Genomic DNA, 576,716 nt, shown 5'->3' with positions numbered 1-576,716 from the left:
CGCTGGTTAGTTGTTGGGAAATAGGGAATGGTGCCATCTTTCACCCAGCGCCACGTACACTACTTCTACAACCTCTCATCCCTGGCACTTCACTAATCTAACCCCGTAAACTAATCTCCTTCCACCAGGTCACTGTCCCTTCCAATTTCTCACTCTGCCTTTCCACCTCCACCCTTCGATCTGACTTCCTTTCCCACTCATGTTCTTATTAATGATTCATTATTCCCTTTCCCTCCTTCCTCTCACTCTACTTGTTTACCTCCCACTATTCTTCGAATCCTAACGCCATTTTAATTCTGTACCAATAACTACTCCTCTTCTCCCACTCACTGTCACTCTTCACGCTACTACCTCGAATACTGTTCCCACTCTGCTATTATCACTAACTCTCTCTATCACCTTCCAGATTACTCAGGGATGTGGTGCCCTGCACACCTCTCTCACTATTACAATCCCCCCCAGGCATATGATGCCATGCTGAACCTCTGTACTAGCCCCTGTTTAACCCTCAGAGACTCCCAGGGATATGGTGCCCTGCTCACCCAGGGATATGGTTCCCGGCTCACCCTTCTTCGAACTCCAACTCTACCATTAATATCATTTGCTGGCTACTCCCGCCACCAGTATTAGCATACTTGATTGAGAATGATTTGCCCAGTATGAAAATGATTTACCCTTATCAATTTGACCACATTTGTTGGATCTTTTTTTTTAGGGGAAATCCGGTCAAATTAAATTATATATATATATATATATATATGGTAGGGTAAGGGAATAGGTGAAGGTGGGGGGAGGTTGGGAGGGTGCAGGGGGTCTCCCCCTGCATTTTAGAACACCCCCCCAAATTTCAGTCAAAAGGAAAAGGTGAAATATTTTCGATCAAGAAAACCTAAACCCTGATTCCTACTACCTCTACTCCCAACCACTACTACCTCTGCCACTACTACTACCCCACTCTACTACTCCTACTCCCACTTTTCCACTACTGCTCACACTCGTCTCTCACACAAACATTCTACAGACCCCCTCCTTAACAATATCCTCTGCACTCCAAAACGCTCTCGCCTTCACTGGTCTCTCAGATGACCTCCACCTCCTCCTGGCCTCAGCCAACTAACCCACACCTACTCACTCACACAGGCTTACTTAAATACACAACTCTTTCCCAGGATTGACCACTTACCTTAAAAAATTGCTCACCTGGCTCCAGGGGGTGTAACAGGGGAAGGCCAAGTCAGGGCTTACAAGGGCTAGTAAGCCCCACCCCTTTTCCAACATGGAACCTGCTGGGGTCCCGGGATGTTGGAACACACCAGACACTGTAGGGTCTTAAAATAATGATATAATAATATTATAATCCCTTGTGGCTTTTCTGCGCGGGGTCAAGCTAACACAAGTCAGCTGGAGCAGCGCTCCGTCTCTTGGCGGTGTTGTGAAGCATGGCAGTACTCTTTTAAAGGGATACTACCTCTGCCTCGTGGTTGCGGGCATTCTGCTGTTGTGGCCCGGAGGCCACCATTGATGCAGGTAAGGAGGAGTGGGAGGGTGCCTGCCCACACACAGACACCAGTGGGACAGGGCCACAGAGCTGGCTCTGTCACAACAGATACAGAATGGAGTGCTTTACATGTATACCTGTCATGCGCCTTCCCACCTGGCAGTTGTGGCATGCATGGAGGTTTCATCGCCATTGAGTGACACATCACGTTCCCTGTGTGTGCACTGTAACAGTCTAGTTGTTTGGATCTAGTTTCTGTTTCCTTTATTAGCCCCGCCCTGCCTTCCGAGCTTCTCGTTGCAACCCCTCTGTTTACTTCTGCTTTGGGTCCGATGCTCTACAGTTTTCTGCTTGCAACTGCCGCTGCCGTTCTGTCCTGTTTTCTTTCCCTTGGGTTCTGCCCGTTCTTGTTTTTACGTGATTTCCGCTAGCTTAGTGCTTCCCTTCTTCTGTTCTCCCTGCTTTTGTTCTGCCTGGTGTGGCGCTCCGCTCTCCTTACCGCTTTTGCTTTTCTTGTCCTTCTGTCTGTCCTTCTGTCTGGCTAGCTTTCTTTTCTTCTGTTTCCACTAGACTTCTTACCCTGGTGTTACTCACTTGTTTTTCAGCCGCTGCGTCTTCACACGGCTCCCTTGCCTGGCCTTGGTGGCTGCTTTCCCGTTCCTTCCTTACCGGCTCCCCTGCTATAGCATACTTACCTGCTGTTTCTGTTTTTGGAGGCGATTTACCTACTATCGAAACTCCGCTGCTCTACGGATTGAGGAATCTGTCCACCATCTCTCAAGATTACGCTGCGCTAAGTATTGTGGACAAGTCTGGTCACGCTCTCCTGGATCTACTTCTAAGAGGTTTTTTTAGTCTTTGGCTTTTTCCTCTTATTCAGGCGTTCTTGGGCAGGGGTCCTTTGTCTGCTGTAGTCACACAGCGACATTGTGTCTTCCATCCGAGGAAGGCCGTACCTCTTCCAAAAGAAGAAAATAAACAGAAGAAAGAAAGATAAGAAACACGTGTCATCATCGGAGGATTCAGGTGAGGAGAAGGAGGAGGCGGTTCTAACAGTGTCTGTGGATTCCACTGAAGACATTTCTGACAATACCACAGTACAGAAGCATAACAGAGCACTTTTCAGAGGTAACAACAAAACAGATATACATTAGGGGTAGTATGCAGAGGAGGGGTATAGCTGTAAAAGGTGGCAGAAAGAAGAGGGGCGGACGGCTTCTAGCAAGTCAGACGGTGAGGGGGTGGCGTGATGGCCTAGGTGTTGAGGATGAGAGACTCCTTGAAGAGGTGGGTCCTGACTTCTTTTCTGAATTGTAGAAGTGTGGGGGTAAGTCTGATGCTGACTGGGAGGAGGTTCCATAGCCTTAGGGCAGAAGCAGAGAAGGCTTGTTTTCGGGTCCTTACCTTTTTGTAGCAGCAGATTTCAAGTTTGCACGAGTCCTGGGCTTCTGGTGGTGCGCTGTCCATCAGAGATGCTGAGTATCTCTGGGAAGTAGCAGGGGTACTTGAGGGTTACTGCCTTATAGATGATGTAGCAAGACTCGAGGGTGATTTGTGTATGCAGTGGGAACCAGTGAAGGTCGGGTGATGTGATCATATCTGCGTAGACCAGTGGTCTTCAAACATTCTTGGCCTGGGCCCCCCCTGAGCAAAATTTGGGCTGGCTGGGCCCCCCTAAAAATGCCAAATGGACAGTATGTATTGCGCACCGTCACCGCACATTACTCCCAGTATAGTCCCTGGGCTCACCCATATGCTCCCATCACAGTCGCTGGGCTCTCTCATCCCACTCCTACACAGTTGCTGGGCTCTCCCCATCACACACTCTGGGCTCTCCCCACCCTGCTCCCACCACTATCACATGGGTCCAATCCACCCTGCTCCCACCACAGTCCCTGGGCTCCCCCATCCCGTTCCCAACACAGTCCGAGGGCCACTGGTGGCTGGTGAATTTTTTGAGTGGAGGGGCATAACTATTTCCCCCAAAATTGCCATAGCGACCGAGCGCAGTGAAGGAGCACAAACCAATCAAAGGGGTTTCGGGGGGTTCTACCCACATGAATTAAAACAAAAAAATGGTTTAAAATGTTGCATTGTAGAGTATACTTAAAAAAAAATGGGTAAATGGCCAAAGAGTTTGCAATTGGTGCTGGGGGCTACAGGGGGCAAGCATGACATTTTATATTGGACATCTATGATAGATGTCCAGTAAAAAGACACCATCCCTGTTCCCTGGGCACCATTGGGCCTAACACAATCAACAGGATTATGTGTGTATGCAAGGCGCTGGGGTGCCAAGGGGGAAAGCATGGTATTTTTGACTGGACATCTATGATAGAAATCCAGTTAAACAAATACCATCCCTGTCCCCTGGGCTCCACAGCGCCTCAGAAGGAGAGCTAATTTTGGTAGGTGGGTAGGGGGATTGTGCAACAAAGGCACTTAGGCATTTTCTAAATTAAATGCATTTGTTGTACAACCCTCCTTTCCCCCTCTATCCACCACTTGCCAAAATCAGCTGAACGAACCAAAACAAACTAACACACACACACACACATTCATACAGCAGTCTATCATTCCCACGAGCATCCATCACCATACACTCACTCATAACAGAAGCATACACGCATCCATACACATATTTACATTTTTTTTTAAAAATGAACATAAACGTACCTTTTGCATTGTTCTGTCCATATGTGCGAGGAGGCGCAGGAGGCCCCCCTCGCACATACAGACATTCAGTGCCCCAGCCAGAATTTCCAATGAGCTATGCAATGCTGGCAAAGCAAAACGCCCCATCCTTGCATGGCTCAGTGAGCATGTGCGGCTGGGGAACTGAAATGAACTGTCAAAGGGAAATAGTGTTTCCCTTTGACAGTTCAGCCAGCCTGGCAGCACTCCCTCAGCTGGAAAAAGAATCTGAGGGAGTGCTTATTGTTTCACTGGGCTGGCTCCTTAGCTCCTCTATAATGAGTGAGGGGGCCACTGGGTGGGCACCCCCTCGACATTATGGATGATCCACTAGACTCAGACTGGCCTATAGGATAATGCCTGTACCAAAAATGCAAAATGCTAGTGTGGGCCAGTCAAAATGGGCCACCTGTTTGCCCAATGTGGGCCAGTTTGATGAGTTACTTCACTATGCAGTTAGTAATTTTGACAATTGTTGCTGAATAAATATTCTTTAAATATCACAATGTACTTACATTTTAACACAAAACACCCCCTTGGGTACTATTTAAACAGTCTGTGACTAAAGAAATGAATATCCATTTACAACTGCAGGCCACTTTTTTCACTGGTACCTGAGACAGTTTCATGCCTCAGCCTGACCTGACCATGTGAACCACCCTGCCCATTTCTTTGAATCTTTAAAGAAAAAAGAAAAAAAGTTTTTTTTTCTTTTTTTTACATTTCCTTCTGGGCTCTCACAGCCCCCCATGGATGCAGCCGCGGATCCCAGCGGGGCCCTGCCCCTCAGTTTGAATACCGCTGGCATAGACCCTTGATGAGGTGTGCGGCCATGTGTAGGACACTTCTCAGGGGCACAAGGGAGAATGATGGAATATGCGGGATAGGACCAGGGCTTGAACGGCAGATCTAAAGCTGTCAGGAGGGAGGAAGGGCTTGACTTTCCACAGGAGGGAGAGATGATATCAGGTTGTCTGAGTTGTCTTAGCTTTAGCTATGCATGTCTTGAAGGAGAGGTGTTTGTCGATGTGGAACCCGAGAAACTTGGCGCAGGAGTTGAGCTTGGGTCTGAAGCCCTCAGGGTTCATGGTTGATAGCCAGGTCTGTATGTCTCTGTGTTCAGTGTTGTTGGTGGGGTGTAAGAATTCAGTCTTGGAGGGGTTGAGCTTCAAGTATGCACTGGACATCCAAGACTGGATCAGGGAGAGGCAGTTTTTGAACCTGTGGATGTTGTAAGGCAAGTCCCTTTTGTATCACTAAAAATCAATCGAACGAGCCAAACAATGTGATGCACGAGATATGAGAAAAACACACATTTATTATAACTGCTAAGGCTGGGAAACATCTAACAGACATTCAAATTCGATTGGTGAAAATGGCTGGTTATATAGCAATTACAGAAAGGAGAAGACAACACATGTTTCAAACTTCTTCACTGTTCATTGGCTGGTGTCATCAACAATAAAGGGGCTTCCATACATTTTCTTACTTTATTGGCCTATTCTAAATGTGTGATGTAGGTGACGTGCTTGCTGGTTAGCTCATGTGCAGTGAAATAATTTCCATTTTCACGTGCTTCCATTGGACAGTTCCTTTTGCAACATGTATCAGTTACAATTAATTTGCTATTGGTTTCTCCAGGAAGAGTAGATGTGGAGTGAACGATTACAGTAGTCTTGACCAATCATTATTGTGAGATGTGGCAGTGTGACACATAAAGTATAACTTTTAAATCTCTTCCTATTTACCTCAACAGTTGGCACCATCATACTGTTCTCATCATTGAGAACTGCTTACCATCAGTCCATGTTGCAACTCCATTGTTGGAAAGATTACTTGCGAGCCCTTTCTGTTCACATGAGTTCATCTGTCCTGTCTCTGACCATATGCACTGGGGCTTAGTTGCTTGCAAGGATATATATATATATATATTCAGTGAAACAACTTTGTTAAAAGGGACGTTATGGTTAAGTTGCGCTACTAAAAACCTATCAAATTCAGTAAAAAATCTTTGTTAAAGGGACGTTATGGTTCAAAGTAAAACTGAAAAACCCCTGAAATTCGGCAGTTATGGTAAGATAAGCAACCATAACTCGCGCCACCGTGCAATGCTAACACTAACACCCAGGACATCAAAGATGACATCACAAATGTCATTCATGACATCACTGATGACATCACATGGCTGGCTCTCCCTTCTTTTCCTTTACTGACATATCTAAGCCACATAGTTTTCTTCAGTAACAGTCAGGAAGTAAAAATTGAAAAGGTACTATATTTGTAGACTTAGGGTCAAGTCATATCATATGAAACATATATATAGCGGAAGACACAGGCTTGAAAGAGAGCAATCCTTTCTGTGCTTGAAGATAATTGTTAGAGTTATCAGCACTTTCTCATAGTTTTATTTTTATTACTATACCTTCCCTGTATATGCTCATATTTGTATACATTGTACTCACACTCCTTTCCTTAGGGTTCAGTGACATCATTTGATACACATACATACAGTAAGTAGCACCTTTGAAACAGAGCAATCATTTCTCTGCATAAAGATAATCATTTAGGTTATGAACTCTTTCTGCTACTACTTCTGCTTTTTTGCTTACTTCTCCGTCCCTGTATATACTCATATTTGTATGTGTTGTTGTCTCTTTGTGTTTTGTCTGTATTAAGTGTAATTATGTATTAAGTGGGTTTTATTAGCTACTTATTACATGTTAGATTATGAATATTGCACCTTCATCATGTATACTGCACACACTGCCTAAGTTTCTGCATGAGTTGCTTAGTATACCGGATAGAACTTCATAATAGAATGCTATTTATATCAATGCATTGCTTAATGCACTAATTAGCTCATGATATTTATTGAAATGATCCTTCACACTTTTTGGTCAACATTATAAGAATCCCTCCTACAGAGTTTTCATGAATGGTAAATGCACATGTGATGTCATCAGTGATGTCATCAATGACATTTGTGATGTCATCTTTGATGTCCTGGGTGTTAGTGTTAGCAGTGCACGGTGGCGCGAGTTATGGTTGCTTATATTACCATAACTGCCGAATTTCAGGGGTTTTTCGGTTTTACTTTGAACCATAACGTCCCTTTAAATTTTTTTTTTACTGAATTTGATAGGTTTTTAGTAGCGCAACTTAACCATAACGTCCCTTTTAACATTGTTTTTTCACTGAATTTCATAGGTTTTTAGTAGTGCAACTTAACCATAATTTCCCTTTTAACATTGTTTTTTCACTGAATTTCATAGGTTTTTAATAGCGCAACTTAACCATAACGTCCCTTTAACAAAGTTTTTTTACTGAATTTCATATGTTTTTAGTAGCACAACTTAACCATAATATCCCTGACTTTATATACATGTAACATAGAACATACTGAACCCCTAGCTAGTGATTTCGATGTCCGCGGACTACCGCCATGTCCGCGGACATATCGAAAATCTGAGCGTGGTGAATGTAAATTTAAATAGTGTGCCCCATTTCCCCTTTGAGGTTGGCTCTGAAAAGAGCCTTTTTTGGGGGGTTTTTGCAGATGCTTGACAGACACCTGTTATTTTGTATTTATTTTTTTATTTTTCTTACTTTACTCCTAAAATCTTCACATAACCTTCTCCAAAGCAACCCTTACATTCCAAAACAGAATGGCGTTTCCCATAAAAGATAAGGAAATGCCATCTTCTTTAAAATAAACATCATTACTGGAATCAATATTCTCATTACTACAGAAGAACATACCAGCACTAAGCATGAAGGCACACATGCCTCGGTTGATTACACACCTAGCATTGTTTTGCTGAGGACAAAACACTGAACTATTGTCCCATATTGCCCTAGGTACTAATCCAGAAAAAATGACTTTGGCATTTGGAAGGATGTTCATTACTGCTTGAACTAAGTGTTCCAAATCTGCCAACAAAGTAGGGGCACTGACATAGCCCAAATGGAAAGCACCATAGTGCAAAACTACCACATGGGGACTGTTGATCCTGCCCATATCTTCACAAACTTGTACAATTCCCTGTACATTGCAAACAGGCACAGTGCTCCACACCACCTCCACTCCTTTAACATCAAAATTATTTGCAACATGCCTGCATTGAGCATACTGTTGAAAAACATGCACAAACATATATCCGAGCACCAACACTGTGACTTTCTCCACTTCTGCCATCTTCACTACACACTCTCTTTGAACACAAATCCACAACCTCAACATCTGATTGGCTGATCCCTACAGTCTTCTTTCCATGCTGGATTTTCTGGAAAACCACGGATGTAGCACGCCCTGTCCGCAGACCACATAACTCTTAGACAGCCCTTCTACCATTTCCACTTCATTCTCTGTGTCATTGCCTCATTGGATACAGCTAACCAGGCAAACAATACGGAGAACGTCCTCAGAACAAGCCCCATTTTGTTTATTTTCGAACATTTCAGGACACCGCGAGTGTTCTTAGAATACCTTCAACTTGCCAGCGAACAATACGGACAACGTCCTCAGAACACCCCCATTTTCTTTATGTACGAACATTTCAGGACACCGCGAGTGTTCTTAGAACACTTTCAGCTTGACAACGAACAATACAGACAACGTCTTCAGGACCCCCCCATGCGAACAGTCCAGGACCCCACTAGTCTTCTTAGAACACTTTCAACTTGACACCGAATCCATTCTGTTTATTTACGAACATTTCAAAACAACCGTGTTGTCCGCAGAAAAAACGAACACAACAAAAGTGTCTAGCACATAAAAAAACAGAACATTGAACCAATCTCAGACTCCCCCACCCTCCCCAAACACTCTTACACACCAACACACTCCACTAAATACAATTTTTAATCCAAGTTTCACCGCGCTGTCTGCGGTCGTCCGCGAATGCAAGATGGCGGGCGCCACAGAAAATCTGACGCGCTTCACGCACCACGCCGTCCAATCAGCGAACATGTCGCATGTCCGCGGACATCACACAAGCCGCTCGGCCAGTCAGGGCACTGTCCACGGAGCGAACCGGGAAGTCCGTCCGCGGAGCGAACTGAGATATCACTAATTTTTTTGCCTTACATTTTGGTCATTTTAAAAAAAACTACTGGACAGATTTACACCGAATTTGCAAAAGCACACTTTCGGGACCAAGCCCCCACTCCTGCCGCAAATTTGGTGTAAATCTGTCCAGCGGTTTGGGCTGTAGGCGTGCGCAAAGTATTTTCCCATTATGTCTAAACAAAAGTTTTGGGACCCCCCCCTAAACTTTGCCCTCCCTGGACCAAACCTTTCCAAACTTTGCAGAGTGGGCCATATACTTTTTTTGCAAAGTTTGGTGAGGATTCGTCCAGAGGGAGCAAAGTTATAAGCCACCCAAAAAATGATCTTCCTATGGAAACACCAATTTAACCATAACTACTGCGTCCATGTAATACATATAATTATAATTTTTATTTGTTTTAAAAATGTCAAACACACATAAAGCATTAACAACACATATAACATCACATTTCACCATATTCATCATATTTCGTACACTTAACATCACATTTCACTACATCTCTAAGAATACCCCAATAATAAATTCATCATTAATAACGTTTACTTTAAAATCCATACAATTCATATTAACATGTGTGCAGTCCACAAACACTAGCCCCTCATTCTCTGAGGTGCTTATTTTTAATATAGCACCATAATTGAAACAGGGTCATTTGAACTGATTCACTCTCTGTGTTCAAACAGTGATTGCAAAAGTGCACTGTTTTGATCGACTCATAACAACTTACAAATTGACCCAAAGTATTAATATAAAGAGGGCCTAACTTAGTGCATATAGTAAGAACATGTCGCGCTGTTTCCTGTATGTTTACTAATTTACATATGCAACAAACTCTCTTCTCAATGGGTATCTTGGTGAAAAAAAAACATATCAAAAGTGTAAACTGGTTCGTAAATAGTTGAAGCATGAAGTAGCGAACCGCAGGGCTAGGGCATCGCAATAGGTAGGTCTGTGCCTTCAAGTATGTTTGTGTAACACTAGACACATACTTGTAGTTCTGTAAGGTACTTAGGTGGTTGTAATTCCTAACCCAATCCCATTGCTCAGCCTTGTTCCTGTATAACCTTTTCATAGTGTCGAAGTCAGTCCAACTCTCAAAATCTGGTTGCCATTCAATTCTGGCAAAACAATCATTGTTAAATTGCTTAAAACTGTTAGCACTGCTGAGCTCTTTAATTTCTGTGTAGTAATGACCATTTTACAGGTTCAGCCGCGGGCACCGGGGGTTCATTCTAGATTTAATGTGTAGGGTACCCCTATGTATTATGGCTTGGGCAACAAGGGAAACCAACCCCAGTTCCAATTTGATATACTCCATAGGGGTGCCCGGACCAAGATGCACTGTACTTTGCCAAAACAACCCCTCCAGGACATTAAGCCAATCTAGGTTCCTAATAGTAAGCACCTCCAACACGTACATTATAGCTGGGCAAACACTCTGTAGAACTGCAGAATTACACCAAGTGAATAGCCCGCTTGCTGCACAGAGAAGTTTTTATTCATCTGCGTGAGTAAATGAGCTTTACACATTGTCCTTCATATAATGTGGGTATAACCTCCCCTGGTGCACAGGTCCAACCCCAGGTAGTGATAGTTCTTCACATATTCAATATTTCCAAGATCAGAACCCAGTACCACCCGATTTATTTTATGGCCAACCACCACCACAGCCTTGGTCTTGCTCATATTATTTAACAAATCATTTGAGGCAGCAAGACATCAAACTTAGCTCTGATCCCCCTAACAGTGCGGTCAATCAGAATTAAATCATCCACCTATAGCATGCAGGATGTGGGTCTGATTCCCAGTTAAAATGGGACAACCAGATTCATCCAAGAGCACTGGGAGGTCTGCCAGGTATAGATTGAACAGCAGGGGAGCCAGCACACAACCTTGCATGACTCCCCTGTGTGTCCAAACCAATTCAGATAGCAAACCTTTATTGTCCAGGCACACTCGTACCCCTCTCTTGGTGTGTAAACCCACCAGAATTTCCAATAGCCAATCAGGGCAACCCAGTCATCTCAACTTTTGCCAAAGAGTAGTATGGTTCACGGACATATATGTTTGTGCAATGTACATTGTCATAAAATTGTCTTTGTTTACTATTATATTCATGTGGTATGAATTAGGTGTGAACACCTGTACTGATCACTGAATTTCAAATGGCTCTATTGTATGGGAATGGTGCTCTTCATGATTTCTCTTCTAACAGGGAGCATTTTGTAATTACAATTTACGCTACAGGGGGCAGTTTGGTGCCATGATTAGTCTATCTCCACGATCATGCTTCTTCATTCCTTGCTGCTCGGCCCCTGCCAATGTGTGACCTTCATTAAGTTATGTTTGATTATTCTGCTTAGGGACATAGATTGTTATAACTCTTTGGAATATGGTTGTAGGAACTTAGCAGACCTGATGTGTTTTGACCAATCAGTGTACAGTGTCTTGTCCTTAAACTCTGGGGTCTGGTATCTTTTCTGTTGCCTCTTTTGTGAGTTCACTACCACAAACTAAACCCATGGGAAGCATTTGCCCTCTTGCTTGGACCAATCATTGCACATCATTCAGCCTTTGACTGTGTGAATTGTTGAAACTTGGAATGTGTGTGCCTTTCTGTGAGGGTCTGGCTAATGTTTTCTACTGTGGGGTGATGGGGGTTTTCGTGCTTCAAGAAAAGCTGACTGAATCTTGAGGCCTACATGTAGTGTGTATTCAGCTATTGAAAAATAGCAGCAATCATGTATTCATCATTATAAACGCTTCTTCTATATTTCTCTGATTTATGTTAGATACTGAGTTAAGGGTAGATGGTTATGTGCATCTACAAGGTTTGTGGTATGGTTTAATTAAAGCATGGCTACTGGTACCTTGTTGGGCCTATGCAGGAAACTCTTCATTGCATGGACTGCTTACTTCTTTGCTACATGCCTTCCTTAGCAAATTTCGCACCTTGTTTGTCCGTGTACGTTTAGGACGTTGAATATATTCTCCCATATTTTCATACTCCCCTTCATTGTCCTTGAAGGAGTCAAACTTGAGGTATAGCTGTGTGTCATCAGCATATTAGTAGATGTGGATGTTGTGTGTGGCTAGGAGAACTCCCAGTGGATCCATGTAGAGATTGAAGATCACTGGGGAGAGGATGGAATCCTGCGTGACTCCAACGGTGACGGGTAGATTGGTTGATCTAGAGGAGTCCATCGAACAAATTGCTGGCGGTTGGCAAGTTAGGACTTGAACCAGCTTAGGACAAGGTCGCTCATTCCCATACGCTGATGTAGGAGGTCCGTGAGCACCTGGTGGTCTAGTGTGTCGAAACTGGCTGAGAGGTCGAGTAGAACCAGGAGGAAGGGGTGGCCATCATCAAGGATGTTGATGGTGTTTTGGACCACCTGTATGGATGCCGTCTCCATTCTCCATTTGGGTCTGGACCTGCATTTGTGTCTGAACCCGGATTGGTAGGTTTGGAGGAGCTTGTTGGTGTTGATGTGTTGCTGCAGTTGCGCGGTTACCGCTTTCTCAATGATCTTCCCTTGGAAGGGAAGATGGGTGAAGGGGCGATAGTTATCTAGGTATCAGGTGATAGTTACGTAGGTTGTCAGGTTCCACAGTGGGTTTCTTTAGTAGAGGGAGGATTTGTCATCTTTAGGGTCGATGGGAAAGTGCCTTAAGTTAGGGAGTTGTTGATGATCTTCAGGTAGGGAAGGAGAGCTTCTGTTCGGAGAGTCTTGAGGATAGATGCTGGGAGGGGTTGCCTATATACTATGTGGTTTTGAGGGTGGCCAGGCTTTTCACCAGGTCCTCTGTAGAGAGTGCCTTGTATGACCAGACTGTGGTGATTTCGTGAGGATGGACCTGAGGTGGTTCTGTGGATGCAGAGCTGGTGTCTATGTGATAGCGAATCTTGCTGATTTTGTCAATGAAGATGGTGTTGATGGTGGTGGATTTTTCGATGGAGTGTGTTATGGCAGGGTCGGGTAGTGGGTTGACGCAGTGCTTGACCACTTTGAAGAGCGATCTGCTTTTGTTGTTGGCTTCTGCTATGGTCTCCTGATAGTAGGAGGCCTTGGCTGTGTTGATTAGTTGTCGGTGGGTTGCTCTGAGTTCCTTGAGGAGTGACAGGATGGATGAAGTCCTAGAGACGTGCTATGTTTTCTCTTGTTTCCTGATGACGCTTTTGCTGAGGTTGAGTTCTTGTGTGTACCAAGGTGCTAATGGTTTCGGTTTGCAGGTGTGTTGTTTCAGAGGAGCGTGTTGGTAGATGGAGGCTGAAAGGGTAGCATTGAGTGCTTCCAGGAGAGAGTCACTGTTCAGTTGTGGGTGTTTGGTCCATGTGAGGTAAAGGTTGTTGAGGGCATGAGTAATGGCTTCCACCAGGAACTTCTTGAAGGACACAAAGGTCTCTCTGAGGGGTTTCTGTCGGGAGTGCTTGACTGGGGTGGTGTTCAGGATGTTGAATGGCAGAGCCAGGTGGTCAGACCAGTCAAACAGGAGTGGAGAGCTGTAGTAGACGGAAGGCAGTGCAGTTATGATTAGGTCGAGGATGGTTGAGTCTTTTGTGTGCTGTGTGAGACTGAGGGTATCGAGAAGGCTGAGGAGAGCTTCCTTCATCGGTTTGGTGGCCTTGTTGCCTGGGAGGTTGAAGTCACCTAGGAAGATGTTGGTGTGCATGAGGGGCATGGTGGTGACCAGGTTGGTGATGTCTCTGAGGAAGGTGGTGCTGTGGACGTTGAGGGGGGTGCTGATGGGTTTGAGGCTGATGTGGGTGAGGGGGCTGTATTGATTAATTCATGCCTTAGATGAGGGGCGATGCAGTTGACCTTGGAGTTGCCTGGTGATGGCCTAGTAATAGTGTGGAAAGCCTTTGGGTACAGAGGGAGAAAATAAATGTCGATGAATGCTTCCCTGTTGTCTGAGCAGGGGTCCTCCTGGTCCAAACAGGTCCAAGCAGGAATGTCCCTTTTCTTCATCTGGCTTTCAATTCTTGAGACGGCAACTGATCTGGCAAACATCCTGGGCTTCGGTGGGAGCAGACGGATGGGGGAACACATGAGGACCGGGTACGGGTACCATTTTGGAGTGACACATCCCAAATCGGGCCAGATCCCATGCCCCCTCTCACCGCTGGATGAGGGAGATTGGAGGAGTAGACTCTCTGTGAGAGCCTACAGCACAAGAACGACAACGTGGAGCATCAGCAAATGACGGACCACGGGGCATGGCACCGAAAGACCAGAAAAAACAGTCTGATGTGCAGTGAGTGGATCAGTGCCTGGCAGTTTGCCCCAGGAGGCTGCGATGCCGGGTTGGAGGGATTGAGCTGGTGGAGGGGGAAGCACCGACCTTCCCCTACGCCTCCACATCCTCCGCCTTCACTTCCTTAGCACCGAAGCTTTGCTGGGGAGGACAGGAAAGACATTAACCGACAATGCTGCACATGGAGGGCTGGATCCACACCCCCTGCCTCAACTGCGGATGAGGGAGGAACACCAGTGGAACAGGCAGCTGAGCACCTCTACTTCGTTCACATTGCGACAACCTGAGCAGACATGGTGAAAGACAAACCGAAGAAAACTGAAGAAACACAGTGCACAAACCAAGATGAATCAGGACTCTGAAAACGCTCTACTGACGCTCATGAGGCAAGTCGCCGGCATATCACAAAAAGCCAAAACGTCACACAATAGGGTGGATGATGAAGAGCGTAGACTGTGCAAGTGTGAAATCTGAATTTTGGGCCTGCCCGAAATAGCAGAAGGCCCATGCATGGAGCTGTTTCTTGAGAAATGCATTGCTGACATCATGGCGCCGCAAGGCCTGTCAAACTATTTGTCCATAAAAAGGGCCAACTGAGTGCCAGCCGGCCCTCCACCACCCGGGACCCAACCATGAACAATTGTGACCCAACTCTTGAACTACAGAGGCCTCTCCACAATAATATAGGTGGCAAGCACCAAGGGACACATAACGTATAATGGGCCAGAATTCTCTTCCCAGACTACACCAGAGCAGTTCAGAAGGTGCGTCAATCTTTTGAATCAGTGACATTTTTTTTGCATTCCTTGGAAATTAAATACGCTCTCTACCACTCTGCCCTATTACAAGTTTATCATCACAGCAAAGCTGACATCTTCACCGGCCCAAAGGATGCATGAACCTGGATCAAAATCCACACAGAGAACGGGCGAGGGGGGGGAAACAGACCCACACTACGTGGTCCATCAGGACTTGGGCGCTCTTAACCCTCTGGGCCTCGCCAGAAAGGCCACCAGATATTGGGGAGGCCGGAGGGGGCAGTGGTACAGAATGCAGGATAATACATCTGGAATAATGAATTATGGACTGAATGAGAGGCAAAATATAAGGTGATAAGGCAACATTTAGCCTCAGTAGGGCTTTAGCACAAATCAGGTTCTGCTTTGGGCAGTGACAGTCGCACCCACAAGAGTTTAGTTGTGCCAGCTCTGATGGCAGTTGAATGTTTGGGCAACGGGTATTTCAAATTGCAGGAAGAAGCATGGGGAGGGGGTTATTGAGACTATGTTGTGTTACGTTCTTTAGGCTATCGAAAATGTTTTTCACACTCCAGTACTGAAAGGTATAATATATTCTTATGTCAGAATCCACCTTGTAATCTGATTCGAATGCATCCCTCATGATAAGTGCAGATGCTTAAAAGCTCTGCTGCCTCACAGGGAATATCAATGGTCTCTCACAAAAAAAGAGGTGATTGCTGGAAGGTCTGGAATTAATCCTAACCACTGGCATTGCTCTGGGCAACCCTCCAGACCATTGTTCTTCACCTGCCAAGCCATTACAAAAGAGGAAAGACCATATGCAAATCAAGCTTGGTCCCACCCCAAAAGAGGCAGTCCAACCCGAACTGCTTGGTCATATCCCTTCTGCACGAGACCATAAGCATCCCCAAACATTTTCCGGCCATGTTGGGCCACATCAGTGAGGATAGCTTGGTTCTCTAGGCCCAGCAGGCACAGAACCCACATATGGGCATAACCGTCCCACTGTGGTAGAATTATGCAAAACAAAAGAGGTGATGGCTGGAAAGTCTGGAATTAATCCTAACCGCTGGCATTGCTCTGGCAACCCTCCAAACCATCATTCTTCACCTGCCAAGCCATCACAAAATAGGAAAGACCATATGCGAATCAGGCTTGGTCCCACTCCAAAAGGGGCAGTACAGCCCAAACTGCTTGGTCACATCCCTTCTGCAGGAGACCATAAGCATCCCCAAACATGTTTTGGCCTTATCAGTGAGGAGTAGCTTGGGTCGCTAGGCCCAGCAGGCACGGGACCCATGTCTGGGCGTACCCGTCCCACTCGGGGTGACATATGCAAAATAAAAGAGGTGATGGCTGGAACATCTGAAATTAATACTAACCACTGGCATTGCTCTGGGCAACCCTTCAGACCATCGTTCTTCACCTTCCAAGCCATTACAAAAGTGGAAACACCATATGAATGTCGGGCTTGGTCCCACTCCAAAAGGGGCAGTCCAGCCTGAACCGCTTGGTCACAACCCTTCTGCACGAAACCATAAGCATCCCCAAACATGTTTCAGCCTTGTTGGGCCTCATCAGTGAGGAGTAGCTTGGGTCTCTAGGCCCAGCACCCACGTCTGGGCATACCTGTACCACTCGGGGTGACTTACGCAAAATAGAAGAGGTGATGGCTGGAAGGTCTGGAATTTATCCTACCCACTACATTGCTCTGGGCAACCCTCCAGACCATCGTTCTACACCTGCCTAGCCATTAGAAAAGAGTAACAACCATATGCAAATCAAGGTTGGTCCCACTTCAAAAGGGGCAGTCCAGCTCGAACTGCTTGGTCACATCCCTTCTGCAGGAGACCATAAGCATCCCCAAATATGTTTCGGCCTTGCTGGGTCTCATCTGTGAGGAATAGCATGGGTCTCTAGGCCCAGCAGGCAGGGAACCCACATCTGGGCATACGCGTCGCATTTGGCGTGACTTACACAAAATAAACGAGGTAATGGCTGGGAGGTCTGGAATTAATCCTAACCACTGGCATTGCTCTGGGCAGCCCTCCAGACCATCGTTCTTCAACTGCCAAGCCATTACAAAAGAGGAAAGACCATATGCAAATCAGGCTTGGTTCCAGCCCAAACGGGCAGTCCAGCTCGAACTGCTTGGTCACATCCCTTCTGCACGAGACCATAAGCATCCCCAAATATGTTTCGGCCTTGTTGGGCCTCATCTGTGAGGAGTAGCTTGGGTGACCAGACCCAGCAGGCACGGGACCCACATCTGGGCATTTCCGTCCCACTCGGGGTGACTTACGCAAAATAAAAGAGATGATGGCTAGAAAGTCTGGAATTAATCCTAACCACTGGCATTGCTCTGGGCAACCCTCCAGACCATCGTTCTTCACCTGCCATGCCATTACAAAAGAGGAAAGACCATATGCAAATCAGGCTTGGTCCCACCCCAAAAGGGGCAGTCCAGCCCGTACTGCTTGGTCACATCCCTTCTGCATGAGATCATAAGCATCCGCAACATGTTTCGGCCTTGTTGAGCCTCATCAGTGAGGAGCAGCTTGAAACACTTGTGTATAGACACGTTATAAATGCCATATCATATCAAATCTGTGATGATTCACCTACTCTCGTCACGTCTCCCCATAGGGGAGCCTCTAACCATGAGGCTAGGGAGATGCAGCCGCTAGTTCCCCTAGAGGAGGTTTAATGCAGAAGGACCTCATGTGGAGGGACTCCCCTTCTGGGGACAAGGATGATCATAGACTGTTGAAAAATGTCACACCCCAACCTTCTCTAACCCCACCCAACCCCCTCCATTCCAAGCCACTTCCTTAATGGGAAACAAATGTATTACTGTAGCACTTGTGATACAACCAAAACAGAAAATACCAGGACAAAGAAGAGCACTGCAGACATGAAGATTACTGACTGTGCTAGTACTGGTGCTAGGTGGGACTGGCAAAAATATATAAGAAGAGATGATGGACTAAAGAACTTGTCAAACCCAGCCGGGAGAAGCAGCAGAGTTGAAGACTGTGACATGCAGGAGTTTAAAACCTAGATGGCAGACCCGCGGAAGAGAAGAACACAGGACACCCACAAGCAGCTAAGAGAGTCCTCCTGGGACCTCGCTGGAATGGACCCAGGCATGAGACCAAGGAGAAGCAGAGCCGAGCAGAGCTGCATGGCGAGACGCTGCAGTGCAGCGAGAGCAGAGGAGAGAAGCCTGAAGAGCCAGAGACATACCTCAGTTCCAGGAAGCCCCAGTGATGTACTGAAGCCCTATTGAAGAAAATGGGTGGTACAGTAGACCCGGAGGGGACACGGGGTGCAAGCGGGGCAGGCTCAGGTCACTCTCCCTTGGCTCACAAGCATCATCATCCTCATTATCATCATCATCATTTTGCTTTATTCTGCATTATACCATCAGCACATAATAAAAGAAGTAATAAGTATAGTATAAAACATCCAATATATGATCAAAACCAGCACAGAAACAGGTCAAACAATATTCAATTGCTTATTTAAAAAAATCCTACGTAACCAAGCTCAATATATGAATTTTGCCACAGAAAAGAGCTAAAACGCTCAAACAATGTACATGAAACTGCGCAGACCATTGGCAATGCTTTGTCAATGAAAATCATCCCCAACAACCAAGAATCCTCTGGATGCACCGGTAACAAATGACAAGCCACCTTGATATCACACTTGGCCATGAACGCACCATGCCCTTTCATCCGCACTAAGCCCACCACCTGATCCACCCTGGCATAGGAGACCTCGCAATCTTGCGGTGCGATGAAGTCATTCACTGACATGCCCTCTGGTCAAGATAAATGATGAATCAATCTGAATTCTCCCGCTGCTTTCTTAGGCACAACCCCTAAAGGAGACACCACCAAGTCACCCGGCAAATCCATAAACTGCCCCACCACTCTCCCCACTGCCACCTCCTTTTGAAACTTCAGCCTTACCACTTCCAAATTCTCCCGAGCAGACTTCAACTTTTCCGCCATCTGTCGCATCCTCCGACCCTGATATCACAACTTCAAACCTTCACGAAAACCTTCCCCCAAAATCCTGGCCCCTTCCCTATCTGGGTAAAAACAGAGCAATGCATCCAATACCTCCACCTTAACTGGAGTATCGGCCTTTCCCCAAAACTCCTTGCCCGCCCCATGCCCCCTCCCTTTGTCACCTGTTGCAAAACATTGTGTAACAGGATGCCCTCCTGCACATCCGCTACACTTGTGCCTAAATTTGCACACTGTTCTAGTGCAGCCCTCCTTATTAAATGCCCAGCGTGCTGCTGATGGCTGACCCCTGCCTCCTCCCCCTGCCCCATCGAAGGTGGGGCGACCATGTAAGGGCTGGTAAGGCATGGGTAAACTGCTTGCTGTATGTAGCATTGGGGCTGGAAGCGTAGGCGCCATCCACTGTAACCATAAGTCCATATCGATCTCTCCCCATACCGCTTGATTGCCCTCACACATCCTTGCCCTAAATTCCTCATCATATCTCACCCATGCAAACCCCCCAAAACTCGCAAAGGCTTTCCTAATTACGTCCATATATTTTAACAAAGCCACACACCTCTCAGTGAACTTTTCAAAATAAACGCTAGCATATGTTATAAATGCTAATTGTCAGTAGTACCCTTGGTCTTGCCGCCAACTCCTGCTTTTCTTCCTTGGACCCTTCTTTTGCTCTCACCTCCCTGTATAAGAGTTCAAACACATCCATAAACTCCCCTGCCCATATTCTCTCTTTTGTCGCCACCATCAGATGCGCACCCACTGGCTTTGTAATGCCCATATAAGGGATCTTCTTGGTCTTCTCTGTACTCTCAACTGTCCTTTCGGTAAGGACCTCCACCAACCCTTGGGCCACTGGCTCTGCGACCTTGTCCGTCTGTAGTTGAACTGAGGAGACACTTCTCCCACTCGCCCTCACCAATGCCCCTCCGGACACCCTCTCCATCTCCCCACCGGCCCCAGATACCTCAACCCCCCATTGTGTGTCCCACACCTAGTACACAGCCTGACCCATGCCACCAACCATTCCCTTTCTTGATCACCTCTTGCTGCCCTGTCATCACCTAGTCGCATCACCCTGGCCTCCACACAGCCACTCCTCCTTTCTTTCCTCAAAGACTCTTACTGAAAGGACAAAAAACACCAGCAGAGTCTCCAGGCCAATTTCCCAGCTGTCTTCCTGAACTCCTGCTACCCCGCAGCTCCATCATCCGCTTCAAACCTTAAATCCCTCTGCACCTTTTCTTTCCCAAACAACTCTCCTTGATCCTTATCCCCCACCGCAAACAATCTTCCTCCACAAATTCATCTTCTCCCACCATGTACCATTCATGTTGCAACCGCAAGCTCAGGCTGGGTAGATCCTCTTCAGGCGAGCATGGGGCGTCCACCCCGCTGCTTCTGTGTCGTCTTCTCGGTGGTGTCGCACCAACCCCTTCCTTTTCTTCTCTTCTCGAGTGTTAGGGAGAATTCTCATTTCTGTGCTAATTCCCTTCAACCTTAGAGACCCCAAGCTCTTTTGCTGGACTTTAGGACTTTTTAATTTTAACCCTGGAGTGAGTGGGCCCTTTTTCTGACTCTCTCATGTGTTTTGACCTGATCTGGATTATGTGTTTCCTTTGTTTTTGGAGTCTGACAAAGTCCATGGGCATCTACTTTTTGTATGGTGGCACACAGCACCTTCAGTCCAGTGTCAGAGAAATGCTTTGGATTTCTCAGAAGGTTTAAATATCTTTTCTTGGGTGAACTACTGTTCCCGAGAATAGTAAAGTGAAATTGACTTTACTTACCTTTTCTCTTTGTAGGTCTAGCACACACCGTCTTGTGTGGAGTGCTGGGGGTTACTTGGTAGCCCCTTTTCCTACCCACTCATGTAAAAATGTTTATGTTACTCTCACTACTTTACATGGCTGGTAGCAATGGTTTACTTTTGCTACCATTGTGCTTTTCTATCGCAGGCTGAATCCTCAGCTGTAGTATAGCACCCATGTGTGACCATTTTGTCAAAATGGCCCCAGTCTTCTTTTTTCACAATTTTCTGTTTGTGAGGTCTCTCTTGGGTTCTACTCTGTCAGGTTTAAGCCCTTTCTTCATTTTGCCTTTGGCGGGCTTCAGTACTGAAACCCGCCTTTGGCTCCAGTGTATCTGGAAGGGCAGGAAGTGAGGGAGGTTCCCGAAACTCCCCTGTCCTTTGTCCTTAGGAAAGCCTGAATGCACCCAGTCTTGATTGGCTGGATGGCTGTCCTTTTAGGACAGCCACCCTGCTGTTTGAGTGACAGCTAGGCTGTGCATGAATGGGAGAAACCTGCTTAAAAGGCGAGGGTTTTGGGACTGAAGACAGAGTCGACCACTGGGCAGAACAACCAGACGAAGAATCTGGAGCAAAGCTTGCTGCATCCTCCTGGACCACTGGACTGCCCGTTGAAGACCTGCTGCTGTGCTGAAACTCCTTTTTCTAATTGAAAAGAGAAGCTCCAGAAGGGACTTCTTCCCTTGGGTTAGTGGGACCAACCAACACCGAGACGAACTCCACTGGACCATCTTCACCGACTGGCTGTAAAAACTACTGTTAAATAAATAAATAATTATTTATGACAAAAACCTTGAGTATAAGTGTTACTTGGCTACTTGTATTGGTGGATTTCATTTCATTGCTGCAGCTCTACAGCTCAAATGTACCCCTCTTGAGATAAGCTTCGCTGTTCAGTCACACTACCAACTTGTGTAGTACAGGCCTATACCAAATGGTGGCTTACCTAATAACAAGAGGACAAAGGTTGTGTAGTTTCCCACAGGGTTACTACATCAATTCTTGCCTAGCACTGGTGGCAGGTGGTGGGATAGACGTAGAGTGATTACACTGATTATTTGCTGTACTTGTGCCCAACTAAACGAACCAGAAGGCTAAGCACCATCACAAAGTTAAGCAATTGTAACATGCCAAATATGGGTATCTTTAATGAGGCAGCCCTGATTTTCCTGACAGTAGATCAACTGAAAGACATGTGTAAAACCAGGGGTCTGAATCTGAAAGGAAAGAAATGTGAATTGAATACAAGGTTGTTAAGTTACCAAAGTTTGGTTGTAGGCCTGTAACACCGACTGACCCAAGTAATGTGGAAGATAATGATGAGGATGTTAGTTTAGAGTCAAGCTCCAATCTGCAAGAGGAGTCAGAGAAGGTAGAAGAGTCTCTGGAAGAGAGACCCTCTCTGCCACAGCCTGCCCTTATGCCTCAGCCATTTTCCACTGGGACCACACAAGGTCTATATTTAAGCCCAGAATATGTTTCTCTTGAAAGAGTGAGATTAGAGTTGGGGTTCAGGAAACTAAATGCCCAAGATGCTGCCAAACGTCAAGAGGTGAAACTAAAAGAAAGAGGGAAGCAACATGAAATGGATATGAGAAGGATTTCCCTTGATTCTAGTAGTCCCAAGAGGCCTCACCTGCCCAAAGAAGCAGTGATTATGTATTAACCTCAACTTGATGTGCTGGATTGGCTGGGTACATTTGAATACACCTACGGTCTCCAAGGAATCAGTAGGAATGATTTAATTCCAAGGTTCATATCTAGGCTCCCCCTGAATAGCTGTGATGCTGTATTGAAGTTGGGTGCCATTGAGCGAAAGGATTATGAATCAGTGCAGCTGGCATTAATAGCCAGATTTGGGAAAACTCCTTCCCAGTACCTTAAGAGGTTTAGGACTCTCAAAAAGACTGTGATGGTACCCCTTGGGCTACTTGGGTATGTGAACGTTTGAAAAAAGTAGATGGTTGAGTTAAGGGGTACAGAGTGAGCTCCTTTGAAGGAATGGGAATCTTTTTTTGTTAGAATCTGTTTTTGATACCTGCTCTCCTGAGCTGAGGCAGTACTTGGCTGACTCAAAAGAGTTTGATCCCAAAAGGTTAGCACAAGCTGCTAACTTGTGAGTAGCCAACAGGGCCACTCACAAGGACCATGAGGCTACTCACAAAAAGGAAGAAGGGAAGTAGCACAAGAAAGAGGGAAAAGAGAATTCTAATTCCAACCATCCAAAAGAGGGCCACAAACATAGCAAGGGTACATTCCATGGGAAACCTGGTAGGTCTAGTGAACCCTCTGGTGCCAAACCAGAGGGAAGTCAACAGAAACCCCCATTCCAGAGAACATTTGGTATGTGTTTTGTATGTGGGTCTGTAGATCATGTGAAAGGGAATCCCATATGTAAGGGTAACCCTTCAGGGGTGCACACTGCTTCCTTAGACTTCATCCCTGAGGGAGAAGTACAAATGTCAAGTGCACACTTGCAATTACTGGCTGAGGACCCCATTTGAGTTCAGGACAGTGTTCTTTAGTGTCCCTGGGTCTGTGGGAACAACATAATGTGGATGTGTACAACTCCATACCAGATAATACAAAAGAATCTTATAAGGACAGTGTGTTTGTAAATGGTCAGGAAACCCCTGCCATCAGAAACTCTGGGGCAAGCATTACAGTGCTAGATTACAGTTTTTTCAAACCCGAGGATGTAGCTAAGGCACCCAAATGTCCCACTAAACTTGCATGAAGCCCTAACCAAAGGGTTCCTTTTCTGCCAGCTCTCGTCCAGTGAAATAATATAACTGTTAGAATTCCTGTTAGAGTACAGAATGAAATGCCAGGGAGAGTCCTGTTGGGAAATGATTTGAAAACTCTTGGAGTTGTATCTAGTACTTTTGGATTATAAGGAGCATAACACTTCCAAAGCAGATCAAGATACACTGGTTTTTGTCAACACATACAGCAACATGTCCAATGGCATTAAAAAAATCATCTTAAAAAATGGGACAATCCTGGACAAAAGTGAGACACCACTACCTAAGCCTGCAGTGGCTTTTAAATGGAGTAAAAACATCAAAGATCTGGTAACCCGGAATGACATAGCCTTAAGAAAACGCAGCCAAAAGACAATCACAGAGATTTGGAAAATGCCTCCAGTAACAGGACACTTCTCCTGCGGGCAATGCACCTACTGTCAATTCACCAGCAGAAGCACAGAGGTTGACCTTGGCTTACCCTCACCATGTAGACAGAATAAACACACTAATTGCAACTCCGCCATGGTAATCTATGCCATTTGGTGCCCATGTTCTAAGATCTACATTGGAAAAACAGAAAGAAGACTAAAATTAAGGATCAGGGAACACAGAAACTGCCTGAAAAACAGAACCACCAATGCTCCCATGGTGGACCATTAGGAGGAAAACTTACACTCACCTGACAACCTCAAATGGACGGTCCTGTATGAGCTGTTGCCCAGCATGCCAGCATGGACACAAACAAAGACAAACACACTCTACTGCGCAAGGAACAACAAATAATCTTTTCGACAAAAAGTGCAGTCTCCGGCCTTAATGAAAAAATGGATTGGATCCACATATAACAGATTGCAAACCTGCACGTACACTATTAATTGGAATACATTTACCAACTTTACCATCCAACCACTACACCCGCAGCATTTATGATCACGGGTAGGGAGTGTGCAAGCTACAGCACATACCTCAGCTGGTCCAGCTTGTTTTGGCACATTCGTTCGTATACCACCTTTTTTCCAAAAAGAGGGGTGTCCTTTGCCACTCCCTTGCCGTGGTGTGCTCTCTGGCAAGTCTATCCTGAAGTACCGCTGCACAATAATCATGGTATAACCGTGTGAAATTATTTTGGCCCCTGAGGGGGAGTGGTCTCCGCTCCCTCAGGGAATAACGTTGGAAACACTGCTGACCGCCCTCACCAATGGAATAACATGCCACTCTACGCATAATGCAGTATTTTAGATGGTTTGCGGGTCATGTGGCTCCACACTTCCGGACCTAGACGTGTTGGGATCCTGACCGCACAGAGCAACACAATCTCTTCAGATAAATTACCAGTCCTGCCAACGCAGCTTTTCGTAATCCTACGGGGTCACAGATAGCATAGAAAGGGAGAGAAAACCGGGGAGATGGACATTGTGTTCCCTCCTACCCCTCTTACATTGCCTCCCATTCCGTGTCTCTCTCTCTCCCCTTTAGTTCACTCCAGTATGCCGTCACGTAGAGCTGTGAAGCACTTTTGGCTAATAGCCGCCACCCAATGGACTCAAACGTTTGACAGCACATGATGGCAGCCAGAAATTGCCATCTCGGCAGAAGCCCATAATGGAGGAAGCATAAAGTAAAAACAAGGTAGAAATTCCATTGAATAGTGATGCACGGCTGTACGAAGTAACCCACAACAGCACGTTAACCGCTTTGATTTGCATTTGATGCACAGTACTCTCCGCGGGGCACTTGCGGTTCTTCCTACACCTACTGAATATCATTGGCTATCTGCACTGAACGGGAGGACTAGATTGTCCTCTCGCATCCCCACAGAAAATTGTCTGGAACTTCAGCAACAGTTAGCAGAAAGGCTCATGTTAATAAATGTACTTTTTGCCACCAGACCACATGTATTACAAGTAGGGGTGTACCGAACTTTGGCTTCGAGTAAGTATTCGGCCGAATTCTGGCTGAAAAAAAGCTATACGGCTCTGGCCAAATAGTTTCTTGCTATTCGGTTCTTGACGAATACTTTGACATTCTCATTTGAATACAATACAACATGAAACTCAGTTTGAAAAACTGAATAGAATTAGACCAGACAAATAGCTATCACACAGCTGACAAATATCTTATATTGTAATCTGCTCTTTAGGACATGTTTTGTTACAGATTCTTAGACATAAAAGGTGCTCATATTTTATACTTAGCCTGCAACAATACAGGAAAATCTTTTCTTTTGGCGAATGTTTATATGCAATGAGCACTTTTTTTCAGTTGGAAAAGACAAACTGAAAGAAATGTGCATAGATACTTTCAGTTCCTGTCATGTCACTTCCCATTGCGTACGCCATAGTCCCCCCTTTTATTTTTTTAAGGACTTGAGGCCTGCGTTTAACATTATCTGATTATTTCATCAGAAATGATAAGTTGCATATGTTTGTGTATTGGCGAGAAGGAGTGGCTAGTATAAGTGAAAAGTGAGCAGCATTTGTTTGGGTGTGGTGAATAGTTGTGAGATGGAGTTCACTCATTTCAGATTTCCTCTTGACTTGTGTCCTGCATGAGCCGACATGAACCATTTTATACATTTCTATGTGAGCTGCAAAGAAGTTTCAAAACTATACTGCATCGACTTTGCAACTGGATAGAGAATGCAATGCCTCTGATTCACAAAGGCAGTCCTTTTGCATTTGTGAAGCCTCCTACTTTAACTGGCAATAAAGATGAAACAATCTTCTGTATTTGTATTTGTATTTATTTTATTTGTAAAGCGCACCAGGCCCACGGGCATCCGGGCGCCTAATTTCGGTTACAGGCATAATACATAATACAGGGTACATACAACAGGATACATAAGGAGGGGAATACAGTCAGTGCACATAGAAGGATAATTTAGGGTAATATACAAGTATAAAAATACTATACATATTAACAATCAGGACGGGCAACTAGCTGGTTGGTACTGGTGTAGCGAGTCAGAGTGAGCATGGGAGCTAATAATCAATGCTGGTCTTGGGCTGACAGCCAGGCTTTGGCTTTGCACTTGAAGGCCAAGAAGGACGGTTCCGCTCTGAGTGGATTGGATAAAGAGTTCCATAGTTTTGCAGCCATGACTGGGAAGCTACTCCCACCTGATCTCTGGAGGTTGAAGCGGGGGATGGAAAGGCAATTGGTTTGGGCGCTTCTGAGTGGTCTTGAGGAAGTGTGTAAGGAAACTCTAATAGCCAGATAGCTAGGTGCTTGGTTCGTAAGGCTTTTGTGTGTCAGCGATAGCGCTTTAAGTGAGACTCTTTGGGAGACTGATAGCCATCGGAGACTCCATCTGGAGTCTGAGATGTGGAGGTTCCTAGGGATGTTTAGTGCCGCTCTAATGGCATTATTTTGTATGATCTGTAGTTTGTTGATGTTGCATCGGTTAGTACCGAGATAGAGGGTGTTGCAATAGTCAATCTTAGACAGGACCAATGTCCTGGCTAATGTAGTGCAGTTGGCTGGTGATAGGAACGGACGACATGCTGTAATGAGCTTGCATGTATATGATGCAACAGAGGAGACAGCGTTAATTTGTCTAGAAAGTGATAGCGTGGCGTCAATGTAGATACCAAGTGTTTTTGCATCTTTAGCCACCTTAATAGTACTGCCATCAATTGTGAAGGAGTTGAAGGACGGGTCTAACTTACTAAGGGCCTCATTACACGGTAGGCGGTAGGGGTTTACCGGTACCGGTAAACCCCTACCACCTTACTACGAGTTCCCTTTGCGGGACCCAACTTTAACGGCTGGTTTTACCAGCCGTTAAAGTAGGGTGCCGCAAAGGGACCTCGGAGCTAATTACGGTACCGCAATTTGCGGTACCGTAATTAGCACCTTCCCCATTCCCATTATGCCCTATGGGGGCAAAAATGGGAATGGGGAAGAGCCTTAGTGAATGGGGAATTAACGCCCCCGTTCACCTTGGAGTAGGGCGGTAATTCCGCCATCCACCAAGGTGGACACAGTAAAATACCGGCGGCAACCATGGCGCTAATAGCGCCATGGTTACCGCCTACCGTGTAATGAGGCCCTAAGTCTTTGGTGAGAGCCTAAGATGAGAATCTCCGTCTTTTCATTGTTCAAGTACAGTTCATGCTGCACCATCCAAGCCTGGGTGATTTGGTAAATGGAGTTGATGGCTAAAGTGTCAGTTTGCAGTCACCTGTGGTAGGGATGTGTATCTGGGTGTCATCAGCATAGTTGGTATATGTGACATCCAGATAGTCCAATATGTCAAAGAGTGGTTTCGTAAACACGTTATAAAGTGTCGGGGAAACACACAATCCTTGTGGAACCCGCAGGTGACTGGCGCGGGATCAGCGGTGGCAGAGGGGGAAAAGACTCTCATGGATCTATTTTCCAGAAAGGAGGTGATGCAGGCCGTGGCTTTGACAGAGAAGTGGGCGGCAGTTTTAAGGTGACAGCAGAGGATTTGGTGATTTACTAAATTGCAGGCTGCAGAGAGATCTAAGAGGAGTAATAGGGCAAGCTTGCCCTTATCTTGCCCTTATCTTTTAAGTCTTCAATCTGAGTTTTAAGATCTAAGAGGGCAGTTTCCGTGCCATAGCGATGGCGAAATCCTGATTGTCCCAGGAGATTATTAGTTTCCAGGTAATCTTGGATCTGCAGGTATGCTGCGCGATCAGGAATTTTTAAGAGGAAGTGGACCGTGGTGATGGGATTGTAGTTAGTGGGTATGTTGGCATCCAGGGTGGTTTTTTTGAGGAGGGGAATGACCCAGGCATCCTTCAGGTTGTCAGGGACAATCCCCAAGCTGAATGATGAATTTATGAGTGTGGTAATGAAAGGGGCTAGACTGTGCGAGGCCTCCTTAATAATGTCGGCAGGACATAGGTCACCCTGACAGTTAGAAGGTTTGAGGTTATTAATGATGTGCTCAACTTCAGTAGTGGATAAGGGTGAGAAACAGAATGGTTTTAGGGTATCGAGATTAGTGTTAGCGTTGACCTGAGGGGTCATATGCTGCACACTAGTCTGCAGGCTGTTTTTTTTGTCATTGATTTTATTTTGCAGATTGGTGATTTTGCCAAGGAGGGCCTTTTGAATGTTAGTACACCAGGTACTGTCTTTAGAGCAGATGTCGGGGGGAGTGGCAGGAGACTCCAGTTCCTTTAAGATTCTAAATAACTCCTTGGTGTTTGATTGAGCTAGTTCAATGCGTTTGTTATACTCATCTCTTTTGGCCTGGAATATGGCCTCTTGATAATTTAGAGTGGCTAGAGTGACGCCGGCTTTGTTTCAGTTGGTTTCTTTTCCAGCGTAATTCGAGGCTCTTTTTTTCTTTGCGAAGGGTTCGCAGCTGTGGCGTGAACCAGGAGTTGAGGTGGGCCTGTGGTTTAGGTTTTCAAAGTTTGGTGGGCGCAATGAGGTTGAGGGCTTTCAGCCTGGTCTGATTGTACATGTCTACCAGGCAGTAGGGTCAGAGCATGAGCAGGAGAGATCGTTGAGAGCAGGGAGGGTAAGTGGGAGTAATTTGGCACAAGTTATGTTGCGCTTGTTTCTTGTAGCAGCGGCAGGTGCATTATCCGGGGTGGTATGGATGATTTTGGTAAGGATACTGAAGGAGATGAGGTGGTGGTCGGTCCATGCACATGGTTGGTTGGATACAATGATAGTGTCACAGTTTAAGGTAGCTATCCAATCGATAATTCTACCCTTGGAGTGGGTTGGCATATTGACCTGTTGTGTGAAGCCTAAATTAAGTAGCAGGTTGTTGATGTCGTGCGCTGAGGCGTCATTAGGGTCTTGGTAACCTAGGTTGAAATCGCTAAGTACGATGATTTGGGACTTAGTCTTGGTGTTATCAGTAAGGATGTGGGATAGATCTTCAGGAAACGTGGATAGAGGGCCAGGGGGTCTGTAGATGAGAAGGAGTTAATAGTCTGATTAGGGGTAATGGCTAGCTTCACTGTGAGCAATTCTGCTGAGCTGATCTGGTGAGTAGTGGAAAGGCAAAGACTAATGGTATTTTTGTGTATAAAGGCAATGCCGCCTCCTTTGGATTGGCCAGAGTTACGGTCACCTCTTATGATGATGTAACCTTCAGGGATCGCTAGAGATAGGAGAGGGCCTGAAGCTGCATGGAGTCAGGTTTCGGTGACAGCTACGAAGTCAAGGTCGTGAGTGGTGATAAGATCGGCCACATCAAGTGCGTGTGCTGTGAGTGATCTGGTGTTGATCAGAGCAGCCTTGAGAGGTACTGTGGGAGTATGGGGTTGAGTACTGGCATCCGGATTATTGGCTACTGTGGGTGTGGGTAGGTGGTGGGGAGTGAGGGCTATTAGTTCTGGGTGAGATCGGTTGGTCAGCTGGTTAATATTAGTGTGGTGGTAGGCGGCATGAGGTAGTCTAGATCCCAGTCTCAGATTCCTCATGGGCCCAATGCAAGGTTGGTTAGGGGTAGGTTTGGATTCAAAGTGTTCAAGCCAGAGTGAAGGGGAGTTGAGGTAAGGGTTGCTGGGACAGGCAGCCGTGGCAGTCGCCGGTGCGGGGTTTTGCTGCCGAGTGAAGCACAAGGTACCACTAGTGCATGAAGCGTGTGGGGTAGTAAACATGATGGTTAGGCGTTGTGGCGCGCAGGAGAAAAAGTGCACGTGTAGGTGGGTCAGTCTTGGGGCTGCAAGTGGGGTGTTATTACCAATTAGGAGAGGTCCTAACACAGCTAATAAAATGAGGGTGCAGCACAGAGCGCGGTAGGTGCAGGCAGTGGGAGATCGCTGGTCAACCATAGTAACAAACGTGACAATGGTTAAGGGTTGCCAAGTGCAATGTGTAGTTGGTAGGTGGGTGATACTGTGCATAAGTATGAACTAGGCTGGCAGTTAGCTGGGCTGGCAGTCAAGGCAAATAGGCGAATTGGCAAAGGCGTAGGATAGCATGGGGGAGAGAACAAGTGAGCAGTCTATTAGATGTAGACTTAGGGAGCAAGTGTGAGCTTAACCAACCAAGAAAACACATTCAAAGCACATAGGATTATGTAGGCATGGCACAGGCAGCAGAATCAGATTGCACAACACGTCAATGTGAATTGAGAGATGATAGCAAAGCATGTAGTGAGCCACTTAAAACAGTTTGTGGCAACATGTTGGAGGCAGCTGAATTCTTCAGTCATAACACGTAGAGGAAGCAATAATTAAGTTAGCATTGCATGTATAAAACCACTAAAATCAGTTAGAGCAATATATTAAATGCAGTTGGTTTAGGGATAGTGCATACAACGTTATATAGCAGAAATAGGTAAATGCAAGTCAATAATCGACAACTTAGAGGCAACAAGCAACGCTAACAGTGGCATAATGAACAATAATATAATGACACCTTCAAATACATATGGAGAGGAGATGCTGGTAGAACAAGAAGAAGAGAATGTGACACGTGGTCGCAAGTGCGCCAGGGGCCAATGTTAGTTACAGATATCTCACAATGTTATCCAGCCAATGGGGCCAAGACAAGTTTTGCAATATAGAGCTCACAGAAGAACGGTCAGGGGCAATGTTTACAGGTGGGATTGGTTGCACACATGCTCTTAAGGGTAACGCAGACAAAGTCAACAAGAAGTCAAGCGGTGCAAGGGTAGATGTGAGTCGAGAGGACGGCTTACCAGAGGTAGCAAGAACACTGCTAAGGAATGCAGGAAATTATGTTAAGGGGACGCAGGACTCCTGGCCCACGGCTCGGACGGCTCCTGAAAGGCTCACGACAGGGATGTGTGCCTTAGACGTTGTTCCTTTGCAGGTGGATCGGCGCTTGCCTGCCGGCGCCGTATTGGCTCCCAAATATGGCTGCTTGGCCACGTGTGGTGGTGGAAGGAGGAAGTTAGACCACATTTGGATGCACGTAGAATAGTGCGGCCATTTTAAAATGCCTGGACCTCGTGGCAAACAATGGAGGCCTGCACGAAAATGGCAACAAGGCAATAAAATTTGTAGTGCAGGAACAAGGTGAGGACAAGATAGGGCATCAGGCACACATTACATGAATTGTGCAGCGGATTTGTCGATTTTTATGGGGGGTCCGCAGAGTGAGGCTGCAATCAGTGAAGGGAAGCAGAATAAGCCCACGGCCTTACCTGAAGCCTGGAAGATGCCCCAGGGACTCCTCCACAGCGGCGGATACTGCTCTTGCCTGTACATTTGGTCACTTCATTTTGGTTAAATCTGCTTTTTCAGTTTTTTTTTACTTTAAATAAAGATGCTACATTAATTACAATGAAGAGAAATAAAAGTATAGAATGCATTTAAATTGGTGCTTTATTTGGTTTTTTTAACAAGTGTGTTTTTTGAAGTTTGGAACATGATTTATTAAATAAAGCAACTATTGAGCGTCATATTCGGCTTCGGCCGAATGGTTGACAAACTATTCAGTATTTGGCCGAATACTAAATATGCTATTCGGTACAGCCCTAATTACAAGTGCCTACAACTAGAGGCACATAGGCTCTTTTGCCTTTTACCTTTGGCTCTTTGTACCTTTACCCCTTCCTGACGACCTTCGACGAGGGTGGAGGGCAGGAGCCCCCCCTCCCATCCAGCAGACCACCCGGCAGCAGCAAGTGCAGATCCGCTGCACTGCACACGGCGGCCTGCCTGTCTATGTCTCTCCCGCTCGCCTGACTTCCCCATGCCGGGCGCGGCGCGGCTTCAAAGCGAGGCTGAGCCTCGATCCGGGCACTACTAAGCCCTCTGCTTCCGCCAGCAGGCGGATACGCCGGCCCACACGAAGGCCTTATAAAGGCGTTATTTTGCCCCCAGGACCCCCCTTCCTGACGACCTTCGACGAGGGTGGAGGGCAGGAGCCCCCCCTCCCATCCAGCAGACCACCCGGCAGCAGCAAGTGCAGATCCGCTGCACTGCACACGGCGGCCTGCCTGTCTATGTCTCTCCCGCTCGCCTGACTTCCCCACGCCGGGCGCGACGCGGCTTCAAAGCGAGGCTGAGCCTCGATCCGGGCACTACTAAGCCCTCTGCTTCCGCCGGCAGGCGGATACGCCGGCCCACACGAAGGCCATACAAAGGCCCTGTTTTGCGCCCTGTTCGGCGCATGGGAGGCGTAGCCTACTCCTATTGCGCCTGCTCCCTAAATGCTGCAAGGACCTTTGCTCACTGCCTGACGGACCCATACTACTATGGTAAGCCCAGGGGCTTTTTTTCCTTACATATCATAACAGGGGAACCATCAATTTGACATTTTGACATTGGTTACCTGCAAGCTTATGCTAATCTTTGCCCACTGTGCCTTGTGCAACTTAGTCACTGCCTATGCTTATCTATGCCCACTGTGCCTTGTGCAATTTAGTCACTGCCTATGCTTATCTATGCCCACTGTGCCTTGTGCAACTTAGTCATTGCCTATGCTTATCTATGCCCACTGTGCCTTGTGCAACTTAGTCATTGCCTATGCTTATCTATGCCCACTGTGCCCTGTGCAACTTAGTCATTGCCTATGCTAATCTATGCCCACCGTGCCCGGTGTATCCAGCTCCACATCATGAGTATCACACCTTGCAGCCTGCTATTGTACCTATCTTCAATTATCTTCCACCATAGAGAGGACAGTAGCCTCCCTACTATGCTCACAAGACCCCTAAATTCCACCATCACCACCCTCTCTACTGACACCACTATGGAACACCCGGATCTTAATCCCCTATCCGAGTTTCCCAGCAACCCATGTAGTCTACTCTGTCGAAACTCTAGGCTCAGAGCTAGACTCTCGAAACTTTATGAGGCTCTGACCAGAACCCTACCTCCTAACAACAAAAGATCCAATACCCAGAAGCCCAACACCAACGTCCCCCCAAAAAACAGGAGACTTCCTCCCACTACCCAGACCAAAACTGTACCACCTCATCCGTCATACCACCTACTCAAAGGAGGACTAATAAATGCAAGATCCCTGATGGCACATGCCACAGATATCTGTGATCTGATAGTGCTCGACAATCTGGACTTCATCGCCATCACCGAGTCCTGGCTGCACAACGCAGCAGGACCCCTACTCTCCTTAGCCATCCCAGAAGACTTTACTATATTCAGGCAAGATAGAACCAACACGCGCGGAGGTGGCATTGCCATCATCGCAAAGACCAGCTTAGATATGAGAATCTCACCTACAATAGCAGCTGACTCATGTGAATCACTTACTATCAAACTTCCACTAGCTAGCTCCCAAACTTTGACGATCCACCTCATCTACAGACCACCTGGTCCCTTAGGGACCTTCGAGGAGGATCTACATAATTCACTCTCCAACAACCTTAAAACCTCTTCTCAGCTACTTGTCCTAGGGGACTTCAATCTGGGCTTCAATGACCCTTCAGATAAAAATGCCACCATCATTGCCAATTCCCTCTCAAATCTGGGCATGACGCAAAAAACTCTTGAACCTACACATAATAAGGGAAGAATCCTTGATTGGCTAGTAGACTACAATTGCACTGCCAATATCAAAGCTATTATCCCTCAACCTTGGACAGACCACTTCTTCCTGTCATTTGAACTATCTACCTCCAGACCACCTTCACCAGCCTCCATCATGGCCCCGCCTTGCCCAACAAGAAACAAAAAGAGCATCACCAGAGACAAAGTGATCCCGGCCATTCTACCTACACTTAACGGATTAGCAGATCATCTAGACCCAGAAACACTAGTCAACGAGTATAACAAAATTATGCTAACTACCCTCGACAACATCGCACCCTTGAAACTCAGAAAGAGTAAACCCAAATCTCACCTAAATAAATGGTTTACCCCCGAACTAAAGGATTTGCGACTACTTAAGAGGAGCTGCGAAACAGCTTGGAGGCTCACCCCTTCAGTAGACCATAAAATGAAACTAACAGAAATCTCCTCCCAATATAAAAAAGAAATCCATCTGGCCAAACAGAACTCCTTTAATAAGCGGATCTCCAACGCCAATTCAAGCATGAGGGAACTATTCACCATCCTCAAAGAACTAGAGTCACCCATCCCCATTCCGGATACTTGCACCAAAGACAAAACTTGGTGCTCCAACATTCAGCTAGCCTTATCCAATAAAATCTCCCTACTCCAAACGAAAATAACCAAAAAGAAAGCCTCCCTTACTCATCATCCCAAGACTAACAACCTCATTACAGACCCTACCCCAAAGACCCAGGACACAGCCACACGGTTCATGTTTTCCAAAACATCGATTCTCGAGGTGGAGAAAGTCATCCTCTTTCTTAAGCCGTCTAACTGCCAGGGCGATTCTTGCCCTGCCCAGCTTATAAAAGACGCAGCTAGAGATCTCTCCCCGTTTATTGCCAAACTCGTCAACTCCTCATTCACGTCCGGCACGGTACCCACCAATTTAAAACAATCCTGGGTACTACCATTGCTCAAAAAGCAAACGCTAGACCCTCTTATACCCACAAACTACCGCCCCATTACAACAGTCCCCTTCCTGCTCAAAATCCTGGATAAAATCGCCTACAATCAAATCCAAAGTTTCCTGGAACAACATAAACTTTTAGGAGAGCCCCAATCAGGATTCCGTCCACAACATGATACAGAGACTGCCCTTATCGACCTAAAGGCACAAATAGATGAAATAAGAGATAAAGGTAAAATGGCTCTCCTCTTGCTGCTGGACCTCTCGGCGGCATTCGACCTTGTAGACCATGGAGTACTTTGTAGCCATTTAGACTCAGCCGCACATTTTTCCAAGGAGGCCATATCTTGGATTGAATCCTTCCTCAGTGATAGGACCATGAGGGTGTTCTCCCCTTCGGCAGCGGCGGACCCAATCCCCATCCGATGTGGAGTCCCTCAGGGCTCATGCGTCCCCCCGACTCTCTACAACATATTCACTAAGCCCCTTTTTGATGATCTGGACCATCTTGGTATCACCTACACCAACTATGCAGATGATACCCAGATTCTCCTCCCACTTTCCGGGGACTACAACAAGGATTTGGCCTTGGTGAATAGGGTGTATATCATCGTCCAGGCATGGATGGCAACCCATGGTCTATGCCTGAACGATGACAAAACAGAGTTGCTCATCCTAGGGACACATTCTAACATACAGAAACTCAGTCAGGACTATACCTCATTTGAAATTGACGGGAACATCATCAAGGTTTCCAAAGATGTGAAGACACTTGGCTTCTATCTGGATGCCACCCTCTCTTTTGACAAGCAGGTGAAGTCATTGGCATCTGCCACCGCCTACACATGCAAGCTCATTAGAGCAGGCAAGCATTTTCTCTCCGATAACAACTGCCTTATCCTAGCGAGAGCATTAATCCTTTCGAGGCTTGATTATTGTAATGCCCTCTACATCGGAGCAAATAAATCCATTACCCACCGACTTCAAATTCTTCAAAACAATGCCCTACGAGCCGCCCTTGGTGTACCTAAAAGATCACATATTTCAAACATCAGGCGTCAAAACAACTGGTTGTCCTCCCAAAACAAAATCCACCTTAAAGTAGCATCCCTGGTTCATAAAGCCCTGAACAATGCAGCACCAAGCTATCTCCGCAATAAACTCACAAAAAGACATCACTCGCGCCCTGCCAGAACTGCAAATGCCAACAGCCTCATCATTCCGAGATTCAGGTTATCTAAGGCGGGGGGTAGTAGCTTCCCGGTGCAAGCAGCTCAATTATGGAACTCATTGCCTAATCCTCTACGCGAGGCACAGCCCTTCCCTAAATTCAGAAATAACTACATCAATCTGCTAAGGACTGCCAATGAATAGCCTATTGGCGCCCATTTATCCTTCACCCCACCCTAGAACATACATTTCATCATGATCTTATGGTCCCACCCACTTTGCCCACCTGACCGATGAGCTTTCGCCCACACAGTACCTGTACATAGACTGTCTTGATCATATTTTGTATTTATTCTGCATGTAAACCGCAACTGCTGCCTTACTGTGATATTTTGCATTCTATATTTGTATTTTGTATTTGTACAGTGTATGTATCCCATGACCCCACCCTGCAACCTAAGCTTCGTATTTTCTGTACTGCTGCGCCCAGCTACCTTCGGGTCTGGTGCGCATTATAAGTGAATAAAACAAACAAACAAACAAACAAACAAACAATGACCTGTGTGTAACTAACCCTAGATAAGCCCTCTGGGGCCCATGAAGCTGCTGAAGGAAATAGGGAGCATATTACAACTCATTTTCCGTTTGGGCCTCGCTCTTTCCTTCTCATGATGTTATCTACTACTGCATGCCCGTAGGGCCATTTAGGTGCCCTCTTTTGTACTGGCCCGATGTAATGTTGGGTCACAATTACACTGTGTCGATTCACGGACTTGTGTACAATAGACAAATGGATATTGATCCCATTGTCTGCTCTATTCTTTTCAGGTGATACGCAGTGTTACCGGTGGCCATGTTCTGGACACACCATCAACAATACACTAAGAATTAAAGGTTCATGAAGTGTTCTCTGTAGCACTTTTTTGAGTGCTTATTGTATATTCAGATTGGTTTCTGAGTAGACATGACATTTTCCTGTCTGGTTTAGCAGGTTTTGCACATTGCTTATTACAGTGCACTTTATTTTGTTTTCCCCTGACAGTCCCTGACGAATTTCTCTGCATCTTTCGCACTTTATGTTTTGGAAAGAAAATGTTGGGCGCATTTGCTAGTATGTGGATGAATGAGTGATGGAGAGTTTGAATGGAGTGTTAGATTTAGTTTACATGCGTATTTGCACATCACACAACACTTTCTTGACACCACTGACATTTTAGGGCATTTTATTCACAACCCTTCACCTAACTGTCTACTGTCTGTTACAAGTTTGCACTGTCCTTATTGGTTCGAGTCTTTATCCCTACTCGGATGACTTCAGCTTGTGTTCTTAACATTTGTGTATAACCATCCTAAGATTTTTTAACATTGTGACCGTTTTTATGGTGCTATTCTTTGTATACAAATAAAATTGTTTACCTGTTGATATACCTGATTGTGCTTCATAATTTAATGTACTGCAAGCACAAACTTGGTTGAATGCCTTTGGTTTCTCCCCGGCTATCACCTGGCAAAAATAGTATTGGTAACTCCTCTAACCTTTGTGTCTGTATTTAAAGGTGAAATACCTAAATGAGGGTTGGTTAGCAGTGGGCATTGTTACTCCCTCAACCTCTTATTGTGTTTAGTGGTTGTATCTAGTACCCCAGGCCTCCCAGCAAAAGGAAGCAGGAGCAAACCAGATTGGCCAGAGAGGCAACCTTGAGAGACTCTCAGTGGTGAGGTTGAGGAGATTTCCAATACACCTAGTCCACAGGAAGGTCACCCTTCTATTCTCAAGAAAAAGAAAGAGACAAGGAAGAAATCCAAGGTCTCTGGGAGAAAGAAAGGTCTCAGACCTAAACCTGTTCACAGGACAAGGACATCTCCGAGAGGACTGTCCCAGGTCACCCCAGTGACCCCTTCCCCAGCTGAGGCTGCGTGGGAGGACCAACCAAACTCAATAGAGACAACTACTGGTGACACAGAGATGGAAGAAAACCTTCCCTGTATTGGAGATCTGGATCCTAGAGCTGCAGACTTTACTTTACTTGCAGAAGGTGAACCCTCTAGGGCAGACTTCAGCAGAGGACAAAGAGAGTGCCCCTCTCTAGAAGGTCTGCCCCAGCAGACAGCTTCCCAGCTGAAAGGGCAAGAGCCAGGGAAGCATAGGCTTTACTGGGAGGATGGCCTCCTCTACAGTGAACCTACTTAATCTACCCCAGGGGACTACAGGAGACTGGTAGTGCCCCAGTAGGTGAGACAGAAGTTCTTATATTTTGCATATGAGATTCCTCTGGCTGCCTACTTGAGTTTCAAGAGGACCAAGGAGAGATTATCTTTTTTTTATTATTTGTTTTTGGTTTGACCTAAACCTTTACAAAATGTATTTACATTTACATTTACATATATCTAAACTTATTATTTATAGACCATCAACTATACTATGTCAAATTAAGAAATCAAACAAATTTTACAATAGCCGTCTGAATCCTTTTATTTCTTGTCAGAAGTATCGAGTTCCATATTTCCTGTGACTTGGCTATAAAGCAATTCTCAAACAAATGTTTAAAATATAAAATTCTCTTGTCTTCCAAGTTTGGACACTCGCTTATTAGATGTTGAAGAAATTCTGGTTCAGTACTACCACAATTAAATCTACAAATTCTGTCTTCCAGGTTGATTTGTTTCCGACGTGCTTTTATTTCTCTAGCATAGGAATATTCAATCAAAATTGTAAAATGTTCTGTCTATAGTCTGCACTAGGGGCTTTAAGCAGATAACTTTCTGTTACTTTCAACTTCTAATCGATAATTATAGCGGTGTGGCCACATTTTTAAGTTTTTGCCTTTTTCATAGTTGAAATCCAATCACATATAAGAATCTTCTTTTTTGCGTGTGTTGGATTAAACAAAAGTATTTCTTCAGTAATGTCTGCTTCTTCTAAAATCTGCTTTGTTATTTTTCTCCAGGCCTGTGCAAATGGATGATCTTTTTTTTTCCACCTACTCAGAGAGTATAGTAAGTACAGAACGTCATAACTCAGGCTCCACAAATCTCCTATGCATCGAGCAAATTCTCCATTTGTACATTCCATACCATGAGGGTAAACCCAATTCATAGTGCAGTTGAACCATTGGGACAGATTTAGGGATATTTAGAATAGACTTCCAGTAGTGGCTTTCAATTTTTAGCCATTGTTCCTGCTTAACCAGCTTTGTCTCAGATTCGTACAAAACTATTGGAACAGTTTTTTGTAAGTAGAAGATGATTGCTGATTCAATTGAAATATTCCATATTTATGCAACATAATTTTTGTTTCAGATATAGCATGGTTTACCTTAGCCCAAATGTCATCCTAGTAGGGTTAGATACTTGCAGACGTCCAGTTCTTCCAAAGGTTTAGTGTCCAAATATTATTTATTAGCTTTCTTTTTCCTTACTGTCTTCGTCGGATGAATGCATACAATTTTGGTTTTCTGGACATTTATCACCAAGTCATTTCTTTGGGTGCAATTTTCTAAGGTATTAAGTAGGTTTTGTAAACCAACTGGCATTTTAGACATTAAAATCAAATCGTCAGCATAGAATAACGCCCTTATTTTGGCTATGCCTAAACGAGGTGCGTCAGCGCTAGTAATCTCTAGGGGCCTCATCACGACCCAGGCGGTAAGTTACCGCCTGGGCCGTGACTTTACCACCATGGTGTAAACTACGTTTACGCCATGGTGGTTGGCGGACTTACCACCCCATTCGGACCTTGGCGGGGCGGTAAGTCCCCAATCCCCATTTACCCTTCCCCATTCCCATTTTTGCCCCATAGGGCATAATGGGAGTGGGGAAGGCGTTAATTACGCCACCGTAAATTACGGTGGCGTAATTATCTCCATGGTCCCTTAGCGCCATGGATTTTAACACCTGCTAAAAGCAGGTGTTAAATTCGCCATGGCGCTAAGGGACCTCGTACTCAGGCGGTAAGGGTCGGCGCTGTTTACGGCGCCGTAAACCCCTTACCGCCTGGGTCGTAATGAGTCCCTAGGTCTTTTGGCATGTCGGAGATAAAAAAAAATTGAAAAGTGTATACCTGCCATCAAACAGCCTTGTTTGAATCCTTGGTTGGTAGTGATCGGTTCTGTGAAATGGCCTTCTTGAGTTAATCTTATTTGAATCATTGTGTACTGATGCAGCTGATGGATATAGTATAGCAAATGTTCTGGACAGCCAGATATCTTCGGTTTATTCAGCAGCTTATTCAGAGAAACTGAGTCGAAAATGGCTTTAAAATCTACATATGCCATATACAAAGGTTGTTTAGATTCGGACATATGTGATCGTATAGCTGCGATAATCATTAAATTGACTGAGGTGCTCAGGCCTTTCCTAAAGCCTGTTTTACATGGGTCAAGCAGATTGTTTTCTCGGATGCCATTTATTAAAGTCCCTCATTATCAGACTCGTGAATGGCTTCCCTGGAACATCCAATAAGGCTATGGGCCGGTAGTTGTTAGGATCTTGCCTGTTGCCTTTTTGAATATCGGGATGATTATGGATGTCCGCCATGTCATTGGAATGGTTTGAGTAATGAGCACCTTCTTAATTCAAGAATCACGCCCGCCCATTTGTCAGAATTCTGTTTAAGTGTATAGTTGGAGAGCCCGTCTGGACCGGGTGCTCGAGATTTACTTAATTTGGCTATCAAAATTGTAATGTCTTGGAGATCAAAATGTATGGTATTTATTGATTTCATTTCCTTGATGATGTAAAATTGCTCATCTTCTACCGAAGCATATAAATTGGGAAAATGTGTCTTCCAGCAGGTTTTTGATACTGCGTTGAGCTGTATCGACATTTGCACCTTTCAGCCGTCGAAATTAAGCAGCTCCCAGATCTCCTTCGTTACAGCTTCTAACATAGCTTGGTTGTCGTTTTGATATAGGATGCTTTTCCTGACGGTAATCCAGTTTTTGTAATTTGTCTTCCATTTTTGCAAGATCTCAGGGTTCATTAAGGTTTGAATCTTATCTTGAAGTTCACTCAGAGTCAATGTGGTGGTGAGTCCCAGTAGTTTATCACTTGGGATGATGGCAACAGGGTCCAGGGTACTGTTCGTTTTCTCTTCAACACCCATACGAGACAAGGCATCGGCCTTCCCATTCCGAACTCCCGGTCGGTATGTTATTACTTAATCGTATTCTGCGAAGAATAGAGCCCATCGCAACTGTCGTGACGATTGGGCTTTTGCTGTCTATAGGTATTGAAGGTTTCGGTGATCTGTGATTACTGTGATGGTATGTCTGGCACCTAATAGATACTGCCACCTGGCTTTGAAGGCTGATATTATTGGCAACAATTCTTTGTCTGTAATTGCATAGTTAAGTTCTGGTGGTGAGAATTTACGTGACCAAAAGGCCACGGGGTGTAATTGGCCTGTCTCTGGATCTCTTTGAGAGAGAACTGCTCCCATAGCTACACTGGAAGCATCAGTTTCCACTACATAGGGGAGATCAGGGCGAGGATGTCGTAAAATTGGCGCAGAGGTGAATCTTTTCTTGAGTTCTTGAAAGGTCGGTTCCGCCTCTTCAGTCCATTGGAATTTTGTGTAGTTTTTTCTCAGTAACGATATGATTGGGTGGACTATCCGTGAGAAATCTGGAATAAATCGGCGATAAACATTTGCAAAGCTGAGCATGCATTGGGTTCCTTTAAATGAAGAAGGTGACGGCCAATTAAGGATGGCATCTACTTTGTGAAAATCCATCTTGACTCCCTTTGGCGAGAGAACAAAAGTGAATAACTCAACTTCTGTGACATGGAAGGAGCATTTCTCGGGTTTAGCGTACAGTTTGTGCCGGCAAAGTTTTGCAAGGACTGAGCGAACATGTTCCACATGATCTCTTTCAGAGGGGGAATACACCAGGATGTCGTCAATATAGACCAGGGCACAGACATCGATAAATTCCCATAATACATCATTCATGAAGCATTGGAACGGTGCAGGAGCGTTGCACAGCCGAAAGGCATTATCTGATATTCGTACAGGCAATACTTGGTGCGAAATACAGTTTTGCATTCATCCCCTTTCTTAACACGTACAAGGTGGTATGCTCCTCTGAGGTCTAGTTTGGTGTAGATTCGGGGATCCTTGACTTGGCCCAACAGTTACGGAATAAGGGGCAAAGGGTAGTGGTTTTTACTGTGATTTGATTAAGTGCTCGGTAATCAATGCAAGTCCTCAAATCTCCTTCCTTCTTGGGTATGAAGAATAAGGGAGAGGCTACCGGTGACTTTGACGGGTGGATAAACCCATTAGCCAGGTATTGATCCAGATAGGACTTCAAATGGAGATTTTCAGTTTCCGTAAGTGCATAAATTCAACCACAAGGAACCTGTGCGCCAGGTATCAGGTCGATCTGACAGTCATAGGGCCTATGTGGCAGTAATGTGTTAGCCTGTTCCTTCTGAAAAACATCTTGATAATCCTGATACTCTTTTGGTAAGGTGTCCATTGGTACTGCGATCCCCAATGCTATTCCTTGAACAGATTTCAGGTTTGGCTGTGGTATAGATTTCGGGTATCAAGCGTGGGCGCATTCGTCGGAAAAGGTCAGTCTCTTTGAACGCCAGTCTATGTGGGGATTGTGAGTTACTAACCATGGCATCCCTAAGATCAACCGGAACTGAGGAGCTTTGATGAGGTCAAACATGATTGCTTCTTGATGTCCATCCTGACACAGAAGGGTTAATTCTGTTGTGCATTGGGTTACCGGTCCCGAAGCAATTTCTGTACCGTCAACAGTAGTTACCTTTTCAGTTGTTGGTTTTGTGCATAAGGGAAGTCCCATTTCTGTTGCCAGATCTCGATCTATGTAATTACCAACTGCTCCGCTGTCCATATATGCCTGTATGGCATGCATCCGTGACGGTCGTTGGTGATTGATCAAGGTTACTGGTAGGGCGAAATGTGAGGTCTGTGACTCATCCTTCTTGCTCGACAAGCGGACCTCTACGCTTGCCGGGCCTGGTAGTTTTCCAATTCCTTTCCATCATCTTCTTTCTCTGTAGCGCCTACCACCTTCCTTGGAGGTTTCACTGGGCATTCTTTGAGGTAGTGGCCCGATTTACCGCAGTATAGGCATAATTTTAGCTGTCTCCTCTTGTCTCTTTCAACCTTGGTTAAAGGGGGTCGTACTCCTCCAATCTGCATGGGTCCTGTGGTATTTTCTGATGGATGTTGAACATTATCTTTTGAACGTATGTACATGGCACGATTTTTGAGTCTACTTCGGTCTGTTCTTCGATCCTGTAATCTGTGGTCCAACTGAACTACCAGGTTCATAAACTCTGCACTGTCTTTAGGTGGGTCTACCACTTGAGCAAGGACATCCTTCATTCTCCTCGTAGGCCCGATGAAACAACGTGGTTCTTTTATCTTCTGGCCACCCAGCTTCTACGACCAGTCTATTAAAGGTGGCAATATAAGTCAGCAAATCGTGATTCCCTTGGCAGAGGGACAGGAGTTTGTTATTAAAAGCTTGCCCATGCAAGTGTCGAGCAAATAACTTTTCCATCTCCTGTTGAAAACCCCTGAAGTTCTGCAGTAATGGGTCATCCCGGCTCACTAAAGGTACCGACCAGTCTGCGGCACTTCCTCTTAAATATGATAACATGAAGGCCACCCTCGCCTGGTCGTTTGGGAAAGCCCCAGGCCTACAAAGAAAATGGAGGTGGCACTGGTTCATGAATGTTGCGTACCTTCTGGGGTCTCCATTAAACCGTTCTGGTGGTGCCAGGGGTACTGCTCCCGGCAACGTTATCTGTACTGGATTGACTGATGATGGTGGAGCGACGGATGGGGCGAATCCGGGCAATGGAGCCTGCCCCACCTGTGTTTGTAGTAGCTGTTTGCTTAATTCATCAGTACGGTCTTTTGTGACTATTAACTCTCGTCTTAAGGCATTGGTTTCCTGCCGGGCTGCGTGTATATTGGTGCGTAATTGTCCCAAAAGCTGGGCTAACTGATCAGTTTCAGATGTCTCCATGACACCCAGATGGATAAGGCTTAAAGGCTTCATGTTCTGTTACGCTCACCTGATATCCCCGGGGGCGTCTGGAAGGCTCTGAGATCTGGAACCCTGGATGCATAGTTGCCCAGTGCTGAATAATGAATCTTATTTATTTGTAGGGTGAGCTACCCGTCCTGTGTTTCTTGTGCAGGGGCGCTTGACGATTGTTGGTGAGCTGCCCGAGTTGCTTCACTGGTACAGTACGCCTTCCTTGGGCCCAGGCCTGCTGTGACCCTGAATCTGCTGCTAGGCAGGTAGGTTTGTTAATTGTAAGTCTTTGTTCTGTTTATGGTGGGAATTCGTTAATGTCTTTATCTCCTTCTTTTCAGGTGCGAAAGTCTTGATGCTGGCGTGCCGGATGGAGAGGCACGTTTCTAGGTAAGAGAAAGCGTGAAGCGCAGCGCCTTTATTCTCTTTTAAAGCTAACCTGTGTTTTCTTCTTCTTCTCCTCACAGGTCGCTGTGGTGCTGCGAGTGGATGAGAGCACGATGAAAAACAGCCCCCCGGAAACCGTTAAGGTAAGTACAGCGCTGTGCGGTTGTTTAATATTGAAAGTGAACGTGAATATGTCTCTTTTCCTTTGCAGATTTTGCTGTGGTCGTCCGGATGGAAGCGTGGCGTAGCGCGATGGAATTCAGGTAAGACTGATGGAATTCGATGTTTTGGAAGCACGCGTTCTAATATTGTTTTTCCCTTTCTCGTTATTGCAGGTCGCAATGTTAGAACAGCAGCTGTGGTAGCGGTTCGCCAAAGTCCTTAAGCTAGTACTCACAGGTGTGTTATGTTTCTTCTTCTCTCGGTTTCCACAGATTGCAGCCCTGTTGAGATGCTGAGTGCTGGATGGTGTTTTCTCAGGTAAAACAGAAAATCTTGTTCTTGCAGGATTACAGGAAGATGCTGAAGACCAGGAGCTGGAGACGGTGAGCGTCACGCTGCTGGTTCCAGAATAACACGAAGCGTGTTCTGCAGTCAGGGTGTGGTTTATATAGCCCAGGTAAAGTAGTACCAGGGAAAGTAGTTCCAGGCCTGGAACTACTTTCCCAAAACACTAGACCACATGGCTTGGTTCTTAGATCTAGACTGTGTGGGTGCTTACATGTTGGATCTAAAGGACCATGTACATAAATGGTACCTAGTTTGAATAGCCCTTCCTTCCTACATATGAGCCTGGTGGCAAAGGCGCCAGTACTGGCTTCAGGAGCCCTTTTGCAGTGGTTTTAAGGCTCTCAGGGTTCTGGTGGGAGCCTGCTTGTGGCACAAAATCTATGATGCTTCTCTGTTTACCCCTCTTCTATGTAGCTGCGGCAGGTATATCAGTTTCAATAGTGCCATTTGGTATAATAAAGACTCTCTCGTTCATTAGTTGGATCCATCTGAGGGATTCAGGGGATTGCTTACTCTTTTTCTTACTTAAACACTGAATGTTCAAGTCTCCCGCAATGATAGTTGTATGGATCATATCATCAATTGAGATCATATCAATCAATTTCTCAATTACTTCAAAAAATTGGTTGCTTTGATTGTTAAATAATTCCAATATATATTTAACACTGTGAGTGTGTAACGCTCACCTGGTATCCACGGGGACGTCACTCAGCCTGTTCTGACCTCTTACGACCTCGAACCCTTCCCTGGAGTCTACTCGACTGGAGACTGGGCCTGAAACACAGGATTGGTAGAGTCTAACTCCCTATTGTCTCTGTGTGCTTGAACCCCTTCTTCCCCGGGGTCCAACCCTTCCCTTTGATCCACAGCTCACCTTGTTTTCTTGGAACGTGTGCTCTCCATCCTGCTTTCAGTGAAGGGGCGCTTTGATTGATGTGGGCTCGTAGCTGCTTAGTTACTTCACTGGCAAGAGTCCGACAGGTAAGTAAAATGACTCTTTTGAGCAGGTCTCTAACTTTGTTCCTTTCCTTCCTTAAATGATGGCAGGTGTCCGGGGATGGCGACGTGCTGCTGAGAAGAGTATCGCTGAAGGTGAGTGAGAGCACGATACGCGATTCAACCCGTTCGTATTTGTATTGAAGTGAGTTCTTTTTCTGTGTCTTTTAGGTGCCGTGACATTTTCAGCGTGGATGCCGGTTATGAAGAAGAAATGGGATGAGTAAGCGCGGTATGCGGCGCCTCTAGATGTTTCCACGCTAACCTGGAGTGTCTTTTGCCTCTTGCAGATGGATGAGATGTTCCAGAGACAGAGTTCCCTTAGAGCGGCTGGGATTCAGGTAAGCGTTTGAAGCTCGTACAGTCTTCAAAAATAAGCAAAGATTTGCTGAATGCTTACTAATGCCTTTTTTCTGTTCTTTTCCCTTTTCCTTAGGAAGCGGCGTGCCGGGATGGGAATGACACTGCGAAGATGCCCGCAGAACAGAAGAAGCGATGAATGATGGGCAGAAGCGCCACAAGGTAAGGCTGTTCCTAACAGTGTTCTTGTTCTTGCAGGAGCTGAGCACAGAAGAAAGATGCAGGCCTACTGGAGACCTATCCGAACACGGTGAGTGTCACGCTGCAGGTGCAGAAAACACAAAGCATGTTTCTCAGCCTGGGTGTGGCTTAAATAGTCCCTGGGTATCCCAGGTGTCTCTGGGCTGAACCACACCCAAAAGACTAGACTGCACATGCAGTTCTGGGAACCGAAATATGTGGGGGCATCCATCTTGTCCTCATCAATGCACTACAAGTCCAATCCCCAATGTTATCCTATGGGAGTGAGTGAGTCTGGTGCCACAAGCGCCAAGTCTGACTCCAAGTGGGTCTTTGGAGGGATGGAGAGGCCCTTGAGGGCCATGTAGGTGATCGTGGCCTGGCTCCAGCCTGACATCTTGGAGGGCTGGGAACATGAGGGGCAGGAATCATGACAGCGTGTTTTTTCCTGTCTGTGTATTTTGATTAGCTGAATATTGTCATTAGGTTGTTCGCAACGTTCAATTTTGCATCCTGAGGAGATTTTTGCGGCGGCCAGTAAACCAGCCATTGGTCCTCCTCGTGTCTTCTTTAAAGCAGGGGCACATATGATTACAAAATTGCCCCATACTGGGTCGTCTGTGAGCCAATTTTCCTGTAAAAGAAAATGACATCACCTTGATGCAAATCGTGATTTGGGGAATTTACCAGATGACTATAACCATGAGTATTCCAGCTAATCAAAGTAATTTCCTGTTTTTTTGGTTGTTAAAGCACCTCTTTGGATGAGTTATTTGGCATGTAACTTTCCTCTTTTTTACTTGAGAGTTGATTCTATTGTTTGTTACTGCATGGTTCCAAATATTTTGTTATTCTAAAATCTGGTCTTGCATTCATAAACAGTTCATCATTCTCTCAGAGCTTTATTTCTGTTATATATCCTCGCTGTTTTCCAGTGTTGATGTCATGGTCAGAGTCCTCAATTAAGTGTTTTCGTTGATCCTCGCAATATGGGAAATACAAGTTCTCCTCACTGCGTGGCTGTTGAATCTGGACAGAGGATAAGATGTCAAATCCTGATTTCCACAGTGCGGGTTTGGTGAGCCAAATTGCGTTTAGAACAATGCCAGGTTTAATGTGGAGAGTAGCTACGGTAAGATCAGGTGCTTGGGGAAAATCCACCCGATTTATATCGGACGAAGCAAGATCTTCTAATTCATGGATTTCTCCAAATATGTTCATTATGGAAGCTCTATTCAGATGGTATTTTGGAAAGCTTCCACCTCTGCATCGCATAATCGTTTTGTGAAATTGATCTTCTGCATTAATTTGACCTGTTATTGCTTTTCTTGGAATATTTATTTCATTTATTTTGTTGAAGGTACTCTCTCTGTTGGATTTCATTAATACTCCGTACCATACTCTTCGTTTGGACCTTCTGTTGAATTTCTTCTTTCATTTTACTAATTTGTGAATTATGTATGTTTGCCATATATTGAAGTACTGATTTGTCCAACTCGTTTCTCCTTTGTTCTAAAGTAACCACTGTTTCATTATTTTTCCTGTTCACTTCTTCCTGATACGCTCTCCTTTCTCTGTTGAGGGGCTGTCTGTAGTAGTTCTTGCTTTCGAAGTCGTTTCTGAAACTCAATCTCTTCTAGTAGTTCATCTAAAGGTTCTTTATATATCGATTTGAATAGCCTCTTATTCTCAATTAGATTTTTTAATATTGCTCTTTTTTTATATTTCTCTGTTATTTGGGTTATTGCATTGGGCTTACTAGATGTTGGTGTCGTTAATGCTTTGAAGAATTGTCTGGAGTTCGTAGAGTGCTGGTTGGGCAATGTGTTCATGTTCTTTGTTTTTTTCTCCTTACAGTTATTGGCAAAATTATTTGTTTTGTCCTTAGGTTTTTTGAAAATAGTAAAATTAATTTTTCGTTCAGCATCTTCTTTAGCTTTTCTTACGTCAATCTCTATTATTGACATTTACGATGTTGCTGTATTTAATGATGAAGGATCTAGCAATTTTACATCGTCCAGCATCTGAGGTTGTTCTTGTTGATCTGAACTATTTTGAGCAAAATGAGTCATTGTTTGTTGTTTCATAGAACAATTTCCTTCTGTCACCCCCTGCAGTTTCTTAATTTGCTCATTCACCAACTTTTTAAGGAGGATGTTTTGGTCATTTATTTTTCGATCCATTGATTGTCAAGGATGTAATTGCTGAATTCATCAATGAAATTTCAACTAAATTAGCCTGTATTATTGAGGCTTGGGTCACCATTTGAGACGCTTTATTCTGTGTAAATCTTTCTGGGGTCCGATTAGAAAATGAAATTGAGAGCACTGATGTATTGGGTGACATCTGGTCATACATTAAGGGGTATTCCGATAAATTGGAATTTCTTTTTTCTTTGATAATTTCATTAATTTGTGGAGGAGTCTGCATTCTTCTCGTTTGCTTCACTTCAGCTGTGCTACGTAGATTCTTAATCATAAGCATATTGTCCTTTTTCATTTAATTTTCTTTTAGCAGTGAAATTTCGGTTGTATTTGCTAACATTTTTGTTATACTTCCTGTAATCACAGTATGTTCCTTGTTCGATTGATTTTGCAGTTTATCAACTTTTGATGAGGCACCATTTCGGTTGTCTTGTTAGATTCATCTGTGATTCCCTTTATGCTTAGGGACGCAGACTTACCAATGAGGTCCGCAATCACCATTGTTTGAGTTACTTTTGCATTCGGGGAATCAAAATCTATTAGTACTACATCAGATGACTTTATTGTGATGGCCATATTAACTGTCTGTTCAGGCTCTTGTATAAGTTCTATTTCTGCTAGAATGTTTATCTTTTTGACAGTTGGCTTCCCCGTTTCTGTCAATTGGTCTGAGACAAACAATGTCCTAATGTTCATGGATAATGAAGCTGCCCGATCGCGGGATCGAGATGAGGTTATTTTGGAATTTTCAGAAGCCATAGTAGTTTTAATAGGGGTTGTTTTGAATTTTTCAATCAGTTTCAGTACCTCAGTTTTTGAGGGCATGCCGGACCGTAGCGTGTATGTAGTCGCCAACTTAATTTTAGAGAGGTCACTTTTTTAGCTTACTAAACAGCCCACAATTTTTTGCAGATATGTCACAAATCGCAAACCAAAGATGGGTTTTCCTGGAAGACACTTAGTGACACTGTCATGTAGTATTAAAAAAGTGAGAATGATAGTATCGCCGATTGCACCGAACAGTAATTATTCCAAACTTTCAAAACTTTGCTTGAAGGAACCCACTAGAAGGAGCTCAAAAGCACAAGCGGACAGTCACTTCTAACTGGCAGACCGGGACGCACAACTTTAAGTACTGCAGGGTGCTCAAAGGCAAGCCCGTGGTTGCACTGCACAGTACTGCCTTTGTCCCAAACCTTTGAAGTTACTTGAAAGTATCCGCCACTAGAAGCTCAAAAGCACAAGCCAACAGTCACTCCTAAGTGACAAGCCAGTCTGTTCAGCTTAGAGTATACGAGGGAGCAGCAATAGATAAGGTCACCTCTGCAGTGAGGCGAACTAGTAAAACTCACAAAGCTGTTTACTTTATTTCAAGTTGGACTGGTATTACGACAATATACTGGATCAGGAATCTCAGTTGGAACACAACCACATGTAGACAGTATAATTAGCTCTATTTGTCATTCATTTCTTTGCAAAATAGGAGGTGGGAGGTTTGGGGAATAAGGGGCTTATCGCCAGTCCGTTTCTCCAAATGTTACAAGCTGTAGCTGAAATGTCATGCTGGATACCGTTCTCAGTCGCATTCAGCCCCACAAATACCCACAAAGACTCAGCTAGACTCTGCACCGCAGGAGTAGCGAGACTATGAATGTATTACTTCTCCTTTTTTAGTGGAATTGTCTCAGGACACGCCAGCCTCAGCAGTCTGCTCCTACATCTCCCATACATACAAATACAAGGAGAGCTCATCCTCTGTTCTGGTCCCAACTAAAACACTTGCTCGGAAATTCGCATTGCGTTCCAGCTGGGGGTTGTCATGGAAACGCTGGAATCAACGCATCAGAGCAGGATGTCCCGGAAGCATATGTTGCGGCCTTGCATACCTCAGATGGTTTAAAGACTGCTCTTGCAGAACACACCTCGCTTCTGAATACTGTTCATTAAACATTGTGCGTTTCATCTTGCCATTCGATTCTTTTGGATTTTGACCATTTAGCTTTGTTCCACGACCCTGCCGCATATAGCCCTACTGCATTTGTTTGACTAACTAATCCTGCTTTCTACTTGCTATGCTTCACAGACTGCCTTTTGCCTCCTGTTTTGTCACCGGCACTACCCCCACAGTCCCAACCTTTGCTACGTTTTACAGATTGCTTTCTGCTTGCCGATTTGTCACCGGCGCTGCTCCCAAGGTTCCGACCTTGCTACGTTCCACAGACTCCTGTTTACTTTCGCTGTCACTGACTTCTGCCCGCCTGGAAACTACAAGAACTACCTCGCATACACAACTCATCTACTGCTTCTTTGGAACTGTTCCGTCACACGTCTTGCCTACATGAACTAGAGACTTTGTTCTGCCATCTGATTAAGGCGTACTTGTGCTGTCGGCTATGGATTTTCCTTTGGATTATTGGGACTTGGTGGATTGCTCAGGACTTCATTATTAGAGGAACTGTACCATAAACACACGGGTAAGGAACTCTACAACTGTTTGTTGGGTTTAGTGTTCTGTTAACCATATATACCACTCACTCTAAGGGTTTTGTGTTTAGGGAGAACTACTGGCCTTCATCACTCCACGCTATCAATAACACTAATACATCCCTTGACAATAGAGGTGTAAGGCTCACCTGATGTCCCCGGGGACGGCCCTCAGCCTGCTCGGACCAACCAGATAGTTTGGATCTGACGTACTTTGAATCTGGAATGTCCTTGACCTCAAATTCTGGCTCGCCACTGATCACTATTGGTTTTGGTGGTGTTGTAACATGAGTTCCGGGTTGAACAGGTTTCAGGGGAGATACGTGGAACACAGGATGAATTTGCATGTTGGGTGGTAAGGCTAGTTTGACTGCTACTGGATTAATCACAGAGGTGATGGTAAAAGGACCTAGGTATCCTGGGCGTAATGTCCAGGTTCCTCTTATGAGCCCATGTTTAGATGCCAACCAGACTTCGTCTCCAACCTGATAATTGGGGGCCTTTGCTCGATGCTGGTCAGCAAATGTCTTTTGATGGTTCTTTGCTTGGAGTAAATGTTCGACTGCCCTTTTAAAGGTTTGAGAAATGGTTGTGTGGAAGGTTTTAATTGCTGGCATTTCCAGGGTAGTAGGGGCATCTAGTTCGGAAGTGTGTGAATGCCTGCCATATATGGTATAAAAGGGAGTCTGCCCAGTGCTGGTGTGTAGAGAATTATTATAGGCATATTCGGCTATCCATAACAGGTCCGTCCAACTTACTTCTATTTGGTGTAGCATACAGCGTAGGTACTGTTTGAGCGTTTGGTTGGTTCTCTCCGTTTGACCATCCATTTGGGGATGGTGACTGGTGGATAATCGGATGTCGATTTGGGCCATAGAACAACACTTCCTCCAGAAGTTGGACATGAATTGAGTACCTCAATCTGAGACCAGTACCGAAGGAAACCCATGGAGCCGTACGATGCTTTCGAGAAACACTTTTGCCAAAGTGGATGCGTTTGGGAGACCCGTAAGAGGAATGAAGTGTGCCATTTTTGAAAATAGATCCACAATCACTAGAAATTTGTTATATCCTTGACTGGGTGGTAAATCGGTAATAAAATCGAGGGATAGCGTATGCCAGGGCGCTGGCTTTTGCTTTGAAGATTTATTTTGTGCACACACAGCACAGGATAAGATAAATTGGACAATGTCCTTACGCCACGTGGGCCCCCAGTAACTTTGTTTTATCTTGGCTAAAGTCTTCGCAATTCCAGGATGGCCCTCGATTAAGGAGTCGTGATAACCGGACATGACTTGTTCTTGTAGTTCTTTATTCGGCAGGAATAAACGGTTATTGAAATAGGGTAGTTGGTTTTTAATTGTGTGATCTTCTCCTTGTGTACTCCACTCTTGTAATTGCTCGGGACCCATTAAGCTTCGGACTTCTTCATTTAGCTCACTTTGAGTCATGGTTGTTGTAATTCCCAGGAGTTTGTCACTTGGAATAATGGCTATTGGGTCGGGGTTCTTGTATACCTGTTCATCGATACCCATACGCGAAAGAGCATCGGCCTTTCCGTTTTTGACTCCTGGTCGAAACGGGATCACGTAATCATATTAAGTGAAGAAAAGGGCCCAGCGTAGTTGCCGTGAAGATTGAGCCTTTGCTGTTTTTAGGTACTGTAACTTTCGATGGTCAGTTATTACGGTGATTGTGTGTCTGGCGCCTAAGAGATAATGTTGCCAGGCCTTAAAGGCTGACTTGATGGCTAGGATTTCTTTGTCCGTAATAGCATAATTGAGCAAGGGTGGTGTAAATGTACGTGAGCAGAAGGTGACAGGGTGTAATTGACCCGTTTCTGGGACCTTCTGCGAGAGAACAGCTCCCATTGACATTTTCTGCTTCTTCTGTCCATTGGTACTTCTTGTTGCATTTTCTTAGCAATGATGTGATTGGATGCACTATTTGCGAAAACCCCAGGATGAATCGGCGGTAAAAGTTTGCGAAACCTAACATGCTCTGGATTCCTTTGAACAAATTTGCCGATAGCCAGTTTAGGATAGCATCTACCTTGTGTACATCCATTCGAATTCCTTTTGGGATGAGGACGAAACCAAGAAACTCCACTTCAGAGACATGAAATGAGCATTTTTCGAGTTTGGCAGAGTTTTGCCAGGACGGATAGAAAATGCCTGACGTGGTCCTATTTTGAGGCGGAGTATACCAGGATATCGTCTATATAAACTAGGGCACAGACGTCGATTAACTCCTTTAAGACATCGCTCATGAAGTATTGAAATGCAGTAGGAGTCTTGCAAAGGCCAAAGGGCATTACCTGATATTTGTACAGGCCATACTTGGTACGAAAGGCGGTTTTCCATTCGTCCCCCTTTTTCATTCTAACAAGATGGTACGCTCCTGTAAGGTCTAATGTTGTGTAGATTTGGGCGTCTTTAACCTGATCTAGTAGTTCTGGAATAACTGGTAGTGGGTAGCAATTTTTTACGGTGATTTGGTTTAGTGCACGATAGTCGATGCACGTCCTCAAGTCCCCTTTCTTCTTCGGAACGAAGAATAGAGGAGAGGCTGCTGGTGACTTCGAGGGGCGGATGAATCCGTTTTCCAGGTTTGATCTAAATAGGACTTTAAATGCTGGTTTTCTGGTTCTGTGAGTGCGTAGATTCTCCCACAAGGGATCTGTGCGCTGGGTATCAGGTCGATCTGGCAATCGTATGGTCTGTGTGGTGGTAAGGTATTAGCTTGTTCTTTCTGAAACACATCTTGAAAGTCCTGGTATTCACTTGGTAGGGTACCGGTTACCCCTAGAGGTGTTGTCGCTGTTCCATGAGCAAGAGTTCTAGTATCAGTTGGCTTCTTCCCTGGGTAACAAGTGTGAGCACAACTTTCAGAAAAGGCCAACTCTTTTGCACACCAATCTATTTGAGGATTGTGAGCTACCAACCACGGCATTCCTAAAATCAACCAGAGCTGGGGTGCATTGATGAGGTCGAAAGCGATAGATTCCCGGTGTCCATCCTGGCACAGAAAGGTTAACACTGCGGTGCATTGGGATACTGGACCAGAAGCTATTTACGTGCCATCAACAGTGGTGACAGTGTCAGTGGTTGACTTAGGGCATAAGGGAATCCCTATCTTTGCTGAGAGATCTTGGTCCATATAATTCCCAACTGCTCCACTGTCAATGTACACTTTTATGGCATGCATCCGAGATGGTTGTTGGTGGTTGATTAAGGTCACAGACAATGCAAAATGGGAGGTCTGTAGTTCACTTTCTTCGCTCGACAAGTGGACCGCTACACTTGCCAGGCTTGGTAGTTTTCCAACTCTTTGTTGGTATCTTCTTTGTCAGTGGCCCCTATGGTTCTCCTTGGTGGTTTTACTGGACACTCTTTAAGGAAATGGCCTGACTTTCCACAGTAAAAACATAACTGCTGCTGCCTTCTCTTGTCCCTTTCAGCCTAAGTCAAGTGGGCCCTGACCCCTCCGATCTGCATTGGTTCCCCTGACCTTTCTGTTGTTCGTGAAACATTGTCCTTTGATCACACATACATAGGGCGAGTGTCCAGTCTGATTCGATCTGCTCTTCGGTCTTGCAACCTATGATCTAACTGAACCACCAGGTGAATGAACTCTGCACGGTTTTTCGGGGGATCCACCACTTGTGCAAGAACATCTTTTAGCTCCCCTCGTAGGCCCCAATGAAATTACGTGGTTCTCTTCTCCTCCGGCCATCCGGCTTTGACCACAAGCCTGTTGAAGGTTTCTATATATGTTAATAGGTCTTGGGTTCCTTGACGAAGGGACAAAAGTTTGTTGTTGTCTAATGCCTGTCCATGGGTATGACAAGCGAAGTGTTTCTCCATCTCCTGCTGAAAACCCCTGAAGTCATATAGCAAAGGATCATCCTGACTGACAAAGGGTACAGACCAATCTGCAGCACTGCCGCTCAGATAGGATAGCATGAAAGCGACCTGTTACTGGTCATTTGGAAAGGCTCCAGGCCTACAAAGGAAATGCAGACTGCATTGGTTCATAAATGTTGCATACTTCTTGGGATCTCCCGTGAATCGCTCAGGTGGGGCCAAAGGACAGGATTGGCTGATGGTACTGGCATTGCTGACACATTACCAGGCATCTGTGCATGACCCGCCTGTGACTGGAGAAGTTGCTGGCCTAAGTCATCAGTGTGTTCTTTAGCAACTATCAACTCTCTCCTCAGAGTATTGGTCTCCTGCCTGGCTGCATGTACTTCAGCACGTAACTGCCCCATCATTTGAGCTAACTGGTCAGTTTCTGATGTTTCCATGACGTCCAGGTGGATTATGGTATGAGGTTTTGCGTTCTGTAACGCTCACCTGATATCCATGGGGACGCCACTCAGCCTGCTCGGACCAACCACGATCTCGAACCCTTCCCTGGAATCCGTTCAACTGGGGACTGAGTGTGAAATACAGGAGTTCTAGATTTTAGCTTTATAGTCTCAAGTTGTTTGACCCCCACTTCCCTTTGTGTACCAATCCTTCCCCTATGTCCTCTCCTCACCTTGTTTTCTTGTGTAGTGTGCTCTCCGTCCTGCTCTTCAGTGCAGGGATGCGTCGGTTGACGTGGGCGCTGCGTGACCTAGTTGCTCCACTGGTGCGGCCCCAATGAGTCTGGGCTTGTTGTAACTCCAGCCCAATAAGGTAGGTTTGGAGAACTGTCCTTTTCTTGACTCTTGCGCCCTTAATGATGTCTTCCCTTTCTCCCTTAGGTGTTGGAAGGGGGTCGGAATGGTGTCGTGCTGCTTAAGGAAGCCGAGCGCTGAAGGGTGAGTGAAAGCGCGATGCGCGGCGCTGTTCACTTCTTCTTATGCTAACCTATGTCTCTTTTTGTCCCTTGCAGACTGCTGCAATGTCCCAGTACGGCTGTCGGTTGAGAGCATAAGATACGGTGAGTAAAGTGCGATGTGCGGCGCCTTATTGTCCTTTATGTGCCAACCTGTGTTGTCTTTTTCCTTTGTAGGTCGATGGCGTGCTCCGGAGCTGAATTTAAGAAAGAGCGACTCGAGTTCAGGTAAGCGTTTGACTCTTCTTGTTGTTTTGGGGAATCGGGACACGAGAATGCTTACTAATGTATTTTCTCTCATTCCTTTTCTTCTCAGGATGTGGCGTTCCGGGATGAAGATGACGCGGCCGAAGCGCAGGACCGGAGGAACGTTGGATGGAAGCAGGATTCTCCTCGGTAAGTATGATATTAATGCAGTTCTTGTTCTTGCAGGTGCGCGGGATGCGGAGGAAAGGCGAAGGCCTACAGGAGACCGATCCGAACATGGTGAGTGTCACGCTGCAGGCGCAGAGTAACGCAAAGCGTATTTCTCTATCCGGGCATGGTTTATATAGCCTCCAGGTATCCCAGGCATCCCTAGGTCGGACCACACCCAATAAGCTAGAGCGCATGATTCAGTTCATGGAACTGAGTTATGTGGGGGCATCCATATTGCCCAAAGTGCAATGCCAAGTCCAGTTCCAGGTCAGTCTTCTCTGCATCATGTATGAGCCTGGAACCACAGGCGCCAGGTCTGGCTCCAAGTGAGGCTCTGAGGAGATGAGGAGGCCCTCACGGTCCATGTGGGGGATTGTGGCCTGGCCCCAGTGTTTTGCCTAAGGGGCTAAGGACAGGGATCATGACAAGAAGTGAGCCCTCACTACCCTATTTTGTTGTTTAGCCCGTCTACTGTACTGTGATTATCTAACCTGTGGCCTTTTATTACAGCAAGCAGTGTTCCGGTTGTGCCCTTCCCGTCTTTCCATTAATTGACTGCTGTACTGTGCAAATTAGACCAGTAGATTGGTACATTATTAGGAAGAACTCTTCCTCTACATGACTAGTTCAAGGTATCAGGATCTGGTCAACACTATTAGGTGGTATAGAGGACGTTCTGACAAATTGGAAGAAATACTCAGTCCTTGCTCCATAGTCGCACCAGGTCTAGAATTTTCTGCTCCCACTGCTCGCTAGAGGTTATTTCTGTATTTCTACTGACCCAAGATGGGGGCTGATTTAGAAAAATTCTTTAAGAGCTGCCACACTTGTCAGACTTGTGGCAAGAGTGGGTCCAAGATAGAGGCACCTTTAGTGCCCCTCCCTGTGGTGGGAGTCCCTTTTGTGAGGGTGGGGATTGACATTTTTGGTCCACTAGACCCTCCAACTTCTTCAGGCAACCGATTTATATTGGTTGTGGTAGGTCATGCTACCAGGTATCCTGAAGCCATACCTATGAGAACTGTTACTGCTCAGGCAGTGGCTAAGGCCCTCCATGGTATTTTTACCAGGGTAGGTTTTCCTAAGGAAGTAATCTCTGACAGGCAGACCAAGAACTGTGGAGTGATTTACAACACATTCTCAACAGTCTACCATCCCCAAACCAATTGGTTTGTTCGAGAGGTTTAACAGAACTACGAAGAGCATGAAAGGTGCTTTAGAGGAACCCCTTAGAAGAAAGTGGGACCTTCTACTTCTAGACCTTCTCTTTGCTTATAGAGAAGTCCCTGATGCAGGGGGTGGGTTCAGCCCCTTTGAACTGCTCTATGGCCATCCGGTCAGAAGCCCTTTGGCCCTGATCAAGGAAGGGTTGGCGAGTGCTCCTTCCCTACAGCCAGTGAGAGTCACTGACTATGTGCTAGTCCCACGGAAGAGGATTGCACTCATGATGACAAAAGCTTCAGATAACATGAAAGCCGGTCAGGATCTGGTCAAACATTGGCATGACCAGTAGTCCAACATGGTGGAGTTTACTTCAGACCAGCTTGTTTTGGTTATGGTACCTACAAGGCAGAGGGTCTTACAGGACAAATGGACTGGAACCTTCAGGGTTGTGGGAAAACTTGGAGAGGTCAATTACTTAGTGGACTTGCGCAATCCCAAGGAGTCCCCTAGGGTCTACCACACTAACCGTCTGAAGGCTTATGTTTCCAGACCCAAACAAGCAGCTTTGCTTACAGCCTCTGATCAAGAGGAGGAGGAGAGTGAACCTCTCCATGATCTCGCCAGGGGACAGCACTTAGATGAGACAATTGAAGGAGTAAAACTCTCTTCGGATTTGACTCTGCAACAACAGGAGGAGTTCAAGACTTTGTTGAATCAGTTTGTCTCCCTGTTCTCACTGACGCCAGACTTGACCCCTTGGGGGCAGCCTGATATTCTCACTGGTGAAAGTCTCCCTGTCAAAAGCAGGGGTTACAGAATGTTAGATCATGTAAGATCCCACATAAAGAAAGAGGTCAATAAGATGCTTTATCATGGGGTTATTTAGCCATCTACAAGTCCACAGGCTAGTTCATTTGTACTAGTCCCAAAAGCCCGAACCAAAGAGTTGAGATTCTGTGTGACTATAGAGCTCTTAATGTAGTCAACACGACTGATGCCCATCCTTTACCCAGGACAGATGGACTGGTGGACCAACTTGGTTCAGCCAAGTGCCTCAGTACATTTCACCTGACCTCAGGCTATTGGCAAATACCTCTGACAGACCATGCCAAGGAGAAAACTGCATTTTCCACCCCAGGAGACCTCTACCAGTTTGCGGTTATGCCTTTTGGACTCATAAATGCACCTGCTACATATCAGAGGATGGTGACTCAAGTTCTGAAAGGGTTAGAGTACTTCTGCATGGCATACTTGGTCTTTATTCTAGTGTTCAGCCCCACTTGGGAAGAGCATCTTCACCACCTAGGATATGTTTTGCAGGCTCTGGAATAGGCCTAGCTGAACATAAAAGCTAGTAAATGTCAAATTGGTAAGAGTAAAGTGGGCTATCTTGAATATGAGGTAGGAGGAGGTGAAATACGGCCATTGTCTAGCAAAGTACAAGCTGTACAAGACTGGGCCACCCCTACTACTCAGACCCAAGTGAGAACCTTCCTACGTATCACTGGGTATTACAGGAGCCTCATGGAGAACTATGGGACCATCGCTTCTCCCTTGAATGTGATCTCCTCACCCAATTTCCCAAAGAAGGTCAGGAGGAATGAGAAGTGCACTAAGGCTTTTGAAGGACTGAAGAAAGCCCTTTGTCAAGCTCCAGTCCTGAGAGCCCCTGACTACAACCAATCCTTCATTGTACAAACAGATGCTTCTAGCACAGGGATATTTGCAGTTTTAGTCAACTGGATATGAAAGGTAGGGAACACTGTATCTGTTTACTCAGTAGGTAACTGAAGGACTGTGAGACAAGGTGGGCAACTATTGAACATGAATGTTTTGCCATTGTGTGGTCTCTGAAGAAGTTAAGGCCATACTTGTATGGTTCCAATTTACATTATTCAGACAGACCACAAACCCCTGGGATGGTTAATGCAGATTAAGGGGGAAAATCCAACATTGTTAAGGTGGTCAATGTTAGGGAGAATTCTCATTTCTGTGCCAATTGCCTTCAACCATAGAGACTCCAGCTCTTTTGCTGGACTTTAGGACTTATTGATTTTTACCCTGGGGAGAGTGAGCCCTTTTTCTCACTCTCTCGTGTATTTTGATCTGATTTGGATTATGTGTTTCCCTTGTTTTTGGAGACTGACAAACTCCATAGGCATCTACTTGTTTGTATGGTCCAACTAGCGGCTCTTTCCGCGCACACCATGTCTGAAAGCAAGGTGTCCTGGTGGAAAGTCCCTGTCATTAAGGCATTAATGGAAGGAGTAAAGAGGCTTAACCCCCTTCTCCCCCCCTATTTGAGACCCACCAAGAGTGTGGATCTAAATGTGGTACTCCCAAAGCTCATAGGCCCACCCTTTTGAGCCTATGCACAAATCCAGCTTTAAACACCTAATATATAAACAGCTTTTCTGATGGCTATCACCACCATAAGAAGAGTCAGTGAACTACAAGCTTTGTCAGTGCAAGACCCTTTCTTTGTTATCCACAAAGACACGTTGGTACTAACTTTGAACACATCCTAGGTTTTCACCTAAGTTCATAGGTGGACCCTACGCTATGGAACTCGCTTCCACCCCACATTCGACACACCGAAAGACTACCTGTAATTCCGCAAATTACTCAAAACATGGCTCTTCCCTTAAAGAATCGACGCTTAGAGCAAATGGAATGAATAGCCCCAACAACAGAAATCCAAGGTTGTTTGAACAAAGAAAATAAAAGAGCAAAGGGAGTTGATGGAACGGATAGAAAGACTAGAATGGATAGTGTAACTAAAACGGATAGACTGAGTGAAAGTGAATGGATGGAATAGATGGAACAGATAGAGTAGATGGAACAGATAGAGTAGATGGAACAGATCGAGTAGATGAAACGGATAGAGTAGATGGAATGGATTGAGTAGATGGATGGATAGAGTGGATGTAACATATAGGCCCTCATTACGACCCTGGCGGAATTCGGAAAACGATGGCGGAAATGCAATACCGCCATCAAATAGCGCTCGGTGCGACTATGACCCGTCACCGCAAAGTACGATGCCATTAGCGACACCGTAGTGAACGCCAACGCTAACTGCACCAAGCACGCGCGCGCGCGCCATGCCAAACCGTAAACACCACCATGGCGCAACGGTACGCCAATTCCGACCCCAGCGGACATGTACCTAACGCCATCAAGCATGGCGGAATGCACCATTCCGCCATGGTGAGAAGTACGGCATCGCGAATCAACCGTAAACGGCCCCACTGACTGCCCGTACACCGCTCCCTGCCCACAAAGTACAACTCCCCGTAGGTGCAACGAAGCCACAATGCAACCAGTGAAATGCACAAGTCACCCATGCATGCCAACGAACAAATGAACCTCAAGAGGGGCCAATGGGAGCTGCAGGGCACAGATGGCACGAATACAGAAGCCATCCCAATGGACATGACTACAGTCCCCCACCAAGAAACGCACGCAAACACAGGCACCTGTGACCAGCAATATTCAGAAAATCACAACATTCCACCAGTCCACCTGGCTGACCGGCATCTGTCACACAAAACCCAATCCCCCGCCCCTGAGCATGACAACATTCAAACTGTCATATTGGCAGCCCCCATCCCTGACCTCACGGGCTTCGTAGGCAAACGCGCCCAGTACAGGACCACGCAACAAAACTCCGAAGCTGGAACCCAATGCAGATCCCCTCACAATACATCGCTCCCCAAATAGGAATATGCCACATCACTTGCAAAGAAGAACGCTACACGGCCCATATCAGAATAGAATTTTAATGCACATCAATATCACCAAGCCCATACAGCCATCAGGCCATGAACTCCAAAACACATTTCACCATTGTGGGCTGCATCCGCAAGAAATGACCAGCCACTACTTGTGTGACGCCCTGTTCCCTCATGGTACACAGAGCCACATTCACGTACGAAAAGGCAACATGGAAGCGCACAGAACCGCAGGGCCGTCCCAATGGGGAGGCACTAGTCCAGCTGAAAGGCCGAAATGTTGCTCCGAGCCACCAGTACTGCGTAAGGGCATGTGGCCCATTGGCGATCGTCCCATAAGATCGTAATGCTGCTCCACTGATTAACACGAAGCAGCAGGTGTCGGGAGTAAAATCCATCTGCAGGAGTGGCATACAGATGGCAGTGGAAAAAGGGGAGGAGATACCTGTCAGCCAAAAGAAAAGAAACAGAATAGAATGGCCATCAGAACTACATTCGAACAACTCACTTCAATGATCACACTAGATCCACAGCCATATGCATGCAAGCCCACTCCAAAGGATCATCACCACCCCAAAACCACTTGCGAATCATAACTATCTATATCGAGGTGAAAACACCATCACAAACGAGTGTACCTGTGCATGCGCCTGTGAAAACAGAATCCTTCAGATGGGATTGGTAACGTGCATGGACACAAGTGTCTGAAGGCGCGTCGAGACAGGGAGGGCTCAACAAGGCCAGATAGACGATGGTCCCACTATGGCAGCCCTGCATCACATAGCGCAGGGGGGGCGGACAGATCCCAAGAAGCCCTGTACATGGCAAACACTGTATCAAATCACCTGCCCATGCATCCATTCATCATTCCCTCATCCCGTAATGAAAACGCCTGAATATTTACTCACATAACATTAGAAATATCCATTGAGTCTGTGCGTTATGCAGCCTGCAAAATCCACAGTGCCCCAGCACGTAATTCCAGTCTAGTGAAGTAACATGTATTTGGGAACGTCCTGCCTTATCATCCACTACGCAATTGCGCATCCCATACTATTCATATCAATCATAGCATTCTCGCCATGGCCCCTGTCCCAAGGACATTGAACAATAGAACGTTATATTTGCAGTCAGACCTGTGGGCATCTCCTCGCCGCTAGCTGAATACCGAAAGCGCCGCCCTTCGAATTCCTCATTTGCAACATCACGTCGAAGAGGCATCTGTGGCCGTTTGAAAACACTAATTAATCCATCGAGTGCGGCTGTGTGTGAAAATGGCAACTGCCTTCACCCACGAATGGGACGCCCCGCCCGTCGTTGCAACTCGGTACAGTGATGAATGAGGGCCCACCGTTACTCGAGTACTACGTTCCACTGACCCTTCACAACTCTGTTCGCGACTGCACAGATAGTATGTGAAACAATGGGACCACAACAGAATGAACATATCAACCAATGTTACACGGCCATCGGGTACAAATACAAGATTGCAATAGCAAGATGCCATTCCACGAATTGCAGCGTTGTGCGCGGGACGTGCTCGGCCAAAGGGGAGAGCAGTTTGCACAGGTGGAATGAATCACCACAGGTGGAGGCCATTCAGCCTGGAAACACATAAATTGCACAGCCAGTCTCCTCCCACAACCACACCGAAATGCTACCGGCAGGACTCGCGATGTTGGCCCTGGGGGACCTGATAGCACTGCAAGTAATTCAACTCCAAGAAGAAGACGAACACCAACTACACCGGCCGCACGGAGGAGACGCAGGAGGAGGAGGAGGCCAAGGCAGGGCCAGCAAGGGCCGCCAGCACAGCCACTACCACCACGCAGGCAGCCCGCAATCCCACGCCTCCGAGCACATCCGTTCAACCTCACTGATGAGCAGATCCACACCCTCTACCGTCTGGACCGGGACACCATAACCGCCATTGTGGACATGACACAGGCTGACCTTGTCAGCATGATAGGTAGCCCAACCGCCATCCCACCCCTACTGAAGGTGGTGTCTGTACTCCACTTCCTGGCCACAGGCACCTACCAGCACACAGTCGGACAGTTGCATGGCATTTCTCAGCCACTGTTCTCACGGACACTATTGCAAGTGCTCGATGCCCTCCTGCAGCACGCAGACGACTACATCTCTCTACCACGCTCGGAGCAGGAAATTACCAACACAAAAGTGGGATTCCATGCACTTGGCGGCATACCGGGTTGCATTGGTGCCATCGACTGCACCCATGTGGAATTGGTCGTCCCACATGCCATGGAGGCCCAGTACCGCAACCGAAAACAATTTCATTCCCTGAATGTACAAATGGTGTGTGACTCCAACAGGATCATTACACATTGTTGTGCCAGATTCCCTGGATCAACCCATGATTCTATGGTCTTGAGGAACTCAACAATACCACGCTACATGGAGCGACACGCAGGGAACAGATCCTGGCTACTCGGTGAGTCTCATTTCATGCATGATAATGTGGGGTATGTGATTCGGCAATGACCTGGCAGGAAGGGGGCGGGGGGGGGGGGTGTGCGTACGTAGCAATGGCATTCCACATCATACGTTTATCGTCCACATACAGGTGATGCTGGATATCCACTGAAGAGATGGCTCCTCACACCAGTCCGGAACCCACGGGACCAGCATGAGGAGGACTACAACCATGCCCACTCACGTACCCGTGTAGTCATTGAACAGGCATTCGGCCTACTGAAGGGTCGTTTCCGCTGCCTCAGCAGGTCTGGCGGGGCACTCCTGTACCGCCATGAGAAGGTTGCAAAGATGGTGATGGCATGTGTCATGCTCCACAACATGTGCGTACGTAGAAATGTGCCCATGCCCCCTGACGCAGAACTGCAAGCACCTGAAGATGGTCATGATGAGGGTGGGGATGTGGCAGCACCTCAAGGAGTCTGCGAGGCACCGGAGGCCCGTGACATTCGTCAGCATCTCATTGATGTATGCTTCTAGCACTCACGCCTGGTGGCTGATACATGGACACGGGACTTGTGGCACTGTGTGTGTCTGGGACATGCACAATATGGACTGTACGCCTATGATGGCCTAGTACACAAAGATCAATGTCCACACATCTCATTGGTTGATCGTGCACTTTTTATGGCATATGTGATATCATGTTGTACACCCTATCGACCCGCCACCCAAGTGAGCCCAACACACCCCCTCCACCCTCCCACCTCCCCCCCGAACACCAGTGTCCAAAGATGCTCATCGTCCGTGGGCAGTCGCTATTGCAAGCCCCCTCTGCGGGTATCAGGGGCACCCCTGCCTGTGGAGCGCAGGTTCCTCCCAGATCTACGTTGGGGGCTGCCCTGGACGGAACTTGCAACGGATGATGTCTCTGCCTGCTCACGTCCATGCATGTCCCTAAGGGTTTGCGAGAGCTCAGTGAGCACACGGCGCACTGCGGCAAGTTCGGCACATACGTCTTTGGACGTCGCATGCAGTTCCCCCCTCAGGCTCTCGGTGCTTCTCTCCATTTGGACTCTCAGGCTCTCGGTGCTACTCTCCATTTGTGCCCTTAGTGTCTCTGTGCCTCTCTCCATTTGTGCCCTAAGTGTCTCAGTTGATGTTTCTATGTCTGCCTTAGTGCCCCCACATTCATCGGCATGGTCCTTGAGGAGCGTGGCCAGTTGCTGCTGTTGCACGATTAACTGGTCGAGGGACTGTTGCCTCTGCTGGGCCATGGCCATTTGCGGGGGTGTCACAGAGGGGCTGTTGTCCTCATGTTGCCCTGCCACAGGGCTTGTGGGGGATGGCCAGTCGTCGTCTTGTGGGTGCCCCTGCATGGTATCCTCATGTAGTACGGGATGGAACAGACAGGGGGATTGGGACAGGTCATGGATGGATCTGACTTCGACATCCCCGTCTTCTGTGTCGGAGCATGCTGCCATCAATGGGGTGTCACCTATGGTGCTGCTGCCACCGGAGGCAGTGCCTTCTGTGGCATCCGTTGGGGGGACCTGTGGTGGTGGTGTTGTGGGCATGCTGGCTGCTGGGGTGCCTGTTGATGTTCCCTCCTGTGTGCTGCCACCTGATTTGTGCTGCTGCCGTGTCTTGATGCGTGCAGCTGAGGTGGAGGGTCTTTGGCCGTCGGTCTTGGCCCTCTTTGCAGGTGTGCTGGTAGGGGTGTCCTGCAGCTCGTCGTTTGGATCGGACCCTGTGGTGGAGTAAAGGAGGGCGAGGGTTATTGGTGGGTCTGTGGGAATTGGAATGGCATTGTATCACATGCATTGGGGTGGTACCTGAGGGTGATTTGGGTCGGGGCCTTGGAGGTGCTTCCATTTGTGTGTGGAGTGAGGGTGCAGTTGTTTGGCAGCCTGCAGTTAGGGTGTGCCTGCTGCACGTGTAGTGCGTGTTTTAGGGTTTTTTAATTATTTATGTATTTATTGTGGGTTTTAACGTGCGCTATCAGGCCAATGTGTGTGGACGTTCTCCTGGACATGTGTTTCTGTTGCACTATGGGGACACATGGTGCTTCACATGGATGGACTTTGTGGTTTTGGCATTGTTTCATTAGGCCCACCTACCTGAATCTTCGGATGTCTGCACTCCTTTCTCCATCCCTCCGACTCCCTCTATGCTCTCCATTCCGATGGTGGAGGCACAGATTTCTTCCCAGGGGGTCAGCTTGATTGGTGATTCCGACCCTCCCCCGGTGGCTGTGGCAATGTTGCGGTTGGCAGAGAGTATGCTGCGGACGCGTATCCGCAGGTCGTCCCACCGCTTCCTGCATTGCTGTGGGGTGCGGGGTGCGGTCCCCACCGCACTTACCCGCTGTGCCACCAGAGCCCATATGGCCTTCTTGTTTGCGAGTGCCGTCCTGGTCATTTGCGTGGAGAAGACGACGGCAGCATTCTCCTGGAGGGTCTCTGTTAGCACGGTGAGTTCCTCACGGGAGAAGTGGACCTGCCGCTTGCGGTCGCACGCTTTCTTCGCTACTTTTCCCATTTTTCTTGGTTTCGCTAGGGTGGATGACGGGTTGAGTTGTGTCTCAGGGTGGTGATTTTAGTGGTTGTGTGGTTTTAGTGGTTTTATAGGTGTACGGCGGGTTGTTTCCCGTTCCGGGCCCGTGTTTTAACTTCCGTATATTTCCGGTCACCGTACTTTACGGTAGGCGCACACTGCGGTGTCCGCTGTGATGGGTGGCGGTATTGCACCTAGGGCGCCGTACGGCGGCGGTGTGGGCCGTTTTGGGGTCATTTCCGCCATCGCGGACTTTGCACTTCCGCCATGCCGTGGTGCTCGTGCCCGATGGGTCGGAATGGGCCGCACTTTGCTCCTTCTTGCAATGGCGGAAACGCTATTTACGCTGTGGCGGTCCGGTCAGTCACTTTCCGCCAGGGTCGTAATGAGGGCCATAGAGTTGATGCAACGGATAGAGTAGATGGAACGGATAGAGTGGATGGAACGGATAGAGTGGATGAAACGGATAGAGTGGACGAAACCGATAGAGTGGATGGAACGGATAGAGTGGATGGAATGGATAGAGTGGATGGAACGGATAGAGGGGATGGAACGATAGAGTGGATGGAATGGATGAGGGATGGAATGGATGAGGGATTGAACGGATGAGTGGATAGAACCAATGAAGTGAATGGAACGGATGCAATAGATGGAATAGATGAAGAGAATAGAACGGATGAAGTGGATACATTGGACGAAGTGGATGGAAAGGATAGAGTAGATGGAACAGATGAAGTAGATGAAACAGATAGAGTGGATGGAACGGATTGAGTGGATGAAACGGATAGAGTGGGCGAAACAAATAGAGTGGATGAAACAGATAGAGTGGTTGGAATGGATAGAGTGGATGGAACTGATAGAGTGGATGGAATGGATGGAGTGGATGGAACGGATGAAGGGATAGAACCGATGAAGTGAATTGGATGGAATAGATGGAATAGATGAAGAGAATAGAATGGATGAAGTGGATAAATCAGACAAAGTGGATGAAAAGGATAGAGTAGATGGAGCGGATAGAATGGATGGAACAGATGAAGTGAATTGAACGGATGAAGTGGATGGAACGGATGAAGTACATGGAATGTATGAAGTGCATGGAATGGATTAAGTGGATGGAACGGATGAGGGATGGAACAGATGTGGGATAGAATGGATGAAGTGAATGGAATGGATGGAATTGAAGGAATAGATTAAGAGAATGTAACAGATGAAGTGGATGGAACGGGTGAAGTAGATGGAAAGGATGGTGAGATGGAACAGATAGAATGGACAGAACGGATGAAGTGAATTGAACGGATGGAGTAGATGGAAAGCATGGAGTAGATGGGAAGGATAGAATGGATGGAACGGATGAAGTGAATTGAACGGATGGAGTGGATGGAATAGATGAAGAGAAAGGAACAGATGAAATGGATGGAACGGACGAAATGGATGGAACACACAAAATAGATGGAACGGACGAAATGGATGGAACGGACGAAGTAGATCTAACGGACGGAGTACATGGAACGGACGGAGTGGATGGAAAGGATGGAACAGATGGAACGGATGGAGTGGATGGAATGGATGGAGTGGATGGAACGGGTGAGGGATGGAACAGATGAGGGGATAGAACGGATAAAGTGAATGGAATGGACGGAGTGGATGGAATAGATGAAGAGAATGATAACGGATGAAGTGGATGCAATGAATGAAGTACATGGAAAGGATGGTGTAGATGGAACAGTTAGAATGGACAGAACGGATGAAGTGAATTGAACGGATGGAGTAGATGGAATGGACAGAATGGATGGAACGGATGAAGTGAATTGAATGGACTGAGTGGATGGAATAGATGAAGAGAATGGAACGGATGAAGTGGATGGAATGGACAAAATGGATGGAACGGACAAAATGGATGGAACGGACGAAGTGGATAGAATGGACGAAGTGGATGGAACGGACGGAGTGGATGGAAAAGATGGAACTGATGGAATGGATGGAAAGGATGTAGTGGATGGAACGGATGGAGTGGATGGAACGGATGGATTGGATGGAACGGGTGAAGTGCATGGAACGGGTGAAGTGGATGGAATGGACCAAGTGGATGGAACAGATAGAGTGGATGGAACTAATAGAGGAGAAGGAGAGGATCGAACGGTTAGAGTGGATGGAACAATTAGAGTCGACGGAAAGGATAGAGTGAATGGAACGGATGGAGTGGATGGAACAGATGAAGAGAATGGAACGGATGAAGAGAATAGAACAAATGAAGAGAATGGAACAGATGAAGTGGATGGAACGGATCAAAAGGATGGAAGGATGGGAAGGATGGAGTGGATGGATGGAGTGGATGGAACGGATGGACTGGATGGAGTGGACGGAACGGATGGAGTGGATGTAGTGGACGGAGTGGATGAAGTGGATGGAACGGATGGAGTGGATAAAACGGATGGAGTGGATAGAGTGAACGGAGTGGATAGAGTGGATGGAGTGGATGCAGTGGATGGAACGGATGAAGTGGATGGAATGGATGAAGTGGATAGAACCGATAGAGTGGATGGAACCGATAGAGGGGATGGAACCGATAGAGGGGATGGAACGGATAGACTGGATGGAACGGATAGAGTGGATGGAACAGATAGAGTGGATGAAACGGTTAGAGTGGATGAAACGGTTAGAGTGGATGGAATAGATGAAGAGAACAGATTACATGAAGAGAATGGAACGGATGAAGAGAATGGAACGGATGAAGTGGATGGAACGGATGAAGTGGATGGAATGGATGAAGTAGATGGAGCAAATGAGGGGATAGAACGGATGGAAAGGATGGAAATGATGGAGTGGATAGATGGAGTGGACAGAACGGACAGAGTGGACAGAACGGATAGAACGGATGGAGTGGATAAAACAGATGGAGTGGATAGAATGGACGGAGCGGATAGAACGGATGGAGCAGATAGAACGGACGGAGCAGATAGAATGGATGGAGTGGATGGTGTGGATGGATTGGATGGAGTGGATGGAACGGATGGAGTGGATGGAATGGATGGAGTGGATAGAACAGTGAGGGATGGAACAGATGAGGGGATAGAACGGATGAAGTGAATGGAATGGACGGAGTGGATGGAATAGATGAAGACAATAGAACGGATGAAGTGGATGCAATGGATGAAGTAGATGGAAAGGATGGTGTAGATGGAACAGTTAGAATGGACAGAACGGATAAAGTGAATTGAACGGATGGAGTAGATGGAACGGATAGAATGGATGGAACGGATGAAGTGAATTGAATGGACTGAGTGGATGGAATAGACGAAGAGAATGGAAAGGATCAAGTGGATGGAATGGACAAAACGGATGGAACGGCTGAAATGGATGGAACGGACGAAATAGATAGAATCGATGAAGTGGATGGAATGGACGGAGTGGATGGAAAAGATGGAACAGATGGAATGGATGGAAAGGATGGAGTGGATGGAACGGATGGAGTGGATGGAACGAATGGAGTGGATGGAACAGGTGAAGTGCATGGAACGGATGAAGTGGATGGAACGGACGAAGTGGATGAAACAGATAGAGTGGATGGAACTAATAGAGGAGATGGAACGGATAGAGTGGATGGAACGGTTAGAGTGGATGGAACGATTAGAGTGCATGGAACGGATACAGTGAATGGAACGGATGGAGTGGATGGAACAGATGAAGAGAATGGAACGGATGAAGAGAATGGAACGAATGAAGAGAATGGAACACATGAAGTGGATGGAACGGATCAAAAGGATAGAAGGATGGGAAAGATCGAAGGATGGAAAGGACGGAGTGGATGGAGTGGATGGAGTGGATGGATGAGTGGATGGAATGGATGGACTGGATGGAGTGGACGGAACGGACGGAGTGGATGTAGTGGATGAAGTGGATGGAACGGATGGAGTGAATAGAACGGATGAGTGGCTAGAACGGACAGAGTGGATAGAGTGAACGGAGTGGATAGAGTAGATGGGGTGGATGCAGTGGATGGAACGGATGAAGTGGATGGAACAGATGAAGTGGATAGAACCGATAGAGTGGATGGAACTGATAGAGTGGATGAAACGGATAGAGTGGATGGAATAGATGAAGAGAACGGATTACATGAAGAGAATGGAACGGATGAAGAGAATGTAACAGATGAAGTGGATGGAACGGATGAAGTGGATGGAATGGATGAAGTAGATGGAGCGAATGAGGGGATAGAACAGATGGAAAGGATGGAAAGGATGGAAATGATGGAGTGGATAGATGGAGTGGACAGAACGGACGGAGTGGACAGAACGGATAGAACGGACGGAGTGGATAAAACAGATGGAGTGGATAGAATGGACGGAGCGGATAGAACGGATGGAGCAGATAGAACAGACGGAGCAGATAGAATGGATGGAGTGGATAGTGTGGATGGATTCGATCGAGTGGATGAAGTGGATAGAATGGATGAAGTGGATGGAATGGATGGAATGGATGAAATGGATGGAACAGATGAAGTGGATGGAAAGGATGAAGTGGATGGAACGAATGAAATGGATGGAATGGATGAAGTGGATGGAACGGATGAAGTGGATGGAACTGATTGGAGTGGATGGAGTGGATGTAAAAGATAAACTGGATGAAGCATAGAGTGGATGGACAAAGATTTATTCCAGGGAGAGGCGCCACAGGAAACGAACAATGGATGGAAAAGATGGAAAAAGAAGGGAAAGGATGGAAAGCATGGAGCAGATGGAAAGGATGGAACGGATGAAATGGATTAATCAGAAGGAACGGATGGAGTGGATGGAGTGGATGGAATGAATGGAATGAATGTAATTGATAGAATGGATAGAACGGATAGAGTGGATTGAAAAGATGGAATGGATGTGAAGGATGGAGTGAATGGAAAGGAAAGGATGGAGTGGATGAAAAGGATGGAGTGGATGGAGCGGATGGAGCGGATGGAACGGATGGAGCGGATGGAACGGATTAAGTGGATGGAACGGATGGAGTGGATGGAACGGATGGAGTGGATGGAAAGGATGGAGTGGATGGAAAGGATAGAGTGAATAGAGTGGATGAAAAGGACAGAGTGGATGGAGTGGATATATCTCTGTATGTCTCTGTATCTCTTATTTATGCTATGTATATGCTATGTGCCTGTATCCCCATGTTACCTGTATCACATGTTTACCCTATCCATCCTGTTGCTTTATATACGTATGCCGCTATGTACGCCCCCTGTCCTGCTCTCGTGCTTGGTCGCAGGTGCTTTACTGATAACCACCATATCACACGACTATGGTTACTCTCTCCTATATACCATCATTCAACTAGAACACAGCTATACTATGACACATTCGGCCTAGCTGTTCTCATACTAACATGACCCAATGAACACCTCATCATTCTAATAAAACACAGCTAGCTGAGCACATACCGGCTAGTTTAGGCGTCTCCTCAAGCCTAACACAGTCAGAACTCAGTCTGGGTGTCCACCCTCCAGATTGAACACATCCAACTGATTTCCTCAGCACCTCACCTCAGCACCACACCTACCGCTAAGGAGCAGCTATCATGCAACAACCACACCAGCTCACATATCCGGTGCACCGGCGCACCATACGGCACTCTCTTTCCCTACTGACTTGAACTGCGGTTCCCGAGGGCGTTCAACCTAGCAAGGCTTTGAGGTCATACCAATGATACATAAGGTGCTATATAAATGCCAAGTAACATAACATAACATAACATAACATACACAGCACCTTCAGTGCAGTGTCACAGAGAAATACCTTACATTTCTCACAAGGTTTAAATACCTTTTCTTGGGTGAACTACAGTTCCCAAGAATAGTAAAGTGAAATTGACTTTACTTGCCTTTTCTCTGTGTAGGTCCAGCACACCCGATCTTATGTGGTGAGCCTGGGGGGTTACTTAGTAGCCCCTTTTCCTACTTACTCATGTCACATTTTGAATGTTACCCTCACTGCTTTAAAAGGCTGGTGGCAGTGGTTTAATTTTCCTACCATTGTGATTTTCTACCGCAGGCTGAATCCTCAGCTGCAGTATAGCACCCATTTGACCATTGTGTCAAAGTGGCCCGTTCTTTTTTTCCCCATTTCTTGTTTGTGAAGTCTTTCTTGGGTTTTACTCTGCGCGCCAAACCTTGTTTGAGCCTTTTGTTATTGTTGCCTTTGGTAGGCTTCAGGACTAAAACCCGCGTCTGCAAGGGCAGGAAGTGAGGGAGGGGCCTGAAACTCCCCTGTCCTTTGACTCCAGGGAAACCTGAATTCACCCGGTTCTGCTTTGCTGGCTGGCTGTCCTTGTAGGACAGCCACCCTGCTGCGTGGGTGACAACTCGGCCGTGCATGAATGGGAGAAACCAGCTTAAAAGGCGAGGATTCTGGGACTGAAGACAGGCTCAACCACTGGGAAGAACAACCCGACGAAGAAACCATGAACGAAGCTTGCTGCATCCGCCTGGACCACTGAACTGCCTGTTGAATCCCTGCTGCTGTGCTGAAACTGCTTTTTCGGATCGACAAGAGAAGCCCCGGTAAGGATGACTTCTTCCCTTTGGGTTAGTGGGACCAACTTTTTTTTATTTTTGTATTTTTTGTTATATGGTTTCAAAATAACCTTTAACACCCTTCATTAAAACAAATCATCTTAATTACATAGCATAACAGTTCATTATACTGATCGATGTGAACATAGTCCGTAAAATTCATTACATTTACCCAGAATCATGAAATATAGGAGAAAGAAAATAAAAATCACAATCCATTTAAAAGCAGGCTATTTACATTGGTGCCAACATCTCCTTAAAGAAATGTATTACTGCAGTCAGCCAATGGTTAGTACTTTGAGGGCCCATAACTTGCTGCCAAACCACACCTACTCCTCCAATGGATGATTGTCTGACCAAATGGTCGGAATAATGATGATGCCTGTCATTTAGAGCCCCACAGTTTAGTAGCATATGCTGCAATGACTCAACCTGGCCCTGTTCTGACAAGGACAGGGCCAGGTTGCGACAGGACCTCGACTCCCACAAGATCCCGGCTTTAGAGCCCTCCATTTCTTTTGTTGGTAATAAATTGAGTCTCAGCCTCATAGGCCTTCTGCGCCACAGCGGGCTCGGGGATTTGTATAGGTAGGTAGGTCGACAGGCCTGAAATTAATGAGCATATCTTTGAAATGCTTATATGATCTTACTTTTCCAACTGTCAGAATCCAGTCTCTTTTGTTTAATTGTGTCCTAGTTTTCAAAGTACTGGAACATCTCCATTGAGATGCCACTATCCTCCAAAACTTGGTAACATTCCTGTTCCCATTTATTAAAACAGGGCCAGGTTTTTGAGTCTAGGAGCAACCTTAATTCCCACCAAATAAAACCCTGCGAGATTTTTGGACAGAAGATGATACTTGATAGAGGGAAGGCCTAGTTCATAGCGGATCATCGCCGCGGGGACACTGTTTGGAAACAATAGGACTTTCCTCCAGAAGGTGCCCTCAAGCATCTCCCAGCACATTACTAGTGAAAGTCCCTGGTTTTTGCTGCCATATAGCAGGGAGGGGAGAACCTTCGATTTATAATGTTCCAGGACAGGTGTTAGTGAAAAATACCCACATTTTCAACCACCGTTGAGGTTAAATTACTCTGGAGTTCTGCGTTGTTCTGCAGTGCCTGCAATCTACTGCCCAGATACACAAAAGTTGTGACATTTTCCAAGGCCTCCCTATTAAGACATGAGCAGAAATGTCTCTATTTTTGTCTCATGCCTGGCCGAAGAACCAAAACCTTTGATTTCTTCAAATTGATGGTTAATTTGTATAGACTTGCATATGCCACCAATGTGTCCAGCTTCCGCTGGAAGCCGATAGGAGCTTAGTCAAAAAGTACCAAATTGTCGGTATAGAATAAATAGTCTAGGTTTATTGTGGATAGGCGAGGTGAGAAACTTTGAATGTTTTTAAAGATTCTGCTGATGTCTGAAGTAAAGAGAATAAACAGAAGGGGGGCCAGTGTGCAGCCCTGTTTCAAGCCTCTAGTAGTTTCAAAGTCTGTTGAGAGTTTACCCTGAGCATTCATCCGGACCCTGATGATCGTGTCTGAATGAAGAGCCACGATCATGTATAAAAGTGCATCAGGGCAGCCCCATTTCTGCAATTTGGACCATAACAGGTGCCTGTCCGTGCTCTCAAAGGCCACGGAGAAATCAATAAAAGATGCAGATATTATATGATATGATAGTTTATTTATATAGCGCCTATACACAATGTGTTTCAAAGCGCTGCAAGGGAGGGAACAAGGGAAAATACAATGACATTCTTACAGTCCATGAACAGTAAGGATGTGAAATTAACTATCGTACTCGGCCTGACGACATTTCAGATAGTGCAAGAGCTAAGACATAGATAAGAAAGGGAGGGGGAGAGTGGGAAGGAAATGGAAACAGACAGGCGACTACCGTACTAGGCCTGATGACATTTCTGGTAGAGCCGGAGAAAAACAAAAGGTGAGGGAGAGGGGTGCAGAAAGGTAGGGGAGGAACAAAACAAGCGACTTTCATACTAGACCTGACAACATTTCAGATACTGCTGGAGGGGGGGGGGGGGGTTTGGGGAGGAAAAAAACAGTCAGGGGAGTGGGGAGGAGACAGACGAGGTTGCTATCATACCAGGTCCAGGGACAATTCTGATAGAGTAAGTGCATAGAAGAAAGTAAGGGGAGGAGATACGAAAAGGGAGAAGGGAAAGGAGGAGAGAACAGAGAGTTAGCAGTCAAAAGAGTGGAGAAGCAAGAGGGGAGAGTGAATACAATTGCAGGAGTGAGTAGTAACACATAATGTTGCAATCCAGGATACAAGATGAAGATGGGAACAGCATGATTCAGGGCCACTAGTACAAGATGCAAAGGAGGTTCAGCATGAGAGTTGAGAAAGGGTGACACACCATGAATGAATGAAGTCCATAAAAGTCAAATCCAGCATTGGCCACAAGACGGTGATGGTGAAACCAGAATTTATCAGGACAGACTCCTGCAGAAGTAGGCTTGAGGGGGATGAGGGGGGAACAGCATCGAAGAATCAAGAAAAACAGGCAACACCTGTGTGCAAGAATGGTGGGGGCACAAGGGAACATCATGGGGGGACCAGAGGGGGCGGGGATGGCCTCTGGGGACAGAGAGAGTAACACATGTTGGTGCATGCTTACCTGCTGTCTGAGCAGGGGGTCGGGCCCTGAGTCCTCCTGGTCCGAACAGGTCCAAACAGGAATTGCCCTTTTCTTCGTCTGCCCTTCACTTAGGACGCCCGGGGGAGAGACGCCCTTGATCTAATAGTTAAGAGCAGAAAGGAAGAGGCAGGGCTAAGAAGGTAGGTGGTGCTTAGGCCAGGTGACCTAGATCCACTTGCTCCTGCTCCCCATCTGCAAAGGAAAAGAGGCTGGAGGGCTCCTTAAGTAGGGAAAAAGAGCAGCAAGCAGGAAGGCACCAGGTGGGCCGGGCTTGCTAAGTGGCGAACAAGAGCGGCAGGCTGGAAGGCACCAGGTGTGCAGGGCTTAGGCCAGGTGACCTAGATCCACTTGCACCTGCTCCCTAACTGCAAAGGAAAAAAGGGTGGAGGGCTCCTTAAGTAGGGAAAAAGAGCGGCAACCAGGAAGGCACCAGGTGGGCGGGGCTTTCTAAGTGGTGAAAAAGAGCAGCAGGCAGGAAGGCACCAGGTGGGACCGGCTTAGATCTTGCCATGGCCTCCCTTTTTCAGCCTGTCAGGGATGCAGTATGCCAGTCCTTTTTGCCCAGCCAGTTTTATCCCTTAGTAGCAGAGTTGCAAAGATTTTGGAGGGGATATCCAATAATACAATTGCCCTATAGTTAGTATGGAGCACCCGAGGGCCCTTTTTGTGAATTGGCACAATAATCGACTCCCTCCAACTGTCTGGGAGGCGTGTTTTAGCAAGGATGTCTTTAAAAAGGGTGCTCAATAGGCAAGCCCATAGTTTAAAGTCGAATTTTAGGACTACATGTGACAGCCCGTCAGGGTCTGAGGCCTGTGATTTTTTCCTACGCAAGATGATTAACTCATTTCATCTTCTGTAAAATCCAGCTACCAAAGACCTTTTGGGCATAATCAGAGGCCTCCCTATAGACCTCTGAGTAATGGGTTACCCAGTCCTGTTCACTAATGGGGTTTATTAGATGGTATGCTGTTAAACACCCCACACTGGTTATTGCTCGGCAGAAAGCACTGATATCCCTAGACCTGGTTAATGCTAACATCTTTGCTCCATCGTTTAACATCAACTGCTGTTTATAGGACCATACCCAGTTCCTGTATGCATTATTCAAATATTCTCATAAGAGTTGTTTTTCAAAAATTGCAAAGATCTATGGAGGTCCCTTTTCTTCTGTTTAACTATGGGGTCATAAGAATGGTTTCTGGCCCGCTGGCAGGTCATTTGTTTTGTCGGTGGCATTTTTGACTAGATTCTGATCAATACGGCTTGGTAAGTAGTCGATATTAACCTAGAATCAAAGTTCCCCCCTTCAAAAGAGCGCTCCAAAATGGCATGGATCCTCTGCATGTTCTTACGGTGCAAAGAGATTCTGTTTTTTCCCAGTGTTAATGTTTAATGTGGGCCTGTAGATTTCAGGTGAAGGATTATCCCTCTCCAGAGCCCAACTAACCCCGAGACAAACTTTGCTGGAAGACCTTCCCCGACTGGCTGTACTTCTTTGCTGCTGCAGGAACTGAGTGCCAATGGTCGAGAAATCCATAGTCGAGTGAAATGTCTGTAAGCTGGCCAAACGATCCAGGAGTCTCCCCAGGACCCTCCAGAAGCAGGACAACCAGAGCTCAAGTCACCTCAACAGAGTGCAGAACTCAAGGAGTGAAGGAAGCCCAAACGGTGTCCAAGATCCACGGTGGTGCTGTTTACCTAGCAGTGAAACCGCAAAGCGCCGCTGATCTAAAAGGAGCTGCCACCGACCATCGAATTGCTGCCGCAGGAGTCCTAAGAGGTCCTCCCTCTTGTCCCCATGACTGAGGCCCATGAACACAGGATCTGCATCGCTGCAACTAGACAGGAGCCAGCTGGGCCCTCTTCTTCTAACCAAAGGTACTCTTATGCATTTGTGGTACTGATATCATTGTCTGTAGCTTGATTTTCTCAGTTGAGACTTGCAGTAGCTGCTTTTCTAGAGTTGATCTCAGTTCTAACTTTCATATGTTTAACAACTTGTGACACTACAGTGATTTTTCTTCAACAAACTCTCTAACTTTGTGCAAGGCTTTTTCTATCTAAGAAGTGCCTTAGCTCCATAGCCTTTGCTCCAATTAACTTTGGCTGTTCTAGCTCCCTGCATACTATTCTAGTCTATTTGACTTTGATACTTACTGTTCCTCATAGGTGATAACTTGGTTGTTAACTATTATTGCTGGGAAAGGTTTTTATCTAGACTTCATTGAAAGATATAAAGCGCTCACATGTTATGCAAAAAACTTGGTTTTACGCGGATGACCTTCTATTGGTTTTAAGAAATTTGGAAGTCTCTTTGCCTTCATTGATGGCGATTTTGGATCGGTTCCATGCTGCGTCTGGTTATTTGATTAACTGGTTGAAATCGGAGGCTTTACCTATTACGAGAAGTTGTATTAAATCTGTGGCGACGGGGTTTGGATTCCAATGGTGCACTCGAAAAATGAAATATTTGGGGCTCTGGCTTACTCCGATTGTGCATGATATGGTGGAGGCAAATTTGGGGGAGGCTTGTCGTGAACTAAAGTCATCCTTGCTACGATGGTCGGCTTTGCGTCTGTCGTTATGGGGCAAGGTAAACGCTTTGAAGATGGTGGCGGCCCCCAAAATAAACTACATTCTGGGTATGCTTCCTATGAAGATTAGCGCAAGTTATTGGAGATTGATTGATGTTTCCATGCAAACCTTCCTTTGGGATGGGAAACCGCCGATGCTTAAGTTATGGAAGCTACAGCTCCCTGCTGACAGAGGGGGTCTTGGGGTCCCCAATTTTAGGGCATATCATCTTGCCTTCTCTTGTCAATTTTTGATTCCTTCCCTGGATGTGTCTCCGGGTGCTTGGGCGGTGGCGGAGGCGGGTGCTTTAGGTCCTCTTGCACCAAGAGCGATACTTACGTCGGTTAGCAATAGGGGTAGGACGCTTCCCTTGACTGGGTTTTTGCGAGATGTGTGGAGAGAAGTTCATGAAATGTGTGGCTCATCGGCTCAGAGATCTCCTTCGGCATCGATCTGGTTTAATAAATCCATCACTGAGGCTGGTAAGCCTATTTTTTGGCCGGAGTGGTTTCTTGGTGGTGTTCAATGGATTAGAGACATTTACAGAGACGGAAAATTCATTAATTTTGATCTTTTATGTGCTAATTTTGATATTGAGAATGTGTCCATGGCGGATTACAGGAAATTAAAAAGGTGCGTTGGTGAGATTGATGTGTGTGAACTTGAAACTTTGGAGAATTTGGCGATGGATTCTCGGTCGGTGGCGAGCAGATTATATCGCAGAATGGTTGCAAGCTATAAAGATAATACTGGATTGGTGGAGGAATGGAGTAGGCGTTTAGGTTGCGAGATTACTGTGGATATGTGGAACGAGATGTGTGCGAATGTACAGCTTTGCTCAGTCAATCTGTGTGAACGTTCAAGGCAAATTAAAGTTCTCAACAGGGTGTTTTGGTGTCCGGAGAAGCTCAGGAAGAGGGGCATGATTGATTCTGATGCGTGCTGGTGCTGTGGTTTGGATGTTGGGACTCTTGAACATATGCTCTGGGATTGTGTCAGGGTACGGAGCTTCTGGCATGAGGTTTGCAGTATGTGCTTGCGGGTCCTGGATTGCACGATTGACCTGGACTTTAAGACGATGGTTTTGGGATGTGGTGAATTACTTGAAGATCTTTCGGTGTCTGAAAAGAAATTTTTGTTTAGGGGAGCTTCAGTGTCTAAAAGATTGATCTTGAGGGGTTGGAAATCCCGGATACCTCCGACTGCGGAAAGTTGGATTGATGAGATGATTTCATTGGCGAATGTTGAGAGGGTAATATATGGGCGATTGAGGAAATTGCAGATACATGCTAAGGTGTGGGATTCATTCTTAGACCTGTATTAGCAAGTGGCCTATATGTGTACTTACATTGGCCTGAGAGTTAAATGTATTACAGGGGTGGTTTTTTTTTTTTTTTTTTTTTCTCCTCCTTTCTTCTCGTTTTTCATTCATGGTATTTGCTATGTGACTGTTGTATTGTTGGTTAAATTGTAAATAAATATTTTAAAAAAATTAAAGCGCTCACATGCTCTGAGAACCTGTCAACCTTTTTCCTTCCTCTAACCTTTCCTTTCCACCAACCTCAGAATTTACAAAGTGCAAAAGTGATATATAAATGCCATTACTGTCCTAGTTAATGAAGTCACCTCAGGGTGTAGGCAGTGTGTATGAAGCATCTCTAAAGAGTATCTACTTGCTTTGTATTGATTCGGAGAAAGTATTTTGAAGTGTATGTTTATTGTTGCACATTGCACTTTTTAAAGAATGCTTATTTAAAAACAACCGTTAAATAAATAAATAATTATTTTAACTTGAAACCTTGGGTGTAAGTGTTATTAGGATATGTGTATTGGTGGATTTCATTGCTACAGCTCTACAACTCACATTTACCCCTCTTGAGAGAAGTCTGGCTGCTCAGTCACAATACCAACTTGTGTAGTACAGGACTATACCAAAAGGTGGTTTACCTAATAACAAGAGGACAAGGGTTGTGTAGTCTCTGACAGGGTTACTACATCAATTCTTGCCTAACAGGCGAGGGGTTACCTCCTGCACCCTGATCTCCACCGTGCTAGGGGCTGTACTGCACATTCTAGGCTGTCCTCTTCTACCTGCCGGAGGGGCCGCTCACAAACCCTCTCCGTCCACCTCTTCCAAAACCATGGGGGCTGTGCCATTCCATCTGTGTACCACACTACTTTGCGGGGAGGTCGCTACATACCTTCCCCTTTCCCCGCTATCTACCGGAGATAGTGTCCTCTTCCTCCCCTCTGCAGTCTTCTGCAGGCATTTCCCACCTCGGCCCCTCTGTACCGCTGCACCTCTTCGGTCCAAACCAACCCTAACATCCTCACCAGCTTGCCCCGCGCCCACCTCCACCTCTACTACTTCTCTATTGGCACCCTTGCCCACCCCATCTGTTCCCACCCCGCTGCCTAATCCACCGCTGTCTGCTCCCCTACACCTGGTTGCCCTCCTGGGTATATCCTTCCTACTCTTCCTGGCCCCTTTGTCCCATACCTCTCCTCTCCCTGTTGACAGGCTGCAAGCAACTATCGCTGCAGGGCCCGTCAGAAGCCAATCTGCATTGTGGCCTCCCCTCACCGGCGTCCTTCACACCTGTAACCTCTTGTATTGCCCCTTTAAACTGAGCTTTCGATGCCATGCTAATAATGCTAAGCGCCTCCCGGAAAGACTGAGCATCCACCAACCCCCTTGACACAGCACCCTGTCTTGCCATCCTGCCACCGGAAGGACTTGAGCCCCTAATGACGCCAGCCCCACCCTCAGAAAACCCCAAGATTGTCTTCTTACCAAGCACCTGGTAGGCTAAATCTCCTTGTTCAAGGCTTATGTCCTGTATATGTTTGCAAATATTATTCCCAACTACCTATGTAACCTTTAACTATAAATGCCCTTGAGTGTTCCCCACTCCCCTAAAAATGCCTAGCTGCTAGCCACAAGCCCTATGTCACAAAGGAAGCCAGCTATTCCCTTATATAGACATCTAATTACAGGTGGCCTGCCAGTTTCTTTTAATTTAATAATTAATATAATTTTTGTATTATTTACATTTCTCTCCTGCACCCCCAAACGGCTCCCACCACCAGAGGTAACAGGTTTGTCCCTTGGCCGGAAATAAAACCACAAAAAAAAAAACACACAGTGCTCACAACCTCCTTAATATATGCGGAGGAGTGATAGACTCGCACACCACACTGCCCGCTGTTGGCCCAGCCGAGCACTGCACTCCAAACAACATAGACAGCCGAAAGGATCCCCGACCTTTGATAACATGTCGCGCCCTGAGTGGCCACCCCGGGCCCTCCTCAAACACGCCTTCCCCCTTCCTACTAACTAAAATGGCACCGGGACCACAGAAAAGAGAGGGAGCAGGAAGCCACCGGACCTACAACTACCGGCAAGTAACGAAAGAGAGCCCCCACTCCCACACAGGCAACAGGAGGGGCAGTATTTTATTTACAACAAAGCCTAAAATGATATATAAATATACATATATATATATATATTTTTTTTTAAACAAACCCGCCCACCTGCGCAAACAGCCCCTCCACCCCCACTACCTTCAGCGAACAGACACCCACGCTACCTTGGTGAACAAGGCCCACGGCAGTGAAGGCTTGGGAGCAGCGACTGGACAAACGCTAATGTCTCCAACCGTCACTTGCTCCCGAACCTTCCCTTCCACCATTTATATCCCGGGCAACGGCGCCCTATGCGCAGGCCAGCTCGCTGGCCTGTGCAGCGCCCAAAACCATGCCGGGGGGGAAATGCTTGCGTGTTCCCACCGGTCCCCCCTTTTGAGTTGCTAAGATAAATGGGTGCTATTGCTAATTTATGTCTCTCATTAGTTGATGGCAGCAGAGCTGTGGTGATAAGGTACTCTATAACAGCAGTCTCCAACACTGTTCCCTGGGAGCCAAATCCAATCCATGTTTTCAGGATATCAACACATAATTAATTTGAATGCAGGTAATCCAAATAGGATTTATGAACAGTCAGTGGTTGTCCCCATACCTGTTGTGGTCGAAGCTCCCGATGCCTAACTTGGAGACCACTAACCGTTAAGGATATGATAGAGACAGCCAGGGGTGGACTGGGAACTAAAAGAGGCCCTGGAAATAATGACTGGGGACCAAAAGAGGCCCTGGAAATAAAGTTCAAAGTGGCCCCATATGACACATTTTCAGCAAGCCCAACCCCTTTCCTATGAGAAAATGTGGAAATACCACACAAAAGAGGCCCAGGGTGCAGAGGCCCACCGGGAAATATCCAGATTTCCCTATAGGTCAGTCCACCCCTGGAGACAGCCGATTGTTGTGTGTGTTGGTGACAGAGGAAGGAGAATGTGATGGGGAAGTGAATGGCCATGAGCAACAGCAGCACCTCTGTGAGGTCACCTTTGGTGGAAATGGAGCGGCTAGCATCGAGAGGGTAGTGGCCAGCAGTGGTCTCAAAATGTCTGATTACGTTGACAGACTACATACAACAGAGAATGCCTTGCAATGTCATTTGTCCTGGATAGTTTGGGCTCATGGAGTCTTCTCTCTCAGCGGCAATTGCGAGACATATCCCTTGATAAGGCCGCAGGCAACCTGCACAGATCGCTATTTGCAGGGTGGGTCCACGCGAGGCATTTATGACGTCGTGTTGCTTTCCTGCAGGGCCGTGCGCGCTGTTCTCTGTAACCCCCGCGTATATCGTTCCACCCTGCCATGCTCGTCCCCTTCATGGATTAAGCCGCAGCAGCTGCAGCTAATGTTCCTTCCCGCCATATCTGTTTCATAACAGCCGAGGTAATTACTTAGCCTAATCGACAGGATGTTCGCAAAGGGCGCTAGAGATATCGCAGACGTGACATTCGATGGGTCGACCTTGTTTTGAAAAGAATGTTGTGTTCCTTTTTGTAGGTTAACGATGAGCCTCTCTGCTTCGTGCGGGCCCCTCTTAGTCTTGTGGCCTCGTCTGCTTTTTTAAATATCTACCTGCGCAACTGCATCCGGGCTGAAGGCACCAGGTTGGGTGCTAAAGTGATAGAAGCGTGACCTTTTAGAAAATTACAATCCCTGCCAATTGAACACACAGAGATAATAAAAGCGTTCAATACAAATATGCATAAGCCCCGAAAAGCTGTTGCCAGTTATATATAGCGTTATGGACGGTATCACACTGTACGTGAACGTGTACACGTACACCGTCAGTTGCCAAGGGCACCACGTAAACGGGCGGCCATGACAATGCTCACATGACTGCTTATGTGTCTCTGCTTTGGGGAGTGACACATTTCAACGAACCCAATGTTGGCAAATGTTCTAACATACTGAACCCGTGACTGTTCTTTCTGTTGATAATGACCCACCATGCAGAGGTTTGAACATATGCATACAGTTCAAAGTAAAGCTGGGGGAGCCAGGGATTTCTTGGGTAGGGCTGAGCCAGGGCAGAGCCTGGGGGTGAGGCCTGGCTCTAGGAGCACACCACGGCCGAACCCATGAAATCCCTAGCTCCCCCAAAAAATAAAAATATAATAAATGCAGCCTTGGTGAGCCACCTATGAGGCGTGTTTCATATATGGGCATTTCTTTCCTTTTTGCCCACGCGGCACAGGCAAAATGGAAAGAAATGGAAAAAAATGGTCAAATGCACTTGCATGATCGCAATGTCACTTGGCCTAGTAAGATCAGTGTCTCTGTCCTCTCTCTGTTCCCCCTTCCTTGCCTCGTCGCTCCTTGAAACACTTGTGTATAGGCACGTTAGAACTGCCATATCATATCATATATCATATCAAGTGATCACCGATTGCTTTTTTTTTCCTTTTTCCCATCGCAAATAACGATAAAGAGAAACGAGCAGCACCTTGACACTCTTTACACATTGGGGCGTGCAACGGAAACTGTATTGCCCTTGTGCTAGTTTTCATCCGAGCAGAGAGCATTGATGTCACTACCCCCCTTGTCACTGCTACCTGACTCGTAATCATCAGAGTCTGTTACTGGCACATTCTCCTCCGCAAGGGACGCAGAGGTATCGCTCAACTTTTTGAAGAAACAGAAATTATGAGTTACCACCTAATGGCCATTTGACGCTGTCATTGAACCTTTCTTGTACAGTGCCACAAATGAGCGAGGTTCATATGGAAGGCTCAACCTCCCAGTCGGATGATGCATCTTCACCATGACTGAATCACCAATCGCCAGATATTGAAACATAAGCCTCAGTGGGTACTTTCTTTTTCATTAGTGTGTATGCGGTCCTGATGCACTGCCACATCATATATGTGACCAGGTTCCACAGACGAATGCTGAGGAGACCTCAAGAGCAACATCCAAACAATGCTTCAGCGGGGGCCATTTTAGTCGCAGAATGCATGGTCAGTCGGTACTCGAACAGGAATTGGAACATCAACTTTCTTTTTTTTTTCGTTGAGTGCGCAATGCGGACCACTTTATTGAGCGTCCTCATAAATCATTTACCTACCCAGTAGCCAATGGCCAGGTTGGGGTGATGTTTTGCTGGTTTATCCCCCATTCCTCCAGGAAATGACAGAAGCTGTCCCCTTGAAACAGCGGGCCATTGTCGGAGCAGAGCTCATTTGGGTACCCATGTGCTGCAAACACCTTTTCTAACACTGGTACCACATCTTCAGCTCTTGTTGATTTCACCAACTTCACCTCCGAATATTGAGACCACTGGTCAATTATCACCATGAAGTGTTCCTGCACTGTGAGCAACCGGAAATCTACACTAATATTGCCCAATGGGTCAAAGCTCCTGAGCATGGACTATATCAGAGGAGCTCTTTGTCATGGTGACACAGCTTAAAACCACACACAGCTTTTCACATACTGGTCAATTTAGTAATTCAAACCTGATAACCACATTTTTAACTGAAGACAGGCTTTGGTTTTTGCTTCGCCTTAGTGACCTTGATGCACACGTCCTTAGACCCTTTGCACCAACTTCTCAGTAATGACTATCCGGGAATCACAACACAATTACCCCTCGGGGATACTTGTCAATTTGTTCTTCACTTTCCACAAATTCACCCGACCAGTCCTTGCTTTCTGTGTTCTTTTGCCCAGTTGGTGCAGAGACTGTTTCCATTCATCGCACAGGAGGCCGCTCCCAATGATCTGGAAGCATTCATTATGCTTGGACGAGTAGGCAATTTCCTCCACCGACATGGACTTGGGAAGGGCACTCTCCACCTCTTTTTTACAATAGGTGGGGTGCCTGGACACATATTCCACTGGCTTGTCACCTCCAGGTTGGCACTATAACGTGGCATCACAGTCCTGAAGAGCACAGAGCCATTTCTCAATCCTTGATGGGGGTCGTAAAGATGACCCTGCCATGATGGGAAGTAGGGGATTGTGATTCGTTACCACAGCAATGGGCTTTCCTTAAATAAACAGATGATAGTTCCTGACACCCCATAACACAGGCAATGCCTCATGTTCAATTTGCCAATAACATTGCACTGTCACAGACAACACCCTGCTGGCATATGCCACAGACTTCATGTTTCCTTTCTGCACTGCTTCCAGGCCATACGGGCTCATATCAATGACCAGTTTAGACCTCTTGCTAGGGTAATAAAAAGCCGTTGTCAGCTCAGATGTGATTGCCGTTTTGATCTCTAAGAATGCCTTCTGCTCCAGTGGCTCACTGCCATGGGTTGTTCTTCTTAGTCACTTGTGGTAGTGGCTCTGAGAGGGTGGCCAAAGTCTTATTATTTTTTCCACAGTACGTAACCACCACCAAGAAACTGCAGACTTCAGAGACAGTCATAGGTGCTGATGCCTCTTGAATTTCTTGCACCTTCTGTGGGTCTACAGAGATGGCCCTTTCTTGGAAAATATATCCAAACAATTCCAGAAACCTTTGCAAAAAAGATGCACTGTTCCTGGTGCAGCTTAAGCCCCATAGGTTGTATTCTTTCTTGGAATTTGTCAAGCCTGGCCAAGTGCTCCACTGCCATTTCAGCAAATACCAAATGTCATCACTAATGTGGATCACGCCAGCCAAACCAGCCAGGACCTTCCCTGACATCATACTGAAATACCACAGCTTCTGAGGAGATTCCAAAGCTCAACCATGTGTAGTGGTACAGATCCTTGTGGGTGGAAAACATAGTGATGTACCTGGAAGATTGATGCAGAGTTAACTGGTGGTACCCAGCACATAGGTCCAATTTAGAAAAGAATAGGGCACCTTTTAGTTCTGACACAATTTGGTCAATCGTTAGTGTTACGTGCCTTTCCCTCTTTATGACCTTATTTGGGACCTCATGTACACACAAATCCACACAAAGAGCCTCATTACGAGTAGGGCGGTAAGGGATACCGGGCATCGACTTCAGATCTAATAACGGTACCGCAAATTGCGGTACCATTATTAGCTACTTCCCCATTGAGCCCTATAGGGGCTCAATGGGAATGGGGAATGATTTTTTCAATGGGGATTTACCGGTCCCGCAAAGGTCGGACTACACCGGTAAGTCCCCATTGAAAGAGAATGGTGCTGGTACCGTTATTGGAGGCAGTCATAGTGCAAATAGCACCATGACTACCTCCATTCTCGGAATGAGGCCCAGAGTCTGGTTATTTAGGTTTTACCTGCCACCACAATTGGGGAGACCCATGGTGTGGGGCCTTCCACCCCTTCTATGATGTCTAATTACACCAACCTTTCAAACTCCTCTTTGACTTTTCCTCTCAGGTAGAACAGGACTCTGCAGTGCTTTAGGGCTACTGGATGGATCGTCTTGATCTGTATTTAGTCTGATGGGTTTCCCATTTAAACACCCAATTCCAACAAATACATCTTGGAATCTCACCACCAGGGAATGGACTTCCTCAATGTAAACACCAAATGTAAGTTCACAGTGTGGAGGGCTTCAGCCACTGCACAACACAACAGAATATCTTCATTGCACCAGGACCCCCAATCGGCCCTTAGAGCTGGGGTTTGCCCAATAGCACTTTAAGATGGAATAGCAGCACCTGTGAGATGGATGGGGATGCAGGTTACTACTCAAGCAGCAAATCAATAATGACAACTCAACGGTTTGGCAAAGGAAGTCAGTTTAATGACAAGTACAAAAAAGGGGGAGTCTCATGAATATCAGCGGATGCGTGATCTTCCCTCTCGCTTCACAACTCCAACGAACTTCATAAAATAACACAACTTTTATACTAAAAACTCATCATCATTGACGTTTAATGCTTAAAAGTTGGCATGCAATTCTATTGGTTCTAGGAAGGTAACTTTAATATAGGTACTACATCTGTATATGGTAACGGAGTAAGGGGATTGCATAAACACTGTCAGGTGGGGCGTCTAAGCCCTTCCTTCAAAATGGCTACTGTGGACGTCACTAAAAGTATGACGTCCCATTGGTTCTACTAACTATAGGACCCTAGATTACTTGGTCCATTATGATTGGGTTGGCACCAACCTCACTCATACTTTTCCACTTTGCCTAGCAGCATGCAGAATGGTCGGCCAGGTGCAGGGTGCCCACCAGCTCCCCCGGCCTTCCTCCAATTATTGTTACAATCAGTCATCACTTTAGTGTCCATGTGTCAATTATTTCACTGTGGTTGGCCTCGAGACTGCATCTCCTGTCTGGAAAAGTTTGGATATCTTCGCCTGGCCCACTGCCATGCGTTGGTGTGAAGTCTCACTTCTTCTCGCTCAGCTGGTCACGTGATTCAGACACTATGAAATCACCTTCTTCTCCATGTAATTCGTGTATTTGATTTTCGTTTTGCCCACCAACAGCTTTCGGCTTCTTACCTTGACCTTTCTGAACAGGATATTCTGTTCCTTGCTTCATTAATTGTAGCTACTGTTCATCTATTTTAGCTGATACGACCTTGGTTTTTCTGGCACGATTTACCTCTGCTGAGTTTCGTTTCTGCCTTTTATTCTTGTTTTGTTAAATATGAAGCTCTCCTCGTGTGGCCTTTAGTAAGCTTTAGTTGATTCTGCTTCTTGTGCATAGTGGAAGTATACTTATATAGCGTGCTTCTTTTGAGGTAGATTTGTATAGGTGGCACTTGCCGCACTCTATCTTTCTACTAAGCATAGCAAGCCACATGATTTCCTTAGCTTTCTTGCGGTTCCAAGCACATGAACATGTGGAAACTGGTTGAACATCTTCGTCATGCTCACAGCATAAGCTTCTTACATTTGACATCGTCCTTCCACTTTAGGTTCATGAAGTCTCTTGTCCATGGCGTTTCGTCTCTTTTACGTCATTTTCAGGTTGTCATATTGCCTATATGTGAGTCAGTCTGGGTTCTTGTGACATCACCATTCGTCTTCCATTACAACCTTTTTGGCTTCTTCAGGGAATGTACTCAGACGATCTTCATTTCGTTTCATTTGTTGATATGGTTTTCTCAATGGGTATCTTACTGTCCATGTTTTCCTTGGTGTCGGTACTTCAATAGATGCTGTTCTTCTGATGGGTGCTGGACAGATCCCCACTGCGGCTCTCTGCTGCTTTATATGCTCATCATACGTCACATACTTTGGTGTGAACGTTCCTGGTACTTCAAAATGGACGGTTGGAGTACGGGCCGTACTTGGGACCTCCTCTACACTTCACTTACAGCTGTTACAAATAATCTTGCTTTTATCTGTTGAGACCCATGCACAATCGTGCCAACGAATGTATCCTCAAGTGGAATAGGATTCGTGCCACCAAACATAAATATGTGCAGAGCTGTGTAAAGATGGTCCCATTTTGAGATATACTTCAAAAAAAGATACAAAAATATTTCCACGGACAAATGGACATTGTGCAGGAAACAAAGGATTTATTGAACCCTCTCAGCTGGGAGAAGAAATTCAAGCAGCCCTCCCTGCGAGTTGAACTGACTGAAAAAGTTCTTAACTCTGCCTCCAATTGCAGCAACTTTTATAATCATAAACCACAGAATTAGAATAACACACATTAGTTACATTTTGGGTCAGGTGAAGCAACTGATTGGTGCAAATATACATAGTGTCCATACATTGGTGTGATTTCATTGGTTTAACATATTTCTGGGCACTACAACCCACACCATCCATTTTCTGACATCACCCTCTGAAATCTCCCATCTCTTTACTGACATCATCATGTCCTGACCAGCAGAAAACCTGCAAAATACAGGTTTCGACTGAATCTTATTTTGCTTGAAGATAGAATGAGGCAGTTCCCAGCACTTCAAGGCCGACTGAGGTAGAAAATGATCTCTCAGCACTCTGATTGGTTGTCCTATCTCGCAAAATCTCTTCCCTTGCTTCGTGCCAAGTCCAGTTGTAAAAACCTTCTACAAGACACTGCTGAGCAGTGTTCCCTCTAAGCTGTGCGCATGTGTGTGTGCATGCTTGCGCGCTTGCCCAGCTTCCCTCGAGGTGCCGCTCAGAAGAGTTTTAGCAGCGCACATAGACAATTCCCATCTTCTCAAGAATTAAAAAGGCATTAGCGACAGTAGTTTTATGTTGGTTGTAATATGAATAACGTTCAAGCACCAGAATGTCCATAGCCAATGGTGCCTTAGAAAAAACGTCACCCACACTATATGACCTGTCAGCTCAATGATTGGTTACTGACTGTAAGTAAGCAGGCTACTTGGATGTGTAACCTCATACCATGATTCCTATTCTTTGTACATATGTCACAAAGGAGCTTTGAAGCAGTGCCTCCAATGTTAATTTGCCCTATAAGGATTATGAGTAGGCAAATATCATGTTCAACCTCTTCTACTCTAGCAGTGCCTACCTTATCCTATAAGTAGAGCGCAATGTTGCAATAGCATCTACTTGGTCTACAAGGGATTATGGGTATGGAATATGCCTGGCACTACTCATACATAGTACTAGGGCAATGAATATCCAAACAGCTGCATTGCTTTTCAAACAATTGGCATGCTTTCCAGATTTGCAGAGTTCCATTGGGCATAGACCTTAACACATGCTATGGTAATGCTTTGTTGGTTTCAAGGAGCACTTGTACAATCCTACGCAACAATATTAGGGGAGGTTGCAATCCATCTGGTTTAGGCTGCAAAATAATTGTGTGTATGCATGTTCATGACATTTTCTTAAACTGCCCATAATATCACAATGAGGCTTTAAAAATGTATTTTTTGCAAAGTATTGTGGGAATGCAAATACCCCAGTGTGTGTTACTGCTATATTCCCTCACTTTTTACAGAGCTCTGCATCAACTAGTATTGGAGGCCAGCACAGGTTCTGGGAGTGAGGGTGGAGGGGCACAGACGAACACTCCTGGGGGTGAAAAACAAATCAGCAACCAAGTCAGAAGTTTGCGCAGTGCAGTACTGTGAAGGAAATGTGTTGTTTATTTGCATTAAATATAGGAAACTGTAGCAACCGTGTAGGAAACTGCATCTTCTGTTTCTTTCCATGCTCAGCTACTGAGGTGTTTTCAAAATAATCATGTTTTCTGTGTTTAGTGCCTCTGGCCTCCTTATGCATCTTGTTTAACTGATAACAGTGTATTGCAGACAAGGTGCCCCTAGGTACAGGAGAAGGCACTCCATCTGTTGTACCTCTGAGCATTGCTGCTATTAACTTAAAAGGGGCTGCATAATAAACCTCAGTGAGGCTCTTACTGAATTTAATCTAGGCTCGGTGAGAAAAAACCCTAGAGGCTGTATTATGTGCCCAGTTATTTTACATCCTATTTAAGTGCTACAAGTGGGGATCTTATCAGATTACCTACTACCTGGAATAACATGATCTTTTAGGGAGTAATACATTAATTGCCTCTGCCAAAGGGCTTATTAAAAGGTGTTCTTTCCCCTTAAATGTCCCTGTGAGATGGGGCAGTAATATTGTTGGAGCTCCTTCCTATGGCAAAGCTGTGCTCGTCACAGATTCAAAAATATCGCTGACACATTTTGGGTAGAAGCAGGAGGTAGGCTCTGATTTGTTCATGGTTTCACATTTTCTGTTGGGTTTATTTGTACACCTTATTTTATGCTAGGAATATTTTCCTGTTTTTTAGGGTGTAAAACTGGGTGGTATGTATGCCTCTTATCTGTAGAGCTGGTTTTGAATAAGTGTTGTCACTGCTCTGTTCACAGGACAATGTAATGTTGATGGTAAACAGTGGCACAGGCATTCTGAATATCATAACCTGTGGTGTAGTTATTCTGATGCAATTATCGATCATCCTGGCACACTTTATGAGAGGTATGTTCTCCTGGACCATGAATGACTTCATTAAAGTGCACATGAGCTCTTATCGGCATGTTTTCTGGTACACTCCTTTTAGCTACCATTATTTCATCTGTGAATTTCTTGCCAGCCGCATCCGTTGTGAAAAAAATATTTTTTTATAATACACAAGTGTTTCTATTCCAATGCCATAAAACACATTCTGAATTGTCTTCTGAGCAGTGAAACAAATAGCCTCAACAAAATGTATTGTTTATACTGTGCATTCAATTGTTTTTGTGCGTACACATTATATGTGCGTAGGAATACTTTTACTAGGTACTTTGTCATATATTGAAATCGTGGACTGGGTGATGAACTCTTTTTATAATCACATCTGAAAAATATGTTAACCTATATCCTTGGAAATATTTGCAGAGGTTGCGCAGGGGGAAATTCCCCTCCAAACGCTCTTCGGAAATAATAACTCACTATTTGTATTTTATTTATACATTGCTTAACACCTGAGCGCCATCTACTCATGCTCACAAAAAGGCTTACCCTCATCAGTTGCGCACATGGAAAATAATGTGTACACAAATGGCAAGCACTTCCACACATAGAGAACAATAATTAGAGGGCCCATTGCTGCTGAAACTCTATTTTCTATCATTTAAATGTATTCTGCACTATATTGTACTGCCAAAGTCTGCACCTGGAGTTCTGGGCAAAACCCCCCTCCCATGGGAACATTCTTTCCTTGTACTTCAACCTTGGCCTATGTTCCGAGCTTACGTCTGAGCTCTGCACAGATCTGTATTTCAGTAAATCCAGCAATTTGAGTCTCCATGAAAACTCAAGGCTTTCAACCAACTTCCATTTTAACAAAGATGGCTACCTATTACTATCACATTTCTATGTTCGTGAGCTATACTTGCATGCCATTAGTGTTGCAATTAGCATAAATATATTGCTTATGTTGTGTTTTTCATGTATAAATAGATGCAAGCGATAGTCTTCATGTATGAATGCATTTTTGACCTAATATTCGTGTTTCTTCATGGTGAGTGCATATTTTCTTCATGTCTATTCCATGCGTGTGTTTCAGTTAACAATGAGGTTTCTTATTCTCTCCATCTTTAGCTCACATCATGTTTATCATTTGCTGCACCTGCTCACCATATGGGTGATATGGTTGCTTCAGTGAGTAACGTTTCTCGCCATAACAATATTCGATTGGGGAAGAGAGCTATAGTTGGCATGTTCATCTGTCCATCAACAGGGGTAGGGACAATAGCTACAGATGAAGTAGTCATCTGCCCCTCAACAGCTGTCTTCTGCATTGACACAGGACTGCGTAGCTTCTTGCAATGCGACAGAGACATCACATTTATGGACGCCCCTGTGTCTCTGATGACTTAGATACCAGTATCTTGAATCCGTACTGTTAATTCTGGCTGGCACTTCTGTCTTCGCCCAGCACCTAGTACATTTGATATGAAGAATACCTTTTCATCCTCTTCATCTGGGAGTCTGGGATCCTGACCATGCACAGAGCAGTCCCCTTGAGACACCTTTTGCTTGTGTCTCAGAACTGCTGTTTTCGCCTTGGTTTACCTTATGTGGATTGAGCAGGCAACTTGGGCCTACACGCTTTCACAAAGTGGTTGGTCCATCCACACCTGCCACAGAAATTACCTTTCGCTGGGCAATCCCAGCAAGTGGTAGAGAGTAAGTGCGGTAAGGGCATAGGTTAAACGGTTCAGATTGTCTGTCCAGTTTGGGAGTGTTGCCTCTTTGAAATTGTCTGGTACAACCCTTGCCAATTGCATACGTGTCCTCAATTTTGATGTTCTTGAGGGTAGAGGCCATCCGAGAAGTCCTCATTTCTGCTAATTCATGCGAACTCCCTAGTTCCAGACTCCTGGCTAGACTTATAGCAGGTTCTCTGGGGATCTGTTTGCGTAACTTTACCGACAAACAGCCTTGAATTACTTCAGCAGGAACCTCAACCTGTCCATCTTGCAGGACGCACTGAATGCAAGTTGATGCAGACTAGCGTGAAATGTGTCTAACGACTCATTATCCTTCCGCTGAGTGTCTCTTAAGAGAAAAGGTTTGTAATCTGCATTTACCATTGCACTAAAGTAGTTACTCAAGGCCACCGTAGCACTGCCCGGCGTTGAATGGACTCGATAGTGAAATGAAATGCCATTGCAGATTCCTTAAAGATCAACTACCATCAGGTACAAGACTGACCTTGTTGTCAATGTTGTCGGTCTGGATACGGGGTACCGGCTGTATAGATTAAGGTTGCCCGCGCACAGTAACTTGGGGCCCACACACAGACTACAGGAGCCACAGGTCAAGTCACTTGCCTGCCCGCTGGTGCTCTATCTGCATCACGCAGTGTGGTGCTGTCTTTATTTAAGAAACACAGTGACGCTGCTAATACATCTGCTTAAAGGCACAAGCCCTAGAACATGCATGGTCAGGTGTGCAGGTATTCTAATGCTTATCCATGCCTTTGTGGGCTTCATGGTTATGGCGTTGTTGATGAATTGCTTTGGACACTAACCCTCAAATCAGGAGCAGTCACGGAAGTTGGTTTCAAATCCCAACTCATCCAACACCTTTTTCTGTTGGCCTTGATTTAAAATGTCATTTTTTGCATTTGTTTACTTGTTGACAAATAGAACAAAATGATTTACTGACAGGATTTTGCTTCTCATCTTGCTGGCCGAGGGGATGTCTGCTGTCCTGTGATGGATTTAGTCCTTCCAGCAATCTAGACTCTGGGTTTGGAGCCCCTTGACATTCAACACCATTTTTTGCTCCCTCTCTGCAAACAGTCACACTTTATCATTACTACTTAATTAAACAACAAAATACTTCATTATTGGCATGTGTGGTACACTTTGTCTCATTTTCTTCCATTGAATGTTGGGTTCTGTTGGGATCATGGCAGCTCCCTTATCACTTGCCTAGCACATTAGACATCTGAATAGTCAAATTACATTTCTTTACTGAATGGAATGTTACTGTAAGGGGCACCCATTTTGTATTTCTTTCGTTTTAAGTTTGGTTTGGCTTGCCATACTGATATGAAGATGTTACCCACCCTGTGGAGAGCCTGATATGGCCTCTTGCCTTGTGCAAGGTGTTCACAACTTTTCGCAAATGGAGATTTCAGTCTACACAGGGTGAAACATGTGAACAGTCCCGCCTTCAGGTGGCACGCGCTGATGGTTGTTCATAAAATGGTAGTCCATAAAAACAATTAGGCTGCAGACATGTGCATGCTTTAACCCCTCCTCCTGCCATCCTGCCCAATTTAAAGGACTTCTGTACCTACAATGCCTAAAATCATTGCCTCAGGGATACCCAGCAGTCTGAGGGAGACTTTTATTGCAAGTATTCCATCATGGAGATCCAACAATGGGCCTCATTACGACCCAGGCGGTAAGTTACCGCCTGGGTCGTACCTTTACCACCATGGCGTAAACTACATTTATGCCATGGTGGTTGGCGGACTTACCGCCCCATTCCGAGGTTGGCGGGGCGGTAAGTCCCCATTCCCCATTTACCCTTCCCCATTCCCATTTTTGCCCCATAGGGCATAATGGGAGTGGGGAAGGCGTTAATTACGCCACCGTAAATTACGGTGGCGTAATTAACAACAAGGTCCCTTAGCGCCATGGATTTTAACACCTGCTAAAAGCAGGTGTTAAAACCTCCATGGCGCTAAGGGACCTCGGAATCAGGCGGTAAGGGTCGGCGCTGTTTACGCCGCCGTAAACCCCTTACCGCCTGAGTCGTAATGAGGCCCAATGACTTGTCACTCTTGAGGTTTCGCTTAATAAGCCTGTTGTCTTCTATCCCAGCGTTGGGAAGGTGCTCCCAAAGAATAGGGGAATTAGGCATTAGGATTAGTAAATGCTGTACTGTATCCTGGAGTAAGTGGGGATTTTGTGGGGTATTGTACTGTGTACTGGGAAAGGTACCACTCACCCAAATAAAAGTGGGCACATTCAGTTCTCCCATTTTCCACAGCAAAATGTCCCAAAATGTGTGAGTGCTTTTGGACACTTACCTTCCTTTACATTACTTGTTTGTGTACTTTTAGGCACTAGTGTAAGATCAGTGGCTCCCAAATAAGAAAGTAAATGAGAAAACTAACACAGCTCCAATCTCTGCTGCCCTCTCATTACAGCGTCAGAGTAATGAACAGACGTGCAGTTGCCATGGGATGAGGGGCTGGGGTGGGGACAGGGGGGGGGGTAATGGGGCGGTTTCTGTTGTTTTTATATGACGTGTGTCTCCAGTATACATACTTTGAAAAATGTGGCGTCATGATTCTTTCCAGTTCAATCTGTTATAAAGTCTCAGTTATTGCTTTGTATAATGGGATTTGTCGGCCTGGTTTTGTAACCTGGGGTCAAATAATCAGCAGCCTTACATTTTGTGCAGTATTGGTATGCATTGGCTGTGTGTATACAATCCAGTAATGGTGTGCTTCTTCTATGTTCTAGGCTGTGACCTATGATATGTGATTTTAACAAGGGAATACTGGTGCTGCACACAACACCATGGACTGAGACTGGGAGGACATGCTGCTCTGCAATATACATGGGTCATGCTTGAGCAGTTTAACAGAGTAACATTTCAGAAGAGAAAGCAACTGTCTAGTAGACCACAACTGAAGCCCCTGAGCACAGTTCATGTCTTGAGGGGCATCTCCATGATGGGTCCAGGCCCACTGTCATCTTTGAGAGCATAATGGACATGGCCTTCTTCACGGTGCACATTGTGTAGCGCTGGTTACACATATGCACAGGTATTATACCCATGGCAACACAGAACGAAGGCCACTACAAGACCATGACCCCAAGCCGTCTTCAACTGCAGAATTCACTGAGAGTCAATGTATTTTGGGGTTCAAACGTCACACGAGTCACCAGACTTAAATCCAATCAACATGGTTTGGGGGCACCTGAAGGGAGATTTAACACAGATTCATTAATTCATGAAAAGAGCTGAGCTAAGTGATGGCATTAACAAATGTTGTTATCAAATACTTATGCAAGTCATTTACTGCAAGGCAATTTCCAATAACAAGAAAGTTCAGCCATGGCCACGGAAAGGCATGGGCAGCAAGGAATATGCAACATATGCATTTTTGAGGGTTTTATAGTGCATGATCTAGTTACATTTTTATTGACTGTGATATTGATCCAATAAAGCAAACATTTTATTCTGTATGATTCTCACTTTGGGCATTATTTCTTGGGATGATGATTCAGGCTGCACAGTCCATTGAAATTAATCCTGGCAGAGTGGGAGTGTCAAGGCTTGATTGTCGTGAAGATCAGAGGGGCCTCCGTCCCCAAGTACCACACAGGGAGAGATAAAATGACTCTCTATGCCCTCCTTGAGGCCACAGGTGGTAGATGTTGGAATGTCGGAACCACGTAACACTGGAACCCCAAGGCCGCTGTAAGGCAAACAATTATTAGTACAAACAATCACAGTTACAGTTCACAGAACGGACTAATACTGTCAGGGAAGAAGCTTACCTAAGTGTAGTAGAAAAGTCGCTGCTAACCACATAGGGGCCTGAGATGTAGCTAGGTGGTGGTGCGTGGGCAGCACCCTCAGTTGATGGTAATGGTGACGTAGGAATGGTACTCGGAGTGGTCACTGGTTACTGGGCACACCTGCGTTGTTGACGTGATCCTAGATGCAAAATAACAACCCAAGACGTGGATTCAAGTAAGTTCGTGAGAGTTGCAGATCAATCCAGGGAAGAGCCAAAAGAAGTCCGGTAGGAAAGTCCTGAGGTCCAAAACAGCCAGATACCCACAAGAAATAAGCGCCAAATCTGAAGGGAAAGCCAAAAGAAGTCCGTGGTTCGAGGTCCAAGTTCTAGTTATCCAGGAATCGAGGTTGAATTGCAAACACCAAACAGAGTCGTGAAGAACAGCTGTGAAGGAATGTGTGATCGCGGGAACTCTGCTTTTATCCCGTTTGTTTCCTTGTCACGTGATCCGGAAACAGGCATGTTTGCCTGACTCTGCCTGACCCAATGCACCACAGTAGTTGCCAATGCAGGAACGGATACAAACGGGACTGAATATGACCCCCGCTGTGATGTAAGGTACCATACCATAATCGAGGATTATGGGCCCGAAGCTGATAACGCGCCCCCCATCCTACATGTGTACCAGATGTCAGGAATGGGCGTGCTGCGGGGAATCTAGCGGGAGTGGGGACATGATGTATGATAGGGAGCTGGATTCTTTTGCAAGTACTGATAAGGCCTTGCAAACAATGTCTAAAGCAATAATTGGTTTAGAATAAGGTCTGTTATCATTATCAGGCCAGGTCAAGAGTTGAGCACTACCAGTAAAGATACAAATGTATATCTCACTGGAATATCTACATAGCAGAAAATGGCGTATTGCCAATTATTCAGATGTTCTTCCAAAATAAGATATCATTCTGAATAATTAGTGAAAGTACCTACGATAAACATTACATTCTAATTGAAGGATTTATATGTGCTCTGTAAACTAATTCCATCCGTAAGCAAAGTATCCATACGTTAACAATGGAAAGTTTGGTGCAGTTTACTAATTTACAATTGAACTTAATGTAAACATGTTTGAGTATGTCTTATGTCAGCAGGCAGTAATCATTTTACACACTAACCTTTACCACATTCTTTCTTCTTCCCTCTTCATGATTTTACAGTTTTTTCATTCGTATTTTCAAATTATTATTATTACTCCATTTAATTACAGTGGCCATTCAGGGCTCAGCAGAGTTAGTAGAGGGGCTTTGCATGCTATGTTTTCTTGGGTATGGATTCTACATGCATTGTCTTACCATGACACTGTGGAAAGCTCAAAAGTCTGACCATGGCTAATTCATAGACCTGTGTGTGCTTTAAGCACTTTGCGCACAAGTCTAGGGTTTTGGTAACCATAACGTAAATGAGGAAAACAAAAAATGTGAGGTTTTCTTTCCTCGCTTTTCAGGTAGCTTTTGCAAACTTGGCAAATTTGGATTTATGACATACAACCCCTTCCAAATGTTGTTTGGGGCTTAGGGAAATAAGTAGAAGGGCTTTGCCACCTGCTTTCTTGGGCATGGTTTCAACATGCAGCGAGTAAATTCCAGACATACCCCCGTCGTAGTGAACACCTCTTTTCCAGCTCTCTCTCCTCTTGGTGCTGCGACTATAGAATACAATTGAGTCCCACAATAAATGTGGTCCATTTGTGAACATAGCTCTTCCAACCTTTCCTTCTTATGCCTTCATGAGCCTCATATCTATCCCACGTCCTCATCCCACCTACCCACCCGACTTTGCTCCTCCCTTCCACTTCTGAATGTTCTATCATACTCCTCCTTTGCCTCGTTGATGGGCAAAAGCACTTCAACGACATAAACTATGGCAGGAGGTACTATACAAACAACAGAAGATAACATAAGATTGTCATTGTTTTTGTGAATCTGCTTTCTCATAAAACACATACAATTAAAGTATTCATATAGTCAAATACCCCTTCTCTGAACGGGTTCTGTAGACAGACATGACAACACTCTCATCATTTGTTGAAAGTTAATTATCCTGTAGGTCGCTTTTCCGATTCACTTATCACTTGATGTGCTTTGCACCCTGAATTAAACTGCACTGAGAATGGGTGTGTGTGGCTGGCTGACATATCCCGGAGCAGATAATTGGGGGAGGTGAGAGATGGTGTGCTGCTGCATTCTGGGACCTTCTATGCTCTCTCCCCAACTGTCGCCTCACCCTGGCATGGTACAGTTTGTTGCAGTGCATTGTGGTGCAAATATCTCGGAAACTGTGCATCCTAGGGCCTTGAAACATGGTTTTTGAGATCCTATATGGACCTCAGGTTTTGTTCCTCATGTCGAGAACAGTCCTTCGATGACCACATCAATGTTTTATCCAATTTCGGGCAACCGTCTCATGTGTGAAGGTGCTGAAATCCAGAGAAAAGGGTTGGAGTGTCCACACGTCATGTAGCCAGTAATGTATGGAGGGTCCTAGTAGGTAACTATTCAAAATGTGTTGCAGATTGGTAAAATGTTGTGGAATTGTATTAGGCACAATGCTTCGCCAAGCCACAAACCCACAAACAAATTTAGAGTTTTGCTGAAATCCAGAGAAAATGGTTGGGGTGTCCACGTGTCATGTAGCTAGTTATGCCCGGAGGCTCCTAACACATAACTGTACATAATTTGGTGCATGTTGGTGAAACTGTGTGGAATTGTATAAGGAACAACGCTTCGCTAAGCCACAAACCCAGCCACAAACCCACATATTTTCACTTTTATTAATATAGATAGAATAGAATGATCTTTGGTGTACCATAATACAACAAAGTGTAATACAAACTATTATGAGATGCATGTAAATCTTGCCCTTTTCTTAATGATCTTTGGGGTATTAGCACACAGTGCAAAAATGTGCATATTGTTATGAAGTATATGGAAATATTGCCCTGCTGAGAGTTGCAGCTCAAAACACCTGTTGGCAAGCTGTGCCAAATTGCGATAAATACAAACATGTAAGTGAAGCATGACCAGAGGGAGCATCCAATAAAGACGCCATAATATCCCTGAGAAATCTAAATGTACGTTTCTGTGCATGAAATGGGTAAATAAAAGGTAATACGTTTGAGGTATGCTCAATTTGCTTCCAGACACATATCCAACAACACTACACTTTAGCCCCCTACTATTCTGCAGTAATGATCTGAAGTATACTTTGGCTGTATCAACATGCTCACAATCCTTAACAAAAACTCCACTATCCTTCTTCCTTCAACCTGCCCCACCACTATTTGAACCCCCCGCCCGTTTGTTTTATCTGAACCCCTTTCTCCCACTGCTTAAGACATTCTCTTTCCCATTCCTCCATAGACTATGGTCAGGAAAGCCCAGTGGAAGCACACAATGCCAAGCATCAGTATTTTAATACCAGTACAGTCGTGAATTGGTGCAGTACAAACGATCTCCAACAAAGCATAACATTTTACATCACATTGCAATGCATTCTGTTAGCTTTTCTTCAGGTTTTATCTGCTAAACTAACTCGGGAGACCAACTCTGTGTGTATATATCACATTTCATGACTCCCTACGTCTTTAACAAAGTAAGGATAGGGATTTTTCAGGGATCTTTCAGGCCCGGCTCCAGCAGGTGAGTGGGGGGCCAGGCCCCCCAAGGTCAACCCCTGCCCCCTCCTCGAAAGGAGGCATTGCAAGTGGGACCTGAGGGAGTGGAGGCATTGGGAGTCTGTAGGGGGGGCAGCATTTCACTCTAAACATGCGGCAATGCAGAGAGATAAGCATTCTAATGGGCTGCACTGAAGGAGGCCTGGCCAGGATTTGTTTGCTTGTCCTAGACAATGATCTATACCCCAGAGCCATCAAAGCACAACTCATCACGGAGATGAAGGTGAGGTAGCGCTTACTCAAGAAGGCGGCATGCAACAATTTTTTGAAGCCTAAAGTCGCAAAGTTGGTTTCTGTAATTTAAAGTATGTTTATTTTTTCTGGGAATATAGCATTTTTTCACATCATGCTTAATAAAATGGTTAACTATGTCAAACAATTAATGGCAGGTGATGTTGATTGCACACGGATTTCTGCAGAAGGTGCATCAACTGACTGGAAACCCTTACAAATATATTCTGATGCAATAACTACTTGAGTATAAGCGAAAAAATAAGGTTGGTAGTAACAAAAGTGTAATTCTGGAGGGGAGAGCAGTATAGTGAAAAAGTGATGGATACAAGGCTTTGAATTAAACATTACCACTATCATTTCTTTGCACAACATTTCATGCTATAATTCTTTAGTATATCTGTGCCATTACAGAAGGGGACACGCCATTAGCAAATGACTCTTGGTCCTATCACCAAAAGGTGCAGATTAGTCTCAGTTGTTAGGCCATGTACCCTCTGCACTAGAACGCAAGCAACCACAGGCAATTTTTGGGCTTGTGGTCTAGCAGTCTAGCAGTTTAGGCAGGGCTGCTCACATTAATGGCAGTGCCAAGGCTGATTTGCAGACAATGTTATGGAAGGCTGACCAGAGCAATGCCAGTGTTTATGATTGATTCAGAGACAAACATACATCCTTTTTTAGTTTTGCTTACTAGGTGTAAGTCAGAACTCTTGCAGTGGAACAGAGATAGGATGGAGATAGGATGTGAGGAGAAGCACACATCCTATGGGTGTGTTTGGTCATTTACCCACCCAATGACTGGCAATGGCTATGTGAATGCCTATGGCATTACTACCAACTACCTGCCCCTCACTGCCAAAACGTACCCCTTGGGAACTCTCTGTGCAAGTTCTAACACAAAGTAACACCAATCTTTGTGCTCTGTAGGACCTGCCAGTGTTATATCTAAGCATTCTTTTGGGTGTTTAATTACTTAATTGCATCTGTAAATGAGCTCCTGGTGTGATAAAAATCTCTTAATGTGTGTCTTCAGCCAGTTGATTTTATAAGCAAATGATGCCCGTACTTTTCACGGGTTCTGTAGAAAGACATGATAACACTGGCATCAATTGTTGACAATCGCGGAGCAGACGTGGAGGGGAGCAGCATAATGGGACCTTCTGTGTGCTCCCCCCACCTGTTGCCTCACTCTGGCATGGTGCAGTATGTTGCAGTGCATTGGGGTACAGATATTTTGGAAACTGAGCGCCCTAGGGCCTTGAAATGTGGGTTTTGAGCCTTCAGGTTTTGTTCCTGGCATCGAGATGGTTAAAATGAGCTTTTTGTCCGGTCCTTCTATGACCACATTGATGTTTTGCATGTTGCGGTGCATATATCTCGGAAACCGTGCATCCTAGGGCCTGGAAATGTGCTTTATCTTAATCTTCTGTTCCTGGCATCCAGAGACTTGAAATTGGCTCTGCTTGGTCCTTCTACAGCCACCTTGATGTTTTGCCGCTCCCAGCCAACCGCCTCATGTGGCAGAGGCTTAAATCCAGGGAATGGAGTGGGGTATTCATATGTAATGTAGCCAGTGACATCCGGAGAGTCCTAACAGGTAACTGTGCAAAATATGGTGATTGTCTGAACGGTGTGGAATTGTATGAGGAACAAACAAACTAACAGATTTTCCATTTTATTCATATGTAGATATCTGTGTCAATACCTCTGTTCCTTGCACAGGAGTCCTCTCTAAAACAAGCCTTTGCAAAGCCAACAGTTTTGGCTTGCGCATAGGTATTAGACAGATATTTTCCAGGCAATTACATCATATGCCCAGGTACTCGCAAAGTGTCCCAGCTGTTCCCATATCATGGCCAGGTGTTACCCTTATGGCAGTGACTGGCAACTGCCTATCCATGCCTAATCAAGACCCCAAGATGTGGGCTTTGTCAATGTGTTTTGTTTCCATTTGTCTCCCTAAGTAAAAGTGTGTATGCCCGGATGTGAGTGCCTTGCTTGCTACGCCTAGGGAATCAAGCTGCACCTCACTGAGTTGATATAATAAGGCCCTACCTGAAAATGACAAGGCTAGGGGTGCAAGTATGAACCACTTTCAGATCTTCTTCTCAATCGTGCTTACCAGTGGGGTTCCAACCTATGTATAATGTATCTTTTTCTGTGTGTAAGAGTTGCCTGAACTGCCAGGACTTTTCATGATTCAAACTGATAAGTACTGACTTGGCAACTTCATACTGTTTGAGTAACGTAATAGTGTTTGTATGCAAACAGAATACATCATGTGTATTGTGGGTCTTGTTTGGAAAGTATGATGAAAATCCTGCGTGCTGGGTGTTTAGGCAGTGCCGGAAATAGAAATGTTTTTATCTGGGACTCCATCAGTGATTGTGGCAGGGGGATGTGAGGATTGCTCCCACCCCCCACTACACCTTTGCCTCTCAGAAAATCAATCATGGACACTTGGAAAATAACACAAGAGCGAGGGCCGTTTCCTATAATGTTGCAGGCAAAATATAAAATATTAACATCTTTTAAAACAAAAATACAGTATTTAAATATTTTATAAAGAGTGCAATCAGAGGTGGATTTCACATTTGGACAAGGGACAAATGGCTACGTCCCTTCTCCCTGCTCCGCCTCTCTCACCTCAAACACAGTCAGTGCTGCAAAGGTTCTCCCAGTGAGATCTTATCCCTTTAATGTGTCTCAGAGGCAGATTATTTACAACAGGAAGTGATTAGAGATGGAAAAAGGTAACTGGCAGTGACCACCCTGTGGCACCCTTTTCTTAAAATTATATAAGGTGTGATTGTTGGGTGATTAGAAATTAAGGTGATACAGAACAAGCGGTGTGAAACAATGATCGTGTATGAGATTTTTTGTAAATTATCATACATTGCTATGCTGGAGCTTGTAGGCTTCCATTCAGGATGAGGAAAATAAATCTCCAATTATAGGGTGTCATTTTCCAAGTCAAGCAGAGTGGAAAAGTGATTTGGCAGTCAAAGTAGGAAAGCAGATCAGACTTAACAAGTTTTCCTGCTCTTACAGATCCCGCCGCCCAATCCGATTTTGTTTTTCACTAACATTTATTTTTATGCTGGCAGAAAACCAATGGATTCCTATGGAATCAGACTGACTTTTGTACAGGAGGGCTGTGTTTCCACTGACGGGCCCATAGGTCAGTGCTCACCCTCTAGTACCTGTAAGTACCTGTAAGACGAGATAGCTGCACCATGTGAGGAATGGGAGTGACGGATTCACTTACTCCAACATGACTCAGTAATTTGGCAAAGGGAAGTCCATTTAATGACAAGTACATCAAACAGGGAAACAACTGGAAATCAGCATTGTTGCGATCGCCTGTCTCGCTCCAACTTCCTCGAACTTCAGTCGAACAGCAACTTTTATATATAAAGCTCGTCATCACTGATGTCTACCTCTACAACTTCGTCATGCAATTTAATTGGTTAGGAAAGGTAACTTAAGTATAGGTGCTATATCTGTATATGGTAAAAGAGCATGCGGATTGGACAACTCTTATCAGGTGGGTGTCTACATCACGCGTGATAGACGTCACTACAACTACGATGTCCAATTGGTTCTACTATCTATAGGACCCTCGATAACTTGGTCCATTGTGATTGGGCAGGTTACACCCCTAGACGTAAATCTCCATTTTAATTAGCAGCATGCAGACTGGACACCCAGGTGCCTAGTGTCCCAAGATTCGCCCTACCTCCCTTCCATCAATCAGGGCTTTTGAGCTATGTGTCAATTAGTTGGCTGGGCATGGCCTCGAAACTGTAGCCTCTTATCTGGAGAAGTTATGGCACCCTTGGATCTGGGTGACATCAGACATTGGTAATTCTTAGCGCCTGACTGGTCACATGTCTGTTCACTGTGAATCTGCTTCAGTTTCTAGCTTTTCGTGTATTTGATTCTCCTTTAGCCTCGCCACCTGCCTGGGCCCCTCTTATCTTGACCTACACGGGGCAGGCTGGTATGCTCTAAAGTTTTGATTCTCCAGCATTACTGCTCTCCCCTATCCTTGGGTTGACCTCGACTTCACAGGCATGAGCTGCTCTTTGTTGAGTTTCGATTCCGCTCTCCTTTCTGGCTTCAGCTGGAATATGAAACCTGGCCTAGTAGGCCTCCGGCTGCCTGGGCATACTTCTACTTAACAAAATGGAATCGCACTTGTATAATGTGCCTTATTGAGGTAGATATAGGGTTGGCGCTTGCCGCTTTATTCTTCTACTAAGCATTGCAAGCAGTATCGTTTTCTTATCTTCTTGCGTTCCAAGCCTATTTACACGCGTTAACTGGTCAGTTACCTCCATTCTGTCTCATAGCACTATCTCCTTACGTTCAACATTGTCTCTTTTCCTGTGTCCATTCCATCTACTTTCATAGCTGCTCGCACTGGCGTGCTATCCTTGTTAGTCGGTTTTTGTTCATTTGCGAGTCTGTCCAGGCCCTTGTGTCATTTCCACTGGCCCACCATTAAGGCTCTTTGGGTCTCTTCGTGGACCGTCTGTAGGTACTCTTCATTTCATCTCAGCTGCTGATATGTTTGCTTAAGAGGGTATCGTGCAGCCCATGGCTGTCTGGTTATGGGTGCCTCAACAGTTACGGCTCTTCTGATGTGCACTGGGCAGAGTCTCAGCGCAGCTCTCTGTTGGTTCATTTGCTCTTCATATGTCACATACCTTGGCGAGTATGCTCCTGGTACCTCGAACTGGGGGGCAGGGGTGCAGGCCATGCTCGGGACCTCCTCTACACTCCCCCCTCTTGTCGGTTCATCAACCACTTCTGCTTCTTCTTTTGTATTTATTTCTTTACATTCTTCAGTGTCTTGTTCATCGTCTTCAGGGTTTGTACATGTGGGTGTGAATGTGTGCGTCTTTGGAGTCCATATTTTTATCACGCCCTCCAAACTTTCTGCATTTTTTACATGTTCATCTTTATTCCATGTCATTAGCTGGCATTGTCCATTTGGGCTGCAATAGATCCATTTCCCTTCATACTTTCTTCGTTTCCTGCGATATGTAAACTTTGTTCCTTCTGGCGCAAATTCACTAGCCTTCACAAAGTCTCTTATTTCTTCATCAGTCAAATCTCTGGGTTTCCATCCTGGCTCGACATCAACCATTATTTTCATCCCAATGGCTCTCTTTGCAGTTTTCTGGCACTGTGTCATGATTATCTTGATAACACAGAATCCTAGCAGTATCATTGATAGTAAGGCTCCCAGAAACTTGAATATGTCTGCCATCCATTCTGAGACGCACGAGAACAGGGCTCCAAACCAGCTGTCATCATCCACCTCATCACTTTCATCGATCATCTGGTTCTTTAGGTTTCCTTGTATTTCCTTGTATTTCTATGTTTTTGAAATAGGTGAATACAGAACGATAATACACAAGTACCATGAATAAAGAAGCGTACAGAGACAGACACCTGGATGGATGATAATAAGCAACTTGCATACAAGGGCTAGGAGGTAAATAGTGTACCTCCATAGCAGTATGGGTTTTGAGAAACTAAATGTGTTAGTAATGCCCTTTGAAGAACAGGGGAACTACTGCCAGATACAAATAGGCTGAGTCACCAGGCCAATGGTATACCACCTTTAGAAATAATGTTGTGCTGTGATAATGTCCTCCATCAAGTCGTGTGTGTTAGTGTTTAATGACTGAAAGAAGATATTCTCTTTCATGGTAAATGATATACCCTAGATGTAGTAATAAAACTACATTGAAGTTGGCTAAGTAACTAAACCCATTCTTCATATACTTGCTTCTCGCAGATATCATTTTGGAATTCTGGCCCAGATATGAAATTGATGGGAGTTGAACATAAGAGCCTTCACCAAGAAGTTTAAAGAATAGAAGAAGACCTAATGGTCAATACATAACAGACTGTTGTAATGCTGAAATAAACCCCTGAAGAATTTCCTGGAATTGTGAAAATCTATAAAGGAAAGAAACATGTTGGGTAGTGTGGATTGTAGAATGATAGGATGTATGAATGACATAAGTGTGAATGAACAGAACGCTGCATTGGGGAATTTAGAGTACCCAGCTAGGATAAGTGGTGATATAAAAACAAACTGTAAATTGAAAAAACTGTCCTCCTTTTTTGATGAACTAATTAACAGTGAATCTAGGTATTAGGCAACAGAGTGTTATGTATGTTGTTCTGGGGTCAACAGTGCAAATAGTAGTGATAAATGTGCAATAACTGGTCTTAGAAAAAAGTGAAATATTTTGTATTAGAGATAATGATGAATGTATTTTTATTGATGTTTTTATTGAAAGTAAATACATTGATTTTTTTGATTAAAAAAGTTGTTGAAAAGAGTATGTTGTAATCTAATGAGTTAAACAGCATACATGACTGGGTCAGAAGAAGGTACTGGAGAAGCAAGGGACCCTTCAAGCATTAGTGTGGTATGTTTAGTCTCTTGACTCGTTGAGGGTTGCTTTGAAGAGGTCCAGATAAATATTCCCTCTAGTCTCTCAAAGTTTTGTATATCTTTAGGTTTGTCAACATACTTATGGCTTCTGTTAGGGTTCCATTTTCTTCATCGTGCGATGGTGTAAATGTGCAACACGATTCTCTGATTTTTGCGCAAACACCACCATCCATCGCTGTGATCAGGTCTAGTACATATCTGTTCTGGAGGGTCATCAGTCAGTTTGCTCTCAGCTCTTCTTTGATCACATTGAATCCTTTTATGGTACTGTTGATGGTCTGCAATAATTCCCGTCTGCTTATCTGCACCCATTTAGCATTCACTCCGATTTGGATGTGTGGGAGGAGCAGTGTGGTAAATACTGTTGAGGTGAGGCTGAACAGCCTGTGCTCATATGGGATCGCATGGAAGGCCTCTTCTGATTTGGCAGAAAAGTAATTTTCTCTCTTCATTCTGGATACTAGTTCCACAGATCTCCATTTTCTTAGATGAGCATCTGACCTCGGGAAACTGTCCAAATTCAGGTCATTTTTAGGGATCACTAGTGCGGGAATGTGGATGTTCACCAGTGTGCATATGCCTCCCCAGTTCTTTGCTAGTCTTATATATGCCTTGGATGCGCACGCCCAATAATGGTCCATAATGACTGCTGTTCCTTGTGTCATTCCTGGGGCTTCAAAGATTCGTCCGCAATTTACATTTTCTCCCATCTTCCTCGTGCCGTTACTTCTGAAGCATAGTTTTCGGCTTTCCAGTGGTACTATTTGCAGGGGTCCTCCTCTGTCTTCCATTTCAGCAGCTTTACCAATTGCGGCCATAGAACTTTGCATAACCTCTGTGAGTTCTCTATTGCTTCTTGGCAGGCTCCAAGGACCATCCAAGCTCGGCAGATTACTACTCCTTCCCATCCACCAGGGGAAATTACTGTTCCCCAGATCTGCATTTGGCCTCTGTTCCTCCAAATTTGAGCCTCTTCTGCAGTTTTTCCTTGAACGTTCAGCCTCGAGTTTATTTCCCATCTTGTTCCTGATCCTTTAACTTCAGGATTCTTGTATCTGGTCACGTGATTCCTGGTGTGCGCCCTGTTTCTTGTTTTAATGTCCTGCACATAGCCATCTTCATCTGGGTAATCCTTTTCGTTGGCCCATATCAGTGAGGCGTCTCTTCCCATAAATTGTCCTCTGGTGTTGCACATTGCTACGTGTGACATACAGTGTGCTGTAGGGACATCAATTTCTACAGCCACTAAGATCTTGGATTTTCCCATGCTGTACGGTAGGAGTGCACAGACGAAGCATTCTCCTTCTGATTGCCTTCGTCCTACTTCCTTCATGTGCTGATACCATTTGTTATTTCCGAGATGGGCTGTGCTGTCCAGGTAATTGTTGAGTTTGTTTTTATCTTCATGCGGGTTTCTCTTGATTTTCAGCGTTCTTCTGTAGTTTTCTATGACTATGTCTTTAAAAGCGTCTGTGCTGCTTTTTCACTCTGGGTGTCTCGGTGAAGCAGGTTGTCTTGGCTGTGTCGCTTTGGTAGGAGAAGGTTTTGTATTTCCTTTCCTTCCCTTTTGTAGTCTTTTATAGACTTCCTCTAACCACCATTGGCTCACCAACTTCCCAAGGCATGGCTGTGTCGTGGGCCAGGTGCTTGTTCCTTGCGTTGGAGCTGGTGTGCTTGCTGCTATAGTCTCTGTAGTTCTAGTTTTCAGCTCCTCGTGTAGTTTCTTAGCTCTGGCTATGAACAGAAACAGATGATCCATTAGCATTTGGGTTTTCTCTGTGAGTTCCTTTGTGGCTACTTCTGTTCTTTTAACGGACTTTGCTATGCCCTCTCTCTTTGGTTTATCACTTGGCTCCTCTTGGTTACTTCCACTATTTTCTCGGGCTGTTCATTAGGTAGGCAGTTTCTCATTCTCTGTTGCCCTTGTTTGAGGCCCTGTTGCCATTGACACTTGGCCTTGTTCAAATGCATTCAGTGTGTGCGTGCGTGCGTGCAGTAGTCAGTGCTACATTCTCACTCACTCCGTGCTGACCCTGTCTCCAGCTTTTCTCTTCATTCATCACCTCAAGTGTGTATGTACCACTGCTAATTACATTCAATTTTAGTTCATTAACTTTACCATCAGCTTTTCTTGGACCTGGGATCACTATATAGGGCCTGGGTGCTTTCGTGGGTCCCAGGCGTTCATTATCAGGCGGGTGCACTGAAATTGGGACGCTTCGTGCACCGATAAAAAATGCAGTTCTGATAGTCAAAGACAGAAACACAATGATAATTACTATGCATATACACATTATAGACTTGTGAAATAGTTGGCAGCATTTCCTTCCAGGGAAGCGGGGGCGCACCTATGTCGGCGGTAAACCCAAATTACTGTTCCGTGCCCCATCTCGAACATAAGTCTATTTTCAGCGTTTACTTCTTTTTATTACTCTGATTTCACTGCTCAAGAGTTCGTGCGATCACTAAAGTGACGAGTGCTTCTCGAGTGTCCCCCCTCTTACGAGTGATGACAGTAGTCTCTGGGTATGGAGTACAGTTGCTTTGGAAAATGGTTAGGCTAGCATCTTTGGTACGTCACATTCATTATGCATAATTATAGTAAAGTCCCAGTGCACTCCTCAAATTTGCCTTGGTCCTGAGGACTTGCTGGAACTTGTTCAATGCGAAGGATTGAAAAGATGGAACCGCTAAAGATCACACAAAAATAAAATGTCGTAAAAAATAAAATGAAAGAAAAATAAAAGTAAACATGGAAAAATAAGAATAAAAATAAGGAAAAATAGAAGAAAAAGTGAAAAAGAAAAATCAGATGGTGTAGTTCTCGTTTCTGCTCATCTCGATCTGTCCCTTGGCGAAAAAGACGATGATCTGTGTCTCTATCTCCTCGATCTGTCCTACGGCAGAAAGATAAAGCACTGTCTCTCTGTCTCTTCGATCTGTCCCACAGCGGAAAGTCTCACTGGAATCTCCTTAAGTATTCTCGCTGGAAAGTGGACAGCTCTACCTGGAGCATTATGCCGTGGAGGAGTGTGCCCATGTGTGGGATATTGGCTGGATCTCTGAGGAAGGTGATGACGTAAACATCTGCAGGCCTTCTCACCATTTCCAGATAGTCTGTGACTAGTCTGAATAGGACATTATGTGCCAGCTGGGTGTCCTCGGGCGATAGGAACATTTGTCCATTTTGCTGGGTCCTGATCACAAGCTTTTCTTTTGACTCGAACAGTCTCTGCACTTTCCTGTTGCATGGATTGCCACTAGCTAATTTAGTTTAGTTCACAGCTGGTTCAATTGTGCTAGGTTTCTTGGGTCTCTGATGAAAGTGTGTGTGTCCATGGTTCTTCCAACAAGTGCCGGACACTTCTCGATTATTTGAAAGAACAGTGTGAAGGTGAGTTCATCAATGTCTATCGGCGGTGGAAGCATTTGTGTCCTTTTCGCTGTGCTCTGGTAGCTCGGCGAAGGCTTCCGCGATGACAGTCAGCAGTTGGCAGATTACTTTCTTGTTAGCAGGATCTTGAATAAAGTCTGTGACACTGGTTTCTCACCCCACGAGTGATGGATATGATATCACCACCAACTGGAAATATGCACATCCCACTTGTGATTTCTGCTGGGAGATACCATAAGTTCTGTAAACAAAGTCTCGACAATGGTTGCTTCAGGGTGCTGTGTTACGCTCTCAGAAATGTCTTATTTGTGGTCTATAAGAGTCTTGATTCTTTATACTACTTGAGCGTGACGTGATTTCAAAAGTTCATTTTATCAACATTGTTGTGGCTTTGTATGTGTAGTTTTCTTCTTCGCCCTGCAACTGTGATGCACAGAGTGTATGTATTATTGTTCTTTATCACCTTTCTCTAAGTTTTAAGAAATGTCTTCTTTCAAAGCCACAATTTAAAACAGAGCTCTTTTGCCTTTATTTTGCTGCTCACGCGTCCTTCTTCCTCGCCATGGATCTTGTCTGCATGTGCTGAGGGAGGTTCTTCCCTGTTGTCTGTGGTTTCTTCGCAGTTAGATGCAGATGGAGGGCTTTCCCCTATATATGGTTTAATGTCGTTTAGGAAGAGTTATTCCCTTCTTCCCTGAAGCTTGACGGCTGAAGGGGTGCAGTCTTCCACAATGAAAGGGCCATTGAATCGTGGCTCATCCCACCTTTTCTTTGTAAAGTTCCTTATAAGTACAGCATCACCAGGGAAGACGAGAGGCGCACGTAGACTTTGCGCTGTGTCTGTTTCAGCACTTCCTGTTGTGTTTTGTGCTGCGCTGCACCCTTTTCTCCGTCGCTGCAGCTGGCCTGAAACGACAGAGGCGCTGGATGTCATACAGTTCAAGTAATCCTGCATCTCTGTCCCCAAGACCTCTTTTTTTGGCTGGGCATCACACCTAGCTCTATCTCGGGGGTAAGAGGGGACCTCATTCTTCTGCCCGTGACTATCGCGTGCGGCGTGAGATGATGGTCGGAACCGGGTTGGTTCGGAAGTGCATACAATGCCAGTGGTAGACAGTGCAACCATCCCTTTTTTAATGTGAGCTTGAACTTGGCTATTCTCTCTTTTAGGAAACCGTTGAGCCTCTCACATATGCCATTCCCCTCCGGATGATACGCTAACAAGAACTTGTGCTTTATACCAAGCAACAAGCTGATTTGCTCGAACACTGAATTGACAAAGTGAGCCCCATTATCTGACCTCATTACCTCACACACCCCCCATCTAGGGAACACTTCCCTCACCAGAAATTTGGCAGGACAGGTAGAGTCTGGGTGAGTACAGGGACCTGCTTCTATCCATCTAGAGAATGGCCACACCACCACAATTAAATACCTGTACCCATTGCACACTTGAATCATGTCGACATAGTCGATGTGCAAGTGCTGGAATGGCCCGTTGGGCCGGGGGATAACTCCTCTCATTACTTTTAATGTGTGCCCAGCGGTGAATTGCTGGCAGATAATGCAGTTCACAATGAAAAATGCAACATGCTCTGCTAAATTTGGTGTAAACCAGTCTTCTGCGAGTGTTGCAGTGAGATTTCCTTTTGTCATGTATATAGGGTAGTGTAATTGCTCCAATGCTACCTTCAGTAGGGCGACAGGCATTACTGGTTTACCAGTGCTGTCTTGCCTCCACAATACGTCAGAGGGGCTTAAAGAGCATCCTCGACGCTTCCATAAATTCTTTTGCTCTTGAGGTGCCTCCCCATGGAGCTACATCAGCTGAGTCTGCCCCATGTTGCTATAGGCCTTGGGTGTGGCTTGTGCTACCATCATCCTTTCATGGGTACGTGCCACCTCCATGTCCATGATTGTTTCACTCTTGGATGCCATACGCTTGGCTTCCGTGTCCGCTTCATGATTTCCACGCGTCACGAAATCCATCCGTTTGGTGTGGGCAGCGCATTTCACGACCGCTGTGCCCACTGGGAGCTGTAGTGCTTTTATCAGCTTGTCCAATAAGGCTGCATGTTGCATTGGCGTGCCGTCCGCCCGGAGGTAGCCCCCCCCTTTTCCAACGTGCACGGTAGATGTCACATAGGTGGAGTCACTGTACACCGTTACTTCATGGTCTGCATGATTCTCAATGGCGAGTATTAGTGGCACTAGTTCTGCAGCTTGTGCTGAATAGTGAGATGGTATTTGTGCACTGACGAGTACCTGAAACTCTCCATTCGCTAGGTGTTTCACCACGGCCACATCTGTGTATCTTTGTCCATCCTCTTGGTTGATTCTTGATGAACTGTAAATGAACACAATCTCACTACCTGCCAGGGCATTTTCTTTTACCCTGGGGATTTCATCATAGAATTCCTCATAATTCGCACAGTAATGTACATGTTCTCCCTCTGTGACTGGCTCAGCCATGAACGTAGCTGGGTTTACTGTTTTACATCGAACTATTTTGATCGATGGGTTAGAGATGATCACCTCATATGCGGATGCTCTCTGAGATATCAGCGTGCCCTTTGGTTTCTCTAGTATGGCGAATAATGAGTGTTTGACGTACAAAGTCATGGAGCACCCAATAACAATGGATGATGCCTTCTTGATGATGAACGCGGCGGCAGCTAGATTTTGTTCGCATGGGAAGTAGCCTCTCATGACCGGGTCCAGACTCCCGCTGTAATACGCTAGGGGCTTGTACCCCAGCGAGGTTCGCTGAGCGAGCACTGCCGTTATAAAATTGCCATCGGTATGTGAGAACAGGTAGAATTCCTCTGCATAATTAGGAATCCCGAGAACTGGGGCCTTACAAATTGCCCCCTTGAGTTCTGCAAACCCCTTCTCCATTGCCTCAGTCCATTTGATTTTCTCTTTTGTCGCCTGGGCCTTCTTGAGGGCCTGAAGCAAGGGCTTGGTATGCGAGCTGTATTCGAAGACCCATGCTCTGACATAATTGCACAGGCCTAAGAAGCTTTGCATTTGTTTTATCGTGAGCGGCTTAGCCGTGTTCATGATAGCTTCAGCCCTTTCCGGGGTTACCTTTTTCCCTTCGTGTGAGATCAGCTGGCCTATGTACAGCACCTCTTGTTGACAGTATTATAACTTTTCCTTATCAACTTTATATTCTTTCTCAGCCAAGATAGTCAGTAGCTGGACAGAGTCGCGCCTGTATTGTTCCTCAGTGAGGCTGCAGATCAGAATGTCATCAACATACTGCAAACCAACACTGTCTACCGCAATATTGCTTAGGTCCATTTGCAGGACTCTGTTGAAGATGGATGGGGATTCACAATATCCCTGTGGCAACCTCGTGTTTTTCAGGCGCATTTGTCTGAAAGTAAATGATGTCAGATCTTGTGAGTCACGGTGTAACGGGATTGAGAAAAACGCATTTTTCAAGTCAATCACTGTGAAATATTTTGCCTCAGTGGATATGTTACATAGGATTATTGATGGATTCGGGACTAGAGGGAACTCGGCTTCAACAATATCGTTTAATGCTCTTAAATCTTGGATTAAACGCCAAGACCCTCCCTTCGATTTCTTGACAGGGTAGATCACTGTGTTGCAAGGTGATTCTGACATCACTAGGATGCCCTGGTCCATCATGGTGTCATTTGTCTTCGCGATCCCTTCGTCCGCTTCTCTGGACATGGGATATTGTCGAGCTCTTGGTAAAATTGCTCCTGGTTTCAGTTTAATTTTTACTTCACCTGCCCCCTTAAGGAGGCCTACGTCATAGGGCCCTGCAGTCTATACTGTGACAGGTACTTGGGCCATGTCATCTTCAAAGTATTCTGGACATATCAGTGCAAACATCATTCTCTGTGGCACCTCCCGTTTTATCATTTTGACCCAAAATATGAGATTCACTTCCACCCTTGTCTCTTCTAGGTCATGGTGTTCTTCAAACAGATCATCATCAGTGACGTCAGTCACTTGATACCCTTCTTCAATGGCGATAATCACGCACCATTGTCTACCTTCGTCATTGTATCTTTCGACCAATACCACTTTCCCTCGCACTGCGGCAGATTGTATCATTAAGGGAAATACTTGTCCCTCTTCTTCATGCATCGATATTCTTGGTCTGAATAGGAACTCATCAGGTGTCCTCATAGTTCTATCTGTGAGGCCTGGCAATCCCGCCATGAGCACCCGCACGCCATATTCGAAGACTTCTTGCTCTAACCGTATTGCTCTCATGACTTTACGTCATGAGTATGCTCTGATCATTTCGCACACGTTTGAATAATGCATTGCTGGAGTGAAGCACACTATACCATTCTCGGTAAACGAGATTGTCATATTCAACTTTGTCATCAAGTCCCGAACCAGGATGTTTACTGGGGTCTGGCGTGAATACAATATGGGTACATTCATTTCCCACTCTCCTACAGAGACTGGGAGATTATCCGTAAAGGGAACTCTACTGTGAGCTCCCGTGAAACTCTGAATATCTATGGCCTCGCCGGACAAGGAAAACTTGCCTTCTCGTATGCACGAGCGCGTTGCACCCATGTTAACTAAGAAGGAATATTCTTTACCCCCTATGACGACATTCACCCTAGGTTCCCTAGTAGGGTCTGGTGTCACTGATGGGATAGAGCACATCAGTGTCCCCCGTGAGCTGTCCTATTTCATGTATAAATTCGGCCCATTGTATACTTGTGGATTTCCCCCATTTCCAGGGTTGACTCCCCCTCTGGAGTTAGTGCCCTGAGGCATTTGCGGCGGTGCCTGTTGGGATTGTCCATGTGGCAAGTTCCCCACGTTCGAGGGTTGAACCCCTTGCTGCGCACTTTGCTGCACTATGTGATTCTGTGCACCACCTTGTTGTGGGACGGCAAGCTGATTCACCATGCCTGTTCCCATTCCTTGGCCGTTCTGCCACATGCCTTGGTTTCTGCACACACACACGCCATATGTCCTGTCATTACACACAGCCAACACACTGGCGGTGGTCAGGCCATCTGTCCATCTGTCGTAGCTGGACCGCCCATCTGTGCATTTTGAAATCCACCTTGGTTGGTCTGAAAACCTCCCTGGTTACCTCAAAACCCTCCCTGGTTACTCTGCCATCCTCTTCCTCTGAAACCCCTACCCCTCGGGTAAAATCCCACTCTACCCTGTTTATCCTGGGATGGGTTAGCTGTTGATTGTGTGCTTGGTTCAGCTGGGCTCGTCAACATGGCTCCCGCGAGAGCATACTTTGAGAGTTTCTTTTGCACCAGCTTCGCCTCCTCACCCTTACGAGTTGTCTCCTTTTTTCGTTTTTTTCTTGTAACAATCTACAGTAGTGTGCAATTGTCAACTGTATTTCGGCCCAAGATTTAGCTTCAACACCCACTAATTTCTTGAGCTGTTTTTGCACTGGTTCGGGCAACCCTTGACCCAGTATGTGGTAGAATACAGGGATAGATTTTGTCCAAGACTCATGTGTTTCGAGCACCCACGCGTCTTGAAAATTCTGGATATAAATCAACAGATCCTCTGACTCTTTCATTTTTCGAGTCATTATAGCTCCCATATAAGTGTCTGGGTATAGCGTTCGTAGCGCTTTCCACACTGCTGCTCTACAATTGTTAAATGGTGCTCCGTCATGGGAGGTGTTAATTATGGTTACCCCAGGGTACCCTGCCTGCTTCCATACATCATCTGCTCTTTCACCAAGTATGGCGATCCATACGCCCTTAATGTCCCCTATAGCTAAGGTGACACCCCCTGTCATTTTCTCTAACTCATGTATCCACTTCCCGGCTCCCGATGTCAGCATTGGAAGCTTGGTTTTCAGGTTTTTCGATCCATGTGTGACCATGGAATATATTGTGGTCTTGCTCCCCCCTTTTCTAGCAGCAGGAATTGGAATGCGCAGTCTTCCTTCTCTCTTCCCATAGCTCTCCTGCCTACCACTGGGGTAGCATTCCCACCTTGCTGTCTACCTGGCAATGCCCTCAATCTGTCTGCAAAGGCAGGTGCTGACGTCCCCCTTTGACTGTGGGGTGTTCCTTCATGTTGGCCGGACTGTGCAGCTGACTTCGGTGTCCTAGTTGCAGACTCGCTGCCGTCTGACCATCGTACCCCTCGGTCCCTTGGGAGCCGCTTTTCGCACCGTCTCCCTTCTTCATGTGCCTCATCCTCCGTTTCCCCACCGGAGTCAGATTCTGAATACTCCCAGTTTACACAACTCCTTTCATCTTCTTCGTTCTACCCAATCTCCAGCCTGTCTAGGGACAGACCCCTGCTCCCACTACTTTGAGTGACATCCTCAGTGTCATACAGCTGAGTGCTCTCCAATCGCTCGTCTTCCCTTCCCCCTTGAGAAATTTGTTCCAGCCCCATCTCATCATATATTTTATCGATCGTTTCCCTGATGCTTGTGGTGTAGAAGTCATCTTCAATAATTGTCCCACTTGTACCTTGCACTGAGTCGTTCGCAGGAAAGAATTCTTCTGTGTCTTCCCATTCTACAACAGGATTGGGTTTTTTAACTTCCCGCTCCAAATATTCAAGATCCCGTGCCCTCTGTCTGCGCTTACATTCTACTTCCTCATCTATTTCCTTGCGCTTCCTCGCTTCTTCTCTAGCCTTATCTACTTTCCTTATCCTTTCATTTCTACATTCCTTTGTCCTTCTAATTTCCTCACCTTCTCTTCTCTTCACTCTCTTCTCACGTACCCTTTGCTCTTCTTCCAACCTTTGCTTATTCTGTTTGTGCTGGTCATAGGCTGCCTTCTGTTTGCAATCAAGCTGTTTCTCTTGCTCTTCGCGATAAAGTTGTTCTCGCTTCAGCCTATCCTTCCTTCTTATCCTTTTGTCTCTTATTTCCATCTCTATTTCTCTCTCCCTCCTTTGCGTCTCATCAGACCTCTCTCTCGGTCTCACATCATCACTTCCTTTTCCATCCAGTTTCAACAATATCTGTCCTCCCATCCATTCGTCTTTTGCGAATGTTATCTCATCAGTTCTACCTTTGTTTCCCTTCCATTTCTTTCCCTCTCTCTCCTTAGAGAGAGGTGCACTAATCTGTGCCTGGTCCTTTCTTTCATCTTCGCGTCTCTCCTTGTCCCTCGGGACTGTGGAGGTAAGATTGCTTTCCTGTTCCTTTTCTTTATTGTCGTCACTACTGTACGTAGGCGACTCGTATGTGGGATTGCTATACCCCGTGGCTGCCTTAAGTTCTCTTAGCGGGTAGAGTCCCTCTGACTTACTTCCCTCGATGACTGGCTCAGGCGGGGCTGGTGGCGCGGTAGGCGTCTCACCCCCCTCTGTGCATACGTTTAATATCCATTCAGCGGGCGGTTCTTCCTCCTTTGTCTGTTCGAACATTTTCCAAAGTTCTAGAACAGCGAGGCATTTCTCTAATTTTTTGCCTGTGTATGTGGCATGTAGGTAGGTTGTCATATGTTGTAAGACGGCTTTAGATAGGGACCCATTTTTGTGGCCAAGGCATACACATCTTGTGGGTGGTACCCTTAACCCACTCAGTGCTGTACTTTTTAAGTTTAGGTGCATGTTTGGGTAACTGTTTACACAGATGTGCAAGTGGGGTAACCCCCTCCATTTTCATTTTCGTCACCACCAAATTTATGCAAGTTTTATCCTACCAATAGTATGAGCGAGCACCAAATACACAAGCTCCAATCCACTCTTTTCCTGCCAAAATTTATACTATCAATTTACCCAAGACCATCAATTCATTGGCGATTCCCTCTTAGTTAAGGAATCACGTAAAACCAAATTTCATTTCAACCAATCAACAATACATTTCTTTTACATTTGATGTACCACAGAACAATTATGGCAGACACTTGACGGACCAGACTGACACCAGCTGGTCATACATATACCTGCCTTCTAATCAATACCTCGACATGGGGTTTAAACAAACTCCTTTGATGCGTCTTTAAATGTCACCATAGTCTAATTGTCCCTCATGTGGGCTATGAGTTCACGTTTCTTCTGACCGCTGTATTAAAGCGCAGGAACAAGGTGAATTCTTTCGTTTTTATCTCAGGTCCCCCCCTGGTATCCTCTCGTTTTTCTCTCGGGTGCCCCCCCGCCTCCCCCCCGGTAACCATTCATTTTTCTCTCGGGTGCCCCCACCGGTAACTACTTTTATCTCTTATGCTCAAGTCATTACCCCTTATATATATACAGTCTTCTCTATTACTGACTATTTTATTTTTTCTCTGCCACCCTCCGTTACCTTTCCCTTGCTTGTTCTAATGCCTATAAGACATTTGCCAAAGTAACAAGTCTATTGTTTCACTCGCATCTTTTCCTCTCTGGAGCCTCAGGATCACCGCCCCTTCCTCTTCAGCCTCTTGCGGTCTTTTCGTCCGATTGGCTGCCCGTGGGAATGAGAAGGGTTATGCTTGGAAAGGCAGGTTCCTTCAGACCCACTGCAGATTTTATGGACTTACACTATCATTGTCCACGGGAAGCTTCTCAGTCTACTCAGCTGGAATGGCGAAAGGACTTGTGATATTGCCAAAGGCCTAGAGTTACTTTGTGCCGTCGGTCTATAGGTGTCTTAAAACTATATAATCGATAATTAATAATCGATGGCCAAAACCATCCTCACGCTACCAGGTGTACAGGAGAGCAGTGTTTCCACTGATGGGCCCATAGGTCGGTGCTCACCCTCTAGTACCTGTAAAACGAGATAGTTGGACCATGTGAGGAATGGGGGTGCAGGATTCACTTACTCCAACACGACTCAATAATGAGGACTCAGTAATTTGGCAAAGGGAAGTCTGTTTAATGACAAGTACATCAAACAGGGAAACAACTGGAAATCAGCATAGTGTGAAAGCCTGTCTCGCTCCAACTTCCTCGAATTTTCTTTCGAACAGCAACTTTTATACATAAAACTTGTCATCACTGACGTCTACCTCTACAACTTCGTCATGCAATATAATTGGTTAGGAAAGGTAACTTAAGTATAGGTGCTATATCTGTATATGGTAACAGAGCATGCGGATTGGACAACTCTTATCGGGTGGGCGTCTATGCCCAACCCTCTACATCACGCGTAATAGACGTCACTACAACTACGACGTCCCATTGGTGCTATAGGATCCTAGATAACTTGGTCCACTGTGATTGGGCAGGTTACACCCCTAGACGTAAATCTCCATTTTAATTAGCAGCATGCAGACTGGCCACCCAGTTGCCTAGTGTCCCAAGATTCACCCAGCCTCCCTTCCATCAATCAGGGCTTTTGAGCTATGTGTCAATTAGTTGGCTGGGCATGGCCTCGAAACTGTAGCCTCTTATCTGGGGAAGTTATGGCACCCTTGGATCTGGGTGACATCAGCTGTTGGTAATTATTTGCGCCTGACTGCTCACATGTCTGTTCACCGTGAATCTGCTTCAGTTTCCAGGTTTTCGTGTATTTGATTCTCCTTTAGCCTCGCCACCTGCCTGGGCCCCTCTTATCTTGACCTTCACGGGGCAGGCTGGTATGCTCTGAAGTTTAAATTCTCCAGCGTTACTGCTCTTCCCCTTTCCTTGGGTTGACCTCGACTTCACAGGCATGAGCTGCTCTTTGTTGAGTTTTGATTCTGCTCTCCTTTCTGGCTTCAGCTGGAATATGATACCTGGCTTAGTAGGCCTTTGGCCGCCTGGGCATACTTATACTTAACAAAATGGAGCCGCACTTGTATAATGTGCCTTATTGAGGTAGATATATGGTTTGCGCTTGCCGCTCTATTCTTCTGCTAAGCATTGCAAGAGGTATCGTTTTCTTAGCTTCTTGCATTCCAAGCATATTTACACACGTTAACTGGTCGGTTACTTCCATTTTGTCTCATAGCACCGTCTCCTTACGTTCAACATTGTCTCTTTTCCTGTGTCCATTCTATCTACTTTCATAGCTGCTTGCACTGGCGTGATATCCTTGTTAGTCAGTTTTTGTTCATTCCCGAGTCTGTCCATGCCCTTGTGTCATTTCCACTGGCCCTCGATTAAGGCTCTTTGGGTCTCTTCGTGGACCGTCTGTAGGTACGCTTCATTTCGTCTCAGCTTCTGATATGGTTGCTTAAGAGGGTATTGTGCAGCCCATGGCTGTCTGGTTATGGCTGCTTCAACAGGTACGGCTCTTCTGATGTACACTGGGCAGAGTTCCAGCGCGGCTCTCTGTTGGTTCATTTGCTCTTCATACGTCACATACCTTGGCGAGTATGCTCCTGGTACCTGGAATTGGGGGGCAGTGGTGCAGGCCATGCTCGGAACCTCCTCTACCCTTTTTTACACCTGGTAAAAGCAGGCAGATTCCAAACAAAACCATTATGCAGGGCTCCCACAATCATTAATTGTGCTAGGGATTTGCACTTTTCCAGACACATAGTAGAAAAGTGACACACAAAGGCGATATTTGCCAGTGTTTTATTTTCTACTTTTTCAGTACTTGGTGGAAACACTTAAAATTGCATGGAGGGGCCCTTTTGCAAAGAACTGCAAACACGAGTGGCCCCCTCTTTGCAATTTAGGATTCAAAACAAAATGACTCCCTTACTGTTTTTCATTAACACATTTCCGCAATGATACATACATTGTGAGGTTGGTTTATCATGTAACTTTTTAAAGTCATCTGTATAAAATTGAGTATTATTTTAGGTATTCAAAACCAAACTTCAACAATATTTGTACCAACTTGAGCTTGGAAGATGCGTGGTCAAATTTCAGAATTTCAGGATAGGTTCAAATTCTGGCTTTACCACTTTACCAAAGTGTGTGATCCTGGGCAAATCATTTAATCACACTGTGCCTTACCTGCCAACATAAGGTGCCCCTACAAGTTATTCAGTTTACAGTATAAGCTATTTAAAAAAAAGTCTCACTCATGGTTTAAGAGCTGAGCAGCGCATGTGTCAGGACCTGCCAAGAACACACACACATCTTTCTTTGAAAATATCAGGCCACATTTACTGAACAAAATTGTTACATTCAATAGCAAATCAAGGTTAACACATCAAACAAAAAACCCTAATGGACAATTGCATATAATAACTAGTAAGTAAACAGTTTGTAGCAGACAATGAAGTATAGGGAAGTGGCAGGGGAGCAAGGGTCTCTACTCCCTGCCAAGCCCCACCGGGAGCGATAACAGGAAGAAAGAAATCCCTCTACCTGCACCATCAGCCTTTTGACCCCACGTCTCCCACCCTGGCTCTCTTTCTTGCATGCTAGCACTCTCTTCTGCACTCAACTGAATTAAAATGTTTTGCAAAAATGCAACAAAAAATAAATTGTGCTCCAAAATTTTATTTTTTAAGAAACAAAATGTCCTATTCCTTGCTTCAGTATACTGGAGGGGTGAGGGATTGTCTTTCACAACAACGTGGCGGAACCACAAGCACCTCCTCCAAGGCCTACTGGGAGTAGCCACAGAGTTCAGGAAGGCATTTTTGAGAGCACACCATCTAAGATGGAACAAACACTGGTGTCTTGCTCCTCAGCCCTCGCAGACGAGGAAGCATCACCCTTGATTCTCCCCAGCCAGGCCAAGAAAGACTTGGTGAGGGTTTTTGGGGGTAGTTGGGAGTGGAGATACATGGAAATTGTGGTCAGGGAGGGTGATGGAAGGTGACTGGGGGGTGAAAGGTGAAGGAGAAGTTGATATAATAGAAAAGGGAGAACAGATAGCAAGGGAATAGAGGTAGATTGATGTTGCAACACTATTTTCCTTGATTCTCTTTTGCTTTGTACTGTATTTTATAGAGCTATACAAATGCATTTTTCTGGATCTGGGAAGACATTTTTTTACTGAATTAAGGATCTGGGAAATCTGGATTAATGTCAGCACTTTGTTTAGGGTACTCCTACACCCACACCCAATGGAAATTGGGCCCCTCTGATCACAAACCTGGCCCACCTACATGAAAATTCCAGGAGCCGGGCCTGGATCTACTTCCCTCACATAGAGGAGTAAACATGAGCATGATCTGACAGCCTACTCACAGTTACTTCCATCTGTGACCCATAGCACCTAACACAGATATTTTAATGGCCCGCTCATCAGGGGTGGCAAGGAGGCATGCCTCTTGGAGCATCTGGCGTTTCCATTCTCCCCCCTTCGCTTTTGGATTCCCTGCATTCACTGGTACACGGCCAACTCGTGGTTCTGGCACTTGTGTCAGTCGGCCCAGTGTTAAAAAATTATCCCCTGCAGGATAGGGGGACATTCAAATGTATCACACTTTAGGACACACTTGAGCCCATCTGAAGTCCATCACACAACCATGTGCTGACTAAATCTAGTAGCAAGCAACAATGTAGTAGAAATTGCCAACATGTACAATTATTGATCTTATCAGAAGGTTTTATTTCCACTTTTCTTTGATCTATTACTAAGGATGACTTATGCACCTCAATTACACACCCTCATCTTCAAGCCCCTTGTGCCTTTCTAGTTGTTTGTCTGAACTTTCCATCCTGCTACCGCTGCACCTACCCCCATCTTTTTTTTACCACACGGAAAACAGTCTGCTTGCCCCATGGCAGGGCCACAATATGCCTCTATCCAGGCAAGCCTCAGTGCCGTAACACCACTACGGTGATGAGGGGCATGGTAGAAAAGATTATTAGCATAACATAAAACATTGAACAGTAGTCCCCTCTCCCACTAGCACCCGAAGATCCTATCAGTGAAGAAATAGGATGTTAAAGCTCCAAGAAGTATTAGACAAAACATTAATGTCAAAATCCGAGAAAATGTGCCAGGGTGAGAAGGCCCAGCCCTACGAAGCAGTTTACTGCAATTATGAAACTTAATGATGAAATAAATAAATGAGGATGCAAAACGAGGTAGTGACATGGGGCCCTATAGACCACCAGGCTCATCTTTTCTTCTATTTTACGAAGGGCCGAATTTTCCAGCCCTCTCACAGTACACACAGAGGGGCGTAGACAGGGTAGGGCCTGAGTGGGCAACACCCACCCAAAATCTGTAAATGCCCAATCAGCAATGCCGTGTGTGTATTTACAGATGTTAATGTCACTGCAGTGGGTCCAACTCTATTAGCTCCCGGTCCCGCTTGTTAGACATTGCTGGCTACGTCTCTGACGCATGTTCGGGGGATGGCCCATCCAGGCCTTCGCTGACAATGTGATCCAGAAAATGAAGGCTCAGCATTCTAAGCGCTAATACCTCTCACCCACTTAAATATCTTTCATATGTTTTTCATTCCATCAGACATGGTTTCAATTTTCCCCACTCAAGCGTATGTCCTGTTTGTCACCAAAATGGACAAAACACATTAGAACCTACTTTTGGGGACGCATCCCCTCGCTTTCTGAATGTCCATCAGAATATTGAAGCTCCACATCCCCTTTTTCGTCTCTTTGTATGTAACTCTACTCCACTGTGCGATCTAAGATCACGCTGATGCCGTCTTTTAACAGGAAACATATGAGAAGGTCAGAAAAGACCTGATTTTGCAGATAACTCTCAGAATATTTTAGCAGCAGAGATGCAGCCTACCACCATAGATATTCCCAAAAATCCACTAGCAAGCATCAAGAACTACCAGGCAGTCCTGTCCAGGGCATTGTTTACAGATGAGAAAAAGATCAAAAAGCGCCATTTTTCACGACCATTTGGAACCTAAGGTTTGAGTAGGAGGGTGTTTAATAAACTCTCCCTTGGTCATTGCCGGAGCCCAGCACAGACTTTTGTCTCACGACTGAGCTAGCACAATGCCCATATCATTGCATGGTGAGGTGAGAAGACGTCCCACATTTCCCATTTCCGTTCAAACTGATAAACATTATATTTCCTAGTGCTCATAGTTCCTACAAGCAGGGGAAATGAATCATAGGTTTCACCCCAAAGCAGGCAGGGTTGGGACTACTCCACCTGTCAAGGGATCACACTGCACCAATCGGTTCAAACTTCAGATTAAATAATCTATCAATAGGTCCGGCATTTAGTGCAAGGAGACATGTATGAGCGGATAAAACACTGCAAATTACATCAATAGCCAGTGTCTCTTACAGGCAGGGGCGTTGCTAGGGGGGGCTAAGGGAGCTATAGCCCCTGATCTTTTGGTTGTAGCCCTGGATGGAATCTCAGGAGCTACAGCCAAAAGACTAGCTAGCCCCCAGTCCCAACAGTTCCGACATCAGCGTAGCCCTGGGTCTTTTCCAGACCTAGCAACTCCCCTGCTTACAGGCCATGTCTGGGAAATAGCTGAAAATGTATTGTAGGCAGCAACAAAACCAGACATACGCCATGTTGTCCATGCATGCATATATTGGTTTCAGCAGTTGAACGGCTGGTGCAAGTGGATCAAGGTCATGTGAGCGCCGCCCCCTCCATCTGCTTAGGCCTGCTCATTTCTTAAATGTTAGATCACATGCCATCTATCGCCCAGGCATACGAAGCAAAGGGTAAATGAAGAAAATGGGAATTCCTGTTGGGATCTGCTAAGACTGGAAAGTTCTAGGACCAGAACCCCTGCATCTATAACATCAGGAAAGCACCCCAATAATATGTGTTTATCCCCTCTATCCAAGAATCACATCTCCACATCACCACTCATTGCCAACCACATCACCCAGCAGCAACATCATGGACACCGCATTACAGCAACCTCAACCCCATCAGCACTCCAGCATCCACCACTACACAAAACTGATGCTTGGCAACGTCCACTCAGCAATCAGCTAAGCAGCAGATATCACCAACCTCATCATCACACATGACCTGGATACAATCTTCATCACCAGACATGGATGACATCCACCTCCACCCACATCCTAGACAACCTCATCCACAACAGCTGCAGCAATCTGCAATGAGACAATTGAAACAAGGTAGGCAGAGACCTCACCACCATTCACAGGACATCATGGTCACACAAGCATACAACGGGACAAAGCCTCTAGTGGCTCTTTCAAAGACCTCTCCTGCCACTCCCTGCTCTCCCCAATGGATACAGTCACCTTCCACTTCATCTACAGACCACCCAAGCCCAACACCTCTTTCATTAGAGACTTCACGGACTTGGTCACCAACATGTCTCTCAAGCTTGCCAAAAACATCTTCCTCAGTGCCTTCAACATCCCTTGCAAACCAGCAACTGCGTCCATGAAGGAAGCTCTCATCTCCCTTCTTGATACTTTGAACCTCATACAGCACACAAAAGATCCGACAGAAAAGAAATGTGATATCCTTGACCTCATCATCACCACTGTGCTCACCCTCCTTCACTGATCTCAAAGCCTGCTTGACTGTTTGGACTATCTGGCAATGCCCTTTGACATTACTCACTCCACCCCAGTCAAGCTCACTCAACCCCTGTTTAGAACCCAGCAAACAACCCCTTAGATCATTCAAGAACTTGCCAGTGGAAGCTCTTATGGAAGACCTCGCCAACCTCTGCCTCGCATGGGCTGAGATGAACCAGGACTGCAACGCATTTCTCCAAGAATTCAACAACACCCTTGCAACTAAAATCAACCACCATGCCCTGGCAAAGCAACGCACCCTCAAGCCTAAAGCTTCGGCACCCAGGTACACTCAAAAATTCAACCTCAACAAAAGTACCACCAGACAGCAAAGACTTGGTGACAAGACTTGGTGACAATCCTGCAGCATATCCAACTTTGCTTTGCTAAACAAAACTCTACACTACATGCAGGCAACTGAACACCACAGCCAAGGAAAACTACTACCAGAACACCATAGCTAAGGCCAACTTCAAAGCCTCTCCTTCTACTCTTTCATACTACACTTGATCGAAACATTCATTTCCATCAGCATATTCTTTATCAACAAGACCAGAATGATCTAACAGCAGATAGACACCAATGCCACAACTGACAGTGCACCACACATCCCATCTGGGGAAACCACCACTCCCATGACAATTTTCAGGACACTGACCATGGAAGACCTGACTGCCACCCTTACATCCCTCCAGGTCACATTGTATGCAGATCACATCGTCACTTCCTCCATACTCAATACCCTTCCATCTGAAGCACTCCTCCCTTACCTGGCAATCAGCAGATCCCTCATTCAAGGCACCTTCCCCTTAACCTTCAAGACTGGCCAACTCCCCCTGCTTCTCAAGAAACCAACACTGTACTCCAATAACCTCAGCAACTAGCACCCCATGATTCAGCTTTCCTTCCTAGTTAGGATCCTTGAGAAAGCAGTATACATGCAATTCCTCCAACAACTCAATGCCAGCAACCCCCCAATCTGGCTTTGGACCCAGGTGCAGGATGTAAACTGTTACCAGGGAGGTGATCAACAATTCCCTTAACATCCTCAATGATGGCCATCCTTGCCTCCTAGTTCTCCTGATCCTCCCAGCCTCATTGGACACAGTAGACAACCAGACACTCACCCCATTCTACATCACTGCATAAGGATCAGGAAGACCATCCTAAACTGGTTTAAATCCTGTCTCACTAAAATCTACTAATTCATCCAAATGGATTCCTCCAGATCACCAATTCTACCAATCACCAGTGGAGTCCTTCAATGATCCATCCTCTCCCCTTGATCTTCAACCTTTACATGGAACAGCTCAGAACCATACTGCCTCCACACAACAACGACATCTATTTAGCTTTACACCCTATCTTCTCCATCAAAGACATCTGCAGACTAATGGCCTGCTTCATTTTGTTCCAGTCCTGTATATACAGTGGTTACCTGAAGCTCAACCTCTCCAAGTAACATATGTCTACTGCTGACCAACAACAACGAACACCCTGGCATCTAGACATGGCTGTCCACTATGAACCTCGAGGTATTTACACTCAAGCTTAACAATTTTTTCCAAGTCCCTTGGTTTATACATCAATGGACACCTCTCTGTCAAGAAGCATATAGCAAGGAAGAAACAAACAGCTTGTTACCAACGTTCCCTCCTCTGGGAAATCAAGCCATGCATCCCAGCGAACCACTTGAGATCTGGGCTTCAAGCCTTGGTCCTGTCCCACCTGAATGGTGGCAATGCCCTCCTGAAGGTCTTCTAGAGACCACCCTGATACTCCTGAGATGTGTCCCTCATGCTACAGCATGATTCACCAAAGCACTCCACAAATTCAACCACATCACCCTGACCCTCTTTGAACTGCATTGATTTCCACTTCCACTGCAAAGACGTATCACCTTCAAAGCCTGCTGCATCATCTACACGGCTGTCACCCTGAAATCCCCAAGCTACCTTGATGAAAAGCTCTGTATCTATGGAAGCCTACGATCCCCCAGAAGCCAGGACAGGTGCAGCAGTGAACTCTACATGTGTAGGAAGGAAAGAACCAGAATACAGGACTTTTCTGTACACCCCCCAGAATCTGGAATCTCCTCCTGAGCATCATCACCAGACATGCTCCCTTGCTTTTACATTTCACTAAGGAGCTCAAGCAGGGATGTAGGAGACACATAAAATCTGGGGGGGGTGAGAGGGGGGTGGGGAACAGGGGACACCTTGGGGACTTTGCTACAGACACAAACCACAGAGTAAAATTAACTGTCAATTTATCTGTAGTGAGTGATGATCACACACAATTGTTCAAAAAAACTAATTTCTTTTGCGTGCTCTGTACACACGTTAAATTCTGTTGCTATTGGTTTTATGTCAACATCTTTTTGGTTTTATCATTACATCTTTGTGTATATTACACACACAAACATGATTGAGTCTAATGTGTAATGCGAATATTGGCAAGGTGGCTCAAGACAGACACCCAGCTCCTCTGTGCAATTTCGGATGCAAGCGATACAAAAGACATGATAATACCCACAGCAGCAACACAGGTGTTTTGAGTGCCAAAGGTTAATCACGCTTGCAACAGTGGTATGTTTTTAATCAGAGCACATGTGAATTGCACATGGGATAAAGTATATTGCAGTCACCGACCGAGGAGAGCCATGACCACATACAGGAACAAAGCTGAAGCTCGAATCAAGGTCAAGAAACATACACTATACTATACTATACTTTTGTGTGTCGTAGCAGAGTAACAACCGCTTAAAATGCATGGTCACCCCACTAGCTACTTTAATATTTGCAAGCGAATTCGAATGGTGGAAGAGAATCTGGCAGAGAGAGCCAGAGCACATTGGGGCGGGGGGGTGAGGGGCAGATCTGTCCTGCATTGTTTAGTCCAGTCTGCATGAACATTCAAAACTGTGAAACTGTGAGAGGTAATATAGGAAGACAAAGGGAGAGCCTCAACAGGAATGCAGGGTAATCCACAGAGAGTGAATGTTACACAGCATGAGAACCTACCTATGTAGCCCCCAGAGGCAACGTCCCCACATCAAGGCACTCAGGTGAAAACTGTGCTTGTGAAAGAGGCTACACTTGAAGCTGCTTCATGCCGTTACAGGAAATAGAAGCATGTAATTAATGAACTATTGCTTTCAAGCAAGCACATATTCTTTCAGCAGAGGTGACAAACCCAGCACATGCTGAACCCCAAAAGAAGAGGAATGCCAGCGTTCTAAGGATTGGCTCAGTCTGGGCTGGATGTGGGTAGCATTGCGAGGGCACTCCTAGAATCTTCCATTGAGGCAAGGAATGGTTTACTGCCACTGTTCAGGGATTTTTCCACAGAGCAATTCCTTACTACTGTTGAGAAAGTGTGGCATAGCCTGGGAAAGCTTACATGCTACAGTGAAACATTGGGCCTCATTACAAGTATGGCTACCCCCATACCGGGTCTGGGTTCCAGGAATAGATATTTCTTCTCTGTGAAAGATAGTGAGCTAAAGACTCTGGGTAAGTCTCTCGTATCCAGGACTAATGTCTGGCAGAGGGACTCCCAGGGCCCCCCTCGTTAATTTGCATATTTAAGTAACTTTGGGTCTCACCCTAAGTTACTAGGGGAATCCAGACGTGGACCCCTTGCTCACTATTCTTAGAGAGGCACAGATCCACCCTACTGATGAGGTCCAACCAGACCGAAACATGTGTCTGGGGCTTCTGTTGGTACTCTTGTTCAGAGGAGAATTGCCTAGCATTTCGGTGCTGGACTGCCCCAGGGCAGGACAAAGACTGATATGTTTGGGATATTTCTTCTCTGTGAAAGATAGTGAGCTAAAGACTCTGGGTAAGTCTCTCGTATCCAGGACTAATGTCTGGCAGAGGGACTCCCAGGACCCCCCTCGTTAATTTGCATATTTAAGTAACTTTGGGTCTCACCCTAAGTTACTAGGGGAATCCAGACGTGGACCCCTTGCTCACTATTCTTAGAGAGGCACAGATCCACCCTACTGATGAGGTCCAACCAGACCGAAACACGTGTCTGGGGCTTCTGTTGGTACTCTTGTTCAGAAGAGAATTGCCTAGCATTTCGGTGCTGGACTGCCCCAGGGCAGGACAAAGACTGATATGTTTGGGATATTTCTTCTCTGTGAAAGATAGTGAGCTAAAGACTCTGGGTAAGTCTCTCGTATCCAGGACTAATGTCTGGCAGAGGGACTCCCAGGACCCCCCTCATTAATTTACATAGAGAATTACCGGGCCATGCCGACTTTGGCGGGCCCGGTAATTCCCATTCTCGGGACCCAGGCGCGGTACATCCCCATTCCCATTGGGAATGGTGAGGATGCTAACAACGGGCCAGTTAATGAAGGGCCCGTTGTTAGCATCCTGGTCTGATAGCAGGTGCCGCAAAGGACGCCTGGTCTGGCCAGGCGTCCTGAGCGGGACCCGCTGCAGACCTCGTAATGAGGCGTCCCATAATGAACGGTGCTGGTACCTTACCGGCACTGTTCATTACGGGTCAGCACTCGTTGTAATGAGGCCCATTGCCCTGTTTAGCACAGTAAGCTTCGGATTAAGGGTGGCAGTTCTGCCAGTTTGCAGAACACACATGCCTCTGTTCACTTTCCCCATTTAAGATACTTAAAAAGAGTTTCTGGTCCCAAAATGTATTTTTTCAACATCCCTCCAGCTAGAAGTTCCCCTCCACCAATGTGCATTGATTACAAAGATAGGTAACCTCCAATTCTCTCCCAAATTTCCACCATTGGCAATTCCCATTGTTGACCATTAATGGTGAGAACAAGAGACATGGGCAGTTCTGAGTTTTCGAAGCCTGGCCATTTTCTAGGCCCCCTTTATGCACGCACAGCAGTTAGGGGCTGGTGGCAGCCGTTTGACAGGTGGTGCACGTGCACACCAAAGAATGTAAGGGGTGCAAACCAGTGGGCTCCTGTCAGATTACCGGCTGGCCTCTTTGCCTTGGCAGTTTCACAGGTGTTGGAAAGACACACAGAGCACCTCTTAAGCCAGTGGCCAGTGCTAAGCTTTTCAGCAATCATCCGAATACTACAACTCCCCTAATGCCCACACTGTGCTGCAGTTCCCCTATTGTGTTTCAGGGTAGCTGCAGGGTGATCGGGTCACCGTGACCCGGTGCCTGATCAGGCATGGAGCCAGGGTTTGTTACGGTACGAGTACAACTGTTCTCCTTTCAGGCAGCTGACCCGACCCATCACCCCACCCATAAGGAAAGGGGAGTGAGAACAAGAGGCAGGATAGAATAAAACTGGACAGAGAAGGCCAGGAGACACATAGGCAGATGTGGAAGAAATAAAAAGCAGTTTCTATATTTTTAAAGGTGGATCTAAATTAAACACTTGTCCACCTATCCAATGAACAACCACTGACCTCTGCCCACACCAGAACCCCTGCTGCAGGGATACCTTTGTCCACACCAGAATCCCCACTGCAGAGCTACCTCCGCCCACACCAGACAGCCCAGCAAGCAGCAAGTGAGACTGCAACCACTTGAATTTCGCTGGTCGCTGCTGCAAAAGCAAATAGGATGTGACAGTCCCTACGAAGCCTGAGACTCAGCATGCGGCATCGCTGCCTCAGTCAGCCTGCTCACTCATGCTCCGTGCTCGCTTCGACGGCAGTAGTCAGCAGCAAAGTGACTGGACTCCAGAAGCTGCGCAGCCTGGAGTAATATGCACAGGCGCGTGACTCGGGCCATGGCACGCCACGAGCAGAACTTTCGTCTTTGCATGCAAGTGAAGTTGCAAACAACTGCCCGGTCAGGGCTGTCACAAGGTGTGATGAGACCCGGGGCAAAAAATTGGGTGAGACCCCCTTACCATTTTTTGCACTGGGCCAGCGGCGGCATGCCGCAAACAGAAGACGCGAAAAATCTCCCCTTGAGTTTATGTGGAGGAACCCAAATATGGCTAATTATCACAACTGCAAATCATCCACAGCAAAGATAGATTTCTTTACTGAAGAAAGGTTTATTCCAGACTAACTTTTTTATCATATGCATAAAGATATATAGTATGGTATGACAGTGCGTGGTGCGTCATACCAGCATTAAGGAGCATCGTACCCCTGTGTGCAAATCATAAATGGTAACAGATAGATGATGTAAAGTGGGGGCTGGTGAATTTATGAACTGAAGAGGTTTAAATGTTTGCATCAATTATGCGGGATCTACAAAGCACAGTGAGGTAGACCAAACCAAACAAGGGGAGCTTGAGAGGTGTCTCACTCCCAAGAAAACGTTTGAAACATTGGGTTAAAATGATTCATTTTATGGCCCTTTCTTTGCAAAACTGGGTAGAAATCCATACAGTTTGCAATTGGTTTTGTACGGAAGCACATGAAAAAACCCAATAGTTGCAAGTCACCAACCATGCACAGGAATATTTTCCAATACATGTCATGCTGTTTTTGCACACAGCATATGCTAATATGAAAATATATCCGTGCTGGTTTTTCCCATGTATGTCCATTCAGGCTGCACCAATATGTGCCATTATTACCATGTAAGGACTCCAAGCCAGTAAAAGAAAGTATGTTCAGGCTGACTAAGCACCATACATGTTATTACTGACTAGACTGGCCTATATTCAATGTGGTTCAGTTTAGCCAAGCAGTATATTTGTTTTACCCTTGATGCATGGTCCTGTAAATCAAGGGCAAAGCAAAACAAGCATTGGCAATGCTAACAGTTTGGGCATTTGTGTAGGCATGGGGAAGGCACTGCTGTATTGGTATTAACTGGCCGTTGTTGGTAGCAGGTGCAAAATGGTTTCAGTACCTGAGCATCTAATAGCAGTGCCTGGCAAATGCCTAATACTTATGCACAAGCCAAAACTGTTGGCTTTGCCATTGCTTGTTTTTAACAGGACTTCGGTGAAAGACACATGGTGCTTTAAAATCAAGTGGCTAAAGGCAGACCTTATCAAGACATTTTTATTATAGCAGTAGCGTGTTTACAACTTCAATTAGTTGTTATCTCTCAGAAGACTCATTTGAGAAACCACTCGCAGACACTTTGAGGGCAACGTTTGATGGTAAGGCTTGATTGTGAGGAGGTGTTTTGGGTGGGGGTAGGCAGAATAGGATGGGAATTGTCATAGGTATTAGCATGGCCATGGGACGTTTCTGCACTGTGGAGCCCAGTGTGGGGGCAATGTGTCTCCCCCACCGCTGGACACATTAGGGCATTTCTCAAAGTGTCTGTGCCTCTGAGGGGTCAGCAGGGTTGGGATAGACTCTGCAAGTCTCACATCAGGCTCTGATTTACCACCGACAGACTCCACAACAGCCCTATAAGTCTTTCAGAGGTCAATATAGTTATTCTTAGGCTAGTACATGTTTGATTGTTCTCAGAGTGGATCACAGGGTGAGATGCCTTGAAGGTTTGAAGTAGGCACATTTTACATTTTCAGATTTGCTGTAAAGGTGGAAGGCTATAGCTAATTTCAAGATCAGTGTTCTTAATGCAATATGTGGATTATTCCCTCTGTTTCAGAGTGGTAGGATTCACCCCTTATTAGTTTTGGTTATTAGGTGGTGCCTAAGCTCCACTTTTGTGCCAAAACTATTACACTGGATTACATATACGAGAGAAATCGAATATCAGGAGAGGCACACACCTTGTGGGTGTTGTTTGGTTATTGACTCACCCATTGCCAACCCCATGCTAATAATCCCTATCACCATACCAACCCAATACCTGCCTTTTCCCAACCAACACATATCCTCATAAGAAATCTTTGAGCAATCTCTATCAAACAGTAACACCAAACGTTGTGCAGTAGAGGTCCTTACAGTGTTATTTCTAAGCAGTCTTCTGAGAGTCATTGGCTCAACTCTCCACCTATCCTGAGACTGGGGGATCTGCTCCTTCCTTTTTCCTTCCCTGTTTGCTTGCATATCCATTGCTGGTAAACTGCCTAACCTCCCCCACCCCCATTCTTCGCTCCCCGGTGCATTGAATCTCTGCTTTCCTCAGTGTGTACTTTCTCCTAAGACTTGTAAAGAGCTTTGTTGCTTGCCGAAGCACAGTCTGTGCTCAATAAATACCCTAATAATAATAGAAATATAAATAATAATTGCATCTGTAATTGTGCTACTGGTGTAATAGAACGTGTCTTAACCAAGTGTGCCTTCAGCCACTTGATTCATATGTAGTGTGTGTGTCATCCTTGCACTGAAGTCATATGAAAAACAAGTATTCTCAAAGACAACAGTTTTGGATGCATTGTGTATAGGTATCTTAGGCGTTTGCCTAGCACTCGTATCATTTGCCCGGGTGTTCACAAAATTTTGCAGCCGTTGTATCATGGTCAAGTATCGCCATTCAGGCAGTGCATGCCAAATGCCTATCCCATCGCTACACAAAAGCCAAATCTTTTGCCTTTATCAATGCTCGTTTGTAGTGGTTTCGTGCAGTACATATCACTCATCTGTGTTATGGTGGGTTCATGCAGAGCTTGTAATCTTTCCATGTTATAATGCATTCGAAGATGGAAAGTTTATATTTTACCCATTTCAAGTGTGCTTTGTAAGAGGCGAAATGTGCCTTAAACCTGAGTGTGGTTTGGAAGGTTGGCAAGAGTATATCCCACCCTGTTAGAGTTTTGGAAGGTCGGCAACACTCATTCTGAGTGTGGTGTGGAAGGCTAGCAGCAGGTATGTTTTGTTCTGGTTCTTTAGCTTAATAGGAGACGCTGTTCCTTCTGCAAATGATGTTCCGTAATTGAATAGTAAAATCTACGCCATCCTGCGGGTCTAACTCCCACAGCACGCGCGTGTGTGGTTTTTATTGTGTGTGTTATGTGTCACCTCAGTGACAGTATACAAGCTCTCACAGTCTTTGACTTGCTACCACCCTAGTTATTAGTGTTATGAAGCAGTCAAACCAAAAGATGGGCCACTGTCCAATAGCGGCTAAACTCGCTCAGCATTGCCAGAGCTCCATGAGACCGCATTCCCTGGGCCTCTATAGTCGTGGAATGATGGTCTGTCATTGAATGCGCTGCGAGCCCCCCCCCCCCAAGTACGAGGCTTGGGGCAGTTTGAGCTTCATGCACCCCCCTCGTGACGGCCCTGTGCCCGGTACTGGCAGCCATTCCCTGATAGCTTGCAGATCCCTTGCTGGAAAATTGACCACACCCTCCCTCCCCATCGTCAGTTCCCTGCTCCCTTGTATTGATCCCTTGCAATCTGCTTCCCTCCACATATCACTTGTAAAACAATCTGTTGCTTCGAGAGACTAGGTCTGGCCTCATAAGATACCATAATAATAAAAATACTACTAATAATAACAATAATATGCCAGCATGTACCCTGGAGAACAGATCGGTTCTCACACAGTGGGACCCCTCTCCTCCTGCTGCTGTTCCCTCATGACCTGTTCCTATTCCTCCTTCCACCTCTCTCTCATTACATGGGGTAGAGCATGGTCTAAGGGATTAAAAACAAAGAAGATACCCATTATCCCCTTCCCATGGAATGCCCTCAATTAATTATAATTATAATTGTTCTTTTATAACGCGCTTAATACCGGTAACCAGTTTCTAAGCGCAACCATGAGATTCGAACCTGTGTTGCTATGCGTTGTTGCGTTGCCCCTGAGTTATCCTCCCGGCATTTAGTCCAGTACTTCGTTTTTGAGCCTACCACAGTGTTTTTCATTCTTCAGGGATATACTCAGGGCCCTAAATACTAGGCTGGAGAACTGCATGTTATATTCCCCAGAGAGTAGCCTTTTGGCATACACACAATCCTTTCTAAAATTTGAAGCGGATATGTTGTCATTCCAACATGAATAAATACATTCCTAAAATAGTTCACATGGTTGACAGGAACGTTTATTTCCACATACTACTGTTAAGATATTTTCACTGTATACTTAATGTATTTCATCATGATATTGTTTGGGTCCTTTGATGGTGTGGAACTGCACTAAGCAGCCACTTATTAATTTAACAGGAACACCTGATCTGTTATGAAAAAAAAAGATTTGTTTCCATGCTTTTTCATGATGGCTGCTTTCCCAGTGGTAGTTTGTCTGATTGAAAACTCTGTTATTGCTGACAGGGAAATGTTTTAGTGGGAATGGCTGTTTCTGCCATGCAGTAGTTTCGGGCGTAGTTCTTACTAATCATGGGAATGCATGTTTTGTTCGATAGCAAACCACACATTGTTGAGAATCCACAGCTAAATTGAACATGCCAGCACATCTAAATATCAATGCCTGTCCCTGGTTACTCATAGTTATACAAACACTTTAGGATCATGGACAGCCATGCAGGTCCATGGTACAATAGACACCACTAAACTGAAGTTACCAATGGCCTATACCTGGGAATGTACCATCTGTGTCATCAAGGGTTGGCCATGGTTAACATCATGGACAAATCATGGCCATCCATGGACTTGGCCATGGTAAAACTATAGACAACTATGGTTTGTCTATGGACTTAAAAATGGGGAATAATTGTGTGTGCGTGTTCTTTTAAGGTAGTTTTACTATTACCTAGACACCTTCTTTCTGGTTGTGGGTGATGGTTGATCTCCTGGCATTGTGCAATTATTTATGCCTTATTTGTATGTTCTTTACTCTCGGCTGCATGACTCTGGGTTGAGCTTCTGCGTCTTTGGTTCATTCTGTTACCCGTTGCGCCAGAAGTGAGTTGGTCACCAGCCTTCTTCTCATCAAGGAAAACTGTGAGACTCTGTTGTCACTTATTAGTGTGACCATATGAGATGCCATGGACCTATGGACTTTGTTGATGCTTGCCAACCCGTAAGCTCCTCCTGCTTGAAGTATCACCTTTATTTATGTTTGTTCTCTCAACTTGTCTATTCACTTGATGGTGGTACAGGACTGATCTGTGGTGCTTGATGCTTGCCTGCTTCAGGCGTGTTCTCATCTCAGTGGAGGTAAATTGCATTCCTTTCGTGGTTACACCCACCAATGTGTATTTAAACTAGCCCATTGTGTATGGGGGCAGCAACTGTGACTGGTAGAGTATTTGCCATGCCCTTTACATTCAAAGACAGAGCAACTACAGGCAGTTATTTCACCACTGTCATGTAGTCATCCATGGTCTCTCCTGCAGCTTGCTTGCAGTTGTAGAAATGCAGACGGTGTCCAAGAATGTTCCCCTTCATGTTGACTCTCTTGGCCAGGCACTTGAGAGCTGCCTCGTACTTTCCTTCCATGTACTTCCCATCATGATGTTTTCCTTTCGGTAATGTCCGAAACCTTGTTGGCCTTTCATACTCAGGACTTTCGTGAAGAGTGCTCCTTTTCTTCTAGGTGCTGCCCCATGAAGTTTAGTGCCTCGAGGAATACCTTGAAGCCAGCGTTCCAGTGCTGCCACAATATATTAGGTGTTCCTGGGCAGAAATGCTGCCAGGGCTGCCACTTGTTGTGCCGCAGCGTATGTTTGCTGTATTCTGGTTGCTGGCGATGCATCGTCACTTTGTGGGTTTGTGGTGAATATGTGGGTTACCCATTGGTCTCTAGTCTTCGCCACTGTGGAAGTTCAGATGGCCAGATAAATGGGGGGGGGGAGTCCTACTTAGTCTGTATAGTATATTGAGCGCTGTATTTACCCAGCAAGTTCTGTGAGATGCTCAGTGAGCCCCCCGCCCCCTTCTTCTCCCACTTCTGCTTCCTCCTCCTCTCACAGTGCCTGCCATGCCGCACAAGGCAGGAGCTGGCTGTGGTGACACAAACACAAAGCCAACAGTACACAGATTAGCATTCTCAAAACAGATGAGCCACTGTTAATCCTCTCCCAATCTTCTCAGATGGAAGCCAGGCACTTAGAAGGCGTCTCCTTCCAGAGAGGAAAAGAGGCAATTGCTACCTAATGAACGCAAAGAGCTGCATGCAGCAGTCAGGCTGCATCCAATCAAGGTGGGCCTTTGCCAAGCGGTGACGCTCTCTGCAGAAGAGCAGATGTTGCTGAGTGAACCCAGTATGTCGACGAAAACAGTACTGCGTCAGAAGGTTAAAATCTACATGAATTGGCACCGCCTGGATGGACTGGTGGTACAATATTTTACAAGGCCGGAAAAGTAAATAAACAGATTTTCAGCACTTGGAATAATCTTGCTGAACGTTGGGCTTTTGAATAATGTATGCTCCATGAACAATTTCCCAAATGCGGTTATGCTCGACAGATTTTTTACGACTGTGCACTACACTGTTCAGCTGCTTGAGATCGAGTTAGAATCCCTGATCCTGAAGCCCGCAGTGAACTCTAGTGCCTGGGACGCTGCGCATATTGATGGGAGGAGCAAACCATAACCCATATTAGCTAATGCGACGAGATGGCATAGTTTGGGAAGGTGAACTAGTAGAAGAGTGAGGGAGCAAGGTACCCGTTGCTAAAGAGCGCATGCATGTAGATCAGAGGAACGTCTACTCAGTGGATAGCCAGCCTCCAGGGGGGACGGACGCTAGAGAGACAGACAGCATAGCGGGCCGCCCCTCTGCTCCCCACCCCTGGGGCTATTACAAAAAATAGGTCCGCCCCTTGGTGCAGGCGTGGATTCGGGGCAATATGCAGTGTTAAACCAAAAAATGGCGATCCACACAATGGAGAACAGTTTGCTGTCATTATTCATTTGAGTTCATCTAGAAGAGTTGTTTTGTGCTCAAAGAGTCACGGGTAAAAAGACATAAAGAAGTGTCTAAGTTATGAACATTTTTAATAATGCAGTAAATAGTGGCTGAGGCATACTTATTGACAATACCCAAAACCTGAAACCAATATTTTACGTGAAGAGTACAAATTATTTTCAAAACTACATAGAGTATAAAATGCAATTTGTGAATGGGAATCAAACCAAAGAGATGTTTTTTTTGTGTGTTATAAAGACACGATCAATAAATGATCATATTTGTAGTCTGCCTACGTGTGCATACAATGCCTCGCCTCTCCTGAGGGAGGTGGAAGGCCTGTTCCCCTGCGCTGGCCAGAACCTTCTTTGGGGCTGTGAAGACTCGCCCTCTTTGCAGCCCTGGACGAACAAAGAGCAACAGCATACGAGGACGAGTCTTACATCATCCAAAGAAGAGGAGACTGAGTAAGTTCGGGAGCGACTGCACAAGGTATGTGTGGAGTTGAGGGGGGTGGGCGCATGAGATGCCTACTCTCGCCAGGAGGCCTGCATGGCAAGCGGCGTTCCTCCTCAGAGCGGGGCCTTCATACCCCGTTTGCTTAATAAACGTCATTTCCTAGGTTGTAATGTGAACACTCCCAAAAATTCCTTGCAGCGCATCGCGAAAAACTCGATGTCCACAATGCCGTACTCTATACATGCTGCCCGAGCCCGCCACCATTAAACGCAGTGCAAGATTTTTTGGGGGGGTGTTCATGTTACAACCTCCAAAATTACGTTTATGAAGCAAACAGGGTCTGAAAGTGGAGGAATGTTGGACGCCATGAAGGCCTCCTGGCGAGGGTGGGCGTCTCATTCTGCATTGGACTCCATTGTCTGAGACTACTTCTTCAGGACATCCTTGTCTCCTGAAGCCTCTCATGAGAGCTTGACTGGTCGATCCTGTGGTTATTTCGCTCATGAATAGTGGGAATTCTGCTTCCACGCACTTGGAGGTGTAATCCACCAGTACCAGTGCGTATTTGTGTTCCTCGGGCCTGTGACACATGGAACCAATGAAGTCTATGCACACTTTATGCCACTGATGTCCATTCCATTCAAAGGATTTCATTGGTGGAGTTCATGTGACGAGACGTTTATCTCCTTTCTAGCATGCTGCACACGTATTAATGTGCCTCCTTATGTCACTCTCCCTGCACAGCCACCAGTAGTGCACCCTCAGTCTCTGTTTCAATGGTGTACAGCCTAAACGTCCTTCATGAGCAAGTGCCAGCAAGGTGGTCACACGTGATGCAGGCGTAATGAGCTTCTCTGCTCTGCGATGAAGGTCTCCTTCAGAGTGAGGACCGTATGTAGCCAGCGGCTCGGAGGGAACTCGCAGGCGGCATCTGTTGCTGTTTGCTGTTGTTGACGAGCTGAGAGGTGCAGCTTGAGTTCTGCGTGCGTTCACTGAATGTTTTCAGGTCATTTCCTCGAAAACTACAGAGTCTTGAGACTCGAATGTCGAGTCCCAAGGTCCGTGTCCCGCACTTTTCAACTTTGCCATCCCTGGGAGCATGGGAGTACCACGACCACGGCTTTGCTACCCATCCCCACCCGCCCCTCCCAGTAACAGAGCTCTGGAGGAGAGCTGGACCTGGTGTAGAGGAGAGCCGCATTGAGCAGGCGGGCGGGCAGCTGTGGGCAGCTGCGGAGACAAACAAAGGACCATGGTAAGAAGCCCTAGATGCCGCCCTAGATGCTGTATTCACGCTGATTTTACTACAGCTTTATAAAAGCTCCTTGCACCAATATCAACATTAACCCTATACTGCACTATTGTTAAGGATAGAGCACAGACACATGTCTGAGGAGGAGTGATCGTAGAGTGATCACAGAGTGATTGTAAATTATACATCCTTGAGCTCCCCCTGCCTCACAGTGTTGTTCGAGGAGAAGTGACTGTGGACTATATGTCCTTGAGCTCCCCTAGTCAGATAGAGTGCTCCCTCCACCTCCACCTCCACCTACTTGTTTACTCACATTGTGGCTCTCCATTACGCCCTAAAATAAAGTTTCTCTTGCTCCCGCCTTTGACTGTCTATTGTCAAAAAAGAACAGGATAAAGAAGCTAGGAAAGATCCCTGCACTTTTTACAGTGCTCTTTCCATAGCCTATAGCTGCAGTTGGCATAGCTGCAGCTGACAACTGACACACTATAGCTATCCCCCAGCCTAGCATGAGTGGCTGTGAATTTTGTTTGCCTGACCAAATCATTGGTGCAATGACAGCTGTAGGCCCACTTAGTTCAGACAAAACCACAGGCGGAGGGTTAGTCGCTAGCCTCGACTTAGAGCCTACCACAAATCATCCAGTAGAGGCTCTAGTTGTAGTGGGGCGGAAAACAGAGTCTGCCAAAAATACCAAAAATACCATGGATCTTGAAAACACCCTCGCGATGGGGCTAGTTCGGCAACACTACAAAACCAGCTAAATGATTCCTGCGTCTATGTGGGACCTGACCTAGAGGCGACTACAACAGAGCCACAGGAGGTTAAGGAAAATTGTCCAACGACCGACAAGGACATCGCCACAGGTTCAATTCAACCTCATAAGGGGACCGTGGTCAGTATAGATGATGAGGTCTACCTACCTATAGCCGCTATATCCTGTGATACGGCTACACCCACCGGTCCACCCAAATCCTTGGAGCCCAAACCCCATAAAACCTCCAATAGAGGGGCTCCTAGGCGACAGGCATGGAAACCTAGTGGCCTAAGCTTTGGCTCCAATTTTGGGAACCTATGCTATTCACAGAGCGATTCCTCTTCAAGACCCCCATCCATCCTGCCGCCTACTGCTGAGACTCTCCGCCTAAGTAAAAAGGCGGGGATGCCCCCCCACGGAAAAACCAAGAGGGGTGCCCCGGAAAAAAGAGGCAAACCTCAATTATTCATCACATAACCACAATCGATCCAGAGAAAAATCCTGGCAGCCTTGGCTTGGAAATTGCTTGTGAGAAGGAAGTAGCTCCCTTGAGGGAAAACTCCAGGGCGCTTAACTCTCCTTCTTGAACAGGTAAGAGAGCGAATAATAGTGAAGAAGATGAAATTGAGCACAGTGGGAGAACGAAGAACACACCTAAAGCCAAGTCCCCAAAGCCCATAGATCCTTCGACCTCACTAGGTGCAAGTTGCCCTAGGAAACGGCGCAGGCTTTCTTCATCTGTGGCGATCGACCCTAGGAACAATGATTGAATATCTGATGAAGATTTATTATTGGACATGATTGCGGCAAAGGTGGAGCAAAAGTCTTCATCGAGCGCACTCTTAGATGCCAATATGATTGCGGCATTTTCTGTCACCATGTGTCCCTTCATGAAATTGTACGAGAGCATCACGGACCAACTAAAAGACCAATCCACCCTGATCGCAATGCTACACACCAAAATGATCTTCGTGGAAGTATTCATATCGGCTTTACCCAAAAATAAACACAAGCAAGAGGAGCACATTACAAGATTTTAGAAAACTATCCTGGAACCTCTAATTAGAGACAAGGAAAAAAGAAGGCAATCCTTGTCAAGCACTAACCAAAATGGTCCCATCTTCGATGTTGATCTAAACACTAAACTGACAAATTCTGGGGGAAATGCTATGAACTTGGGTGTTACACCAATTTTATCGACTACCAGCACGGTCAACACTGGCGGCCCTGCTGCATCCTCTCTGGATGGAACCAAGAAGCCCTCAACACAACCCATCAATGGATCATGCAAGGAGTCATACCCAGACGACCCAATGCTCCATCCAGGGGAATGGAAGTTTGTGGGAGTTGAAGACAATCAGATCCCGGGGACCTCGAAGTAGTCTCCCCCTAAGACAAACCATGACTGTAGCAACACCGTGGGGAGAAACGCCAAATAACCAAAGGAGATTAGGTCCGCCTCGTCCAATCCCTTGCCACTTAGATCTACTATGGCACCTGGGCTTCCTGCATCTGCGCCTTCACTTTTTCCTAAAACATATGACATCTTCACAAATTGTGATATGGGACCCAGTTTTGCCACTAAGATTGGTTCCAATTCTGGAAAGAAACCTATACAGTCCAAGAAACAAACTAAACATGTGAACTCTGCAAATAAACCTGCTAAAAGCAAAAAATCACGTCCACCTGTTGCAATAAAAAACTTCAAGGACTTGGCGCTTAAACAGGCCATCATCCAAGATCCAAAACAAATACACCAACAATTGATAGAAAATTAAGACTCTTTTACGAGCATGGAATCGGATGAAGACATAGACGAAATCAGAAAGTCCTCTTTTGCCCCAAATTCCATAAATAAGCCTAAAAATATCCTAAACTCAGAGGATTTGGAAGATCTAGTGAACCTTTCGGTGTATTCCGCTGATTGGGACAAGGTCCTTGAGATTGATGCCTCCTTGGAAGATCGCCTTAAGGCATTAAAAACAAACAATGCTTGGGCATCTTCACCCAGCATCCTATTGGAGGCGATCAACTTCGAAGGCATTGATGATGAGTCTGTTAGTGACTCTGACTGCGAGGATTTAAAAAAAATGCCCCAGCCCTCGACTATAAAACCTCAATCCAGAACTAGAATTGTATCCAGAGTTCACATGAATAGATCCTCCAGCGACGATTCACTGCTTCCGTTGGGCAGGAGATTTATGACGCAGGATCAAACCAGTAGGGCCAAAGCTAAGCAACCAAAGGGGCTGACAAATAATTACAACGTGGACAACAGACAACGTGAGAACAGCCCTGGAAAGGAGACTACTTCAGATTCCTACTGCATGGAACTACGCAGAATCCTTTGTATTAAAGACAATCTAGTTCTAAATAGAGCTAACATCTTGAGGCTCTTCCGCAGTATTGATGCACTCTCTGGACTCAACACAAAGGATTTATCATTAGTAGAGTTTCCGGATAATCAAATTATGATAAAGCCATAATACATCTTGCTTCCATGGATGTGAAAACTCTACCATAGCAAAACTCTGAACCACTGAAGAAAGAACATGGGGTTTTCCCTAACGACTAGATCAACCTGGAACCTAGGAAGAAGAGATGAGGCCAAATTCTATGACCAGATGCCCACTAAATCTCATCATCCTAACAGCTACAATCCTGATGCGGGGAGCGGGAAGACAGACAACATGGACAGCGACTGCTCCTTGAACACAAACCAATTTAGATGTGATGAAGGATCGAGTAAAAAAAATAAGGGCAAATTCGGAATCACGATCAATAACCATACTGCCTCAAAGAACACTTCTGGTGTACCACGAGGGACCAGGGGTGATAGGGATGGGGACAACTGGAACTGGCTGGCCAGCTCATTGGCCAGAAGATCATAATGCCAGGGCCCTGGCGACAATTATCCCCCGCCCTACATCCACTTGGGTTGTTGGAACACGCGTGGTTTTAAACATCTACTGGGTGATGGTAGTATTCAACTGGACAAGTCTGAGGTCATTTGTTTGCAGGAGACGTGGATGTATGTTCAACCTATCATCAAGGACTTTGTCATCCTTATGAACCCAGCAATAAAAGGCATGAAGGGTAGACCAATGGCAGGCCCATTGACCGCCATCAACGAAAGCTGTGGCCTGAAAGTGGCCTGGTCAAAGAACATTTCACCATTTATTCAGATCACCCTACTGGTATATCAAATTGGTGAAGAGGAGGCTATGAGACGGATCCTTTTATGTAACTTGTATTGGAACTGCAACAACCTTGCAGCCAAGAACTTCATGGACCAGTTACTGGAGGAGGTTGACGCTGCAATGATTGACTACTCCAACTTGAATGTGATCTTATGTGGGGACCTAAATATTCACTGTTTCAATAATTGTGGGGCTCTCATAAATCTCTATGCGAGCAATCTACAAGAAGCTGAAAAACAAGGCCTGTCATTTAGGAAGGAGTTCCAGCTGAGAAATATCTCATTACTAAATGGCATTACATCGGGGGACATCCCACCAAATCCAACCTGGAAGAGAGGGCCCGTTTCTCACATCTTAGACTACTTTCTTGCCTCCGACTGCCTTCACTGTAGAGTGGTGGCCTTGACGATCATGGAAACTCCACAGAGTGACCACAATATGTTGAAATTAACACTTGAACTGGGCAGGACATCAAAGTCTTCGCCAGATGGGGATGCCTTGGAAGTACAGCCTGGAAGAAACAGAGTAAGATTACTGAGGGAAAATGAATCAACATTATCTGAAAATCTAAGAGACAATGGCAGGCCGGAAGACATAGATTATACGCTGTCCTTGGTCATCTTTAGCGAAAAATCTGGCTTTTGCCACAAATATACTTTCAACCATGAGGTTGCCACAAGAAAAAGGAAGCTAAAAAAGTTGCAAAGAGCGCTAAAGAAAAATCCTTCCCCTGCATCACTTGTGGCTGTCAAGAAAATGAGGACTGCATACAATAATTGGTTAAGACAGCATAGGCAATCTCTATTGCAATCAAATGCCCAACATATGCTGGAATTAGTTGCATCTAAAAACTCTAGTGAAATGTGGCAAATCTTTAACATGCTAGACACACCTCAACAGAGTCTCATTTCCAACCCTATTCCAGCGAAGGACTGGATGGACCATTTCTCCAAGCTCTTCTCAAAGCCTACCCTGCAAGCCTCAAAGGCTGTAGAAAACTCTTGCTCAAACTGGGAGTTTGAAACTGAAAGGAAAGATATCCTCGCCCTAATTAAATCGTCCAATAATTCCAGAGCGGCGGGTCCAGATGGCCTCACAAATCTGTCACTAAAACAATATCCTGAGGAATGGGCAACTTTCTTACACCAACTTTTTCTACTGCTGAAAATAAAACGCTGTATCCCGGCCACCTGGACGAAATCCATCATTGTACCGATCTTCAAGAAGGGTGATAGGTCTGTGGCCGCAAATTACAGACCTATCGCCCTCTCGGATGTTATCGGCAAACTTTTTGCGGCCCTGATCTTGAATCACCTTACGGCCTGGAGCTGGGTATCAAAACATCAGGATGGCTGGCAAGCAGGGTTTGAAAAGGGAATCGGAACATCGTTAAACCTCTTTCTGATAAATTACCTGAAACTGAGAACGGTAAAAAAGAACAGTAAAAACGTATATCTCACATCAGTGGACTTGTCTCAAGCCTTTGATTCAGTAAATCGAGAGAAACTTTGGCAGAAGCTAAAAGTCTGGGGGTGCCCCATTGACATACGCGAGGCTATGGAAGCCCTTCATAACAACACAAGCATTCAAATCAAGCTGAACCAAAAGGGAGATCTGTCAAACTCCATCAAAACAGGAGTGGGCCTCAAGCAAGGGTGTCGACTAGCCCCAGCCATCTTTAAATTTTACATCTCAGACATAGGTGACGCCTTTACGGAAATTAGATGCTTCCCCCTTGTATTGCGGGCTCCCCAATGAATCGTTTATTCTATGCAGATGAGGTCATTCTTCTAGATGAAACTCCAATCGGGCTCCAACGCCAATTGAATGCGCTAGCTCTCTTTTTATCTTCCAATGTCCTAAGAGTAAACACCACCAAATCAATGGTGCTTACCTTGGAGAAGACAAGACGCAACCTCATGAAGTTTAAGGGTTGGCACATAAATGGTGACCAGATCCGAGAGACATCAGAATTGCTTTATTTAGGCATCCCAATCAACGCAAGCCATAGTGAAGCTCCAAGAGAAATAGCGCTAAGGCGCAAATTGAAGATGCTGACAGCTCAGGCAAGACTGATCAAACGCAGATATTGTAAATTTACATTGACACCTTTGTTCCGTTTTTACACCATTAAGGTAGTCCCCATTGTGACCTATGGTGCTGAGTGCTCCCTTCAGATGAGCTGGAAGATATGGCAAATCTTAGAGGGCCTATTTTGGAGAGCTGCACTTGACCTCCCTAACTGCATACCTGTGGCTGTAATAAGAAAAGAGTTTGGACTGACTTCTCTCATTACTTATGTCAGCTGGAAAACTCTATCTTTCTATCGCAAATGCTTACTGCCTCCACCAGATAGCGGTTTTGGACTGTTGGGCCAAGCACTGAAGTCAGAAAGAGAGCCTTTACTTGTTGAATGGAGCACCAAATGTTTGAGCCTGTTGGACTCAATAGACTCTACTGCGAAACTACTTAATGAAAATCCAGATCTTGTAAAGAAACGGCTGTATGAGCATGATTGGATTGAGTCCTCAGTGCTGGCGCAGTCATCTAAACTCTATGGCAAATACTGCATTGCTTTGAAAAAGCGAGGCCTAACTCCGCTGTATCTGAGTAAGTTTCCTTTGAGCGAGTTGCGACAGCAATTTCTCAGACTTCGCTTCAACATCTTTCCGACCAAAGAAATTCTTGAAGCAAGAAAACAGAAAAGTATGAGAGACTATAAATGTCGACTCTGTGGTCATCCAATGAAAACACTTCACCATCTCATCATGAGTTGTCAGGGCATCATGGACATTTGTCGCAATCTACTGGGGAGATTTTTTGTAAACAATCGAACTTCAACAAAGAAAGACGTTTGGTTACAGCTGCTACAGGGCTCAAGGTTATCTATAACTTTTGCCCTGCTAGAGATGATATCAATCATTTTTAAAAAAAACTTGATGGAGAAAAGTGAGAAAGAAAGTTTATTTCTGCATTAACAAGACTGAAAGAAGCTGCTAATTGCGGCTGAACTGGTCCTTCCCTCTTCTCCTTTTTACCCGTTTTTTTCTCCTTCCTTTTATTGTTCTCCCCTTTTCCTTCTTCCTTTTTACAGCAATTGACTGAAATAATTGTATTATATGTTTTCAGAGCTATGGAATGCTTTCAGAGTTATGGAATTTTTGTTTACATATTTTTTTTTCTCATTTTTTTATGCTGAATTTGAACTGTAAATGATAAAAAAGCTTCTTTTGAAGCTAATACTAATAAAAAAAATGTAAAAAAAGGTCTCCTTCCACCATGGGCTTGGCTTGTAGTTTGCTGTATGGTCCACATTTGAGCGGTATATTCTTTTCTGCTGGTCATCCTGACTTTGTGAAATCAGCCAGCTGTTGGAGATTATTGTCAGCCTTGGTATGCTGCAGCCATTGATCCGCAATATATGCTGTGTGAGATGTGTTCTTCTGCGTCTGGTATCGATGCCACAATGTAGTCGTTAGCATCTCATACATCACTGGGCTTGTGCGGCAGCAAGTAGCCTTGACAGGCAGTCTGCTTGGGAATTCTGCCAACCTGGGACATGTTAAATCTTGAATGTAAATTCTTGCAATTTGCCTGTGGGCACCATGATATGAATAAGGGGTTTGTGGTCCAATGCGGAGTGTGACTGTTCTTCCCCAGATATAGTTCTTGAAGTGCTCCATGGCCCAGATGCACATGAGCATTTCATTTCCATTGACTGAGTAATTGCGCTCCAAGTCGGTGAGGGTGCGGGAAGCAAATGCTACAAAGGAGTGGCATTCCCTTTGCTTCTGCATCATTGCTGCCCCTAAAGCCTAGGCACTGGCATCAGTCGTAAAGATCATTTGCTTGTCGGGGATGAAGGGACGAAGAGTAAGAGCACTCAAGATGCTGGTTTTGATGGTATCGAATGCATTTTGGCATGCGGGTGACCACTCGTAAGGGGAATTCTTCTTTAGGATGAGTCTGAGTGGTTTGGTTTTTGCTAAAAATGCTTCTACAAACTTGGCTTAGTACTCCGGAAGACCCATGAAGGATCAGAGTTGATCTTTTGTGGTTGGTCTGGTAATGATTGTTTCTACCAGTGACACCTTGGGACGTATTTCTGCAGCCAATTTGGTGTAGCCCAGATATATAATTTCTGTTTTCTAAAACATACATTTTTCCTTGTATAATGTGAGTCCACTCTCTTTCAGCGTGCCCAGCACCAGTGAAAGCATGTGAGTGTGCATGTCTTCATCCCTCCCATAAACCAAGATGTCATTCTGGAAAAATGCAATATGGTGAATATCCTTGAGGAGGTTAGAAACGAGATGTTGCAATACTGTGGCCACGCAGGAGAGATCAACTGGCATTTGAGTATACTAAAAGTTGCCTTCTGGTGTCACATGGTGTGAGGTGCAGATGAAGATGTATCTGGTGGTATACACACTTCAGATCCAATTACGTGAACATTCTTGCATCTTGGACCAGTAATAGCAACTCAGTGATGTTCGGTAACGGGTAGGCGTCTGCCACGATGTTCATGTTTAGACTGCGAAGGTCCAAACACATTTGTAGTTTCATGCTGCCTTGATTCTTTGTTAGCACAATGGGGCTTAACCATTCCATGGCCTCCACCGATGACACCCTGGTCAAGGAGCTCATGTAGTAATGAATTGTGTCTTTACGTGCCATCAGGGGACCTGGTTTGACCTTGTGTTTCACAGGCATGTATTATTCTTTGGAAATACTGATTTCCTCCAGAAAAATGTCCCTTTTAGAATGAATTAGGCTTGCTACCGGATTTTGTTGAACAATGAATACTTGTTCTGGTAAGCACGGGTCCAATTTGATTCCTAGACTTCTCTTCTCATCCCAACCCAAGACCGCTGGGCCTTTCTCTGATACGTCTACCTTGATAACTGTGGTGCGCTCTTTTAAGGTCACTGTGATTCTTCTGAAGCCAATCAAGTAATTTTGTGGCCTCCATATGCTCCTGGGTTAACATCTGGTGTGTGGAGGCAGCCATTACGGTTGGGAAAGAGTTTAAAATATGTATCCTTTAGTAAGATAGTAAAATGTGAGCCTGAACCCACACACACCTTTCTGCTGGTCTTGTGTATCCTGATCATGCAATAGGTGTACAGCCTTTACATCAAATCCATTATGATGAATGCTCATATCTCGAGTATTTTATAACAAAAACCTTTATATTGAATTCATTTTGGGGTGGGGTAAAGGGTTAATTTTTTTCGGGAAACTTTTGGGGTGAGTTTTTAGGGGTGTTAAACAGGGTTTTGAGGAAGGACCCCTAAACAAAAAATGCATTCACTATGGGTCCAGTTGCTATATAGCAGCCCGGTGGCTAGGGTCAAGACTGGGGCCACAGTCTCGGATGCCTGGCAACTTAGCAGGGGGACCAGGCAGGGATGCCCTTGGTCACCCATGTTATATATACTTGCGCTGGAACCGCTGGCGATATGCCTGCGGCAACAATACGGAGAGGTGGGCATTAACACTGCCAGCGGCAGCCACTTAATATCTCTCTATGCGGACGATATGCTGTTGTACCTACGCTACCCGGAGGAGAACCTGCAGTACGTACTGGAAGTACTGGATCATTACGCTGTCCTCTCGGGCATATCAGTGAACCCCAGGAAGTCTAGCCTGTTCCCTTTGGGTGGGTACAGAGACGTCCCGTTGGAGAGGCTGCCTGAGTTGCCAATACCATGGCGGACCGACACGTTTAGGTACCTGGGGGTAAATATTTACCACCGGACTGAGGCGGTACACAAGCATAACACAGAGAGAGCCATAGCGGGGGTCAAGAACAGCATGACATTCTGGTCCAAATTGCCCCTGTCCATGATGGGGAGGGCGGCTTTGCTGAAAATGGTGGTCCTTCCCAGACTCCTGCATTTCTTCGTGAACGTCCCGTATCTGATCCCTCAGAGCCTATTTCTACGACTTCATAGTATGTGTAGGGGCTTCGTGTGGGGTAACTCCAGGAATAGGGTGGCCCTGTGGAAGCTCCAGAACCCGTACGAGAAGGGGGGTATAGGCTTGCCCAACTTCGAACTATATTATCTGGCGGGACAACTGTTGTATGTGGCCAGGTGGTTGTCTGATGAAGATTCGGCGGAATCTAGGTTGCTGGGTGAGGATGCGGCCCCATACTTCCTGAGAGAGGTGGTGTGGCTACAAAGGAATAAACTGACGGGAAGAGGGTGGCTATTGAGGTTGGGATGGGAGGTCTGGCACAGAACATGGAAATTGATGGGGGAGTCAGAACCACTATCTTGGCAGGTCCCGCTGGTGGCCCTGTGCGAAAACGACACCCAACTGTTTCACTCTGTCCGTAGGCACTGGGAGCCGGTGGGCCTGGCCACGCTTGGGGACATATGGAGGGAGGGGGAGGTGCTGGACTTTCAAAAGTTGCAGGATGAGACAGGGGTGCACAGAGGCCAGTACATCACCCATGCCAGGCTAGTAAAACGAGTAAGAAAGAGATGGCCGGAGACGGCACTGGCAGATGATCCTGATGCCACCCTTGAAACTATGTATGATGTCTCAGAGGGTGGGCATGAAATATCACGGATATACGAACTCCTCAGAACGAAGGCTGGGAAAGAGTTGCCCCAACTGAGGCATGAATGGGAGGAGGATATGGGTGAACTCATGACGGAGGGTCAGTGGAAGAGGGTCCTGGGATATCATATAAAGGTGTCCCGAAATGCACGGCTCCAACAACTCCAGTTCTACATTACTCACAGGGCCTACCTGACTCCCCAGAAGATCGCACGGTTCGGAGGTTCGATCACTCAAAAATGCCCCAGGTGTGGGGAGGTGGAAGCTGGGTTGCTACATATGTTTTGGGCCTGCCCGGAAGTGTATAGATTTTGGGAGGAGGTCAAGATGAAGCTCGCAAGTGGGGGAGTGGTGTTGGACGTGGGATCTGCCTGGTCATGTATGCTTGGGATCTTCCCCAGGCCCAGACACTTTAGGCACCTGAGCAAGCTGAGGGACCTGGCATATGTTCTGGCCAAACGCAGGATTGCCATGAACTGGAAATCGGCTAGCAGGCCGAGAGTGGAACTATGGTGGTCGGACCTTATGAGGTGGGCGGAGGCTGAATCCGTGGTTTGGTTTGAAGCGGTCACTAGAGGGGGCGAGGAGGAGATAGGGCCCTTGCTGGCCTGGCGACAATTGGTGGCCTCTATGACCAACCCACAACAGGGCTTGGACGAATCTGAGAATTCGGAAGATGTGCCTACGGACAATGTTTCTCCTGACGGTGCCCCGACTGAGGATACAAGGGAGCCGGCTCTGGCTTGATGGGGGGTGGGGGGAGTTTTTTCTTTTTCTTTTTTTTTTAAATTTATTTATTTATTTATTTTTTCTCTTTTCTCGTATTTTCTTTTGTGGTTTCTGTAAATAATTAACAGTTGTATTGTGTTGTGTGCTGTTTGTTTTTCTAAAATATAAAATCAATAAAATATATTTAAAAAAAAAGGTTTTCGTTATAAAATACTCGGCAGGGAACAGAAGACTGCAAGCAGGAGAGCAGAGCTGCAGTGCAGGAAGCACAGAGGTGCAAGGCGGGGAGGGGTAGGCTGGGCTGCCAGGCAGGTAGCACAGGACACTGGAACAGGTGGAGGAACAGGTTCTGGCAGCCACAGGAAACAGCAGAATTTCGTGGCTCGAGGCACAAAAGGCTGGGAGCAAACTCAATGCAAGAGACCTGCGCTCTTGCAGGCAGCTGCTTAAATACGGACCTGCCCTGTGCTGAAGCAGGCTCATTAGCAGCACCTGCAACAGCACACCTGAAGGTAATTGGCCTCCTCCCTCTTTGGTCTTGGAAAATTGAAAGCAGCACTGATCTCCAAGACTTATGGGGATTGTAGTTCTAAGACTGCTGCTTAGGTATGAATGGGATCTCCCACAGGGTGCATTATGGGACATGTAGTTTGTGAAATAAATAGGCAAGTTCCAAAGTCTTGCAAACGGAAAGTAAAGACTAAAATATTAATAGTATTGTCCAAGGAGGTTTATGGAGATGAATGAGTCCCAAATAGTCCACAATGGGTGCCAATTGGTGCGTCAGTGGCACAGTAGTGACAGTATGCCCCCTCCCCAGGCACCCTGTAAATATTCCAAAAAGGAGACTAAGGGCCTCATTACTACCCTGGCGCTGACGGAATGAAGGGGGCTGGTACGGGACCGGCCCCCTTCATTCCGTCAGGGTCGATTACGAGGTTTCCTTTGCGGGACCCAGATCAGACGTCTGGTAAAGCCAGATGTCTTTTCCGGGTCCCGCGAGGGGAAGAGGGAGGTAACAACGGGACACTTGTAATGTGCCCGTTGTTACCTCCCTCCCCATTCCCATCGAGCCCTATGGGGCTCAAATGGGAATGGGGAATGGTGCCTGCAAGGAGGACTTACTGGGTCATCCTATGCCAGAATGACCCGGTAAATCCCCATTGCAGGAACCCGGTAATGGAGCCCGGTTTGGGGGAAGCCATGGAGCTAATAGTTCCATGGCTACCTCCAAACTCGTAATGAGGCCCTAAGTCTGATTTCTGTCTCACTACAGAAAGGTCTCATACAGTAATAGTAGCACATGAACATCCAAAACCTGTTTAAGGCTCAAAGGCGAGAGTCTTTAGCAGATGAAACTTTGGAATCTTTTATAAGTGTGTTTATGGACTAAGGAACTGTGAAGCTCTGCTGCATACTCCATGGTCTCTCCTTTTCTAAAGGCAGATGTTTTCCATGGGACTGGCAATGGTGCTGTACTCAAGGTTAGAAATAAGGCTTTAGTTCCGGTGGTTGCTTCAGGCAGGTCTTTCAAATGTTCAAAAGTATTGATAGGTGGTGTGATGTTTTCATCGGAAGGCAAGACGTGTATTACAATGCATAGTGTAAACAGGTGTGCATCCTTGTTCAAAAAATGGAATCTTCACTGACAACCAGGTCCTTGGAAGTGTTCTTTAATTAATGAAACAGTATCCACCAGGGGGTCACTTATCTCTGTGGATACAATAGAAACCATCTGAACTAGATAGTGATTCGAGGGATGTAGATCAGGATTCCCATGAAGACATGCACAGTCTTTGTAATCATGAGGAAAGGCTTCGAGCAGCATGACACCAAAGACTGTGCTTAACAGTAGATCTTGGACAACTTTGTTCAAGTCCATGTCTTCTCTGTTGGGTGAGGAATTATCAGGGAAGGGCAGGCTTTCAGGTGGCTGACATTCAGAGTCTTGTGTTTTCAGGTAGGCAGCTGGATCTGGGGTATTGGCCAATGTCATAACTGGACTGCATACTGGTACTGGGCTTCATATTTGGCCTCAATCTCTGGCTGGTGGTCTGGTGGCAGAGTGTCCAAAGATACAGGGTAAATATCAGGCGTGGTGACTTCAGTAAAGGCTGCATCATCCAGGACAGGAACTGCAAATTCTCTTGAATCACCAGCATCTTCACTCAGAAGATCACACATGGTTTGTGACGAAATGGCAGGTTGAGCTGTTTTGCCAACAGGAGGACTGAATTATTCACCAGCTGTACAACAGTCTGAGTTAATTTGGTTGGTAAGAGAAGTTGATTAGCAGAAGGTTCTGTGTTAAGTCTTAATGGATATACATATGCCAAGGTAAGGTCTTCCACCTGTTCTGCATAGGTCTGTATTTATGTCTTTGCTACCATTCCGGGCCTTATCATGTCCATATTTAAAGACAAAGGGCGTCATTCCGAGTTGGGCGGTAAGGGTTTACGGGCACCGGTAAGTATGCCGGTGCCGGTAAACCCTTACCGCCCTATTCCGAGGTCCCTTAGCAGGTCCCAGCAGGAACGGCTGGTCTGACCAGCCGTTCTCTGCGGGTCCCGTTAAAGGAACTTGGAGCTAATAACGCGCCCGCAATTTGCAGGCCCGTTATTAGCACCTTCCCCATTCCCATTGAGCCCTATGGGGGCTCACATGGGAATGGGGAATGGTTTACTGAATGGGGATGTACCAGGTCCTCCAAGGTCGGAATGACCAAGTAAGTCCCCATTCAGCCAGACGAGACCCGGACCTGGGTTTGGAGGCAGCCATGGCGCCAATAGCGCCATGGCTACCTCAAAACTCGTAATGACCCCCAAAATGTCAGGTGTTGGGCATAATGTCATATGGTCTGGTGAATTGTGGCCCTTTGCCAGATTCTTAGAATGCAGGTAGACAAACTCTTCATAGAGGTCTTCAGTTTGTCTTTTAAGGCACACGAGCTGTTTCTGTAACTGGTATGTACCTGTAATATTTTACAAACCTACAATGTCAGTCTCTGGTGCAGCAGAAGTGCTAGGGGTTGAAATATGAAGGATGGCCTTTGTGTTATCATGGCTAGTAGATATTGGGAAAGTGTTAAGGAATCCTATGGTCTGTGTTGGTCTTTTGTAAACAGAACCAGCTAAACGAACCTCAGGACACTGAATGTATTCTTCTGTGAAATAAGTGTTGTTAGCAGCGTGGGGAGGTTGAGCAGCTAGCCAAGCTTGTCTAGAGCAAATAACGTTGGCGGCAGGGATTCCATTAATGTATTCCTGTGGCATGCCTTCTGAGGTCTGCAAAGTGCCTGTAAAAGGGATACCAAGTACATTTAAATGGGGAGTATTTTGCTCTGAGGAAGGTGCAGTGGTATTCAGGCTCTGAGAGGAAAGTACAGCATTGGCACGAGGGTCGGGAAAAGTCATTACCTGATCAGCGCTTGGAAAACATGAAAACAGAACCTCATTGGAGGAATACTTTTTTGCGATAGGCATGTTTTTTCTTTAGTTGTAGCTGGTAAGCATATGCGTTGTTCAGAGCCTCCAACTGCTCTGCAGGGGTTTGCCTCAATCTAATTAACTCTAGACCACGTCTCATTTCACTAAGTGGGATAAACGGAATGTCAGGTTCTGGGCACTGTGAATCTTGATCAGGTGACAAGTACCCAAGGGATAGGTTTTGCAAACACAAATAAACACATTCATTGTAAAGATCGTCTGTGTGTCTTTTCACCTGCCAGAGGTGCTCTGGTACTTGGTCTTTGCTCATATTGTTGAACACTGCCATATCTTAGGTGTGGATTTAGAAGGGATACTAGTTGTTGCAATGTGAGTGCTAGCTGCTGGTTGGGAACGGATGCCAGCCACTGGGGTTGAGCTGATAAATCCCAGGCTGTTTACTGGTCTCTTCTACATGGGTTGTACCCATTTATCGTCGGGAAACTGAGTGACCTGTTTGGGAAACAGAGTTCCAGAAACAGGTTTAGGGCACTGGGCAGCTAGCCAAGCAGATACTGAGCAAACAACTTGAGGCACTGGAATCCCCATTACATACTCTGGTTTTATGTCCGGCACTATGTGTGAAAAATCTTTGGCTGCAGCAGTGTTTGGACATTGGGCCTGATGCATGGCAGCCTGGGATAAAGGAACAGGCTGAGAGTCAAATGCAGTGTCAGAAGAAATGCTAGAAGGCACATAACTGTTCTCCACTGTTTGGGCTAACAAAACCTGCAAGAATTCACTATCTTGCTTCAATTCCTTTACAGGTCGGGACTGCAGATCATGATTACAAATGTCACAGTAGTTTAACATAGAAGGGTTAGAGAGCCAGTGGGTGTAGTACTGTGCTTGTAAATGTTTGTTTTCTAGGAAAACTTTAAATTTAGGCAGAGGTTTCTTAAACCAATAGGTAAGCATTTTAGGTTTGTGTATGCCTTTCCTGCCTACGGCACATGAATTTATTGGCCATTGCATTCTGTCAAAAGTAGCACAGGATACCCAGGTAGGTTTGGGGTGGCTGTGCTGATGTAAGGGGGTAGGTAAACGCATACAGCAGGCGGGTAAACAAGGAGTTAGAATAAATAAGGTAATTCTGAATAACGGAACAGAAAGAAAGGGCAAACCTCAATGGTGAACAAGAAGGTATTGGAACCATGCACTGGACAACAATGATGAATCCCACCAGGGGTGTATACACAGGTTGGGCTAGAGACTTCCCACAGCTATAAGGAAAGCTCAATGCCTCTGTGTAAGTTACTTTTACAGGCGCCACACCCTACAAGCCAATGGAAAGGGGTCATCAAGAGTGGCTTCTGTGTCTGGACCCTAAGGCACAAACAAGGAGTGTTCTTACACAAGACACACCATTTTGGGTCCTGTCGGAACCTACAGCGGGTGTACTCTTGGGGAACAGAACGCAACACACAGGTACATTAAATTCACTTTAGACTGCAAGTAAAATGAGACAAAGGAAGGGGCAGAGATTGCCTTCTGGGAAACCCAGCAGCCAAACTCTTAACAAAGGAATAACTTAATGATGAGTGAGGACAAGAAAGGTAACAGAGGGGGGGGGGGGGCTAGAGAGCCCTGTCAAGAAGACTGCAGGCCAGTGTGCTCCAAGACAACCCTACAACTAAATACTGCTGGACTCGAACTGCTGAGACCCCCATTCGGCTCGTATATGTATGAACAACCCTAGCAGAGACTTGTAGAAACTTTGAAGGCCTGGAATGCTCTAATTGTCGAGATATCAGCGTTTGTGATATCCGGAGTGCAGAGACATGGTGGGCCGAGGTGAAGCGCCGGCGCGGCTGCAGAGGAGAACACAGAATCTGGCCGGGCAGTCACTGGGTTGGGGGTTGGATGAGCGGGGATCCTCTAATCCTATACTAATTACGAGAACGACTGCCCGCAAAGGAAGGATAGCCGGGATGGCTAGGGTGACCCAGGGGGAGGGAGTGAAGACAACTAGACGCCCCCTGGTCCATTACATTAGGAGGCCAAAGAGGTGCAATGCTCCTGTGCTCCCTGCCCCCTTCAGAGGGATAGCGTACCCAGTGGGGCAGGTGCTTCACCTGCAGTGATGCTCCGAGGCCACTGAGAAGTGGAGCGGATGTGAGCGCAGGCATTGATTGTACTCCGACCTACCAGTGGAAGATGGTGAGGTGCACTGGGATAGAGTGTTGGGCATGGTGCAGCAGCCCGAGTAGGGGGACGCTCAATTAATTTAACAACAATATTGTGGACTTTGCACTGGCGGTCCTAGGGAGGAAAGAGTAATGGGCTGGGGGAATGTGAGAACCCAGAAGTGTGTGTATTAGCTGGCACCTGCACACCCAGCAGGGCTGACCTCGGCTGTCCTGGTGAGTCACACTGTGGGGATCTGGGGGCAAATACACTCCCAGGCTTTTGAAACGCACGTTCAGTGTGAGGAGGAACGAGGCTGCCTAGTACCTCATATCATGCCAGATACGGGTATAATCACTAGGGGGCAGTCACACACCACCCAGCATCCAGGAATGTCTCCGGGTGTAAACCATTGAGAAGCCACGGTCTCACACTGGGCAGGAATACAAGACTGCATTATGTCTAAATCTCAAAAATCTGGAAAGCAGCAATCTAAACTACACTTCGAAGCCTCAACCCTGGCCAAAACAACAACAACAATGGGGGAGTGCCCCACGAAGGAGTCCTTGCAAACCTTGATGCTGGACCCAGGTGGAGCGTTGGGTTACATTAAAAAGATGTGTGGTCAAGTGCAGGCAAGCATTCAATCACTAATGGCAAAATGGACATGCAAGTCCGCCTGGATAAGCATGGGGAGCGCCTGAACAAGGTGGAGGACTGAGTGTCCACAGTTGAGAAGGACACAAACACAGCTACAAGAGAACTGGCTATAATAAAGAAGGCAATTAAGGAAGGAAGATGACCTTGAATCTAGATCTCGGTGGAATAATATGCACGTTGTAGGAATACCTGAGACAGCGGATCAGCGTGACATGGAAGGGATGGTAGAGAACCTGCTGAAAGAGATCCTGGGCGGTGAAGAGTTCTCGGCTGTGTTCATTGTGGAGAGAGCCCATCGGCCGCTGATTGCCTGACTGCTTAACTATCGGGATAGGGACCTGGCACTGCGCAGAGAGAAGGGTCGACTGTCATATCGGAATTCCCCAATCCACTTGTTTCCAGACGTTTCGGATAAAGTACAGACATCCAGGAAAACGTTAATTGACGTCAAGAGGAGACTCGGAGAAAGGAACATGAAATATGCCATGCTCTTCCCAGCCAAGTTGAGAGTGGAACATGATGGACAAGTGCATTTCTTTCATACCCCAGAGAAGGCGAAGGCTTTTTTTGGAAACCTTACCAAGCGTGAGCATGAGATGGTTGTTATGGTTACAGGGGTTATAGGGGTGGGGGATAACTGGCAGGTTGGGGTTGCTGGTGGAATTGGATGGGGGTTGATGGGGGGTTGCTGTTAGGGTTTTCACAGTGGATCTGGGGGTTACACTGTTATATTGATTTAAGGATATGTGCAGCATTACAACCTACAGTTTGGGAAGGCTCGGAGGTTACAAAGATATTATGGAGACAACATGGGTCAGTCATTTAGCTACATGACGTGGAACATCAGGGCCCTGAACTGCCCATCCAAGTGCCGTAGAGTTTTATTCTATATGCAGTGGCACCAGGTAGACTTGGCGTTCCTCCAGGAGACTCACTTAACCCCTGGTGGGGAATTGAAATTTGGGAAAAACTGGGGATGTCATCGCTACTTCTCCTCATATTCTAGGGTGGTATGCATTCTCCTGCACAACTCAGTAGGGTTCTGCCTGAATTCTCTGGTGAAAGACCAGGAAGGGAGAGGCCACTTGGTGCATGTCACTATACAGGGTCGACTAACCACTTAAATAAATTACTATGGGTCCAACCAATATACGGTAGAGACCCTAGGGTAGATTGGTCACCAACTGGAGAATATGTCACCTGGGGAGTCTCAGGAGGATAGCTCAGGTGCAACACAGGTTTGAATCCTGAGTCTGTGCTTAGAAACCTCTGGATATTAAGCGCGTTATAAATAACCAATTACAATTACAATTTGGGCAGGGGACTTTAATGCAATCATGGATCCTGACCGGGAAAGGACAGCTGGGGCCTATAATTCATCGCCCAAGGTGACTTGTAAACTATGGGATATGTGCTGGGCATGTGAGGTAAAGGACATTTGGAGAATTAGGCACTCCGGGAGTACAAGGTACACATTTCACTAATTGGTCCACAATGCAGCCTCCCGGCTGGACTATTCCTTGGTTTCTGACTCAATTGTGGGAAGGGTCTCTGAGGTGTCCATCCTAGCACGCACACTGTCAGATCATTCCCTGGTGCTGTTAATTCTGGAGGTCCCTGGTCGAGGGGGTGGGAGACCGCCATGGGTGTTCAAGAGTGCAGGGCTGTCGGATGGGGTGTTCCGCGATGACTTCACCAAGTAGTGATGTTCCGCGATGACTTCACCAACTGCAAAGGAGACGCCTGTCCTGCCCAACTCGTCAAAGATTCGGCCCAAATCCTAGCACCATTTCTTACTGCATTCATTAATTCATCCTTCCAGTCTGGACACGTTCCATCTGGTCTTAAGGAAGCATGGGTGCGCCCACTCCTCAAGAAACCTTCCCTTGACCTAATGGTTTCAGGGAACTATAGGCCCATCACCACCGTCCCATTTTTACTAAACATTTTTGACAAAAGCAGCCTATCTGCAAGTCCAAGAATGTTTGGAAAAAAATCGTCTTCTTGGCCTGCTCATAGGGTCACCCACCACCTTGGGAAACCTCGATGAGCAGTACTCGTCCTTCGCCATTGACAACATTCCTATCAAAGTCTCTAACAATGTCAAGACACTTGGAGTCTACTTGGATGCCTACCTGACTATGGACAGGCAGGTTAATGCCATTGCTCCATCATCTGCGTATTACACCAAAGTGCTAAACGCAGCTAGAACTTTCTTATCCCGCGAGAGCTGCCTTACTATTGCCAGGGCTATAATCGGTTCTAGGCTTGATTATTGCAATGCTCTCCTCATAGGAACATCCCTAAAAAACCTCAACAAACTGCAGCTGGTGCTAAATAACGCACTCAGGGCAGTCACAGGAACATCCAGAAGAGACCACATCTCTGAAGAAGTGAGAAGACAGGTCCACTGGCTTCCAGTCAAAGAGAGAATTGTCTTTAAAATTCTTGCCATCACCCACAAATGCCTCCATGAGCTCGCACCCCCATACCTATCCCAGAGAATCACGAGGCATACTGCCTCAAGGCCTCTCAGAGAAGGCTATTCCAACACGATCCTCACCCCTAAAATCCAGAAAGCCCGAGCAGGCGGCTCCAGCGTTCCCCCACTGGCCGCTAATCACTGGAACGCACTCCCTCCTCACCTAAGACAGATCGAATCCCACCAAGTTTTCCGGAAAGCCATCAAAACTAAGCTCTTTGACTGAAAAGTTGTAAACCGGTTCCACCCATCTGAAGTAGTACCAAAATACTGTTACTCTCTCATTCTGTATGCTATGTAATTTGTCATGTAATTCTTTAATTAACCAAGAAGCCTAAGGGCGCCTCAAACTGTATTTCAAACCTCTTACATATTCTTGTAACAGTGCCTCGATGCCCCTGGGCTGCAAGTTGCGCGATACAAATGCAAATAAATAAATAAATAAATAAGGCTATAGATACCTTTTTTGAGCGTAGTGAGGGATCAGTAGAGTCCCACGCAATACTATGGGAGAGCTTTCAATGTGTTATCAGAGGGGAGTGTATCTCAAAAGAAGCCAGGGTTCTAAAGCAAAGCCATAGACAACTAGCAGAGCCCGCAAGGGCCGCAAGAATGGAAACGACTAGCGGCCGGGTCACATCAGTTAAAAATTAGCAAAGGGTTAAGAAATTTGGGGATGTTGATATTGTTCAGGAATTCTGCACATTCTATAGTCGATTGTATGCCACTCAGGTACAAGTCTCCCGACAGGAGGTGAACAACTATCTGGTCCAGGTAGCGCTATATTGGTGTACAGATGCAGAGAGGGAGTGCCTGGGTTGTCCTCTCTCGCTGGGGGAAGTCTTGTCAGCTATCAGGGAAGGCCCCTTGTCCCCACAGGTACACAGCAGAGTTTTAAAAGCAGTTTGCTGAGAAGCTGACCCCTCCACTCGCTGGAGGTGTATCATCAGGGGCTGAGAGATGGAAGATTGCCTGACTCAATGAGGGAAGCAGTGGTAGTGGTCCTGCTGAAGCCGGACAAGGAAGCAAATGACTGCTCATCCTACCACCCCATATCTCTTATCAATCTGGATATTAAGATCCTGGCCAAGATATTGGCGCCCAGACTTGCACCACTGATGCATAGGCTGGTGAAGGTGGACCAGTCAGGATTTTTTCTGGGGTGGTTCACCTCATATGGGTTATGCAGGATATTTGGGCTAATGTCTTCAGTGCAGCAGGGCAACTCCATGGTGGCGGCACTCCTCTATGCAACAAAGGCATTTGACTCGGTAAAATGGCCCTTTCTGTTTGCAATTTATTACGTAGAATGGGGTTGGGGGAAAGATTTGTTTCCCTAGTCTCATTGTTATATACTCTACCTAGAGCCAGAGTTAGAGTGAATGGCCAGCTCACACCCGCAATGCCATTGGATAGAGGCACGCATCAAGGGTGCCCGCTCTCACCATTGTTATTTGCATTGGCAATCGTACCTCTGGCTGAAATGATTAGAGACTGCCATCTGGAAAGACGGGTGCACTTGTGTAAGCACAAATTGATAGTCTCTCTCTACGTGGACGATATGGTGCTCTATGTCAGGGACCCACAACATAATCTAGACCCGATCATGGCAGATGTGATAGATACAGAGACTTCTCTGGGTTGAGAATTAATACCACAAAATCGGTTCTTTTTCCACTAATGGAGGGCACCAAACATTTTAAAGACTGGTTTGGGTTCCAATGGCTTGGGGTATATACATGGCATCTGCGGATAAACATAGCCCAACCTCCGGGGAGCTATATAAACACAATTATCAGCGGATGATGGGGCAAGCCAAAATGACGATGACAGGTGGACCACCTTGCCGCTTAACCTGTACGGGAGAATAGCCCTTGTTAAAATGGTGCTGTTGCCTCGCTTTCTGTATATTTTTCTCAATGTGCCCCTGGTGGTCCCGAAGAGTTATTTTGGGGACTTAGGATCCACAATTTTGCGGCTAATATGGGCAGGAAAACAGGTTAGGGTAGAGGCTGGTGACACCACTAGTTGGGGGGGGGGACTGGCCCTCACAGATTTTGAAACTTATTACGAGGTAGCCCAAGCGGGGTTTCTTCTCTACTGGTCCGGGAACCAAACAGACAGGAGACATGTAGAAGTGGGTAGGGCACTGCCGTCCTCGTTCCTTCTGTGTTCAGTTATACTCAGAGCACCAGAAAGGGCTTCTGAAGTAACTAACATGGTAGAACTGACATTCAGAGTGTGGATCCGCATAGAAAAAAGGACCAAAGGGGAGGTTATCTACTCCCCGAACCTTCCAGTGACTTACATACCAAAAATTCCACTGACCAGTGAAAGACACTACGTAACATGCATGCAGCGGGCTAACATAACCTGCTTTCGGACCTGTTGCCAGACTGGCAGTTCCTGACACTGGAAACGATGAGAGGTAGGGGGATCTCACACCTCTGGATGTGTTCTTATACTTGCGGCTGAGGAACTCCCTGGAACAGTATTTCCTGTGTTTTCCCAAAGAACCGGAAAGAGTTCCAATATTAGACAAAATGCTTGGGAGGATTCATGAGGGCAGGGTGGGGTCTATGTTGTATGTTATGTGTATGGCTGCTAAGACAAGGGGGGCAATTCCTTCCTAGAGCCAATGGGAGAGCTTGCTGCAATATGTAATATCAGATGAGAAATGGAACTACTGCTTTGGGGAAACAAGGAGAGTAGGTCATCAATTCCAAATTTAAACTGATCCATTTTAAATATCTGCATCAATTCTACTATACACCAACTTCACTACAGAGGTTGTACCCGGACACTTCGGTGAGCTGTTCAAGTTGTGGCGCAACCCCAGCTGAACTTCTCCATCTGGTGTGGCGCTGCCCCCTAATCCTGCTGTTTTGGGAAAGGGCTGCTCTTGGTTCTGGCCAAGAGGCAGGTGGCGATGGTTTGGGGCGGGGCCCAGTTCCCCGAGGGTGGAACAGTAGCGTGCAAATATTTTGTACTGTAACAAAATGGAGATGGAATTTGGCAGAGTGACACATCCCCAGGCTAAATCCAGAGATATCTGGGGTCCGTATGTACATTACCTGATTGCTTCTTCTCAGATATGAACCGAGGATGCCCTGTATTGTCCCCGAGGACCTCCATAAACTGTTTGTGGCATATCAAGCCAGGGCCGGCAGGTGGAGAAGGTGTACCTGATGTTATTAGTAAAAGGCAGATGACCAAACTGTTTACCCTTAAAGCTACTAGGTTGTTGTACTGTGTTAGAGTTGTGATGCATGAGCAGATTAAGAGGAGAACCCACTAATGCCACTGTGTGGCCCATGCCTTTGGTTATTCTTGTCCTTTGTCCTGCTGTATGGTGTTTGTTACGGCTGCAAAATTCTAATAGAAAATATTTTTAAAAAAGAACGGTATCATAAATATCTAGGGAAGAATAGGCAGTCAAAGTAAGCTAGGTTCAGGACAGAGACCAGGAATAACAAGGAAAAGCGAGTAGAAAATAATCTAAGTGCAAAGGTACAGGAGACTGGAACTGCAGACTAGAAACTATGGACCAGAATCAAGGAACAGTGGACAGAAGTGTAGACCAGGAACAAGGAAAACTCAGGACTGAAACTCTGGACTAGGATAACGAGGGCTGGACTGTTGGATGTAACAGGAATACAAGGGACAGTGACTGGGGTAGAATAACAAGGTTGGAACTGTAATTAGAGAACAAGGAAACGACTGCAATCTAGGCATCTAAAACTGGTGAACTCGGACTAAAGACACAGAGCAAGGAACTGAAGTCATGAACAAGAGAGTTGGTGGTAGGGAGCAAGGAGCTGCAGACAGGGAACAAGAGACTGCAAGTAGGGGAGCAGGGCTACAGTGCAGGAATCACAGAGATGCAAGGCAGAAGGCAGGGGAGAGTAGGCAGAATAGCTGGGCAGTCAGGCAGGGAGCACAGGGCACTAGAACAGGAGGAGGAACAGGTTCTGGCAGCCACAGGAATCAGCAGAATTTTGAGGATCAAGGCACAAAGGGCTGGGAGCAAACTCAGAGCAAGAGACCTGTACTCTTGCAGGCAGCAGCTTATATACGTACCTGCCCTGTGATGATGCAGGCTTATTAGCATCACCTGGAGCAGCACACCTGAAGGTAATTGGCCTCCTTCATCTCTGGTCCTGGGAAAGTGAAAGCATTACAGATCTCTAAAGCTTCTGAGGATTGTAATTCTAAAACTGCTGCATAGTAATAACCAGGGATTGGGACATCCCACAAGGTGCATTATGGGACATGTAGTTTGTGAAATTAAATAAGGAAGTTCCTAAATCTTGTAAACGGAAAGTAAAGACAAAAATATGAATAGGTATTGTTGAGGGAGGATTATGGAGATGAATGAGTCCCAAATAGTCCACGATGGGTGCCAATTGGTGCATCAGTGGCACACTCGTGACACCCAGAAGACCCAACGTGTGCACAGCAAGTGTTAATCGCCACTTGCATTCAAGCTTCTCACCGGAGCGGTCACAGAATGTCTATGCTCTGTGGAATTGGGAATTCATGTGCAGGACCATCTCTAAAAAACACTACCTAGGCCTCGCCTGTCTACAGATTAGTACCAGACATACTGGAGGGATTCTAAGGGGATGCAAATCCCGTCCCGGAAGGGAAAAAAACATTGTTGGCTTTTCCCCTATTTCTTGTTGCATGTTATGTTTTAGTAACTAGGGACAACAACCCCTGCCCATTTACATTACAAAGCTGCAGGATGACAGTGGATTCATTGATGGGCTACAAGAACCATGCTGTAATGGTGCCTAAACGTATCCATGTATTAGTGGATTGACTTTGCCTGCCTAATATTGATATGGTTCTGTACAAGGGTGAGGGTTTGTGGCCTTTTTTTCCATGGGTATACAACTGTACAAATAAACGAAATAGAAAAATTATCGAATGGTACATTTGACCGATTTTGGCCAGTACCATTCCATTGCTGCCAAAATACCAAACATGCGGAGCGTGGGGATCCCCGCTCCCCATGTTCAGTATTTTTGGTATCTGATGAGTCCCCCACTTCCTTGACATCTGAAGCGAGGGACCCAAATAGAAAAAAAAGAAAGAAAAAAGAAAAAGGGACTCTGTGGCATCAGATCTGACCCACGTTAGAGGAACGGAACTGATGCTGCAGGGTACAGGAGAGGTGTCAGGGGACTGAGAAAAGGTAAGTAGGGGGGTTGTGGGGCTGCTGGCAGTTTGGTGGGGGACAGTATTTTCTTTTTATCACGGTAAAAACATATATGTGATGAAATTGACTACAGTCAATTCCACCGCAATTGTTTTTACATCAGTAAAACAACCCAAATCCCAAATAAATACATATCTGGTCAGCTGGATGCTCACCTGCCTTCTATTTTCTTTCACAGGCCTCATCTTGAGTACAGCATCGTTTCTTAAATTAGCTGGACACATGCCTGGTGCCAGAGGGCACTCCACCTCTAATCTGAAGATACCTGAAGTGGGCATGGGCATACCTCCCATTGCTTCAGCTGCTGGGTAACCTTTCCGCTTTAGGTTGGCCCTGATGTTATCTCATGGGCAGATAAATAGTGTGAAGAACCTGAGGGCTTCCTCCTATCTACTTCCCTTGGATTTTCTTCTCAGGTGGCATGGGAAAGGCAATCACTTTTGGATACTGACCCTGGGGTTGGATATGCGAGGGAGGATTACCTGGGTACTGGGCCCTTGGGGAGTGGGAGAGGATGTATTCAGATGAGGCATGGTATCCTCCTTGTCAGAATATACCCTGCCCTCCCCCTACCCTTGTAGGTTATTATAAGTCTGCCCCTCTTTCACACACACACACACACACACACACAAACTGTGCCGCATGTATATGCCTCTAAGACTAGGCTGAACAAGAGGCAACTAGGAGTAATGCACACTTCCATTTGTGTACACCACTCTGGTACTGAGACAAAGAAGAGAACTTTGAAACACCCCTAACATGGTCAGGCATGTCCCACTAATGGGGGTCAGGCGAAGGACCTACACCTGCAGCCAGTTGAAAGGCTACAGGTGTATATAAGGAGGAGAGATCCGTCGGAGGGAGAGACCCACCTGGAGGAAGAAACCTGCTTGGGGAGGAGAATGCAGCAACCCGGAGCACACTGGAGAGGGGCCGGTGAAAAGGACGCCAAGCACTGCAGGAGAGCAAGAAAGGCACTGCAGCCCAACCGGGCTGTGTGGAGGTCCGGAGCCCTGCAGAATCCAGTGCTGTGTGTACCCTGCAGGAGATGGGGGACACTGAAGACTCCAGGGAGCCACCAAAATCAGCAGGAAGGTTCCGAAGAGGCGAGTGATGTTCGTCAGAGTTCTCAGGGAGAGTAAGGGGGCGAGAGACCGAAGAGGCGAAAACTGAAAGCATCTGGAGGAGATGTCAGAGACCGGTGAGTGACAGAGAGGGAACAGTCATGCTGGGGTGCTCCAGAAGCTGGGCTTGGGCACAAGGAGATTCCGATCAGATGAAACCTTATGATAAAAGGGTTGGGAGACCGAAGGAAAGATTTGTGAATGCTGAATGAGCTGTCAAGTGTTTCATGCATTATTGAAAACCGAACTAAGGAAAAGTTATACAAAGTACACGAAAGTACTGCACGAGTGAAATGAAAGTGATGTGCATTTCCGAATACAGTGAAAGCAAGTGAAAAGCATTGATGTACAATGTGAAAGTATGAACCAAATAAAAGCCAGAAACAAGGGATGAGGAAGCAAGTGAAAAGCAAATGATAAGCACTATTGTGAAGTGTGAAAACAAGGTGTTGACAATGAAAATACCCCCAGAATTGAATGGTGGGAAAGTCACGTTGCGGCACAGGTAAGAAACTACCAAGGAGAAAAAGAACTGCACATGTACAAGTGGCACAGGTTCAAGGATGAAGCCTGTGTTTGCAAGGAAGTCCAATGAGGACAAGTGAATATAACAAAGTGCCAAGGGCTATCGGTTGCGTGGACTATAGTGGGTGGACTGTGTGGCCCGACAACTGCGCTTAGACCGAGTAACCCCTAATTGGAGTGAACCAAGTAAAGTTAAGATACTGAAGCTGTTGTGACTATCAAGTGTTAAAGTGATTCAAGATAAGAGCACGCTACGTGAAATGTGGAAAAGGCTGAAAGATTGCAAAGTTGGTTTGCAATACTTATTGAAAGTCAAGCCAACTGGCTGTGGCTTGTAAGCTGAAAGAGTTGCCTTCTTGAAAGAGTTGAGCTTAGGGAAGGGAACCCTGAGGCCTTTTGGAACTGTTCTGAACTTGGGGAAGGGGCTGAAATGCAAGCCAAAGAGCGGAAGAAACTCAGAGCTTTATGTTGGACACTGTTTCTTTGGTTGCTGACATCCCTACACATTGTGTATCTTTAGTTGTGAGGGCAAGTATAGGTTTTGGACACAGACAGACATTTGAGTGGAACTTTATGACGTAGACTATCCTTAGCTTCTTTAGGTAGGAGAATTCCACCTCAGCATTGGTCAATTGAGGCCTTACTCCATCCTGACAAATAAGAAATACATTCTTTAATTTAGAAAGACTTAATCCGTTGTCTGTGTCTTACTTCGTGATGCCTTCACAGTAGAGAAACTGTTGCCATTAGCCACCTGCATTTTTGTACACAGGCTCTATGGAGTTCTTCTCATTGGGTACTTTACAGGACTTGGACCCCAAATGATTTCACAGGCACCTTTCTTTGGACTTCTACTCCCTATAGTCTTATGCCACATTTTTTTCTTGGTAGGACAATACAAATGCTAATAATAATAATAATAATAGTAAGCTGTATCATAATAGATGTTATTGTTACCCAATTTAATGGAACTCAATGCTTTGGCCTCAAAAGGCTAAGCTTCGATATATATTGTTTTATTCAATGGACATGTTGCTTAAAGATGCCAAAGCTCTGCATTTCAACATCTGCTTGAACATCCAGCTCGGAGTGTCACTGGCGATTAGGGTTGATTTGATTTTGCCCAAGGCAGGATGTATAAATATGATGTTCTCGTATAATGGGTCTCCCATCGGACCCTCCCTGCTGTCAGCAGAAGAGGTGTAAAATACCTTCTCTAGAGTCGAAGGTAAGATAAGTTTGCAAGCAACAATATGCTTCTGTACATAACTCAGTCTGCAATTATCTATCGAACAAATATGATTTTCTTTCAGAATCCAGAGAAAATGTGGAGATTACAAAGGAACGTTCATCCCAGTTCCATTTTCAGGAGCTTTTGTGACTTTTGGTAAAGTTTAGAATGATAGCAACAACAGACATTCTAAACAATCTCCCCACTATACAAACATCACATCTGTGCAATGCTTTCTGATCACAGCATTGCACAAGTGTCCTTTTTAGCTTTGGCTTCTTGGATTGTTAAAGCCACCGCTTTGCCAACTGTTTTCATGTACATGGAGAGGGCTGAGGCCATTACACTCGTTAGGGTCTGCACCCCAAACATTTCTTGCTGTGTGTATCCTGCAGCAAGCAAAGTCGTGCATTGCAGAAGGAGCACACACCATGCTCCCCGAGGGAGGCGCGAGCATGGATTACGCCCATCTCCTGCTTATCAGAACAGGAGGGGGGGGCATGGCACCCATGCTCTCCACCACCCAGTCATATGCTGCAGAAAGATGACGTAGATAAAGATTCAAATAATCTGAGAGCCCACAGCAGATGGCACTGGATGACTGTGGCAGGAAAGGCCTATATAAAGTCCAGCAAAAACTCCAAATCTTTTGGCTATATCACAGCTTGCATCTCTTAATTCACGTCAGGCTCAGCTATGCCCCTGATAAACCTCTCATTTATGCTAGATCCCTGCTTGGAGAGAGGAAACCTCCCCCACTTTATCAGTTCAATAATTGAGGCATTGAGTTTGTCACCCTGCCATGCATGCTGCCGGGGCTGTTTATTTTCATGGCCCTTAATTAAAATATAATTGTGAAGATCAGTTGAGCTTTGCCGTCATAGAATTATTATTCTGTGGTTTCTTTTTTCTTTTCTTTCTTCTCTATTTATTTTCTCTTCCCTTCTCTGATTCTATCTTTTCTTTTCCTGCTTATTGTTCTACTTATAGAAAATTGTGTAAAAATAATGATGTTTTGTAGTCTCTATTATGTTGCTTATTTGTTCAAGTTTATGTTGTTTCTATTTTCTTCATGTTAAAATTTGAATAAAGACATTTTAAAAAAAAAGAAAAACATAACCTTGGTAATTAGGACTGTGCTTCAAGAGTAACCCGAGTACATCCTGAGCCCATCAAACAGCCAGTCACTATTATTGGTCATTAATACCTAATGGGTGCTATAAAAATGCCATCAAAGAATACTTACTATTACAGATATCATAGAATTGTCCTCCTTCTCTAATCTAGGCCGATACACATCCAAACTATCACAAACACCAATGCGCTCATTTACCCTGTCTTCACTCTTCCAACACCTGATGTTTAGCTAAATCTACATCTGTCTTTGCCTTTCCCCTGCCCTTTTACTTTTTTTTCTCTCCTCCTCAGCATTTATCCCTCTTTCACTGCATTTTATTTGCAAATAGCAATTATTCTGTCTATTCTGATGCGTTTCCATATCAACACCTCTTCCAGTAACAAATAATTCAACTTTTTCTCTTCCTCCATTTGGGGAGAATTAAACAGTAATAAACTAAATAAACTAACAATATCAACGCAGATGCTAATTTAAACAGCGCACTTATTCTCCTCGACCTATAAGCTGCTTTTGACCTCATCAATGCGGGATCCTACTAAAGAGAATGGAAAACATCGGAATCAACCTTCCTACTCTCTTGGCCCCCAAACAAATACCAACCTCACCCGCTGACCTGCGTGGTACCCCAAGGATCCACACTATCACCTCTCCTGTTCGACATCTACATGACACTCCTACTGGACCTCATCAATTGCACATGCTTCACCTGGTACAACTATGCAGAAGACACACAGATAACTCACAAACTGCAGAACAATTCCACAACTATCCACTCTGACATAAAAGCATGCGATGCACAGTGGATGCAAGGATGATTTCTAAACGATGTAAACTCAACACTACTAAAACTCAACTGATAATCTGCAATCCAATGCCTTGCAACAGTGCCCCCATCCCCTGGCCTTCTGAAATGGGATCCTGCCCAAAACCACCCCGAACGATAATGAATCTTGGAGGAACGATGGAAAAAGCTCCCACAATTGAGCCACAGGACAAATCCATTGTCAGAAACTGATGATTTTTCCAGGTCTGCACTCTACAATGCATCGTTCCTTACTTAGCATTCTCCTATAGAACCATGACTGTGAAATCCCTAATATTAGCTATACTGGACTACATAAACAGCCTCTATCTCGGACTCCTGGGGTGTCTAATAAGAAAGCAACAACAAGGCCAAAATGAAACAGCTAGACTACTTCTTAGGATGAAAAGTGCTGATCACATCTCCCCAGCACAATGTACTGCAGAGGATCAGAAGGACATAGATGTTGTAAAGACATTTTCACTGTATAGTGTATCTTTTGTTAAAAAGGCATATCTTTCCCTATGGCTACGGGGTGTTCCCTACCTATTTTACTAACCTTGATGCTCGTCAGTCATTGTGAATGTCCAAAAACAAGTCTGTCCACTGTTCAAATCTAGCCTCTCTGACCCTACCAAAAATATAACTAATACCAGGACAATCACTCCCTTCTCCTAGTTGCTGTGGTTTGCCACAGTGTTTTCTTGATTCTATTGTTCCACTCAGTAGACCATACGTAAATAGTCTCTCGTTATCCTCTCGTTATCCTCTGGATTAGGTTCTGCAGTTTCTTTTTAGGACTACTATTTTCCCTCCCTCTTCCTTAGAGATTGTCTTTGTTCTGTTCAGGTTCCTTCACTCTATCTTGGAGGGCTCGAGACCCTCTTGTATCTTGCTCTACTCTCGGGTATGTTGGTTGCTCAATTTCCAATTATAAACTGACTCTTTTCTGGGTGCTGTTTCACATATGAGGCTTATTTTCCTGACCTCACGAGTATCTTTTTCCCAATTGCCTTTCTCTCTTATGCTCTCTTTCTTATCATTGGGATATGAGTTGACTTCTCACATTTCCCAGGGTAACAAGTTTCCAACTTTTTTTCTCTGTCACTTGTTTCTCCTGATCTCATTAACACAGTTCTGGTTTATCAGATTATTTCCACTTCTTTTTGCAATAGTACTGGGACAGGTCATTTAACTTATAATGAGTCCCTTTTGACCTTCCAGTATTCCCATTCCCTGTATTACCTTCTGTTTTCAGGGATCAAGGCGTCAGTACTGTAGGATGTTGCACTCTCTCTTGCTTTCTTTGTAGCTTCGCAGCTTACTTTCTGCGGCATCTCTCTCTGCTGCATCACTCAGATGACGTGTTTCTTCCTCCCGCTGGTGTTGTCGGCATTGCTGTTCGGGCGGGCTGCCCACCACGATTGCTTTGTGCTCACACCACCACCGAACTCTCTGTTTTATCATGTTCAGATTTCCTCTGCTATCACACGCCGGTCTCTCAGCATTTCTCGCTCTGCGTCGGAGCTGCTCTGGTTGCCAAGGGCTTCACGTTCTACAACAGCCCTACCGCCTTCCGATCTGCTTCATACACGGGGCGTCCCCTGTTTCTCTCTATCTCTCACTCGGCTTTCCACCATTTTCTCTCGGGTTCTTTGGCATATCATCACTTTTCATTATCCTAGGCACAGTCCATTGGAGACTTTGATTTAAAGGGACTGCCTCCGTTTCTTATTGCTGATCATGCAGACTCACTTTATCTCCATGAAAGTCCTTGTCCCAAAAGGAAGTGTCTCTCCAGGTTAAGTCCCACTTGCCTCGACCCCAAGGGAGGATGGTGCAGAGCAGGCTCACCTCCCTAGCCTCACAGGAGAGGAAGGGGCTCCCCCTTGGAGAGAAGAGATGAATTCCCTCAATGTGTCACGTAGGGGTGTCACAGTATTAGTTTTATGACGGTACGATAACCTTCTTGCCAAATGACGGTATATCATGGTTATCGCGGTATAGCAGGTGGAGTTAACTAATCTTAACAAATATTTTCTAAAAGGTCATAAATTGACAGATTTATCAACACAAACAAAATCAGGCACCTAGGGCCAGAATTGGGCTTTTCAACATACTTTCCACTGAAATGCCACCCCTTGCTTCCACCAAACACATGTGTGGAGAGGAGGAGGGGGGTGGGGAGCCCTGCTGCGACTGGCAAAGTAAACTGAATAGCTTTCCTTAAGTGGTCATTTAGGCTTTTAGCTCCCCCACTGGCTACTGGTGAAGATGAACGTGTTGCCATCTTGATAACCTGCATGCCACAGATCAATGGAGGCTAATGGTAGTATACGCTTGTGCCCATACACACACACTCTCTCTCTTTACGTTACAGCCTTTAATTTACTTGCGGGCCAAAAGGTGTTCAGTAATCACGGACATGTTACCCTTTGGTATGACAGCAGGGAATACCCACAGAGATGTGACTTATATGTAAATTCAATGATAGAGCCAGGGAAATCCCCCATTGTCATACGTTTAGCAAACATGATCCATTATAAATATATAAACCCCAAAGCCGCCAACCCAAATTAAACCTTTTTCCTTCTTGGCACTGTATTTATTCTTCCTATTGCTAACATATTGATTTTGTGTCAGGCACGTGTGGTTTATGGAATGGCATTAACTGCTCCATCTGAAACTACTTTGCAGACGGCACATCCAACAGTGCAAGACCAAGACTTGCTTACTGCAGCCTTTACAAATCAGATTGAAAAGCACACTTAACGGTATAAATGGTATACCGGTATGAACAATGTGACGGGTATTATTGTTCAATTAAGTGGTTCACGGTATCTTTAAAGGTATACCATTATACGGTTGCATCACTAGTGTTACATACCTCTCCCCTTATTTTGGTGGCTTCTCCTTCTTTACTGATAGGGAACCTGCTCAAGAAATCAACATGCCCTTGTTCTTGATTTTTCTGATATTCGACTGTAAAACAGAAGGGTTGGAGAGCCAAGAACCACCTTCATTACTCAGGGTTTGGTGTCCTTTCACAAGCTCCTTATTGTTAACGGGGAGAGGTCCTTTGATGAACTTACATTTCCGGCCTGTCAAATAGTATTTCAAGTGTGTGACTACCCATTTTATGGCCAGATCCTACAGTTCACCTGTAGGGTAGGATTGTTCTCTGGGAAAGAGTTTCCACCTTGTATGTAATATAGGATGCTCAATGCTGTCATGTTCTTAATTAATAAATAAATAATTTAGCATTTATATAGCACTACGAACCCTCTACCCACGGTGTGGACCTCGGAAGGATGAAAGGCTGAGTTTGGCCCTGCCGGGATCAGCAGGCTCTGCACAGATGTCAAAACGAGAGTTCTACTCGCTGTGCTATCGGACCAGAATGGGAGAGCTTGGCCCTAAACCCACTTTAGAAGCATCAGTTTTGTAATAAAAAGTCTTGATTGAAATCAGGCATTTTAAGGACAGGTTCATTACACAAACATTTCGGCAGACCATCAGAGCTTGCTTGATCCTATTTGTCCCAAAGTAGTTTTTGTGGTTGGACATTCTTAACCGTGTCTGTTAGGTTGGCTGCAATTGTGGAATAATTAGGAATGAATCTCCTATAATATTCAGTCAACCCCACAAAGGCACAAAGATCTATTTTGGTCTTGGGGACGTGTGATAGCTGAATTGCCTTTACTTTCTAGTTTTTTGGTTGCATCAGACCATTCCCTATGAAAAAGCATAGAGATTTCAAGCAGACTATGTGAGATGACACTTTTGAGGGTTGGCTGTGAGGCCAGCTTTTCTCAGGGCCCTAGTGATCTCATTCAAATTATGGACGTTTTCTGGCCAACTATCTCTATGGATTACAATATTGTCCAAATACGCCCAGCATAAGCTTGAATATGGTTTTAATAGTGTATCCATCAGCCTCTGACAAGTGGCTACACCCCAATGCAACCCAAAGGGTAACACTTTAAAGTGGAATAATCCTTGTGGGGTAGAGAATGTGTTTCTTTTCTTGATCAGATGGTTTAATGGGACCTGCCAATACCTCTTTGTTAGAGCTAATTGGAGATGTATTTGGCCAAGCCCAACTTTTCTGTGATATCATATGGTCTCAGCATGGGATAATTATCGAACACTGATATTTAATTCAACTTTCTAAAGTCGATGCAAAACCGCCATGATTGGTCCAGTTTTGCAAACAAGAAAATAGTGGAGGACCAACGACTCCCAGAAGGTTCAGATTATATTTACCTTGAGCTTTTCCTCTATCTCTTGTTCAATTATTTTCTTCCAAACCTTAAAGGATTCTATAGTGTCTTAAATTTATGGTCTTCCCTGCTGGGGTTCTAATAAAATGGAAGAAATTGACCACCATGCCTGGTTGATCCGTGAATAGGTCAGGGAATTGCTCAAGCATATCAATAATGTTGGTCTTTTGATCAGCTGACAGATTGGAGGGAACTAATGTTTCTCTATCAAAGTCAGCCATGATATGTAGTAGGGACTGTGAGACAGGCATGGTATCATGAGAGAAACACAGACACAACGATTCGAGTTTATGAAAACCTTTATTTTATAAAGAAAGGGGTTTAGAGACAGCCTAATTTGCTTTTTTTTAAAAGCGTTCACACAACCTGGGGGCATCGAGGCGCTGTTACAGGAATATGTCTCTCAGTTGCGTATTTATAATATGCTTAATACCCAGAGGTTTCTAAGCACGGACTGGGGATCGAACCTGTGTTGCTTTGTGTCGTCTTGTTTCCAAAGCGAGCACATTGCTGCTGAGCCTATCCTCCCAAGCCTAACTTGCCCGATGTCTATAATGGAAGCAGTTTCGACCATCAACTAAAATGTAAGTCCAAAGTCAGTCAAGTTAGTCAAAACAAATTGTGTCTGCGTTAAGCCTATGCTTGCCCTCACACCCTCTAATACAATAATGTGTATGGGATTGGACTAAATAAAAAGGGTGCTTCAAAGTAAAAGTCAGGATAGTATTGGAGCTGGTCCACAGTTTCCTTCCCTAAGTCCTGAGACATTTGGGATTCAGCATGCATTCCTTGGCTTTCAAAGGACCTGCATAAAGTTCCTTTTGCAAAGTTTAAACAGTTCTGTTCGCACAAGTTCAAAGTTCCTTTAGGTAACAATTCCTCTGTGTCACCTCTCCTCTGGAAATCTGCTACTTTTAATTCACAAGACTTTCGCAGTAAACAACAGGTTGTGTATTGGGGTTTCAGAGCCTTTGCACAACGCCCAGTATTCGTCAGCCCCAGGCGTGACCACTCTGACGCCTTTGCTCTCCTCACACAATTATTCAGCAGTTCAACATATCAGAGACTTTCGAATGAACACACAGTATTTCCGGCCCTGAGTGGGACCACTCTGATACTTAGGCCTCTCTTTCACTTTTGTCTTCTCATTGTGCGCTCATCACCTTTTCACAGTTAAATCCTGGCTTGCTATCATCAGCGTGCCCCTGGCACTTTTTTACAGTTCATCTTCAGATTTTCTCAATATCGTGCACATGGCACCTTTGTACAGTTCATCACAAAGTTTTCACGGGGTCTCTGAGTGCCTTTTCCCTCAAGCATAACCCCCCTCCACTTGCTTCCATATTCACTCTTTCCATGAACTTTACTTCCGTACACAATGGGCCTCATTACAAGTATGGCAGTAAGGCAACAACGGCGCCAGTATCGCTACCGGCACCATTGCTACCGTACCGCCACACTAGGTGTTCTGCTTGCGGGTGCTCTTGCAGCCACCAGGCTTTGAACTCACTGGTTGTGATTTATTTAACGTCACTGTTGCAGTGTCCTCAACTGAAGACCAATGGCTCCCACCCGACCCTCCAACTCTCCTGGGTGGCTTCGCTGGCCCAGGATAACGAACATCCATCAACAAACTTCACTCTGCACTAAACCCCCTTCTGGCTCCTTGGAGACACGGCTCCCTTGCTACGCTTTTTTTTAGCCCTTTTACACCATAGGCTTTCAGAGTCTTGGCCCTCCGTTCTCTCCCAGCAGGTCTCGGGTTCTCTGGGCATCCCAGTTCACCTGTGCTCGCGTACTCCGACTTGTGGACCTCTTCGGGGTCCAGCTCACTCATTCTGTTTCTTTGGCTCACTCCTTTTTTTATCAAACGGAAAAGGGGACCGTCTGCGCCCATGTAATAGGAGTATATGTCGGTAGGGGCTTATTGGAAAAAGGGTGGTACCATGTGTTGCCTTCGGGCAATCCATCCCCAATCCTAAAGTATCCTCCACCCAGGTGATCCTTCCTCACTTGTCTACACCCAGGGTTGGACTCCCAATAGCAATTAACCTCCCGTGGCCACCTGTCTAGAAGACCCCCCTGGAGTAGTGGGGGAAAGACCCTCAGGTTTTCACAGGATACATGTATCTTGATTAGGGTCTACTCGCCACTCTTTTAGCAGGTAAACGTGATACATTTGGGTTTTCCATTGTCTGGTTGAGAGACAAGATAATTCAAAGGCCCTTTCTTTTCCAAGATGTTATATGGACCGTACCATTTGGAAATCATCTTGTTTTCTGAAGTAGGTAGGAAAACTAAGACTCATTGCCCCACTGAGAATGTATATGGTGCGGTCTGTTTATTCTATGTAACTTGCTGTTCTTGTGCTTGCCCCAAGTGTTTGTTCACAATTTCTCATACTGCTACCATATGGGCAGAAATGGATAAAATAGCCTCTTCTTGTTCTTCCCAAGTTTCCCTTTGCATGTATAGAATTTCCAGAGGTTCCCTCCTAAGTTGTAGTTCGAATGAGAAATACCCCAGGGAAGCTTGGGGCAGTTTCCTAACTGCGAACAAAGCCTAGGGTATCATCACATCCCATTTCCTTCCATCAGCCTCAACCAATTCTCTCTGTATTTTTTTAAGGGTTTGTTCCACCAGACGGTCGGTTTGTGGATGATATACCGAGGTTTTGATAGTCTTAATATTGAGCATTTCTTTGACTGATTTCATTAGACGTGACATTAATGTGGTTAAATGGTTGGTAAGGATCTCTTTAGGAAATCCTACCCTCAGGAAAAATGGTGATAGGTGCTTTAGTATTTGCTGTGTTGTATTATTATGGAGGGGTAATGCTTCTGGATAGAGTAGGGGAGGCATAGTATCACAAGCAGAGACTGACACAATGGGTATGATTTGTAAAACCATTATTTAAATGGTTGGGATTGGAAAAACTCCTATTCTGCCCAGTGGCGGCTGGTGACTTTGAAAGGTGGTCGGGCGTAAATTTCTCTTGGCAAATTTGGGAGCGAGCGCAGCACCCGAGATCAACCCACATCAAGGTGGGTGCGGAGGGGTTCTCCCCCTGCGCAAACATGTTTGAAAAATGGCTTTCAAAATGTGCAATTTACTGTCCAAACCCACAGAAATATGACATAAAAAGCATTAGGTTTTACATACTAATGGTGGTGCATTAGTCTTATGCGTGCAAGTGTGATAATATATTTTACAGCAGCTTGTATTGAGAATATCTGAAACTATGGTGTAATGATAAAGAAATGGTTCCAGACATAAAGGAGAGAGTTAACTGCTTGTAACATTGAAGCTGCACCAGAACAGCCTCATTAGAATGTGTAATGTTAGATGCACCACACAAGTAAGTTTGCACTTCCTCCAAAGTCTTTGAAGTTACCTCATCTCCCTACATTTACACTAAGGCACGATCAAACGTTTTCTGGCAGTACTGAGCAATCTAGCTTTGGCTCAATTACAGCATTTCATGGTGCTTGAGCACAGAGCCCTAACACATCAGCCAAAATCAGCATTTGGCTGTCAGTGATGTGTAAGGACTCCATGCTCAGCCAGCAGAAAGGCTATGCTAAATGCATACTCCATAGCAAGACATGCTTACCAGAGAGCGCCAAGCAATATTAACCGTGGAGCACAGGAAAACAGGAGATTACACAAGCACTGTGCTGCCAAACTAGGTGCGAAACCTCTGCCTAACATCTGCGATAAATAAGGTAATCATGTATGCAACTTTGACATTATTTTCAATGTTGCCCAAACCCAAAGCCCAAGCATAATTGATTTTGATGATAATTGCCTGCAAGGGAAGATCTTTTAACAGTGACAAATTGTGATGGGAGTGGGACTCTGCTAACTTATGGGCAGTAGCTTTTAGTATACGAGCTTTTAGTATACGAGTGAACAGAACAGTTAGATCTAGAGCTACAGCGCAGGAAAGAAAGCTTCATGAAAACATCATATTTGAATGTTAAAAGATGGAAGCAGTCTGCTGAAACATTCGACATTTTGTCACACCCTTCACCTATTAATAAAGTTTTTATGAGCAGAATCTAAAAGCAGCCACCAAGTATCAAGCAGTACCCCATGAACAGGAGCTACATAGCAACAAAGAACACGGAGACTCAAAAATACTGTCGACTAATTTCATTATGAAAACAATCATGTTTGCCAATTTAACACAGTCCACTTGGTTTTCACAATGTGGGATTCACTTCCATTAGCTTTCTCCTGGCTTCCCTCTGTCAGGTTCACACTGCCATTTAGCCTATAGATCCTCACCATGTAATATTCAAGAGTCTTAATGTCTTTTTAAACAATTGTGCAGTTTGGTCTCTCCACTTTCCAGTTTTCCCAAAGCACTTGCCAATTTACATCTCACTGGTTAATTTGGAAATTTTATGTCAGATGCCGGTTTCACAAAATCACATGGTGTTCCCCTCTTCTGGGAGCAAGCGCCACTTTCACAATTCCTTTAGCTTCGGGCACACTTTCACAATGGCCCTCATCACAAGGTTGGCGCTCCGGTAAGAACGGCACCGGTAAGGCAATACCGGCAACCATTACCGGGCTGGTGTATCATGACCCTAGATGTCGGTGCTAGGACCTGCTGTGACCGTGCACCACCGTACCGGCATGCGGGCACACGCGCATATGGGGAGGCCTAAATACCGGCATCCCGCAAAGAAGGGGACACCACGAATCACACGGACAAGTACATACCGGCATCGAGATGCCGGTAAGAAGGGCCACCATGATGCCGGCAATACCGGCATCGCGGACCACCCGTAAACAGCAAACTGCTGTGTAACCAAGTGCCACAGGTGCACACAATCAGCACAGGTGGAGGCAATGGAGTCAGGGTCAGCACAAAAGGAGCACACTCACAAACCACACCCCCTTCCAAACCAAAATGCTACCACTTGTACTTGCCATACTGGGCCTGGAGGACATGCCTGCACTGCTACCCCTTGAGCAGGCAGTACAACAGGAAACACAGAGGAGACGCTGGAGGAGAAGGAGGGTGAGACATGCCTAGCAAATCCCACCAGTGCAGGCAGTCGCTCCCCGCAGGCAGCCAACAATTCCACGTATAAGGGCCAATCCATTTGACTTAACGCCAGCACAGATCCACAGAGACACCATCACCAACATAGTGGAATTAATACATGATGACTTGGTCAGCCTGATCAACATCCGCACAACCATCCCCCCTTTGCTGAAGGTGGCATCTGTGCTCCACTTTCTGGCCACAGGCACTTACCAACACACAGTGGGCCAAATGCATGGCATCTCCCAACCATGCTTCTCTGTGGTGTTAAACCAAGTGCTGGATGCACTACTGAAGCACGCAAGTGCCCACATATCCCTACCAAGGACACCACAGGAGGCAAATGCCACCAAAATAGCATTCCATGCACTGGCAGGAATGCCCAATGTAATTGGTGCCCTCGACTGCACCCATGTAGAGTTGGTAGTCCCACATGCCGTGGAGGCGGTGTACCACAATCGGAAGCTATACCATTCCATCACTGTGCAGATGGTGTTTGATGCCATCCACGCATGATGCTATGGTGCTGCAGAACTCCTCACTACCCCGCTACATGGAAGGAGACGTTGTACGAAGTGGCTGGCTGTTGGGTGAGTCTGCCCTCTGGGCCATAGGAGGAGATGGATTGGGGGGTGGCTACATGCATATGCAAGGGGAATGCCCCCTGGGCCATGGGAGGAGATGGATTGGGGGGGCTACATGCATATGCAAGGGGAATGCCCTCTGGGCCATGGGAGGAGATGGATCGGGGGGGGCTACATGCATATGCAAGGGGAATACCCTCTGCACCATGAGAGGAGACTGATTGGGGGAATGGAATTTTCTTGAGTCTTCCACCGACACACAGCCCTCACATTTGCATACAAAATGCCCCTAGCCAAGATATACATTGGGTGGCCTGGTGGTTTAAAAGCTTAGGACCCTAGGTTGTGTATGTCACCCAAGGCTCCCTCCATGGATTGGCATGCACTGTACAGGGCTGGCAGTCATGTGGATGTGGCTGCCATTGACGAGATTGTGCATATGAACTTGATGGACAGGCTTAGTACACTTGTCAACTGAGCCTCATCCTCACACATACCTCCTTCTGCTCCCATGTAGGTGAGGCTGGATATCCTCTGAAGGCGTGGCTACTCACCCCTGTCAGGAACCCGCAGAACAGGCACGAGGAGGACTTCAATCGTGCACATACACGTATGCGTGTGGTCATTGAGCAGACGTTTGGCCTTTTGAAGGCACGGTTTCGCTGCATCAGCAGGTCGGCAGGGGCACTCATATACGGGCCTGAGAAGGTGGGCAATATCATCACGGCATGCGCAATTCTGCATAACATGTGCATCCGACGGAACGTACCCCTGCCACCTGACGTGGAGTTGCCACCACCTGGTGAAGTAGAAGGAGAGGAAGTAGTAGATGTAGGACATAGGCCAGGACGCGATACACGTGAGGGTCGCGCAGTGTGGCAAATGGTCATAGACCAATCATTCTGATGTACTTTGATGCAGAGGGTGCCATGTGTTGGGAACTGTTGGCACTGGGTGTGTGGGCATACGTGCATGATTCACCATGAAGCAATAAATTGACAAACAACAAATCAGCAATGTCCACTCATGTGATGTTTGCTACACAGCAGGTGTATTTGTGAGATATTTTGTACAACATGATTCAACAATCCATGCCCCCACCTCCCCTCCGCCTCCCCCCACCCTACTCCCATGCCCCTAAACACCCCAGTACTACACACTACAGCCACCACCAGCCTCCACCCACCCCCTAACACCCAAAGTCAACTATGGCACGACATGTGTCTGGATGTATACCCAAAGAGATTCTGCAGGGTGGCCCTGCTACTGTGGAGCCCCCTTCGGATGGTGGGGGTTGGATCTCTGAGCGCCGCAAACTGACCCGAGTTGATGGCCTGGATTACGGCCACAGTGCTGTCCTGGATGATACGGCGTGTTGTCTCCCCTTCAGCAAGGTACTGCTGCACCTAGCCTTGCATCGCCTCCTGCCGGGCCTCCATCCTGGAGAGACGTCCCTCAAGGTTCAATATGGCAGTGTGGGTTGTGGTCGGTGGGTGATGTGTTGGCACTGCATGAATCATGGGGCTGTGCATTGCCGGAGACCACTCTCCATGGCTGCCCTGGTCGGATGAGTCTCACCGAGGTGTGTCCTGTTGGGTGGGCTGCGGGCTTGGTGTGTGAACTACAGGCTCTGGAGGACAAGTCCTGCATCGCCCTCATTGTCCGGGTCATCTCCCTCATCAACACTATGATGTGCCAGTGCAGCCATCTCCCCAATTGTGCTGGCAGCAGCAGGCTGTGTGCCATCCTCCATGACTGTTGTGTCCTCAGCTTGTGTGGATAGTGTGACCAGGGGTGCAGGGGCAGGTGTCTGCTCATCCTGTGTGGGTGTCTGTGTGACTTTATTGGCACCGGTTGTTGACCTGCGTGCCGCTTGGCCCATCCTTGGTCCACTTGAAGTTGATGGTCCTGTGCTATCACCTTGCCTCCTAGGCCTTTTGGCTGCTGTTGTGCATTGTGCACTCCCACGTGCTTCATCACTGTCTGCATCCGTACCTGTGGGGGACAGAGAGTGGCAGGGCATCAGTGATGGTGGTGCTTGCATTATGCATGCATTAGTCTTTGGGCATGTGGCGCCATCTGATCTGTTGCATGCCTGGCTTTGTGGCAGACTGTGTACATGCAAGGTTGGAGGGTGCATTTTGAAATCGTACTGGTGTGCACATGTACACCATGTTGGCTGCTGTTGGGCCTTGATGTGTGTTGGGAGTGTCGTCCTGGGTGACACGTGCACATCATCTGTGTGTCGGGTGTGTATTCGTGTAAGGGCGCAGCATGCATTGGGATGGGATAGTGGTGGCCCCAGCATGTGTATATGGATATGTGTAGGTGTGCATGATGGGCCGTGTATCGGCTGGCGTTGCTGCCACATTTGGAGGACAATGAAGTTGATTAGTCATCGTGTTTTTGTAGGGACACTCACCTTCATCTGCCGATGTTGGTACGCCAAACTCTGCTCCACCAACTCCTTCGATTGACTCCACATCTATGACAGAGCTGCAGGTCTCCTCCCATCTGGCCAATTTCGGTGTTGAGTGTGGTCCTCCTCCTGTTGCCAGCCCCAGGCTCCGATTGGCCGACAAGATATGCCGGACTCTCAGCCTGAGGTCATCCCTCCGTTTTTTACAATTGCGCACTGTGCGTGTGGTGGTGCCGACTGCACTTACTTTCTGGGCAACTTCTTCCCAGATGGCCTTCTTCTTGAGCTGGGCTGGATGCCTGAGGTTGTTGCAGAACACCACTTCAGCATTCACCACTAGGGTGTTGGCTAACATGTTAAGCTCATCGTCCGTGAACCGTGGTTTGCGCAGGCGGGCCGTGCCTTTCTGGGTGGCCTTCGACATGTCTGTGGTGGCCTAGGAGTTGTGGTGTTGAAGGTCCTGTAGGTGGAGGATGGTAATGGATTGTGTTTTTGAAGATGGCCGCCATGGCATTTCCCGTTCCGGCGCGATGACGTTACTTCCGGGTCCGGTATCAGCAGGCCCATTGTTAGCACTATGTTAATACCGGTAGCGTTATTAAGGGGTGGCCGAGGGCGGAGGCGTTCTGTTCGTATTCGTCGATGCCGCTTTCTGGGGGTTTGAGGGTCATTACCGGCATGCCGGTACGGCCGTTACCGGCATGCATGGGTGCGCGTGCTTGTGCACTCTTGATTGCCCGCTATTTGCGGGTTGGTGCCAAGCCGGACATGTTATTAACACCATGCCGGTACGGGCTGACTTTTAACGCCAACCTCCTGATGAGGCCCAATGTGTCGAATACTTTCGACTGCACAAGGGGATTGGCTTGACCCTTGTATGACCACTTTGACAATTCACGCTCTTCTTCCTTTCAGGAGAGAGGTAAATGAAATTAAATTATATGAAATTAAATGATATTTTATTTATATCACGCTCGTACACAAGTGTTTCAGAGCGCGACCAGGCAAAAAGGGAGGGTAACGAGGAAAAAAAAAAAAAGAAAACAGCGATCTTACTAGGCCCAGTGACATTTAAGATGAAGCGAGTGCATGGAAAAGGGAAAAGGGGCAAAGTGCATGGAAGGGGAGCGGGAAGTGGAAAGTGCGGAGCAGAGGAGAGAAACAGAATAAATATTAAATAAAAGAAATAAATAAATAAGGTCTATAACCCATGGTTGTGCAGCCAGCAAGTGGCAGGTGAAAGTTAATCAGATAAGGTATATCTGATAAGTGAAGAAGAAAAGTGGGAGGGGGACTGTATGGGTACAGTTACAGAACCCTAGTGCAGGGGGTGACCTGGAGGCAGTGCAGGAGGGTGGCAGGGTGAGCAGGTACCTGGGCCAGAATGACAGAGGGTGGCCAGGTGCACAATCCCAAGAGAAGAAACAGATCAACAGGGAAGAAGGGGGCAGAGGCAGAGGTAAAGAGGAAAGTCTTGAGGTGCTTCCGGAACCAGAGATGGTTTTCCTCAAGTTTCAAGGTGGCCGGAAGGCTGTTCCAAAGGGGGGCCCCAGCCGAAGACAGAGATCTGCCCCCATCTCGTTTCTTTGCAAAACGACTTAACCTGAGGGAGTTACAAGTAGAGGAGAGAAGGGCTCGAAAGGGGAGGCATTTACAAAGTGATAGTTGAAGGTATTTTGGACCCAGCCCCAGAAGGCCTTGTGGATAATGCAGAGGGTTTTAAATTTAATCCTTGCATCCACTGGGAGACAATTAAGGGATTTCAGGGCTGGAGAGATATGATCCCAGGGCTTGAGGCCAAGGACATTTCTAGCGGTCGTGTTCTGGATTAGTTGTAAAGGGTGGAGAGTGGAGGCAGGTAGATTTAGAAAGAAGCTGTTACAGTAGTCCAGTCTGGAGAGAAACAGAGCTTGGGAGACAGTGAGCTTTTGAGGGAAGGAGAAGAAAGGCAGAGTACCTCTGAGGAGGTGCAATAAAAAGTTTGTGTGCGGAGAAGGAAAGTGTAGAGTCAAAGATAACCCTGATGTTCTTAGCCGTGCAGATGGGGTCAGAGGGGGGCAAAGGGATGCCAGCTAGAGATTGATAGGAAAGGATGGAGATGGTGTACTAATAAGGAGGATCTCAGTCTTGTTGGCATTTAGACATAGATCATTGGCGGCACACCAATTTTGAATGGCGATTAGACAATCAGAGATGAGGGAAAGAGAGGAGGAGGATGAAGGAAGCCTGAAAATGAGTTGGGTGTCATCAGCATAGCACTGGTAAGTTGAGCAGAAAATGGAGATGCAGTAGGCGAGAGTTGCCAGGTATTGGTTGAAAAGCCAGGGTGAGAGGTTAGACCCCTGCTAGGGTATCAGCTAGAGTTTTTCAAATGAGCACCTATGTGGCGCTGGACCACTCTATTTCTGGTACCGATTTAACTCACCAAAAGACCTTTGTTTATTATCTTCTTTCTTCTCATACAATGTTGCCACTGCAACCTTGAACCTAACACAGTCAGGTCCACTTTCAGTTTCTTCCACCTCACCGGCTGTGCTGTACCTGTTGGCCTTTCCTTTGCCGCTGGAGTCAAGGATGGTACCACAATGGCAACCACTTCTCCCCGCCTTGGAGGGTTCTGCGTTCCATGTCCTGCTGACATCTGTCACACCATTTGCCAGCTGCGATTCCCAGTCTAACTTTTCTTTTCTCAGAGGTTTTGCAGGTCTGGTTTGAAAAGGGCAAGGGCAGTTCCCTCCTGTTCATCCTTTCAGATCTCCCCGCCTTTCTCCTCTGTTTGAACTGCCATCCTGGAATGGCTGCTTCCTTGTGCGTTCATCCTTGCTCAAAGTGTGCTCTCATGCTCAGCCGTTTATCCATGTGGGGAAGGGAAAGAGCAGTCAGGTGTGTGTAGTTATCGTCAATTGCTTGACTCTGCCTGACCCTTGTGTTGGGACATGACAGGTAAACGGCTCGGTGTTAGTCCATTGTCTTTCACGGTGTAAGACAGTGTTCATGTCAGAAAAGGTGTGGTAGAGCTTTTACATATCCTAGGGGGTAGAATGGAGAAAAAGTGTCATAAGGAAGGGGATACTGCATCTCACTCTTCAGTGTCCCACTTCCACTCCCCGAAGACCCCCCATCCAGGTGATCCTCCCGCACTGGTCCACCCGTAGGAACTGGATCCAATAGTGAGGGCTGTGTCCTGGCCACCTGGATGGCATATCCCTGAGCACTGGTAGGTGAGACACTGCAGTGATGACCCCTCCTTCTCCAGTATGATAGCCCTGCCTCTACAGTTGACATCACATAGGCGGAGTCACTGCTCACTGTCACTTCCCGACCTTTGTGTTTTTCGAGCACAACAATAAGCACTACCAATTCTGCTGCTTGTGCTGAAAAAATGGGACGGTAGTCTTACACTCGTCACTACCTCAAATTCACTATTTAATCTGTTTCTTACAACTGCAGATCCTGAATGCCTCTCCGCACTTATTTTTATAGAACCATCAATAAAGAGAATCTCTCCTGCCTCTAGAGCATTTTGTTTCACACGGGGTATATCATTATAACATTTGACATAATTGGAGCAGTCATGCACATGATCACCTTCTTCTACAGGGTTAGCTACAAACGTAGCTGGGTTCACTATTTTACACCTCACTATTTTAATCGTTGGATTAGAGATCATCACCTTGTATGCAGATTCTCTTTGTGACGACAATGTACGTTTGGGTTTCTCTAAAATGGCAAATAAGGCATGCTCCACGTAAAGGGTCATGGAACAGCCCATGGTAATACTTGTGGACTTCTCAATTGCAAATGAGGCAGCAGCCACAGATTGTTCACATGGAAAATGTCCCCCCATAACTGGCTCTAAAATCCCACTGTAACATGCTAAAGGTTTATACCCTAGGGTTGTTTTATGTGTGAGTACTGCTGTCATTACTGATCCATTGGTGTGTGAAAACAAATATAAGTTCTTGCTATAGTTGGAAATACCTAAAAATGGAGATGTACAAATTTCTCTTTTAAATTCTTCAAATCCTTCCTCCATTTTCTCAGTCCGCTCTATATTTTCCATAACAACAAAGCGGTTTTGTGTATGTACTATGATCGAACACCCAGGCTATGTAATAATTGCATAAGCCCAGAAATTGCTGCATTTGCCTCATGTGGCTTTGGTGTCTTCATGATAGCCTCAGCTCTTTCAGGTGTCACTTTCTTTTCTTCATGTGAAATTAACTGCCTTTGTGCAACACGTCTACCTGGCAATAGTGTAATTTCTCCCTTGTCTGCCAATATAGTCATCAAATGAACATCAAATGAACAGAGTCCTGCCTACATTCATCCTCTGTTTCACTGCAGATTAATATTACATCTACGTACTGATTTACTGCACTCTTGAGTTCAATGTTACATAAATCCATCTGTACAACCCTGTTAAAGATTGATGGGGACTCACAGTATCCTTGAGGTAAAGAAGTATGTTTTAGTCTCTTTTGTCTAAACATAAAGTAAGTAAGGTCTTTTGAGTCTTTGTCCAATGGGATCGAGAATAACACATTCTTCAAATACTTAGCTTCAACTGGGATGCTAGACAATATTGTTGCAGGACTCGGAACTAATGGAAACTCTGCTTCTACAATCTGATTAAGAGAGCGCAAGTCCTGGATAAATCTCCAGGACCACCCCCCCCTTTAGATTTTTTGATTGGATACCCCGCAGTATTGCACACGGATTCCGATGGCACTAGGATTCCCTGATTCATCAATGCTGAAATAGTTTTAAATATACCTTCATCAGCTTCTCGAGACATGGAGTACTGTTTTGCTCGGGGTGAAATTGCTCCTGGTTTGAGCTTAATTTTAACCTCTCCTATTCCCTTCAATAGGCCTACATCATATGGTTCAATAGTCCAAAGAACACTTGGCACCTTTTCTAGGTCTTCTTGAAAGAACACTGGTTGTTGCGCCATTAGTATCATTTGCTGTGGGACTTCCTCTTTCTCAATTTTTATCCAATATGTAATGCTTATAAAAACACTACCTCATCATTTATACGTTAATCTCTGAACATATCTTCATCTGTTATGTCAGTCAATCTGTATCCTTTCCCAAGAGCTATCACTGTCCTCCATGATCTAGATTTGTCATCTAATCCTTCAAGCATTGCTATTTCCACTCATAGTATAGCTGCTTCCAGTTCTATAGGAATAGTCTGGCCTTCTTCCTCTTCCATGCGTACTTGTGGTCTGAACAAGAATTCATCAGGTATCCTCTTAATTTTCCCCACTAATCCAGATAGCCATGTTAATAAAACGCTCACCCCATACATGAAGACTTACGTATCTACTGGGACTCCTCATAGACCCACTTGCCCTGTGAATGCCAGTATAAACTCTCCCATGTTTAAATAGTGTATTCCTGTAGTGGAGAACACTATTCCTTGATCAGTGAATGAAATTGTCATGTTAAGTTTCATCATTAAATCTCTACCCAGAATGCTAACTGGCGTTTGTTGTGAACATAACAAGGGGACACTTATAGATACAGGTAGTTTATCAGTAAAAGGAAATACATTTGTAGCTTCAGAGAACCCTTGAGCATTCATGGCAATACCTGACATTGGATATTTTCCCTCCCATATACAAGAGCGAGTCGCACCACTGTCCACAAGAAAAGAAAATGATTTGCCTCCTATCGTCATGTTGACCCTTGATTCTTCTTGGGTGTCTGGTGTTACTGATAGCGCTGAACACAACAAGTCACCCTGTGAGCTGTCCTATTGAGGGTACAAATGCATTCCTGTCCCCATGAAAGGATTCCCTCCTAACACAGTGGCATCCCCTATGCTAGGTGTCAGTATTTGCCCTGTGTTCACATGCTGTTGTGTTTGCATAGGTGCTTATTGCAACTGACATTGCAGCGGGTGCATTTGCACCAACCCCTGCTGCTGCACCTGCTGTGCTTGCAGCGCCTGTGTCTGATAGGATGTGTGATCTTTGGCAAAGCCCTCTTGTGTTTGTCAACTGTATGGCGGTGGATATGATATGATATGATATGGCATTTATAACATGCCTATACACAATTGTTTCAAGGTGTGAATAATAAACTGCCCCCCTCTTCAAGGTTGTCCATTTTGTTGCGCATTTCCTCGGCTTCTACATACACACGCAATATGTCCTGTCATCCCACAATTCCAAAACACTGGGGGTTGCCCTTTGGCAAACCCACCATTACATCCTCCCTGAGTATTTTGACTCCCACCATGGGCACTTTGAAATCCACCTTTGGTGTTCTGAAATCCCCCTTGGGTGTTCTGAAATCCACCTCTTCCTCTAAATCCTCCACCTCTACTTCGTTGCCAAAACCCATACCCACTTTGATCCATTGGGTGTACATTATTCACCTGTGACGCACCCGTTATTTCTTGCCTTCCTACTCCTTCTCCACTTTTCAATACTGCCCCTCTATAGCAAATTCTGAGTTTTATTCTGAACTAACCTAGCTTCCTCAATCTTCCTATTCTCATCTTTTTTTTTGTTCTTCTCTTGTAATAACCAACAATTATGCATGATATTTAATTGTATCTCAGCCCACAGCTTCGCTTCCATTCCTACTTGTATTTTCATTTGTCTCTATACTTGTTCTGGCAACCCCTGACACGAAATATGATAGAATAGTGCCACTGAGCTGCCATCTCTCTTGAATATCCTGGATATAAGCAGTAGGGTCCTCGTCTTTTTTTAATTTTACGTATCATTATTGCGCCCATGTCGGATGTATCGGCATACTGTACCCTGAGAGCCCTACAAACATCTGCCCTGCAATTATTAAATGGCACAGTGTTTTGTGCAGTCACACTCGCATATCCCACTCGTCTCCAAATGTTGTCAGCTCTCTCCCCAAGAATATCTGCCAGTAGACCTTTTATGTCTCCAATGGCCAGAATGTTTCCCCCTGTCAATTTCTCTCATTCGTATATCCATTTCACAGCCCCCAAAGTCAAACTAGGTAACTTACATTTTAAGTTATCCATATCCATCTGGGGCCATGGAATATATTGCATCCTTGCCCCCCGCCCCCTTTCTCTCGCAAGGGCTACTGTGAGAACCCCATCCCATAATCAGATCCCATTATTTGTTTATCAATGCAGGGGTAATTGTCTCTTTTCATCTTTATGCTGGTAACAACCTTAACCTACACACATAAGGTGGAGATTCTTCTGTCATACTACACGATTGCCTTCAGGGAAGTTCGGGATATGGTATAGGATGTGGTGTTCTTTCCTTTGGGTGTTTCAGATTTGACCATCTTACCTGCTTATTCAAATTCTGATTTCCCAAGGGAGTGAATGCATCCTTCCCTCCTACCTGACACGCTGACTCCCTTTCTTCACCTGACATGGCTATACCTCAGCTGGTGTGACTGTCATCCTCCTCTTCCCTACCTAAATCTAGTCTACTTAAAGACAGCGCTCTATGTTCAATAATGAGCATCTTTTCTTCCTCAACCCGTGATTTTAGTATTGGGGATCATCTATCACTTCCCTGAGATCCATACTTGCTGTTTTGTCTCATTTGCTGGTTATCTTATCGATCCCTTCTCCAATATTTTTGGCATCATATCTTTCCTCTTCTAGTGCTACTCTAGGTATTTATGGCCCTACTTCTTTTATTGGGAGAGTTTCCCTTGTTGTTTCCATCGTATTTCCTTGATCAGCCTCATTCGTTTTTTACGAATGAAACTGGCATCAAGATTCTTTGACAGTCTATTCTATCTTACTCCTTCTTCCACTTCCCTTGGTTGTCTTGCATCTCTTTTCGCCCTGTCTTCCTCTTGCTTGCGTGCTTCCTCACTTATTTCTTCCCTCCATTCTTCTTCTTCTCTCCTTCACTGTAATATTTTTTCCTTCACTCGTAATGCTTCTTCGTCCTTCCTATCCCTTTCTTCTCTTTCTTTCTACTGTCGTACTTCCTTTGTTCCTCCACCCGCTTTTCGTATTTCTCTTGTTCTTCTCTATATATCTTTTCCCATCGTTCCCTGCTTTTTCTTTCTTGCTCATCCTCCCTCAACCTCTTTTATCATTCCCTATCCTTCTTTTCTTGCTCATCTTTGTCTTCCCTTTGCCTAACCTCCTCTATGCTCTTCCCATCTAACTTGAGTAATATCTGTCCTCCCATCCATTCGTTCTGCACAAGTGTTACCTCATCAGCCCTATCCTTTTCTCCATTCCATCTCTTAATTTCTCTATCTTTATCTATTTATATATTCGATCTCTCACCTCTTTCTTATTTATCTCATATGAACTAGCAGTCATCTTACTTGCTTTTGCTCTCTTTTGGACTGTCATCGCTACTGTAAGCGGGGGGTTCATTTGTTGGATTACTATACCCGCTCCTGCTTTTAATTCCTTTAAAGGGTCAAATCCTGCCTCCTCTGTATGTATGCTTTTAATTTCAGGTGTAGTGAGAGGAGTGAGGGCTCAACGCCCTCTCCGTTACGCTGATTAAGCATTCTTTCCTCCGGTGGCGGGTCCTCTTTCTCTTCTTGATACATTTTCCAAAGTTCTAAATTTGCCAATCTTTTCTCAAATTTCTTCCCTGTGTACGCAGCGTGAACATATGTAGTTGTGTGCTGCAATGCTGCTTTTCACAATGATCTCCCTTGTGGCCATGGCATGAACATTTTATCAACTGTACCCTTTACCCATTCCGCACTATACTGTTCAAGCTTGAGCGCATGTCGTGGTAATGTTTTACAAAGATGCATAAGAGGAATGTCCTCCATAATGACAAGTCACAATTAACTGTTGATATTTACCAGATCGTTAATAAATCTCTACCTATCTCAAAACCTATTGCTCAACGCTTTTAATCTCAAAACAACAAATATGAGCATGCACCATCAATCGCTGCTCAATCCTCTTTTGTTTCAACAACCTATCTGTCTTCTGATTGGCGACAATCGTTTACTACACATAACTCAAAACAACGTCACTTCCAACCTTCACCGTTTGTTATTTTTTTAAACTTTATACACCAAATAATACTAAAAATAATAACACAATACACATTAATAACCCTTGTGATCACCTTCCCTTTTCCCTATAATCATTTATAGTAAGAGGTATTAATTCCTCGCCTCCACTTATATTACTGGGTACAGGGTTTAAGACATCACCTTACACAGGCATTTCTTTATTCTCGCAAAACATACTGTTACCCAAAAATAACACAATCCCACCCCTTTATATTGCCATTTTCCTCAGTCTACTTACATCCATTTAATCAACTTGAGGCATTCGGTATCAACGCCTCCTCCAATCCTAACGCTTTGCCCTCCCTCCGCAGAGCGCCCGTGGAAACCGAGCAGGGATTTCTTCAAAAAGGGACATGTCCAACCTCTCAGTTCTTCTTGCAACTTTATTTCTATCGGTCGCTCTTCACAGGAAACTTCACGGTCTTCCAGCTAATGGCCGAGGATGCCCGATCGTCGAAAACTCTAAAGTCAAAGTAGTTTAGATCTGAAAACATTCGCACTACTACCACATGAGCTTATGGCCCTTGGAACATGCATTTATAGTTGGATGGGATTACACCACAATAATTCTGAGTCCAAATAACCGGAAAAACTCAAGAAGATGGCAAGTTACTGTTTCATTAACAATTCTCTAAATCAGGGATGTTACATCGAACATCAACGGATGTACGCTCAGTCTCTCAGTGATCTCCACAAAAAATACAATTCTTATACTTCATTATGCGTCAGAGTGACGTCAAACTATGTGGCAATAGTAAAAACATATCAAGGGTCGGGATTGGGTAAGGGAAGTATCTAGATATACAAGCATATAGGAGCTAGGATTGTTTTTGGCTGTCCGATATCAGGTGGGCAACTTATGCCTACCTCTTCAAACATGTAATTTCAGAAACATTAGATACACAGGGCCTCATCACGAGTCTGGCGGTAACCCTTAAATGAGGCCATAGCGCTATTATCGCCACTTTTAAGGGTTCGCCAGATCATGGCATTGGTGTATTTCCCCCCAGCTCTGAGCTGGGGGGAAATCTGCGGCAAAATTGCCGTTTTTGCCGTGATTACCGCCGGCTGGAAATCCGCCGGCGGTAATAGCGCGAATTTTCCCCATTGGGCCCCATGGGGAATGAAGAATTCCCCATTGGGCCCAGTGGGGAATGAGCAATAACCCTTCCGCCAAACCAGTGATCCGGCGCTAATAGAGCCAGGGGTTTGGCGGTAGGGCTATTAGCGCCGGTGCTAATAGCGCCGGCTTTACCGCCAAACTCATGATGAGGCATACAGTGTTTGATTGGTCTCAAAAGCTATAATGTCCTTCAATATATGGTCTAATACAATTGGTTGGCACGCTTGTGCCATGTCTGGAACATTTGGTTCATTTAGCAGCACGTAAGCCAAGACCCAGGTGCAGGGAGATAGGACATGAAACTATTGCACCACCCAATTAGCCCAGCATCTCTCATCACCCATGCCTTCTGCCATGAAATTATTGTTATACTTGACTTTGCAGAGTATTCTCATCCTGGGAATGCACAGGAGTAAGTGCACTTGCTTATGCGTCTGGAACTCCAAGCTCAAGCCCTATTTTCAGCCTCGACTCGCGTGACAGGAGACCACAATTCTGTACATTCTGCAGATTTTAAATGCGTTAAATTAATTAAATTTGGCATCCTTTCTGTTCTTTCTTGCACCTTAATGTGAGAGGATTCATCCTCTGCACACTAGTTCTTCTTCAGAGCAGATAACTGACCTCGATTTCTTGGTTCTTGACTTGAGGCCAGACAGCCTCGCCCCGCAGCTCCACTAACCTGCTATTCTACTGTGACACAGCTTCTCATTCATTCTTAATAATTCCTTGGCTTACTATTTTGTGATACCGATGTCCAGTGTCTACACAATGGCGGCTTTGCTTGCATTCTATTTACTACTCATACCTAGCCTTTTCGATGACTTGATTAATCTTGCGTTTCAGGGTCTGTACATTCTTCATGCTTCTGAATTCTGCAGAGCGTTTTATCGTGTAATCTTCTTCTTTTACACTTGAGAGTTCACTTAATTCTTTACTTCGTCTTTTCTCCTTTAGGTTCTATACATCATTTTCATTCAGTATCTCCTGTAGGATGTAATCAACTAGAGGTTACATTCAATATGGTTGTCTCAATGGATACCTTCTTCCATATACTTGCTGTATTACTGGTACAGTAGCTGAGGTTTAGAAAAGGCATGGCTCATGGCTTCAATACAGGGAAGGTTGGGGGGTAGGATCTCCTGCAGATGTATACGTCTGCTCCTCTACAATTTATACCATCTAGAAACCTTTCTGAGTCGAAATCCTGTCTTTGTGTCCTAGTCACCTTTTCACTTTTGTTATTGAACATATTTATAACATCAATGCTTTTTTGTGGCAACGACTGCTGAAATTCTAACCAAAGGAAAGAAAGAGAAAAAAAGAGAAAATACAATAATAATCGGAATAAAAGGCATCTTTTTCATAAATCCTTCATATCTCCTGTGTTGTGAGGAAGAAGAAAACAAGTCTCTCTCTGGAAACGGATGGATGGAATTGGAAACATTCATATGAAACCTAACTATAACCCCCTTTTCTCTTCCTCTTTGTCTTCGAAAAGGGGGACGTTGCTATTGTCTTCTTTTTTTAAGGGGGTGACTGACTGCAGCAGCCATCCCCATTGTGAAATAATGTATTATATGTAGTTTATATTTTATTTGTCATTTGTATTTGGCGGGTTCATAGTTAATAGTATGTTTATGTTTAGAATAAGTATGTTATGTAGGGGATACTAGAGTGGAGAATTATTTAGGGAGACATGTTAAGTAGGTCTTGGACATTAAGGTTATACGAAAGTTAGGTAGAGGGGAGGTACCCTAGTGTGAGTGTGCAGGAGAAAGTGGGCGGCCTGCCTGAGGCCTCCCAGTTTGGGGGATGGATCACCCATAGAGACCATCTCCTGGCTTCACACTTCAGTGGGTGGTATCTGGAGTTAGGGAATGGGTCTGTTGCATCAGACTCCTCCTAGAGGTCCCTGAGACCCCTCCAAGGAAGGGTGGACTGACAGAGTAGATCCCCATTCAGATGGTACTCACGTCAGGGAACATTTAGGAAGGGGATTAAAGTTAAAGTGTTTTCATAAATAAAGAGGGGTCCACATTGGGATCCCTATCAATTCCACCTCAGTGTATATGACCATTTTGTAAGGTAAGAAGTCATGGCATAGCCAAGCTTCAGTTAACAGCAGTTTTATTTTCAGGTGCAGCACCCCTCTCTATCCACCTTACATGGAGGTTTGGTGGTGTGAAGCTCCCATGTGAACTGTCCCTGATCTGGGGTGAGGAAGGTGTGCAACCTTGCTTGGACTAGGGTTGGAAGACTGTCAATTTACTTGTGATCTCAGGTGGATTTTACCTTGCCATCCATGGAATGGACAACACATCTTATGTCTTGTTGCACTCTTTTTAGAGTTGCAATTTCTGTTGTAGCTGGGTATCAGCATTGCCCAGACAAAACAGGGAGGCCTAGGAGGTTCTCTTGTTGCTGGGTGGTGTCCTTCTTCTTCGGAACCTGATCTTGCTATCCAAGCTTTGTCTGACTGCCCTCCTTGGTGAGCTGACCCTTGCACAAGCATGGATGCCTGTCTCTGGATCTCGCAGTCAGGTGACCTCTTTGCCTTTTCACCATGAGCTTGTTCCTCCTCCCTATTCTTACAAACAATTACCAGATTTAGTTGTCATAATATCTGACTCCCTTTGGCCCTTTATCTCCAGGGAAGTTTCCACTGCCCTGAAGCCGTATCTTCAGCTCCATCTCTACTCCACCCAACAATGAGCCTTTCGTCCCTCTGTCCGTTCTTCATCTTACTACCATAAGATGTTTTGTCCATCTTTCCCTCTCTGTCTCTCTTTCTCTCTCTCTCTCTCTCTCTCTCTCTCTCTCTCTCTCTCTCTCTCTCTTTCTCTCTCTTTTCTCACTCTTTCTCTTTCTCGTTCTCTATTTTCACCTCCTCCAGCCTCCAATGCGCTCTCTCCTCCCACCTGAAATCCACTTTTTCTGACTGTCTCTGTCCTCTCCCCTCCTTCTTAATCTTCAGCACTTTCAGTCTCCTCTGCTCTGCCACCTTCTGTTAGGAACTCTCTGTCCTCCTGGTCTCTCTGGCAGCGGTGGCACAAGAGACCTTACTATGGCTCTCACACCTTCCCAAGATGGCGACGCCTGGGTCCTAGGATTATTATCAAAATCCAACTCTCTGTTGTTCCACCAGAGGGCAGTATGAGCAGGCTGCACAAGCACCAGTTTCTGCATTAAGTTTATAAACTGGTGCAGCTTAGAGACCGGTGTGTTGCTTCGTCTATCTTTGCAAAGCGTTACGCTAGTTTTTCCCTTGCTGGGTAAGCTACACACTTCTTTTCGCCCTTGCCTTCCTTGGCCTTTGGCGCAAATTCCAACGGGCTCTCCGCTCTGGGTGCTTTCTACTACCCTTCTGCTGCCTTCCTCCCACCTTGATACGGCTCGGCAGCTCTCTTCCTGCTAACTGGCAGCCACGCGTTCCATCCCGTGGCTCACCTGTTTTCCTTTCTCTACACTTGCGGCCTTTCCTGCGGCACGGCTGTTTTCCCTGTTCTGCTATACTTGATACTTCTTCCCATGGCATGGCTGTTTTCCTTCTTCTGCTATACTTGCCACTTCTCCCCACTCCTCGGCTGCATCATCCTATCTGCTGTTCCTTCCGGAGTCTTTTCGCTCTGTTACAGCTTTACACTTGTGCTGCTTTCCTGGCGCACTATGCTGCAGATCAGCTGTTGTGTCCAAACGATGTCTGTGTTGTTTCCACGGCCAGATGCATCATATAGCCATTGGAATCTCTCCCTTTCTGCTGCATATACTGTACCCTGCCACTTCAGAAGTCACCTCTTTCCTTCTAACCATCTCAGTACTTCCGGATTCCCTACTCAAGAAATACATTTCATTGGGATTTACTGTGCTCCTCGATTTTACAACTGGGACATCTTCAGAAGACAGCGGCTGGAAGAAAGGAATACCTTCACATGGTTTTTTCCCCTTCAGGGGTTTTTCCCCAGGAGTTTTGGGCTTGGCCCCAGGAGAACCTCCTTAGCTCCCTTTCATGACCGAGACATAGGAGAGGCTTCCTGGGCCTTGTTCGACTTACACCAGGCACCAGTTCTGGACTTTTCAGGAAGAACAGGCAAGATGTTTTGTGATAGATTGCTGCTTTAAACTGCTTTACTGTGAACAGAGACAAGGTCTAACACCTTCTCCTTGGTCCACCACCTCGCTGCCCTTCTCTTGCTTGATGTTAACCTCCTCCAAACAGTTTTCTCTCCAATCATCCTGTATCTACACCACCCTTTGCAACTTCTACTCTCTCTGCCCTTTCATCGTCTCCTGAATCTTCAACTCTCTCTGTATTTCCACCCCCTGCCCACTCAGACCTTTCTGCACCACCACCTCACCGTGAACCTCCATCTCTTTCTGTACCTGTCCTTCTTGCAGCTTCTGATCGTTTTGCACCTCCACACCTCTCACAACTACCCTACTCCTACTCCTCACACTGCTTTCCTTATCTCTCAAGTTTACCTACTCCCTTCTACCCTATCCTTGGGTGGGGTCTTCCTGTAGGCTTGGCACCTGGGGTTCCTTATCGTTACTTCTTAGGGATTGGTTTTCTCTGGGCTGGTGTAACTGTTTGAGTCTTGACTTACCCCGGTTGTGGGAGAAGCCTTGAAAAGATCAGTCTGACATCTTTGTTTTGTCGTGGTGAATCGAAGCTCCTGTGCTCCGTGGACAGAGCCAACATCTCCCCGGCTCCCATTGTGTTTCCTGCTGCACTTGCCAGAAGAACAGTAAGTGCTGGATGCGCCTGTGAGGTATTTTGTCACTGAGCAACAGCAGGAACCATCTGTTTGGGATATGTGGCACTGGTACATGCTGCTGTCCTTTCTATATGAGTCTGACACTACAGGTCATGCTTGAAAGGGCCTGCATACCTTTGTCCAATTATATTTTAGGGCTGCTATATGTGGTGTGATCAATCTAGCGATGTAGTCACTCCCTCTATGGGGAAACTCTCTTCCAATATGGCCAGGGAATGGCAGCTGCTACCTGGTCCCGACCCTGGGGTTGGCTCCCTGAGGGAGGACCATATGGGGAGAGATAACCACATGGAAGGAAGGAAGTCTCACTGGCATGAACATGGTATCCCCATTTCCACTAAGGGTATGACACCATCCCTTTCACTTCCCAAGCCTGTATGGCATATCGTGACATAGATCCAATCCATCGACTTTTCACTGGCCGTAGGGCTCTTTCCTATACTTTTTGCAAAACAACTGAGATGAGGAAGAGTGCGGGAGTAATGCAAAATACTAAAGCTGCAGAGCTAGTGGTTGGATGGATCTGATACGTCCCGGGACATTTAAAAGCCTAGCACCACAAGGAAGATGGAGATCCACTTCACCCTACGCGGGTCGGGAAACAAGGAAGAATCCGGCTGCAGAAGGAGACAGCAGAACTCCTACCGGCACTATCACGAGAAGCTCTGAGGTCAAAGGTACCTGCAGCAGCAGATGCTGTGGAGAGATGGCAAGGCACAGCAAGTACCGGCGAGCAAACACAACACCAGCAGAAGGAGGGGGTGCCCTGCTGGAGAAACTGAAGACACCAGAGAACACTGAAGCAGCTGCAAAATGACGGTAAGCCCAGAGAGGGGAATTGGGCCTCGGGCACTTCACAACGTATACTGCACACAGAGGAAATTCAGAGACAGTCACAGGGAAAACACGACCAAGGGAGTTGGGACGCCATGAGTGTTATGTAGTGAAACAGATGAAAGACCCATTGGCTGAATGAGTCAAACAGTTTTGTGTGGAGGAAGTCCTGGCAGGAGAGTATACAAGGCAACCTGTTGCGAGTCTGGGACCCGAACCCAATTATAAAGCGAATATTGTGAAAAACCTGGCAGGAGAGTATACCAGGTAACCTGCTTTGAGTCTGGGACCTGCACCCAATTGCAAAGTGAACAGTGTGAAAGTCCTGGCAGGAGAGTACACTAGGCAATGTGATTGCCAATCTGGGACCTGCACCCAACTGTGAATAAAGTATATGAAGCAAGAAGATGAAATACAGACTCTTGGATGGGTGAAGTGCATGGGAAGGGAGCCATACCCCAGGACTGAAAAATTGCATATCTGAGAAAGAGAATTGTGATAATGAAGAAGAGCTTTTGCTTTCAAACCATTAAGAAGGAAATAGTGCAAGCCTTAATACTCCAACTAAAACCCACAAAGGACCTGGCATTTCTTCATAAATAAATCTTTAATGGAGGGTCATGTCTCAAGGACCCAGAAGGGAGCGCAGGTGAAACCCCTATTAAAGAAACCCAACTCAGACCCCACGGCTTAAAAATATTATCTTCCCGTTGCCAACCTATGTTGGCTGACTAAAATCCTAGAAAAAGTGGTCTGTAACCAATTCCAGCAGTTTGTAGATAATAAATGTCTCCTGGACGAATACCAATCAGGGTTTCGCCCAAATCACGTAACTGAGACCGCCCTATTGGCGGTCCAGGATGATCTATTGGAAGCTGCAGATAAGGGGGCTCCACAATATTGTTGATGCTGGACCTATCTGCGGCGTTTGATACGATTGACCATAAGATCATCCTCCAACGTATTGGAAAAATTGGGAGAGCCTCAAAAGTAGTGGTGGACTGGTTTGGCTCTTTTCTGCAGGACAGAACCCAGCAGGTGACACTAGGAGCCTTTCTCTCAGAGCTAATATGGTTGAGATGCGGAGTACCTCAGGGCTCTGCGCTCTCACCATTGATTTTCAATCTCTATATCCGCCCACTATTTGATATATTGAGGAAACACAGACTAAGATTCCACTCATACGCTGACAATACGCAGATTTACGTGGAGACGGAAAACTTGTCAGAGGCATTTGAAAGGATTGACCTGTGCATTCTAGACATAAAAAAATGGATGGCATGTAACCAGCAGCAGCTCAATGCAGCCAAAACAGAAGTAATACTATTCGGACCTTAGAAAAAAAGGGGAGGAGAAGAACAAAATATAACACCGTTGATTCTGGGTGAAGAAATTCCGTTCCCAAAGAAAGTGAGAAACCTGGAGTGCATATGGCAGGACAACCTGGCCAGTGAAGCCTAGGCAGGGGCCAAAGTAAAAGCTGTATACTACTCCCTGCGTATTCTTAGGAACATACTCCCCTTCATAGCAACTGAAGACCATGCCGTGGTCGTAGGGGCATTGACAAATTCCCATCTTGACTACTGCAATAGTCTGATGACAGGGATCCCAGTGAAACAGATGATGAGACTCCAGAGGGCCCAGAATGCGGCAGTTAGGTTAATTGCCCATGTTAGGAAAAGGGATCACGTCTCAGCATCACAGAGAGCTCTCCATTGGCTTATGCTGGAGGACCGAGTTAAGTTCAAGGGGCGTGCCTTATATATAAATGCTTCTATGAACTCTCACCAAAATACCGGAGTGCCACAATGCACCATTATCAGAGAACCAGAGATCTCCGGTCTGGATACAAACTTCTGATGGATATTCCTCAGGGTAAACTGATCTCGAAGGGGTGCAGGATGTTCTCCGTGTTTGACCCAAAGTTATGGAACCAGTTACCAACTGCTATACAGTGATGCCCATTGCTAGAAGGTTTTAGAAAGGAACTTAAAACCTTTCTATTTAAGTGAATCAAAGAGGTAGGGGCGAAAACAGCGTCTTACAGTTAAAGGTTGAATTATAGTTAACATCTGCGCCCAAATGCAGTTTAGTCTGCCTGGTGCCCAGAAGAAATAACCAAAATCAAAATCAAAATCATGAAGTTGTGGTAATCAAGGAGAGAAAGGAAAACCCTTGAGTGTGTGAGATCCACGGGAAGGGAACCATAACCCCTGAGATGCCAAGTTGAAAATAGTGGGGAAAGCAAAGTGAAGAAAATAAGGAAGTCTTGAAGTCTTGGAAGGAGAAGCCGCAGCAGAATTGATTGCGAGTCTGGGACCGGCACCAATATATAATAGACAGTGGGCCTCATTACGACCCTGGCGGAACGGGTTAAACGGCGCCGTTCAACCCGTTACGCCACATTACGAGGTCCCCTCACGGGACACGTTAAGCACGCCTGGGAAAACCGGGCCTGCATACCGGGTCCCGCGAGGGGAAGAGGGAGCAAACAACGGGCCATCTCGTAATGGCCCATTGTTTACTCCCTCTCCCATTCCCATTCAGCCCTATGGGGGCTGAAATGGGAATGGGGATGAACCGTGTCCGTTTCCTCGAGTGAGGAATTACCGGGCCATCCGAACTCAGAATGGTCCGGTAACTCCTCATTCCGAGGACACGGATGCGGTTTTGCCGGCAGCCATGCCGCCAATAGCGGCATGGCTACCGGCATAACTCGTAATGAGGCCCAGTGAAAGTAAATACATTCTTGAATGTGTGAAAACCAGGGGAAAAGGTAAATCATTACCCCTCCGCTGAAAAAGAGCATTCTGTGGAAAAGGAATCCAAAGGAAGAATCATACCCCTTGAACTATTTATTTATTTATTTATTTGTCATTTGTTGAGTGCAACGAACCCAAGGGCATCTGGGCGCTGGTTACAATACAGACACGAGATAGTAAATACAGTATTGTGTTTGTAAACTGGAAAGTATCTGAAGAACCCTGGGGAAGAGAAATATCCCCTGAGCATTTTAATCGTGAACTCATCAAAGGAACCTGAGAAACTCATGCGAAAGTGACCCCCCCTCCTCCTGAGAACTGTGGCACCTTGTGGAACTTTGATTATTTGTTTTATTTTTGCACCTTTTGGAACTTTGTGTTGGAACATTGGAAAAAGCTATAGATGGCCACTTGAAAGACTATATCCCGTTGCACCTTATTTTGAATTGAGCAGGTAAGTGTCAGGTTAGGATTTTAAACACAGGACTGAGAACACTTTATTTTTGGACATTCTGACTCCGACATGCTTTAGTTTTGTTGAGGCAGGGAAACCCTGTGTAGCGATAGGGCGAGATTGGCCTTTCTCAAACCCTTCTTTTAATAAAAGTCTATAGCAATCATCATAATGCCCGTGTCCGACTCTTACTCCTGATTCATTGCAGTAGGATTGACAATGTGCCAGTCCCCTGCTAATCCATGCCCGTGCTGTGAGGGGGACCAGGTGAACCTCTTCTCCATGCCATCCCGGGGTCTTCCATCACATAGTGGGTGGCGGGGTCTGGCCCCCTGAGGTACCCCCTCACACAACCTACGTGTCAGGCAGGAGATGTCATCACACACCCCTCAGCAACTCCTTTATAAAGACAACAACATTTGTGGGTTTTTAAAGAAGTGTCTTGTAGTGGAAGGTTTCCAATGCAAACCATATACTAAAGGGCAGAGCAACTTCAAGGATCAGAGCTCCAATATCCCACTTTGGATGGAATCTTAAATATTGGAAGAAATAAAGCGCAGGGGGTCTAAGGCACCAGCTACATGATGATGGTGTAGATTGCCCGCAAATATCGTTTTTATTGGAGAACCTGAAATCAAAATAAGTAAATATAGGTTTAGAATAAGGTGCGTGGTGCAGGGAACGTGCACTATGGACAAACACAAAACTATCTATCACCCAAAAATGAAGGAATCAAATAGAAAACGCGAATACACAAGTCTAAATTCCCAAACGTATCGCTTCCATAATACTAGTGGTCGGTTACGCATGCATTTGAACCTGGAAATGAAAGATTGGATTACAGTTGACTCCCTTGTGGTAGCTCACATTATAATTAAGTAAACATTTCAGAAGAAGCTGTGCCTCGAGACATATTAGTGCGAATATTGGTCTAGTGAAATATCCTGACAAAAGACTGCAAGGAAAGCAGAGGGTGTGTGTCTGGTGGTTCCCCCAATTAACCGCGGCCCAGCATGACTCGACGTGGCGCCAGGCAGATACTCAGACCACATGTTGCTGACCTTTAAATGATCATTTCCCAACCATTTTAAACAGCAGGACCAGATGTGATAGGGCTTTGGAAAGGATTTCTCCCATTCAGGTTTCCTCTGGGCATCCAAGATCCTTTCTTATTCTGGGGTGGCTGGATATTTTTCAGGTCTACCAGATATAGGGCATCTTGACGAAAGAACCCTTTAAAATTGCACTTTTCCACTCCACCTCCTAATCCATCACACCACATCATACACCCAAAATGAACACAATTTTATTATCTGCCAAATATAACATTTTTTACCATATGCAGGTGCCTGCTGCTTTCTGGCAGATGTTACAACTTGTTCCGTGCACTCCCACACTTTGTGGCCAGCTAGAACCTGGGCCACAATATGTTTTTTTTAATCACCACATGCCATCGTTTGCAGCCTTCTGACATCAGAAGTGTGCGGGAGGAAAAGAAAAACTACAAAGCTGGAGAACATTGTAAGAAACCTCTGTAAAGCGATGACGGGAAAGCCTGGCCAAGTGGCCTTCCATGTGGCCATGTGTCAGATTCAGAGAGCCTGGGCTACTGTAGTGTGTGTGTGAAGTGAGCCAGAAAACTTGCCGGCAATGCGCGGCCATCTTAGATATTCACTTCCATTTACCACAATGAAACAGTAATGAAAGCCTATGTTTTTCTGGGCTCAGCCAGTAAACATGTATTTCTGCCGCGAAGACAAGGTCACATATTCATGTTAGATGACCAAGCCGGGGAGAATAGTTATTGTATTGTCCGCTGAGGAACAAGCTGGAAAGGGAATCGGAGCATTCTGCAGGTGCAGTGATAAGGGGTAGTGGGAACGACGGCAAGGAGGGAAGATGGTTTTTTTCCACTTCTAACTGGAATATTCCACTCTGTTTGCACTTCATGCTTATTGTCTGCTCTTCGGCCGAGGGCAGGATGGTAACCCATGAGGGGCGGGGATGAAAATGCAGCCCCATAAGAGACAAGGTTTTTCCTCTTGGAATAGAGAGTTAGAATTTGCACCCAAGGTGATGCAGTCTCACTGAGATGGAGGACTCTCTGCTCCAGATCCTGTTAGAATGATCAATCTCTTTGCCTTCCTGCTGGGGGACTAAGCAGTGTCGTAGTGGGCGAGATGAAGGTGTGTTCTGTGACGATCATAACAGTGATGCAATTTTTCTTTGTCTATATATAACATATTATGTGTTTAATTTTACTTTCTGTATGTTATAAGTGATTAAAGGGCCTGTAACGTGACATTTTTCTAACCAACCTGTTATGCGTTATTCTTTGCCTATCCGAGTCCAATAACTAATTTTGCAAGGGTCCGGAGAACGTAAGTACAAGATCTCCACAGGTGGCCAAGATAAAGCAAAACAGGTTCACATCTTTCTCTGTAGTTAAAGCTGTAAAGAATACAGTACAATATGACCTCGTAATTCTCGTTTAAGAGCAGCTTAGGTGGCGATCCTGCAAGGTGCCCAAATTGTGGTAAGCAGGGAAGACCACCCCTTATTTAGGCCATAGAAAGGCAGAGCAATCATACATGTTCCTTTCCATTGCACTGCCACACTTTATTAATTGCACCTCATAATGTTAAGTGATCAATTATATACTTATGGTTAATCGTTATTATAATCATGTACTAACAACAGAGTAGAAATCAGCGCCCGTCTTCCAACAGTCTACATCAGAAGGGAAAGGCTACGCTAAGATTTCATATTCATATTGGCAAGTTAAGAATCAATCCTCGCAAAACACCTGCAAAACTAGCTTCACATGCGCATGGAAGTTAAAAGCTTGTCTGCATCCTTCAGCAGAGGTGAGATGTTGGACTTGGCACTCGGAAGCGAGATGTTGGACTAGGACACTCGATGGTGGGATGTTGGACTTGGCATTCAGAAGCGAGATGTTGGACTTGGACAATCGCGGGTGAGATGTTGTGCTTGGTCATTCAGAGATGAGATGCTGGACTTGGTCACTCGAGGGTGAGATGTTAGACTTGGTCACTCAAGGGTGAGATGTTAGACTTGGACACTCGAGGGTGAGATGTTGGATTTGGTCACTCGGAGATGAGATGTTGGACTTGGTCACTCGAGGGTGAGAGGCTGGACTTGGTCACTTGGGGTGATGTGTTGAACTTGGTCACTCAGAGGTTAGAGGCTGGACTTGGTCACTCGGGGTGAGGTGTTGAACTTGGTCACTCAGAGGTTAGATGTTGGACTTGGTCACTCGAGAGTGAGATGCTGAACTTGGTCACTCGGGGTGAGGTGTTCGATTTGGGCACTGGGAGCCAACTCATTCTGTAGCATGAGGCGAGCATCATTCAATGTGTGCCGTGAGGTGCCGGAGGTATTCCCCTTTGGTTGCTGCTCCAGCTGGGAAAACAGCCTGACAGAAATCACAGGTTTGAGAGATAAGTCCCAATGAGTCTGAATTCAACCTTCCGCCATGAATCAGGGCGCAATCTTCCAAAATGCATTGCGGGCTCCAAGAAGTCTAGAAAACGTTTGAGATAAAAAAGCAGCATATCAATATTTTAGAGGAAACATTGTCATTACAATAAGAGTAAAATCATTCGAAACCCAAGATTCACATATACACACAGTAACACACACACACACACACACACACACACACACACACACACACACACACACACACAGGCCTTTGTATCAAAACACTGTGTGCACCATGATACTAGTAGTCTTGATTTCAAGACTATGCTGTATTCGTGAGCGACGGGCATATACTGTAGCCGACGAGGGAAAACAAATAATAAAAATGTATATTAAAATGAGGGAAACAGCTCACACTTGGTCAAGAGAAGAAATGGAAATAGAAATAAGAAATTAATAGTTTAATCACCAATAGTACCCGGCGGCGAGAATCCACAGGATTTGTTTCAGAGCCATGCCACAGTGTAATCCCGTGAAGGCACTTGAGAGCATCAAGTGCCGGGTACACTCTTTTTTTTCTTTTTTTTCTTCAGGTGACCATTGAAAGGGAGAGAGGACCGCACGTAGTCCCTTCTCTCTTTTCCAAGGTGGCCATTTTTTATGTTTATTTTCCTCCCATTCATTAGTACGGAGCAGGTATGCCCAAAATGGTGCCCTGTTGCTCCGTACTAATGTTCCTAGAACTAACCTGTACTGCTGCGACACCTTTTTAAATGGCAAAAGAAATGCTGCCTGAAAAGTTTTCGTCAGAACATTAGTATTCCTGGGCTGCAAACTACGGAAAACTAGTATCCCGAGACTGCAAACCCCGGAATACTAATGACAATAACCAACTCTCCGCTGGGCCATTACCGCGTTAAGGTAATGCCCCTGTAACTTCAGGCGGTTATTGCCATATTAATGAAGAAAGTAAACCAGCTAGAACTATCTCAGAGGCAAAGGAAGGCAGAACTGCCCTTTGAATTCTGTGTTTATCAGTGTAAACGAAAAAAAAAATTACCTATACAGACTAAATGAAGAAGCTATGAAGACATTTATATATAAGTGGGCCTCTCATTTACGGACCATTATGCATGTGTGGACAGCCAAGAACTAATAATAATTCAAGGTGTGAGCACCTAGAGTAACGCAACATGTTCAACGGAATCTGACATGAGTTTGTGTAGATATAAAACTAAGTATAATTTCAAGTAAAATTGTTTTTTTAGAACTGTGATAGTGTAAGGGCCTGGGCACTCGACCAGAGCCCTCTTTCTCCACCACTAAACAGAACATTGGGGTCATAAATGGTTGACAGTTAGGGGGGCTGGAAAGCTTCATAGTGGTTCACGGGAGCCCTTCCCTTTTATTGAGGGTTACAAGTCCAGACAACCTGAGGGCCTGGAGAGATCTTCTCAGGCTCAGTTAGACCTTTGGAGAACCCAGGCCCTGTGAATTCCAATCTTACTGGTGACACCGACACCGATTTCAATGGGAGCATTTTCCCTGCCCTTTGAGGGCCAAGACCAAGATATGCAAAGCAACAATCGGACATGAAGAGAAAAACCCTCTACATACCAGTCATATCACCTCCCTCATTCAGCGAGGAAACCCCATTGGCCATGCCCCCTCTCCCCTGCCCAAAATCATTCAGCAGCGGGGATATTAAGGATATTAATCTTAACGCACCTGGGCGACAATAAACGTAATTCATAGCGAACATGGCAGAGAGGTGATACCATCAATGTAGGTATGTAATGTATATAGCGCAAACCTTGCTGCCAAGCAACAGAGCTCAGTTGAAAAGGGACCACCCAGGGCACACAGTAGGATGCAGGAGTAATAGAGGAGAGTAGGGGTTGCTAGGAAAGCGGGGAACTCCAGAGGGGGAGAAAGGGTTGAGTGGAGTGATCAGTGATCAGCATGATGTCCTTTGAAGGGTTGGCTCTTCAGGGCCTTCCTAGAGTGCAGCACTGAGGGGGGCAGTGGTATCTGCTTTGGTAACTTGTTCCAGAGGCAGAATGCACAGCAGGAAGGAGTCCGGTTCCTGTTTTTCCCTCTTGCTGTTCTTGAGTATAGCCTGCCGGTTTTTGTTTTTGGTGGTGCACTGGCCTCTGGAGATGAGTTTCTGAGCCAGCTAGAATGGTGTTTTGGCTGTGACTGCTTTGTAGGTGATGCAGGCAGTCTTGAACATGATGCCTGCTTGAAGGGGTACAACAGTGGAGGGGCAAGAAGATGCATGTGATCAGATCTTCGTAGTCCTGTGATAAGACTTTTAGAGTGGCCAAGGTGACAATGGAAAACTCCCTACACTATCCCCTTATTTCCTGGCAAAGAAACAGCAAGCCAGGGAAAGAGGAAAGGAGGCGGTTCGCCAAACGAGCATTGGCAATGCCAATAGTTTTGGCGTTTCCTGCTGTTCTTTGCATTTTGCATTTATAGGCACCAGGGTTCAAGGAGGAGAGTGCAAAGTTTTAAAGGAGGATGCGATAAGGGGTGCAGGTGTGCAAAGGAGCTGGGGGAATCAGCGCTGTATACAAACCCCCAAATTATCAGAAGTAGTAGATATAAAGAAATGCAGGGGGTTATATGAGACGCTATGCTAAAACTGAAGGTTGACACCGGTTAGTGCCAGCTTCAAGGGCTCTTTGTGATGGCAGCTTGAAATGACCATGGCTTTGATCAGTCAGAGGCAGGACATGGTGCCCGCCACCAGACATTCAATATTGAAGCTCTGGGTCCGTGTTTACTGAAATGACGTCAGATTCTCTGTTTCCAGAAGAGCTGTATTGGCACACGCCATTTCTCGGTATGAAAGAGTGCACAAACTGAGTCCTTCTCCTCCCCCCTTATGTTTACAGCGAAGTGTACTTCCAGCTTCAAGCGCTCATGTTTCACCTGCCACTCTGAAATGAGATTCCAGAAATTACACTAACTGTCCCAGATTCAGGTTCATGTGCCAGCACGGGGAACTAAATGATCTAAACACCAACTGGCAAACACCTGTAATCTGTGTTGCGTTTTTAAATAAGAAAAAACGTTAATCACAGCAATGCTATTCCTGAGTCCTCCCATGTACTGTGAATAAAGATGTTAATTCAAAATGTAAAAATAATACTTGTGGTTTAAATAGGTTCATAAATATTAGATAAGAGTAGATTTAAAATTGTGTGACCGCAAAATAATGTGTGTTCCAATTAACCACTATGGCTCCTTCATTCCAATATTTTGTAGCCACCCTGCAAATTACTTGACCTTCTGCAACATGCCTATCTGTCAGTGCTTCTAAGCGCTTTGAAGTTCCAGCTCTGGGGCACAGGCAGCACAAGACCTAAATGGGCTAACACGAAATTCCCAAACTATACTTGATCACCAAAGGCCCTCGGCTCCCGTGCAAATTGGAAGTTTTCAAATGATCTGACATGTACTTAAAACGGTGAATGAGCCCAAGCGCCCCCGCCCACCCACCTGCAACACAACCGACGACCAAACATGGCCAATGGTAGTGCACCCTCCCCTGTATGTACATGATTCACAGAGGACAGGTAGTGTGAAACTCCAATGTTTGACTCGGTGCCTCTTCCTCAGGAAATGCCTGCTTTTCTCTTGCTTTTGCAATTAAGTGGTTGTATAGCTGACACCAGATCCAGCCACAAAGGGCCCTCATTTCAAACCTGGAAACCCATGCAACTCACCCATACCTCCATACCCTAGCTGACACTAAGGAAAGCCTTACTGCACACGCAGACATCTTTCTCCTCACCTCTGCAAGTCAGGGAGGCAAGAGTGCGGGTACTACATACTACAGACTGGAGAGCTTGAGAATAAAAACCATGCAAGCTGCCACTTGCTGCGTCACTAAACATGTTACATTCAAACCACAATGTACACAAAACAGAACGGAAAAATCACTGTGGCAGCTGAGAATAAACGTCAATGACACATCCCACATCTATGTTCAATGGGTCTGGTCTGTGCCTGACAAACATCCTGAACAGCATGCCATAGAGATAGGAAAGATAGACATCTTACAACGAAGCATTCATTGTGGCACAAATAAATCAAGGGCCACTTTATGTGCTATGGTGAAACATGTCTACACTGTACACAAGCTTGTAGGCACAAGGATTTTGTCAAGTGTCCGAGGACACCGAGATGGAATGTCTGGTGATGATCGTAACAGACACAACGACAGAAAAAAAACATGCTATAACTGCACAGCAGTTAACCTGCACATGAATAACACAGGCCGAAACGGCGCGCTACTCCCCTTTTGTGCAGCTCTGCCGGCTACTGCTATCAGGTTCCAGCAGTTCCCGACCGGCAGAGCTGCACAGCGAACACAAGCAGATGGATGTCTACATCTGCAATTCCCTGTTTCTGGTGAGTGGAGGCTCATGTTCAGTCCTCAATGCAATCTAGACTTAGGTAATCAACACTACATAGTGCTCTCTCTACATTTTAGTAAGCACCACTTTCCTTCTCTTTATTTTAGTAGCACACTCCTGCTTTGGTGCTCTTTCTGGGATACTGAGACTGACCTGATTCCAGCCAGTCAGGAACTGCCTAATCTCACATTAAGGTACCCAGCTCTCATAGAGCCTTTTATCCATATTGTTATGAACTGTGTTCATTACCAGTCTCGCTTTTTTAACTAAGATGACCAATACCAGGTGCTCTCAGGACATTTTCTAAGGAGGCTTCCCTCTGTGTGTGTTTTTTACAACACCTTGCAGTGCCCCAGTTTCAACTTATTGGATGGTGTATAAGACGGACCTGCCCTTCTAAGCACAGGCTCTCTACCCTCCACTCCCCTACAAAGCCAGCAAGGCAACCCCCTTTGTTGCTATCCCTGTCAAGGTCAGTGTTCTCATTTGGAAGTGTGTTCCTGCAACCAACTATGTTTATAGTCTGTGTCAATTATGTTTTGCAAACTTTTGTATACAGTCAGTTACACTATCTACAACTTATCTTTGTGTACTTTTCTGTCACCCATCTCACGGTCCCCTCTGCTTTTTGCAGGGGATCACCGCCTTGGCTCCAGATGAAGGCTTGTCCATGACATTTGCCGAAACGTCTAAGAACTCCAGTAGGACTTTGATCTGCTTTGGACTAGTTCTACCCTTTTATAAGGGCATTAGATTGACAATCTTGACGTCGACTCAATACAAGGTCACCCCAAAGCCTGGCTAGAATAGACCACCCTAAGGTCTTTATAGGAGGAGAGAAAAAATCCCCTGGAAAAACTATACTCCCGCATGGTGTCCCTAAAAATTAGAGACTGAATAATGCACACCTAAAGGACTCTAACCTATGGGGACACTCTGTTCCTTCATTCTTTCAACACTTTTATAGCCACAGCAATACCAAGCATGAAGTAATGCTAGGATGAATGTGGCTTGAACACCCATGTATCTAGGAAACTTTGCCTGACATGGGTAAATGATGTAATGTTTTTTTCTGTATGTTCCCGTTTGGACAGAATGTAACAACCTAAAGTTTCCAGTTTTGTCATATGTTTTGTAATAATATATATGCTAACTACTAGTAAAATGAACTACAACTTACTTTGAATGTTTGCACTACACTTCTTTGTCACAGCCTCACACTACCTGACAGTGAATAACACGCTGACAGGATGCGTTTTCTCTTGACTTAACTTTGCACCATGAATGAGTGTGCAACCGAATAATACTCCCACAAGCAGGACCCTTCTTTCGTGTATAGCCCATGAATAACACAGGATCAACTTATTAAGGAAATAATCACGAGACGATAAGTACTGGGCCCTACATTATCGGGTAATTGCCGGGTCACGATAGCACTATGAGTGAACTCTCTTTGTATTAACCTAAAACCTCCTCTTCGTTCCTTTCTACCTCCATTCCTGCTTTTCTCTCCAATAGGAAACCTTCTTAGAGCAACAGCTCTTCTGTAAATGTATATTTAAACGTGTATGAAGCTATGCAATGCTATGCTAAAGTGGAACAATAACTGGCACAGCAAGTTATAAATTGTGACTTAAGGATGCATGTGACCATTTGAAGAAATAATGCACTGTATGCTACTAAACCACCACCACCTGTGATTACGAACAGGGGTCTTGAGAGATACAATTGAAGGTTTTTAAAAGTCATTGTGACTTCTTGGCCTTGACAAAGCCCTTAATTGGGTGAAACATTAGCATGTGCCACCAGCAGGTTAATGTTGGCTTGACTAGGAACTCATCTTAATCATTTTGTAACTTAATAAAAAATAGTTTCTTTTTATTTTCGGACCAACAATCTCATTTGCCTTGGCGCAGTACCCAACAATACAAGTTTCTGATATTTGCTGTTTGTGCAATTGTTCAAAATACCCAACACTTCCAGGGTACAATTGAGCAATGGATCAGGCGTTCCAGCACAATATTACCTTGGTGGGTGTGGTTTAGGCTATGGGTCTTGCCAGCTTGCGTTTAAGGTAATTTCAAATGTTTGTTAACACTTCAGAGTTGGTTGGCTGTGTAATACATAGGAACATTTTGAGATGTGTGGGTGTAGTGGGAATTGCTGTCGTTTGAAGAACTTTTTCACAGTAAAAGTCCTACCTTTTATTTAAAATATAATTAATGTAAAGATTACATATAATTATCACAGTTATACTTTGTGTGACACGCTTTGCAGTTTGATCTCCTGGTTGTACTGAGCGTACAGCAGAATGTCATCAAAGACACATGAAAAACCCAGCAGGGATGCCATTTGTCTGCTTTGCACAGAGCAGATTCTGTAAAGATGGCTGAATGGATATCTTTACGGCTCACCTTTACAGCAGTGAAACAGCTTGTACCTTTATAGACTGCTTTTGTTCTCATCCTTCTATGGCTTTGGGTATCCTTTCACAGGTTCCTTGATCCACGTGCGCATTCAGATCTACTCTTCACCATTTTAACTTCTCTATGATCTATTTCATGCCTGCACCTTTTGGGCGGCCACAGACCTCTGAAATGTGGGGCTATAGAGAGGGAAATGAGTGCTTGCTTCTGAACATCATTTTAGTGCCAATGCAGAACTCTGTGCTTGATTTAAGCATATTCATGCATTTAATATTGTAAAATGATGCATCGTTTTGTAACCTTTACTTTCCTGGATGGAAACCCCGTATTTTTGCTGCAGTTTAAAAAATGCATGTCTTGTATTTGAATATAAAAGAGATTGCTTAATGCAGTGTATGTGTGTATTGATTAGAAAGAACTCCAAAAATAATGTGCAGTGGCACCAATAAAACCAATTAGGTATTGTCTGTTTTGCATATCAAAGAGATTTTTGTGAAGATAAGAATGACCAAAGAGCTTTTTATCCGGCATATATGTCTGTGGGAGTTGCATGACTGAATCACTAAATACCTAAAGCACAGTGAGTTTGGTACGTATTTTCTTTTTTTGAAATGTAAATAAAGTCATCCAAACAATAATGGTTTTGCAAATATCAAGCATATATACAAGTTTGGCTATCAAGGCCTTTAGCTGTCAGAGTCGAAGGACTGTAGCTGCCCCAGATTACTCACAGTGTTGTTGATCAGCCAGACTCGACACAAACAAATTTGACTTTATATTAAAAAAATGACAACCAATAAATTGAAAATAAACTGCGATAAAACGCAGCTTCTCTGGCAATCAGTCGGCCTTGTTGTAAATATGTCTATGGGCGAACATGGGTGGTAACGGCACGACAGCCTGAATCTAGGCAAACAAGAGTGAAACGAAGGCTTCTATGAGGGCTGTTACGGGCCATGTGCCTCCCGGAGAAGGGGGTGATAGCCATTTGCACTCCAGGGTTCATCCGGGGTGCAAATGGTTTAATTTTCTTTCTTACTGGAGATGGACTGTGTAAGTATTGTGTGAGCCCAATTTTCCATAAAAAGAAAATGGCCACGACATAGGAAAAAGAGACTTAGTCCCTTTTCCATTTTTATGGGGGCTGCCAAGGGTGGGAGGAGTGCGTGTACCAGGGCACAAAGTCCCAGTCTAGCATGTAAGGGAGGTTGAGATGAGGTTTGGATAAGGATATGTTTTCATTTTGGGGGGTGGGAAAATGGGGAGGCAACAAGGAGAGGCTCCCTGTTGTCTCCCACAATCAAGATGGCGCCACCTGGAGAAGGGCCTTGGGTGGCTGGAAACAGCAGGCAGTGCACAGTGTGTTCTCACCCGTTGTTCCAGCCTCCATATTGGCTGAGCACCTTTCCACTGTGTGAATAACAGACTGACTCTGTTGGAACCTACAGATGAAAAGAAAAATGAGATAGTGTGTGAGTACAAAGGTTTCATATAAGATCAAGAACTGCATTATGAATACACGGAAAATCATAAATAGTGGTAAATCTGGATTTGCAGAACCTATTTTTGCTTTCAGAAATTGTATCAGTGTATGAGATAGAATCATAAACCATGATTTGGAAAAGAAAGGAATAAGAACCCTGACACATACAAACGTATGGGGATTCCCTGATGTAAAAGACAACTACCCATGTGGCCACTGTATTATGTGCAGAGAGACCATTACAACTAATGAGGCTGATTTATGTCTGAGGAAACAAAAGGTACGTTATGGTGTAGACCAACTAAGATGGAAGTGTACATGATTATATGTCCATGTGGGTCCAGGTACACGGAAAACACAGACAGTTCTGTGAAGACGAGGATGAAAGAACACAGAAACTGTATTATAAAATAACTACAACACTGATGGTAAAACATTGCATGGAGAACGAACACAAACCTGGATAATTCTGATGGGTGGTTTTACAACAAGTACCAGTTAATGGTGTAGTGAAAAATAGAACACTTAATGGAAGTGGAACAAAAGAAGATCTTCAGACCAAATAGTGATAGGGTAGTATTGAATGAAACCGTGAAACTGGAGAATGTAATCTTAGGTGCAAGGTGATACATACTGTACTACATTGACTATTTACAACTGGTTAAAAGAGAGATTACAATCAGACAAATTTCAGACACAAGTTCAGGTAATTGTCCAAACCTTTATCAACAAAACATTATGATACACTTGTGTAAGTATTAATGCCTTCAGAATTGTGATTGATTTGATTTTGGAATTTGTATAGCGCATACCCATGAGGGGACCAGGCACGAATGCATCTAGGGGCAGAGATGTTCTTACATAGTTTGTTGCAGTGTCACAGGGGTTCGAGCTGACAGTAATGAGCTGCACTAGGGAAACAGAAATGTTTTACATTTTTTCTAAAGATTGTTCAGGATTCAAGAAGTCGAAGATTCAGCAGGAGATCATTCCTCATTCAGGAACCAAGGACGGAAAACCACCGCTCACCCCATGTGGTCGTTCTGACCCTAGGGATTTGCAAAAGACGCTGATCTAAGGAGCACAATTATCTCTGGGGCGGTATAGCTGGATTTTAACACCCAGATTGGCTGGTGCCATCTCATGGATGCACTTAAACACTGGATAGAGTACTTTAAAAAGGATCCTCTGAGAAACTTGAAGCCAGTGTATCTGCCTTCTGAATTGGAAGATTACGGCACTTCTGTTCAATGAAAAAATCAGCCTAATGGGGGCCCTCCTGCATGGCATGCTCTAGAGGGTGGAGGACCCTCGTGGCCCCCTGTTGGACCGATGGCTGTGAGATCCAGTGCCTGACCTGGGCATATGTAAATCTTTAGGTTTCCGTCAGCTGGAAGCGAGTTTTTCATTCTTCGAAGCGGAGTGGGGCGCCATTGTCATAGAGCTGTGAGAGGATCCGAAGGCCACCTTTGGACCATCCGCTAAAATTTGCTGTGTCCATTCTGGGTGAGAAGTCTGGCTTCCAGAGGATCAGGGAGAGGGTGCATAGGCCGGTAGAAATGCATTTGATAGTTAAATTTGTTAGTAAACGGTAGAGGTAGAAGACCCTCGGACAAAACCATGTTTTTCTTTCTTAAAAAAATTCATGTGACAGACTGTATAATGATAACAAAGGTTTTTTGTAGAGTATAAATTTGATACATGGACTCAGCTTGAACTAAATTTGTAAGGGAGTTAAAGAATTACGACATATATAATTACTATTTATAAATGTACTATAATATGATCACTGAGTCCTTTAACATTTATTTGTCAACATCAGTATACTTTAATATGACTGTCACTTGAGTTATCTGTGAGTTTTGTGAGTCATCTCCCGTCATTATTAACATTGGAAGCAGGCTCGGTTTGACTGTACATCCATGTCAAGACATAAGTGCAAATGAACGGGCAAGTACATTTACACTAAGATCTATAATTCCTGAAATGAGAACTGTATGAGGGGTTGCTATTTAACCAAGCAATCGCTGTAATATAAGTGTTTAGTTATTTAACTACAAATCCCAGTATCTGTGTAGTTTAACCCATTTCACTAGTGTGTAGTCTTGCGACACATAAGAATCATCGCCTTTCAAGTAGAACACCAACAATTGGCAGGTTGTCTTCTAAAACCCCAGGGAAAGAAAAGTATGTATACAAACAGCTAACATATATTTCTTTATCACAGCATAATTTCCATCCCAGCATAATATTTTCAGTTTGCCAAATACAAGGTATCAAACCTTGGATTTTGTTTGACTAAAAAGAAATATATATATGCGTCCTGCCTCTGTTTGTTTTGCTGTTTCCCCAGCCTTTTGTTTTGCACATTTTGTGCTGTTTCCATTAAATGAATTTCCTAACTACCTCTTGTGAGCTGCGCTTCCTTCTTTCCCTTTTGGATTGATTGATTTTATTGGGTCCACGGAGAGTGCGGTTCTTCCTCCTCTCTCCTCCTTACTCTTCTATATATATATATATATATATATATATATATATATATATATAAAATGTACTATATATATATATTATGATGTTGAGGTTTGAGGTACAACGGGCAATTCAAAACAGTGAAGAACAAATAATGGACATATTTAAATATGAAGAGGATGGGTCATTTTAAAAAGAATAAAGATGGAGCTGTAAATAATTATTTGAGGAAAAAAAGTCCATAGCATTTATATCATAGTCTCCTGTCCATTTTTGATCTTTTTTAGGATCTGAGGATCACCCTTAAAAATACTCTCCAATGATGGATACTTCTACATACAAACGAGACCTTGATCCTTTGAGGTATCATGACATTTTGGTCTCAAACCAAGATTAATATACTATATATACATTTTAGAAACTGATGTAGTACTCTGTTACTCCCCACAGCTTTCATGATACTTACAACTTCTGAATAAATATCTGTAAATTGGAAGATGTGTAAAAAGATCAGGCTTTAAGATTAGAGCTCCAGTTAGAACCACTATGCGTGATATACAAGAACCCTGAAGAATGTCAAGGCATTTTAAGCGAAGAAAGGACAGAAACATGTGCATGCTGGGTTTATTCACAGACCATATACATGACTATCTGTAGGACTAATTAAATAATGAAATTAGGATTATTATATCAGTTTTTTTACATAGTTTGAAAAGATAATTCTTTGGTTTGGATTCACATTGTACAAACCATGGCACATTGATGCATGTTTTTTGGTGTTTTCAAAGACACCTGGCACTTTTTGACTTTCTGGCTTTACTTAGAGACAGTATGAATTACTATCTGTATGACTGATCAAGCATTGAGATTGAGTGTATTACATATTTTATTACAGTTTTGGAGTATGTATTAATGTTGTACAGATATTCTGAATGGTTTATCATGATATGTGGATCTATGGTGTATGGATCTTGGTGCATTTTTTCATGCTGTATAGGCATTCCTAAGGCACTCAAGATTTATGGTACTTTTTGGATGTTTTATTGATAATGTAACATACATATACATATAGATATAAATAGATGGATAGATAAATAGATATAGATATACATGCATATATATTAAAGACGGATGTTTGTGATATAGTACTAAACTGATTGAATACATTGAATATATGTATTCACACATTTGGCATTAACAACACAAATGATATAGTAGGTAATATCAGAATAATTGTTTGCCATTGAATTGTTAATGGTACTTTTAATTAGGACTTCTAACGTGCCACTGACAGAATCAACTGCGCAAAACATTGTAAGACTGCTCTTAATCAAAACACAAATTAGTCAAACAGCCAAAACTTGATTGCTTTATGGGATTGAAGAAAGTTGTCCATGTCACACATGTCTTGTGGAAGAGAATTCCATGATCTTGGGGTGCTATGTAAAACCTTGGTCGCCTCTTTAGATAAACTTTGATACAGGAGTCACTAAAAGAATATTATTTTTAGAACATTATGTTTGCAGTGTTCTATACCGGTGGATTTTGCTTTGAAGATAAGAAGGGCCAGACCATGAAGATATTTACATACTAGGCAAAGAATCTAGAAATTAAAGCGGATTTGTAAAGGCAGCCAGTGAAGAGATCGACAAAACAAGGATATTGACTCGCAATGAGGGAATCAGACAATTAAATGGACTGCCAGAGTCTGTACTAATTGCATTTGCTGAATCTTGTAGGCAGAGATGCCTACTCATAATAAATTACAATAGTTGATTTTTGAATTCATAAGAGAAAGACCACACTGGAGAAATACATTCTAGAAATAAAAGAAGATGCTCTTCATAGCAACCACAATTTATAGGCGTATTTTACCAATTGTTTAATTTGCTCTTCCAAAATAAGATCTTACTGCCAATAAAAACCAAGGATTTTTACTTTGCTTGCATAGCTCATAGGGATATCCAGTAAAATTGGAGGCGGGTAGAGTTTGTCTGGCTTCTCAAAATTTGGCTTAGGGCCAAAAGGATGACCTCAGACTTATTTGGAATAAGCTGCAGTGCATTGTCTAACGTCCTGCTTTCCACTTCCTCCAAGCAATTTATCAAGACATACATTCCTGAGTTCTAATCATTGAGTTTACTACATACTTGCCTATAATCTGCATACACATGATAGCCAATATTCTATTTTTCAAAGGTGTCATTAAGTGGTCTCACATCTAGATATACAACATAAGTTGGGACATAAGAACCTTGGGGAACTCTGCAAGATAGAGATTTTTTGGAGGACAGATATGGTCCAAGATCGACCAGTTGGGTCTTGGCTGTTAAAAAAAGATTGAAACCACTTGGAAGCGTATCTAGTAATGTGACCATGGTTTCCGAGATGGAGAATAGGAATATTATACTCCGCTGTGTCGAACGCAGCAGGCAAGTCCAAGATTACCAACATAGTATAACCACCATCATCTGGTTGTTCTAGAATATTATCCCAGAGTGTAACTAAAGCCATCTATGTGCCATGTCTGGGGTGAAAACCTGACTCAAGAGGAATAAGCAGAACATTGGATTCAACAAATTATTGCAACTAAACTGACAACGTTTCTTCCAGATTCTTTGCATACCAAGCCAAGTCAGCCCCCGGTTGATAGTTGTTTAAAATGAAAGGGTGCAAAGAAGGTATTTTATTTGGCGAGGGTGAAATAATTGCTGCTTCATTTGAGATGGAACCAGAGCTTCCGACAAAGATTTATTGGTGAGTAGAGTGATGGATTTTGCTATACAATCTGAGAAACATCTTGTTGTAAGAGCTGGCAAAGGATCCTTGGAACAAACCGTTGGTTTTAGTTTTTTACAATACCTTAATTTTTTCTAGAGTAATAGACCGAAATTCAAATAAATGATTAGCCTGGCATTCGGGTAAGTCAGATAACTGACTATGACAAGAGTGTTGAACCTTCTGATTGCTCTTAACTGCTTTTTGTGATAGGATATCTGTTTGAATATCAGAGATCTTGGAAAATAAATAACTATTTAAGCAGTACAATGCTTTTCCGAAATAGTAATTGTCTCCCACAGGGCTCAATATAGATTTCAAAGTTTGAAATAATTTTCTCAGAGCATTGTCTGCCTTTAAAATCCATTCATGTAGCTAGCTTTTCATTTTCTCAATAATGGCCAATGTATAATTCTTGAGTCCAGATTTAAGTAAGATCAATCGGTCCTCAGAAAGCCATTTCTTCAACCTCCTTTCTGCTTTTAATAAGGAATATTTCATATCCATTAGTGCATCAGGGAACCAGGCAGAAGAGTTCTTATTATATCCATCAATCGGTTGCACATGGGCCATTGTATCATATATATATTATTGATAGAATCAAATCGTTTGTTGGTATAATCCTGGCAAGGGAGAGTAGGACCAGTGCCCATGTCAGGTGAATGGTATGTGTTGGGCTATACAGAGCACACAATTAGTGGTGTGCCAGAGGACATATTAGGTGTATAGGATCAAATTAATTACATCACAGATTTTCTTCAAGCAAAGTGAAGTAATTCATAATCAATAGGGGATTTATAAGTACTAAATCCATTAATTTCTAAACCTGTGTCATGATATTTCTTTTGCCTACACCTAAACTAATCTGGTCCCTATCGTCCCGCTGTGACATTTGAACAAATGACAGAGAACATACATTAATGGCGCCTTTTCAGAACCCGGGAAAGGTGTCAACATCATAATCCAGCAGAGTAGCCTGCCTCACCCCAATTCTTAGCAATTGCCAGATTTCCCGTTTACTATTTCCACCTTGAGTGATCTTCAAAAAGGAAGTGCATTTCAGAGGATGTTGGTCAGGTAAGGGCAGCATTTTAGTATTGCATGTCACTGCACGACAAATTGCCAGTCCATGACTACACATACCATTACTGGTATGTACAAGGTCGATGGGGGAATCCCACCGTGAATTCATCATGGCCCCACTGCCTTGATTCAAACCCTGGATAAAGCAGCAGGGAGTAACCATGAGTGGGCCTAAATCAACAGCATACTTTGAGTCACCTTCCTGCAGGCACAGCAGCACCTTTCTACCAAGAGGCACTTTGAGGAATACAGATCAGATCACACTTCTCATATCATCAGCTCCTCAGCTCAACAACTGCTCTCTAAGAAGCTCCTTTCATAGTTTCAGTATCACTCTTAAACCCAAGTTATGGATCTAGACCAATATCGAGTGAGGGGGGCCGGTGGTGTGTGGGTAGTAGGGGTCATTCATTTTTATCCTGTGTGATATAGGTTTGAGGTTTAAGAGATATTGGGGTAGACTTCTGGGAACTATGGATAGACATTCTGCCTGACAAGCACTTTTCATTACCTGACAGGCAAAATCACAAGGAGGTCCACTAATCACTGCACCTGAATAAGTTAGAGTGCAGGTAGAGACAGCTCTCACCCTGGAAACAGCAGGCAGTACACAGTGTGTTCTCACCCGCTGTTCTAAGGAAGGTTAAATGGGTGCCTCAGATATTTATTCCTAGAGAGAGAGAGAGAGAGAGAGGGAGAGAGAGAGAGAGAGAGAGAGAGAGACAGAGAGACAGAGAGGGAGACAGAGAGAGAGAGAGAGAGAGAGAGAGAGAGAGAGAGAGAGAGAGAGAGAACTTGATTTACTGGAGCCAGTGGTAGGATTGTGAGGAGAAGGCAAGATTTTTGGATTATTATGCTGTTTGTTTTTTCTTTGCAATGACTTCTAATGCTTTGTTATGTCTTTCAAACTTTGTCAAGGGGTGGCTCATCCACAATTGACGAGTGGGGCCAACCCGTCCGAACTCTTGCCCTTCATAGTGGAGCCATGCCAACCTAGTGGAAACACTGAGCACTCCTTCAGCTTGCAGCTCAGGTGAGGGAGTGGTACAGGGCTGGCTTGAACTGTCAAAGGCAGTTTAGTTCCCCAGTGCGCATGTCCAATGGACCAGGAAAGGTCGGGGGAGTTTTGCTTACCCAGTCTTGCAAGGCCCATTGGGGATGCAGGCTGGGGAACTGAACACCTGAATGTGTGAGGGGGTGCTCCTGCACTGCCCCACATTTCCAAACTGATTGAGGAGGTGCATCAGAAAGGCTTCAGCTCCTGCACGCATGTGCAGGAACCAGGAAGCACTCTTTGCTTCCTGGTTCCTGCTTGTCCTGCACGGGAGCCAGAGGTGTTTCTAGGAGGAGGTGGAGGGGAACAGTGTGCAGACCATGGCTGCATGCAATATTTTTTTTTTATTAATCATGATAATGTAATGTGTTTGTATGAATGAGTGTATGATGATGGGTGCACATGTGAATGAGTGAGTTAATAAGCAAGTGAATGTTGTGCGAATCAACTTTTGAGTGCATGCGTTTTTGCTGGGCAGGGGAACTGATTTTGGTGGGTTGGGGAGGTCAGATTGACAGGGTGGGCACCACAACAACTGCATTTTATCATAGACGCCATTTTGTGGAGCCAGTGTAGCCATTTCGTACTATGGGGAATTTCTTTATGAGCATCTATGATAAAGCAAGCATGTTAAGTGTTAGTAGGTGGCTAGACTGGCATTTTGGGGCATCCAGTCTACCGATTTTTTGCTGAGGCATGATGTTTATTTTGGGCATATACGATAAATCAAGCATGATAATTATTTGTATGTGGCTAGACTTTGTGCAGTCAGTCCAGCTATTTCTTATTGTGTGGCATGACATTAATATACAGGGCATCAAGGGTAAAGCAAACATGATAAGTGTTATTATGTGTCTAGAATGCCCTACATTGTGCAGCCAGTTTGGACATCTTATTTTATTGTGGCATGGCATTTTTACAGGCAAGGCCAACAGGAGTACGTTCATACATAGGGATACTGCCATATATTGGCAGAGCTAGCTTGAGCATGTCTGATAGTATCATTAATGGCAGTATGACCAAAGCAAACATGAGTCTGCAGATATTGGTGCAGCCAGCAGGGAAATGCATGGGAAACTGCCAGTGTTAAAATGTTTTTATACTGGCATAAATTGTGGACAAAGGCATCTTGGAAATGTATTGGGAAATGCTTGTGTGCACTGTTCGTGACTTGCAGCTATTGCAGATTTGGATTGGAGTTTCCATACAAAATCAATTGCAAACTGTATGGCCTTTTACCCAATTTTTCACAGAAAATGTGCTGTATAATGCACCTTTTTAACCCATTATTCAAAAATGTTCTCGGGGGTGGTTACTCAGTCGCTCTGGCCCTCCAATTAAGCAATTCACCAGCTGCCACTGATCTTGTCATGCCTTTTCAATGCTTGTTATGATTTGCTATATGTGGCTTCAAGATTGTCTATGGCTCTTGCCAATCTGACCCTGGAGGTATCCAGTGGCTGCTCCCCACAAAAGCACACTCAAATGCTGTGTTTCAACACAGAATAGTAACAGAGACAGTAACTGAAAATGTCAACAAGCAAATTACATACAATAGCACATGATAATGCATTCTAGCACAACAGGCACGCAAGGGTTCAATTCGGGACACAAATGCCTCTACGTTTTTAACACAGAACATCATCATCAGAAAGAAACACATTGATAGCCTGATATGCCTGGCGGCTGGCAGCAGCAGCTGCAGCAAAAGGATGCTTGAATAATTTTTCATCTTTGGGCAATGTGGGAAGGGTGAGCTATCTGCCACACCCCTATGCCGATACCTGCATCTCCATTTGAATAACTGTATGATTGACATGGGTTTACATAGTCAGACAACATCCCCATAGCTTGGCTTCCATGATAAACACAGAGCAACAGGACAGGTGCAATGCCCGGTGCCATGCAACATTCACCTGATAGGAAATTGGGATCCTGCAGCCTCACCTGGCACTGATTTCAATTCCAAGATGCCATCCATCGAGGAACACAGTTGCTGCAGCCTGAAACTAGACTTTACCAATAAAACACAAGTTATGGAAAGAAGCCTGTCAAGAGAATTCTACCAAAAAGCAATTTGCAATGCAGTTGTTGCAGCCATGCTCTTGAGTCACCCACACAGAAATGGAAGATGGGATGAGTTCAGTGACATTCACACAATGAGGAGTGCACCGAAGTTCGGGTTCGCGTAAGTATTTGGATTAATCCAGGCTGAAAAATACATATTTGGCTCTGGCCAAATATTTCTGGCTATTTGCCTCCAGCCGAATAATTTGGGCCTCATCAGGGGTTGGGTTGTATCCCGGCGCTAATTGGGCCAGGATCCCGCCCAAGGCTATTAGCGTCACCGCAACTCGGCCCAGTACAATTTGCGCCAGATCCAGAGTTGCGGTAGGGGGCTAAATCCCCATTCCCATTGGGTCAGTTGGACCCAATGGGGGTTTCTTGGTGCTATTAGCGCTGGCGTAATTAGCGCTGTGCTTATAGAACCGAAAACTGGCAGAAAGGGGAACATTCTACCTCCAGAAAAAAGCTGGAGGTAAAACTCCCACTTTGTGTCCAATTCGAGATTGGGCGGAGTCGCCGGAGCGGTAAATGAGGTGGTAATAACTTTACTGCAGCATTTTACCGCTTACCCCAACTCAAGATGAGGCCCTTTGTCTTCTGATGTTGATGCAATGTAACAACTTAGAGCGCAGTGCAGACTGCAAAATGGAATGGAATTGTACATTGTTTCAAAGCATTCCTGTTTAAATATAAGACTAATCTGCGTTTGTATGTGTATTGAAGATGAGTGGTGGGGATGAGTAGGAGGTGAGCAAGTTTTCTTCCTGTGGGAAATGCCTATAGATAAACTTTAACTGAGGTATGGTTTGGTAGCATGTGCTGTAGCTTTGGATTATGATGAACTCTTACTGTAGTGTGATCTCATGGTAAAGGGCATTGGTCTACTTGGAGAAGGTGTGACTTATAATGGAGCAGGCATGGTCTACGTAATTGAGGTATGGTAACTCTTTCTATGGTGTGATCTTGTGAGATAAGGCATGTCTCGTTAGAGGATGTGTTACTTATAATGTTGCGGGTGTGGTCTTGGGACGTCAGATAGGGTTTGGTAGGATGTGTTGTGGGTTAGGATTATAGTGAACTCTTACTGTAGTGTGATCTTGTGGGATAAGGCATGGTCTAGTTGGAGGATGAGTGACCTCAAATGGAGCAAGTGTGGTCTTTGTAATTGAGGTATGGTTTTGTAGGATGTGTTGTAGGTTAGGATTATGGTCAACTCTTTCCATAGTGTGATCTTGTGGAATAAGGCATGGTCTAGTTGGAGAAGGTGTGACTTATAATGGAGCAGGCTTGGTCTACGTAATTGAGGTATGGTTTTGTAGGATGTGTTGTGGGTTTGGATTATGGTCAACTCTTTCTATGGTGTGATCTTGTGTGATAAGGCATGGTCTAGTTGGAGGAGGTGTACCTTATAATGTTGCAGGTGTGGTCTTGAGAAGTCAGGTAGGGCTTGGTAGGATGTGTTGTGGGCTCGAACTGCGGTGCTTGTTATGAAGGGATCTTGTGTAATAAGTCATGGTGTAGGGAGAAGAGATGTGAATGGATATTTAGTAGATGTTATCTAATATTGGGGATACGTGCTAATGAGCAGAGGTTGAGGACTTATGGAATAATAGAATAGTTTGCTTGAAGTGGCTTTACAAGCTATGTAAATACATTAAATCAATACTCATCCATACCTGGGTGGGTCCTCGTGTTCCTATACCAAATGTATGTTTTGTATGTAGATCATCTCGCCCCGAAAGGACCTCTGGCTGTATACATTGGGGCACGCAATAAAGGTCAGAAAAGCTATTAAATGCAGCAGGATCACTGAGCTCAAGAAAGTTTGTTGTAGCAGGGACATCTTTGTCCTGGTTGGAACCTGCGCCAGGACTCGTGGATCGTTCTGGCAGCAGACCGAGGTTGACGTCATGACACGGGCGCGGCAACGATACATCCTGATGGTAAAGGCTTTGGGCAGAATTGTCCTCTTTCTTTTCGAGTGTCAGAAAGTGGTATTTTTCCAATCGCTGAGGGACTGAGGAGTCCTCATGCTTGTTTTCCCCTCCAGGGAACCTCGGCTGTGGTGAGAGAGTGTCACTTGAGAGGTCTTGCCGCTGTGATGCAGAGGCGCGGTCTTGACTCTGTTCATGGTCACCCGTATCCGTGCACTGGATTGGCTTGTAAATGGTCATCTCTAGAAAATCCAAAATAGACAGGTTTGACAATTCTGATGGTGATATGATGGACTGTGGATTATTACATCATTTATAAATTAACACTTTAAGAATGCGCTACCACAGCTCTAGCTTTAAACGATTAAACTCGACTTTTCACAAGCAAGACCACCCAACATGATGCAAGTAAGAGAGGTGAGTTCACTATACAGGCACAGAGTTCTAAGCTCAGCTCCTAGCTTGAATGCTTAAATATACTTGATGAAGTTCTTCTGTTACATGCATGTGAAAAGGGCAGTGAGGTTTCTCTGGATTGTTTTTACTCCCCTTTGATTTCATCCAGTGGCCTCTTTCTACTACCTTGTCACTCTTAGGAGTGTTGAGTTCAGAGAGGCCCACCCTACAGTGCCCTTGCTAGGTACGGCCTCCACAATGGGGCCAGTCTGAGGTAGCCTCTCCACTTGGTGGTAAATCGATTATCCCTTCATCAAAGTTCTCTGGATACCTAGACAGCAGCTTTGGCAATGCTTCAGTAAAAGGCAGCCAAAGAGAATAGAATGAAACAGGGAGCGATAAATGTTGGTGGGGGGGGGCATTCAGAAGTGCAACGCGGAATGAAAAGGTCACCTGATCAATGAATGGTCAGTGGTGTAGGCACATTTCAACAGACCCATATGGGGTAGCTGCGGCGTGTCCTCACCGCTACCCCCAAACACTGCTAAAGGTGCACAAGTGATCCGCACCTGCTGATTGGATGAGACACCACTGTTGGCGCATAATGTCCAGGAGTGATTCGCTAGCCGTTTGGGACTTCTATGCATAGTATGTCGGGCTGACCCATGTTCCTCTTACCGGGGCTTGATGACGTCCTGGCCGTGAATTTCTGGAGTAGTTCTGCCTGCCTCGCACATACAGCTTGCAAGTGCCTGAATTCCTGATACAACTGCGCAAAGGACTCCTCCATTTCCCGTGCTGCCGAAAGTGAACCAAACCTATGATTAGCGCATGCAGCCATAGGCATCTGGAAAGAAAGAGATACAGACACCTTACTCTTCTGTTTCTGGTGAGAAACCTTCCAAAAGGAAAAAGATTCTTCAAATGCTTAAAACAGAATCCATAGAAAGGGCCGTGAACCCTTAATATATATATTTTTTTATTTGCATTTGGCTTTAGAAAGAACACCTTTACAAAAAGTACAAAAGTTTACAAGTCCAATTACAATTTCACATAATAATCTAAAAAAATTGTCCTGAAAGAAAATATTAAATATTTTTTTCAATTTATTACAATTTAAAATTGAATTAAATCCAAAGTTCACAACTATACATTGTCATTCAATAGTCATCAATCCACAAACTTTTGACAGAAAGCACACTATTGCTAGTTCAAAAGAGACAGACCTTCCATGTAGCATATTCCACCATATTATCTCTGGAAACACTCTCTCTGAATCACTCACAAATTTACCAAAATATTCTACGCAATTTGTCGTCAATGAGTCAATGCCTGATAGTTTCCTTTACAGTTGCACTCTGACAGAAGCGACAAGGAACATGAACACCCCCTGATTGATCTCGAATCTGCAACATTTCCCCTGTTAACAGTACATCAAATCTGAATCGCATAACCAGAATCATCCACTTCCGGTCCGGAAATTTTGGAAATTTTATAAGATATGGTTCCAAGGTACCCAGAATCTTCCAAAAACCAAATGTCTGTACAGCTGCAAGCTTTTTACACTCAAATTAGTTTCCCCCCAATCAAAGTATTGCAATCTTGGTTTGACTTTCATTAGATTTGTGATCAAAAGATCTATATCTACACCAATCTTATCCAGTGAAAGTCAACAACATTCATACATTGATAATAGGAAGTGGGAATTGGTGTTCCCTGCTCTCAGTTTTGTTCCTAAAACCACATATAGATTGTTACCTGTTCCTAACATCAATTTTCTTAAAAGTGCTATTTTTTTCCACTCAATAATACTAGTCAATGACTAAAGACCAACTCGTATCTGAGGGCCGAGAGCGGAACGCATTTTGGTAGACAGTATATTAGACTTCTCCATATTTTCGCTTCCATACTACTGAAGCCATGCTGAATACAAGACGGAGACAATTCAAGACCATAACTCAATTTAGGAATGGCTTTGAGTTTATAAAAACGAAGCAACGGCTGCAGTGAATATCTACAATACTTTTTGTTAACTCTTGCCATTTGTGATTTAAGCAAGACTGTTCTTTCCTCCAATACATTCATATAGGCACGTTTAGTAAATTTAGTAAAGACTGGGTAACATAGATACTTAAATAGGTTTCTGGTTGACAACTTATAATCATTTAATTACCAATTGAATGACAAGGTTTTCTTTTTGGATCCCAATATTAGTATCATAGACTTCTTTTCATTTATAATTAAGCCATTTAGCTCGATGTAATTTTTAAAAGCATTTATCAATCGCTGTAGACCAATTTGAGTTTTGTCACTTAGTACAAAATTGTCTGCATAGGCACACCAGTTTAGTTTCACCCCCTCTATTTGCGGGGAGATAAATGATACAGGGTCTAATACTTTCCCAACATCAGATACAACAAGATTAAATAGGATTGGGCCAAAAATACATCCTTCTTGGAAGCTGTTCTTTGTTGGGATTGTGACTGACAGTTTACCTTCACCATTCAGGCGTACCTGAATCAGTGAGCCCTCATGGAGGTTAATTATGATTGACAAAATGGACCAAGGCATTCCAAGTGCAAGCAATTTTGACCATAAATTGACGCGATCTACCCGGTCAAATGCTTGCGAAAGATCTATAGTAGCTACGTAAATTGGTGAGGCATTTTTTTCCAAGCATTTTCTTGTAACAATGAAAACATCAGACCTCCCAATTCTGTACCCATGTGTTTGCTAAATCCGAATTGCTTATTTGAAAAAATAGAGTGTTGCTCTGTCCATTCCTCCACTAGATTCAGGACCAAACCCGGAAAAATCTTGGAATCGCCATCCATAATCGCTATAGGGCGATAGTTTTTAGGATTACTTCTCTCGCCATTCTTGTACCCCGGGATTACATAAAATGTTCTCCATGAGCTAGGAATTTGTTTTGTAATGATGATGTCAGAGAACAACAAGTACAATGCCCTAGCCCACATATCAGGATTACCCTTGAAAATAACATTAGCTAAGCCATTCGGACCCAAAGTTGTTGATGGGTTAGATTTTTTAATTTGTAATGTCTGCCATATTATTGTCTCAGAAGGCTCATATTTGGAGGCATACATATTCCCGAAATGACCCAACCATACTTCCTCTGGTACACAGTTAGCTTGGATCGTCATTTGAGGAGTCTCAATGTCATTTAGCAACTTCCAAAATTGGTGAGCAGACCCTTCTTTAAGTGCGCACAACATAGCCTCATTATCTTTTTGTAGCATTGAGCATCTGTGAGCTTTAATCCAGTTTTTTATTTTACATTTTTCTTTACTGATTCTAACAAACTTCACAACCCAGTCAGCAGATGGCATTCTAATTCTTCTAGTCTCTTTGTTACATAGATTTTTATGTAAATTGACAAGATAATGGGGATGTTTATTCCTTGATGGCAGCCCCTTTTTTACTTTGATTGAGCTGCTGATCACACTTTCTATGTAATCGGGAAAATTTGCAGAACTGAATACGTGGCGTCTTTCCACTAACTGCAATTGGTTACAGTCAGCAAAAAAGACCATGTTTAAATTCGCCACATTCCCGTCATGCCATGTCATTCTGTTTTTGCTGGCGTTCACAGTTAGATTCTCAGTAAATTGATCTCCCTTAGTTGTGCCCATATTAATATCTATTTCGATTTCCAACAGTCTATGGTCGCTGAGATTTGTGTCTGACAGGTTAAATATTTTACAGGCTTCAAACAATTTTTTAGACAGAAATGTATCCCATTGGACCAGGCATGAGGATCTCTATGTTGCGGTACAATAGGATTTGCATGGGACAGGCCCCAGTTAAAAAAAGGAGTGCCATGTATGTCCCTGCAGAAATTTTCTGGTTGCGCCATCCGGACCTCCATCAATTGGATATTTTCCCTTTACTTCAGCAATAGACAGAATACCAAGGTCAGATTCCTGAGTGAAATTCAGATTGTCACCTGTCGGGATTAAGGCATTCAGGTCACCAACTACTAAAAAGTGGAGACCATTATATTTATTGGACATATCCGAGAAAAGGGAGTTCACCTTCTTGATCGTAGATGGTAAATCATACTGGGGGTTCCAATAAATATTTACGATCAACAGATTTAGTATAAGGTGTTTAGTTGTTAGTTCCACCAGCACTGCCAAAACTCCTATATCCACAGAAATAGACTCCATAATTTGAGAGAGATTTTTTTGCCAATTGAAACCTAGAGTCATAGTCGTTTATCTAAAATGTTTGTGTCATCCATGAATCTTGGATGCAAATAATGTTATTTTTTATTAGTTTGACACACAACTCTTTTGAAGAGGACAGATGGGAGTGACCCCTGGAGTTCCAGGATACCAGAAGTAAGTCGTTGGGTCTGCTGCAGAGTCTTTTTGTCTGCAAGAGAGGAGGTTCTCTTGTTTGTTGCTGCTCTTTGACTTCAGAACTTTTTTTTTTGGGCTAGTGCACTTTCTATCGCTACTACCTGCCAGCCTAAAAACCCCAGAACACTGCGGAGCAGCCACGGAGTCTACTGTAGAGACTTTTTGTCTTTGGGCTCTGCGGCCTCCGCGGTACGCACCGCCCGCAGTGTACCAACGTGGATACTATCAGACAGCACTTACGCAATCTCAGGCTGCTGTGGACTTATACTATACTGCCAGCTCGAACAGACAGCAACCAGCACCCTGCCTTCAGCCCTCTCCCCCTTCCCCCCTGCTCCCCCCTCAACGAGACACCAGCACCCACCACTTCAATCCTGCATGCCAGTACTCCTGGCAACCAGAGGAGACCGCAACATGTAAGCCGCTTCACCGCCGCCAGCTGACCTGCTGCGGCACGGTCCGTCCAACAGACACGGTCAGATTTTATCTAGCGGTCCTGTCTCCCCCAGAGGCCGCCCACTGACACTACCCCAGGCACCAGCACCAGCACTTCCTATCTTCACCAACCAGCCGCCGTCGGCTGTTTTCCGACAGAGTTGCCCATCGATCAGAACACGCCAGCGTTTCTGCACAGTACCATCTCTGAAACGATAGTGACGGATGAGAGTGCGACTAACTACCAGCAATGTTCAACCCCCCCTAACCTTTCACAGTTTGCGGCAACCAACTTACCCCCTCCGCTTCTCTCCCTGACAGGAGGCCGCGGCTTCTGGAGCCGCCCATGTCCACAGCAACGAGCCAGGCGCAAAAGCTCCACGACAAGCTCCACTGCCAGAGTCTGGAACCCCTGCGGAGGCGGAGCCTAGCCATACGACTGAAGCGGCGTGAGTACTGTCACGCTGCGCAGGGCAGTGGCACACCTCGACTCACCGTAGCGCCCTCCACCACTGCAGGTCCAGTCACTTACTGCAGGGAACAAAACACAAAAGTACCGCGACGAGCTGCACTGCTCCCCAGCCTTCCTGCAATGTCCGGAAGTCACTCGGAGGCAGAGCCTCCCCATTCAATTGCAACGACACGAGCAATTCCTCGCTCTGCAGACCCATAGCACACCCCAACCCATCGTGCCTTCCTTCACCACTACTAGCCGCTTCTCCTGATTACGGGACAAAGAGAACTTCACCTTGACATCAGCACCGCTACAGAAAACATTTCGCTCACACCACCTTCGCTGGTGTGAGTTGGTAACAGGGAGAGCACTCACGAATTGGCGTGAGGTGGTAATAGTGGGAGCACTCACGAACACGGACCACTTCACAATTGACTCTAACCACACCCTAGTCCAGCCTACTCGAACCTTTGTCTTATAAGCTCCACAACACCCCAGCGATTTCACAGCATCCCTGGGAAAACGGAAAACCCCAATCTTAGACCCTACTTTTAATACCTCAATACTCTGCAAAAGCAACAGAACCAATCTATTACTTGCAACTCCACATCCCACCGAGGACCTCACTCGGACAACTCACCAAGAGTCCGAAATAGTAAGCTTTTCTGAACCCAGCACCTACCATCTGTGCCTAACTCAACTTAACAAGAACAACCGATCATACAAGAAGACTACTCCCCTGCCTCACCTCTTCAAACCCCAACTAGAACCACTGCTACATTCTTCATACGTGATTTTGGATCCTGCAGTTCAAAGAAATAGCAACGTACCGATCACTGTACCAGTAGACCGAAAGGGCCAGTCCCATAGAAGATCTTGGATCCTGCAGCATAAAGAACCAGTAATGCACTGACCACCTCTGCTAGGAGACCGAAAGGGCTTGTCCCTTGATCTTAACAGAGCTACTGCAACACCTTCTTTTCAGGAAACCGAAAGGGCTTGCCCCTTTGGAACCTGTAGGCTAAAGATATTACAACACACCTTCTACTCTGTTAGGAGACCGAAAGGGTTCGGCCCTTGGATCCTAACACAGACGCAACAATATAACAACGCACCTTCTACCCTGTTAGGAGACCGAAACACAGACGCAACAATTCTTTTACCAGAGTCAGAGTCACACTTCTATCAAAGAGACCGAAAGGGCACATCCCTTGGATCCTGTATTATAGAAACAACAACGTTCCTTCCATCTGGTCAGGAGACCAATACGACATCGTACAACAACCTCAATAGAGTTAGTGTTACACTTCTACCCAGGAGTCTGAAAGGGCACAACCCTTGGATCCTGCACCTACAGAAATCTGCCAACATTCCAAAGAGACTAATAGGGTCCGCAACTCGGATCTCAACACACACACTCCAACAATCAAAGGAGAAATGTCAACAACTCGACCCAAACAGCGAACCATTGTGCGCCCTAAAACAAGACTAAGAACAAAACTCAAAACCACTGCCATGTCTGCTTTAGATTCCTCGCAACTAACCTTGGGACAATCACTCTCAAGAGCCCATGCCGTAAAAACCGACTCGAATTACCCCCAACAGCACGCAAAACTGGACAACGAGCATGTCATCACAACACATGACCCCCTCATAACAAAGACTGATCGATTGAATCCAGAAATCAATCAACAACTGAACGATCAAGTAGATCTATTGAATCAGTTCAACATACAAGTACAAATTCACAGCACCCGTATCACGACTGAACACCATGAAACACAATCCACTACTATCATAACCATGCCGAACCAGCATCCCTTCACCTAACAACTCTTACTACTCAGTCCTCCAACGATGTCCAACCAATAGAAGATAACTCACGAAGCCACATCGAACAGGAAGACCTAACAATACCGACACCTTGCAATCAACAATTGCCCCAGCAGCAAAACAATTCTGTGAGTGCAGAAAAGAGAAAACCGGAATCCACCAACAACGATACCTTGAATAACATCACTACGCAAACAAGCTCTAATAGCAAGGAATCAACCTCACACGAACGAATCATAAAACCACAAGGAGTCACAACAGCCCCCATTTCCGCTTCTGCATCACACGATGAAACAACTAAATCATCTGTCAAGTCTCCTGCTGCCACACAACAAGAATCATCTCCCCCATCACTTGATCCACACAACCATGAGACTGCAAATGATACTATCAAGAAACCAACAAAGGAGCAACACATTCATACATACAAGCCCCAGTCTGCCACTCAAGAAGAACCACGTCCGATTACGAAAGATCCTAACAGCTATGAAGTTGGCAAACCTCAATCAGATGAACCAAGATTCACCATCACCTCACAAAAACCACCAAGCAGTACAACTCAACAAACAAAGAAAGAAAAAGCAAGATTAGCCAAACTCGCGTGGCTACATACGCATAACTCAATCAAACTCTCACAAGCCCCAGAAACTGCTGCCAACCAAACCATAACTAAGGCAAGAAGACTTTCAATGGACATTACAGAAATTGAATCAATAATGCTAAGCCTAGACAAACGGAAATAAATATTTGGCAACAGAACAGGAAAACATCAACCGCATTTAACTTCGACCCCATGCATGACACAGGGAACCGGCCAAAGACTCGTCAAAAGAGAAACAGAAATGAATTAATCAGGAAACCAAAATATTCCTACTCGTTTCATTTATGACACAGATGAATCCTACTACAAGCCTGATCTCACGACCAAGAATCAACAGCCTATTCCTCAATTGAGTGCACCAGAAAGCAAAACCACTAACACTACATCCAAAAACCTTGACCACGAGGATTGCACCAACCCGGGATCCCGACTACTATGCTAGACTTACAAAATATGCTTATTGCAGTACTGTCTCAATCAATGATCCCCTTTCTGAAATTACATGAATCCATGAATGACAACATCAAAGACCAAGCAACTCTCCTAGCACTTATACACTCCAAACAGATCTACATAGAGAACTTCATAACCACAAATGAATCCCGTTTGAACTTGGAAGCAGAACAATCTAATGGATGGCAACAACGACTGTCAGAAATAGCAAGAAATGATTGCCAAGAAAAAACCTAACTAAACACAGAAGTACTAGCTCTGCTTAAAGCTCATCATCAACATCAAATAGCGCCTCAATCGAATACAACGATTGATCAAGTCATACTAGCTTCTCCTGCCAACAATACACCCCAACAGCCAATTTGCCGAGTTCCAACCATCGATGAACGTCCTCCACAATGAAGGACCAAACCTGTTACAACCTCACAAATAGAGATCCAGGATCCCAATTACCCAACTAAGAACACCACAGAGCAATACCAGATTTTCTCTAAGGAAAAACAAGCACATGCCATAAAACCAGCACAGCCAAAAACCAATAAAAAACGACAAACAGGCTCAAGAGCGTTCCTGTGAACAGTGAAGATGATGGATCAAACCCATCCATTACCAACACAAAAGACATGCTGCGCCCTCACATTGGACAACAACGACCCTAAACAGCAGCGGCATCCTGCAGCATTACAGACTTGTGGACTGACAGAGCCACTATCTCACCAATCCACTCATGATGAAGACCTCCTTAACCTTTCAACCCATGAAGATCAGATAACAGATGATACACCACCTCCCAGGCAACCTACAGTGCCCTCAAGCTTCACAATAATAGATAAGTACACTACCGCCCACGAACCACAACTACCGGACATGTACAAAGAAATCTCTGAAGATTTGTTACAAGAAACCTCAGATACATCCTTCAAAACCGACACAATGGCCTCATCATCAGCAGAATCATATGAGAAAATTTCAGACGATTCTATCAGATCACGAGTATCAGGGAACACTGATTGCACACTTCCATCATTCGCCAATCCTCTACAACAAAACCAAATCTACGAAATTCATATTGAAAACAACACCAACAGACTTGAACCACTAATACTGAACAGAACCAATACTCTCGGTCTCTTTGGAGCGATACCGCAACTACAAAAAATAACAACAAAAAAGATCGATCTTATAATATTCAAAGACGACATGCATTTAGACAAGATCATTGCTGAACTCTCCGACCCAAACGACCAAGAACTGATTCTATCAAAGCGTGCCCAGCTCCTCAAACTTGGTTTTAAATGCTGGGCCTCTACATCAACAAGAAAATACCAACCAAGGACGCACCCATGATCGCACAGGAAATGTTGCAACTCGGACTTATGCTCAACAACCGGAAGAATGGAACAGAACAGAACAACCATTCAAAAGAATCTATGACTTCGAAACTTCAATTACAGAAACGGTATCTTCGAGAATTTCACTCAACTCCCAATCATAACAATCACTGAAACCAGAAGTCACATGGTCACTCTGCTCATGGAATACTAGAGGAAACTTGCATCTGTTCAACGATCCCTCAACTGATCTAGAAAATTATCAAATCATATGCCTGCAAGAGACTTGGATCAGTGAAAGCCAGCGTGCAATGGATTTCTCACTTTTCTCAACCTTGCAATAGTCAAAAAACAAGGAAGACCAGCATCAGGTCTTCCCACCCTAATTAAAATAAACCCTCAGTGGACAGTACTGACCAGTGAAAACATCAATCCCTGGACCCAACTAACAATAATAAGGACGATGGAGAACCACCAGACTCAAAAAAACGATGAAATAAGAATTGCACTAATAAACCTCTACTGGAATCCCGCAGCAATAACAACTGAAGCATTCATTGACGGAGTATTCATAACAATCGACAAACTAGCTGGAACTCACTACCATCTAGAAATAATAATCTGTGGGGATCTCAACATTAACTTATTCACACAGAACGGTACTCCCCGAACCCAAGCTCAACTTTCACCAAAAGCAACCAGATGGATGAATGAAATTCTCACTCGGGATCTCATCCTTCTAAACCAGGCAAGGAACAATTCCACTTCGTACATGCCAACATGGTCCAGAGGATCCTCAACTGCAATCATCGACTACTTATTCCTCTCACAAACCCTGCACGAATCGGTCAAGTCAGCCCAAACGATAGCCTCTGACAAAAGTGATCACAATCAATTAACAGTGCATTCACACTTCACCACCAAACATGCTCTGTATATCTGTAACTTCTGTAACCAAGCTGTAAGTCCTCTTGTCTTATGCGCCCTGCTACCTCAGGGTCCGGTGCGCACAATAAATAAACAAACAAACAAACAAGATCCAACCTTGACAGCATGTGCAGTAGAACTCGATGGAACATCATCAAGACTCCACATCCCACAAGCGGCGATAGCTCATCTACTGACGAAACTCCTTGCTTCAAACAGGACAGACATTGAAAAACTGAATTACGATTGGATTTTGCTACCATTTCGAAAAACAGTCAGAAACCGACCACAAAAAACCCACCTCCACACATACAACCAGGAAATAGCAGACAAGAAAAAATGTCTGGCGAAATCGTTACGAAAATTGAATAATACAAAAACGGCAGAAAACATTGCACAGATCACAAAATTTAAACAATCATACAACAATTGGAAAAAGTCTCAACAAAAAATCCTCCTGCAAACAGATGCAGAAACCATAATGAAGACATACAACTCAAACAATACAAGAGAGCTTTGGAATCTCCTCAATGATAACTCCCAAAAACAGCATGAGCTAACGGCCAACGTATCGCAACAAACGTGGATCACACATTTTTCAAACATCTATGCAGCTCGATCACCCCAATCCAAAGAAGAAATAAACAACAGCAAACCAAAATAGTCAATAAACGTCGAATACGATGACCTGATCTGCATGATCAAAAACCTAAATACATCAAGAGCACCTGGCCCTGACGGACTTTCAAACGGCGTACTTAAGCAAGATCCCCCGGCATGGGCAAACTTCATGTGCCAGATAATAACCCTCATAAATGCACTCAACCAAATCCCAAATTCTTGGAGATCAGCTACAATTGTCCCCATCCACAAACAAGGACCCCGAGATCAATCAGAGAACTTCCGTCCAATCACTCTACTGGACCCGCTTGGAAAACTCTTCAGAACAACACTACTGAGACAATTAACTACTTGGGCCACACACAATGGCTGTATCTCAACACGGCAAACGGGCTTTACTGCCAATGTCGGAACCAATATCAACTTAATACTACTGCATCTGATCAAGCACGAAGCGATCAACAACAATACCACTATAAACGCTGCATTCATCGACCTGAAGATGGCCTTTGACGCCATATCACGGGACACGTTGTGGGAAAAACTCAAAACATGGAATTGCCCCCCGAACATTCTGGAACCAATTATTCTACTCTACTCAGAAACTTCAATAAAAGTGAGATTAAAAAAACAAGGCACAACCACCAAACCGATCGCCACATCAAATTGCTTAAAGCAAGGGTGCCCCCTAGCAGCAATCCTTTACAATCTGTTTACATCAGATATTGAACAACACCTGATCAGCAATCAAACTAATCCGCCGAAGATAAATTCAACACCTGTTCCCATTATGGCATACGCTGATGATATCATCCTGCTAGACAAAACCCCTTCTGGATTACAAGTCGCCTTGACATCACTGAGCAGCTACATGAACAACAAAGAGCTAACAATCAACATCTCAAAAACAAAGACAAACCACAAACAAAAACAACACACCAACCAGCATTCAACATCAGTGGAACCGACTAGAAAATGTGACAACGTTCAAGTACCTCGGCATACTAATTAACCAATCCAAGACTGCAGAACAATGGCTGGACAAAGTAGAACAAAAGTCCAAACGCTGGCACGCCAAGGATGCATACTCCACAGGAAATATGGAAAATTCTCATTCAGACCGATCATTGCCTATTACAGACTAAAATACATTCCTTTAATAACTTACGGAACAGATGCAATGATGAACACCAAAAAAGTAAACTGGATGAAATTTGAGTCACCCTTTTGGCGTAAGATTCTCCACCTTCCACAATCGTTCCCAATGCTGAGAATACGATACGAACTTGCAACCCAATCTTTTGCATCTATTGTACGCTGGAAAAGACTAGATATCTACCGAAAAATCCTCTCTAATGAGAAAACTCCTGCAATCCAAATTTTGAAAACCCAACCAAACACCTTTAACAACACGGTGCTAGAAAAATGGAAAAAATCTATCATTAAAGAAATGGAAAATAAAGAGATATCTGAAGAACCCTTAATCATGCGCCCACAACATGCCAAAACTAAACTTCTACAGAACGATTGGATCAAAACCATCCAAATGAAAAATATCTACAAACAGACGCTTCAATGTAATACAGACAACAGAAAAATACATGAACCACCACCGTATCTTGTATTATTTCCAGACCAAGTCATCAGGTTCACATTTTTAAGAATTTGTCTGAACATTTTACCAACAAACTCTCATCTTGCAATAACAAGGCAGATTGTCAGATCACAAAACTACTGCCGATTCTGCAAAGCTGAAACAATACCGGAAACCATTTTCCATTTGGTCATGGAATGTTAGTCACTTGCACTCCAACGCAAGCAATTTGGCACCTTTTTCGACCTCTCATCCCAACAAATGAACACAGAAGAAAGATGGGCTGCCATACTCAGTGGAAAAAACAACAAATACATATATACAATCTCTCTGTTTCTCTCCAGCATTCTGGAAATCAATGCAAGAAGCGCCTGAATCACATCTCAAGACTTTTTTTTTTCTCTTTCTCTCCTCCCCAATTTCCTCTCACAGTGAATCCTAAACACACTGATGGAAAGGTTTGTAATCAAACTAAAACATCCAACAACAACAAAAAAAAAAGAAAAAGAAGTAAGTCGTTGTTCGGACTAAAGATTTTACTTTAGGGTTTTGAGCTGGGCTATGGAATCCCTTAAAGATGTTGCTAACCATGAGCATGATTGCACGTCATCAGGTTTTGGGGGATTCCAATGAGGATGCTTGGAAGCTGGTTCTATCATGACTTCTCTCCCATTCTCATTTTGAAGATATTCATGTTTCACAAAGTTATTATTTTTCATTGCCTCCCTAGCCGTCCAGATCTCTTTATTGTTTCCAAATAATGGAACATCATGGTTTGTTATTTTCAGAGATAAACTGAAATCTTTTACATCGTAAGCCAGCCTATTTAGCTCCATTGATTCCTTAAGAACCAAATCGTGGACCGCTAGAGAATGAAAGACGATACGTACAAAATGTAATCATTCTGGGTGGATAAAATCAATACAGTTTAAATCTGCAGATGTCAGCAGTCTCAAATTCGATATCTCACTAAATAAAGATAACACACTACTTCTGTGTAAAAAGGGAGGGCCCCCATAGTCAAATATGAAAGAGAGAAAAATACTTGGGCAGTCGGTAAATATTGGCCTTCGCCACTGAATACTCTTTAGCTTTACCATTGTTGGTTTAGAATTTGGTATATCTAAGAAATCATCAGGAGTAGTGTGTGGCATATATATGCCCTGTGAGACATGGTCCTTTTGTTTGTTCATTTCCAATGTTTTCCCCAATATCTGAGGTTCTGTCTTTCCCAAAACCTCAGAATGTTTGTGTTACAATACGAGTAATTTCAGAAGTAGGTTTTAAAACTTCATGATCCCTAACCATCTGCTTATGAATAGAAGGCTGTAGGTAGGATTGTTCTATTTGTGTTTCAGTAGTGACTGACTCTATAGTAGATTTACTAATTACTGAGTCTCTATCCATCACTGTAGGTAGAATATATTGTGATAATGTTTTTTCGATAGTTTGCCTAATAAGAGATTCCAGTGTAGAGTGTCAGGAGTTCCAGTGATTTTTTTACCACTCCTTAACCCATTCACCATGTTCTTTTCCTTTTTTTTCTCTTTTCTCTCTCCTTTTCTTTTCCCCTTATTTTTTTAGACCTTTTCCCCATCCTTCTTAAAAATACAATGTACCTTTATTGAATAGGCAAACCTAGCCTCTTCTACCCCCTAACCTTACGGATACAACCAACCACTTCCCAAGGCTCTTTATGGGCGTGCACGCACTTTTCACAACACAATTATGCATGCTCACTTGGGAGTAATCTTTTGAGGAGTATGTTATAAGACTAAGACCCTCACCTGACCCGCCGTAGAACAGCCGCAAAACGTCCCTTCCACACAGAGCTTCACAGCAGCGCGCACGCAATGGCGCGAGTGCTGTGTTATTTGAGGAGTTCCAGAGGGTCAGGTGAGGGAAGGCGGGACTTGCTGCAGATAGTAGAGTAACCAATTAGCAGCAACTAGAACGTAAAAAAACAAAAAAAATGTCACTCTTAATCATCTAGCATAAGGTGGTGGTTAAATTCAGCCACAAGAACGTGTAAATGTAAAATCGTACTGTTTACACATAAGGCCTGGATCCTAGGCGGGAGGAGTCCAAATCTGCAAGCTGTTTGTAGAGGGAACTCTGGTCTCTGTAGTTATGTCAATGTGGGTTGCCTGCAATAATGAACAATTTTTTCACCCATATGATACGAAAATGTTCATATTTTACAAGTACTTTGCAGAGTTAGCAATCAGCAAATAGGAAAGACAAACAGTAAGGCATACCACTGTTCTATAACACAAACACTTGCACAATGGAATAAGAATAAAATTACAAATGGTCACAATCCATACGAAAAAAAGTCTGTAGAACAGCCGCAAAACAGCCCTTCCACACAGGGCTTCACAACTACGCGGGCGCAATGGCGTGAGCACTTTGTTATTTGAGGAGTTCCGGAGGGTCAGGTGAGGAAAGGCGGGACTTGCTGCAGATAGTAAAGTAACGAATAAACTGTGCCGTTTACACATAAGGCGTGGATCCTAGGTGGGAGTGTCCTAGGTGGGAGGAGTCAAAATCTGCAAGATGTTTGTAGCGGGAACTCTGGTCTCTGTAGTTATGTCAATGTGGGTTGCCACTGGTCTATAATCCAAACACTTGCACAATGGAATAAGAATACAATTACAAATGGTCACAATCCATACTGAAAAAAGTCAGTAGAACTGCCGCAAAACAGCCCTTCCACATAGGGCTTCACAACAGCGACCCTTAATATCAAAACCAAGCTTAAATCTTAACTCAAGCCCTTGATCTTCTCAAGGAGGCAACAGTGGGGAAACACCGCTGCTAAGTTTAGATGTGGTTGAGATGTTAGATAAATGCCACTGTTTTAGTCACATCTTTTTTAATTTCTTTTTTTAAAAATGTTATTTACATAATACAGCCATTTAGGCTTTCTATACATTCTCATTCCAAATACACAGCATAAAAAGAATAAAAACCCAATAAATATAACCAAACAATTACAATCCCTAAATGAAAAAAGCTGTAACTACTGGAGCATCTGTGGTATATCAGCCACTTTGTCCCACAGTTAAGTTACCTGATAAATTAGACAAACATCGTCGCCATCAAAATAATTTGCCATAATACTTCAGAAGAGGTGGTCTCCACAGTAGGGCCAATCGCCAAATACAATTTACGTCCGAATAGTCCTAACGCTTCACATTCTAGTAATGCAAGTTTAAAAGTTTCCAATTTCGAGGTCTCACAAAGTCCACATTATCGGTCATCTGAGCCGATGCCCCTGCGACTGTCAAAGACTCACATGGCACCCAGCAGATTAAAATTGATACGAAATATAGGTATCCACAATTCTATTGTAGGAATAGGCCACCAAATAACTGTTCCGCCCAGTATTGCACAGCCAATGAGGTATATAATCGCTGGTAGAAGCTTTACCAGCCAAATTGTCAAGAAGTTGTTCCCGAGTCATTTGCAAACATTGCCCCTTTGCTCGAGTTTACCAAGGGCAGGATTAATAAATGTCCCATTCTGTCAAGCCACATACTAATATCGTGATAGGCTTGACAATATGGAACCTACAATATCTCCCAAAGTCATTAATCCATTGCCCTGAAGCAAAGAACCCTCAGCTGAGTAAGCACTCTTTAGGTACAAGTTGGCATTACCTATCCTTCTGACAGTGTTAAGTGAGGGAAGTCGAGTTTCGAGAAAAATATATTCAAATGGGGTACAGCTTGGTAAATTAAGAATAGATGTAATACTGTTTCTTTCAATCTACCTTGTCATACATTTTGTCAACCCAGATTTCTGCCCCAAATAATGAAAAGAGCCTAACCTTATCCTTATATAAATTGACTCAACTAATCAATGAGTATCCAGCATGTCTACCCGCAAAATTCTTCAGCGCAGCTATAATCAAACCCACCTTCCCCTTCAAACGTTCTAAATGATCTTCCCAAGACATTTGGCGATCAGAAATAAGGGCCAAATATTCACAGGCATTGGCTTGGTTAACTGGCAGAGACCCCAGTTTAAGGCTAAGTTGAAAATTGCCTTTTGGTACTTTAGGACTGAATATCATAGTTTTCGTTGTCCCCAAATGTACACATCACATCATTTGCCTGATTCCCACAGAGCAATGTTTCTAAAGTGACATCCTTTTATTAAAATGTACTTCTGTACCCAGGGTCACACTCTCCAGGGCAATGATGATGGAACTCAAAGATAAGCAAACATAGCTGGTGGGAACATCAGCATGCGTTTCGTTGCGTTTGACGATACTGTAATATCATAAAAGCAATTAAACATGTCAGAATACATCAATTGTGCAAAAAAGAAAAGGAAAAAAAATCACACAAGTGCATACATCATGTGTACATGTATATAAAGAAATATCCTATAAGTAGAATAAAATAAAAACTCATTACAAACAGTGACTGATTCATGAATGCAAATGGAATATAACAATCTATGTTATGTTGAATCTAAAATGCTATAGGTAATTATGCATGCTGTAATGAAATACCCAGAACATATCACAATGTTGCAAGCCAGTCTTTGCTTGACAGATTTACTCTTGGAATTAGTACATTGCAGAGTGTAATAAAATATATTGAAAGTCTATAACATCAAGAACTATCATTTTCTTTAATAGCAGTGGAACAAATAAATACCAACCCTTTTCCCAGAGCAATGCCAGCTACTTATTGAATTCAGTGCTTTACATAAGCTGTCTAGCTGCACATAGTTTGCTGTTTTATACGCCAAGCCTGCAATAGATCTTTTGCTGATGAATACACTGCCAGTTCATCCATTAAATTAGAGCACAAAACTAGTGTGCCTGCCGTGTTTCTGACAGATCTTGCCTTAAACAATGGCTTGAGAAATCTTTTTCTCAAGGATAAATATTTTGGGCAGATAAGTGAAAAGTGAACAGTATTTCAATTGCACCAGGACAGAAGGGACATTTAGGAAACGCTTGCATTCCATATGTTTGGGAATACTCGCCAGTAGAAGAATCTGCATCCGGAACTTTGCATACAATGCTCGTTCGACTTCAGGATGAACATCATCTTAATATATTTTATAACCCATCTCTAATTTGTTGGCCCAATATCTAGACAGTAAGATCTCACTTCCCTGCCTCTAGAAGGGTTGTCTGTTCTAGATTAAGATCGTAGTCCCTCTCACCAAAACTTTGGACCCTTAAGACAGATAGGACGGGTTGAGGCAAAGATTACTTAGTGCCAGGGAATCAAGTTCACGATGACAAGTCCAATACGGTTTTCCCTAGACTTACCCATGTCCTCGCTGGTCCATAGCCTTACCCGATAATTGATGGGTCATGCCCGACAGAACCACTCTATGCACAGAAAAGGAAGGCGAGCTATGTGAGAGGGCAAGAATATGTTTTGGAATATTTATTCTCCGAGATCACAAAATTGGGGCAGCTAGTATTACCACAAATCTATGTCCCATGCTCGCTAGTGAACCTTGCCAACGCCCCACTGTCCCTAGCTAGAATAAGTCCTGCCTTGGCAACCTGAGCATCCCAATGACAATTTGCCATTCTACCTGCTCAATAGGGCCTTCAGTCAGCTGTAGGCAAAGTTTCCCCTTTTTCTTTCTCCACCATGGAACACCATAGATTGTGTCCGTTGGCATTGAAAACATCTATGAATACACCCAGTCCTGCCTGTATTCCTACCAGGGTAACCAAAAGGAGAACTGCATCGTCTGCAAACATTAACACAAGGAGCTTTTAATTTGCTAGTGAGGGGGCAGCCACCTGGTGTGACAACAATTTTTCGATAACCCCATTAATAAATTGGAAAAATAATCTAGGGCCCACAACACAACCCCAGCAGACTTCCATTTCTATGTTAAAGGGCTTGATGGTACTACCATCCATGCTCCACGTCACATTTCCCAGATAAAGGCACCGTATGGCATTCAAAAGTGAGGATGGTGATCCTAAATCTTATAGTATGTTCTAGAGTCACATTCTTGGGACAAAATCAAAGGCCTGTGCCCAGATCAATAAATACAGGATATGTATTCATTTTTCTAAGGCTAACATATTTTTCACAGCTCAAATGTAAGCAGGGATTTTGATCAACAGTACTAACACCACTGCAAAAACCAGCCTGAAGATGGTCAATAACCCCCTTTTCCAAAGCCCAAGCCTCCAGGTGCTCCATGCTGCTCAAGCATAAATCTTTCCTTCTACATACAATAAGGAAATCGGACGATAGTTGGTGGAGCATCCCCTGCTCCTTTTTTAAAGATTTGGACAATGTCAGTACTGATCCAGCATGCCTTTTCTTTGTTCTGGGAAAGGCTTAGCCCTTTTTAGATATTAAGAAATAACAGTACTCAGGGCCATTAAATCTTTATCAGTGGAATGTAATGGGTCTACTTCACAAACAACTTAAAAGCAATAGTGTAAGACAGAATCCAGCAGCATCTTGAATTTCTTTCACAAAGAAGGTAAAACACCTTGGGCCTTATTACAACTCCGGCGGTAGCCGTGCCGGCAAAACCAGCACAGCTGCCGCCGGAGTTGCATTTTTACCGGCACCCGCAAATGGGCAAGAACCGGGTCATGCTGAGTTCGGCAGACCCGGTAATTTCCCATTTGCGGGTGCGGCAATAAAGGACTCCCCATCCCCATTCGGCCCCATAGGGCTGAATGGGAATGGGACGTCAGATGCACCGGCACCATTCAGAATGGTGCAGGTGCATCCAATGTGCTGTGCTCGCGGGTGCCGCTCTGCCCACCAGGTCATGACAGGCGCTGCGGAGCACAGCTCGTAGTGTAGCGGTCCGGGAATTACGGAAACGGCATGCTTACCGGTACCGTAGTTCCCGGACTGCCAAGGTCGTAATGAGGCCCCTTGTCCTGGTTTTGTTCCTTTTGTCAAGGTTGGAATGAACACTAGCTTACCTGTAGCCACATTATCCAGGCTGTCCTGATCCTACTGCAATATAAGACATGCTTGTCTAGAAGGGATAACAGTGTTGCCACATCCATTCCAAGATGGCCGAAATATTTGACAGTCCATGTTACCTCGTTAATATTCATGGCACATTTTTCACACATTATCCATGTTCAAGTCGTCTAGACTTATCATACATTGACTATAAGTAGCATTGTTTGGCCTGGGTATTAGGAGAGAGTGATAGCTATGTACACAGAACCCATTTAAGAACTCCAACATAGAGCTGTAATCAGGCATCCGATTAAGGGCCGTACCAGATCTTTTTATGCATTCAGTTCTTATGAATAGGAAAGCTTTTATCTCTCCTTGCGTGACATTTATGCACCAGTTGAAAACAGAGGGCAGGTGACTTGACGGGAACCCAAACACTTCTATAGATTTTTATCTGCCTGGATGAAACTACAGGCTACGGCAAAGCCTCTGAAAATAGACCTTTTCCCTGGGCTGTGTGTTTGAAGCCTTTCAAAAAGACATAGCACACAGTGAAATAAGGAATGGTTTCTTTCTGTTAATTCTGTAATGTGTTTTATGTGTGTAAATGCCCGTAGATGCTCGTGGAGCAAACAGAAACATTATGGATTTTTATTTTCCCAACATTTTAGTATCCTAGCATTAATAAAATGCAAAACATAATAAGAAATTGGAAGTATCCTCTGCAAAAAAGATGTTTTTTTCAATGAAAGCAAACTTATATTGCACAAAAGTATTTTCTTTCTGTGCCGGGTACATTTATCATCACGATGAATTTATGTGGTGTAGTTAGACACGTTAGGAGGATTTCAACAAATGTAATACATTATTTGATAACAGACATCTTTGCTACACAGCTCTGTTTTGTTTCAGATGGGTCATAGTCATTATCAAGTTTAGTCATGTTTTGGTTGCCTGTTGCATACCTTTTACACACTTTAAGAGGCAAATCATTTTTACGCTTACACTATAATTTACACTCTAATTATGAAACAAAATGTGTAAAATGCTTCCACCTCAAAACCTTATCTGGGGCATTGTGAAGTATGTAATGTTTAGTTTAAGCATCCATTCAACCTGAACTTGCAGCCATTGTGGTAAATAGTAATGTACATGACCAGTGGCAGCAGCATCCTTGCTCGCAAGGGTGTATGATTGTCAGTACACCAATCACAGAGGTCACAGTCTCTTTCACATCGTCAAGACTACAATAAAACATTCCAAACCTGACTCCAGCAATCGCAAGCGCTGTTTCAAAACAAAAAAAAATTAAATAGTTACATTTGTAATCAAATAGAAACTCAATTAAATATGTCCCTGTAGCAGTAATCCAGTTAGGAATTTAACTTTTTATGTAGCGCTTCATGCAAGTGTGCTCTAACTTCCAAGCACTGTGATCATTATTTACTCAGTCGATAGTCTGTTTCCTGACCTCTGAAGGATGTAAAGCTAACTCTGTTCAGCCACCCTTTGACCAAGAGATTAGATGTAGAATTTAACATTGAGGACTTACCTCTATGTACTAGTGTCTCATATCATGGGCATACCATTTACCCGGCGAGAGTCAACCAGAATGTAAAACACATTTTGATTGGCTCTCGCCGGGTCGTTACCCGGTCGAGAATCCCTCAGCCGGGATTCCACTGCTTTGTCCACGGCGGGGGGCGTGGCAGACCCTCAGCCAATGAGGAGGCTCGAAGCGGGTAAGCCCCGCTCCAAGCCTCCACTCGGCTGGAGGCTGCCATCGTCCCCTGCCAGGGATTCAAGTATGTTGTTTTCTTTTCTTTTTCTTTTGCCTCCCACCCTCTCCACCCTCCCAACCCCACTTACCTTCTTATCTGTTGTTTTCGGGAGCAAACGCGCTTGGAACAATTCGGTTCCCAGCGAGTCCGCTCCAGATGGCCGCCATAGAAAAGGAAAACAGACTCGGTTTTCCCTTCCCTGGCAGCCATTTTCCTTGTCATTTTTTTTTGCCATTTTTTTTCTTCTGTTACGAAACGCTGCAGCGTTTCGGGACAGAAAAAGATGCTTTTAGTACCCCAGTCTTGCGGGCTGGGGTACTAATAGCAATATGCCCCTCGCAGCAGGGGCATTACCGAGCCGGTAATGCCCCGGGGCCTTCGTTAAGGCCCTTACTTAGCTCAGGCCTATAACTATGGCCCCCATGGCATTGCCTGACTAGGTAATGCCCCCGCGGCTCAGGGCATATTGCTTAAGTAGTATTAGTTCTAGACTTTGATTAATCATCAAAAGACAATACTGCTATTGAATCTCAAAACACGCAATACATGTCATGTTTGCTTTACTTTGCAATTGGTCTGGTTTTTGCTTAAACATTAAAATATATACAGAAAAGTTCAAAAGTCCACACCTTTATAGTAGAATAATGAAAGGTGAACTGTGAGGCTTATCCACCATATTATATTAACATCCCCTTCTGCTGCATACTTTAGGAAGTGAAGCAGCTGTAGAGCGCCTGGGAACTAGTGCATGAATTTGCTGTTCTAAGGTTGAGTTCCTTCTAATTATGATTTAATTCCTACTAGGCAGAGCTTCTGACTCGAGTTAGCCTACATATTTTGACTAGTCGCTTTCAATGTTATATTAGTTGTATCAGTCTGAAGCATGAACTACTGAGGTAATTAACTTTTTATGTTCTATGTCGGTGGTGCTCACACTGCTGTTGTTATGCTGCACCTGTTCTTTGTGAAGAGAGCTTGGATCGCTGAGGCCCATGCTGGGCATGTCCTTTGCGACAGGGAATTGGGTTGCTGAGGCCTATGATGTTCCAGTTCTACGTAAGTGTAGCGTACAATGCTGAGGCCCTTCATTTACCTATACACTGTTGCGGTGTTTGCACTGCCTCATCTAATGCAGCTTCTACTCTGTCTCTATGTGAGTGGAACTTACACTGGTCCGGCCCACGGTGTATCTGTTCTATATGTGGTAATCTTGCATTGTTGGGACCGATAACGTTCCTGTTCTATGTGAGGAAAGCATGATCTACTGAGTTCCACGGTATAGTTTTTCTATATTAGGAGTGGAGTGTGTACGACTGAAGGGTATGCTGCATCGGTTTTATTTGAGAGGAGCTTCTTCTGCAGAGGCACATTCCTAATCTGTTCTCTGTGTGGGAATCTTCTACCCTTGCTTCACAATTTGTACTGATCCACAACGAGTGTTCTACACAATGAAAGCTTGCATTGCGGTTGCCCTGAGTCACCTTTTCTGTATCTTGTGGAGGAAGCCTGCACGGCTCCTCATCAAGCTGACCTGTTTGGTATGAGAGAAGCATCAACAAGCTTATGTTGCTGTTGTACCTTTTCCTGATGTGCAAGGAAACTCAGAGTGTTAGTGCTGTGCAGTAGCATATGGAGTGTTCCAAGTGCCAGATGGAATTACCAATAAACAATCTCAGACCCAAATAACCGGACAGACTCAAAGAATGTGGCAAAATACTACTTTTCTATCAGCTCAAATAAAGTAGGGAAACCTGGTGAACAAACAGATTTCAGCTCACTCACTCTCAATTACATTTAAATTGCAGAAAGGCTTTATACCTCGATGTGCATCAGCTATGATGTCGTCCTATGTGGCAAACAGTAAAAACCTGTCACAAGGAGGGATTGGTCAAGGCAACATATATACCTATATTTCATTTAGGTGTTAGTAACATAATTGGCTATCCCTTATCTGGTAGGCACGCCTTGACCTACCTCTAACTACCTATAATACAGATTAATAGCAGAATAACAGCAACGGATTGGCTTCTGCAACAATGTATACACTGATGCATAGGCCCTCATGATTGGTTGGCATTCTCTCCCAACCTTGGACATTCAGCTCGTTAGCAGCATGTAAGCAAAACGAAACCCATGTGCGGGGAATAACATCAGACCACTGCCCACTTGGCCAATTAGCCTACCATCTCTCATCAGTTAGGCCCTAAGCCAAGGCTTCTCTGTAGTTCACCTTGGTGACTTTTCCCTTCCTTGGGACTTTTAAAGGAGTGTAGGTACATCACTATCTGCCGGTGGAGCTGAATGAATAGGCCTTGTTTTCCAGTCCTGAATCACGTGTGAGGAGACCACCATTTTGTCAATGTTGACCTTTTATTTGATGCTATTTAATTCAATTATACTTGGTGCTATTACTCCTCTTGTCCTCTGGAGACTTGGTTGCTTCATCTTGCATATGCTTTCTGCATCTTTGATTGTTCAACACTTGGCCCTTGCAAATGTTCTTTCCTTTACTTAGTCTAAGAGAAATATGTTGTGCATATGTAGCTTATTCTTTTTGACTCTCCCTGTGCCTTGCATTTACCACTTGATGTGGCATCCTTGATCCCAAGCCAAACAGATATTCTTTGTTCTTCATACTAAGCTGTTTTCCAGCGCCTGTCAGCTCCTGCATTCTCAATCTCTCTCCTTCAGGCTTCTTAGCTTACTATTATATGAAACCGACTTCCATCTTTTCATCATGGCCGCTTTACTCCCGACATATTTTCTACTGCAGCAAGCTTCTATATTTCTTCTCTACCTTGCATTTCTGCGTATATGCATATACTGATTCTCTTCTCACTAATATTCTTAGTGTACATGATTTCTTTGTATTTGCATCAATGTTTACATTGTTACTTCAGTTACATCTTCATTCTTTAAGTATTTTCATATCGTTTCAGTGCGTCCTTGTGTCTTCTCTTTATGACGTTACTTTACTCTTGCCTGATTTCATTTATAGCTCTTCTATTACCAATGGTGTATGCAGACATCCTCCCACCACATCAGTGTAAGGGTACATTCAATTTGGTTGTCTAAGTGCATAACCTCTCTCATATCTTCGATGCGGTATTAGCATGATACCGGGTGTCATGCACAGTGCCTTTTTGTTATTCTTCCAATATCATGGAGGTGAGGGGGCGGATACTAGAGATGAGGTGTACATCTGTCTCTGTACAGTGCTCATCTGATCCATTAGTGAGACGATGTTTGTGCTACTGCACACTGTGCTTTATCTGTTAAGTGTGAGAGACACCTTCTTTTCTGTCATAATGTGGCCCGCTGCCGCATGATAATGGTTTCAGTACAGTTAACTTTTTGCATATGCTTTTCGCATGCTTTTTACTCTCTTGTGAAGGAGAACACTAATTTTTACTCCCTTGAAATTGCATTTACTCTCACAGTTTAGAAATAGGGAGTAAAATACTCCCACCTCAAAATCTTATCTGGAGCACTGACTGCAAGAGACTCACCGTTGGCTACCAGAACTTTGTCAGAGACCCTATGAGGGTAATAGTGAAGCCCAAGTGGACTACCATTTGCTGAAGTGTCCTTTGAATCAGAGGACGAGCAGATGAATGTTGCAAGTATGAAAGACTACATTCTGTGAAGTGTGTAAGAACATCTCCAAGCAATATAGGCATCCCCCTATTTCAAAATCCATAAGCACATACATAATGTAACAGAAAGGATTCACAATGACATACGAAATTACATCATGGAGGACATCTATGGGGGGGGCACACCGAGGTAAGATGGTCTTCACTTCCCACATCTACTGAATTTCAAAGTTTTTGTTTCATTAAATCTGATCACCTTAACTCTCTCTTAACTAAAAAAAGGTTTTCACTGAATTTCAAGGTTTGTGTTAAACGATACTTTCTTTGTGGCCACTGTTACATCAACAATCTTTTTCCAGAGACCCATTGCCCCCTGCCTAGTAGATGTGGTCTGCGCAGGTGTCAAATATTTTCTTTCCACTCTCTATGCCTGGGATAATTTCCCAGAAATCATTGCCAATTCCTGCGGTAGAGTAGCAGTGTGCCGATTCCCGCAATATCAGAAAAAATGGTTGAAAATTAAAAAGTCTTTGCCATCCTCACAGGCACTCACCATGTGTCTGCCTCCACATTTCATGGTCCCTCCGCTCACCTCGATTGCTTTTTGCTTTTGTGATCCTCTCCTATTAACCTCTATCACTCTTCGTTTGGTGTTACGCAGTTTCTTTTCTGATCTCATCTTGCAACATTTCCGCAGTAATCTCTCAAGATCAACCGGTATGCGCAGAATAAGCTGTAAAACGTTTGAAAATAAAAAGAATGCTTCCAAGCACTCAACTCACCATGTGTCTCCCTCATGATTTCTTGCTTCCCCCACTCCACTCCTCTCAATTGTTTTTTCCATACCTGACCTGCTCCTATTACCCTCTGTCACTGTTTGGTTCACTTGAAGCAGTTTCATTTCGATCGTGTCTTGTAACATCACCACGATAATCTCGCAAGATTCCCCAGGTACTTCACTGATAAGCCGAATAAATGTCTACCCGTAACCGGCTTTCCAACCCACCCCCAACTCCACAACTCTACCTGGTGTCCTCTACCCCCATCCCACCTCTAGCCTGCTATGATTGGATCCTTTTTCCTCCTCCAAATAGCCTTTTGAGCAATTTCATTTTCCATTTCCCCAGTATTATCGCAGGACTCTTAACAAAAAACAAATTGCAGAATTTCATTTCTGAAAAGCCTCTCGGCTTCTCTGCTGCAAAGCACCATGGCACATACATAAATGTTGTTTGGGAGCAGGGCGACCCCCTTCTCTGTCAGATATTTTCAAAGCTAATGGACTCATTTACCCCAAACCAGCAAATTAAATAACTGTGATGCTTTGTGCCCAAGTTGTTTCTTATTTGGTACAATTCTGTCATTGGTTTTCGGGCTACGGTTGATGAATCAATACACTTTTTCTCTATGGGAAAATGAATGGAACTAGGCGGAAAACACAATTTTTTATTTTCGTAATAACCTTTTCATCTTTTATCACATTTTTTAAAATATTTCCATTTGGGGGGGTCCGTGTCGAAGGATTTTGGGGAAAATGGCATCCATATCTGTTCAGCTAGTCAAAAGTTAGCAATATAATTTTGGCAAAGGTCTATGTACACAGGCTTCAGACTGACTCATTGCATTTCCCTCTGTCCCGACTGCACTCCCCTGTTCTTACACTTGTTGCTTTACAGCTGGTCGCAGGTTGATGGGGATAGCATGAGGGAGCTGGTTTGCAGGCTCTCTTCTGTGCATCATTGTGACTGTGTAAGCTGCAGAACCCCTTCTTCCCGTCCCTCCACACTCTCCTCACCTGAGTCTTCAGAGTTGTCTGCGTTCCGTAGATTCCGCCGGCTCAGGTAGTCCCGTTCTTTTTTAGGTAGCACTTGCCTGTCTCGGTGAGAAGCCACAGTGACAACTGAATAGACAGCCGGCCTGGGGCCCGTTACCGGGAACAGGCCGGAATAAAAGGGAAAAAACCCACACGTGGGAAAAACCCTTAGGATACTTCTGTCAATGAGGTAGGTGAAGATCCAAGCTTGTAACCCGTAGGACTGGAAGCAGATGCGAGGTCCACAGGGTTGAACACAGGAGAGAAGTCCAATGCGACACCAATGAGAGGTGAAGGGAGCCGAAGCCACTACCGGCCCAAGGACCTACCAGGCGCGGTAAGAAAGAGAGAAAATACAGGAGAGAAAACAACGGACAGAGAAAACAAGGGAAAACTGGAGAGCCGCGAGTGAAAAGAGCGGCAAAGAGGAGAGAAAAAACACGCCTGCCGCAGAAGCGGCGGGACTAGAAGGAAAAAGCGAAGTAGTGCCGAGGGATCGGCAAGGAAGAGGCTGCAGAAAAGAAGGCCACCGCTGAAACTTAAACGGCCGTCAGGTAAGTAGAAGGAACTTATCCCTAGGAGAAGGGAAAAGCAAGCAGAGAAAACCCACCACACGCCGAGGCGAGCAGAGGGCAAACGCTGGGAGCGCAAAAACCAGAGCCGCTGGTGCGAGAACCAGCAAAGGGTTGAAACGCAGCGACTGCCAGGCTAGAAGGGCAGATAAACACCCGGCAGTGCTGTGATTGGCCGTGACTTGTTACCAGACACAAAAAAAGGACTAAAACCTCTCTACCTGCCGGTTAGCCTCCAACGTGGAAGGAGCCGCCACCCGCGGTAGCGATTGCGGATGACAGTATGACCCCCTCCCCACCTAACCGCCCCAGGCTTCCCTGGATAGCGGCGGTGAAAAGTAGCCAACAATCTTGGTGCATGAACCTGAGAAGCCGGTTCCCATGAGTCCTCCGACTCAGGGTATCCCTTCCAAGACAGCAGGTACTCAAGACGTCCGCGATAATACCTGGAATCACGGACCTTAGATACCTCATACTCATCAGGCTCCGAGGACCGTGCTAGGATCGATCTGGGAATGATTCTATGGTGAAGATCGGGACAGTAAGGTTTGAGAAGAGAGGAATGAAAAACCGGGTGAATGCGGCGAAGAGAGGAGGGAAGCCGAAGGCAAAAAACCACAGGATTGACTTTAGAGAGAATAGTGAAAGGTCCAAGAAAACGAGGAGACAGTTTAGAAGGCCTTGTCCATCTGGGCAGAAACCGGGTGGACAACCACACCTGATCTCCTGGCTTCCATACTGGACATTCTTTCCGATGTTGATCGGCACAGGATTTTGTCCGTCTTCTGCTGACCTCTAAACTCCGCATGGCTGAAGTCTGGGCTTCCTTAATATTCCCTAATACCTCTTCTACCGTCGGGGAGTTGGTGTATCTGGGAACCTCCGGAAACACGGCACGAGGGTGAACCCCTTAAGTGCAGAAGAAAGGAGAGAGTCCTGTAGCGAAATGCCTGGTATTGTTGTACGAGTACTCTGCCGTGGGAAGCAGCGAGACCCAGTTGTCTTGATGTTGAGATATATAACACCTTAGGTATTGTTCCAGGGTCGCATTCAGGCGTTCCGTTTGACCATTGGTCTCCGGGTGAAACCCTGAAGACAGAGCTCTTTCAATGCCCAAACGGTTGCAGAAGGCAGTCCAAAACTTCGAGATATACTGACTTCCCCGATCCGAGATTATCTTGTCGGGGAGACCGTGTAGCTTGAATACATCTCGAGAGAAGACCTCCGCCATCTTAGCCGCAGTGGGCAGACCTGGAAGAGGAGAGAAATGTGCCAACTTAGAAAAGGCGTCTACCGTGACCATAATGCAGGTACAGGATTCCTATACCGGCAGATCGACAATGAAATCGGTAGATATGAGACCCCAGGGGCGCATTGGGAGTTCGACCTGAGTGAGTAGACCCAACGGTTTTCCCAGGCGATATTTGGCTCTGGCACAAATTGGACAAGCCTTGACATACTCGTATGTCTCCTTTCTAGCGTTTGGCCAAAGAAACGTTCTAGAGAGGAGCTCAAAGGTATTCTCAGCCCTCTATGTCCGGCCGAGCGAGAGTCGTGACTCCACTTCAGGATTCTAGAACGAAGAGGACCCTTGGGAATGTACATTTTCTGTTTGTAGAAAAGCCAGTCACCTCTTTGTTGAAAAGGAGAGGTAATACGTAGGGATAGTTGGGGCTTTTCCTGAATGAGGGCAGTTTTCACCTCTTTAAGGAAAGAGCCAACAAAGGCTAGGATTTGGTTGCGTTTGAACATGGACTCCCTCTTGATTTCCAGGCGTTCCTTGGTTGAGTCTTTGTGGGATAAGGCATCCGCTAGACTATTCTGTGATCCCGGGATATACGAGACTTGGAATTCAAACTGTGCAAAATGATGGGCCCATCTGGCCTGCCTGGAATTTGAACACTCCAAATCTTGTAGTACCTTGAGGTTCTTATGGTCGGTCCTAATCAGAAATGGATGTCTGGCTCCTAGTAGGAGATGGCGCCACTCTTCACAGGCAAGTTTCAGGGCCAGGAGTTCTTTCTCCAGTACCAAATAGTTGAGCTGGCTAGGAGAAAGAGTTTTTGACATGTATGCCACGGGGTGTTCCACTCCTAGGATGATCTGGAGCAATACCGCTCCTACAGCTACCGCAGAAGCGTCGGTCTCCAAAACAAATGGTTGTGATTGATCAGGATGCTGGAGAATGGGGGCAGTACAGAACAATCTCTTGAGAAAATCGAAACTCTTCTCTGCCTCATCAGACCAAAAAAATGGAACGGCCTCCTTCTTGAGTAGGCGCGTAATCGGGTATACTACCTCCGAAAAGTTTGAGATAAATCTGCGGTAGTAATTCGCTAATCCCAAGAATCTCTGGACCTCTCGGACTGAAGTAGGAGCTGGCCAATCAAGAATAGCATCAACCTTGGTTTGGTCCATGGCCACCCCTTCTTCGGAAAGAATGAATCCGAGATAGTGAACCGAGGGTACTGCAAATTTGCACTTCCCGCCCTTGACCAGCAACTGATTTTCCTGAAGACGAGACAGAACCTGTGTGATGTGTTGAATATGTTCCTCCATGTTAGGGGAGAAAATCAGAATGTCGTCGAGGTATATTATAACCGAGACCGACAGCAGATCTGAAAATAGCCTGTCCATGAATCTCTGGAATGCAGCCGGTGCGTTCACTAAACCGAATGGCATCACTCTGTACTCAAAAAGACCGTATGGAGTTCGAAAAGCCGTCTTCCATTCGTCCCCATCAGTGATGCGAAGCAGATGATATGCGTTCCTGAGATCTAATTTGGTGAAGATTCGAGCCCCTTGTACCGCCTCAATAATGTCGGTTATGAGTGGCATGCGATACCGATCACGGATGGTAACCTTATTGAGGCCCCGGTAATCGATACATGGTCTGAGATCAGTCGTGTCTTTTTTCTTGATGAAGAACAGGGAGGCGCCAGCTGGTGACTTCGAAGGTCGAATAAGACCATTCTCCAAGTTGGTATCCAGATAGACTCTTAATACCTTCTTTTCGGCCTGAGAGAGAGAGAACATGCGCCCAAATGGAACCAGTGCATTAGGTTTGAGATCGATTGAGCAGTCTTCTGGCCGATGAGGAGGTAGCTGAGCGTGAAGATTCTCTTGGAATACCCCGGAGAATTGTGCACAAAAATGAGGAAGCGCGTGAATACCTACAAGATCTTTGGAGAGAACTCTAACTGACTGTTGATCTTCCCTGGTATTGGGAGGAAGACAATTGACCGAACAGTACGTAGAACAAAAACTTAGTCGATTTTCCGTCCAGTTGATATACGGGTTATGCCTGCGCAGCCAAGGAATGCCTAGGATTATGGGGAAATGTGCGGCTCTAATAATGTCGAACTGCAGGGCCTCTGTGTGTTGGTTGATGACCACAGAGAGTTGTTCGGTGGTATGTGTGATTAGTCCAGACGACAAAGGTGTACCGTCCACTCCTTCCACTTTCTGACCCACCTTCCGAACTATCCGAGTGAGCCCCATCTTGTCAGCCCATAGAGTGTCCACAAAATTCCCTGCCGCTCCACAATCCAATAAGGCTAATGTTTCCACCATTCTTCCGTTTAGATTCAAGGTAACAGATAGAACCATCAGTCTGGAATCCTCTTGGGATTCTGAAGCCGACACCGAGAGTGTGACATAGGGACGCTGAAAAAGATTGGAGTACCCCCGGCTGCCCGTCCCTATTGACGCCGAGGGTATTCGTTTCCCGCCTTCCTCTCCGGAACCTCAGAGCAATCCTTCAGTACATGTTGATCGGAACCACAATAGGCGCACAATCCTTTTTCTCTTCTTCGCCTTCTCTCTGCCGATGACAGAGGTGCTCTGGTAGCTCCGATTTGCATCGGTTCTTCGCTCTGAGTAGAGGAGAAACGTCCAGAGGGAGAGTGTGAAGGAGGGTTCATGGGATTTCCTGATCCTCTTTGCTTTCTGCGTTCTGTCCTTCTCTCTTGGAGACGGTACTCGATGTGGAGAGCGGCAGCCAGTAAGTCCGGAAATGTGGGAGAGTGTGGGGATCTGGCTAGCTCATCCTTGATCTCATCTCTCAACCCTCTCCGGAATACCGCATATTGTGCTTGTTCGGACCATCCCACTCCTGCTGCCAGTGTCTTAAAGGAGGAGATGTACGACAGCACATCTAGAGCACCCTGTCGTGCATCCAGCAGGTCCTCACCTGCAGTAAAAGATAGTTCGGGTTGCTCGAAAGTCTGTTTCAGTAGGTTCTGAAAACCCGAGAAATCTTGTAGAACAGCATTACTGTTAGTAACTAGCGGAGTAGCCCAGGCTAAAGCATTCCCTGTCATATTTGAGACCATAAACCCTACTCTGGCTTGGTCCGTGAAGAAGGTGTGTGGTCTGAAGGTAAAGTACACATTGCAGGCCTCCAGGAATTCCTTTACCCTCTTAGGAGAGCCATCAAATCTTCCTGACGAAAGAGCCATAGGAGGCAATTCCGGGGGATGTGAGGGTTCCCGGACCGCTACCATCTGTTTTAGCAGGGCATTCTCCGTCTTGACCCCCTGTAATTCCAGTGACATGGCCTGAAAAGCCTTCCATAACTCCTGAACTTGTTCTTCGGCTGACATCTTGGTCCTTAATGGCGTTTCAATCTGTGACTGTGTAAGCTGCAGAACCCCTTCTTCTTCCCGTCCCTCCACACTCTCCTCACTTGAGTCTTCAGAGTTGTCTGCGTTCCGTAGATTCCGCCGGCTCAGGTAGTCCCGTTCTTTTTTAGGTAGCACTTGCCTGTCTCGGTGAGAAGCCACAGTGACAACTGAATAGACAGCCGTCCTGGGGCCCCGTTACCGGGAACAGGCCGGAATAAAAGGGAAAAAACCCACACGTGGGAAAAACCCTTAGGATACTTCTGGCAATGAGGTAGGTGAAGATCCAAGCTTGTAACCCGTAGGACTGGAAGCAGATGCGAGGTCCACAGGGTTGAACACAGGAGAGAAGTCCAATGCGACACCAATGAGAGGTGAAGGGAGCCGAAGCCACTACCGGCCCAAGGACCTACCAGGCGCGGTAAGAAAGAGAGAAAATACAGGAGAGAAAACAACGGACAGAGAAAACAAGGGAAAACTGGAGAGCCGCGAGTGAAAGGAGCGGCAAAGAGGAGAGAAAAAACACGCCTGCCGCCGAAGCGGCGGGACTAGAAGGAAAAAGCGAAGTAGTGCCGAGGGATCGGCAAGGAAGAGGCTGCAGAAAAGAAGGCCACCGCTGAAACTTAAACGGCCGTCAGGTAAGTAGAAGGAACTTATCCCTAGGAGAAGGGAAAAGCAAGCAGAGAAAACCCGCCACACGCCGAGGCGAGCAGAGGGCAAACGCTGAGAGCGCAAAAACCAGAGCCGCTGGTGCGAGAACCAGCAAAGGGTTGAAACGCAGCGACTGCCGGGCTAGAAGGGCAGATAAACACCCGGCAGTGCTGTGATTGGCCGTGACTTGTTACCAGACACAAAAAAAGGACTAAAACCTCTCTACCTGCCGGTTAGCCTCCAACGTGGAAGGAGCCGCCACCCGCGGTAGCGATTGCGGATGACAATCATCCATGTAAAATGAAGTTGCTAACGACAGGGAAAGGTTGTGCTTTCTGTGTGTGCTGTCAGATCTGCCCGTCCTTGTGAATGAAATTTCTCTCGGGTTACTATGGTAACCTCTCAACTCAAGCAGTTGAAATGGATCAGTTAATAAAGCTTCCTCACAGGAAGTTCTGAAGATTAAATTAAATTCAGGTGTGGGGTGACCACCATTTCCTTCACACAAAAATCAGTTTGCGCTCAAACAGATTGTCTGTTTCTGGCTCTGATTGTTTTTACGAAGGAGTGAGTTAATGTGATACAAACACGAATGTTGAATACAAGTCTTGTTTCCAGTGAAAGACGTGTTTACAATTGCATTTGAATTAGAGAGAATTATCCATGTAGGTCATTATTTGGCTGCTGTATTATGTTAGTGCATTGGACTATGAGCACTATGGATGGAAGCTCAAAAACCCACAACGGGCTGAATCTCGACTTTGTGAATGCTACTTCTTTGGATTTGGTTAAACATGTGAAAAAACAGATGCAATTGTAGGTGGGCCTCAGCATTAGAGTATATTTAAGAGTTCAGGGGAACTCATTAAATAGTGAATTGGGATGTGGTTAATTCCTGGGAAAAGCCTCATTTATCAGGGGCACAGGCTCTCGCTCATTGGGTCCAATACTTGTGATCACATATCGATTCAGCATGCAGATTGCATAAATGCTGGCAGTGCGGACAATGCCTTTCAACCTTCCTACAACTTAAATGAGATTTATATTATTGTTTTTTTTTTTGGTAAGAGTGCTTTGTTTCAGAACTGCAGAGCAACTAGACTTGTGGAAGCCAAGGAAGGCTCCACTGAAATTGCATTAGTTTTTCATGCGTAAAATCCATTTAAATGTATCAGTTATTGCTTCATACTATTCATAAATACATTTTTGTTTGAAAGGACTGTGAGCCTGATTTACAAAAACTTTTTTCAATGGGAAAATCCCATTGAAAACACGTTGGAGCTCATGTTCGACTGAGCCGTACCATGAATGCACGGTGTAGAAGCTTTGAGCAAGACTGATGTTTAAGCATTTGTATGGTGAAGGTGTGGGGCGGAACGCAACTTGCGTTTCTGCCTCTCCCTTCCTCTCCACCAAACAAATGCTCCAGTTTCTGCCCCGGCATGGATTTTCATCCCGGAGCAAATTCCGGAAATGCCTATGGGGTCCACCTGCTTTATGCACCAGTAAAAAGCAGGTGGCCCCCATAGGGATCCATTGTACACGCTTCCTGCCATGCAAGCATGGAAGGAAGCGTGTACAATTACAAATAAACGCTCCTGACATGCCCGACCTGTTCAACATGCAAGCATGGCAAGCAGTGCTCACAATCAAAAGTAAACGCTGCCTGGCATGTTAGCATTCCAAAATAATTGTTAATAAGGGTACCTGTACATCAACTGGTTCTTCAGGCAAGGCACATATATAAATCAAAAATGTAACCATGATGGTGAGGCTGGATTACCACATAACTCATGAAATTATTATCAAAAAATATAAATTTATTCAGCACAATCCCTATTCACAGTCACATAAAATACACCATACCATAAAGGCAATTTGAACTCATTACCCAAAAAAGACCAAAAGAAAATAAGCAGCTCTTCCATCTGTCAACCACAATCACACCAACAAATGTCCACTTACACACTCACACAGAGTAGCGAGAATGATGGTCAAACCTCATAAAGACCCCCGCCTCGCTCAGCACACACAGTTTATACAATTAATGGTATAACCCAGATACATTTTAGTTTATACACAAGTCCACAGATAATTCATATAGGCTTTTCTCGTCTAAATATGTTTCGGTCACTATAGCCATCAGTGATGGCCACACAGATTTATTGGACTTTCTTCAGAACAGAACTAAGGAGTGGTTGTCGCTTCACTCCTGTCTTTCTTGTGTCGATGGAAGATATAGTCACCCTTCCGGTGGTTTATGGCTCCCTACAAAATATAAAACATTAATTCATAATCCAACCTCATTATTTATATGTCATAGACATCATAATCAAATTAAATTCACAAACAACCCCAAATGGTTGTGTAGGACCCCCACTAACCTCCACTGTACACATGTTGAGGGTAGTGAAGGTACAACTGAAATGAATTCCAAATGTTCGACAGTACTGGATTCCTCAGACTGCTCGGACTAGTTCTGGTGTCAAGATGTCACCTAAGGGAGAGCGGTATCTATCATTAACCTCACCCATTGACCTGAGTCCTGGTGCGGGTAATCTTGTTACATGCTGTTTACATATTGCTACCGCAGTACTAATTGGGGAGGACGCATACCACAATTTCTTTGGGAGCGGCCATCTGAACAGGAGAGACACCTTTTGGACACAAGACGTCATTTTAATTTCTAGTTTTTGCTAATTTTTACTGTGCTTGGGGTAACAAGATTACCCGCACCAGGACTCAAGTCATTGGGTGAGGTTAATGATAGATACCGCTCTTGCTTAGTCGATATCTTGACACCAGAACTAGTCCGAGCAGACTGAGGAATCCAGTACTCTCGAACATTTGGAATTCATTTCCGTTGCACCTTAAGACACCAATTGAAAGTCTGGTTACTATGATTAAAAAACACAATGCTGTGACATCAGAGCACATGTATAGCTGCCACTAATGCTAGCCCACTCAGGGTGCAGATCTGTTGTGCTTTGGCCAGTTATGCTTTGTTTCTAATTACAAACAAATGGATAGTGGTACTTTATGCATCAGGTTTCTGAGCATCAGTTTCTGTTTACTGCTGGTTACAAAAAGGTACTGGACAAATATTGCTGGTAAAGGGTTTTGTTTTCTCTTTTATCACTTTACAGAATCAAAGCTGAAGTCCTTTGTGTAGACGGATGAATGATTATTTGGTAATTGGATGGCTCAAATGCTGGAGGTTTGGTCATAAGTTCAGAGATGAGCAGAGACACCACGAGTATGGCGGTCTGGGAAACAACAGTGGCAATCAGTGGTAACTCCATTAACACTACATTACCATTGCATTAACGCACCACCGCCATACTACAACTTGGGTGAGAAGGATAAGGCTCCACTTTACTACCAGAAAATGGCAAAATCAGTGGAATTACCAGCAGTGGAATTACAGCCATTGGTAATTCCACTGAAATCCCCATCTAGTCCTATGGACTCCAATAAATGGGGACTTACACTGTTTACCACCACTTGTAATCCTGCAGTAAATCCACAGGACCAAGTGGTCGTAGAGGTTAATATGTTTGGCAGTATTTCGTTGGATTTACCATCGAAATACTACCCAATTTGTAATGCGGCTCTTCGTCTGGTCAGTTTTTTCACATGACACTCATCTTTATTTGGTCAGGCTTGTGATCAAGGCTCCTTTAGGTCTACTTTCAAAAATGATGACCAAATATTGTTTTATTAGTTTGTGTCAAGACATTCTACATAATTTGGACCCAGGATTCCAGGCCTGGTTCTCTGCCATGAACCTCGAGGGATTCCCAACCCAGAAAACCCTCTGTGCCAAGACCCTTGAGTTTAACATCGACAGACACCTCACGTTCAAACAGCACAGAGCAAGGAAGACACAAACACGCTGATACCAACTCTCCTGTGGAAAACCAAGCATTTCATACCAGAAAACAAGTTCAGATCCACTGTCCAAGCCTTGATCCTCTCCCACCTGGATGGTGGCAATGCCCTTTTGGAAGGCCTTCCAGAAAATACACTGGCACCCCTGAAATGTGTCCTGCGTGCTACAAGACTCATTAAAGGACTCGCACATTCGACCACATCACCCTGACCCTCATGGGACTGCACTGGCTCCCATTGCAAACCTGCATCATCTTCAAATCCTAGAGGGCGCTAGAGAGCCACCCAAGATGGCAGCTTCTTAAGAGAGCTCCGTAGGGCTCTAATGAATCCTGTTCCATCGCAGCTCAGGTGGTTGTTTACCCGCTCCAGTATGCCGCTGAATGCATTTGTGGCATCCCGCGGATCATTTTGAGCCAACTCCCTTCTCTGTCGAGCGACCAGAGCCCGCGCTACATATTCTGGGATTCTAGGCCTACAGGCCGCCTGACGATAGGAGCGAAGCCCCCCTGGGTATTCGGGCGACCGCGCGCGGTGGACACCCAGCGTTCGCGTGATCGGCAGGGCGGCACACCGGGCCGCTCAAGAAGGCGGGTCGACGTGTGTGAGGCGGCACTGGAGAGACCGAACGTTCTCCGTCCCCGCGGCGGCCCGGTGGAGGACCGGCAGTGCAGTGGACTGGGGAGCCGAATTGCGGCGCTGATCCAGGTAGGGGGACACCAGTGTGTACACGCAGAGCGGCAAACCCGCTGAACAGAGCGGCCCCACTCCCCCTGCCTGGTGCGAGCTCCTTTCGGACTTAACCAGCAAACCGGGGCTCCGGGCGCGGAGACGCTGAGGCGAGGGAGCGGTCCCCTGCGAAGTCTCCGGGCGGGGCGACCCGCGCCAGGCTCCCGGCTGCAACTCCACCATCCGCGCGGCCGGGGAGCTGGGAAGACAAGAGACACAGCGCCATACCGCGCTTGGGTTTATAAACAGCCTCCCAGTCTGAGCCACGCAGCGCAGCGGAGCTGCCACCAGAGTCAACTCGGCCCACCCCATCCGTGACACCCCAGTGAACGTGCCGAGCGTCGAGAAGGAAGGTGCTGGGCCTGACCACGGGCCCCTTTCAAAGAATGTGGAGGGGGTGAAAAACGTTGCCTACGGCGCCCGTAGAGATCGTGGGTATCCCAATAAAAGTGCATCGGAGTACATCGCTCAATTCAGATCCAGCGAGGGAGCCCGTTGCCGCATTCTGCCCGTTTGCCAAACTGAGATTGCACACACCCGCCTCCAAAGACTTGTGGCGCCTTCACTAGCCAGACCCGATCCAGCACAAACATCTCCCCAAGCCATCATGGGGAAACTAGACAAAACCCAGAAGAAACTGCACTTTGAATCGAACTCCCAGCATAAACCCGCAACTAGCAGTAGGCCTGTATCACCTACACCAGACACGCTACTATCAGAGGAACAGACACCACATCAAGATATCAGGGAGATCCTGTTAGATCTGAAAGCCGGCATCAGTGACTTAGGGTGCAAGTTAGACACCCTATCAACAAAGGTAGACCAGCTCCAACATAGACTTGATAAGCATGCAGACAGGCTCGATAATGTAGAACAACGCGTATCTGACTTGGATGATGGAACGACAGCATTGACCTCTCGGGTCTCCACACTTGAAGCCCAGATGAAGGTAGTGAATGCTAAGAATGAAGATCTGGAGGGCCGTTCCCGAAGGAACAACATTAGGATTATAGGAGTAAGGGAACAACAACCCACAGGCAAAATGGAGGATTTTGTGGAACAAATGTGCCTGACACTCTTTGGGAAAGAGTCACTATCTCAGCTGTTTGTCGTAGAAAGAGCACACAGGATCCCGAGCTCCAGGCCGACACCAGGCATGCACCCGAGACCGATAATAGCAAGGTTGCTAAACTATAAAGACCGAGATGCGGTGCTCCGGGCAGCCAGAATCAAAGGAAAATTGCAGTACGACGGCGATCCCATCCAGTTTTTCCCTGATTTCTCCCAAACAGTACAATTACAAAGAAGATCCTATGTATCTGTCAAACGACGCCTACAAGACAATCAAATCCTTTATTCCATGTTATACCCAGCGAAACTTTGCATTCAACATGAAGGGAAGGCACAATTTTTCAACTCCCCGAGGAGGCCAACGACTATCTAGATCGGGTCGGCTGTAGGCCCAGCGGAAACAATCCGAGACCATGGCGCGAAGACCGTGTAAGAAGAAACCCTCCGTAAACACAGAACTTCAGCAATGGGGGACTGTCGCTAATGCGCTCCTCTTTTCAACCACGATAGTCACCACGGGAATAAACTCCTGTTGCCAACGGAAGCCCGGAACCCTCTTGGTGGGCTACTAACACCCCTAGCACAGCAATGTCTATAGTAAAGTTACCGAGGGAGGGAACACCGTGGGCCAGTTGGGGGTTGCCCACACGAGGGAGGGACTCAGGTTCAACAGTTACGCATTGCTCACCCTGCTCTCGCCACACGGCGCCTAACCCATGTGTCCTTGATGACCCAAATCTTAAATTCTTGACTTGCTTCAGTGCCCCCGGTTGTCAGCCTCGCCTTTACATCCTATCAAGTAGGGAACTTGTGCGACCCCCCGAATGGCAGCACCAATGCTTAGAATAGCCACCTGGAATATACGAGGCGGCAACCAGCCAGCAAAGAACAGGAGAATCTTCCAATACCTCCGCCGGCATAACGTGAATATCGCCATACTCCAGGAAACGCATCTCCTACCAACAACAGAATCCCAATGGGCCAAGTCATGGGGTTGTCACAGGTATTTTTCATCATACTCATCCTTTGCCAGAGGAGTCGCCATATTGATAGACAGGAGGTCAGGCTTCAGTCTCATTGAGTCCCAGAAAGACACTGAGGGCAGGGCTTTATTGGTGAGGGGAATAATCGCAGGGAGGGAAGTGGTGATCGTGAACTCCTATGCTCCAAATACTGATGGCCACGACAATTTCAATTGGGTGATGTCCCAACTCGGAAAGATCAACACGGAAACTATCATCTGGGGGGCCTATCTCAACACACCAATGGACCCAGCACTCGACAAATCCCATAATACAACCAGACACCCGTCTAAAGCAAGCATTCAAGTCCGTGAGATATGCCGCTCGTTCAATCTGACTGACACATGGCGGCTCTACAATCGTGATGCGAGGGACTTCACATTTCACTCACCGGTTCACAATACCAGCTCCCGAATTGATTACATCATGGCGTCCTCTCACGGCCCATTCTCCTGGGGAATGAGTCAAATTTGGCCACGTACATACTCCGACCACTCAATGGTCACACTAGATGTCTTTCTCGCAAGAGCAATAGTCCCAGGCCTACACTGGAGGTTCAAGCCAGGCTCACTCACTGATGCTGTTTTCACAGATGAACTTCGCCAAGAAATAACATCCTTCATCGAGATAAACCAAGGCAGTGTAGACTCCACCTGTGTCATCTGGGAAGCACTAAAATGCTTTGTTCGAGGCGTATGACTCGCCAAGGAAAATGGCATACTGAAACAGATCCCTAGAGAGCTGTCTGACAGTGAACGTCGCTTAAAGGCGCTGGAACTCAGAGCTGCTTCAACATCGAACTCCCAAATACAGGCAGAGCTGAAGGAGGATCTCCAGAAATTCAGAGAATTAGCAGGAAGGGAACTAAAATTCCTAAGTCGCAAACATCTGGTCCGGCAATACGGTGAGGGGCAGAAACCGGGCGCACTGCTCGCTCGCCTATTATCTATAGACAAGACCCCGACCCATGTGGAATGCATCAGAGACACACTTAGTCAGCAGGTATATTCAGAAAAGGACATCGCCGCGACATTCCGGGATTTTTATCAGAACCTGTACAGTTCCAGAGGCAGGACGGACCCTACTTCCCTGAAGGAGTATCTCGATGACACTAGTCTGTATTGGGTAGAGGCAGCCCTGCGAGAACCACTGAATGCTCCGATAACGGTGGAAGAGATCCTAGATGCAATCAAATCTCTCCCGAACTCTAAAGCACCAGGACCCGACAGACTCACCGGAGAGTTCTACAAGGCCCACGCAGCTATCCTTGCCCCCATTTTGCTCCGCGTATACGAGGAATCAATTGAGAGGGGTAGCCTTCCCCCCAAACTCCGTGAAGCTAATATAATAGTGTTACACAAAGATGGCAAACCCGCCGATGAGTGCGCATCTTATAGACCAATCTCGCTGATCAACCTGGACAATAAAATCCTCGCAAGAATCCTAGCCTCCAGACTCCTCCCTCTGATGCCAGCTATAGTGATTGGGGACCAAGCCGGATTTATTCCAGGCCGCTGGACCACCTATGGTATCAGACGCCTGTTTGGCGTCATCGAGGCCCTAAACCCAACACAGCAGGCAATTGCAGTACTCTTGGACGCCGAGAAGGCATTTGACTCTGTAGAATGGCCATTTATGCTGGCAAAGCTGAGACAGATGGGCTTCGGCAACTTCTTCATTAAACTAGTGTCCCTGCTCTATAACGACCCTCGGTCATACGTCATAATAGGAAACACCAGGTCCTCGCCCTTAACGTTAGAACGTGGCACGAGACAGGGATGCCCACTCTCCGCCCTGATTTTCGCTCTTGTCATGGAGCCCTTGGCTTCGAGATTGCGTGAATTTCAAATACATAGAGGCCTTAAGCTGGGTCCCCACAAATTAATAGTCTCCCTCTACGCTGATGACGTCGCATTGTTTGTCAGCGACCCCCGGGAGAACCTTAACCCGGTAATGAGAGAAGTCATACGATTTGGGCATATGTCGGGTCCAAAAATCAACCACTCCAAGACGGTGATATTCCCCCTGACCCGCAACACAGTAGAATTTGTGGAGGATTACGGCTTTAAATGGGAAAACACAAGGGTACGATATTTAGGTATATACATGTCACGAAATCACCACGAGATATATAAAGATAACTATATGTCCACACTCAACTCTATTCAGGACTGAGTACACAGGTGGAACCCCCCCCCCCCCCCGCTAACGCTCTGGGGCAGGGCCTCACTAACAAAGATGGTCATCTTGCCTAAGCTATTATATTTGTTCACAAATATTCCGCTACTTCTCCCCAAATCCTTTCTACTGAAAGTGAAATCCGCAGTCCTGGAACTACTGTGGGCAGGGAAACCCGCATGTGTGGCATACGAAACCCTGGTATTACCAACATCAAAGGGCGGCCTGGCGCTCCCAGACATAGAAAAATAATACGGGGCGGCTCAGGCACAATTTCTGAGTTACTGGTACACGTCCAACTTTATCCGCCCGCATGTGCAGGTAGAACGTGCTTTAGCCTCACCTGACTTGTTCAGCGCCGTTATCGTTAGCCAAATCCCAGTTCCATATAATACATTAAACACGGTCTTGGCCACATATACAATCTGGAAAAAAATGGCTGCAAAGTACGGTGTGAGCATAAGATATTCTCCCCTGCTGCCGGTCAGATTCATCCCAGGCATTCCGCTCACGAATGAAAAAGTATTCCTAATATGGGCCGATAAGATTAATATTCACTCCTTTGGAGACATTTTCCCGGAGGGCACCTTGCTTACCCCGCAAATGGCCAAAGACAGAGGTGGGAACACTTCCCTAGACACCTTCCTATTCTTTAGACTGTGCCATACCCTGCAAAAATTGTTCCCTTCGTTCCCTCAACAACCACCTACTTGGGACCTACTGCACAACACCATTCAGGCAGAGGGAGAGGGGAGGTTGGTCTCATCGCTTTATAAATCCCTGGTGACAGACACGATGTCACCCAAAACACAGCAAAAATGGGAATCCGCCCTTCAAGAATCTATAAGCATCGAGGACTGGTCGTACATATTACGGCAAACCCAAAAAGTTGCAGTGAACACACGATATAAACTAATACATTTCAACTTTATACATCAAACGTACTATACCCCAGTCAAAAAACACCGGCATCACCCAGAGACGTCGGCTCGATGTGAACGCTGTACAGCGAGGCAGGCTGATTTTTTCGACCTAGCCTGGGCCTGCCCAGGTGTCCAACGATTCTGGGCTTCGGTGTTACGAATGATTGCCGACATAATAGGTGAACAGGTAGCCCCACTACCACTGGCACCCCTGCTGGGTCTCACCAAATACCTGCAACCTGCATCTCGTAAACTGACAGGCCTCCTGCTGGTACTAGCGCGTAGACGAATAGCCATGGCTTGGAGCCGCGGACCCCTGCCCAGATTAGAAGATTGGAAAAGAGACATAACGTACTGTCAAGATGTGGAGAGCGAGTTTATAAAAACTCTGCCATTACATGCACGTCCTCCTGACATCTGGGGGCCATACATCACATATTTGTTAAATTGTACAGTTTCGTCTGACACTGAAGACACTTGAACTTGATGGAGGTAACTGAGGCAGAAAGTCACTAGATACTCAGAACGCGATGCTTTTGGCCATGGAACAAGGAACATTCTAATGTCTGGAGATGTGGACGATGGGGCGGGGATACGAGGCAATGTAGTTGAACCTGTAAACGGGAAATGTTAAACTATTTTCTGCTCTTTTCCCTCTTTTCCTCACCCTCTCTTCAACTGGTCTTATCCCTTTCCTACCTCTGACTGCTGTTTTGTCAGTGCACCAGGAAGGTGCACCTGTTATTTGATGTTTAGAAAACTTCAAAAATAAAGTTTAAAAAAAAAAAAAAAAAAAAGATGATTTGTTCCTGTGAAAAATAATATATAAAATAGTTCCAATGCACTGTTTAGGTAGAAAGGTAGAGAAAATAGTCTGTTAAAGATGATTTGTTCCTGTGAAGAATAGTATATAAAATAGTCCAATACACTGTTGAGATAGGAAAGTAGATAGAATAGTCTGTTATAGATGGTCGTTCATGTGAACAATAGTCCTCAGCAGAAGCAGAAATTAGTTTTGGTGATGTATTCAAAAAGTCCTCTGCATACCTGTGGCTTGCCGCTTTGTTCCTTTGGGATATTCCCGTTAGAAACTTTAAATTCATTTTAATCAAGTAAACGCAAAGCACCAAACCCTTTCTTATTGTTCCAGTAAACGTTCATCCCCAAAGTTCAGCATCAGTGTTCCTCAAGTGGTGCAATGCGATCTCCTTTAGTCTAAAGTTCTTTTTCCTTTTATCTTCTTTCTCGGCATGCACTTGAGCTCTTGTCCTGGGTCTGGTTTTGTTCTATTCTCCCTCGGGATCCTGGTAGCTGGGCAGGGAGGCGGCACTCTTTTATCGTTTTTATGTTTGTTATGTTGACCCATAGAAAAAAGAAAAAAAAACATTGACAACTGCAGTAGCTTCGGATTTTAACGTCTATTTCTGTGCCTTTTGCGATACCTCCCCGCCGTTCCTTTCCTGTCAAGAACCGAAAAAGAGAGCTATTTAGTCATGGACATCAACCAGTCCTGTAACATATTTACAAAAAGTCGCAGTGCTTTGGGCGGGTACAATCTTGCTAATCTTGCTAACCCGTGATGCCCAAGAGTTTTGTGCTTTTTATAAGTGTACAATAAATAAGTAAATCTGCAAAAAAAAATAAAAAAAAAATAATCATCTTCAAATCCTCTTCCATCATCTACAAGGCTGTCATCCTGAAGTCTCCAAGCTACCTCACTGAATAACTCAGCATCTCCGCAGGCCTGCGATCCACCAGAAGTAAGGAAATGTGCAGACTTGAATTACGACCGTGCAGGAAGGAAAGAACCAGAAGACAGGTCTTCTTTGACTACGTGTCAAGACTCTGTAACCTCCTCCCCCTCCACATCAGACTTGCCCCATCACTTGTACAGTTCAGGAAAGAGCTCAAGACCTTCCTCTTCATGGAATGGCTCCCCCTTAACACCTATGTCCACACACCCTGTGTGTTAAGGTGGACACCCTGCACTCCCCACCCTACCTGAGACTTGGTGATCAGCTCCCCATTATGTTCCCCCATGCGGCCAACTGCCCACCTTCTCCTGTTAGCTCCCCACTCCTTTGTTCTCTGCTTCCCTCATTGTGTTCTCCCCCCTATGAAAGTGCTTTGTTCCTTACCGAAGCTAGGTCTATGCTCAATAAATACCCTTATAATAATAATAATAATATGCCTGGTGGTTCTGTAGCTTGAAATGCATGAGTGCTAGGTTGATCTTCCGATTCGGACCTTTAGGGTCTCATCTATGTGCTGTGCTGGGCGTTCATGTGCAAATGGTACCTTTGTTGGTTATGTAAGAGTGCCTGTTCGAGTTCCAACTGGTGCCAGGTAGGGCTATTTTTCTGGTTCTCCACTTAGGTTCCTTTATTAGTATTTGAATTTCTCCTGTTGTCAGGCATTTACACCTGGCTGATCCATTATGTGCTGGATCGAATACGATATAGTTTTCGAGCGGAAAGGAATAGCGGTGATCGTCTGTTAAGCACATTCATTCCTAAATCGTGTTTTGACAGCTTTCTGCAAAGGCACTTTTCTTGGTGATGTCAGTCTGCTCTCCAAAGCCCCCTTGCCAGGTTGGTGATGGGTTTTTGCTGCTGCATTTTACAGTTGCCAGGTTGTAAGTATCTCTAGGTTTAAGAAGGTTCCAGCTTGTGCGGGTGACTCATTTTGCTTTCCTTCCCATAGTAGGCAGAACTTTGAGGATTCTCCTCATATGGTGCAGCAGTGAGTGAAATGAATGCATTCCTTGAAGGGAATCAGGATCTGCCGTGATCTACCCTTGCATGTGTGGATGTGTTCCACTGCTACCTGGAACTGGTTTTCTGCTGAACCTTTTCTCCTGAAATAGGTCCTTGATATGCCCGCCATGCCCATCAAGTGGTTGCTGTAACATCTCTTCAGTTGTCATGGCAAATAGCTGTATTGTGTAGTGCGCTGAACGACAAACCTAACCCTCCATCTTCTTATTTCAAATCAGGACATCACCAGAGTCTCAAAAAAATTCAAATATCTAGGAAACAATGTCCTATTTCTGTAGTTTCCACTGTCAGTCCTCGTCATCTAGCCAGGTTGTGTTGGTATCAGTGGCTGCCATTAACTGCAGACACGTTCCCTCAGGTGTTGGTGTCAAGGTGTCTTGAAAGGAAGAGGTTGTAGCTGGGGAAATGAGTAAATGCGTTGGATACGTTCTGTTGTTTGCACTGTGCTGTCCACGGGTTTACCCTGTCCCACTGATTTAGCCCTTAGTAAGAGCTGGGATTATTTCTCTGTTATGCCTCTCAATCACAGCGGAGGCTATCAGAGGCAGGTGGCTTCAGTATAATACCACACAGTGGCCCTCATTACGATACTGGCGCTAAACCATGGCGCTATTCGCACCATGTTTGGTGCCGGTATTGTAACGAGTCCGCCAATGTTCAATGGGGAATTACCACCCCATTCCAAGGTTGGCGGGGCAGTAATTCCCCATTGAACATTGACCCTTCCCCATTCCCATTATTGCCCCATAGGGCTCAATGGGACTGGGGAAGGCGCTAAGTACGGTACCCCAAATTGCGGTACGGTACTGCAAATTGCGGTACCGTACTTAGCACCAAGGTCCCTTTGCGGGTCCCTACTTTAACGGCTGGTCTAGACCAGCCGTTCAGGTCGGGTCCCGCAAAGGGACCTCGTAGTAAGGCGCTAATGGGTTAACGGCACCACAGCCTTTTACGGTGCCGTTAACCCATTAGCGCCAGGGTCGTAATGAGGCCCAGTGTATCTAAGGGCCCTTGGAGCTCTTGGCGGTTTCCCACACTGTCCAAAGCACCATTGGCCTTTTACCACAGTGTCCCTGGGCTGCTGTCTATACTCTGATACATTAGCCGGCTCTCACAGCTCGAATGCCAGAGCAAAACCTGCATGTGATTGTTTATTTTGCTAGAAGGATTCTAACGTGGTACATCCCCATAGAGTAAGGACTGTAGCGAGGAAGATGGCCTAGGAGGCAATGGCCCGAATACTTGCTGGTAATATTCATCTCTCCGAGTCCAAGTCTTCCTTGTCACAGTCCTTGAGGTCCCTCGCCTCCGAGACCTATTGTGGTGTTAAACCACTTGGTGATCAAACAGGAAGCATCAGTTATTCAGAGGTGCTTTTACACTCAGTTTAGGGGAGAAGGGAAAAAATGGGAAGAGTTTGAACTCAGAGTAATAAAGATTATCAGTAAGTAATCAGGCCATTTCTGCCAGCTTTTCGGAGGAGGTAATTGCCACCACTCAAAAGCATTACAGGACGCAATAATTACCACATTCATTAATTACCGATCCCCATGGAGTTTATAGGACTCTAAAATGGGGAACAATTGAAAGGGCTGCATTAATCGAAATCGTGCGGTCCCTTCAAATTACTGCATGCGTCCTGAGAGATGTTTTAATTTAAAAACCCTGTCCTGGTTTTGCACAATGCTCTATATCATTATTTCTTCCATCTGATGGTGGACGCAAACCTCTAATCTTTCAATTACTAACCACGGCATTGACTGATTGTGCGACAGAGACTTCACAGAAGCCATACACAGTAAGACATGTAATAGCAATCAGAGACCAAGCCATGTATTTTTTACTTTCTTAGTCCCATCTAAAGCTGCACCGTTTAAATCCAGGAGCAGTGTTGTAAGTATACATTATTTCAAATGGGATCAGGATGGGTGAAGGGCAAGGTGGGAGGCTGGAAGTGGCTTTTTGGTTGCAGACATAGCCCTACCTATATGTTTCTGGTCTGTCCCGGTTTTTTAATTTGAACAACATGGTCACCCTAATTACTGGTGAACTATTTGTTTACCAACATGTGTTATACCCGACAAGACAATGGCAATGACAATCTCGCGCATAGAAACACTTGTGTAGAGGCGCATTATAAATGACTTGATATCATATCATACTGCTTAACCTTTTGTGCCCCCTGGGTGGGTGAAATCAGCCCATTTTATTTTGTGCAGACAGGGCTCATTGAAGTGTATGGACATGCAGGGGACTTAGCTGGTGAGTGACCAGATTACAGGGAGGGTGACAACCACCAAAAGCGTGTGATTTGAGAGTTATGCATTGATAGAACTCAAAGGCAAGGCCGCGAGGCATTCCAGCAGCGAAGGAGGAGTCAGCACGAGTCCTGCTACCAAGACGCAGGATGCAAGAGATTATGGGGAGTTTAGCGTACGCCAAAAAAACGTTCTGATCTGGGCAGGATTAATAACCACCTGATCCTCTTTGCAGCATATCTACTTAACAGGCTCAGGCGCAGAGTGCTCAATCCCACACACTGCATGCTGCCGTCTTCCGCGCCATCTTGGAATAATAGATTACACGGATCAAGATTCAGGGCCGGAGCCAGCGCCGGGATATTTACGAATAAGTACGCTCTGGATTCCGGGGTTTTGTCCTTCTCTGAACGAATACTTGTTTTTCCCAAAGACAAAGGTTACTTCTAGGGGGTCGAGGGATTTGCCCCCGTATGTGCAGATAAGGGATTCTAATGGTGCAATGCTGTGAAGCCAGTGTTAGCTCACATCTCTGATGGGCCATATTAACGAAGAAATACCACCGGCTGTACATGTCCACTTTGCAGAGGATGCCATCCGCCTGATTGCTGTGCCTGGGGCATATGTTTGCAGGTGCAGCAGCAGTGCCCCCGGCAGAAAACATCATTTTCTAAGCAGTGGTAACAGATACAGGGGGAATTGTTACCCCGGCCTCCTGCAGCACAAAACACGTCTTTGTCACCGAATTCCTGTTTGTGGAGTAAACGCAACTTTTTCTACAGAAACCAGCAGATGGTTCTGGTTTTAGATCTTTTTAACAATTGTTCGATGTAGTCACCCACATCCCTTACTCAGTCCATATTCTTTCCTGTAATGGAAATAAAAGACGGCAGTGCGTTTATCACTATGGAAGTAACCCAGGGGAGAATTGCATATGGCAAGGTGCTATTTTCAAATTGTACAATGCTTGATATTCTGTCAATCACGAGGGAGGACAATAGCAAAACAAAAGAGGTGATGGGTGAAAGGTTTAGAATAAATCTTAACCTCTGGAATTGCTCTGGCAAGCCTCCAGACCATCGTTCTTCACCTGCCAAGCCATTACAAAAGGGGAAAGACCATATGCAAATCAGGCCTGGTCCCACCCCCAAATGGGTAGCCCAGCCCGAACTGCTAGGACATATCCCTTCTGCGCGAGACCACAAGCATCCCCAGACATGTTTCGGTCTTGTTGGGCGTCATCAGTGAGGAGTAGCTTGGGTCTCTTGGCCCAGCAGGCATGGGACCCACATCTGGTCATACCCGTCCCACTCGGGGTGACAAAGCAAAAACAAAGAGGTGATGGCTGGAAGGTTTAGAAACAATCTTAACCACTGGCATTGCTCTGGGCAACCCTCCAGACCATCGTTCTTCTCCTACCAAGCCATTACAAAAGGGGAAAGACCATATGCAAATCAGGCCCGGTCGCTGAGATATCTTACCAGCTATTTCTTCTTAAATATGTCAACACAGCATTTGGTAATATATTGGCTCTGGGGAATACATGTTTTATTAAAATAGCACCTATTATTACAGTGCTTAGTGTGAGAAACCTGAGGGCGTCCTCACATCTATTTCCCTTGAATCCTCTGCGCGGGTGGCCAGGGAAAGGCCATCGCTAGTGGATCCTGACCCTGGGGGCGGAGAAGCGAGGGAGGATCACATGGGTGGAGGGTTATTGGGAAATGGGAAGGAAGGGTCCTCAGGTGAGACATAGTATTCCCCCTTTGTAGTTCATGATGAACCCTTGTTCCCAGGAACCTTTGTGGGATATTGTCACCCCATTCTCTTCGGTAAGACTAACATTAGGAAAAATGACAAGCCTCGAAAAACCCAGAAGGGGGATGAGAAAGAATAAGGTGCCCTTGGGCGAGACATGGTATCTCCCTTTTCCTACTGACAACCAACCCAAACCCTCCCCCACCTTTCTAGGTCATTATAAGTTCACCTCCCTTGTTTTTCCACATGTAAACCCTGACAGTACTGAGACACAGAAGAGGCAACTAAGAGCAATGACTGACTGATTTGTGCACACAGAATCGTACCCCTGCACGAGGAGGCAATCGAAATGGATGCCACGCTACTTGTTTACTGGTTGCCTGGCAACCACCTGTGAAGGAGCTCAGCCCGCATTGGCAAAGCCGCCTATTTCCTGAGCACATCAACGCCGGAAGGCGTGAGTCGGCACCCCACCAAAGGCACACTACATAAGGCACAAATCTGTCTGTGCCCTCACTTTCGCCTGAGCTTTTGTTCCGTTGGGGGGGCAAGAGCCCAGCCCGCATCTTCGGTCGGCTTTAGGAGAAGCACAACGCTCGACGGCACTTAAAAGCGGTTTATATCAGGGTAAGCAGGCCTAAGCTTGCATCCCGCTCTGGCACCCCACCTTGACCTGGTGAGAAGCCTTATTTTAAACACATGCCCCCATATTGCCTCCTCTGACTGATTTGGGCACACAGAATCGTACCCTTGCACGAGGAGCCACCCAAAATGGCCCCTGCGTTACTTGTTTACTGGTTGCCTAGCGACCACCTGTGAAGGAACTGGGCGCCCTATTTCCTGGGCACATCAACGCCAGAAGTCGTGAGCCGGCATCCCACCGAAGGCACACTACATAAGGCACGGATCTGTCTGTGCCTGTCCGTGCCGTACCTGGCGTACGGCGCAAAACTCTGCCTATTCATGTTCCTCCCCACTATCCTGCCTCTTACCCCTCAAACACTGGACTACTCAATCACCGAAAATCTCCTTGCCAAGAACCTGTCGCTGAGGACCATCGAACAATATTGATCTTCTTTTTCAATGACTAGTCAACCTGGTAAGCGTGCCACTTCTAGTGTCTCTGCTTGCTATCTGCGCTAAAAAGTTATTTACGCTCTGCTCCCCTCTGTTAGTATCGTAAGGAGCTGCAATAGTTTGCTACTACAACCTAGGAATCCAAGCCATAAATGTGTACTCTACCCACAGCTACCATATTCTGCTAGCCACCACCTTCATGACCACAGTATCTAATATTGCCTTACTGCACGCCTTGATATACACTCATATGCTGTTTGCATTGATATGTGTATTTGTCCTGTGAATCAGCAGATCCCTAGGATCCCTGTTACTAGTCACCCCACCGCTTAGCGAAATAACAATAGTCAGGCGTTCTTCTGACTGTTTCACCTACTTTCCCGGCCTCACACTCGTGCACCTAATCTACTAAATTACCATAGCCGAAAGTTATTAATATATAAGGAACCTCGTTACTGTATGCATAAGACTATTGTCGCCATATGGAGTTTATGATCGAACAGTATTGCTTACATGAACTTACAGTGAGTTACAATTGCATCTATCATCTGGGTTTACAACCTTTTGCCTTCAAATACCTCATAGGCCACATACCCACTTGAACCAGCTTTTGTCTCACTGCATAGCTCTGACCTCCTGCTGCCTATCATCCTATATTGTTTACCGATAGGCAATGCCCACTGCCCACACAGCTGTTATTGCAATGATTCACCTCCTTTTTGTGCTTTGTGTACCTTACTATATAATTTCAACTCTGGGCCTATTCTACAAACCCACCATTACATTATGTACCAACATGACTCATCCCCAAGACAGTAATGTGATATATACCTCACCCTGTACCAAAGGTATCTATGCCTATCAAGACTCAGGTCTCGCCCGGGTTTTCTGCCCAAAGCACTACCCTCTTCCCTGCCCCACACCATGTTTACCTAAAATTGCAGCCTTCCTTCCTGAAGTGATACTAGTCACCAGTGCAACCAACAACCCCTCCATCATGCCATTTGGTGAATGCATAACCACAGCAGAGCCAGACCCCACCCCGCGTGCACCCCACCCCCTCTACCCACCAAATCCCCCCTACTTCCGCTCGCACCCTCACAGCCCCCTGTCAAGGTTTGACACGCCAGAAATGACTAAAAGTAAGAACCCAAGCCCACATCCAGCCCTCTACCACTCCAATAGTAGGATACAACAGGAGATTTAGACTCTCCTCACGTTCCAACCACCTCTTCCCTGTTCCCAGAAACCAAGACACATCCCCATCTATTCTACAACCTCTTAACAAACAGATACTCAGTTTAGCAATAGGTAATCCTAATCCACAGTGCTTTCTCCCAAAAGAACAGCCCCTCATTAACAAACCACATGTGAACCCACACCCTACGACCCTTTCACAGAATGTGCCTAGCTTCCCACATTTGAAAGGCACCCTGCTGAATATGCGATCCCTAAGTGCACATGCCACTGAAGTACACAACCTCATTCTGAAACACCAATAAGAATTCACCGCACTGACTGAAACGTGCTTACGTCCAGCGTCAGGTCCACTATTGACACTAGCTATCCCACCAGACTACACCATACTAAGAAACTAACGCCAAGATAGTGTGGGAGGAGGAGTAGCCATAATCGCCAAAACCTCTTTAAAGTTCAGAGCTTGTAGCACTGACAGTATAGAAGGCTATGAGCTTCTCATCCTCAAAATAACCACTGATCCCAAAACTACCACTAACTTCCTATTACTCTACAGATCACCAAGTTTCGCCAGTCACACAGAGATCGACATTCCACTACTCATAACCCTGTTGCTTAAACCTAAGACTAAATTGGTATTATTAGGTGACATAAACCTGGGTTTCAGCGACCCTCTTGACCATAAAGCCACAGCATTCCACAATGCTTTCCAAGATATGCAATTCTCTCAAATCGTGAATGCACCTACCCACTCCAAAAGTAGAATCCTTGACTGGATCCTAACCCTGAACACCCAAGTATCCATTGTAGACATCAGTAATGTCTTTTAGTCAAACCATTTTCTCATCCAATTCAATGTCTCAACTAGTAAAGCTCCAGAAGTACCCTCAGTACCACTCATCCCAGTATTAGCAAGAAACTCTTGTGAACTTATCCAAGATAAATTATCCCCCATCCTCAACAAATTGCGAAAGGATCAACCAACTACCACCCTCAACCCAGGTAGCTTATCCCGTTTTTACCACGTATATCTTAAAACAGCCATTGACGAAGTAGCCCCACTTAAAACCAAACTACCCAAACCCAAACGTAGTAACTCCTGGTTTAACGATGAACTCATAGTACTCAGGAGAAACAAAAGAGCAGTAGATCAACTTACCAGAATAAAACCTACAGAGAAAGGCATAAAAGAACTCCAACTCCTCTCACAGAGATATAAACACGCACAAATCTAGCTTTCTTAATTCACGCATCACCAATGCTGCTTCTAATAGCAAAGGGCTATTCGTAATACTCAGATAGTTGGAAACGTCCACCCCCGCCCCCCAGTGCAATCACGGATAGCAAAGCCTGGTGTACCACCATTCAGAACGCCCTTGCCACTAAAATGAACACCCTCCAAGATAACATCGTGCTAAAAAGAAAATTATTGGACAGTAGTGTCAACATCAACCCCATTGTCCCATTGACAACCTCAATCTTAATACCCCAATTTGACTTCACTACTGTCACCCAGGACCAAGTATCCAATACTATCTCTGCACTCAAACCTTCATACTGTAAAGGCGACAGCTTTCCTGCCAAATTAGTTAAAATGAGCTCCCCTACATTAATCCCCATCATTACCAATTTCATTAATGCCTCTTTCAGCTCCAACTCGGTTGCATCAGATATTAAAGAAGCCTGGGTAATCCCATTACTAAAAAAAAAATCCCTAGACCACACCATCCCCACCAACTACAGACCCATCACAAGAGTTCCCTTTCTCCTTAAAATAATAGACAAAATAGCTTACACCAAAGTACAATCCCACCTCGAAAATAATCGTCTGTTAGGGGACAGACAATCCGGATTTTGGCCTAAACATAGTAATGAGACAGCTCTTCTCAATTTAAAAAATCAGATGGATGTCTTCAGAGACTCAGGTCAACTCTGTATTTTGTCACTACTCGACCTCTCTGCAGCATTTGATCTGGTGGACCATGATAAACTATGCCTAGCCCTATCCAATAACTTTCACTTTTCATAAAATGCAACTGCCTGGATCAAATAATTCCTATCAGGACGAACCTCCGCGGTAGCTATAGGTGGCGAGGCAGCTGACCCTCTACATGTGCTGTTGGGCATGCCCCAAGGATCCTGCCTCTCCCCTACATTATACAATGCATACACTAAGCTTCTCTTTGCAGCATTGGACGCCATGGGAGTAATAGACACCAATTTTGCTGATGATGCGCAAATACTTATCCCAAACACAGGAAATAAAGATCATGACACCATTATCATAAACAAAATATACTCCATCATCCAGAACTGGATGGCAACCAACAGTCTCTGCCTGAATGGCGAAAAAACTGAGATTTTTATTGTGGGATCACCAGCTGAACTAAATGAATTGCCCCAAAACTACACCTCCATTCTTATAGATGGCACTCCCATCCCCATCTCCAACCAAGTAAAAACCTTAGGAGTATATCTCGACTCTAGCCTGACTATGAGCAAACATATCAATTCCCTCGCTTCCTCCACAGTCTATATAGCCAAGCTTATCTCTCACAGTAGACAATTCCTCTCTACACAGAATTGCATCACACGCGCAAGAGCACTCATCATGTCTAAGTTAGACTATTGTAACATACTCTTGCTAGGGACCACCAAAAATAAACGTTCCAAATTACAATTGCTTTAAAAAAAAGCCCTGAGAGCAGCCCTAAGCATAAATAAAAGAGACCATATTTGACTAGTCAGGAAAGATGCTCATTGGCTTCCAATCCAAGCAAGAATCCTGCACAAAACTCTCACTACCACTCATAAATGTATTACCCAAAATGCCCCCATTAACCTAAACCACTGCCTCACCTGTAAAACCCCCATCAGACTCTTCAGATCCAACACTAGCACTCATTTACTTATCCCTCGCTTCAAGAACAAGAGAACCAGTGACGCCAACTTCATGGTCGCCGCCCCCAGACTATGGAATTCACTCCCAGCAAACATCAGCAATGAAACCTTCCATACCCATTTAAAGAAACTGCTAAAAACGGCTATTCAACAAATTCTAAGTCCCATTCTGCCTAATACACACCCTCAGGATAGGTGTACTCTCCGCCATTATACACCTACCTCTCTATACTGTAACCATGACTCACAGCACCTTGGTTGTCTACTTTTGATCCTACACATTGTATCATCGTATGTTTTGCCAAGTGGATTTGTTCCCTATACCATGTCCTCTATTGTTTAAGTATGCTTTTTTACTTTGTAACCAGCTAGTAACCTGTAACCTACGCCGTGATACCTACGGGTTTGGGCGTATTGACAAATGCAATAAAATAAAAAACAAAATAAATGAAGACGACACTCTTTCACCATTCTGGCACTGGGGCGAGGAAGATGCCTTTTAAGAACAGTGAAGGTCAGGCATGTCCCTTTAATTGTAGTCAGACAGGGCTAATTGGACATCCACACCTGCAGCCTGTCAAGAGGCTGCAGGTGTACAAAAGGAACCAGCTCACCAGCAAAGAGAGTGACAGAAACAGTGGCAGGAAGGCCGGTGTCAGCAGCAGTGAACTTTGTTTGGAAAACATGCCGAGACGCTGATGTCTGCAGAGAGGGGCGATCTATGGAGGTGTGGCGCAGGAGCTTGGACTCAGAGGAATAAAACTAACATTTTGAAGGGAGCCGTGTGGAGAGGCTATCCCTTTTCCTTGAGGTCAAGGTGCTTGCTCCCCGGTAGCAGGAGTTCATCACAGGAGTGCCTGAGGGGCAAGAGTTGGGCCCTGACATCACATGCAGAAGGGTGTACGATCCATGCTGCTGGGGAAAGCTGTGAATGTGACCAGTGAATTTCTAACAAGTAAAAAAGCTGGTGCGCGAGTGTTTGAACTCTTTTCATTCTGGCAGAATACTTTGTATCAGAGTGGTTGTGTGTTAGAGGAAGCACATTTTCGAAAGTCTACGAGAGCTGGACTCTACAATTAAATCAAAATGAAGCATTATTAAACCACGGGTTGAACTAAAAGTGTGTTATGAATGCAACCTACCTTTATTGAATACCGAACTGAATGAAAACTCTAATAATTAAACTACGGGTTGAATTAAAAGTGTGTTATGAATGCAACCCACATTTATTGAATACTGCACTGAATACAAACACTACCAATAAGCAGTACTGTTCTATCTTAAATTCAGAAATTAATGAAACTTTAAAACCATGGGCCTTGTCACGGGTTGGGGTGAGCGATAGAAATACAGCTGTAATAGCGTTACTGCCGCATTACCACTCTGCCCGATCCCGAGTTTGGGCGGAAAGTTGAAGATTTACCTCTAGCTTTCTGCTGGAGGTAAATCTTGCCACTTTCCGCTCATTTGTGGCGCTAATACCGCAGCGCAAATTGCGCTGTGGTAATAGCGCCCAAAATGTCCCATTGGATCCAACTTACCCAATGGGAATGGGGACTTCCCACCCCCACACTCCACAACTCAGGATCCGTCGCTAATTGCACCAGACCAAGTTGCAGTAATGCTATTAGCGTTCGGTGGTATCCCTGAGCATTTACTGCTGGGATACTGCCCAATTTATGATGAGACATTTGCTAAACTCTAAAGTGAAAACCAACCATGTGCTGAATCTTAAAAAATCATGAACTTTTGAAATCATTGGAGCTTTAACATTTAAAATGAAGTAAACTTTAAATTCAAGTAAAACCATTGCATGCTGCATTTTATAATGAATGGAACTTTAACCTTGAACCAATGAAAGGCATATTGAATACTAAATTGTGTGAAAACCACAATACATGCAAACCAACAAATAAAACAGGGTGCAAATGTGATAAAGGACCCTAAACAAATGTCAAGGATAATTGTGTGATACTGAAGCTGAGTCTCAGGGGAGGGAACCCTGAGATCTGAAGTAGCTACTGACTTGAGGACGGAGTCTCAAGGTGTTTTTATTGTCTTTAGAGCTATGTTCCTTGGAACTTGGGGAAGGGAACCCAGAGTATTGGTTAAAACTGCATTGCCTTGAACTTAAGAAAGGTAACTTGAAGACTTTTTCTTTGAACTATTTTATACCTGGGGAAGGGAGCTGAAAGGAAGCTGTGAGCTGGAAGAAGCTCAGAACTTTATGTTGGACGCTGCTTCTTTTGGTTGCTGATATCCCTACACATTGTATAGATTAGTTGTGACACAAACAGATTCATTAGTTGAACTCTTTGGGGGTCATTCCGAGTTGGGCGGTAGCCATGGTGCTATTAGCACCATGGCTGCCTTCCAAACCGGGTCCGGTCTGGAAGAATGGGGACTTACCGGGTCATTCCGACCCTGGAGGACCCGGTAAATCCCCATTCTGTAGACCATTTCCCATTGGGAATGGGGAAGGTGCTAATAACAGTACTGCAAATTGCGGTACCGTTATTAGCTCCAAGGTCCCTTAACGGGAACCGCAGAGAACGTGTGGTAAGACCACACGTCCTTTGCGGTTCCCGCTAAGGGACCTCGGAATTGGGCGGTAATGGTTTTCCGGCACCGGCATCATTACCGGTGACCATTAACCCTTACCGCCCAAGTCGGAATGAGGTCCTTTGTCTCAAACTTTCCTTCGTTTCATTTAGGTAGGCAAATCCCACCTTAGCATAGGGCAAGTTAGGCCTTTTTCCATCCTGACATTTAAGTTAATAAAAGTGTTTGTTTTGAATTTTGAATCTGTTGTCTGTGTCTTGCTTCATGATGCCTTCTAGTTATACGCAGGAGCACAAGGTCATGGACCGCTAGTAAACCTAATACTACTGAAGAGGACACAAGAGGGTGGTGGATAGATATCCTAATGAAGGTTTCTTTATAACAGCACAGTTAAGCATCATAATGTTTGCAACTGAAAAGCTCAGCGAGTTAAACGCTCAACTCTGACATGTGCCAGCTGGCAATTTCCAAGTTTAGATTTAGCAGGGCAAAATCAGCCGTGCAGCATTCTGTGTTTGATAAATAAAGTACCATTACATTTTGTTTATAATAAGTATTTTTACAGTGCTTAGAAACAGGCAAAGTCAGACATAAGGCACTTTTCGTACATTAAATAATACCAATTATTTTACCTAGAAAGAGGAAAATCTAGGCCACAGTAACATCAATACGTGGAGGATTTCTCACCAAATGATAGGCCTCTGAAACACAAAAAAATGAAGTTGAGTTTAAAAGAAGCTCTAGGTCTGGGATATCCAGTCCTTACGGCCTGAATAGACCAACTATAATCTTCAGCTGCACATTAGAGAAAGCCAAACCTCACACACAGTGTGACTTCCACAATTGAAGAGGGCCTTAGAAGCTGCTTTCTTTTTGTTTAATTTTAGTGTTTATGCTGCCTCTCCAATCCTTGACCAGGGGTCACAGAGGGAGTGCCAGAGGTCGCAAGGGAGTCAGCAGGGGTTGCAGCTGTCAATCTCAAAATGGAATCCATGATGGTACTTCTGAAGAAAAGGCAGGTTGTTCAGTTGTGTTTTGTTTGCCATTGTCATGCAGAGCAAATTGGAATGCAGTGAAATGGAAGGTTCTCTAGAGCATAAGTGGTTATAAGTAATACAAAGCTTTTCTCACAATGACTCTTGAGTGTTATGCATCCCTCCAAGTACAGTACAGTACCTGTCCCCGAGAGTTGTAATATCGGCCAGCGCACAATGCACCTTTTGCCCTTATGATTTACCCATTGGCTCGATGAGTGACTACTGCTTGATTTATATATTTTTCTTGTCACTGAAATGCTGACAGAGAAAGTAACTGTACCTCTCCACGGTGCGGCGCTGGACAGAAACCACTCTCCTCATGCGCAATGTTTTGACCCGAGCTAAGTGCATGATGACGTGTGGGGGGATGTGCAGACGTTCAACAGCACTTCTGCAAGCTTCACGTCTACAGCATTGGATTAGCACGAGAATGTCACAAAGTCCTCCGAAAGAGGAGCAGTTTTGAGAGCACGGTTTGAATACCACATTGGCCAACACCTTTTGGAAACTTGCCATGCATTTTTTAAGTTTCTTTATTACAGAACTACTGATTTTAAATAAGGAAGTGGAAACAATGGAGGAAGAGGATGCTGGATTGCTCCAATATGCACTTGTATTTTCCGAAAAAGCTGTCAATTCTAATAGCTAGGTCCACGCGCAATAAATATTATAATAATAACGAAATCGGATACTTGCAGTCTTGCATTTATATGTGAAAAATAAACTTCAATAAAGCAAAATAGTGGGAGCCAAAACAAAAGGTCTGGTCTACCATCGAAAATATGACATGGGACAAAAAAGAGCTCTCTTTCGGTATATTTTTGAACAATGCGTTTAAATCAAGTAGTGGAGCTAAGAGCCAAAAGTGGGTAGTGGTTTGTCAACATTGCTAGCTTCCACTGGCCTTCAGAATGTCCTTGCTGCGTGTCCATGCCGTGCAGACTTCTATTGTATGCCTAAACAATGCAAGCGCTGTCGCTGCCCCCATTGCGAGCTCCGAAATCTTATCATAGTAACACCCTGAGTTCGCTGCCTAAGGTGTGCTCCAGGCAGTGGGTTAGCACTCAGTCAACCTGCACATGCCTTTCTTTGTCATCACATGACTGTGAGGGATTAGGTCTAGTAGACAGCAGTGTGTGCAAAGGGAGACTTGTGCAGGTGTATAGTGCCAGAAGATGTTCCCATTATAAACAGAAACCTATTAATCATGTTCTGAGCATGCCTTTAATAGGCGTTATTATGACTTGACAAAATGATCATTGTTTTGTTGATCTCGGGAAGGATGAAACCCTGTGTTGCTTCTACCAACCTTCATAAGTGTGACCAAGAGATCAGACACATCTCTGCAGCTGGCCCTCAGTACACGGAAATGTGGTGCCATCCCAGCCTTGCATGGTAAGGTACATGCTGCCGCATATATCTAAACATACCGCGCTAATATGTTTCTAAATGATATTTGGAATGTTTGCTTTTTTCTCCAAAAATTCTCAACTTCTCAACTCGTTACTGTTGGTAAATCAGTAAAGTTCGCTGCTCTTAACACATGCACAGCTGTTGGTGAACCACAGAGAGGTGTTTGCAATGTTCTTTATTGCCTTGTGATTTTTTTATCAGATATGCATATTCTGCAGAACACGTTTTCCCTTTCTGAGTGAATCACACTTATTTTGCCCAACATGTTTCTTTAAAGATTTCTAATATGTTGTCAGGTTGATTTGCCATCTGATTTGGTGCCTTACAAGTCAGCTTTATTGATCCCAGAAAATTACCCTATATTTTGAAAGACATTCATGGAGAAAGCATTGTTCGCTGTTGTAAAAGTAAAGCTGGGATGGGAGAGATGTAGTGTAGGACCCTACATTGCAAAGTATTCAACCAGGAAACCTGGGCTTAAATCAGACATTCACTGCTACAGAACTACGCATTGCTGCGTAAATCACTTTACTTCATTGTGCCTTATTTTGTGATCTTTGTGATCATCTTTCTGCATACACCTCTCAAACGCTGAACTAAACACAACCGTACCTCTACAGCACAACATACTGCATGCACTTCACTACACCACAACAACGAAACAAACAACACATAGCCTCGCACAACAGCACATGACGGCTACCAACCGAAAAACACACCTACGCTCAGCGAACGGTGTACATCGACCGGAAGCTGCCAACAGCACATCACAACTCTCTTGCTCTTTTCTCCCTCTCAGGCCTACTAACTTAACCCCAACCCTTTTACTTTACAGAACCACCAGAGCACCAAGGGACTACGCAGGTGGTGACAGTGCACCGTATAAGAACCTTTAACATAACATAACAATGCAATGAGAGATATAACATCACAGCCATCTGAATAAGATAGTGCTATTGTTTTGTTGAATAGCACAGAAGAAAGTCAATCTCACCTTTCAGTCCAATGCTGAGCATTACTGCTGGGCAAAACACCAACTTACTGAAAGCCTGACATACGTGTAATTAAACTACCACCATAATCTGTCAAATAATTACGACAGCTAATCGACATATGGTGTGAATTTAAGGCGTGGACGTTCAGCTGTTGGGCAAGTCTCCTGTAGTGACTGTGCGATGACAATGGGCTCTACAAAACACGTAACTAATACGTTTTCGCACTGTTCTGCTTTTTGAGGAAGCTGCAGTGTTTACTATAAGATATTGTTACAGTCCTGAGTTCCGCTAACGGTTGGCACAATAGGTTGGCGCTTTGCCAGTCCAGCCTTTCACGTGAGACCTGTGAGGCGCCAGGCCCTCCTTTCCCCCAGCAGTCCCCAGACGTGGTTGAGTTCCCAGCCCTTGCCTGCTCTGAAACTTCCCTTTGATGTTGGTAAGGTGGCTGACTGGGTTGATAGCTAAATGCTGAGTTCTGTGTTTCACCTGATGATTAAAGCAAACGGGTTGACATTGCCGACTCAGCCTTTCAGGCCTGCAGTGCGGATAAAATGAGGACGACTGCATGTTTTTTTAATACCAGCTACTCTTTTAGTGCCCAGACAAAATCTGCGTATTGTGGATGCTACACAATGAGGCACCGATAACAAGAAGGGGGCTCTGTGCTCATCTTGTTACAGTGAACTCACTCCCATCCCTCCCTAAACAAATAGGTTTCGGCCTGGCCGCAGATTTCAGTTTCTCCCCCAGCTGTGGGAGAGGAACATCATCAGAAACTGCTAGGAAAGAGGAAGTGCGGGTTGCAGACTGGACAAGTTTCCCCAGGCCTGACACGCAACAGGCGTGCTGGTTCTGCATCCTACGCAGGTCTTGTCCATCCAACAAACTGCCAGATTGCGAATGGTAATCATCATTACTCTCTGTCTTGTTGACTCGTCACAGTCCTCAATACATGATGGTAGGCTGCCGTCCCAGACAGATAAGCCCTGCCCTCCCCTACCTACCTCCCTCTGTGTTTTCACTCATAATCAGGGCTATGCACTAGGCAGGGAAAGGAGGGCAGACTGTGATGAGCCGGTACCATTTGTCATCTGACACCTACTAGCCCCCCCCTTACTCGTCACAGTCCTTATTACATGAAGAATTTGAAAGCAGTGTACTCGCTATGGACCTTCATTAACGAACAACAACAAACACCCGAATACTGTTTTAACACATTAATTTATTTGCAGGTCTAATCAGATCTGGCTCCCAGATTCCTTGATCCAAACTGTGCTGGTATTGAACCCCTGATTACCAATTTGTGGTGTCTCACAAAGGGAATGGGTGTAGCCCAAGTAGTAGCATTACAAAGGTCTCTGATAGTGTCAGTGTCTGGTCCGTGTGTTTTTAGGTCGCTATCCTCCCATTTGTCTGGCAGGGGGTATATTGACAGGCGCCCCACTTGACCCACTTGCCACCCACCTAACCCTCCACAGGCGGGTTCCCTTACCCTTCGATTGGGGGTTGCTCCTGGTGCTTCCTGGAGGACTGGCGACTCGGCTACCGCTCAACCCTGCGGCTTTGGCGGGGATAGGTTCGCCTTATGGAGCCACAAAGAACAACTTAAACAGCTCTGGGGGCTGCCATCTTGCTGTTGTTCCATGGTCTTGGAGACGCTGTTCAACTATACCGCACATGCGCAGTGTGGTGACAGCCTCTGTGCTGCAGCAACACTTCTGGTGTTTCTCAGGACTTCTTCTTCTTCTTGTTAGGGTGACTTCAGAAACCCGGAGCTGGCGATTTCCATCTAATTAGGTGATGTTTGCCAAAATAAGCACCAATCAGCCAACCATCCTCACTAGATCACGTCCCACTTTCCCGTCTCCTGCACAAACTGAAGCAGGAACTTACACTGATCATCCACCACCCCTCTTTTCCAACTGAACAGATCAGATAACCCCTGTACAACCACCCCAATTCCACTCATCCTGACTCTGAGTGATTCCCACTGCACATTAAACCTCACACAGTCCAACATGTAATGAGACACCGTCTCCCGGCACCCGCAAGCATCACATGCCGCTGATGTAACTCTACCCATCATACACTTCCATCTCACCAACCCCGCTTGACCCACCCAGAGGCAATTCAAAATGGTTTCCTCCCTTTGTGCCAACTCTACATCCCCTCAAACGCCCACACCTGCACCTCCCAGGACACTGCATGCAACTGCCGCCCCTTTGAACTCATATCCCACCGATCCTGCCACATATCCTTAATTTTTACACGCACCATCACCTGTACCTCAGCCACACACAATGGGACTTCCACATCCACCTCCCCCCTCAACGTGGACCCATACAAAGCCTGATCCACCAACGCATTACCCAAGATCTCACAATGACTGGGACTCCAAGCCAACTCCACCATGGTACCCTCTGCAACACACTCCTCTAATCGCTGTCTAATGAGCATAACTATATCCCTCCTATCACAATTCCCCTCCTTGATAGCCAACAACGCACTCATCGAATCCACAAACACCAACACCTTAGCCAACTGTTTCACCATAATCCGAAGCACCGCCATCTTAACAGCCATCAACTCTTCCATGCCGACGGATACATCATCCGACAACCTAGCCACCCAAAACTCCTCATCTGCCTGAAAATAGCATGCCATACCAACCCCTGTTCCTTTCCAGATCCCTGGAACCATCCGTATATACCTGAGCGCCAACTGTCCCCTCCACATACTGCACCGGCAATCTCTTAATACCCCCAATTACCACCCTTCTTGATCACCACCATGGCCAATTCCAAGCAGACAATTGGATCATGCCGCATCCAAACCAGCCCTAAAACCCTATCCACATCTTCCACCATACACAACCCCTCCACCCCAATCGTTTCACCAGACCGTCCGCATGGAACCCAAAAGTCCCCCCTTTCCTCTCCCAACTCCCAGTCTTATAGGCATGCATCCAATTAACCGCTAGACACTTCTTCACAGGATGCCACACACTGATGGACTTACAACGCAACCAATACCTAGCACTCAGCTCCTCCCTTCTCAAATCCAAAGGCAACATCCCTGCCAACACTTGCACAGCCTCTGTGGGGGATAACCGAACCATCCCAGTCACAATTCTCATTGCCCTTGCCTGGACACCATGCAACACATTAAGCTGAGTCCTACTATAACTGCAATGCAGCTGAACTACGAACTCCAGCACACTCCTGACCAACCCTGCATACAACATCGTCATACTCCTCTGCCCTCCACCCCACTCCTGACCCGACACCGCCTTCAGCAAATTAAGACGCCTTTTACACTTGCAACTTTGATGACAGGCGCTCATCCAAGAGCACACCAAGATACCGGAATTCCGACACCTGAACCACCACATCCCTGCTGTACTTGAAATCCAAACTGACGCCACTACGTCGCCTGTTAAACAACATATACACCGTTTTGGAGGAGGATGCCTTAAAACCCCAATCCTGACACCACCTTTCAATTACCTCCAAAGTCTCCTGCAACCTTCCTTGAATCACTCCACCCACCTTACCCCTAACCCAAATTACTCCATCATCTGCATAGAATCCCACCTGACAACCACACTCCCGAATTTTCTCTATAAGGCCATCCACTGCTACAAGAAACAAAATAGAGCGGATTACACTACCCTGGCACATCCCATTGTCCATCAAAAACTCTCGGGACAACACATCCCCAAAATCCTTAATCCAGGAAAACATCTTCCCCTTAACACCTTTCTCACGCAACACAAATAGCGACCCATCCCTCCACACCAAATATCGTACGCCTTCTCAATTTCAACAAAGATCGCCCCCACCATCTCCCAACAGGACAATGCCTCCTCCACAGCTGTTGCCAACACCACAAGTGCATCCATCACTGATCTAGATTTACGGAACCCATGCTGAAATACACTCAGCCACTGCTCTGAATCCAAAAAGTACACCAGACGGCCACACACAATGTTTTCCATCACCTTGCACAAAGCAGATGTCAAAGCAATGGGCCGATAATATCCACAAAAGCCAGCCAACTTCCCCAATTTCAATATCGTCACCCAATGGGCAGTGTACCGTGACCCCACACAACATTAAACAGCAGCAACACCTCCAGCAAACAAACATCCGGCAAATGCTGCAAATAAATATAACGCACCCCATCCTCACCTGGACTCGAATCCCGTCGCCCCCTGAGGCACAGCCCGCAACTCTCTCAAAGTGACGGACACATCCATACTGGATGTCCAACTGTCCACAACATTCAGCACACCCTGATTAACAGCCATAAACTCTGCAATTTTCCTCCTGGACACCAGAGAATAATTTTCTGTACTGTGCACAACCGCAAAATACTTTCCCAATGCCTCCACTTTACCACCATCATCCACCATATCACACCCCTCATCAGTAATCACCAAAATCGGAGATCCACCTCTCTCCTGCCTGGACATACGCCGAAACCTCGCCCACACCTTCGACAAACAAGTATCCTTAGAGAGAGTACTAGAAAAATTCCACCAATACACCCGCTTATGACACCAAATCACCCTCTGCACCAGTGCCCTAGCCTTTTTATACGCAACAATATCCGCCACCGCTTTAGTACACATGGCCTTCCGCCTCTTCCTCTTCCTATCCTGAACAGCTGCTGTACATTCTGACGACCACCACAGGACCTCAGGTTTCCGGAAGAGCTTGCCTCGAGACGGGGCCAGTTGCGCCACAACATTCTGAAAGATGTCTTGCAAAGCCAAATCCATCTCATCCACAGTGGGTGGCATCGCCCAACCCCATCACACCCATCAAGCTGCTACACCCCTCTCCAAACTTCACCCAATCCAAATTACGGAAGTTACAACCCCTCGGGGCAGGACTTGCCGACTTCACCACCCTGACATCTACCTTTATGGATATAGACCGATGATCACTCCCCATCTCCCCATCCGTTCTCAATTTCCAAACACACTTAGAAACTAAAGAAGCTGAGACCCAGGTCAAATCCAGACAAGACCCCATACCGGCATGAACATCAGTCCTAGTATGCCCCGGCGAGGTTCAATAAAACAAGCCCACACACATCAGCCAGCACCTCAAGACTAGCCCCATTAACATCTGTCACAGCACTATTCCACAACGTATTGTAACAGTTAAAATCACCACAAAAACATATCTGACACTCTCAGCATCCAGGATAGACATGTTCCTGGTGTGGAGATTTGTGTGAGTGGAAGAAATATTGGTAAATAATATTGTATTAATGTTTTTGCTAACTTGAGTACAGTTATAGATATGTTAGTCTCCTTTGTTGCGAAACGACACATTTCCGCTGGTCTCTTGGGGCATACATGTCGATCAGCGTAACACTTGCTTTTGTGGAAATGGGTGCTCTACAGACAACGTTTGTCCGACCTCCTTGGACACCCCGCCACCGTTGTTCGCAGCAGTGCAGCTGTGGCTCCTGGTGCGCAGTTCATGCTACAAAGCAGAATGCAACATTGATTATGTGTGTGTTCACTCCTACACACATGACTCAAATGAGATTTGGTGCCCCGAACAGAATGGATCCTCGCCCTGCCTGTTGCCAGCCTGACACCTGCAATGACATGGCGTCAATTTCCGCACTGAGCAAGAGAGATGGTGGGGGAGGAGGAGTACAGGAAAAGCCTATACACTCCTCACCATGGTCCCTCAACTGTGTCTCTGTAGTGGCTGATAGCAAATGCAGGCTGCAAAAGCACCACTCCATTCCTGGAAGCATTTTTTTCAATTTCAAAGGTACACCAGTCCACCACAGCACCACGGCAACCAACACACTAATCGTTTTCCTTCTTGCCCAAGTGGCAAAAGCCAGAGCCAGCCATCTTGTGAAGTCTACTGTCTGGAGACAGAAAACACAGGCGGAGTATGAGGAAAGCAGAGCATGTTAAGGGGTCATCATAAAGTTTCTTTTTCGCATGGTCTCTGTCTGGTAAGGCAGTCACTTTGACTATAGTAAAGGCTGTGATAAGGAAAAGGGACAGGAGTTAATCTGTCCTGGGCACATTCAAAACTGGCAATGATCAGGTGCTCCCTGCTCTGTAATTTGAAGCTGAGCATGGGGTTTTTCTGGAAGACTTTTGGTGATTAGCTTTTAAGGCGAGCAATATTGCCTACTAAAAAAAAGCAAAAAGTTAATTTTTGAGTTATTCTTAAGATGTCCTTTTTTCCTTTCAACAACTGTGCCTCTGCGGCTCTGCGTCATGTTTGCCCATTTTCCTGGTGCCGCACTGCCACGCGGGGCAGGGCTGCGATTCAACCACTTCATTGCGCGCATTTATTTATGTGTATTCATTTATTATTTATATCGCGCTGAAGACATCAGGCACGGAGGCAGAACAGCGCTAACAGGACAGAGAAAAAACAAAAAACAAGAAATCTGGTATTCTCAAGAGAGCCAGGAAAAGCTGTGCAAAGGAACTCGGGCCTATAGATGAGTCTTTAAAGCACGCTGGAAAAGGCCCTCCGTCAGGGCGCCTGATAGGCGAGTCTCAGGACAGAGTATCTGACATCTTCCCCGTGTGTCTTGAAGATCAGCAAGGGCGGCTGCGTGCAGGGATCTTGCGCCATCAAGGTGCGATTCCCACGAACCGCCTCTGCAATGCGCATGCTCGACTGCCTTGTTGTTTTTACAATAGTTTATAAACCAACCTCTGCCTATCACTCCACAGTGGAAGTTATCCCCTGTGTAATACTACACACCGGTTTGGATTTCTGATTGTTATAATTGTAATTGGTTATTTATTAAGCACTTAATAACCAGAGGTTTCTAAGTGCGGACTGGGGCTCGAAACTGTGTTTCAGAGTTGCCCCTGAGCTATTCTCCCTTGAACTAGCCTACTCCCTACCCTCGATCTGGTTTGATATCTAGATTATCAGTCCTTTACCCTGCTGACTGTGTTACCATTTTTACCTTGACTTTCACTGTGGATTTCTTGCAGACTGTGATTTGAATTCTGCCATCACACGGCATACTTGCGCCACAGTGCCTTATGTGCAGCATCTGCGCATGCGTGGCAAGGAAGATAGAAAGCCAGTGGAACGGCAAGAAAGGACGGAGAAGGCTGGCGGTGAAACGAAAAGCATTGCCACTGCAGCAGCTCCCGTGATGGGAGATTTTGCACTGGTATTTTGGCCCTCCCCCTGCACCAGTGAAAGGCAAGACTTAGATGATATATAATGAAGAAGGGCCTCCCCAAGCTTGATCCTGAGTCCCAGCCTTATTTATGGAAGCAGACATTAACCGTGGCGATGAGTCAGGATCGCAGAGTCTGAATGAGAAGACACCGGGGATGCCGGGGGTAAATTCACCAGCACCATTCCGGCAAACTCCAGGAAAACTGCAGAATCGGTGGCACCAATGGAAGGCGATGTTCGCCACATTCATGAATGCGCTGGGCCGAGCAAGCTTCACTTCAGCATGAAAAAAAGCAGTGCTGCTTAACATCATCTGTGTGGAAGATCAGAGGGTATTTAGCACCCTACCGCCATTTGTCCTGCAGGCGGATGAAACGTTTTTACATTGGAGCAGCTTAAAGGATTGAGACATTTTTTGATGTGAAGTCCAACATAGCCAGTCAAAGACCCTCATTACAGTTTTGTAGGTATCGCGTCGGTAAATCCGGCGGAGCCCATGGGCTGGAGTGTTACCCGAGAAATCAGAACATTGTCAAACTATTTGATGGCTAAATAGAGCCTTAAGGGAATTTGCTATACCATTAGAATTCAGTGAAGCCATATATTTGAAGATCACAAACATGGTAAACTGCAACAATACCAAGATGCAGGAGAAACTCTTTCAGCAAAGGAACCTGTGCCTCAAAGAGACACAGGGCCTCATTACAACTCAGGCGGTAAGGGTTTTACGGCGGCGTAAACAGCGCCGACCCTTACCGCCTGAGTACGAGGTCCCTTAGCGCCATGGCGGACTTAACACCTGCTTTTAGCAGGTGTTAAAATCCATGGCGCTAAGGGACCATGGAGTTAATTACGCCACCGTAATTTACGGTGGCGTAATTAACGCCTTCCCCACTCCCATTATGCCCTATGGGGCAAAATGGGAATGGGGAAGGGTAAATGGGAAAATGGGGATTTACCGCCCCGCCAAGGTTGGAATGGGGCGGTAAATCCGCCAACCACCATGGCGTAAACATAGTTTACGCCATGGGTGTAAAGTCACGGCCCAGGCGGTAACTTACCGCCTGGGTCGTAATGAGGCCCACAGACTACATCCCGGGCCATGGAAAAGACAGCAGTGAGGCAAATTGATGCAGGCCAACAGGCGCATGAAAGTAAATGATGTGTACAAGAAACCGCGGAAGGGATTGGAAACTCAATCCAATAATACAGTTGATCCACGTAGAATGTACTTCACGTTCCTCGACACAAGAGCCTGCGTCAGATATAACAGCCAATCACACATGGCGCCTGATGACATTTGCCCCACTTAAGACCGGATGTGCTCTGAATGCAAACAGAAGGGAAAGAATGCAAACGCATTCCCAACTGGATAGCGCGGACAGATTGCTTCCAGTGAGGATGCATCACAGGATAGTGACAGTGAAGGCCACAAAGGAGATGGCCCAATGTGGGCTTTGCATTGAGGTAAGAAGAACCCTCCCTGCATCATTTTGATGAATGATAAGTCCGTGAAATGACTTGCCTATGCTGGGTGAGATTATACCATGATCCCAGTTGAGGAACACAAACAGATGCTAGGAGAGGGTCCTATCGCAGTCAAGAAAGCATAGCTCTGCCCAGGAGTTTATGATGGGGTGAACGTGGACTTCATAGAATGCAAGAAGACTCTCATCGCACTCAACTGCAGGTCAGAAACTGCAGAAATGCGCGTATCGAAGACAGGCATAACAATCCGAGAATGGGAGGAGTAGGTGAATAGTCGTATACAAAAGGACCGTTAGCAGATGGGCTATTTATGGCTGTCACAAGGTCATCTTGGCCAGACATTGGTCACGGATACCGTTGAGTCCAAAGTCTGTGTGAGGGGCTATACTCATAAAATACAATTGTGCAAAGGTGCTAGACCCACAAAGCATTACCCAGCTCCTGCAACAGCACGCACAGCTTTAAAGAAACTCCTGGACAATCCCAACCACCTATTGATAGCTGCAAAGTGGCTGAGTCCCATGTTTAATATAGAAGAAAGCGGCCAACAAGCTGACACTGTGGGTAGAACGTCTAACTATAAACAGCAAGATACTAATGGATAACTAACTAGCCATTACTGGGCTTATCAGTACTCATCATGATGCTGAACAAAGCAGTGCGCTTCACGAAATTAGACACGAGAAAGGCCTATCATTTCATAGGCTTGCATGCTGATTTCAAGCTTTCCGCAGCCTTTATCACTCTGTTCGGAGTGTTTCGGTACTTCAGAATGCGTTTGGGCTTTCCTCAGCAGCTTTGGTTGTTCAGAGGTGGATGTCTCACATGATGACGAGCATCGCCATTGTAGCCTTCTTTCAGGACGATACATAGATCAACGGTGAGACAGCAACAAAGCACAATGCGACCCCATATGAAGCACTGCCTCAACTCCAAGCGAAAGGGCTCAAATAACACAATGAGAAATACCTGCTCCTCATAGATGAAGTGGAAGAATCAGGATCAAATGTCTCAACAGAAGGGATCAAGACTATTGCAGGCTCCCCAGAAGCCATTTTCATGTAATTCCATGCAGAGAGCAAAGATCGACTGAAATGATTTATGGGGCTTTGCGACTACCAGGGCAAATTTTGGCACAAATCGTTCAAACAAAGCAGAACATCTGAGGAGAATTCTTAAATGCGGAGAAGAATGATTGAATGTATGAAGAATGTATCCAGTTAAAGGCGACCCAACCGTGAAACAAGACTTAATTCGCTCTCCCGGCGTGAAACCGTTCGATCCAGATCTCCCCACCTCGATTGCTGTTGACGCGAATGAAAAGGAAATCCAGTGAACGCAAAGTTGCCTTCACTTCTAAATGACGATCAGCGTCAGAGATGCCCTGCTCAATGCTTGCCTGTGTGTGGCCTCCATCCTATTTTCAGGTCTTATATAAGGAGCAGGTGACTCACCCTGCACATGGATCACAAACTGCTGATCCACATGTAAAGCCCAGGGGGATGAGGATTTGCACTCTTCGTCTAGCCTGGCTGGACGTGTATTTGACGTGCAACATGCACAACAGAAATGAGATACACAATCTGATTGCTTGTCTACGCTGCCGACACAATCTAATACAATGAATGCTTTTCTTCAAAAAGAATGCGTGTTATCCACGTTTGAAGGCTGTATACCTTGAGAACCAAATGTACGTCAACAGTAAATGTGGAAGGAGAGCTTTCTAACTGATGAAACAATAGGCTGCATAAGAGAATGTCTAACCAAAGCCCAGCCAGAGGACCATTGCTTACCTCTTGCACTGCCACCATGCAGCGAGGTCGCTGATGGCATCTTCGCCTAAAGGGACATTCTCATCATTAATAACAAGATCATCCCTCCCAGTGTCTCCAGACCTGCCATCATCTGAGTGCATAATGATAGGCATCTTGGAACAACGCGTACCAAGAGAAGAGTGTGAGAAATCTACTGGTGGCCAGGAATGGATGCAAACGTAGTTCTGTACCGTCATGGATACTTGAAAATGTACAAATGGTTCGATACCAGGCAGACAGAGTTCAATCCTGTGGGTTGTCCGAATGCAGGGTGGAAAAAATGTTGTTAAGATTGCATTGGTCCACTCAAAAACATGCCATTCGATGGCAGATATGGAATAAACTTAGTAGACCACTTCACCAGATGGACGGAACTACACTTTGTACAGGACATAACAACAAATAAAACAATTCAAGAATTCAAACACATCTAAGGAGGGACAGTTTCCCAGCGAAAATGGTCACCAACAATGGTGTCCCGCTGACAACTGGGAAGATTGTCTTGTTACTCAAAGCTAGTACTATCAAGGACATAAAAGCCACACACTGTATCATCCCCTGAGCAATGGACATATGGAAAGGGACAGCTGGTTCATAAGAAGGGTCCTCCAGTTATCTGCAGGCTCCACAAAGACCTGAAAAGAGAAAGATCTTGCTGCTGTTGTGCGCATCAGCTTACTCTCAACTCAGTCCCTAATGTAGGTACCATTCAATGTATGTGTAATTGCAGAGAACACTAATTGCTAGCAACACTGTGGTTTCTGAAACTGTGATCAAGAACATCACAAATACATCAAACTGAGTAAAACTAGCCAGGCACAAGACCATAATTGGACATGACAAGCATAAACCCACAAAAATATCGACCCTGCAGGTCGAGGTTTGGGTGAGACTAAAACTACTATGTAAAGATAAAGACAGTGCTTCCAAATGGGGTCCTCTGCTAAAAGTTAGCTCTGTCAGGAAAAGTTGGGAAACTATGAGGGATTGTGGAATGTTGAAGGGATAGCTCTGTTTAAGTTAAGAAATCAAGAAAGGGTGGACATTCAAACTAGGCCCTCAAGAGAGTTCAGGAAGCAACTGTAAGCATCCTCACATGCGTTCTCAACAGACTGTTCAGGATAGGCCCAAGATTAACAAAAGGGAGGGAGATGAGACATCCTAAAAAGGAGGAGTGAGTCGATGCAAGCTGAATATCGAAAAACATTACCTGAGACATTGGAGGATCGCAAGAGTAAGGTACTATCAAGAGGACAAGCTCTCATCAGAAGGAGATACTGAGCAAACAAAAACACAATAACATTATTGATGTTCTTTTGTGTCAGAGGGAGATTTGTAATGCTCTAGATACATGGTACACTTTCCCCACAATGCACTGCGGGTAGGAGATGTACATGTGTGGCAAGAAAGAGAAAAAAAGCTTGAAGAAAGGCAACAAAGGAGGAAGAACACTGGCGGTGAAAGAGAGCAGATTGACTCCATACCTCTCTGCATGTGTGGCCCTGTACAGTCATGTTGGTCCCCCGTTATGGAAGATTATTGTAACAGTGATATGCAAGCCTGATGACGGTAATAAAGAGAAGTAATCCCAAATTTCACACTGAGTCAAAGTCTCATGTACAGAAACCGACCATAGCAATATTCATTTCCCAGACATTCCTGTGTCTATTACGAACACTCTTTTTTCACGCTTTCTCTCAGATGCCAGTTTTATATTCCCTATGTGGATTCACAGCGTTTCAGGTAGTTTGATACTTTTGTCAACAGACAGAGGTTTTGTTGTTCTTTGCTCATTTGTTCTGAATTAGCCTTATTTTGTGAATTTTCCTTGTCTACACCTGGGATGGTGTCTTGTTGCTTGCATCCTTTTGTCCTTTTTTTGTTTATCCTACAGTGCAAATTTATTTAACCCGCTGATCTGAAGTTGAGGCTAGTGTCTGCATGTAGATGGTACTGTGACCACCCGCAAGTCAATAATCACACACAAATACCATGCCCTCTCTAACCCTTGAGTGTGGGAGTGGGCAGGGTTTACAATGATTTCCTATGTAACTCAGGACAAACATGCATGCCCTTTGTTGGGGTGGTCAGGAAAGGTCACCACGATCAAGATGGGTTTATGTTGCGCATGCCATATTTGTGACTGGGGGTGCGGCGAACGGGGTGCGATGTTGCATTTCATATGTATCCAGTATAGGTAAATGTGAATGGGATATGTAACTTTTTTGTTGAATTGATACATATTAGCTTTGCAAGCGTATAGAAAGACAAATGCTAAAACCACCAAATGAATTATAAACGCGATTCAGTCATATTGTGCTATTGAGTGCTCAGAAGCAGGCCCAAGGAGTTTCTTAAGTGTGCATGCGGGAAAGGGGGGGCTGTCCTGAAGAATACACTGTAAAGGAAAGATGGTATTTATTAAACCTGCATGCACACTGAGAAAACATATACAGTGGATTTATGAATCTACATGTAGTGCGCTTTTTATGGCAGTTAGGGATTGATTTTGAGAAACTGGTTCTGCAAAGTTTCAGAGGCCAGATGATTGCTAAATAAGTACCTATGACCTTAGCGATGGTCAAATCAGCTGAAGGAGACGGCCATGGTTGTTAGGGTCTGATAAGTATCGCAGAAATCAGACATAATCATTTGAATGCACGGGAGATTGATAGAGGATTTTCGTTATTTGTTTTTGACCAGCAGTAAAACGTGGGGTGAATCAATGCTCGAGGCTAAAGTAATCAAAACCCAGGAGTTTCAATTGTGTTCTCAAGATGAGCTGTGTGCGATGAAATGGTAGTTATTTAGATTAGAATGTTCCAATGGAGACGGGGGGCCTAGAGGATGAGATAGTTATCACTAGTTTAAAGAGAACTTGTTTATTCAGCCTTCTTCATATCTCTTGAAGTATTTATGCGAACCATGTGCAATTAAGAGTTAAGGTTAAAAGTGCTCAGGCCAGTTATTACTAGTAAAGCATTATGCTTGCAGACAAATGTTTAACTGGTTGGTGATGTCATGACCTGCTACAAACAAATCCTAAAAGGAGTTGTGTTTTGCACATGAGCTGAAGATGGTAGTTAAGATAATGCTTACCAATGAGAATGTGGGAATTGGAGAAAGATAGGATTTCTTTGAAGAGGTTTTGTCCAATCACATGTGGGGGTGGCTTGTAATAAAATATATGGGAGTATTTTAACTATTGTAAAATTGTATATAATGAGTCAACTTATGTGGTTCAGTGAGAATTGGGTTAGTTCGACTTTACAGCGTCATCTAACTGCTCCCCAGACGTGTGTACAGTAAACTTGTTTTACGTACAAAATGTGCACTCATTCCTCAGGTGGTGGGCTTGCTTGGATTAAAGTGATAAAGGGGCCCGCACATACACCTTATTTGAATGATGACAAATTGATCTCCTGAGAATAGCACTCACAGTGGTAGCACAATGGGCTCCATTGTAGGTTTTGGCAGTACTTCGGTGGTAATTACACCGGAATACCACCAAATGGATTTACTGTTACCGCCACATTGTCTGGCGGATCACAAGTGGTGGTATGGCAGTGTTGGTCCCAATTTCTGGTCAATAAGACTATATGGGAATTTCAGCAGAATTATAAGGGATAAGGGAAGAAACAGAGATCGAGGATGGAAATACCTTGTTGGACAGTCTCGATTAAGCACTAAGAAGACACGATGCTGACGTAATTAGTGACACCACGACATAGCAGCGTTAGTCATGAAGCACACTCATACTCCTGCACCGCAACACATGAACACACATCTGCATACACAAAGAACATACTTACACAGTGCTATAGCTAGAGGATGGATACACATACTGTCAAAGCTTTTTATTATTTTCTCTCATTAGCCTAATGCAGTAACACAGAAACGCAAGGCAACAAGAGATCCTGAGCAAGCTTGCAGATGCTTAAGGCAAATAACCCTATGGTACCACATGAGAATATATGGAGCCTGGTAGGACCATGTGTGACTAACGTATAGCTTACCTAGCATAACATGAGCATGTAGAAATCATATTATGAAGTTTAAGGAAAATTACAGAAGGCCTCAAGCTACAGAGCCTGAGACAAGAAGAGCAGATTCAGGCTGCAAAGAGCGCAAAACAGGCTCACAGCCAAGGTCAGAGATACACTGTCACATCCCAATCGTCAGATGACAAGGGGACCACCTGCAGAGAAAGGGAATAAATCCTCATAAATGCAGACCCAAGAGCTTGATTTTGTGGTCTCTAAGATGGCTGAGAACGGAATGGAGTCCCAGGCCTGGGGAGATCAGCTCTAACCAATCACAGTATAGAAAATTAGGGGTGGATGACAAGGGGCAAGAACCAATGGTAAACCCATTACCCTGCAACAATGTAATAGATTTTTTTTGGGGACGGGACATGCCAGCCACCTGACATGTGAGGATCAGTAGGTATTAGTACTCTTGATAACCAATCATGTGCAGTGATAGGTTTTTCGGGGAAGGGTCCATTGATGATGCAATTTGTTCACAAAAATGCAAAGAACACCATGGAAAGCTGAGAGGTACTGGAGAATCTGATTGTCTTTAGTTCTAACTTGCCGTTGGCTGAGTCCACTGTTTATTCTGGGGTAGGGAGGTGGGCCCTTGAGAGTTAGGCGGATCTACAGCCATCCTCTGGTATACCTGGGAAAACTACCCCAACGCCCCATTGACAAGTGCAACCCCATCCTACATTATTACAGGACCACTTTTCACATACAAATGTATTCAGTCCCAAAAGATGATGGGGAGAAGCCACCACGTTTTATGTTTTTGTTTATATAGTTTTATAGCACAACTTCGAGGCGCTACAGGAGACTAGAGCGGTGTACATGAGGTGCTTGAACTCAATGAACCATTACATCTAATATAAGCAAAACTGCTGCTGTAAGTGTAATTGGAGCAAGTGTCATAGGAACTTTGATAGTGCGTCTGTAGCATTTCAGCTGCTTCTTTTGCTGGACCCCCTCTTGGTGACATTGCTGCAAAGATGCATGCCAAAAGCATGACAGGTTTGTTGTTTTATGAGTAATGTGTTGGTGCAGGCAGGCCTTTTGCTAGATAAAGGCCACTTCCAATGCTGGTGTTCAGTATCCTTGGCAAATTAAATATTGCCCGTCATACTGGCATCTGTGTATTGCCAACCTTTTGATATTTGATCCTGAAAGAGTTATATTATTTATGACCTTCATGTAACCCTGCCAGCACATAGCTCAAACTTGCTAAATTCTTACAATTAAGGAATGTGGTCACTTCTTTTGTTACAGTCTGACCCAGTGTATGTTTATGTCGGTGAATCATGTTATGCTGTTGTTTGGTGCTTTCTAAGTGCTACACTTTATCGAATGTTGCCTTGTAACTCATTGCTGCACCTAACATGGTTTCCGGTAGAACATGGTCTGTAATGTGCATTGTTAGACTGGGCTCAGACACCCAGAAGAAAACTGTGTAAATAGCCTTGGGTAGGTAGGACTAGGGTGACCAAAAGTCCCGGTTTTGTCGTGACATCAATCGGGAGCTCCGTCCAGAGTATTTGTTTCAATTTAAAAACCCTGTCCTGGTTTTGGACTAACTTTAACCAATGCAATGAAAATTACCCCTGCTATCTGCGCACAGAGTATTAATTCTATTAAAGACTAGGTGAGCATTATGCTTCAACTTTTTTAATTTACCACTCTTTAGCAGTTTCAACAAACTCAAAACCATAACAAAACACTGAAAACCGTCTGAACAGACTTTTCTTCTTTTGAACTACAATCCCTATAGTCTCTGTAGTCCATATCCTTCCATGCTCAGCTTATGACCATATCCTGTCCCTGAGCTCCTCCTCTCTTTTACTCGCTCTGAAAGTCACACTGAGAACTCCACTCTAAGTCCTGCAACTGGCAACGACTTGAACTGATCCAAACGAATGTCGAACTCCCTCGACCCAGGCGACTACTTCTGCTAGTCCCTTACTTCAATTGCTCTTCTGCTCCTCTCCGAGGAATAATAGAAAGCAGAGAAATCAGGGTGGTGTACAATGTATTGCAGATACCAATCATATTATTATCACATACCATCATCTTATATTCTATGCAATACATAGCTTCGGGTGGGAATTTAATGCTCGCCTCCTAGTCTTTAACAGAATTATAATGCCTGCGCAGATAGCAGGGGTAATCTTCATTCTATGACAAGACTGGAGGCGAGCATTATGCTTGTTCAAAGCTCTTCAACACTGTGACCGATAAATTCTCGGTCGGCTTAAAATAGAATTCTTTAAATGTTCGATAATTCGACCAATCTGCTGCTATCATAATATCTCTAAGAGACACTCTTGCTCTAAAAGCTTTCGATGCCATAGCTCCGCGCACTGAGTGCACTCCGTACTTTCCCACATCAATGCCTGCTGCCTGCATGACTTCTTTAACCCATCTGGTGATAGTCGCGGTGGCTACTCCTTTAAAAGGCTTCCTGCGTGCTATAAGCAATTGCTGAACATTCGCTGCTCTAAATTTTGCAGTCCTGCTTTCGTACTCTTTTACGCAGCTCGCTACGCACCATTTAGGTCTACTCAGGAAATATGGGTAGTGTACTGAGGATGTCCCCGACTTAGTTTTACCCACTATTGTAAAAGTTACACCCTCTGGACCGAATGACTTTCTATCTATATCTAGGGCCTTCACGTCTGACACGTGTTTACAGGAAACTAGACACAAAAGCATTGCTAGCTTTCCTGACAGCTGTTTCAGCGATAAATATCTGTTCCCCGGCCAACTTTCCAACAGCTTAAGCACTGACAGTCTGCCTTATAACGAGGCTCTGGGGGAACTTTAAATTTGGCTCCTCTAATAAGCTGAACTACTGCCGGGTGCTCCCCTGCCGGCTCACCCTCGATAGGGAGGTGTCCTGCTGATATGGCGGACCTGTACACTCCTATGGTGCGGAACGCCCTGCCCCCTTGTAGCAATTGGGCCAGAAAATTCAAAATCATCACTACAGGTGCAGACATGGGATGAACACCTCTCCCTCTGCACCAGCTGGTCCATTTGGCCCAAGCCGCGTCGTAGCTCCTTCTCGTGGACGGGGCCCAGGATTCCGCAATGAGCTGCGCAGCCTGCACCGAAATGCCTGGCAACGCCCAACGTCTCCTGATATCCTGCACGCGATGAGCGGGAGAGTCCCCCTCACTCTCAGAGGATGATATGACCCAACTGGGTCCGTGAGCAAGTGCTCTCCTTCCGGAAGAATCTTCGGGTAATCCACGACTAGCTCCATGAGCATCGGAAACCATACTTGTGACTTCCAGCATGGAGCTACTACTAGCAACTCCACTGCTTCCCTCCGACACTTCGCTAAGACCCTGCTCAGCATCACAAGTGGGGGAAATGCATAATGCGTACCTCTGCTCCATTCTTGCAGGGACGCGTCTGTCCCTATAATCAGACCTGGCGTGTCTCCAAAAATGGCACGACCATTCCAGGTGTCCATATTCTTCAACCACCATTCCAGTTCCATCCTGGATTCCTGATCTAATGGTACTAATTGATGGTACCTCAGGCCTTGCTGAAGATGTCCTATCTTCAACCTCTGCATGGCTCGATAATGCAAAGGCCCTGGAATTATGGCCTGAATAGAAGCTGCTTACAGCCCCACGATCCTCGCTAGCATTCGGAGGGACACGACCTGCCTTTGCAGACACCCTCTCAATTCTCTTTTGATGTCGCGAATCTTCCGAGCTGGAAGTTCAAGCGTAGCTTTCCTGGTGTCCATGATGAAACCTAGGAAGTCCAGTCTCTGCGCTGGCTCGGTATCTGACTTCTCTATGTTCACCAGGAATCCTAGGGATGCTAACAGTTCCTGAACCCAACTCGTCTGGTACTTGAGGGACTCTCGCTCTTCGGCTAGAAGCAGAAGATCGTCTAGATAGATGATCAGTCTTATTCCTTTCTCTCTTATCGCTGCCGCTACCGGCTTCATTACTTGGTAAATGCCCAAGGTGCCGAGGCAAGTCTGAAGGGCATAGTCCTGAACTGCCAAAGCTGTCCTTTCCAGCGAAAAGCTAGGAAAGTTCTGAATTCCTCCACTACTGGTATCATTAGGTAGGCATCCTTCAGTTCCAATCTCGTCAGCCAATCTTTCTCTCTGAGCGAATCGCGGAGTTGATGGATGCCCTCCATCTTGAAATGTCGGTATACTATCCAACCGTTGAGTTCTTTCAGATTTATAACTGGACGCTCCTTCTCTTTTCTGTGTACCCGAAACATATTGCTTAGAAATTCGGGCTCCCTGCTGCACCTTTCTATGGCGTTCTTCGCTGCTAGCAGGCCTATCTCCCGATCCAGGAGCTCCTGCTCTGCGCGTCCCAGTCGCTGCTGGTGGGGCCTGTGCTCCTGAACGGGCGGTTGAACGAACTCTAAGCTCATACCCGCAACTGTCTGTAACAACCAGGCATGGCTGAAAAGCTTGCGCCAGTTTTTCAAAAACATGGCAGTTCTCCCCCCTACAGGTGGATAATATGCTGCTTTCACCTTGCGTGAATCCTTGGCCACGACCGGATCCTCTTCCTCTGCGACCCCTTGGGAAGCGTCCCCTGGACAGGAAGAAGGAGTCCTGCTACCTATTCTCCCAGTATTGGGCTCTGGGATTCTGGGGTCTTCTTCCCCCTCGATTGCGACCAGTCGAACAACCCCTGTGGCGACTGGTCCCTCCAAAAGCTCGGTCGGTAAGATCTTCCGGATGGAAGCCTGTGCCTTCTCCAAGGATGTGTAGGTGCCTACAAAGCGGCCCATATCCTTGCCGAAGGTCTCTCCGAAGAGGAGTCCTTGAGCCGCCTCTCCGGCTTCGAACAAGGCTAAATCACTAAGCTTCTCGTCGATCTTCAATAATAGGCCTCTCCGGCGTTCTGAAGCGATGGCACTGTTCGCATTCCCTAAGAGGCATACAGCCCTCTGCGCCCAGCCTGCTAGGGCGTCGGGGTCCACTTCTTCTCCTGTTTCCCTAGCTCTCTCCGCCAGGTCCATAATCTTTGCGAGTGGCCCGGCCAGGTCCAGCACCTTCTCCTGGCAACTCCTCCAAGATCTATCAATCCCTTTACGAGGGTCTTTGCTTGTTTTCAAAACGAAAGTTAGCATTTTGGGGTCCAACTCTGGTGTCTCGGCCACTTTCCCTGGGAGATCCGGTCTCAGACACTCTGATCGGAGCCTCTAACGGACCTCCTTGTCCAGCGCTTTCCTGAGCCTCTTGGTCATATACTGGGCCACTCTCGGAGAGGGTTGCCAATCTGACAACCCCGGATTCCGGATGCTGTCTGGATCGAACATACCTTCTTCCTCCTCTTCGTGGTGTTTCTCCTTGCTGTTCTTTTCCCTCCGCTGGGTTTGTATTCCTCCTCTTCTCTCAGTTCGTCTTCAACCTGAGGGGGAGGTTCCCCATCCTCCGGCTCCTCTTCCGAGCCTGGGTTCTCATCTCCATCATAATCTTTCCCTGGAGTGGGGGTCGTGAGGTCCGGCACTGTCTGACACCGCAAATATGCTTCTTGGAGCTGTGCGAAGGCGTCGACGACCTCCGGGGCCTTCTCCTTTGCCCCTTCCAAAGGGCCCTTGTGGGCCAAGAGGAGCTTTCCTCTTACGGGCCTTAATACTCCCCTGTGACCCTTTCTCTGAGGGTTCTGTGGGCGTGCGATCAGTCCTTATGGTGCTCTCTGCTGGCTTCTGTAGCATGGCCTCTAAGGACTCCAGCCTGTCTTGCAGAGGTTTGACTCCTAAAGCCACTGCATCTATCAGTGAGTTCCCCAGCACCTCTTTGAAGCTGGCCTCCAGGTCTGATGGCTGCTCTTCTTCACTCCACTCAAACTCTGACATCTCGAGGATGTTGTGTGCCGCAAATACCTGTGAAGGTGTAGCTGCACGCCCCTTTCACTCAGATGCTCTCGATGGGACAAAGAAAGTATCACCTCTCTCTTCTTCCTCCCGTTTATTCAATGTCAAGAATATATATATTTAAACATTTTTTTTTCTCTTCTGTGGCTGCACCGGACTGTTTATTTCTCTTGTATGCCTGTGCTAGGCATGTCTCTTTGGTGGGCCCCTCCGTGCTGGGCACTGTGTCACAGGAGGCAGAGAGTCTCTGTCTGTCCTCAGCTGCTCCTGCACTCCGAGTGCTAGGTCTAGCTGTCCTGCGGCGAGCGCGTGTTATGAAGCGTTCCGCTCTGTTGTTTAATTTTACTTTTTACAGTAATTGCCACGAGCGTAGCTTTCTTCTTTCACCGCCGGGCCCGGCGATCCACAACACTCTGCTTCGTTCCGCATCGCAGAGAACATGCGATGCGGAAACGAAGCAGAGGTAAAGCCCCTCCTTTCCAAAGGAGGGGGCCGGGGATCCTTGCAGTTCCCGCGAGCGGCAGTCCCCGTCTCCACAAAGGAGGGGGCTGCCTCGACTCCTAAGCGGCTCTGGCCGCCCTCTCCTACTGCCGCCTCAACCACCTCACTCGAGGGACGGCAGCTCCTTGACACTGCAACGCAGGTCGCCGTAGGCTTTCACGGCGTCGGCTCGCCCCCCTGAAGTGCTGGTCATATGGCACGGGGTGGCTGCGCCGTGAAAAGCCTTCGCTGCGAGGTGAATGGTAATGAAAAGAAATTAAATGAAACGGAACACCAGCACAAAACACGCGAACGCACTCCTCTAAATTTTACATATATACCTTAACACTGTAACGTTTCCCTTGCTCGCCTTAGTGGCGACCCTTCATTGAATAAATGCACAATCTAACCCTACGCAATGCTGCTAATTACTACATCACAATAGGGAGATGCATAAGGTAGTACTTATCTGCTTGAAGAGCAGTAAAAGAAGAGGAGGAGCTCAGGGACAGAATATGGTCATAAACTGAGCATGGAAGGATATGGACTACAGAGACTATGGGGATTGTAGTTCAAAAGAAGAAAAGTCTGTTCAGATGGTTTTCAGTGTTTTGTTATGGTTTTGAGTTTGTTGAAACTGCTGAAGAGTGGTAAATAAAAGAAGTTGAAGCATAATGCTCGCCTCCAGTCTTGTCATAGAATTGCTCTCGATAAACTACAGCTCGAGATATCATTTAACCAAAACAATTCACAAAGCGTGCAATTTACAGAAGCAGTGCTGGAAATACTGTGGGGTGCAAGGGGGGTCTGTTTGAGGGGAGGAATGGGCTGTGAGAGGGGCAGTCCTTCTTTTATGTTGGTTGTCCCTGTTTTTCATCTTGAAAATCGGGTCACCCTAGATAGGAGACACAAACACCCCCTGGGGCAGGATTTCTTGTGTGTGCTTGGCTTACCTGGTTCTGTCATGTGTGGCTAGCAGAACGCACTTCTAAACGTTCCTGGACCTCGTCAAGCCCAGCTCAAGGCACAGCTGGATTTGTTCTGGATTTGCATAATATTAACCTCCTACAAACACAACCTAAACCACCGTTTATCTGGACACCAAGGGACTAGCCCAGATGTGCATTTCTATGGATGCCTCGAAACTGTGAAGCTAGCGCTATTGCTATCATAAAGGGCCATCCACAGAGCTGGAAATGGAAATAGTGTACTGTGGGATGCCGCCAGCACTGGAGTGGGGAAGGAGTGGTGGAGTGAGAAGCAATCGTTCTCGTGCCCTCCTATAATCATTTTCGGGTATACAGTGTTTATATTGAATCATTTATATCGAATGCCCATATACTGAATATTTTATATTGAAAACTTTTATAGTGAATGCATTTAGGGTGAGGTAAAGTGTTACATATTTTTGGGAAACAGTCGGCCAGGGTTTTAGGGTTTGGAAACATGGGTTGGGGTGGGGATTCCGCAAAAAAAAGAAAATTCACTATACAATTTTACAATATAAAATATTCGATATATGGGCATTCTTTACAAATTACTTCGGTATAAAGACATTTAACCACATTTTAGTCTCTCAGAAGATCAAGAACATCTGCAAAATAACCCAGGAGAGGAGCGTTTCCTATGACGTTGCTGACAAGATTTGAAGGATGCCCACGTTTTAAACCTAAGAAGCTGTAGTTAAATATTTCATGCAGCGTAGAATCCTAATGAACGATTTCACACACCTTAGGATCAGACCTTCACATAATCCTGTCAGTAAGTGTCTGATGCCTGTTCCTAACAGCCTGGATTAGAGCCCGCCTTGGGAACTCTTTTGAATAGTCTTAAACACACTGAGGGAACAGTGTCCACTGGGACAAGGGCCTTGGTGTTCATCCGAATCCAGAGAGACTGCTTTGCCATATCTCAGCAAATGCCAACGCTGGCCAGCAAAGCCTTGTTTCAGTGGCCTCCATGAAGGAGGAACACTTAACTTACAAACACCATATTTTGATAATGAAAGAATGCAGTGCAGGGACATGAAAGACTCATCTTTTCCATGTGCCTGATTTATGGCTTGACAACAGTCCTAGCAACCATCAGGAATGCATTGCAGCCACATGGAGGGGATTCTCCTCCCAGCAGCACTTTAGCACGACAAAAAAAGGAACAAACAGACTAACTGCACACTTTTCCCCTTTATAAATATATCATTTCTTAGACTGCAGCACCATTGTTCAAGTTTAATGAAAGTGTAAGTAAACTTTATCAAATTAGAAAAGTGGCAGCCTTTTAAGAAATACTTGCAGTGCCGCTGGAGCACATGTATCCCGCACAACAAGTGATTTTAGCATCTTTTGCTCCTGGAAAGCCCCACATCCTCCTTCCAATACTTCCAGCCACTTCAGAATGGTGGTGCTTGGAACTGGAGGGAGAATGTTGTATGTCCGCACGCTTTGGATCATGAGTTTAGCATCTATGACAAACCAACTTCCGGGGCACTAGTGGCCCAAGGATGAGTATGGGTTTCTAAACCATCAATCAGCGCCACATATCTAGTACACCTCTAGTATTGAGTTAAATGTGCCATATTCTGAAAAAGAAAGCATGTGGTACATGAAAGCCTCCGCTTTTTCATGTGTCTGATTTATGGCCTGACAACGCCCCTGGTAACCATCGGGAATGCAGTACGGCCACTGCCGGCAGAGGCTGCTTTTGCATGTAAAAAAGGGAGTTAAAATACAGCACCTGTGAGGTGCCATGAACATCTACTGCACAGGTTTCCACTTGTTATCCCGACTGCAGCAACACTTTTCTAATGTACTGAAGGTTTAAGGACACTGTTGTAAATTAGCAAAGTGGCAGTCTTTCAAGAATTGCGTTCAGTGATACTGTTCAACACGCTGTCCCTGAAACAAAGGATTTGAGCAGCTTTTACAAGGCGAAAGCATTTCCCCGCCAGTCTTTCCACCCACCTCAGATGGTGCTGCCGAAAACTGGAGGACATGTATACTTTTTATATTGCTATTAACTCAAGCTCAGAATCAGGCCCTCAATCCTGTCACAGTAATGTGGAGGGAACCTTGTCCTGCTAAGAAGACATGTTTTGCAAACTCCCGTCTGACCTCAGAAATGACCCCTCAGAAATAGATTTACTGCCATTATTGGACCCAACAGGTCCAGTTCCCTCCAATGTCCTTTTCTTAGTTTGTGGGCACCCCCATGGGTAGATAGAGGAGAGATGCTCTACATGTGCCCTGCCGTGGCATAGCCAGAGTGGGTCCAGGTGGAATGGTTGGCCCACCCCCCTTGGACCGCGCATGAATGCCCAATGCACCCCTCTGCCTCCCGCTGGGATTGCTTTGGTTGAAAATAAAGCTCTGCAATTTGATTTTAAAAAGTGTGCAGGTCTGAGCCGCGCTGGGGAGATGAGGATACCACAGCTTTCTTGGCAACCAAGCTGAGATTCGGCCTGTAGACTCCAGACTTGATCCAGAGCGCTGCCAGTGCTCCACCCAGGCTGAGAGATCAGTGCTGCAGCATGTCAAAGTGTGTTTTCAAAATAAATGTGTTTCTTGTATGTGTGCATGTTTGAATGTCATTCAGTGTGTGACCAAGATTTGGAATCTGCCTGTGCACATGTATTTATGTGTATGTTTGTGTGTGACTGTGACTGAGTATGTGTGTGTGTTCATGTGTGAGTGCATGAATGATGCTTGCATGTGCTTGGTGAGGGAGTGGACGTGGTGGTGGGACTGTATCTTGAAAGTTACAATGGCAATGCCGGCATATATTGTGTGAAAAGTGAGCTAAAAGTAAGTTTGAAATTCTGCCATATGTGATGGGTGCAGTACAATAAACATTACTTACAGTATCAATAGTTCTGGGGAAACGCATTTGTCTGGGATGCAAGACAAAGAAGAGCAACATAGGTTTGAATCCCGGTCCCAGGCTTAGAGACTGGTCTCCGGTATTAGGTGCATAATCAAAGATGAATTAATTACTGCTGACATGTTCTGTGGTGTGCCATCTAAGTGATTTCCAGTAGGCTTGATTATGCTGGAGGTTTTGCATCAGATCAGCAGTGAACATTCCCCCACAACTCTCCCATTCAAACCATGCCATCCTTTCTCCCCTAAAATTCAGTGTGTTTATTAGAATTTCATTATTTGGAATGTGTGTGTGTGGGTTTTATTAAATGCTACCTGAGGTTAATGGGACAGTAGGGATAAATCCTTAAAGAATACAAGCCAATGTCATTTTTTTACAGATGCATGTGCATTCCTGTTTTCTCATTGCATTCTGGGACCTGTAGTTTTGATTTTCCCATTTCAAATCTAGAATTACAAGTCCCAGAAGGCAAAGTGCAAAAGAAAAAATGACTGGTTGGGTATTTCCTGAATGATACCAGGAATCTTGTAATTCATTTAGCCAAATAACAATGCCCGAATTTGTGTTATGCTAGTGGCTGCACTGTCAACAATGAAACAATGAAACATGGAAATTTGAATTCTAATCATGTCTTTTGTAAAATCAAATTTTTCAAGACGTTTTTTCGTGTCCCTCCCCATTTCCCATATCATAATCCACCTCCTTTGCCTGTAACTTCATTGGATCCCCATCACTGTGGCTCCTGCTCATCCATGTTCCTTAAGTATACTCCCAAGACCCTCGCAATCTCCCCTTTGCCCCTTACCATTTCTCTTGACCCTCATTGCATTCCATGACAATTGTATCTCCCTTACCCTTCATTCCTCACCGCTGCCCCTCACCTATCTCCTTTGCCTTTAGATGGCACCCTTGGCTTACATACACATCCCTATCCTCTCACTTTTCCTGCCTTCCTAATTCAATAGGTACATGTGCTCTGCTGTCCATTTAACCGCTAAACTGTCCCTACTCTCCCTGCAGTGTGGCCTCAAATAACAGGATGTTCAATCCTCTTGTGGGATCTGGATCGGTGGACATTTCTCCCAACAGTGCCAATCATAGGTTGGTCATCCCCTCAGAGATCAAGTCTGGAGGAACAAATGTCAGACCATCCAGATTTGGGAGAGGATAGAACTTAAATGGGGGAGTGCAGGGGTGTGTCTACTATTGCTGGATACACCTGCCATTTTCAGGATACTTACCATGCCTGATGCTAGCATACACTGGCCAAGCTTCATGAAAAAGATTTACATTGGTAATGCTGGTATGAATTGTGTGCTCAGTGCCTTGAAAGTTATACACAGTGACAATAAAGGTATAGCTTGTGGGTGATGCTTCATGCAAGTGACTTACAATAGAGATGCAGGCCGATATTACCAGTGCAGCTTCATGAAAGGGACTTACAATGGCAATGTTGGCATATATCGTGGGTAAAGCAAAATGACAGTGATTTAAAGTGGCAGCACACTCGTATTTTTTGTGTAGCATCAAGTGATTTACAGTGGTATTGCAGGCATGCATTGGGGGTGCAGAATCATGAATGTTATTTAAAGTGCTAGTGCAGATATATTTGTGTGCAACATCAAAGTGATTTACACTAGAAATACTGGCCATATATTGTGTGCGGAACAACATCCAAAGATTTATGCTGGAAATGTGGGCATACATTGTGGGTGGTGCTTCATGAAAGTGATTTACAGTGGCAATGCTGTCATATATTGTGGACACAGGAAAGAAAGTGTTCTAAAATGTTTCTGTGCACTGTTGGTAACTTGGAATCTATTGGAATGTGTCGTGTGTTACCCTAGAGAACCAATTATAAATTGTATGGCATTTGGCCAATTTTCCACAAAGATTGTGCTTTAAAATATGTACCATTTTAATCCATTATTTGACAACAATTTTTGGCTTGCTAGGAGCCAAGAACCCTCCTATACTACTTAGGTATACCTTGCTATGCTTGGTTGCTTGTGCTAATTTTTGGGAGATGTTAATACCCATAACATTGAATCATTTACAATGCTTGTGCCAGCATCTCACAATTTAGATCGGCAACCTAGGTGGGTATCCAAAAAGTCGTCGCCTGTTAGTGGTTTGCATGACTGTATGTATGAGAATAAAATTGACTGACATTGACCTAGCATAACCGGATCCGCTCATCGGAGACCTGTGCCTTAATGCCGGGGAAGCTGACTGGAGAGTACACATCATTGCTCACAGCTCCAAAACCAAAAAGGAGCAGGCAGAGAAGTGCCAGGGCAAAAACAAGAACTTGAAGATGACACTGGGATTAATGGAAATGTGTGACACTTAAGAGGGATCCTGAATACTGGGGCAGACCTTAACATGATCTGTACAACACTCCTAGCAAGGGGAATGATATTCCATACAAAGACGGAGACAATGGAGGGAGTCTGTTGGCCGATATGGTGAAACAGGAAGAACAGGGTATGTTATGTTATGTTAAACTTACTTATACTGGGCGGGGGGCCGTTATCGGGACACAGCAGGAAAAAGGGGCAAGAGGGCTGTGATGTACTGTTGGCAGCTTCAGTTCAGTTGAAACTGTTCGCTGAGCGTAGGTGTGTTTTTCGGTTGGTAGCCATCATGTGCTTTTGTGCGAGGCTATGTGCGGTTTTATTTTGTTGTTGTGGTGTAGTAAAGTGCATGCGGTTTGCTGTGGTGTAGAGGTATGGTTGTGTTTAGTTAGAAGTTTGAGAGGTATTTTCAGAAGAATACGTTGTTTAGTGGGGATGGTTAGTGGCAGTGCCTTATCCTACACCGTCTGTTTTGATTGACTGTTGCACGTATTCATTCCCCTGTCGTGTATTCTGGTGCGATACACTTGCACGCCCTATGATGTCTGCAGAATATTGGGTCCTCAAACGGCTGTATCTTCCACTCTAGTATATTTTCGGTGTGCTGCAATTACCACCCACATGAGTTCCCCGAGGTTAGGGTGTGTTCCCCGTGTCCTGCGGTCCATCAGCTGCAATCCTGGGGGACCTCTCTCTCCCCTCATTAACTGAGGCTCTCCATCAGTGGTCCAACCAAGTCAGACCCATCTCTGTTCCCCGCTTCCCATTTGACCCCCTATAGGGAAGGGAACACCTAGGTCTCCCTCCCATTCCGACTGCTCTTCTCCTATCCACCCTCCACTCTGGTCCGGCATACCCTCCAGTCTTTCTCCGCCGTGTGTTCATTTCATGCTAAGGCGATGTTGTTCATTCGCTTTCGTCCCATTCAGAGTTGAAGAACGAGGTTTTTAGAATTTTTCTGAATTTTAGGTAGTCCTTCGTAGTTCTTATTTCTTTGTGGAGGGAGTTCCAAAGTTTTACGGCTAAGCAGGAGAATGCTGATCCACCAAACCTTTCTTGTATACAGTTTAGGTTCTAGGCAGATGTCGTCGCTGGATCTGGGTGTTCTAGTCAACTTGTAGATGCTGATTTTCTTTTGTATGAATTCGAGGCTAGGCCGTGGATTGCTCTTTATTTTATACACATAGTTTTGAAGGAGATTCCATTTTTGACTGTCAGCCAATGTAGCATCCTTAGCACTGGACTGATGCGGTCCTTTCATGAGAGTTGTAGGAGAAGTCTAGCAGCTGAGTTCTGTATACGATCCAGTTTCTTCAGTAAATAATCCAGCATTCCTAGGTATAAGCTGTTGGCGTAGTCTATCCTGGACATGATGAGGGAGATGATGGCCAGTGTTTTGTGCATGACGGAGAGGAATGGTAGAATCTTTTTGATTGTGTGTAGATGGAAGAAGCATTTCTTAATTATCGCGATTACTTGCGGTTGTAAGGTTAGTTCATTGTCCATTAGGATTCCAAGGTTTTTCAGAATTCTGAATGTTGTGGGTGTTTTGCCCAGTTCTGTGGGCCATGGGATGCACTGGTTGCATCCTTGGTTGTCGGATGTAATCATGATATCCGTCTTGTCTGGGTTGAGTTTGAGTTTCTTAGTGTTCATCTATTGATAGAGTTCTTTGAGACTCTCTATTAGTGTTGTGTTCTCTTATTGTTCATTGCCGCGTTTGTGGACGATTTGGGTATTGTCGGCATAGTTGCAGCAGGTAAAGCTGTGTCTTTTGATGAGGTTGATTAGTGGCGTCATATAGATGTTGAAGAGGAGCGGGGATAAAGAAGATCCTTGTAGTACTCCACAGGTGGTGTCCCATGGTGTGGATTTGAATGGTTTTATCCATATTGTTTCTGTTCTTTCAGACAAGAAAGATTTAAACCGGAGCATTGCTGTGTCACTGATCCCTATTTCTTCTAGTCTCTTTATGAGGATTTTATGATCAACTGTGTCAAATGCTGTGGAGAGGTCCAGTAGTATCAGTGCCAAGTTTGTGTTGGAATCTGCATTGGTTTTGAGATCGCCCCATATAGAGAGAAGTGCTGTCTCTGTCCCTCTCATGGGTCTGAAGCCAACTTGTGCCTGGTCCAGTAGTTGGTTGTTTTCTATGTATTTTGCTGTTTGTTCGTAGACAAAGGTCTGAAGTAGTTTTGGTGCATAGGGGATGTTAGAGATCGGTCTGTAGTTCGAGAGGTCTTCCAAATCCCCTGTATGTGTCCTTGAAGAGTGGTTTGATGTAGGCAGATTTGAATGCATGCAGTACTCTGCCCATTGACAGTGATTGGTTGAAGAGGTTTAGGTAGCATTCCGATAGTGTACCCTGTGTAAGGATTGGTTTATAGATGACCGGCGGGCAGGGATCAATTGGAGAGCCTGCATTGTTTTTCCACCAGTTTGGGGAGTTTTTCTCTTGACATTTGTGTGACGCTGTTCAGTCTGTTTTGTGGTCCTGGAATTGGTAGGGGAGGGTGCATGGTCTGGTAGATTGGTCTACTTTGTATGATCTGGTGTATGTTGTTGATTTTATTTTCAAAGTGATCTGCAAGATCATCACATAGTTTTTGTCAAGGCACCGGTTTGTTATTGCATCCAGGGGGATTTCTTATCTTGTTTATGATGTTGAATAGCTCTTTCTGAGTGTTGGTGGTTTTTTTGATCCGGTCATCATAGAATTTCTTTTTCGCTGTAAGGATTTCCTTTTTGTATGCTCAGATTTGTTTTTGATCAATTATTCTTTTGGCTTGTTCGTAGTTTTTCCTCCATTCTAGTTCTAGTTTCCGTTTCATTTTTTTCATTGTGTTGAGCTGGGTCGTGAACCATCTCCCCACTACTTTCTTTCGTGATGGGATGAGGGGGTTTTCTGGGGTGATGCTGTAAATTGTTTCAACGGTCAATTTCTGCATTAGGTCTGCTTTTCATCTAGGTCGGTTGCTTCCAAGGTTGCGATCGATGGTTTTGAGGATTTTAGTTCTTCCAACTTGCTGTTTTTGACAGTTTTCCAATTTCCTATCCAGATCGGAGGAGATACATTAAGGGTTGTATGGATGTTTTTGATGGTAGATGGATCACAATCGTATAATGAGGTGGTCGCTCCATAGTATTTATATTAGTGGCGCAGTTGAGATCAGTTTTTTGTTGACGAACATTGCATCAAGAGTGTGTGCTGCCGAGTGTGACGCTCCTTTCATCATTTGTCGCAGTCTCTTCGTCTCAAGATGTTTAGTTTGTGATCCCTGTGAGTTTGCATTTTCTTCTTTGAACCATATGTTGAAGTCCACGAGGATGATCAGGTGATCATGTATGATGGGCAGGTTTGTGACGACTTCTATGAAGGTGTCTATGAAGTTTGCATCATAGGTCGTTGGTCAGTGGTCTATAGATGAGTATGAATGTTAGGTTTGTTTGTGGGTCCGATGTCAGGTGAAGGAGGAGGGATTCACAGTTCAGGATGTTCGGCGGGTCTGTTGTTTTTATTTTTAGGTGTTCTTTGTGGGCTAGTGCAAGTCCTCCTCCTCTTTTCCCTTTTCTTTTTACCTGTATACATTTGAAATTGTCGGGTAGACAGCTGTGTAGTGCGACTTTGTAGCTGTCATATAGCCAGGTTTCTGTGATGAATAGGATGTCAATTAAACCATCGTTGAGTAGATAGTAGATCTCTGTAGCGAGTTTGGACATTGATCATGTGTTGATTAGGTTGCAGTGTATTTTTTTCTTAATAGTGTCCTGCTTTGTTCTTGCATTCATCTGTGTGTGGCCTTTTTGAGAAGTTTCCTCATTATTCTCAGGATGTGGGATGTGTTCTGTGGGGTCTGATTCATCATTGAGTAGATCGTCTAGGTTTCGCATTGGGTCCATGACGTTTTATGCCTCTTCTTCTATGTCTAGTTGCTGATAATGTATAGGGTGCTGATTCCCATCTTTCCCCTTCCATATGTTTCTGACCTTATCCTGTGCAGTCCTGGCATCCTGTTGGTGTGTCTAACATTTCCGGTGGTCGTTTGCTGTCCTGTAGAGTGGTCCGTAGCGAGGTGTGGTGTTCGGTATAAGGATTTTTGTTTTGTTTTTGAGTGTGCTCTTTTTTCTGTTGTACACATCGGTGTGATGCATGCCTTCACAAACCTTCCAAAAAGCACCAAAGAGATTAATGAAAGATTCAGGAGGAACTACAAGATAGTGCACAGTGCCAAAGGGACTAATTTCCAAGGAAGGCTCAAGAGCTTTTGTTGAGGGCTTTAGGTACCCAAACTAGGCACCCAACATCATCAAACCATGGTTTGTTTGATATCTCAAGAAGAAAAGGAAAACACAATGGACAATCTTAGTTACTTGTACTAGAGCTCATGGGTAGAAATGGGAAAGCTTATAAGAGTAAAGGTGAACCCTCCCAAATATCAAAAAGTTAAAACAAAGTGTACCTTTTTGAACTTTTCTTGAGGTAAGAATATTCGAGCAAGTTCGACCCTATGCCTAAACAAAGTGAAGTGGTAGCCAAGTGGAAGCTGTTGTCTGTGTACTCGACCCACTCCTGTGTGACTGTTCATTTAATTTACGATGAGATTCATGGTTTCCTGATGATGCTTGCAGAATATTGCAACTGCACCTTTAAAATCTGCAGGGGGAGCCGTGAGAGCAGTCGTGCTCTACCCCCCTTCCATCTACTAACACCAAATCTGCCCTGCAAAGTGGTAGCCAAATTGAAGCTGTTTGCGGTGTGTGGCAATGGCTAGGAACGACTACTTTCCCTTTCCCTCCAATCAGCGTACAGGAGAACATCGTACCAGGAACATTGGCTCTGTAAGTACGACGCTGGAAAAGCAAACCCCATACTTAGTTATATAAAATTGCCTGAAAACGCCATGTACTCTGCAGTGTTATTGGCTGCTCGTAACTGCAGCAAACACTAAATAACCAGCAATTCTACCGCTCGGTGTTACTAAGCACTGCTGGGAGACTGTGGGGCTGTAGCCCTTTGATCCCAGCAGCAGATCTAGTGAGTCAGCATGAGTAATTGGTGCAACAGTGAGTGGGGAAACTAACTTGCTACATCATCTGGCGTTGCTGAGAGATTGTGCGGCTGAGGCCCTTTGATCCCTGCAATCGCCTTTGTATGCCAGTGTGAGCACAGAGTGATTGGAATCCTGTGCCCAGGGGTGAAAGAGTGTGCATTCCAATTTATATATACGGAACTGTGCTATACTACATAACCTCTTGGCAAGCTTTGCCATCTCAGAAAATGTTGTGTTTCATTGAGTGCCACGGAAGATGACCTGTAAAGGCACTTTGCGCAGTGCAGGCGCTCAATAGAAACGCAGTAACTTACGTGCTATACTTAAACACGAGATGACAAAAAGCTCAAAAACAAGACTTACCAACTCAGGCACAAATTACTGCATTCTTTGGCGCCAAAGATGGTGCAGAGTCACAACATTCCTTATTAACACGTGAAGAGTTGAATCAAGAGTCAATTTTGGCACAAACTTTGGACAACAACAACAACTCTTTATTAAATGTTGTCACTACCAAGAAAAGGGCCTCCATGGGTGGAGAGCATTTACTGCCAGGCACACCTCGCCCTGAAGATCCTGCAATAATTAACTTATCTTGTACACCGGACATGACTGTTTTTGCCTCGCATTCTGACTCTTCAATTACAACTGAATCAGATGGGCTGAATGTGTCGCTTACATCTACCAAATCTATGGAGGGTGGCAAGACTGCGGTAATGGACTAGCTGATCGTAATGGAGAGTAAAATCAACGCTCAAACAGATACGCCTGCTACCATCATTGAGAACCTTAGTGGTAGTAAAATCCTTACTCAGAAACTACTAGATCTGATGCTTTGCTTGACATAGAATACTGAACGGAAAACCATGCATATGGTAAAGAAGAGGCTATTGGGACAAAGGATTGGCCCAAAATCTGTCTAAAGCCCTTATGAAGAAAGGTAAATTTGCAGTTAAACAGCTAACACCAAAGGGAAATCAGACTAAAAAGTCCACTAAATGCTGGGACTTTGAGGAAGTGTGCATCCCTCCCCCAACTGAATTTTAAAAAGCGTGAAAAAACAAACACTCACCACCGATTCCCTATATACTACCTAGGTTGACTAAACCCGTTGTGGCACAAACCAAATGAAACTTAATATCAAGTTGAAAAGAAAAGTGCCGGTGTGTATGTAAAGGCTCTTGATTTGAAAATCGTGATGCGGACGGGTCCATACTGCAGGTACGTACAGGGCCCTACAGGAATTGGAAGCAGCAATGGTATGGTAAACCAGCAAAGCAACAAAACTGTGGTGAAAAAAGGCCCTTTACTTAAATCTAGTGAAGTACTGCCATCTATCCCCCCCATAGGAATTAGCATGGGGGGGAGGTTTCTGAGTAAGGAAAAAACAAATACTTCTACTCCTCAGTCTAAGGATTCATAGGTAGTACTACCCATCATTCACTACAGTGCTTTAAAGGATAGAGGGACTTGGGTAATACTTGAAGAGAACGACCCTACATTGTTAAGTCCATTTCTAAATTGATCTGTCCTACTTGCCATTTTAAAAAATCTTCTATATCTGGAACTGATTCAGTCAGCCGATATTCTGAAAATTGAACTGCCTCTTTGGAATAGCAGCACAAAATGGGCCTAATTAGAGTTTGCATCACCATTGATCGTGGCAATGTTGAAAACCCATGCAGAGATACTGTTGCAAGCTGGCTTTACGCTAATTGCCTGTCGGAAAATAACTGCCCAAAATCAAGATGAAAACAAACAGGCTTTAGCCAAAGGATCCCCTAAGAGAGAGCTGCGCTAAGCGCTTTACAAAAACAAAGCCAACAAGCAAAGTTTAAAACACCTACTATTAACCTCTGGATCCCACTTTGCACACACAATGGTGCAAATTGATAAGGTGAAAATGGATCAAGTTTGGACTGGTTATCATGGAACATGCAAGGTCACCGCTCTTTCCTTGTTCATCCGAAAGGACAGGCTCTATTGAACGAGGCTGATGTAATCCTAATTCAAGAGACCTGGTGTACTAAGGACATTTCTATGGATGGCTATCAAATACTGACCAATTATGCCACTCCGGCGAATAAGGGCAGGGCGAGTGGTGGCCTGGCTATTGGAGTCAAGGTACACTTAGGCCTGACCCCATTTTATGCCACCAAGAAGTCACCAAACGTTCTAATGTGGATAATACAGCCCACCACGCCTGCTTCAGAGGAAATCGTTGTCAGCAAACTCTATGACCCACCGTGCGGCGCTCAGACCTTGTCATTACTTTTATCCTAACAACTGCAATCTCATACCTAACAACTGCAATCTCATACTGGTCTGAGAGATCTCCACATGGACACGTTATACTGCTGGTGTCCTAAATAGGAGGTCCCTACATTTACTTGAATTAAGCAAAGTTGGGAGAAACAGCTCTTGGTTATAATTAATTGACTTTCACAACCTGGAATTCCTCAAAGCTGCCCCAAAGAATGACATTAATCTGCAATACACTTGGTCCAATGGGGTGTTATCTTCATACATAGACTATGTTATAGTGGACGTGGAACTGAGTACGGTGTGTAGCCCCATTATAATAGTGCACAATAAGATGAGTGACCATGGCACACTATGTTGGCCAACTGCAGTAAAAAACAAGAGAAAATTGGAAGCGAAATGCACTGAAATAACCACAAACTTTGTTGGCAATAGAATCCAATGGGGCAATAAGACTATGGAAAAGTTGAATGGGTCCCTAAACATGAACTTCCATGAATTATTAGAGCATCTGCTAAGGGCGGCTGATTGGGACCTGAGTAAAATTTTAAAAGCCAATATTCCTGCTTCCATAAATAATAAGAAAGAGTTTAGAAACGATGGAAACAGCAACTTCTGTAAACCCTTTCATTATGTTATCCAGGAAAAAAAAGAAGCAATATTTCAAGGCCAGGGACGAGTTAAAATGTTTTCTCCATGTACCAGACAAAAAACGTATAATAAACTTGGCCACAAAGCAAAGGAATTGGCATAAAATGCGAACATGTTCATTAAGGGGCATTGCCTGGTGTAACCTATTCCTGTGGCTAAGAACAAATAACACATCTAGATGCTTGCTGGTGCAACCTTAATAGTTTTTGTAGATCTCTTTCATTGACAGAAATCAATCTGGTTTCACAGGCCTGTTGGACATCATATATCCAACAACTTTATTCCCCCTTAGTAAATCTAACACTACAAGATGATACCCCAGAGCAAGTGGAGGGCGTATTGGTGGTGAAGCCTTGGGTGGGTACTTTAGAGGCAGAGATAGACGCAGTTAATCTGGAAAGATTAATCGTACAATCTAAAGCATCCCGAGCGCCAGGGCCCAATGGTATCCTCAATCATGTCTACAAGTATTGAAAGATTAAAGAAATATCGAGGTTTAATACCACTTAACAGACATACTCCAGGCATGAGTACAATGATACAAGTACACTCTTATTTTGCAGAACAGCTGTCTGGTCTCTCAACACCTCGCAATGTGTGGTAGCGGACACTGTGAGATGAGAGAGTGCTGGATATTACAAAGCATGCATATTTATACATTTTCCTCACAATCCCGGACACATCGTCCAGCCCATCTTTGAATTACATATTTACTAGGGTTCGTAGCCATTTCCACATAACTAATATAAGTTTAAACATTATTGAATAGCTAGTTGTTTTCTGTTAAACACTTCACATAATTTTCAAACATTGGACACAAAGGTAACAGTCCTTGTTTCTTTTACTCATATTTGTCTACCGTTTGTTCTTAGGTTTAAAGTCAGCTTAGTTTCAAGGAGCGACAACAGAGATTTCTGCAAAAGCACATATTCAGCTATTCAACATTCTGTATTGCTGTTTGAACGGAGAAGACACTATTGACACAGATGGTCTCTAAACTACTGATTAAATACAACTCTTTTTTAGCTCCAAAGTTTCTTAATGCAGGACAAACAATTCCACCACAGAAGCTTTAGCATGTTTATCTATGTTGACACAGTACAAAGTTCACTTTGCTCTGCTGGGCCGAAAACACAATTTCTAGCACGGAGCAGAAAGCATGAGTTAATCAAAATGGCGGATAACTTAATATGGCGGCGTAGACAGCTTAATGGAAGTTCATTTAAATGCGATTTACAGTACGATGCGAATGCGCATAGGCCAATGTTCATTATCAGGCGGTATTATGCGAAATATGTTTTTACAAACCCTCCTTTTGGCCTAAGCCAAGAGCATTAAACATTAGCATCATCCGAAGACCATATGTCATTCGTCTGAACATCCTTAATTGTTGTAAACAGGATCTCCTATGTACAAAGGTCTATCCTCACTGGTTAATACAGCAGTATTCGTACAACACTCAAATGTACTCATCCGTTGGGAACCTTCTCTTTGTATGCAGAATGGAATGGAGTTTGGACTATGATTGATGGTATAGGAAGGAGACATGGCATCCCTATTACTTACAGGAGCCATTTTAAAAGTAATTATTGATTGCAGAGGTCTAGAGAGTCTATCGGAAGGACTAATAGAAACAACATTTAGCTTGCTCCTATTCGTAAACAGAGAACATCCTAAAGGTGTTAAGACTCGTTTTTCAAATTCATTAAGATTAGTTCAATCAAAATTCTGAGTGACACTATCGTTCCATCGGCCAAAGAATAATGCCCGAAGCGAAGCATAACAAGCAGTAGTTAAAGGGAGAGGATGTATATACCAGCCCTGTCCCTTTTCCCCATGTTGTGGCAGATGTGAACATATCCAGCAATTGCTCTTATTTAAAATGGCATGGGTTGCAGTCATGATCATTAAGAGAGTGTTGTTATGATAACCCCCTCTATGTTGGAGGTCTCAAGGATGAAGAGTGTGCAAATGCACATAAGGAGGAGGCACAGTGGAAATACTTGCAGTTGGCAATAATACATCAAGCGGATGTACACTCTCCAGATATCAAAACCCGAATGTCAATGTAATTACAGTACAAGCTGTTATTGTGGCGAGTATCCATAACAATTTGATCCTACGGGACCATGACTCTCGATGAACGGATTCATTATCAACAAAATGATCAATATCCCTTTTAGTACGCGTGGCCTCTAAAGTAGGCATAGTTTCTCAGTGTCCGTTAAGAAGCCTCACTCTTAGGCTCTTTTAGTTCATCCGTGCGTGGCACTTGAGCACATAGCCTATGTTGATTGAAGGTAACTTTGCCAGTCCCTGCCTCTTAGTATATGCAGCAGAGAAATGATGAGGGACTGACTCAAGCTGTACTTTCCAAACCTATTTACATTAATGTAATGAAAGCAAAATCTAAATCCGGTTCCGTGGTCGCAGATCGTACCTTGTGACTCCGGGTATGGAATGATCAGTGAAAAAAGCATCGTCGTGTCCTGAAGAAGATGAATAAGCAGAAACAGGATTGATCGACAGAGGAGAAGAAATTGAAGAAGAAGCAACAATCTCTGCAGGCCCCACAGGCTCAGGAAGGACTTTCGAAGAAGCAACAACAATCTCCCCAGGCCCCACAGGCTCAGTAAGAACTTTCGTGACACCCTCGGTGTCGATCAAAGCAGGCTCGTTGTGAGCGTCGGGATCATCAATTCCCTTCTCCTCCCCTTTGTCATAGGGCAGAGGAAAAGGAATCCTCTTCACGTGTGTCACGTAGATACAGTGCTTCTTTCCAGCCACTCATACAGTGGTTTGCATAGCCAAAAGGATCGGATGCGGTCCTCTTCAACGAGGTGCAAGGCAAGTGCCCCTCTCAAAATTCTTCAGAAGGACCCACTGGCCAGATCAAAGTCGATGCGGCACACTTCATTATTGCTAACTGTGTAGGAAGCGCAAGTGCTGAAAGCAACGGGACTATTAAAGTACCATGATGAATTTTTGTTCCATGTGAGGTCAAGAATCCACTCTCAGCCCATACTCGGCCAAAGTTATGAACCACCCCAAATGCATATTGACGTTCTGTGTATATATTTACACTAAGCCCTTCAGAAACTTTACAATCCCTAGTTAACACAGTCATCTCTGTGGCCTGCGCAGAATTATACGGAATTCGTTCAGTTTCCACAATAGTGTTTAACATGTTGATTGCATAAGCAGCAGTGGATGTACCATCCAGAAGTTTAAGGCAGGAGCCATCACAGAACAGCTCCCCTTGTGGATTCCTTAAAGGTGTATCAATTAAATCAATTCTGCCTTTCATTTCTTGCTCTGTAGTATACAGCCAGTCATGTGGCATCCTGCCACTAGAGTCTGTTTCTTGTGGGAGAGGCAATAGTTCACTCGGATTTAATGAGCAACATCTCTCAATTTGGATATGCAGAGCAAATAGAATCAGCTCGTACCTTGTTAGTCGATCTCATGTGAGATGTTGCATCTGCGTTCTGTTTAATAGAATGTCTATGGAGTGGGGTACCATCACGGTTAAAGAATGACCTAAAACCATACCCTCACTTTGTTTCACGGATGCAGCAGCAGCTACAGCTCTCAAACATCTTGGCAAAGCGCATGCAACAGGGTCAAACATGAAGGAAAAATTGCTGCACGGTCTATTCTTGCCCCCATGTTCAACAGCCAAAGCACATCCATCACATTCATGCACATACAACACAAAGATCTTTTCGTAATTTGGTGTGCCCAAAACCGGTGCTGAACACAACGCAGCCTTGAGCAAATCAAAAGCATTCTGGCAAACCATGTTCAACTGTAAAGGGAAAGAAATACCCTTCTTTGTCAGTGCCAACATAGGTTTTATTATCAAGGAAACCTTTGGGCCCTCATTACGACCCTGGCGTTAAGGGGTTAGCGGCGCCGTAAAAGGTGTTGGCACCATTAAACCCTTAACGCCTGATTACGAGGTCCCTTTGCGGCTCCTGACCTTAAAGGCTGGTTTGGACCAGCCGTTAAAGTAGGGACCCGCAAAGGAACTTTCGAGGTAATTACGGTACCGCAATTTGCGGTACCGTAATTACCACTTCCCCAGTCCCATTGAGACCTATGGGGCAAAAATGGGAATGGGGAAGGACCAATGGTAAATGGGGAATTACCGCCCCGCCAACCGTGGAATGGGGTGGTAATTCCCCATTTACCATTGGCGGAATCAGTAAGTTACCGGCGTTAACCATGGCGCTATTAGCGCCATTGGTTAACGCGGGAGTCGTAATGAGGGCCTTGGAATCCACTGTCTACAGTATGCGGCCATGTCTATAAAAGCTCTGACCTCTTTCTGTGTATTTGAGACTGACATACTAGAGATGCTTTGTATTCATTCAGGTGTCAGTCTTCTTCCCTCCTTCGAGAGGAGATAGCCTAAATAAGCGACCTCCTGTTGACAATATTGAAACTTCTTCAACAAAGCCGTATGCCCATGGTCTGCTAAATAAATAAGCAGCAACACAGTGCCCGCTTTGCAAGCAACTTCAAAATCAGCAGCTAGAAGTAGATCATCAACATATTGCAACAACATGCAAGTGGAAGGCAACTCAAGCGTATCAAGCTGTTCTTTCAATGCTCTACTATAAATCGTTGGACTCTCAGTGTACCCTTGCGGCACACGAGTGAATGTAAACAAGCAGCCCCCTAGGGTGAACGCGAACAAATATCTACTATCAACATGTACAGGAATACTGAAAAAAGCATTTTTCAAATCCACAACACTAAAATGTGTAGCCATAGCTGGACTCATAGGCCCTCATTACGACCCTGGCGGAAATCGAAAAACGATGGCGGAAATGCAATACCGCCATCGAATACCGCTCGGTGCGATTATGACCCGTCACCGTAAAATACGATGCCATTAGCGACACCGTAGTGAACGCCAACGCTAACTGCACCAAGTACGCGCACGCGCGCACTGCGAAACCGTAATTACCACCATGGCGCAACGGTACGGGAATTCTGACCCTAGCGGACATGTACCTAACGCCATCAAGCATGGCGGAAAGTACCATTCCGCCATGGTGAGAAGTACGGCATCGCGAACCAACCGTAAAAGGCCCTACTGAGTGCCTGTACACCACTCCCTGGCCACATTGCACAACTCCTCGTAGGTGCAATGAAGTCACACAATGCAACCAGTGAAATGTACAAGCCACCCATGCATGCCAACGAACAAATGAATTTAGGGGCTCCAAGTGCCTTGTGAGTGGCCATCCATATTAGCCATGGCACCATTGCCGTACTGATGCAGCACAGGCATGTGAAGCTTCAAGTACAGCAACATGAACTGAAAACTGAGACAAACAAAAACAGGCCCCCCCATCGCTTGACACCAGTGTAAGGCAACATACAAAGCAGTATCCTGAGTGAGACTGCACCAGCCCTGTACTCCTGCCAGTAAACAAACCAACCATCAGCATAAGCATGTACCACACAAGTTGGCAGAGTGACTGAGCAGCCAGGCACATCTCAAGAGGGGCCAATGGGAGCAGCAGGGCACAGATGGCACGAATACAGAAGCTATTCCAATGGACATGACCTCAGTCTCCCTCCAAGAAACGCACGCAAACACAGGCACCTGTGACCAGCCATATTCTGAAAATCACATCATTCCACCAATCCACCTGGCTGACCGGCATCTGTTACACAAAAGCTAGTCCCCCTCCCATGAGCATGACATCATCAAAACAGACATAATTGCAGCCCCTATCCCTGACCTTACTGGGCTTCGTAGGCAAACGTGCCCAGTACAGTACCACGCAACTATACTCAGAAGGCCGAACCCAAAGCAGATCTCCTCACAATACATCGCTCCACAAATAGGAATATGCTACATTACTTGCAAAGAATAACGCTACACGGTCAATATCATAATCAAAATTTAATGCACAACAAAATCACCCGGGCCATACAGCTATTAGGACATGAACTCCAAATCATATCTCATAATTGTGGGCTGCATCCGCAATAAATGACCAGCTTCTTCTTGTGTGACGCCCTGTTCCTCCATGGTACACAGGGGCTACATTCACGTTCAAAAAGGCAACATGGAAGCGCCTAGAACCGCAGGGCCGTCCCATTAGGTAGGCACTAGTCCAGCTGAAAGCTCGAAATGTTGCTCCTAGCCACTAGTACTGCGTAAGGGCATGTGGGCCATTGGCGATCGTCCCATAAGATCGTAATGGTGCTCCACTGATTAACACGAAGCAGCAGGTGTCGGGAGTAAAAGCCATCTGCAGGAGTGGCATACAGATGGCAGCGGCAAAAGGGGAGGAGATACCTGTCACCCAAATGAAACGAAAAAGAATAGTATGGGCATCAGAACTCCATTTGAATTACTCACTTCAAAGATCACACTAAATCCACAGCCATATGCATGCTAGCCCACTCAAAAGGATTATTCGCACCCAAAAATCACTTGCGAATCATAACTATATAAATCGAGGTGAAAACACTATTACAAACGAGTGTTTGTGTGCATGCGTCTGTTAAAACAGAATCCATTAGATGGGATTAGTAACGTGCATAGACACAAGTGTTTGAAGGCGCGTCGAGACAGGGAGGGTTCAACAAGGGCAGATAGACGATGGTCCCACTATGGCAGCCCTGCATCACATAGCGCAGAGGAAGTTGACAGATTCCAAAAAGCCATGTACATGGCAGACTCTCTATTAAATCATCTGTCCATGCATCCATACATCATTCCCTCATCCCGGTATCAAAACGCCTGATTATTTACTCACATAACATTTGAAATTTCCATTGAATCTGTGCTTAATGCAGTCTGCAAAATCCACTGTGCTCCAGGCCGGAATTCTAGTGTTGTGAAGTAACATGTATTTGGGAACGTCCTGCCTTATCCTCCACTACGCTATTGCGCATCCCATACTATTCATATCAATCATTGCATTCTCGGCATGGCCCCTGTCCCAAGGACATTAAACAATAGAACTTTCTATCTGCAGTCAGACCTGTGGGCGTCTCCTCGCCGCTAGCTGGAAACCGAAAGCGCTGTCCTTCGAATTCCTCATTTGCAACATCACGTCGAAAAGGCATCTGTGACCGCTTGAAATCACAAATCCATCCATTTAGTGCGGCAGTGTGTGAAAATGGCAACTGGCTTCACTCACAAATGGGACGCCCCGCCCGTCGGTGAACCGCGGTACAGCGCTGCATGAGGGTCCACCGTTAATCGAGTACTACATTCCACTGACCCTTCATAAGTTTGTTCCCGACTGCAAAGATAGTATGTGAAACAATGGGACCATAGCAGAATTAACATATGAAGCAATATCTCACTGCCATCGGGATGAAATACATGATTGTAATAGCAAGATGCCATGCGTCGATTTGCAGCGTTGTGTGCGGGACGTGCTCGCCCAAAGGGGATTGCAGCTTGCACAGGTGGAATGAATCACCACAGGTGGAGGCTATACAGCTTGAAAACACATAAATTGCACACCCAACCCCCTCCCACAACCACACCCACTCCAAAATGCTACCGGCAGGACTTGCGATGTTGGCCCTGGGGGACCTGATAGCACTGCAAGTACTCCAACTTCAAGAAGAAGACGAACACCAACTACTACAACAACCGGCCGCACAGAGGAGACGCAGGAGGCGGAGGAGGGCAAGGCAGGGCCAGCAAGGCCCACCAGCACAGCCACTACCACCATGCAGGCAGCCCGCAATCCCACGCCTCCGAGCACATCCGTTCAACCTCACTGATGAGCAGATCCACACCCTCTACCGTTTGGACCGGGACACCATAACCGCCATTGTGGACATGACACACGCTGACCTTGTCAGCATGATAGATAGCCCAACCGCCATCCCTCCCCTACTGAAGGTGGTGTCTGTACTCCACTTCCTGGCCACAGGCACCTACCAGCACACAGTCGGACAGTTGCATGGCATTTCACAGCCACTGTTGTCACGGACACTATTGCAAGTGCTTGATGCCCTCCTGAAGCACGCAGACGACTACATCTCTCTACCACGCTCGGAGCAGGAAATTACGAACACAAAAGTGGGATTCCATGCACTTGCCGGCATACCGGGTTGCATTGGTGCCATCGACTGCACCCATGTGGAATTGGTTGTCCCACATGCCATGGAGGCCCAGTACCGCAACCGAAAACAATATCATTCTCTTAATGTACAAATGGTGTGTGACTCAAACAGGATCATTACACATTGTTGTGCCCGATTTCCTGGATCAACCCATGATTCCATGGTATTACGGAACTCTACAATACCACGCTACATGGAGCGACATGCAGGGAACAGATCCTGGCTACTCGGTGAGTCTCATTTCATGCATGATAATGTGGGGTATGTGATGCGGCAATGACCTGCCAGGAAGGGGGGGGGGTGCTTACGTAGCAATGTCATTCCTCAAACATCCTTTATTGTCCACATACAGGTGATGCCGGGTATCCACTGAAGAGATGGCTCCTTACACCACTCCGGAACCCACAGAACCAGCATGAGGAGGACTACAACCATGCCCACTCACGTACCCGTGTAGTCATAGAACAGGCATTCGGCCTACTGAAGGGTTGTTTCCGCTGCCTCAGCAGGTCTGGCGGGGCACTCCTGTACCGCCATGAGAAGGTTGCAAAGATGGTCATGGCATGTGTCATGCTACACAACATGTGCATACGTAGAAATGTGCCCATGCCCCCTGACGCAGAACTGCAAGCACCAGAATATGGTGATGATGTGGGTGGGGATGTGGCAGAACCTCAAGGAGTCCGCGAGGCACAGGAGGGCCGTGAAATTCGTCAGATTATCATAGATTCATGCTTCTAGCACTCACGCCTGGTGGCTGATACATGGACACGGGACTTGTGGCACTGTGTGTGTCTGGAACATGCACAATATGGACTGTACGCCTATGATGGCCTCGTATACAAAGATCAATGTCCACACATCTCATTGGATGATTGTGAAATGTTTATAGCATATGTGAAATTGTGTTACACACCCCATCGACCCGCCACCCAAGTAAGCCCAACACACCCCCTCCACCCTCCTACCTCCCCCCCGAACACCATTGTCCAAAGATGCTCATTGTCAGTGGGCAGACGCTATTGCAAGCCCCCTCTCCGGGTATCAGGGGCACCCCTGCCTGTGGAGCGCAGGTTCCTCCCAGATCTACGTTGGGGGCTGCCCTGGACGGAACTTGCAACGGATGATGTCTCTGCCTGCTCACGTCCATGCATGTCCCTAAGGGTTTGTGAGAGCTCAGTGAGCACACGGCGCACAGCGGCAAGTTCAGCACATACGTCTTTGGACGTCGCATGCAGTTCCCCCCTCAGGCTCTCGGTGCTTCTCTCCATTTGTACTCTCAGGCTCTCGGTGCTTCTCTCCATTTGTACTCTCAGGCTCTCGGTGCTTCTCTCCATTTCTGCCCTTAGTGTCTCTGTACATGTTTCTATGGCTGCCTTGGTACCCCCACATTCATCAGCATGGTCCTTGAGGAGCGTGGCCAGTTGCTGCTGTTGCACGATCACCTGGTCGAGGGACTGTTGCCTCTGCTGGGCCATGGCCATTTGCGGTGGTGTCACAGAGGGGCTGATCACCTCATGTTGCCTTGACACAGGGCTTGTGAGGGATGGCCAGTCGTCGTCTTGTGAGTGCCCCTGCGTGGTATCCTCATGTTGTACGGGATGAAACAAACAGGGGGATTGAGACAGGTCATGGATGGATCGTACATCGACATCACCGTTTTCTGTGTCGGAGCATGCTGCCATTAATGCAGTGTCACCTATAGTGCTGCTGCCACCAGAAGCAGTGCCTTCTGTGGCATCCATTGGGGGGGGCTGTGGTGGTGGTGGTGTTGTGGCCATGCTGGCTGCTGGGGTGCCTGTTGAAGTCCCCTCCTGTGTGCTGCCACTTGATTTGTGCTGCTGCCGTGTCTTGATCCGTGCAGCTGAGGTGGAGGGTCTTTGGCCGTTGGTCTTGGCCCTCTTTGCAGGTGTGCTGGTAGGGGTGTCCTGGAGCTCGTTGTTTGAATCGGACCCTGTGGTGGAGTAAAGGAGGGCGAGCGTTATTAATGGGTCTGTGGAAATTGGAATGGCAATGTATCACATGCATTGGGGTGGTACCTGAGGGTGATTTGGGTCAGGGCCTTGGAGGTGGTTTCATTTTTGTGTGGATTGAGGGTGCAGTTGTATTGCAGCCTGCAGTTAGGGGGTGCCTGCTGCACGTGTAGAGGGTGTTTTTAGGAATTTTAATTATTTATTTATTTATTTTGACTTTTAATGTCCGCTATCAGGCCAATGTAAGTGGACGTTCTCCTGGACATGTGTTTCTGTTGCACTATGTGGACACATGGTACTTCACATGATTGGACATTGTGGTTTTAGCATAGTTTTATTTGGCCCACCTACCTGATTCTTCGGATGTCTGCACTCCTTTCTCCATCCCTCCCACTCCCTCTATGGTCTCCATTCCAATGGTGGAGGCACAGATTTCTTCCCAGGGGGTCAACTTGATGGGTGATTCCGATCCTCCCCCGGTAGCTGTGGCAATGTTACGGTTGGCGGATAGTATGCTCCGTACGCGTATCCGCAAGTCGTCCCATCGCTTTCTGCATTGCTGTGGGTTGCGGGGTGCGGTCCCCACCGCACTTACCCGCTGTGCCACCAGGGCCCATATGGCCTTCTTGTTCGCAAGTGCCGTCCTGGTCATTTGCGCCGAGAAGACGACGGCAGCATTCTCCTGGAGGGTCTCTGTGAGCACCGTGAGTTCCTCACGTGAGAAGTGGACCTGCCGCTTGCGGTCGCACGCTTTTTTCGCTACTTTTCCCATTGTTTTGGTTTCACTAGGGTGGATGACGGGTTGGGATGTCTCTCAGGGTAGTATTTTTAATGGTTGTGTGAATATTCTGATTTTATAGGTGTACGGCGTGCTGTTTCCCGTTCCGGGACCATGTTTTTGCTTCCGTTTCCGTATATTTACGGTCACCGTATTTTCCGATTGCCGCTCATTACGGTGACCGCTATGTCCGGTGGCGGAATTGCACCTAGGTCGCCGTACGACGGCGGTGAGGGGCGTTTTGGGGACATTTCCGCCATCGCGGACTTTGCACTTCCGCCAAGGCGTAGTGCTCGTGCCCGATGGGTCAGAATTAGCCGCACTTTACTCTGTCGTGCCATGGCGGAAACGCTATTTACGCTATGGCGGTCAGGTCAGTTGCTTTCCGCCAGGGTCGTAATGAGGGCCATAGTCAGAACTGTGGTAACATCAGGCACAATTGGAAACTGTGGAGCAACAACCTTATTAATTGCACGTAAGTCAATAATAAAATGAAAAGGAATTGCATTATCCCCTTTCTTATAGACAGGCAATATCGGAGTATTACACACGCTTCCTGCAATTTCCTCAATCACACCTGACACATCGTCCAGCCCATCTTTGAGTTACATATTTACTAGGGTTTGTAGCCAGTTCACATAACTAATACAAGTTTAAACATTATTGAATAGCTACTTTTCTGTTAAACAATTCACATGTTTTTCAAACATTGGACACAAAGGTAACAGTCCTTGTTTCATTTACTCATATTTGTCTACCGTTTGTTCTTAAGTTTAAAGTCAGCTTAGTTTCAAGGAGCAAAAACACAGATTTCTGCAAAAGAACATATTCAGCTATTCAACATTCTGTTTTGCTGTTTGAACGGAGAAGACACTATTGATACAGATGGTCTCTAAACTACTGATTAAATACAACTCTTGTTTAGCTCCAAGGTTTCTTAGTGCAGGACAAACAATTCCACCATAGCAGCTTCGGCATGTTCATCTATGTTGACACAGTACAAAGTTCACTTTACTCTGCTGGGCCGAAAACACAATTTCTAGCATGGGGCAGAAAGCAGGAGTTAATCAAAATGGCGGATAACTTAAGATGGTGGCATAGACAGTACAATGCGAATGAGCTTAGGCCAGTGTTCATTATCAGGCGGTATTATGCAAAATATGCTTTTACAGGACGGCCCAAAGGTGAGACTGTTAAAAATATACTTCAGTCACATAATCAAGTCTGGGAAAATCCCAGTAAAAAACATAAAATACCATTTATAGCGTTCATCATTTGCGAAAACCACAATAGAGAGAGAAAGAGAATACCACTTCACATTTATGATCAAAATATGTTAAATACATTACCTTGACCGTGGTGGTAGATATAATCTCATGAAAATTCCACTTTGAGGATAATTTCCGATAAGTAGCCCCTTTGGTGTGTTAGAGGTGGGTAGCTAGTGGTTAATGTACTCTCTTTTTTGACGTATCCTTCCTCACATACCACAGCCCCCTCGACAGAAAATGGAGGATACTTTTTTGCTCACAACATTTTTTTACCTGGGATAATCCCAGACAGCTGAAGCCTATCCATATTAGTCACAATTTTTAAAAAGGGGTATAGACTAATAACATCTAATTATCGTCTATTGGCGATGATGGATTCAAGCCAGAAATAGTTTGCTAACATTCTTTTGGAACTTTTAAATGCCTGGATAGAAGGGAACAATATCTTAAGTATGTTCCAGACAGGCTTTAGAAAGAAATACAGCACCACATCCAACATCAAGACAGTTCAATTCTTGAGGGAGCTAAGACCTAAGGGAAAAGTAGTTTATACTGCTGCTATGTTGATTTTTCCAACGCTTTTGACCTTGTGTCCAGAGTAAGACTTTGGAGGAAGCTGGAAAGTTGGGGGATTGATCCTGAATTACTGTATTGTATTCAATCTTTATACACAAATACATCTGTGGCAATACTTCTAAGCTCGGAAGCATATCTTTCTGAATACATTCCTACTAGGAAGGCTTCGAACAGGGATGTGTCCTGGTTCCAGTCTTATATAATCTGTACACAGCAGATATAGAATCAATTTTTAAGCCTATTAGAAACATTCCCTTCAACATAAACAGGGTTAGAATTATATGCATGACTTACGCTGATGACATCATAATATTCGATCAAACAGAAATGGGCCTTCAGAGTATATTGGCTGCACTAACCTCTTACGTGAAAGAAAACATAATGGTTATAAACAAAATGCAAACAAATACCATCGGTTTGGGGGGCTTTCAAGTTGCGACCAGAAAACCTAAGTGGTACATGGATAACATTGCTCTTGAAAATGTTGAGGAAGTTGTTTATTTTGGCTTTCCCATATGGGTTAAACCCTCAGCATCCCAGTATGAGGCGTTTATACAAGAAAAAGTTTGGAAGAGCTGGACTGCAATAAAAGCTTATATTGACCATCGAGGGGGACGAAATGTAGAGGATTTCTTCACATCTATAAAGCCAGCATAGTTCCCGCAATTCTCTACGCATCAGAGGTCCTTCGATCGGCTCAGATGAGGTGACTGGACAAGCTGGAGGGGAAGCTACTTCACTTCATTATTAATTTATCTCAGGGAGTCCCTGTGGAAGCCTTGAGATTAAAATACGGGCTGCAATCATTACTCTCAGTTTGGTCGGTAAAGAAAGTGCTGTTGCACTACAAACTGGGCAAATCAAGCTGTAGATCAAATAATCTATTACAATTGCTTGGTAAGGACCAGCATGTGATTTCTCAGAATCATGCTGTTAAGGATCTCCACGTATTTTCTAAACAATATTTGACCAAACTGGGCCTTCAATTGGAGTTGATTGAAGGACAACTCAAACTGGAAACAATTTTAAAGAGAAAGGCACAAGAACTGGATTTGGCTAGGTGTATTGACAAATCTTACGCCCTTCAGATATATAGAGAATTTGTTTCTCAGGGCTTTACGCGCAGCCAACTGTACAGATATAAAACTAAATGGTCAAATCCAGAGCTTAGGAGAATCACAATGCAGCTCTGTATGAACATATTGCAAACTATGGATTGTATTAGTATTTGGAGAAATACTGAAAATCAGGATAAGACCTGCAGACATTGTCTAGCTGCGGTTGAGGCGAGTAGGCACATACTGACATCCTGTATAACACTGACAAATCTCTACATAAGAGGCTATGGTGCCTATGTGACCCATCCTGACAATATAAGAGGTGACAAATTCTGGTCAAGTTTGATTGGGGTTGAATCTGTCAAAATTAATGCAGCAGCTTTTTATAGATGGAAGCGAGCAATGGAAGATGTTGGAGAGCAGTGAACTTTCTAGTCTATAGGTATTGTGTTTTGATAAGTAAAATATTTCAGGAGAAAGGATAAGCTAGTTTAATTGGCATTTTAAGGAATAAGTTTAAACTTGTATTCAGTTTTAAATACATTTTTATTGTTTTATCGATGAACTGATTGTAAATATTATATTGTTAAAATTGATGTCTTCTTTCTCTTGTTTATTTTAGTAAATGTGCTAAAAAGTTTAACTAAACTATGTGCACAATAAAATAAAATAAAACAAAAAAAAATATCCTTCAAAGGTGAGGAACAACATTAGGAATTAGTTTAGAGAGACAAGAAGTTATGGTGAGTGTACAGACCAGGGAAGTAATTATTATATTTTTTTTCAAATTAGATTTATTGGTAAATCATCATGGTTAATATACATCTATTTGCAGTTACACATTTGCCGATTGCACTTCGTACCATGAGAGAATTTTAAATGTCTCTGCCCTGTGCCCCCCACCAGAAGAACAGGTTGGGTGGGGAAGAAGGAACAACATAATCACTGCAACCATCCCCCTTGAATCTAAGCCTCTGCCCACCTCCGTTCAAACCAACTGGCACTTCAGATGCGGCTAGCTATTAGTTCACTGGAGCCTGCCGCCGTCAGGCCCCTGTTTCTTCACTTCCCTTCTTTAGTTCGTATTCCATTGACAACATTCACTGGCATTTCCCCATCTTCCCGCTCCGAGGTCTGCTGTGGGGTCTACCGTTGTCTACTTTCCTCCCATTCTCCCCTCTCTCATCCATTGTGCTACTTTCCTCCACACCTCTTCCATGTGCATTTTCCCTCACAATTCATTCCTCCATCTAAGTCTCCTGGGGCTCTTGATGTTCTCCTGGCTGAGGCCTCTGCGGGTCGTATCTTTCCAGGAAGGGAGCCCATTCCATTTCCCTTTAGAAAGTCTGGCTATGTATCTGTCAAGTGAGCTGTTCCATTCTGTATATGTCAAGGGCCTTGGCAGCCCATTGCTTTTCGCTGGGGAGTTCCACCCTTTTCCAACCTCCTGCAATGCAAGCCCTGGCCCGCCAGTAGCAGGAAATGGGGCATATGTGGGAGCTTAATCCAGTCCCGTTCTATCACCTCTATCCCAATTAACACAAGGTCCAACCGTCTTTCCACCCCATCTATGTTCCTCATTCAGGCCAAGATTTCCTTCCAATATCTCTGCACCCTTTCACAGGCTCACCACATTTGCCAGTAGTCTGCCCTTTGCCCGCATTTCCTCCGGCAGTGAGAGTCAACACCAGGGTACATCAGTGATAATCTCGTCAGGTCCCATTGCCACCTGTACAAGAGTTTTAACCCATGAAGTTTAAATTGGCAAGCCACTGAGGTGCGATGGGCGTTCTCACATAGCCTTTGCCACTGTTCATTCTTCCATTTCTATCTCCATGTCCCTCTCCCATTTCCTCCTGTGCACCTCTAAGTCTCCCCCCTGTGCTTCCAGTAGGGCCTGGTATAACCCAGAGATAAGCACTTTCGTCCCTTTTCCAGTATCCAACACCTTCTCTGTACGTGTCAGTTCCCTTTGCAGGCCCTTCTTCCAATCTCCAGACATCAGCACCCCTTTGAGTTGCAAATATATAAATACTGAGATCTTTCCCCCACCCAGTATGTCTTCAAGCTCATTTAGCTCAATAAACACATCTTTTTTCAGTACCTGTCCCACTCTTTCCACACCACCCTCAAACCAGTCTTGGAATCTCTTATGTTTGGGAATCCGTTCTCTTATGGCAGGTGGCCAAATGTGACTCAGGGATGAGGGCCAGGTTGTTACCCCCGCCAATTCCCTCTTAACTCTCCAGAGGGACCAGCGCAGGCCCAAGATCCTGTGCCTCCGTACCTTTCTTGGGTCGGCCGCTCACGGTGCCCACAACCATTAATCCAAATAGCATTCTATTATGAAGTTTTTTCCAGTATACTAAGATACACATGTAGAAAGATAGGTATAGTGTGCAGCAGACATGATGGAGGTGCAATATTAATAATCTTGCCATGTTAAATACTAAAATTATAAATGCTTTTTTATTACAGTTCTGCATACTGCAAACGTATAATAAGTACCTAATAAAATCCACTTACTACATAATTGCATTATTGCAAACAAAACACAAAGACAGAACAACACATACAAATATGTGTATATAAAGGAAAAGTGAAGTATGCAAACAAAACAGCAGTATTACCAGACAATCTTCATAACCTAACTGATTATCTTCATGCACAGAAATGATTGCTTTGTTTCAAAGCTACTACTTCCCTATGTATAACTATCACATAATGTGACTGGACCCTAAGGAAAGCAGTGTGAGTACAATGTATACAAATATGAGCATATACAGGGAAAGTACAGTAATAAAAAAAACAGCAGAACTATAAGAAAGTGTTCATCTTCATACATAGAAAGCATTGCTGTCTTCCAAGTCTGTGTTTTCCCCTATGTATATGTTTCATGTGCTGTGGGTGAACCCCAAATGAATTACTCTAAAAACATATCTGAAGTATAAGTCTACAAATATAGTACTTTTTGATTTTTTAGTTCCCGACTGTTACTGGCCTAGATATGTCAGTAAAGGAAAAAAGAGGGAGCCAGACATGTGATGTCATCAGTGATGTCATCAATGACATTTGTGATGTCATCTTTGATGTCATAGGTGTTAGTCTTAGCAGTGCACGGTGGTGCAGCGAGTTATAGTTTCTTAGCTTACCATAACCGGCGAATTTCAGGGGGTTTTCGGTTTTACTTGGAACCATAACGTCCCTGTAACAAAGTTTTTCATTGAATATATATATATATATATATATATATATATATATATATAGTAAACAGGTAAACAGGTACATTTGAGCCAAGTCACACATGCCACAGTGCCACGTAGTAATCATCACAACAGGTTCAACTCCAGTTCTTTGCTACAGTCGCAAGCCAGAGTGGACATGCCAATTAGCCCCTGTCCCCCCCTTGTTTCGTATAATGGGATCAGGGGTTGCAAGGGTGTCCCCTGCTTTCATTAAATTGAAAGCCGGTTGGGGAAAATAAAGTTTTATTTAAAAAAGGACCCTGCAGCGCCAGTTCCCATTCACGTGAGTGAAGGGAACTGGTGTTGCAGGAAAGCAAGGGAGTCGGCAGCACACTTCTTTGTGTGCCACCAAAAGGTTAGTAGGGCAGTCGGGGTGTAGCAGGTAAGGGGATGCGGGGAAACCTAATCTGCTTATTATAACCGCTGCACGCTTTTCTAATTCGACATTTTCGAATTTGGAATTTTGCGCTGCAGTGTAATCACATACATCCACATCAAATGCCACTACCTGGGCCTTGAGCTGTTCGATGGACGTTGCAGGTCCCTCCTCAGTTCCACCCTCATAAGCTCATTTTATCACCACATTCACCTTCAATTCCACTCACCTCTCAAAAGCCTAACACAACCCACAGAAGATAGAATTCAAACCCAGCACCTAATGCTCATCAGACCCAATTAAACCCTTGATCCCCTCGTGCTTTCTAAGCACCACCTGCAACCTTGCCTTTAACACCTTATCTAAAGTCAATGGCGATGGGGTCGGAGGGGAACTTTCCGTTCCGTTTAGGTAACATTTGAATTAAAGCACAGACACTAGGTGCTCCCAGATTCCAGTGTTTGAATTACACCATCTGTCAAAACAAATCAAAATGGCAGGAGGCGTCTTCAGGCATGAACGTGCATCTATATGCTGTCCCCTCAGTGCAATGATCATGGTTATTCAAAGTAAGCACCACAGTGCTAATAGCAAGTCAGAGACCAAAATGCTTTGAGGATCTTTATGACCTCACACATTGGACTGAAGAAGTAGAAACAGTCTAATTGGAGTGTATGTAAGAGGCAGTTGTTGAAAGGTTTTGCTATAACTGACAACAAATGTCTGCCCATTGCACTACTTTGGACTGGGAGAGTACGAATAATTAGGATGGCCGAATAAGGGAGATAGGAAGGCAATGCTATTTTAAAGCTCTCCTACCCAAATATCATTTGGATACCTGTTGGTACGTCCCAAGCATGATAAAATCGCATTCATGCAGCCAGTGAGAACATGTGAGGCGGGTGTTCTTCAATGCACTCTTCCCTAAAGCAAAAGAACCAAGCAGTGGTGAAAGTTATGCAGATGCTTTTGCACTGTACTGCACTGTCACTGCAGCATTATGTGGTGAGCTCCCAAACCAACATGGATGATACACGTTCTTAAAGTTCAGACTCTGCGCCTCATCACGAGTTTGGCGGTAACCCTTAAATCCAGTGGTAGCGCTGTTACTGCCAGATTTAAGGGTCTGCCAAATCACGGCTTCGGCTGATTTCCCCCCAGCTCTTAGCCGTAAGAGCGCAAAATTTCCCCATTGAGCCCAATGGGGAATGGGGATTTCCCGTTCCGCCAAACCCATGATCCGGCACTAATAGCGCCGGTGGGTTTGGCGGTAGGGCAGATAACGGCAGCGCTATTAGCGCCGCCATTACCGCCACATTTAAGGATCCGCCAGATCATGGCCTTGGCGAATTTCCCCCCAGCTCTGAGCTGGGGGGAAATCTGCGGCAAATTTTCTGATTTTCGGCACTATTACCGCCGGCGGGAAATCCGCCGGCGGTAATAGCACAAATTTCCCCATTGGGCCCAATGGGGAATGAGGAATTCCCAATAGGGCCCAATGGGGAATGGGCACTAACCGTTCTGCCAAACCCGTGATCCGGCGCTAATAGCGCCGGGGGTTTGGCGGTAGGGCTAATAGCGGCGGTGGTAATAGCACCAACATTACCGCCCAACTCGTGATGAGGCCCTATCTCTGGTATCCACACAGAAGCAGAGGGGCGGAATGCAATGACATTACAACCACATCATCTTTTCCTCGTCCCAGTCCAAACTAATTGAAGGCAGTCTGCCTTCCCCGCCACTCTTCTGAAATATCCTAGGCCCGTTTTCCTCGCTCCAACGGACCGGCCTGGCCCGCTCCTCCACGTGCGCATGTGATCCCACACCCGCCCCTCCTCCTCCACGGCCCAGAGACTACGCCACGTGGCCCAACATTCCAGCACCGGCTCCACACAAGCGGAAGTCACCCATCCAGAGGTGCCCACTCAGGGGCCCCTCACATTTGACTACACAGCAATCCGCCAGCGGTCACGACAGAGGCCCAGAAGACGCTGAATTAAAGGTGGGTGATACACCACATTAAAAGCACCTGCACAAGCCAACAGGCCCAATCCACTTGTTACACACCTCGCCCGCCACCTCCATCCCCTCATGAGCTCGCCTCAGGACCAGCAACCGCTGAATGCACCAGCTCCAACAGGGACCACTGCGACCACAGCATGGCGCATGCCCCCCCCTTCTCCATGTTGCCACAAGCTGACAAGGGCCCACGGTGGACTGAGTGGCTAGAGGATTTCAACACCTTCATAGACGCTGCAGGAGAAGACAAATCACCAAGGCTACGCAGCATGTTTTAAACCTGGCAGGCAATGACATCAAGGTCATGATTAAGACCATTCCCCCTGCGGAACAGACTGACTTCCCAACGCTAATCGCAGCCTTAAACCGAAGATTAGTGATTGAGCCCACCAGGGACTATGAACGATACATGTTCAATCAGTGCACACAAAGGGTTGACGAGACCGTTGATGAGTTCATAACCCGCCTACGAATAAAGGGGGCTAATTGTCAATTCAACGCCTTTTCACTTGACGAGGCCATACGGCTGAGAATAATCGAAGGCTGCATGTCCCAAACCTTTAAGAAACAACTCCTCAAAAACCCAATCACCATAGATGATGTGAGCCAGATGGCCAGAATTCTAGAGAGAGTTAAAAAACAAGTGACACAGATATCGAGCACGACCTCGACAAAACAAGAAAAAAATGAAACCGTAGCAGCAATATGGTCCAGTCACACAAGACCAGGGGACAAAGGCGCCTCCCCCAACTACTCTGCGACGCCGAGAACCCAACGCCAATGCTACCGCTGTGGAATGGCTTTCCCCCACGCTGGAACCTGCCCTGCGCTCTCACAGAGGTGCGGAAACTGAGGCAGAGAGGGACATTTCCAATCAGTTTGCAGAGAAGGCAGACCATTTCCGACGCAAATGCCCCCAATCGCCCCCCAATTCAAGATACCTATCAGGAACCCCCAAACTCAGACCTACCAACCATGGACATACTACCAAACCCCGAGAAGGTACGTCAGAATGGTCGAAGATGTCTACCCTGTGGACGAGACCCAAGGAAACAAAGGAGCCGAACAAGTGTCCCACATTAGAGACGACTACGATGGGCCCCCTACACAGTTCTCCCACCATGGTGGAGACCTACAAGGAGGTCAATATGAAACCGATCAATACGATCAGTACCCACATGACGAATATGTTAACCTCATCATGGATGAAGGCCAGGCCCGCGAGGCACCCAAGATACCAGTCGACATAGCAGGGAAACAATTCTGCTTCCTTATTGACTCGGGGGCCACCGTCAACATAATGGGCGAGAAGGAATTCCACCAGATCTCCACCCGGCCAACCCTGACGCCATCAGACTCCAAAATATATCAATGGGGCGCTGCAACTCCCCTACAAACGGTTGGTTTCTTCAGTCGTCATCTCATCCGCGATACCCACTCCACCACAACGAGCATTCACGTCATCCGCAGCCCAACCAAAGGTAGATGTCTTCTCAGTTACAGGACCGCCTCGTGTTTAGGACTCATAGACATACATGTGCGTGAGGGTGACAAAATCCTCTCGATGGACCCGACACCAGAGACAAGAGAGAAAGTGTTCTGCCAACCAGAATCCAACCATGCTGAGATGATGTCAAAAGACAACATTCTGAAAGAATTCCCCCTCATCTGCAAGGGCCTAGGACAACTAAAGGGACCCCCCGTGAAGCTCCACATAGATCCCACCGTCCGACCGGTGCCACAACACCCAAGGAGGGTCGGCTTCCACCTCCAGGCCGCAGTGTCTGCCGAGCTCATTCAACTTCTAGAAGACGGGATAATTGAACCAGCCACTGGCCCAACCCCATGGGTGTCCCCACTGGTAATAGTAGCGAAGGACGGTGGACGACTCAGACTCTGCGTTGACATGCGCATAGCCAACACAGCGATTCAGCGTGAAAGACATCCAGGACCCCGAATTGAGGACATGATAGTCCAATTAAATAAGTCCACCCTCTTCTCCAAACTGGACCTGAACCAAGGATACCATCAGATGGTACTCCACCCCGAGTCGAGAGGAATCACCATGTTTGCCACGCACAACGGTCTGTTTCGTTACAAACGCCTAAAATTTGGCATCTCATCAGCCGCAGAAACTTTTCATGAAGCCATCAGACAAATCATACGACCAATCAAAGGTGCACTGAACTACAGTGACGACATTCTGGTGTATGGGCTCACACGAGAAGAACATGACGTCGCACTTCGTGCCACGTGCAAAGCCATCCAGGACGCTGGCCTCACGCTGAATGTGGACAAATGCAGGTTCAGCAAAAGCAAGCTAAAATTCTTCGGCCACATATTATCCACAGATGGAATGACCCCAGACCCCGACAAAGTGGCAACCATTTTCAATTTGCAAGCTCCGAGGCAGATTACTGATATCGGCTCCTTCCTGGGCATGGCAGGGTACTGTGCACGATACATACCCCACTACGCCACCATCACAGAACCCCTCCGAAAACTCCTCCAGAAAGACATGCTCTTCACCTGGACAGCAGAATGCCAAGGAGCATTCGACACCATCAAGCAGTCCCTGGCAGAAGCCAGAAAACTGGCCTACTTCGACCCCGATTGGCACACTGAAATAGTGGTTGACCCAAGTCCAGTAGGATTATGAGCCATACTCGCCCAGACGAATGGCACCGACACCCACCCGAGGCACTTCGTGGCATATGCCAGCAAAGCACTCGCTCCCCCTGAAACCGCATACTCCCAGGCGGAAAAAGAGAGTCTGGCAGCAGTCTGGGTGTGTGAACACTTTCACAATTTTAACATCGGGAAAAGATTCACTCTCATTAAGGACCTTCAGGCCCTCCTGTCGTTGTTTGGCAACCCACGAATGAAAATGCCCCCCAGAATTGAGCGATGGGGCATCTGCCTGCAAGAATATGACTATCACATCGTTCATCGTCCGGGGGGTGAGCACAACCCAGCCGACTATCTGTCGAGACATCCCAACGGAAAATCAACACCAAGACAAGGTGACATAGAATACATAAACTATGTCACCACCAGTGCGCTACCACCCACAATGTCACTAGGAACAGTTGCACTTGCAACAGCGGCTGATCCATCCATGGCCCTGGCGATTGAACTCACAGAACACAACAAGTGGAAAGACTACAAGAGATCACGGTCAACGCACCCAGGCGCGAATCGAGACGAACTGGAGAGGCTTGCAAGAATCCACTCCGAGCTGGCCGTAAAAGACAGAACCATACTCCTAAGGGGGTGCAGGATAGTAATCCCAGCAGCCCTGCGGTCAGAGATAATCAAAACGGCTCATGAAGGACACCGAGGCGCAGACAACACCAAGCGCCAACTACGATGCCACGTGTGGTTTCCCTTCCTCGACGCCCTAGTCGACTGGTGGGTAAGGAACTGCATGGCGATCCAATGCACAGCCAGAGCTGAAGCACCCATACCCCTACAGCCGACACAGATACCAAAACATCCATGGGAAAAAGTGGCATTGGATTTCTACGGCCCCCTAGAGTCGGGAGATTACCTACTCTTGTTCATTGATGAACACTCACGGTTTCCTATTCTTAAAAGATCATCATCTACAACCTTTGCACAAGTCGCAGCAATCTTCGACGAAGTCATGAGCGAATGGGGCATACCGGACATAATCAAGTCTGACAATGGCCCACCCTTCTGTGGCCATGACTTCACGACGTTAGCCAAGCACCTAGAGTTCAAACACCAGAAAATAACACCCCTCTGGCCCCAAGACAACGGAATGGCCGAGAGATTCATGTCATCGATCAAAAAGACATTACAAAGAGCCAGACTAGAAAATGTAGACCCACATCAAGCTCTATGTAGGATGCTCCAGGACTACCGAAACACGTCATGTACGGCGTGACATGCGTTTGCACTCTCTACTCCCTCTTTAATGTCTTAAAGGGGCCACTGATGTTTAGGTCAGTGTTGTCAGTTATTGGTAGCATAATGGGGCGCTATAAAACGCATCACTGTGTAATGATCCAATCCGAAATGACCGAGGGAGAAAGTAATTTTATTTAATATAGTTTTTGGTTTTGTCACCAACAGACATTTCAAAACACCTGCTCCCCCCACCTCGTCACTTACCTTCTGGCGGCACACAACAAAGTCTGCTGCCGCCTCCACAATCCCCTTGTGATGCTGGGTGCCTTCATGCACATGGAAGGGAACCGGCACTGCAGGGTCCTTTCCTTTGTCCTTTTGTTTAAGTTTGCTTGTCCCCCACTTTCCTTTTTATTGACACCCCCGCAACCAGGGGCATTGCTGGGGGGGGATGAGGGGGCTATAGCCCCTGATCTTTTGGTTGTAGCCCCAGATAGAATCTCAGGAGCTACAGCCAAAAGACTAGCTAGCCCCCAGTCCCAACAGTTCCGACATCAGCGTAGCCCCGGGTCTTTTCCAGACCTAGCAACTCCCCTGCCCGACCACTGCTCCCCTTGATCAACATTTTTGGAATTTGTTTTTTTATTTCAATGCCCTTTTCGTAGTTTTCTGCCATTCTTTTTTTTTCATTAATTTCTCCGGATTCCATATAAAACACAGACAAGCACAGAGTGGTGACATCTGCTCCCAGCTCTACTTCACCTCATAGAGCCAAGGGGGAAAAGCATTGCAGGTCTTCCTGTCAGACTCAAAGCCATGGTCAGGCAGACTTTGTGGGAAGAAAGAAGAAAGAGCAGATCAGTTCGCACCTATTTCGACAGAATTTCTCTGTTTATCACAACATTTGGAGGGTAGTACCAAGAGTCATAAAGCCTCCACTGTGTCGATCAGTAGGTGGCAGAAAGACACTATTGGTCTGGCCGATTCCCTTTCTGGTGTGGCTCTTCCTGGGTCCATGGTAGAGCTTCTACTCACAGTGTTTCATGACCTGGGGCTGCCACCCCGGCTACCCCTCACATGTTTTAGCATCACTGTGGTGACTAGAGCACCAGTGTGGTGTGCGCTGGGTCATGTGGTGACTATGAATAAAGTCAGACGAGCGACATTACACACGCCAGTTGCAAACTGATACGGGGTGTCCGTGTAATCATTTCAGAGATGTCCATATCCCCTGTGGTCTACCCTTAACAATTGGCAATGAGGGGTAAATTAGGACCCGGCCAAGCTGCCAGCCTGCCCTACGTGTTCGCCAGCATCACCTGCGGGCTTCACTTCTGCTGATATGCGTTGCAGCAGCTGCAACCCATCTGTTCACATGCAGTCACAGAGGAGTGCACCCCACCTACACAGGCCCTGCTGAGCCACTGGCCTCCCTGACGCATTTGCAAGCTTCACACGCTCGCTCCCAGGGGCGTAGGAGACCCATAAATCTGGGGTGGACAGGGGGACACCTTGGGACTTTGCTTTTTTTAATTTATTTATTGTGTTTTAGTCAAAGAACTCGACTTTTCCCAAAATTAAAATAGCAGCATGTATTAAATCACCTATATCATGATTGTATAAAACAAGAGAATAGAAGAAAAGAAAACAGAAGAAAATTAAGAAAAAGAAAAGCAGTTCAGAGTACAAAGTCCTTCAATTTGGCATCTCACCTCAGAAGGCTCAGTTCACGTAAAAAGGTTACCACTTCCCAGGTCAAAAGGCTTTCATGGCCTGGGCATAGTTCGTCCCAAAAAGATTGGCTGTCCACCCACCATTCCTGGCTTGTCCTATGTTCTGGTCTTTCATGCACCCCTCTCTCCCCTGCACACACTGGTCACCCGGCGCTGCAAACCATCCCCATTTTTCATCTGCACTCCGTTCTTTTTCCCATCTCTCCCCTCCCTTGCTCCTCTCTTTTTCTGTCCTCTGCACCCTTTCTTCCTTTTTTCACTTTGCACAATCACTGACGGAACTGGGGGACCACGCTAAATCCTTGGTCATACAGTTAAGACGGGCTTTGCGTGTCTTCTCTTTCTTACACCTAGAGATTTCCAGCCTGACTTGGGCTTAGCTTTCAGTGGAATGGTAGGCTTATGGCGCAGTTAGATTGCTAGGCTACTGGCGATGTCTTGTTGATGGGGAAGGCCTTCATTTTGATGTAGAACATTGTGTAGAGAAGGTGTGTTGGGAGTGAAAGCCTGTGAAAAACAACCAGTGTGGTGGCACTGTGTGATTATATTGAGAAGAGCGTGTGATTACGCAAGCTGCCACATATAGTCCTTTTAAAGGGGGTAGAGAGGAGCAGAGAGCAGGGTCGGATTGGGACAAGAAATAGGCCCGGTCACACAAAAGAAAGTGGCCCACCCCTCGCCTCAAACAAGTGGCCCACCCCTCACCTTACGACATTTGACCCCACCCCAAAGTGACATCCAGGGACGCGATGAAACACGACCTTTCACTCCTTGACAAAACAGCAGGAAGTGGCATCAAATAGCATTGTTCCTAAGTACACTAAATGACTGTGAATCAAAGCAGACGTACAAGCCCAAATGATAATATGTTATTGTATAGCACTTACGCTTAAGCTCTTTCATTATAGAACAAATATGCATATAATATCACCCAACCTGTGTTGGTACTCATTTATCAACCGACGAAGGATGAAAGGCTTTTTGAAAGAAAAAAAAATAGATTTTTTTTTTCTTCCAAACCGGCCCAGGCATGGCCAGAAACCATTCCCCATCCCCCAGGGACGATTTCGGCCCGGCCACGGGCCGAAAGGCCAAGGGGCCAATCTGACCCTGGCAGAGAGGAATGTGTTGCCTTATTCTATGGGTGAGATTATGCGAGCCTTGCTGTCAGGATCACCTGTGGGTCTTGCGCAGAGGTAGCACAAACTCCTACCTCCCCGTAAGGTCTTGGCACCTTCACTTTAATTATAAACAGGGAACCGTCCGTAACCTACCCAGGAAAGAGGGTTAGGGTTCACTGTATTGCTGAAAGAATTGAGGCAATGGAACGCGACACAGGACAGGAAAGCACCAATATGAAGCGTCAGCAAAATAAGGGTCATCCAAATGGGCTCTGCAAGCAATACCCCTGATTAGGCCTTTCGTGATTCAATGCACCTACATAGTGGCCTAGAAACTGAGAAGGGCTTCACTGTTGCAAAAGTAATTGACTTAATGGAAATGTATGAACAACAAAAATTAGATTAAAGTTCACCTGAGGCACCAAGCGACTCACCAAGCAGAGGTTTGTGTAGAAGGATAACAAACTACTGTTGCCCCTCAATGCTGATCGTTAGTATTAGCACTGTAGTACTACTGATTGTTGCTGGACATAAGTTTAACACTCAAACTGCACAGCATTTCCTTTATTTTATCACATTGGGCGTGTTATCCATGTATGTAAGTGGAAATTCCAGGCTGAATGCCCCGCTTTATTGATAACTTTTGAGTTACTTAAAATGTGTCCCAAAAAGTCTATCTGTATTACCATGACATTTGTTGGGACACAAATGTGTGGTTCAAGAATATTGTTTTAAAATATATTTGATGTATTAGACACATTGCATGAAGGTAAGTAACTTAAAAGTTATCAACAAAGTGGTGCATTCAACCTGAAATTTCTATTTACATACTTACCTTTATGTGATCACTACACATTTTTTACTGTGCAATACCAAAATGCAGAAGTTTTTATTTTACCCCATTTCACTACATATATATATGCAGAGGAGAACCTGTTCAGCTTTCCCCACCATAACCGCTCACATTTATTATTAACTTTACCCGCCCCCCCCCCATATATATATGCAGTTAAATGGGGCTGTGGAAATTCCGAATTTTTGGATGCGCGGTGATGGGATGACACTCTTTATGACACACAGTTTGAGTGCAATGTTCTGGTTTAACGTGTGTGCAGCCTATTTTTAGGACCTCAGCTTAAAATTACAATATTTGCTAGTATTTATTTTTGAGTGTGTTGGGGTTAATACTTGTTGGGTGCACATTATTAGGTTGACATTGTTGGATTGGGAAGAAAGATATTCTTCCCTGGCGGCGGTGCAGGGGGAGGAGGGTTGGGGTGGTGTTGTGAAGAAGCTTGTTTTCCCATGTCTCCATGGATAGATGTTACAGTGGTGCTTGTGCGTCTGGGGGCAAAGACACTACACCCTTGTAAAGAGATATAAGTTTGGATTCAAATTCAAAACTCACAACGTTCCTAGCAAGAAACGCAGTAATGCTATAACCAGAGACAGTCAGGGGACATGCAGCTAGCAAGATGCAGCTTATTGCCAGGCAGTACATGTTTGTTTTTCTGAACAGTGCCTAAAGGGCAAGACAAAGACAGCATAGCTTTGTTATTTGGAGGCCGGCAGGGTATAAAAGGTCTGGAAGGGCTGCCCCTCAACTTTTGCGCAAACAGCATGGCCCCAGACTGACAGCGGTCTTGGGCCTGTGTACCGCCTCATACTTGCCAACCCTACTTATTTACGTGATAGATCCTACTGCTTTTTACAGTGGCAGGTAATTTATGTGATTCTAAGGCAATTAATCTGTGTGGTGGGTGGATAAGTGATACATTTGAGTGATGGGCTCAGATCAATCCACTGACCTGACAGCTACATGACTCTGCCCTGCACTCTTGCAGGAACAGACCTTATGTGAACCACCAGTGAAGGCAAGTTGCAGAGTGTACCACCATCACACAGCATCTGCCTATCAGACTGAGAAGGGTATCAGTCTTCATGTTGTTCAGTGTTTCACCTCCACTGCAGTAATAAATATGTACTACCCGGGATGATGCTACAGAGGAGTGGCAAACGTTACACACCAGCTCTGTGTGATTACCTTCTGTGAAGGTGGGTAATAAAACTTAGTGTTAACTTACCATTCAAAATTATACATTGTAAACATTTCAACATCTCTCGAGGGGTGCCAACAATGTATGGTTTGTAATTTCCTGGGATGCCATTGTTATGCTAAGTATTATTTTTGAAACTTAAAAAATCCTACATCTTAGACTTTTTGGTCACAGAATGTTGGCAAGTATGCCGTCTGCCCACGGGGGGCATGCAAGGCTGCATGGGCCGGGCCCACACTGAGGAAGCACTAGCAGCTCCTTCATCTTCAATGCGCTGCGCGTGTTAACTGTATAAATATCATGTGTTAAATATGACGGTCGCTCGTTCGTTCCTTCTAATTAAATCCTCCTCCCCCAACACCCGATGCCGGCCCGGCCTGCACTGCACATCCCAGGGTGGCAGACAGGACATGTGGTGGAGGAGGGGGCACTTCACAGCTGTGCACAATATTTTGCTTAGACCCACGGCGTGTGAACGAGCAGAGAAGGTTTGTGTGGTGAGAAACCGTGCCACACAAACCCCACGCACAAACCCCCGCCCTTACCCCCCGCTCAGCGCCATCAGCAGTTTATGCAGCTTTAAAGGTGCCAGACAGAAAAGCCAGGGAAGTGTTACAATTTATCGCAAGCAAAATTAATTAACAAGTGGGACAAATTAAGGGGCTTGCTGGCTTTTCCTGAATTCTAAACATTGACTAAACAGGCAGAGTTGCATCGCTGTGGCTACCCTGCACGAAAACACACCTGCCTATGGCCACTTTGACTTGACTTACCTTACTTAGTAGGCTGAGTAAGTGTGAGGTCTCCCCTCAGGACTCCAGGAGGTCGAGTCGGCGGAGTCACACTTCTCTCACGCTGTCAGTAATTAGGAGCACGCATCGCTGCCTGGCTAGTGGCTTCTGAAGCTGAGGCTGCGCACTCGCAGGGGCACGTGCAGTATGCCGGCCTGGCCATGTGACGCTCCAAATGTGCAGGCGGCAGGTGCGGAGGGGGGTCGAGGGGGAGGGGGAACACATGAGCGAGCTGCGCAGCAGGCAACAGAGTTAAGAATCTTGTTTGTTTACCATTACCAATACCCGGGCCGCGCACTGCTGCTGACTGTCGAAATCAGTCGCATAACACAAAATATGGAGCCCCCTTGCGAGCTATGCTGAGGGTGCCCCCCATCTCGGCAACAAATCACAGGTCGTGCCACACTCTGGGCCAGCCTAGATTATCACATTTGCACAATACGCACAAACGTGCTGCTGAAGGGGTATGCCGCACACCGTACTAGGAGAAATATATAAATATGTGTTTTAATGCAATACACAGCACACTTTCTGAGAAAAATCCAATACATGCAAGTCACCCACAGTGCACAGGAACATGAATGCTTTGCTATTAAAAATTCCATGCCACATTGAAAACCTGTCCAACTGGCTGCGCAATGAAGACCAGTGTAGACACATAATAACATTACAGTAAAGGATGCCAGGCCACATTTAGACAAACCTAGAATGGTTGCACCAAAATGCCAGCCGAAGCAATAACACTCATCAAGAAGAGAGCACACATTCAAGCCCGGGTCCCTGCGCTTCTAACAACACAGCCAAACTCTTTAAAATCTGCAAGGAACTGGTCAATCCTGTTGCGGTCTTCACCCCTTCTGTTCCCTCCCAGGACCTCTGTATGTCTCTGGCCTCTCACGTCTCTGCTAAAACTCAGGACATGCTGTCCTCTATCTCCTCTTCCTCTCCCTCTTCCTCTCTCTGCCCCCCTTTGGCCATCTCTACCTCTCCTCCACCTTTCTCCTCTTTCTCTCTGACAACACCTGACAGAGTTTCTAGAAAAGTCCGATCTATGAAAGTGTTGTCCAAATAGGTGCTCTCTTGCTCCTCTAGAACCATCAAGGACCATACTGACTCCCAAACTCCAGCCTTGGCCGATTTCTGTGATCACTCTTTCGCCACTGGAACATTCCCCTCTCCCGTTAAGCACTCCCTTATGCACCCACTCCTCAAGAAGCCATCTGCCGATCCTACCTGTCCAGCAAACTATTGTCCAATATCCATCACCTCTTTCCTGGGCAAACTCTTGGAAAAACTGGCCATCTCCCAGCTTACTCTCCACACTGAATCTGTTTGTTTTCGCCATGACCATCAGTCTGACTTTTGAGTTGCCGGAGGCACGGAAACTGCTCTGCTGAACACTCGTGAAGATCGGCTCTCTAACCTTGATTCCAGTATTCCTTCTGTCCTAATCCTCCTTGATGTTTCCTCTACTTTCGACACAGTCAACCACGCCATCCTCATATAAACTACGTGAGAACCTGGCCATCACAGATCAGGCCCGGGAGTGGTCGACCTCCTTCCTCATGGACTGCCCCTCCAGGTTCAACTTGGTCCCTTTCTATCTGCCACCTCTCTCTCTACCTGTGGCGTTCCTCAGGGCTCTAACCTCTCATCCGGGGTTTTCAACCTCTACTTGGCCCCATTGGCCCACCTGATCTCTACCTTCTGTGTTATGCGCTTGACATTCAGCTTTCCTTCAGGCTCCTATCCTCTCTCGCTCATTCCTGACTGTCTATCCGTGATTCAGGATTGGTGCGCCTCCAATGATCTCTGCCTCAATGTCAGTAAGACGGAGATCATTCTCATTGGGACCCCTGCCCCTGCTTTGCCTCTCACACTCTGGCCGCCCACCTTGGGCCCTCTTCCTTCACCTTCCTGAGAGGCAAAAAACCTCTCTCTCTCTCGCCTCACATCTCGGATGTCGCCAAGAAGTCCCACTGCCAGCTACTCCTCCTCAAAGGGACTCTTCCCTTTCTCACTTTCCCCCAGAAGCTCACTGGGAGTCATTACAAGTCTGGCGGTAGGGGGTTAATGGGGCCAGTAGAGCTGCCAGCCCCGTTAACCCCCTACTGCCGTATTACGAGGACTCCTTGCAGGACCCGCTAAGGACGCCTGGTTTTACCCTTAGCGGGTCCCGCGAGCAGACAGGCCCGTTGTTAGCATGCTCCCCATTCCCATTGAGCCCTATGGGGGCTCGAATGGGAATGGGGATGGGTTCCTGGAATGTTGAAATTCTGGGCTCTCCAAGGTTGGAATGGCACAGTATTTCCCCATCCCAGGAACCCGGACACGGTACCCGGAATGGGGGTAGCCATGCTGAAAATAGCAGCATGGCTATCTCCAGGGTCATAATGACATCCACTGTCTCCAGAGCCTGTTTCGCTGTAGGCTGGACTACTGCGACTACAACCTCTTTCTCAATCTGCCTTCCTCTACTCTCTGCCCTCTGTAACTAATCCAGAACAGGACTGAGATATGTATCCTTGGCCTCAAGCTGAGGGATTGTATGTCTCCAGCCCTGAAATATCTCTACTGGCTCCCAGTGGCTGCAAGGACCAAGTTCAAGACCCTTTGCATTGTCCACAAGGCTTTCTGTGGCCAGGGCACACACTACATCCAACACTCTCTTCCGAAATACGTTGCTTCTCAAGCCCTTCCCCCAGATACCTCCAACTCTCTAAGGGTTAGATGCTTCTCCAGGCAAAGAGTGGGGTGTAGAACTCTCTCCTTTGCAGGTGCATCCCTCTGGAATGGCCTCCCTGCCCCTCTCAAACTTGAGTGGACCACCTGAAATTCTGGAAGCAGCTCAAAACTTTCCTCTTCTCCTCTTTCTCTCTCTCCCTCCCCTGCTGACCTACCTGACCTACCCGTCGGCTGTACCGACTGGTTGCTTGCCTACCCTCAGAGTCTCACCTAGTCCAGGCACTTTCTTGATCAGTCACCCTTGCACTGCCTCCAGACCTACCACGCACAAAGGGGCTGTAACTGTAACCCTACAGTCCCTAGTTCTCCTTGCACTACCCAGAGCCGCACTGCCCTGGCTGTACCCACTCAGAGCATTACTGCCCTGCCCCCCCCTTCCTTGCACTCCCCCTCCCATTTCTCATTCTCACACTTGCACAATCTGAATAACACAAGGCCTAGTAAGATTGTTTGTCTTATTCTCCCTCTATCTTCCCTCCCTTGACTTGTCATGCCTAGAAACACTTGTGTACAGGCCTGTTATAAATGACTTATATCATATCATATGTTATCACAGATGTCCAGAAAAATATACAATGCCACAGTAAGAAACAGCTAGACTGAAAGCACCCAAATGCCAGTCTAGCCAGGTAATTACACTTAGCAGGTCTGCTTTATCAGAAATGTACAGTTAAAAAAAAGTCATACCAAACTGAGGAATGACTAGACTGGCTGCACCAAAATGCCTCTCTAGGCACTAATAGCACATTTCATGCCTGCTTAGCCTGGACATGGACAACCATTATGATTTATCGCACAATCCCGTCCCCCACACATCCCCTCTTTCTCCCACCTCCCACCCCATCCTCCAAAATCAGCTCATTGGCCCAGAATTACCTTCACGCCCCTCTTCCTTGTCCCAGAGCTTACGTATGAGGCTCCTTGCCTCATAGGTAATTATTGGGATGTTGAAGTGTGGGACTAGGAGTAAAGAAGATTACCGGTAGCTAAATCAGGCATTACCTCCATGTACCCTTACCTCATCCCAGTACTTGTGTATGAGGCAGAGTGCCTCATGTACAAGTAATGCCTCATACACAAGTACAGGGACGAGGAAGAATAGGGTTAGGAGTAATGACAATTACCAATAAGTAATCAAGGCATTAAACACAAGTAGTGGCGTAACACTATTGAGTTGACTGGTCTTCAGCACCCCCCCCTGAAATTTTGTTCACTCAACCGGGCTGACCTTCAGAGCAGTTGCCGGACAGAACAGGATGCAGATGTTAAACGGCACATGGGTTTCGCTGTTAACAAGGGCCCAGCAATTACTAACGTAAAGCATTTCACTGTTAGTACCTGCATTCAAATGCCACATTTTTTAGACAAATGAAATAGTGATGTGGGTTTAGTACTTGCATGTCAGGGGAGTGATTGGAAGGGTAGAGAGGTGACAGGAGGCCGCTCATTCTCACAGCAGTCCATAAATGAGTGCTTTCAGACTTAAAGGAGAGAGTTAACTGCGTGTGCCATCAAAGCTGCACTAGAATAGTCTCATTAAAATGCGTAAAGAAGTTAGATGCCCCCCACAAATGAGTTTGCCACTCCCCCACCGCCCTTGAAGTTAGCGCCTCTCCCAACATTTGAAGGATTAGCCCCCCTGAAATGTAGGTTTTGTTGCACCCCTGAACACAAGCACACACCATTCACCATATACACACACCCACACCCAGCCATCCGTACGTTTAAGTGTGCATTATTTCACCATACAGGCACACCCAGGCAGCCATCCATACATTTAAGTGTGCATCCTTTCACCATAGAGGCACACCCACCCAGGAACCCACCGATACATTTAAGTGTGCATCCTTTCACCATACACCCACACAGGCAGCCACCTATACATTTAAGCGTGCACCCTTTCACCATGCAGGCACACTCAGGCAGCCACCCATACATTTAAGTCTGCACCCTTTCACCGTACATGCACACACGCACACCCAGCCACCCATACATTTGTGTGCACCCTTTCACCATACACTCACACAGGCAGCCACCTACACGTTTAAATGTACACCCTTTCGTAATACACTCAGACACGTACACGTTATGGGGTTGAGGGCAGCCCTATTACTTCAAAAAGAAAATGGGCCTCATTAGGATCCTGGCGGTATGGGTTTAACGGCACCGGTAGAGCAGCCGGCACCGTTAAACCCATACCGCTGCATTACGAGGTCCCCTCGCGCAACCCGCTAAGGGTGACTGGTTTTACCAGACGTCCTTAGCGGGTTCCGCGAGGGGTTTAGCATGCTAACAACGGGCCCGTCATTAACAGGCCCGTTGTTAGCATGCTCCCCATTCCCATCGAGCCCTATGGGGGCTCAAATGAGAATGGGGATGGACCGGGTCCGGGTTCCCTGGATGGGGAAATACCGGGCCCTCCGAGGTCAGAATGCCCGGTGTTTCCCCGTTCAGGGAACCCGGACCTGGACCCGAGTTTGGAGGCAGCTTGTAATGAGGCCCATTGTTTCTTTTTGGAGTCACTCTGACTTCATAAAGAAATTATTCCCATTAAGGACCGACCGATCCATAAAGGAAATAATTTCTTTATGAGGGCAGAGTGCCTTCAAAAATAAACTATTTTTTTTTTAAGTCATAGGGCTCCCCCACCCCATGACATGGAGGCCACCAGCCTGGGGTCTTCCATGTCATGGAGCGGGGAGAGCTCTCAGACTTCAAAAAGAAAGTTTCTTTTGTAGTCACTTTGTCTTGATAAAGAAATTATTTCTGTTACAGAAATAATGTATTTATGAGTGCAGAGTGACTACAAAAAAAAACATTTAAAAAAAAAAGAATTTGAAAAAAATATATATTTTTTCATTTCTTTTCTCCGGGGGGCATCTCCCAGGACATGTGCTAGTGGGGCCCCCTGCACTACGGGGGCAGCGGGGCCCCCTGTTACACCAGTGTCTGAACTGTGTACAAACTTCAGAGTCTGAAGTTTGCACGCATTACTGCACAGGGACATTCTGCAGACACACAAACTGGAGCAGCAGAGAGATTGTATACCCCCACTTAAAATTGTGGGGGGATTTGTGCCCCCTATCGCCCCATGTCCTACACCCATGCTCGCTCCCGAGCAGAACATCCCACCTCACTACCTGTAGGAGGAGGCGGTGTAACCTGCTCCCGCGCCCATCACGCAGGTGAGAACCCGGCCGAGGCTCTCCACAAAGAGAGCGCTCGTGCGACCAGGCTACTAAAGGACTCCCAGGCCATCTCTCCACAGAGAATTGCATGGCACAGTCACACTGGGGCACCACCTGGTGGCCCCTCAGACAATTTCACCCTAAGGCACAATTCCTGTCCCCAAAGGTCGGAAAGAAAAGAAAGAGTGGAAAGAACAGGCAGATCCCTGCAACAGCAGTAGAACAACATTCAGCTGCCCCATTTTCAGGAGAATATTTACAGCAATCAGCGGTTCAACAAGAATGGTGGGGATGAGGAGGGCATCGTGTCTATGTACACCACCCCAGGAAGGAGTGCGACACAGCCATGCAGTCGCCGTAAAGGGGGGTTGGGGAGACTGACATCATGTCCCACAGTTTCACAGCAAGCGGTCCCTGAATTCAGTATACAGGGTACCCCGGCATCACTGGGCCCCAAATCGGGCAATTTGGCTGGAACGCCTAGAAAAATTCTTCAATGCACCAAAGGTAGTAGATGATGATGCTCACAAGAAAACATTACTTCTGTTTTACGCGGGGAGTGACGTGCACGAGCTAGTTAAGACACTGCCACAGGGAGATGGCTCCTATAATGACGCTGGCAGACCCCTTATTCATCTTATTCGCATCTATGGTAAATATAGTCTATGAGTGATTCCAACTGAGGCATGCAGCCCAACGGCCTAAATAATCCAGTGACAGATTCCTCACACGGCACGTCAAATGGCGACGACTTACGCATTTTCCAATGAGGAGGGCAAACTGCGTGGACAAATCATCCAGGACGAGAGGATTGCTGAGTTGAAACGCGTTTGTGTTGGAAGCAAGACAACGCATAGCAACACAGATTCGAATCCCTGGTTCGTGCTTAGAAACTGGTCCCATTGATAAGCGCATTATAAAAGAACAATTATAAGTATAATTATAATCCAGAAGTGCATCTCCAGTCAGTTGTGCAAGCAGATTCTCAAAGATGCAGGCATATCACTTGGGAGCATGCAAGATTTGGCTACAAGAGCAGCCCATATCGAATAATTTATTAAAGGCCTGAAAAAATAGGAAGCTTCTAACGATTAGCTCGCAAGCCCAGAGACCTCCAGGTCAAGAGGACGAAACCTCGCCCGACACAGGGCCCAGAGAGGGATCCAGGTCTACATGTGGGGGCGTATTACCACACGCCGAGGGATGCACCTCATCTGCCCATGAATGTAGCAGGTGCAACAAGATGGGGCACTACGCAAATGTATGCAGAGCCCCATGGCCAATAACAACAGGGCTCAGCCCACAACCACTGCAGTGGGGCAACACATCAAAGCTGACAACGCTCTATGAGGAACTCACTGAACCACGACTTTGCAGAAGGGATGGAGTACTACCCGGATTCAGAAATCCCAGCCATGGAGGCAGCACCAAGGAAGAAGTGTTGTTCATCTCCGCTGTGGCCCTGGGTTTACAATTAAAGAGGTGGCAGCTGTGCTGCGAGGTATCAATTTTATCCACACGAGTGCCAGTACGCATAGATACTGGCACCTCAGTCAACGTAACGCCCATGATCCAGCACATTCAGCACAAACCAGTGCTGAAACTGACAACCCAGAGAATATTAATCTTCACATATGGGGGAAGACACCCATCCCATTGCAAGGGATGTTCCAAGCTATAGTAACGCACTGTGATCTATCATCCAAGGTGAAATTCTACATCATGGGTGAAGTAAAGGACACACTCCTGAGCTGTACGGCGGCAAAAATCCTCTGACTAGTACATTTCACTTTTCAGGTGTACCTGATGGACGTAGAACTGCTGTGCACGGAACATGACGATCTGCACCATGGAATAGGCTGCCTGAAAGATCAAGCAGTGAGGTTGCACATGGGTGACACGGTGCAACCCATCGTGGTCCCACATGGATGGATTCCCTTCCACTTGAGGAAAAAGGTAGAAGAAGAAATACTATGCATTAAACAGGCCCACATCACCAAACCCATACAAGGGTCCACCGCGTGGGTATTGCTGATTGTGGTCGTAACTAACCCAAGTAGCCAGGAGAAGTGAGCATATGCATGTATATGTGCCTGCCCAACAAGACAATCAAAAGAGAGTGCCACCTGATAAGCACTGGCAGTCTTATAGGGTGCAAACACTTTCATTTGTACATATTTGGAAGACCCATAATGTTGGTGACAGACCACAAGCTGCTGCTCCTCAGCATTCTGTACGCCACTATGACTGAAGCGATGGATGCTCCAACTCCAAGATTTTGGGGTCATCCTCCAATGTGGGCCTGGGATAAGCATCCCGGCAGACTAACTGTCAAGACACCTGATTGTGGGCCTCCTTTGCAGTATGGGGTGGCAGGCAGACTTGTGTCTCCTCCAATTCACATACTTCCCTTCCCATGAAAGGAGTGGTTCTAGATAGGACATTCACTGCCCTTTCAAACCAAGGAGGGGTGTAAGTACCAAGTTGACACAATGCATTAAAAAGAGGTGTCTGGTGTTTGGTCTCCATTGTCACTCCCTGCATGAAGCCTTCCCTGAGGCCTTCTAATTAACATTCTTCAGTAATCGCCACTGCTAGCAAGGTTTCACAATGGAGATGAAATCCATGGGGTTTTGAAATTCTAATCAGGCTTCCCATGGCCACATGCTTTTGATGTACCTACGGCTGTCAGGTGTCAGCTACACATGACAGGGGAAGGCGGTGCTGGTAAACTGTGTCCTCCCAGAGTACACAGCTATTTTTTGCTGGGCAGTCAGTGTGGAAAATGGCTGCAGGAATGGCCCCATCATTCATTCTTTTTTAAACAAACAAAAAAAAGCCCCGCCAAGAGCGGTTTTCCCAGGCGGATGGTCGAATTCCTCAAATGCCCCACAGTCTCAACATGTGAACTATCACTCTACTGAGGGTCTGGTTCGTCATCAAGACGAAAGTACTGGCTGAGGCCATCTGCATTTCCATGCTGGGAGCCTGGCTTGTGCTGGATGTCCATATGTAATCCCTGGAGGGATATGGTCCACCGCAAAAGCTTAGGGTTTTCCCCTTGCATGGCCATTAACCTTAACCATCGCAGAGGCCTATGATCCGTCTGAATCATAAAGTGAGACCCAAAGATGTAGGGTTTCAGCTTCTTTATGGTCCACATGACTGCATACGCCTCTTTTGCTACGACAGCCCAGTTCTTTTCCCTTTTTGTCTACCCCTTGCTAATGTAGGCGACAGGTTGCTCTACCCCTTCAGAGTTCAGCCGCACTAACACTGCTCCAATCCCTGGATCACAGGCGTCTGTCTGGATAAGAATTCCTAACCATAGTATGACACTTTCAGAACTGGGGCCCTGCACAATTCGTCCTTTAAAGCCTGAAAGGAGGTTTGGCAGGCAGGGGTTCAAGTTAACTTCTTTGGTATCTTCTTGGATGTTACATCATTCAGGGGCATGGCAATGGTTCCATACCCTCTGATGAATGACCTGTAGTACATGGTGAGACCATGAAAGGCTCTCACCTGCATCTGTGTGGTGGGGATGTCCCACTCCTCACAGCCTGTACCTTTGCTTCAAGAGGATCTTTCTTACCTCTGCTGACCAGGTGGCCTAGGTAAGTCACGGTACCCTGCGCTATCTGACACTTTGTGGACTTGATAGTCCTGCATTCTGCAGCGCCTGAAACACTTGTTTCAGGTGAGATAGCTGATCCTCCCAGGTGTAGCTGAATGCAGCAATGTCATCTAGATCAGCTACTCTGAGGTTTTCCAGTCCGGACAAAACCTGGTTAACAATCGTCTGAAAAGTGGCAGGGGCATTCTTCAATCCAAACTGATAATGTCCTTCTGGAGTTCAGAATGCCGATCTCTCTTTCGCTCCATCTGTCAAACTGACCTGCCAATCCCCCAATGTGAGGTCAAAAGTACTCATGTACTTGGCAGCGCCGAGCTTGTCAATTAGCTCATCTGCCTGAGGAATGGGGTGAGCATCTGTCTTCGTGAAATAATTCAGCCCCCTGTAGTCCACAGAAAAGCGAACTTCAGTCTTCCCACTACTGGTCTTTTAGGGACCAGTTCCACTGGGCTAGCCCAGGGGCTGTGGGATGGCTCTATCACTCCTAGGGACAACATCCTGGAAACCTCCTCCTTGATGGTTTCCCTGACCTTATCGGACATCCGGTGAATTCTACTCTTCACCGGCTAACTGTCTCCAGTGTCCACATCATGGGTGCACCAATTTGTGCGACCGGGAGTCAGCGAAAACAGACCAGCAAACTGTCCCAGTAAATGGCGACAGTCTGCCAGTTGCTGTTCTGACAGGTCAGTTGCAAGGTGAACACCTTCAACTGACCCATCTGTGGCTTCAGTGTGCAGGAGGCCTGGGAGGGGATCGGTCTCCTCCTCAGTCTCTCCGTCAGTCGCTAACACCATGACCAAGTCATCCCAGCTATAATGGGGATTTAGTCGGTTGACGTGAAAGACCCTGCACATCTGTTTAGGTCCTTTTACGTCAATGAGATAATTCACCTCACTGACCTTTTCCAGAACACAGTAAGGCCCAGTCCACTTGTCCTGAAGGGCACTGGGATTGACAGGCTCCATAATCCACATCCACTTGCCTGGAGAATAGACTATCACTGTGGCCTTTTGGTTGTGCCAGTGCTTCATCGGCTCCTGACTGGCTTTTAGATTCTTTGTCGACTGTTCCATGTACTTTGCCATTCTATACTGAAGGCTGAGTACATAGTCCACTACAACTCGTGATGGGGATGAGGGTTTGCTTTCCCATCCCTCCTTCACTAGACTGAGGGGATCTCGTACAGGGTGTCCAAACAGAAGCTCAAAGGGGCTAAACCCAACTCTGTTCTGTGACACCTTCCTTTAGGCGAACAGAAGGCATGGCAGGAGAATATCCCATTTTCTCCTCAAGTGCTCTTCCAAGCCACCTAACATGCCTTTCAGGGTCTTGCTGAATTGCTCAACAAGCCCATTGGTTTGTGGATGAAAGGAGGTAGAGAACCGGTAGGCGACTCCACACTCTTCCCACATAGCCTTCATATATGCTGATATGAAGTTTGATCCCCTGTCAGAAATGACTTCATTGGGAAATCCAACAGGGGAGGATATCCTAATTAGAGCCTTCGCAACCACGGGGGCTTTGATGCTCCTCAGAGGGACAGCCTCAGGGTATCTCATAGCGTGATCCACCACCACTGAGCTATATCCATTCCCTGAGCTGGTTTGAGGATCCAAAGGACCCCCAATTTCCATGCCTATTCTCTCGAAAGGCTGCCCAACCATGGGTAGTGGAATTAAGGGGGCCTTTGTGGTACCACCTGACTTGCCAGAAGCTTGACAAGTCAGGCACGACCGGTCAAATTCCTTAACTTTTACGCAGAACTGTGGCTAGTAAAATTGCGCAGACAACTGGTCCGATGTCTTAGCCATTCCAAAGTGACCCACTAAAGGAATTTGGTGAGCAAAATCCAAAAGGAACTTTCTGTGGCATTGGGGAACCACCAACCTTATGGTGTCCTCCCCTCAGAATCCTTTGGCTCACTGTACAGAAGTCTATCCTCCCAGTACACTTTGAACAGTCCAGGGGCCTCGCCCTTAACCTGCTCCTCCACCTGCTTCCGCAGACCAGCCAGAGTGGGACACTCTTTCTGGGCTGTGTAGAAGTCAGTCTGATCTGGGCCCCCAGCTGATGTACACTCATCCAGCTTGGGCAGACCCTTCAGATCTGCGCCCACCTGGTCCTCCACCTCAGGTTCCTGCGCTGTTCCAGGCAACTCTGAAGTCACTGGGTCCCCTGCTACCAAAGTATGGTCCTCCGTGGCTACTGGCCCCTCTCCCCCAGCAGTAGGTGACTCAGCAGCCTGTGGAACTGGCTACCGTCCAAGCCGGTCCTTCCAACAAGCCCTCTGGAAGCACTCCAGGCCCTAAGGCTTTCAGAGTATTCAATCTGGCATTCTTTTTGGCCCTCGATCATGTAGCTGCTACGACTATTACGGTATCAGGAAGATCATTACCCAACAGACATGGGACAGGGATGGAGTCTTTCACTGCTACACAGCGCTGGTTTGTTACACCTCACCAACTGAACTCTACTATCGCCAAGGGGCATTTACTTTCACCATCAAATCCACTTATGCACAACTCAGGCCCATCAATACACTGGCCTGGCTGCACCCACTGCTGGGTAACAGAGGTGACGCTAGCCACAGTGTTTCGGACCGCAGGATTTTTGTGTCCATTGATGTACATGTGCTCTAGATAGAGTTGAGTATTATTGGGAACTGGGGTCTCTTCTGGAGATCCGGTACCGTTCCCACTCAGTGTAACCAATCCACATTCAGCCACTCCCTGGCCAGTGGGAAATCCTCCTCTGAGAGGCTCACCCTAATGATGGCCTCCTCCATGAGTGCAAAGGGGGGGTGGGTGGCACAACTATGTAAAGTGGTAATTCAATCAGTGATTGCTTTTAAGAAAACAGGTAAAGTTAGATTTACAAATGTAAAGAGTAATTTCAGGTGCAATAGGGAAAAGTCTCAAGGCCATCTGAGACTTGGAAAAGAGTAGGGAAAACAAAACCTGTTGTTGCTAGCTGGTAACCCAATTATGCAATCCTAGGCAGACAGGAAGTCCTAGGTATGTTTAAAGGCCTTAGTCGGTGATCCCCACAGCCTGGGTATCACCTGATAGTCCTGTTTTGTCTCTAATTTCAAGGAAAGAATTTCAGCCAGTCATTCTGACAAAAATGTCACAATGACTTATCAATAACCGGATTCTGTAAGGAAAAATTGAAGTAGTATTCATCTGTCAACGATGAAGGATACCATCAGTCATCATTGCGCTTCAAAATTATAATCTAGTAGAATTAATGTAGATACACATCAATATTCATGTAAAGAGACAGAATGTACAGATCCAATGGTAAATCCACATGTATCACATATACAAAATTGTTCATCAAATTGTGTTACATTATTCACACAGTGGTTTTGAAACCTATAACAAATAAATAGTTGTAACAACTGGTTTTGTTTTGCATACTCCTCCATGAGTCCAACCTTCACTATGGCTTGCTTGGGTAAGCCGTTGCAAGCAGGAGCCCCTTTCCTATGGCCCAGCTCCTTACACATAAACAGCCTTTGGGTGGTGAGAACGAAGGTGTCCCAGCGTTACGGGTGCCTGTGCTCTTCTTTTTGGTGGGCATGGCTGAAATAGAGCTTGGGGGTTTCCCTTCGTTCTTTTGGGAACCTGACTTTGAATAGGTTGGACCTTTGTCCTTCCGATCCTTATTTACTTTTTTGTCTGCCGATTTCTCTTCCGGTTTGGGTGTGCTCGCCTGGGCCTTTTTCTGGACTGGAGTACTCACAAACCTGTCGGCAACCTTTGCAAGCTCCCTAGGATCTGTGATGGTCTTGTCCACTACATGCTGGTGTAGGTCAACCTCACAAATATTCAACACATGCTCACATGAAATCAAATTGTACATCCCTTAAAATGTGTCAACTTTGTCCCCATTCACCCACCCGCTCAGATATTTCAATGACAAGTGTATGAATGCTTCAAATATCTGCCCAGTTTTCTTTCCGATCTCTCCGAAGCTCTTGAGATACTGGTCTGGGGTTTATAAAACTTTGTGAGGAGGGCTGCCTTCATGCTCTCATAAACGGATCTTTCCTCAGGAGTTAACTGAAGAATTACATCAGTTCCTGGTGTCGGTAAGCGACTCATCAGGGCTGGACTCCGCAGTACCTCTTCCACCTCCTCAAGCTGGATTGCCAGCTCGAGCACTTCAAACCAGTCAAAAATATCTTTCCCTACTTCATAAGCCTGTACTAAATCTTTGTGGATGTCCTGTCGGGGCTTATCCTGAGCACTCTGGTTTGAGCCACTTCTGCTGTTCTCACTAGAGGCAGACCTGTTGGCCTCTTTCTGCTCTTCAAGCACCAGCTTGCACAGCTCTTTGGTGACCTTGTCCTGCTGTTTCTGTTCTTCTAGCACTAGCCTCCTCTCCTTGAGCAGGAGCTTTTTAGCCGCTACCTCATTAACAGCCGGAACAATTACTGGGCCACTTACAGACTGTGCTGAGGCCTGTGACCTGCGGAATGCCACACTAGCCCCTCTCCTCACTTACACTCTCGAGTGTTGAGAAACCAAACTTGCCCCCCGATGGAATGAATGGCGAGAAACACTGCTCATGCGGTCGTCCTCGTCATTTACCCCTTCGGAGGTTCTTGTCCGTTCGGGTACACGGGGCCTAGCCCATCCCCTGGGGTCTTCTCTCCAAGCGCCCTTGCTTCTACACAAGTTTGGAGGCTGGTCAGCAACCCAAGTTTATTATTATTTTTTAAAATGTATTTATTTATTTCTACCACGCCATAGCCCGCTGGCATCAGGTTGCAACACTTACAACATAAATATTTAAAAACTAAGTAGCTAGTTTATTCAAAAAGGGTAGTTTTCAGATTTATTCTGAAAGTAGCATAATTTGCCTCTGTTCGAAAGTTTATTCCAATTATTTGCAGCATTAAAAAGAAATAATCTTCCTGATCCTCTAACTCTTTTGACATATGGTAAAGTCAGGAGATGAGTGGCACTTGAATGCAGAGTCCTACTTGGACAGTATTTCCTTAGTGTTTGGTTCAGATATTGCGGTGCTTCTCCATACAAACGTTTATGGGTAAGAGCCAACATCTTAAATTGGATTCTTTTTCCTATGCGTAGCCAGTGAAGCTTCCTTTGGTAATGTGAAATGTGATCCTTCCTAGTTGCGCTGTAGATTATTTTGTCAGCGTCGTTCTGAATTGTCTGCAACTTTTGCATATTCCCTTTACTTGCTCCAGCCAATAGGGCATTGGAGTAGTCCAGCTGGGGCATGATTATGGCTTGAACCAAAGTTTCACAGGTTTTGCTTGATACAAGAGGTTTAATCTGTTTTAGGATTCTAAGATTGTATTGTACATTTTTTGTTACATAGTTGACGTGAGCATCCACATTAAGGGAAGCCTCAAATATTGGGCCTAGGGTTTTTACCTTTTCAACCACCTTAATGTCACAAGTATCAATCGTAAAGCTTGCATAGGATTGATCAAGTCTTTTCCTAGCCTGGGTGGATCCAAAAACCATGAGTTCAGTCTTAGAACTATTTAGACACATTAGATTTTCAATCATCCACTCCTGGATGATCGAATATATGTGATTAAGTGTTATTGTGTCTTTTGTGTAGTCACCACTGAGGTCCATGACCAGTTGGAAGTCATTGGCGTAGTTCGTGAAATGGAAACCCATCCTTTCCAATTTCTCACACAGGAGTCTAATGTAGATATTAAGAAGATGGGAGAAACACAGGCGCCCTGTGGTACACCATATTTGATAGCAATAGGGTCTGAACACATATCTTAGATGAACAGCATATCTTAGATGTTCATTCACCTAAAAAGGAGCCAATCCATTCCACGGCTTGGTTTGAGCATTTAACAATGTTTGCTAGTGTTTCCAATAGTTTGGCGTGATCAAGAATATCAAACGCTGCCGAGAGATCCAATAAAATGAGGAGGCCCGTTTTGCCCTCGTCCATGCATCTTAACATTTGCGTCTGCAGATCTAATAGTGCAGTTTCGGTTCCATGATTTCGACGGAAACCCGATTGTTTGTCGTGAAACACTGAGGCAGATTCATAATGAGTCTGCAGTTGGTTAGTAGCTGCCTTATCCAGTATCTTTAACAAGAAATGGGTGCTTGTTATAGGACGTAGATTGGAAGGGTCCTTCGCAATTTGCCCTAGTTTTGTAACACTAGGGGTAACCGCCACTTCCTTTATGGAGGTAGGTACTCTTTTATTAGAAAAAGAGACATTTATGAAGTGTGTAAAAAATGGTGCAAAGATGTTAATATGCTTCAGTATGATCTTAGATGCGAGAGGGTCCCCGATGCAAGTGGTGGGTCTATAATCTGCAAGCATACGTAAGGTGCCTGCCATAGTTATCGTTTGAACGCTGACATTTGGCATGTATTAAGTTTCTCTTTGTGGATTTCCCTCTCTTGTTTTAAAGATGTCTTTATGACCTTTTGTGAGATCTGAATTTTTTCTATGGCTAGCAGGACTTTATTTTGGAATACCCTTTGTGCATTTTCGTAGCCTTTCTTATTATGATTGATATTTTGAGTAAGGGCACTAGGTTTCTCCCAAGATCTACATAGTTCAAAGAGTTTTTTCGTGCATTGTCCTGCCTGTTAGATTTGTGCATCAGCATGTCTCTCTTCCTATGATTTTCCATGTGTCTCTGTTATCAATGGTTCGGTCTTTTGCCCATGCTCGCTCTACTTTTAAGATTTTTAAGTCTTGCATAAACCAATTTTGCTGGTTAGGGCGATCCCTGTTAGTATTTGTCATCAGTGGTGCAACCTCTTCTAGCTGTTGGGAGATTCAAAATGTGTACCTTTCTACAAGTCTATCTGGGGAATCTAAGTCTGATGTTTCATTCATGATAGTCAGCATACATACTCCTAAGTCTCCTGCTTTAATTTTATTAAAGTTTCGGTTTGTGATTTTCTTAGGTGGCTCACGTATCAGTCTTTTCGGTGTAGGCAGTGAGATTGTGCATTCTATTTTACAATTGACCGGCCAGATACATGGGTTTGTTTTTAAAATTGCATATTTTAATATTTCGAGTTGCCACCCAGTCTAGGATGTGGCCTCCAGTATGGGTTGCGTTATCATTTTGAATAGTTAGTCCCGCATTGGTGAGGTGTTGTTCCAGCGCCACAGATTCTTTGTCCTTGATGTCCCCTTGCCAGCGATTTAAGTCTCCTAAGAGTATGGTCGAGGTGTTTGGGCAATTTAACCTTAGTGCTGTGGGGAAGTCCCCTCTCTTGACATAGGACACGCAGGACATCCTTAATCATGCCTTTTATAATCTCCATGTCGAGCTCCATGACTATTACTATTACTTAGCAGTGACTAAACGTTGCCTGCAACAGTACTTTTATCGTTGGGTAACTAAGCTGTGCTCAAGGCTCCAAATGATCTGACCGCTTGCCACCAATGTGACGAATCAACTTCCAGGGCACCAGTGGTCCAGGGATGAATATTGGTTTCTAAACCATCAATCAACCCCACACCTCTAGTACACCAGAAGGAGTTCTTGGTGCTTGGCTGCGTCGAGGCGGTTCTATTGCGCTTCGCAACCCGTTAGACAGAGTTAGTGGTGGGAGACAGCTGAGGGTACCAGGCGGCAGGCAGTTCAGCAAGCAAGGCTGGACGGATGTCTGCACGCTGTCCGGCACGGTGGCTCAAGGCCAAGAATCGATATCTCTGTGCTGGTTGGCGGATCTGGAATGGTGGTCAAGGCGTCTTGGACGGCTCTGGCGACTATGGCGTGACAACAGTCAGCCAGGCAGCCGGATGCAGTTTGAGAACTCAACTGTCTTCAAAACTGTCCTTAAAAAGATGGACGCTGGATGATGCTTGTGTGGCACTCCTCTTAGCTTCTTCCCAGGGCTTGTGTCCTTTCAAGGTGGATGGCCCAAAGCTGAGGAGGGTGTTAGCAGGCAACTGCCTTGTCCTTTGTCCAGAGACTCTCTGGGCACTTACCACCTAGAAAGCTTGCTGCCAGAACCTAGCAGGGCATGCTGTGTGCTGGCTGGGTACTGGTTCTGGAGCTGCTGGGCAGGTCCTCTGAGTCCGGTATCTCCCCCTGTTCCCTGGGAGATGTTTAGGGGAGGGATCTTGCTTCCCTCTAGGAACTCCTGGCCTTCCTTTACTGGCAGAAGATGTAAGGTAGACTGTACCTTCAGCTCAGGTCCAAATGAGTCCTTCTTACTCCTTGCAAAGTCTTCAGATGATCAGTGAGGGCTCAGCCCTCTTTTAAAGCCAAATGGGCCCCAGAAATTGGTGTATGCTGAGCCCACCTTCAGTGATGCTTCAGGTCAGAACCAGGGTGCTTGGCAACAGACAGGGGTAGGATGACAACATATACTTCTAAGTCCCACCCATCTTCCTATCTGCTGTACATCAAAGTGTCTCCCTGGTTTACTGAGCCCTATGCAGCACTTGATCACAACATGGGCCTCCTTTGAAGTAGGGGGTTGCAGGCAGACTTTCGTCTCCTGCAATTGACATACTTCTCTGCTCTGAAAGGAGTGGTTAGAGACAGGCCATTCACTGCCCTTTCATACCAAGGATGGGTGTTAGTTCCAAGTTGACACATTGTATTACAAAGAGGTGCCAGGCGTTTCATCTCCATTGTCACTCCCTGCACCCAGGCCTTCACAGAGGCCTGCTAATTAACATTCTTCAGTATTTGCCGCCACCAGCAAGGTTTCATAATGGAGATGCAAATCCATGGGGCCTTGAAAATCTAATCAGACTGGCCATGGCCAGAGGCTTTTGAAGTACCCACAGCTGTCAGGTGTCAGCTACACATGACAGGGGAGGGCAGCACTTGTAAGCTGTGTCCTCCCAGAGTACATGACTATTTTTCTGCTGTGCAGTGAGCATGGAAAATATGTGCGGGAATGGCCCCACATATTTTCCGGAGGTTGATTTCCCATCCTTTATTCTTTTAAATAAACAAAAATAAAAAAACCCAGGTGAGTGCACTCTCTGTGTGCGGATGGTCATATTCATCACACTGATGCCCCAGGATAATGCACCAGAGACTGAGACCCGGGAAGCAGAAGCACTGGTGAATATGATATTCCACATGCATGTGCACAGCAGTATGAAGCAGGTGGTCAACCAGCTGAAAGGAGGACAATGGAAATCAACTCCAGGGGATCAGGCTCCGCTCACAGAGGACACCAAATCATTCATGGCAGGCCTGTGGAGAGTACAAGCAGAAGTATTTATTTATGTATTTATATACAGGAGGAACAGTGCTCCTTTGATCACAAAAGAACGTACAATAGATAAGAAATCAGATTTGGCAGGAAGTAGTGAGAATAAGTAAATCAAATAGCAGATACGAAGTTGAAATTGACACATTTGCGGTCTCCTCACACATAATTCAGAAGTCGAAAACAAGGGCTATTCATTAAGCTTCGGATAATGATAGTGATGTGCTTACACTTCCTCAAATGCTCCAGAACAGAGAGAAGACTACAATGTCAACTACAGATGGAAAGTGGGTCGTAATCTGACGTGAGTGAAGCCCCTGGGTTTAATTTTGCTTGCATGCTGCTAACAAGCCGAAAGTCCAAGGTTGGATGAGAATGCCAACCAATTAGAGGGTCTATGGGGCAACATGCTATACAATGTTGCATAGACCAATCTGCTGCCATTTTATCTGTTATAATCAGGTTTATACGTATTCAGAGGAATTTCGAGGCATCCCTTACAGGTAAGGGGCAGCCAATGAAGAACTAACCCATATGAATACCATAGGTCCATATGTTGCCTTAAACAATCCTTCCCGTCAATAGGTGTTGCAGTTTACAATGTAGGATATGTTGATGTTAAGGTGTTGTTATGGCTAAGAAGGGATCTGTTGACCTGAGCACATCACCAGTGTGGTGAGTGCAGGGTCACGTGGTGGCTATGAATAAAGGTAGGTGAGCAACGCTATGCTCGCCAGTTGTAAACTGATACTGGGTGTCTGTGACTAATCAACATCCGGGGTACCAGTGGTCCTGGGGTGAAATCGGTTTCTAAACCATCAATCAGCCCCACACCTCTAATACACCAGAAGGGATCCAAACAGATAGGAATAACAAGCAAATTATAAACCTCCTTGTCCAATTTTGGTAATGTGGACGGAACGACAGGCTTATCTCCAAAAGGTCATGCATCATTGATTAGTTGCTGCACAGCAAAAATACAGTTATTACACAATGATAAAAGGGACTGTCTAGTCAAGTTTGTATAAAAAATATCTACTTTATTTATGTCACAGCAGACAGTTCTAGCAACACTACAAAATACAACCCATCCTGTAAAGGAATGCAGAGGACAGACAGTTTCAAAGAAGGAAAAGGGGTGCACTCTGGATACAGACAGGAGGGTAGTCATTATGGTCAATAACCACAACCATTTAAGGTTTCTATCTTCAGCACAAAGGGAACAATGGGTCTTAATATGTCTCTAAGGGCCGTCTTGGAAGGACCAAAGGGACAGAACGACAATGTACCTTCTGCTCTAGATGTTCTTGGTGCTTGACAGGGTCTAGCCAGCTTCATGGTGCTTTTCAGGTTTCTGTAACACAGTTCGAGACAGGAGTCAGCTGCCGGTATCAGGTGGCAAGACGGTTCAGCGGCTTAGGGTTAGGAATTATTGTCTCTGTGCTGCTCGATGGTTCTGAAGCACCCGTCAAGATGTCGCGGCTTGACAATGGTCAGCGTTACCGTCGGTTGCAGATCAAGGAACTCGACTGGCTCAAAAATTTCCTTTAAGGTAGATACTTGTCGAGGCACTTCTCCCAGCTTCTTTAATGGGATTGTGTTGTCCTTTAAGGCAGAAGGACCAAAGCTTAGGAGTGTGTTGCAGGCAGCTGCTTTGTCCTTGGATGTAGATTCAGAGACCTTCTGGCACTTCCTATCCCGGAAGCTTGCTGCAGAGCCTAACAAGGCACGCTGTGTGCTGCTGTCAGTACTCACCAAAAGAAAAACTGAGGAACAACCATAGCCTTCACGATCAGCAGAGTGGTAACCCCAGTTTAAGACCGGGTCTCCTCACTTGAGGGTGACCTTTCCCTTGATGTACCTCTCTATTTGGTAATGTGTTACAAAAAGAGATGTAGTTCAATTGAAAGAGAATGAAAAATACCACCAGGTAAACGCCAGGCAGTGTAAACAAAAAGATTTTGCTACCCGTACTTGTGCTAGTATACTATAAACGGAGGCAGGGGGCAACACTAATCTGATAGGCTTTGAGATGCTGCCGGTACACCTAGAGTCATCCAGTGGAAAAAAAGGCTCTTTTTACTCTTACGGGAAAGACTGAGGTCTGTGGCAGATGACATCCAGGATGTATTCAAGAGAACATGGAGGGATCCAAGAGGAGAGGAGAAGGGAAAAAGGGCGGGGGGGATTTAGTAGGGACCTACTGCTGGGCGGCATGAGGCCGCACTAAGGACAAGAGAATGCACAGAGCAGTCCATACTGCAGAGCGCCCATGGACCATGCATCAACTTAGGGTCCAGGAAGTTATGTCCACAATCTGAAGGTGAAACCAAGAAGCAACACAGCAGTCAAGGAAATCCAAAAGGCAGTCAGTAAGACAGAAATAGTTAGTTGTCAGGTATACCATAGTATGAAGACCAAATAAGAATCCAAAAAAGACAGTCCGGGACACAAAATACAGCGTCAAGAGTTTAGCTTTAGGCGACACAGAAAAGAACAAGCAGGCACTTACATTCAGTCAAGCACCAGCACCATTGCATGATCGTACTTTAAGTCTGTGTGGGAGGAGTACAACATGTTGATGTCATGCCTTGTGTCGGGTAACCATGGTGACAGGAGGTTGTGTGTGCACTGCATAAGCGCAAATTCCATGGCAACCGCCAACACAGCAAGAATGGAGCTGCAAAACTACAATGATTGCATAGTGATCGCACTACAGAGCGTTGGACCGTGATAGCTGGGTATGTAGCAGTGCAGGAGCAGCTGTAGGGTCCTCTGAGTTCTATATCTCACTCTGTTCCCTGGGAAATGTTTAGCGGAGGGATCTTGCTTCCCTCTTTGGAGATCCTGGCCTTCCTTCACTGTGGGAAGCTGTAAGGCAGTCTGTACCTTCAGCCTGGGACCAAGGTCGAGTTCTTCTTGCTGCTACTTGTGAAGTCTTCAGATGATCAGTCAAAATAGGGGCTCAGCTCCTTTTGTAAGCCAGGTGGGCCACAGTGATTGATGTAGACTAAGTCAACATTAATGAACCAATCCTGGGATCCCTATCAACAATCTCCTCTATGTGTGAGGTCATAACCAGAGTGCTCTGCAACAGGAAAGATGAAGGGGTGAAAACAGGAATAATGTGTCCCCCAGAACTAAAATGGTTGAAACCTTCTCTCAGCAGAAAGCTCTGGCCACACTTCCTCACGACACTTAGTCCCACCCATCTTCCTGTCTGTTCTGTTCAAAGAGTCTCTCTGGTAAATGCTCCTCTCTATGTGGTCCCTGTTAAATCGGCAGGTCTCCCTTGAAGCTGAGGCGAGACCAGACTCTCTGGCTCCTGCAAACCACATTCTCGTACCTTATTAATGGGGTCACCATAGAGGGGTGGCTTACTGTAAACAGCAGTCCCAGACACAACAGCTCACTGTCATTGATACTGAGGGTGGGAGCAGGCTTCAGGATGACACAGTTACATATGAAAAGTTGTTGGGTTTCCTGTTTCCTTTGTTAACCTCTGGAGTTAGGCCCACGTTTGAAGTACCCTCTGTTGGTATGTTAATCGCTGCCTTCAGCTGCAGGGCCTAACAAAAGACCAGGACGGATCCATGGAGCCTTTGTTAATTAGGGCCATGGCGGGGTGAAGCTTAGTCCTCCCCCTTCCTAGAGATGACATATTGCACACCTGGCTGTCACATGCCAACTAAATATGACTTGGTGGACTATGCCTGTAGCCTGTGTCCACCCAGAGTACACAGGTATATGTATTTGTCGTGGTGTGAGCACCCAGAGTACACTGGTATATGCATTTGTCATGGTGTGAGCACAGGAAAATGTGTGTGGATTAGCCTCACACATTTTCCTGATTTTGGTCTACCATCATTCCATTTAAGTAAACATTTCAAAAAGTCCAGGCACTGGCCGCCAGGGGGCGCACGGATGCAGAACCCCTCCGTGTGAGCTCCGCTCACCTAACCCCCAAAAGTGCTTTGAGCCCCCACTTTTGGCCCCCCCACCCGAGCAACAACGACGGACGGAGCCCCCTGAACCTGGCCCCCGACTTCCGGGCGAAACTCTGACGAGAATCGGAGCGTTTTTCCCACCGAAATCGCCCCGATTTGGGCCGCCCCCTTCGGGCCTCCTGCGCAGCACCTCTCCGGAGCACTGAAGCCGCGGGAACTCGTGAACGGCCTGCTCGGCCTCCCGCACTCCAACGCACCACCCCCGCCGGCCGCCCCCCCCAGGATCACAGAACTCTTGCGGACCCCACGGACTGGCTACAACCGGGTCGGGTGAGTGTCTTCCGCCCGCATTACGCGCGGGCTTCCCAGGGCCCCCGAGAGGCGCTCCCGCCCCCGAGTACAAGGGCTGCCAGCAACGCCACCCTGCCTGCGGAGACACGGCGCTCCCTCCCCCTGGGACCACAACAAGTCGCCTCCTACCCGCGCCCCCCCTGAAGTTACAACAGGCGCCGACCAAGGAGACCAGGAGCCCCCCTCCTCCATCGACATAGCGGAGGCGGACCCCAGAGGCGCCGAGTAGGACACGAACTCTCGCGTCCCGCACGAGGGCCCCCAGGGCACCTGGAGGATACGAAATTCTTTGCTTCCCCCCACTCAGTAGGGAATGGCTCCCCCCACGCTACAGAGCTTGGCCCACACATTGAGGGCCTAGCGCAGAACTCCCTCAGCAGCCAGGCAGCATTTCGAATGGGGCCCTCCCCCCACAAGCCTGATCCGGGCCTCCTCTAGCCCCGAACTGTCCACACCGGACCCCCACGAGCTCAGTACAGTCCAGACAGGCCCCAAAGGCTACACCAGGACAGTGCAGTGGAACCTGAGTGGCAGAGGATACCAGACTGGAGACCACCACCGGAGACGTACTGTGCGAACGGAGGGTAGTGCCCCTGACCCCAGGGCGTGAGCCTCCTCTCGTCGCCCACTCCAGTTCACCGGGACACCTGAGTCACCATCCCGCATCCCGCATCCTACGCTGGCAACCAACCAGAGCCACGGTGCAGAGGGAAAGGCCCCCATCATAGGGGCGCGTGCCTCCTCGCACTCACACATCGCATGAGCATCCGCAGCAAACTCGCCAGATTCGCATACGTCGCCCCATACCCGGACCCCGATACCAACGGAACGATGTCAGCTGAGCCCCCCGAGGCGGGTGCGGCAGCCACCAAGGGGGACATAGCCGCCCTCCTAAGCGAGATCAGAAGCATGGGCGCGAGCTTAGGAGGCAAGATCGACAGAATGACCCAGAGGGTCGATAACATAGAACAGAGGCTTGAAGGAGTTGAAAACAACCAGGTCTCGATCGATGTAATGGAAGCCCAACTGAACCTCAGAATGAGCAACATGGAGAAAAGAGAAGAGGACATCCGGCTAAAAATTGACGATTTAGAAAATAGGGAGCGCCGTAACAACCTCTGCTTTTTTGGGATCCCGGAGCGCGAGGGTGAAACAGAGTCAGATCTTAAACACACCATACACGATATCATCAGGATATTAGTCGCAGATGAGAATGTGGACGAACCCGCAATTGAGCGAATACACAGAGCCGGCGGCCCATCAGGGGGCCCAAGATCCATCCTAGCCAAGTTCCACAGGTACCAGGATAGAACAAGGATTCTCACGAAGGCTCGATCGGCAGACTCCCTCACCCTCAGCGGGGCCCAGATAACCATTTTCCAAGATCTTTCATCGCTCACGTTGGCTCTACGGCGTCTCTGCAGCCCCCTCACGAAGTGGCTCACGGACCGAGGCACAAGGTATAGGTGGGGATACCCCTTCTCCCTCAACTTTGAGCATGAGAGCAGGCGGATAACGCTCCGATCTGAAGATGACATCCGGAACTGCATTGCGGATCTCGTGGGCCCGGACCCACGGGAGGAATCACACGGCGACTCGGCACGGGATGGAGCGAGGAGGAGACCCCAGGGCCCGAAGCGGAATAAAGTCAAGGGAGCGAGAAAATATAGACGACCTAATGACTCCCCGGACGTAAATGGATGAGGCGGCACCCACCCGCCATTTGCCCTGGGGAACCTCACTCGGGACCCATGGGCCAGGGAATTGGTACCTAGCGGTGGGACGTCGTCATGGACCCGCCGGACACCCCACATTGTGTGCTTTCCACTGATGTCATAGCTGAGGGTCGACCGGCGAATGACGTCCCTCGAACCCATACGTATCGTTGCATTTCTTTTCTATCTTTTACCTGTAATAACAGTTCTTGTTGCTTGTTATTCTGTGATTGATGTTCAGCAATCAAATTGGGGGGGAGGGGGCTCAAAACCATAATACGCTACCATGTGGGGGGGGTTGCGTGGCTATAACCCTCACGGGCGGTCCGCTGAAAGGCCGGCTGCGTACATCTGGTCCAACGCGGGCGCCATCACCTTTAAGACTCAGTTTCACATGGGTTTGAAAGATGCAGGACTCAGATTGAAAACAGGAACACTGGGTATGATGACCAATACCCAAAGGGAAGGGGAGGTGGGTGGGACGATCGCAAATGCAATGCCTCACAAGGCACGAAACACCTATCAGTGTACTTCCACTGTGGCAACTAATCCTCGAAGACGACGCGACACACACGATGAACACACTATGTGCAACAATGTCCACGAAACGTAACGTAACAGGTGACAGGCACGGCACCCTTAAAATCGGCACCCTCAATGTCAAGGGCCTCAATTCCCCCACTAAGAGATCTCTAGTATCCCGCGAATTCAAGAGGGCAGGCTTTGATATCCTCTTTCTACAAGAGACTCGATACTCCAGAGGCGAAGAACGGAGAGTTTTACACCCCAAACTAGGCTCCGAACACTGGGGTTCTGGCCCCTTGAAAAAGGCGGGGGTGGGCATCCTGATTAACAAGACCCTACAATTCGAGATGATGAGATCTTGGTCCGACGTGAGCGGTAGAACTATTGTCCTTGTAGGCAATATACAAGGCACCACCGTCACGCTCGCATCCATTTATGCACCAAACACCGGCCAATCTCGGTTTCTTCACCAAGCGATCCCCAAGGTTATGACTGAGACACAAGGCGAAGTAATCCTGGGTGGGGATCTCAATACGTGGATGGACCCTGAACTCGACAGGCAAGCCGGCGACCCCTCCGCAAGCACCCCAGTCACCAGCGCACGCTCGAGGGTGGCAGAACTGATGGATGTATACAACTTAACAGATGCCTGGAGACATCAGAACCCGTCACACACAGGCTACACCTTCTATTCGACTCCACACGCCACGTACTCCAGGATAGACTATATATACCTAAGGCCTGCACTCACAACGGCAATGGCGGAAACCAGTATATCCCCGGTCTCCTGGTCGGACCACGACGCGGTGACGGTCACATTGGATCAAATGGCCCTTCCCCAGAGGTCGACCAAATGGCGTTGCAATGAATCGCTTTTTAGAGACTCGGTCTTCCGTGAGCAACTCGAACAGGACATCACCCACTACTTTGAAGAAAACAACACAGGTGACGTCTCCACGAACACAGTCTGGGAGGCGGGCAAAGCCACCTGGAGAGGGGTGCTCATCAGGGAGGGTGCGGCCAAAAAGAGGGAACGACAACTCATAGAGAGTAGGCTACGGACCGAAATCACTCAACTGGACCAATTGGTGCAAACCGCGACTACGGAGAGGCTACACAAGATAGAACAAGCAAATGCCAAAAGGGAGGAACTGCGCCTGCTCGAAACAGGGGCCATTGAGCACCGACTCCAATGCCTAAAGCAGAGGCACTATGAACATGGTAATAAGGCGGGGGCACTACTCGCTGCTAGACTCCGAGGCCAACGTCGCGAGAGGTGGGTGCCCACTATACAAGAAGAAGAACCACTCCGAGTCCGTTGCCCCCCCAATATCCCTGAAGCCTTTGCCACTTTCTATGAGAAGCTCTACACCTCGCAAGAAGCCCCCGGCTTGGAAGCAATTACGGATTACTTGTCGGCGGTCTCCATGCCTTCTCTTCCGGCAGATATAGCACAGGCACTGGACTCCCCCATTACCGCAGAAGAAGTAGAAAACGCCATTAAAAGACTCCCGACAGGGAAGGCCCCGGGGAATGACGGCTACACGGCAGGATTTTATAAGACCTTTCAAAGTGCCCTCCTCCCCTTTATGGTTGAACTCTTCAATAACATTCTTCTCTCCGGAGTGGCCCCCGCGTCCTTCTCAGAGGCACTGATAGCAGTAATCCCCAAAGAAGGAAAGGACCCGAAGTACTGTGCCTCATATCGTCCGATATCACTGCTGAATACCGATGCCAAAATATACACAAGAATCCTCACAGCCCGCCTAGAGACGCATATGCCCTCGATAATTCATAACGATCAGGTTGGCTTTATTCTGGGTCGACAGGGCGCTGACTCCACACGCAAGACCCTCCACCTTATACATGAATCTAGAACATCTCCAGATATGCCAGCATTGCTGTCAATTGACGCGGAAAAGGCGTTCGACAGGGTCGAATGGCATTTCCTAGAAGCCACGCTGAAGCACATAGGCCTCGGCCCTGTCCTCCGCCGAGCGATTAAAGCTGTCTACTCGACCCCGAAAGCCTCAGTAATGGTGAATTCCCAATTTTCGCGCTGGTTCCCACTAACCAGGGGAATGAGACAAGGATGCCCCCTTTCGGCGATACTCTTCGCACTGTCCCTGGAACCACTTGCCAGAGCTCTCCGGGCGGACTCCACCGTGGAAGGTATCCGAGTGAACAGTAGGGAATACAAGTTGGCCCTGTACGCAGATGACATCCTGCTGCACGTACTCAACCCCCTGTCGTCAGTCCCGCGGGCGATCCATCTCATTGAAGAATATGGAACACTCTCCGGCTTCAAAATCAATAGAACTAAGTCTATCCTCTTCCCGCTCCACGTACCCTCCCCCGAACAACAAGGAGAGCTGGCACACCTCGGCCTAATCATACAGGAATCCACACTACGCTACCTGGGGATTAATATAACAAGAGATCTTTCACAGCTCTACGAGGCGAACTTCCCCCAGCTCCTAGCTGCCCTAAAGGCTGATTTACTAAAATGGAAGCCACTCACAATCTCCTGGATGGGACGCTTGAATGCTATCAAGATGGTGACCCTCCCACGCTTCTTGTATCCATTTCAGGTCCTTCCCGTCATGATCCCAGAACACTTCTTTAGACAGGTCAAGAAAGTTATACTCGATTTCCTCTGGGATGGAAGAAAACCACGAATAGCATATGAAATCCTGATACTACCGAAGGAGCTGGGAGGAGTAGGTCTTCCAGATATAGAAATATATTATCAGGCAACACAATTGAGGATTCTGGTCCCACACCTACGAGACAGGAAGGACCTCCAGTGGGTCCAACTCGACAATGACTTCCTACGCAACGTGACCCTCGCAGAATGGCTATGGGTTCCCAGATCGAAGCTTGTAAAACCACTGCGCGAACACCCGATATTGGGCACCATGTGGAACATTTGGAAGAAGGGAAAGGGTATGACAGGAGTTACAACATGGCCCTCACCCCTGAGCCACCTCTGGTCACCTGGCATCCGTGAGAGGATCCCCGAACACGCCAGATATCAAACCTGGTTTGATGCAGGTCTAGAAAGAGTCGGTCAGCTGTGGAGGAAGGAGAAGTTTATATCAATCTCAGAACTGGAAGATGCCCTCCAAATCCACCCGATCCCGATCTTCCTGTACCTACGGCTGAAAGGGGTGCTGTCAAGAGAGGAATGGAAAGCCGCCACACGCAGAGAATTAACGCCCTTCGAAATGATCCTTGACACGACCAACGCGACCAAAGGGTTGATATCCCGGATGTATAAAGCTCTGATCACCAAGGACCACTCCCCGATCCTCCGCCTCAAAGGAAAATGGGAAAAAGATTTCGGCAGGGAATTTGACCAGCAGGCCTGGGACCGAATATGCGGTACGCCCGCCAGAGTGTCTATTGCTACCCAATACAAATTGCACGCTGTAAAGCTACTCCACCGTTGGCAGTATGATCCGCATAGACTTTCAAAGATGTTCCAAACCTCCAGCCCCAGATGCTGGCGCCATTGCGGAGCGGACGCCAACTACTGGCACATGTGGTGGGGGTGCCCCAAAGTGCGCATTTATTGGCAGGAGGTCCTAGGGTGGATTAAGCGTCTAGATGGCATAGACAGAGAATCCTCTCCCCTTTTGATGTTGTTCGGTCTTGAAGAAGACGATGACGAGCTGGTGCATGTGAGAGGACTGGTATCCCCCCTCCTATTAGCGGCCAGGGCAGCCCTAGTTACAAAATGGAAATCTCCACGGCTGCCGAACGAAAAAGACTGGCTGAAAGTCGCCACCAACATCTACACTATGGAGAAAATAACGGCAGCCCTGCACGACAAGGCGGCGAAACACGAAGAAGCGTGGAGTGACTTCGCAAGCCATTACATGTCAAGACCGAACGCCCACCCAACATCTAGTCAGTAAAAGCATTCACCAACTGCCTTTCATGATGTATGAAAATTGAGATCCTTATCACTTAAACGCCTGTGCCTGTCACACACCCGATCACATTACTAATGATTTACGATCCATAACGACAACGACCTTCGGATGTTGCCGCGTCGCAAGTTTCTTCAGACTACAGCAATCATCATGCCACGGAAGTGTTATGAGCAATAAAAGGGGAGGGAGGGAGGGAGGGAAGGGGAGTTATATAGTTCACTCGTTAGGAGTGGACCCATGCTTGACTGTACTGTCATTATAGTTATGCTATTTGAATCTGAGTTGGGGAAAGAGGCAGAAGCGATATATGGTTCCTATGTATGCTCGACTGTGCTTCTAGCTCATGATTCACTTTTGCTGTTTAAAACCAATAAAATTGAATTTGAAAAAAAAAAAAAAGTCCAGGCAAGCGCACTCCCACCATGCCGGTCGAATTCCTCACGGTGTCCATGTAATCATTTCGGAGAGGTCTGCATCCCATGCAGCTTTCCCTTCCAGGAAGGTACTATCAGGAATGTTCCTCCGCTGTCCTGCAATCTGCGTTCATGTGATGGCCTTTTTTGTGTTCAAAGGTGCACTGGTTTTGCAGTTATCATTGGGACTGTATTTATTTCTGGCCTACCCTTGATCTTTGCTGTGCTTCATTAGTTGGGACTACATTGAGGAAGAGAGGGCATGGTCATTATGCCTGGGTTACATACCGGTACACTTTATCGCACTTAGGGCCTGATTCGTGGAATGTTTTCCTATGGGATTGTGCCATTATAAAACACTTCCATGAATCAAGCCTTAGTCTTCTCTTCCTTGTCATAGTCCTGACACCCTGGGCATTGGATCGACCTGCCCCCAGGATATGCAAACAAGAGGATTCGGGGTAGCTCTACCCTTAATTACCCTGGTGGGGGAAGTAGAGGAGTTTAAAAATATATGATATAGAGGATATTTTGGAAGAGTGTCTGGGGGAAGGTAGACTGCCTTCTTTAGATGGGACTGCTTGCGAGGAAGAGAAGATCAAGGTGCAATGAATATTACTGGTAAGTAATCAGGACATTCCCTTCAGCTTCGTCCCAATTGCCCAGGTGAAAGGCTGCCCGGGATTAAATAATAAATACCATTCCATGATTGGTCTGTGTTCCGGCTGTTCTGACCGGCTAAGAGGTGCTGTGTGCCAGCAGATCGAAATCCTCTGAAACACAGAGGTTTTTATTCAACCTGAGTAGCTGAAACATTCTGTGGGCCACAGTGTTGGGATGGGCAAAACAAACATGTGCACTCAGGAATGGAACGTGACCGGGACCCAATTGGTGTGGCGGTCCTTTACTTTTCTGAGGAATCGCTTATCTTTCCCATACTTTTTTCCATCCAGAGCACAGTTCATGGATGGGGGTTGAATCCCACTGTTTTATGTTCCATCCAAAGCAGGGGTCATCAAACTGTGGGGCATGCGCCCCTAGGGGTCACAGCTTCATACCAGGCAGGTTGTGACTCCACCACAACATAACAATACCTCGGTGTTAGGAAAGATTTCTTAATTATGTGTAATTGTCCCTGCATGTGTCAACCCCAAAACTTTTTGCTGCTGTTTAGACACCATTGACTGACTTTGCCAGAGAAGCACAGCCTTCAGCTGCACTCCTCTGGGAAACTGACATGCCCCTAAGATAGTCAGTACTGGGAGACTTTGTTTCCCTTAGTCCTTTCCTCCTGTTGCAGCTTTTGTGCAACATGTAACAAGTGTGCCATGTATCTTACCATACAGCACCCTTGGGTCTACAGTCATTTCCAAAGGCCCTAGATACTCTCCCTGCACTTTTTATGAATGGTGCAGATGTATCATGGACAGGACTGGTGACAACTATTGTTTCAAATTATTTTTAACCCTTTCCTGCCATTCTAACCGTGTTAACCGCGTTTGGCACAAATAGGTGGCCTGGCTCCAAAATGCCCATGCCACAAGGTTCTTTGTCCTGTCCTTTGGCAATCTTGCCCCTTCACCTTCCCCAGGTCGAGTCGACCCGGGCCAGCCCTTATTTGGTCATGCACTTTCCCGCGAAATGCAATACTTTAGCGGGCTTCTGCATGCCTTCTGTGTGTGCCTCCATGATGTGGGCTGGAATGCCTGGTTCCAATACAAATCCTGGGTGACCACCGTGGTCTGTGATTGGTCCAGGTATGGAGTGTGTGTTTGTGAGCAGATCTCCCATTGGGTCCTCTTCGTATTGGCGCGAGGGGAACTTTGGATAAGAAGAGGCCAGAAACACCCATAACATGTTGATCTCCTGAATTCTCACTGAAGAAAGGATAGGATCCAAGTATTCTGCAAATACGAAGCTGAGTCGAGGAATGGCTGGTGACCCGCTGGAAGGTTTGGCACCCTGAGCCCGCTGTCGGGCCCCCTCCATGGGACCCCTCTGCATCTGATCGTCCTAGAAGGTCTGCGAAAGTGCTTTGATCCATTGGAATAGTGGGACCAACTATTCTCAGCACCTTCACCAGAACCTGCAAGTAAACTTTCTCGGAAGTGTGCCTGGGCCAACCCGTGGGCTGACCAGCTTACGCAGGACCTTTGCTCTGTCTCCGCCATCGTTTCGAAGAGGCCCTTGAAACTTGCTATACTGCTAGCTCTGTGTCCAAGGCACCCTCACACCGAATTTTGTACACTTGGCATTCCCAAGTCTGAAGTGAGACGAGTGCACCAGGACGAGAGTAAGTGCGGTTACCGTGTTGCCCTGCCGCGGCGACGTCCTTGCAAGTCTGCTGCATTTGTGACCCTCTTGTCCATGAAGCCTGCTGCAGTGAAACTGGGTCGATTCATACCCGGAGCGGAGAAATCGCCACTCTCCCGTTTGGGAATTATCGCTGTATCTCAGGAACTTCAAGGTGCCAAGGCGTCCTTTTCGCCGCATTTGAACATGCAAGCGAAGTTGACTGACCTGCTGAAGTGTGGGTCGCTTGTGTCAGGGACTGGTGAGTACTCAATACCCCAACCGGTGGCCCCTAGCGCAAGGGTCAATTTTTTCCGCACAAGTGGCCCCTGGGGGCCCCTTTACTTTCCACTGCTCTTGCGAAATAGTGACGCCATCCCGAACTCTCGAACTGCCTCTGCCTTCAAGTGGAGGTTCTTCTTGAATAGTGGGAACCTGTTCTTCATCGCCTCATCCACCTTCCTGAGCTGCTAGAGACCCCTGAAGAGACCCCATTTTGCCCATTGGAACAACTGTGTGCATTTGCATTGCATGTACTATTGAGCACAAGGCTCCCCTCTTCTTAGGGCTTGGACTGCCTCTTAGTTAGGTGTATTGTCAATGCTGAAGGGGCCTAAAGAACTAAAGCACTGCCTGTTTCCTTCCCATCTAGGTTGTCGACATATTTTGTGTATTTAACCCTTTGGTCCCCATTGGTCTTGTATATATATATTGAATTGATAGTGTTGTGTTGGTTTACTTAGTGTTACTGTGATTTTTTTGCTATGGTCTATGTTACAAAGGCCTTGTAATAAATGTGTATATATATTTGATATAACACCTGTTTAGAGTAATTTGTAAGTGTCCTTGCTCTGTATGCTCATTGCAGTCCTTCAGTCACCCTCACCCCTCCTGAGACTTAGTCTTGACCGCCTGCCATAGCTACCCTTATTGCTCTGGCTTGTCCAGAGGTTACCCTGTTCCAAGGAACTAGGCTGGCCTTCTGAACATCTGCCCCTGCTGGTCAGAGTTCAGAAATCCATCTTAACAAATTGGTGTACAGCCGTGGGATAGGACTGAAGGTATCCAGTGTTGCTACTAGTGAGTGCATTTCAAGTTATTCCTACCAGGACACATAGTGAATTGTTGTAGTATAACTGAAAAAGACCATAGTCCTATCTAACAATATGGAAACAAGTACCTTGTTAACTTTAAATGCTTCTAAATCTGAAACATTGAGAAGAATGTGTGCTGAGAGAAGTGTCTCTGCTCATGGCACAAAAATGGAAATGATCCAAAGAATCATGGATTGGCAAGAAGCCCAGCTTAGTGCTATAGCTTCTGATGGCAGTGCAGAAGGAGGTGGGGCAGCTCCCACTGGCAGAACTGACAGTTTTGTCGCTGCACTTGTTCATGGGACCCATGAGGATTTGGAGGATGTAATGTCTAATGTTTCCTCTGCCAGTGCTGAAGGTGAGGCCATGCTTGAATTCAAGAAACAGGAACTGCTGTTTAGGCAGAAGGAGCTTGAATTTAAAATGACCAAACTGAAGATAGAGCAGGCAGAAAAACAAAAAGACAGGGATCATCAGTTGGAACTGGCCAGACTTCAGGTTGCCAATGGATCCAAGGGTCCTGGACATGGGCCTAGGTCCTCCTCTCATCCAAGGCTTCCTAAGGATCTGCTCAGTGTGTATGAGGAAAAGAATGACATTATGGACTTGCTGAATACATTTGAGTATGTATGTTAAGTTCAACAAGTTGGCAATGCTGATAAAATTGTGTGGTTACTTAGCAGACTGCCCCATTCTGGATGTAGTGCCATTATGGAAATGTTTTGCAATGTTGAAGCAAATTCTCATCTTAAAGTTTGGAAAGACTCCTGCCCAATACTTAAAAAGATTCAGAGAGTACAAAAAGAAAGAAGGTGGTACTTGGGTATCTTATGTAACTGAATCATTAAAAAACTTGACTGGCTGGGTTGAAGGTTATAAGGTCTCTACTTTTGAAGGTATGATATGTCTTGTCATGCTGGAACATATTTTTGCATCTTCTTCCCCTGAGCTCAAGCAGCACTTGCCAGATTAAAAGGACATAGATCCTAAGAAGCTTGCCATAGCAGCAGATTTGTGGGTGTCACATAGAGTGTCCCATAAGGACAAGACTCATCCTGGTAAGCAGGAGGAGGGGAAAAAGTCCAAAGATAAGGAGGGTGGAGAAACTGATAAAACTTCCTCCCAGAAGGGCCACAAAAAGAAAAATAAGGGTAAGACAAAAGATAGCTCACAGGGTAGTGGAGGTCAGCCTCCAAAACAGAACTCTGGTTGTAGTAAGCCTCCCTATGCAAACAGACCCATAGTATCTTTATTTGCTTGTGGAGCAACTGACCATGTGAAGGGGGACCCCAGATGTAGGGTCAAAACCTTGGGGGTCCACTCTGCAAATCTGGCCTTCTCCTACTATGAGGAAGAAGAGATTACAGGGGCATCCTTCTCCTTAGACTCCTTCCACAGTGGGATAGAAGCTGAGGTAGTTTTAGTTTACCTGGGTTCCTGGGAACCTAACGTCTCAGAGGCTAATGCGAGGATTCCAGACAATACCAAGCACTACTTTAAAGACAGTGTGCTGATCAATGGAGTAGATACTCCAGCTCTTGGGGATAGTGGGTGTAGTCAAACTGTAGTGGATTCTACCTTGGTAGATCCAGAGGAAGTTGACAGAGCTCCTCTGGCACCCACTAAATTGGCTAATGGCCCACCTTTCATGTTCCCAGTAATACCTGTAACTCTTACTATCAATGGGACAGCAGTCAGAATTCCAGTGAGCGTACAGAGGAATGTCCCAGGAAAGATCCCAGAGCTTTAGGGGTTGTGGGAGATACAGCTGAAATATCCTGCACAAGGTCTCAAACAAGGGCAGCACTGGCCAAGACCAATGCCAACCCCAGCCAAAGGGGAAACCCAAGGTTAAAGGAAATCAAAAAGAGGGAAAGAAAACATTCCCCTTAACTCACCTACCACTGAGGTGGAGGTAGTTGGTCAAGCACCAGAACCTGACGAGGTGTTGATACATGAAATAATTGACCCACATGGCCATCCTGAACTAAATGATTTGTTAGTAGAAAATGGTCCTGACAGGGACGAATTTAGTAAGGGCCAATGTGAGTGCCCATCTCTGGAAGGCCTAAGTACACAGGCCTGCTCCCAGCTTGAGGGTGAACCCTCCTGGGAAGCACAGGATTTATTGGGAAGGCGGGCTCTTGTATAGTGAGCCTACAGAGTCTGCAGACGGAGACCATAGGAGGTTGGTGGTTCCCCTGTCTGTAAGACCCTTCCTCCTGCAGCTGGCTCATGAAGTTCCCCTTGCTGGTCACCTTGGAATCAAGAGAACCAAGCAAAGGTTATCAATGCACTTTTACTGGGCCAAGATGGGGGTGCAAGTAGAAAGTCACTGCAGGAGTTGTGCCTCATGCCAGTTATCTGGTAAAAGTGGCTCAACAATCCAAGCTCCACTGGTACCACTCCCAGTTGTGGGGGTACCATTTTAGAGGGTAGGGATCGACATTGTTGGTCCCCTTGACCCCCAAACATCCTCAAGCAATAGGTTTATCCTGGCGCAGGTCGACCAGGTATCCTGAGGCCATCCCATTGAAAACTGTGACTGCCAAGTCAGTTGCAAAAGCTTTGCTTGGCATATTTACTAGGGTTCGCTTCTCTAAAGAAGTTATGTCTGACAGTGGCAGCAACTTTATGTCAAAGTATATGCAGGCCATGTGGAAGGAATGTGGTGTCACCTACAGGTTTTCAGCCACATATCACCCACAGACAAATGGTCTAGTTGAAAGGTTTAATAGAACCTTGAAGAGCATGATTGCGGCTCTGGAAGAACCTCAAAGAATAAAATAGGAGCTTCTGCTACCATGCTTACTGTTTGCCTACAGAGAGGTACCGCAAGAGGGAGTTGGCTTCAGCCCCTTTGAACTTCTGGTTGGTCACCCTGTAAGAGGACCCTTAGCCATAGTCAAGAAGGGATGGGAGATGCCCACTCCCCCCATTACTACAAACGGCGTGGACTATGTGCTGGGGCTTAGAAAAAGGATGGTACTCCTGATGTGTCTGGCTAGTGAAAAGTTGAAGGCAGGAAAAGCTCTGGTGAAACATTGGTATGACCAGAAGGCTTCCCTCATCAATTTCACCCCTGGTCAGCAAGTCCTGATCATGAATCCTATAAGGCCTAGAGCTTTACAGGACAAGTGGTCAGGCCCTTACACAGTGGTGGAGTCACTGGGTGAGGTCAACTATTTAGTGGACCTTGGAAGGCCTGGTCAGGCTCCAAATGTGTTACATATAAATAGACTGAAAGCTTTCATCCCAAGAGTTGAAATCGCTGTACTGCTGTTGGCTTCAGATGTTGAGGATGAGGAGTCAGAACCTCTCCCTGACCTGTTCCAAAGCAGTCCTTCATACAGCTCCATTGAGCGTGTCCAAGTGGCCCCTCACCCGACTTCTGATCAACAGGCTGAGTTGAAAAGTTTGCTTAGGCAATTTTACCCCTTGTTCTGACAGTCCCCTGGTTTGAACATTGGTGCAAACATAACATTGACACAGGAGACAGTGTACCTACCAAAAGTAGGGGATACAGAATGTCAGACAAAGTAAGGTCTTACATTAAGACAGAGGTCAACAAAATGTTGGATCTTGGGGTGATTGAACCCTCCAGTAGTCCTTGGTCCAGCCCAGTGATTTTGGTTCCAAAAGCAGGTACATCTGAACTGAGGTTCTGTGCGGATTACAGGGCTCTGAATGCTGTCACCAGGACAGATGCACACCCCTTGCCTAGAACAGATGAGCTGGTGGATACTTTGGGTGCCTCCAAGTACCTCAGAATGTTTGACCTCACTGCAGGCTATTGGCAGATAGCCCTTGCAGAACATGCCAAGGAGAAGACAGCTTTCTCAACACCAGAGGGTCTTTACCAGTTCAGGGTAATGCCTTTTTGGTTGAAGAATGCCCCTTCCACTTTCCAGAGGCTTGTGAATCATGTGTTGAATGGGTTGGATGAATTCTGTCTTGCATATCTGGATGATATAGCAGTTTTCAGTGCCACTTGGGAAGACCATGTGAAACACCTTGGGATTGTGTTACAGGCTCTTCAGATGGCCCACTTGACAATAAAGGCCAGTAAGTGCCAGATTGGACAAGGATCAGTGGTCTACCTTGGACATGAAGTAGGTGGAGGGAGGATACAGCCTCTACCCAGTAAAGTACAAGCAGCACAAGACTGGCCTACCCCCACTACACAGACCCAAGTGAGAGCCTTTTTGGGACTCACTGGGTACTACAGAAATTTCATGGCAGACTACGGCACCACAGCTGCCCCTCTGACTTCTCTCACTACTCCAAATAAACCCAAGAAGGTAACCTGGTCTGAAGAGTGTGAGAAGGCCTTCAATGGCTTAAAAGACTCCTTGTGCCAGGCCCCTGTTCTCAGGACCCTGATTACCAAAGACATTTTATTGTGCAGACAGATGCCTCTGACACTGGGATAGGAGCTGTACTATCACAAGTAGATGAGAAGGGTAAGGCACACCCTATTGACTTCATTAGTCGCCAGCTTAAGGACAGAGAGCTCAGATGGTCCAAAGAATGTTTCTCTGTTGTGTGGGCCCTAAGGAAGCTGAGGCCATACCTCTATGGGACCCACTGCACTGTGCAAACTGACCATAAGCCCTTAAAGTGGCTAATGAACATGAATGGAGAAAATCCAAAGTTGCTTAGGTGGTCCATAAGTCTGCAAGTCTTTGACTTCACTATTGAGCATAGGCCAGGTGTCCAACATAGCAATGCTGATGGGTTGTCCAGAATGTTTAACCGACCTGAACAAGAAACTCATCCAGGGGTGGATTAGTTCCCCCTGTCCTTAGTTTGGGAGGGGCGAGTGTTAGGAAAGATTTCATAATTGTGTGTAATTTTCCCTCCATGTGTCAACCTCCAAACTTTTTGCGCTGTTTAGACACCATTGACTGACTTTACCAGAGAAGCACAGCCTTCAGCTGCACTTCTCTGGGCTTTCTTCACTTTTTATGGGGAAACTGACATGCCCTTAAGACAGTCAGTACTGGGAGACTTTGTTTCCCTTAGTCCTTTCCTACTGTTGCAGCTTTTGTGCAACATGTAACAAGTGTGCCATGTATCTTACCATACAGCACACTTGGGTCTATAGTCATTTCCAAAGGCCCTAGATACTCTCGCTGGACTTTTTATGAACAGTGCAGATGTGTCATGGACAGGACTGGCTGCAGCTATCGTTTCACATTATTTTTAACCCTTTCCTGCCATGTTAACCGCGTTAACCGAATTTAGCACAAATAGGTGGCCTGGCTCCAATATGAATAATTCTGCAGGGGTAGAACCCCACACTCAGTGGGGATATAATATTCTTAAATCTCAAAAAAGGAAGGGTATGAATATTGTAACATAACTCACCGGTATACCATCAGAAATAGTAAATACCTAGACATCACCACCTCAAAAAACAAATCATAGGGTGTGTGCCCAACATCAAACCATCTCACATATCATATTTTATTTTATTATTATGTACTCAAAGCAACAATATCATGACAAAAATATAAAAAGACATAAAAAACATATGCACATGTTACAATACAATATACACAAAGCATAAAAAAACTTGCTAAAAAACTCAGAAACAATTATTAGAACAGGAAGGTCACAGTGCCAAATTAATTGTTGTAGATCAACGGTGTAACTACCATAGCCCGACTTATATAAGTTTCTGTCCTAGATGTTATAAAATAACTGGACATTCCTCAGGGGCAGTCATGTATCTTGTGCTTTAACGTGGTGTTTCCTTTCCACTTCTGATTCAAATTCTAAAATCTGATTTCAAAGCAGTACTCCAGTATCTGTAGGTACACATATACATACATATCAATATGTAGGCGTCAAAGGTTCGACAAACTTCACCTTGCCCTAACCCTCAATACCAAAAAAGGGTAAATCAAGTAAAAAGATACATTTATCTCTAACTGTATCGAATAGCCAAAGGGTATGAATCACTTAGGCCATATCACAATTGTAATTCTTAGTTGAAAAAACACTGGTCATCGCATAAAACAGGTGAGCTGTACAGAAAAAAAAAACATACATGGAGGCAAACGAGTCACGTTATTGAACCACAAAAAATGTAGGTAAGAATACCCATATACCAAATAAACACTCACAAAGAAAGACTGCACACTCTAAAAAATCCCTCACCTTAACAGGACAGGTTTATTTCCTACACGGGAATGTCTGTCTATGCCAGACCAAAAAGTACTTCCAAATTTCATTAGTCTTCCACCAGCTCAAAGTTCTGTAGCCGTCGTCCCAAACATATTGGAAATCCATGTACTCTAGCTTTCAAATACTAACGTCCCCTACACAAGCCAAAAGAGAATTCTATCAGCTGCTTCGTATTTGCACGGAAACAACAGGTACACTTCAGGCGGCCTCCGCGTACAATGTGCAACACCCGAGAAACTCCTTAACTTGGTTTTGCCAAGAACACAGTACACCTAAACTTCCGACCGCAACCAGGTTAAAGAAAAGCGTCTGCCGCGGATCCCACAAGTAATTTCAAGGGAAAATCACGTGATCACATAACGTGATCCCAAAAACGTAGGTTGCTAGGCGACATCACACGCCTGCTAAATCTTCATTAAAGCAAATACATTGTGACCGGCTACTATATTACTCAATGTGAAACTACGGCTGGCACTGACATAGAAAAGGTTGTACGGGTAATTCAATATACTGACCTAAAAAAGCAGCTTGGAAAAAATGACATGACAGACATGCTCACAGCCCCATACATATCGTAATAAAGGCTAAATCCTCAACAATAGGAAAACAAGGCAACTATGTTAATCTCTACCTCTAGGTCATTAATTCAATCTTGAACTATTAAAATTACACCACAATAGGACCCATTAAGGAAAAACTAACATGTGGTAACAGAAAATAGCCCACCTCCTTAAAAAACAAGGGGAAAGATGGAAAGACGAGAGGGGTAGAAGGTTTGATACAAGATGACGGTACCCCATCATTGGAAATTATTCCAGTAGGCCATAGATCTTAGCATAATTTATGTATCTGACCATTGCACAAACTTAGCCAAAAATAGGAGCATGCTTTATTAATTTTCCAAAAATGCTAAACCAGCAGGAAAAGGCAACGCTCTAGCTGTTCCACACCTAAGAAGTATGGATTATTTCACATTATGCCATTCAATACTCTCATTAGGTCCTGTAAGGTGACTCTTTGTCAAAAAAATGTGTTTCTGTTCTAGGTTAACCAATTTTCTATGAATCAGTTCTTGGCATTTTCCGTTCACCTTTTTTAGAATACACCATTTATAGTCATTATAGGCATGACCCAAATCCCTAAAATGAGCTACCATAGGGGCCTTTTCAATGTTATTTCTAAAACAGCTCCTATGTTCAATCATGCAAGTCTTGCACTTCCTGTTGGTTTTATCAATATATATAAGAGCACATGGACACTTAATCATATAAATCACATTAGTTGTATTAAAATTAGTGTGTTCTTGCAAAATCCAATCATGGCTCAAGCCCAAATTGGAAAAGTTTATGAAAAAACAGATCGACTACCCCTCTCTTTAAGTCCTGTATGGGTCACAGGTGAAGATAAAGGTTAACCTGTACAATTTGTTAGTAAGGTTATCGCCTTTTTGGGAAAATCACGTGACTCGATTCAAAAACACACCATTACTCTGCAGAACGAGCTCTTGCCGGTCTCGCAGACTTTCAGCTTTCACTCGGACATCAACAACACAGATCAAGGCAGCACTATAACCACCAGAATAACGGTGCATGTCCTGCCAATGAATGGTACCAAGTGAAATACAGAAATACAAAGACCAACCTCGAAAACAAAGCCACAGAAGTTGCTAATCTGAACCAAGACCAGAGATGGCAATACCCGGCCACATCCGAGAGTCTGACCAGGCTCAATAGTCCTAACTTCAGTCTATGGACCATAGATGTGCTAGTGTGCCTAATGGGGAACAAGAATAATCTACCACAAAGTAACCATTTGTCCTGAAGATGGCCCAATATTTATCTTAGTGATCACTGTTGACAGAGGTGGTACACTACAAAGGGCCGAAACATATGTCGACTGCTAAAGGGAAAATCTAATGTTTTTTCCCCTGTCACTAATGCATATCTTGACTCACTGTTATGCACAAAGCTGTTTCAGTTGTAGTATTCCCCTGTTAGAATAGATGAATGATGACTAAATGTTTTAATTGAAAATGTATTGAGTTTGCTATGTTTTGTTAAGTTCGTAATGTTTTTAGGTATTTTTGTGACTATTAAAAAGATAGAATTTTTTGTACTTAGCTGCATTTTTTTGTAATTTTTCCCAAAAAGGCGATAACCTTACTAACAAATTGTACAGGTTAACCTTTATCTTCACCTGTGACCCATACAGGACTTAAAGAGAGGGGTAGTCGATCTGTTTTTTCATAAACTTTTCCGTCATAGAGAATCCCTTCTTACAGTTTTGACCCCCCGTTAACAAAAAATAGGGATTACCCATTTATATACACCACTCAAGCCCAAATTGGCCAGAGATACTTTGGGCCTCATTCCGAGTTTGGAGGTAACCACGCCGCTATTTGCGGCATGGCTGCCTCCAAACTCGTTCTGATTCCGCCCTATAGGGCTCAATGGGAATGGGGACGGCACTAATAATGGTACCGTAAATTACGGTATCGTTATTAGCTCTAAAGTCCCTTTGCGGGTCCCGTCCTTAATGCCTGATAAAAGCAGGTGTTAAGGAAGGAATCGCAAAGGGAAGTCTTAGTAGGGCGGTAAGGATTTAACGGCACCGGTCTCGTTACCGGTGACCGTTAACCCTTACCGCCCTACTTGTAATGAGGCCCTTTGTGTGTTAAAGGACACATTACACAATCCCCACAAGGGTGATGACCCACAACCTGTGGTAGGCCCCAAAGAGTACTCTGTATACGAGGTTGAGATTCTATTCGTTGGACATCATTTCTCATCACCAAATTCCTGATATTAATGCTTTTCTTAAACACCACCACAGGTGGAGGAGTACACATGATCTTTCTCCGATTCTTACAGATTATTCCCTTTACTTTGTATGAAAAATTACTAAACGTATTCACCAAAACCAAAGGAGGGTTTGTGTCTCTTTGTTCTTTTTCTCAAACAAGGAATCTCGATCATTGTTGAATGCTCGCTTAGCAGCTTGTTTCACCACACTTACTGGGTAGCCTCTATTTCTCAATTTCTCGATCAGAACATTAGCTCCTTCCTCCATGTTAAAGCACGAGATACATGACTGCCCCTGAGGAATGTCCAGTTATTTTATAACATCTAGAACAGAAACTTATATAAGTCGGGCTATGGTAGTTACAGCGTTGATCTACAACAATTAATTTGGCACTGTGACCTTCCTGTTCTAATAATTGTTTCTGTTTTTTTTTTAGCAATTCTTTATGCTTTGTGTATATTGTATCATGTGCATATGTTTTTGATGTCTTTTTATATTTTTGTCATGATATTGTTGCTTTGAGTATATAATAATAAAATAAAATATGATATGTGAGATGGTTTGATGTTGGGCACACACCCTATGATATGTTTATTGAGATGGTGATGTCTAGGTATTTACTATTTCTGATGGTATACATGTGAGTTATGTTACAATATTCATACCCTTCCTTTTTTTGAGATTTAGGAATACTGGCTCCAGAATGGCCATACCACGAGGTTCTTTGTCCTGTCCTTTGGCCATCTTGCCCCTTCACCTTCCCCAGGTCGAGTCGACCCGGGCCAGCCCTTATTTGGTCATGCACTTTCCCGCGAAATGCAATGCTTTCGCGGGCTTCTGCACGCCTTGTGTGTGTGCCTCCAGGATGTGGGCTGGAATGTCTGGTTCCAATACACATCCTGGGTGCCAGAGAATCTGGAGTGCTCTGAATGCCTGAGAACACCGTGGTCTGTGATTGGTCCATGTATGGAGTGTGTGTTTGTGAGCAGATATCCCATTGGGTCCTCTTTGTTGTGGTGCAAGTATCCTGCAACTGTGAAGCTGAGTAGAGGAACCGCTGGTGACCAGCTGGAAGGTTTGGCACCCTGAGCCCGCTGTCGTCCCATGGTTCCCCCATGCATCTGATCGTCCTAGAAGGTCTGCGAAGGCACTTCAACCCATTGGGATAGTGGGACCAACTATTCTCTGCACCTTCACCAAAACCTGCAAGTAAGCTTTCTGGGAAGTGTCCCTGGGCCAACCAGTGGGCTGACCAGCTTACGCAGGACCTTTGCTCTGTCTCTGCGTCGTTTCGAGGAGGCCCTTGAAACTTGGTATACTGCTAGCTCTTTGTCCACGGCACCCTCACACAGAATTTTGTACACTTGGCATTCCCAGGTCTGAAGTGAGACGAGTGCGCCAGGACCAGATTAAGTGCGGCTACCGTGTTGCCCTGCCACGGCGACGTCCTTTGCAAGTCCGCTGCATTTGTGACCCTCTTGCCCCTGAAGCCTGCTGCAGTGACATTGGGTTGATTCATCCACCCGGAGCGGAGAAATCACCACTGTCCCATTTGGGAATAATCGCTGTATCTCAGGAACTAAAAGGTGCTGAGACGTCCTTTTTGCCGCAGTCAAACCTGCAAGCGAAATGGACTGACCTGCTGAAGTTTTGGTCCGCTTCTGTCGGGGATTGGTGAGTACACAATACCCCAACCGGTGGCCCCTAGCGCAAGGGCCCATTTTTACGCATGAGTGGCCTCTGGGGTCCCTCTCCTTTCCACTGCTATTGGGAAATAGCGACTCCATCCCGAACTATCGAACTGCCTCTGCCTTCAAGTGGAGGTCCTTCTTGAATAGTGGGAACCCATTCTTCTTCGCCTCATCCACCTTCCTGAGCTGCTAGAGACCCCTGAAGAGACCCCATTTTGCCCATTGGATCAACCGCGTGAGTTTGCATTGCATGTACTATTGAGCACAAGGTTCCCCTCTTCTTAGGGCTTGGACTTCCTCTTAGTTGGGTGTATTGTCGATGCTGAAGGGGACTAAAGACTATCTGCACTGCCTGTTTCCTTCCCATCTAGGTTGTCAACATATTTTGTGCATTTAACCCTTTGATCCCCATTGGTCTTGTATATATATTGGATTGATAGTGTTGTGTTGGTTTACTTAGTGTTACTGTGATTCTTTTGCTATGGTCTATCTTACAAAGGCCTTGTAATAAATGTGTATATATACTTTTGATATAACACCTGTATGGAGTAATTTGTAAGAGTCCCTGATCTGTGTGCTCATTGCGGTCCTTCAGTCACCCTCACCCCTCCTGAGACTTAGTCATGACCGCCTGCCATAGCTACCCTGATTGGTCTGGCTTGTCCAGAGGTTATCCTGTTCCAAGAAACTAGGCTGGCCTTCTGAACCTCTGCCCCTCCTGGTCAGAGTTCAGAAATCCATCTTAACACTCGGTACATGCAAACTTTGATTGCTTACTACATTGAATGATCCCCCCTTCCAAGATGGCCCCATTACATATACTCGGGGGTGCCTTTGGGTCAAGGGGGTATGGCACAAATCCAGGAAATGTACACAGCCTGGCAGCGCCAGGCTTCCAGGCTGTTTGTTTCTGCTCTGCACATCAAGACAGATCAGCAGTGAGCCGTGGTTGTCCACCGGCAGGTGGGTACTGCTCCAACCCTCATGAACCCCTGCTTCTGGGCCCAATTCATTTTTCAGGCCTCTCCCACCTACCTCGGGAACAGCTCCTATTTGAGTGGAATGCAGAATCCAGTTTAAAAGGGTGGCGAGGGCATGAAGTTGCCCCATATTTCTGTACCAGTGGGTATGTGGGAACCACAATCTGAACTTGTTTTTGGGGGAATGTGGTGAGGCATGCGGGCTGCAGGGGCAGGGACCCCATAGAAGATATTACCCATCTGGAACCAGCACACCAAGTTGCACGCACAGCGGGACCAGTGATGGTCTTCTGCAATTAAACAGGATTAATAATAATAATTTTGCATTTATATAGCACCACAAACCCTCAAGCATCTGAGCACTGCTTGTTATTAACCACGGTGTGTGATGCTCATTTTTCGACCGTGGAAGGATGAGTTTTACCTTGCCGGGGTTCGAACCTGTGTTGGCAGGCTCTGCACAGATTTCAAAGCGAGCACTCTACTCGCTGTGCTATCTGACCGGCTGTTAGATTGCTGCTGGAACGGCTGGCTTTGAGTCTCGTGTCTGGCATATCCCTTAAGAGGAGGAGATGGGGGATTCATGCTGTGGGGAGCAATGACTGCAAGTAATGCTGACCTTAAGATGCATTTTCTTTTGCTGAGCTTAAGTCTTGTTCATATTGTGTGTGGGGGGGGTGGAGGGTGGAGGAGAGACACAACACCGTGTAGGTGCTTTGTGGTGGGGGATAAGGGGGAGAAGGGGGAATTGGGATTGAGCACTCAGGAGTAGTGGCTTAAGGGAGTGCATAGTTCCACTACTTTTTAGGGTACACTTTGACCACTGTGTCTATTGTAGAGCATTCTATTTAGTGGAACCCCCCGCCCTCCCTACATTGGTTCCTCCTCGATCCTCCTATGGAGAGAACGTGTTGTGCCCCTTACGTGTGATCATTCTCACTGCAGATGGGAGTGGGAACCCTGGCAAGCTCATGCAGCCCATCTGGTAAACAAATGTTGTGAGCACACAAGATTCCTCAATTTTTTGTAAAGGGGGCTGTGGTATATGAGGAAGGATACATCAAACAAGCGAGTACATTAACCACTAGCTACCCACCTCTAACACACCCAAGGGGAAGGCTACTTATCAGAAAATATCCTCACAGTGGAATTTTCATACAATTCTGTCTACCACCACGGTCAAAAAGTTATCTTAAACATATTTTAATCAATATTTACTTCAAACATAACAGTAAAAACAACATAAAAAGCCATATACAGTGTTCATCATTTACGAAAGCCGTAATGGACAAGATGGAGAGAAAACAACACTTCACACTTATGGCTGTAGTTCACATCACAATGTTTACAATCTATCAACATTGGGTATTCAGCGTGATGTTAGTAATAGTGTGACTGAATCACATAACTATTATACACAAATATGGTATAATGGCGTCTACAATCTGATGTGTATTCTGGGGCAAAGGGCAGCACTGTTGCAGTCAAAGGCTCGTCAGTAGTGTCCCAGGACCCGTCTTCAGGACGCAGTGAGTTAAGAGGGCGGTTACACTGTCACCATGACGCATATGTAGCAGTGTAGTCACTTACACAGTGAATAAAAAATTGAAGCAAATATAAGATTTACTCAATACCAGTAAAAACCTTTGTATCCGTGGTGTGAGTGTAATACAGAGAAGTAGCCAATTCGCTAACCTTATGGTGATTTCTTTTGGTGTGATGAGTGAGGCGATTGCATTCGTCAATCTTATAATGGCGGCCGACAAGTCCGCCCATCTACTTGGAGATGTATACACCAGGGTTCCTGATCATTACGAAGAGCAGGAAATGCAAAGTAGAAGAAATACAATTCCTCAAAACAGGAGCCAGATGGCTCACAAAATCATTTCTAAAGATTATTAAATACATGAATATAATACATATTGTGGGACAAACCTCCCATACATAATTCTTCTATACCGCCAGCATAATAAATATATTTATTTTCGTCCAAATCAGCACATATAAGTTAGACGGCAACAAAGCAAAATGTATGTCAATGGCAATATCCACACTTGGATTCACACAATGTAAGCAAAATAGAGTACAGAGAAGTCTAACACACACATACAATGTAAAGTGAAAAGGTTCCAAAGTGCAAAAGTGCAGAAGTGCTTAATAAAGTGTCTCTAATATGAAGTGCATCAGTGCGTTACAAATGACACAGTGAAAAGTGGACGATGCATACGGTGTGCAATCACATGCATGGCACACAAACAATATGATAATCAAACCAGGTGCATCTACTTGGCAACAGTCCTATGTGCAGCTGTCTTTCAAGGCTACTTAGTTGAGATTTAAGTTACACGACTCTCTCCCAGGAATTTCGAATAGCAAAATAACTAGGATGAAAATGCCACATTTTTTTAGTCCAATCTTTCGACCTTTCTTTGCCTTTTTTGCAAATAGAGAGGGGGTGGGGTGAGGGAATAGTTGAGGATAGGGGGAATGTTGGGAGCAAGCGGGGGTCTCCCCCACATTAAAGAAACAAGAATGGAAAAAAGTTGAAAAATTCAAATTAATACAAAACTCGGCCTTTTCAGCCTTGCTATTTTTTATTCTGAATTTTCGCGTAGATTCATATAATGTAAGCTTATCAAATGAACTCTTGCTTGCGCATCTGCACTTTTTTGAAAATGTGGTCTTACTGTGAAGTGTCTGTTAATTACACCAGGTCTGGCACCTGCATTTATAGCAACCACAAATATATACAATAAAGTCATTTACAATGAAATGACCTAACAGCCAATTCAATTGAGGTCTATTTCAAAACACTATCATTAGCCCGCAACTGTCTGGCAAACAAAGCCCATAAATACTTAAACTGTAAGTTCAGCAGGACCCAATCACACAGACCCCCACCAGAGCCGCCCAGGTGAACCAAATACTGGTACCAAGATGCTAATTAGAAAAAACAAGGGGTAAGAGTTTCCCAGTCTTAGCATCTAAACACTGGAATTCACTGCCAACTAACATCAGAAATAAGAGTCCCTACTGACCGTCCGAAAAAAACTAAAATCCTCGTTATTGTCAGACAAATAATAAACATCCAAATACTAGATACTGTTCCCCTTCCACTATGGTCTTCTTTTTTTGCACTTAACCTTAATCTCCCTCTGTTAACCGCTTTATCTACTCTGTCAACCAAAGGTACATCACCTGTATCTTGATATGTAAATACTACGACTGCCAATATTATTACTGGTTGTAAACTTGTAAACCTAATTGTTAACAATTTTACTGTATCCACCATGTCAATACAAAATGAAACTACCTGTACTTCAATTCTAAACTGTAAAATGTGCGCCCAGATACCTTTGGGCTAGGAGCGCTATATACATATATAAATAAATAAATAAATAAAATTGTCCCTCACGGGCCAATGTCTGAAGAGATCGGGGTCTCGCTTAAACAGCGTCATAAACTCGGAGTTGTGAACCACAATGTTTACACACCAATTAGTTTGCCACCTAAGATCAGTACATTATACAGAGCTGACCAATACAACATGTTGCGCTTCATCATTCATTCAGTCACTCACGTTTCCTATTTCAAACACTTCACACAGTCTCCAGCTGCCATCCTGCCCACTTACCTCAGAGGAGGTAACACTGGCAGAGAGACTAGCAAAAAACAGCACACAGACGGGCAGCTGATCAACCCACCGAGCTATCCATGCAGGGATGGACTGACCTATAGGGAACTCTGGAGATTTCCCACTAGGCCTCTGTACCCTTGGCCTCTTCTGCGTGGTAACCTACTTTAAGTCCACATTTTCTCACACGAAAACGGTTGGGCCACTTTGAACATTATTTCCAGGCCCTATTTTGATTGCCACTCCACCCCTGATCCTATGCCTGTTAGCTTTCTAGCCAATGCCCGTGAGTGGAGGGAGAACAGCGCCTTACCCCCTTCCGTGCCCGCCTCTCCTTTCTTGCTCGCCTCTGTCGGATTTTATCTGGTTACTCAGGAGATGAAGGCTTCCTGTATTTTGCGAGTTCTGGCCGAAACCAAGTGTGACTTCCTTCCTGGAAGAAAGCGCGTTACCTTTGCCCAGAAGGGGAAGTTCCCAAGCGTGTTGGCGGGGCCTAGTGAAACTCACTGGCAGACAGCAGCAGAACCGGAAGCAGAGTGCCTGGCTGTGCTGTGGGTGATAGTCAAGCAGACTGGGGACCCCCCCAGCCCCCACCCCTTCCCACAGGTCTCTTGGTATGAGTAATATAGTCTGTGCAGTTTTCATGGGGCGCATGACGACGCTTGCAGGTTCCATGCATGGTGAATAAGAGTGCTTCAGGGTAGAGCCTGAGCGGGCAAGGCCCACCCAAAATCTGTAAATGTCCACTCTAAATGGCCTCTAGGCCTTTTGCAGACAGTATCGGCCTCAGCGCTAGTTACCTTTCACAGGGGCTAGATGTGTAACTGACTTTGACCTAGCCCTTTGTCTGATGTGACAATGGCACAGGGCGCTGCAGTAGGACTAGTCTGTCTACCAGGACACACACCTCCCCCTCCCCCCGTCCCCAATAAACCAGCCAGCCCCCAGCAAACAGCACCCATGGAATGGACTGTGCTTGGCTCTCAGAGCAACCTCTGCAAATTGCCAACGCATTTATTGTAAATAGACTATGGGAGTTAATGGGGATGTTGACAACTATTTTGTTTTGTAATGATCATGCCAACGTTTCAGGCGGTGTCAGCCAGGTTTTTTGTAATCACAAATACAAGTTTTGACACCTTGAAATGTCCAGCACTGTTTTTGTTTCCCATTTTCTCCTTGTGGCTGCCTTCTGATGAAGACGCCAATTGAACTTTGAAAACTTTTGCCATATCAGCATATTATTATGAGTTGGTCCAATGAAACTCCTGCACACTTACATCTAGTCTCCAAGCGTTGTTCACACCTCTGACACCAATATCTATTCCCTCCTTCCTCTCTGCTAATGCATCTGCTCACTACTTTTCCTCTGAAATCTCTAAAGTGCATGACACCACTGCATCCCTCCCCCCTCTGTCAGGGCCATCTTAATCATTTTTGGGGCCCGGGGCATGGACACCTTTTGGGACCCCCTCCACCAGACCAAAGGAATTAAGGGATATAGAATATCTAGTGCGCCCACCCCAACGTCACGATCACAACCCAGAGCTTGATATGGTGCCTTGCAGTGATCAAAATAGGCATGGATACTCCTTTTCAATCTCCTTACCCTCTTCATTCTTGTAATCAAAATAATAAACAAGTAGCATTTAAAGGGCAACATTAGCAGCCTACGACGAGGGTACTTGGGTGCTAGCATAGACAGGGCACTTTTAATCAATAGCAACCACAAGGAAGGTACACCAGCCATAGTGTACATGCAGGATACAGATCGTAGGAAAAAAAGTGCAAAAAAGTGCACTCACATTACCTGCCTCGCAGAATGCAAAAAGTGCTCAAGCGCGGATACCGTGGATTCGGAAGCAAGGAGAAAACTACACATAGCATATATAGTGGATGAAGATTAGAAGCTACCAGGAATGTGTCCGTATTCAGAAAGACTGAGATTAGAAGAGGGACATGGTTTTCAAGCAGTATTACCATTGGAGCGCAAATAAAGAAGTGGTTGTGGTGTGCAATATATCAATATATCAATGCTCACTAATAGAGTAAGCAACACTATATATAGCCAGTGAAACTATGAACAAGTATTTTTTAAAGATTCAATTTTGAAAGGTTTAGGTACTTGCAATTTATGACAGGTGGGGAAATACAAGATTAAATTAGAGACCCAGAATCACACATTGGTTAGGTGGTGAAGCTGGGATTCGCACCCACTCTGCAATTTCTGCACTTTACAACTTTCTTTTGTAGTTCTTACTCCGAACTAAAATAATCCCATTTTATACAACTGACTTGGCAAATATACAAATCACATAACCCAAAATTAAAATGTTTATAAGCAAAACGTTATAGAAGCATATTATACAAAATGGAAATGATTCTAGCTTCAATGTCTTCATCATCAAGGAAAGTTTATACGTACCAGCATGCTAACTGATGTGATGTTAAAAGATTTCATATAGGTTCTCATTTGTATTTCAAAGGTTTAAATACACATCAAACACAGGATTGTACAAAGGTTATTTATAAACTTGAAAAAAAAATGTGTGCAATGGTATTTAAAAACATTCAGAACAACCTTGGGATTATACAAAAAAGCAAACCGTTTTGTTATCACATAAGCAGACCTTAAAATATGCTTGCCAGAAGCCTGCAATATCATATCTGCTCTCTCCTGTCTAGAACTCCTTCCACTCAAATGGCCTACATAATAGGAAAGATCAGGTATTTGGTAAACAATTCCACCAGTATGTGAAAAGGAAAACCTTTCCATAGAAGGCAGCACAGTAATGTCAGTGATATAAGATTTGTTTAGGATCACTGTATCGTCTGCTGGCAAAGCCAGGATCCAAGCATGAATGCTTTGGTTCCACAGTCTGGAATTTGGATACATAAACACCTCTCTGGAATAACACTTTATTGTCATCATTGGAGGTCCCTGCATAGGTTTTACAACTCCCCATCTGAACAAACCAATTTCTAGAATTTCACCATACTGACTCTATGTTAGTTTCTATAGCACCCTCTATCTGCTGCAGGCACATTGGTGATGAGAAAACCTGGAGTGATAAAAAACAAAGTACATATACATGCACGAATAACAACTTCATACATTGGAAATGCTGAGTCAGCCTTGTTGGAATTTGGTTTTGTAATCTTACATATGAACGCAGATATCTGCAGTGAGTGCTTAACCCACTGAGCTATCCTCTGAACCACGGGGGCACTCATATTTACCAATATCCATTTCAAATATGGCTATTGCACATGATCAATATAATCTCCACAGAAAAGTGAGAATGCTACAGGTGTTGTACAACACAAACTTTGTATATACCACAAGAAACATAGAATTAGAGGATGAAAAGATCAGAGCAGAATGTACTTGTCAACAGCAGATTGGCAATAGGTTTAGAGCCTCTCGCAGCACACAATAAAAATCCTGAGGTGTGATATTTAAATGTGGTGACTAATGGGAGCTGACTTTTATTTAATAAGCCAGACTTCTGGGGGCCCCGTCCAAGGTAGGGGCCCGGGGCAAGTGCCCCTCTTGCCCTCCCATAAAGACGTCTCTGCCCTCTGTACCCTCAACCTCCTTTTGTCTGCCACCACCCCCTTAACTCTACCTTGACTGCTTCTCCCCTAACCCTTCTGTCAAATTAACATCCATCCTTTGCAGCCCCGACCCAGCTTGTACTCCTATCGACCCATTTGCTCCTGAAATGGCAAAACACTTACTCCCAATCGCCTGCCCTTGTTTCTCTGATCTCTTTAAGCTCTCCCTCTCCCCACTAGACCCTTCCCTGCCTTCTCCAAACCTGCATCTGTTCTACCCTATTTGAAGAAACCCTCATGCTTGCCCAAATATCCCGGCAAACTATCATTTGCTTTCTCTCCTATCTCATTATTCTCAGGTACTTGAAGGGCCTGGTCTTCAACCAGATCAATGAATACCACCAGGATAATGGCCTTGGAGATCCACTTCAATATGTTTTCCGTAGTAAGCACTCCACCCAAACAACACTCAAGCATGCCTTCAACTTTCTCTCTCATGCCCACCACTTCAAACTCTCAACTGTACTCAGCTTTTTGACCTCTCTGCTGCTTCCGACACTGTTGTCCACTCCACTTGCCTCCTCAGTTTCCAGGGTCTTGGGTTTCACAAATCTGCTCTTGCCTGAATTGCCTCATACCTGGAAGGTTGTTTCTTTAAAGTTTGCTGGAGCAGGGAAACCACTGACCCCACCAATCTCCCTGTCAGCAACCCCAAAGGATCAGTCCTTGGACCTCTGCTCTTCATCCTCTATACCTCTGCACTAGGTACATTAATTGCATCCCTGAGTTTCACCGGCACCTCTTTTCTGACAACAATCAAATCTCTTTCTCCTTTCCTGCCATCAACCCAGCCATCTCCAAAGGTATTACCAGCTGTCCCAATGAAGTTTATCACTGGATGGCTCTCATCTGTGTCATGTTGAACTCTTTGAAAATGGAAGACATATTTCCCCAGACTTCAAACACCATCCTTTCCCTCCCTTCTCCTATCTCCTTCTTGCAAGACTTTGCTCACTCTCCAAGGCTCATAGCCTTGGTGGCCATTTTGATTTTGACTGCTAATTAAAATAATTGATCACAACTAAGACTGGGTGAAATCTCCCTCAACTCCCTTTGCAAATCTCCGTGGGCTCAATCACTGGACCTGGGTCAATCCACAGGAGAATGCTGAAGAATTGCATCATCGGAATTTCTCCCACCAGTTCGGAAGAGGTTCCGGCAGCATGCGATGATTCAGCGGAGAGCATCATTGTGTTGTCAGAGGCCGATATTCTCATGTTCTCATCTGGCTTCAGGGAAGTTCTTAGGCAGAAAACGAAATGATACGCTTATATAAAGGACCAGCAACTTACTGTTTCCTTGTTGGGGATGATTTCGGCTGCTGGACTGATCGACATGAGGAGTTGGAGAAATAGAGATATTTTGAGGGCTTAGGCAGAATTTCTTTTTCCATTGCGGACAGTGTGTTGAAATGGTGTGTCCAAGCCAGCCTTTTAAGACGAGGTAGCAATACTTTGAGATGGATGGAGATGCAGAATATACACAAACATCAATAATCAAACTGACTCAGTAAGTTGGCAAAGTGCATCTGTTTTAATATAAAACAGTGAGCACAACGAACATCACCAAACTCGCTCGATCTTCACACTCGATGCATTTCATAAAAAACCCAACATTTATAGTTAAGACTCATCATCATTGACGTCAACCTACGTTGCAAATTACAAAAACCTACATGGGAAGGTGAAAGGCTTACAGGGAACTTCTAGGTATGCGTTCCATACTTGTCAGGGAAAGTGATTGGATTTCTAACATCAGGTGGGCCAACTAAGCCCTCCTCTAGTGCAGGTTTCTACAAACGTCATCAAATACAGGATGTCCCATTGGTTATACAAACTATCAGGCTCTCTATTACATGGCCCTCTATAATTGGTTGGCACCCTCAAACCCCTCTGTAATATTCCACCTATGTAAGCAGCATGCAGGCTGGCATCCAGGTGTTGGAGGGCTGGTCATAAAAATAGCTTCCCACCAATTAGCCTTTCATCTATCATCACTCTTGCAGCCTGCTAGTCAATTAAGGTTTTCAACTTGGCCTTCGAAATGTTCTCTGTGCTGGAGAATATGAGTGAGTATAGGCATACTCTGTCTTCTTGGTTTGATACAGCTCGTCCCAATGTCTATGTTCATCTGACCACATGACTGCAGACAACGTTTCAGAGTCTTTCTGCATTTAAAATACTATTAAATGATGAACCTCTAACTTCTTCGATGTTCTCGCTTCTCACTTAAGACGGGAGTTTTGTTCTTTTCACATGTTCTGTAACCACTGCTCGAACATTCAGGCCCACATTGGCCTTGACCTCCTGGTCTTGGGCCAACCAAGCCTTTCTTTGATTCACCTCCATGGTTCAGTTTTCAATTTCGAACCGCGACACACTGAAAAAGCTTTCCTGCTTACAGGATCCAGCTCTGCTAAAGTATGTTGTGGAATCATTCACAGTCAATACATTTCCTATGAATATACCTTGTCGCATCACCGCAATCTATCCACTACATAGTCAGCCTTTAAGAATACTTCTTGCGTTACTGCATCTGTACAATTGTAAAATTACTTGATATCTTCTTCATTATTTCTGAAAGCATGAACATCTTCATCTCGAAATGTTGCTCAACTTTAACACCTCATCTTTAGAACCTATTGAATATTCATGTTCTCTCGTCTCTGCATCTCTTCTGGGTGCATCAGCTCTTCTTCTTCTTGACGTTACCAATCTTCTCTTTTGCTCGGTTTTCACACTTCCTCTTGGATTTCATTCAAATGGCCATCATATTGTCATAAATGCATGTATGGCTTCCTCAATGGGAACCTTACTTTCAAGATTCTCTTTGGTATAGGTATTTTCACTGGTAGTGCATGTGTCTCACACTCTGGTTCCCAACATATAGGCAGCATGGAGAGGAGCCTTGGGTGGGAGTACTTGGCTCCACCTCTACACTCCTCCCTCTGGGTGATTCATCGACCACTCTCTCATCAGTCTTCATATCTAGACATCCTGGTCTGAAGAAATGCTTCTTTGGGACCCATATCTTTATGACTCCCTTCAGGCATCCTGCTTAATTCACATGCTCATCAGTACTGCAGGACATAAGCATGGACTGCAGTAGATCCACTTTCCCACATACTTCTTGTGGTTCTTTGGGTACAGGAACTTCGTTCCCTCAGGTGCATGAATGCTGGGCTTCACGTAGTCTCTGATTCCTTCATCTGTCAGCTCTTTAGTTTTCCATCCTGATTCAACATCAATCATGATCTTCATTCCTACACTTTTCTTTGCAGTCTTCTTGCATTGTAAGAATATTATCCTGATCACACAAAATTCAAGCAATACCATCACTACCAGGGCTCCAAAGAACTTGAATATATCTGCCATCCATTGTGTACCCCATGAGAATATTGATCCAAACCAACTGTCATCAACAATGTCTTCCACTTTGTCTATCATCTGGACGTGTAACTTCGTCAGCATCGATATGACCTCTGTCAAGCTGCCATTCTCATCATCATGAGAAGGTATGGATGTGCACCATGATTCTCCAATTTTGGCACAAACACCTCCATCCATAGCTGTAATCATTCCAGGACATATATATTCTGAAGAGTCATCAGTCGTATGGCTCTCAGCTCTTCCTTGATAGCATTGAATCCATTTATAGTAGTGTTAATCATCTGCAACAATTACCATCTGGTTATTTGTAACCACTTAGTATTTGCATCTGTCTGGATTCTGCGCATGGAAATTATCGTGAATATCGATGAAGTCTTACTAAACAATCTGTGTTCATATGGGATAGAATCAATTGACTTGCATGAAAAATAGTTCTCTCTCTTCCTCCGATACAGGAGTTCAGAAGATCTCTTCTTCCTCAGGTGAGCATCTGCTTTCAGGAACTCACCAATGTTCAGGTCACTTTTATGAATTACCAATGCTGGAACATGGACATTCACTATAGAACATAGTCCTCCCCAATCCTTGGGTAGCTTCATATAAGCTCTCGATCCACAAGTCCAGTAGTGATGCATTATCACTGCTGTTCCTGCTCCCATTTTGCAGACATCAACTGTAGTCTTGCACCCTACATTAGCTCCCATGTGTTTTTCCCTTTTCTCTGGAAGCACACTGTCATATTTATCAACAGGATCACTGTCATTGAACCTGATTCATCTTCAACCTACGTTAGTCATTTGGCATACTTGGCCCATGGTTTAGAACACTCATTGTCTATTTTCTCTACTTCTCGTATACATTTATCTTTCAGCAGGTGGGGTGTGCATGACACCAGCCCTTCTTCCCATCCTTTTCTAGATTGTACTTTTCCATAGATTAACAGCTGAGCTCGTTCCCAGCTTCCAAGCTATTTCCTCCTTCTCAGAACAGTTCAGCCTCTTCATTTCTTCAATGATTACCTCATCTTGTCCTGCAGCAGGATACACAAGCATTTCGTGTTTCCATTTAGACTCATTTTCCATCTGTGTGGTCTTGATATAATCATCCTGGAATGGAAATGACCATTTCGCTCCCCATCGCAGAGTAGCCTGACTCCCTTGAAACTGGCCTCTTGCCATGCATGCTGCAAAGTGAATGAGACATCTGCCATCATTCTCTGGGATTTCTTTAACAATGAAAGTTTGGGCTGCAGTTGTAACATAAGGTATGAGAGCAGAAACATAGCAACTCTCAATAGATAGATGTCTCTATCCCACCTCTTTCATGTGCTGATACCATATATTGTTCCGCAAATGTGCTGTGCTATCTAGATAATCATTCAATTCATGATCATCCTCCCTTGAACTTCTCTTAGGTCTCCTTCTTGCCTCATGAGCTTCTATAATCATCTCATGAAGTATATCGCATAATTCCTTCTCACTGCGAGAATCACTGGGACATTTGTCAGTGAAATCAGTGTCTTTACATGTGCTTCTGCTGTAGAAACAATCACATAATGTCTCTTCCTATTGGCATAATACGAAGGTATCCAAGAATCATAAAAAACTTGCAATGCCGACCTCCCCCCAAAGAGAAGCCTAGACCTATCTGTCACAGGACTAGGCGCTTTCATATGTACCACTGGAGTAGGGACAATCACATAAGGCCTTTGCTGCTTTTTTAATTGCCACATTTGTACCCTCCTGCTGATATACAGGAACTACTGCCTTGTTTGGATCTACATAATAGACAGTATGTACTGTGAAAGTAAGAAGAATGATAATGAACATGATGCATGTATATATTATGTACTAGTATGTCCATTTTATACAACAATAGCTCCTTGCATGTCGTGGTGCTCTCTCATTGTTTGCCTCATTGCTGTTGCCCTCAATGTTGCCCATAGTGCTTATGATTACTTTTAAGGAAGGAAAAACCAACTTTTTAATCGGGCAATCTCATGAAATTTTCTGGCAACTATTGGATCTGCTCCACAAGCTCCACAAGCAACTGGATGATTGCAGGACGGTTGATAGGATTCCAAATGAATACAAAAGTGTTACCTTTGTGCCAAACTAAATGAGGATGTGCTTCCAGTAAAGAGTAAAAGACCAAGGCCAGTAAGTTGTGAATATCATCACTAAATACACTCATCCATGCGTTCAACGAGATCTGTCAGGCAATAAACAGATCTGCCTGCAAATTTCATGTTTCAGCCAATTTATCAGAGGTTGATTTCTAGGATCCCTCAGAAATATGCGAGCATTGGATTGTCATCCAACAAGATAAGGATGCTATTCAATCAAGAAATAAAAGACCATTCTAAGCAGTTTGTGTGTGTCTTTGTCAGACAGGACCATCTGTAATTACTGTACTATATTCAGTTGACTGTAGGATTTGCTCTATGATAGCTGTGAGCAGTCTCCTCACGATTGGACCATTTTTAGGATCTTGCAAAAATATGTGTATGTCAACAGTTCTCCCAACCAATGAGGCATATGCATGAAGAATGAAGAGGAAAACAGCAAGAATGATCTTATGAACATTGCCATTAGGCACCACAATGGGCGCCTCCAAAGGGAAACCAGTGAGAAAGGCATCGGAGAACTGCTCCCTTTTCCAATCGTCAAAGATGAACTCCAGGTCTGGCATTTCTTTTTCCTTCAAGACTTCAATACGTCTCAGTCCAATGTTAGCAAGCTCCTGTGGCTCAAGAACAAAATCTTTTTTTCACACCTTGCTTAGCAGCTACACAGAGTGTCTTGAACAAACCTCAGTCAAATGATCTTGTTATCTGTTTACTGGACATTCTCGGTGTCCTTCTTCCTCGTCATTGATCTAGTCTGCACATGCTGAACGTCTTCTCCGTGGCTTGCTTCTGAATGGGGTGGGGGTGAAGCAGTCTCGCCGGTGTAGATCTTCAAGTCGCCGAGGAATATCCCAAGTGCGTGTGCCTAAGACCTTCACTGCCGATGGTGTGACGTCCTCTATGATAAAAGGACCATTAAATCTGGGTTGATACCATTTGCGGACAAAGTTTCTGATCAGAATTTGATCTCCGGGAAATAACTTTGGCAATAATAGTTGATTTGGTCCGGTTACTGTATGGTCTTCATTTGTGTTCTGAGACCGACACCCCTTCCGCTTGAGTTAATCTGAAATGACAGAGATACTTGTAGTCCCACATGTTAAGTACGCACGTAACTCATCTCCTAACAATTCTGCTCTTGTCTGGGCATCACTTCTAGTCCTCGATGGAGGAGTGAGAGGCATTCTCATTCGCCTCCCTGTTACTAGTTCATGGGGCGCGAGGTGATGGTCAGAGTCTGGTTGATTCCATGAGAGCAAGAGGAAGGCAATGCAGCCATCCTTTTTCTCAAAGTTAACTCTAGCTTAGGTATCCTTTCCTTGAGCAGACCGTTGAGTCTCTCACATATTCCATTTGCTTGTGGGTGATAAGCGAATGAAAATGTATGCTTTATACTAAACAATAACCTAATTTGTTCGAACACTTTATTCACAAAATGTGAGCCATTATCTTATCTCAATACCTCACATATTTCCCATCTAGGAAATACTCCTTGAACTAAAACCTTGGCAGCGCAAGTGGTGTCTGGATGTGTGCATGGACCAGCCTTGATCCACCTATAAAAGAGGCACACCACCACTATCAGATATCTATAACCATTTCAAACTTGCAGCATGTCAACATAATCGACATGTAAATGCTGAAAAGGAACATTCGTTATAGCTATAAGTCCTCTGACTTTTTCGCAGCATGTACCCAGCAGTAAACGTTTGACATCCGATGCAATTTACTACATAAAAAGCAACATGTTCTAACATATTTGGTACAAACCAGTCCTCCGCAATAGTTGCTGCAAGGCTTTCCCTAGTGACATGTGCAGGGTACTGTAGCTATTCCAACGCCACCCTTAAAAAGGCTACCGGCATCACTGGTTTACCAATGCTTTCCTGTCGCCACAATGCCTCGGGAGGGGATAAAAAACACCCCCTCCATGTCTACAGATTGTTCTCATATTGTGGTGCTCCACCTTGAATTTCCATCAATTGTGTCTTCGATAGATTAATCATTCATTTACAATCATCATCACCACCATTCTTTCATTCATATCAGGCATATCAAAGCTCATAATGTCTTTTGAACATGCAGCGCTTTTTGCTTGTTTGTCTGTGGCTTGGTTTCCGCGTGAAATAAAGTCTGCTCTCTTAGTGTGCGCTGCACACTTAACGATCGGAATGGCTACTGGGAGTTGTAGTGCCTTAATAAATCTGTCCAATGAGGTGGTGTGTAGCATTGGAGTGCCGTCCGCTAGGAGGTAGCCCTCCTATTCCAACATGCTAGCCCTGCGTGTACTGTTGACGTCACATAGGCAGAGTCACTGTACACGCTTACTTCCTGGTCTGCATTGTTCTCGAGTGCAACAATCAGCGCCACTAATTCTGTAGCCTGTGCTGAAAAGTGAGACAGTAGTCGTGCACTTGTCATTACTTCAAATTCCCCGTTAGCTGTGTGCCTTATCACAGCGGCGCCTGAATATCTTTGCCCATCAGTTTGATCGATTTTTGAAGACCCATCAATAAAAAGAATCTCCCCAGCTGCCAAAGCATTTTCTTTCACTCTCTGGATCTCATCATAGAATTCCTCATAGTTTGAGCAATCATGTACATGCTCGTCTTCTGCCAGTGGTTCAGCTACAAACGTGGCAGGATTTACTGTTGTACATCTTACTATTTTAGTCGCTGGATTCGATACAACCACCTCATAACCAGAAGCTCTTTGAAACGTCAGTGTACCTTTGGGTTTTTCTAAAACAGTAAGTAACGCATGCTCAACAAACAACGTCATGGAACACCCCATTACTATGCTAGCAAACTTCTCAATGGTGAATGCAGAGGCTGCCAAAGATTGTTCACACGGGAAGTCACCCCTCATTACTGGGTCCAAATTGCCACTGTAATATGCTAAGGGCTTGTACCCCAACATAGTTCTCTGTGAGAGTACTGCTGTCATGGCTGTTCCATTTGTGTGCGAAAATAAAAAGAATTCCTCCGAATAATTAGGAATCCCAAAAACTGGAGCTGTACAAATTGCCTTCTTTAACTCACAATAATAATAATAATAATAATAATAATGATAATTTAGAATGTATATAGCACTAGGAACCCTGAGGTATCTGAGCGCTGCTTATTATTACCTACGGTGTGTGGTGCTATTTTATCGACCTCGGAAGGATGACAGGCTGAGTTTGGCCCTGCCGGGATTCGAACCTGCATCAGTAGGCTCTGCACAGATGTCAAAGCGAGCGCTTTACTCATCAAACCCTTCCTCCATTTCCTTAGTCCATACAATCTTTTCCTGATTTGCTTGAGCCTTTTTTAGGGCCTGCAACAATGGCCTTGTGTATGAACTATAATCAAGTACCCATGCTCTTACATAATTGCATAGTCCCAGGAATTGCTGCATATGCTTTATCGTGTATGGTTTTGCTGTTTTCAAAATTGCCTCAGCCCTTTCAGGTGTGACTTTCTCTCCTTCATGCAAAATTAACTGACCTATGCATAATACCTCTTCTTGGCAATACTGCAATTTTTCAATCATTAGCTGAACTGAGTCATGTCTGCATTCTTTCTCTGACATGCTGCAGACCAAAATATCATCTACATATTGCAGCAAGACACTTGGCAAATCAATATTGCTTAAGTCCATCTGCAGGACTCTATTGAAAATCGATGGAGACTCACAGTACCCCTGGGGTGATCTTGTGCTTTTCAACTTAGTCTGTCTGAACGTAAATAACATCAGATCTTGGGAATCTTTATGCAATGGTATTGAGAAAAATGCATTTTCAAGTCAATCACAGTGAATTATCGTGCCTCAACAGGGATACTACATAAAATCGTCGCTGGATTAGGAACTAGTGGAAACTCGGCCTCTACAATCTGATTAAATGGGTGCATGTCCTGAATTAAACGCCACAACCCCCCTTCGATTTTTTGACAGGGTACACCACAGTATTGCATGGTGACTGTGACGTCACTAAAATGTCTTGATCCATCATGGCGGATATTGTCTTAAAAATACCCTTGTCTGCCTCTCGAGACATGGGATACTGCCGTGCTCGAGGTAAAATTGCTCCTGGCTTCAGTTTAATCTTAACTCCTCCAACCCCCTTTAATAGGCCTATGTCCTAAGGGCCCATAGTCCATAATGAAACAGGCACTTTTGCCATATCTTGATCAGAGAAATGCAGGTCGCTGTCTCACTATCATCTTTCTCTGTGGAACCTCGCGTCTTTCTGCCCTAACCAAATATGTAATGCTCATTTCGAACACTACTTCGTCATCAGGTGGCTCATCTTTAAATATGTCCTCATCAGTGACTTCAGTTAATCTGTAACCCTCTCCAATTGCAATTACTGTGCTCCATGGTCTGCCTTTATCATCAAATCCTACAAGCATAGCCAAGACCTCTCTCACCACAGCTGCTTGTAACTTTAAGGGAAACATCTATCCCCCCTCTTTGTCCGTGGGAATTTCTGGCCTAAAGAGAAATTCATCAGGTATTCTCATAGTCTTACCCACTAAACCGGGCAGCCATGTTAACAAAATGCATACTTCATAATGAAATACTTCTTGTTTCAACAGTACCCCTCGTATGGTTATTTGTCCTGTAAATGCCATGATGAATTCGCTCACATTTAAATAATGTATTCCTGGCGTTGAACACACTATGCTTTCATCAGTAAAAGAAATCATCATGTTCAATTTCGTCATTAGAGCTCGACCCAGTATATTAACTGGTGTCTGTTTTGAATACAACAATGAAACAGACATATTGCATTCTCCTATAGAGACTGGCAATTCTTCAGTAAAAGGAACTCTACTTGTAGCTCCTGTGAAACCTTGAGCTTTCATGGCATTACCTGATAGTAAAAGTTTTCCCTCCCATATACATGAGCGAGTTGCACCTGTGTCTATCAAAAAAGAAAAAGATGTTCCTCCTATCGTGACATCAACCCATGGTTCCTCTTGAGGATTTGGCCTTAAAGATAGTACTGAACACATCAAGTCACCCAGTGAGCTATCCTATTGTGGGTACATGCTTATTCCTGTGCCTATGAAAGGATTCCCACCCTCAACAGTGACACCCCTATCCTAGGAGTCAATAACTGTCCTGTGTTCATGCTCTGCTGTATCTGTATGGGTGTGTGCTGTGACTGCCCTTATGGTGGATTCAATGGTGCTTGCTGTGGTTACAAAGCCTGTTGCATTATCAGCGCTTGTGCTTGAGACACTGTTTGATCTTGGGCAAACCCATCCCTATTTTGTGAGCTATATGCAGGCGGATAAGCAGTTCCCTCTCTTGAGAACTGCCAATTCTGCACATACCCTTGGCTCCCACATGTTCATGCTATGTGCCCTGTCATTCCACATGTCCAACATACAGGAGGGAGCCTTCTAGTTGGCCCTCCCTGCATGCCTTGATTATCATTCTGCATAGACTGAAACCTTGGTTACTCTAAAAATGCCATTGATTATTCTGAAAGCCTCCTCTTCCACAGAAGTTTCCTCTACCTCTTGGTATAAATCCATTCCCTCCTTAATCAAACTGCTGTTGGTTATTCACCTGTGGCATACCTGCTACTTGTTGTGATTCAGACTCTTCTCCACTAGTTAACATTGCCCCTTCTATTTGATAGCTTTTTCTATACCAACTTAACCTCCTCAAGCTTTTGATTTTACTCTTGCAACAATCGGCAATGATGCGCTATTGTCAGCTGTATTTTTGGCCATGGTTTTGCCTCCATGCCCACCAGCTTTTTGAGCTGTCTCTGCACCTTGTCTGGCAGCCCTTGACATAATGTATGATATAATACAGGTATAGATTTTCCCCACGGCTTGCATGTTTCCAAGCTCCACTGCTCTTGGAAACTCTGAATATAAATAAGCCGATCCTTCCCTTCCTGAATCTTACGTGCCATTATAGGTCCCATATCCGAAGTATATGGATACTGTACTCGAATTGCTTTCCAAACGGCCGCTCTACAATTATTAAACGGTGCTCCATCATGAGCTGTGTTCTGAGCAGTGACACCTGCGTATCCTGTTCTCAACCAAATATTATTGGCTCTCTTCCAAAGTATAGCTGCTAGAAGACCCTTAATGACCCCTATTGCTAGCATATTTCCTCCTATTATTTCTCTAATTCATAGATCCATTTTCCGGCACCTGATGTCAGACTCTGGAGTTTACACCTTAAATTATCCTTATCCATTTGGGTCCATGGCATATATTGTGGTCTGACTCCTCCTTTTTCTAACAACGGGAACTGTGAGATCACAAAATCACATTCATCCCCAACCGTCTGCCAGTCCATAGCAGGGACAATGGTTCAGCACCGTCTTCTTCCCGGTAATTACCTCAGTCTGCTCATATAAAGTCCCCTCTCACACTCTGGGATCGTCTTTTAGGTCGATCTGGCCTTGCCATGGGATCTGGCGTCCTCGATTTAGGTAGGTCCAGGTCTGACCATCTCACTTCCCTGTCTGTCGGAGAACACCCCTCAGAATAACATGCACTAGCTCCCGCCTCCCGATGGAAGGTTTCTCTGTCTTTGTCTGACATATCTTGTCCCCAACTAGTGTGGCTTCCCTCTTTCTCATCTCTATTCAGAGTCAGCTTTTCCAAAGACAAGGCTCCATGCCCGAGGCTGAACAAACCTCTCTCTTTGCCTTGCGACTGTGTACCTTCTTATCGATCGTTTTTTCCCTTATTTCTTTATTCACTTTTGGTCCAGATTTCATGATAAACCTTATCTATTTTCTCTCCAATGCTTCTTATATCAAAATTATCCTCTAGATCTGCTCTAGACGGCCCTGGCATTGGTTCATGTTTTGGAAAGAATTCTTCTATGTCCTCCCATGCTGCTACTGGATTAGGTTCCATTAACTCTTTCTCTGTGCGATCAATGTCGCGTGCCCTTTGCCTTCTCCTAAATTCTAATTCCTCGTGAAACTCTCTTCATTTCTTTGCTTCTCCCCTTACCCTTTCCTCTTCCTGTCTTTTTACCTCTCTTCTCTCATTTGCTCTACACACTTCTTCATCTCTGAGTCTTTGAATCCTTTTATCTTTTAACTTCTGTTCTTCCTCTTCTTCTCTTTTCTTTTCTAGCCTTTCTCGTTCTTCCATTGCCCTTTGTCCGTTATCATACTTCCTATGCTCCTCTGCTCTTTCCTGTTTTTTCAATTATTCATCTTGATTCAGCTGTTCTAGCCTCTATCTACTCTTTCTTTTGGTCTGGTCTTCTTTCAATTGTTTCTCTCTTTTTTTATCTTTTTTATCCTGTTCGTCCTGATCTTCCATTTGTCTTACTTCCTCAATGCTCTTTCCATCAAGTTTGAGCAAGATCTGTTCGGCCATCCATTCATTCTGTACGAACGCTACCTTGTCAGCTTTATCTTTCTCTCCTTTCCATCTTTTTATTCCTCCCTCTATATCTAGAGACATACCTGGTCAATCACTTCTCTCCTTGTACCATGGGACTTTAGGAATCACATCTCTTTCTGGAGTCTTTTCGGCACACTCATCGCTGCTACATGCAGGCGACTTATAGGTTGGGTTGCTATTGCCTGGTCGTTGCCTTAAGCTCTCTAAAAGGATATAATCCTTCATCTTTCGTATTATCGCCATTTACTTCAGGCGCGGTAGGGGGAGCAGAAGGCTCTTCACCCCCCTATTTACACTGGTTAAGCATCCAGTCTTCAGGAGGCAGGTCTTCCCGTTCCTCCTGGTACATCTTCCAAAGCTCTAAGCTGGCTAACCACATTTCTAACCTTTTTCCCATCTATGTTGCCTGCAAGTATGTCGTCATGTGTTGCAAAGCTGCTTTAGACAGCGATCCCCCTTGTGGCCATGGCATGAACATTTTATCTGCGGTACCCTTAGCCCATTCTGGACTGTACTGCTTGAGCTTGGGTGCATGTTTTGGTAGTTGTCTGCACATGTGTTTAAGCAGAGTAATATCCTCCATCATGACTTAGTCACAATTGACTGTCACTACTTACCGTTATTTCACACAAAGAAATGCTTTCCAGAAAAATAATACAATATGAGCATGCACCAATCATGGCAGCTCCAAGCCTCTGTGTCACGTTTACTTCAATCTATTAATTCACTGATCATTATCAGTCAACTGTATAAATGAATAATTAAATTTCAAATCTCAATGTTCCCACCAGTGTATTTCTTTCTTATTTTCAGTATTTAATTTCCTTGCCACATACACCATATACAATATACAGACAAACAGACTGAGAGACTGGCCAGCCCACATATATTTCCGTCAACGCTTCTCATGACCATTCCTGCCCCTAATAATGACTCCAATCAGAATATGAACTGTCCTCTTTAACGATCCTTGATCATTTGTAGCCTATATACGTCCACCTTGACTTTAGGACAAGCTCCTTCTAAACGTCCTTGACGTAGGATTCCGGGCTTATTGTATAGAATGCTCCTCGTCTATATTCCTTAAACTATGATGCTCTTCGGCTTAAACCAAAAAATAAAATACCCCAACCAACCCTCCGTTACTCTATCCCCGATATCACTCTTCCCCACTCAGTGCTCATTTAGTTTGTCACCTCACTCAGCCTACTCACCATTCGCGTTTTTGACTTCTGACCCTTGGGATCGTCTCCTCCTCAACCAGCCACTTCAACCTTCGATCCGTTCAACTTCCTGTAGAAGTTGGAGGGGATTCTGCTTGAAAACAAGGGACCCGTCCCACCTGTACTTGTAAGTTTTATTTAAACTAACGGCCGCTATCTACAAGGAGCTTCACGTTCCTCAAGATAAATGGCGGAGGACGTCAATATTTCTTTCTACCCATAGCTTACTAGGTTGATGGATCAAAACCATCCTCTGCTACCACGTGAACTGGGGTGTCCAGCCCAGCCCTTTAAGACGACATAGCAATACTTTGAGATGGATGGAGTTGCAGAATATACACAAACATCAATAATCAAACTGACTCAGGAAGTTGGCAAAGTGCATCTGTTTTAATATCAATTATCTAAAACAGGGAGTACAACGAACATCCACGAACTCGCTCGATCTTCACACACGATGCATTTCATTAAAAAAAAACATTTATAGTTAAAACACATCATCATTGACGTTAACCTACGTTGCAAACTACAAAAACCTACTGGGGAAGGTGATCGGATTACAGGGAACATCTAGGTATACGTTCCATATGTGTCAGGGAATGTGATTGGATTTCTAACAACAGGTGGGTCAACTAAGTGCAGGTTTCTATGAAGATCATCAAATACACGACGCCCCATTGGTTATACAAACTATAGGGCACTCTATTACGTGGCTCTCTATAACTGGTTGCCACCCTCGTACCCCTCTGTAATATTCCACCTATGTAAGCAGCACGCAGGCTGACATCCAGGTGCTGGTGGGCTGGTCATAACTATAGCTTCCCACCAATTAACCTGTCATCTATCATCACTCTTGCAGCCTGCTAGTCAATTAAGGCTTTGACCTTGGCCTTGGAAATGTTCTCTATGCTGGAGAATATGAGGGAGTATAGGCATACTATGTCTTCTTGGTTTCGATACAGGTCGTCTTAATGTCTATTTTCATCTGACCATGTGACTGCAGACCACATTTTAGAGTCTTTCTGCATTTAAAATACTATTAAATGATGAACCTCTGACGTCTTCAATGTTCTCGCTTCTCACTTAAGACAGGAGTTTTGTTCTTTTCACATGTTCTGTAACCACTGCTCGAACAGTCAGACCCACGGTGGCCTTGACCTCCTGGTTTTGGGCCAACCAAGCCTTTCTTTGATTCACCTCCATGGTTCTGTTTTCAATTTCTAACTGCGACACACTGAAAAAGCCTTCCTGCTTACGGGATCCAGCTAAAGTACGTTGGGGAATCATTTGATTTGGGGTTGTTTTACCGCAGATTAAATGTTCTAGGGAGGAACTAACGTTTGGTCATTTCTCCCCTGTACATTTCCGAAGTGCCCAAACCACTACCCACCTCCCACCCACACACCTACCCACCCTGCCAACACCCACGCCACCCCCCACCCCATGCCCACTTGCTTACCTTCAATTCTGTCTCGCTGGTCCCTGCAATGCCAGTTCCCTTTCACTTTCTTCGGATCAGCTGCAGGGGTGGCCCCTGCAAACCCTGCTCACTGTATAGTGAGCGGGCTGTTGCGGGGTACACCTCTGCAGCTTTTTCCTTTTTTTTTCTTTTTTGGTCTGCGGGACAGCTGCGAGGGACACCCCCGCAACCCCTGCTCACATTCTAGTAAGTGGGGGTTGGGGAGACACCCCTGCAGCCCCGCAGCCCTAAGCCGATTCCAGATGATCTACCCAACTAAAAGTCCGGAAGAAGGTTGAACATTTGGTGGTACCTTCTTTTGGACTTTTGGTTGGGTAGATCATCTGGATTCAGTCATTTTGACAGAAACCAATCATTCATAGCCCATACATTTCCTATGCTTATACGTTGGCGCATCACTGCAATCTATTCACTACATAGTCAGCCTTTAAGAATACTTTGTTTTCTTGTGTTACTGCAACTGTACAATTGTAAAATGACTTGATATCTTCTTCATTATTTCTGTAGCATGAACATCTTCATCTCGAGCTTGAAATGTTGCTCATCGTTAACACCTCCTCTTTAGAACCTATGGAATATTTATGTTCTCACGTCTCTGCATCTCTTCTGGGTGTGTAAGCTCTGTTTCTTCATGACGTCCCCAATCTTCTCTTTTGCTCGGTTTTCACACTTCCTACAGGATTACGGGATTTAATTCAACTGGCCATCATATTGTCGTGAATGCATGTATGGTTTCCTCAATGGAAACCTTACTTCCAAGATTCTCTTTGGTATAGGTATTTTCTCTGGTACTACACGTGTCTCACACTCTGGCTCCCAATATTTAGTCAGCATGGGGGGGGAGCTTTGGGTGGGGGTACTTGGCTCCACCTCTACACTATGTTATTTGGGATTTGAAAACGTATTTTTAGTTGGAAAACCTTAATTTCTTTTCTTATTTTGTGAGCCAGGCACCCTTGCAATTTATTTGTTGAGCCGTTTTTTATTTGTTAGGGAATCCTTTCCTTTTGTGATTTGAATATTGAAACTTTTGTTTCTTAAGTCGGAGAAGCCTTTATGTATTTTCTTAATTTTGAAGCTAATTTGTGTGGGAAACCATTTGTTTTGTTAGGGAAGCCTTAGTTGAGGAATCTCTCTTTTTTAAAAGAAAATATGTATTTTTGTCTTGTTTAAGAGAATCTGTTTTTATTGTTGGGGTAAACGGCAGCAATGCAGGGGGGAATCTGATGTAGTGTTTTCTGTGTAGGAGGAGTACAGCGATCTGGATCCACAGGTGGACGTGGATCTATTATCCTCCCACTTGTAATATGAAGACGGTGAGGCTCAGTTAATGAATATTCTCAGCTGGGACAGAAAATCTGCCTCCTCCAGTAGATGGTGCTGCTACAGAAGTTGTTGGTGGGATTTGCACTGAAGATGAGGAAGCTACTGGTTGATTGTGGGAATGGAGGGAGAGGAGCCTGAACCCGTCTTACTGCCAGTACTGCAGTGGTCAGAAGGAATGCCAGTACCGCAGGGGTCAGGAGAAAGAGAGCCAGTACCACAGGGGTCAGGAGGCGACAACACCTCAGCCAGAGATCAAGGAATGCCCAGCAGATCCTCCCAAAGAAAAGGGAGGACACGAAGACAGGCTCTCCATTGCCGTCATCCTCTAGGGTCTGGGATTACTTTATGGGATTACTTTAAGGGGCATGATGGGGTTTCAAGAACAGAGGCTGAATCTTTAGAGTACACCATTTGCGTGCGGTCAAAGACCGCCAGTCAGAGAAATTCTTAGGGAGTGAAGATCTCTGTTACCTGTTGACTATGTATCATTGCCCCCTTACCCACCTGGGGCTCTGCCACCATCATGTGTATGCCAAGTCTCACCTACACCAAGCTTATACCAGTGATGACGATGAGACTGCAGTAGAGACCTCCCAGGAGGGCAAAGGGGAATGGTGACACCAATGTTAAATGCGCAGACTTGAATATGCAGTGTGTGAGACCGGCTCATGCAATGACAGGTTGGGACCTACCCACTACAGGAGCAGGCCAATGCCAGATACCATTCTAGGGTGTGCGGAAGAAAAGGTCAATGTTCCAGAGGACAGTGCTGTAGACAAGATTGGCCAAAAGATAGGGGCATTTTGCCTAGGGTGTGGGCATGTCTTCAGCGGGGAATCATTGGTGCATGAGGCTGTAATGTTCAATGCGCAGAATACATTTGAGAAGTTCCACACCTAGCGCATTCGAAAATTATGAGAATTTTGCTATAATGGCGTGGCATAAGGGCACTGTGTAAATACATTTTCTTTAGTTTCTGGTAGGGGGCTGTTTATGTTGCGTTTACCATCTTCCCTATCTTCCTTAAATAAAACTAACAAAAATGAGAAAATATCAAAATTTTAAAACAAATTCTAAAAACAAAAATATAAACATCCAGAAATAAGTTAAACTTTGTTCAATTTGGTTTGGTGTAATGTTTTGGCTGTTGAAGTAGAAATATTGAAGTGAGCGTGTTAGTTTGAAAAGCAGGTGTCATGATGGAGTTCGTTTGGATAGGTCTGAAATCATGCAGCACTCAGTGAGACTCAGTGAGACTGAGATAATCGCTATATCCTCCTTTACATAGATGGTGACACAATCGCTTGTCTAGGGAGAGAGCGTGTAAATAGGCTCATGTCTCCTGAAATAGACACACACATGTACTGTCTACCCTAACCCCTCGGAGACAGGAAAAATGTAAAACATTCTGTGTGTGCCCCCAACCCAGCGACAGAGGAGAAACTTAAAAATTGAGTGTGTGCTCTCACCCCCGTGAGGCAAGAGAGACACACAAATGTGTCTGTACTCCCACTCCTGCGAGACAGGAGTGATGTAAAAAATGTAGTGCCTGCAGTCTCCCTTGCGAGACAGAAGAGATGAAAAAATGAATTCTGTGCCCCTACCCCTGCTAGATATGGGAGATGCAAAAATTGAGTTCATGCCTTCACCCCTGCAAGACAGGAGAGATGTCAAATTAAATGCGTGCCCTCAATTCTGCAAAACAGGAGATACATAAACACTGTGTGCCCTCCAACCCCGCAAGATCTGAAGAAAAATGTATTCTTTGCCCCCCACTATTGTGGGATAGGAAAAACATACACATTTGGTCTGTTCACCCACTCCTGCGAGAACATTACAATTGAGTTTGTGCCCTCAAACCTGTGCAACAAGAGATATGTAAAATCTGAGTATGTTCCCTCATCCGTGTGAGACAGGAGAGACATAAATTAAAATTGGAGTGTGTGCCCTCACCACTGCATTACAGGAGAAATGTAAACATTTGGTCTGTTGCCAAATCGGGTGAGAAAGGTGAGACATAAAAGTGGGGTGTGTCCTTACCCCTGCGAGACATAAGAGATATAAAGATGTGGTCTGTGTCCACACCGTTTTAAGAATATAGGGATGCAAAACTCGAATCAGTGTTCTTACTATGACGAAAGAGGAGAGATGTAAAAATACATTGTGTAAATTACTTTGATCAATTATTGGAACTTCTAGGGTAAATTGGTAATGCAAACCTGTGTTATGCTCTGATAGTAGACACACATAATGCAGTTCACTTGATTCTTGACACCCTTATTGGGCGTGTCACCAAAATTCTGTAACCAACCATCATCAACACCACAATACAATTTAATCTCCAGAGCCTGAGCTAGTAGCACAATGGAAACCACAGTAGCCACCCTAACCCCTTTCCCCCATCACTGCCCAGGCTGCACTTTCGAATGGGATACAGCTCTGACTCAAATATGATCTGGTGCTGACTTGGAGTTTCCTGTCAATGTGCTTGCGAAAGCAATAGTATTTTTCCATAGTCGACTGGGATACAGTGCTCATTTATTTCAATGAAAATCCATTGTTCTACATAAGCTACAGATAGGCTCATCTTATAGTTAGAGACAATGCCACCACCAGCACTAACACTATGCGTTGTAAGTACATTAGCTGAGGGGCAGTGTAGGATGTCAGTGGCTACACAGACAAGTGTTTGAGACTACACAGACTGCTTAGAACAAACCAATACTGCAGTGGCTCACCAACCTTGCCAAGCTGGCATGTGTCACTCAAATACACATCCACCATCTGAGTAGCTGTATGCCCAGTACCCCTTCCTGTTGTTCTCCCATGCCCACACACATTAAAGAATGAAGAATCTGGAAGCGAGTCCCAAGGGCCATATGTGTGAGTGTTGCACACCCTGCATGTGGTGCCCATGCACCAGACAGAGTTGCAGAGGAGAGGATGCTACCAGTGAAGACAGACTTCTTTCTGGCTGGAGGGGAAGCTCAGTTGTTGTACTTTGCGCTTCTGCACTGCAAGCAAGTGATCTTGCAAACAACACTCAAGCGCAGTCTTGCAAATCACAACTGTGTCTTCCCGATGGGTTATCCTACTGTCTACAGTCTTTAATGCAGTCACCACTTTAACCTTAAAGCATGGGTCAATGAATGACTCAAAAATATTCTCACTGTTTTCTTGAATGTGTTTTATATGTGGGTCATTCTGAAAGATTGCCAGTGGTTTTCCCAACACCTCATAATGTCTGACTCGCCTGTGTTATCTTGTTCCATTGCTCTTTTGGACAGGTTAATTTCAAGCAAGTAGATCAATGTACCTCATTCAGTGAGACATAGCTTTGGATCACATGCTGTTTGGCTTCTTCAAAGGGATGTAGCAAAAAGCAGACATTGTGCATGAGTTGCCACTGAATAGGAGTGAAGAAGGTCCCATTCATTGTGCAACTGTGACTTTAGCTGTAGTGACTAACAACTTTACTTTTCTTACAGAACCGGTCAAGCATAGGAAATATTAAATTCGAGTGGGTAGGCACAGACATGTTTAGCTTGTGGTGTGGGAGGCTGTGCTGCATCTGGAACACACTCAAAGTATTTGTGATGCTGCAAGCCTGGCTGAAATGAGATCAGATCGTGTGTGCCACTGCAAGCATATCATGGACAGGGGAGCAACTGCTGACAAAATGGAAAACATGTGCAAAGCAGGGCACATGCATTGTGTTCCCCAGCTTCAGTGCAGCAATGCCATTGGAGACATTTTCTACTGCCACACAGCCCAAGTCCAGTTGATGGGGAGTTAGGCACTCTGCTACGACCTACTCCACTTTATCCCAGCTGTCTGCACCTGTGTGACCCCTACCACTAAAGACTTGCATACACAAAGTAGCTTGTTGGGGGTCAGACTACAGCTGGTCTGATGACTTCCACTGCTTGCAACTAGAGGGGAATGTGACCCATTGCGCTGAAACATAAACCAAACAAATGGGCCTGTAGGGTAAGGCGTGCTGCCTCTCCGGTGCCCTAAATTTATCATGAAAAGACTGTGCAGAGAGGAACTTGAACTTTCATTTGGTAAATCTGTGAACTAGGTATTTCTCCCTACACAGACTCTAACTGTCCCTGTGTAATGGGGTGCTGTCCCTCGCCGGCGGTGGTGGGCCACCTATCTAGGTGAAAGACGGAAAGAGGCTATCCCTGTCTAAGCTACTTTTAAAATCGTGTTGATTCCCACCAGGTCTCATGTCATTTTTATTTGTGATTGTTGTACCAATAACTCTTAAAAACTGGAACTTTGAAAGAAGAAATTAATCGTTGGCAAAAAAAGAAAACAGCAAGTGTGGGAGAACCTTCACTTGTAAATCTATTATCCCGGTTATTTTGCCCAGTGTGTTTTTATACTTTCACAATCCATTTGTATTGTTAACCGGTTTCGGTGGGATACAAGTAAGTGTTACCACCTTCGTCAGGACGGTTGGTTCAAGTATCAGTCGTGAACCACCTTTATTGTGTGTACTATATGCCATGCCACTGTAGTTGCTTCGTGCTCTGGACATGGCACACTCTGTAGGGGACGAAGTGAAATAGAGACACATGTGGTGCTCCATTAGAAGAGTGCAAGGTCATTTCGAGGCTTACATACATATGATGCTGTTTGTTTGCATCATGTTACCACATTCATTATTTAAATAAATGAGTGCATCTAGTACTGGAGGATGATGAAGGACATGGTAACTTGGGATCCGTTGTCATGCATCCACAAGCACTAGCTAATTAAATTGAGAAAATTAATATATATATATATATATATATATATATATATATATATATATATATATATATATATATGTAACTCATGTGGATTATATACCAATAAAGTGTTATAAAATGGCCGCCTGGTAAAACATGAAAAAAGCGGCAATTAGCAGGTAGACACTCTCTACTTTCTACCAGAGAGTTGCCATGGTTTAAATTGCAGTCCATCATCTGTGTTGTCTGTAACGGTTTGCATACCGCGAAACGTGTCGTTTTTTAGCCAGGACGTTTCCTTTTCCTGACACATTTATATAACTAAAAAATACTGTGTTGCCAGGAATTACAGCAGTGATTTCTTTCCTCTTAATTGGTGCAGGGACATTCACCCCTACAGCTGCTCACTGGAGTGCATTCCACAAGCTGCCTTTCTTTTGAAAAGCTTTGTTTTGAAAATATTTTCACGCCGGAGGCTCAACGGCGCTGGAACATGCACCCGCCCGCTTCATAGAAGCGCATCACAACTTCCATTTGATCCAGCATTGCAGTTGGTCTTGCTCTCCGGACTGCCTGCAGCGACTACGCACCACGAAGACTCAGAGAGGGTGCGCGGCACAGGTACCTGCCGCTTTGCAGATCGAGAGTTCAGCGAGTCAGAGGACACGTTGAGAACATATTGGTGGCGGCAGGTCTGTAAACATGCAACTCCTTTCTGTCTTTCTCTACATGGTCTTTGTGTGGTTTTGAGGCAGTCCGTTAAAGAAAATACAGCCCATTCACACTGTTGCAGGCTGTACTGCATGAGAGCGAACATTAGTTCACGTTTAAGGGGTAAACACCTTTCAGACAACACAGTGCAAATCAATTATGACTTCACAACAGGAAAAGGAAAACCTGCGAAAAACACAAGCTGCATCACACTTTTGTGAGAAGCAACCCACTTCTAATAAAGATTCACCTAAGGAACAATCATCAGAGGCACCGCCCAATAATGAAGTTAAACTTCTAAGAGATCTGGAGAAGCTACAAAAACGAGAGATCAGTAAATGGTGGGAAGAATACTCTCTTCAAAATTATATTGATGTGGGCCGCATCCCTAGAGGTCTACGTATCCTCACCACACCCTCGTTCGAAGAACAAGACCCTGCCATGTTACAAGAATGGGGAGAGTCCAGCAACACTTGCTCGGTCAACTTTCTGAATATTTTGATTAAATATGCCAGAATGGATAGACACAAAATACTGGATAAAATACAGGAAGTTGAGGAACAGTTGCAGAATTTAGAAGCAAGTGAAGAGGGCAAAAACATACGCATAAACATGGAAAAGGGATACAAAACGTTTGAGGAAGACATCAAACTGCGCCAGCAGAGAAAATTCATTTGTGACAAAAATGATTATGAACAAGGGAGAATATTGACTTTTGTAAAACGCTTTGATACCTTAAGACAAAAACGCCCTATTCAACCTTCTACTCCACGAATGCTAGTTCCACGGAATTATCATCCTCGGATGTCGACACAATAGAAAGTGAGAGTGAACAACCCTCCAGAAAATTACATTTTTTAGAAAAATGAGGCTGCTGGGCACGGATGGCAGATTAAACAATGGCAAAAAAACAAGAGGCAGAGGACAAGGCAAAGTATCAGGCCAAAGAGGAAGAAATAAACAAGGAGGGGAAGGCGCTGCATCTACAGCAAATGTGGACAACGCTCTGGAACAAAGAAATGAATTCAACCACCTCTGTATTACCAGACATGTCCATTATTAACCTCTCTACACATGTGCTTACCCCAGTAGAAGTACAGGTTTTACAACAGGGTTTGAACATTTGTCCAACATCTGTTTATATCTAAGCCGAAACCCGCATTGATTTTGATAAATGCATGCGCAAAATCACGCAAAAAAAATTCTTTGCCATGTACCTGCCTAAATTCAAGCTGAAAGTTTGCCACCCAGGACATACTGATGTCTCGATCCAGGACACTCTCACCTTACATAACCTTGTAGATTTGGAACTTGAAAATGTAGACTGTGCCAGTACTATGGATCATGATTTTGAACCAATGAATGCTGACACCAGTTGGCCAGGGAAAACAGAACAAAAGGTTAAATCCCGATTCAACCCTATGTTTAATCTGGAAGGACATGTAGAGGCTTTCCAAGACCTGGTTATTAATGATCTTAAAAAGATTCGGAAAAAGTGGGCTCCATTGAGAACAAATCTAACCCCGCTACAACAACGCACAGTGAAACAACTCGGTGCAATGACGTATTATATAATCAAACCGTCAGATAAGGGGACTAACATAGTAATTATGAAGCGACATGACTACATCAAGGAGGCCCACAGACAATTAATGGACAAAAACTGCCATGCTAAACTACAGGGCGATCCTTCACCGGCCATGAGTGTTCTATTATGTGAACTTTTACAAACTTGGAAGGAGAGAGACTTGTTACATGAAGACACCTGTACATTCTTACAACCCAAATTCCCTATCATTCCAACAATTTACTTTCTGCCCAAAGTCCATAAGAGCTTGACTAAACCCCCAGGCAGACCAATAGTTACACTATGCGGGGCATTGTTGGAAAATGTCTCACGTTTTGTTGATGAGACATTGGTTACTTTTGTGACAACTTTGCCTTCCTACTTAAGATACACTAAAGATTTCTTGAGTAGGATAGAAGGTATACCATGGGAATCATCTTACTTACTAATGACATTGGATGTGGTCTCCCTTTATACATCAATTAGACACTCTGATGGCCTTAAAGCATGTGAGCACTTTTTGTATACCAGGTCCATGAACTACCTCGAACATGGTCTCATGATATCAGAGAAGGTTAAACTCTGCCTAACTAACAATTGTTTTCTTTTCAACAAAGAGTTCTTCATTCAGCTCCAAGGCACTGCTATGGGCACAACGTTCGCTCCATCGTATGCGAATTTGACAATGGGCTGGTGGGAGAAGTTTGTTGTCTGGCATCCCAGAAATAGCAAACATACAGATAAAATAGCACTGTGGGTATGCTACATTGATGATTTGTTTGTAATTTGGGACGACACAGATCAGGAATGGCTTGATTTTGTTAATGCTTGAACATCGATTAGCTAAATTTACAATTTACTGAGAGTCACAGCAAGACAGATATTATATTTCTGGATATTGCAGTCACTGTGGATCAAGGCAAACTTACTACCAGTTTATATAGGAAGCCTACTAGCTCAAATATTCCAATACATGCGAAGAGCAGCCATCCCACAGCCCTAAAGTGGAGTATCCCCTATGGAGAATGTATTTGCATTCGTAGAAACTATTGAAATATTAATACCTTCGATAGCGAATGTGCCTCGATGGCTCACAGGTTCAAGAATCGAGGATATCCCATTAAAGTACTTGAGAGAGCTTTTCTAAAAGCAAGAGATATGTATTGTTCTTCATTATTGGTTTCCAATACTGCACAAGCCAAGATCGTACACAATGCAGGTACACGTCTTATCTTGACCTACGGTAATGGTGCCCAGAATATTCGCCAGGCAATACAGAAACACTGGTACATTCTTAAGTTGGATGAACATCTTGGCGATATTTTGGCGGCTAAAGTGAACATTACATTCCGTAGGTCATCTTCATTTAAAGATACCCTCGTACCCAGTTTCATGAGTCCTCTTTGTGATCAGTTGGGGCCAGTTGGATGATTATCAAAAGACTGGGCTTCCAAAAATGTTCTAAATGTAAAGCATACATCTAAGCTGTGAATACTATCTGCTATTTACATCCCATTTTAGGAGAGAACATTAAGATTTTATCTAGGAATACCTGTGAAACTGAATATGTGGTCTACATGTTAAACTGCCCATGTAACAAGTGGTATGTCGGAAGTACCAAAGGAAAACTGAAATTTAGGGTGCTACAGCACATCAGAGCAATTAAAAATGCTGATCCAACTTACCCAAGAATGAACATGGTGGTAAATTGGAGGGATTTACCTTTTTTGGAATACATACAGTCACCAAACCACCTAGAGGTGGCAACCGCGAGCTCACATTGAGACAATTGGAAACCAAATGTATTCTGGACCTCGAGACAAAAAAAACCAGGGGTCATAACCTCGATGAGGAGCTATATACTTTCCTGGGTACATGAGGTCCTCTGCAGATCCTTTCTTTGAATTGCTTGTATTAGATTTCACATGTATTTAGTTGACGCTATATACCCCAGGAATTTACTGGGCAATATATATATTAATTTTTTGATATATTATGTTGAAGGGTATCTGTGAACTCTATGCACGAGCACTTTAGTCTATTATCTTTGGTAGACGATTTATCTGGTGTTGACAAATATGTAATCATGGTTCAAGTTGCTTCTTTTTCAGAATGAGTGTTTTTTGGAATATTTTTTGAATTTTGTAAGTGTGTTCAGGTTTTGGTACTTATTTGCAGTGGCCCTTCCAACACAGAGATTCTTGGACTTCTTTTATTCTGTTTAATTGATAATATCTGCGACAATCCACATGAGGTCCTGCATATAGGGTTTTTTAACTCTATTTGTAATATTTTCTAAGAGGTATTAATATGGGCAAGCATTCAACAAATATGATTAATAGGCATTTTTATGACTATAGATATTCTATGCACTAAGCAATTTAGAGCACAGCAATATTTGCACCACTATGCACTTTATAAAAAGAAAGTACATCTTTTTTCAAAAGCAGTCCATGCATGCACTCAAGGCTCTGAAAAAAATAAATTAAATAAATTAAAAAGGGATATTCGGTAATTTAATACAATGAGGGCACTAATGGCCATACATATATATAGGATTGAGGAGCTTTACATTTGTATTAGAGTTGCATGCATGGACGAAGAGCACTATGCACTTTATTTTTGCTGCTATGCAAATTATTGCTGCTATAATGTATTTTGTACATGTTTACATATTCTTTCTTTTGCGTATTTGCACATCCCAAAAAATAGGTAATACTAATTACAATGCCATTGTTTGATACTTGCCCTTACTAAGATGCTTTTTGAGCAGATAATGCCATCTCTTGTTGTATTACATATTGAGATACAGCATCTAATCACAAGACTTGACACACGCAGGTCAGCATCATGTTGTTCCAGCTGAGTATAAGCATTAGAGCTTATTAACATTTCGCCAAGGCTGCTTTTTCGTTTTTATTTAGCAGTGACCAGCTCCATTTCCCATTATGGAGGCAGGTGAGTGGAGCAGCGATGCGCGGCGCCCATTTTGGGCCAAAAACACTTGAAAAAGTGTCTGCATTCCCTACGAGCCCCAGCCACCATTTCCTGGTCTCTCCCCCTCCAACCCGCCTCCCATCCCGCCCACGGGCAGTGATTGGCTGCCTAGCGTGCAGCATCGGGGCCCAACGCTCGCATGCTCCCACCAGCTCCATTTCCCAAAATGGAGGCAGGTGAGTGGAGCAGCGATGCGCGGCGCCCATTTTGGGCCAAAAATACTTGAAAAAGTGTCTGCATTCCCTACGAGCCCCAGCCACCATTTCCTGGTCTCTCCCCCTCCAACCCGCCTCCCATCCCACCCACGGGCAGTGATTGGCTGCCTAGCGTGCAGCATCGGGGCCCAACGCTCGCATGCTCCCACCAGCTCCATTTCCCATTATGGAGGCAGGTGAGTGGAGCAGCGATGCGCGGCGCCCATTTTTGGGCCAAAAACACTTGAAAAAGTGTCTGCATTCCCTACGAGCCCCAGCCACTACTTCCTGGTCTCTCCCCCTCCAACCCGCCTCCCATCACGCCCACGGGCAGTGATTGGCTGCCTAGCGTGCAGCATCGGGGCCCAACGCTCGCATGCTCCCACCAGCTCCATTTCCCATTATGGAGGCAGGTGAGTGGAGCAGCGATGCGCGGCGCCCATTTTGGGCCAAAAACACTTGAAAAAGTGTCTGCATTCCCTACGAGCCCCAGCCACCATTTCCTGGTCTCTCCCCCTCCAACCCGCCTCCCATCCCACCCACGGGCAGTGATTGGCTGCCTAGCGTGCAGCATCGGGGCCCAACGCTCGCATGCTCCCACCAGCTCCATTTCCCATTATGGAGGCAGGTGAGTGGAGCAGCGATGCGCGGCACCCATTTTGGGCCAAAAACACTTGAAAAAGTGTCTGCATTCCCTACGAGCCCCAGCCACCATTTCCTGGTCTCTCCCCCTCCAACCCGCCTCCCATCCCGCCCACGGGCAGTGATTGGCTGCCTAGCGTGCAGCATCGGGGCCCAACGCTCGCATGCTCCCACCAGCTCCATTTCCCATTATGGAGGCAGGTGAGTGGAGCAGCGATGCGCGGCGCCCATTTTGGGCCAAAAACACTTGAAAAAGTGTCTGCATTCCCTACGAGCCCCAGCCACCATTTCCTGGTCTCTCCCCCTCCAACCCGCCTCCCATCCCGCCCACGGACAGTGATTGGCTGCCCCTCATCTCATAACCAGCCCTCCCAGGGCAGCCCTCTGCCCGGTAGCCCCTGCGGCTAAGGGCCCCATGGCCAAGGGCAGCTCCCACTAGGGCGGCTCCAGAGAGTGTCTGCAGGTGTCAGCAGGGGAAGCCAATGAAGCCACCAGACACCAACAAAACTGTAAGTGCTGGCATGGGTGGGGAGTAGAGCAATTACTCTACTCCAGAAAGCTCCTGCCACTCTAATTTACCTTTCAATGGCCTGCAGTATAATGTTAACCAGTACCACACCCCGAGAGAACCACAAAGATTAGCCTGCACCAAATCTAACACTGCACTTAGATGGTACTCTCAACCTTAGCCCGCATCGCATCTAGGTAGAAATAATGATTGTTAGCATATGCCACACTTAGATGAATCTCAAGTTTAGTCTGCGCCAAATCTAGACAGAAATGTAATTGTCAGCAAAAACCGCACCTAGATGGCATTTCAGAAATGTGATTGTTAGCATATGTGATTCCTAGCATGCACCACAATTAGAATTATGAACCTAGCTTGCGCAGCATCTAGATAGAAAGGTGACTCTAAGAAAAGCTGCATTGAGAAGTGTACCCAATTGCCTATGTGTATTTAGAAGTTGTGCCCAATAGCCTCTCTGAGAAAGTTGCATTTAGAAGTTGTGCCCAATAGCCTCTCTGAGAAAAGTTGCATTTAGAAGTTATGCCCAATAGCCTCTCTGAGAAAAGTTGCATTTAGAAGTTGTGCCCAATAGCCTCTCTGAGAAATGTTGCTTTTAGAAGTTCCCACCATATTGTATGCTTAGCATACTCCAATGATTTAGTCCTATTAGACTGCACCTTGTCCTGGTAAGCAAGATCAGCAGGAGAATTGTGGAAATATTCCACAGTTAACCAGTTGTCGATACATCTAAATACAACTCAGATCATCTTATTTTCAAATGGGAAAATATTTAGAAGTTGTGCCCAATAGCCTCTCTGAGAAATGTTGCTTTTAGAAGTTGTGCCCAATAGCCTCTCTGAGAAATGTTGCTTTTAGAAGTTTACCCAATAGCCTATGTGTATATAGAAGTTGCGCCCAATAGCCTCTATGTATTTAGAAGTTGTGCCCAATAGCCTCTCTGAGGAAAGCTGCATTTAGAAGTGTACCCAATAGCCTATGTCTATTTACAAGTTGCGCCCAATAACCTCTCACCTACCACTGAGAAAAGTTGCATTTAGAAGTGTACCCAATAGCCTCTCTGAGAAACGTTGCATCTAGAAGTGTACCCAATAGCCTGTGTATTTAGAAGTTGTGCCCAATAGCCTCTGAGAAAGTTGCATTTAGAAGTTGTGCCCAATAGCCTCTGAGAAAGTTGCATTTAGAAGTTGTGCCCAATAGCCTCTCTGAAAAAGTTGCATTTAGAAGTTGTGCCCAATAGCCTCTATGTATTTAGAAGTGTACCCAATAGCCTCTCTGGGAAAAGTTGCAATAAGAAGTGTACCCAATAGCCTATGTGTATTTAGAAGTTGTGCCAATAGCCTTTCTGAGAAAAGCTGCGTTTAGAAGTTGTGCCCAATAGCCTCTCTGAGAAAGTGACATCTAGAAGTTGTGCCCTATAGCCTCTCTGAGAAAAGTTGCATTTAGAAGCGTATCAAACAGCCTATGTGTATTTAGAAGTGTAGCTGGTTCCAGTATGGTCTGGAATGCAGGGAACGTTTGGAAGAGCATGTAAACCCACCATATCACACCCCACGCTTACTCTCTCCTCTACATCACCACTCAAATAGAACACAGAGATACTATGACACCATTCGGTATAACTGTTCTCATACCAACACTTCTCGCTCACTCCCCATCACTCTAAGTAAACACCGCTGGTTACACACCCCCCAGCCAGGCGTTCTCCTCAGGCCTAACGCAGCCACAGTCGGTCTGGATAAATCCTGCCAGAACTAACACATACCCCTGACATCAACCACCACACCTACCGCTAAGAAGCAGCTATTTCACGAATAACGCACCAGCTGCACACATACCCGGTGCGCACACGCACCGTTTGACCCTCCCCACTCTCTCGATTGACTTGAACTTCGGTTCCCAAGGGCGTTCAACCTACCAGCGCCTTCAGACCATACCAATGGTATATAAGGCGCTATATAAGTGCAAAATAACAATAACAATAACAAGTAGGTTGCAGCACACGAGCCTTTGGATTTTACGCAATGTCACTCAATATACATCAATTCAGCATGAACAAGGCGATTGTTTCATCTGCAAGTTGTTTTATTTATAATGGCAACAGCATTACCTCTATTATATTGGTTTTGCAACAGCGGTTTTAGATCAAAACATTTCAGAACTGTCTTTCATGTCTTGCGTGAAAATGTTAATTATGTGCACCAACTCATGTGGATTATATACCATTAAAGTGTTATAAGATGGACGCCTGGTAAAACATGAAAAAAGCGGCAATTAGCAGGTAGAGACTCTCTACTTACTACTAGAGAGTTGCCATGGTTTAAATTGCAGTCCATCATCTGTGTTGTTTGTAACCTACGTGATCAAGCGGTTTGCATACCGCGAAACGCGTCGTTGTTTAGCCAGGATGTTTCCTTTTCCTGACGCATTTGTATGAATAAAGAAATACCGTGTTGACAGGAATCACAGCAGTGTTTTTGTTTTCTTTCCTCTTAATTGCTACAGGGAGATTCGCCCCCTACAGCTGCTCACTGGAGTGCATTCCACAAGCTGCCTTTCTTTTGAAAAGCTTTGCTTTGAAAATATATATATATATATATATATATATATATATATATATATATATATATATATCTTAGAAAAGCGAATGTTAGCCTAGAAACTGCGCTCTGCCTCATTAATGAGCTGGTGCTATTGGGCTAGAGCGGGCTAGGCTCTATAGATTCCAAAAACATGTCAGGAAAGGATGCAGGATAACCAGTTTATGTTACCTCCATATTTAACCATAACTATGCCCAAGCACTCAAGACCAGTTACTGAGTTTAAAAATGTCTTTATTTATTTATCAAAAGTAGTGCACAAATTCATTAAAAAAGCATACAATAAAATGTCTGGATCACGACAAAACACCTACTGGCATCACCAATGACAACAGTTTACCAGCCAGTTTAACGGTGCAGCAAAAGCTTGACAAATTGGAAAGAATTAAGAAAAAGGAGATTTCAAAATGGTGGCAGGCTATGACCTTACAGATGTACTTGGAAGCACAGCGGATACCAAGAGGATTAAGAATTCTAACCATACCTACACATGAAGACATGGATCCGCTACTAATAGAAGAATGGACAACCCATATGAACACATGCTCATTCCGAATGATTGAAAGCCTGATCAAATACGCTAAATTGGATAGAATTAAACTTATGAAAGAAATAGAATCCATGGAAGAACTATTATTTGCCTCAGAAGATGGTGATGAATGCAAGAAGCGTATGACCAGACTAGAAGAAAATCTGGAAAGATTTGAGGGAGAATTACGCACAAGAAAACAGCTCAAATTTAAACGAGACAGGCTGGACTATGAGCAAGGCAGAATATACACATTTGCCAAAAGATTCGATGGGCCAATAAAAGCAAGAATGGAACAAAAGAATCCCCCAATGACACAAGACAAAGCATCTGTGGAAGATCCTAGTAGCTCAGAAGTTGACCTCTCAGATTCTGATGGAGCTCAATCAACAAAAAAGTTGAACTTTTTAGACGAGTTCAAATTGCTCCATATGGACAGCAGAATGGACAGAAGAGGACAAGGCCAATCAGCCGGTCGAGGAAGAGGAACAAGAGGAAAAATGGGAAGAGGACAACCAGGCGGGGCAGTCGGACAAAACGAGGAATATCAAATTGGAAGGGCCACAAGATCTGGGAATAAACAGAAGGGGAAACCGAGGGGCAAAACCACAAACAGCTGAAAATATTTAACATTTCGGCGAGAAGCCTCACCCAGATGGAAACATCAGTCCTTTCATTAGGACTATCATACAGCCCAACCTTTGCCTATGACCACACATCTGCCAGAATAGATCTTTTCAAATTTACGCGAAAACTGAAACTCACCAAATTTTTCTCAACTCAGGTTGGGCACCAAACCAAGAAGAAAGATCTAGACACAGAAATAGCCTCCATCTTATCAGAAAAAGATTTAGCCACCTTACTCTGCATAGAAGAACTGGACTCCACACATAATTCTGGCATCATGTACACAGAGATAATGGAGGACAATGTGCTGGCAGAACGATATGGCATAAACACTAACATGAGTTGCTTCAGCAAATTCAAGCCTAAATCAACCTTCTGCCCCAACATTGAATGTAGCCCCATTGATATTTTTGAAAAATTGGTGATGAGAGATCTTAAAAATCTTTCAAATTCGACAAAATTGGGATTCAAAAATCTTAGTCCCACACAAATATGTGCGCTGGAAACATTGAAAAACGACCGCAACATAGTCAACCGACCCTCAGATAAGGGAGGCAGTATAGTTGTCATGGATAGCAACAGCTACTCTAAAGAAGCTAAGCGACAACTTGATGACATGTCATGTTACGAACCGGCGGACAAATCGATCCTAGCAATCACCAACAATGAATATTATGAATTATTATTTCATTGGTGTGAAGAAGATCTACTAAATGAAGATGAATATCATTTCCTCAAAAACGCGCATGCTATTACTCCTATGATCTATTTCAATCCAAAGATCCACAAAACTTTGACGGATGCTCCAGGACGTCCTATAGTTTCATCAATTGGTAGTCTTTTGGAAAATACTTCCAAGTTCCTGGACTATTTTCTTCAGCCATTTGTGTTAAGTCTCAATTCATATATTCGAGACACATCAGATCTTTTACTCAAATTGAATGAGGTTAACTGGGAGCCCAATTACTTTCTTGTCTCCCTAGACGTTGTGTCCTTGTACACTTCTATAAAACACCGGCATGGATTGAACGCATGCCGGTATTTTTTGCACAGCAGATCTGTAAGTTATCGACAGCACAATAAGATGCTGCTAGAAATGCTGAAATTCTGCCTGGAGCACAATTTTGTCTTGTACAATAATGCCATATATAGACAAACCCAGGGTACAGTTATGGGGTCTTGCATGGCACCCACTTACGCCAATCTCTACATGGGGTGGTGGGAAACGACAGTTGCGTGGAGTGAAGAGCTGGAAAAATTTACTAAGCATATAGTGGTGTGGCATCGATTTATTGATGATTTATTCCTGATATGGGATGGCACTGATGAAGATTTAGAGGAGTACATTACTATCCTCAATACAAATACATTTAACCTAAAATTAACCAGTACTGTGAGTAAAAAAGCATTGGTTTTTCTAGATGTCACACTATGTATTGATTGGAATGAATTAATAATTACGCTGTTTAGGAAAGAAACTAGCTCTAACTCCATGCTTCATGCTCGTAGCCACCACCCTATAGCCCTTAAAAAGTCGATACCTTATGGAGAATTTCTCAGGGCTAAGAGAGCATGTAGTAAAGAGGCAGATTACCAAAAAGAATCGAAAAACATAGGTAATAGATTTGTGCACAGAGGATATTCGAAAAACATAGTGACAGAATGCTTTGAGAAAGCAGACAAACTATCAAGGAGAGATTTATTCAAACCAAATCCGAAGCCCAAAAATGAAACCATAAGATTCATAACAGGCTACAACCAGCAAGCCAAACACATTAGAGCAATTATGCAGAAACATTGGAATATATTAACAACTGATAATGATCTCTGCAAAGTATTGGAGCCTAAACCTAGTGTGACCTTCCGTAGAGCTCCAACGCTGAAAAATATTTTGGCACCAAGCACTGTGGTAACTGATGAAATACAATCAAGCTGGCTTCTTAGGAATCATGAAACTGTGGGTTTTAAGAAATGTGGTAAATGTAAGATGTGCAAATATGTCTCCAAAGAATCTCCAATTAATGTTAACGGGAAACAGTGCAAATATAAGCAAATAATAACGTGCCTAACTAAATTTGTAGTCTACATAATAACATGCAGCTGTGGATTTCACTACATAGGATCCACTATAGGCCCACTGAAACTGCGAATCCTGCAACACTATAGAGCAATCAAAAATGGAGACCTAACATACCCGCTGGCGGTACATTTTGGTGAAAAACATAATAGTAATGTATCTGAAATGAGCTTTGTAGGATTAGCACATATACAAGAGGCTTGGCAATAGAGAATTAAAGTTACGTCAGTTAGAAGCCAAACTCATTTGCAAATTTGACACCTTAAAACCCAAAGGTTTGAACGTGGATTCTGAGTTATATGCCTTCTTATATGATTAATTATGCTTTCTCAGTTATCTAGATGCATTACATCGTTTTCTCCTGGTTGTTTTCATCTCTGTGATCTCTCTGCAACTCATTTCACATGTGTTTTCCGAGCTCTCTCACCTAGAGATAAAATGCTATATATGACTTTGCACTAGATGCTCAATGTATATCTTTTTTAGAAATCTCTAAACCTTTGTCTAGCTTTCATGCACCTCTCTTTATACATCTAGAAGATGAATTATTCTATCTTTTAGTGATGAATCAATTAGATGTGACACATTACGTGTCAAATTGGACGCTGATTAATATTATGTGTCCATAGTTTTGATCATACGGGATCAGACTGTCAGGCCTCGGCGTGCTCGCCGCACAGGGTACAGACATTTTCAGGACACTGGTCCTAAAGATAATTGTAGCTCATTTTTAACATTGCACTAGCACTTTATATATGCACTGAGACTGTACAATCACTAGTACTGTAGTATTTGACATAGGACAACATGCACTAGCACTTTCTCTTCATGTCAATGCAGTATTTTATCATTCATGCATTTGCAAAAGCCCGATGAATTTTAAGACCACTAGGACCATAATGCACTGTATTTAGTCTCACAATATATTGTCTTTCCAGTTATGCACATGCATAAATTGGTGAGTTCTGTAATCTACAGAACTAATTAGCACTGTGAGCTGATATGGAATTTACTGAAAGGGTTGCATTTAGTCTGTGTTTTGTGCGAGCGAGCACGGTTGAGGTTTGAAAGGGGCAGCGGCATCCGCTTTTTTGCACTCAATCCATCATGCGGATTGTTTACCACACCCTGAGGAAATTATTTTCTTGCAAGGTGAGGTAACGATTATTATAGCAGCGCACTGGCGCTAAATCTCGGAATGAAGTTGCTGCATTGCATTATCGTTTGGGCATGGGGATTGGACCCCTCCCATGTTTGCTGTATGCACGTTATGGCTAACTACTAAGTTGGCCGTTATACACCAGCTTTTAGCAACTTATACTTATAAGCTGTATTGAATAATGACACACTTCAAGATGGTGGATTTACCATCATACTGAACCATAGAGTTCTGTCATAGTAAACATCTCACTGGTGATCACATGACGTGCAAGCAAATAATGGGAGGAGCCTAACACTCGGCCAGCGAGGCTATTTAACAACGAGAAATCACTAGTTGGAATCAACTATAAGCCTGAAGAAGCTCGCGAGTCGAGCGGAACGAGTGGCGTTTTTCCACCCGTTGGGGTGAGTGTTGCTTTATGCCTGGTCTGACCAGACATTGTATTGTATGCTTTTTTAATGAATTTGTGCACTACTTTTGATAAATAAATAAAGACATTTTTAAACTCAGTAACTGGTCTTGAGTGCTTGGGCATAGTTATGGTTAAAGGTGGAGGTAACATAAACTGGTTATCCTGCATCCTTTCCTGACATGTTTTTGGAATATATATATATATATATATATATTGAAGCACCACATGATTATTTCTGCGCACAAAGTGCCTCGATGCAAGCGGAATCCAGGCATCATCTGATCTGCAGGGTAAGCATCATTACTGCCCTCCTCATGCCCCCTATGCATGATTGCTGTTCAAATTGCCTGCTTACGGCTGCTCCGCGGCCCTACGTATTGCAATTCCAGAGATTCCGACACGAGATAAGTTTTAAAATGGCCACCGGGCCTCAAGCGTCCTGTTGCTAGGCAACTAGGGCCGTTGTTTCCTCTCAACACCGTTGGTTGTCACTGCCTACTTCCGCACCCTCAGGCCGCCGGAAGGCGAGAGCCGGCACATTCTCCAAGGGACTATTAATAAGAATCCCACCTGTGCCTGCACTCCGATGACACCCTGATGCAAGGAGGGGCAGGAGCCCACTCCTTCCATGCCCCTGAAGCGCCACGTGATCATCTCTGCACACAAAGTGTCTTGTTGCGAGCGGAATCCAGGCATCATCTGATCTGCAGGGTAAGCAGCATTACTGCCCTCCTCATGCCCCCTATGCATGATTCCTGTTAAAATTGCCTGCTTACGGTGGCTCCATTGTTTATCGCGACACCATTGGTTGTTGCCGCTTACTTCCGCACCCTCAGGCCACCGGAAGGCGAGAGCCGGCACATCCTCCTAAGGCACACATCACAAGGCACCCGCCTGTCCGAGCCTGTCCAGTGTCTGCACTGGCCAGGGCCGGACCCCCTGCCTGTTTGCGCTCAGATGCTCCTGCATTCCGTGCTGACATCTGCTATCTGGTAGGCCTCCTATCTGCACTGGAGCTCAACGATAAAGTTTCTTGCTCTTTATTCCATATGCCATAATCAAATGCAATACCATACGGGCTGTCTCCCATTACACGCTATCCCACGATTTGGTACTCTCTAGGCCGCCTCTCGTTAACTTATTTTATTTTATTTTGTTTATTTTATTTGTTACACGCCCAGACCCTTGGGTGTCACGGCGTGGTTATAAGACAGCTTAGAAATTAATAACATCATTACATTGGTTACATTACATCATTAGTGGACAGTTGGTGCAAAGATACAATTTACAAATATTCACAATAATATCCAGCGGTACGGAGTCCTGTCTTTAGGTGCTAATATTGGTTAAATAACCATGTTTTTAGCAGTTTCTTATAAGCCGTGAAGGAGGATTCTTTTTTGATATTAATGGGTAGGGTGTTCCAGTGTTTGGGGGCTAGAGTGGTGAAGCTGCTACCCCCAGCTCTAGTGGTTTTGAAGCAAGGGGGAGCCAGGAGGAATTTGTCGTTAGATCTTAGTGATCTCCTGTCAACTTTGAGGTGTAGAGTATTGTTGAGATAGATAGGTCCTTTTTTGGTCAGGCATTTGTAAGCGATACATAATGTTTTAAAGATAATTCTGGCTTTGATAGGGAGCCAGTGGGCTCCCTATCAAAGCTGATTTTTTTATGCCTAGAGCTGCCCTCAAGACTTTGTTTTGCAGTAGTTGCATTTTGGCTAGATTGGTGTTGGATGTGCCTAGTAGTATTACATTGCAATAATCCAATTTCGATAGGACCAGTGCTCTGGCTAAGGTGAGGCAGTTAGCTGTGTTCAGAAATTGTCGGCTGAGAGCAATTAGTTTGGAGGTGTAAGCCATGGAAGAGGCGAGCGCGTTGATCAGTTTAGTCATAGTCAGGCTGGCGTCAATGTACACGCCCAGTGTTTTCACTTGCTTCAGCACGGGGATTTCGATACCATCGATATTGATGCTTGGGTATTCTGGGTGAAGGGTTGCTATTTTGGCTGGAGATCCTACGATGAGGACTTCTGTCTTCTCGTCGTTAAGACATAGGCTATTTAGTGCCATCCAATTTTGTATGATGACGTAAATTGTATTGAATGTTACGGTGTCCTGGCCATAGTTGCCTGTGAGAGGTACAAGGATCTCGATGTCATCCGCAAAATGTGTGTATATGACACCAATATCGTCTAGTGCTGAGATCAAGAGTTTGGTGTACGTGTTGTACAACGTAGGGGAGAGACAAGAGCCTTGGAGCACTCCTATGGGGACTGGGATGGGGTTGGCTACTTCTTTGCCTATGGACACTCTGGAAGTGCGGTCAGTTAAGAAGGATTTCACCCAAGCAGTGGCTTCACTGGAGAAGTTAAACTCTCGGGCAAGTGAGTTGCACAGTTTGCCATGGTCCACCAGGTGAAACGCAGCTGAGAGGTCCAACAGCAGGAGAATGCAGAGTTTCCCAGAATCTCTGACAGCATCCATCTGGATTTTGAGGTCCAAGAGAGCTGTTTCAGTGCTGTGGTTAGGCCTGAAGCCTGATTGTCTTGTGCCGAGGAGCTGGTTAGATTCCAGGTGGGTTTGAATTTGGTTATAGTCTAGATTGTCGATGATTTTGAGTAGAAACAGAACTGTGGTTATGGGGCGATAATTAGTCGGGATGGTGGGGTCTAGATTTGTTTTTTTAGAAGCGGGGTAACCCAGGCTTCTTTGATGCAGGTTGGAACTATATTAGAGTTAAAAGAGGCATTGACAAATTTGGTGATAGTGGGGGTCAGAGTAAAGGCACAGGCTTTGACTAGTTTGGCTGGGAAAGTGTCTCCTTTGCAATTGAACGCTTTTAGTTTGGAGATCGTATCAAATACAAGATCTTGGGAGACGGGTGTGAATTGGAAGGGGGGGTTGGAGTTGTCACTGTATGAGGCACAGGGGTTAGAGGTGGGGGAGTTTTTAACTGCTAGGAGTAGTCTTTTAGAGTTCATTTTATTTTGCAGCACAGCAATTTTGGAGGCAAGTGCATCTTGTATGGTAGTACACCATTCTTTACTCGCGTTGGTGGGTGTGTCAGTCGGACGGGGATTTGCAAGTTCTCTAAGGATAGAGAAGAGCCCTTTGGAATCTGATGCTGCATTGCTGATGCGAGCATTGTAGGCGTTGGCTTTATGGGTGATGATACCTGTTTTGTAGATGGTATTGGCATCTTTGAAGGCTTTTCGCGAGTCAGGGGAGGGGTGTTTATTATGGACATGCTCGAGAGAGCGTTTTTTCCTTCTAAGGGCGACTAGTTCCTCGTTGAACCAGAAGTTAGACTTTTTATTGATGCGTCTTAGTTTGGTGGTGCCTGGTGCTATAGAATCAATCGCTGTGGAGAGGCATTTGTGGTAGTACTCAGCGATGGTAGTAGGATCGTTGCTGAGGATTGAATGGGTATCTAGAATTTTATTCAAAGTGGGGTCAAGGTTCTCCACTGTAAGCTTTTTGGGATTTCTACTTTCAACGGTGTCCATAATTTTGTTCTTCGGCGGGCAGGGATCGTCACTAGTGATAATGAATTCTATGCAGTAATGGTCTGTCCAGCTAAGTGGGGTAATCGGGCCTATAGGGATTTTGGTGTTGAGGGTGAGGATCCAGTCCAGAGTTCTGCCCTTGGTATGGGTGGGGACATTGACGTGTTGGCAGAAATTCATGTCATTAAGTGCCAAGAGAAGGGAGGTTGCTTTAGTGTCTTGGTCATCATTGAAGCCAAGATTCAAATCACCAATGATGATACATTTCGTTTTGTATTTAAGGATGGGAACCAGTATTAGTGGCATGTCTATTTCTGAGTGGCTATTGGTGCTGGGGGTTCTATAGATGAACAGTAGGTTGACTGTGGTGTTTTCATTCAAAGTTAGTTTGGCGAGCATTAGTTTGTATCCTGCGATTATTTCGGTAGAGCTTGATCTTAATTTGAGGGTGTTTTTTGTTATGATGGCAACACCGCCTCCTGGGGAGGTGGTTCTGTCTGATCTGAGAATAGTGTAGTCTGGTGGGATGGCCAATGCTAGCAAAGGACCTGAAGCTTGATGTAGCCAGGTTTCTGTGATTACTAACAGGTCTAAGTCAAGTTCGATGATGAGGTCATGAATTTCGATGGCATGGGCTCCTAGGGAGCGGGCGCTGATAAGTGCATTTTTGAGACTAATGAGAGGCTTGGTATCCTTTATGGGTACATTCTTAATTGGTAGACTACTGGGCTCCGTGTGTTTTCTTGAGGTTTCAGTTGCTATAAAGTGAGTTAGCTTTTTATATGTTCTGGGGGCCATAGGTTTAGGTGGTCTAGGTGGCTTAGTCCTGGTAATGGAATTGTGGTGGGGTACTTTGGTGCGTGCACTTAGTCGGGATGTTCTTTCATATCCTGAGATGGGGTGTGTTTTATTGTTGACTGAGAGTTTGGGGAGTGCGAGTAGATCGTTAAGGAGGGTTGGGGTCGAGAGGTGTTCCTTATTGATTGCGCGGAGGTCCTTGGGGCTGAGAGTGAGATTGGAGAAGAACGGGACGGGGGTATGGCTGGGAGGAAGGGGGTGGGACAAGGGATAGGGTGGTGTCTTGGGCAGGCCAATTTGGTGAGCCCGTTACTGAGGGTAAGGAAGTGGTTGCCAGTGCAGGGGTGTCTGCTTGGACAAGGCGGAATGGGAACATGATGATCAATATCCAACCTATCATGGATAAGAACGTAGGAATGGGGTGGGGCGAGGCTGGGCTCGCTTAGTGTGCACAATTTAGGCTAAGTACAGTTGTCACCAGTAAAATACCAGTAGACTAGAAGCAATAGTCCTAGGTGGGGCACCATTTAGTCGAAATACAGTTGTCACCAGTAAAATACTATTAGGCTAGAAGCAATAGTCCTAGGTGGGGCACAATTTAGTCTAAATACAGTTGTCACACATAAAACAACAATAGGCTAGATGCAGTGGTCCTAGGTGGGGCACGGAATTGGCATGACCACTCACGTACTGGCTGGTGTCAGGGGTGACTAATGACAGGCTCAGGTAATGGCTAGGTCTCAGCTAATATTTTTCAGTTTGAAAAAGACACAATAACATGAGTAGGCAGGCAATACATTATTGAGTTTGAGTGAGCACAGTTGTATAGGTATGCAAACAATATATATTATTACATTTACACATGTAGGTGGGAGGCATGGCGTTGGTTAGGTTGTATGCTAGATAAGTGGCAATTTTCGAATGTAATGCTTGGTAAATGGTGCGATCAGGAAGTAGGGTGCAGTAGCGCTGTATACGGGCTTAAGAGTAGCCAGTAGAATAGTACTAGTAATAGTAGACAACCTTTGCGGTTATCTAAGGGCAGGTGCAGATAGTGAATGGAGAGTTCTGTATGCGCGTCTAAATGTCAGCAGAAGGGCAGTTAGCCAATACACTAGTAATGGGCATAATGCGCTAGATTGTGAAGCGGGCACAAGCAAAGGGACACATCAATTACATCTATGACAGGCAGCTATAGTTACGGCGGTAGTACAGGGTGCAGAGCAAACAGTGTGTGAATCATTTATCAGGGCAGGCAGAGGCCAGCTAAAGTTCAAGTGCGCATGCAAAAGTTAGTTTACAGGCGAGTTCAAAGGCATTGCCGCACGTAAGTAAAAGACGGTTTATGTTTTTGATCACAGCATGTCGTAATGTGGACGAAGAGGGCTAGGTGCAATAGGGCACGTTAGGCGATCATGAGCAGATATGGGGTGGTAAACGGTAAGTAAAAGAGTCAGATATTTGGATACATCATGTGCTCGTGCTCTTATGTTTGGCCAGGGTAGTGTTTGCGGCGTCAGTACAGCTGCAGAGGGTCTCCGACTCGGCGAGGGTAATGGGTCTGGCTGTGGGATCCAGGCGAAGTGGGGAGGCGAGTGCTGAGGAGGCAAGAGTCGTGGCTCTGGGCTCGAATGGCTCCAGACAGGCTCACTACAGGGTACACCGCCTTGTGTAGTGTGCCTTTGGGATTGGGACGGCTTTGAGCCTGCCGGCTCTCTATTGATTGATTGATTGATTGATATTTTATTTCTATCAATCAATCAATCAATAGAGATTTAATGTAACAATTGGCCAACAAGTAGGGACTCTGGGCCAATCGGATTCGGATGCTGGTCCTGGTGTATTTTTTACACCCGGGACTCGCTGGATAGATGGCGGTCGGCCATTTTGACGCGGATACAGGCCTCGTGGTCAGCAATGGTGCTGGCTGCACTCCAGTGCTGTAGGGGCCAGATCAGGAGTATACAAGCACCTCTATCAGGTGCCAGGCAACAAAATGAAATGTGGCAAGGGTCCATGGGTGAAGAAGCGATTTTCAATTTAAAATACTGCACATGTAATAATGCAGGTGAAGGAGGGGCAAGGGCCCTACATTCTGCTCCGAGTGTGCCTCCAGGCACGCCACTGCTCCAGCAGTGGGGGGAGCTCCGGCTCCTCCGTGGGCAATGTAACAAGTGTGTCTCCAGGCTCACGACAGGGTACACCGCCTTGTGTAGTGTGCTTTTGGGAGTGGGCGGGCTTTGAGCCTGCCGGCTCTCTATTGGCCAACAAGTAGGGACTGTGGGCCAATCGGATTCAGATGCTGGTCCTGGTGTGTTTTTTACACCGGCACTCGCTGGATAGATGGCGGTCGGCCATTTTGACGCAGATACAGCCCTTGTGGTCAGCAATGGCGCTGGCTGCACTCCAGTGCTGTAGGGGCCAGATCAGGAGTATACAATCACCTCTATCAGGCGCCACGCAACAAAATGAAATGTGGCAAGGGTCTGTGGGTGAAGAAGCGATTTTCAATTTAAAATACTACACAGGTAATGATGCAAGTGAAGGAGGAGCAAGGGCCCTACCTTGTGCTCCGAGTGTGCCTCCAGGCACGCCACTGCTCCAGCAGTGGGGGGGAGCTCCGGCTCCTCCGTAGGCAATGTAACGAGTGCGTCTCCAGGCTCACGACAGGGTACACCACCTTGTGTAGCGTGCCTTTGGGAATGGGCTGGCTTTGAGCCTGCCGGCTTTCTATTGGCCAACAAGTAGGGACTGTGGGCCAATCCGATTCAGATGCTGGTCCTGGTGTGTTTTTTACACCCGGGACTCGCTGGATAGATGGCGGTCAGCCATTTTGACACGGATACAGGCCTCATGCTCAGCAATGGTGCTGGCTGCACTCCAGTGCTGTAGGGGCCAGATCAGAGGTATACAAGCACCTCTATCAGGCACCACACAACAAAATGAAATGTGGCAAGGGTCCGTGGGTGAAGAAGCGATTTTCAATTTAAAATACTGCACAGGTAATAATGCAGGTGAAGGAAGGGCAAGGGCCCTACCTTGTGCTCCGAGTGTGCCTCCAGACACACCACTGCTCCAGCAGTGGGGGGGAGCTCTGGCTCCTCCGTAGGCAATGTAACTTGCGCATTTGTTAATTATGCTGCACTGATGTCCTGTATTATGCATTTTAAATGCAATCCATTCTAGTCAAATGTGCCTCTGCAGCTCACTTCTTTAAGTTTCACTGTGACTGACATTAGCACTGTGATCCGAGTTAGCCTGCCATAGGCAACAAATGTCTATTATAGCACCACTGCACCTAACTATATACTTTCGATTGGTCCAATTTGCCCATCACTACGCTTTATCTGTATAATTTAACACGCTGTCTGCATTAGCCTAATTTCCTTCTTAAATTGTATTTCCGCCCTATTCCCACATATACAGCTATACCTAATTGTTAACAGCCTCATGCTTGTATTGTACCTCATGCTAGTATTGGACTCATTTTGTACCAGAACGTTAGCCCTGTGTACTGCAATATTTTCTCCTCTGGTCTCTCTACCCCTGTATTGTTAGCTTAACTTGCCTATGCCTATTCCCATCCACCATCTTTGCTACTGTATTGTACTAGCTTATGCTCGCACTAGCCTAATACTATACCTAACATAGACACTTATGTTGTTATACAGTCTCCTTGGACTCACCCCTGCCTTTATATTATGGCTCTAACCTGTCTATGTTCAACCATTATCTTGCTATTACACTAGCACCAGCCCATGTCCTTTGCTGCTCTTGATTAGCTAGGTACCTGCCGCCCCTTATAATCTCTCTACTACATGTATGATACTAGCATGTCAACACCAGCAGCTATAACATATTGTCACCCCCTTGCTACCACCACATTTATCTAATCCATTTCTAGGAGCATCCTAGTTGCAAACTACGCACACCCACTATACACCACTATGCTCTGGTTCCTGACCTGTCTCATTCATACACTGTACATCAGTATTTGGCTTAGCCCCGCACCTATTGTTAGCATTAGGACCTATCAGCGCAACATATTCCAGAACACAACCAGCCCACCTATCGTGCCTCACACTTCTCTTCTTACACGTGCAATAGTCAGCACTTACATGCCCAGGCTCAACACAGACACCATGACAAGCATTAGCCCCTACCTGAACGACCCCGCCCTCTGGCTTCAACATTTCGCCACCAAACCAATACCCAATCAACCTTGTTCTGCCTCCATCAAAAATCTTAGACTGAGGTCTAGATTCATACCAGCAAAATGGTGCTCATATCCAGGGGTTAACAGCAGAATACCCTCATACCAGGATATCGCCAATATTGACACTAGCCAGGCTAAACCTTCACCTAACCACCGCAGTACTACCTACAGAAACCTAAGATTAGGATCTAGACTGTGCCCAAAATCTCCTTGCCCACACCTACTTAAGAATAGAAAATATTTGTTGCCTCATGCTAATCCTACAAACATTGCCAATGACATTGGTACCACCCCTGTCACCAATGGTATGACTGCTACTCACCAATCTACGCATAAAACGACCACTAAAGACAGCATGATCAAAGCAGCCCTTATCAATGCTAGATCCCTCCCAGCCCATGCATTGGATATTGCAGACTTTTTAACTATTGAAGACCTTGACCTCCTTGCTGTCACGGAAACGTGGCTACACGTAGCATCGAGCCCATCTTTGTCCCTTGCTATTCCAGACAACTATGCCATCATCAAATGCGATAGAAACACCAAGTGAAAGGAGGCGGGATTGCCTTCATCTTTAAGAACTCTATCGATATTAGAGCTATTCCCAACCTTCAGATCCCATCTGCTACATCTCTATCTATTAAATTGCCTCTATCACCAAATCATACGGCCACAATACATCTTATCTACCGGCCACCTGGACCTATTTCTACATTCTCTCACATTGCGACACTCCTTACCACCAATGCTAAACCTAACTTGCAAAGCATATTACTCAGAGATTTTAACCATGGCTTCAAAAACCCCATGAAACCCAATGCCCTTGACTTCCAGTACATTATCAGATCTCGGTTACACCCACCACATTTACGAGCCTATGCATATCAAAGGAAGAACCCTTGACTGGCTCGCGGACCTCAATTGCATAAACAATCTGTTATCCATCACACCATGCACCTCGTCAGATCACCACAAAATAACCTTCTCTATTAAAGCCACCCCACACAGCCCTAATCTGAACATTGCCCCGGCTACTCATACCCGCAATAAGAAGGACATTACAACAGATAAACTTCTCCCACTTATTCTTCCCCTCCTCAATAACACATCATCCTCCCACTCAGCCATACAGTCCTAGTGGATATGTACAATCATGCCATCCTGAAAGCATTAAGCACCATAGCCCCCTTAAAAATGCGCAAACCCAATCCATGATCTCACTTCAACTCCTGGTACACACCGCACTTATGAGAGCTGCGCAAAGCCAAGAAAAATGCAGAAGCCCCCTGGAAAAACTACCCTTCTGAAACCAATAAAAATACCCTGACTATAGCTTCCTCCAATTACAAAGAAGCTTTCATTTTAGCCAAAAAAGACACCTATAATAAATGAATCATACAAGCTGAATCCAATACAAAAGAACTGTTCAAGATTCTTAAAGAACTGGAATCTCCTATTGCCCCCACTGACAAATGTATCACGGATGCCTTATGGTGTACCAACATCCAAAAGTCTCTCCTTGATAAAATATTGATGTTACAAACTAAAATTAATGCCAAAAAATGTAACCTACTTACAGATCCAGAATCCAAACCAGCCATGTATAATATCACCCTTCCTGACCCCTCACTTAAACCATTTAGTTTCTCACCTTCGTCCACGTGGGAAGTGGAAAACTTCATCAGGAAGCTCAAAACGTCCAGCTGTCAAGGTGACCTATGTCCTGCACCTGTCATTAAAGCAGCTGCACATGACCTTGCTCCTTGCATTACCAATCTCATTAACGCCTCCTTTAAAACAGGAATTGTGCCTGATAACCTAAAAGATGCTTGGGTCGTCCCATTAATCAAAAAACCTACCCTCGACCCTAGTAACCCTTCCAACTATAGACCCATCACAACAGTGCCCTTTTTACTAAAAATAATGGCCCGGGCAGCTTACCTGCAAATACAGGCTTATCTATAAACTAACAATCCCTTGGACCTCAGGCAATCAGGCTTCCGCCCCAGACATGGTACAGAAACGGCCTTGATTGACCTCATAACACAAATCCAAGACTTAAAAGATAAGGGTAAATTAGCCCTCCTACAATTGCTTGACCTATTGGCGGTTTTTGACTTGGTGTTACACATTATCAACGTAGGTCATGGTGGCAGAGCAGGAGAATAGGAAGAACGGCTCATAACGTAATCATGCAGGCTTCCAAAGCGGCGGTTCTTCATGTGGAAGACAACGGTCTAGTTGTTTCACGTACATCTGACGTACCCGTACCTGTTCACGTGACTCCTGATAAGGAAGGAAGTGTTGCTAGCATACGCGTCGCTACTGCCTTTACCGACGCTTCGTAAATTCACCTCTAGGATTTCCACTTTCTGTAACTCCAGACTCTCATTACCTTCTTATATCTAACTTCTGCCCTTTCTCTGCATCTCATACCCACAGGCTATTCTCTGGCCGTATTCCGCATTCACCATTAGTTTCGTGTCGGGAGTTCTGCCCTTGTCAGTGAGTGCAACTAAACTGTACTTCCCCTCCAGCCCTCTCTCTCCCGCTGTACCTCACACTTTTTCCTCTGCATTTCTGTTCGCTTTAGCACTACAGCTCTAACAAAACTGAACGGACTCCTTGGACATCCAGACATCTCCTAGATTATCCGCACCCCGTTAAGGACCCCATTCTGAATTCCTTGTATGTTACATCTCCAACACTCAGTGCTCTTCTTTCCTGGCAGTCTTTCTTGATGGCACATACCTGTCCTGTCTTGTTTTCTTGGAAAGGTTTCCGATCCTCTTCGCGTTCCAGCTCGCCTAGAGGGACCCGTCCAGGCTTCTACCATCCTGTCCGAAGAGTAGCAGCCACTCAGGGTTCTTTTCCCCAGGAGGGTTTCCCTGGGGGTCTTGCCTTCCTCCTCACTGGTATTCTTTACAGGGAGAGAGGGAGCAAGACTCCCACGGGGGATTCTCCAATTTCTGCCAGTTGTCTCCGTTGTGGACCGCGGTCTGCCCAGGTTAGTGATATTTAAATCTATAATTCCATACCAGTTGACACTTGGTCAACCACCAAACTCTCTGCCTCCACCTGAAAACAGCTGGCCCCTACTCTGATACAGCTACATCGTGGATTAGATCTTTCCTTGCAAATAGAACTATGAGGGTCTTCTCACCATATGCTTCCGCTGAACCTTTGCCAGTATTCTGTGGGGTCCTGCAAGGGTCATGTGTCTCCCCTATGCTTTATAATGTCTTCACAAAGCCTCTTTTTTCGACATTCTTGATCATCTCGGTGTCACGTATACCAATTACGCTGACGACACCCAGATACTCATTCCCATTACCGGAGACCACACAACAGCTACAAAAGCCCACAACGAAATCTATTCAGTCATCCAAGCCTGGATGGCGCATCACAGACACTGCCTAAACGATGAGAAAACTGAGTTACTAATCCAGGCTTAATAAGTTAGACCCTGCCTTCAAATCCTTCACTATTGATGGCAACACTATCAAGGTCTCTAATAATACTAAAACTCTTGGTATTTACCTTGATGCCACACTATCTTTCACTAGACAAACTCACGCTGTGGTAGCAGCGTCAGCGTACACTTGCAAACTAATCACTTTGTGTAGGCCCTTCCTGACACCATCCAACAGTATTACTCTTGCTAGAACCCTAGTTATGGTCAAAATTGATTATTTCAATGCCCTCTACTTAGGGATCAGCCACAGAAATATCAATAAGCTCCAGGTAACACAAAAAATGCCAACAGGGCTGCCCTCAACATTCCAAAGAAGCTCCACATATCGGACACAAGACATAACCTTCACTGGCTGTGTGTTGAGCACAGAATCTCCCTTAAAACACTTGCTTTAACGCACAAAGCAAAGGCAAATCTTGCCCCAGCATACCTCACCAACAGACTCTTTCCACACACCTCCACAAGGCCACTAAGAGCTTCTCAAGTTCACACCATATCCATCCCTAGATTTAAGCTCCAAAAATCCAGAGGCTCCAGTTTCCCTGTTCTGTCGGCCAAGCTCTGGAACACGCTTCCCTCCTCCCTCAGATCCGAACCTTCCTTCCAACTATTTAAGAGCAATACTAAACGTTGACTGCAGGAACTCGATCTTGCTGGGCAGCACTCATAAGCTTAGCTATTCTTGGCTGGGAGTGCGAGAGGGTTATCCTTTCCACACTTCCCTCTACTAGTCCCCTCTATATAATGAAATCTTACTGTGCTCCCTTTATGGCACTGCCACTTGCTTTTACCCATTTTTATTGTACCTGCCTGTATTCAATACTGTGTATTGTCCTGACTTCATGCTGTAACCTATGAAAAGATTGTATATTTTTTTTGCGTAAAACCATATTCTGTAAGACATGCGCCCAGATGCCCCAGGGCCAGGAGCGCTTTACAAATAAAATAAATACAAAATACAAATACTGTTCAAAGGAAACCAAACAAAAAACGGTGCTCATGTTTAAAGGTTGGGATCTGAAAAAATCCCCTTGTCTTGCACTATTGTGTGCTGTGGTATGCTGCTTAGAAGAAGCTCTAAGCATCTCACGGCACTCTTACTGGATCAATCCTTATGTTGTCTTTTTAAAGTGCGTGGTATGTACTGTACTCAATGGCCCTCATTACGACCCTGGCGGAAAGCGACTGACCGGAGCGCCACAGCGTAAATAGCGTTTCCGCCATTGCACGAAGGAGCAAAGTGCGGCCCATTCCGACCCATCGGGCACAAGCACCACGGCATGGCGGAAGTGCAAAGTCCGCGATGGCGGAAATGACCCCAAAACGGCCCACACCGCCGCCGTACGGCGCCCTAGGTGCAATACCGCCACCCCTCTTAGCGGTCACCGCAGTGTGCGCCTACCGGAAAGTACGGTGCCCGGAAATATACGGAAACGGAAGTTAAAACATGGGCCCGGAACGGGAAACATCCCGGCGTACACCTATAAATACACTAAAACCACACAACCACTAAAATCACTACCCTGAAACACACCCCAACCCGTCAACCACCCTAGCGAAACCAAGAATAATGGGAAAAGCAGCGAAGAAAGCGTGCGACCGCAAGCGGCAGGTCCACTTCTCCCGTGAGGAACTCACCGTGCTGACAGAGACCCTCCAGGAGAATGCTGCCGTCGTCTTCTGCACGCAAATGACCAGGACGGCACTTGCAAACAAGAAGGCCATATGGGCTCTGGTGGCACAGCGGGTAAGTGCGGTGGGGACCGCACCCCGCACCCCACAGCAATGCCGCAAGCGATGGGACGACCTGCGGATACGCGTCCGCAGCATACTCTCTGCCAACCGCAACATTGCCACAGCCACCGGGGGAGGTCCTGAATCACCCATCAAGTTGACCCCCTGGGAAGAAATCTGTGCCTCCACCATCGGAATGGAGAGCATAGAGGGAGTCGGAGGGATGGAGAAAGGAGTGCAGACATCCGAAGATACAGGTAGGTGGGCCAGAAAAAACAATGCCAAATCCACACAGTCCATCCATGTGAAGTACCATGCGTCCACATAGTGCACAGAAACACATGTCCAGGAGAACGTCCACACACATCGGCCTGATAGCGCACGTTAAAACCCACAATAAATACATAAATAATTAAAAACCCCTAATACACGCACTACACGTGCAGCAGGCACACCCTAACTGCAGGCTGCCAAACAACTGCACCCTCACTCCACACACAAATCAAAGCACCTCCAAGGCCCCGGCCCAAATCACCCTCAGGTACCACCCCAATGCATGTGATACAATGCCATTCCAATTCCCACAGACCCACCAATAACCCTCGCCCTCCTCTACTCCACCACAGGGTCCGATCCAAACGACGAGCTACAGGACACCCCTACCAGCACACCTGCAAAGAGGGCCAAGACCAACGGCCAGAGACCCTCCACCTCAGCTGCACGCATCAAGACACGGCAGCAGCACAAATCAGGTGGCAGCACAGAGGAGGGAACATCAACAGGCACCCCAGCAGCCAGCATGCCCACAACACCACCACCACAGGTCCCCCCAATGGATGCCACAGAAGGCACTGCCTCCGGTGGCAGCAGCACCATAGGTGACACCCCATTGATGGCAGCATGCTCCGACACAGAAAACGGGGATGCCGAAGTCAGATCCATCCATGACCTGTCCCAATCCCCCTGTCTGTCCCATCCCGTACAACATGAGGATACCACGCAGGGGCACCCACAAGACGACGACTGGCCATCCCCCACAAGCCCTGTGGCAAGGCAACATGAGGACAACAGCCCCTCTGTGACACCCCCGCAAATGGCCTTGGCCCAGCAGAGGCAACAGTCCCTCGACCAGCTGATCGAACAACAGCAGCAACTGGCCACGCTCCTCAAGGACCATGCTGATGAATGTGGGGGCACTAAGGCAGACATAGAAACATCAACTGAGACACTTAGGGCACAAATCGAGAGTAGCACCGAGAGCCTGAGAGTCCAAATGGAGAGAAGCACCGAGAGCCTCAGGGGGGAACTGCATGCGACGGCCAAGGACGTATGTGCCGAACTTGCCGCAGTGCGCCGTGTGCTCACTGAGCTCTCGCAAACCCTTAGGGACATGCATGGACGTGAGCAGGCAGACACATCATCCGTTGCAAGTTCCGTCCAGGGCAGCCCCCAACGTAGATCTGGAAGGAACCTGCGCTCCACAGGCAGGGGTGCCCCTGATACCCGCAGAGGGGGCATGCAATAGCGACAGCCCACTGACAATGAGCATCTTTTGACACTGGTGTTCGGGGGGGGGGGGTAGGGGGTGGAGGGGGTGTGTTGGGCTCACTTGGGTGGCGGGTCGATAGGGTGTTCAACATGACATCACATATGCCATAAAAAGTGCACGATCAACCAATGAGATGTGTGGACATTGATCTTTGTGTACTAGGCCATCATAGGCGTACAGTCCATATTGTGCATGTCCCAGACACACGCAGTGCCACGAGTCCCGTGTCCATGTATCAGCCACCAGGCGTGAGTGCTAGAAGCATACATCAATGAGATGCTGACGAATGTCACGGGCCTCCGGTGCCTCGCAGACTCCATGAGGTGCTGCCACATCCCCACCCTCATCATGACCATCTTCAGGTGCTTGCAGTTCTGCGTCAGGGGGCATGGGCACATTTCTACGTACGCACATGTTGTGGAGCATGACACATGCCATCACCATCTTTGCAACCTTCTCATGGCGGTACAGGAGTGCCCCGCCAGACCTGCTGAGGCAGCGGAAACGGCCCTTCAGTAGGCCGAATGCCTGTTCTATGACTACACGGGTACGTGAGTGGGCATGGTTGTAGTCCTCCTCATGCTGGTCCCGTGGGTTCCGGACTGGTGTGAGGAGCCATCTCTTCAGTGGATATCCAGCATCACCTGTATGTGGACGAGAAACGTATGATGTGGAATGCCATTGATACGTACGCACACCCCCCCCCCCTTCCTGCCAGCTCATTGCCAATTCACATACCCCACATCATCATGCATGTAATGAGACTCACCGAGTAGCCAGGATCTGTTCCCTGCGTGTCGCTCCATGTAGCGTGGTATTGTAGAGTTCCTCAAGACCATAGAATCATGGGTTGATCCAGGGAATCGGGCGCAACAATGTGTAATGATCCTGTTGGAGTCACACACCATTTGTACATTCAGGGAATGGAATTGTTTTCGGTTGCGGTACTGGGCCTCCATGGCATGTGGGACGACCAATTCCACATGGGTGCAGTCGATGGCACCAATGCAACCCGGTATGCCGGCAAGTGCATGGAATCCCACTTTCGTGTTTGTAATTTCCTGCTCCGAGCGTGGTAGGGAGATGTAGTCGTCTGCGTGCTGCAGGAGGGCATCGAGCACTTGCAATAGTGTCCGTGAGAACAGTGGCTGAGAAATGCCATGCAACTGTCCGACTGTGTGCTGGTAGGTGCCTGTGGCCAGGAAGTGGAGTACAGACACCACCTTCAGTAGGGGTGGGATGGCGGTTGGGCTATCTATCATGCTGACAAGGTCAGCCTGTGTCATGTCCACAATGGCGGCTATGGTGTCCCGGTCCAAACGGTAGAGGGTGTGGATCTGCTCATCAGTGAGGTTGAACGGATGTGCTCGGAGGCGTGGGATTGCGGGCTGCCTGCGTGGTGGTAGTGGCTGTGCTGGTGGGCCTTGCTGGCCCTGCCTTGGCCTCCTCCTCCTCCTGCGTCTCCTCCGTGCTGCTGGTTGTAGTTGGTGTTCGTCTTCCTCTTGGAGTTGGAGCACTTGCAGTGCTATCAGGTCCCCCAGGGCCAACATCGCGAGTCCTGCCGGTAGCATTTCGGTGTGGTTGTGGGAGGAGACTGGCTGTGCAATTTATGTGTTTTCAGGCTGTATGGCCTCCACCTGTGGTGATTCATTCCACCTGTGCAAACTGCCCTCCCCTTTGGCCGAGCACGTCACGCGCACAACGCTGCAATTCGGGGAATGGTATCTTGCTATTGCTATCATGTATTTGTACCCGATGGCCGTGTTAGATTGGTTGATATGTTCATTCGGCTATGGTCCCATTGTTTCCCATTCTATCTGTGCAGTCGCGAACAGACTTGTGAAGGGTCAGTGGAACGTAGTACTCGAGTAACGGTGGGCCCTCATGCATCACTGTACCGAGTTGCAATGACGGGCGGGGCGTCCCATTCGTGGGTGAAGGCAGTTGCCATTTTCACACACAGCCGCACTCGATTGAATAATTAGTGATTTCAAACGGCCACAGATGCCTTTCCGACGTGGTGTTGCAAATGAGGAATTCGAAGGGCGGCGCTTTCGGTCTTCAGCTAGCGGCGAGGAGATGCCCACAGGTCTGACTGCAAATATAACGTTCTATTGTTCAATGTCCTTGAGACAGGGCCCATGGCGAGGGAGCAATGATTGATATGAATAGTTTGGGATGCGCAATAGCTACGTGGGCGATGAGGCCGGCCGTTCCCAAATACATGTTACTTCACAACACTGGAATTACGGGCTGGGGCACTGTGGATTTTGCAGGCTGCATAACGCACAGACTCAATGGATGTTTCTAATGTCATGTGAGTAATTATTCAGGCGTTTTGATCCCGGGATGAGGGAATGATGAATGGATGCATGGGCAGGTGATTTGATACAGAGTTTGCCATGTACAGGGCTTCTTGGGATCTATCCGCCTCCCCTACGCTATGTGATGCAGGGCTGCCATAGTGGGACCATCGTCTATCTGGCCTTGTTGAGCCCTCCCTGTCTCGAGGCGCCCTCAGACACTTGTGTCCATGCACGTTAACATTCCCATCTGATGGATTCTGTTTTGACAGACGCATGCACAGGTACACTCGTTTGTGATGGTGTTTGCACCTCGATATAGATGGTTATGAGTCGCAAGTGGTTTTGGGGTGGTGATGATCCTTTTGAGTGGGCTAGCATGCATATGGCTGTGGATTTCGTGTGATCATTGAAGTGAGTTGTTCGAATGTAGTTCTGATGGCCATTCTGTTCTTTTTCTTTTCTTTTGGTTGACAGGTATCTCCTCCCCTTTTGCCACTGCCATCTGTATGCCACTCCTGCAGATGGATTTTACTCCCGACACCTGCTGCTTCGTGTTAATCGGTGGAGCAGCATTACGATCTTATGGGACGATCGCCAATGGCCCACATGCCCTTACGCAGTACTGGTGTCTCGGAGCAACATTTCGGCCTTTCAGCTGGACTAGTGCCTCCCCATTGGGACGGCCCTGCGGTTCTGTGCGCTTCCATGTTGCCTTTTCGTACGTGAATGTGGCTCTGTGTACCATGGGGGTACAGGGCGACGCACAAGTAGTGGCTGGTCATTTCTTGCGGATGCAGCCCACAATGGTGATTAGTGTTTTGGAGTTCATGGCCTGATGGCTGTATGGGCTTGGTGTCTTTGATGTGCATAAATTGCTATTCTGATTTGGCCCGTGTAGCGTTTTTCTTTGCAAGTGATGTGGCATATGCCTATTTGGGGGGCGATGTATTGTGAGGAGATCTGCATTGGGTTCCAGCTTCGGGGTTTAGTTGCGTGGTACTGTACTGGGCGCGTTTGCCTACTAAGCCCGTGAGGTCAGGGATGGGGGCTGCCTATATGACAGTTTGAATGTTGTCATGCTCAGGGGCGGGGGATTGGGTTTTGTGTAACAGATGCCGGTCAGCCAGGTGGACTGGTGGAATGATGTGATTTTCGGAATATTGCTGGGCACAGGTGCCTGTGTTTGCGTGCGTTTCTTGGTGGGGGACTGTGGTCATGTCCATTGACATGCTTCTGTATTCGTGCCATCTGTGACCTGCAGCTCCCATTGGCCCCTCTTGTGTTGCTTTTGTTCGTTGGCATGCATGGGTGCTTTGTACATTTCAATGGTTGCATTGTGACTTCATTGCACCTACCGGGAGTTGTACTTTGTGGGCAGGGAGCGGTGTACAGGCACTCAGTGGGGCCGTTTACGGTTGATTCGCGATGCCGTACTTCTCGCCATGGCGGAATGGTACATTCCGCCATGCCTGATGGCGTTAGGTACATGTCCGCTAGGGTCGGAATTGGCGTACCGTTGCGCCATGGTGGTGTTTGCGGTTTGGCATGGCGCGCGCGCGCGTGCTTGGTGCAGTTAGCGTTGGCGTTCACTACGGTGTCGCTAATGGCTTCGTACTTTGCGGTGACGGGTCATAGTCGCACCGAGCGCTATTCGATGGCGGTATTGCATTTCCGCCATCGTTTTTCGATTTCCGCCAGGGTCGTAATGAGGGCCAATGTCATTAATCTTACCCTGTCTCTGTGAATGTCAGTCTTGTTCGTCTGCTCGGCTCAGCTCATCTGAAGTGAACTGGGCTGATCAGTGCGAGCCTTGTTGGTAACCATGGAGACCATTGGTCTCATGGTTCCTGCTGCTCTAGTTGAGACTGTTAGGAGAGCCGCCATCTTGGAGTGAATGGTCTAGCTCTGTCTTCGTTTGTCGGCTTGAGAGAGTGCCACTTTTTAATTGATTTAAGAATCAATTGATATTGATATTGCTCTCCTACCCCTACTTTGTTTTTGGGTGCTGCGGACAGACAACCTTGCTGGAGGACTATCACTCCCAGCAATTTTGGGATTGCACTCTGGGGCAGTGAGGCATTCAGTTATGCTTTGTTACATGTTGGTCCCATCTTTGTGAAGGATGGTGCTTCATATGGCCCAGCAAGGATTATGTGCCAGGTTTGGTCCCTGCCTTCCCACGGAACACAATTTTTCTGCACAGAGTCCAGCTGCCACAATGCTGTTCTTGACATTGACGTTGTACAAAGAAATTCCACTTTATAGATATGTGTTGTGTACTCACAGTAGGTATCATTGGCTGCTGAGTAAAGGCAGAAGAAGAGGGAACATGGTCATGCACCCAATTGAACATTGCCACCATTGGCTCTTTTGAAAACCTATCCTGCCATTTCCTGCTCTCCCCAATTGATACAGTCACTTCTTCTCATCTCATTTACAGACCACCCAAGCCCAACACCTTCTTATTCGAAGACTTTACAGACTTGGACACCACCATATCACTCACGCATGCCAACAACATCTTCCTCTGTGACTTCAACATCCCTGGAATCCCAGCAACCATATCAATGAAGAACGATCTCCACTGACTACTCGACACACTGAGCCTCATACAGCACACTAGAGAACAAACTCAAAGGAAAGGCAATATGCTCGAACTCATCATCACCACACTCCCCACCCATCATCACAGCTCTCCTATTCCGCTTGACTGATCGGACTATCTGGCAATCCCCTTTGAGATGAGTCACACCACACCTTTCAAGCAAACCAACCTCAACTGCGACATTAACATCCTTTCCAACATGCCCTAAGCCTAGTCAGACCATCACCTGATCTCATTCGCCATAAAGAAAGGTAACCAGTGCATCAATCAGAACCTCTCCCCACCTTTATGCACAAGGAACAATTGTGACATAACAATGGAGAAACTCCTTCCTTTGATACAACCTATTGTTAAGATGGATTTCTGAACTCTGACCTGGAGGGGCAGAGGTTCAGAAGGCCAGCCTAGTTTCTTGGAACAGGGTAACCTCTGGACAAGCCAGACCAATCAGGGTAGCGATGGCGGCGGTCAAGACTAAGTCTCAAGAGGGGTGAGGGTCACTGAAAGACCTCAATGAGCACACAAAGCAAGGACACTTGCAAATTACTCCAGACAGGTGTTATATTAAAAATATAGTCACATTTATTACAAGGCCTTTGTAACATCGACCATAGTAAAGAATCACAATAATACTAAAGTAAACCAACACATCACAATCAATACAATATATATACAAGACCGCGGGGTCTAAGGAGTTAGGAGCACGTTATATGTAGACCACCTAGATGGGGAGGAAAACAGGCAGTGCAAGTAATCATTAGACCCAGTTCGACATCCGAAATACACCTAACTAGGAGGAAGTCTGAGCCCTACGAAGAGAGGAACCTTATGCTCAAAAGTACCTGCACGCGCTAGTGCCAATGGACAAAAGAGGGCCTCTTCGAGGATATCAGGCAGTTCAGGAAGGTGAATGAAGCGATGCAGAACAAGTCCCACTGCTCAAGCAAGGCCTCCACTTGTGGGCACAGGCAGGGTGAGAGTGCGGGATAGAGTCGCTATTTCGCAACAGGTTCAGCTGTGATTATCAGGACGTCTTGACACCGTGTAGATTCTGCGTAGCAGGATGCAGGGTCGAGGGTATCCCAAATGCAGCGGACGTGCACAGGTTGTTACCACAGCAGGGCAACACGGCAACCTCGTTTACTCTGGTCCGGGCGCACTAGTCTCACTTCAGACCTGGGAAGCCAAGTGTACGAATTCGGTGTGAGGGTGCCGTGGACGCAGAGCAAGCAGTAGCCCACGTTTCGAGGGCTTCCGCGAAACGGTGGCAGCGACAGGGCAAAGCGTCCTGCGTAAGCTGGTCAGCCCACTGGTTGGCCCAGGGACACTTCCGAAGAAGCTTACTTGCAGGGATTGATGAAGGTGCCGGGAATAGTTGGTCCCACTATTCCAAAGGGTCGAAGCGCCTTTGCAGACCTTCTAGGATGATCAGATGCAGAGGGGTCTCGCAGGACGACAGCGGCTCAGGGTGCCAAACCTTCAACGGGTCACCAGCAGTTCCTCAACTCAGCTTCTTGTTGCAGGATACTTGGCTCCTTATCCCTTGTTCAGTGCGAACTCAGGAGATCGACCTGGTAGTGGTGTTTTCAGCCTCCTCTTATCCAAAGTTCCCTTTGTGCCAAAACGGAGAGGGCCCAATGGGAGACCTGCTCAAAAACACTCACACCATACGTGGACCTATCACGGACCATGGTGGTCCCAGGCATTCAGGACACTCTAGACTCTCTGGCACCCAGGATGTGTATTGGGACCAGACATCCCAGCCCACATCCTGGAGGCACACACAAGGCATGCAGAAGCCCGTGAAAGCGTTGTGTTTCATGGGAAAGTGCACGACCAAATAATGACTGCCCTGGGTTGGCTCGACCTGGGTGAAGGGGCAAGACGGTCAGCAGACAGGGCAAAGAACCTTGTGGCATGGCCATTTTGGAGCCAGGCCACTCATTTGTGCCAAACACGGTAAGCGCGGTAACATGGCGAAAAAGGGTTCAAAACACAAGAGAAATGATAGCTGCCACCAGTCCCGTCCGTGACACACTTGTACATTTCATAATAAGTCCAGCGAGAGTTTCTAGGGCCTTTGGAATGACTAGAAACCCAAGAGCCTGGTAATGTAAGTTACGGTGCACTCTTGTTTCATGTTGCTCAAAAGCTGCAACATGAGGAAAGGACTAAGGAAAACGAAGTCTCCCAGTACTGACTGTCTGTAGGGCATGTCAGTTTCCCCATAAGAATTGAGAGAAAGCCCAGAGGAGTGCAGCGGAAGGCTGCGCTTCTCTGGCAAAGTCTAGATCAGGGTGTAAAACAACAGCAAAAAGTTTGGGGGTTGCCACATGGAGGGAAAATTACATACAATTATGCAATCTTTCCTAACACTCGCCCTTTCCAGACTAAGGACACGGGGAACTAATCCACCCCTGGATGAGTTTCTTATTCAGGTCGGTTAAACATTCTGGACAACCCATCAGCATTTCTATGTTGGACACCTGGCCTATGCTCAATAGTGAAGTCAAAGCCTTGCAGACTTATGGACCACCTAAGCAACTTTGGATTCTCTCCCTTCATGTTCATTAGCCACTTTAAGGGCTTATGGTCAGTTTGCACAGTGAAGTGGGTCCCATAGAGGTAGGGCCTCAGCTTCTGTAGGGCCAACACAACAGAGTTCCTTACCCTTCTCATCTACTTGTGATACTTGTGATAGTACAGCTCCTATCCCAGTGTCAGAGGCATCTGTCTGCACAATAAAAGGTATTTGGTAATCAGGGGCCCTGAGTACAGGGCCTGGCACAAGGAGTCTTTTAAGCCATTGAAGGCCTTCTCACACTCTTCAGTCCAAGTTACCTTCTTGGGTTTCTTCGGAGTGGTGAGAGCAGTCAGAGGGGCAGCTATGGTGCCATAGTCTGCCATGAAATGTCTGTAATATCCCATGAGTCCTAAGAAGGCACTCACTTGGGTCTGTGTAGTGGGGGTAGGCCAGTCTTGTACTGCTTGTACTTTACTGGGTAGAGGCTGTATCCTCCCGCCACCTACTTCATGTCCAAGGTAAACCACTGAGCCTTGTCCAATCTGGCATTTACTGGCCTTTATGGTCAAGTGGGCTTTCTGAAGAGCCTGTAGCACAATCCCAAGGTGTTTCACATGGTCTTCCCAGGTGGCACTGAAAACTGCTATATCATCCAGATATGCAAGACAGAATTTATCCAACCCATTCAACACATGGCATGTTCTGCGAGGGCTATTTGCCAATAGCCTGCAATGAGGTCAAACATGCTGAGGTACTTGGAGGCACCCAAGGTATCCACCAGCTCATCTGTTTGAGGCAAGGGGTGTGCACCTGTCTTGGTGACAGCATTCAGAGCCCTGTAATCCACTCAGAACCTCAATTCAGAAGTACCTGCTTTTGGAACCAAAACCACAGGGCTGGACCAAAGACTACTAGAGGGTTCAATCACCCCAAGATCTAACATTTTGTTGACCTCTGTCTTAATGTAAGACCGAACTTTGTCTGACATCCTGTATCCCCTAATCATGGTAGGTACACTGTCTCCTGTGTCAATGTTATGTTTGCACCAAGGTGTCAAACCAGGGGACTGTGAAAACGGGGTAAAATTGCCTAAGCAAACTTTTCACCTTAGCCTGCTGATCAGAAGTCAGGTGAGGGGCCACTCGGACACCCTCAAAGGAGCTATCTGAAGGACTGCTTTGAAACAGGTCAGGGAAAGGTTCAGACTCCTCTTCCTCAACATCGGAAGCCAATAGCAGTGCTGCGATTTCAACTCTTGTTATGAAAGCCTTCCGCCTATTCACGTGGAACACTTTTGGAGCCTGTCCGGGCCTTCCAAGGTCCACTAAATAGTTGACCTCACCCAGGGGCTCCACCACTGTGTAAGGGCCTGACCATTTATCCTGTAAAGCTCTAGGCCTTATGGGATTCATGATCAGGACTTGCTGACCCGGTGAGAAGTTGATGAGGGAAGCTTTCTGGTCATACCAATGTTTCACCAGGGCTTGTCCTGCCTTCAACTTGTCACTAACCACACCCATCAGGAGTACCATCCTTTTTCTGAGCCCTAACACATAGTCTACTACGTTGGTAGTAATAGGGGGAGTGGGCATCTCCCATCCCTCCTTGACTATGGATAAGGGTCCTTGCACAGGGTGACCAAACAGAAGCTCAAAGGGGCTGAATCCAACACCCTCCTGTGGTACCTCTCGGTAGACAAACAGTAAGCATGGTAAAAGAAGATCCCATTTTCTTCTCTGAGGTCCTTCCAGAGCCCCAATCATACTTTTTAACTTTCTGTTAAACCGTTCCACCAGACCATTGGTCTGGGGGTGGTATGTGGAAGGGAACTTATAGGTGACCCCACATTCTTTCCACATAGCCTGCATATACTTCGACATAAAGTTGCTGCCTCTGTCAGACACAACTTCTTTAGGGAAGCCAACCCTAGTAAAGATTCAGAGTAAAGCTTTTGCGACTGACTTGGCAGTCACAGTTTTCAATGGGATGGCCTCAGCATATCTGGTGGCATGGTCGACCAATACCAGAATAAACCTATTGCCTGAGGATATTTGGGGGTCAAGAGGACCATCGATGTCGATCCCTACCCTCTCGAATGGTACTCCCACAACTGGGAGTGGCACCAATGGAGCTTGGATTGTTGAACCACTCTTACCAGATAACTGGCAGGAGACACAACTCCTGCAGTGACTTTCTACTTGCACCCCCATCTTGTACCAGTAGACGTGCATGAATAACCTTTGCTTGGTCCTCTTAATACCAAGGTGACCAGCAAGGGGCACTTCAATCGCCAGCTGCAGGAGGAAGGGTCTTACAGCAAGGGGAACCACCAACCTCCTATGGCCTCCTTCTGTAGACTCAGTGGGCTCACTATACAGGAGTCCACCTTCGCAATAAATCCTATGCTTTCCAGGAGGTTCACCCTCAAGCTGGGAGCAGGCCTGTCTCCTTAGGCCTTCCAGAGATGGGCACTCACGTTGGCCTTTATTTAATTCTTCCCTGTCAGGACCACCTTCTACTAACAGATCGTTTAGTTCAGGATGGTCGTTGGGGTCAAACACTTCAGGCATCACAACCTCCTCGTCAGGTCCGGGCGATTGACTAACTACCTCCATCACAGTGGTAGGCGAGTTAGGGGGAATATTCTCTTTCCCTCTTCTTGGTTTCGTGACTCCTTTAGCCTTTGGTTTCCCCTTTGGCTGGGGCACAGTATTGGTGTTGGCCAGTGCTGCCCTTGTTTGAGACCTTGTGCAGGGTCTGTCTGCAGTATCTCCCACAAGCCCTAAAGCGCTGAGATCATTGCCCAACAATACCTTTCCTGGGACACTCCTCTGAGTGCTCACTGGAATCCTGACTGCTGTACCATTGATAGTAAGATTTACAGGTATTACTGGGAATATGAGAGGTGGGCCGTCAGCCAACTTAGTGGGCATCAGAGTAGCTCTGGCAACTTCCTCTGAGTCTACCAAGGTAGAATCCACTACAGTTCGACTGCACCCACTATCCCTAAGAGCTGGAGTATCTACTCCATTGATCAGCACACTGTCTTTAAAGTAGTGCCTGGTGTTATCTGGAATCCTAGAATAAGCCTCCGTGACTTTAGGCTCCCAGGAACCCAAGGAAACTAAAACTACCTCAGCTTCTATCCCACTGGGGAAGGAGTCTGAGGAGAAGGATGCTCCGGTAATCTCTTCTTCCTCGTAGGAGGAGAAGGCCAGATTAGCGGAGTGGACCCCCAAGGATTTGACCTTACATCTGGGACCCCCCTTCACGTGGTCAGTTGCTCCACAAGCAAAATAAGATCCATTGGGTCTGTTTACATAGGGAGGCTTATTATAACCAGAGCTCTGTTTCGGAGGCTGACCTCCACTACCCTGTGAGTTCTCTTGTGTCTTACCCTTATTTTTCTTTTTGTGGGCCTTTGGGAAGAAGATTTATTAGTTTCCCCACCCTCTTTATCTTTGGACTTTTTCCCTTCCTCCTGCTTACCAGGATGAGTCTTGTCCTTATGGGACACTCGATGTGACACCCATAGATCCGCTGCAATGGCAAGCTTTTTAGGATCTATCTCCTTTGAATCTGCCAAATGCTGCTTAAGCTCAGGGGAGGAAGATGCAAAAATATGTTCCAGCATGACAAGACTTATCATACCTTCAAAGGTAGAAACCTTATAACCTTCGACCCAGCCAGTCAAGTTTTTTAAGGATTCAGTTACATAAGATACCCAAGTACCACCTTCTTTTTTCTTATACTCTCTGAATCTTTTTAAATATTGGGCAGGAGTCTTTCCAAACTTTAAAATGAGAGTCTGCTTCAACATTGCAAAATCTGCTCTCTCATCCTTCGACATTTCCATAATGGCACTGCAGCCAGAATGGGGCAGTCTGCTAAGTAACCAGGCAATTTTATCAGCATTGTCAACTTGTTGAGCTTCACATGCATACTCAAATGTATTCAGCAAGTCCATAATGTCATTCTTTTCCTCATACACACTGAGCAGATCTTTTGGAAAGCTTGGATGAGAGGAGGCCCGAGACCCATGTCCAGGACCCTTGGATCCACTGGCAACTTGGAGCTTGGCCAGTTTCAACTGGTGATCCCTGTCTTTCTGTTTTTCTGCCTATTATATCTTTAGCTTGGCCCTATTAAACCCAAGCTCTTCCTGGAGTTTGGCCATATTGAACTCATGCCCCTTCTGCCTAAACAGCAGCTCTTGCTTCTTGAATTCAAGCATGGCTTCCCCATCAGCACTTGCAGAGGAAACATTGGACATTTCATTCTCCCTGTCCTCATGGTCGCGGTGGACCAGTGCAGCGGCAGAGCTGTCAGTTCTACCAGTGAGAGCAGCCCCACCTCCTTCTGCACTGTCCTCTGACGCTATAGCGCTAAACTGAGCTTCTTGCCACGCCATGATTCTTTGGATCATTTCCATTTTTGTGCCTTGCGAGGAGACACCTCTTTCAGCACACATCTTTTTCAATGTTTCGGATTTAGAAGCATTTAAAGTTAACAAGGTACTTGTTTCCATACTGTTAGATAGGTCTATGGCCTGTAAAAAGTTATACTACGACAATTCACTACGTGTCCTGTTAGGAATAACTTGAAATGCCTTTGCTCGTGCGCAACACTGGATACCTTGTCGTATCCCATCGCTGTACACCAATTTGTTAAGATGGATTTCTGAACTCTGACCTGGAGGGGCAGAGGTTCAGAAGGCCAGTCTAGTTTCTTGGAACAGGGTAACCTCTGGAAAAGCCAGACCAATCAGGGTAGCGATGGCGGCGGTCAAGACTGTGGGCCTCATTACATGGATGGCGGAGAACCATGGCGCTATTAGCACCATGGTTCATACCGGTAAAATACTGGCACCGCCTTGGCGGAAAGGGGAATTAGCGCCCCATTCCAAGGTTGGCAGGGCGGTAATTCCCCCTTCCATCATTGCCCTTCCCCATTCCCATTTTTGCCCCATAGGGCATAATGGGAATGGGGAAGGCGCTAATTACGGTACCGCAAATTGCAGTACCGTAATTAGCTCCCTGGGTCCCTTTGCGGGTTGGTTTTTAATGCCTGCAAAAAGCAGGCGTTAAATTCCGCAACCTGCAAAGGGACCTCGTAGTAAGGCGGTAAGGATTTACCGGTACAGGTAAAATACCGGTACCGGTAAACCCTTACCGCCATCCGTGTAGTCTCAAGAGGGGTGAGGGTGATGGAAAGACCTCAATGAGCACACAAAGCAAAGACACTTACAAATTACTCCAGACAGGTGTTATATTAAAAATATAGACAACTTTATTACAATGCCTTTGTAACATTGACCATAGTAAAGAATCACAATAATACTAAAGTAAACCAACACATCACAATCAATACAATATATATACAAGACCGCAGGGTCTAAGAAGTTAGGAGCACGTAATATGTAGACCACCTAGATGGGGAGGAAAACAGGCAGTGCAAGTAATCATTAGACCCAGTTCGACATCGGAAAACACCTAACTAGGAGGAAGTCCGAGCCCTACGAAAAGAGGAGCTTTATGCTCAAAAGTACCTGCATGCGCTGGTGCCAATGGACAAAAGAGGGCCTCTTCGAGGATATCTGGCAGTTCAGGAAGGTGAATGAAGCGATGCAGAACAAGTCCCCACTACTCAAGAAACGCCTCCACTTGTGGGCAGAGGCAGGGTGAGAGTGCGGGATAGAGTAGCTATTTCACAACAGCGGTAGAAAAGAAATGGGCTCCTGCGCGAGGGGACACCGGTTGGGGTATGGACTACTCACCGGTCCCCGACGCAGGCAGACCTAGACTTTTCCAGTTCGGTTCACGTTGTTGGCAGGTTCAGCTGCGATGATCAGGACGTCTCGACACTGTGTAGATTCTGTGTAGCAGGATGCAGGGTCGAGGGTATCCCAAATGCAGCAGACGTGCACAGGTTGTTACCACAGCAGGGCAACACGGCAACCGTGGTTACTCTGGTCCGGCGCACTCTTCTCACTTCAGACCTGGGAATGCCAAGTGTACGAATTCGGTGTGAGGGTGCCGTGGACGCAGAGCAAGCAGTAGCCCAAGTTTCGAGCTGGTAGTAGTGTTTTCAGCCTCCTCTTATCCAAAGTTCCCTTCGCGCCAAAACGGAGAGGGCCCAATGGGAGACCTGCTCAAAAACACTCACACCATACGTGGACCTATCACGGACCATGGTGGTCCCAGGCATTCAGGACACTCTAGACTCTCTGGCACCCAGGATGTGTATTGGGACCAGACATCCCAGCCCACATCCTGGAGGCACACACAAGGCATGCAGAAGCCCGTGAAAGCGTTGTGTTTCATGGGAAAGTGCACGACCAAATAATGACTGCCCTGGGTTGGCTCGACCTGGGTGAAGGGGCAAGACGGTCAGCAGACAGGGCAAAGAACCTTGTGGCATGGCCATTTTGGAGCCAGGCCACTCATTTGTGCCAAACACGGTAAGCGCGGTAACATGGCGAAAAAGGGTTCAAAACACAAGAGAAATGATAGCTGCCACCAGTCCCGTCCGTGACACACTTGTACATTTCATAATAAGTCCAGCGAGAGTTTCTAGGGCCTTTGGAATGACTAGAAACCCAAGAGCCTGGTAATGTAAGTTACGGTGCACTCTTGTTTCATGTTGCTCAAAAGCTGCAACATGAGGAAAGGACTAAGGAAAACGAAGTCTCCCAGTACTGACTGTCTGTAGGGCATGTCAGTTTCCCCATAAGAATTGAGAGAAAGCCCAGAGGAGTGCAGCGGAAGGCTGCGCTTCTCTGGCAAAGTCTAGATCAGGGTGTAAAACAACAGCAAACAGTTTGGGGGTTGCCACATGGAGGGAAAATTACATACAATTATGCAATCTTTCCTAACACTCGCCCTTTCCAGACTAAGGACACGGGGAACTAATCCACCCCTGGATGAGTTTCTTATTCAGGTCGGTTAAACATTCTGGACAACCCATCAGCATTTCTATGTTGGACACCTGGCCTATGCTCAATAGTGAAGTCAAAGCCTTGCAGACTTATGGACCACCTAAGCAACTTTGGATTCTCTCCCTTCATGTTCATTAGCCACTTTAAGGGCTTATGGTCAGTTTGCACAGTGAAGTGGGTCCCATAGAGGTAGGGCCTCAGCTTCTGTAGGGCCAACACAACAGAGTTCCTTACCCTTCTCATCTACTTGTGATACTTGTGATAGTACAGCTCCTATCCCAGTGTCAGAGGCATCTGTCTGCACAATAAAAGGTATTTGGTAATCAGGGGCCCTGAGTACAGGGCCTGGCACAAGGAGTCTTTTAAGCCATTGAAGGCCTTCTCACACTCTTCAGTCCAAGTTACCTTCTTGGGTTTCTTCGGAGTGGTGAGAGCAGTCAGAGGGGCAGCTATGGTGCCATAGTCTGCCATGAAATGTCTGTAATATCCCATGAGTCCTAAGAAGGCACTCACTTGGGTCTGTGTAGTGGGGGTAGGCCAGTCTTGTACTGCTTGTACTTTACTGGGTAGAGGCTGTATCCTCCCGCCACCTACTTCATGTCCAAGGTAAACCACTGAGCCTTGTCCAATCTGGCATTTACTGGCCTTTATGGTCAAGTGGGCTTTCTGAAGAGCCTGTAGCACAATCCCAAGGTGTTTCACATGGTCTTCCCAGGTGGCACTGAAAACTGCTATATCATCCAGATATGCAAGACAGAATTTATCCAACCCATTCAACACATGGCATGTTCTGCGAGGGCTATTTGCCAATAGCCTGCAATGAGGTCAAACATGCTGAGGTACTTGGAGGCACCCAAGGTATCCACCAGCTCATCTGTTTGAGGCAAGGGGTGTGCACCTGTCTTGGTGACAGCATTCAGAGCCCTGTAATCCACTCAGAACCTCAATTCAGAAGTACCTGCTTTTGGAACCAAAACCACAGGGCTGGACCAAAGACTACTAGAGGGTTCAATCACCCCAAGATCTAACATTTTGTTGACCTCTGTCTTAATGTAAGACCGAACTTTGTCTGACATCCTGTATCCCCTAATCATGGTAGGTACACTGTCTCCTGTGTCAATGTTATGTTTGCACCAAGGTGTCAAACCAGGGGACTGTGAAAACAGGGTAAAATTGCCTAAGCAAACTTTTCACCTTAGCCTGCTGATCAGAAGTCAGGTGAGGGGCCACTCGGACACCCTCAAAGGAGCTATCTGAAGGACTGCTTTGAAACAGGTCAGGGAGAGGTTCAGACTCCTCTTCCTCAACATCGGAAGCCAATAGCAGTGCTGCGATTTCAACTCTTGTTATGAAAGCCTTCCGCCTATTCACGTGGAACACTTTTGGAGCCTGTCCGGGCCTTCCAAGGTCCACTAAATAGTTGACCTCACCCAGGGGCTCCACCACTGTGTAAGGGCCTGACCATTTATCCTGTAAAGCTCTAGGCCTTATGGGATTCATGATCAGGACTTGCTGACCCGGTGAGAAGTTGATGAGGGAAGCTTTCTGGTCATACCAATGTTTCACCAGGGCTTGTCCTGCCTTCAACTTGTCACTAACCACACCCATCAGGAGTACCATCCTTTTTCTGAGCCCTAACACATAGTCTACTACGTTGGTAGTAATAGGGGGAGTGGGCATCTCCCATCCCTCCTTGACTATGGATAAGGGTCCTTGCACAGGGTGACCAAACAGAAGCTCAAAGGGGCTGAATCCAACACCCTCCTGTGGTACCTCTCGGTAGACAAACAGTAAGCATGGTAAAAGAAGATCCCATTTTCTTCTCTGAGGTCCTTCCAGAGCCCCAATCATACTTTTTAACTTTCTGTTAAACCGTTCCACCAGACCATTGGTCTGGGGGTGGTATGTGGAAGGGAACTTATAGGTGACCCCACATTCTTTCCACATAGCCTGCATATACTTCGACATAAAGTTGCTGCCTCTGTCAGACACAACTTCTTTAGGGAAGCCAACCCTAGTAAAGATTCAGAGTAAAGCTTTTGCGACTGACTTGGCAGTCACAGTTTTCAATGGGATGGCCTCAGCATATCTGGTGGCATGGTCGACCAATACCAGAATAAACCTATTGCCTGAGGATATTTGGGGGTCAAGAGGACCATCGATGTCGATCCCTACCCTCTCGAATGGTACTCCCACAACTGGGAGTGGCACCAATGGAGCTTGGATTGTTGAACCACTCTTACCAGATAACTGGCAGGAGACACAACTCCTGCAGTGACTTTCTACTTGCACCCCCATCTTGTACCAGTAGACGTGCATGAATAACCTTTGCTTGGTCCTCTTAATACCAAGGTGACCAGCAAGGGGCACTTCAATCGCCAGCTGCAGGAGGAAGGGTCTTACAGCAAGGGGAACCACCAACCTCCTATGGCCTCCTTCTGTAGACTCAGTGGGCTCACTATACAGGAGTCCACCTTCGCAATAAATCCTATGCTTTCCAGGAGGTTCACCCTCAAGCTGGGAGCAGGCCTGTCTCCTTAGGCCTTCCAGAGATGGGCACTCACGTTGGCCTTTACTTAATTCTTCCCTGTCAGGACCACCTTCTACTAACAGATCGTTTAGTTCAGGATGGTCGTTGGGGTCAAACACTTCAGGCATCACAACCTCCTCGTCAGGTCCGGGCGATTGACTAACTACCTCCATCACAGTGGTAGGCGAGTTAGGGGGAATATTCTCTTTCCCTCTTCTTGGTTTCGTGACTCCTTTAGCCTTTGGTTTCCCCTTTGGCTGGGGCACAGTATTGGTGTTGGCCAGTGCTGCCCTTGTTTGAGACCTTGTGCAGGGTCTGTCTGCAGTATCTCCCACAAGCCCTAAAGCGCTGAGATCATTGCCCAACAATACCTTTCCTGGGACACTCCTCTGAGTGCTCACTGGAATCCTGACTGCTGTACCATTGATAGTAAGATTTACAGGTATTACTGGGAATATGAGAGGTGGGCCGTCAGCCAACTTAGTGGGCATCAGAGTAGCTCTGGCAACTTCCTCTGAGTCTACCAAGGTAGAATCCACTACAGTTCGACTGCACCCACTATCCCTAAGAGCTGGAGTATCTACTCCATTGATCAGCACACTGTCTTTAAAGTAGTGCCTGGTGTTATCTGGAATCCTAGAATAAGCCTCCGTGACTTTAGGCTCCCAGGAACCCAAGGAAACTAAAACTACCTCAGCTTCTATCCCACTGGGGAAGGAGTCTGAGGAGAAGGATGCTCCGGTAATCTCTTCTTCCTCGTAGGAGGAGAAGGCCAGATTAGCGGAGTGGACCCCCAAGGATTTGACCTTACATCTGGGACCCCCCTTCACGTGGTCAGTTGCTCCACAAGCAAAATAAGATCCATTGGGTCTGTTTACATAGGGAGGCTTATTATAACCAGAGCTCTGTTTCGGAGGCTGACCTCCACTACCCTGTGAGTTCTCTTGTGTCTTACCCTTATTTTTCTTTTTGTGGGCCTTTGGGAAGAAGATTTATTAGTTTCCCCACCCTCTTTATCTTTGGACTTTTTCCCTTCCTCCTGCTTACCAGGATGAGTCTTGTCCTTATGGGACACTCGATGTGACACCCATAGATCCGCTGCAATGGCAAGCTTTTTAGGATCTATCTCCTTTGAATCTGCCAAATGCTGCTTAAGCTCAGGGGAGGAAGATGCAAAAATATGTTCCAGCATGACAAGACTTATCATACCTTCAAAGGTAGAAACCTTATAACCTTCGACCCAGCCAGTCAAGTTTTTTAAGGATTCAGTTACATAAGATACCCAAGTACCACCTTCTTTTTTCTTATTTTCTTATACTCTCTGAATCTTTTTAAATATTGGGCAGGAGTCTTTCCAAACTTTAAAATGAGAGTCTGCTTCAACATTGCAAAATCTGCTCTCTCATCCTTCGACATTTCCATAATGGCACTGCAGCCAGAATGGGGCAGTCTGCTAAGTAACCAGGCAATTTTATCAGCATTGTCAACTTGTTGAGCTTCACATGCATACTCAAATGTATTCAGCAAGTCCATAATGTCATTCTTTTCCTCATACACACTGAGCAGATCTTTTGGAAAGCTTGGATGAGAGGAGGCCCGAGACCCATGTCCAGGACCCTTGGATCCACTGGCAACTTGGAGCTTGGCCAGTTTCAACTGGTGATCCCTGTCTTTCTGTTTTTCTGCCTATTATATCTTTAGCTTGGCCCTATTAAACCCAAGCTCTTCCTGGAGTTTGGCCATATTGAACTCATGCCCCTTCTGCCTAAACAGCAGCTCTTGCTTCTTGAATTCAAGCATGGCTTCCCCATCAGCACTTGCAGAGGAAACATTGGACATTTCATTCTCCCTGTCCTCATGGTCGCGGTGGACCAGTGCAGCGGCAGAGCTGTCAGTTCTACCAGTGAGAGCAGCCCCACCTCCTTCTGCACTGTCCTCTGACGCTATAGCGCTAAACTGAGCTTCTTGCCACGCCATGATTCTTTGGATCATTTCCATTTTTGTGCCTTGCGAGGAGACACCTCTTTCAGCACACATCTTTTTCAATGTTTCGGATTTAGAAGCATTTAAAGTTAACAAGGTACTTGTTTCCATACTGTTAGATAGGTCTATGGCCTGTAAAAAGTTATACTACGACAATTCACTACGTGTCCTGTTAGGAATAACTTGAAATGCCTTTGCTCGTGCGCAACACTGGATACCTTGTCGTATCCCATCGCTGTACACCAATTTGTTAAGATGGATTTCTGAACTCTGACCTGGAGGGGCAGAGGTTCAGAAGGCCAGTCTAGTTTCTTGGAACAGGGTAACCTCTGGAAAAGCCAGACCAATCAGGGTAGCGATGGCGGCGGTCAAGACTGTGGGCCTCATTACATGGATGGCGGAGAACCATGGCGCTATTAGCACCATGGTTCATACCGGTAAAATACTGGCACCGCCTTGGCGGAAAGGGGAATTAGCGCCCCATTCCAAGGTTGGCAGGGCGGTAATTCCCCCTTCCATCATTGCCCTTCCCCATTCCCATTTTTGCCCCATAGGGCATAATGGGAATGGGGAAGGCGCTAATTACGGTACCGCAAATTGCAGTACCGTAATTAGCTCCCTGGGTCCCTTTGCGGGTTGGTTTTTAATGCCTGCAAAAAGCAGGCGTTAAATTCCGCAACCTGCAAAGGGACCTCGTAGTAAGGCGGTAAGGATTTACCGGTACAGGTAAAATACCGGTACCGGTAAACCCTTACCGCCATCCGTGTAGTCTCAAGAGGGGTGAGGGTGATGGAAAGACCTCAATGAGCACACAAAGCAAAGACACTTACAAATTACTCCAGACAGGTGTTATATTAAAAATATAGACAACTTTATTACAATGCCTTTGTAACATTGACCATAGTAAAGAATCACAATAATACTAAAGTAAACCAACACATCACAATCAATACAATATATATACAAGACCGCAGGGTCTAAGAAGTTAGGAGCACGTAATATGTAGACCACCTAGATGGGGAGGAAAACAGGCAGTGCAAGTAATCATTAGACCCAGTTCGACATCGGAAAACACCTAACTAGGAGGAAGTCCGAGCCCTACGAAAAGAGGAGCTTTATGCTCAAAAGTACCTGCATGCGCTGGTGCCAATGGACAAAAGAGGGCCTCTTCGAGGATATCTGGCAGTTCAGGAAGGTGAATGAAGCGATGCAGAACAAGTCCCCACTACTCAAGAAACGCCTCCACTTGTGGGCAGAGGCAGGGTGAGAGTGCGGGATAGAGTAGCTATTTCACAACAGCGGTAGAAAAGAAATGGGCTCCTGCGCGAGGGGACACCGGTTGGGGTATGGACTACTCACCGGTCCCCGACGCAGGCAGACCTAGACTTTTCCAGTTCGGTTCACGTTGTTGGCAGGTTCAGCTGCGATGATCAGGACGTCTCGACACTGTGTAGATTCTGTGTAGCAGGATGCAGGGTCGAGGGTATCCCAAATGCAGCAGACGTGCACAGGTTGTTACCACAGCAGGGCAACACGGCAACCGTGGTTACTCTGGTCCGGCGCACTCTTCTCACTTCAGACCTGGGAATGCCAAGTGTACGAATTCGGTGTGAGGGTGCCGTGGACGCAGAGCAAGCAGTAGCCCAAGTTTCGAGCTGGTAGTAGTGTTTTCAGCCTCCTCTTATCCAAAGTTCCCTTCGCGCCAAAACGGAGAGGGCCCAATGGGAGACCTGCTCAAAAACACTCACACCATACGTGGACCTATCACGGACCATGGTGGTCCCAGGCATTCAGGACACTCTAGACTCTCTGGCACCCAGGATGTGTATTGGGACCAGACATCCCAGCCCACATCCTGGAGGCACACACAAGGCATGCAGAAGCCCGTGAAAGCGTTGTGTTTCATGGGAAAGTGCACGACCAAATAATGACTGCCCTGGGTTGGCTCGACCTGGGTGAAGGGGCAAGACGGTCAGCAGACAGGGCAAAGAACCTTGTGGCATGGCCATTTTGGAGCCAGGCCACTCATTTGTGCCAAACACGGTAAGCGCGGTAACATGGCGAAAAAGGGTTCAAAACACAAGAGAAATGATAGCTGCCACCAGTCCCGTCCGTGACACACTTGTACATTTCATAATAAGTCCAGCGAGAGTTTCTAGGGCCTTTGGAATGACTAGAAACCCAAGAGCCTGGTAATGTAAGTTACGGTGCACTCTTGTTTCATGTTGCTCAAAAGCTGCAACATGAGGAAAGGACTAAGGAAAACGAAGTCTCCCAGTACTGACTGTCTGTAGGGCATGTCAGTTTCCCCATAAGAATTGAGAGAAAGCCCAGAGGAGTGCAGCGGAAGGCTGCGCTTCTCTGGCAAAGTCTAGATCAGGGTGTAAAACAACAGCAAAAAGTTTGGGGGTTGCCACATGGAGGGAAAATTACATACAATTATGCAATCTTTCCTAACACTCGCCCTTTCCAGACTAAGGACACGGGGAACTAATCCACCCCTGGATGAGTTTCTTATTCAGGTCGGTTAAACATTCTGGACAACCCATCAGCATTTCTATGTTGGACACCTGGCCTATGCTCAATAGTGAAGTCAAAGCCTTGCAGACTTATGGACCACCTAAGCAACTTTGGATTCTCTCCCTTCATGTTCATTAGCCACTTTAAGGGCTTATGGTCAGTTTGCACAGTGAAGTGGGTCCCATAGAGGTAGGGCCTCAGCTTCTGTAGGGCCAACACAACAGAGTTCCTTACCCTTCTCATCTACTTGTGATACTTGTGATAGTACAGCTCCTATCCCAGTGTCAGAGGCATCTGTCTGCACAATAAAAGGTATTTGGTAATCAGGGGCCCTGAGTACAGGGCCTGGCACAAGGAGTCTTTTAAGCCATTGAAGGCCTTCTCACACTCTTCAGTCCAAGTTACCTTCTTGGGTTTCTTCGGAGTGGTGAGAGCAGTCAGAGGGGCAGCTATGGTGCCATAGTCTGCCATGAAATGTCTGTAATATCCCATGAGTCCTAAGAAGGCACTCACTTGGGTCTGTGTAGTGGGGGTAGGCCAGTCTTGTACTGCTTGTACTTTACTGGGTAGAGGCTGTATCCTCCCGCCACCTACTTCATGTCCAAGGTAAACCACTGAGCCTTGTCCAATCTGGCATTTACTGGCCTTTATGGTCAAGTGGGCTTTCTGAAGAGCCTGTAGCACAATCCCAAGGTGTTTCACATGGTCTTCCCAGGTGGCACTGAAAACTGCTATATCATCCAGATATGCAAGACAGAATTTATCCAACCCATTCAACACATGGCATGTTCTGCGAGGGCTATTTGCCAATAGCCTGCAATGAGGTCAAACATGCTGAGGTACTTGGAGGCACCCAAGGTATCCACCAGCTCATCTGTTTGAGGCAAGGGGTGTGCACCTGTCTTGGTGACAGCATTCAGAGCCCTGTAATCCACTCAGAACCTCAATTCAGAAGTACCTGCTTTTGGAACCAAAACCACAGGGCTGGACCAAAGACTACTAGAGGGTTCAATCACCCCAAGATCTAACATTTTGTTGACCTCTGTCTTAATGTAAGACCGAACTTTGTCTGACATCCTGTATCCCCTAATCATGGTAGGTACACTGTCTCCTGTGTCAATGTTATGTTTGCACCAAGGTGTCAAACCAGGGGACTGTGAAAACAGGGTAAAATTGCCTAAGCAAACTTTTCACCTTAGCCTGCTGATCAGAAGTCAGGTGAGGGGCCACTCGGACACCCTCAAAGGAGCTATCTGAAGGACTGCTTTGAAACAGGTCAGGGAGAGGTTCAGACTCCTCTTCCTCAACATCGGAAGCCAATAGCAGTGCTGCGATTTCAACTCTTGTTATGAAAGCCTTCCGCCTATTCACGTGGAACACTTTTGGAGCCTGTCCGGGCCTTCCAAGGTCCACTAAATAGTTGACCTCACCCAGGGGCTCCACCACTGTGTAAGGGCCTGACCATTTATCCTGTAAAGCTCTAGGCCTTATGGGATTCATGATCAGGACTTGCTGACCCGGTGAGAAGTTGATGAGGGAAGCTTTCTGGTCATACCAATGTTTCACCAGGGCTTGTCCTGCCTTCAACTTGTCACTAACCACACCCATCAGGAGTACCATCCTTTTTCTGAGCCCTAACACATAGTCTACTACGTTGGTAGTAATAGGGGGAGTGGGCATCTCCCATCCCTCCTTGACTATGGATAAGGGTCCTTGCACAGGGTGACCAAACAGAAGCTCAAAGGGGCTGAATCCAACACCCTCCTGTGGTACCTCTCGGTAGACAAACAGTAAGCATGGTAAAAGAAGATCCCATTTTCTTCTCTGAGGTCCTTCCAGAGCCCCAATCATACTTTTTAACTTTCTGTTAAACCGTTCCACCAGACCATTGGTCTGGGGGTGGTATGTGGAAGGGAACTTATAGGTGACCCCACATTCTTTCCACATAGCCTGCATATACTTCGACATAAAGTTGCTGCCTCTGTCAGACACAACTTCTTTAGGGAAGCCAACCCTAGTAAAGATTCAGAGTAAAGCTTTTGCGACTGACTTGGCAGTCACAGTTTTCAATGGGATGGCCTCAGCATATCTGGTGGCATGGTCGACCAATACCAGAATAAACCTATTGCCTGAGGATATTTGGGGGTCAAGAGGACCATCGATGTCGATCCCTACCCTCTCGAATGGTACTCCCACAACTGGGAGTGGCACCAATGGAGCTTGGATTGTTGAACCACTCTTACCAGATAACTGGCAGGAGACACAACTCCTGCAGTGACTTTCTACTTGCACCCCCATCTTGTACCAGTAGACGTGCATGAATAACCTTTGCTTGGTCCTCTTAATACCAAGGTGACCAGCAAGGGGCACTTCAATCGCCAGCTGCAGGAGGAAGGGTCTTACAGCAAGGGGAACCACCAACCTCCTATGGCCTCCTTCTGTAGACTCAGTGGGCTCACTATACAGGAGTCCACCTTCGCAATAAATCCTATGCTTTCCAGGAGGTTCACCCTCAAGCTGGGAGCAGGCCTGTCTCCTTAGGCCTTCCAGAGATGGGCACTCACGTTGGCCTTTACTTAATTCTTCCCTGTCAGGACCACCTTCTACTAACAGATCGTTTAGTTCAGGATGGTCGTTGGGGTCAAACACTTCAGGCATCACAACCTCCTCGTCAGGTCCGGGCGATTGACTAACTACCTCCATCACAGTGGTAGGCGAGTTAGGGGGAATATTCTCTTTCCCTCTTCTTGGTTTCGTGACTCCTTTAGCCTTTGGTTTCCCCTTTGGCTGGGGCACAGTATTGGTGTTGGCCAGTGCTGCCCTTGTTTGAGACCTTGTGCAGGGTCTGTCTGCAGTATCTCCCACAAGCCCTAAAGCGCTGAGATCATTGCCCAACAATACCTTTCCTGGGACACTCCTCTGAGTGCTCACTGGAATCCTGACTGCTGTACCATTGATAGTAAGATTTACAGGTATTACTGGGAATATGAGAGGTGGGCCGTCAGCCAACTTAGTGGGCATCAGAGTAGCTCTGGCAACTTCCTCTGAGTCTACCAAGGTAGAATCCACTACAGTTCGACTGCACCCACTATCCCTAAGAGCTGGAGTATCTACTCCATTGATCAGCACACTGTCTTTAAAGTAGTGCCTGGTGTTATCTGGAATCCTAGAATAAGCCTCCGTGACTTTAGGCTCCCAGGAACCCAAGGAAACTAAAACTACCTCAGCTTCTATCCCACTGGGGAAGGAGTCTGAGGAGAAGGATGCTCCGGTAATCTCTTCTTCCTCGTAGGAGGAGAAGGCCAGATTAGCGGAGTGGACCCCCAAGGATTTGACCTTACATCTGGGACCCCCCTTCACGTGGTCAGTTGCTCCACAAGCAAAATAAGATCCATTGGGTCTGTTTACATAGGGAGGCTTATTATAACCAGAGCTCTGTTTCGGAGGCTGACCTCCACTACCCTGTGAGTTCTCTTGTGTCTTACCCTTATTTTTCTTTTTGTGGGCCTTTGGGAAGAAGATTTATTAGTTTCCCCACCCTCTTTATCTTTGGACTTTTTCCCTTCCTCCTGCTTACCAGGATGAGTCTTGTCCTTATGGGACACTCGATGTGACACCCATAGATCCGCTGCAATGGCAAGCTTTTTAGGATCTATCTCCTTTGAATCTGCCAAATGCTGCTTAAGCTCAGGGGAGGAAGATGCAAAAATATGTTCCAGCATGACAAGACTTATCATACCTTCAAAGGTAGAAACCTTATAACCTTCGACCCAGCCAGTCAAGTTTTTTAAGGATTCAGTTACATAAGATACCCAAGTACCACCTTCTTTTTTCTTATTTTCTTATACTCTCTGAATCTTTTTAAATATTGGGCAGGAGTCTTTCCAAACTTTAAAATGAGAGTCTGCTTCAACATTGCAAAATCTGCTCTCTCATCCTTCGACATTTCCATAATGGCACTGCAGCCAGAATGGGGCAGTCTGCTAAGTAACCAGGCAATTTTATCAGCATTGTCAACTTGTTGAGCTTCACATGCATACTCAAATGTATTCAGCAAGTCCATAATGTCATTCTTTTCCTCATACACACTGAGCAGATCTTTTGGAAAGCTTGGATGAGAGGAGGCCCGAGACCCATGTCCAGGACCCTTGGATCCACTGGCAACTTGGAGCTTGGCCAGTTTCAACTGGTGATCCCTGTCTTTCTGTTTTTCTGCCTATTATATCTTTAGCTTGGCCCTATTAAACCCAAGCTCTTCCTGGAGTTTGGCCATATTGAACTCATGCCCCTTCTGCCTAAACAGCAGCTCTTGCTTCTTGAATTCAAGCATGGCTTCCCCATCAGCACTTGCAGAGGAAACATTGGACATTTCATTCTCCCTGTCCTCATGGTCGCGGTGGACCAGTGCAGCGGCAGAGCTGTCAGTTCTACCAGTGAGAGCAGCCCCACCTCCTTCTGCACTGTCCTCTGACGCTATAGCGCTAAACTGAGCTTCTTGCCACGCCATGATTCTTTGGATCATTTCCATTTTTGTGCCTTGCGAGGAGACACCTCTTTCAGCACACATCTTTTTCAATGTTTCGGATTTAGAAGCATTTAAAGTTAACAAGGTACTTGTTTCCATACTGTTAGATAGGTCTATGGCCTGTAAAAAGTTATACTACGACAATTCACTACGTGTCCTGTTAGGAATAACTTGAAATGCCTTTGCTCGTGCGCAACACTGGATACCTTGTCGTATCCCATCGCTGTACACCAATTTGTTAAGATGGATTTCTGAACTCTGACCTGGAGGGGCAGAGGTTCAGAAGGCCAGTCTAGTTTCTTGGAACAGGGTAACCTCTGGACAAGCCAGACCAATCAGGGTAGCGATGGCGGCGGTCAAGACTGTGGGCCTCATTACATGGATGGCGGAGAACCATGGCGCTATTAGCACCATGGTTCATACCGGTAAAATACTGGCACCGCCTTGGCGGAAAGGGGAATTAGCGCCCCATTCCAAGGTTGGCAGGGCGGTAATTCCCCCTTCCATCATTGCCCTTCCCCATTCCCATTTTTGCCCCATAGGGCATAATGGGAATGGGGAAGGCGCTAATTACGGTACCGCAAATTGCAGTACCGTAATTAGCTCCCTGGGTCCCTTTGCGGGTTGGTTTTTAATGCCTGCAAAAAGCAGGCGTTAAATTCCGCAACCTGCAAAGGGACCTCGTAGTAAGGCGGTAAGGATTTACCGGTACAGGTAAAATACCGGTACCGGTAAACCCTTACCGCCATCCGTGTAGTCTCAAGAGGGGTGAGGGTGATGGAAAGACCTCAATGAGCACACAAAGCAAAGACACTTACAAATTACTCCAGACAGGTGTTATATTAAAAATATAGACAACTTTATTACAATGCCTTTGTAACATTGACCATAGTAAAGAATCACAATAATACTAAAGTAAACCAACACATCACAATCAATACAATATATATACAAGACCGCAGGGTCTAAGAAGTTAGGAGCACGTAATATGTAGACCACCTAGATGGGGAGGGAAACAGGCAGTGCAAGTAATCATTAGACCCAGTTCGACATCGGAAAACACCTAACTAGGAGGAAGTCCGAGCCCTACGAAAAGAGGAGCTTTATGCTCAAAAGTACCTGCATGCGCTGGTGCCAATGGACAAAAGAGGGCCTCTTCGAGGATATCTGGCAGTTCAGGAAGGTGAATGAAGCGATGCAGAACAAGTCCCCACTACTCAAGAAACGCCTCCACTTGTGGGCAGAGGCAGGGTGAGAGTGCGGGATAGAGTAGCTATTTCACAACAGCGGTAGAAAAGAAATGGGCTCCTGCGCGAGGGGACACCGGTTGGGGTATGGACTACTCACCGGTCCCCGACGCAGGCAGACCTAGACTTTTCCAGTTCGGTTCACGTTGTTGGCAGGTTCAGCTGCGATGATCAGGACGTCTCGACACTGTGTAGATTCTGTGTAGCAGGATGCAGGGTCGAGGGTATCCCAAATGCAGCAGACGTGCACAGGTTGTTACCACAGCAGGGCAACACGGCAACCGTGGTTACTCTGGTCTGGCGCACTCTTCTCACTTCAGACCTGGGAATGCCAAGTGTACGAATTCGGTGTGAGGGTGCCGTGGACGCAGAGCAAGCAGTAGCCCAAGTTTCGAGCTGGTAGTAGTGTTTTCAGCCTCCTCTTATCCAAAGTTCCCTTCGCGCCAAAACGGAGAGGGCCCAATGGGAGACCTGCTCAAAAACACTCACACCATACGTGGACCTATCACGGACCATGGTGGTCCCAGGCATTCAGGACACTCTAGACTCTCTGCCACCCAGGATGTGTATTGGGACCAGACATCCCAGCCCACATCCTGGAGGCACACACAAGGCATGCAGAAGCCCGTGAAAGCGTTGTGTTTTGCGGGAAAATGCATGACCAAATAAGGACTGCCCCGGGTCAGCTCGACCTGGGTGAAGGTGAAGGTGAAGGGGCAAGATGGTCAGCGGACAGGACAAAGAACCTCGTGGCATGGCCATTTTGGAGCCAGGCCACTCATTTGTGCCAAACGCTGTAAGCGCGGATAACATGGCGAAAAAGGGTTCAAAACACAAGAGAAACGATAGCTGCCACCAGTCCCGTCCGTTACACACTTGCACATTTCATAATAAGTCAAGCGAGAGTTTCTAGGGCCTTTGGATTGACTAGAAACCCAAAAGCGCGGTAATGTAAGTTACGGTGCACTATTGTTTCATGTTGCTCAAAAGCTGCAACATGAGGAAAGGACTAAGGGAAACAAAGTCTCACAGTACTGACTGTCTTAAGGGCATGTCAATTTCCCCATAAGAATTGAGCGAAAGCCCAGAGGTGTGCGGCGGAAGGCTGCGCTTCTCTGGCAAAGTCTACATCAGGGTGTAAAACATCAGCAAAAAGTTTGGGGGTTGCCACATGGAGGGAAAATTACATACAATTATGAAATCTTTCCTAACACCTATCACTAACGCCACCACCAACACTTACACAGACCCCACTGTGCTAGTGGACCCCTACAAACATACCCTATTCAATACAATTAATACTATCGCACCATTAAAGTTGCACAAGGCCAAACCCCGCGCACATCTAAACTCTTGGTTTACTCTGCACTTTAGATCCCTACGTAAAACAAAAAAAAATGCAGCAGCCCTATGGAAGAGCCTTCCAATAGCATCTAAAAAGGACAACTTCCTCATACCATCCCTCAACTACAAAGAGGCGATCCTAGAGACAAAAAAGACACGTACAACAACTGCATCATTCAAGCTAAATCTAGCACCGAAGAACTCTTCAATATTCTCAGGGAGTTAGAATTCCCAGCCGCACGATCTGACACCTGTACTAAAGACACCACCCGGTGCACCAACATTCAGAACGTGCTTCTGAATAGAATAACCATGCTACAAGACAAAATAGAATCCAAATAAATGAGCCTCTCCGCTTCCACTTCCCAACCTACCCCAGCAGCTTCATACCCGATTATCCACAAGTTATTTAACTTCTCTCCACTTTCCACCAAAGAAGTAGAGGACATAATCTCCAAACTAAAACCGTCAAGATGCCAGGGAGACATCTGCCCTGCCCCCATCATCAACGACACAGAGCCGCGCTACCTTGTTCAGAGATTCTCTTGTCCCCCTCAAACAGACCACCCAGATCTAGCCACACTAACTAGCAATTCCAAAAAGCATCAGAACCAGAGCAGGTGGCGCTAGCTTCCCATTCCTCGCCGCCACCAACTGGAACCTGTTACCCGCTGAGATCAGAGGCATCGAGTCCCACCTGGGCTTCAGGAAAGCAATAAAAACTATGCTGTTTGTATAAACCCCACTCGGACATTGTCAACCATATAACCTTTGTAAGGCAACCACCTCTCTCACAGGCTAGGGGTAGACACGATCCCTCTGTAACACTCTCAGTCTACCCCTCTTTGTACTGCAACTAAGTCACTTTCCTGCAACAGCGCCCCGATGCCTCTGGGCTGTGTGGCATTTTACAAATGCAAAAATAAATAGAAATGAAAATAAAGTAATTGGCTCCTTTTATCACCTCCATAATCAATGCTTCATTCGATACAAGTATAGTCACCAACAACCTAAAAGATGCTCGGGGCCTCCCATTACTAAGGAAACCGAAACTAGACCCTAATATCCCCACTAATTACAGACCAATCACCACGGTCCCTTTTCTACTGAAAATCTTGGAGAGAGCAGCCTACCTGCAGATTCAAGAGCATCTAGAAACAAACAACCTCCTTGGCCTCAGGCAATCAGGCTTTAGACCGAGACACGGTACGGAAACGGCCTTGATTGACCTTAAAACACAAATAGAAGAACTAAAAGACGAGGGCAAACTTGCCCTCCTTTTCCTTCTAGATTTGACGGCGGCATTCGATTTAGTAAATAACAAAGTCCTATGTAATCATTTAACTTCAGCAGTTCACTTCTCCGATAAGGCCACCACGTGGATCTAGTCATTCTTAGATTACAGATCAATGAGGGTCTTTTCACCTTCAACCTCTGCTGAGCCTGCACCAGTCACGTGTGGAGTCCCCCAAGGCTCTTGCGTCTCTCCAACCCTATACAATGTGTTAATGAAAGCCTCTCTTCGATGACCTCGAATATTTGGGTGTCACCTACAATAATTATGCGGATGACACCCAAATATTCATCCCTATCATCGGAGACCGTAAAGCGGGCTCCAAAGCACTCAATGACATCTACCATGTCATACAAGCCTGTATGGCAAAGCACAGACTCTGTCTTAATATCGATAAGACAGAGTTACTACTCCGAGGATCCCAACCTAAACTCAACAGGTTAGATGAAAAGTTTGACTCCTTCAATATAGACGGCAACACCATTAGGGTTTCTAAGGACGTGAAAAACCTTGGCATCTATATTGCCTCTGCCCTAACCCTATCTAGACAAATCAATGCAATATCCTCCTCGCCAGCCTACACATGCAAATTAATCACTGCATGCAGGCCATTCTTAACCACAACCAATTGCACTTCTATAGCCAGAGCTCTAGTTTTATCAAAACTAGACTACTGCAATGTGCTCTATCTAGGGACTAGCCAACAGAAAATAAAAAAGATGCAAGTTCTACAAAATAACGCCATCAGGGCAGCATTGAATATTCCTAGAGCCCAACACATCTCTGAAGTCAGAAGGAACTTGAACTGGTTTTCTATCAATCAAAGGATTGCTTTTAAATCTCTGTCACTCACGCATAAGTGCCTTGCAAACCTTACGCCGAGATACCTGACCAACAAGTTCTCACGTAACATCTCAGATCGCCCTTCCAGATCTGCCCAAGCACACTGCCTTAAGATCCCTAGGTTCAAGTTACAGAAGGCAGGAGGTATCAGATTTCCCCTGATAGCCGCTAAACTGTGGAACACCCTTCCCACAGCTTTATGAATAGAACCGTCCTACCATTCATTCAGGAGTAACATAAAACATTGGCTTGTAGCTCAAGAGCTCTAGATTTTCCTTCTCTGCCTACACCTGATCACACTTCAAACATCCTGTATCCATTTAACCTATATGTTAACTGTGCAACCTATGCTTAACTGTTTAACCTGTATGTAACTGTATAACCTATACTTAACTGTGTAACCTGTATGTAACTGTGTAACCTATGCAAATGTAAGAAATGTGCCCAGATGCCCCAGGGCTTGGTGAGCTTTACAAATAAACAAAATACGAAATACAAATACAAACCCATTGCAAACCAAGCAATCAAGCCTTCAGATCCTTCAAGAACTTCCCAATGGATGTTCTCACAGAAGACCTCAACAAACTCCACCTCACATGGGCTGATTTACCTCTGATGAACCAGGACTGCGACTAGCTTCTCCAAGAACTTAACACCACCCTCACAACCAACATCAACCACCATGCCCCAGTGAAACAGCACATTCTCAATGCCTATACCTTCAGTCTAAACCTACACTCAAGAACTCAACCTCAACAACTGAACCATTATAAAATAAGAAAAGTATTGGTGAAAATCCTCCAGTACATCCGACCTCGCCCTGCTCAAGAAACTCTGTTCTACATGCAGGCGACGGATCAACACTGCCAAGGCCAACACTACCAAAACACCATGGCCAAGGCCAACAATGACATCTGAGCCCTCTTCCAAGCCATCAAGCACTGCATCAAACCTCTGCGCGACCCACCCGTAGCACATTCCATCAAAAAATCCACTGCCATCTGCTCTTTCTTCATCAACAAGAGCAACATCCCATCTCTTAAAACCACAACTACCTGGAAAACTTTCAAGACACTAACCATGGAAGACCTCACTGCCACCCTAGCATCCCTCAAGGCCACTTTGTATGCAGAAGACATCCTCCCTATCTCTGTACTCAAGACCTTTCCGACTGAAGTACTCCTCCCTTGCCTCCTGACAATCATCAACAGCACCCTAACTCAAGGCACCTTCCCCTCGACCCTCAAGACCAGATAAATCCTTCCTCTTCTTAAGAAACCAACAATGGACCCTGACGATCTCAGCAACTAACGCCCCATTATTCATCTTCCCTTTCTAGGTAAGATCCTTGAGAAAGCAGTAGTCACACAACTCCTCCAACACATGGAAGCCAATAACCTTCTTCAGTCCTACCAATCTGGCTTCAGACCCAGATGAAGCACACAAATAGCTACCATCAAGTGATCGACGATGCCCTTAACATTCTTGGTGATGGCATCACTGCCTTCTAGTTCTCCTTGACCTCTCAGCAGAATTTGACACAGTAGACCATCAGACACTCACAAACGATCTACATTGCTGCATGGGGATCAGAAAGCTCATCCTCAGCTAGTTCAAATGCTACTTTGCGAACTGCCAACAGTGTGTACAAATGGATTCTTCCAGATCATCAACTCTACCAATCATCTGTGGAGTCCCGCAAGGATCCATCCTGTCCCCCATGATCTTCGATCTTTACATGGAACCACTCGGAAAACACTCCTCTCGGCACACAACATCCACATTCACCAATACGCAGATCTACATCAAGATATCCTCCACCAAAGACATCCACACACTCAAGGCCTGCCTCACATTGATCAAGTCCTGAATGTGTGATGTTTACCTGAAGTTCAACCCCTCCAAGACCGTATTCTTACTGCTTACCAACAACACCAAACACCATGACATCCAGACCTGGCTCTCTGCAATGAACCCTGAGGGATACACCCCACAGCTGTCCCCCTGTGCCACGTCTCTGGCACATGGCACGCAATATAAATAAACTAAATACAAATCAACAGACACCTCACGTTCGAACAGCACATAGCAAGGAAGACACAAACAACCTGGTACCAACTTTCTCTCCTGCGGAAAGCCAAGGCATTCATGCCAGGAGACAACTTCAGATCTGCTGTCCAAGTCTTAGGCTTCTCTCACCTGCATGGGGACAATGCCCTTTTCGGAAGGCCTTAAAGTGACTACCTTTGCACTCCTGAAATGTGTCCTGCATGCTTCAGCAAGTCTCTTTAAAGGACTCTGCAAATTCAACCACATCACCCTGACCCTCATCGAACTTCACTGGCTCCCACTGCAAGCCTGTATCATCTTCAAATCCTTTTGCATAATCTACAAGGCTGCCATCCTGAAGTCCCCAAGCTATCTCACTGAGAAACTCAGCATCTCCAAAGGCCTGCAATCCGCCAGAAGTAAGGAAATGTACGACAGTGCAGGAAGGAACGAACCAGAAGACAGTCCTTCTCTGTCTACGTTCCAAGACTCTGGATCCTCCTCCCCGTCAACATCAGACTTGCTCCATCACGTGTACTGTTCAGGAAAGAGCTTAAGACCTCCCTCTTCAAGGAATGGCTCCTCCTTAACACCTAGGTCCACACACTCTGCAATCCTCACCCTACCTGAGACTCAGTGATCTGCTCCCACTGTCTTCCCCCCATGCTGCCCATTGCTCACACTCCCCTGTTAGCTTCCTGCTCCTTTTTTCTCTGCTTCCGTCACTGTGTTCTTCCTCTATGTTTGGAAAGCGCTCCATTGCTTCCCAAAGCTAGGTCTGTGCTCAATAAATACTCTAATAATAAATAAAAGGCAAACAGTTCCAAGGGGTGGTACTGGTTGCTGTGATGGTCTGTTGGGTGCTGTCATTGATTGACACATACCACTGATACCTCACTCAGGATCTCTGGGTATTGCAAAGAGAATGTATAAGGAACAAGTGCTTTGTGCTTGTATTTCTACACTCTGGACCCTGGCAAGGGTTATGGTGGTAGTAGGTGGCCTATCTGGCTGTGCTTGTTCCTTGAACACTCTCTCTGGGCCACACCACTGCTTCAGTTGGATTCAGCATCAGTGCTCGTAGCCAAAAACATATTCTCTCCTGATATTCCATGACAAGAAGAGGGCATAGTCAACATCCTGGTGATCACCATCACCACCATTGCCATCATCCAAGTCAGAGGCTAGAGCAGTGGAAGTGGTGGCAGATGCAGTGGGTGTGTTAGGCAGAGAAACATCCTGGTCCACCAATATGGGCAATTGGGAATTACTCTGCTGCCCCTTACATACTGCTGAGAGCCCCAAATCCAAACCCAACCCCCTCAACAAAACTGCCTCCTTCACAAACTGATTCAGTGGCAGTGTCTTCAGCTGGAACCTCAATAAAGTCTGCAGAACTTGGATGTGTATACTGGTCTGTTTTAACGAAGGTATGTGGGATGCACTCCCACTTGTATCAGACTCTGATTTTTGGGATGTTGGTGTTTGTGATGACTGTGCAGAAGTGGCATGAACAGATAAACCAGAATTTACATTGGGAAGATTACCAGCCCCCATAACAACAGTTTGAATGCTTGCGGTATTTGTTGCTATTTATTTTATTTTATTGAGCATTTGTTAGTTGCCTATACACCAGAATTGTGTTTCAAAGCACCACAAGGCTAAATGGGAAGGGAACAGGGGAAAGAATAACAATGGTAAAAACCGTAAATATACAGTCGTGCTCCTTCTAGGCCTTGTGGCATTCAGATGTGCAAGTGCAGTGAGGACGAGTGCAGAAGATAGGGATGGAAGGAGGGCGGGGGCAGAGGAGTGCACAAGGGCTGGTAGAGGGCCCGGGAGGGAAGTGCCAAAGGGAGCCAAGGAGGAGACTAAGTGCTAGTGCACGCAAGTCCCAAAGGTGGGATGCAGAGCCACCAAGCATGGGCCGCAGTCCAGAGGGAGTGTGGGGAGTGCTGGTATCGACTCGAAGAAGGTCCTGGAATCCTGTGGGATTCATGAGGATCAGGCCACCGGTCTCGGCGGCAGTGGGGTGATTATCAGGGAAGGGAAAGGGGGACAGAATTAGAGAAAAACATTTGAGCAGTTTCCAGAATTTAAGGAGGTCCAGCTCAAGTCTGAAGGGAGGCTGTTCCAAATGGAGGCACCAGCCAAGGAGAGAGACTTGTCCCCAGTCTCTGCTTGGAGAAGCATTTGACAGTCAAAGAGCTGGAGTTAGAGGAGCGCAGTGCTCTGGCAGGGGAGTTTTTGGGGAGGGAACGTTGGAGATAGCGTGGTCCCATGCCCCAGAAGGCCTTGTGGATGATGGAGAGAGTATTGAATTTAATCTTTGCAGTCACTGGGAGCCAGTGAAGAGATTTTAGGGATGGAGAAATACAGTCCCTAGCCTTGAGGCCAAGGATACATCTTGCAGCCCTATTTTGGATTAGCTGGAGGGGGCATAGGGAGATTAAGAAAGAGTAGTCCAGCCTGGAGAGGACCAGAGCTCTGGAGACAATGAGCTTCTGGGGGAATGTAAGGGAAGGGAGAATGCCTCTGAGGAGGTGGAGCTGGAAGTGGGACTTCTTGGTAAGGTCCATGATGTGAGGAGTGTAGGAGAGAGCGGAATCGAAGATGACCCCAAGGTGGCCTCACAGGATGGTGGGGGTAGAGGGCACAGAGAGGGTGGCCAGAGGGTAGGAGGAAAATAGGGCACAGATGTCCCAATGAGAAGGATCTCTCTCTTACTGGAAGAGGTTGTAAGCTGCACACTACGTCTGAATGGCGGACATACAGTCAGGGATGAGAGGGGAGGAAGCGGAGGTAGTAGAGGGAACTTTGAAAGAAAGCTGTGTGTCATCGGCATAATACTGGAAATGAGTAGAGGAGGAGGAGATCAGGTGAGCAAGAGGGGTGAGATAGATGTTGAAGAGCCACAGCGACAGTATAGGGCCCTGGGGGGCGCCACAGGTAGAGAGTGTGGTGGTGGAGTAGAAAAGGCCCAGTTGCAGCTGGGAAGGGCTTAGTGAGGAAAGAGGTCAGCCAATCCAGAACCTGGTCAGTGATGCCAAGGGTATCACTGAGTCGTTTTGTGAGGATAGAATGATTGACCGGCAGAGGAGAGAATGAGAACATCGGAAGTGTTGGAGTCGAGATTTACCAGCATGGTTTCATGGGTGTTCACGAGAGCAGTTTCTGTGCCTCTGGATGCCCAGAATCAAGATTGATTGTCATGAAGGCAATTAACAAGATCAATGTGGAGGGTCAGTTGGGGGAGGACAAGATTCTCCAAGAGTTAACCGAGGAGCGGGTAGTGTAGATGGGGCGATAGTTAGCCAGGCATGAAGGATCAGCAGATGGCTTTATTAAGAGAGGGTGCACAAGGGAGTGCTTGAAGGATAGAGGAAAAGAGCCAGTGGTGAAGGAGTGGTTACAAATGTCAGCAAGAGCCAGGGTGAGAGAGGCAATGTTGTCCTTAATGGTTCTGGAAGAGCAGGGGAGTACCTGTTTGAAGGAGATCTTTATAGAGCGGACCACTTTCGAGACCTCATCCAGTGCTCTGGGCAGGAAGGAGGAGAGTTAGAGGGGTAGAATGGAGGCAGGGGAGCCGGTGCAGGAGTGGAGGTGTGGTCGAGGGGAGTGAGGACAAGATGTCCGGAGTTTTTGATGTGAAATTGGAGGCCAAAGTGGTGCTGAGACCCTGGGAAGGGAGGAGAGAGGAGGAGACTGCAGCTGGATTGGCGTGTTCCTTGCAGACTTTGAAAGGCTTGGTCATGTTGTTAGTTGCTCCAGAGATGCAGGCTTGGATGTGGGCCCACTCATTGGAGTGGCTAGAGAAGCGATATTGCCTTTGGAGCAGGCAGCAGGCCAGTTTGTCAGAGGGTAAACCCAAGGTCTGCCACTTCCATTCAGCAAATCTGAACTTGAGTTTCAGAGATGCTAGATCGGAGTCAAACCAGCTGTTGTTCTTGGAGGAAGGTTTTAGGCGGATCCTCATGACAGGGGAAAGGATGTCAAGGGTGTTAGAGATGGAGAGGTGCAGGTTAGCAAGGACAGAGCCAGAGGGAGAGTAAGAAGTGGGGGTTGGAGGGGAGATGAAGGTGGAGGCAAAAGCAGCAACTGACACTCGTTTCAATGGTCAGATGACAGTGAAGGAGTCTGGCAGTGATGGGGGTGGCTCAGATTGATGGCCAAGGGGTCCCAAGTGGGAGGAAAAGAGAAAGTGGTCAGATCAGGAGAGGGGGTGGTGACTGGATTAGAGATAGGGATGTCACCTGAAATGAGGGCGTCCAGAGTGTGACCAGCAGAGTGGGTCGGGCCGGAAGGAAGAACAGAGTGAGAGAGGGAGTCACAGAGGACACAGAACTGAGAGGTGGATGATTCAAGGGAGTCGAGGTGGATGTTGAAGTGACCAAGGAAGAGAAGTTTGTAAGAAGAGGTTGAGCGGGAAGAGGCAAGGTCAGCCCATTCAGGGAGGAAGAGCGAGATAGGGCCAGGGGGCCTGTAGATAGTGGCGAGGGTGAGGGAGAGAGTAGGTGAGACCCCAAGCCTACAGACAAGGCATTCAAACGAGGAGTAGGATTGAGTAGGCATGATGGAAGCAGGGACCCACTAAGGGAAGATCAGGGGCACTCCACCTCCAGGCCTGTAAGGTCTGGGTTTGGAGAGGATTTTGTAGCCCTCAGGAAGGAGAGTGTCAAGAGCAGTGACAGAACTGGCATTGTACCATGTCTCAGTAAGAGTGAGTACGTCTAGGTCAAAGACTTCGAGGAGGACACAGATGTCAGAGGAGTGTTTGAGAGCAGAGGAAGCGTTCAGAGTAGCTAAGTAAAGTTGATTGCCACCTTTATTATTATTACAATTATTATTTAATTCCTGTAGCGCGCTACATGCCCATAGGCATCAGGGCGCACAAAGAGACAAAAAGACAGTTTTTAGAGGAGGATACAGGGGCGTGGTACTCCTGTCCATGGTGATGAGGTGAGGTGAGAGGAGGAAGGAGGAGTGATGGGAGAAGGGAGGACGTTTATGAGGGAGGCCAGGCACCGATCAAGAAGGGGAAGAGTAGGCTGAGAACCCTGTGCCATGAAAATGCCTTTGTGGCAGAAATTAATGATGCACCTAGAGGATGAGAAGTATGCCAGGAGTACTTCCCACCTAGTGCCAGCATTAATGGGTGAGGAGAAGAAAGGGGAGACGGTGGAGACCAGTCGGGGGGGTCCATAGATCAGGAGAGGGGACAGAAAAGAGAATGTCAGCCATAGTATGTCTGGAAGTAGCATTGACATAGGTGTCAGCAATGGGAACGCCTGGGTTAGAGGTCAGGAGAGCTTTAGTCAAGACTTTGTGAGAGAGAAAGGATAAGTGATAGAGTAGCAGTTGGAAAAGCTAGAGGAGATAGAGAGTGCCATGGAAGTAGAATGGGAGTAGCAGAGGAAAGAGAGATGCTGTTGTTGTACCATTATACTACTCAAGATTTGCGCATCCCAGGCAATTACAGTAGCTATGTTTTTTACAGTGAACCTTGCAACATTTCCACAGTTCCTTCCTCTCCACCGCGCACATTAGGCTGCTGGCTCTAAGGACATCTGAATTGGTGCTTGCCTCAAACACCCCAGACACCTCTTTTTCCAAAGCAGTAGCGTTGTATTCGCTTGCTCCTGACATTGTTTCAACTATTGTCCACACATGTTAAATCAAGTTCCTCTTAAATCCTACTGGTCTATAGCAGGAGGTGTGTTGCATCACACATCCAATGAACCTGCCAAAAATGCCCACATCTTGTGATCACCACCAACTCCAACAATTATTCCAGCATCTCCAATCTCTTTCTGTTCTCCCAAAACAATTCAACTGCTTATTTTGTGTGTGAGTGCACCTGTTATAGGAAGCTGTGCCGGCACAGGTTCCTCCTCTGTCCTACAGCTCAGGGCTCAAACATGGGATGTGTTGCATCACACAGCCGCCCAACCAACCACTAATGCCCACTGCCGGTGGTCAACACCTCCAACAGTTTCTCCATCACCCTTCTTGATGTTTCTGTTGTCGCAAAGTTGTGGCAAATCAGTTAAATGTAACTGCTTATGCGTGAGCGCATGTTCAATCAAGAAGCCCTAGGGCATAAGTGCAAAATAAATCACTGAAATGACTGGCAGAGAAAGTGAAATCTCTCACAAAAAATAAATCCAAGGGCTAGCCTGTCTTGCTGTGAAATTCAGATTGCTTTTAAAAGCTGTTTTCAAAAATACAATTATATTCTATAGACCACCCTACTGAAGTTCTCCTATAAAAATACACACCATGGAATACTTTTTTCTTTCAACGTCAAAAAAGTCCCATCTAAAAAAGAAAGTAAAATGCTCCAGCTCTCAAATAGTAACAGACACCTAAAACTTTCTTTCCATTTAACTTGTTCTTCTTTCTGAATCTTGTGAGAAATCTGAGGGCATTCCCACATTTGACCCGCTTAAGACCCCCCTCAGGTAACCAAGAGAAGGGTAAGACTGCCAGATGCTGACCCCGGGAGTGAGGCTGCAAAGGGGTGCTACTGGGATTGAGGGTCTTTGAAGAATGGTAGTGGGATGCCCGAAGTTGAGATCTGGCACCCCCTTTTCCTAATCCTGCTCTATCCTACCTCCCCTCTACTGTCATAGGATATCATCACGCATGTCCTACCCTACCGTAGCTCTTCTGTCGAACACTCACACCCACATTCGAAGGAAAGCAAGAGAATGTGAAACCCCTTTTTCTAACTATAACCCAGACTTATCCTCCCGTCCCTCTAAAATCATAAACTACTATGAGAACCAATCCTTTCCTTCCCTGTTAACCTCACTTGCTGGGGGTACCAGTGTGAAAGAACCAAAACCAATTTCCTATCCTAAAAACACTGCTAGACCAGAAATATGGTACCCCTCTTCCTTGACAGTGACCTACCCAACCCCCCTCAGCATTTATAGAATGTATTGAGACACACATCTTCTTTTTCCCAAGTGTCACTCAAGTACTGGGACGAAGAAGAGCACAACAAGATGAGTAAAGATGTCCTATGAGAAACACCACTATGATACTGGGACGAAGAAGATGCATATAGAGGTGCATCAGCATATTCATAGGCCTTGTCTAACTAACAAGGCCAGGCAGGCTCAGGGAATCGAAATAAACCATGCCCACCTGCAGCCTATCATGTCTACAGGAGAGTATAAAAGGAACACTAGCAAACAGCAAAGAGAGCAAGTTGGGAGGTGAGCTGAGGAGCCGTGGCTGCCCAGAACCAGCTGGAAGAAACAGGGACACAGAGACGCTGAGGGTCTGTGTGAGGAAGCATTTGGGAGAAGTGTGGCTAACGACCCATTTCCAGCAAAGAAGAGAAGTCCAAAGAAGGGAGCTGAGAGGCATACTGATTTGTTGTTACATTGGTAAAATGAAATGCCCATTCCCCTGGGGCAGGACAGGAGCCCAGGGGTATCTGAGGGGCAGAGGGGAGACTGTGACCTCAGATAACAAAGAAGTTAACCCAAGAACGAAGAAAACACCACAGGTGAGTGAAGCGCAGTGAAAGCCTGGTGTGTATTGAAGTAAGCGAGCAAGATACAATGTTGCAGCCCAAATGCATAAGACTAGATACGCGCTGGGTGAAATTGACAAATGGAATTACAAGGATACATAGTGGCAGAGTGGTCGCGTGTATGATTACACATTCTCAAATTACTCTGTAAAGAAAGGAACTATCTGTAAAGAGGGGAGCTGTGCACGGGCACGAAAAGTGATTGAAATAGAGATCCTAAAAAGCGGGAGCAAAATTCCCAAAACGGATAGAAAATTGTTGACAACTAGCAAAGTGTGTTGGAAAAGCAATGGGGTGGCCACCAGGTTGGAGATTGATCCAGGCTGGCCGCAGAGACCCCAGAATAAGCAAAGACTGTTGGAAAAGCATTGGGTGGCCACCAGGTGGGAGATTGATCCAGGCTGGCTGCAAAGAACCCAGAATAAGCATCCGGGCGGCCTCCCCGCAGGAGACTGATCCAGGTTACCCACAGAGATCCCAGAATAAGCAAAGAGTGTTGGAAAAGGATCGGGGTAGCCATCAGGGAGGACATTTAAGTTCACTGTCCAGGAAAAGGGACAGAGATCTTCTTTTGCCAAGTGAACTTTTCTTTGCCAAGTGAAACCTGAGAGACTTGTGGAATCCTCAGTGCCTTAAACGTGGGGAAGGGAGCTGCAGAAAGGCTCCATTGACACATTGGGCCTCATTACAATTATGGCGGTACAGCAACAACGGCACTGGTAGTGCTACCGGCATCGGTGGTACCCTACTGACCTGGCGTACCGACCTGGCGGCCTGACCTGGTGGCCAGAGCGGCTCCTGCGAGCACAGCATGTCGGATGCACCGGCACCGTTATGAACGGTGCTGGTGCATCCAAGCTCCCCATTCCCATTGAGCCCTATTGGGCTCAATGGGAATGGGGATTTACACATTACTGGCACCCGCGAAAGGGCAATTACCGGGTCTGCCAAGGTCAGCATGACCTAGTTATTGCCCATTCGCGGGTGCCGGAAAAAATACAACTCCGGCGGCAGCCGTGCCAGACTTACCAGCACGGCTTCCGCCAGAGTTGCAATGAGGCCCATTATCTTTACTTTGAACAATATTGAGTTGACCAAATCCCATTCTCCCTATTATTCTGTGGAAGTGAGGACAAGTATCGTTTTTTGACACAGGCAAGTATTTGGTTTTGGACTGACAAACTTATACTGCCCTTAGTTTTCTTCCCATTGGGTAACATTCCTATCTTAGAGTTAGGGCAATTTAGGCGTTACACCATCCTGACTATTGAGAATAAAGGTTTTCAAACTGTATTCCACGTGTCTGTGCCGTCTCTTGATACCATGCCTGTCTCACATTAAATGTGTAACATGCAAAGAATGTTTGTTTACAACATCAAAAGTCCTTACCTAGAAAAGAAAGTAAAATGTTGCCACTCTGAAACATCATTCTACACCACCCTCCTCCCTCTCTGAAAGATTACCAGTGACTGCTGAAGAGCTCCGACAGGCTTATCCTATACATAGTCAGACGAACCTGCCTGTCCCAACTCATTTCCCAAATGTCTTAAAAGTTCAGGTAGTTTGGCACATCCCAAATATGATCGAAATTCCAGTGATTCAGAATTTTTCGAAGATTAAATGAGTGCAGGTTAAGGGCCGCATCACGAGTTGGGTGGTATCATGGCGGTAAAATTCGCCGGAATACTGCCCAATGCAAATACCATCACTGCAACTTGGTCCGGCGATATTAGTGCCGGATCATAATTGCAGTGGTAGGGTAAGTCAATAGGACTCAATGGTGCATTTTCGGTGCAATTACTGCTGCAATAATTGTGCCACGTTAATTGCACCAAAACTGAGCAGAAAGTCAGCTCAAAGCTGCAGGGGAATGCTCCGAGGTTCGCCCAAACTCAGGATTGAGTGGAGTGGTAATAGTGTTACCGCCACATTTTTACTGCTCTGCCCAACACCTGATGAGGCCTTATCACTCTTACTGCCTCTGATGCTCTTATTAACTTTCTCAACATTTTAGAAAATGTGTTCATGTCTTACTCGCCACTCTACGAAAACTCTAATCTCCAATCTCGTGCTCACCAAACTGACTGCTGCTCCTACCTACTCCTTGGCCTTTCTCTGTACTCTATACTTCCTCTAGACATACTCTCTCATTACAAGTTTGCCGATATCCCGGCTGTAAATACGGCGGGATACCAGCAAACGCTAATACCATCACTGGCACTTGTCTGCCGATACAGTGCCGGTTTAAACTATAAATCCCAATTCCATGGAGTCCAATAGGACTTCATGGGGAATTTTCCAGAAATACTGGCAACGGTATTAATGTGCCAGTAATACAGGCAGATTTCTGCGGGTAGGGGTCATAATTACCTCCAGCTAATATCCATTTCTACCAGCAAAGCTGTAGTTGGCCGTTCCAGTACAAGAGGCGGTAAATGTTATCACTTGCACTTTTACCGTGTACTGGCCAACTTATAATGAGGCCCTATCAATTTCATCTCTATGACCTACCCAGACCATCCCCCATTGCTACCACCCAACACCATGCTGGATGGCTTTCCAGGCACCACAACTCTCTTTTCTTTTTTTTTTTTAAACTTTATTTACACAACATCCATAACAAATCCCAATACAATCAGCGTATATCAAATAACACATGAAAAAAAAAACACACAAGAAAAGCACAACATTTTACACAGTACTATGTACACAGCGAGATATACAATACCCTAAATCCCCAACATCTCAAAAACATCTCTCAATTGCCCCCCACCAAACAACTATAATGTCAATTTAAAACAACTGCAAAAATCTACCCCATATTTTCTCAAACAAAGCCAATTTACCAAGTCTCCTATACATCACTCTCTCCATATTTGCCAATTCATGTATCTCAGACAACCACGTCTCCACATTCAATGTCAAAGCATTCTTCCAGTTCCTCAATATAATTCCTTTACCAGTCATCGCCCCTCTGAACAACCACTTCTTCTCACTTTGAGTGAGATCATCCAAAGACTCATCACTCCCCAATATGATCACACTAAAATCCAAGACCGGGAGACCAACAATCACTTCATCACACACACGTCCAATCTCACCCCAAAACAGTCTTACCAGCCTACAATACCACAACTCTCTTTTCAAATTCCTTCTTGCAGTGTGAAAGGATATTAATGGTCTTGCTCCGAATTTCCTGGCTCACTGTATCTCTGTCTACTCACCATCTTGTTCCCTCCACGCCTCCTCTCCACTCAACCTTATGGCCACATGCCCCCGTGCCATTCTCGCTTTGACTCATTCTCCCTATTCCCACTACTCCATTGGCAGCCACTGCCCATCACAATCAAAGCCAGCCCAACTACAGATCTCTTCAAAACACTGCTGAAAAGTAACCTACTGGCCAAAGCGAGCACATTCCTCCGCTCGCCCCATCCTTCAATCCCGACCCCGCCACTCCAGTGATCTTTAATTATGTCATTTTGTATATTTGTACATTACGCTTCTTCACTTTTCAGCTTTTGACCCCCTTGGTTGTGGTTCACTTTGTAAATAGTCTGTTTTTTTTTTATTTGTCTCACTTTGTTCACACCCTCATAAACTGACTGCTATTGTAAGTGATTTCTAATCGAAATGGACATCCCTGTTCTTCGAATAAATGCAAATAAGTGAAAACGTATCAAAACCTGGATTCTTTGGGCCTGATTCTCCCCAAAAAAATGTGTTACAAGTGAGTAGATGCAATAGCACCACTGTCAGATCACCTTTTTGAATAAGGTGTCCTGAACATGTCTGAAAGCAGCGTATTCTCTGCGCTCCTTTCATTTGTGCCGCTTTTTGAGAATCTTGTGGGTATTTTTTATAGCAAAGTCTCTCGTCTACTCATATTTGAGGAAACGCTTCCATCTAGTGGTGAAATGAGTCCACAAAGCAAGTACCGTACACGGGTCAGAAGACCCAAAACTGTTAACGTTTAATTCTTTATGTTAACGGTAAAACTGATTGTTGTGAAGTGTTTTCATCTCAGTAGGCTTAATGCTGTGTTTCCAGCTAGTGCGCTTCACGAGCGTTTCTAAAGAGAGGTAACTGTTCAGGACAACATCTTTAATAGACAGGCTGATGTTTGGTATGTTTGCGAATTGGGTATGCAAATTAAATAATGTAGCCTGAGCTGCATTATTTTACTTGGTTTATTTAGATTATATAGTTGCTTCACACTGAAGGGCGTCCCAATAAATTAATGAGATGGGGACAATTTGTAGCTATGATGAAACAATTCAAAAGACAATAAAGAAGAAAGAAAAAAAGGACAAGAGAGATCGCAAATAAATACATGCAGTAATGAAGGAGGCAACCGAATAAATGCTCAGCACCAATGCAACCAGAGTGGGTCAAACATCAAACCAAGCCCCTTAAGCATCAACATTAGCTAGTGCGGGAGATCATGTCTAAAACATGTTACGTCACCAAGGAGCTGCTACTGTGCTCAAAATGTGAAGTCCGAAATACCGTGGCAGGAATGCACTCCACCCCACAGCTCTCCCTCCTCCACAGGGCTCATCTCAGGGCTGGAGAGAGGGGCTCCTCGACCTGGCTGCTACCCCTTGCAACCAGCGGCGTCTCCAAAGGGCTCCTCGCGTTCTCCAAGGCTTCAGGCGGATCCCAGGAAATGCGTCCAGGCTTCCCTGTGTGCTGTGCCTTCACCAGCATACCTGAGCCTGCACGGCTCAGCAATATGTCATGCTTATCAAGCGGGGAAACCGCCTTCCTTTCACATGTTTTGTTGTTTTCATGTTCTCTTATTACTTTCTCTATGTAACAGATGGACAGCAGAAGCAGCTGCATTCAGGGTGCCTTGAAAAGGTCCCACTGGATATGTGGGTATTGGCGGTCTGGCCAACCTGGGGGTAGACATGAAAAGGGGACTCTGATAACCCTGATATACATCAATATAATGTACATTTAGGGTGCATGGCGCTGGTTAAGTTAATGCATATTTAACAAAGATCCCAGGCGCTGGATGAGCCTCCCAACTTTGTAAAAGAAGCTTTGACAGAATCAAGAGTTTGGGGTCTTGAATGGTCCACAGACGAGGGGCATGTCCCGGGGGAAAGCAGACCGAAAGGGAAGGGAGGAGAAAGGAGAAAAGGAGAGGTGGACGGATGAATGCGTGGACTGATGAGTACATGAGAGGAAGGGAGGATGTGTGAATGAATGATTATGAGGCTCCATGAAAGTGTATGGGTACCGCATGGAAGAGATGACTAAACGATTTTGAAGATGGATGAATGAATGAAACTTAGAGGGCTCAGGAAAGAGGGAGCTTGTATAGACTGATACATGGGTAGGTATTATTATTATTATATTTATCGAGCGTGGACCTAGCTTCGAGAAGCCACGGAGCACTTTACAGAGTTATACACCAATACAGATACACAACGGAGTGCTTTTCAGTGGTAACAACAGACCAGATATACAGTGGGGGTAGGATACAGAGGGGCACAGGGCAGGGGTATAGCTGTACCAGGTGCCAGGGAGGAGAGGGGTAAGAGGCATCTAGCGAGCCAGGTGGTGCGAGAGGTGACGTATTGGCCTAGGTGTTGAGGAGCAGAGACTCCTTCAAGAGGTGGGTCTTGAGTTATTTTCTGATTTGTAGGGGTGTGGGGGCGAGTCTGATGCTGACGGGTAGAAAGTTCCACAGTCTTGGGGCGTAGGCAGAGAAGGCTTGTTTTCTTGTCCTTTTCTTTTTGCCGCAGCTGATTGCAAGTCTGCACATGTCCTGGCTTCTGGTGGCGCACTGTTCGCCGGAGATGCTGAGTTTCTCTGTGCGGTAACTGGGTGACTTGAGGGTGACTGCCTTATAAATGATGCAGCAGGACTTGAAGGTGATTAGTGCATGCAGTAGGAGCCAGTGAAGGTCGATGAGGGCGGGGGTGTTGAGGTCGCATCTGCGTAGACCCTTCATTGGGTGTGCGGCCGCGTGTAGGACACTTCTCAGGGGCACAAGGGAGGATGACGGAAGGCCTTTGAGGAGTGCATTGCCCCCAACCTGGTGGGATAGAACCAGTACTTGAAGGGGGGATGTAGAGCTCTCCAGAGGGAGAAAGGGCTTGACCTTTCGCAGGAGGGAGAGCTGATACCAAGACATCTGAGTTTTCTTAGCCCTCAGAGTTCCTGTTCGATAGCGAGGTCTGTATGTCTGGGTGTTCAATGTTGTTGGTGAGGTGTAGGAATTTGGTCTTGGAGGTGTTGAGCTTCAAGTATGCAATGGACATCCAAGACGGGATCAGCAAGAGGCAGCTTTTGAGCCTGTGGATGTCCGTGATGGAGGCAATATGCATAAATGCATAAATGTATTATTGATTAAGCATACATGGATGGATAAATGAGAGTGAGGCTGGGTGAATGCATGATAATGTCAGGATGGATGAATGAGTGACTGTGAGGGTAGCAGAAAGAAGCAGCCCAGAGTAAGGCTATGTCACATCCGTCTATTCTTTACTATGCAATGGCTACAAGGTCTAAGCATGCTCAACACAGTGTGAAATGGCACAAGAGTGACAGTGTATGTGCTAACTTTTTGAAAGGCAGGAATGCTGCAGGATGCATGAATGTCTTTCATCAGGAGCCCCCGACCCTGTTTCCACAATTTGAATTTGCGGGACACGTGACGGGTGCTCTTTAGGTGCTCCTTTTTCCAGCAGCCCTTTTATACGTATGCACAGTTAGTATTGTTACCTGCACACTACCAGGGACAGGTTTTGGTGCCAATGGTGGTGGGGTGCACCTGAGGGGTACGGCCATTAGAAATGACTCGCTGTCAGTGGTGGCAGGTGGACATTCTTAGTGGAGGGACAGAATTATTTCCCATGAATTATGCAAGTGACCAAGTGTAGCGAGGGCGCCATAAGTTCAATAAGGGGGTTTGGCACAGTCTGCTCACCCCTGTGAATTATTTTCACAGGGGTTTATTTAAAATCACGCTTGGTGACACAAATTGGATAATAAGTCGTAGAATTTACAAAGTTGTCAGGCCACCACAATACACATGCACTTTTTAAAACATTTTCATAATGCCCATGTCCACAATATATGCCAACATTCCCAATGTAAAACTACACACACACACACACACACACACACACACCACACACACACACACACACACACACACACACACACACACACACCACACACACCACACACGCGCGCACGCGCGCGCGCGCGCGCCTGGCACAGGCACAGAAGTGATAAGGCGCAGGCGGGCTGTGATCTCATCTTGGTTGCCTAGCAATCAGTGATCTTAAATGGCGCCGATCAGCTCATGGAGGGAATTCCAGCACCAATGTCATTATACATGTGTATTTTCCAAACCAGTCACCGAATTGGGTGCAAAGGGGATCAACTGGGACATAAAGGGGGCTAAAGACAGGTTTAGGGAAGAGACCAGGGGGAACAGGAACAGTGGGGGTAGGCCTGGGAAGGAGGGATAATGCACCAATAAATTAAGAGAAGTGTCATTACACAAAACCTCCAAGCCTGTGCACTTATTGGAGGTCAATTCAACACAGGCCTTCAAATTAGCATTTGTTTTGCCTTCCATTACAGCCTTCTTGATTATACAGCACAATTACTCACAGGGTTGCAAGAGCCTGAACCCCATGCATAGCCCAAGTGGACCAAAATATCAGCACTTGTCTATTGACCAATCAGTATCACTGTTATAGGCGTAATGTTTTCCTTGGATGGGGCACAGGCCGACCAGTGGAACTTACTTGAACATGACATTCAATGTATGAAGCGTGCATGAAGTCATTGTTTTCTCTGAGCCCGGCATCAGGTGGGGATACCCCTATGCTCCTGCTTCTTTATATGCTACCAGGGGCAAGTAAAAATAAAGCGCAGCAAGTCCTGCTGCGAAAAGCAAACACCAGGGCTGAATAAGGCATTCCATCGGGTATGGAAACATTTCAGAACTCTGCACATGCAAAATACTCTCTGAAAAAAACTCCAATGGTACCATTGTTTGCAAGTTCACAACAGCATATCCCCACGTTTTGAAAAAGAGCACATTGCAGCTGCATCAGCACATTTATTTATTTATAAATAAATAACAGTGCCAGCAGACATTCCCATAGCCCTTCCCCATTCCATTCCCACTGGCACCTGGAATAGTCCATCTTGCCACGAGAGTTGGGATTTCTTCCTCGGTCTCATTGCTTTTACATAGGGCGAGGGTCGTACGTCACGACCCCACAACTTTGTAAGCAGGCATGCAGGGGTTGCGACACGAAGACCCACCAAACCTGATCCACAATAACTCGACTGGATACCACTTATATTTATTTCCTGACATTTAATATCATCCCGTGCCTCTGGGTAGATGTTTCAGATCATTGTGGCATGGGTTATGTGGGATGCATTTGAAGGCCACAAACAGAAGTCCCTTTCACATGAATATCAAAATTTTAAACATTGAAACAAAACGGCCTGGCATTTGGTTTGGTTTTTCAAGAAAAGTTAAAGAGCCTTGTGGAAAGTGGCCTACCTGTCATTACCAATGGACAAGCAGCATTTTAAATTACAAAAGAAGGAGGAATCAAAGATCCCTGCCACATGGAAAACAGAATTTTTTATACATTGAAAATAAAAACACTCTGAAAATGTGTGTGCAAATAAAAACGGCTTTAAAACTAAAAATGAAAAAAATATCACTGCTCACAGAAACATGTCAGGAAAACAAAACATGATGTGTGGGTTGATAAAGAGCAATGTATATTATGTTTCACCCACAACACTCCAGTGACATTTCAAGAGCCACGTTGTCTTTATGAAAAAAATGTCAGCCCAAGGCAGACCCTTTTGCTGGCTGTGGGGAAAACATCACAAGGAAAACTCCCACTCCCAGCCTGGATGTCACATCTCACATCTAATGACCAACCACAATAAAAAATGTACTGCATTCAGTGTTCTCCAGACCTGCTGGCTCTGAAAGCAAACGTTACCCTTGGCTGGAGCATGACTAATATGTGTGAAAATGGGGCACTCACCTCAAAGAGCAAGCTTCCAAAACAAAGGAGATTGAAAAAAAGAAACTGTGGGCACAGGCTGACCCACTGGAAACAAATGGCCAGAAGCAGAAGCAGGACCATTTGTCCCACATGAAGATTCACAATTTATTTAAAAGGTCTATCATTGGGCCTTTTTCTCAGGTGGATGGATTTCATCTATGTACCATTTGTCATGTAATTTCCAGGCGATTCTGGGGATATAACATTCTTCTTTCTGTGACTCTGGAAAACTGTAATGACCAGTTAAACTAGGTTTCTGGCTGATCTGAACATGTTCCAAATGTGAGAGTTGGTGAGCGGGTGAAAAATGAAATTAGGGATATGCTTAATAACTGACATATTCATAACTGTTGTGCTTTTTATGGAAATGGCAGAAAGGTGCCACGTGCCCCTGATAAATTATACAGATTTGGTAGTCGGCTTATCTAATTCCCCATGATTAGCTAAAACAGAAAATATGTTTTGTTTGGCAGTTGCTAGTAAAATTATGAAGTTGTGATACATAACTAGTTTTTGCCAAAATTTTGAAAGGAGAACAAAGGATGGTGACAAATGGGAATTGCTGGATATTGCTCCAGACCCCTAAATCAATCCTTACTTGGTGGTTGCATTTGGGTGGAGAGAGAGAAGAGTAAGACAATCGTAGTGGCAGGGATTATTGCACGGTACTTCCCCAAGATTGTAAAATCGGCAGTGTCATCGCTGCTATATAAGGGGGACTGCACTAGGACAGGGGACAGACAGAAAAAGGAGAAAGACAGGAGGACAGAGAGATGAGACAGGCCATCAGGAAGGCTGCAGAGACTTACCACCTGACAGCTGTAAGGAGACACCATAGGAGATTGTTAAGAAAGCATCTGGGTGAAGCTGTCTATCTCTGGGAAGGCCTCCATGCTGACTGGGTCCTATGGTCGAGAGTGGGAGTCCACCTTTGAGAGTGGCGTGACCAGACCCCTGCCCTATCTTTCCAGAGTGTCCTGAGATGCAGCTGGCTTTCCTGAACCTTAAACAGAGACTTGCTATGTAAGCAGAACTGATCCCTGGGAAACCAAAAGGTGGGAGAGTCTGCTTGCCTTGAATCCTTTCCCTTTATAGTGTGTAGATCCTTAGCGTATGTAACCAAAAATATTAATTTAATTAATTCCCCATTTGGCCGACACTACAGGGTGAATTTTGTAAAAATTCGAAATTAACAAAGCTCACTTCCCAGTGTGTGATGAAAGCTATAGCATATAATTTAATTAGGTAGTCCTTGTTGTCCAAGTAACCCCAACTTCTTTAAGGAAGAGGGGTGTCTTTGTTCTTATATCAGTCCCACCTTTTATCCAGCTTCACCAAAACTGGCCTTTCAGTAAGGGGGTCTGAAATCCAAAATTCCCCAAAGCATTCCAATTTTTCTGTCTGACTTCCCAACATAGACAGAAGCAAGGGGCGAGGGAGTCTGAAAAACAAACTGGGAAATCACCCCGTCTTTATTTAAAACCAAAAGTGTGGGAGGAATCATAATTACCAATCTAGAAATCCTACTGTTAGCCTGTTAAGCCTGCAGAATAATCAGAAATTGTACACCATTAAATACGTGCCTTTGTTATGGATCAGTGTAATTATTTTTTTAAGTGAAATTTGCAGAAAGTGAAGAATTTTGTCTGTGTTCTTTTTGACTCTCTTCTGTGATTTATTTATGCTGAGAGAAGTAGATTGTGTTGTGCCATGGATAAAGTGGTATTTTTGACCTTTTCGTGCTAATTTCTCTTACTTTAAATTGAAATAAATTCCAATATCTTTCCCGTACACCGGCCTGGTTCTTAAAGGAATGGTTCGGTCAAAAAATGTTATTGTCCCTACAGGTCGGCCATGTGTTTTTAAGCCTAAGTCGCACGATTTTTGATAAATTTCCTATGGACCTTACCCGAGTTTTCGTCCATTAAACGCACGCGAAAAACAGGCACCAGGGTGCTTCCATTTTGTGATAATCCTATCACTTGCCCCAACGCCCTGGCTGACCTGCTTTTGCGGCACTAAATCATATCCCCCGCCCCTGAGCCTGTCATCAGCAGACGCGTACCACCCATTTCAGAACGCCAAAGCACATCTCGTGTCAACAGTCGCTGCGCTTGAGCTAATGACGTGTCGCCATGGAAATGGCAGGAAGCCTCTTTACTCAATAAGTATAAACAGACCGTTTCACAACACACAGCAGCAGATTTTCGATTCTATTCCTCTCTCTGTGTTACTTTGAGTATTCTGTGACTCGTTTCTGTGCTCTGGTCAACTATCTTTGCCGCTTGTAGCCCGTGTGAACACCTGTACCATCACTATAAATTATTTTAGTTTGTTTACCACACAATGGCTACAATAATGCCCTACATGTACGAGCCCGAGTATACCAAGGAGGAACTATTGGAAAGGGAAACACGCGAAAACGATGGGGCTTCGGACGGCAGTTGGCAGGATGAATCAACAGATGAAGACACTGGACCTAGTCGCATGGACGGTGTTTCCACCTGGTGCACATGTAATCGGTGCAAGCTAATGCCAACCGAGGAGGAAAACTGCTGCTGCTGTGAAAACTCGGGATGCGTGGCCTACATCTCGGAAGGCGAGCCACGACCGCAATGCATCACCGAGCTGCCAGACTTCAAGGCAGCCTGCCTCACACGGTCCGTGTTGAGGATAATGATGGTGCTTATGCATGAACTTCGCGCAACTGTTCGTCCTCGTAATCCGAGTAACGAGTAAGTATACTCTGCTTATGATGCCACTCCTATTTCATGGTCTTCTACTATATCCAAAATTACATATACATATCATGTTAACGCATGAAAGTCGTTCAATAGTGTGCAGTCTCTAGATAGCATTTGTCCAAGCAGAATGCCATTAGTTACAAGAATTGTCATTGACAACAAACGTTTAATAAACTTATCTTGTTCATTTAAAAACAGTTTGTATCATTCTTTTCACAGGTGGTACTGGCTGGTGGCCTATCGTTCCTTTACATGGTGGCTTCACGGGAGGCTTGGACACTGCGTTCGAAGAGTAATACCCGCCTGTGCCGTTTGTGCCATAAGAGAAACTTTCCTGAGTGACAGCGGTCAGTACAGGGGATTTTCCCTCTCTGTGCTGCAACCTGACCTGTACAATGTGTAAAGTCTTGTATTTTTGTGCCATCAAAATAAGATACAAAATAAAACACCACATATATTTCAACAACGGTTGTTTTGATTTTTTAAATGAATGAAGTGTGTCTCCATTCAAGGATGGACGTCAGACATCTGTGCTCCGAATGGGTGAAGGTCAGGTCGCTGTGAAGCGGGGTGGTCACTATCTAAGCTAACATAATATATTCTCAATAACGCATGCAATAAATAACACTTGTTCAAAGTCTTTCAGTAGGTTATGTCTCTATAAAAGTCACACATATATCTATACTATCAATTAACACACTGGTTGAAGTGTGGGTCTGTGCTCACAAGAATCTCCGGTATGTGTCATTTGTTATTGATAGGCAACGATATACTGTGATAGGGGTCTAACGTTAGTTGGGTATCTGCTAGGTGGGCATCATGGCGTGGTCAGTGGTCTAGCACATGAAGAGAATACCTTGCAGGGACACAGGGTCAGAATTGCAGTAAGTTTCCACTGGCGAGGGTGCGTGGGCAAGGACACGTTTGTGGAGATGAACGAGCTATGTGCTTAGTTCAGGCTGGTTCACATGCAGGACAGTGATCTCAGAGGAAGATTGATGTGTTACATTTATTAGCTGTTGTAAATACCTCTGGAGTTTTCCAGTCAGAGTGGGAACAAGGGTGCGGGCGATGTGCTCTGCGCGCTGTACTATCGCAGTGAGGCCTGGTCATCAAGATGGAGTCGAAAGGGGGTACAAAAATGGATGCCCCGTGTCCTGCTCAGTGGTCCCATCTACGCGAATGTCAACCAAAGTTAACATCACATAAGGGCAAGGGGCGAACCCACTACTGGAGGCACTTGGTCTGAGTTTCTACTGAGAAGTAAAGGATGAGAGGGGCCTGATGGCCCCTCGCTCCCACACATTTGCCTACACACCCACCGGCCCATCCATCCATCCCGCCTCCTCTATCAAAGGCATTTCGCACCCGTGGATGAGCACTGCCATGGTCTGCTGTCAGGGGCGATAACGGCCAAGGTGCCAAACACCATATACACTTCAAAAGGTATCCCACGCCAAAGGAGCAATCGCTCACATGGCCTCCTCAGACCCCGTGTCTCCAGGCAGGCCTCCCCTGAGGCAGGCCGCCCCCCTGCAATCCACATAAGTGTGTCTCCATTCAGCAGTCTTCCTGTGCCTTGTCTGCACGGCCACCGGCCCATCCATCCATCCCCCCTCCCCTATTAAAGGCATTTTGCACCCGTGGATGAGCGCTGCCATGGTGTGCTGTCAGGGGCGATAACGGCCAAGGTGCCAAACACCATGTACACTTTAAAAGGTATCCCACGCCAAAGGGGCATTCGCTCACATGGCCTACTCAGACCCTGTGTCTTCAGGCAGGCCTCCCCTGAGGCAGGCCGCCCCCCTGCAATCCACATAAGTGTGTCTCCATTCAGCAGTCTTCCTGTGCCTTGTCTGCACACCCACCGGCCTATCCATCCACCCCCCCTCCCCTATCAAAGGCATTTCGCACCCGTGGATGAGCGCTGCCATGGTGTGCTGTCAGGGGCAATAACGGCCAAGGTGCCAAACACCATGTACACTTCAAAAGGTATCCCACGCCAAAGGGGCAATTACTCACATGGCCTCCTCAGACCCCGTGTCTCCAGGCAGGCCTCCCCTGAGGCAGGCCGCCCCCCTGCAATCCACATAAGTGTGTCTCCATTCAGCAGTCTTCCTGTGCCTTGTCTGCACGCCCACCGGCCTATCCATCCACCCCCCCCTCCCCTATCAAAGGCATTTCGCACCCGTGGATGAGCGCTGCCATGGTGTGCTGTCAGGGGCAATAACGGCCAAGGTGCCAAACACCATGTACACTTCAAAAGGTATCCCACGCCAAAGGGGCAATTACTCACATGGCCTCCTCAGACCCCGTGTCTCCAGGCAGGCCTCCCATGAGGCAGGCCGCCACCCTGCAAACCACATAATACCACGACATACACACGCCATTCATTCACAAACACACCCCTGTTTCTAATACTTTATAAACCACTTGATATGTCTCATGAGAACATCTTTGTGCTTTGCAAGTCAACTCCTGAACGTTCTACCTGAGAAGCACTGAGATCTATGCTAATCTGCTCGTCGTTGTGCCATCTGTGACCGCTTTGAGCAAACTCGTCAGTGTGCTACCTGTGGCCATCTACCTGTTCTCCTGCAACATACTGCTCGGCCTGCTGAATCCAACTGTTTGTTGGTCAAGGTAAGGCCATGTATCCTAGTCATATTTCGTTCATCTTTAATTTCTATCTATTTGCGATTAGAGTACCCAATAGTGGTGTGTTCATTTGGCTCATTGCTATTGACTTCAGTTTCAATTTTTATGCTATCGATAGATCTATTTATTTTCATCTGTGCCAATTGTCATCGAATTGCATCCTTTGGGGGTCCATTCTATATGTAAGCATGTAAGCATGTAAGCATGTTTCCTTCTCGTGCAAGACAGAACATCCAAGGGACGAGTCACATGTTCAGAATTTAGTCACATCATTTACAAATTTCTGCAATTTATGCAAACACTAAGCCGCACATGATGAACTGGTATAGTTCCGGCGAGTAAAACAAACTTTGCATTGAACATTGTATGGTTCATTTACTTTTGTATCACATTTTTATTCATCAAGATTGTTGAATAATGTTGATATTTACTTTTCAGAATTTTCAACAATGCCTGCCTGTTCTATTAGAGGTTGCCCTTCGAAGACCCGTGCTAAATCTGAAGGCACTACAATGCATGTATTCCCGCAAACTATTGATCAAATAAGAGAATGGGTCAGACATTGCGGATATCCACTGCATGAGCTTGAAAGTAGATTCCAACAAGTCTTTGAGGACAAGAGGGGTGATCTATCCTGCATCTGCAGCCAGCACTTTCCCTCGAACATGTACGCCACATCTTTGGTAACAAAGAAGAATAATAGGCGAACAACACGAAAATTGCTCGCAAACGCTATTCCCACTCCATTCGTCCACTTTCTGCCACTGGTGAGTCAAGTGACCGCTTTTAGCTTTAGGCCTTGCGGTAGTGTGTAGGTAGCCGAATGGATTCATTTATATTTTAGGTGTTGTTTCCAATTTGTAATACTTTTGACATTGATATGAGTGTATAGCTTTTTGAATAGTGACATTTATCAATATATTATTTTTAGATTTCATAACCCACAAACGAAATCTATATATGGGCACAGGGAACTGTGCTATATTGCGCATTTTCATTATTATAGTATTCTGTCTCCTTACATGGCAATTTTAAATATTGGCATTTCATTATCAAACAATAATTTACCTTTACCTTTACAACTGCTTGACTATCCCTTGAATCTGAAGCAAGAACATTCTACTTCCGTGACGTGCTCGCAGTTATCAACCACATCTAGCGCGTATCAGGTAATCTTACTTGGCTATTCCGCTACAGACTTGTTTTATGCATGTCAAGTAATAGTTTTTATGTATCGTGTGATTAGTTTACCAATTGTTTGGTTAGTGCTTTCCAATTGATATACACCTTGGTTGTCGTCCCCTGGTGTTTGTTTTCAGTTATAATTAGTGTTATCCATACTAATGCAAGTACTGTCTTTCAGGGAGATGATGAAGCGTCCACCACATTGACAACAGCCCTAGATGTTCTTCAGCAGCACGGGGTATGGATTCTGACAGCTCCATCGACCGTGATCTTCAGGACTGGAACACTTGTCGTTTGTTCTACACCATGTTTCATTCGTGGTTAGCCATTGATATGTACCTGTGCGGTCGACCCCAAGTGTGTGTTATGTTTTCAATATTGTAATCCTTACTAATGCAAATACTATGTTTCAGGCAGTTGTTAAAACGTCAACCCCCACACTTGATGGTGAGCCTGACATTCAAGTAATTCCAGGGGAAGTGGAAGCGGGACCATGCGGATACGAATCGATGCAACAGCTTTCGGAAGTGCGCACTACATTTACAACATCCCTAGATATTCTTCAGCTGCACGAGGTATGGATACTGACAGCTCCATCGAGCGTGATCTAATAACGTGATTCCATTTGCTATACTTTCTTCCCTATTAACGCAAGTACTGTGTTTCAGGGAAGGCCTCCATGCTGACTGGGTCCTATGATCGAGAGTGGGAGTCCACCTTTGAGAGTGGCGTGACCAGACCCTGCCCTATCTTTCCAGAGTGTCCTGAGATGCAGCTGGCTTTCCTGAACCTTAAACAGAGACTTGCTATGTAAGCAGAACTGATCCCTGGGAAACCAAAAGATGGGAGAGTCTGCTTGCCTTGAATCCTTTCCCTTTATAGTGTGTAGATCCTTAGCGTATGTAACCAAAAATATTAATTTCATTAATTCCCCATTTGGCCGACACTACAGGGTGAATTTTGTAAAAATTCGAAATTAACAAAGCTCACTTCCCAGTGTGTGATGAAAGCTATAACATATAATTTAATTAGGTAGTCCTTGTTGTCCAAGTAACCCCAACTTCTTTAAGGAAGAGGGGTGTCTTTGTTCTTATATCAGTCCCACCTTTTATCCAGCTTCCCCAAAACTGGCCTTTCAGTAAGGGGGGTCTGAAATCCAAAATTCCCCAAAGCATTCCAATTGTTCTGTCTGACTTCCCAACATAGACCGAAGCAAGGGGCGAGGGAGTCTGAAAAACAAACTGGGAAATCACCCCGTCTTTATTTAAAACCAAAAGTGTGGGAGGAATCATAATTACCAATCTAGAAATCCTACTGTTAGCCTGTTAAGCCTGCAGAATAATCAGAAATTGTACACCATTAAATACGTGCCTTTGTTATGGATCAGTGTAATTATTTTTTTAAGTGAAATTTGCAGAAAGTGAAGAATTTTGTCTGTGTTCTTTTTGACTCTCTTCTGTGATTTATTTATGCTGAGAGAAGTAGATTGTGTTGTGCCATGGATAAAGTGGTATTTTTGACCTTTTCGTGCTAATTTCTCTTACTTTAAATTGAAATAAATTCCAATATCTTTCCCGTACACCGGCCTGGTTATTAAAGGAATGGTTCGGTCAAAAAATGTTATTGTCCCTACAGGTCGGCCATGTGTTTTTAAGCCTAAGTCGCACGATTTTTGATAAATTTCCTATGGACCTTGCCCGAGTTTTCGTCCATTAAACGCACGCGAAAAACAGGCACCAGGGTGCTTCCATTTTGTGATAATCCTATCACTTGCCCCAACGCCCTGGCTGACCTGCTTTTGCGGCACTAAATCATATCCCCCGCCCCTGAGCCTGTCATCAGCAGACGCGTACCACCCATTTCAGAACGCCAAAGCACATCTCGTGTCAACAGTCGCTGCGCTTGAGCTAATGACGTGTCGCCATGGAAATGGCAGGAAGCCTCTTTACTCAATAAGTATAAACAGACCGTTTCACAACACACAGCAGCAGATTTTCGATTCTATTCCTCTCTCTGTGTTACTTTGAGTATTCTGTGACTCGTTTCTGTGCTCTGGTCAGCTATCTTTGCCGCTTGTAGCCCGTGTGAACACCTGTACCATCACTATAAATTATTTTAGTTTGTTTACCACACAATGGCTACAATAATGCCCTACATGTACGAGCCCGAGTATACCAAGGAGGAACTATTGGAAAGGGAAACACGCGAAAACGATGGGGCTTCGGACGGCAGTTGGCAGGATGAATCAACAGATGAAGACACTGGACCTAGTCGCATGGACGGTGTTTCCACCTGGTGCACATGTAATCGGTGCAAGCTAATGCCAACCGAGGAGGAAAACTGCTGCTGCTGTGAAAACTCGGGATGCGTGGCCTACATCTCGGAAGGCGAGCCACGACCGCAATGCATCACCGAGCTGCCAGACTTCAAGGCAGCCTGCCTCACACGGTCCGTGTTGAGGATAATGATGGTGCTTATGCATGAACTTCGCGCAACTGTTCGTCCTCGTAATCCGAGTAACGAGTAAGTATACTCTGCTTATGATGCCACTCCTATTTCATGGTCTTCTACTATATCCAAAATTACATATACATATCATGTTAACGCATGAAAGTCGTTCAATAGTGTGCAGTCTCTAGATAGCATTTGTCCAAGCAGAATGCCATTAGTTACAAGAATTGTCATTGACAACAAACGTTTAATAAACTTATCTTGTTCATTTAAAAACAGTTTGTATCATTCTTTTCACAGGTGGTACCGGCTGGTGGCCTATCGTTCCTTTACATGGTGGCTTCACGGGAGGCTTGGACACTGCGTTCGAAGAGTAATACCCGCCTGTGCCGTTTGTGCCATAAGAGAAACTTTCCTGAGTGACAGCGGTCAGTACAGGGGATTTTCCCTCTCTGTGCTGCAACCTGACCTGTACAATGTGTAAAGTCTTGTATTTTTGTGCCATCAAAATAAGATACAAAATAAAACACCACATATATTTCAACAACGGTTGTTTTGATTTTTTAAATGAATGAAGTGTGTCTCCATTCAAGGATGGACGTCAGACATCTGTGCTCCGAATGGGTGAAGGTCAGGTCGCTGTGAAGCGGGGTGGTCACTATCTAAGCTAACATAATATATTCTCAATAACGCATGCAATAAATAACACTTGTTCAAAGTCTTTCAGTAGGTTATGTCTCTATAAAAGTCACACATATATCTATACTATCAATTAACACACTGGTTGAAGTGTGGGTCTGTGCTCACAAGAATCTCCGGTATGTGTCATTTGTTATTGATAGGCAACGATATACTGTGATAGGGGTCTAACGTTAGTTGGGTATCTGCTAGGTGGGCATCATGGCGTGGTCAGTGGTCTAGCACATGAAGAGAATACCTTGCAGGGACACAGGGTCAGAATGGCAGTAAGTTTCCACTGGCGAGGGTGCGTGGGCAAGGACACGTTTGTGGAGATGAACGAGCTATGTGCTTAGTTCAGGCTGGTTCACATGCAGGACAGTGATCTCAGAGGAAGATTGATGTGTTACATTTATTAGCTGTTGTAAATACCTCTGGAGTTTTCCAGTCAGAGTGGGAACAAGGGTGCGGGCGATGTGCTCTGCACGCTGTACTATCGCAGTGAGGCCTGGTCATCAAGATGGAGTCGAAAGGGGGTACAAAAATGGATGCCCCGTGTCCTGCTCAGTGGTCCCATCTACGCGAATGTCAACCAAAGTTAACATCATATAAGGGCAAGGGGCGAACCCACTACTGGAGGCACTTGGTCTGAGTTTCTACTGAGAAGTAAAGGATGAGAGGGGCCTGATGGCCCCTCGCTCCCACACATTTGCCTACACACCCACCGGCCCATCCATCCATCCCGCCTCCTCTATCAAAGGCATTTCGCACCCGTGGATGAGCACTGCCATGGTCTGCTGTCAGGGGCGATAACGGCCAAGGTGCCAAACACCATATACACTTCAAAAGGTATCCCACGCCAAAGGAGCAATCGCTCACATGGCCTCCTCAGACCCCGTGTCTCCAGGCAGGCCTCCCCTGAGGCAGGCCGCCCCCCTGCAATCCACATAAGTGTGTCTCCATTCAGCAGTCTTCCTGTGCCTTGTCTGCACGGCCACTGGCCCATCCATCCACCCCCCCTCCCCTATCAAAGGCATTTCGCACCCGTGGATGAGCGCTGCCATGGTGTGCTGTCAGGGGCGATAACGGCCAAGGTGCCAAACACCATGTCCACTTTAAAAGGTATCCCACGCCAAAGGGGCATTCGCTCACATGGCCTACTCAGACCCTGTGTCTTCAGGCAGGCCTCCCCTGAGGCAGGCCGCCCCCCTGCAATCCACATAAGTGTGTCTCCATTCAGCAGTCTTCCTGTGCCTTGTCTGCACGCCCACCGGCCTATCCATCCACCCCCCCTCCCCTATCAAAGGCATTTCGCACCCGTGGATGAGCGCTGCCATGGTGTGCTGTCAGGGGCAATAACGGCCAAGGTGCCAAACACCATGTACACTTCAAAAGGTATCCCACGCCAAAGGGGCAATTACTCACATGGCCTCCTCAGACCCCGTGTCTCCAGGCAGGCCTCCCCTGAGGCAGGCCGCCCCCCTGCAATCCACATAAGTGTGTCTCCATTCAGCAGTCTTCCTGTGCCTTGTCTGCACGCCCACCGGCCTATCCATCCACCCCCCCTCCCCTATCAAAGGCATTTCGCACCCGTGGATGAGCGCTGCCATGGTGTGCTGTCAGGGGCAATAACGGCCAAGGTGCCAAACACCATGTACACTTCAAAAGGTATCCCACGCCAAAGGGGCAATTACTCACATGGCCTCCTCAGACCCTGTGTCTCCAGGCAGGCCTCCCCTGAGGCAGGCCGCCACCCTGCAAACCACATAATACCACGACATACACACGTCATTCATTCACAAAAACACCCCTGTTTCTAATACTTTATAAACCACTTGATATGTCTCATGAGAACATCTTTGTGCTTTGCAAGTCAACTCCTGAACGTTCTACCTGAGAAGCACTGAGATCTATGCTAATCTGCTCGTCGTTGTGCCATCTGTGACCGCTTCGAGCAACCTCATCAGTGTGCTACCTGTGGCCATCTACCTGTTCTCCTGCAACATACTGCTCGGCCAGCTGAATCCAACTGTTTGTTGGTCAAGGTAAGGCCATGTATCCTAGTCATATTTCGTTCATCTTTAATTTCTATCTATTTGCGATTAGAGTACCCAATAGTGGTGTGTTCATTTGGCTCATTGCTATTGACTTTAGTTTCAATTTTTATGCTATCGATAGATCTATTTATTTTCATCTGTGCCAATTGTCATCGAATTGCATCCTTCGGGGGTCCAGTCTATATGTAAGCATGTAAGCATGTAAGCATGTTTCCTTCTCGTGCAAGACAGAACATCCAAGGGACGAGTCACATGTTCAGAATTTAGTCACATCATTTACAAATTTCTGCAATTTATGCAAACACTAAGCCGCACATGATGAACTGGTATAGTTCCGGCGAGTAAAACAAACTTTGCATTGAACATTGTATGGTTCATTTACTTTTGTATCACATTTTTATTCATCAAGATTGTTGAATAATGTCGATATTTACTTTTCAGAATTTTCAACAATGCCTGCCTGTTCTATTAGAGGTTGCCCTTCGAAGACCCGTGCTAAATCTGAAGGCACTACAATGCATGTATTCCCGCAAACTATTGATCAAATAAGAGAATGGGTCGGACATTGCGGATATCCACTGCATGAGCTTGAAAGTAGATTCCAACAAGTCTTTGAGGACAAGAGGGGTGATCGATACTGCATCTGCAGCCGGCACTTTCCCTCGAACATGTACGCCACATCTTTGGTAACAAAGAAGAATAATAGGCGACACGAAAATTGCTCGCAAACGCTATTCCCACTCCATTCGTCCACATTCCGCCACTTGTGAGTCAAGTGTCCGCTTTTAGCTTTAGGCCTTGCGGTAGTGTGTAGGTAGCCGAATGGATTCATTTATATTTTAGGTGTTGTTTCCAATTTGTAATACTTTTGACATTGATATGAGTGTATAGCTTTTTGAATAATGACATTTATCAATATATTATTTTTAGATTTCATAACCCACAAACGAAATCTATATATGGGCACAGGGAACTGTGCTATATTGCGCATTTTCATTATTATAGTATTCTGTCTCCTTACATGGTAATTTTAAATATTGGCATTTCATTATCAAACAATAATTTACCTTTACCTTTACAACTGCTTGACTATCCCTTGAATCTGAAGCAAGAACATTCTACTTCCATGACGTGCTCGCAGTTATCAACCACATCTAGCGCGTATCAGGTAATCTTACTTGGCTATTCCGCTACAGACTTGTTTTATGCATGTCAAGTAATAGTTTTTATGTGTCGTGTGATTAGTTTACCAATTGTTTGGTTAGTGCTTTCCAATTGATATACACCTTGGTTGTCGTCCCCTGGTGTTTGTTTTCAGTTATAATTAGTGTTATCCATACTAATGCAAGTACTGTGTTTCAGGGAGATGATGAAGCGTCCACCACATTGACAACAGCCCTAGATGTTCTTCAGCAGCACGAGGTATGGATTCTGACAGCTCCATCGACCGTGATCTTCAGGACTGGAACACTTGTCGTTTGTTCTACACCATGTTTCATTTGTGGTTAGCCATTGATATGTACCTGTGCAGTCGACCCCAAGTGTGTGTTATGTTTTCAATATTGTAATCCTTACTAATGCAAATACTATGTTTCAGGCAGTTGTTAAAACGTCAACCCCCACACTTGATGGTGAGCCTGACATTCAAGTAATTCCAGGGGAAGTGGAAGCGGGACCATGCGGATACGAATCGACGCAACAGCTTTCGGAAGTGCGCACTACATTTACAACATCCCTAGATATTCTTCAGCTGCACGAGGTATGGATACTGACAGCTCCATCGAGCGTGATCTAATAACGTGATTCCATTTTCTATACTTTCTTCCCTATTAACGCAAGTACTGTGTTTCAGGGAGACGATGGAGCTTCCACTACAATCACAACATCCCATTTAGATGATGCAGATGTAAAGAAATCAGAGAAATAAGTCAATTAAATCGGATCATATTTAAATATTCCTTGATTCTTTTAGACAAAGCATCATTTGTCGTTATCTCTTTATATGTACGTGTGCCGTCGACCCCAAGTGTGTGTGTATGTTTACAATATTGAAAACCATACTAACGCAAGTTCTGTGTTTCAGGGAGTTGCTGATGCATCCTCTCCAATACAATCATTCATGGCAGTCCATGCAGAGCCAGAGGTATGGATACTGACAGTTCCATCGAACTAGGACATCAGAGCTCGAATACTTGTCGTTTGATTGTTCTACACAACATTTAAATCGTGTTTAGCTATTGAGATGTACCTGTGTGTTCTCCTCACGTGTGTTTTATGCTAACAATATTGTGATACATAGTAATGAAAGTAGTGTGTTTCAGGGAGTCGATGGAGCCTCAATCCGTGCTGTCTATGCGGATACAGAAAATATAGTCGTTGCAGTGCAACAGGAAGGGAAGAAATGCGAAAACGAATCGGAGCTACAGCTTGCAGATGTTGAAGGTCGAGTCAAAAAAGTTGCAAAGAAAAGAAACAAAAATAAGGTTAGTTACAATCAGTTCATAACTTTATACATTTTTTTGTGCTGGGGACTATTCTGTTTTTTTTTCCAGTCAATTGTACTATACTTTATCTTGTGTTTAAACTGAAAATCCCTTTTCCAATCTGTCCTCTAGTTACCCGTGGGTGCACGAACTATACATACACAGACAGTGAAGCGAATGAGAGATGTTGCTTGCCAGACCATTTACACTATGGAGGAACTATTAATTCAGACGCCGTGTGTTGAGACTACAGATGCTCATGTCCAATGGCAAGAACATGAAATGAATGTGACAGTGGTCAGTCATAATCTCGAATTTTTAAATCTCGAAAATTAAAATCTCGAAAATCTTTGACCTAAAACAAAAAATCTTGAAAGTCATAATATAGAATTTTCCACTATAATCTTGAAATCTCTTTAACTTTTTTATATTCATATTTCAGGTAAATACATTACATTTAATGAAACAAACACATTATATTTAATGAAACAAACAACTTAATATTGTCTTAAGAGTTTCGGTTTTATTTGTGTCATAACTTGTATTTTTGTTATATTTTTCAACAACTTTTTTAAATTAATACATTAATAAAATGCAATTTATTTAATGATAAATATATATATGTATATATATATGTCCATTTAACTTTAGTAATATTTCCTGTTTTTTTACTTGTAATATATCTATTTTTCACTAGATGATGCTATTGCATCAATAATCCCTAGTAGTATACATTTAATCTTTGTTGTTGTTTACATTGTAAATGCACGTTACGTTGGCCTACGTAAGCGTAAGCGCCATTTTTAAAGTTCATTCTGTATCGGGTTCTGCACCGGTCACGTCTCCGTCATTTTGCTCGTGGATTTTATGGATTTTTCTTGGTTTTTTTTCCATGGATTGCTTTTTTCCAGCGGATTTACTTGGGTTTGATGGATTTGTATTTTCCCTGCCTTTGGATCATGGAACATCGTGTTATTTTTCGCAATGGGATTTTTTTGGGAGTTGCACTTTCTTTTCTGCCTTCATTTGGATTTATCTTGGGTTTTTTTTAAAAGCACTCTGAAAATGTGTGTGCAAATAAAAACGGCTTTAAAACTAAAAATGAAAAAAATATCACTGCTCACAGAAACATGTCAGGAAAACAAAACATGATGTGTGGGTTGATAAAGAGCAATGTATATTATGTTTCACCCACAACACTCCAGTGACATTTCAAGAGCCACGTTGTCTTCATGAAAAAAATGTCAGCCCAAGGCAGACCCTTTTGCTGGCTGTGGGGAAAACATCACAAGGAAAACTCCCACTCCCAGCCTGGATGTCACATCTCACATCTAATGACCAACCACAATAAAAAATGTACTGCATTCAGTGTTCTCCAGACCTGCTGGCTCTGAAAGCAAACGTTACCCTTGGCTGGAGCATGACTAATATGTGTGAAAATGGGGCACTCACCTCAAAGAGCAAGCTTCCAAAACAAAGGAGATTGAAAAAAAGAAACTGTGGGCACAGGCTGACCCACTGGAAACAAATGGCCAGAAGCAGGAGCAGGACCATTTGTCCCACATGAAGATTCACAATTTATTTAAAAGGTCTATCATTGGGCCTTTTTCTCAGGTAGATGGATTTCATCTATGTACCATTTTTCATGTAATTTCCAGGCGATTCTGGGGATATAACATTCTTCTTTCTGTGACTCTGGAAAACTGTAATGACCAGTTAAACTAGGTTTCTGGCTGATCTGAACATGTTCCAAATGTGAGAGTTGGTGAGCGGGTGGAAAATGAAATTAGGGATATGCTTAATAACTGACATATTCATAACTGTTGTGCTTTTTATGGAAATGGCAGAAAGGTGTCACATGCTCCTGATAAATTATACAGATTTGGTAGTCGGCTTATCTAATTCCCCATGATTAGCTAAAACAGAAAATATGTTTTGTTTGGCAGTTGCTAGTAAAATTATGAAGTTGTGATACATAACTAGTTTTTGCCAAAATGTTGAAAGGAGAACAAAGGATGGTGAAAAATGGGAATTGCTGGATATTGCTCCAGACCCCTAAATCAATCCTGACTTGGTGGTTGCATTTGGGTGGAGAGAGAGAAGAGTAAGACAATCGTAGTGGCAGGGATTATTGCACGGTACTTCCCCAAGATTGTAAAATCGGCAGTGTCATCGCTGCTATATAAGGGGGACTGCACTAGGACAGGGGACAGACAGAAAAAGGAGAAAGACAGGAGGACAGAGAGATGAGACAGGCCATCAGGAAGGCTGCAGAGACTTACCACCTGACAGCTGTAAGGAGACACCATAGGAGATTGTTAGGAAAGCATCTGGGTGAAGCTGTCTATCTCTGGGAAGGCCTCCATGCTGACTGGGTCCTATGGTCGAGAGTGGGAGTCCCCTTTTGAGAGTGGCGTGACCAGACCCTGCCCTATCTTTGCAGAGTGTCCTGAGATGCAGCTGGCTTTCCTGAACCTTAAACAGAGACTTGCTATGTAAGCAGAACTGATCCCTGGGAAACCAAAAGGTGGGAGAGTCTGCTTGCCTTGAATCCTTTCCCTTTATAGTGTGTAGATCCTTAGCGTATGTAACCAAAAATATTAATTTCATTAATTCCCCATTTGGCCGACACTACAGGGTGAATTTTGTAAAAATTCGAAATTAACAAAGCTCACTTCCCAGTGTGTGATGAAAGCTATACCATATAATTTAATTAGGTAGTCCTTGTTGTCCAAGTAACCCCAACTTCTTTAAGGAAGAGGGGTGTCTTTGTTCTTATATCAGTCCCACCTTTTATCCAGCTTCCCCAAAACTGGCCTTTCAGTAAGGGGGGTCTGAAATCCAAAATTCCCCAAAGCATTCCAATTTTTCTGTCTGACTTCCCAACATAGACCGAAGCAAGGGGCGAGGGAGTCTGAAAAACAAACTGGGAAATCACCCCGTCTTTATTTAAAACCAAAAGTGTGGGAGGAATCATAATTACCAATCTAGAAATCCTACTGTTAGCCTGTTAAGCCTGCAGAATAATCAGAAATTGTACACCATTAAATACGTGCCTTTGTTATGGATCAGTGTAATTATTTTTTTAAGTGAAATTTGCAGAAAGTGAAGAATTTTGTCTGTGTTCTTTTTGACTCTCTTCTGTGATTTATTTATGCTGAGAGAAGTAGATTGTGTTGTGCCATGGATAAAGTGGTATTTTTGACCTTTTCGTGCTAATTTCTCTTACTTTAAATTGAAATAAATTCCAATATCTTTCCCGTACACCGGCCTGGTTCTTAAAGGAATGGTTCGGTCAAAAAATGTTATTGTCCCTACAGGTCGGCCATGTGTTTTTAAGCCTAAGTCGCACGATTTTTGATAAATTTCCTACGGACCTTACCCGAGTTTTCGTCCATTAAACGCACGCGAAAAACAGGCACCAGGGTGCTTCCATTTTGTGATAATCCTATCACTTGCCCCAACGCCCTGGCTGACCTGCTTTTGCGGCACTAAATCATATCCCCCGCCCCTGAGCCTGTCAACAGCAGACGCGTACCACCCATTTCAGAACGCCAAAGCACATCTCGTGTCAACAGTCGCTGCGCTTGAGCTAATGACGTGTCGCCATGGAAATGGCAGGAAGCCTCTTTACTCAATAAGTATAAATAGACCGTTTCACAACACACAGCAGCAGATTTTCGATTCTATTCCTCTCTCTGTGTTACTTTGAGTATTCTGTGACTCGTTTCTGTGCTCTGGTCAGCTACCTTTGCCGCTTGTAGCCCGTGTGAACACCTGTACCATCACTATAAATTATTTTAGTTTGTTTACCACACAATGGCTACAATAATGCCCTACATGTACGAGCCCGAGTATACCAAGGAGGAACTATTGGAAAGGGAAACACGCGAAAACGATGGGGCTTCGGACGGCAGTTGGCAGGATGAATCAACAGATGAAGACACTGGACCTAGTCGCATGGACGGTGTTTCCACCTGGTGCACATGCAATCGGTGCAAGCTAATGCCAACCAAGGAGGAAAACTGCTGCTGCTGTGAAAACTCGGGATGCGTGGCCTACATCTCGGAAGGCGAGCCACGACCGCAATGCATCACCGAGCTGCCAGACTTCAGGGCAGCCTGCCCCACACGGTCCGTGTTGAGGATAATGATGGTGCTTATGCATGAACTTCGCGCAACTCTTCGTCCTCGTAATCCGAGTAACGAGTAAGTATACTCTGCTTATGATGCCACTCCTATTTCATGGTCTTCTACTATATCCAAAATTACATATGCATATCATGTTAACGCATGAAAGTCGTTCAATAGTGTGCAGTCTCTAGATAGCATTTGTCCAAGCAGAATGCCATTAGTTACAAGAATTGTCATTGACAACAAACGTTTAATAAACTTATCTTGTTCATTTAAAAACAGTTTGTATCATTCTTTTCACAGGTGGTACCGGCTGGTGGCCTATCGTTCCTTTACATGGTGGCTTCACGGGAGGCTTGGACACTGCGTTCGAAGAGTAATACCCGCCTGTGCCGTTTGTGCCATAAGAGAAACTTTCCTGAGTGACAGCGGTCAGTACAGGGGATTTTCCCTCGCTGTGCTGCAACCTGACCTGTACAATGTGTAAAGTCTTGTATTTTTGTGCCATCAAAATAAGATACAAAATAAAACACCACATATATTTCAACAACGGTTGTTTTGATTTTTTAAATGAATGAAGTGTGTCTCCATTCAAGGATGGACGTCAGACATCTGTGCTACGAATGGGTGAAGGTCAGGTCGCTGTGAAGCGGGGTGGTCACTATCTAAGCTAACATAATATATTCTCAATAACGCATGCAATAAATAACACTTGTTCAAAGTCTTTCAGTAGGTTATGTCTCTATAAAAGTCACAAATATATCTATACTATCAATTAACACACTGGTTGAAGTGTGGGTCTGTGCTCACAAGAATCTCCGGTATGTGTCATTTGTTATTGATAGGCAACGATATACTGTGGTAGGGGTCTAACGTTAGTTGGGTATCTGCTAGGTGGGCATCAATGCATGGTCAGTGGTCTGGCACATGAAGAGAATACCTTGCAGGGACACAGGGTCAGAATGGCAGTAAGTTTCCACTGGCGAGGGTGCGTGGGCAAGGACACGTTTGTGGAGATGAACGAGCTATGTGCTTAGTTCAGGCTGGTTCACATGCAGGACAGTGATCTCAGAGGAAGATTGATGTGTTACATTTATTAGCTGTTGTAAATACCTCTGGAGTTTTAAAGTCAGAGTGGGAACAAGGGTGCGGGCGATGTGCTCTGCGCGCTGTACTATCGCAGTGAGGCTTGGTCATCAAGATGGAGTCAAAAGGGGGTACAAAAATGGATGCCCCGTGTCCTGCTCAGTGGTCCCATCTACGCGAATGTCAACCAAAGTTAACATCACATAAGGGACAAGGGGCGAACCCACTACTGGAGGCACTTGGTCTGAGTTTCTACTGAGAAGTAAAGGATGAGAGGGGCCTGATGGCCCCTCGCTCCCACACATTTGCCTACACACCCACCGGCCCCTCCATCCATCCCGCCTCCTCTATCAAAGGCATTTCGCACCCGTGGATGAGCACTGCCATGGTCTGCTGTCAGGGGCGATAACGGCCAAGGTGCCAAACACCATATACACTTCAAAAGGTATCCCACGCCAAAGGAGCAATCGCTCACATGGCCTCCTCAGACCCCGTGTCTCCAGGCAGGCCTCCCCTGAGGCAGGCCGCCCCCCTGCAATCCACATAAGTGTGTCTCCATTCAGCAGTCTTCCTGTGCCTTGTCTGCACGGCCACCGGCCCATCCATCCATCCCCCCTCCCCTATTAAAGGCATTTCGCACCCGTGGATGAGCGCTGCCATGGTGTGCTGTCAGGGGCGATAACGGCCAAGGTGCCAAACACCATGTACACTTTAAAAGGTATCCCACGCCAAAGGGGCATTCGCTCACATGGCCTACTCAGACCCTGTGTCTTCAGGCAGGCCTCCCCTGAGGCAGGCCGCCCCCCTGCAATCCACATAAGTGTGTCTCCATTCAGCAGTCTTCCTGTGCCTTGTCTGCACACCCACCGGCCTATCCATCCACCCCCCCTCCCCTATCAAAGGCATTTCGCACCCGTGGATGAGCGCTGCCATGGTGTGCTATCAGGGGCAATAACGGCCAAGGTGCCAAACACCATGTACACTTCAAAAGGTATCCCACGCCAAAGGGGCAATTACTCACATGGCCTCCTCAGACCCCGTGTCTCCAGGCAGGCCTCCCCTGAGGCAGGCCGCCCCCCTGCAATCCACATAAGTGTGTCTCCATTCAGCAGTCTTCCTGTGCCTTGTCTGCACGCCCACCGGCCTATCCATCCACCCCCCCCTCCCCTATCAAAGGCATTTCGCACCCGTGGATGAGCGCTGCCATGGTGTGCTGTCAGGGGCAATAACGGCCAAGGTGCCAAACACCATGTACACTTCAAAAGGTATCCCACGCCAAAGGGGCAATTACTCACATGGCCTCCTCAGACCCCGTGTCTCCAGGCAGGCCTCCCATGAGGCAGGCCGCCACCCTGCAAACCACATAATACCACGACATACACACGTCATTCATTCACAAACACACCCCTGTTTCTAATACTTTATAAACCACTTGATATGTCTCATGAGAACATCTTTGTGCTTTGCAAGTCAACTCCTGAACGTTCTACCTGAGAAGCACTGAGATCTATGCTAATCTGCTCGTCGTTGTGCCATCTGTGACCGCTTTGAGCAAACTCGTCAGTGTGCTACCTGTGGCCATCTACCTGTTCTCCTGCAACATACTGCTCGGCCTGCTGAATCCAACTGTTTGTTGGTCAAGGTAAGGCCATGTATCCTAGTCATATTTCGTTCATCTTTAATTTCTATCTATTTGCGATTAGAGTACCCAATAGTGGTGTGTTCATTTGGCTCATTGCTATTGACTTCAGTTTCAATTTTTATGCTATCGATAGATCTATTTATTTTCATCTGTGCCAATTGTCATCGAATTGCATCCTTTGGGGGTCCATTCTATATGTAAGCATGTAAGCATGTAAGCATGTTTCCTTCTCGTGCAAGACAGAACATCCAAGGGACGAGTCACATGTTCAGAATTTAGTCACATCATTTACAAATTTCTGCAATTTATGCAAACACTAAGCCGCACATGATGAACTGGTATAGTTCCGGCGAGTAAAACAAACTTTGCATTGAACATTGTATGGTTCATTTACTTTTGTATCACATTTTTATTCATCAAGATTGTTGAATAATGTTGATATTTACTTTTCAGAATTTTCAACAATGCCTGCCTGTTCTATTAGAGGTTGCCCTTCGAAGACCCGTGCTAAATCTGAAGGCACTACAATGCATGTATTCCCGCAAACTATTGATCAAATAAGAGAATGGGTCAGACATTGCGGATATCCACTGCATGAGCTTGAAAGTAGATTCCAACAAGTCTTTGAGGACAAGAGGGGTGATCTATACTGCATCTGCAGCCGGCACTTTCCCTCGAACATGTACGCCACATCTTTGGTAACAAAGAATAATAGGCGAACAACACGAAAATTGCTCGCAAACGCTATTCCCACTCCATTCGTCCACATTCCGCCACTGGTGAGTCAAGTGACCGCTTTTAGCTTTAGGCCTTGCGGTAGTGTGTAGGTAGCCGAATGGATTCATTTATATTTTAGGTGTTGTTTCCAATTTGTAATACTTTTGACATTGATATGAGTGTATAGCTTTTTGAATAGTGACATTTATCAATATATTATTTTTAGATTTCATAACCCACAAACGAAATCTATATATGGGCACAGGGAACTGTGCTATATTGCGCATTTTCATTATTATAGTATTCTGTCTCCTTACATGGCAATTTTAAATATTGGCATTTCATTATCAAACAATAATTTACCTTTACCTTTACAACTGCTTGACTATCCCTTGAATCTGAAGCAAGAACATTCTACTTCCGTGACGTGCTCGCAGTTATCAACCACATCTAGCGCGTATCAGGTAATCTTACTTGGCTATTCCGCTACAGACTTGTTTTATGCATGTCAAGTAATAGTTTTTATGTATCGTGTGATTAGTTTACCAATTGTTTGGTTAGTGCTTTCCAATTGATATACACCTTGGTTGTCGTCCCCTGGTGTTTGTTTTCAGTTATAATTAGTGTTATCCATACTAATGCAAGTACTGTCTTTCAGGGAGATGATGAAGCGTCCACCACATTGACAACAGCCCTAGATGTTCTTCAGCAGCACGGGGTATGGATTCTGACAGCTCCATCGACCGTGATCTTCAGGACTGGAACACTTGTCGTTTGTTCTACACCATGTTTCATTCGTGGTTAGCCATTGATATGTACCTGTGCGGTCGACCCCAAGTGTGTGTTATGTTTTCAATATTGTAATCCTTACTAATGCAAATACTATGTTTCAGGCAGTTGTTAAAACGTCAACCCCCACACTTGATGGTAAGCCTGACATTCAAGTAATTCCAGGGGAAGTGGAAGCGGGACCATGCGGATACGAATCGACGCAACAGCTTTCGGAAGTGCACACTACATTTACAACATCCCTAGATATTCTTCAGCTGCACGAGGTATGGATACTGACAGCTCCATCGAGCGTGATCTAATAACGTGATTCCATTTGCTATACTTTCTTCCCTATTAACGCAAGTACTGTGTTTCAGGGAAGGCCTCCATGCTGACTGGGTCCTATGGTCGAGAGTGGGAGTCCACCTTTGAGAGTGGCGTGACCAGACCCTGCCCTATCTTTCCAGAGTGTCCTGAGATGCAGCTGGCTTTCCTGAACCTTAAACAGAGACTTGCTATGTAAGCAGAACTGATCCCTGGGAAACCAAAAGATGGGAGAGTCTGCTTGCCTTGAATCCTTTCCCTTTATAGTGTGTAGATCCTTAGCGTATGTAACCAAAAATATTAATTTCATTAATTCCCCATTTGGCCGACACTACAGGGTGAATTTTGTAAAAATTCGAAATTAACAAAGCTCACTTCCCAGTGTGTGATGAAAGCTATAACATATAATTTAATTAGGTAGTCCTTGTTGTCCAAGTAACCCCAACTTCTTTAAGGAAGAGGGGTGTCTTTGTTCTTATATCAGTCCCACCTTTTATCCAGCTTCCCCAAAACTGGCCTTTCAGTAAGGGGGGTCTGAAATCCAAAATTCCCCAAAGCATTCCAATTGTTCTGTCTGACTTCCCAACATAGACCGAAGCAAGGGGCGAGGGAGTCTGAAAAACAAACTGGGAAATCACCCCGTCTTTATTTAAAACCAAAAGTGTGGGAGGAATCATAATTACCAATCTAGAAATCCTACTGTTAGCCTGTTAAGCCTGCAGAATAATCAGAAATTGTACACCATTAAATACGTGCCTTTGTTATGGATCAGTGTAATTATTTTTTTAAGTGAAATTTGCAGAAAGTGAAGAATTTTGTCTGTGTTCTTTTTGACTCTCTTCTGTGATTTATTTATGCTGAGAGAAGTAGATTGTGTTGTGCCATGGATAAAGTGGTATTTTTGACCTTTTCGTGCTAATTTCTCTTACTTTAAATTGAAATAAATTCCAATATCTTTCCCGTACACCGGCCTGGTTCTTAAAGGAATGGTTCGGTCAAAAAATGTTATTGTCCCTACAGGTCGGCCATGTGTTTTTAAGCCTAAGTCGCACGATTTTTGATAAATTTCCTATGGACCTTACCCGAGTTTTCGTCCATTAAACGCACGCGAAAAACAGGCACCAGGGTGCTTCCATTTTGTGATAATCCTATCACTTGCCCCAACGCCCTGGCTGACCTGCTTTTGCGGCACTAAATCATATCCCCCGCCCCTGAGCCTGTCAACAGCAGACGCGTACCACCCATTTCAGAACGCCAAAGCACATCTCGTGTCAACAGTCGCTGCGCTTGAGCTAATGACGTGTCGCCATGGAAATGGCAGGAAGCCTCTTTACTCAATAGGTATAAACAGACCGTTTCACAACACACAGCAGCAGATTTTCGATTCTATTCCTCTCTCTGTGTTACTTTGAGTATTCTGTGACTCGTTTCTGTGCTCTGGTCAGCTACCTTTGCCGCTTGTAGCCCGTGTGAACACCTGTACCATCACTATAAATTATTTTAGTTTGTTTACCACACAATGGCTACAATAATGCCCTACATGTACGAGCCCGAGTATACCAAGGAGGAACTATTGGAAAGGGAAACACGCGAAAACGATGGGGCTTCGGACGGCAGTTGGCAGGATGAATCAACAGATGAAGACACTGGACCTAGTCGCATGGACGGTGTTTCCACCTGGTGCACATGCAATCCGTGCAAGCTAATGCCAACCGAGGAGGAAAACTGCTGCTGCTGTGAAAACTCGGGATGCGTGGCCTACATCTCGGAAGGCGAGCCACGACCGCAATGCATCACCGAGCTGCCAGACTTCAGGGCAGCCTGCCCCACACGGTCCGTGTTGAGGATAATGATGGTGCTTATGCATGAACTTCGCGCAACTGTTCGTCCTCGTAATCCGAGTAACGAGTAAGTATACTCTGCTTATGATGCCACTCCTATTGCATGGTCTTCTACTATATCCAAAATTACATATACATATCATGTTAACGCATGAAAGTCGTTCAATAGTATGCAGTCTCTAGATAGCATTTGTCCAAGCAGAATGCCATTAGTTACAAGAATTGTCATTGACAACAAACGTTTAATAAACTTATCTTGTTCATTTAAAAACAGTTTGAATCATTCTTTTCACAGGTGGTACCGGCTGGTGGCCTATCGTTCCTTTACATGGTGGCTTCACGGGAGGCTTGGACACTGCGTTCGAAGAGTAATACCCGCCTGTGCCGTTTGTGCCATAAGAGAAACTTTCCTGAGTGACAGCGGTCAGTACAGGGGATTTTCCCTCGCTGTGCTGCAACCTGACCTGTACAATGTGTAAAGTCTTGTATTTTTGTGCCATCAAAATAAGATACAAAATAAAACACCACATATATTTCAACAACGGTTGTTTTGATTTTTTAAATGAATGAAGTGTGTCTCCATTCAAGGATGGACGTCAGACATCTGTGCTACGAATGGGTGAAGGTCAGGTCGCTGTGAAGCGGGGTGGTCACTATCTAAGCTAACATAATATATTCTCAATAACGCATGCAATAAATAACACTTGTTCAAAGTCTTTCAGTAGGTTATGTCTCTATAAAAGTCACACATATATCTATACTATCAATTAACACACTGGTTGAAGTGTGGGTCTGTGCTCACAAGAATCTCCGGTATGTGTCATTTGTTATTGATAGGCAACGATATACTGTGGTAGGGGTCTAACGTTAGTTGGGTATCTGCTAGGTGGGCATCATGGCGTGGTCAGTGGTCTGGCACATGAAGAGAATACCTTGCAGGGACACAGGGTCAGAATGGCAGTAAGTTTCCACTGGCGAGGGTGCGTGGGCAAGGACACGTTTGTGGAGATGAACGAGCTATGTGCTTAGTTCAGGCTGGTTCACATGCAGGACAGTGATCTCAGAGGAAGATTGATGTGTTACATTTATTAGCTGTTGTAAATACCTCTGGAGTTTTCCAGTCAGAGTGGGAACAAGGGTGCGGGCGATGTGCTCTGCGCGCTGTACTATCGCAGTGAGGCTTGGTCATCAAGATGGAGTCGAAAGGGGGTATAAAAATGGATGCCCCGTGTCCTGCTCAGTGGTCCCATCTACGCGAATGTCAACCAAAGTTAACATCACATAAGGGCAAGGGGCGAACCCACTACTGGAGGCACTTGGTCTGAGTTTCTACTGAGAAGTAAAGGATGAGAGGGGCCTGATGGCCCCTCGCTCCCACACATTTGCCTACACACCCACCGGCCCCTCCATCCATCCCGCCTCCTCTATCAAAGGCATTTCGCACCCGTGGATGAGCACTGCCATGGTCTGCTGTCAGGGGCGATAACGGCCAAGGTGCCAAACACCATATACACTTCAAAAGGTATCCCACGCCAAAGGAGCAATCGCTCACATGGCCTCCTCAGACCCCGTGTCTCCAGGCAGGCCTCCCCTGAGGCAGGCCGCCCCCCTGCAATCCACATAAGTGTGTCTCCATTCAGCAGTCTTCCTGTGCCTTGTCTGCACGGCCACCGGCCCATCCATCCATCCCCCCTCCCCTATTAAAGGCATTTCGCACCCGTGGATGAGCGCTGCCATGGTGTGCTGTCAGGGGCGATAACGGCCAAGGTGCCAAACACCATGTACACTTTAAAAGGTATCCCACGCCAAAGGGGCATTCGCTCACATGGCCTACTCAGACCCTGTGTCTTCAGGCAGGCCTCCCCTGAGGCAGGCCGCCCCCCTGCAATCCACATAAGTGTGTCTCCATTCAGCAGTCTTCCTTTGCCTTGTCTGCACGCCCACCGGCCTATCCATCCACCCCCCCTCCCCTATCAAAGGCATTTCGCACCCGTGGATGAGCGCTGCCATGGTGTGCTGTCAGGGGCAATAACGGCCAAGGTGCCAAACACCATGTACACTTCAAAAGGTATCCCACGCCAAAGGGGCAATTACTCACATGGCCTCCTCAGACCCTGTGTCTCCAGGCAGGCCTCCCCTGAGGCAGGCCGCCCCCCTGCAATCCACATAAGTGTGTCTCCATTCAGCAGTCTTCCTGTGCCTTGTCTGCACGCCCACCGGCCTATCCATCCACCCCCCCTCCCCTATCAAAGGCATTTCGCACCCGTGGATGAGCGCTGCCATGGTGTGCTGTCAGGGGCAATAACGGCCAAGGTGCCAAACACCATGTACACTTCAAAAGGTATCCCACGCCAAAGGGGCAATTACTCACATGGCCTCCTCAGACCCCGTGTCTCCAGGCAGGCCTCCCCTGAGGCAGGCCGCCACCCTGCAAACCACATAATACCACGACATACACACGTCATTCATTCACAAACACACCCCTGTTTCTAATACTTTATAAACCACTTGATATGTCTCATGAGAACATCTTTGTGCTTTGCAAGTCAACTCCTGAACGACCTACCTGAGAAGCACTGAGATCTATGCTAATCTGCTCGTCGTTGTGCCATCTGTGACCGCTTTGAGCAAACTCGTCAGTGTGCTACCTGTGGCCATCTACCTGTTCTCCTGCAACATACTGCTCGGCCTGCTGAATCCAACTGTTTGTTGGTCAAGGTAAGGCCATGTATCCTAGTCATATTTCGTTCATCTTTAATTTCTATCTATTTGCGATTAGAGTACCCAATAGTGGTGTGTTCATTTGGCTCATTGCTATTGACTTCAGTTTCAATTTTTATGCTATCGATAGATCTATTTATTTTCATCTGTGCCAATTGTCATCGAATTGCATCCTTTGGGGGTCCAGTCTATATGTAAGCATGTAAGCATGTAAGCATGTAAGCATGTTTCCTTCTCGTGCAAGACAGAACATCCAAGGGACGAGTCACATGTTCAGAATTTAGTCACATCATTTACAAATTTCTGCAATTTATGCAAACACTAAGCCGCACATGATGAACTGGTATAGTTCCGGCGAGTAAAACAAACTTTGCATTGAACATTGTATGGTTCATTTACTTTTGTATCACATTTTTATTCATCAAGATTGTTGAATAATGTTGATATTTACTTTTCAGAATTTTCAACAATGCCTGCCTGTTCTATTAGAGGTTGCCCTTCGAAGACCCGTGCTAAATCTGAAGGCACTACAATGCATGTATTCCCGCAAACTATTGATCAAATAAGAGAATGGGTCAGACATTGCGGATATCCACTGCATGAGCTTGAAAGTAGATTCCAACAAGTCTTTGAGGACAAGAGGGGTGATCGATACTGCATCTGCAGCCGGCACTTTCCCTCGAACATGTACGCCACATCTTTGGTAACAAAGAAGAATAATAGGCGAACAACACGAAAATTGCTCGCAAACGCTATTCCCGCTCCATTCGTCCACATTCCGCCACTGGTGAGTCAAGTGTCCGCTTTTAGCTTTAGGCCTTGCGGTAGTGTGTAGGTAGCCGAATGGATTCATTTATATTTTAGGTGTTGTTTCCAATTTGTAATACTTTTGACATTGATATGAGTGTATAGCTTTTTGAATAATGACATTTATCAATATATTATTTTTAGATTTCATAACCCACAAACGAAATCTATATATGGGCACAGGGAACTGTGCTATATTGCGCATTTTCATTATTATAGTATTCTGTCTCCTTACATGGCAATTTTAAATATTGGCATTTCATTATCAAACAATAATTTACCTTTACCTTTACAACTGCTTGACTATCCCTTGAATCTGAAGCAAGAACATTCTACTTCCGTGACGTGCTCGCAGTTATCAACCACATCTAGCGCGTATCAGGTAATCTTACTTGGCTATTCCGCTACAGACTTGTTTTATGCATGTCAAGTAATAGTTTTTATGTATCGTGTGATTAGTTTACCAATTGTTTGGTTAGTGCTTTCCAATTGATATACACCTTGGTTGTCGTCCCCTGGTGTTTGTTTTCAGTTATAATTAGTGTTATCCATACTAATGCAAGTACTGTCTTTCAGGGAGATGATGAAGCGTCCACCACATTGACAACAGCCCTAGATGTTCTTCAGCAGCACGAGGTATGGATTCTGACTGCTCCATCGACCGTGATCTTCAGGACTGGAACACTTGTCGTTTGTTCTACACCATGTTTCATTTGTGGTTAGCCATTGATATGTACCTGTGCGGTCGACCCCAAGTGTGTGTTATGTTTTCAATATTGTAATCCTTACTAATGCAAATACTATGTTTCAGGCAGTTGTTAAAACGTCAACCCCCACACTTGATGGTGAGCCTGACATTCAAGTAATTCCAGGGGAAGTGGAAGCGGGACCATGCGGATACGAATCGACGCAACAGCTTTCGGAAGTGCGCACTACATTTACAACATCCCTAGATATTCTTCAGCTGCACGAGGTATGGATACTGACAGCTCCATCGAGCGTGATCTAATAACGTGATTCCATTTGCTATACTTTCTTCCCTATTAACGCAAGTACTGTGTTTCAGGGAGACGATGGAGCTTCCACTACAATCACAACATCCCATTTAGATGATGCAGATGTAAAGAAATCAGAGAAATAAGTCAATTAAATCGGATCATATTTAAATATTCCTTGATTCTTTTAGACAAAGCATCATTTGTCGTTATCTCTTTATATGTACGTGTGCCGTCGACCCCAAGTGTGTGTGTATGTTTACAATATTGAAAACCATACTAACGCAAGTTCTGTGTTTCAGGGAGTTGCTGATGCATCCTCTCCAATACAATCATTCATGGCAGTCCATGCAGAGCCAGAGGTATGGATACTGACAGTTCCATCGAACTAGGTCATCAGAGCTCGAATACTTGTCGTTTGATTGTTCTACACAACATTTAAATCGTGTTTAGCTATTGAGATGTACCTGTGTGTTCGTCCTCACGTGTGTTTTATGCTAACAATATTGTGATACATAGTAATGAAAGTACTGTGTTTCAGGGAGTCGATGGATCCTCAATCCGTGCTGTCTATGCAGATACAGAAAATATAGTCGTTGCAGTGCAACAGGAAGGGAAGAGAAGCAAAAACGAATCGGAGCTACAGCTTGCAGATGTTGAAGGTCGAGTCAAAAAAGTTGCAAAGAAAAGAAACAAAAATAAGGTTAGTTACAATCAGTTCATAACTTTATACATTTTTTTGTGCTGGGGACTATTCTGTTTTTTTTTTCCAGTCAATTGTACTATACTTTATCTTGTGTTTAAACTGAAAATCCATTTTCCAATCTGTCCTCTAGTTACCCGTCGGTGTACGAACTATACATACACAGAAAGTGAAGCGAATGAGAGATGTTGCTTGCCAGACCATTTACACTATGGAGGAACTATTAATTCAGACGCCGCGTGTTGAGACTAGAGATGCTCATGTCCAATGGCAAGAACATGAAATGAATGTGACAGTGGTCAGTCATAATCTCGAATTTTTAAATCTTGAAAATTAAAATCTCGAAAATTTTTGACCTAAAACAAAAAATCTCGAAAGTCATAATATCAAATTTTCCACTATAATCTCGAAATCTCTTTAACTTTTTTATATTCATATTTCAGGTAAATACATTACATTTAATGAAACAAACACATTATATTTAATGAAACAAACAACTTAATATTGTTTTAAGAGTTTCAGTTTTATTTGTGTTATAACTTGTATTTTTGTTATATTTTTCAACAACTTTTTTCAATTAATACATTAATAAAATGCAATTTATTTAATGATAAATATATATATGTATATATATATGTCCATTTAACTTTAGTAATATTTCCTGTTTTTTTACTTGTAATATATCTATTTTTCACTAGATGCTGCTATTGCATCAATAATAACTAGTAGTATACATTTAATCTTTGTTGTTGTTTACATTGTATATGCATGTTACGTTGGCCTACGCAAGCGTAAGCGCCATTTTTAAAGTTCATTGTGTATCGGGTTCTGCACCTGTCACGTCTCCGTAATTTTGCTCGTGGATTTTATTAATTTTTCTTGTTTTTTTTTCCATGGATTGCTTTTTTCCAGCAGATTTACTTGGGTTTGATGGATTTGTATTTTCCCTGCCTTTGGATCATGGAGCATCGTGTTATTTTTCGCAATGGGATTTTTTTTGGAGTTGCACTTTCTTTTCTGCCTTCATTTGGATTTATCTTGGTTTTTTTATGGAGCAGCTTGTTTTTTTTTTTGCGTACATGTTTTTCCTGGATGTGCACTTTATTTCCCTCGTGGATTTGGATTCTTTGTGTATTTTTTCATTGTTGTCGATGCTGATGTTTTTTGGATGGTTTTTTGGGTTTGTTTCCATGGATTTCTGTTCCAGTTTCCGTATTTTGGACCACCAGGATTTCCTTTTTGGATTCATTTTTGCCATGGCACACTGGATTGGATATGTTCCCGAAACGTAAGTGATTTTTTAACATTTTAAGTTAAATGCCTCCAAGTCTAAAAAGGTTTCCTTATTTTGTATTAACTGTACCAGTTTTCCCTCATAGTCCCTGAATTTTCTTCTTGGTTGTGCTTGGTTAGCTAATGAAACTGTTTGTGCTATTTTAAATTGCTGGTGTTGTTCTTCATTTTATAAGTCTTTTAAAAAATGCCATGACGTCGGGTTATGGATGTTGAAGTTTTTATTCAACCTGCTGTGCCATCCCTCCAGGGCGTTATTTGTTCTTGGTGTATTTTCTAATGTTGCCTGATAGCACTTCCATAAATTCACTGGGTATTTTGGCCTTCGTCGTGTGCCATTTCTGGTTAATTGTCCAATCCAGGTGTTTTCAAAGTAGTCCAATAAATCACTATTTTCCTCTTCATGATTTTGTAATAGGCACTGTCAGTTAAATGTTCATAAAAATCAATAACATAATTTATCTGTACAAATGCTAATGCAAAAAGTTTATTTATGTTAAACTGGTAGCAACTGTCCTCTGTGTATCTTGTGCTTAGTCCTAATTTTTGCAATTTGCGCCATATGCTTTGCGTGAAATGAAAAAAACATCCTTGAATTTGTGTATCTTTGTATACTGATGAAAATCCTTTGATTTGTGCTGATTCGTAATCCATGATTATTGTTGTAGGGTTTGATTCAGGTGTAGTTTACTTAATTTTATTAAACACGATTCTGTACGATTCTTCAGTTTTTTTTGGCATTAATATATACACAAGTGGAATGATTTTATCGTTTATTGTGCCATGTATTGTGTAAAACTGGAGGAATGGTTGCGGGCACACTTTGAAAGTTGCGTCACTTTGCCATTTGTCACTTTGAGTTAGATGGTGAAAATTACTAGCAGTGGAGAATATTAATATTTTCTCATTGTTCAAATCAAGTGTTGCATGGTGAAAAATGTCTCAGTTTTTTGTTATTTGTAAAACATCCGGGATTGTAATGTCTTGAAATAACACTGGTGCAGTTGGCAGATTTTCCTTTTGATTTCTAGTTCTGTTTATTGTACGTTGCATCAACTTCTCAGCCGGTAACTGTGCCGTTACATGTCTTGGTAATTGGTGACAAACTTTTGCCAGTACCGATCCACTTGGTTCGCCGTGACTTTCTTCGGCTTTTCTTTTTAGCTCTGATAGTGTTTTCTTTATAATAATATTTGTTTGGTCAGGCAGATGGTTAGGTTCATTTGTACTTTTCACATTCGTTCCCTCTGTAATAGCTCGAGCACTGCATTTTTTTTTTTTTGTATTCAGTACATTTCCAGTAAACTCAGTCATTTTTCTCATACTCCTTATGGAAAACGTATCCATTTAAAATCAACTGCTTCCCTCCCTTTTGATTTGTCACAAATTCCATTTTGTTTTCTATTTCGTATTCTAAAACAAACGAAAGAAATGTTTCCTGTCATATATTTCTATGTCGTATGATTATTTACTGTCTATTTACATGTTTGTTCTATAAATAGTACCTGTTGTCTTGTGAAGTAAATCCAAGCGATTTCCTGCAGTACCGTGTTAAGTGACGTCGTGTCAGGTAATGACGGTTTGGCACAACCGTTATTGCTATCTTGGTACCTAAACAAGGTTCTTTACTCTTGGTTTTCACCTATGAGTTTAACCCTTTCTTAACTCTTGTGTCGATTACATGGGCTGAGAGTAGGGTGGGGGGGGGCCGCTGGCCGCGGGGTGTCGGGTGAGGGGTGGTGGAGGGGGGGGTTGGGGGGGAACCCCCCCATTATAGTAAATGATACTCTTGTTTTTTCTTTATTTCTACCTATTCATATTCTTAATTTATTTTTTCGACATTTACATTTTCGAGAAATTGACCCTTTTAATTCTATGTATACCTTTTCGATATTTTCATTTTCGATATTTTGACTATAAACCGAATGTGTCTGGAGAATCCAGTAAAGTTGTATTGGACCCTTGCTACAGTGCGACTGCAACACCACAACAAGATGATACTGAATGTATTGAAGATAGCTCTGAAGTAGTCGCACATCAATTCACACAATCTACACCCGCCAAAGAATTGCCACCAAAAAAGCTGTCGACATTGTTGTGTTCTCCCATCAATGTTGAAGTAACAGATGTTGAAATGACAGAGAATGAACCAGCAGCAGCATTCACCGACGCATCAGAACTTGATAGCAGCGATATTTCTTTCAAATGTGGTGATATGTCCTCAACGTCACAGGCCGAAACAACTTTGACGTCGGATGACAGTCTAATGAAAGAGGGCAAATACATAGTATTCGACAGTTGTTTGATGGATATTATAAGTATGCTGAAATGTGGGCATTCCGTCAGAGGGAAAGTATGTCGGAACCATTGATTCATGTGACTCATCAAAAACAAGGCAGTAACGTCACAACACATGCCTCCTGTAGATTAAATCATACGTTCTCATGGTCTGCATAACCGATGCTGGGGAAACTGCCAGCAGGCAATCTACTGTGTGCAGCTGCATCACTTTTTAGTGGCTCCAGTTTTAGAAAGTTAAAGTCTTTCTTTCAGTTTGTGGGACTCCATTTCATTTCTAAAACGCAGTACTACAGATAGCAACGTGATTATCTATTTCCGGCCATTAGTGATGCTTGGAAAATTGAACAATTGTCTCTAGCAAGTACATTCGAAGGCAAACGATTCAGGCTAGCCGGCGATGGACAGTGCGACAGCCCTGGATTTTCTGCCAAGTACTGCACATACCACTTTCAGGATATGGATAGTAAGAAAATTGTGAGTTTGGTGGTCATGCAGGTGTCCCAATGTAAATCCTCAGTGGCCATGGAGAAACTAGGATTTATAAAATCAGTGGAATATCTACAATCGAGGGGAATGCACATCGACCTCATAGCCACAGACAGACACGTTTCAATTGCCAAGACAATGAGAGAGCAGTTCCCACATATTAAACATCAATTTGATGTATGGCATCTTGCTAAATCAATCAATAAGAAAATCTCGGCTGCAGGGAAAAAAAAAAGGTTTGGAAAGTATTTCACAGTGGTCCCAGTCCATCAGCAACCATCTTTGGTGGAGCTCCAAAACTTGTGAAGTGTCATTGGAAATCTTACTTGAAAAATGGCGGTCACTGATGCACCACTGTACCAACGTTCACCGCTGGACAGAAAACCTACATTTCCACCAATGTGAACATGGCCCTTTGTCCCCAGAGGAGGCACGGAAGAAGAAGTGGTTGGTTCCATCTTCACCCACACACAAAGCCATTGAGAAGATTGTTTTCGATAAAACTCTATCAAGAGATTTGAGGGGGCCGACAGAATTCTGTCACACAGGAGGTTTGGAAGTGTTCCACAATATATGCCTAAAGTACAGGCCAAAGCGCTTGCATTTCAGCATGCAGGGCATGAAATATAGGACTCTACTTGCGGTCTTGGCCCATAACGAGAATGCGTGCCGTGAACAATCTAGAACTATAGGTAATGTAGGGATGCTTCGCTACACTACGGCCTTTGCAAAAAGAAGTAAGCAATGGGTGATCAAACCAGTCTATGAGGAAATGGAGTTTGACTTTGTTAAAGGCCTTATTGTTGCTGTACTCGAGAAGCACAGATATGGAATTTTGAGCGTTTCTGTGCAGAGCACTGATGCATTGCCACCAAACATTGCCACTGTACCATGTCCACCCAAAGAAGAACTCGTTGAGAAGTACAAATCCCGGTTTAAATCATTATAATCTGATTGTCTTTTTGTAAAAAAATGTTATTGTACAGTGTACATACAAAGTATGCAAACCCTAACCCCTACCTTCACCATCCTGGGTGGCGAACAACCTGGGTGTCATCTTTGACTTCTCTCTCTATTCATCTCATATTGCTGGCCTTGTCTATATGTGTATGTATATAATTTTGTTGATGTAACTAAGTTTCGCAATCTCATGTAAATGCTGTGCAATGTTAACTGAGGGGAGGCTTGCGTATTGCAAATAATAAAACAAACAAACAATAAATCTCACTTTCAATTCAACTCCTCGGGTACTTTATACTTTCCCTGACCTTCCGCCAAAAAGTCAATATCCCCATAGGTATCGTTCTGTAGGGCTGCAAAGCTCGCAGACAATGAGGACAAAATTGGGGGCCTTAGAACGCGCCAAGCGAGCCGTTGCAGATGGGAGAGAAGCCAGTTCGCATTTGCACATTGAGGCCCAGTACAAAGATGGATTCGAAAATTGAAGTTCTCACAGATGGCTTTACTACGGGATGTTGCAAAGTAAGAATGTATGCTCATTTCGAGTGAAGGTCAGCGGCTTTGATTTTCAGCTCGCGGCCTGAAGAGGCCCACAACTCGCACTGGCAGTATAAGGTTCTATTGTTTTTTGACCTTGAGAGACAGGGACCATGCCGAAAGGACTTCATTTGAAGGAGGTGGGCAATAACGTAAGAGACGATAAGGCAGAAAATTCGGAAACTAGACCGAGTTTCATGTTAGTTCAGTATACGAAAAATCGTTGTCACAAGCACAGTGGGATTTACGGACTGCATTACGCAGAGACACAATAGAAATTGCAAATATAATGTAAGTAACTCTTTAGACGCTATTATACCGGAATGAAGAATTAATGAATGGATGAATGAATGAATGAAGAGCAAGTAAAACGTTTGTGGGGTCGTCTTTTTACCGGGCACATGGGCATGCAGGTCCACATTCCACACGCATGTAGACAAACAGTAGTTTCTCATTATGTGTTAACCTCGATTTATTTTGTTAGTTTTCGCATTGATTTTAGAACCGAACATTCTCCATTGCACTATCCTTGCAAGCAAATAGTTTCTGATTGGCCGTAATAAATAAAATGAATAATAGTAATAAAGATCGGCTGGCGAGACTATTTATAATTTTTATGTTTTCAAAACAGGTATTTCCTACCCTACTGCTACTGCCACCAGTTTCAGACCCCGGAAGATGTTTTTTTCAACCGCCAGCTGCAGCTTCTCGTAAACAACTGCAGCAGTTTGACGATTTTATGGGACGATTGCCAAGAGCCCATATGCCCTTATGCGGTACTAGCGGCTAGAAGCAACATATCAACCTTTACGCTGGCCTAGTGCCTAGTTGATGGAACAGCCTTGCGGTTCACCGTGCGACCAAAGTGCTTCTTTTAACGAAAACCAACACCCGTGTACCCACAATAAAACGGAACAGCATTTGCGGATACAGAGAAAAGAAAAAAATCAGATTCCGATTTAATATGCCAATTGATGAATATTCTATAAACATTTAATGTCAAATAAATGTACTTTACCAAATGTACCGTGTTGCTGTTTCATTTTAAAGTACAGTTCATGTTCCGAATTGTGGCGCACTGTGTTGTGAGTTGATCTGTGTTGGTTTCCGGGTTCTGTGTGAAGTCACATAGAAGACGCCTGGGCGCGTTTGCCTACGCAGCATAGTTACGTCACGGAGAGAGGCGGGGAATATGAATGTTTTGATAATGTCAGGCTCAGGGGCGGGGGATTTGATTTAGTGCCGCAGAAGCAGGTCAGCCAGGGCGATGGGGCAAGTGATAGGATTATCACAAAATGGCAGCGCCCTGGTGCCTGTTTTCGTGTGCGTTTAATGGACGAAAACTCGGGTAAGGTCCATAGGAAATTTTTCTAAAATCGTGCGACTTAGGCTTAAAAACACATGGCCGACCCGTAGGGACAATTAAAAATTATGACCGAACCATTCCTTTAACTAATTGTTAGCTCAGGGGAGAGGGATCAAAGGGGCATTATATATGTCTGAGATAGGGCTAAAGAAAAGAATCTGTTAAAATTTTGTTGTGTCACCACTCGAGTGGATAGGGAAGGAACTCCCCGTATTGAGGGTGGCTTCTCAATAAACTGTTACAGTTACAGTGGTGTAGTATCTTATGCGTGGACCTCCTCACACTCACACGCGTTCCTTCCCTTACAAATGAGGCTGACACGAGAGCTGGGGTGCAACACGTCTTATCTTTATTGTGCTAATTCCTCACTCCCGCTCTGCGCGGTAACCCCTCCTCTTCCTGTCACGTGGGGCGCAGCCCACTCAATAATGAAAACAAAGAGAGAGGACTGTTCCTCTCTTCAATACACTGGTGACGACACCACACCCTCCCGTCACTAAACAGTCAGTTGCGTTCTCAGCCCATTTCTTCGATGAGGCGAGTGGGCTTTCTCCTGGCTCTGTGTGGCCGATGATCCGCGCTTGTAGAGAGTGCCAGCGGTTCTTCTGGTGTCACGTCATCTCCAGAGTCTTCTCTGTCTCCCTCATAAGGGGCGTCCCATTGGGAGAAAGTATCACACACACTTGACCTTCTTGATTGATGAAAATCAGGCATCCTTCGGAAGTGTGAAGAGTTTCGCGTTATGGACCGGTGGTCCCCTTCGGCCGTGATGAGCGATCCTTTTTTTGTGGTGATGATGAGGGGTTCCTCATTGAATGGAGTTGCATTCTTGCGCTGTTGTTGCTGTCGGACCACGACCATGTCCCCTGGCGCCAGGTCGCTCTCTCTGGCTCTGCTCTTGCGGTCAGCTGCTTCCCTCATGTGTTCTTTCATGAGGGAGTCTCTTGTTCTCATTTCCGCGTCCCCTTCGTACTGTCCTTCATGGTCGGGAGCGTGCGGTAGTCGTGTTCTGATCATTCGTCCGAACATCACCTCCGAAGGTGACTTCCCTGTGGTGCTGTGTGGGGTGTTCCTGTAGTCACGCATAAGTTGGTACAGCATTTTTTCAACAGGTTCACCTGTAAGGCGTGCGATCTGAGTTGTGCGCTTGATGTTGCTCATGAACCTTTCCACGGTGCCATTTGCTTGAGGCCACAAAGGCGTTACTTTGCGATGACGGAATCCCATGTATTCTGCGAATCTTCGAAAGTCTTGTCCCGTGAAGGGTGGTCCGTTGTCGGACTTTACAACCTTCGGTATGCCATAGATTGTGAACATCCGATCCAGTGCCGGGATGGTGTGATGTGCAGCGGTGGATGGGATGATCTGTAGGTCTGGATATCTCGAGTACTCGTCTACGGCTACCAGGATGTACTCACCCCCTTCCATGGGCCCAAAGTGGTCGATGGCTATCTCTTCCCATGTTCCTTCTGGTAGTTCGGTCATTCTTAGGGGTTCCGGGACTGTGTGTGGCTTTACAATGGCACAGGTGGGACAGTTTTGTAACAATTTTTCCACAGAGGTGTCAAGTTGGGGAAACCATAGCTTTTGCCTCAGCATCCTTTTGGTGGATACAATTCCCCTGTGTCCTTCATGAGCTAGCTCTAGCACCTTCTGGCGTAGGTTTCGTGGTATTACTAGTTTTGTCCCCTTTAGTAGTAGTCCTTCCTCTGATTTCGCAAGTTCCTCCTTTACGGCCACAAGGCACGTGATGTCTAGTTTTATATCTTCCCTCATTGTCTCTCGAATCTGCTTTGCATGTTTCCATCGTCCTGTTTCTAGGCACCTCAAAATTGTTTGTATTCCCTGATCCGCGTTGGACTCTTTCGTTATCTGTTCCATGTCAAGTCCTTGTGGTGTGCTGCTGTGAATAACATATCTGATATATTGATCAGCAATGGATTGTTCGGGTCCGCTCTTATCCTTGGGGTGCCGGGAGAGGAAGTCCGCAGGATTTTGATCTTTCCCGGGGCGGTGTATGATGGTGAATCGATAGTCCTGTAACCTGAGTGCCCATCTGGCTATCCTTGGTGGCATTTTTGCTTGTGGGTTGCCGTAGATGAAAGTGAGTGCTTGGTGGTCGGTCACAACGTGAAAGGCTTCCCATATAGGAAGAGGTGAAAGTGCTCGCAAGCCCAGACGACCGCCAGTCCTTCCTTTTCTGCTTGAGAATAGGCTTGTTCGGTTTTTGATAGGCTTCTACTAGCGTATGACACTATGTGCTTCCCGCCTCCATCTCTGTCGTCTAGTTGTGTGAGAATAGCGCCTAACCCAATGGGACTGGCGTCCACGACGAGTTCTGTTGACTTCTTGGGATCAAAGTACGCCAGGTATCGGGCATCCGAGATGCGGTCCTTGATGATCTGGAAAGCTTCTTGGCATTTGGTTGACCACGCAAACTCGGTGTTCAGTTTGGTTAGGGCTCTCAGGGGTTCACTGATGGACGCGAAATCACATATGTACCTCGTGCAGTAGCTTGCGAGCCCCAAGAATGATCTGAGGTCAGATGTTGTTGTTGGTGGTTCAGCTTCACGGAGCGCACTAACCTTCTCAGGGTCTGGTGTCATGCCCTTCTCTGAGAATATGTGTCCGAAGAATCTGAGTGTTTTCTTACGGAATTCGCATTTTTCTTTGTTGAGTGTTAGTTGGGCTTCCTCTAGAGCCATGCAGACTCTCATCAGGGTGTCGTCGTGTTGTTCCTGAGTTTGGCCGAACACTAGAATGTCATCGCTGTAGTTCAAGCAGTTGGGCACATGCTTGATGACATTGTGGATTTCTGCTTGAAAAATTTCGGCCGCTGAGGACACTCCAAAACTGAGTCGCTTGTAGCGGAACAAACCTAGATGGGTGGTAAAAGTGGTTATGTATCGCGAGTTCTTGCTGAGCTCCAGCTGATGATAGCCTTTGTTTAAGTCTAACTTTGAGAATATTGTCGCCCCATTCAAAAGATGCACCATGTCCGTTATCCGGGGGGCTTGATGTCGTTCTCTTAGGCTGGCCTCATTCGGCCTTCTCATGTCCACGCAAATCCTAATGTCCTGAGAATCTCTCTTGGGTACTGGTACTATAGGAGAGACCCATGGTGTGGGGCCTTCCGCGGGCTCAATAATGTCAGCTTCTAGTAGCTTGGTTAGTTCATTTTCAACTTGTTGTTGAATGTTGATGGGGATGCCCCTGTAATGCTGGGCTACTGGAGTGATGTCGGGGTCGATGTGAAGTTCAATCTGTTTTCCTTTTAGTTTTCCTAAGCCTTTGAACAGTGCCGGGAATATTTGATCTATACTTGCCGTTGGATCTAGGTACTTGTGCACCATGAGGCGGTATAATATGTGAATGAGTCCCATCTCTATGGCTGACCGATAGCTCAAGATGCATCCGCTCTCGGTGGCGGCTTCTAGCACGTGCATGGGGATGCTTTTCTTATGTTCCTTGTATTGGCATGATGCCATGAAAAACCCTTTGCAGGCTAGGGGTGTTTTTGAGCCGTAGGGATAGATGAGGGCTCGTGCTGGCTGTAGGCGAGGAGCGTTCGGTATGCTTCGGTATACTTCTTCGCTTATTACATTCACAGTTGCTCCCGTGTCTATCAGGAATTCTGCAGCTGTTTGTTTATTCGTATTCTTAGCATCGGGCTGTGTTCTTTGGCCCTGTCGTTCCCAAGGGCGTATAGATATCCCTTTTTCCGCGGTGCTTCTTGTTGTATTTCCGGTTTGCGGGATCTTTCTTCTGAGGATGCGCTTGACACACTCTCTGACTGTGATTGTTCTATGAGGCATCTCACATATCTTCTGGGTCGCCTCCTTGCTTTTGGCTGGGTGGTTTTGCTCTCCCTCCATTCTCTCCTCTCTTGTCTTCTTTCCGGTTGGTCGTCGTGAAGACGGCGCCGTCCCTGTTCCTGGAAGTGGTGTGCTGCCCTGTTGTGGTGAGAGGGTTGGTACTGTTCTGGTTCCATCGAGGACTTTCCATTTCTGCCGGCCCCTTTTATTTTGCTGCGAAATATCAGGCATACGGACTTGTAGTGGTTGTCGCCACCACATGCGGAGCATGTCTGTCCCATGGCTGGACACGTCCCTTCGTGTGGGTATTCATGGCCGCACCTGTAACAAAACGGATCTTGGGCGGTTTTTGTTGTGCTCTCCAGTTTGTTAATGCTTTCTTGTTTGCCGTGGGAGATCTTTATGTCGTCCAGGCCTTCCACCTGCGCTGCTAGGGCGGCGTCGGACCTCGCTAGGCGCAGGATCTCTTCTAGACTTCTTGGCTGTTGTAGTAGTCGCTTCCGAAAGTCCGCGCTTTCGCACCCCACTATGATTTGCGACCTGAGGGCCTCCTCGTTCGAGTAATTGTTAAAGTCACAGTGCTTCATTTTCGATCTCAACCTCATGACGAACGCGTCTATGGATTCTCCCTTGTTTTGTTTGGTAGTGTGGAACACATGCCGTTCATAGTCTACATTTGTGTGAGGCGTGAAGTATTCTGTAAGCGATGTCTTTAGCTTGACGTATGTGTCTATGGTGTCTTCCGGCATTTCCTCAAGGATGTCTCGTACATTGGAACCAACCGCATGATTTAGGAGGTTTAGCTTTTGTTCGTCCTCCAGTGGGCCAGCTGCCTTCAGGCATACTTCAAAATCTCTCAACCATCTTCTCCACCTTGACCCTAGGGTGCTCGTCTCTGTGAGGTCAAAATTGGCTGGTAATTGGGCCAGCAGGCTGTCCGTCATTTTTCTGTGTTGGGACACTGGGGCGGAGGATCCCTCCTCTTGTGCTGGTGTCACTGGGACTGTGAGTGACACCCTACGGGCTGGAGTCGCTGTGGCTGTGGGTGACTCCTCTCCTGAGCCACTCATGAGCTAGGCCTGGGCTTGCCTGTCGTTCGCGAGTGCGATGGCGTCTGACCGCCACTAGGGGGCACTGCGTTGGGGAAATTGCTCTCCTCGTGCCAAAATCGAGTGAGACTCTGTGAGGCCTTGTAGATGTGCCTCTTGACTCGCGGTTTGCGTCGGGGTTCTTGCTTACCCTTTTGCGCAGGCGTTGGAAGTGGGCACACTGTGTCCTTTGCCATCGGCGGGAGGCTGGCGCTCCTCGACCGCCCGGTGGTGCGATGCGGGGAGTTACTGCTCCACCCGCGGTGTTGAGATGCACGCCTGCCGGCGTTGATGCCATTGGCGGGAGAGAAGTCTTCCCTTTCTCCCGCTCGGAAGGATGTTTCATGGGGAGCTGCGGCTCCTGCTCCACCCGTGGGGTGAGCGCTTCGGCACCTCTTTTCAACACGGGGAGCTGCGGCTCCTGCTCCACCCGTGGAGTGAGCGCTTCGGGGCCGCTCTCTGCAGAGCTCTCACGCTCCGACCCCCAATCTTTCGAGCATCAGAGGGCGAAGACTCACAGGCGTCCGAGCGCTACGACCTGAGGCGGCGGGCACGGCGGGGCACGTGTCCGCCTCGTCGCCAGATGTAGTATCTTATGCGTGGACCTCCTCACACTCACACGCGTTCCTTCCCTTACAAATGAGGCTGACACGAGAGCTGGGGTGCAACACGTCTTATCTTTATTGTGCTAATTCCTCACTCCCGCTCTGCGCGGTAACCCCTCCTCTTCCTGTCACGTGGGGCGCAGCCCACTCAATAATGAAAACAAAGAGAGAGGACTGTTCCTCTCTTCAATACACTGGTGACGACACCACAAGTGGGTGGGTTTGAGGAATCAGCAAGTCGGTGGGGATAAACAGTTGAATGACCGCAGACCGAGAAGACCAGAAGCGTCTTTAGCACTAGGTTGAAAGTGGGATGTGCAGCCTCTGAGCTTGCCCCTTTAACTCTAATGTCCACTTCTGCACTCTAATTCCAGTTGCATCTGCAGCATCTACTCTGCCCGGGCATATGAGGCACAGTTCACATCGGCCGCAAAATGACCCGGGATTGAAAAAACAGACAGAGACAAGCACTCTACCTGTTTTTTACATGTTTGGTCATTTTGATGGATTGCCCTGGATGGAGCGGCGGTACAGAGAGGCAAATCTGATCAGCTTGTTACCCCTGCTCTGTGCAGGGAAAGCTCCAACGTCTCTGCCCGTATCTAATTTTGATGCACGAGGAGAGGCTTGAATCCCCAAGGAGTTTGTTTTTTACCCCTGTGGCAAGCAAACAGAATCCACAGTGATGCGTTGTTATACCGCCAAGCATGCACCCGAACAGCAGCTGGCATTACCACTTCTCTTCTGGCCGGGATGTGATAATCAGAGAACCTGGAAAGGCCCAGGTTTGCCTACCTTTTCTGCATCCCCAACAGAAAAGAAGGAAAATCCCACTAACAGTGCCCCGGACACACAACTGTTAGGGCAGGCTATCCTTGCGGCGGCGCATCCGATGGGTGCACTCTCAGGTTCCAGCTCTTGTGCTGAAGGTAAAGTTCTCAAAGGGTTGCAGGCGATGTTACCCAAATGTGTTTTACCCAACACTGTTTTACCGACCTGATTTTACTGAAAAAAATGTCATTTTTTTTGTTTCGTTTTTGGGGGAGTCTAATCCCCCAATCCCCCTGTTTTGTTCTAGCTGTAACCCCACCCCAAATACTACTGCACCCCCTTTTACCTGCTTACTCCCTTCCCGTTTACCCCACCTCCATCTATTTTTTTTTAAAAACACAGATAAAAAATCGGTAAAATCAGCTCGGTAAAACAGTGTTGGATAAAGACATTTCGGTCACATCACTGGATACCTTCTCAAACGCTCTGGTGCACGCCTGGAGTGTGACTTCAAGGGTGGGCAGAGGCCCTACCGTAACGTGCACCTGCCGGAAGCTGCCCAGGAGTGCAGACACGTAAGATGAAGGGGGAACTGTGCCTATTGGTTCACTTGCTTATGGACCATATAACTACCCAGCCATGCAGGGCCCTCAGAAGTAGGAGGGAAGCTATAGTGTCGGGTGGCGATGAATTGAGTCAAGTCATGAGATGAATGGTGCTTTCGTTGGATAAATAGATCTACCACAGCAGAAGCCGCCATCCTCTGCTTAGCTACAACTCTATATAGAACAAAAATATTCGTATGGGAGTCAACGTGATGTTGTTTGACGTTCCTGGGATTTAGTCCACTTTTCTGCCATTTGCATGGTGTCCAGGTGATCTGGGACACCTGGAAGAGGGGTGGCTTAGGGTAGTGGGGGGCGGGAGAGGGGAAATTCAAGATAGCTTTGCCATTACATTGATGCATGCAGACTCCGCCCGTGGGTCTTCTGCTATGTGCTGTGGGTGGAGAGCACACAGAGATGAAGGGCAGCCTCGTGAGCCAAGGGTGCGAGGATGCAGTAGCCTGGGGTATGGTAGGTAAGTGGGCTTTATCATGTAGTGTTCTGTGGCTTGATATCTGCTGAGAGAGGTGTTCAGTTGTCATGTGTCGGTGGCTTAGTTGGCATATGTATTGTGAAGTTGGCATGTAGAAAATGGGAGCATTAGGTTAGGGAGCAGTCAGTGGATATCTCAATAGCAGATTGGAGAAGGGCACATACAATCTCCAAGCCACATATTGGAAATCATAACATGGCCCATCAAGGCATGAAAAGGCATGAACCAGGCCTGACACATCAGAACAATCCGGACTCCTTCCTGCACTACTGCCAGGGCGGGGCTCTGTAGGCAACTCCATTTCACTCCTCACTTAGCCATTCACATAGTCTCTCTCTCTCTCTCTCTCTCCCTCTCTCTCCCTCTCTCTCTCCCTCTCTCTCCCTCTCTCTGTCTCTTTCTTTCTCTCCTTGCATCAATATCCGGGGATTAGAAGATGAAGGGAAGAGACAGTCTACACTAGAGACTCCAGACATTCACACGACCATGGGCAAGTGCTTCCGGTTATGGGAGTCTTTAACCTTTTGGATCAGAGCAGGGGATGCCTGAGATATCAACATGCCAGGCTTAGTATGCTGGTTTGCAGACTCAGTGCTGCCACAAAGCTCGCTCTAACTTGCTCAGGGGCTGCGCGCCAGGACTTTTTCCCATCCGGGCCATACAATACTCTTGTCAGGCATTCATCAGGTGACTGGGGCAGGGGCCAGAAAGCCAGGACATTTCCACACACGCCTACCTCAGTGTCTGCGACAAGCCTCAATTCCCTCTCACACAGCGCGCACAGTCGCAGGCCAAGGTGAATCAACAAAACACCCACCCCCCAGATCCCCTCAGTCCCATTCAAATGATGTTTTGGCAATGATGCGGAAACCCCGGAGGCTGGAAGCCTCACTTGCATTATCTGACTCCTTCCCCATTCTCATAGGAACAACGGGAGCGCACCCAGAGCTCTAAGTGGGAAGAAGCAATATTTGGGGCAGATGCTAAGAAGTTCCTGGTACATGATTAAAATCCCAAATAGATTAGAAACCTTTGAAAGGTCTGTAATTAGAGCCTGAGCGAGGTGGTTGAGTTTTCATATGTGAATGAAAGGGAGAACAATCAAATTGTACAAGGTGTGTTAAATATAATTCACGCACAGTAAAAAGCAGACCAGAATAAAGATATTCTAATTTCAAATCGAAATTAAACCACATTCCAATCCCTTTGAAGAAAATACAGGATACTTATTAATTTGTTTAAAACAAATAATTCTAATCGCTAGACTTCAATATACCATGTTTCAAAAATCAAGAAAATATGCTCTATATAATACTTTCTCTTCCTGTTGGTTAGAATCAAACCCTTCAGTTTTAAAAAGAAAAAAATCTAATTGCAAATGTCTTTTAATAAGGATGTGTTGCTTAACATGGCTAATTCTGCCATCTGGTGGCAAAAAGCAGTATTGTCACTCATAATCTTTTGCTAGACAATCCTGGGCCGCATTAGGAAGGTGGTGGTAGAACGTGCCGGTAGTTGGGGGACTACCACCGACCCCGTAACACTGTTTCCTCCACCCTAGATCCCGGTACCACCCTAGATCCTGGTACCACCGGGGTATCATAACTAGCGGCGGAACGGTAAATACTCATTCCTATGGAGTCCCATAGGTCTCTACAGGAATGGGGACACTGAAGCACCGGTAGTGTTGCTAACGGTGCTGCTGCTTCAGTGAAAACACTGCCGGTAAACGCCTGAATTCCTGGCAGGTCAGGTCTGCCGGGAGTATCATGCCCCTGCTGGCAGACTCATCGTTTGGCGGTCTGGAAAGGGTATTTCCGGACCGCCAAACTTGCAATGATGCCCAATATTGAGAAAGTTAATTAGATGGGCCCCAACAGGGGCCGGGAAAAGAGGATTTTTGGCGACTGTTGTGTATGGTCTTCAGCTGACCCGGGCCCACTTAAAGCAATGAGTGCACCTGACTGTCCATTTTGAAATGATAGCTTCCATCAGAAAATAATGTATATGGGTATTCTAGATTTTGATCATGTGCTTTGCTCATCAAGATAATTGTATGCATCTGTTTATCACTAAACTATACACTAGAAGTGATCATGTATTACAAATTAACATTGTTCATTTTAAAAAGGAGACTGTTTATATGTGGACTAAAGTAACCCCTACCATATATTATAAGGATGTTGTAAGTCACTGAGGATTTCTGTGACCAAATAGAGGAACGAGACAAAAGGCTGAGTTTCTTTACAAGGTCAAGGTACTCAGAGGTGACTGGCAATATCCTTTTTATGTGCACACTGTCCTCCTCTTTAATATCTGGCCTCTTCCTGAATCTAATATAACAAAAGTCTAATTTGCTGATCCATACACGCAATGTAGAATCTGTTTGGAATTTAAGAAAAAGCTCAAATGAAGCTCCTAATGTGCTACAGAAAAATAGTTTAAGCAATTTAATTAAATGCCTTCAGAAAACGTTTTCATTTAGTGCATTAAAAGAAGTTATAAGCAGATTCTTGCACACATGTGCAAAACTCCAGCAGTGCATCAATTATACATTCTACCATAAACAGTTACTTGTCATTTAAAGGCTGTAAAGTGTCACAGAAAACTATTTTACAAGCAAGGAGTTTGAAAAACGTGCCACAGCTTTAATTAAGTGCTGTAGGGACAGCAGAAATACTCTCTGCTGGCTCAAATAGCAGCCAAAGTGATGTCACAACGGAAGCATATCAACGGATTACAGAGTGGTTGAGATGTCAATTTCTTATTACAGGTCAGTTGTAATGTCACAACTAGCATGTCATAAAAATACTGGTTCTGTTTTGTAGGTTATGTGTGCATCAAGGGTAAAGCAAATAAGAATACCATTCCCACAACAGCCCCTACCTTTACATTTAGAGGAGGGGGTGAGAAACACACATATATGCACACAAACACTTACATCCATATATCATTCATGCAACACTTTGCATGCATTCATTCAAATAAAAAAACACCAACATACATACATGCATAGACTCCATACATATATACAAACCATGCTTGCATCCATTCACATTAAATACAAAAATCACTTACCTTACCGCCAAGCACCCTTCATACTGCCTGCACAGCCATGGGGAGGACCGCATGGCACTCCCCTCCTCTCCGGCAAGCAGACATGATGGCTGACAGGAAAGGAAGCATTTCCTGTCAGTGTGTTCATGTTGCAGGTTACTGCAATGTGATACATTGGCAGACAAGAGAGGCCTCCTCTCCTGTCAGGCAGCGTGCATACGCTGCTGGTGTAATGATGAGACCAAGCAGGACCAGTCTTCCGATGCTCAGCCAGCTCCTTTTATTATGTGCTACATTTGTTGTGTAGCAGAAAGGGCTCCGGAACAAAAAAAACAAAAAAAAGGCATAGTCACAGACATGTCTTTGCTGAGAGGCAGGCAGTACAGATCCCTGTGTAAATAAAGCAGAAGGGGGACTGTGTTGCCTGTCACTCAGTGAACTGGCGGTCTCTACTCAGGCAGGGGTGTAGCACCGCCTGTCCTTGGTGGCAGGTAACCACTGCCCAAAGTACATTTTACTAACGGGTCCAGATTTATGTGATGAAGATCAGCAAATTAAAGTTTAGAACGCATGGCTGTTCAAGTATTGAGTGAGTGTTGGTATATCAAGCTCTAAAGAAGAGACCCTGAAGGTATGTTTTCAATGTCCATGAAGTCAGGGATGGAAACTAGAAACAGGTATTTCCTTTATTTTTAATGCATGGAGCATATGAAATGGAAAAGGAAGTATCTATTTCATGTTTCATATATGTTGCAATGACTAGAAATACTAGTCATTCCTCAATGGCATTTACCAAGATTGACGTTGGAGAACCACATGTGTGATGTTGGAATTGGTGACTGTCAGTGATATAAATATGAGTAAAGGGGAACATGGTCAGACATGTTTCAATTAAGGGTATAAACTATATAGAAAATATTATTCCCCTATTGGTTTCAGGTATGTGTTGCAAGTTCTGATGGACTGTTGTGTGTGAAACAAATGTCAAGCTTAGTTATGCTACGTTAAGTGGATTTATACTGCGCACCGCTATCATTTTCATGGTCTCCAGGTGTTCACGTGGTTCTGCGTGTAGAACCAGGGGGCAACTGGCGCCTGTGTGTGTGAACTTTCCAGAAGTGCTTTGTTTTGTGCACTGGGCTTGCTGTGTCCGGAAGGGTGGTGTCCAGTGTTTGATTTGTTTGTTGTCTGTGGTAATTGGGTTTGTAGCTTGATTAGAGTGATTTGCGGTTCGCATGTTTTACAGGGTTCATTCACTAGCCCTCTGGGTATGTGCAGTAGATGAGGAGTGTGGCTGTGTGGGAAAGAAGACATGGTAGTGGGTTTTGGGTAATCTCTGGTTATTTGTAGTTATGTTTTTGTTTTCCATTCTAAATGTAGCCCGTGTTTTCCCTGTTTCCTATTTATGGTTTGTAAATGCAGGGATTGTGTGGGTTTGGCAGTCCGTTCATGGAGTGTTTTTTAAATGGTTGATCGATGTTGATCTTGGTGAGTTAAAAAGCCAGGTTTTTAGGCTTTTCCTAAAAGTAAGGTGGTCTTCCTTCCGTTGTACTTATTTCCTTAGTGATCAAGTTCCATAGTTTGGCTATCAGATAGGAAAAAGGCAGTTCCTACAAAGGTTCTTTTCTTTTAGTGTCTTGTTTCTTTTTGGAGGTCAGTGCTGGATCTTAAGTCTCTCCTCGGCTGCTTTCAGGCGATTTTTGTTTGTGTGAATTCTGCTCCTTGTCCCTGTAGTGATTTATGGGCAATGCAGAGGGCTTTGGAGTTGATACATTTCTTCTTTGGTAGCCAGTGTAGACTTATTAGGGCCAGTGTAATGTTGTCTATTCCATTTAATCTCAGAAGTAGTAGTCTTGCTGCAGTATTTTCAATGTATTGTCGGTTTCGGCTGAGGTGTTCGGGCATTCCCAAGTATAGACTATTTGCATAGTCTATCCTTGATAATACCGAAGAGGTTATGTGTGTGAAGCTGAGTTAAGGGAGGATCCCTTTTGTTAATCGGAGGAGGTAGAAGCATTTTTCAGCTATTGCGTTGACTTGTGGATCAGGGGTGAGGCCGTAGTCCATGAGGATTCCCAGATTTTGTATCACTGTTGACGTCTCCGGTTGGGTTCCCATGGTCAGGGGCTATGTGGGAGATGTCTGTGTTGGACTGTTTGTAAACTCCATCACTCAATAATATGTAAAGAGACTTTGGAATAAATTAAACAAGATACATAATGAAGGATGAAATGGAAACACAGCTAAGGTTGATAAGCAACGACAGAAGGTATCAAGAATATCACCGAAAAACAAAAATGAACATGACTTGAACTCCACTCCAATGTAGGTATGCCCATCTTTTGATTTCCAGACTGTGACAGGGTCAGTGACTTAACCCTGTCAAGAGGAAATGGGGACCCTTTTCAACTTCAGGCAGGAGGTCTATCAGGGAACTTGGCAGAGGCTGTCTTGCCCTGAGGGTGGGGCGTGGGAGTGCCCCAGTCTACGTACCTTCAGCCCTTGCTTGATTTAATGATCAAAGTATCACTCCCTCCTGCCTGTACCCATTGTGCACAATGGTGGCCAGTGCCATGTCTCTTTTTCCCTTGGACTACGAGAAGCAGGATTCCTAGCAGTAAAGACCTGAGCCTGCAGCACGCCAAAGAGTGGCTGAAGAGCATCACATATGTCCAACCAGAAATCCATGTTTTCCACTTCTTCAAGATATGAACTGTGAAATTGACTATACTTTTAGTGGGACGCACTACCGAATGCTGGCAGACCTGAATACGAAAAGGAGATGGTCTGAATGCCTATTATTTGCTTTCTGATGCCTGTAACCCAGCCCCTGGGGCAAATGAAGCCAGCAGTTGGCCCAGGGAACAAGCCGACTTGGAGGGGACCAATGGAGGGAGAAGGAGGAGTATAAAAAGGGGAAGAAGGTTCAAGGCAGTGTAGGTTAGATCAACAGAGGAGAAGGTGTAGCAAGAAACCAGGCAGAGCAAGAATGGTACAGCGGAGCCTGGAGGAGAAACACAGAGAATTTGTGAAGGAGAGGTATAGGTCGGTGAGTGATACTTGGGTGCGAGAGTGCATGTAAGGTAAGTGAGACTAATGGAGAGTGTAGGGATGTGAGTGAAAGTGATTTGAAAAGGTGACTGGGAGACGGAAAGGAGGGTGACTGGTGTATAAAGTGTGGGTGGAGTGTAGAGTGGGGGAGGACAGTGTAGTAGTGGGAGGAACATGAAGTGTAGTGTATTGTGAGTGGAGGATAGTAGGGAGTAGAAGAGTAGAAGAGAATAGTAGAGAGGAGAGAGTTGTAGAAAGTTATGGTAATGGAGAGTATTAGGAGGAGAAAGTAGTATGAGTAGAGAGTAGATGAGAGTAGTACTGAGAAAAGTGTAGCAGGGAGTCTTTGGAGTAGTGAGAGTAGTAGGGGATAGAGAGGAGGGTAGAAGTAAGGAATAGAAGAGGGAGTGAACGTCAGAGGTACAGAAGAGGAAGGGAGAGAGAGGGGGAGATTAAGGGAGGAAGAACAGGGTTGAGAGCATGAGGAAGGGAAAGGAGATAGAAAGGTGGGGCTAGGAACATTAGGGCATGAGAGGGAAGGACAATTGGAGACTGGGCAATTGGAAGACACCTATTCCAATTGTAAAGCTCATTGCATTCTTGTGGGGCCCCTGGAGAGGATCCACCTAGGAGATCCCAGAGAGGGAGACAGCAAGAGAAGATAATGTGGTTGCCCGTAGGCTATCACAAGCAGTCAGTCAGCTTTTAGATAGTAGATCTCTAGTGACCATTCTGGGTTTCAAGGACACCTGGGCTACTGAAAGAAAAGCCAAAAGGGGGGAGGGACAGCACTTAGTGAAGCCCTTCTTTAAAACTTCAATAAACACCGTAGAGCTGTCTTCAAGAGTATATGTGTTCTTGAGGCCATCTGTTACAAGGCATTGCTAGTAAATATTTATTGCACTAGCCTGTTCACAGGAGTCAGAGTGTTTTTGGAGATGTAAGGACTTTGCTACCACATGGAGGACTACATGTGGTAGGGAGGAGCCCTGATACCACTGCTGTCATGGACACTGCTGTTTGATTCACCACCAATTATGGTTAGGTATGGTTAGAAAGAACTGTAGCTCTCTGTCAGAGCTCTTTAAGCTACATATTAGATAGGAGGTTGGGTGCCAGTTAACTGATCCAAGATGCAGAAGAAATGCACCCTTTTAAAAGTGCTATTTTGGCAGCAGACATGTTAAAGAGCGAATGGAGAGGACTAAATTGTTAGAGATTTGTGAATGATGCTTTTAAAAGAACATTTTGTTTCCGTGTTGCTTGGTATGTTGGCATTTCTTTCCAATTTTGGACTGCTTTTGCTATGACTGAAGATATATCATTTTGTTTTACAAATGTGAATGTATTATTCATTGTTCATTAAATGTTCTACGCGAATGAAATGTGTTTTTCATGATAATGTAGCAAGAGCATACCCACCGTTGCTGATGCTTGGACCAGTCTTTTCAATTACAGCGTGGAGATTTTGAGAAGCCTAGCTGCCATATTTGAATAGCAACAAAACAATAACGTGTACTGTGGTGGCCATCTTAGAATGGTGTTTCCAAGGTGACGAGTCTCATTTTCAGGCTGCTACTTATGTCAAACAAAACTAGGCATTCATACTGGTGCAGCAAAGCAAACTTGAAAAATATATACTAAGTATTCCACGCTTTCCTTTTTGTCTGTATAAATGTCATTTTTAATAGACAATACAGACATTTTAAAGTTTTCCTCACTGACTCGAAAAACGTGGGATGCTGAAACTTGCATAGTTTATTCTTGACTCGCTCTGTAAATATGCATTGTTTGCGTGCAGGCACGGGATTCTGATACATTCAATTGTGCTTCAAGTATACCAACAAACAGGGGTGTTGCTAGGTATGGACAAGATCCGGGGATATGCTAATGTCGGAAATGTCGGCACTGTCGGGATTCGGGGCCAGCTAGCCTTTTGGTTGTAGCTCTTGAGCTTCTATTCGGAGCTACAACCAAAACACCCGGGGCTATAGCCCCCTTCACCCCCCTAGCGACGCATGCCTCTGCCAACACAGCACAACATCTAGAAGACAGTACTCATCTGATGACATCTCCCTTCGTGCTACCTGTCCTGATGTGAGCCGATAGACCTCGGCATATCAGGCTCTCTGCAATGTGTTTATATAAAGTACATTCAGAGGCCAGCAGGACAATTTGTTTTGGAGGAAGTCATTGGATAACTATTGTGCTTAGAGAAATTACAAGAACCTATTCGTAAACAAGAACAAAGTGTGCCTTCGTTGAGCCACCATTTGCATTGCCAAAAGCTTTTGTTGAGAAACACACCAAACACTAAACAGATGGGAAGCAGGTGCAAGTGGATCTAGGTCACCTGGCCTAAGCACCACCCACCTTCTTAGCCCTGCCTCTTCCTTCCTGCTCTTAACTCTTAGATCAAGGGTGTCTCTCGCCCGGGCGTCTGAAGCAAAGGGCAGACAAAGAAAAGGGCATTTACTATTTGGATATGTTCGGACCAGTAGGAGCCAGGGTCTGAACCCCTGCTCAGACAGCAGGTAGGCATGCACCAACATGTGTCTACCCCCTCTGTCCCCACAGGCCATCCCCACCCCCTCTGTTCCCCCGTGATGTTCCCTTGTGCCCCTCACCCTTCTCGCACACAGGTGTCACCTGTTTTGCTTGATTCTTCTACCATGCTCCCTCTTTCCCCCTCCAGCCTAGCTCTGCAGGAATCTGTCCTGATACATTCTGGTTTCACCATCACCATCTTGTGGCCAATGCTTGATTTGACTTTTATGGACTTCATTGATTCACGGTGCGTCACCCTTTCTCAACTCTCGTGCTGGACTTCCTTTGCATCTTGCACTCATGGTGGCCCAGAATCATGCTGCTCCCATCTTCATCGTATATCCTGGCTTGCAACATTATGTGTTACTACTGACTTCTGCAATTGTTTTCGCTCTCCCTTCTTGCTTCTCCACTCTTCTTGACTGCTTACTCTCTATTCTCTCCTCCTCTCCCTTTCTCCCTTTTCCTATCTTCTCCCCTCCTCCCCTTACTTTCTTCTATGCACTTACTCTATCAGAATTGTCCCTGGACCTAGTATGATGGCAACCTCGTCTGTCGCCTCCCCCTTCCTTTTACTTGTCCCCCTCCCTGCTCCAGCACTATCTGAAATGTCGTCAGGCCTAGTACGATAGTCGCTTGTTTTGTTCCTCCCCTCCCTTTCTGCACCCCTCTCCCTCACCTTTTGTTTTTCTTCGGCTCTTCCAGAAATGTCGTCAGGCCTTCTTCAGTAGTCGCCTGTCTGTTTCCAGTGCAATAGTTAATTTCACATCCTTACTGTTCATCGCCTGTGAGATTGTCATTGCATTTTCCCTTGTTCCCTTGCTTACCTTGAAGTGCTTTGAAAAACATTGTGTATAGGCGCTATACAACTAAACTAGCATATCATATCATTCACATGAATGAGCCACCATTTGTATTGCCAAAAGCTTTTGTTGAGAAACACACCAAACACTAAACAGATGGGGAGCAGGTGCAAGTGGGTATAGGTCACCTGATCGCAAAGGTACTTTTCACCACATATCTGCAGTTGTTGAACCTTTCTTACAATTTCCTGTTAACTTTTCCTCAAATGAAACAGCATGATTTAGTGTCAACATAGATACAATTATTCCACATGTCATGCAGAATATGCTCATCCACTCCTGATCTTTCTTTGAAGTGTAGCGATTGGAGTACTGAATTTATAATGTGAAAGGCAAAACTACAAGCCCCAGAATGCTAAATAAAAGCCAAGGCTGGTCAAGCATCCCCCACATGGGGTGGGACATGCTAGCTTGTCTGGGTCAGCAACAGACACTGCTCTACCCTCCTGTGGTTTTTCCAGCTGAAATATCTGCTGCATTGGAAAAGCAAATCGATCAATCATTGCAAATGTGACAGTCCTGAGGGACTTCAAAACATGTTACCCTCTAGATTTACAAAGCCAGACAAATTGGCGTTGGCAGTTCTTGTGTGTTGGTGGTGTCCCCATCCCCTGCTGCTCCAGTGAAGAGAGGAGCAGCGCAAGTATCTTTCAAGGCTCCAAGTTCTGGCAACATATCCACAGTTTCATCCTTTCTTTGCAGGAAAGAGTATGAAGTGGTTGTGCTCTGCTAGACCATACGGGCACACGTGCATCTCTTGCACTATTTCAGGGACGTCATGTCAGGCTATGCCAGACACCAGAGAACCCACCCACCTCTTTGGCCTTATGGGTGAACAACGCCAGTGGCGGTATGCTCAAAGAGGGTGAGGGTGGGGCAGCACTCCACCGTACTCCATACACCCAGTGAATCTCTCTCTCCTACCCCAAATTAAGAAAGGGAATACAGAGAGGGCCTTTGTAAAGGCCCATAAAATTATTATAGTAATTAAAATCTATCAATGGTCTTGCTCCTCAGTACCTGTCTAATTGTATCTTTGTTTACTTACCATTTTGTTCCCTCCGATCCTCCCCTGCACTCCGCCTCACTGTCCCATGCCCTCCCTGTGCCTCCTTTCGCTACCGCTCTTTCTCCATACTCGCCCGAGTCCATTGGACCCCACTGCCCAACACAAACAAATCCAGTACAACTGTCCATCTCTTTAACGCTCGGCTTAAACGTCACTTACTTGATACAGAGGGAGATCCCCCTGCCCTCGCCCCCATCCTCCCTACCTGACACACCTCTGCCTCCAGTGATGCTTAATAATGTAATTATATATATTATGTAGTCCTCCTCTTTAGTTTAAAGCACTTGTCCCCTTAGGCTAATGTTACCTTTGTAAGTCACCAGTTTTCATATATGTTTTTTTGTCCCTGTAATATATCCCACTTTATTACACCCTCAAACTATCACACCACTTGTTGAATGACTCTGCCATCTGTAAATGTGTTATTTTAATTAATTTCCAATCTATATTGACATCCCTGTTCTTCAAATAGATACAAAATACAAATACAAATTAAATGTAGTTCTTCAAGCAAGGATGGGGATCTGTTTTGTAATGGCCACGTATTGTTCATCCCAAGAAAGATGGAAAGTCTCAAGGAGACCTGCCAGAAGTGAAAGAAATGTATACAGGATTTTTGGATTTGGTAGGAGAGCCCTAATATATAGAGTGCCACAAAACCCTAGTGGGCTCATGACTGTGAAGAGGGGAAAAGTAATCTAGTTAGCTTTCGGTCATGTCTTCGGTACTTTGTGTGATAAAGAGACCTCACATTCTAAAGGGGGGATTTGCAGGCTATACGTTCTGTGTTCAATAGTTTAGCCCCAGGCTTCTGTGGAAATAAGGCAAATCTAAGCATTGAAAAACTCAGAGACTTTTAATTCCTCACCACTGTTCATTGAAACAGTGGAGCAAAAAAAAGAATTACAAAAAGGCTTAACGTTTGAAATGTGGAAATTAGCATACATCTTCCAATGTTTCAGTAGATGGAGCGCCACAGAGGTTACCAGTTCAACAAAAAAGTCTATACAAATGAGATGACAATTTGTCAGGCAAGCATAGAAAACACAGGTAAAGATTTTTCAGACCACCACAAATGATCTCCCACAGGATATATAAGCTGAAGCCCTTGAAGATTATCTTCAAACCTTTCATAGCTTTCTTCAGCTCACAAAGATTCTCAGATACGCCATCACATGTCTGTTGTTGTGCACCTAAATATATTTCAGAAGCTAACTTTTAGAGTGCACCTGGATACAGACACACTCTCACATGCAGACCATACACACAGAAGAATTAACAACCTGGGTAGGAGAATTCATGGAATTATGATATGCAAACTCGGTCGTGGGAAGCCAAAGCCACCACTTATTCTAATTGCCATTTACAAAACACAGTATATACTCTGCCAGTATCTGACTGAGCCTTTCCACCTAGCCGTTAATCTGGGGATGATAACCAAAGGAGTATGCACCAACCACAGCACCTCCTAAAAAGGACACCAACATATAAAAATATACACAAAGCCCTATCCAACAATGACGTTTCGAGGGCGACCATGGAGAAGAACTGCCTCCACAAAAAATATAAGCCAGCTCATAAGGAGACAGCAGACGTTTTAAAGGCGTTAAATTAGCCATTTTAGAAAGAAAGACTGGATAATCATAGTTAACGTTGTTAACTCAATTACAAGAAGTGAAAGTGAAGGTTTACTCTAAGCACACACTGTAATAGAAAGCACACAACAGTAAACATCAGCAAACCGCCTAGACCACCAAAATGATTATCGTATAACTTTTAGAGCAGCCGTCAGACCCATATGTTCTGTGGAGGCAGCGCCAGGATATAAGCCCAATAGCCCGGTCTACAGGTTCCAGCTGGACACAAATAAGCCATGGCCCATAAGATACACGCCCTCTTTCCTACCCAGATATATTGAGGCATGGACAAAGAACCCCTCTAAATCAAGACTGCAAGCCTCATACAAGCATATCATTCCTCTTCCGCTCTTGCAAGGGTGAATACATCAAAATGTTGTTCAAACGGTACAACGTCCTTTCATCGCCTGCTTGTTCATCCCCAGGCTTTTTAACGTGCACATTCCATCGAATGTGCTCATCGAATTTTTTAGGTGGGGTGGGAAAGGGCAGATAAGGATTTGGGCGGGTGGGAAAGGGCAGATAAGGGTTTGGGCTGGTGGGCAATAGCAACAAATAAGTGTGGGAGGGGAGTTTGGGGGGTACCCCCCCAAAAAAATAAAAAAAATAAAACGATGAGCCCGAATGTGAAAGTTAAAAAGCCTGGGGATGAACAGGCAAGCGATGAAATGACATGGAACCATTCAAACAGACTATCACACATTCCATAACTCTGGGGAAAATTGATGCAGCAATTCACAACCTGAAGGCAATCACACAATGGTCAAAATGCGCGATGTGTGTCCATCAGACATTCTTCCACTTAACACCAGATTTTATTTGCAACACAGGGTAAGCTCCTGCGAATCTGCTTTAGCAAATATCATGGACCCACACACAGGTTCCAAACTCTACCTACCCAAAGAATAATAAACCTGTGTTGGCACATCATTTTTCTCTCAGTATTCCACATGGCTATGCAATTCTAATATATTTTTCAACATAAAGAAATTGAATTCCCAGCCAGTGACTTGAAATGAAGAAACAATCCATTATGAACATTGTCCTGAAGATACGCCTTCAAAGTCTGTGGGCCTCATTCCGAGAGTGGAGGTAGTCATGGTGCTATTTATGGCATGACTGCCTCCACTCCAATAACGGGTCCGGCACCGGTCTTGTTCAATGGGGACTTACCGGTGCAGTCCGACCTTGGCGGGACCGGTAAGTCCCCATTGAACAAACCATTCCCAATTGAGCCCCTTTAGGGCTCAATGGGAATGGGGGGCGCTAATAACGGGCTCGCGACTAGCAAGCCCGTTATTAGCGCCCTGTTCCCTTAGCGGGACCCGGAAGGGACGTCTGGTCTGACCACACGTTCCTTACGGTTCCCTCCAAGGGACCTCAGAATCGGGCGGTAAGGGATTACCGGCACCAGTCTCCTTACTGGTGCCCGTTATCCCTTACTGCCCGACTCCTAATGACCCCCTGTGTCTCACTCTAAACAAAAAAAAATAACAACAGTCCCTAAGGAAGAGGCTACGTGTTGCTTATGCTTCTGGAAAATGTCCAAAGGTTCACAGTTACTGGGAGGGACATTTGAGACATTACCGAAAAACAAATGCCCCACTGGCACTTTGTAAAATATTCCTGAGCCACGTTTTCAAATTTCCAGAGCCCACTATCCAGCTTTGGTCAAACAATTCTGCTCACAAAGTCCATAATAACAGTGCTACCGAATTATAAGGATGATGTTGCCATAACCAGGAAAATCATTGGAAAATGCAGAGATCCAACTAGAGGAAAGGATAACATCTCCTTGTGGTAACATAACCAAAGTACTATTTCTGGACAAACATGTCCTCCAATTCATCCTTCTCCTGAATGTTTGCCGTTTGTTGTTCCCCACAACTTTAGAAGCTTTCCAGTGATTTGTCAGTGGAAATTTAAGGTCACCTTTGGGGGTACAACAGGAGAGCAGGCAGCTTCCATTCCCCACAGGACTCTTTAACACGTAGTTTAGCCCTATTGGGCCTGGCAGGACCCTGAAGGGCAGCTATTTAAAGAAAAGATATTACATTATTCTTGTGGTGCTGACTTGGGCATAGGCCAAGAGGAGCGTGGCATGAGTGTCAAGGAGGAAGGTAGGGGAGATTTTAGGAAATGCAAGATGGCTGGTTTGCAACCCCAAAAGTGTGCTACGAGTGTCCGTGGGAAGTAGATTTTTTGGATCTGTGTCTTGCAAATATTAATGGGACACTTTTGGAACATTTGTCCAACTTTAAACACTGCCACTAATTGTGCTTAAGTAACAATTGACCCAGGAGCCATAAATGGTCCATCCAAATCACAGACTACATTGGCCAAAGACCTAAGTGACCTCCTATCTGTTTAGCCTAAATCCGATGCATATACAGCCCAAAGGTAACTGGATATAAATAAACTAGACGTCTGATAGTTTGGGCTAAATAATGACCAAAAAAATAACTTTTACAAGCTTTTAAATTAACGTCAACTCCAGCAGAGGAGACACACTTTTTCTGATGACCAACTGAGGAAGATAACAACACTTCCTCCCTGCAAAAGCCAGAAGGCCAGTTGCCACTGTCTTCTTCATGCAGCCTGTGCTGCCCACACAGGGTGGCCATCTCCAGTAATTGCCAAATGCCAGCTTTTGATATCTACACTGTACCAGGTACTGAGGTAATACGCCACTGAATAGCCCCTGTTCTTCCTCCATTTGGCAGGTCTCAAGTAGGGGACTCAGTGTCAGCTCTGGGTGAGAGGAGCGGCTATCGAGTAGGATGAACTTGTCTATCCACTAGGAAGAAGTGAGCATAGGCGTGACAGTCATATGAACAGGACAACACCGTTTGTAATGTAGATGTAAGATGCACCCACTCATACCATCACCAAGTAGGGAGAGCCTCCTATCTTGTCAGTAGAGTACCAAACGGAGGGGAAATGGCAGGGGACAGCTTGCCGGCCCTCCAGAGGGCTCAACAGTACAGACAACCAGGACATTTTGGAACATTCAGGACTTTTCCTCCATCTGCTGCCTCATCAGAAGAGCACTGCAACTGTGAGAACGTTTGGCAGCCGTTCATTCTTCTGCAGTCCCAGGCAGCTAGGTTGTCTCACTTATCTTTGTTTTAAGCAGTGTCCTCTTAATATCCCGCAGTTTAACTTAATGCCTGCAGCCACCCCCATCCCTTTTTAGGCCTTTCTCAAAGGGACCTGCTCACCTTGAGACCTGCCGTGAGCAGGATACAATGCAGATGGCAAAATGGACCTCAACAATGGCTTCTAAATTTCCTTTTCAAAACATTTATTTTGTTAGCAGTGCTTTTCTTAGGCATTGATGGGACATTTTCAAATTAAGGACCATTCCAGTTACCTACTAAATCTGGGCCAGCCACCAAGACAATCAAATTGAGTAATGCAATAAAGTGCCTTTTAAGGATTCATTCACATCCATAATGTGCAGTATCTTGACATGCATGCAAAAAAGGGTGTGTTCCTCTGTGGATAGTCAGACGTTCTTAACATCATGAATAACACCATGCTGGAGGTTTGTGATAAGAAATCTATATACTGAGAGGCCCTTCTACACAATTTAGTTTAGTGTGTGCCTTAAAGTGCTAAAATTACACGGTTTAAGGGCAGGAGATAATTTTTTACACTTGCATTAGTTTACATTCTGTGACTTGTAGTTTTCTATTCAGGATGTGGAATTAAAGTCAAATGATATGTGTTTGGCTTAACATGTTTCTATTAGGATTTAAAAATTGTCAGGTTGCTTGACTATGTGATTTGTGTATTTTGCAAGCTGTCGCCATAAGACAGTATTATTGTAGTCTTTGGAAGCCAAAACTTCAATGTGTGTAGCAAGTGCAACGCAGAAAGTATGTGGTCAAGTGTCTAAATTGAAGAGTGAGTTAAAATCCAGGCTTTGCTGGTTTACAAAAGTGTGTTATCCTGGGCCAATCAGTGTATCTCACTGTGACTTGGCTCCAAAAATGTGAGTCTTTAGAAGTGATTAAGGTTACACTATTAAAAAAGCACTACAGGGGGTGCTGTTGCACAGCATTCAAGATGGTGGCTCTCCTCTAGAGCTCCCGCACCCGGTGCTGTCTAAGGACAGATATATGCGATTCTAACAGACTTCATACCATCTGAAGGCAACTACCAGATCCCCAACATCGCCAGTTGTCCACCACCGCTACATGATCCTGCGAGTGAGGGACAAAAGACCTGCTCCGCGACGGCGGGAGGAGGCGGCACACTCGAGGCAACCCACCCGCCGCCTATCAAGAACCAGTGAAAGCCCCCAACCACATTGAGGACAAGGGGCATTCCCTGCCAGAATCACAACCCCCCAGTAAATCCCTGATCCCCAAGGGGCACAACTGCTGCGTGTGTTGAGTGGGAAATCCGGTCCAGCCACCCGACTCCTGGCAAGTCCCCGCGCCACATTGTACTATCCAAACTGGTGCCCGGATCGGAGGTAAGCCATCAGAGGGGGGAATAATATATTTAATGGACGTTGTGACATCGGATGCGCCTGTGAGCCTTGGGCCCTCCTCAAACACCTGCTGCAGAGGGCTCCTCAGCTGGTTTTCCACTAATCTGGATACCCACTCACACAAGTAAAACTACAACTGCATTGGAGGCACTGGCGCCTCCCCTAATACAACACTCTTGGTGCACTGACTGTTTGGGAACGCTATAGGGGAACCAGCTTTTCCGAGGCCCCACTCGCCTGCATCTGCATACGCACCTGTGATCCTGCTGAAGTGGGACCCAAAACCCATATTGTGACGATGGCTTGGAAAGCACCCACTGCCATCACCCTGCCATTACTGGTTACGAACCACGCTAGCCCATGGTATGCACGGACACATGTGCCATTAGGGACCAGAGTTGGAGGAACTGCCTCACTCACCACCTGGGGCAGGCCACAGTCAGACTTGGGTAGACCTCCTGGATTACAACTCAGGCACAACCTGTGGCAAATACTCGAAGGTCACCCTCAGCTGATCTACTGCCCTGAACCTGGTGGCGCAGCCACTGACACTGAGACTGAGACCACCCCAATGGAACTGTCAGAGACTCAGCGCATGTTGGCATGCATGCAGGAGGGATTTGCCAGGGTGCATAACAAGCTGGATGATATGACTAGCACCATTGACTCCATTAAGTCACGGATTGACAGGACAGATCAGCGTATTTTGGAAGCCAAAGCACGGGTGGACACGGTGGAGGACGGTGTTTCCACCATGAAGGCTGAACTGACCACACTCTCCAGGTGGGTACTCCAAGTGGAGAAAAAGAATGACGATCTGGAATCCAGATCCTGTCGTAACAACATCCGCATTATAGGAGTCTCTGAGTCCAACTGCGAACCCTCCCTGTAACAATGGATAGAATCCACCCTATTACCGCTTTTGGGGAGCACTATCTCAGCAGTTTGCTATTGAGCGAGCCCACAGTTCTCTGGCTCCTAAACATAAACCCGGAGATCCTCTGCAGCCCATCATTGCCTGCATCCTCCATTAGCAGGACCCCGATGCAATCCTCCGATCGTCCCGGGAACAAGGAGACCTGTTATTAGGATTCAACAGGATACACATCTACCCGGACTTCTCCGTGGCTGTCCAGCAAGAGAGGAAAGCCTTCCCGTCGGTCAAGAAACAGCTCTGTGACAACAACTTGAAATATGCTATAATATACCCCGATAAACTGCGAGTCGAATGGAACAAAAATACTTTCTTCTTCACAATACCTGGTGAGGCTATGAAGTTCCTTGACGAAACATAACCGGCATCCTGAGCCCTAGCTGCATAACCCTTTTGCTACACCCATACATGTGCACTTCTGCCTTCAGCTACTGTATTACTATGAACATAGTAATAATGTCCATCTAAATTACCGTTCTGTCCACAGCCAGGTCCCTAGAGTGGATCCTTCACAACAGTGAGATGGTTGGTAGATTGCTTACCCATATGGCACAATTGTACTAGAAGTTTGTTGGTACTTATTTTCCCTTTTTTTCTGTAACTAAGTCTTTTGAGGGCCCGGGTGAGCCCGTGCATCAGCTTCCCTATGCAAAGCTGCGTTCATGGTTGTGGGTGTTTTCTGTGCTATATCCTCACCCTTTTTTTGTGGGAGATGCAGAAAGGGGGTGGGGTAGTTGGGGTTGTTATGTTAAAAAGCACTTGGAACACACCATGCAGTTTGTTATAAGAGGCATGGGCACAACAAATCACTCTGATACATTGCGATGGTCAGATCAAAATGTTGAACGTGATAGTACAATACACTTCATATCAGGATGGGTGACATAACCTGTATGAGCTGGAATATACGTGGTCTAGGCAATCCAATCCAACATCAAAAATTGCACCTATATGTAGATAGCCACAAGTTTAAAATTCTATATTTGCAAGAAACCCACGCTCTGTCTGCGGCCTGTGCAAGGAATCGCTTTTATATGTCTTACTCCTCAGAGTCTAGGGGAGTTATTACCTTGGTGCATAAATCCCTTCCATTCCAGTGTAAACATGGGAAAATAGATCGTCTGGGTGGATATGTCTGGTATATGGATCTCTTGCGGGGAGGGAGTTGGTACCGGCTACAGCAGCTTCCACAGTGAAAGTGCAAACTATAGCAAACATCTGTGCCGGAATGCAGTTGATTCTGCCTGGTGCGCTTAAGAAATACACAAAATCAATCATACTGATGAATGTTTACGGCCCCAATGTTAATGATCCCCAGTTTTACACTGACATGTTGGAAGAACTAGGTGGCTACCCACTGATTCCAATACAGTGGGGGGGGGGGACTTCAACACTATCCTAGACCTGGGGCTTGATAGATCCACCCACGCTCAAAGAACTCTCACGCGGGAGGTCTCTATTATCAAAGAAGGCATACACTCACTGGGGCTGGTCGATGTCTAGAGAACACTACATACAAATGACCAAATCTACTCTGTCTATTTGTCTGTTTATGACACATCTTCCCGCATAGACATGTGGCTCATCTCTGATACACTTTTTGGTAGGGTTCTAGAACCACAATGTGTCCATGCACCTACTTTAACCATTCCCCGGTCCTTATTTCCTTGACGTTACCAACACTCTCTAAGGCACGCAATAACTGGATATTTAAATCACTGGCACTACAGGAGGCAGTATTTGCATCTACCATTGATGATCATGTACAATTATTCTTTGGAAAAAATGTGGGATCTGTGCCCTTGCCCGGGAAACTCTGGGAGGCTTCCAAGGTCTACATTAGGGGAATTGCGATGTCCACAGAGTTCCATGTCCTCAAAACAATCCGGCACAGTATAGCCAAATTTAAAGACAGTCTTAGGGAGCTAGAACACAGTCTAGCTGCTGACCCTCCTAGTACCACACTGGCACAGATCAAGGAGGCCATTGACACCTTTAGAATACATGCTGAGCGAGAAGTAAGATTCTTCAACATCCCGATGTTGGCTAAGAGTATGGGAAAGGGGACAGACCTGGTAAACTTCTTGCCCGCATGGCGCGCCGTGAAAACAGCAGCGGATGCATTTGTGCTGTAACTGACACCTTTGGCAGATTAGCATACACTCCCACCGCCATCAACGAGGTATTTACAGATTTCTATATAGACCTGTATACCAACAAAGACACACGCACGTCAGAAGAAATCGACACGTTTCTCAATACCTTGCCGCTCAGTCAACTCTCCTAAGACACTAGGCCTCTGCTGGACCTCCCGGTCTCCCTTTCTGACATTATTCAGGCCATTGACCATCTACCCTTGGGGAAGACCCCAGGCACTGATGGCCTCACAGCTGGACTATAAAAACGCTATAAGGAAGCCCTCGCTCCACACTTTTTACAAGTGGGGCAGGAATCCCTTGCAATCCAGCTACTTCCTGGTAGCATGCGTGTAGTAGTCATCATGGTCCTACTGAAACCAGAAAAGCCTGTGGATCAATCTGGATCCTACCCACCCCTATCTCTAATCAATACTGCCGTGAAGGTATTCACAAAAATACTCGCCACTCGACTGATGCCGGTCATGCTATATGTTATTCACCCAGGTCAGTTAGGGTTCTTCCCAGGCAGATCCACGACACTAAATCTGCAAAACCTTTTCAATACCCTGCCACAAATACACTCGGGGTCCAAGCCGTGGATGCCACATTATACATCCAAAAAACGTTTGACTCTGTGTCATGGCAATTCATGTACGAAGTACTGTCACAGTGTGGGTTTTGCCAGGGGTTCCTATGTGCTCTCTCCCTCCTTTATGCATCATCAGTGGTCAGGATCAGTACGAATGGACTGTTCTCCTCACAATTCACAATAGTCAGAGGAACTCGCCAGGGCTGCCCCTTATCTCCACTGATATTTGCCATCATCGTTGAACCTTTAACAGATATGATATGCCTCAAAACCAAACACAGAGAGATCAGAATGGCAGGAGAACCACAGATAATTTCCCTTTATGGAAATAACACTCTGCTATTCATTTAAAACGCCCAGGAACACTTAAAGCCCAGTATGCAATATATTTTAGACTTCGGGAGGTTTCGGGCCTCCGAGTAAATTGTAGTAAATCAGACCTCTTCCCCACTCACAGGTGCCACTATCCCACCCCAAGACCTACAGGGTTTCAAGTGGGCTCCAGTGAATATATGCTACTTGAGAGTGACAATTACTCTCCACAGCACAACTCTACATGACTGGAACTATGCTATGTACATGACCCAGATGCTAACCAAATTTGCGAGCTGGACCCATCTATCCATCACAATTGCTGGTAAAAAAGCTCTCTTAAAAATGATTTTGCTCCGTAAACTACTGTATTTATTCCTCAATGTAACACTTTGGCCCGGGAGAATATTCTTTCAATAACTGGAAAGCGAAATCTGTAAATTTGTCTTGCAGTCCGGGGTGGTGCGACTGAAATGGGACACACTCACACTGCCTTGTGACAGGGGAGGATTTGCAGCACCTAACTTCCTTCTATATAGGATAGCCGCTGAGGCACAATTTGCAATTTCCTGGTTCGAAGACAACCCCCCATCCCTCATGTACAACTTGAGAGATTATCAGCAAGTGACAGAGATTTACGATATCTAATCCTCTCTGCCCGGTTTGCAGATGACTGTGGTTCGACCCGGCTAGCACCACACCGCTGGCCTGGTGTAAAATTTGGAGGGTGGCAGGCACTCCTGCACCATAACATGAGAGCTTCCCTCTCTGGAATTGTGTTCCTTCCTACCAACGGTAGATTCGGGCTCCCGCGAGGGCTGGCTGCAAAATGGATTCTGCACATTGGGATCACTGTTCCTAGAGGGTAATTTCATTCAGTCGACCGACATACCCAGAGGAGAGCATAACACAACCTTGGAGTGGCTGCAGTATGCTGGCCTGCGCAAGGCATGTAAAAAACTATGGGACTGCTTCCCGGTTGAATCCAAGAAGAATGCTTTGCTGGGGTTTGTCCTGAATGCTTGTGACGACCGCAAATGCGTATCGTCCTTATATCACTGGATTGAAACTCACTCCAACACCACATGATAGAGCACGAGCTAGATGGGCTGTTGACCTCCATATAGATATAAATGACGACCTCTGGTCCGATATGTGTATGCAAACATGCAAAGTGTCATACAATTCCAGGTTTAGACTGATACAACTAAAAGTGTTGCACCGATACCTCTATACCCCAGGTCGTCTCCATCTGTTCTCCAAGGAGGCCAATGGGGCATGCCCACGCTGTAATTCTCTGAATGATAAGTATTTTCATATGATATGGGACTAACCCCAATTTACGCCCTTTTGGAGTGATGTATGTGCAACACTATCTGAAATGACCTGCGAAACTGTTGATCCCCTACCCCTACTGTGCTTATTCCATATCTCTGATCCAGCCCTAATTACCACATGTAAATTTGTATGGTTATGCTTCCTCTTGGCCGAACGTTGTATCCTGCTGCGCTGGACAAGCGCACATGCTCCCAACAAAGAGCATTGGTTAAAAGGCGTGGCGTTGATCAATGATATGGAAGATCAGTGGGCACATATGAAACCATCTCAATCTCATCCAAGAGATATATGGTCTCCTTTCAAATTGTACCTCCTTCGCACAGTGGCAATGTCTGATGGATCCACGACCAGACAATCCAAGTGAGCCATACCTCATAGACACTGAATCCTCATGACTTGAGCTGGGCGGCCCACCCCTCTCCTTACGCATGTTTCTGTACTTATTATACATCACTGTCCATGTAATTGTCTGCCTGCCATGCCCTTGCTACCAACATTGCTATGTTTTCCTGTTGTAATGTGACAAGTGTTACCAAGTGTGCCAATAAAGACGTTTTAATAAAAAAAAAACACTCCATTACAATGGAGCAGATGTAATAATTTCAGGGATAAAACGTGACACCCCCACAGCTAATGCGGTCTTTTCTGTCCCGGGAAATGTTGCTGCAGATAAATCACTCAGATCCATATTGTTGAGACTTGCTTTTGTTAGGCACTAGCAACATGAAGATGTGATTTATTCTGGTAATGCGGGCAGGTTTTGTTGAGACCAGCCTCATTACTTTCTTCGGACACTGAAAGCATGGAAGGGGACAGACCTCATGATCTGCTTTGGGCAGCACCTTCTTGGAAGTGGGGCAATGCTGACATATATTGTTGAGAGTGTTTGTTTTCTTTGGGGACACCCAGTATCAAACCCAGTCATGAAATGCTCCTGCGTGCAGTGGGTGACCTGACATCTTGTGGAGTGTGCATTTGTTGCCCGGAAGAACAGAGTGTAAATTCTACACTGTTACCCAATTCTTTTGAGATTTTTGCTGTCAAATGTACAATTTCAACCCATTATTGTAAACATTTTCTAAGGGGCCGCACTGCCCAAAACATTATACGTTTAGTGCAGGGTCGTTAGCTCAGTTCAATTCAGGGCAAACATTTACAACCCTCTATTTTACAAATGCAACAGTTGCAACCAACCACTATAGACTTTAATGGTTTTATCTGAGTGGGGCAGGAAAGCCTGTTAATGTAGTTAGTAAGGTCTTGCTACCTTTTTAGCCTACACATGGGGTGAAACCGATTTCCCCGATAAAAAAAACGGGACTTTTTCCATAGTTCGCCCCCTTACCGCAGCCCTGCAACGCTGGAGTCTCTCCAGCAATTTGGACACTTTGAGGCCCAGTATAATTCAGTACTCCCCTGCACAGAGTGACAAGGGTGCCATTGTGAACACAGTTAAGTATCAATCAATTACTACAGACGCCTGAGAATGCAGCATAAAAACATTAAAATGGCAGCAAGGTGTTGGACTGCTGAATAAAAAATAGTGATATAGATTAGAGATGGGCTTGTGGAGGTGCTACGCCTTCCAGGGTTAACGGTGCATGGTCATGAATTATTTTTTCAAGAACAAACAATGACGTAATCACAGGTGCCACTTTGAAAAATAGTAGCCGCCTTGTAAATGTATTTTAACACCGAAAATGAATACTCCAAATGTCTCTTGAAGGTTGTCATTTTACTTCCACTTTGTCTTTTCTTTTCAGAACAAGCACTGTGGCTGCTGTCCTGGTGACGCACACTATCAACAATAGATTACGCAGCTTTCGTGCATATCGATTGTGCAAACGCCCCTATTCCATGGCCTTCTAACTATGCTCTTAGACCACTTCAAGATGTCCGCCATGCCCAAGTCAAAAGAAATGTGATCACCTCAACCCATTGTTATTTACACCATGAAACTCTCCCCAAGTTCACGACTTGCTGCATCATTTTAAAGCCCTAAAATGACCTGCCTAGCCACCACCCTCCTCCAGGACAGAAAAGTAATGAAACCTTAAACAAAAGCAGCACACCACTCTACCAAGCCCTTGATGAAACATACCAACATTGTTTCATGTTCCATAGAGCCGTAACATGAATGCAAGGCAGAAAATCCTTGAGTGAGGCTTTAACGCCTTGCATTCACACCATGGCTCATTTGCATTCATTTGTACAGTGGAGAGGAGGGGTGGAATGCAACTTGCATTACGCTGCTTCCTTCATATCTGCCATACAAATGCTCCGGCAATTTGCGCTGGCATGGCTTTTCATGCCGGCATAAATGCTGGAGTTCCCCATGGGGTCTGCCTGCTTCATGCACCAGCAAAAAGCAGGTGGACCCCATAGGGATCGATTGTACACCCTCCCTGCCATGCGAGAATGGCAGGGAGGATGGACAATTGAAATCAAACCCTCCATGACATGCAAGCATTTCATTTGGCAACACTGCATACCATGCGAACATGGCAAGCGCTGCTCACAATTAAAAGTAAACACTGCCTGTCATGACAGAATTCCAGGCAGCGCTTACTCAAATTGCACAGCGAAGTGCTAATGTTAAGGACAAAAGGTGGTGTTCATGTTTGTATGCTGCCTTTCGCCCTTTACATTTGCTTCCCGCAGTGCAAATGGAAACATTTGGTGGCAGAGATATACAATAACAAATTTACAGATGGCGAAGTGTAGGAATAGTTGTGAATTCATACATCTTTTCATTTCTAGGTTTGCGCTGACAGGACATTTCAGTCTACCATCCCCAGTTATACAGTCCCAACGCACAGTTCTGAGTAAGGAACAGTAAGTGAGGTAGTCAACAATTGAAATGTATTTAAAAGAATAATATGACTTCAACCAAATTAGTCTCCAACTTCACACCCTGGCGATCGATACAAAGCTATACCAAAATCAATAGTCAACCAAAAAAATAAATAAACGAATTACCTGCCTATATGAATCTCACCGTTATCAGTCCATTTGAACATTTTGATACAATGATACTATTTAAAGATGAGGCAAGTGTGTTTAAAACATTTTATTTTCTCTAGTATCAAGACAAGTATGGTATCGGAGGACATGATTCGAATGAATACTTGATTGTATAGCCACAATCAACCAACTTTCCTGTGCAGGTATGATGTAGTTAATGTATTGGCTATGTGTTGGTCATTCAATGTCTACAATGGTCAACATAATTTGGCTCTTGCTGGTGTAACTTTGAAAATGCTCTCAAAGATTTTCTGTACCCTGTTCAGAACCCACATGTATATAGTGTTCTCAAAATACATGGTGCAGCTTTCTGAAAACATTTATATGTGACTTTCATTAAGCATGAGTGTGTTACTTTCAAATCGTGTGTGTGTGTAACTGAATACAGCTAAGTATGCAGCTTTAAATTCACCTGTATGTTTACAGGGTTTAAGCTACTTGAATATGCAACTTTTCAATCTATATATGTCAGCACAACTTTAAAGCATCTGTGTGTATGGTTTTCAATCTGCATGCATTTTTGGGTTGAAAATGTAATATTCACCTGTAAAATGTACAATGTTAAATCCCACCCTCCCCACGTTCAATGACATTGCATTTGAGTTTGCCTGTCCATTGAGAGATAAGGGAATGCAGAGGTGTGCACTTTGCAAACTTCTTAATAAATAGAATATTGTTATGCTCTTTTTTGTTGTGCCAACATCTGATCTATGACTATGCCTCTGCCCCACCCCTCCAGCTGTATTAATACACACTATCACGCTAGGTGACAATAGTGTAAGCTAAGATGACTCTAGACCAGATTAAGCCACTAATTATATTTGAAGTAGTACATCATTTTGCAAAGGCAATTCCAAATTAAAGTGGCACATTCAGTTTTAAATGTTGTTTCTTAACACAACATAGATTGTACTTTGAAGAAACAACATTTCACTTTGCAGTCAACGAAGGTTGGTGAACACAGTGCACTGAGATATCAGCACCTGTAATCCTATTTTTAAATTGCATTCCTGCAGTTCATTTATCTTTATTCTCCCAGATTTTAACTTCGTTATTCTATGTGGACAGTTTAAGGTTGATTGGGGTTTGACTTACCTTTTTAATGTGGCTTCTGATTTTGGAGAGCCAGCCAGGAATACATTTAGCCTTACATGCTTCATTCAGCAAACCCTCTCTTCGGGTGGCTTTTCTGGAACCCAAATTCCAATGTACACCGTACATTGGAAGAAGGTCAGCCTTCTTCCAATGAAGTCATCTCCCATCTGCCTGGGTTCCGTTCTCCATGTCCCATCTCCCTAATTCCATAATCAGCTCTCCTCTCCTATTTTTATGCAATTATCTATCTTTTTTGACTCCACCTCTGCCTTGTGACAGCAATGTAGTTTTCAGTCCCATGATCAGCAAGGGTGGAAAGGAAAACCACACTTATTGAAGATAAGCCAATTTTGTTTTAGACTCTAATTGTTGATTAACATATGCAAAATCAATACAAGTAATATTTTCATATTCTGTACATCAATTTGCACATTTAGACACATGACAAATTGTGCTACCATAATATTTGGCACAGTTGTGCATTTTTGGCATTTGCCGCTAATTTAAAACATGGCAAGGTATTATTGTTTTGCATATTCTGACAGATATTATTTCTATACAAAAGCAGTCAAGATTTAGTGTCGGCCAGAGTTTACATTGTGATGCAGCAATCAATTTAGTGATTACACAAGGGATGTCAGGTTTCCTTTATGTTACATTCTACTAATTTTGGTAATGCATAGTTGCTGACATTTTACAGCTGGTGGCAGTGGTGGTGCATCACTTACATACTTTGCAGGCCAACTTTGAGCAGACATCCTTTGCTCAACATAAAATCCATAATCTTTCATTTTACAGTGTTGATGGTGTTAAAAGATGCCTGGAATTTGACAAATGGTTAGAAGGCCTGTCACATTCACCGGCCCCCAGCTTCATTAGTGACATCTGGCAGTAGAAGTATTGGTCTAATCTTAGGAACTATCTGTCTATGTAGAATCTTCCTGAGCTGTTATTGAAGATTCCAGGGCTGAGTCAGACCTTTTATGTGAATACATGGAGTACTTCTAGAAACACTTTCATCAGTTTTGAACTCCCCCTTCAATTACCAGACTTTGGCAAGCCCCTTTGAATTTCAAATGCAAGGGCAACAAGTAATACCCCACCATTGTGGAAGCCTCCAACAGAAGCAAAGCCCTCTTTAAAGTAGTAAAACATTGTACCAAACCCTCACCCGACCCAGAGGTACCACTAACTGAGGAAAAATGTGATGGAATCAACACATTTTGTGTGAGAAAATAGACAGAATTCCAAGACACCATCGAATCAACCTCTCAGCATTGGCATTGCCTTTCCCCGGCATGCACACTTCCCCTCTGGACCTAATTCTCTCCTCTCTTTCCCCCGGACCTCTGAAAAATGATTACCTTCGTCTGACTATATTAGTGTGGCCTCTGTCATTAAACAATTGACGGGACCGGGGCTCAATGCGCTCATCAGCATCAACAATGCCTCCCTCGCAGAAGGATCATTCCCAGACACCTTCAAAACTGGTCTCATATGAACTATTTTGAGAAAAACAAACCCTAGATCCAGATCTAGATCAACTAGCCAACCACCGACCCATTATGAACCTTCAGTTTATTTGCAAAATCTTGGAAAAAGTAGTTGCTACACAACTACTCACCAGAATAGAACAATTCCACCTCCTAAATGACTATCATTCAATGTTCTGCCCCAAGTCTAGTTTTGAGACATTACCATCCAGGTGGTGGATGATGCCCTCCAAATCAAAGCTAAGGGTGACTCATGACTCTGGATCCTCCTTGACCTCTCTGCTGCATTCAACACAGTCGAGCACTGCATCCTTCCCTCCCTCCTTGCTGACAGGATGGGATTCTCTGGCACAGTCCTGAATTGGTTTACCTCCTATCTCTGAAGCAGACAGCAGGCTATTCAAATGAACTTGTTGCGATCTAAACAACTTCAGGTCTCCTGCAGAGTCCCCCAAGGCTCCATCCTCTCACCAATCCTTTTTAACCTTTACATGAAGTCTTTGGGCACTCTCATCAAAGATCCCAATATAGCCATCAACCAATACGCGGATGACACTTAGTTGTACATGAGAGGAAATAACGCGCATAACATAATTTGTCTCTGCGATAACCTAGCCATCATCCAGTCCTAGATGTCAACTGCCAACCTCAAACTAAACCCATCCAAGACGGAATTCGTCCTCATTGGTCTGCCCGCTAAAAAACAACTTGTCCAACAATGGCTCAATGATATGCGCCTAGAAGGATTTGCTACACAACTCTCAGACTCAGCAAAATGCTTAGGCTTCTCCATTAATAGCAGGCTGTCCTTCCAAAAACACATAACCAAGAAGGTCCAAATAGCCTGGCTCAGAGTCTCTACCCTTTAAAAATGAAACCATTAATCCTGCCACAGGACTTTCAGACTGTAGGGCAGGCCTTTGTGGTCTCACACATCGATGGGGGAAGCACTCTCCTGACAGAGCTCCCAACTGCTCACTTGGTTCTCCTAAATGCAGTCCACTATGCTGCAGCACAGATTATTACAGGAGCATGGACATTTGACTGAATTACCCCCAGGCTGCAGGAATTACATTGGCTTCCACTCAAATCCAGGATAGTGTTCAAGATTCCATGTATCATCTACAAAGCAGTCACGAGTAGCACACCACCGTACCTGGCGGCTAAGCGCCACATATTTGGTTGGATTTGCTCCTCGCGTAGCAAATCTACCAACCGGTTCGAATCACAACTAATCCACAAAATGAGGAACCATATACAATCCTTCTCTTGACAGGCACCCGCCCTCTGAAATTTGATCCGGGTGTCCGCTCAGAATGCACTCACAATTCTCCAAATTTGCAAATCTCTGAAAAAATGCCTCTTTCAAAAACACCTGCCCAAGGACTCATTCCAATGGATGCACATACCGACGCACAGATCTCGGAGTGCTGCCCTACTGTTAAAAGAAGGCAGCCCAAATGCTTGCTACCCACATCCAGTACAGTGCTCTGCTGATCTCGAGCTAGGTCTGCGCTTTAAACAATGCAGCTGAAAAAAAGGTAAAATGTGTGTGGCTCAATATTGCATTATTTTAAGTAAAATGAAATGTCTGCAAACGCCATTGTAAAAAGAAGTGGTTGTCATTGCATAAGGCTGCAATACGCTGTGCATTTTTACATCATTTTGTTATAACAAAGTGAAGATGATCCTTGAATAACATTCACATTTATATTGCAGACACATTTCTCTGCATAGATCATATAAAATGCAAATTGCTTTTCTTTGAATACCGAGAATACAGTAACAGTGCACTTGTGACAATATACCAGACCTTCCTATATTCGTATAAGGTTCTTCCACAAACCTCCTGACTGTGCTGGATTCTTTGAAGTAAATGCATTCAAACGTGTTGGGCCTATCTATTAGCTGCAACATTTTTCGTATTTGGTTCTCAGCCTTGTACTTGTGATTTTTTACACAGTGGCTGAAAGAAAACATGTAATCTACACCATTGGCTTTACAGGCAAAACCGGGCCGTGATAGTAATTGTAATCCAAAAGTTACTTTCACCATATCTACAATGTTATTGTATATGTTTGTGTTCTGCATTTTGTTTTAACGTGGTTGCCTTTTTGTCATAACAGTGAGAACTGTCCAACAAATAACATCATTGGTGACTGGTGCCTCTCTTGCTTGTTCAGAAAGGCACTTTTGCAACTCACTTTGTTTTAGGCCATTAGTTTTGCCCCGAAGTTTCTGACAGGAAGCATTCTCATAAAGGGCATCTGCACAACAGCACAATGATGAGAACCACTGGTGAGTCAGTTTATGAGAGTGTAAAAAAGTGGGACATATACCAGGGACAA

The 576,716-nt window shown here is 45.5% G+C and overlaps 1 protein-coding gene across 5 annotated transcripts; it reads right to left on the bottom strand.

The window, feature by feature from the left end:
- Positions 1-204,701: 204,701 nt before the first annotated feature.
- Positions 204,702-444,329, bottom strand: LOC138582269 (uncharacterized). Of its 5 annotated transcripts, none has more exons than XM_069653404.1 (5): positions 398,785-398,915; positions 226,347-226,515; positions 225,015-225,514; positions 213,776-213,846; positions 204,702-205,651 (listed from the first exon to the last, which is right to left on the bottom strand). In XM_069653404.1, the coding sequence occupies exons 2-5, from the start codon at positions 226,513-226,515 to the stop codon at positions 205,609-205,611; spliced, it is 783 nt and encodes a 260-aa protein (XP_069509505.1). In that variant the 5' UTR covers positions 398,785-398,915; the 3' UTR covers positions 204,702-205,608. The 5 variants fall into 5 exon arrangements, with proteins under 5 accessions (XP_069509505.1, XP_069509502.1, XP_069509503.1 ...); XM_069653401.1 differs by lacking the exons at positions 213,776-213,846; positions 398,785-398,915 and adding exons at positions 240,090-240,250; positions 240,349-240,493; XM_069653402.1 differs by lacking the exons at positions 213,776-213,846; positions 398,785-398,915 and adding an exon at positions 444,199-444,329.
- Positions 444,330-576,716: the final 132,387 nt, after the last annotated feature.

The sequence above is a fragment of the Ambystoma mexicanum genome, chromosome 3q, assembly GCF_040938575.1.
Source record: "Ambystoma mexicanum isolate Mex_15411 chromosome 3q, UKY_AmexF1_1, whole genome shotgun sequence".
Classification (NCBI taxonomy): Eukaryota; Metazoa; Chordata; class Amphibia; order Caudata; family Ambystomatidae; genus Ambystoma; species Ambystoma mexicanum.
This window is presented reverse-complemented; position numbering and strand designations above follow the sequence as displayed.

What these genes read in the sequence shown, in the direction of transcription:
- LOC138582269 (XM_069653402.1), bottom strand. Translation starts at nt 226,515, where the DNA reads ATGCCTATGGCTGCATGCGCTAATCATAGGTTTGGTTCACTTTCGGCA. An exon ending in CAGGACGTCATCAAGCCCCG is followed by an intron (nt 225,515 to 226,346) that starts GTAAGAGGAACA and finishes TGGATTTTCTAG; the next exon opens with AGATGACCATTTACAAGCCA. An exon ending in GAACACGAGGACCCACCCAG is followed by an intron (nt 205,652 to 225,014) that starts GTATGGATGAGT and finishes AACGTTTTCTAG; the next exon opens with ACTTCTTGGAGCCCGCAATG.